Source organism: Rana temporaria, chromosome 1 (genome assembly GCF_905171775.1).
Source record: "Rana temporaria chromosome 1, aRanTem1.1, whole genome shotgun sequence".
Classification (NCBI taxonomy): Eukaryota; Metazoa; Chordata; class Amphibia; order Anura; family Ranidae; genus Rana; species Rana temporaria.
In genome coordinates this window covers 583,281,863-583,858,578 of record NC_053489.1, presented here as the reverse complement: position 1 = coordinate 583,858,578, position 576,716 = coordinate 583,281,863, and the positions used below count along the sequence as shown (strand labels likewise).

Genomic DNA, 576,716 nt, shown 5'->3' with positions numbered 1-576,716 from the left:
ATAAGAAATATCCACCGAACCTCTTGCTTACACAATATATTGAACTTATCTCCACCTCTCAGTGGTTTTACAATTTTTTCTAGCCCCTGAATAACTAAACTGGAGGTGTCCTTGTGATGGACCTCATTCCAATGCCGTGCCACGTTAGTCATATGATCCTTTTCAAATTCAATAAAGATGATCATATAGACGATCCTTAAGACGTCTTGTAGTTCTACCTACATACTGAACTGAACACAACCTGCATGTAATGGCATATCCAACGTAACGTGTGTTACAGTTGATAAAAGAATGCAGCTTGTGTGTCTTTTTCGTGGACATAGAGACAATGGTGTCCCCTCTTTGAATAAAGGGGCAATAAGCACAATTGTGGCCCCCACATTTAAAGGTGCCCTTGAAAGATAACCAATTGCCATTGGTGTCCTTACTTGAAAAGAAACTGGGTGACAAAAGTGCACCCAGAGATGGTGCTCTTCTAGACACAGTACGTATGCCTCTTTTGAGGATTTCAGCATAGATCATGAGATGGGATGAGAAGGTGTTTGGTGACAATGCGTTTTATTTTCTGAAATTCCTTGCTGTATGCAGTGGAAAAGGTGGTAACCTCATTATCCTCGTCTTTGTTTCTATGTTGTTTATTAGTATTGGCACCAAAACCCCATCTGCGTTTACTTTTATTTTTGTTATTGGATTTCTTCATCAAAAGCATATCACGAGAAGAACCCTCAGGCCCCATACACACCATAGAATCCATCCGCAGATAAATCCCAGCAAATGGGTTTCAGCGGATAGATCCTATGGTGTGTACACGCCAGCGGATCTTTATCCGTGGATAAATCTCCCCTGGGATGGATTTCCAGCAGATGAATATTTGCTGACATGCTCAACAAATCCATCTGCTGAAGTCCATCCCAACGGATGGATCCGCTGGTCTGTACAGACTCACCGAATCCATCCGTCCGAAGGGATCCCCCGCATGCGTCGCAATAATTCAACGCATGCGTGGAATTCCTTATATGACAGCGTCGCGCCCGTCGCCGCGTCATAATCGCGGCGATGGCGCGACACGTCATCGCCAGAGGATTTCGGCGCGGATTTCAATGCGATGGTGAGTACACTCCATCGCATTAAAATCTGCTGAAATCCTCGAGAGGATTTATCCGCGGAAACGGTCCGCTGGACCGTATCCGCGGATAAATCCTCCCGTGTGTATGGGGCCTTAGCTATGCATAAGCCTCTATCAATGACAGGTTTAGGGTAACCCCTCTCCTGAAATCTAATGGAGATGGCTGCTGCTTCTTGTGTGAAATCGGACTCCTTGCTGCACAGTCTTCTAAGTCTGAGAAACTGACCTGCTGGCATAAAAAAAAATTGCAATAAGCGTTTATTAATCGGTTTTCGCAAAAATAGGGAATAGTTTTATGGGATTTTTAGTAATATTTTACTAGTAATTGTGACGATCAGTGATTTTTATCGTGACTGCGACATTATGGCGGACACATCGGACACTTTTGACACTATTTTGGGACCATTTTAATTTTTCCAGCAAACAGTGCTATAAAAATGCACTGATTACTGTGAAAATGACCTGCTGGCAATGAAGGGGTTCACCTGTTGGGGGCGCTAAAGGGGTTAAGTGTTCCCTAATGTGTGTTTCTTACTGTAGGGGGGCATGGCTGGGCATGTGATGTCACTGATCGTCGTTCCCTATGACAGGGAACAGATGATCAGTGACAGGCTCACTAGGAAGCACGGGGAGAGGTTTGTTTACACTTACCTCTCCACGTTCTTCAGCTCTGTGACCTGATCACGGGACACCGGCGGCGATCCGGTCGCTGGGTCTCGCGGGCACGGTCACGGAAAACAGGACCGGGTCGCGAGAGCACCGCCGGCGGCGCATTCGCGACCGACGGCTGGGTTTCTTAAAGGGGGCATACCTGTACGTCCATATGCCCAGATGTGCAAGACAGCCAGGAACATACCAACATTTCTACTTTGGGTCTAGAGCAGCCAGGTGTCATGCAATATAGCCAGCAGCTAACTCTTCAACATTAATGTTTTGGAACTTTTATCTTTACTTTAGCTGCACCATTAGTCTTATTGGTGTGCATCATAGTTCATTTAGACTTTAGCAGCCAGAGACTTTTGAAATTGCGTGTTTGAAATTTACAAATTTCTAGTACCCCATGTACCCCCAATCCCCATTCAAGTTCTTCATTCCCAGAATAAACCCCAAAACCCCTTGACTGTTTCTTGAGCCAATTGGAGTGTGTGGGAAATTTCTTCTGGCTGTCTGTGGTTGCTGTGTGGGGGAAATAGGCTCCTTTGGGGGTAGAGCTAAACTAAGCTGTCCAGTAAAAGTGAGAGTGACAGTGACAGATGTACAAATGATAACAATGCCAGTGAGCAGTAAAATAAACAGTTTGAAAAATATAATTTAACTGCTTGCGCATGAGTAAGAAGTAACCATTGTAAGCACCTTTGAAAACCATTTATTATTTTCCTTCTACTTCACAATTATGTGCCACTTTATGTTGATTTATCACATAAAATCCCAATAAAATACATTTACATTTTTGGTTGTAACATGACAGAATGTGAGAAATTTCAAGTGGTATGAATACTTTTTCAAGGCAATGTATCTAGGGATAATACCAAATCTTAATTTCCTGTCAACTTTAATTTCTTTTCACTCAGAAATCTAGAAAACATGTTGACCCAGATTCTCGTAGATCTGCGTATCTTTGTGCAGGCGTAACGTATCCTATTTACGTTACGCCTCCGCAACTTAGATGGGCAAGTGCAGTATTCTCAAAGCACTTGCTCCATAAGTTGCGGCGGCGTAGCGTAAATAGGCCGGCGTAAGCCCGCCTAATTCAAATTTGGAAGATGTGGGCGCGTGTTATGTAAATGTTGTGTGACCCCACGTAAATGACGCTTTTTACGAACGGCACATGCGCCGTCCGTGGACATATCCCAGTGTGCATTGCTCCAAAGTACGCCGCAAGGACGTATTGGTTTTGACGTGAATGTAAATGACGTCCAGCCCCATTCACGGACGACTTACGCAAACGACGTAAAATTTTCAAAATTCGACGCAGGAACGACGTCCATACTTAACATTGGTACGCCGCATGTACGCCTCATATAGCAGGGGTAACTTTACGCCAGGAAAAGCCTAACGTAAACGGCGTATCTGTACTGCGTCGGCTGGGCGTACGTTCGTGAATTTGCGTATCTAGCTGATTTACATTTTTCTAGGCATAAATCAGTGTACACGCCCCTAGCGGCCAGCGTAAATATGCAGTTAAGATCCGACGGTGTAAGAGACTTACGCCGATCGAATCTAATACAAATCTATGTGTAACTGATTCTAGGAATCAGGCGCATAGATACGACCGCTCAGACTCAGAGATACGACGGCGTATCTGGAGATCCACCATCGTATCTCCTTTTAGAATCTGGGCCGTAATGTTTATTGGGTGTCGAAACCTTTGCATTAGACTTTCTATTATTTATATAGGTATACTGTATTTAGTTTACATTTCAAGGACTCCTAAGGTTTTAAATGTAAGTTCCCAAGAGGCTGTATAAAGATTCCTAGTACTGGTACTCTTATAAGGTGTATTTCATGAAATAAAAAAAAAACATGTAGACAACCAACTGGATTTATCTTGATATTATAAAGCACCATCTGTTTTACCGATGTTGTTTCCCATTCAGGTTTTATCTTATAATTACAAAAATACTGTCTGCTACCTGCAGGTATTAAAATGTTTCACCTTCCAGACTATGTGCCTGCTCTATACTCTACTTATCCTTTTGAAGTGCAAAGTGCACACAGGTGGTGCTAGCTGTTAGATCCTGAAATTGTGACTTTCCAATGTATTCTATTCCAGATAAACGTATTTAAAAATTCACCATACGAAAAACAGCTTTAAGTGCTATTACATGACTTCAAACAGTGAGATGAAGCTTTTCTTTTCAAATAAATGTTTAGAACTATTAAGTGCTCTATTGTGTGCAAAATGGAAAATACTTCTCTTTGTTTTGACTGCACTCATTAAATGTTACATTAAAAACAAATTTTAACCGAATATTAGAATATTAAATTATTATGATGCAGCATGAAACTTTTACATAAATATGCATGAGATGAAAACTGAGAACATTTAATAATTTGCATCATAGTATTTTCTTACGCTGAGGAGAGAGGTGACTCATACATCCATAAGTATTATTTTAAGACTTCTAAAGGTGGAATTAAGAAAATATTTTGGATGAACAAGATTATATGATCTTACAAAATACATACATGTAGACAACAGAATATGTTCCTGTACAATTTCAACTTTAAATTTTTAAATCACCAGTATGATGCATATTTTTCTTTGAAATTTGTTCACCTTATGATTTTCTGCTTCTTGCACCTGGAAGACCATACAACTAATGTAGTTTTTTACGGGGAAAAGACAGACAGGAAAACAGGGAATCCCGGCGGGAAAATAGAGAACCTGCTCTCTATTTTCCTGTCGGGATTCCCGGCAGTTTTTTTCCCGCCAGATTTACTAATACTTTCCTATGGGAAACACTGCGAGTCAGTGCCGATGGAGCATTTACACGGCCGGAGTTCCTGGCCAAAACTCTCATGGCAGTTTTCCTGCCGGGTTCTCGGCTTTCCCCTCGGTTTTCCCGGTGAACTTTTTACCGCTGGGAAAACCGAGCGTGTGTACAGGGCTTAATACTTGGGCACATTTTTGGATGGGCCAGGTATTATGATATAAAGTTTATTTGAGGAGGTTTAGCATATGACTGGTAGTATTTTAGAGGTTAAGGTTAGAACTCCTAATGGGTATTATAGATTAAAAGTAGATAACACATGAGGCTGATGCCCTGTACACATGATCGGTTCGTCTGATGAAAACGGACCGATGGACCGTTTTCATTGGACGAACCGATCGTGTGTATACCATCATCATTTTTTTCCCCATCAGTGAAAAAAAATAGAACATGTTTTAAATGTTTCTGATGGTTAAAAAAATGATAGAAAAAATAATCGTCTGTGGGGAAATCCATCGGTCAAAAATCCACGCATGCTCAGAATCAAGTCGACGTATGCTCGGAAGCATTGAACTTAATTTTTCTCAGCACGTCGTTGTGTTTTACGTCACCGCGTTGGACACGATCGGATTTTTAACCGATGGCGTGTAGGCAAGGCTGATGAAAGTCAGCTTCATCGGATATATGATGAAAAAATCCATCGGTCTGTTTTCATCAGACGAACGGATGGTGTGTACAGGGCATAAGTCTCTGATCGAAATGGGCTTTATCACGCTATTGGGCTTAGCTTGGATTGTAATCGGCTTTAGACATAAGTGAATTTTCACCTTATGGGGCTTCTTAAATTGCACCACAAGAACCAGATTTCCGTGTTACGCCTAATGCATGATTTTATTATGGCTCTGCCATGAATTTTTTTTTTTTTTTTTTTTTAACAACACAGTTAAATGAATTTTGCATATAATAAATTTGTATATGTACTTGTTATGTGACAAGTACAGTCATTTCTATTTTGTAGGATAAATGAAGAGCTGAACATCCTGTAAAATGTTATATTATTCAGTCCTAGCACACGTGCCTCCTTTTCCACAAATGCAAGCATGCCTCAGACATTCAGTGGTTCTAAGAATACATGAATGTCATTGTCTAGGCCATGGGTGCTCAACCTGTGGCTCTCCAGCTGTTGCAAAACTACAATTCCCATAATGCCTCAGCCTTTGGGAGACATGCTTGTACCTGTCAGCGGCTTGCAATGCCTCATGGGAATTGTAGTTCCGCAACAGCTGGAGAGCCACAGGTTGAGCACCCATGGTCTAGGCTATGTGCACCTAAACATATTACATCCACCCGAGAGATATTTTACTTATTTCTCTGTTTCAAAACCCTGTAAGACATCCAAGGCAATGCTTCCAGGCAATTTTTGAAAAATATGGCATAATGAGATATTAGTTGAATATTTTTTTCAGTTTTTTTCTTGTTACTTCAGGGCTTTTCAAAAGTACAATATCAGTGTGTGATATTCATCACTTCTCCTTCTCAGTATGCTTTTTTGAATATTTATTGTTTTAAAAAAACTTTGTCTATTAATAAAATGTATACTTTTTTAAATATTTGGCTTCACTTTATCTTGGTACCTTTAAAGTCCCACTGTTCTCTTAAAAAAAAAACAATCTGGGAATATTCACAGCACAACCCCCAACTGCAAGCAATAAACCGGTATCAGCAAGGTGACCGTGAAGCTAGCCTCCATTCTTTAACCCCCGGGTTGCTATACTGGATGTTTAAGCACATTAGATTGGTTTCTGGCACCCAGATAACTATAGATATCTATTTCTACAATTTACACTCCTTTTTATTCCATCAATTTTTCTCCTTTCTTCAATCATAGCCCTTTGTTTCTTTTTCCCTTCCTCTCCTATTTTTTTTCCCTTCCCTTTCTTGCTCCCCACTTTTCTTCTGACCTATTTTCTCCCTTCTTTCTTTCCCCCTTTCCCCCCTCTCCCCCTTCTTTCCTCTTTTCCTCCCCCCCCTTTCTTCCTCCCTCCCTCCCTTTTTCTTTTCTTTTCTTTTCCCTTTTTCCTCCCTTCATTCAATTCCCTTAGGTCTTTCATTATAATGGAATATCTGTTTACTGTGTCAAACCTTCAGACTTTTAGATTTGAGCACTTGTTAGTGTTCCCTGTGTCCGCCGTGGGGGGATTACCTTCGGGTGCCTCGCTGTGCTGCTATCTTCACCCACTGGGTTATTCGAGTAAGCAATGTGTGGTCCTAAAACAACCCCTAATTTATTTTTTACTTACCAACATATTTGCCTTCTTCTTCCTCATTTGTTGTTATATTGTAACTGTTACAGCTGATTGGATATAAGATTATTATTATCATGACTTGTTATCTTGTAGATAACACTAACTGACTCCTCCTGAGCATACAATATCCACCGTGAAACATGTCAAGATCTACCACTTTCGGCAATCCCCAGCACCTATTGGGGACTATCAACTAATAATGATGCATGGCTGTAACTATTGTTTTTAATGTTTGAGCTTGTATGCTTTTCCCTTTTTTAACCAAATGTGTCTACTAATAAAATGTAAATGTAACTATTGTCAAATCCTTGGGTGCCAAGATAGTCCATTTCTCTATTTTGGCCAGTGGCATTTTTTGGTGCAGCCCCAGGCTTCCCTTTCCATTGGATGTAGAAAAGACATTTGACAGGGTGCATTGGCAGTACCTAGCCATGACATTGCAAAAGTTTGGTTTTCAAGGCCACATTTGTTTCCCCCCAATCTCACATTACATACATGGCAGGATAAAGGCATATCTTATATTTCAGATCTGTACTCCAAAAACCCCCTTAGGTAATTTATGTCCCTGCAACAGTCCTTCTCCCTATCTTCTGAGGATTACTAGAAGTATATCCAAGTAACGTACTGTCTGATTCAAAACCCTCACCTTCACAAATACGTGCATATGATGGCATGGAAATACTCCTCATCAAATAAGGGCATAACACTATTTTATGTCTTGCTTGGAGACAAAACTTCCTTTAGAAAATTGTCAACCTTCCTAAAATGGGAAAAGGATATAGACCGCTCCTTCAGATATTCCCAGTGGATTTCAAAGCTTGTTTTTGGGAGACTTGCTCCTCTAACCTCTGGGAGCTTGTCCACAAAATCAATCTCAGGTGGTATAATACCCCTTCCGAGATTCACACGCTTAATTTAGCAGTGTCATCTTCTTGCTGGGGGAATTGTGGAGAACCGGGAAGTTTGTACCACATTTTGTGGCAATGTAACAAGGTATCCACTCTCTGGTCTGAAGTATTCCAACTTCTGTGAACATTTATAGCAAATTCTATTGATCCTTCCCTAGAACTTGCTCTACTAAGCATTAGTATTGAAAAAATCCCTCCCCATCTTTAATACATAACCATTCACATCCTATTAGCAATGAGGTTAGTTAGCTATTGTTCACCAGAAGAACTCCTGACCTTATCTCCAGAAATTAGTTGATCACCTTGGTGCATACCCATGGTTCATAAGAACGCATGTTCACTACATGTGAAGGTCATTTGTCTTCAGTAACCCAAAAATGGTTGCATTGCCTTGAGTGGTATGGAATGTGTTGACAGATTTAAAGATTTTCTTGAATGCTTACACTTTTAGGGTTCTGACATATGCTTCATTCTTACTGTCATGCTTTATGGTTATTCTCTTTCTTGACTTATGGATATTCTGTTTTATATCTACTCACAGCAGCCACATATTTGTGCCTTATCTAGGTGTACATACTGGATTTCAATAGAAATGTATTGAAACAAAAAATGTACTACTCTGCAAATGTCCATAGAATTTACTTTTGTTAATGATTAATACACATAGGGGGTCATTTACTAAATGCAAATCCACTTTTCACTACAAGTGAAAACTACAAGTGGAAAGTGCACTACAGTCGCTGTAGATCCGAGGGGGACATGCAAGGAAAAACAGCATTTTAGCTTGCACATGATTGGATGATAAAATCATCAGAGCTTCCCCTCATTTCAGATCTACCCCTCAGATTTACAGTGACTGCACTTCCAAGTGCACGTTCAGTGCAATTTCAAGTGCACTTTGCACTTGTAGTTTGCACTTGTAGTGCAAAGTGGATTTGCCTTTTGTAAATAACCCCTATAGACACACACACAAATGTAGTGTATCATTTGTAATTCTGTCCCTACAATTTGAACTCTAGTTCAGTAAGGGACATTCTGCAATAACTAAGCTTGTTTTTGGAAACAAATGGTTCCATCACTGATAGAACAAAGTGTGCTTATCATACTGATAATTATTTCAATTTTCAGTTATGGCAGTTACCTAGGAAACCACTAGTTTTGTTAAACTGTATTTTATGCAGTGCTGCAAATTTCTCTGAATGTGTCTCTATTTCATCATTTAATCTAACATTTTATGCAAAGTTTAATGAAAATTAATGTTGAGCCATATAATCTTACTGCCTCATATAAGTTTAAAATAGGTAACCATTCCCTTTGGATTTCTTTTTTTTTTTTAAGGGGGCACATTACTGTTAACCTACAATGTGCTAGGAATTTAGGGGACTGGGTGGGGATGTAATAGGTTACTACATATTCTTTATATATCCTTTTAAGAGTTAATCTAAATCAGGCAGCCATTTTTCAGAACCTGCTAAACAAAAACAAGTGTATAGGCAATTAAGTAACTGAAAGGAAGCGGTATGAAATGTAAATTTAAAGTTCTACCCCAAAACAGGGCTATAATAGAAAGAACCTTATTGGAAAGGTAAAAAAAAAGAGCAATATCTTTGCTGTTAGCCAAGGTTGCCTCTTTGTGCTAATCAAATGACTGGTGCTCATTAGGGAAAATTAGGGGGCTTACAATAGCGTACAAATTTAACCTTAAATTAAATATAGTAAAATAAGGTTTACTGAAGAGTTTTCATAAGAACTATCTCTGCCTGAAGCTACTCAACACAAACTTTATCAGGTCAAGATCAAGAACAATATCTTATTTGTTCTTCTATAAAGCAATCTACCGTTACACAATTAATGACATATCAGCCAGTACCAATAGAAGTGCATTCTGAGATTTGGGTGGACCAAAACCTACTTACCCTGAAAGGCACTGCAATGTTGAGAGACTAGAGCCTCTTACCCACATTTGCTCTGAAAAGAATATTGTGGTTTGTGGGGGGATGTATAAATAAATCTGGAAGCCTGCTTTATAAAAAGTACCCCTTATTACTTCTTTCTAAAATAATAAAATGTGAATAAACACAAAGACATCTTGATAAATCTTTTAATAGTCATACATAAATTACAATAAAAATGTAAATAATGATCCCTGATGGAAATTATCAATAATCACATCATCCAGCAATGTAAATTAATCAACAATCACAACACCCCACCTCCCAATGATGTTTTTCTGCAACACTCCTGTTGATACATTACAGATCCCTGACTGTCATTAAACAAAGTCCAGGATTCACAGGCAATGTCACTGAGCTAATTTGATCATTAACCAACAACTGTCATTTAGTAACAAGAGTGTGGCAGGGAAAAGTATCAGTGGGTCACATTGCAGTGCCTGGCTACCAATGCTCTTTTTTAACAATAGCTTGCCCAACAATAGCTTACCCTTGAAAAAGGACAGAATAAACTGACAAGATTCAACTCTCATAGAATTCAAAGGGATGTGGCAGTAAGTTTGAGGTCTGTGGACTTACCATTGGGTTGGGTGAAACTTGCTTGATCCAAACCCATCCAGGTTTGCTCATCCCTAAAAAAATAATGTTCTGCTTTTAACAAACATAATGGTTTAAAGGAATATCTTTCCCCTTTATATACATGTTTTCATAATACACATACAATTTATTCATTTGAAGTTTTTGTATCTAACCTCTACTGCTTTACAAGAGGTATGATTTTACATTAAAAAAAAAGCAGAAATGTTAATTGACGTTTCTATTGTTAGAGGACAGACTTGTTAGAAAGGACGTGAGTTTTATATACATACAGATAAAAATAAAACATGTAGAATGGGCTTAATCTTTTCATATGAGAGGATATTTAAAGATTAGTATAAAAAGAACATCTAGGGCCAGTGAAGATATTTAAAGCCCATCTCTGGGCATCATAATCCCTTCTTCCATCCTTTCCAACCACACACACTCTCAGGGCCACCATCAGGGGGGGGGACAGCCCATACACCTATGGGGGCCCTGGCAGAGCTGGAAGAAGGCAGGGGCGGGTGTAGGGGTGGGTGCAGGGGCGCTCTGTGGCTGCGCTGGCTTTCTGAATCCTTGCAAGTCGGCAGCTGCTAATGCTCTATGTCATTTAGATCACATCAGGCTCTTTGCTGCCACCATACTTCCTGCATGTGCACTCCTCGTGTGTGCTGCCTGTACTGTATTGTGGACTGTAATCATCACTCTGTGTCTCAGCGACATTAGGAAACAAGAACTGAGACTAGGAAGACCACCTTACATGTAAGGGCCATTGTACAAGTGAAGGGTGTGTGTGTGTACATATGGGGGGCTGAGTGCACACAGGTGTGGAGGCTGAGTGCATACAAGTGTTGGCGGGCTGAGTGCGTAAAGGTGTGAGGGGGGCTGAGTTCATACAGAGGTGAGGAGGGGCTAAGTGCATACAGGGGGGGGGGGATTAGTGCATACAGGTGTGAGGAGAGGGCTGATTGTGTACAGGTGTGGGGGGGCTGAGTGTGTACAGGTGTGGGAGGGATAAGTGCATCCAAGTGTAAGGGGCTGAGTGCGTACAGGGATGAAGAGGGGAATGAGTGCATACAGGTGTGAGGAGGGGCTGAGTGTGTACAGGTGTGAGGGGCGGCTAAGTGGGTACAGGGGTGGGCTTAGTGTGTACAGCTGTGAGGAGGGGGCTGAGTGCCTACAGGTGTGGGGGGCTGAGTGCGTACAGGTGTGGGGAGGAGCTGAGTGCACACAAGTGTGAGGGGGCTGAGTGTGTACAGGTGTGGGGGGGGTTGAGTGCATACAGGTGTGGGGTGGCTGAGTGCATACAGGTGTGAGGGGGCTGAGTCCGTACAGATGTGGAGGGGGCATACAGCTGCTGGATTGGGCTATCTTTGCTGATTTGGGCTGTCTCTTTGATGTTTTTTTATATTTGAGGTTTTTTTTTACTAGATCTGCTAGGGGAGGATAGATGGGGGGGGGGGGGGGCATTGAAAAGGTAGTGCAGTTAATGTTAATGTAGGGTCCACCTTGTCGTGGACTAAATAAAATTCCCTACTGTCAAATCTTTAAAGTACTGTACTGGTGACTTGGGATACACTTTTCATTTTCATATATTACATTGTAAGAATGGTAAAATTAAAGGACACTGCATCAGGAGAGAAAAAGCACATGTGAGGAGGTCTGCCCTGGGGCACATGTATCAATGATTTTTTATTTTTTTTTGTAAAAAAAACATAATTTTTAAATGAGCAGTGATTTACTGATGCTTAAAATGAGAGATAACAATACAAATATAAATAAATCCTTTAAATATAGTGCAAGGGGGGTCCCCCTAGTCTGCCTGTTAAGTGGCACATCTGTACTGTGTATAGAGCCTGCTGCAGCAAAGATTACATTTATAAAGCCCAACAAATTTAATTTTCCATTCAAGCTTTCTTTATTTTATAAACATCGCCTTGGGGAACCAGTCTGTATGATGAGGCCAAAATTTAGTACACTCGGAACAAGATTAGAGATTTTTTTGGATAAATTCTGGTGTCTCTTTCGCAGACTTTTGATAGAAGTAACAGGTGTGAAAAAATTGGGCTTTGGGTGACGGTGGTGCCTTCACACCATAACCCTATAAAGGTACTCTTGATGAAAGCAAGAGTTGGCCTTGCTATCAAATATTGCAATGATATGCAACTGTCAAACAGGTGTGGAAAATTGGTCTTTGGATGTCGGTGGTGCCTTCACACCGTAACCCTATAGAGGTGCAGAAATATTGGTCTTTTGGGTGTTAATTGTGCCCATGAAACCTTGCCATTTCTTCCAGATGAAATGAACACGTCACCCACAAGGGTATGCAGCCTAGACAGCCTTTTAGAGATTTGAGATCAGAAAGCATTTAATCAGCAACATTGGCATCAGGGGTTTGATAGCTGCTGCTAATCCAGGATGTATTAATTTTGATAAATCATCTTGCTATGATTTTTCTACAAGTTCTAAATATAGTCTGTGTATTTTTGTAGAAAAACTTTAGTAAAACCCTAAAAACACACCTATATTTTAGTGCATTTCAATGACTTATTTCATCACTACACCTGCTGCAGGTTTGGGGTATACTATCCTGCTGCCCACAGTGTAGTGCTTGGAGCTTGGGCGGACACTACTACTTGTAAGTGTTGTCACAAGGGGAACAGGGTTCTGCCTTTGCAGCTTTTGCACCATTGACTGCCTTTGCAGCTGTTGTCATTGGGTTACCCCTCCTAACCCTTGCAATTTGTCATTTACATATGCTGGACCCCTACACTTTGTATGTTGCTCACCCCTTTCACCTGAACTATGTATGTATTGTCCACTCCTGGTCCCTGCACTACACACTTCTGACACCTGCACTCTATGCACTGCTGACCCATGAAATATGTGCATTACCCACGAATGACCCCTTAATTCTGAACATTACCCACTCCTGACTCCTGAACTATGTACATTACACCCTCCTGACCCCTGCACTCTATACATTACATTCTCTTGACCCCTGGACTATGTAGGTTACCCATTTGTGACCTCTGCAGACTGTACAGTACATGACTGCTGTACTCTGTACATTATGCCTGACTACTAAACACTGTACATTACCCACTCCTGACCTCTTTATTCTGTATATTAAACACTTCTGACACCTGAACTATGTACGTTACCCACCCCTGACTCCTGCACATTGTACAGTACACACTCCTGAAACCTACACTGTGTACATTACATATACATTTTGTACACCTGATACCTGCACTTTTTATGTTATATACTTCAGACACCTGCATTCTGTACGTTCCGTACCTTTGACCCCTGGGCTCTGTACAAGTTTGAAACCCCTCCCACTGTGCAACTTTGTCACTCCCAATTTTCTCTGTGATGCACAGTGCATGCTGCTTCCTTCTTCTCCCCTGACTGCCTGCGGGATAGGAGGAGGGATGGTCGGGCTACTCCCCTGACCCTCTAAGGCGGGCGGGTGGGACCTGTTAGGTAGCTGCACAAGGCTCCAAGATTGCCTGTGTGAAGGTATTGGGCACTATAAATATAAAAAGGCATGTGACTTTAAATTAACTTTACTTGCTTTTTGCTGTACCTGAATAGTAGCATAGGAGAATAAATAAAATAAAATAAAATGAGACAGATACTAGGGGATTTTGATTATTCTTTTATCATTGATATCTATTTCCAATATCCATATATACTGTATATCTGTATATATACTGCTTGAAATTGTTTTATTTGCATTTAGTGAATAAAGCCCATATAACATGCAAAAAATATTCAAATGATTTACTTATCTAATTTTGTTAACAGTCACTTGATGTTAAATAAAAAGATTTTGCATATAACAGAAAATGTTGACATTTAATTAGCAAAACAAAAAAAACAAGCTACATAAAGACATAAACTAAAGACATCTGTGTGCAACAAAAGAAAAATGGAAGCTTTCCAATTTTTTTTCTCAAAAACTGCTGATGACGATACTTAAAACTGCAGCAATGCTTAAGTCCAGCCAAGACATTAAAGTAGATTAATAATGCCACATTTTCAAAACTGCTACTACACACGCTTAATATCCTCAGTAAGCCAAATTTACCTGCAGCGTGGCTATTTTGAGAATAAAGCTACTCTGTGCCAAAAGTGTTATTAACCACTGATAGTATAGCTGTCACAAACTCATGAAATTCAAACAAGGTAAAGGGCTACAAATCGCAAGAGAATAGAGAAAAGTATGGTAAACCAGTCTGTAAATATAAGTTGTATTTAAACAGACAATCTGGATAATGGTTTCCGCAGTTACATGGAAAATCTTCCTTCTTACTTAAAACCCCACTCTGGGATTGTTTTTACAGGGATTTTTCTTTCTATACAGTGCCTTAAAAAAGTATTCATATTTCCACATTTCGTCATTTTGCAACCAAAAACATTCAGTAAATTTATTTTGAAAAAAAGGGGTAAGGCCCCTTTCACATGTGCGGACCGTATGTCCGCATTTTCATCCATCCGTTTCGGATGAAAACGGGACATACATTGGTCCCTATGTGATTGCGGGTGTCAGAGGATAACCATCCGCTGACACCCGTAATCAACCGCCTCCGCAAAGCTCAGATTTTTTGGACGGAAGAAAATCCTATTTTTCTTCCGTCTGGCGGATCGGATCGGGTGAATACGGACATACGGTCCGTGTTCATCCGATCCCCCCATAGGGGAGAGCGGAGGAAAGACAGGGCGGTTTTTGGGAAAAAAAATACACTTTCATGAATAAAAAAAAAAAAAATGTTAGCCCAATTTTTGGGAATAATGATATTACACTGAGTAAAAAGATACCTAACTTGTCATGCTTTGAAATTGCGCACACTTGTGGAATGGCGACAAACTACGGTACTTAAAAGTCTTCATAGGCAATGTTTCCAAATTTTTAACAAGTTACCAGTTTAGAGATACAGAGGAGGTCTTATGCTAGAATTATTGCTCTTGCTCTAACGATCGCGGCCATACCTCACACATGTGGTTTGAACACAGTTTACATTTGCTGGCGCGACTTACATATGCGTTCACTTTTGCGTGCAAACACATTTTTTTTATTTGTTTTTACACTGTCTCTTTAAATGTTTTTTTCTGATAATTTTTATTGCTGTCACAGGGAATGTAAACATCCCTTGTGACAGTAATAGTCAGTGACAGCTCCTCTTTATGGAGGGATCTGGGGTCTATGATACCCCAAATCCCTCCTTTGCATTTAGAAGCATTCAAACATCCAAGTTTGGCAGTTTTGAAGGCTGTCGTTTTTTTTAATTGGTGCCTTTATGTCTTGACATTAGTTCCCTGTTACTAGATCCGAGACCCGATTGAAGCCAATTCTGGCTTCGTTCAGGTCTCCTACAAGCCGGTAGACATGCCAGCTGGTTGTTCGGACCTCCCAGTGGGACAGCATAGCAGGAGGGGGGATGTCCATTCATGCTCCTTGGGATAACAGCTGAATGACTGCTAGCCTCATCAGTTGTTATTCCAAGAAAGCCGACCGATTGCTCTAAAAAAACGGTACCAGGGTGATGCATGCAGCTGGACAACTTCTTCAATCTGAAGACACATATTTGCATACGGTCTGCGTGAAGGGGTTAAAATGATTTCATGCTGAGTCATGGGTTACTTTCAAAACCCATTAAATCCACCACTTATAAAGGATTCATAGCTCTCAGCAGAAGCCTGCTGTTCATCAAATATTTTGAAAAGAAGAAAGAAGAGTCTTGAATTCTCACATTTAGCATAGCGTGCATAATTGCTACACAACTTATTTTGTGATTTAAAGTGATACTAAAGGCTTTCATAAAAAAAAAAAAAAAAAAAAAATGTCATACTCACCAGCTCTGTGCAGCAGTTTTGCACAAAGCAGCTCGGATCCTCCTCTTCTTGGGCCCCTCTCCAATGCTCATGGACCCTCCCACCTGCTGAGTGCCCCCAGAGCAAGTAGCTTGCAATGGGGGCACCCAAACAGGCTCATTCCCAAGCCGCAGCTCTGTGTGTCCATTCACACTCGGCCTCCATCCCCTCTCTATCCTCATTGATTATCCTAATTGTCCCTTTCATGCTTACACCTATTTCTGACATTTGTTGCATACAAGTTAAAATCTGTATTTTGTGCTAGAAAATTACTTAGAACCCCCAAACATTTGTTTTATATATATATATATATATATATATATATATATATATATATATATATATATATATATATATATATATATATATATTAGCAGAAAAGCTAGAGAATAAAAGCTAGAGAATAATTGTTGCATTACTTTATGTCACACGATATTTGTGCAGTGGTCTTTCAAAATTTTTGGGGGAAAAAGACACTTTCATGAATTAAAAAAAAAAAAACAGTAAAGTTAGCCCAATTTTTTGTATAATGTGAAAGATGATAATGCACCACGTAAATAGATACCAAGCATGTCATGCTTTGAAATTGTGTACACTCGTAGAATGGCGACCATCTACGGTACCTAAAAATCTCCACAGGAGATGCTTTAAAAAAAATGAACGGTTACCAGGTTAGAGTTATAGAGGAGGTATAGTGCTAGAATTATTGCTCTCACTCTGACGATTGCGGCGATACCTCACATGTGTGATTTGAACACCATTTCCATTTTGCGTTTTCTTTCCTGCGCAAGCTCACGGGGACAGGGGCGCTTTAAAAATGTGGATCACTTTTATTGCTGTCACAAGGAATGTAAACATCCCTTGTGACAGTAATAGATGGTGACAGGTACTCTTTATAGAGGGATCGGGGGTCTTAAGGACCCCAAAACCCTCCTTTGCATTTCAAAGTATTCAGATCACCAAAAATGGCGATTCTGAATACTGTATTTTTTTTAAAACCGCCGCCATTGGCAGCCGAGTAAACTGGAAATGATGTCGTGACGTAGTTTTCTTGTTTTTCCGACTTCATGCCAGTCTGTCTCTAGCTGCCAGAAGTGGGGGTGGGGCCCTGCGTGCATCCACACTGGAGGGGTTCACGCTTTGCAGGGCATTGTCTTTTAGGGTGTCCCCCTGGTGTCACTGCACTCCATATTATGATCATTGCCAGGGCTGGGGATACTTCCCCGGTATTTGGATCTGCCCTGTGGGTGGTGCAGACTGTGGGTGGTGTCCCATATGCTGGAGTGACCTGCGTATTGGTGGTGACACTGTGTGGGGGCTGACCTGGAATGGCCCTGCATGCTCCTCCCCTCCCCTTTCGTCCACATCATGCCATGACATTATAAGCTGTAGCAGGATGGGAAGGGGTATTTAAGGACCCACATGGTGGTGGCCATTTGTGGAAGTCCAGGGAGCTTGACACCAGTAGTTGAGTGAGAACAGGTATGGAGCACTTCATCATCATCATCTGTTAACATGTGATGTAAATGTAATTAATGACAAGGGGGGGGTGTAATGGCGCTTGCACCAGGATCTAATTAAAACTAAATACCAATAACGATTTCCATAATGTGAATAAGTTGTCAGGAAAATGTGCTCCACTGGTTCCTGTGTAAAATGTGTTCCACTCTGAATAAAATCAAATACCCACCCAACATTAACTGGGTAATGTGGAGAGTAATACGAGTGGATAAATGATGATAAAAAAGACAAATGTGCCAGTGACCCGCACAATATTAATAGCGAGTGATCTGAAATCGTTCAGATAAAATTAACAAGCAGTAGCTATCTTCATAAACATATAACATATATAGTGCAAATATGCAAATGAGCTCAAACCAATCCAAAGTGCATAGTGCAATAAATGAATAATATCCATAAAAGTGAAACTGCATAAACAGAGACCTGATCCCAGCAATGGCACTCAAAAAGAACACAAGGAGGCTTCCATAGCGTAAGACCATTCACAATTTAATGAGTAAAAACAGTTAAAACACTTACAGACAGAGCTGTATAAACAGCGTGTAGTACGATCGGATCTCCGCTCTGCGGCCGCGAGCGAATGAATTCACCAACAATCCTCCTCTTCCTTGCGCGTATCGTAACGATAAATCATAGGATGATGTAAATGTAGCCACTTTATGAAGTTTGGGGCGTTTGCACCATTGACTTGGTGCTCTATGTGTTTTTATAGGTTGGGATGGCTCACATCCCTCTCTTTGTTAGAGGTGTTGGGTTGCCTTTCTCCATTCCTTCCATTTCAGCCATGTTCATCTATTGATGTGATAGGTTGTAGATCATTTACAGATCAGGTGGGTTTCTATTGTGCACAGTTAGGGCTCTTTCACAGGGGTGGACCGTATGTCCGCTTTTTCATCCATCCGTGTACGGGTGAAAAAGGGACATGCATTGATCCCTATGAGATTGCGGGTGTCGGTGGATGAACATCCGCGACACCCGATTCCATCCGTCTGCTGATCGGATTGGGTGAGCACGGACAGACGGTCCGTGTTCATCCGATTCCCCCCATAGGGGAGAGTGGACATCTGACAGGGCGGTCCCTGAACAGTGTGCTGGGACCACTCTGTCATCTGCCGCCTCAGCGGGGATCAGCGGAGAAATCCCCGCTGAGTAAGCAGAGGTTCACGGGGCGGATCATCACAGATCCGTCCCGTGTGAAAGAGGCCTTAGACTCTTTGTCTGGCTTTAATGACATCATTAGGCAAGGCAAGCGTGTTTATTAAAACTTACCAATCTTTATCCCTTTGTATTTGGCAGTTTTTTCTGCCCCATTTGGGATTTATCTGAATGTTTGGTGCCATCTAGTGTTTAATCAGGCTCCCTGCATCCTTTATACTGATGATATAGAAGTAAGTTGTTTTGACATGGAATAACATAGGGTTATATAATTTATAGTAAAGGTGATGAACCGATTGATTATAAATTGTTCTTATTAATCTCTAGGCTATATCTGTCTTGTATATTGATATATATATACATTGGGCTTTATCCCTCCCTGCGGAAGATCTGGCATTTTTTGGGTGGTTCAAACCTGTTACGTCTAGGCTTCTCTTGACCACCCGGACAGACTCCTATTTCTTGGCAATAACAGGATTTTAGTTTCTGTTGTTGAGGTATGACTCCATTTAGGGAACTCTTGCCAATGGATAAGATGCATTCATGTATTACATTTATTGTATACGCTATGTATAGTGTTGGTATTTTCTAAAAATAACATTACATTTATTAGTAGCTACAAAACCATGTTTGTCCCTGAGAAAGCCACATGGTGAAACATGTAGGATTAAGACGTGGGAACAACTATAGGAGCTACAATAACAGGTCTTGAATGACCATAAAGCTGTTCATGCATTGTATAATATTGTTTTTTGTACCTTGTAACTTTGTCAAATTGCGATTTTATTCATTTGGTATATCCTTGTACTAATTGCACCTATAAAGTCCCATCCCCGCTACTTTGTATTTTCTATTCTTCCATGAAGACAGCTTCTGGCCATACTTTTCTGGATGGTAGATGGGTATACCTGCGTCCCATCGGTTTCCACCAGTTCTGCGCTGATGATACTGCTGGACATATTTTCCAATGTCGAAGGGAAGTAAGCATGATGTGTCTTTCATCTGCTGCTTTAAGTTTCCTTGGCCGACCACTGCATCTACCTTGACCCGGGCACTGCTCACTTCTAGGACATGTAAACACACAAGACATTCTCCTGGCTTGCATTATGCCAGTAATATCCAGCACTGAGCTCCTACTTACTAACCTACTGTACTGAGACATGTTTCCCCCATGCTTTCTTGCCACCATGGACAACAAATGAAGGGTAATTCACTGTCTGACCCCAGTGTAGTGTGAGAGAGTTTGGTCTGTTGCAAATCTTTCTATCTATCTATCTATCTATCTATCTATCTATCTATCTATCTATCTACGGGATCTATTTTGAACAAGTTCCGGTACTGTAAAGAACTCAACCTGGCCATAGACAGTGTGAATTTTGACTGGCTCAGCAGGAATGGGCTGAGAATCAAACCATGTATGAGCAGGCTGAATTTACCCAAGTTGAATAATCTATCAACTTGGGTACCACCAGCCTGTCAGATTGTACATGTGATTATTGCTAGCGACTTTTGCAGCCAGCAGTGATCACACAAAAGAAGCCCGATAAGCTTGTTGTACAGAAGGTGATCGATGAATTGACTTAAGTACAACCATAGACAGATCAAAATTCAGCCAGTTCCTGCTGAACTTTAGTTTGACATGGAAAATTTCACAAAGATTCAGACTACATGCTGCCCAATGCTGCTCTTCCAGCACACATGAGCAAACATCTCCTCTCTGAATGTAAGACCCACATGTCCCCAATCAGTCCTCTCCCTTGATGAATGTTCTTATTTTTCAAGTGCCAATTTACTACTAAAACAGGTTCTCTCCCTGTCACTTATTACACTTTTCCAGTGATAGACAATGATTTTTCACACATTTTAACCAATTCAACTGTTTAAAGTGGTTGCAAAGATTAGGTTAAAAAAAAAAAAAATAACAATCATGTCATAATTTTCTCCTCTGTTTAGCACAAAGTTCCCCGATTCTCCTCTTCTGGGATCCCTCCACGGCGCTCCTGGCTCCTCCTTTTCTTGAGTGCCCCATCCGAGAAGCCCCCTCCTTTGTGGGCACCTGTGCGAGCGCGCACCCGTGTCTGTAGATATAGACAGCAGGACTGGGCTCCACCCCCTGGCACCCGCGTTATTGGATTTGAAAGACAGCAGCGGAAGCCAATTGCTGCGCAACTATCAATCTATCCAATCAAGAGCCAGGGACACCGGCCAGAGAGGGTGTACGTGTCTCCTGGAGTGGGAATGAATGGGCTCAGGTGAGAAAAACAGGGGAGCAGGGGGGCTGGTACACTACAATCGTTTTTTTGCCTCATTGCACAGAGTGCATTAAGGTGAAAAACAGCGAGGATTTACAACCCCTTTAATTGTTATGCCAGCTTCCTTACAGTATAATTACTATGACTTACACAGGCTTTTACAGTATGAAAATAATTTGCTGAATTTTGTTATAGCCTTTCAGCATATAATAAAAAACATTGGCTGTTTGTAACATCATCAGTAAGAAAGATTGTTTATGGTTCCATTGCACTTGCCTTATCAAAATGAATATTTTTTTTCATGTATTTGTAATGAAGCTACTATAACTAACTAGCAGTTGTTTTTATGTTTTGCAATATTGAATTAACCTACTGTAACTGTAAATAAAGGGGAACCTATTACTGTTGCATATGGAATGCAACATAAAGCAAAACGGTTCCATTCACAGGCACTGAACACAGCCTCTGTTAAAACAGTTATGCTGCATGCAAAGTAAAGCAAAGCCGTGAAAATGCGTTAGTACAGTAAAAGTACATTTTAATATAAGAAAAAATATTAAAATATGGAAACATTTGATTTTTTTTTCACAGCTTTAAAGCAGACTATTCTAAATGAAGAAACTATTAACTTTAGAATTGAAACGGAATGTTCTGTTAGCTTAGTGAATACGGTGAAACTTTGCTAAGTGAACAGTGTATATTCCCTTAGTAGTTATTGCTCTTTAGACTAAAGCCTAGTACACACGGGACGAATGTTGGGTGGCATCGGCCGTGTCAATAGAAACTGTCCGACATTCGGCCAATGTGTACTGAAGCAGATTCAATAGAAGCCAGGGCATGACTGAAAAAGGTCTGCCGATCTGCTCCCTATCAGCGCTCTCAGCCAATGGCAGAGTGTTCTGGTGGGGGACCAACCCCCCTTTCAAAACAAAATAGCACAGCAGGGGAGATCACTGTACCAATGGGTTGAACTAAAAAAAAAATAGTAGTGTGTACTAGGCTTAATGAGAGCTGATCCTTTCCTGCAGACTTCTCTCCTTACTAAAAATACAGAGGGCCAGATTCTCAAAAGAGTTACGCCTGTGTATCTACTGATACACCAGCGTAATTCGAAATTCCCGCCGGCATATCATTGTTTTGTATTCACAAAACAAGATACGCCGGAATTAGGCTAGGATCCGATTGGTGTAAGTCACTTACACCGTCGGATCCTAAATGCAATACAGCGCTGACCGCTAGGTGGCGTTTACGTTCAGGTCTCATTTGACTATGCAAATGAGCCTGATACGCCGATTCCCGAACGAATTTGCGTTGCGTACTCGTCGCATACGTCGTTTCCGTAAGTGTAAGGTTACCCCTGCTATATGAGGGGTAACCTTACGCCAGTCCGCCGTATGCCATGTTAAGTATGGCGTTGGGTCCGCGTCGGCTTTTTCCGTCGGTTACGTCGTTTTCCTAAGTCGTTCTTGAATACGACTTTTTGTCGTGAGCTGGAGCATGCGCACTGGGCTATTTTTCAGCCCGGCGCATGCGCAGTTCAATCGGCGCAGGGACGCGCTTAATTTGAATACTAGCCGCCCCCTTTGAATTACGCGGCCATACGCCGGGCCATTTACACTATGCCGCCGCAAATTACGGAGCAAGTGTTTGGGGAATACGGCACTTGCTCCTGTAAGTTGTGGCGGCGTAGTGTAAATAGCTTACGCGCCGCCGCCGCAGGATGTACGAGAATCTGGCCCAGAGTCAATACAAAAATGTGCAACAATGCAGTTGCACTTAGAGGTGATTGTAGGAGTCAACATCACCAGAAATGGACCAGATATGAACATTAGGGATGGCACCAGAACATGTGAACAGGCAGAAAATTTGTGCGAGCATGCAAACCCTATTAAAGTCTATGGGACATGAACATGAAAAATCTAAATTGCTAATATTAAAGGCTTATATGCAAGTTATTGCCATAAAAAAGTGTATGGGGACTCGGGTACTTCCAGGGGACATATATCAATGCAAAAAAAAGTCACAAGGAGGAGAGATTTTAAGAATGCTTAAAGTGAAACAATAAAAATGTAATGTTTCTTTAAATATCGTGCATGGGGGGTCCCCTTAGGCTGCCTGTAAAGTGGCACATGATGTGTTTTACAGTCCTGCAGCAAAATTTTATTTCTAATGGAAAACATGTCATTTAAACTTGCTTGCGACTGTAATGTAATGTCGGCTCCTGGTAATATAGATAAAAATCAAGGAACAATTTGGCGTGGGTTCCCCCCCTCAAGTCCATACCAGGCCCTTTGGGTCTGGTATTGATATTAAGGGGAACTCCACACTCCACACCCTATTACAGTATACTCATTGCTGTAACCTTCTACCTATTGGTATAGTTATCCCCCAGCGGCGGCGTGTGCATGTGTATGTGTATACACATGTATCACTGTTGCATCTAGTTAATTTTATGCATCCTTTTTACCTTTTTCACAACAAGGTACACACCTAAGACCTATTACATCAAATGTTCCTTTTATACAAACCGACCGGTAACGTTATTTCTCATTTTCATCTTTATATATATGTATGTATGTATATATATATATATATGTATATATATATATATATATATCTATCTATCTATATATCTATCTATATATATATGTATATATGTATATATATATATATATATATATATATATATATATATATATATATATATATATATATATATATTTGCGGCTCAGAGTGGGTTAATTGTATCCTCTATATAAATGTGATGTGACTGTTAGAGAATCAGCTGATGAAGAAGGCAATGCCTTGCCTTCGAAATGCGTTCTGACTGGCCAGACAGCGTATGGGCGGCTCCCCAGTTTGCAGCCATGGACCACTCCCACCCAGAGACACACAGCCGACGTTTTCATGAGGCTTATCGAGGCTCCAGCTTTGGCTAACTTGCGGCGCTCATGGATCCCTCAATAGATACTTTCTGGCGGCCCTCCTGTGCTCCTGTGACACTGCATGTGGAAGTTCCCACAAGTGCTCCAACATTTTTCACGCAAGTTTTCTATACTGAATAAATTCCTAAGCTGTTTAAAGGATTGGCTTGGAGCTTCTCTCTCCTTCTTTTCCATACCTGTGAAAGGGGCCAGCATGGAGTAATCTATCAGGAATTAATTTGCTGACTAAAGTTTCACTTCTGGAGGACAGTAAAGCCCTGCTTTTCTGCATGACAGAGAGGAAGTGAAGATGACAATGCAGCGGCAACAATAATTGCTGGGGTTGAACTTTCTACAAGTAGAATGGATTTATTCAGGAGGCATAGCTGTTCAAGACCTGCCAAATGAATACTCTTTTTTTTCCCAGTAGACCATTTATGCTCCAAGCTCCAGTTACTGTAGGATCCATATTGACACCACTATTCTGGAAGCAGTTCTCTAATAAAACACCATTTTGCTGCATACAGTATGCTTGCACAAACAGGGATTTTTAATTGTTTTAGCTGCACTTGCACCTTAAGACAATACATACTTGAATGGAATCCATTTGTATCTAAAGAATTACAGACCATAACCCTTACATAAGTCAGGGAACCTATATAAATCACATTGTGATTAACTTATTTTAATATCTGGTGTGTGATACAGTTTCACAATGCACCTGTGATCCAGCATCCACTGAGAGAAAAAATACAAGCAATTATTTAGCATTTTCTTTTTGAAAAATATTCAATGTATATAAAACTTCATAGTAGACATATATTTCATTGTGTGTGATCTGTGTTTTATAACCATTATGTATTTAACAATGTATTAAAATGCTTTCTTGGATATTTTTGAGTTTTTCTAGATTGTGTAGCAATAGCAATGCATTTTGCACATATTTGTATAGTGTAATAGTGTAAATAACCTGTAAAGCATAATTGCATTCATTCTGTGTTTAAAACACATAGCAATGATTTGTGTAAGTCAGCATGGAGCAGCGATCAATAAAGCTCATTATCTATTTGTCATGCGGTGTGCTTATAAGTTTTATACATGCCTATTTCATTGTTACGTCCTTACTTTTCAAACCACAAGAGGCCAAAAGGAATAATAGTAACACACTTTGAAATGTCTGCACATACATAGCCTCTTAAAAAGATTAAAAATAATTAACCAATGTTATAATTTCCAGATCTGAATGTGCTGCAATAATTCAAGATCCTTGGCCCTTTGCCAGCAACGGTGTTAAATAATGTTTTACTAGTTAAAAAAATGCAGCTATTTCATGTCTATAGTAAAAATCATGATGCTATGTTAAATGCAACTGGAGTCCCTAAATACAATAGATATTCCTTCCTTGCAACAGAAGTGGAGATTTCCTTAGCAAATCAGCCCAAAGGTATCTCTAACTAATTCCTCTCTAACTTATAAAATATTTCACTCAGACCAAACCTGGAAAAGCTCCACTTACCTTATGAGGGTTGAGATATATATATATACCGGTAATTTTTGGTGAAAAATTGGATCCAAAATGTACTCTGCAAACAAAGACCTACCATGTGAAAAAATTATGTAATAAATCATATAAGGAATTGTTAGGAGAAATGGAGAGAGCACAAGAGAGCAAGTTTGTGGCAAAATAGAAAGAGCAAAAAATGGCAGGACGGCACACCATTAGGACACCTTTATTGAAGTCAGGTCAAATCCAAACAGTCACAAACTATCACATCGATCCCACCATTGTCTTAATGGAGTGTGGCCGTCCAGCCATTTATTGGTCTTCCTATGCACTTGCAGAGCCTGTGCCTGTCTTATGCGAGCGGTGAGTTCTTATCTTTGTGGCAAAATGGGTCAGTTCAGACCGCTGGTCTCTTTTGCAAAACCATTCATGGTGCAGTCTAAAGATAAAATAACACCTTTCCAAAGCAGCTCATAAAGTGTGTTATGCCAAGACAGACAGCAAGCCAAGCCAGTTTATGAAGAAAAGGAATGACACTTTTCTAGAGGATCTTAAAAAGTTGGTCATGCAAAGACAGACCAACAAACTAGAACTGTAATGCCCAAAGAAAACTGTCTCCTTTTCAGTGGAGGTTGTGAAATGGGTCATATCAAGGTAGAAAAGTTTGGACTCCATGTGAGTTAAGACAAAGCAGCAAGCCAGAACTTCAGTGCACAAAAAAATATATCTTTCTACAGGGAATTCATAAAGTGGGCCATGGCAAAAACGTTGTAGCAAGTCCATTCTCCAAGGTATAAAGAAATAATTAACATTAGAGGCATGCATAATATCTGTGTAGCCTTTCAGTCAAATATTATATTGTAACATGAGAAGTGTAAAAATAAAGGTTATAAAATAGTAGAAGCTCCTCTAAGTGCAGTAGGATTGAAGGCTTTAATATACTCCAATATAGGGCTACTCACAATGTAACAGTAAAAACAAGCACATCATGATCCAGGACACCAGACTCGAGCAGGGCCACGGGAGCTGTTGGTGGTTTTACATAACTTGTTATAGATGTCCCAGGGTGGAGGCAGCACTAACAGCTCTTGTGGTCCTGCTCGAGTGTGGTGTCCTGGATCACAGCATCATGATGTGCTTGTTTTTACTGTTACATTGTGAGTAGCCCTAAATTGGGGAGTATTAAAGCATTCAGTCCTACTGCACTTAGAGGTGTTCCTCCTCTTTTGTTTCATCTCCCATGCACTTTTATAGTCTGCTACAGCTCTTGGAATAGCCTGCCCTAGTGACAGACTGGTTGGACTTTCTATGGACTCAAATTTTATGTAATTTATCATAATTGTCTTATGGTTGGTCAGGTACAGAGATTTAGCCTGTGTGCCTTTGTGCCTATGATCCTTTCCTTTATAAAAAATAAAGGTTATGTAGACAGGGGGGAACTAATGCGCACAACCAAACTAACCAAACTGACCATGGGCAAATATACTCAATTAAAATAAATAAAATGTGTGTAAAGCAGCAGCCACTACTAAAACGGTGCTCACGCACCCAAAGACATATGTAAGACAGGGGGTGTAATGGCGCTTGCTAATGGGAAGTTAATAATAAAGTGCAAAAGACAACGCACAGCAACGTATGAATACTAAACAATATTGTTCAATAATATAAACGTGTTCCACTCTTGAAGGCCCTTGATAACATCCACAACTGGGATGTAAAGGGTGGGAAAAGTGGGGATAATGGGTAAAATGAAAGCTACAATGAAATAATCATAATCATTGAACAGGTAGGTGTTAAATCCAATCCTAATAAATTCCAGTGCTGTCACCAAAACAAACAAAAATTGGTGAGAAAAGTGAATAGTGATGACCTAGAAATGGTCCAAATGATCCAAATGACACAAAATAAGACTCCTCTGTGTTAGGAAAAAATTGTGCACCAAAAAATTATGTGCAAGATGAGCGTAAATATATAAATAAATAAATATTCAAGCATTAATCAATAAATATAAAGAATATAAAAATAGTTCAACTTCCCATTAGCAAGCGCCATTACACCCCCTGTCTTACAAAAAATAAAGGTTGCCACTAATGTATGATCTCATTCATACCTTGTTTTTTAAAGTTTAATCCCCTAGTCAACACATCACATTTATAAAAAATTTCCCATCATGCACAATGGTTCCATTTCCTGTAAAAACAAAAGGAACTAAGTTAACAGAACAAACTGATTTGATCATGTTTCTCTCTTTTAATATTTGATCGATATGAGTTGTCAATGCATCCAACACCCCCCTCCATTTTAATAAAGGTACTACCCCTTCTTTAAAATACCCCTGAGGATTTTATTCAGCTAGCACATGGCTGTCAAGACTCTAAGAACCAACCTTTGTGCTTCTACCAGGATCCAATATTATAATGTATGTTGAAGTAAATGAAGTCTCTATTTAAACAGAAATAGGTTCATACAAATATCCACATATTTTCATAAATACAATTCAAATAGATCAAACTGACAAAAATCACAACTATCCTACAAGGGCAACAACTACCCAAAAATTGAATTTACTGCATTATTTCTGCAAATCCTTTGCTATTCTAAATATGTACAGTAGCTTATGTAGTACTACCATTTTTACTGAACCATATCTATCTTCTGGGCAACTATTCAGATATAGTAGACTGCATGTAAATCAGTATCACATAAAATAAATAAACCCACCATGTTCTTATCTGATTTTTTACACTTGTCATTAAAAATCAAATATATCATGGTTGAGCTCGGCCACAGTTCCTACAGGGAAAGGGACCGCATGCGTGTTTAGGTTTGGAATGAGAGAGAGTACTCATTCCTGTGATGCTGGGGGCAAGTGCTTGTTGTATGATGCATCCTAGCTTTTAGGCATAACCAGTTGCTTACTAGTGTTGAGCAGAATATGCCATATTCGATTTCGCGATATATCTCGAATATATATTCGAATATTCGAGATATATTCGCTAAATTCGAATATTCGTGATATTTTATCGAAATGAAATTATTGCGATTTTTCGCTATTGCGAATGCGAAAATAATTGCGATTTTTTGATAACTGCGGTAGGAGCACTCTGATTGGCTCAGAATATTCGTGATATTTTATCGAAATATCGCAACATGCGAATGCGATATTTATTGCGCAATTTCGAGAAATGCTGGAGGAGCGCTCTGATTGGCTCAGAATATTCGTGATATTTTATCGAAATATCGCAACATGCGAATGCGATATTTATTGCGCAATTTCGACAAATGCTGTAGGAGCACTCTGATTGGCTCAGAATATTCGTGATATTTTACAATACAAAATAATTGCGAATATTCGGCAAATGCGGAAGGAGCACTCTGATTGGCTCAGAATATTCTTGATATTTTACAATACAAAATAATTGCGAATATTCGGCAAATGCAGAAGGAGCACTCTGATTGGCTCAGAATATTCTTGATATTTTACAATACAAAATAATTGCGAATATTCGGCAAATGCAGAAGGAGCACTCTGATTGGCTCAGAATATTCTTGATATTTTACAATACAAAATAATTGCGAATATTCGGCAAATGCAGAAGGAGCACTCTGATTGGCTCAGAATATTCTTGATATTTTACAATAGAAAATAAAAAGTGTTTTGCATTGGTGGTGATTCTTTACTCTATCCATCTGTCACAGCCGTTTGTCAATCAAACACCTTAAAGATTGAACACGTTCATGCTGCATGCTTTGGACTTTTTTTCACTTCACATATCAAAGACATTTTTATGAAAGATTATTTTTCTATTATTGGGACTATATTTCTTTATATATTTGTTTCACTGTGTATTTCACAAGTTATTTGCGCTTGCTTATTTTATAATTTGCCCACATGTCTTGTCACTAGACATATTTTTTATTCTTGTAGAGCGACTCCATTTTCTGTCTTGTATTAATTTATGTTGTATAACATTTTTGAGTTGCTGCTGTATTCTCCCCTTTTTTAAGGTATGCGCAATTTTTTCCTTCTTACAAAAAATAATAATATCAAACATACAAATATTCATAACATACACATACACAAAGCCCCCCCCTTTTGCATCAGAGACAATCAGAGTTCTCCTACCACAGTTATCGAAAATTCGCAATTATTTTCGCATTCGCAATAGCGAAAAATCGCAATATTTTTTTTTTCAATTTGGCAACATAAAAGGATCGCCTCAGCTTAGCTACTCTGCCCAGGGTCTCTAATCATACCAGCAATGCTTTTAGACGTCGATAGGATGTGATCTGTTTTAAAAATCAAATTGAAAAAATGCGAATATTCGGAATTGCGAATATTCACCGCGAAATTCGAAATATAGCGCGATTTCTCGAATATGCTATATTCGAGCCGAATATTCGCAATGCGAATATTCGTGAGCAACACTATTGCTTACAATGGGAGTTTTCCAGCTAAGCTTTAGGGGTGTCACTCAAGGACCTCACTCATAGCTGCACCTGCAATTTTGCCTACTGGGGCCTCTTGATTTCATAGTCAGATTTAATTAGAAAAGATTAACCCAAAAATGGTAAACCTATTGATCTGTGAAAAACATGTTTTCCTGACCATCTAAAGCTGTTAGACAATATCCTGTGCACAGAGGGCCAGATTCATGTATATTTGCGGCGGCGTAACGTATAGCATTTACGTTACACCGCCGCAAGTTTTACGGGCAAGTGCATGATTCACAAAGCACTTGCCTATAAACTTGCGGCGGCGTAGCGTAAATCAGTCCGGCGCAAGCCCGCCTAATTCAAATGGGGCGTGTATCATTTAAATTAGGCGCGTTCCCGTGCCGAACGTACTGCGCATGCTCCGTTTTGAAATTTCCCGTCGTGCTTTGCGCGAAATGACATCGCACCGATGTAATTTTTTGAACGGCGACGTGCGTTACGTCCTTTCCTATTCCCGGACGACTTACGCAAAAAAAAATTTTTAATTCGACGCGGGAACAATGGCCATACTTTAACATGGCAAGTCTAAATATAAGCCATGAAATAGCAGCTGTAACTTTACGCCGGGAAAAGCCGACTAGCGACGACGTAAGAGAATGCGACGAACGCGCGTACCTTCGTGGATCGCCGTGGAAAACGACGCAAACTCCACCTAGCGGGTGCCGAAGTATTACACCTACGATCCGAAGGCGTACGAAGCCGTACGCCTGTCGGATCGAAGCCAAAAGCTGTCGTATCTTGGTTTGAGGATTCAAACTAAAGATACGACGTGGCAAATTTTAAAATACGCTGGAGTATCAGTAGATACTCCGGTGTATTTCTTCTGTGAATCTGGCCCAGAGATTCTAAATGGAAGTGACCTAATTAATTTTAATCAGATGGTGCACTTTTGTGCTCTGATGAGAAAAGTTGCAGCGTCTGATTATTAGTGAGTATCTCACCAAAAACATTTTTTTTTGTTGCAGAGGATGCTCAAAACCTGACTTATATATTAGTGCAGAGTTCTTCACATACAGTAAGCAGGACATAACATTTCTGGGTAAGTTCTGTATTGCCATGTTGCATTGAATTTTCGTTTTGCACATGATTGGGTATTTAAAATGAACATAGCTCTGATTTATTAAAGGAACACTAAAGGTTTGTTTTTTATTAGATCAATTGATTGCCAGGGTTGGACTGGCCATCGGGACTACCGGGAGTTTCCCGGTGGGCCGATGGCTCAGTGGGCCAGTTGTCACTCAGGGGCGTCGGGAGGGGATGGCTAGAGCCTCAATTGGGTCCCCAAAAAGCCTGGAGTCTCGCCCTGACTGTAAACATCCAGTGATTGGTGGGCAAGCGGGGGTGTGCGGCCACAGTGAGAGTGGAGCTGTCAAAACGAAGCACTGATGTCGGGGATGGGCGGGGCCAATATGCGGGGACACCCCCATCCCCGACATTATTGCTTAGATTTGACAGCTCCACTCTCACTGCAGCCGCAAGCCCCGATACCAATGTGCGGTGCGTCGGTGCCCCTTCGTCCAGTACATTTGCAAACACTGCCTGTATACACTCTGACAGTCAGAATGTATACAGGCAGTGTTTGCTATGTACTGGACGAAGGGGCACCGCACATTGGTATCGGGTCGTGCGGCTGCAGAATCTGACTGCTGGCTGGGGAGGAAGGTGGTGGCCGCACCCGCAGAGGCGTTGCTAGGGGGGTGCGGTCCGCACCCGGGTGACACCCCGACTATCCCGAGGGTGAGGAAAGCCCTGGTATTTTTTTATTTTTATAGCTGACCCCGGTCACCCCGCTGGAACAACACTTCCAGCGCCGCCCCTGGGGTGCCTGCTTCTCATTCTTCCTCCTCCTTACTGAGCCAGTGAGCCTGTCACATCTTACACTGCAAACACGAGGCGCGCGGCTGCATGCTGTAACGCTGTCCTCGTCTCCTCTCCAGACTCCCGGTCCTGGAGCAGGTATGAGTACATCACAGGCGGGAGGGAAATTAACTAGTGAAGTGTGACACTCAGCTTGCTTGTGAGGGGGTGAGGTGTGTGATAGGTGGGGGGGTTGCCATGGAACCTGTGCTGTGCTGGTCTGATAACGAAAGGAGGGGGGGTGCAAGGTGGTCTAGCTGTATATTATATAGCTGTGTCCAGTCGCCCCCCTCCTGCTGTATACCACCACAGCCTGCCCTGTGCCACCCCAGCCTGCAGTATACCACCCCAGCCTGCTGTATACCACCCCAGCCTTCCCTGTGCCACCCCAGCCTTCTGTATACCACCCCAGCCTGCTGTATACCACCCCAGCCTGCTGTATACCACCCCAGCCTGTCCTTTGCCACCCCAGCCTGCTGTATACCACCCCAGCCTGCTGTATACCACACCAGCCTGCTCTGTACCACCCCAGCCTGCTGTATACCACCCCAGCCTGCTGTATACCACTCCAGCCTGCCCTTTGCCACCCCAGCCTGCTGTATACCACCCCAGCCTGCTATATACCACCCCAGCCTGCTCTGTACCACCCTAGCCTGCTGTATACCACCCCAGCCTGCCCTGTGCCACCCCAGCCTGCTGTATACCACCCCAGCCTGCCCTGTGCCACCCCAGCCTGCTGTATACCACCCCAGTCTGCTGTATACCACCCCAGCCTGCCCTGTGCCACACCAGCCTGCTGTATACCACCCCAGCCTGCCCTGTGCCACCCCAGCCTGCTATATACCACTCCAGCCTGCTGTATATCACCCCAGCCTGCTGTATACCACCCCAGCCCGCCATATACCACTACAGCCTGCTGTATACCACCCCAGCCTGCACTGTGCCACCCCAGCCTGCTGTATACCACCCCAGCCTGCCGTATACCACCCCAGCCTGCTGTATATCACCCCAGCATGCCCTGTGCCACCCCATCATGCCCTGTGTCACCCCAGCCTGCCCTGTGTCACCCCAGCCTGCCCTGTGTCACCCCAGCCTGCCCTGTGCCACCCCATCTTGCCCCATGCCACCCAACCTGCCCTATGCCACCCTAACTTGCCCTGTACCACCCCAACCTGCCTTTTGCCACCCTTACTTGCCCTATGCCACCCAACCTGCCCTGTGCCACCCCAATCTGCCTTTTGCCATCCTTACTTGCCCTATGCCACCCCAACCTGCCCTGTGCCACCCCAACCTGCCCTATACCACCCATCCTGCCCTGTGTCACCCCAGCCTGCCATGTGCCACCCCATCTTGCCCAATGCCACCCCAACCAGTCCTATTCCACCCCAACCTGTCCTATACCACCCCAACCTGCCCTTTCCCAACCTGCCCCATACCACCTTAACCTGCCCCATACCACCCTAACCTGCCATATACCACCCCAACCTGCCACTTTACCACCCTAACCTGTCACTATACTGCCCTATACTATCATTTACAGGGGCTGGTTTGGGGTGCACCCCGTGACTGTGCGCTGCCTGCATGGTGCTGGGCAGCCTAGACGGGGGGGGGTGACACCATGTTTTACCGCACCAGGTGACACCAACCCTAGTGACCCCACTGCGCACCCGTTGCCACTACTGCAAGTGCACGGTTCCAGTGCAGGCTGCAGAGTATCGCTGCTGGAGGGGGTGCATGGTGGGTGGAGTGCATGTGCAGGGTGACAACAGTGAACCTGTTGAACATCCTGTCTGGGTGTCCTTCTCTCCTGTGTAACTCCCCCCCCCCCCCCACAGCCGCTTTCATCCATACAATAAGCAGACTGTCCGAGCAGAAGGCGGAGCTGTCCAACTTTTCAAGTTAAAAAGCTTGTGATTTGTTGCTAGGGGCAGTCCTAGCAACCAAATCGCCTGTCTGTTACATGGAAAGTTGAACAGCTCCCGCCTTCTGCTTGGACACGTCGCATCCTCTCCCTCTGTCTTCTCCCTGCTGTGTAAGGCCCCGTACACACGTCCGATAAACTCGACGAGAAAAACACATGTGTAAGAAGGGGGGGGGGGTCATTGTTTGTGTCTGTGATTTTTTTAATATGCAGCATGGTGGGGGGACGGGGGTAAATGCACTGCCACTGGTCATAGTAACTGATGTATTAGACCCCTTTCACACTGAGCCGCCCATAGTGTCGGCGGTAAAACGCCGCTATTTTTACCGACGACAATTGCGTATAGTTTACTGTGTTTGGGTGCGTGTTTGCAAAAATTAAGTGGGCCGGTCTGGATGAAGTCCAGGGCCAAATTTTTGTCCCAGTCCACCCCTGTTGATTGCTGTAAGCTAGAGCATTTAAATATCACTTACCTCGTTTTTCCTTTTGACCTCCAAAATACAGTAATCCAGGTTTGAAAATGCCATTTCCTGTCACTCCTCTTCTTGCTTTCCACCAGCATCTGAGCCGTTTTGCATGGTGGAAAGCAGAATGTGCTCACCCCCTCCCTATGACTACAGCCCTGCGTGTATATGCTCTCTTATCCCTCACAGGCATGGAGGCTAAGCCTAATGGGAACTGTAGTTCCCATTAGGCCGTGATGTAGCAAGAATGAATGCGCACCGCAAACCAGGAAGTCAGTGAGAATAATGATTCAGGAGTGACGGAGGTGAATAAAACAGCTCGATTTCAACAGGTATCAAACTAGTTATAATGCAAAACATTACTTTTTACTTTATCAGCTACTGTCAGACTTTAATTTAAGAGGAACATATTTTTGTCTTTACAACCCCTTTAAGCACAGACTCTTCATTTCTTTAACCTTTCTGGAGGTATGATTATGTCCGATTTTTGGGTCTCAAAGCGGTACATTGTTTTGCATGGAAATTTGGTGTTTTATATTGTTGGCCTGTAATTCTTAGGAATAACTTACTTAAATCTGCCCAAACAAGAGTCTAGTAGACATCCTGGGTATGATAAAATTTGAAACATGAAATCATAAATTATAATACAATAAATAACTAATTATAACAAATAATAATAAAATAATAATATAATAATAATTATAATAATAATAATAACATGTATTCAATAATGTAATCATATCAAAATCACTGAAATTTGCTGAAATTGTCTCTGTCATTACTTTCAGTGTTTGATGAAGAATTTCCCCATGAATCACTATCGCTCAATTCTGAAATTTGATTCTAATTTACTATTGCTGTTTTCTAGCTGGTCTAAAACCGCTTTTGACTTAAAGGGATGCTTTTTGGTTGTCATGGACATTCTCTAGTTTACAGGCAGAAAGAACAGTTTATAGAATATAAAACTGCATGCAGGGCACTGGACAATGCATTAGGGAAGAAAGGAATGTGAAATGATCTAATACAGGGAACGCAGCCCACGGACACAGCGGGATGTGACCGCTTTTGGTAATGAAAATTCACCCCTAGCCACAATCGGGATTACCACCAGGGAGGTTAACAAACAATGACCCACAAGCTCAATTTATTGCGATGAATAAGTTATTTTATCTCTGCTCCTTATATTTAATTTACAATTGTTTTCTTCTAAAAGTGTTTACTCATAAACATGATATGCCGCTTAGGTATGTTCTTGTTATTTTTCAAAATTGCTATTTAACGCCTAATTGTAAATTATCTGCAAAAATCAAATCAGCATGCCTTTAAATAGTAAGTGACGAGTTACCTATAGATGACAATTTTATTAGACCTTCCCCATCCCCAGTAGAAGTGTCCAATGTTCAGCAGTATGCTGAAGAGAAAGACTGCTGCATTCTTTGTGAGAGTTGCAGTCTCTCTATAGAGGCCGGTCATTCTGACTTCCGCCTCCCTCATCGGCACTGTACACACTTCCTGATAAATGCAATGCTGTAGATGTGACTCAATAAGGAGTATGGTAAATCACTGTAGAGAGACTGTTGCTTCCACACAAAGGGCAGTAATCATAGCATGCAGCTAAGCATAGGACTCTACAGCTGTGGCTGGTTGATATATACTAAAAATAAACATCTCTATTACACATCACTTACTATTACGAGGTGCTCTTATTTATTTCTATAGTTTAATAATAAACAAAAATTGGGCTTCAACTGTTGAAAGCCATATTTTTCTTAGATTATTTTATCTTACCAAGTGTGTTTCTTTAATCATCACGTCCAACAGCCCATTTCCTGCTTATCTCAGCATACACCTATAGAAATTCCCAGTTATTGCAAGCCTGAAGCTATTGTTAATTTAGGGAGTGAAACCCTGTACGATAGTCTTAGTGAATTGACTTTTACATTGATTTAATCATATGGCTGTAAAATAACACTGACAATGTTATATTAGCTCTGGTCATGATAAAACAAAGCAATTTGCAGAACAGGCTTAATAATGCATGTTACGTACCTTTGCGCATTGAGCCTTTAGCAATGTAAGCTATGGGAGATGTGGTATCAAGAAAATACAGTAAACAAGCTTTGGGAGTTAGAATTGATGTAAATCCTGACAAGTGCATAAATACTAGGGATGGTCCGAACGACTCCCTGTTCAGTTCACACCAGAACTTTCGAACATTGGGAAAGTTCTATGGGTCCCAAACGTGAAAAATCTGGGTAGTGCCCTGGGGGACATGTATCAATGAAAAAAACTTAGTAAAACATTTTTTTTTTAAATGAGCAGTGATTTATTAATGCTTAAAGTGAAAGTATACAAATTAAAAATTCCTTTCAAAATAGTTCCTGGGGGTTCCCCCTAGTCCACCTGTAAAGTTGCACACCTGCACTGTGTATATAACTGCTGCAGCAATAATTGCATTTATAAAGCCCAACAAATGTAATTGCAATATTTCTTTATTTTGTAAACAACGGCTTGGGGAGCCAGTCTGTATGTTGAGGCCACAATGTAGAGGCCACAATGTAGTGCACAGGGAACAAGATTAGAGATGTTTGGGATAAATTATGGTGTCTCTATTACAGACTTTGGATTTTTACTTCTGTAACGGGTGTAACGGGTGCGTAAAAATTGTTCTTTGCGTGTCAGTGGCGCCTTCACACCGTAACCCTATAGAGGTACTCTTGATGAAAGCAAGAATTGGCCTAGCTATCAAAAACTGTAACGATTTGCACCTGTCAAACAGGTGCAGAAAGATCGTTCCTTGGGTGTAGGTGGCGCCTTCACACCGTAACCCTATAGAGCTACTTTTGATGAAAGCAAGAATTGGCTTTGCTGTCAAAAATTGTAATGATATGCACCTGTCAAACTGTGTGGAAAAATTGGTCTTTGGGGATTGTTTGTGCCCATGAAACCTACACCAAAAACATTCTTCCAGTTGAAATCAACATCCACAACACTAGGCAGCCTAGAATTCCTGCAGAGATTCCACATCCCAAAAACACTTAATCTGCAACATCGGCATCAGGGACTTCATAGCTGCTGTAATCCAGGACTAATTTATTTTGATAAAAGTCAGACAGTCCACTGAGTCTGTGGACAGACACGTTCTACGACCAGTAACAAAACCTCCAGCAGCACTAAATGCCCCTTCGGAAAGCACTCTGGATGTAGGGCAGCCAAGCAGCTCAATAGCATACTGTAAAAGTTTTGGCCAGTGGTCTGTTCTCATGACCCAGTAGGACAGTGGATCATAGACTGGAAATCTCTCCATCGCTGTTTTTGCCCCAAGATAATTATCCACCATGTGATGCAGATGCTGACAATGGGATGTGGAAGCTGACAGCCCTAGGCAGCAAGGGCTAAACAAAAATTAGAAATGCATCACTTAGGCAGCCGCCTTCTCCATTGCTCCTCTCTTGAAGAACAGAAGCCTCAAAACAATGTTTTCCATGACACTGTAACCTACCAGAGTTGGGAAAAGCATTCAATAAACTTATCTTTAAGGTGTCCTCAAGAGACTTCTTCTGCACTCTCTGTGGAGACGGGATGGGTTCTGAGACGTTCCCCTTATAACGGTGGTCAAGGAGGGTTGCCTACTAATAGTGATTCTTCTCTTTTAAAGCACAAATTCTTGGGTCCTTTTGCAGGATTTGAAGCAGGAGGGAGCCCATGCACCACAAATTTGTGGAGGCATGAGAAGCAGATTTCTCGGGGTCACTGAAGATTAGAGCATCTGGAACCCAGACACATACTACTCCAAAGGGTTCTGTGGATGGAAAACCATCTCCTACTGTTTAATAGGGATGAGCCGAACACCCCCCCGTTCGGTTCGCACCAGAACCTTCGAACGGACCAAACATTCGCGCAAACATTTAGAACCCCATTGACGTCTATGGGACGCGAATGTTCGAATTCAAAAGTGCTAATTTTAAAGCCTAATATGCAAGTTATTGTTGTAAAACATTGTTGAGAACCCGGGTCTTGCCCCAGGGAACATGCATCAATGGAATTTTTTTTTTTTAAACGGTCGTTTTTTTCAGGAGCAGTGATTTTAATGATGCTTAAATGAAAAAAAAAAAAAAATGAAAAATTCCTTTAAATATTGTACCTGCTGGGTGTCTATAGTATGCCTGTGAAAACGTATTTGAGAACGCCGAGTCTTGCCCCAGGGAACATGTATCAATGTAAAAAATGTTTTAAAAACTGTTGTTTTTAAAACTTTTTTTCCATTGATGCATGTTCCCTCGGGCAAGACCCGGGTTTTCAAAGACGTTTTCACAGGCATACTATAGACACCCAATCATCAGCCAGCAATGCCGCAGTGAATTATGGTCTGTAAAACGTAACTCAAATTTGGGGCGAACTACCTGTTTTGTTCATATTTCAACGAACAATCGAACATACGATGTTCAAGTCGAACATGAGTTTGACTCGAATACGAAGCTCATCCCTACTGTTTAATGTATGTCTTCCTCTGCTTCAATGCCTCTGAAACTGCTAGAATGCTCTTCCTCTCTCTCCTCTTGTGTGTTCTGTGGCATAGGAACAATGGTGTCTGCATAAAGTGGGCCTTGAGAGAAAAGGAAGTCCTCCTCTTCCCCCCGCTGCTCTGCCTCGCGTGCCCTGTCCATAATGCCATGCAGAGTCTGCTCCAGCTGGAACACAACAGGGATTGTGTCACTGATGCATGCATTGTCACGGCTCACCATTCTTGTGGCCTCCTCAAATGGTCACACTACAGTGCTTGCATCCTTTATTAGCAGCCATTGGTATGGGGAAAAAAACAATGACAGGCCTGAGCCTGTCATTGTGCCATACTCACACAGGTACTCACCCTCTGCTGCATGTGCAGCTGCTGCAGCATTGCCACCAACATTCCTGGCTCTAGCTGGTGTGGCATGAACCACCTCTGGGCCTGTCCTTGGAGAGCTAAAAGACTCTCTGCTTCAGTGTGGTTTCTGTCCTCTAGACACACCAGCTGAAGCACTGCATGGCACCTTTTAGCCTGACTCATTGAATAGCCCTTTGAACGATTAGGGGTACTTGAGGTTCATAGGACAGTTCCACAGAGGAGGGCACGGAGGAGGAGGGGGTGGAGCTGACAAATCTGGCATCATCTCCAGCTGTATGGAGACGTGGGGGGCACAACAAGCTGCAGCACTGAGCCCTGTCCTACATCCTTCCGATTTGCAAGAAGAGTTACCCAGTGTGCTCTGAACAAAATATATCGTCCCTGCCCATGCTTGCTGGACCATGTGTCAGCAGTTACTTGGACTTTGCAGCTGACTGCCTTGCCCAACGATGCCACAACATTGCCTTTCACGTAATGGTAGAGAGATGGAATGGCCTCACGTGAAAAGAAATATCGACTGGGAACCTGCCATTGCAGTACAGCACATTCTGCAAATTGATGGAAGATGGCAGAATCCACCAGGTGGAAAGGCAGAAGTTGTCGAGCCAGCAGCTTTGGCAAGCTTGCATTTAGACACTGGGCATGTGGGTGGCAGGGACTGTATTTTTCTGCCTTCCCCGACCTCAGAGTCAGAACTAACATCTGAATAGAATAATGGCTGTGCATCGTCAAGGAGCAAGTTGCTGACACTGTTTGAATAACTCCACTGACTACACCATGCCTGATGCTGGGGCTATGGCAGGAATAGCTGTGGACAATGAGGCAGGTTTTGCCACTAGCTGCCAGGAAATACACACTAGTCTCTGTTTGGATGACAGAGGATGAGGAGGATGAGGAAGGTTTAATAAGTCAATCCACCACCTCCTCTGCACGCTGTGGCTGGATAGCACGGGCAACATCTCTAAACAAAGGAAATTATGCCCTGCCTGAGGACTGACCACGTCCACCTTTGCCTGTGGACACATATTCTGCTGCCCCCCTTACAGTGCCTTGGGAACATCTGCCTCTCCTTGCTGTCCTCCCAGACATGATGGGGGGAGTGGTGGGTGCTTATTAACAAAATGTAATAAAGATGTGTAAATGTGTACTTGGGTGCACTTTAAAGGGGAGTTCCACCCACAATTTCACTTTTTAAATATAAATACCCCTGTAATACACAAGCTTAATGTAGTCTAGTAAAGTTAGTCTGTAAACTAAGGTCCGTTTTGTTAGGTTGTTAGAGCATTTAGTTAGTTTACAATCTAGAAATAGACCGTGGCCATCTTACGTGTGGGCATCATGAAGCCAGACTGTATGACTTCCTGGATTTCAGCCTTGCAGATCTTGCACATGCTCATTGCTGCACAAGCGATGTAATAGGTTTCAGTCAGGTTTCCATAGCAACGGGAGTGTCAGAGGAAGTTGCCGCCCCTTCTCTATGCAAATAGGCTATTTACAAGGACTACTGGGATACATGATGCCTATCCCAGAAACCCTTGCGAATAGCCTTGTGACTTAATAGCCTAGGCTAATAACGAGGAGGAAGTAATGAAGGACTACAAAATAAAGGTATTTACAAGCAACAAAATAAATAAAAATTGTCCATTCTGAACACTATGAGATTAGGGCATGCAGCACAGACAAACATAAAAAAAATGGGTGGAACTCCACTTTAATCAATGGAAAGTGATGTTTGGTGCACTTTAATTTTGAGTATTCACGACACAGCCACACTCCAGCAGTAAGAACTAGCACAGAACTAAACAGCGTTAAACTTGCAGTAAAGCACAGAACTAAATGGCGTTAAACTAGCAGTAACGCAAATAACTATATGGCATTAAACTTTCAGTAACACAGTGAAATATATGGCATTAAACTTGCAGTAACACAATTAAATATACAGCGTAAATTTGCAGAAACGCACACAACTATATGGTGTTATACTTGTAGTAACACACGGAACTATTGCAGTTAAACTTGCAGTAATGCAATGAAATATATTGTGTTAAACTTGCAGTAATTCAATGAAATATATGGCATTAAACTTACAGTAACGCAATGAAATATGCAGCATTAAACTTGCAGTAATGCACAGGACAATATTGGGTTAAACTTGCAGTAACGCAATGAAATATATGGCATTAAACTTGCAGTAACACACAGAACTATATGGCTTTAAACTTGCAGTAACACACAGGAAAAAAAACTGTCACTGCACTCATGCTGACTGACTCACTGAACTATCCCTACATAGACACTAATGTAAAGATGAATGGTGGTCGCACTACACTCACAATCACTGAACTACCCCTGCATTAACACTAATGTAAAGATGAATGGTCACACTACACTTACAGTGAACTATCTAAACTGATTTTCTACTGACAATAGAATCAAAATAGCACACTATAGCACAATAACTGTCTAATAGCACTGAACAGAGCCCTTTTATATCTCTCTCCATGCTGCTATCACACTACAAATGGTCGCTCTAGAAAGTATACTTTTATAGTGTGTGGGGGGGGATTAGGAGCAATGAGCCATGATTGGATACAGTCATCATAACAGCGTCCAATCATGGCTCTGACAGTGCTCAGTGGCCCGATTGGGCAAAGCTTTCATTGCTTCAGCCAATCAGGGCTTTCAATGCACTGTGCGGCAGCACAGTGCATTATGGTTGTTTCGGCGGGCTGAATAAACGGTCAAATTACCTTTTAATTTAGTTATTCTGAGAACTTCTGAACAGCCAATGTTTGGCCCGAACTCTCACTCAGTCCTCATTTATATCCTTAAAAAAATAACAGTTGATCCTGGCAGAAATCTAGTGAGCTCATATTCCCTGTGCTCTCTTCCTGTGTGTGCCCCTGCCTAGTTTAGTCTGCAAAAAAATAATGATACCCCCCCCCCCCATGTTATAGAGATGAGGAGAGATGGAGGTATTTTCTAATCTCCTAGCGTCACCCTAGAACAGGAAGTAAGTTACTCACAAGATCATCAAGTAAAAATAAAGGAAAAAAAGCCTGAAAACAATGAATGCAGTAACCACATTTAAGAACTGGTGTGCTGCAGTATACAGTGCATCTGGAAAGTATTTACAGAGCTTCACTTTTTCAACATTGTGTTATGTTACAGCCTTAATCCAAAATGGATATATTATTTTCCTCAAAATTCTACAAACAATACCCAATACTAACAATGTTAAATTTGTTTGTTTGAAATCTTTGCAAATGTATTAAACAAAAAAAACACATGTACATAAGTATTCACAGCCTTTGCTCATTACTTTGTTGAAGCTTGGCACATCTATTTTTGGGCAGTTTCTCCCATTCTTCTTTGCAGAACCTCTCAAGCTCCATCGGTTGAATGGGGAGCATCGGTGTACAGCCATTTTTAGATCTCTCCAGAGATGTTCAATCAGGTTCAAGTCTGGGCTCTGGCTGGGCCACTCAAGAACATTCACAAAGTTGTCCCATAGCCACTCTTTTGTTATCTCGGCTGTGTGCTTAGGGTTGTTGTCCTGTTGAAAGGTGAACCTTTGTCCCAGTCTGAGCAGGTTTTCATGAAGAATGTCTCTGTACATTGCTGAATTTATCTTTCCCTCAATCCAGTTCATGCTGCTGAAAAACATCCCCATAGCATAATGCTGCGACCACCATGTTTCACTGTAGGGATGGTATTGGCCAGATGTTGAGCGGTGCCTGGTTTCCTCCAGACATGATGCTTGACAATTAGGCCAATCTTTGTTTCATCAAACCAGAGAATTTTGGTTTCAGGTGCCTTTCGTAAAATGCCTGGTGGGCTGTCATGCGCCTTTTACTGAGAAGTGGCTTTCGCATACTGGCCGGATTGGTGGCGTGCTGCAGAGATGGTTGTTCTTCTGGATGGTTTTCCTCTCTCCACAGAGAAACGCTGGAGCTCTGTCAGAGTGACCATTGGGTTCTTGGTCACCTCACCTGACTAAGGCCCTTCTCACCCGATTGCTCAGTTTGGCTGGGTGACCCACTCTAGGAAGAGTCCTGGTTGTTCCAAACTTCTTCCATTTACAGATGACAGAGGACACTGTGCATATTGGGACCTTCAATGCTGAAGAAAATTTTCTGTATCCTTCCCCAGATCCGTGCCTCAATACAATCCTGTCTTGGAGGTCTACAGACAATTCATTGGACTTCATGGCTTGATTTGTGCTTTGACATGCACTGCTAAGACCCCTTTCACACTGGGGTGCTTTTCCGGTGTTTTAGCACTAAAAATAGTTCCTGTAAAGTGCCTCTCAAGCCACCCCAGTGTGAAAGTTTGAGTGCTTTCACACTGTGTTGGTGTGCTTGCAGGACAGAAAAAAAGTCCTGCAAGCAGCATCTTTTGGGCAGTGAAGGAGCAGTGTATACACTGCTCCTCCACTGCCCCTGCCCATTGAAATTAATGCAAAGCGATTCGGCAGCGCCGCAAAACCGCCACTATTAACCCTTTCCTCGGGTGCTATCGGGGGTTAAAAGCACCCCACTAGTGGGCAAAATGCACCGCTATAACAGCGGTAGAGCGCAGATAAATCTATCAGTGCTTTACCGCTAACGGACCCGCCGCCCCAGTGTGAAAGGGGTCTTACTGTAAGACATTATATAGACAAGTGTGTGCCTTTTCAAATCATGTCCAATCAACTGAATTTACCACAGATAGACTCCAATCAAGTTGTCGAAACATCTCAAGGATGATCAGTGGAAACAGGATGCACCTCAGCTCAATTTTGAGTGTCATGGCAAAGGTAACGTGTGATATCTTAGTTTTTTATTTTTAATACATTTGCAAAGATTTCAAACAAACGTCTTTCATGTTGTCATTATGGGGTATTGTTTGTAGAATTTTGAGGAAAATAATGAATTTAATCCGTTTTAGAATACGTCTCTAACATAACAAAATGTGGAAAAAGTGAAGAGCTGTGAATACTTTCCGGATGCACTGTATTTACAGTATAACTAAAAGCAACATTATTTTTAGTTTATGATCAACTAGAGAGGGATTAGAACACCAGTTTGTATCACTGTCTGTACCCCTGTTGGGGAGATTCACCTTCTCTATTTGTTCTGTTTACCATTGTCCCCGAAAGTGAAAGTAAAAGACATTTTGGATTGTGATCCAAGCAGGAATAGAGAGGAAATATTCCAATAGGGTTACTAGTATCGGCAACCCTGGTGACAACACAGTGTTCCCTCACTTTAGAGGGATTTCCTCTCACTTCCTGTTGCAGCTATGGTACAGAAAGTTAAAAATGGGACACTGACAGGGGTTATAAAGCTCCCTTTACGCTATCCACAAAAAAAAAAGTTTTGTCTTTAATTCTACTTACATTTTTGTTCTTGGGTTAGATGCAGTTTTAGCCTTTTGCATGGACATTCACAGATCAAGGTATAGGAAACAACAGTGAAGTTCAGGGTGGCATTGGAACTCTTGAGTACAACTGAACTTTAATTTCAAAAGAACTTTACTTTGCTTTACTGAAGACACACTCAAACGTTTTTAATAAATTACAGTTAACTGAGGTCAGTGAATAATTCTGGTTTTGGTTGCTGTGGCTTGTTATATAGTCATGATAAATATGCCTAGGAACATTTTCCTGAATGTATTTAGATTTATTCTCATGCAAGGTGAGGATAGAGGCTAGGTATTCTTCACACAATTGATTCAATATTTTCAATCCTTTAAGCCTGTTTACAGTATATAAGGATTCATTCAATCTATCATCTGACTGACTCTTTTAGTTGTCAGTGGTTTCTAGTAATCATGCTGTTAGCATCCACATGGGCAGTTATTCAATATTCAGTCATCCATATTGTTTGCCTATTATACAGCAAGTCCCAGCAAGTCATAGAATAATAAGACCTGGTTTCCCATGGATTTATGTCATATGCATGATTAAATGTAAGTCCCATGATAAAATCACCCTGCAGTCATCCCATAACATCTGATCCTGAGTTGCAGGAAATATTTTACAATAAGTGTTTCAAAATGTGTAGCATAAACATTAATTGTCAGGTTTTATGATTTTTAAGCAGATAGAATTTGATCTGTATTGATAATTATATTAACATGCTTCTCCGAGCTTAATCATATTAGCATTTTTTAGATACAATGCGGTATATGAACCTGCTCACTTGAGGCTAAATTATTGAACAACAACAACAGAAAATATAAAATCTGTCAAATTGGTAATCTGATTTCACATTTCTACCATAATTATTTTTGGCATTTCATTTTAGGAATGCTATCATTAGCGCTACTGTGTGCTTCTTTCTGCTGCCAACCACCCACTCATAAACACAAAAGAAGAAAGAAAGAATTACATTTCTTCAAGTAAAATGGTTATGGGGTAATAATGAAAAGTAGACTCAAATATTTATACAATATGATTAAATCAATTTTTAGGAAAAACTTTTTGGGGTATATTGTACTCATAGATTATGCCAATACAGTAGATTTATTATTTAACTGACTTGTAACAAGATCAGTACCACGGACTTCACTCTGAGGTTCTAATCTGCATGCTTGTAACAGGTCAGAACTTCAGAATATACACGGGGCAGCGTATCTAAGATACGCTACGCCGCTGTAACGAATCCGCACCATAAGTTACGGCGGCGTAGTGTATCTATCGCGGCGTAAGGGCGCGGGATTCAAATGGATCTAATGGGGGCGTGTTTTATGTTAATACGTCGTGACCCGATGTAAACAACGTTTTTTTGGAACTGCGCATGCGCCGTCCCTGGGGGTATCCCAGTGCGCATGCTCGAAATTAAACCGGAACCAGCCAATGCTTACGACGGTGACGTCATTCTACGCAAATTCCTATTCGTGAACGACTTATGCAAACAACGTAAAAAAATTAAAAATTGTACGCGGGAAGGACGGCCATACTTAACATTGAGTACGCCTCATAATAGCAGCTTTAACTATACGCCGGAAAAAGCCGAACGAAAACGACGTAAAAAAAAGCGCCGGCCGGACGTAAGTTCATGGATCGCCGTAAATATCTAATTTGCATACTCGATGCGGATTTCGGCGGAAACGCCACCTAGCGGCCGCCAAAAAATTGCATCTAAGATCCAACGGCGTACTAAGACGTACGCCTGTCGGATCTAGCCGAGATGCCGTCGTATCATGTTTTGAGGATTCAAAACAATGATACGACGCAGGAATTTTGAAATTACGCCGGCGTATTTAATAGATACGCTGGCGTAATTTCTTTGTGGATCTGCCCCAGTGTCTCCAAGACCAACAGTGGATTTTGATTGGTTTTAGACTATTGGACATTGACTGAAGCTATCAGAGCAATGCAAGAGCTAGCAACCAGCTTTTTTAAAAGGACATCAGCAATATCATCTATCCTTTCTCTCAGCACAGATCTCCTTTGAGAGAATCTCAGATTTATGTTATGTTGCTGGAGGGGGGGAGTAGGCCCCACCCCCAAAAATGTGGTTATGTTTGTCTACCGGATAGAGCTGAACAGCAGAAGATCAAATTATTGGCAAATAAATAAAGACAGCAGACTTTTTCCAATCAGTAGGCTCTGGAGCTCCAACTGCTGGCTAGTCAAGGAAAGTATGAAGTATGCAAATTCAATATACAGGTCGTTCTAAAAAAAATTGCATATTGTGATAAAGTTCATTATTTTCTGTAATGTACTGATAAACATTAGACTTTCATATATTTTAGATTCATTACACACAACTGAAGTAGTTCAAGCCTTTTATTGTTTTAATATTGATGATTTTGGCATACAGCTCGTAAAAAACCCCAAATTCCTATCTAAAAAAATTAGCATATTTCATCCGACCAATAAAAGAAAAGTGTTTTTAATTAAAAAAAAAGTCAACCTTCAAATAATTATGTTCAGTTATGCACTCAATACTTGGTCGGGAATCCTTTTGCAGAAATGACTGCTTCAATGCGGCGTGGCATGGAGGCAATCAGCCTGTGGCACTGCTGAGGTGTTATGGAGGCCCAGGATGCTTCGGTAGCAGCCTTAAGCTCATCCAGAGTGTTGGGTCTTGCGTCTCTCAACTTTCTCTTCCCAATATCCCACAGATTCTCTATGGGGTTCAGGTCAGGAGAGTTGGCAGGCCAATTGAGCACAGTAATACCATGGTCAGTAAACCATTTACCAGTGGTTTTGGCACTGTGAGCAGGTGACAGGTCGTGCTGAAAAAAGATCTCCATTAAGCTTTTTAGCAGATGGAAGCATGAAGTACTCTAAAATCTCCTGATAGCTAGCTGCATTCACCCTGCCCTTGATAAAACACAGTGGACCAACACCAGCAGCTGACATGGCACCCCAGACCATCACTGACTGTGGGTACTTGACACTGGACTTCAGGCATTTTGGCATTTCCCTCTCCCCAGTCTTCCTCCAGACTCTGGCACCTTGATTACCGAATGACATGCAAAATTTGATTTCATCCGAAAAAGGTACTTTGGACCACTGAGCAACAGTCCAGTATTGCTTCTCTGTAGCCCAGGTCAGGCGCTTCTGCCGCTGTTTCTGGTTCAAAAGTGGCTTGACCTGGGGAATGCGGCACCTGTAGCCCATTTCCTGCACACGCTTGTACACGGTGGCTCTGGATGTTTCTATTCCAGACTCAGTTCACTGCTTTCGCAGGTCCCCCAAGGTCTGGAATCGGTCCTTCTCCACAATCTTCCTCAGGGTCCGGTCACCTCTTCTCGTTGTGCAGCGTTTTCTGCCACACTTTTTCCTTCCCACAGACTTCCCACTGAGGTGCCTTGATACAGCACTCTGGGAACAGCCTATTCGTTCAGAAATTTCTTTCTGTGTCTTACCCTCTTGCTTGAGGGTGTCAATGATGGCCTTCTGGACAGCAGTCAGGTCGGCAGTCTTACCCATGATTGCGGTTTGGAGTAATGAACCAGGCTGGGAGTTTTTAAAAGCCTCAGGAATCTTTTGCAGGTGTTTAGAGTTAATTAGTTGATTCAGATGATTAGGTTAAGAGCTCGTTTAGAGAACCTTTTCATGATATGCTAATTTTTTGAGATAGGAATTTTGGGTTTTCATGAGCTGTATGCCAAAATCATCAATATTAAAACAATAAAAGGCTTGAACTACTTCAGTTGTGTGTAATGAATCTAAAATATATAAGTCTAATGTTTATCAGTACATTACAGAAAATAATGAACTTTGGGCCAGATTCACATAGAACTGCGGCGGCGTAACGTATCGTAGATACGTTACACCGCCGCAAGTTTTCATAGCAAGTGCCTGATTCACAAAGCACTTGCGATGAAAACTACGCCGGCGGCCTCCGGCGCAAGGTGGGTCAATTCAAATGGGCGTGTGCCATTTAAATTAGGCGCGCTCCCGCACCGGACCTACTGCGCATGCTCCGTTTCCTAACTCCCGCCGTGCTTTGCGCGCCGTGACGGCATTTTTTTAAAACGGCGACGCGCGTAGCGTACTTCCGTATTCCCGGACGTGTTACGCAAACGACGTTAAATTTTTAATTTCGACGCGGGAACGACGGCCATACTTTAGATAGCAATACGATTGCTGACTAAAGTTAAGGCAGGTCAAATAACGACTAAAATTGCGACGGGAAACTTGACTACGGATGACGTAGCGAACGCGAAAATCCGTCGGGGATCCGCCGTAACTGCTAATTTGCATACCCGACGCTGGTTTACGACGCGAACTCCACTCAGCGACGGCCGCGGTATTGCATCCTAAGATCCGACAGTGTAAAACAATTACACCTGTCGGATCTTATGGATATCTATGCGTAACTGATTCTATGAATCAGTCGCATAGATAGAAACAGAGATACAACGGCGTATCAGGAGAAACGCCGTCGTATCTCTTTGGTGAATCTGACCCTTTATCACAATATGCTAATTTTTTGAGAATGACCTGTATTCCTATTTGCCTGAATAAAATAAATACATTATAGTATTCATATTATTTATTAATAAACATAATAATCTAATAAGGTATAGATTTAAATATATTTAGGAATAAGGAAAATTATACATTTCTTAAATTACAAGTGCCGTTAATGTTATTTTTAACATTTTTAATCTCTGGATCCCTCCCTGCATTTTAATTTTTCCTTTTCCCTGACGTTCCTAATTATGGTGTAAACTATTTAAAATATTTTATTTTTAAAATGTTTATGATAAAGAATGGTTTTCTACACGTTTGTGTGGTACGGTGCAGAGGTGACAGCAGCCTTTCATAAGTCTTGGAATGTCTTTATATTACTGTAATGGTACTGATAGAAACTGACAAACAGTTTTTTAGTTTGAATTTTGTTTAATATACAGTATAAGGACACTTCACATCAGTGGTGTTGCATTCATTAAGGGTGCATGGGTGCCATCCCCTCTCTCCAGCCACCCCCTCTGTGTATAATGGATACATTCATGCATTGCATAAATCTATCCATGGCCGCCACCACCCCCTATTCAGGTGTCTGGCCCCTTTTCCGATGCCGGGCGCCTGAATTCCAGCAGCGGGGGTGTATTTTTGAATCACCTGATTAGACCAATAGACTCTAATAGGCTTCAAAAAAGGTGAACTGTGTTTTTAGTCCACCCAGGTGTGTTAGAAAAATGAATGAATATTAACTTTCCTAACACTGAACCGCCGTCTGTTACCCATCACCTGATTGGCTGATAGGACAGGTACTACGATTGGATGCCAATCAGGAGGAGGGGAGGAGACACACAGAGGATACAGGAGCCGCTGTCTGACCCACTGCAAGGTCCCACCGCTTGCTGGCATCACCCGCATGCCTGACCGGCCACCGAGACAGGGTAAGTGCCAGGCAGCGAGTGGGCGGGGGCTGGGGTCACAGTGGCAACTTTTGATGGGCACAGTGTCACTATTTAAAGGGTAAAATTGGCAACATTTGATGGGGCACATTGGCACTATTTGATGGGCACAGTGGCAGCATTTGATGGGGCACAGTGGCAGCATTTGATGGGCACAGTGGCAGAATCATTTTTCAGGAACTGTGGCAGCATTTGATGGGGCACAGAGGCAGCATTTGATGGGCACAGTGGCAGCATCATTTGGCGGGAACTGTGGCAGCATTTGATGGGGCACATTGGAACTATTTGATGGGCCCAGTGGCAGCATTTGATGGGCACAGTGGCAGCATCATTTGGCTGGAACAGTGGCAGCATTTGATGGGGCACGGGGCACAGTCGCAGCGTTTAATGGCACATTGGCTGTGTCTGATGGCACAGTGACTGCATTTGATGGGCACAGTGGCTGCGTTTCATAGGCACAGTGGCTACGTTTGATGGGCACAGTGGCTGCGTTTGGAGGCACAGTGGCTGCGTTTGGAGGCACAGTGGCTGCGTTTTAAGAGGCACAGTGAGGCTGCAATTGATATTTTTTTTTAATAATTTTTCAGTTTGATTGCGCCCCCCCAAAAATGTTGAGCACCAGCCGCCACTGCTTCACATCATTAATATGTCAAAGCTGTATAGCACTGAAAGCATGTTTAAACGTAGAGTATAAACAATGATGTCAGACAAGGTCATATGGTGGATTGAAAATATCTACTTGGTGGGGAGAATTTTAACCACCTCACAGGAAATTACCAATGAAGCAAATTGTATAAAAACATTTTAGAACCAAAATTGTAAGTAAATGAAGTGACAATTTTACTTTCTTATGTGATATGTGATATGTGATATTTAAAATGTCCTGCTTTTTAGTACTAGAACTTTAATACCAAGGGTCTTAAAACAGAGTATAATAGCTACAGTATTATGAACCCAGTGATCATTTTTTGGCACATAACTTTATAAAAGAAAAACAGCAAATTTTATAATATTAAACAATCTTCATTTTGTAAAAAGGATTATTAGATAGAAGACTTGGTATACCTATATACAGCTCATAAGTCCAGTTTGTTGTGGTTACTTTTTGTGAGCCACGTATTCAAATGTAAATAACTTGTAGTAAGTTTGCCACCCTTCACAGACATGCAATAATATAATTATTCAAAGTAAAATCATTTAATTAGTTATTGTGGATCTATAAGCAAAGTTCCATGCTAATGATTAGACAGCTATGAGTAAATGAGGCCTCATGGGTAGATTAATGATAAAAAAGAATATGCCAATTAACACCATCAAAGAAAGATCAAAGTATATTAAATGCAAATCATATGCAAGCACCGTGATAGCTGTCAGCCTGGAATGACAAGAGAAACTGTAAGCTTCAAACAATCTAACACTGTGTGTAATTGGAAAAACCATAAGACCTTTAAAAGTGGCAAAACCTACAATAACTACATTCTAGTATGTTTGATGTTCAGTTAGTACCAGATGGGATATTATTAGTTAGAATTGCAGTTATCCTATATTAGGGATTCCATGAATTTGATGTCAGGGTAGATTTTTACTAAACAAAGCATGTCATTATGACTAGCCCAAATTTTGATTGAACTCGATTTGGGATTCAACCTGATTCTTGACACATCACTGAAAGTTTGGATTTGGAAGGGGGGATCTGTACTAGGAGAGTGGATGTGTTTTATGAAGGAGGGGGGTATATTTGTGCTAGTAGGGATGAATGAGTGATTTGTCTAGGAGGGGACATTTTGGGGTAGATGATTAGTGCTAGGAGAGGGGAATTTGCTAGAAGTAGTGATGGGGGGTTTGCACTAGAAGGGTGGAATTGTGTTAGTGGGGATCATGGGGGATTTGAGCTGGGAGTGGGGATTTATACTGGAAGAGGGGGACTTTTTGTTTGGGGAAAAATGTGGCTTGCAAAAGGAGATTATGCTTAGGGGGTAAGTGTGAAGGTTAGTGCTCAAAAATATTTTTTTTTTATGAGGGGGGATTTTTGCTGAAATATAATGCTCAAACATTTTTTAAGGGGGGGTCGTGCCATTTGGCACCTTCGTCCTGGGCACTAGCACTGGGTACATCCATCAAAGGATGATGAGAGACATATTGCTGTAGAATTATAATGTTTCTGCTATTACTCCTTACCACCATCATCATCCTCAGCAGTGGTATATGATTTTTTAGGCAGCTGTTCCTTTGCATACACATGACAACACAAATGTCATTGCTTCACTTGTTAAGCTTCTAAAAGTTAACATTTTCGGTATGCATCCCCTTCCATTTTTGCATATTTTTTTATAACCTAACCCTGACTTGTACTTCTCAACAACATTACTCGTTTGGAGAGTTCCTTGGTCTTCAAGGCAGTGTTTGGTTAGTGGTGTCTCTTTCTTCGGTGTTGCAGCCTCTGAGGCCTTTCAAAAAGGTGTGAATATGTGATGACAGATCATGTGACACTTAGATTGCACACAGGTGGACATCATTTCACTAATTATGTGACTTCTGAAGGTAATTGGTTATGCAGAGATTTTTATGGGCTTCATAACAACGGGGGGATACTTTTGCAAGGCACTGTATATTGGCATTTGAAAGCTAGAAGCACCAAAATAATCTTTAGCATCCAACCCTTCGGGCTGTCTTGGATGCCTGCATCTCCCTACTTGCTGATCCACGCCACCACCTGCCACTATGTCACTGGTGAGTACTTGAAGGCCAATGGGAGGAACCACAGCACATAGCAGGGAGACACAGACATCCAACACATCCTGAGTGTGTCTTCTGTTTTGTGTGATAGAGTTGCTTGAACTACCAGGGACTTTTAAAGTATGGAACTCACTTAGTAAGTGAAAAAAAAATGTTACAAAAAAAAACTAAAAGAACTCCAAAAGAGGTTTTACTGCTTTTTTACAGTCACACAACAGAAACATGGTATTTACATGGCCATAGTAAGTTTAAATGACCAACCTGCATTTACAATATAAACACATCCATGTTAATAAAAATTAAAAAAAGCAGACACTCCACTGTGCATTCTTCTCTTTTCATTTTGATGGAACTGGCAGTGATACTGATTCTGTTTTACCTTGTTTTTTCGAGGTCTTTTCTATTTCACATGGACACAGGGTTATGTTCTGCTTGATTAAGAAACAATTTATTTTGTTCACTCGTGTTATTTCTGTTGCCCCCTCTCTCTCTGACCTCCTGGAGTTGAAAATTGGTTCCTTCCATATGTCTTTCATAGTTGTGTGAACAATGCTTTGTGTTCCTGGCTTTAATTAACAAATCTCTGTCAGATGTAATTTTTGTCTGGTTTATTCTTATTAGCTCAAAGCTTAGAACGAACTTTGCATCTTCGGAACAACGTGGCATATTAAGGTTTATGCTTGAGGGACAGTTTTTTTTTTTTTTTAACTACATATTTAAATTACAAAATAAATACAGTTTAGTATCCAAAATATCCAGGGGTAAAAGAAAACCATTAATATATTAAACAAGAACATTACAGCAATGCTGACCTGACCTTCATCCCATGTTTTTAATGTTCTTTGACTCATATTTTTAATGTTCTTTGCAAAAAGTCAGGATTGCTGTCCATTTTGGGGCAATCAAAACCATTGACCATTGTAGGCCAAATGTGATGATTGCTAGCTTGCAACAAGTGAAGGCATTCAGTGAGCTATTCATATGTGGACTAGTATGCAGTATCGGATCTCCCTTGGAATATCAAGGAACTATGTAACTGTGACCCTAAGGCCGCGTACACACGATCGGTCAAAACCAATGGAAACGGACTGAAGGTCCTTTTTCATCGGTCCCATCGGTCAGTTAACCTTCGGTTAAAAAATGTAGAACTTGCTTTAAAATTTAACCGATGGACTGATAACTGATAGGTCAAAATCGATGGTTAGTATGCGAAAGCATCGGTTAAAAACCCGCACATGCTCAGAGTCAAGTCGACTCATGCTTGGAAGCATTAAACTTCGTTTTTTTCTGCACGTCGTTGTGTTTTACGTCACCGCGTTCTGACACGATCGGTTTTTTAACTGATGGTGTGTAGGCACATCAGACCATCAGTCAGCTTAATCGGTTAACCGATGACAATGGTCCTTCGGACCGTTCTCATCGGATGGACCGATCGTGTGTACGCGGCCTAAATGTAGCTGACTTTCTATTAGTAATATTAATTTCCATCAATTTCTTTTTAGAAATATGGCGACATTTAGATGCCCCTATCTTTATTGTATGTCTTCCAATTTTATGCAAATTTATACTAGCATAATTGTGGGTAATCTGTTACAAAAATACTATTGTTAATAATGTTACTATAATAACATCATTATTATTACTATTATAATTTAGACACACCTCTCTATGCGTGTGTGTTTTGGTGCTTATGGGGTGTGGAGTTGCCTGTTGGGGCGGCCTTCCTCGCGGGCCACCTAGAGTAGCATCAACTTTTCCATAGTCAATTAGCCTCCCTTCTTTATCCTTCTAAATGTTATTATATATTATTAATCTTTATGGTACTAGTTATCTACAGTACATATATATGTGCCTAATGGGTTAAACTATGACCAATGTGAGATAGCAACAGGACCTCACAGCAAGCAGCATTGTTATCGTATAGACAGAACAATTTGAATAGATGCTGCTGTTTTTTCTGCTTTTTTTCTGGTTTCTTCTGGTTTTTGTCCTGACCCCTGGTCTGGGCATGATTTGCTGGGAGTGTGCCGTGCGGAGTCTAGGGGCTACAGCGGTGATTGGTCCAGGTCTGCTCACAGGGCCGTGCCACCAATCCTATTCACTCTAAGCATCCTGTTAGGGTGGATGACGGTATTGCTGACACCGGGAGCGGGGGGAGGGAAGTTGTCCACCGCCGCTTCCAGGTCATCCACTAGGATGTTTACAATGCACCGCTGGGCCGGAAGTGACATCTGCCGACACCGGAAGTGGCTGGTGGAACTCATATCCTCTGCCACTTACGGATTCACGCCCGGCGTGCGTCCCACCAAGCGATGGGATGGCACTTCAGCGGTGTTAACATAGAAAAGAAAAGAAGATTCGGCAACTGTATACAGCAAGGGATCGCTAAGTTGGTAAAACCATTTTGTGTAGGCAATATGGCCCTTCAGTTTTAGAGTGCACATTGTTGGGGCAACAGTTCAATTAGATCATAAGCCCATGATTCAGTAAGGATAAAGGGGATTATCATGTGCACCTATGCAGTGAGGGGAAGTGGCCTGCGTGGGAGGTGAGGCATGTGACTACAGCCTTCATGTACACATACACACATAAATAGAGGGGACTGGAGAGAGGTCCGGATACTATTGCTATTGCTATTACTTTGACTCTGAGTAAGAGGGTTCACCCTCATAACGTGTAAGTCGCACTGAATGACGTTTGGACTCTCCGGCTGTCTGGTTCCAGTAGGAGGCCCTTTGGTGGCATCTATCCCTGCTGATGGAGTGTTGTTTACACTTGTATTTTAACTTGGTTTGTGAGTATTTATGATCTTTGTATTAATTTTAATTACATTTTGCCATTGGTGAATGCACTAGGTCAGTGCACCCTCTTTTCCCTTTTTTCTACTTTGTAGCTATTCGTCCTAGCCAGTAAACACAGCTCCCATGCTAAAGACAGAAAATGTACTCAATTTACATTTAAGTATATGTAAACCCAATCACCAAAATGTTAAATCTACGGCAGGCCATACACGGTTCAAATCTTAGTCAGTTCAGCAGGGACTGGCTGAGATTGGAACTGTGTATGGGCAGGCTGAATGTAGCAAATTGAGCAATTCAATCAATTTGGGTACAAGCAGCATGCTGGGGTTTACCTGCGATTATCGCTGGCAGCTGCTATAGCCGCTATCAATAATCACTGTTTTCTCCCGGCGGCAACAGCCATACAAATTACTTAACATCAAAAAATGATACTTTGTCCTGTATTATCTAAAATATGTAGTACTTTGGGGTGTGAAGGGGGTGCAACCAAGGGACGATGCTTGGAAGTCAGTAGGGTTCAGAATTAAGGAGTGACTTTACAGCAGAGAGTACCTGCACCATTTAAAAAAAAAGAAAAGAATAAAGCCCTCGGCGCAAGGGAGGAAAAAACATAAAAGTATTCGATGCCACTTGTCTGTGGCACACAGTGCTTTAGCAACTAAGGTATAACTAAAGGCAAAACGTTCTTTCTAGTTTTGAAAAGAGTGGTAAAATGATGAGAACCCCTGTCATGTTTTTTTGCTATCTGTTTCCCGGTTACAGAGTTTCACCCTCTCTATTTGTTACATCAACCCTAATGCCGCGTACACACCATCACTTTAAGTGATGAAAAAAAAACGATTAAAAATGACCGTGTGTGGGGAAAATGTCGTTTTATGTCTTCTGAAGAACGACAAAAAAAATTGAAGCATGCTTCAATTTTTTGTGTCGTTTTTCAAAACGTCGTTTTTTGTGTCGTTTAAAACAACGTTTTTAAACCCGTGCATGCTCAGAAGCAAGCTATGAAGCGAGCTTGAATGGAACAGAGTGCCGTCGTACGTGCTGAACGTAACCGCGCTTTGCTAGAGCATTTTTAAAAAACGATGGTGTGTAGGCAATGTCGTTTTTTAAAATGAAGTTTGAAAAACGTTGTTTTGTTTCACAATAAAAAACTTCGTTTTTTTTTCAGCACAAAAAACGACCGTGTGTACGCGGCATTATCGTAGAGAGTAAAAGGAAAATAAAATTATCAATTTTGGGTTGTTCTCGGAACAGGAAGAAAGGGGAAATATTCCAATAGTGTCATTACCAGTTTTAGTGACACTGGTGACAACTAGTGATACTCTACCTTTGGAAAAAAGAATAGCAAATAAAAAATATAGTATAATATAGCATATACCAGTGACCAAGAACTTGATTCTGAGCATGCGTGTGTTTTTCTCCGTTGGAGTTCCATACAGATAGATGGATAGAATTTTCGATTGAATGGGCCATACACACAGTCAGAATATCCGATGAAAAAATTCTGTCTAACTTTTTCCATTGGAAATTCCGATCGTGTGTACGAGGCATTAGGCAGTGAAATTGATCAAATCACCTGTGCAAAATAATGGAAAGCCTGAAAACATGACCTGTTGGGGAGCCTTGAGGACTGGAGTTGAGAAACACTGGCATATACAGTACAATTGCTACACAAGCAATACTGGCCCAGATTCAGGTAGCTTTGCCCATTTTTTACGGAGGCGCCGTGCACCGTTTTGCCGCTGCGCTATGCTTAATTCACAGAGCAGTAGCTCCGTAAATTGCGTGTGCGCTCCGGAAAACTGCCCGGCATAAGGGCGCATAATTTAAATGATCCCGTAGGGGGCATGGATCATTTAAATTAGGCGCGTTCCCGCGCCGAGCGTAGTTCGCATGCTCCGTCGGGAAACTTTCCCGACGTGCATTGCGGTAAATGACGTCGCAAGGACGTCATTTGCTTCAAAGTGACCGTGAATGGCGTCCAGCGCCATTCACGATTCACTTACGCAAACGACGTAATTTTTCAAAAACGCGATGCGGGAACGACGGGTATACGTAGCATTGGCTGCCCCTGCTAATAGCAGGGGCAGCCTTACGCAAAAACCGACATACGCAAACGACGTAAACTGCGTACCCAGGGCTCGCGTAGGGTTGTGAATCGGCGTTAGTATTCAATTTGCATACTATACGCTGACCACTATGGGAACGCCCCCTAGCGGCCATCGGAAGAATGCAGCCTACGATATGACTGGCATAAGAGCCTTATGCTAGTCATATCTTAGGCTGCAGTCGGCGTAACGAGGTTCCTGAATCAGGAGCATTCGAAACACCGGCGCAAGTAAGCAATTGCGCTGCGTAACTATGGTTACGCAGACGCAATTGCTTTTTGAATCTGGGCCAATGTTTTTAAAAATTACCCTTCAGTTTCAATGTGCCATGTTGTGATTTTCTGTAAAATAAAATGCAATATGGCCACCAATAAGAAACAATTGAAAGTGTTTTTACCCACTTTCATAGACCGTAGGAGATGACTAATCCCATTCCTACTTTCAAAGCAGATTGTAACTACTTATGTGTGTAAGACGTAATAAGGAGGGAGTTCCAGCATCATTGCCAGGAGCATTCCAGGACCACCAGGTTACAGACAAAAGTAAGTGAGCTGTACTGGTGGTGTGCAGCATGTCTGTGTGCAATCAAATGTGCTCAATGCAAATATACATGTTTGTGGCATGAGCCTTCAATGCATTAGTTGAATGAAAAGTAAAAAAAAATCTGACAAAAAAAAAAGGTGAACACCCTACTGTACACTCTCCCCACAACACCCTATACCCTTCTTGACCCTTGAGAGGTCAAGACCTGGAAATAAAACTAACCAGTTTCAGATGGTGCACATGAGAAACTTTTCTGTTCAATACAAGAAATAAAGCAAGACGTTTATGGCACCTGTGTAATTAGGGTCAATAAATCTTATTTTTAATAATGTTACTTTAACGCTGTTATCATTTTATTCGGTTAATATTTTTTGGAAGGTAGATAGTTTGGCTACTATAGGCAGCTGTTGGAATAAATGGTTGGAGCTTGCTTACCATGCATTAAAGTGGTAATCAATCAACAACTGCCAGAGACTTTAAAAGGCCAATATGTCACAACTGCTTTTGAGTGACAGTTATTCTTAATACATTTAGAGGGACAGGAGTGTGCAGCTCTGGGCTCTCTCCTATGTGAGATGACAATGCAGGTGCTTTTCAGCTTATGCAGTAACTGCCTAGAGCCAGGGCTGGACTGGGACAAAAATTTGGCCCTGGACTTCATCCAGACCGGCCCACTTTAATTCAAGAAAATGCTGCCCCCGCCCCCCGAAAAATCACGCCCATCTAAAGGCCCCTACATCCATTATTGTATATCATGAGAGGGTGAGAGAGAGGGGAATGAGAGAGAGAGGGAGGGTTGAGGGAAAGGGGGTGAGAGAGGGGGGTGAGTGTAAGAAAAAGAGAGTAAGTGTAAAAGAGAAGGGGTGAGTGTAGGACCCCTTTTTACACTGAGGCGTTTTTTAGGCACTTTTGGGCTAAAAATAGCGCCTGTAAAGCGACTGAAAAACGCTTCCGCTGCAGTCCCAGTGTGAAAGCCTGAGTGCTTGCACACTGGGGTGCTGCCAGGGCGTTAGAAAAAGTCCTCCAAGCAGCATCTCTGTTTTAAAAAACGGCCCACTGAGCCATCGGCCCACCGGGAAACTCCCTGTAGTCCCTATGGCCAGTCCATCCCTGCCTAGAGCTGTAACCTTGCACATTCCAAAACACCTTCTTTTTTTTTTATAACAGCCTCAGAGCAAGGGAGTATAGCAGACAGGACCAAATGTTGGCCACAAGCTTATTGAGCCAAGGTATTTGGCTGGTGATACAATTTTAACCCTTCTGCACCCATATTTTAGACAGGACTTTTAAGGACCCATTAATACCAGGTGTGTTGGGCTACGCTGGACTGCACCAATAACAAGCCAAACTCTGTTGTTTTCAATAGCCTTAGTTCACACCAACACATTGAACTGCTGTATGCTGAGTGAAAACACACACTATTAGCTGGATTCAGAGACAGTTACACCGGCGTATCAGTAGATACGCCGTCGTAACTCGGAATCTACGCCGTCGTAAATTTAAGCGTATTCTGGAAACCAGATACGCTTAAATTAGGCTAAGATACGAGCGGCGTAAGTCTCCTACGCCGTCGTATCTTAGGGTGCATATTTACGCTGGCCGCTAGGTGGCGCTTCTGTTGAGTTCAGAGTAGAATATGCAAATGTGCTAGATACGCTGATTCAGAAACGTACGTGCGCCCGGCGCATTTTTTTACATCGTTTACGTAAGGCTTTTTCCGGCGTAAAGTTAGTCGAACAAATAGCTGGCCTAGCCAATGTTCAGTATGGGCGTCGTTCCCGCGTCGGAATTTGAAAATTTTACGTCGTTTGCGTAAGTCGTCCGTGAATGGGGCTGGACATAATTTACGGCGGCGTAGCGTATATGTGATACGCTACGCTGGCTCACAGTTAAGCCAGTCTCTCTGAATGCAGCTATATGTCAACACACACTAAATGCAATGGATGTGGTGTGAATACAGCCTAAACGTTTTGGACAGCATGAAGAAGGCTCAGAGTTTAAGTGATACTAAAGTTTTGTCTTTTATTGTTTAGAAATAACAAACATGTTATACTTACCTGCTCTATGCAGTGGTTTGCACAGAGTAGCCAGTATCCTCCTATTCTCGAGTCCCTCGCTGACACTCCTGGCCCCTCCCTCCTGCTGAATGCCCCCACAGCAAGCAGATTGCTATAGGGACACCCGAACCAAGCCTCTGCGCTGTGTGTCGATTCACACACTGAGCCGTCCCCTCTCTCTCCTTGTTGGTTCACTGAGTTTGATTGACAGCAGTGGGAGCCTGCTGTGTGTCTCAGCCAACCAGGAGGGAAAGTCCTGGACAGCTGAGTCTCTCATGCAACATTGCTGAATCGAGATGAGGCTCAGGTAAGTATTAGAGGAGGGCTGCTGCACACAGAAGCTTTTTTTTTAATCTTAATGTACAGAATGAAATCTTCTGCCTTTAAAAACAACTTCAATTGCTGATGTCTACTTTTACTGATTTGTTAGTGTCTACAAGTTGGTTGTGGTTGAACTGGATTGACTTGTGTCTTTTTTCAACCTGACTAACTATGTAACCATGTAACAAGGACAGTAATTATACAAAATTAATATACAATATTAATTAACTGAAAAAAGGAAATGCAATAAAATGTAATTTGCCAGAAATGTTCTAACTGAACCTAAAGCAGTTCATCTCATCCCCACTTAGGAGGGGGACCAAAGCTGTCAACCTGGTTCAGTACTTGGTAGTAATCCTACCCTGTGGAAGGACAACAACAAATCATATAAGCCCATAGTTGGAATGCCATGTGGCTACTATGTTAATGAATTTCTCACATGCTGAGAGAGAAACCTCCTTGGAGAATAAGAAAAAGAGACAGCCTTGGTGTGCCGAAAATGTAGAGAGCATACCATTGGACACAGACTTCCTTGAATTGAGAGGCATAGGGAAAGAGACAGAGTGAGTGCTTTGGATTTCCTACTGCATGGAGAGAAAGTCTGTGTAGAAACTTTTAAGAGCTGTGCAGGGAAAATATTTTGTTCACCCAGTTCAGACGAAAAGGACAGAGATTATGTCCCTTAATGGGCCCTTATTGGTCACATGATTGTGCTGCAGGTTACACAAGAGATCTGATCTGCATTCTGCTTGAGAAGCAAAAAAGCACTTCCTTGTGCAGCTCTGCAACTTGATGAAATGGCACTAATGCATGGAGAGCAAAAACACCATCCAACTTGATCTGTAGTATTAAAGGCAAAGTAATTATAGAGTGCTTTATTAACCAGCTCACAGGTCTAAACAACACATACAGGCTTCAGAGTATATCATAACAGGAGCAGGAATGGAAACTAACTTGTCCAAAGCATATAAGTAACATGTATCAACTGTAAATAGTGACATCTACAGGCCACAGGAAGGAATAGCACACCACTTTCCCACCAATGGTAATCAAGCAGTGAATTTATGTCTGTTCAATAGTCTTGACTTAGTTATGGCAGTAGTATAGGATAGGGATACTATTGGTAATATAGAGATAACAAGGTAATATTGGTATATATACAGTGTGTGCGTGTTTTGTTTTGATTCTCATAAAACAATTTTGTTTTAACAATAGCTGCCAATGCCATAAAAGCCTACTAAATCTTTAAGAGCATTTTTCCCAGCATTGTATTCAATTAAAAAAGGAAAGCAGTCAGGAGGCATTTACTTCTTTTATACTAATGGCTTCATTAGCATGGCTCAAGTCAAATGAAAAATGCATAGTGGAGATGGAGTCTATTCCAGAGTGAATTCTTGCACACTGTGTAATTCTCTGTACAGAAGCAGAGAGGTTTGTTTTCATGGAAATATTCCTTTGAAAATTGACATATGAACAGATATGAGTAGATCCCATTTTTATCTTCTTCATTTTTTATTTGATTGCTATGTATGCTTATATATACACAAGTAGCAATCCCAGTACCATGCACTTGGTACGGTCATGGAACTCCAAGACTTACAGTATAGGGGGCAGATGAAAAGCTTGCATAAATTTGTAATCTGACTTTTTACATGCCATTGGTAAAATAATGTGACAATATCCTGATCCATAAAAACAAATATGGAATTACATAGTACATAGAATGTATACATAATAAGCCTACACATAGCTATTGTATACAACTATGTATTATAGGTGTAGAATGATATATAATTTTCTCAGGTGCAGTACAAATACTCTCACTGTTGATTTGCCTTCTCAGCTTCTTCCATTGCAGGAGGAATTTGCTATTGATTCTACTAATAATTACAAAACATGTTTTACATTTCAAGTGGCAAAAAAATTACTACTGAGATGTAAATATATTGTAGCGGATGGTTGCTACTAGTTACTATCATCCACCCATGTTCACCCTGCTGCCAGACCTCAATACATTACTTTCCAGTAGACAATGAACAGTAATTTCTACTGCCCTGAGTCCTTCATGAAGAATTTACACGGACTGTGCTGCTCCAGCTCCTGTTCCAGGACATCTTCTCCATGACCATGTAAGGAGAGGCTCCCTCCCAGCTCCCGAGCTCCTCCGCTGAGGCCTCCCCCACCCAGATGGGGATGGGCCTCATGCTGCAATCTAACACTCCATTTTTCACTTCACCCAGCCGACAGGTCCCCTCCAGTGGGCTGGACCTGAGTTTATTTAGGAGGCCTGCCCCCTGACAATTCCAGTTGGGGATTGGTCAGGACCCCTCACATTAGCTTCCTGTCGCTCCAATTCCCAGCCCTGACCCTCTTCCAAGACATTCTCCCTGGAAGCAGAGGAGGCACCCAAGAACTGAAGGACAGGTGGTCACACCCACGGCTACCACTCCCTGCCCCTCAGATCAAAACAAGCAGGCCTGGTATGCAGCATAGTCTAAACTTACCTGTCTGGCAGCTATCACCCAAAACTTTACCTCTAGCCAGTAGGCTTTGTGCTGCCCTAGGCCTCACTAAACACGTGCACCCCCTAATTTAAATATGACACACCCTTCCTGTCAAGGCCACACCCCTTTATGTAAGACCCGCCCTGAAATTTTCGAATGGGGGGCAATGGATTCCCTTAATTTTCATAGATTTCCTCTCACTTCCTGATTGGCTATGGGGCAGGAAGTGAAGGGAAATCTCTGCAATGGGACAGGGATGGTAAAAAATAAACTGACAGGGGCTATAACCCTCCCTTACGCTATCCAAAATGAAAAGGTTTGTGGTCCAGAATACATACATACCGGAAGCAGTGCGGCTGCTTTATGCGGGCGTTAGACTAATTTGCCTCTTAGCCCTCACCACCCTATTAGACTGGCACTACACTAACAGTGTAGCGCAAGCCGGCAGGGACTCTTTCCGTGCTGCCCCCCCTGCAAAGTGATGCTCTAGGCCTGGGCCTTGTTGGCCTTGTTGGCCTGGCCAGGATAGAGGGTGCTACATCATGATTTATTGTTTTCCCTGAATCCAGTTTGTGGCTTTATTTTGATTTTGTCAGCACCTTATGACAAATTGTATCAAATTGGTTTAGGGCCCTTTTTCACATTTTTTTTTGTTAAACTGATTTATTTATATTTGTTTTCACTATTTGTATATACTTTGTGTTTTACAAATAGCAATTTAATACAGAGTAAAGGGTTCCCAGAGCATTCTGAGTTATCTAAATAGGTGGCAGAGCAGTATTTGCCTACCCGGAGGTCTAAATCACCACCTACTGGTTAAAATTATGAATATAGAGCATTTACAGTATCTGAAAGAGAAGGAAAAACATCTCTACATTTTTTATTTCTGACCGTAAGAAATAAACAAAAGAAAATATGTACAAAACCGCTGTACATTTTAATTAAAATGTCCTTGACGACCTGCTGAATCCAAAGTATAAAACAATCCATTTGCAGTTCAATAGTACATGAAGTAGTGCTGTGATCTCAGTTATTATTTACTTTTAGTCATAGCAGGTAGAAATAATGAAATTGCTTCACTAGGTTAAAGAATAGAATGTAGCCAATTTGACAAAGCCAACTTGCTCTAAGAGCAAGAGCTTGCTAGTTTGCACTAAAAAGTTTTACATACAGTATGTTTCACATTCAGATGTTGAGTGAAGTCTGCCATTGTCTTTTATGCCCTTCTGTTCATCGTGGCTGTTTTGCATAAATAATATTTAGTCACCTTGTACTGATATGTAATGATGATGTTTCACCAATACCACCCATTTTTTTTAATACCTTCTTGCTGTATACATCTCTGCTTGGTTAGGTATATACATCTACATTTATGGTGCTGATGCTATTTTTGGTGCTCACGTGATTTTCAAAATGTGTTGGCATGCCCAGGGGCGTGGAAGGGGCATCAGGGTGGTCCAACCCCCCCCCCCCAGAGTGTCAGTCAATGTCCCAGCGCCAACTGTCTCCTCCACATTGCTGACACACCAGATCAAAATACATTTGTTCCCAGAATTAAGCAAGAAGTTCTGTACCTGGGAGGTCCGTATGATGTCAGGAGGGAGGAAGGCACTTATGAGCTTCAGCTACCCATTGGTTGAGAAGGCAGCATGGGGTGGTGCTGCTGCTTTGCTTCCTTAGCCAATGGGTACACAAAGTGCATTGTCCTTCCCTTCAAATTCATCACGTGGGCTTCCTGTCTTAGTAGGCGTGGGATGAAGCAGCTCCGATGCTGGGAGAAGCTTGAACAGAAGCTGCAGAGCTGCATTCAATGGGTGAAGGACCTGCAGTGTTTGGAGGTAAGAGATCTGCTACAGACTGCAATGTATTAAAAAATCGCTCTCCTCCTTCAATGAGCTCTCTCCGCTCTCATCAACTTCCTCTCCTTTCCAGTCACTCCGCCTTTGCTCATGATAAGAGACTTTCATTTTTTTCTGATTCATGGGTACCTTTTACCCCCAGCTTCACCGTGTAGTAACCCACTCTCACACCATCTTCTGTTCCTTTTTGCTCTCCACCTCACTTAAATCTGCACTGAACACATCCTGCAGCTTCCAGCCTCAGATCTGGGAATTCTTCCACACTAGGAATCCCCATGCTGACTGTCTAACTGACACTCTTGCCATTCAGGCTTATTTTATATGTCTTCCAACTGTTCTGCATCCTGGTACATTCTTTGCAGTCCTGTAAGATTACTTTATTTTTTTGTATTCAGCCAGTGTAGACAGTAGAGTGCTAGGGTGAGACACAGGCTGCAGTGTTTTCTATACTCTTACTCCTTTTGACAGGATTAGTACAAGTATAAAATGCAATACTGTCTGCTAGGTATGAGCCGAACACCCCCCTGTTTGGTTCGCACCAGAACTTCCGAACGGATCGACCGTTCTCGCGAACATTTAGAACCCCATTGACGTCTATGGGACTCGAACGTTCGAATTCAAAAGTGCTCATTTTAAAGCCTAATATGCAAGTTATTGTCGTAAAACATCTTTGAGAACCCAGGTCTTGCCCCAGGGAACATGTATCAATGGAAAAAAGTTTTAAAAACGGTTGTTTTTTCTGGAGCAGTGATTTTAATGATGCTTAAATTAAAAAAAGAAAAAATGAAAAATTCCTTTAAATATTGTACCTGATGGGTGTCTATAGTATGCCGGTGAAAACGTCTTTGAGAACCCGGGTCTTGCCCCAGGGAACATGTATCAATGGAAAAAAAGTTTTATAAGCGGTCGTTTTTTCTGGAGCAGTGATTTTAATGATGCTTAAATAATAAATAAAAAAATATGAAATATTCCTTTAAATATTGTACCTGCTGGGTGTCTATAGTATGCCTGTGAAGTGGCACGTGTTTAGAACTGTCCCTGCACAAAATGAGATTACTATAAGAAAAAAGTAATTTAAAACTGCTTGCGGCTTTAACGTAATGTGTGGTCCCTGCAATATGGATGAAAATCATTGAGAAAAATAGCACAGACAGTACACACACCACGTAGCTTTAGGTGCAAACTGCAGAGGACAAAGGCAGTACACACACTACGTAGCTTTAGGTGCAAACTGCAGAGGACACGGGCAGTACACGCCAAGTAGCTTTAGGTGCAAACTACAGAGGACAAAGGCAGTACACACACTACGTAGCTTTAGGTGCAAACTGCAGAGGACACGGGCAGTACACACCAAGTAGCTTTAGGTGCAAACTACAGAGGACAAAGGCTGTACACACACTACGTAGCTTTAGGTGCAAACTGCAGAGGACATGGGCAGTACACACCAAGTAGTTTTAGGTGCAAACTACAGAGGACACAGGCAGTACACACCACGTAGCTTTATGGTGCACACTGCAGAGGACACAGGCAATACACCACGTGAGAATACTGCAGCTAGCACAATCACCTGCCTGCCAGTAAATTAGGAAGAGCTGATCTAGCTAAACTATACAGAGTATAAATATATATACAACACCTGGGATGCATATATATCCTCTACACACTGTAACTTTAACTGACTAGCCTGCCTGCTCTATCTACCTACTAAAAATTACACTCTCTCTCTCTCTGTCTTCTCTCTTTTAACCACCGCAACACACTACACAAGGCTGACCTGCAGGTGGCCTTTTATAGTGTGGGGCGTGTACTAAACCCCCTGAGCCATAATTGGCCAAAGCCACCCTGGCTTTGGTCAATTATGGCTCTCCGTTTATTGCAAGCTGTGATTGGCCAAGCATGCGGGTCATAGTGCATGCTTGGCCAATCATCAGCCAGCAATGCACTGCGCAGTGAATTATGGGCTGTAAAACTCGAATTTGGCGCGAACGGCCCAAAACTTTCGTAATTCGACGAATGATTGAACATACGATGTTCGAGTCGAACATGAGTTCGACTCGAATACGAAGCTCATCCCTACTGTCTGCAGCCATGAATGATGCAGCCACAACACATGTGATCATCATTTTAATGCTAATGATCACATTGTACAGCCTGTGTCTTATAGTAATATATTTAGCCTGAACAGTATGATCATCAGTATGATAATGTTGATCACAGGTGCTGTGACTGTATCATTCATGGGTGCAGACAGTGTTTGCACTGTATACAATTACTCAGGGCTTTATTTAAACTGAAATGAGGCACTCTTGAAACCATGCACTCTACATGTAGCATGCCCTGAACCCTGCACTCTGTATGTTGCACCCTCTGAACCCTGCAACCAGTAGGTAGAGCACCTTTTAACCCTGCACTCTGTAGTGCACCTTTCAACACTGCACTCAATACGTAGCACACCTCTCAACCCTGCACTCAGAACATAGTGCACCTCTCAACCCTGCACTCAGTACATAGTGCACCTCTCAACCCTGCACTCTGTGCGTAGCATACTCTTCAACCCTGCACTCTGTACACAGCAGATACCTCAGCCCTGCATTCAGTACATAGTGCATCCCTCTCCCCTCAACTCTGTACTCTGTACACAGCACACCCCTCAGCCCTACATTCGGTACGTAGCGCACCCTTCAACCCTGCAATTTGTATGTAGTGCACGCTCTTCAACCCTGCACTCAGTACGTAGCGCACCCCGAAACCCTGCACTCTTTATATATCGCACCTCTCAACCCTGCACAACCCTGTACATAGTGTGCCTTTCAACCCTGCGCTATGTACATAGCATACCCCTCAACCCTACACTCGGTACACAGCACACTCCTAAACCCTGTAGTTTGTAAGCAGCACACTCCTCACCATTAAGCCCCTCCCACTGCTAAGAGTTTGGCCACATCCACAATCCCTCTGTCCTTCTTGTGTCCCTCATTCTGAAGTTCAAAAGTTGTTAGGTATGCCACTGTGCTATAGGGGCAGTGGTGCCTGTTCATCCACATCCATCCAGCCTACAGAATTGGCCATTGGAGGATAGACTGCTAACCCAGAGGTCCAAGTGGATGCCAGGTTTAGGAGGAAGACCCAGAGCATTGCTGGCTACCGCCCACTTGGTTAGAACAGAGCATGTGAGATTGATCACCATGAGGAGAACATCTGCAGTATTCATGTGCTGAGGTTTGTACATGTCTGCTAGTCTCTCACTTGTGCCACAGGTAAATAAAACATAATTTGGGGTACAAAGGCTGTGGCATGTGTTACTTTGTACATAGTGAGTAGAGTTAGAGTCAAGTTTTCAGTGCCTCCCACCCACAATTTGCCACAGCCTGACAGGTTCGCTCATTTTTGTCTTCTGGGTACCCAAAACCAAACTCCCCATCCCCAGGGAAAAAAATATCTATGGCCCTGGGCATGCCTCTGTCCCCAGGGAACACAGTGACATTGTGGAGGAGAAGGCACATGTAGGTGGACATGTAGGTGGACGTTGCATATTCCCGGCCAGTGGTGTCATCAAAAGCATACTGCTGGTAGCATAGCAGAGCATGTAAGAATCATTATGGGAACACATTATAGAGATCTTCTAGGGTGGTGGTCACAAGATACATCATCACTGACTAAAACACAGCAATAGAGGAGGAAAAGAAGCCACAGCATGTCTGTAGGTATGAACTATTTTCTATTTGAACATGGTACTCTTGCAAAGATTTGTCTGGAACAAACAGAATCTGGAGGAGAGTCTGTTGATTGCGCAAGTATTTGTGATGAATAGACCCCGTGTCTATAAGGGACGGACTAATATCCTGCGTTTTCTGACTGTGTAAGGCTGTTCCCAGTTGTCTTTTTTTATCAGTTTCTGTTCATGGTATTTCAATGTAATTAAAACATTTCCAATTTTGTTTCTTTTGTCTGTTACAGTATATTACAAAAGATGTATACAGGTGGAGTAGTGGGATAGCAGTTAAAATGCTTCCTAATGCCGCGTACACACGATCGGAAATTCCGACAAGAAAAGTTTGATGCAAGCTTTTGGCCGGAAATTCCGACTGCTTGTATCTGACTTTGACGATTGTTCTAAAGACCTTATGATGCTCTTGCAAAATGAGTATAAAGTACAACTTAACTCTTTGGAAACTGAAATTGATGCTCTATATTCCAGGCTATAACTATTGAAGCTACACAAGGAATATAACCCCCTTAAGATCAAACTTAGGGATCATCTCAAGGAATTCGGTAAAAATATCCTCATAAAGAAAAAAAAAAATACTGGAGGGATAAAAACGCCTTCACGGAAAATAGAGCTTATAAATGGCAACAGACTTCTAGTAAAAAAATCTTTACAAAGAAAAAGCCATTTAAGTTGGAAGATAAAAATGATTCTAACTCACTCGAATGCTTCCTCCTCAGCTTCCTCACATGTGGACCGACACCTAATGCCGCGTACACACCATCACTTTATGTGATGAAAGAAAACTTCGTTTTTAAAAACGTCACTTTAAATGACCGTGTGTGGGGGAAAAACGTTGTTTTATGTCTTCTGAAAAACGACCAAAAAAAATTGAAGCATGCTTCAATTTTATGTGTCGTTTTTCAAAACGTCGTTTTTTACTTCACAGAAATTGACCGTGTGTAGCAAAAAACGTAGTTTAAAACGACGTTTTTACACCCGCGCATGCCCAGAAGCTAGTTATGAAGCGAGCTTCAATGGAAAAACGTGGTGAATGTAACCTCGCTTTGCTAGAACATTGTGAGAAAAACGATGGTGTGTAGGCAACTTCGTCTTTGAAAATTGAAGTTTCAAAAACGTTGTTTTTTACTTCACAGAAAATGTCGTTTTTTTTAATCACATAAAGTGATGGTGTGTATGCGGCATTAGAAAGCAAAAGGGACGTTTCCCCAAGCAACAAAGCAACAAGCAACCAGTGGTGAAATCCATCAGATCAATAAAAAAATGACCACGGATATTCATCAACCACAGATGGGTCGGGGTGGTAAGATTGAAAACACACCTAAGGCACCAAAAAATAACATATACTCAAGTAAAGGTTTTGTTTCAGGCAAGATTACTAGCACTAAGATGTTTAAAGATTCAGGTGTCATCCCTAAAACTCAATTACAACTTGACGAATTTTTAGACAAACGAGGGCCGATACAAGTACTGTACAGACCCTTCTAAAAACACAGGAAACTGTTGTCCCAGGGATGGGGATAAATTGAACATCATCAATTTGTTCTCACATATTTTGACCTTAGAAGAGAGCCAGGTTTTATCTCTTGGACTCTCTTTTTGTCACAATAAAACTGTGGACAATTTTGAGGCTATCAAGGACATCCATCTTTTTGCTAGAAAACTTTTGTTTAAAAGCCTGTATGGTAAACAGACCAAGAAAGAAGATTCGGTATCCTTGGGGCTCTAAGCGGCTGACTTTAGAGCCCTACGCGACCTTAATCTCCTTTTACAGGAAAATGGTTCTTTTATGGACGTTTGGGAGGCTGACTTTGACAGTGAGGAGGATGAGGAGGAACAAAGACAAGATCTACCATCAAAAAAGACTTTTAAAAGTAAGTCTAACAAGTTTCCCCCTTTACAACAAAATCCGGCGTTGGCACTGTTTGTTAAACAGACAACTAAGGATATTCGAGCAATCAATAAGGATTTAAGTGTTAATAATTTTAACATTGGACAACAGACTGCTCTGAGATAATTAAAAGAGAATGATGATATCACCATAAAAGGATCTGATAAAGGCGGCAACATTGTCCTTATGGACAACTGTTTGTATGAATCCATGTGTCTTAAAATATTGAATAACCGCAAATGTTATCGTCCCATCCCGGCTTGTCTAGTGATAAGTTCAACCAGGAATTCTATGAACTGGTGGATAATGCCCATCGGACGGGTGCTATAGATATTGACTTGTCAAACTTTATATGCACCCGTTTCCCTTGCATCCCCACCATGTATGCTCTGCCCAAAGTTCACAAGGACCCTAAGAATCCCCCGGGGAGACCCATTATCTCTGGTAATGGGAGTATCTCCGAGGGGATTAGTCAGGTCATTGATGAACATCTTCGACCACACGTTCTTGAATTGACCTCCTACACTAGGGATACCATCCATCTGCTCCAGATTTTGGACAACTTGGAGATACCGGATTCGGCATTTTTGGTTATGATCAACGTCGAATCTTTATACAACAGCATTCCCCACGAACGTGGGATTGCCGTTATCTCTCGTGTTCTCAAACAGAAAGCTACCACAGAGTGGAAGTTAAATAATTTCATTCTGTGCATGCTTGAATTCATCCTGAGGCACAATGTCTTTCTTTTCAATGATTCCCACTACCTCCAGGTACAGGGAGTTGCTATGGGGACGTGCTGTGCACCCTCATACGCAAACCTGTACCTGGGGGAGTGGGAAAGGGCCTTTCTATCCAATGATGACCTTACGATCTATACACAGCACGTCGTGCTATGACAACGATACATAGACAACGTTCTACTGATATGGAATGGGCCAGAAGAAGTTTTGAAGGAATGTTTGAAGGTTATGAATAATAACAAATTCTATCTTTTTTTTACCATGTGCTACGATTATCACAAGATTAACTTCTTGGATATTTGTATCACGAAAGATGAATTCGGGAGAATCGGCTGTAGACTTTTTAGAAAAGAAACTGCGGGTAATACCATTCTTCATGCGGACAGTTTCCACCCAGAGCCCCTTAAAACATCTATTCCATATAGCCAATTTTTGTGTCTTAAACGCAATTGTAGTAACAACGAAGACTTTCAATTGGAAGCGGACAAACTAACCAGTAGACTTCTAATTAGAGGCTATACGAAATCTGCTTTAAGACAGGCGTTTAATAGAGTCAAAATACTCAACAGACATGATCTGATCTTCAAAAAAAAGGTCAGACAAAATGATGATTCTTTACGTATCATCTTACGGTTTTCCAATGAACATGACAAGATACGTAAGATCTTGTCAAAACATTGGGCTATTTTAACCAAAGAACCATCTTTGGATGGTTTAGTCACAAAACGTCCACAGGTTACGTATAGAAGGTCTCACTAGGCGAAATGTTAACCCAGAGTGAGTATAGAGGCAATAAGAGGAAGGATCCTTGTAAAGTCTGGGGCACCTATGCTTGTGGATCATGTTCCTTTTGCAAAGTGATAGGCCAAAGAACATCTTTTACCTTGCCCAATGGGGAATGCTTTCACTTAAAACATTTTGCAAATTGTAAGACACAGGGAGTCGTTTATTTGCTCCAATGTCAATGTGGGGCATTCTACATTGGGAAGACACGTCAAGAATTGGGGCAACGTGTTGGCAAACTTCTTGCTAGCATGAAGATATGCAACCTCTATCTACCTTTGGGCAGACATGTAGCGAAGTGCCATGGCTACAGAATGCCCCTGGTTAATTTTACAGTCTTGGACCGAGTGCACATCCCCAAACGGGGTGGTGACTGGAACAAAATCTTACTCCAACACGAGATGAGATGGATCAGACATCTTGATGCTACCAGCATCCCGGGTTTGAATGAGGCTAAAAGCTTCAGACCTTTTCTGGATGGCTTCAATTCGGGGAAGACAGACTGATTTGTCCGTCTTGTCCTTTATTGACTCCATCGATTTAAGGTCTCCCCTTTTTTTGCTGGTTTCCGCATTCTCTCTTTTCTCTTATTTACCCTCTTTTTCTTTGGTTGGGCTTACTTGTATGTGAGATGTATTGTAGGGAAATAAGATAGGGGGTTATTTATTGATTTATTTCTATATTTTGTATATGTTATTGTTTATTTATTTAATTGTAATGGATCATGTTTTGATCATTGGATGTGCATGCTTCTGTGTCTTACTCACTTGGAACCATGTCCTTTTCCCTTCCTTTTTACCCTTCTCTATGATCTCCCCTATGTCCTTGCATACCTGGCACCCAAGCTCTCCTTGGAATTCAGGGAGGGCTACCTTTGTTGTCATGGCCGACCGGTTGCTCCGGAGGGCTTTATGGCACCTTCTGCCAGGTAGGCGATCTGTCCTATTCAGGGTAGCATCATTTATTTATATATATATATATATATATATATATATATATATATATATATATATTCTTTCATTATTAATATTTTTTAATTCTGCTACCTTGCTTTGTAGTTGATAAGTCAGGCATCCAGAATTTGACCTAAAATTTATCTTGGTGCCAAATACATTGGGACCTAACAGCTACAAATTTCTTCCCCTATTTTTTATATTTTTTACATTGTCATCGCTTTAGAGTCTTTTGCAGGTTCAGGTTCTCGCCATCATTGTGCCTCCTTGTTTGCACAATGAAACAATCAATCATTTTTTTATGTATGTAGAAACCTGCAGTGTTTTTTGTTTATTTCTGGTTGTCTTTAATTAGACTCAAGCTCACTTCCGTTTTATTGTTTAGAATGTAGCGCCTTAGATGTGACCTCTTCCGGTCTATAGGTGATTGCTCAGAATGTGGAGCCTTAGATGTGTTCACTTCCGGTTTCCGGCCTGACATTTTCGCATCATTACGCCGATTTTCGCCGTGACACGGCCAGTTAATCTCAAAGCTTGCGGCTGTTACTAGTCCCCTTTAGTCACGGATGCACTTTTTCTTTCTTCTTTTTTGCATCCGGTAGATGGGTCTTATCATACAATGCGGGGCCCTTTTAGCCAATTAGCTGCTACCTGCTCGGCGATCCAAATCCGTCCCCTTGATGACGATTTGGCCCCGCCCACTTGTGCGTCATCGGAGGGTGGAATCTTGGGGGTATTTAGGACAACGCCGGGAAACCATGATTGCCATTCGCTCCGTGGACTTTGTAGCGGATGGATCTGTCCTAAGACCATCCAGCTATTTTTGCCTTTGCTGCCTGGGACTCCCTTTGGTCTTTACCCTTTTTGGGATACTGCTCAGTGGCACGGTAAGTCTCTCTCCACAGGGTTTTCCTTATTGTATACAGGTTCTTTTTATATGGGAGGTTTATTGGGCACAGTAACTTAGTTGTTTTCCTTTCCCTTCCATTTTAGGTCAATTTGCCCTTATTCCCCATTATTGCATTGTCTCTGTGGGGATTTCTTGGACATTATTTGTACCTCTTTTTGGTGGCAATCCTTTCTTGAATGAACTTTTGTTTATTCATTTTTTGGTTTCCTTTGCTGTGGACCTCCACTCTTTGTAGAGGGAGATCTTTGCGGGCTCTACTGGAGGGCAATGGTTCTTTCTGATGTTTTGATGACAGACTCATGTACATTTTTTTCTATTTATTTATAATTTTTTGTATCCAAATGGCATTTTTACAGAGGATTCTTATATGATTATCATCATTGTTAATTTTCTGTATCAAGTACATATATTATTTGGTTGTTTTTTCAATTGCAGAGATGCTGTCTTTTCCTGATGAAGACATTCAGTGTAACTCACAAGTCGAAACACGTTGAATCAGCTATCTGTACATACCCTTAAGCCTTCTTTTAGGTTCTTGAGGTCCATCTGTAAAACATCCTTTACTCTCTGTACACATGTCATCTTACTTATGTACCGTTTTTAATGCACCACTGTGTGGTATATGTTTCATGTGACTTGGATATACTTTTTGTAATTTTTTGTATATTAAATAATATTTTTTTAAATTTTTTAATTAATCGTTTCATTGCCCACAAAATCCCATTTCCAAGAGGTAATTTTCTTTCTTAAAACCGAAAAATTTTGTCCGATGGAGCGTACACACGGTCGGATTTTTTGGAAAACTTGCTAATTTTGAAGTTTGTTGACAAAAAGTCCGACCGCGTGTACAGGGCTTAAGAGAAAGTCTATCCTAAAATGGATTAGTTGAGTGTTGAAAATTAAACTAAAATACGAGATTACGAATGACCGTGCCGCGATGTATTTACCAAAGTACAAAATTACGAATCCATTAAATGAAAATTATTATCTAACAAAATTACAAATTTCGAATCAACGAAAATAAATTAGACAGAATTACGAATCGTTCAGTATGAACGAAAATCAAACTGTTACGGAAATACGAATGGGTCCGAATAGGAAAACTTGCATCTTACGAAATTACGAACGGGTCCGAATAGGAAAGCTTGCGTCTTACGAAATTAAGAATCTTTACGAATCTACGGAACGAGACGAAATGACACAAAAAAATAAATTTTTTGTTGTGCACATGTCTAATTGGGATCATTACAATCTAAATTCTTAGGTACGGTCGGTCCAAACCGATGAAAACGGCCTGAAGTCCAGTTTCATCAGTCCAAACCGACCGTGTGTACGGCCCATCGGTCTGTTGTCCTTCAGACAAAAATTAGAGAACTTGCTTTAAAATCGAACCGATGGACGGCTGACCATTGGTCAAAACCGATGGTTAGTACACAAAAGCATCGGTTCAAAACCCGTGCATGCTCAGAATCAAGTCGGCGCATGTTTGGAAGCATTGAACTTCGTTTTTTTCAGCACGTCGTGTGTTTTACGTCACCGCGTTCTGACTTCTGACCCGACCGTTTTTTGAACTGATGGTGTATACGCAACTTCAGACCATCGTTCTGCTTCAGCGGTGAACCGATAAAAATCGGATGGACCGGTCGGGGCCTGAGAGTTATTACATACTGATAAAATGTGAGCATTTTAGATATGAGAATCATAAAATACATTTAAGATATTATTGTATTTAACCACTTAAATGCCGTGCCATAGCCAAAAGATGGCAACTCTCTAGTTCTGGGTTGATGTCCATGGACATCCTCCCAGATCACTCTTCCTGCGCACCTCTTATGACGCACATCGGGCATGCTCTGGGACCGCTGTGTCCTTTGGACTCACTTGATCAACTGTGTCCAATCACAGCTGATCACATGTAAACAAACTTGCCAGTTATCAGCATTTCTTTTCCTCATGCGCTGTCATTGCATGAGGAAAGGAGGAAAGGTGCCCATTAGTACCGCTTATCAGTGCCCCTCAGTGCTTCCTATCAGTGCTCATTAGTGCTGTTTATCAGTGCCCAATAGTTCCCACCTTATCGGTGCAGCCTCCTCAGTGCCTCCTCATCAGTGGCCAACAATGTCGCTTCATTAGTGCCCATCAGTGCACCCTTATCAGTGCCACCTCATCAGTGCCCATAATTTCCACCTCATTAGTGCAGCCTCATCATTGCACATCAGTGCAGCCTCATCAGTGCCCATCAATGTAGCCTCACCAGTGCCCATCATTGCAGCCTTACTAGTGCCCATCAGTGCACCCTTATCAGTGCCAATTAGTGTAGCCTCATCAGTGCCTATCAGTGCAGCCGTATCAGTGCAGCCTTATTAGCATAATTCAGTGAAGAAGAAAAACGATTCTTAGTTCTATGACAGAAACAACCTTTTTTTTCAACATTTTCTGTCTTCTTCAATTTTTTTAGCAAAACAATAAAAAACCCATTGGTGATTAAATACCACCAAAAGAAAGCTCTATCTGTCCCCAAAAAAATATACACATTTCATATGTGTACATGTTTTGTATGACCGCACAATTGTCACTCAAAATGCGACAGCTCTTAAAGCTGAAAATTGGCTTGGGCAGGAAGGGGGTGAAAGTGCCCAGAATTAAAGTGCTTAAAGTGGTGGTAAACCTTAGTGTTTTTTCACCTTAATACATCCTATGCTTTGTTTTTGTTATTTTAATTTTTTTAAACTGAACCCATGCAACCACTTTAAATGGTTATTGTGGTTGATTAAAAAATAAAAGATATTTTTGTGAATTATCGAATAGTTTTGCACATAAATAATAATGTTGTGTTCAAATGCAGACTACTACACGCTAAAGATTTTAAAAAGCAAAGTTTCACAGAGCAATACAATTGTTTCTTCCATAAAAGACCTATAATTTACATGCAGTGAAAAAAAAAATGAACATTTTTTTTTTTTACATACTGCTGAAATTAGGTGTATAATTTACAACTACAGAACAGATATAATTTTTTTTAACAATTATTGCTTATAAATAAGTGATTCCAAGGTATCCATGAATTATATTGACTCATAATGTTGGTCTTTTACATAAAATAACATTTTAAAATTATTACACATCAAACAGCGTTTAATTACGGTAACATTTTAATAAAGCCAAACACTGAATTTGTGAGCACACAGAAATCACTGTGTGTTAAATATATAATCCTGTATGAAACCCCCAAAACTGAGGCTGTTTAATAACAATGGTCACAATTTGGGTAATTGAAGGTGGTGTGCTGGCTACCTGCAATTAGTTTTCTTTTTTTCAGGCTAAAAACATTCTAGAAAATACAGAAAATACCTTGGATCTTGTTAGAACAGTAGTATCTTTGTAATTTCCTGTGAGCAGAACAGATAAGAAAACAAACTTTTTCTGTAAACCCTAATTCCATTAGCATCTATATATTGAAGGTGAACAAAGGCATTTTGAAGTTCAACCTGGATTGCAATAATTGCTCCCTCTATAGATACAGTGAATGAGAACACTTACCCATTCAGGGACAGGAAGTATGTTATTCACAGAATTAGCAGGTGAAATTAAGAAGAAACAAATGCAGTCACCTCATCTAAAACTGTGAGATTGGCTTTAACGATGCATCAAATGATACATTTTTTTACAGTTATATTTTTTCTAGTTTTTATGTTAAGATTTTTATAATTAATACACATACACTTGTTGCATATGTCAACAAAAGCATATTTTATTTTTTTATTATAATTTTTTTTGTTAGCATGCAAGCATCTGTTATGTCTGTCTTACAAATGTCAAAAACAAAGAGATCCTCATTCTAATCAGATTAGAGGTTGCAAACATGATGCAGCCATATGGTTGTTACATTTATCTGTGTCTTCTTTAGTAAAAATACTGCACTCAAAAATGAAATAAACACATTTTAAAGAAGAAAAAAATACTCAACACAATTATCTGTACGGGTGAAAATTGTAATGTAATACTTTGTAGGAACATTTAATCTTCAAGTGAGCTGTGAGAAATATACTGTTTTATAAAAAAAATTGAGGAAAAATAACTAGCGCAAGCCAGTCAAGGTTCATCTTTCATCCTATGAGGAAATTATTAAAAGAAATGAAATTCCTTTTTATTGACTTTTACCCACTTTTGAGCCATTTTGTTCCTTTTTTTAATCAGTTCAAACAGTACATAAACCAAAATTGCTAGTTAATAAATGATTTATTATGTATGCTGTTAATATGGTATTAGGCAATCAGGGCTAAAATCTAGTAACTAAATCAATGCCACATTATGTCTACAGATATTGAATTTGTTTTACACATATATGTTGTCCTTTGCATGTAGTTACTCAGGCCTTCAGTTCTTTTAGGTTGAATATATTGTTTTATTATTATTATCAGTGTTTTCAGATAAAGAGCATAAAAAAAAATGTGGGTACAAAAAGAACAAATAGGGAGGGGGGACATAGTAACTGGTACATAATAAGAACTGGTAACAAAAAAGCCAAAGGCCCCACCTATATCAGACATAACAGTGACTCATATCCAAAAATATAAAGAACATAAGGGGGGAGGAGAAGAAAGCGAGAGCAGCAGAAAGGGAGGAAAACAAGCCTCCATAAGCATGTTATCCTTGATAATATCCACCCAAAGATTAAGGGGTAGTATCCGTGTTTCAGAATCTGGAAATAAGTTGACCAGCTGCAGAGAGAAAAAATATAAGGAAGCAAAATTTCTGTGACTTCACCCTAGGTGAAGGAACAAGTGATTCATCATAGATTCCATTATTTATTTAAAAAAAAACATTTTCATAGGGAGCAGACATGGTTGCATCCCCACCAAATGTGCAAGTAGATCCTCTTCTCTCTGTGACAGGGCCAACATACATCGGTCGAGATTGAGGATTTATGAGTGACCAAGAATGAGGAGTGTCAATCCTCCATCTCTAAATCCCTGGACTGCAATCTGGTGTTAGTGGGGAGCTAAGGGGGACATAATTTCGTTGTAAATGATGGACAGAGTATGGTGGGGTGTTTTCAGGAGAGAACAAAATCCTTCAAATGCTGTTAAAGGCATATGCGCCCTGCCCATCCCATGCAATGATTTACAATATTTGGTCAAGCTAATGGTCATCAACCAGTCTGGTGGCGTTCTATTACTAACAATCCAGCTTCTTAAAAGGTCTAATGAGGGGTGAATAAGTTAATGGTTGAGGGGTGAATAAAGTTACAGTTCTTGGGCCACGTGGACTGTTCATATGTGCAGAGCACTGAGGCCCCATTAATGTACAGCAGTGTCGAATTGTCAAATGAAGTTAAGGGGCTGGGTTCTGTAGACAGTAATGTTCTTGACGGCAGTACCAGACTGATAAGGCTGCAGTAGTCAGGGGGGAAAGCGATGGCAAGGAATGAAAGGTGTTGTCGTACCCCCATAATAGAGTTCACAAATCCACTGGGGACAGATCCTGTTCAACCATTGGGGAGTATTTAGGGAATGGGCGGGGGGAACCATTCTAGGAGTTGGGAGAATAGAGGTGCAACATGGTATATTTCAAAGTCTGGGAGGCCAGTGCCTCTGTCGAGTTTAGGGTTACACAGGAGTTTGTGTTTCAATCTAGGTAACACCGCTGCCACGCAAAAGGTATTGAATTTATTCATAAGGGAATCGGGGGGCTTCAGTAACCAAAACTGCAGTGTTTATACTCATGACCCATCACATGAAGCACCCTCATGGCTAACAGAGGACAGAATTAGAAATAGACTTGAAAAACTTAACATTAATAAGTCACCGGGACCAGATGGCTTGCCCCCGAGGGTCGTTAGGGAACTCAGTCAAGTAATTGCCAGACCATTGTTCAGAATTTTTACTGACAGTCTACTGAATGGAATGGTACCAGCTTATTGGAGAAAAGACAATGTAGTACCAATATTTAAAAAAGGTCCAAAAAACATCCCTGGGAATTACAGACCAGTTAGCCTAACATCAATAGTATGCAAGCTCTTGGATTCATGAAGAATCGTTCTTGCCAAACCAATCTATTAACCTTCTATGGGTGGGTGAGCTGCCATCCAGATAAAGGGAGGCCCGTAGACGTGGCGTATCTATATTTTGCAATAGCATTTGACACAGTTCCCCATAAACGTTTACTGTACAAAGCAAGGTCTATTGGCATGGACCATAGGATGAGTACATGGATTGAAAGCTGGCTACAAGGGCAAGTTCACAGGATAGTGATAAATGGGGAGTACTCAAAATGGTCAGGGGTGGAAAGTGGGGTCACCCCGGGTTCTCTCCTGGGATCAGTCCTATATAATGTGTTCATAAATGACCTGGAGGATGGGGTAAACAGTTCAATCTCTGTATTTGCGGATGATACTAAACTAAGCAGGGCAATAACTTCTCAGCAGGATGTGGAAAGCTTGCAAGTAGATATGAACAAATTGGGATGGGCAACTACATGGCAAATGAGGTTTAATGTGAAAAAATGTAAAATAATGCATTTGGGTGGAAAAAATATGAATGCAATCTACTCACTGGGGGCAAAACCTCTGGGGAATCAAGGATGGAAAATGACCTGGGGGTCCTAGTAGATGATAGGTTCAGCAATGCTGCTAACAAAACAAACAGAATATTGGCATGCATTAAAAAGGGGATTATTTCAAGAGATAAAGTGATAGTTCTCCCACTCTACAAGACTCTGGTCTGACCTCACCTGCAGTATGCTGTCCAGTTCTGGGCACCAGTCCTCAGGAAGAATGTACTGGTAATGGAGCTAGTACAGAGAACGGCAACAAAACTAATAAAAGGTCTGGAGGATATTAGTTATGAAGAAAGCTTACGAGCACTGAACTTATTCTCTCTGGAGAAGAGATGCTTGACAGGGGACCCCACAATAGACATAAAACATTTGCGGGGAAGGGAGTTTAATAAGAAACATGGCCACTCATTAAAATTAGAGGAAATGAGGTTTAGACTTAAAGGGATTGTAAAGGAAAACATTTTTTTTCATAATAAGCATCCTTTACCTGCAGACATTCCTCTTTTCACTTCCTCATTGTTCGTTTTTGCTCAGAAGTTGCTCTATTTCTTCTCTGTTCTGTTCACTTCCTGCCTGTCTGATTTTACTGACCACCATGAAGGGAGGCTTTACTGCGGTGGTCAGTAACGTGCTCACCCCCTCCTGGGAACTACATCTGTGTGGCAGGACGCTCTCTACGTGTTAGGCCCCGTACACACGACCGAACATGTCCACTGAAACTGGTCCGCTGACCAGTTTCAGCGGACATGTTCGGTCGTCTGTACATCCGACCGGACAATTTTCCGGCGGATCGGACAGGTTTCCAGCGGACAAATGTTTCTTAGCATGCTAAGAAACATGTCCGCTGGAAGCCTGTCCGTCGGACATGTTTGGTAGTCTGTACAGACTCACCGGACATGTCCGATCGGCCGAAAGCCCTCGCATGCGTCGAAGTGATTTGATGCATGCGTAGAAGCATTGAACTTCCAGGGCCACGCACGTCGCCGCGTCATCATCGTGGCGACGGCGCGGCCACGTCACTGCGTATTGTGTCCACGCGGATTTCTGTTTGAGGGTGTGTACAACCATCAGACAGAAATCTCAGAGCGGACATGTCGGACCGTTTTCAGCGGACAGTCCGTCCGTGTGTACGAGGCCTTAGAGACTTCAAGGAGGTGTGAATTACTGGGTGTGCTGCAATTCATACTGGGAAATGTAGTTCTTACATGAAGGAGCGATGCAAACCAGGAAGTGAATGAGAGAACAGAAACTAGAATGCCGGAGGTGATATAGATGAAGGAATTTTATAGGTATTTACTCATTTTTTAACAGAATCATTACACTATTCTGTCTACCTTGCAGACATTAATTTTAGGCAAAACATTTTTTTCCTTTACAACTCCTTTAAACTGCATAGAGGGTTATTTACTGTAATGCCGCGTACACACGATCGTTTTTCGGCATGACATTTTTTTTTTTAAATGTCATTTAAAATGATCGTGTGGTGGGCTTCACATCATTTTAAGGGTTCTGAAAAACGACAATTTTTTTTTTTTAATATGCTGCATTTTTTAACAACGTTTTTAAACAATGTCGTTTTTCGGGTTGTAAAAAATTATTGCGTGTGGGCTAAAACGACGTTAAAAACCCGCGCATGCTCAGAAGCAAGTTATGAGACGGGAGCGCTCGTTCTGGTAAAACTACCGTTCGTAATGAGTTAAGCACATTCATCACGCTGTAACAGACATAAAAGCGTGAATCGTCTTTTACTAACACAAAATCAGCTAAAGCAGCCCCAAGGATGGCGTCATCCGCATGGAACTTCCCCTTTATAGTGCCGTTGTACATGTTGTACGGCACCGCGCTTTGCTAGAGCATTTTTTTTAAATGATCGTGTGTGGGCAACGTCATTTTATGTCATTTTATTTATATGTAGTACCTTCCTACCCTTAAAACTATGTTAAAAATACAATTGGAATTTTTTTGAATTCAACACAATGAAAAAAAATATATATAATGTAATAAACATGAAAATTAAACTAAAATAGAATAAAAATGAAAATGAAAATAAAAATAAATATAAAAAAATCAACACAAACAAAATACAAATAAAAATAAACGTAAATAATAAATATTAAAATAAAAATGAAAATAAAAATAAAAATAAAAATACAATTAAAAATAAAATAAAAATGAAAAAAAAAATGTATCTAGAAAATCTAAATGTGAGTTTACCTGTTAGACAGATTTTTTTAGGTCCAATTCAATATTCAACCCCAATGGGTCGTTCTTAGAGGATGGATCTCAACTTTGTCAATACCACAGAATGTCAATCCACTCTGATTCCTTCCATGGGGGAGTCTAAAGTGGTTAGACAAACTGTGGTGCTTTCAACCCTTCCTAATCCTGTTCACATGTTCACGAAATCTGACTCCTAATTTTCTAGTAGTTCTGCCCGCATACTGTAACCCACATGGGCATGTTAAAAGGCAAGTGACATGTGTGGTCCCACAAGTGATGAACTTCCTAATTGTGGGACTCACCAGAAGTGTGAGAGGTGAAATGTGTGGTCTTCCTTGCCCTATGTCTGGAAGTTTTTACACATCACACACCTCCCACAACTATAGAAACCCACTTGGTCCAAGAACGTACAAACCTTCTTGGGTGGGTCTATAACATTGGGTGCTAATTTTTAAATGCAAAGTAGGGGGCTTGGTGTAAATAAACTGTGGTGTTGCAGGTAAAATGTTATTTAGATAAACATCTTTCAATTATAGAGGCTAATGTCTATGAATTACTCCACAGTACTTTTTGTTGTTAACCTCTTTCTTCTTAAACATGTCCTCTCTCCTAATTTCTCCAATTGCTAACTTTGTTTTTACTAGATCTTTGGAGTTGTAACCTTTTTTCTTGGAATCTATCTAGTAGAACAGGGGTCTCCAAACTTTCTAAATGGGGGGCCAGTTTACTGTCCCTCGGACTTTGGGGGGGGGGCCAGACTGTGCCCTTTTTGAGTAGAAAAGGTCCCAACGTCAGTGGGAATAAACAATGCGCCATCTTTGATGTCAGTGGGAAGAATTGTGCTCCATCATTGGTCCCATTGGGAGGAATTGTGCACCATCATTGGTGTCATTAGTAGAATATTGGCCTGTACATCATAATCCTTTTTCCTGGTGCAATTGTGTAAGGAATATGCAATCAGATGGTACTGATGCCATATTTTTATGGATAGTAAGTGTTAGTGCCACTGTCTTTATATGACTGAAAACTGCATGGCTGTTGCTGGAGCTTGGTGATCTCTGGATTGTACTTGGGGATCCAGGAGAAAGACACTCCAGGAAATTTAGGTTTCAAAGCAGACTTCATAGATGACTCCACAGCCATGGAGCAGAGTTCAGGGGTATGATTAGAAGAAGTATTTTATTTCTACTTTACAGATATATAAATGTGAAGCCTTTTCACTTATGTGACAAAGTCGCATTAAAGAGAATCAAAAAGGACCTAAAAGAAGAGCAGGAGAGATAGATTACCTGCAGTTCAGTTGTGATCTAAGAAGTCATGGGAATGCTATTGCTTATCCCTGGAAGACAAACAATATCAGACAATTGTAATGGATGTTTAAAGTGATACTAAAGGTTCAATTTTTTTTTTAAATAACAAACATGTCATACTTACCTCCACTGTGCAGTTAGGTTTGCACAGAGTGGCCCAAGCGCCGTTTTCTGGGATTCTTTTGGCAGCTCTCTTGGCTCCACCCGCAATAGCTAACCCCCACTTGGAAGCTCTTTCCCAAGGGGGATTACCTTGCAGGCACATTCCTGTGTCATACACTTGGTGTCGGCAGCAGCAGGACTCTTGAACACGGGGGATGCGCGTCCACGTGAGGACGTGATGACGCGATGCATTCACGGGCGGGGGAGCGAAGAGCGATGGGACCGCTAGGAGGAGGAGGGACGGACTGAGCCGGACGAGAGGGGGAGACAGCAACTTCCTTACGCCGCACATGCAGCCCATCGGCTCTCCACTGAACCACCGGACCCACTCGTTCCTTGTGACGCTAAGGGCTGCGGGCGGTGAAGTATCGTGCCGCGCCGCAGCACCGGTAAACAGATACAGGACGTTGGGTAAGTAGTGGGAGGACGGCACCTGTCGACTGCAACGGCTCCAGCCAACACAAGAGTGAGTATGCCGAGACAGCGTGTGTGCTGAGCCTGGATGGAAGGATATCATCTGCACCCCTCCTCTCAGCCGATCCAGACAGTGAGGTACATTCAATGCTAACAATTAAATTGTGAAGAAAAATTGGAATGTTTGAAAACAGCAATTTAATGCAGATCCATGGAGAGGAGAGAGGTATTCTTTGTTTTCTTTCCCCGAGAAATTAAATTAAGAGCTGCATTGCATGATATGATGTAGAACAATTTATCACAATTGAACACAAGAGAATAGAAGACCAATAAGGGAAGCTAACAGGAACCCCGAGATAACCAGCTGGGTATGCTAAGCGAAGTTACATAGAGAGGTGGATAAGAGATGTCACTATGAATAACTGATTGTTACAGCACTTTCTTATACTACTCGATTGGGGGGGACTATTAATTTTACATATGAACTTCCTAAAATAGGTAAAACTGGCATATACCTTCTATACCTTCTATACTCAAAATTTTACCTGCATGTTCTGCTTGAAGCCTGTACATTCGTATTCTCTAAATTATTTATTTATTTAACTTTGTTTCCTTGCACTTGATTGAGGGGAACTTATACGCCCCATATCTTTTGGGGAATTTTCAGGCACCTCTGGTGTGGGACCTTTATCTTTACTCCTTTTTTTTCTGGAATCTTCCAAATTCCCCGGACCTTAAACAGCAGGAAAAGGGAAAGATCTGGGGAGGTACCCTGCCCCCCTCTTTAACGCATTATAACCGAATGGTGAATAGGGGAACTCTGTCTACCCATATTCCCTGCATATACAAATACTATTTGTTGTAATTGATCAAGAGTGGATATATTGGTATATTGATAAGCATCGCTTAACTATCAGAACTGCTGAAATAATACTAGTAGGTTAAGAGCTAAAAAAAAAAGAAAAGGGGGTAGAGGGGGAGAAAATAAAATCAAAATAGCGAATTCCTACAAAGTAGACCTCTGGCACAATCCAGCATAGCACTCTATATCGGTCCCTCCCTTTATATGGGTTTTTGTATCAATTGGGGAATTAAGAGGTCAAGCTGGGGAAGAGAATAAGAAAGAAGGAGACTAATATGAGCAGAATGACGAGTAGATCAACAAAAGGGGGACCCCCAACTACTCCAAGCAACACAACAGCAACAAGCTCAATAAGGCCATTCGTAACTAGAGGGGAAAGTCCACGTGTCCCTGGAGCCCAGGGTGCAACAAAGCAACAACAAGTGAACAAAACAAAAAAAGTTGAAAATAAGAAACCCCAGAGTGATATGTCCAGAGAAACATCTATAGAACTAAGAGAGGAGGGGCCCACCGGAAGCGTATTAGAAAGCAGCAGGATGGATGAACGAAGCACGGACACTCAGGCCCCCTCAAAGGGAGAAATGGCGGAGATGCTGTTAAGATTGGAAAACGTGATAAAAAGTGAAATACAGAACTTAAGGATAGACTTCGGTCACATGCTCTCCAGAATAGAAACAGTTGAGGAACAAATAGAGAAACAAGAACAGGAATCAAATACACTAAAAGCCCAGATGGATCAGATTCAACTTCAACAGAGACATATTCTCTATAAATTGGAGGATCAGGAAAATAGAAGCCGGAGACAAAACTTAAGGATAAGGTCAATACCAGAGAAGAGGGGAGAGGACCTCAGGATAATAACACAGACGATATTTAATCCACTACTAGAAAGAACAATAGACAACCCAATTAGGATTGAAAGGGTACATCGGGTAGGAAATCCGAAAAGAGTGACTACCGAGCGAACAAGAGATGTCATAATAAGGTTCGGATTTTATGAAGACAAAGAAGCAATTTGGAAAAAGCTGAGGGGACAACCCCCGGTAGTGTTCGAAGGGACGGAGCTGCAGATATTCACCGACGTGGCCCCAGAAACCCTGGCAAGGAGATGGACATTAAAACCACTCTTAAAACAGATGACAGATCTGAAGATCAAGTATAATTGGGGTTTCCCTGCTTGCCTAATTGGAACAAAAGAGGGGAGATCGGCGACACTAAGATTCCCCGAAGATTTAAATGAATTCTGTAGGAAGTTGGATATTCAGGTCCCTGACCTGCCGGGCTGGGGGTAGGGGGGGAGGGGGAGATGGGAGGAGGAGGGGGGGAGAGTGGGAACTCCCCCCCCGTCCTCTGTTCCTCAGCTCCCCCTCTGGTAGTACCTTTTTCTCTTCTGGACTGCGGTAGAAGTTCCCAGTTATCCTTTTCCTGTTTTTTTTTTTCTCTTCTTGGTCTCCCCTCTGACTTCCGGCTTGGGACAGGTCCCTTCCTCCCCCCCCCTTCTGGGTGGAGAACCGGAGGGGGGGGGGTGGTCCCAGACCCCACCCGGAATGATCTGAACCATAACATGGAAGATGGTTCAAAGGTCTTCAATAGGCCAGATAGGGGGGGTAGGAGGGAGGAAGGAGGGAAGGGGGAGGGGATGGGAGGGAGGGAGGGAGGGTTGGGTAGGGTGGGAAGAGGGGATGGGAGGGAGGGGGAGGATTGGGTGGGTTGGAGGGAGGGGGGGAGGCATGGGAAGCAGGGAGGGAAGAAACCCTATCTCACCAAAACAATCAGAAGAGACAGTAACCCGAAGAAAGGTAAACAAAAATGCCAGTGATTAAATGTCTGTCTTATAATGTAAAAGGCCTTAACAGCCCAACTAAGAGACATAAGATATTAAAGGAGCTGAAAAGGTATAGGACAGACATTGCCTTCTTACAAGAAACCCATCTTACACTGGGGTCAAATACAAAGATATACTCCCCCGACTTTCCCAGATGGTACTATGGAGATACCATTTCCAAAAGAGCCAGAGGGATAGCAATCGGAATAGCGAAGGGAACTAGGTTCGTCCTAACGGATAGAATGACAGACCCGGAAGGGAGATTCCTCTTTTTAAGGGGAAATCTGGAGGAGGAGGAATACACCCTTGTAAATATATATGCCCCAAATACCTCTCCGATGAAATACCTGTTGGAAATACTAGGGAAATTAAAAGATTTTAGGAGGGGAAAGTTAATATTGGGAGGAGACTTAAATTTTTGTATGGACCCGAAAGTAGATAAGACTCACCAGACAACAGAAACCCAAGACAAACAACTAAGAAAGGTTAAGGAAAGTTTATATAGAAATCAATTAGTAGATACATGGAGGATCTTTAACCCAAGCCAACGAGATTACACGTTCTATTCCTCGGTCCACGGGAGCTACTCTCGGATTGACCACATACTGGTAGACCATAGAATACTGGAAATGGTGGTCGAGACAAGAATAGAAACCATGACGATCTCGGATCACGCCCCTATCAGCATATCCATAAAAATCTCAGGGAATCAAAAGCCCTATCAAAACTGGAGACTTAATGAGGAGCTAATAATCAAAGAAAAAAGTTCCCTGAGGGTTAAAAAAGAATTAGAAGAGTATTTTAAAACCAATGAGATAGAAGGAATTTCTAAAGCAACCCTATGGGATGCTCACAAGGCGGTGATAAGAGGGATCTTGATCTCTGAAGGAGCAAGGAGGAAGAAAGAGGAGAATAGTAAAAGGGAAAAACTAATAGAGGAGATCTTTAATCTTGAACAGAAACATAAGAAAATGGGAAAACAACGAAACCTATATCTAAACCTAGTAAATAAGCGAAATGACCTTAAAGAACTTTTAGATCAGGATATAAAAAGGGAATTTAACTTGATAGCAAGGGAAAGATACAGATGGGGGAATAAAACAAGCAAACATCTAGCTCGGATGGTACAAAAAAAGAAATCTAGGAATTATATAGATAAAATCAAAAACGAAAAAGGTGAGGTCTCACATACAACAAAAGATATTGCAGAAACATTCAGAGTATACTATGAAAAATTATACTCGGTAGAACAAAAGAACTGGCAAAAAGGGGAAAAAGAAAATAAGATTGCTACATTCTTAAAGGAAGCAGAAATAGCGAAAATTGGACAAATGGAGGCAGAAGAGATGGATAGGCCCATTACGGAAAATGAAATTAAACTAGCATTAACAAGTACAGAAGCCGGTAAAAGCCCGGGCCCTGACGGCTTCACTGTGATGTATTACAAAAAATACAAGGAGATTCTCCTCCCAAAACTATGCCAGTATTTTAATGGCCTTGGAAGAGAGTATAAATTAAGTAAAGAAGCATCAGAGGCAACCATTACGGTTATTCCAAAGGAAGGTAAAGACACGGGAAGCTGCTCAGGGTACAGGCCGATATCTCTTTTAAACACTGATATAAAACTGTACGCAAAGGTACTGGCCGGAAGAGTAAGACAGGAAATGACAAAATTGGTACACCCGGACCAAACGGGCTTTGTCCAAGGTAGAGAGGGTAGAGACAATGGAGTAAAAACACTCTTGATACTCCAGAGAATGAAGGCGGTAGGGTCCCCAGGTCTACTTCTGTCGATCGATGCAGAAAAAGCGTTCGACAGAGTAGACTGGGGATTTATGTTGCTTACCCTGAAGGACATGGGGTTCGGACAGAGAATGATAGATTGGATTGCAGCACTTTATGTGTCACCCACAGCCAAAATAAAGATAAACGGAAGTTTATCCCAAACTTTCTCAATGAAAAATGGTACAAGGCAGGGGTGTCCTCTGTCGCCGCTCCTGTTTGTGCTCTCATTAGAGCCTCTATTGGTCAGGATCCGGAACTGCCAAGAAATAAAAGGGGTTAAAATAGGAGAGGAGGAATACAAACTTTCTGCATTTGCAGACGACGTCCTGTTCTATTTAGATAAACCCAAAACATCAATACCAAACCTATTAAACCTATGCAGAGAGTACGGGGAAATTGCGAACTTCAAAATAAACCTCACCAAAACGGAGATTATGAGTATAAATATAAGTAAATGGGAAGAGCAACTCCTCAAAGTGAAGTACCATTTCGCCTGGGTCAAAGAACTTAAATACCTAGGGATACTCTTAGCAAATTCTACTAAAAAAATGTATAAAATAAACTTCATCCCCCTATTAAATGAAATCAAGACAGAAACAAAAAGAGTGGAAAATAGAGCAATATCATGGATAGGACGAATCAATTATTGCAAAATGGTTATTATACCTAAAATCATATATAAATTTCAGATGATTCCCATAGCCCTCCCGAGAACACTATTCTCAGTATTAAAAAAATTAATTATGAATTACATATGGAAAAATAAGAAACATAGGATATCACTCCAGACCCTAAAACAACCAAAAAAAAAGGGGGGTTTAGCGGTACCGGATGTTAAGGGATACTACGACGCGGTGGTTATAACAAGGGTGGTGGAGTGGGCCAGAGCCAATAAAGAAAAAAGGTGGGTAAGATTAGAAAATGAATTAGCACAGGTGAGGTTGGACAAGATAATTTGGAATCCTCCCCAATTTAGGACACTAGATAAAAACGCACATGAAATAACAAAAAATGCACTTAAAATATGGGACAAGGTGTATAAAAAAATTCAGAAGGAATATAATTCACCTTTTATAGCACTAAAAAATAATGATTATTTTGCACCAGGTAAAACACAAGTGGGGGGTAATTGGATTAAACAGGACACTGTACAACTAAGGGATATAACGAAGGACGGCCATATAATAACACTACAAGAGTTAAAATTTAAAAATAATTTAATGGAAATCAATGAATGGAGGTATCAGCAGCTTAAACATTTTGTTCAGGATCTCCCAGGACCACTGAGAACGGGAGACCAGTTAACAGACTTAGAAAAAATATGTTCCACGGAAAGATCTAAAGGAACTACCTCAAAGTTATACAGAATTCTATTGAAGATAGATGAGCAGAATATACCCCCATTCATTAGAAAATGGGAAAGGGAACTGGGAACACAGCGGGATAGGGGCACAATAGATAAAATGTTGGCTCTGACACACTCCTCAGCGGTAGATAGCCGTACTGCGGAGATGTGCTTTAAATGTATATCCGGATGGTACATGACCCCGGATAAGATAAAAAAGTATAATGAAGAACAGACAGGAGAGTGTTGGAGGGGATGTAAAACATCAGGAAATATGGCACATCTCTGGTGGGGATGCCCTAAGATCAAGAAGTATTGGGAACAAATTTTGACCTGTGTGGAAGAGATCACGGGGAAAAAGATAAAGATGGACCCATGGGTCATCCTATTCCATGGGGGGGAGGAAGGTATAAAGAGCTATAGGAAATCGCTTGTACCGCACCTACTCAACGCCGCTAAGAGACTTATACCAAGGAAGTGGCAAGAGGTGGAGTGCCCCTTAATCTGGGAATGGATAGATGCGGTTGAAGAAACATACAAAATGGAAGAACTAAAAGAGGTTATAGAAGGCAATAACATTTTACAAATCACGAAATGGAATAAATGGAGGACTTTTAAGAAATCGTGGAGTTACGCAGAAAAATTAAGGATAGATACTTAAAAGAGGCATTAGAAGAAAATTAGAAAGAACTAGAGATATAAGAGATTGTTTAAGGTGAGATAGGGGGGGATGGGGGGGAAGGATTGGGGGGGGGATAATTATAATCACAAATACTTTGCGCCTCTTAAGCACGAGGAATGATATTAAATAAATAACATATATATACTTATATTTAAAGGAAGGAAAAAAAAAAAAAAAAAAAAAAAAAGGGAGGAAAAAAGCAAACTTCCACACAAAAGAAGAGACACTTATGATGCAAAACCAATATAGAGATGCAATGGGCTGGTACGCAGAACATGAGCATATAATGCACACTATATGAGGTTGAGTCTGAAGTGGAAAAAGAAAAAGAAAAAAAAAAAAAAAAAAAAAAAAAAAAAATACACTTGGTGTCCATAGCCACTGAGTCGCCCGCGTCATTGGATTTGAGCCAATGGCTGCGCTGCTATCTATCTATCCAATGAAGAGCCAAGAAGCCCGGGCAAAGATCGAGCGCGTTCGCGATGCAGGACTTTCCAGGGCTCAGGTAAGTAAAACGGGGGGCTGGTAATCATCAGATGTTTTTTTCACCTTAATGCATAGGATGCTTTAAGGTGAAAAAACATGAACCTTTACAACAACTTTAAGGACAGTTGCAGGTTTCAGAGATTAGTCCCTGGAAATGTCCCTATTTTTCGGCACTGATAAACTTGATCATAAAATCCCTGATTTTTGATTTTTTCATTTAATTGCTAAAACATACTTACCGGTATATAATTCCATCCTTTAAATAAATAGTGTATTTAAATATTTACTATGTCACTAGAGTTTGACAATTTTATTTAGTATAATATAACAAGGACATAGTTTGAGTTATCTCCAATATCATACTATAGGAATGAGATGCTTTCTTTGACATAACACTGCCTGCAGAGGCCCGTGTTGGAAGACAAACACAGACAGCTTTCTCAGCTATCAGCCAATTTGAACTGGCAGAACTGTTGAGGATTCCAGTATAGATCTCAGGGGAAGCAAGAGCAAGAAAAAGGCTATACAATATTTAAAAACATTCCTGGTCTGCCTGGATATATTAAAGAAGCTAAGGTTAATAGTGCACTTGTCCTTTAAGGCATGTAACAGGGTGAGATGATGTTCCTAGGGGTCATGAATAAGGTTAGAGACCAATTCTTGGGATTGAACTATAAGAAAAAACAAAACACAAAATACATTACAAAATGAAAATATTTGAAATTAAACAGGTCAATTCTAGCTTCAGCTAAGATTTTGCTCACAAAGCTGTAAAATATGCTTAAGCAATATGCCAAGTAAACAAACAATATTCTATACAGCTGGGCTAGAAATGCTGATTGTATAGTAATCTCCAAAAAAAGAACCCGTGAGAGAAAGAGCTCCCCGCTCTGTGCTGACATAATATATTTATTAAAGAGTAACTCTATTTTGTTAAACTTGTTTTACTTTTATTTTAGATAATTATGGTTGGTTCAATATACATACAGTAGTTTGAAAATACTGCACTCATCTTCTTAAAGCGGTGGTTCACCCTTATTAACATGTTTTTAGCATAAAATGAGGCATAGTAGCGCGAGCTACAGTATGCCTGTCTTTATTTTTTTACCCCCCGTACTCACAGTGTAATCGTAGACACAAGATTCCGACTCCCCGCGGGGAATGGGCGTTCCTATGGAGAGGGAAGGTGATTCGCTCCCCGAAGACAGCCGGAACAGGTCTCGGCTCTTCACGGCGCTATACGGCGCCTGCGCACAGACTATGCGCAGGCGCCGTGAAGCGCCAAGTCCTATTTCGGGTATTTCCGGAGAAGCGTGACGTGCCAGAGCCGGCCGTCAATCATGCTGCCTCTCCATAGGAACGCCCATTCCCCGAGGGGGGTCGGAATTGTGTCTCTACGATTACACAGTGAGTACCGGACTAAAAAAATAAAGACAGGCATACTGTAGCTCGCGCTACTATGCCTCATGTTATGCTAGAAGAAAAAAAAAAAATGTTATTAATAGGGTGAACCCCCGCTTTAAATTCCTCAGGTTGTTTTCACATAATTGCAGACAATTGTCCTATAGTTGCTTATGCTGAAGGTGGAAAGGTTCTTCTCTTGCCTACTATACTGTGAGTTTAAAAACAGAGTGCACATTTAGTTTAGATTAGGAAAACATTTAAGATTCTTGTGCCTTTTACAAAATAAAACATAAACACACTTGGCCAGATCCACGAAGAGCGGCGCTTCTTTACGGCCAGCGTAGTGTATCTCAGATACACTACGCCGCCGTAACTTACAGCGTATTTCCCGTATTCTCAAAGAATTTGCGTTGTAAGTTACGGCGGCGTAGTGTAACTGTGTCGGCGTAAGGGCGCGCAATTCAAATGGATGAGATGGGGGCGTGTTTTATGGTAATACGTCTTGACCCGACGTAAATAAAAAAAATTCTGAACGGCGCATGCGTCGTCCGTGGGGGTATCCCAGTGCGCATGCTCGAAATTAACCCGCAACAAGCCAATGCTTACGATGTGAACATCATTCTACGCAAAGCCCTATTCGCGAACGACTTACGCAAACAAAGTAACATTTTCAAAATTTGACGCGGGAGCGACGTCCATACTTAACATAGGATACGCCTCATTCAAGCAGGGGGTAACTATACGCCGAAAAAAGCCTTACGGAAACGACGTAAAAAAATACGCCGACCGGACGTACGTTCGTGGATCGCCGTATCTAGCTAATTTGCATACTCAATGCGGAAATCGACAGAAACGCCACCTACCGGCCAGCGTAAATATGCACCTTAGATCCGATGGCGTACTAAGACGTACGCCAGTCAGATCTAGCCCAGCTTCAGGCGTATCTTGTTTTGTGGATACAAAACAAAGATACGCCGGAGCAAACTAGAGGTTACGCTGCGTATCAATAGATACGCCAGCGTAAACGCTTTGTGGATCTGGCCCAGTGTTCTCAGTTCCGCAGGTGTTAAAGGCATAAGGAGTTATGGTACTTGTGCTCCTAGTGCAGGTGCATGCTGTGATAATGCCATCAAGCTGCTCCACAGCTATACACTTGGGAAAGATGATGACTTGAATTCTGGTTTTGTCAGGGACGTACTGTTCGCTCCCCTCAGCACGCGCCTACGCGCATGCGCCAACTACGGACCTTGCACACAGCTATGCAGCCGTTGCGCGCTCCTTCGCGCACGCGCCAAAACGTACCTAACCAGCCGTCGCTCGTGCTTGCGCGCATGCGCACGCACTAGACGCATCTTTTGGCGCCCAGCAAGCCTATAAAAGACACTGTGGTGATGCTGCACCTCGCGGCTTGATCTGCATCTGTTCCCTGAGCTCCTGTTGCTGTTTGAAAGCATTCTGTTCCAAGTGTATGACCCGGCTCCCTGACTCTGCTTCCTGCTCCAATCCTGACTCCGGCTTGTTGACCTTGCTCTGTTCCCTGCTTGAATACCCGTTGCCAAGACCCGGCCTGGACTGACTACTCTTCTGCCTATTGCTTCTGCTATGACTCCAAGTGTATGACCCGGCCTGCCTGACTCCGCCCACCTGCACCTGCTGCGCTGCTAACCTGCATCCACGCCTCTGCTAACCTGCATCCACGCCTCTGCTAACCTGCATCCACGCCTCTGCTAACCTGCATCCTCGGCTCTGCTGACCTGCATCCACGCTCTGCTGACCTGCATCTACTAAGTCTGCAAACCTGCATCATCTGCTTCCTGTCTCTCGGTTCCCATCTCACCAGCAGCAACAACCAGAACAGGCACCTGTACCCCACCGCGCTCCTACCATCACTGTCCCCATTCCAGTGGTCTCCGAGCCGGGGTTGTACGGGAGGTCTCCCTCCACGCGTCAGGCTCACACCCAGGTACGTAACAGTATCAAGCCGCCATGTCGGAGCCTGACGGAGGGACCTCGCCTATGGACAGTGTCTTTCAACATCTCACAGCCCTCACTCAAGTTGTGAAATCCCTGCAGGATAGCAATGTCCGGATAGATAAAAAGACACAAACCCAGGCTACCTTTGCAGACTTATCTTCGGACCTCATTTGCTCTACTGGAACGATACCATTCCCTGAACCCAGGGTTCCTCTTCCCGAGAGGTTTTCTGGGAACCGAAGCGAATTCCGGGCGTTCCGCAACGCATGTGAACTATACTTTTCGCTGTTACCTCGGACTTTTTCCTCTGAAGTTACCAGAGTGGGCTTCGTTATCGCCCTGCTGCAGGGGGAGCCCCAGGCTTGGGCCCATCATCTACTTGAAGTCCGTCATGAGGTTCTTGACTCTCTGTCTTCCTTCCTCGATGCTATGGCCCGACTCTATGACGACCCTCAGCGAACTTCCACTGCTGAGGCTGCCCTCCACACGCTCCAGCAAGGTTCCCGAGCCGTTGAGGACTATGTAACTAACTTCAGATGCTGGAGCACAGATACCCAGTGGAATGAGGCAGCCCTGCGGCATCAATTCCGTCTTGGTCTCTCCGAGAGCTTGAAGGATGAACTAGCTCGGGTCGGTGTCCCTGATACCCTTGAGTCCTTAATTGCCTTGTCTATTCAGATAGACCGACGACTCCGGGAACGCAGAACCGAAAGAACCACTCAGCCACTTCGCCCAGCTTGGATGCTTCCCCGGACACCAGCTTCTGTATACCCTGCCCGTGTCAGTACAGTTCCTGGTAGATCCTCACCTTCTGTCACCACCAGGCCTGGGCAGCTTGGACTGATAAGACATTCTTTAACTGCCAGGGAACGACTTCGCCGGCAGCAGAATTTTCTGTGCATGTACTGCGGGAAGGCTGGCCACTATGTCTCCTCTTGCCCTGCCAAGCTGCGCAAGACCCTGGCTACCTCGTCTCCCAGTTTGTCACCTTCCTCTACCAAGGCCACTCACCTGGACTTACCTATTCTCCTTCAATTACCTGAAAGAACTATACCAGTTACTGCAATAATAGACTCAGGGGCATGTAGCTGTTTTATTGATCTGGACTTTGCAGCACAACAGCGCATCCCACTCCAACCCAAGACTCAGGGTCTTTCCATCTTCCTGGCAGATGGGTCTCGAATCAAGTCTGGAGAAGTAACCCAAGAAACCCCTTTTTTGCCTGTAGTCACCTCTACGAATCATAAGGAACTTTTACGTTTGGACGCTATAGCATCTCCTATGTTTCCAGTCATTTTGGGCCTACCTTGGCTCCAGGCACACAATCCACAGATCAACTGGGAAACCGGTAGGATTGAGTTTCAGTCTCTCTACTGCCAGCAACACTGCAGGCCCTCATGTCCTAGCACCTCTGGTCCCTTGTTATGCCTTGAATCAGACCCAGAGGTACGTGCTGCAGTACCCCAACAATACCACGAGTTCTTGGACGTTTTCAGCAAGAAAGGGGCTGAAGTCCTGCCGCCTCATCGTCATTACGATTGCCCAATCGAAGTTCTACCTGGTGCTGAGATTCCGTTTGGACGCATCTTCCCCTTGTCTGAGCGGGAATTAGAAGTTCTGAAAGAGTACGTCGACGAAAACTTAAAGAGGGGTTTCATCCGGCCTTCTACTTCCCCGGCAGGGGCAGGAATCTTTTTTGTAGAGAAAAAGGACCATTCTCTCCGGCCCTGTGTGGACTACAGAGAGCTGAACAAAGTCACGGTTAAGAACCGGTACCCCCTGCCCCTGGTTCCCGAACTCTTCCAAAGACTCAGGACCTCCTCTGTGTTCACCAAGCTAGACCTGCGAGGGGCATACAACCTGGTCCGCATCCGTGCCGGGGACGAGTGGAAGACTGCCTTTCGTACCAGGTTCGGCCATTACGAATATTTAGTAATGCCCTTTGGCCTATGTAATGCGCCTGCAACATTCCAACACCTAGTCAATGACATTTTTAGAGACTGTCTGGATATTTATGTAGTTGTCTATCTGGATGATATCTTGATTTTTTCTTCTTCTCTTGAGCAGCACCGAAGACACGTCAGGAATGTACTCTGTCGTCTCCGCCAACATGGACTTTATGCAAAACCAGAAAAATGTGAGTTCGAGCGACAGAGCATTCAGTTCCTCGGCCTAGTAATCTCAACAGAGGGGTTCAAGATGGACCCGCAGAAGGTCTCAGCCATTCTGGACTGGCCTGCACCTTCAGACAAGAAGGGGGTGCAGCGATTTGTTGGCTTTGCCAACTTCTATCGAAGATTCATTAAGGGATTCTCTGCCATTATTTTTCCGATTACACAGCTAACAAAGCAAAATGTCCGGTTCCGTTGGACCCCCGAGGCACAGGCCGCCTTCACAAACCTAAAAGAACTTTTTACATCCGCTCCTATCTTGAGTCACCCTGACCCGACTCTACCCTACTTACTCGAGGTAGATGCCTCAGAATCAGCGGTGGGTGCTGTCATCTCCCAACGCCAGGGTCTCAAGGACTTGATGCACCCAATAGCATTCTTCTCCCGTAAGCTCACCCCATCTGAGAAGAACTATGATGTGGGGGACCGGGAGCTCCTGGCCATTAAGTCTGCCCTGGAGGAGTGGAGGTACCTGTTGGAGGGTGCAGCGCACCCTATACTCATCTATACAGACCACAAAAACCTAGAGTACCTGAGAGCCGCCAAACGTCTGAGACCACGCCAGGCACGATGGGCATTATTTTTCTCTAGGTTTTCATTCCACATTACTTACCGGCCAGGCTCCAAAAACACCAAACCAGATGCCCTTTCCCGCATGTTTGATGACCCGAAAGAAGTGTCAGCTCCAGATACCATACTATCGGAAGGTAACTTCTTACTGTTGCAAACCAACCTGATGTCTAGCCTGAAACAAGCTTCTGTAGGTGTGCCTGAGCCCTCTGGAGTCTCTCTGCTACCCAAGGAGGGGTTACTGTGGAAGAATGACAAAATCTTTGTGCCGGAGGAAGTCCGAGCTACAGTGTTGAACCTGTGTCATGACCACCCCCTGGCAGGCCATTTTGGGTTGCATAAGACACTGGAACTAGTCCAACGCACATTTTGGTGGCCAGATCTGGAAAAAAATTGCAGGGAATATATCAGTTCTTGTGCTACCTGTACCCGTAGCAAGACCACCAGAGGCAAGGCCTGGGGTCTGCTCAGGCCTTTACCAATTCCTGACCGTCCTTGGAAAATGATCGCGATGGACTTCATAGTGGAACTTCCTCCGTCAGAGGGTTGCTCAGCCATTTTTGTAGTGGTTGACCGTCTATCCAAGATGGCTCATTTCATACCATTGAAAGGCACGCCCTCTGCCATGGAGACCGCCCAGGTCTTTATTAAAGAGATAGTAAGATTACATGGGGTCCCTGCAGACATTGTGTCAGATAGAGGGGTGCAGTTCACCTCTCGCTTCTGGAAGGCGTTATGCAAGGTTCTGAAAATTGAACTGTCCATGTCTTCGGCCTACCACCCCCAAACCAATGGGCAAACTGAGAGGACAAACCAAACCCTCGAGCAATATCTCCGATGCTTCACCTCCTTTGTCCAAGATGACTGGGTAGCATTACTACCTTTGGCAGAGTTTGCCTTTAATAATGCCAGCCATTCGGCCACAGGTCAGTCTCCGTTTTTTGCCAACTACGGGTTCCACCCGACCTTCCTACCTGATCTTGTCTCTGACTCAACAGTCCCGGCAGTCCAAGATACCGTTGATTTTCTTACCCGTAACAGCAAGATTCTGCAGGAAGCTTTGACCAAAGCACAAGCAGCCAGTAAAAGGATGTTCGATAGGAAAAGGAGAGGAGAACTGAGCCTTCAACAAGGCGATCAAGTTTGGTTATCCACCACCAACCTTAAGATGGCTTGCCCCGCAAGGAAACTGGCACCTAAATTTATCGGTCCTTTCCCAGTAAAACGGAAGCTAAACGAGGTCTCCTATGAACTTGCCTTACCTGAGTCAATGAAAATCCACCCGGTATTCCATGTGTCTTTACTAAAGCCTACTGTACCTGATCCTTTCCCTAACAGGGGGTCAGGACCACCTGAACCTGTAATCATTGACGGTGATCAGGAGTTCGAGGTGGAGGCTGTATTGGATTGCAGAAGAAGGAGGAACCAGCTTCAATTCCTGATCAAATGGAAGGGGTACGGTCTAGAGGAGAACTCTTGGGAACCCCAACAGAACATTCATGCCCAAGAACTAATTCAGGCCTTTTTTCGGACGCATCCCCAAAAAAGAGCTCTCTTGGGCACCCGGAGGTTGCCCTTAAGGGGGGGGCACTGTCAGGGACGTACTGTTCGCTCCCCTCGGCACGCGCCTACGCGCATGCGCCAACTACGGACCTTGCACACAGCTATGCAGCCGTTGCGCGCTCCTTCGCGCACGCGCCAAAACGTACCTAACCAGCCGTCGCATCTTTTGGCGCCCAGCAAGCCTATAAAAGACACTGTGGTGATGCTGCACCTCGCGGCTTGATCTGCATCTGTTCCCTGAGCTCCTGTTGCTGTTTGAAAGCATTCTGTTCCAAGTGTATGACCCGGCTCCCTGACTCTGCTTCCTGCTCCAATCCTGACTCCGGCTTGTTGACCTTGCTCTGTTCCCTGCTTGAATACCCGTTGCCAAGACCCGGCCTGGACTGACTACTCTTCTGCCTATTGCTTCTGCTATGACTCCAAGTGTATGACCCGGCCTGCCTGACTCCGCCCACCTGCACCTGCTGCGCTGCTAACCTGCATCCACGCCTCTGCTAACCTGCATCCACGCCTCTGCTAACCTGCATCCACGCCTCTGCTAACCTGCATCCTCGGCTCTGCTGACCTGCATCCACGCTCTGCTGACCTGCATCTACTAAGTCTGCAAACCTGCATCATCTGCTTCCTGTCTCTCGGTTCCCATCTCACCAGCAGCAACAACCAGAACAGGCACCTGTACCCCACCGCGCTCCTACCACCACTGTCCCCATTCCAGTGGTCTCCGAGCCGGGGTTGTACGGGAGGTCTCCCTCCACGCGTCAGGCTCACACCCAGGTACGTAACAGGTTTACTGCCCCACCACACTGGATCTTGTGTCTCTAGCTACAATCAGAGTTACATCATCCTCATTTAAGTGTCACATGTGTGTAACATGCGTTGCTTTAAAAAGCCCTTGAAACAGCCAAAGAAAAAAGCTTAAAATTGTAGTAAACAAATATTTATCTCTTATGCTCATCAGCTCCATCTAGTGGCCATAATGTGGCATTTTCCTGATTCATTCTTTTCCGTATGGATGAATGACATTCAACCTGGAGAAAAAAATAGCATAATAACATTTTTGCCCCCATTTGCAAAGAACTATAGTACATGCAGTTTCCCAGGGCAAATAGCTCTGAGAAAGAAAATGCACATCTGTATTTGGAGAGTAATCAATAAGTTATTTTAAGATCAGCATGGAGATTGATCTCTGCTGTATTAGGAGTGTTACACGCTACAGTGGCACAGATAATTTAGTCTAAATTGTTGGCAAGATGAATGTAGCATATTATCAGAAAATAAACTATAAATATTTACAATGCAGCGCTCAATCTTAAACAATTTACACATGTGTTACCTTATACATAATCATTCCCAATCAATATCCTATACATAATAATCAAACAGCAACAAGTGCCATCAAAAACAGCTTAAAAATAAACAAATATGTTAAAAAAAGTTGTAATAATCACCTTTCACGGTTTCTTTCTAAATGCAATGCCTTTCTCCAATATACAAGTTGTCAAACATGCAGAATTATTTTTTTTCATGCAACTACACCCTTAATGTGACTGCAATCTACTTCCACCCTTAGTTGGAAATCTGCTCACCTTAATGGATGGACCTTAGAAATAACATTATGATCAAACACGCTTTTCTTTGCCAACTGGACTGGGATCGCTCTCCACCTCCATATGAAATCTTCTTCTTGATCCTAAGTGTCAACTCAAAACAATATGAATAGGACCATAATGTACTCAATAGAATACATCATATCACAACACATAAAAAAACACATTCAAATAAGCACTTCAGCGTGCACTAGCTTGTTGGCACATAAACATTAGATTCCAAATGGTCTGTCTTAGGAGCTACTGTGATTTCATACTCCACCACTATGAACCCAGAATATCTAGTGTGATGACCTTACCAACAGCACTACCCAATATAATCAGAAAATATTATAGGAACATTTTAATTCATCAGTCTAAAAACTGTGCAAGGGGCTCACTTGAACTATCTAAAATGACAATGGTATAAAACGTAATCCTAAATTGACCCTTAAGTGTCTGCAGTAAAAAAATTCAGGGTCCTGTAGTGGCCATCACAATCTCCTGACCTCAAGGGCACTGGGCCACTTTGGGGAGAATACAAACATGTAGTTAATATTAGACAACCAAAGGATTTACAGGATCTAGAGGCTTTTTGCCAAGAAGAATAGGCAGCTTTACCATATTGTGAAATAAATTATCTAATTTACAACCATCACGTAAGGCTCCAAGCAGGGCTGTCTTAATGAGAGGGCACACCTGCGCACTGCCCGGGGGCCCCCTGCACTTTCCCCAAAGCAGCTGATCCTTGAGCCCACGCTGCCCTGAAATTGGGGGCCCCATGATGGGACTGAGAGTGATAGATACACAGGGGAGGCAGTCTGCCTCCTACCTACTTAATGTCTGTTTACCTGCACTGTCATCATTGTAGGGGGCCACAGAGCATTACTTTGCCCAAGGGCCCATGATGCTATTAAGATGGCCCTGGCTCCAAGCCATCACTAATGCTAAAGTGGTCAATACACATTGGCTTAGTTTATACATGCGGCAGCCCTTCTGAAAAGTGATCTGTGATAGATAGCATTTTACAGGCATTTGACAGGCAGCTGGAAGGTGATATATATCGCCTCCTCGAGCTTGTTTTAACCCTAAAAAGCCCGCACAACCTCATGGCAACTGTGAATTTGCAGCTCTGCACCATCACTTGAATGCTCTGGGGTGTGGGGTATAATTTTTGCTGCAGCAGGAAAACATATCATTGTGTCCATGGTATGTGTACAACCTTGTGCAGCTACCTTTGCAGCGTAAGGGGGGGGGGGCAGTAAAAAACACAGCTCATTTGCATATTTTTAATCCCCCCCCCCCCATTTTTATTTGTTTCCTTTATTACTATGGTTTGTTTAATGATTGTACTATCCTTTGATGAATACAATTTAAACTTACAATAACAATAAAAGAAATGTGTTTGGTCTGATCATTTGTGTTTTTTTATTTTACATGGTTCACATCTGACAAATTCTCCCGGGGTATAAAATTATAAGCACAACTTTACATGAAAAAAAAAAAAAATGGAATTAAACTGATAATTATCCTGATCCAGTTCTCCAGCTAGACAAAAGTTCACTTTTTTTATACTGCCTAAATATTATAAATACAAACAATTGCATAATGAAACTGTTGAGTTGACACTCGTCTACAAAATGTAAAATATACATGCTTATGCTTCTCACATATTTTTTACTTCTATATTTCTAATGTTCTCTGGGTTATTATAACCTAGTGTAGTTTAAAAAATAAATGTGTTAATTTTGCATTTGAAGCACAGACTTTGCACAGCCTTTCAAATCCCTTTTCTACCTTCTATGCTTTAGAAAAGCTGATTATTCAACATCTGTGATCCTCCATGCTTATAAAAAAACATTTCTGTTGTGTGGTTCTGGTCTTAAATAGATAGGTTACGGACTTTCATCCTGGGGTTGCTTTATCATGGTGTCACTTGCTTTGTTATGCTTCACATATGATAAATACATCAGTCCAATCTTCTTCAAGCTGCATAGGCAGATTTGTATATATACTGCATAAATGCTTTATAAAATGTATTTATGTGTGTGTGATCGGGTTACTGTGCAAAAGTTTTAGGCAGATGTGAAAAAATTGTGTAAATTATGAATTCTTTCAGAAACAGAAGTGTTAATAGTTTATTTTTATCAATTAACAAAATGGAAAGTAAATGAACAGAACAGAAATTAAAATCAAATCAATATTTGTTGTGACCACCCTTTTTTTTCAAAACAGCATCAACTCTTCTAGGTAAACTTGTACACAATTTTTGAAGGAACTTGACAGGTAGATTGTTCCAAACATCCTGGAGAACTAACCACAGATATTCTGTGGATGTAGGTGGCCTTAAATCCTTCTGTCTTTTCATGTAATCACAGACAGATGTTGTTGAGATATAGGAAATAAGAGGATCATGAATAACAATGATACTAATGTTTGACTTTCTATTAATGTGAAAATAACCTGTTAAAGTACATGGGTTATGAAGTGAATACTAGATATGTCAATGATGTGTGTATATAAAAAAGAGAATTATGAGGAAATGGGAATGGGGAAAGGGGAAGGCTGAAGGATTTTGGAGGTAGGGGAGGGATACTAATATAGAGATCAGAAGGTGAAGGGGAGGGGAAAGGAAGGAAGGGAGAGGAGTAAGGGAAGGGAAAGGAGAAAGGGGAGATCACAGGGTAAATAAGATTGGAAGGGTTTAAAGAGGAATTAAATATAGTGAGGAAGGGCAGCAGGAGCTTAGCCACTCTAGCCTTTGGAGGTTAATTCCCCCTATTTTCGGTAACTACGGGATAATTGAAGTCCCACGTAGAAGCCGTAACATAAAATTCGTACCTCATAAGACCCGTATAGGAGGAGTTTGTTGAGCTCTTTCCTTATTTTTATTTTTTATTCAATTATTTATTTTTCCTTTTTTTTTTTTTTTCTCTTTTTTTCGTTGTTGTTTGTTACCCCCCCCCCCTCTCAGCTGTCGGCCAATCCTGGTGCGTTAGATGGATACAATAAGGATCACCTCTCTAAATGTTAGAGGACTCAATATCCCAGAGAAGCGGAAAATATTATTAAACAAACTAAAATCTCTCAAAACGGATATAGGATTTATTCAGGAAACACACTTTAAAGAGGGGGTATCTACATATCTTCAAAACAGGAATTTTCCCAATGTATACCAGGCCTCTAACAAGGAAGCTAAAAGTAAAGGGGTGGCAATTCTAATAGCAAGTAGAATACCATGGTCCTTAACGGATAAATACGCAGATCCAGGAGGGAGATTCTTGTTTCTTAAAGGGAAAATAGGGGGCGAGAATGTAACATTAGCGACGATTTATGCACCGAATATACATCAAGATAGTTTCTTATCAAAGGTGATCACTAAACTGATGAACTTTAAAGAGGGTAAATTGATATGTGGTGGAGATTTGAATATAGCTTTGAACCCAAAGGAAGATACCTCAGTAGGGATGTCGTCAGTGTCAAATAAAATTAGGAAACAAATCATAAAAAAACTATTTGAATTTCAGTTAGTAGATGGATGGCGCATATTACATGCAGGAGAGAAAGACTATACATATTTTTCAAACCCACATCAAATATATTCAAGAATAGATTTATTTTTGATACCTCATCAGTGTCTACACTTAATAAAGGACATTTCAATTGGGAATATAACTTGGACAGATCACGCCCCAGTAACAATGGAAATAACTTGGGGAGAGGGAACTCAGACGTCAGAGCGGAGGTGGAAATTAAATGAGAGTTTACTACAGAATCCCGATATAATTGAAGACGTAAAAAAAGAAATAACGTGGTATTTCCAGACAAATGATAATGAAGAAAGTGATCCGGGAATAGTTTGGGAAGCCCATAAATCAGTGATTCGAGGGGTTTTAATTAAACATGGCTCCCGAGTTAAGAAAGCTAGAGAAAAACAAATAAAAGAACTATTAGAAAAGATACAGAGATTGGAGATACAACATAAAAAAAAAGACAGAAATGGGTATAGGAATTGAATTAACACATTTAAGAAGACAGGTAGCGGATCTCCTGAGATATAAGGCTGAAGCGGTTCTACAATATGCAGAGAAGATGACATATGATTCAGGTGACAAATGTGGGAAGTTACTAGCAAAAAAATTGAAAAAATTACAGTCACGGTCATATATCCCATTTATTAAAACCAAAGAAGATAAAAAATTCCACCTTTCAAAAGAAATAGCACAAGAATTTAGGAAATACTACGCCGCGTTATATAACCTTCAAGGGAAGGAGAACCCCTCTGGGGCTGTGGAGAAATATATATCCTCAGCAGGTCTGACTAGATTAACATCTCCAGAGCGAAGAGATTTGGGAAAACCAATTACTCTGGAGGAAGTGCAATCAATAATGAAAACAATAAAACAGGGTAAAGCTCCAGGCCCAGATGGGTTCACCATACAATATTATAAAAGCTTCAGTACACAATTAGGGACCTATATGACTAAATTGTTTAATACAGTAGGACAAATAAGAAGGTTACCCCCGGAGACGTTACTAGCACATATTACGATTATCCCAAAAGAAGGGAAGGATCCAGGGGCATGCACTAGTTATAGACCAATATCATTAATAAATGTAGACATTACAATTTTGACAAAGATTTTGGCATCACGTATTCAGCCCTATCTATCTAAACTGGTACATTTGGATCAGGTCGGGTTCATCCCAAATAGAGAAGCAAGGGATAGTACTATTAAAGTGTTAAACTTAATAAACCAAGTAAAAGAAAAGAAGATATCGAGTGTTTTCTTGAACTCAGATGCAGAGAAGGCATTCGATCGAGTGAATTGGGAGTTTATGTTGGGAACAGTAAAACAAATGGGATTAGGAGAGCGGATGGCTCAGTGGATAGCGGGGGTGTATGCGGGACCCAGAGCTTTGGTAAAAGTGAATGGGGTGTACTCTGAGCCTCTAGCAATTACAAATGGTACTAGGCAGGGCTGCCCCCTGTCGCCTTTATTATTTGCATTGACATTAGAACCATTATTAAACAAGATTCGACAGAACAGAGATATAGTGGGTATTCAAATGGGAGGGAGGGAATATAAAGTATCGGCTTACGCAGATGACATGCTCTTCTCCCTAACAAAACCACAGATATCCCTTCCAAATTTAATGAAAGAAGTAGAACTCTACGGGAGGATGTCAAACTTTAAAATAAATTATAATAAATCTGAAGCAATGGGGGTCGCTCTGCCAGGGTCGATTAAGAATGGTTTGGAATTTAGTTTTAAGTTTAAGTGGACGACGAGGGCATTGAATTATTTGGGCACTCAAATGCCACCAGATTTAAAGGATACTTTTGAACTAAATTTTAAGCCATTATTGGGTACAATCAGAACAATGTTAGATGGATGGAGTAGAGGGATGCACTCTTGGTTTGGGAGATCTAATATTTTGAAAATGAGTGTAGTGCCAAAGTTTTTATATCTTTTTCAAGCTCTTTTATATCTTTTTCAAGGCATTATTTACAAAATTTATATGGGGGAGTAAAAGGCCCAGGATTGGTAGGAAATTATTGATCCTACCCAAGAAGGTGGGAGGGATATCAGCACCGGATATGTTAAAGTACTATCACGCAGTCCAGTTGGGAAGGATAGCAGATTGGAGTAGACATGGGGATTATAAATTGTGGATCACTTTAGAGCAACAAATGTGCCCTGTACCGTTAGATAGGGCAATATGGTGCTATTCTGCGTTACCCCTTACAGTTAAAACCCACCCAACGATAGGACCAACTTTATGGACTGGAAATAAAATATGTCATAATCCGAATTTCTCAACTAATAATTCCCCCCTCTACCCAATAATAGGAAATCCAGAATTCCAGCCTGGTATGGAATCCCATATACTCAAGAAATTAAAAGAAAAGGGTAGATTTCAAGCCTCCCACTTTCTGGGTGAAAGGGGGTGGATGACAATAGGAGAAATAGCACAAAGGGGAGGGAGCGGCGAGATACCGATATGGCAAGCGCGACAGGTACGACACTTTCTGGAGACTCTGGATGGTGCAGAAAAGTATAAACGGGCACTCACAAAGTTTGAGGAGTACTGTGGAGGAAAGGAACCACTAGCCCATATGATCTCTAAAATGTATATATTATTGACTGCACCACCAGAAGACTTTAGAATGTCGAGCCTAGTAAAATGGGAGAGAGATTTAGGCCAAGTTTTTTCCCCAATACAAAGCCAAAATATTATAAATTTAGCATTAAACTCTTCAAGATGCACGAAAATACAAGAATTAAATTATAAAATATTAACAAGATGGTACTATACGCCAGCGCGTTTAAATACATTTTTTCCTGAAATGTCAGATAGATGTTGGAGAGGCTGTGGGGAGAAAGGGACAATGCTACATACATTTTGGGGATGTCCAATAATACAACAATTCTGGGAAACAGTACGGAGAATTACACAAGTATTTACGGAATATCATATTCCAGTTGACCCATCGTTTTTTCTACTACATCATGCTGAAATATATCCGGTGAGATATAAGGGATCAATGATGTGTCATTTGATAAATGCGGCGAAAAGCTGCATTGCAACAAAATGGAAAGACCCCGGGGCACCTCCAATATCTATGTGGCTGAAAAAAGTAAGGAAAATAGGGATAATGGAGAAACTCCTCCCAAAAACAATAGATAAGAAAGAGCAAATTAAAATGATATGGGCACCTTGGGAATTATTTTTACAGTCGGAGGAAGGTAAAAAGCTAATAGGAGAATAAGATAAAGGGTAGTAGATGGAAGAAAGAAGGAAAATAGGAGAGAGAACATTTTGCGCACGGATGGAGGACAGCGGAGGAGAGGAGGGGTGTATTGTATTGTCTTATTAAGAAATTTTTTTTTTTTTTTTTCTTCTCTCTTCTCCTAATTCTTCTCTCCGGCCTGAGGATAGACGGCTGGAGGAGGGGAATGGGGGAAGAAGGGGGTCTAGAGGTAGGGATAAGGGGGGAGGGAAAGGGGGGATAAAATGAGGAAGGAAGTGCTGCGGGAATAAGGAGGGAATTAGTACTTTAGATAAAGAATAAATGGATATTTAGTGGGAGATGGAATACTCGGGTAGTCCGAAAATTAGTTTAGAAGTAGAAAGTATTTGGTCTATCATAGAGGAATGGATTGAAACTAGTAGTGATACAGATATTATGAATAGTAAATAGAGTTGAAGAGAGAGAATAAATATAATTTCCATATATATGTTGAGGTATAGGATTATGCTTAGTCCTCTTCTTATGTTTCCTGTATCACTTTCTTGCTTTTTGTTTTCTTGGAAAAGAAACGAAATAAAAAAGGAAAATTTGAAAAAAAAAGAGATCAGGGCTCTGTGGGGTCAAAATCATCGCTTCCAGGGCGCCTTGTTCTTTTTTATACTGAAGATAGTTCTTATTGATATTGGCTGTATGTTTGGGGTCATTATCCTGCTGCAGAATACATTTGGGGCCAATCACACAACTCCCTGATGGTGTGCTATGATAGATAATTATCTGCCTGTAGACACCATTGATCCTGATCAAATCTTCAACTCCATTTGCAGAAATGCAGCCCAAATCTTTCAAGGAACCTCTATCATGCTTCATTGTTGCCTGTTAAAACTCATTATTTTACTGCTCTCTAGCCCTTAGGAGAACAAACTGCCTTCTGCTACAGCCAAATATTAAACATTTTGACTCATCAGCCCAGAGCACCTGCTGCCATTTTTCTGCACTCCCAGGGCCTGATCCACAAAAACCCGGCGTAACTTAATTTTTCCCGTTTAAGTTACACCGCCGCAAAATCTCTACCTAAGTGCCCGATCCACAAAGCACTTACCTAGAAATTTTGAGCGGTGTAACTTAAATCCGTCCGGCGCAAGGCGTTCCTAATCTAATGGGGCGAGTCCCATTTAAATTAGGCGCGCTCCCGCGCCGGACGTACTGCGCATGCTCCCAACGCGATTTTCCCGACGTGCTTTGCGCAAAGTTACGTTACGCCGAGTTTTGTGAATCGCGCCGGGTAAAAAAAGTTGCGTCGGGAAAAAAAAGAGATGCGGCGGGAAAAACTACACATTTAAAAAAAAATTGACAGCGTCGCGGGAAAGAAGGGTTTACTTTTACAAGGTGTACTAACTTTACACTTTGTAAAAGCAGCCCTAATTTTGCGACGGCAAACTAATACTTACGGAGAAAAAACGAAGCGTAAAAGCTTCGTGGATCTCCGTAAGTGCTAATTTGCATACCCGACGCTGGATTTCGACGAGAAATGCCCCCCAGCGGTGGCTGCGGTACTGCATCCTAAGATCCGACAGTGTAAGTCCCTTACACATGTCGGATCTTCTGCCTATCTATGAGAAACTGATTCTGTGGATCAGTTCCATAGATAGAAACAGGGATACGATGGCGTATCCCTTTTGGGGATCAGGCCCCCAGTTCCTATGTTTTTGTGCATAGTTGAGTCACTTAGCCTTGTTTTCAAGTCATTGGTATGGCTTTTTGGACACAATTCTTCCATGAAGACCACTTCTGAGCTGCCTTCTCCAGACAGTAGATGAGTGTATCTTGGTCCCACTGTTTTTTTCCAGTTCTGTGCTGATGGCACTGCTGGACATCTTCTGAGGTCTAAGAAAAGTAAGCATGGTATATAAATATATACAAAATATAAATAAAATAAAAATGTAATATATATATATATATATATATATATATATATATATATATATATAACACTGCACTTGAGTCTGGAGAAGATAATATATATATATATATATATATATATATATATATATATATATATATATATATATATATATAAATATATAAATATATATATATATATATATATATATATATATATATATATATATATATATATATATATATATATATATATATATATATATATATATATATATATAAAAACACTGCACTTGAGTCTGGAGAAGATATAAGCTGCTAGCACCAAAAATATGTGATACCAAATTCAAACCAAATATATGCAGCACTAAAAAAATGTAATAAATTAGCATATATTTATGTGAGTGTCTCAAAATACCCATAAATAACACACATGGAAACCAAAAATGTAAATCATAAAACAAATCAACAATGAGTGTCCATAATAAAGAATATAGAGTAGGAGGAGCTTCAACGTATCCCAGCTTGAAAAACGTCAAAAAAGTTCCATCTGTTGTGATAGTGAGTAAACGATAAAACACCCAATAAACCTGGCTCCACACAGTGCCAACACAGAGTCCTTACCAGATGGATTTGACCACTGTGCAACAGATGGTAAAACAACACTTAAGCCCCATACACACTATTCGATTTTCTGCCGATTTTTGTCTTCAGATTTATCAAAACCATGTAGATTATAATGACAGATTCCTCATATCCTCCCCCGGTGGTAATAGCCTCTTACCTTATAGATAGACCCCACTGGGTCTTATGGTGCAATGAATGATGATGGCCAGCCAGCAGTAGTTGCTCCTTCCTTCTCGGTGTGTTTTGGACAGGACACCACTGCAATACTGCCTCCAATCTCAGCACAGATTTCCTAGAAGGTGTATCTCCAGATCCTAGAATTTAAAAGCAAGAAAAAAGGATCTCCATAGTGTAGTAGATTAAAAGGCACAAAGGTCCATTTATTAAAATAAGTTACTGGCAATATGAAAGGCAAAAAATGCAAGGTAAAAACAGTGTAAAAAATACAGGGACTTCAGGTCACGGCCGTAAAAGGGTGTAGATCAGTGTCATGTCACATGTAGCCCACCCCCCCCCACAGTTAGAATCACTCCCTAGGACACACTTGACCCCTTCCTGCCCCCTACTGGTTAACCCTTTCACTGCCAGCGTCTTTTACACAGTAATCAGTGCATTTTTATAGCACTGATTGCTGTATAAATGACAGTGGTCCAAAAATAGCATCAAAAGTATACAATGTGTCCGCCATAATGTTGCAGTCGTGATAAAAATCGCTGATCTAATTACTAATAAAAACAATAAAAATGCCATAAAACTATCCCCTATTTTGTAGACGCTATAGCTTTCATGCAAACCAATCAATATACACTTATTGCAATTTTTTTTACCAAAAATATGTAGAAGAATATATATCGGCCTAAACTGAGAATTTTTTTATTTCTTTTTTATATCTTTTTTGGGGATATTTATTATAGCAAAAAGTAAAAAATATTGTTTTTTTTCAAAATTGTCGCCCTATTCTTGTTTGAAATGCAAAAAATAAAAATCGCAGAGGTGATCAAATACCACCAAAAGAAAGCTCTATTTATGGGAAAATAAGGACGTCAATTTTGTTTGGGGGCAACGTCACACGACCACGCAATTGTCAGTTAAAGCGATGCAGTGCCGAATCGCAAAAAATGGCCTGGTCATTGGGCAGCTAAATCCTCTGGGTGGAAAAATTCAGTTGAATTGAACAAAACTGATATTTTCCTTGTTGTGCCAAGTTCTCCTTTCCAGCTAAACAGACCTCTTTATTTGATCAAATCTATGATGGATTGTTTATACCTACATTAATGATACCCATAGCGGCTTTGTATGATTTCAGGCAATGTGTAGCTGTACATCTGTAGTAGGACTTTACAGCTCAAGTAAGGATTTTACACATAGTTTTATTACATCTTTAATGGTATACGCGATGGAGCAGTGCTAAATCATTATCACGACCAGAAATACCTTTTATGGCTTTAGAGCAGTATACTGCTCTTGGCAAGTGTAATGGTGATGTGGGAACAGGTCAAATTCAAATGACAAAAAATAGGTCCATGGTGTGTCATTCACTTTTTATTTCTTAATCACTTCATTTAGTTAGCAAGATATATTACAATGTTGTGTTTATGTACTTTATTGTTTGAAAACTGCATAGTATAAGATAAAATTGTCAAAAAAAACAGAAATGTAATGAAATTGAATGACCTTTATTCAAGCAAACTACCGGTAATTAAAACATTTCAAATGTACAGTATATGCTAAAGTTCCCATGCAACTACTAAAAGTGGTATGTTAAATGTGCTATTGTGCTATTATTATTGTGCTGTTAGACCAGATTATTCACTAGATGAATTCAATTTTTGATTTTAAGAACTTTTTTATTTCATTCATTACACAACAACTCCTGTGTTTGGCCAAAAATAAGCCCTGGTCTTATATTAATTTTGGCAACAAAAGACCCAGTAGGGCTTATTGTCGGGGTAGGTCTTAATTTATCCACTCTCTCCATGCATGTCAGGAATCCCCAGTTTGAACAAACTTAAAAATGCCCAAATAATTTATTTTACAATAGCACACAATACAGAATGTGTGTGCCCCTGCAATCCAACAGTGCTTAACACCTCAGCCTTCCTCCACCTCTCCCAGCCACCAGCGAGGGACCCTGGCAATGCTTGAAGCAGGGAAGAGGTGACACCAGCATGTGAGGAAAAAAAACCTGTAAACCTGTAAATACCTTGTGAAGACCGGAGTATCCATGCTGCATACCCCACACATGTTGATTGCAGAGGCTCTGCACCGTAGATTCAGTGACCCGCCGAAGCTCTGTGAAGGCAGGAGGACCAAGCTCCCTGCAGACAGGCAGGAGAAGAGACCGGAGCACCCATGCTGCATACCGCACACGTTGATTGCAGAGGCTCTGCACCGTACGGTACTTTTAGTGATCCGCCAAAGCTCTGTGAAGGGAGGGGGGGCCCAAGTTCCCACGCAGACAGGCGGGAGAAGAGGAGACCAGCGGGGAGATCAGCTGAGCGCTGCTCTGTATCAAAGGCACCTGACACCACTAGAGACACACAGCACACCGCCGTAACAGGATTATACCGCGTTTCCTCAAAAATCACACAATCACCTCAAACTAGGGCTTATTTTCGGGGTAGGGCTTATATTGCAGCCCTCCTGGAAAATAGCGCTAGGTCTTATTTTCGGGGTAGGTCTTATTTTCGGGGAAACACGATACTCAGTCATGCAACTCTGTACCCAAATATAACTTTTATCATTTTTTAAGACAGATTTCTTTTGATGGTATTTAACCACTTCAATACTTGGCACTTTTACCATCTTCCAGCCGAGGCCAATTTTCAGCTTTCATCACTGTCACACTTTAAATGACAATTGTGCGGTCATGCAACACAGTACCCATATTTATTTTTTATCATTACATTTTTCTCACACAAATAGAGCTTTCTTTTGAGGGTATTTAATTACCACTGAAAATTGTTAAATCCTTACAGTGGCGTAGCGTAGGTTGGCAGCACCCGGGTAACGCAAGTAATTTGCACCGCCTAACCGGTGGACTTTTAGCACTAACTGATTCTTTTCCACTAGAACAGTATTAAACCACTTACCTAAGCACATGTATTGTATATTAAGAAAATACTGATGCAATTCTACAATTTTATATGACGTCCACTCTGAGGGAGAGACAATTCCTGTCGACGTCATATTACTATGGATCGGTAGGGAACTGGTTAATGAGAGTAGTGCACATAGTACCTACCTACAATGTCAGCCCTGAGAGATGATGCCCCCCCCCAAGAGGTGCATGAAGATGGTGGCAGGAGAAGTGAGATCACCCCATCACCCCAAATCCTGCATCTTCCCACTTCAGATTACCACAAATCCTATACCTTCCCACCTTAGATCAGTCCAAACTGACCTCAGATTCCTGCACCTTCACATCTGAGATCAACCCCAACTCCTGTACCTTCACACCTTGGACCACCCTAATTCCCGCACCTTCACACCTCGTGCCACCTGGGGTCAGCAGGGCAGAGGGGGAGGGGATATCAACACGGCAGGGGGAGAGAATGTCAGCAGGACAGAGGGGGAATGTCAGCAGGACAGAGGGAGGCAATGTCAGCAGGGCAGGGGGGAAATGTCAGCAGGGCAGGGAGGGGGAACATCAGCAGGGCAGAGTGGGGGGGCATCAGCAGGGCAGCGTGGGGGGGCATCAGCAGAGCAGAGTGGGGGGCCATCAGCAGGGCACAGTGGGGGGGCATCAGAGTGCAGAGTGGGGGAACATCAGTAGGGCAAAGGGGGAGGTGTCAGCAGAGCAGAGGAGCTGCTCCTGCCAACACTGCAAACAGCAAAGATCTGATTCTTTTGCAGACACAACCTGGATTTGCACACCGTGCTGCTGGCTGTTGCAGGCTGAGGATTTCACAGAACTGCAACCACCACCCACACACTGTGGCGATGAAGGTTCTTTCTGGAAAGAAACAGATTAGCTGTGTCCAGGGGAAGAGTCGCTCAGCTGCATGCTGAGCATCAATCCGTGGCTCCTGTACAGGGATGTCCAAAGGCAGTGTTAAGATTGGATGGGGACACGGCTGTCAAGGCAACAGCCGTCAGAGCGGGCGGTTTAGTGTGACATTACTCACTGGCTTTGTGGTGGACCAGCATCACGGATTGGAGGAAATGGACAGAATGGGAAAATCACAGAGAGTGCCTATCGCTGAGTCAGGACAGCTAGGGAGTCTCAGGCAGCAGTGCTAGCATGGCTCATGAAGAGTGGTGGAGGCAGGATGCAGACAGTGGCACACTCGGGTGGCAGGGCAGCGGGAGGTGGGAAGGCAGGAGTCTGGACTTATGCACCCCTCTAGATATTGCACCCAGGGCCACCGCACACCACAGCCCCCCCCCCCCACCACGCTACGCTACTGAATCCTGATGTACTGACGGTCTATCTCATTTCTTAAGTCCTGAAAATGCCAGGACACAATAAATATCCTCCAGATGACCCCTCTTTGTAAATTAGCCAGTCCAAGGTATTTAGTAAGAGGCATGGTAAGTTTTTAAAGTTTAAATTTTTTGTCACTGAGGGCCAGATTCACGTAGACTAGCGGCGGCGTAACGTATCGTAGATACCTTACACCGCCGCAAGTTTTCATCACAAGTGCCTGATTCACAAAGCACTTGCGATGAAAACTACGCCGGCGGCGTAATTTAAATGGGTGCGTGCTATTTAAATTAGGCGCGCTCCCGCGCCGGACCTACTGCGCATGCTCCGTTTCGGAAATTCCCGCCGTGCTTTGCGCGCAGTGACGTAATTTTTTCGAACGGCGACGCGCGTAGCGTAATTCTGTATTCCAGGACGGCTTAGCAAACAACGTTAATTTTTAAATTTCGACGCGGGAACGACGGCCATACTTTATACAGCAATACGATTGCTGTGTAAAGTTAAGGCACCCAAAACGACGACTAACTTTGCGACGGGAAACTAGACTAGCGGCGACTGAAACGAACGCGAAAATCCATCGTGGATCGCCGTAACTCCTAATTTGCATACCCGACGCTGATTTACGACGCAAACTCCCCCCAGCGGGCGGCCGCGGTACTGCATCCTAAGATCCGACAGTGTAAAACAATTACACCTGTCGGATCTTAGGGATATCTATGCGTAACTGATTCTATGAATCAGTCGCATAGATACTCTGAGAGATACGACGGAGTATCTGAGATACTCCGTCGTATCTGAGATACTCCGTCGTATCTCCTTTGTGAATCTGGCCCTATGTTTTCTTTTCTACATACTGTCACCAGTGCAGTACTGCATTAGCATATAACTGGTGTGGTGGTGATCAGGGACATATTAAATTTTCATTATTTCATTTTGTTTCATTTTGTTTCACACTACATATACAGTATATATATATATATATATATATATATATATATATATATATATATATATATATATATATATATATATATATATATATATATATATATATATATATATATATAGAAAAAGATTGAATATTATGAAAAAATTACTTTTTTTTCTTGGTTTCTGTTATAAAATTTTGCAAATAAATAATATTTCTTCAGAAACGTAGGCCAACATTTTCTCTGCTTAATTTTTTTGGTGGAAAAAAAAAATTAGTGCAGTCAACAGCATCTGGTGAAAATTGTGTTTTTCCCATATCTTACATGTTCCTCTTATTAAAAACGCTTATAACCGAAAATGTGCATAAACTCAGGTTACAGCTTTTACACGAATTTACAAGCAGTTACAAGCATTTACAATTTAAAATAACAGGTAAACTACTGTCCTGAACGTGCAGCAGACGTTTTTAAAAAGTTCAATCGTTAAGGAGAGGTTTTAAAACGTCCAGTGTACATGAAGCCTTATCTGCTTTAAGAAAATGCCAGTAAACTCAACTGCCTCTAAACTCTTAGGCCGCGTACACACTATCAGTCCATCCGATGAGAGCGGTCCGAAGGACCCTTCTCATCGGTAAACTGATGAAGCTGACTGATGGTCTGATGTGCCTACACACCATGAGTTAAAAAAACGATTGTGTCCAACGCGGTTACGTAAAACACAACGACGTGCTGAGAAAAATTAAGTTCAATGCTTCCAAGCATGCGTCTACTTGATTCTGAGCATGCGCGGGTTTTTAACCGGTGCTTTTGCATACTAACTGTCGGTTTTGACCTATCAGTTAGGCGTCCATCGGTTCAATTTTAAAGCAAGTTCTAAAATTTTGGACCGAAGGATAACTGACCGATGGGGCCCACACACGATGGGTTTGGACCGATGAAATGGTCCTTCAGTCTGTTTCCATCGGTTTTGACCGACCGTGTGTACGCGGCCTTAAAGTTGTATATTTTCATTGACTCTTTAAAGTTCTTTTAATTTTCTGAATTACATATCAGAATTATCACAGGTTTATCATAGCAGTGTGTTTTTTTTTTTTTATACAGGCCTATTTGAATAATAAAAGCACCCTTTCAAATGAAAACATTATGCTGATGTACTTAGTATGCCTGCGGTATGAGGAATTATTACCAAAGTACCAGAATATATCATGGCAGATGTGTAGTGAAGCTGTACAGTCAGCAGTGACGGGTGCAGGTTGCTGAGTCTGTAGAATGACTGGAGGTACCACTGAAAAACACTTCAATAATTAAACATAGTCATCAGATAATGGGAGCTGGAGGGAGCTAAAATAATACAGAATAAAAAAAATAGGGGGAAATGAAAGCTGAGGGAAGAACAGAGGCACCACTGAGAAAAGAAAGGAGTGATGGATGACATAAGCACGGCATGCCATTATTTGTGGACATGTAATTAAATTATGTGCCTTGAAATTATGTTTTATATTTCTTTGAAAGAAAAAAATAGACTCATCCTGTATAAATACAGTACTTGTCTGTGTATGCTATATTGTATATATAACCTTTTGCACAAGGAAATGTTTTCCTCTGCACTAAAGATTATAAAACAGATTATTAATCTATTTAATTTTTAGATAAACATCAATTGCTCTTTAAAAAATATAATTCTTACATTTATAATTTTGGCTAAAAAACTATTTATTGTGGTTTAAAATCAATTATATGTCTCAATACTAATTTGGAAACAAGACCTAGTGCTCCTATGCACAGCATAACCCCTCGAGATTTTTGAGAACAGACCAGGTGAGTATTTAAAAAATTGTATTTATTGAAAAATACAGTAATCTTAGCAGTAGAAAATTAAAATAAATTTCAGTACAAAAATACAAGCATAACTGTAATTGCCCTCTAGACCAGTGTTCCCCAACCCCCGGGCTGCGGACCGGTACCGGTCCGTGGATCAAACGGTACCGGGCCGCCCGAGGAACTTTAAATAATTTCACTGTGGCGGCCCCGAGCAGAGCCCGCCCATTGTGTGACAATAGCGAATGAAAATGTGCTATTGTTACACTGATCCTCCTCCTGGCCAATCAGGGAGCGCATCCTCCCACTTCCTGATTGGCCGAAAGGCAAACCCCACGCCATTGGCCGAGGAGGAGGCGCCGCAGGACTGAAGAGAAGATGCCGTGAGGTAAGTGCACAGAGTGGGTGACAGTGCCAGGTTTTGCTCTCTGTATACACACCCTACCATTATTGATGGAGGTACCCTCACATAAGTAATCCATCAGGCTCCTAGTTTTGTTTCTTTTCCCTTTTTTTTTTTTTTTATAGTATTATTAATCAGTGTTCCACGGAAAAATTATCAAACGTTTACCGGTCCGCGGCGATAAAATGGTTGGGGAGCACTGCTCTAGACCACAAAACAATAAGACAAAACAATAAGTGGGCTATAAAATAAATGTTGTACCAGTAAATTAATGTCAACTACAAAGTGATTGAAGTAAAAAAAAAAAATTGATATTTGAGTAAAAAAATAAACTACACATCAGTTTGTGCAGCTCAGTCGTGGCTGGTGCTCAGATTTTTTTTTGGGGGGCGCAAAAAAACAATTGCAGCCTCACTGTGTCCATCAAACGCAGCTACTGTGCCCATCAATTGCCACCACTGTGCCCATCAATTGAAGCCACTGTGCCCATCAAATGCAGCTACTGTGCCCATCAATTGTCGCCACTGTGCCCATCAAACGCAGCCACTGTGCCCATCAATTGTCGCCATTGTGCCATCAAATGCAGCCACTGTGCCCATCAATTGTCGCCACTGTGCCCATCAATTGTTGCCACTATGCCATGCCATCAATTGTTGCCACTGTGCCATCAATTGTCGCCACTGTGCCATGCCATCAAACCGAGCCAGTGTGCCATGCCATCAAAGCAGTCACTGTGCCATCAATTGTCGCCACTGTGACCATCAATTGTCGCCACTGTGCCATCAATTGTCGCCACTGTGCCATGCCATCAAAACGTAGCCACTGTGCCATGCCATCAAACGCAGCCACTGTGCCATCAATTGTTGCCACTGTGCCATCAATTGTCACCACTGTGCCATCAATTGTCGCCACTGTGCCCATCAATTGTCACCACTGTGCCCATCAATTGTCACCACTGTGCCATCAACTGCCGCCAGTTTGCCCCCTCAAAATCCGCCAGTTTGCCCTGTAAAATTCCGCCAGATTGCCCCCCGCCCGAGATTTACCTTTCTCGGGTCAGCCATCCTCCCTCCACTGTCCCTCAATGTCTTCTCCCACCCTCAATGACACTTCAGCCAATCAGGTTACCGGTAACCAGACCCGGTGAACCTGATTGGCTGAGACGTGTGTCAGTGTTAACCAGGGAACGCACACCCCCTGCGTCCCCTGGTTAACTATTTAACTATCTGGCCCTGATAGACACTTCCAAAGCCAATCAACTGCTGCAATTCAGATGGCCGGCGCGCACCAGGGGGCCGGCCATCTGAATAGGGGGCAGCAGCGGCGACAATACATAGATTCATGCAATGCATGAATCTATGTTTTGTTTCAGTGGGGGGCGCTCCTGCCCCCACTATCAACGCACTGCCACTGGTGCTGCTGAGAAATTAGGTCACATGGTAGGATCTTGTGGTTTCTAGGCACTCAAAAGTGTTATGTTATCAATCAAACCTGTTCTCTTCAAACACTTGTCAAACATACTCATTCTAGCTAAAGCAATGATATACTGTGTTGTAAAGTACAGTATATCAATAGCTGAACCTTTTTAGATTTGGAAGAGTTTGAAACTTTTGACATTTTTTTTTATTATTGTTGCTCATTTTCCACTAAGAGTGCCATGTCCCACCCTTTTTGTATGCCCTGGTAACCACTGTTACAGTTGCCACTGGAACAGTAGTGAAAAGAACCTTTGTAGGTTGTGCACCTACTAGAGAGACTTTCGGAGATGGATGGATGGATGGCTGGATGAAAAGGCGGGCGGCGCCCTCTCTGGATGCCTGCATAAAACCCGGAGAAGGAGATGGATGGATGGCCCCCTCTATGGATATCGGCATGAGATCCGGAGAAGGAAATGGATGACCCCCTCCCCCTCAAATGATGCCTGGCATGAGCACCGGAAAAGGAACCGACATGAGACCCTGCGTCAACCCTGAAAGCGACCCCAACACTGGATTCGTCAGGGGAGGAGGATTATGTACCCTCACACCCCTCCCACAAACACAGGCTAGCCTCCGGCCAGCCTTACACCTATCTGAAAATCCACTCGTCTGTATGCAATTCCAACGTGCAAAAAAAATGCATGCTCAGAATCAAGCAGAAGAGCCAAACTGCCTAATGAACTTCATTGATCTCGGCTCGTCGTACGTGTTGTAAGTCACCTCGTTCTTGACGGTCGGAATTTCCGACAAGATTTGTGTGACCGTGTGCATGCAACAGAAGTTTGAGCCAACATTCCGTCTGAAAAAATCCACGGTTTTCTTGTCGGAATTTCCGATCATGTGTACGCATTAGGATAAATGTTGTATTTTTTAATACTCTTTACATTATGGTGTAGCATGTAGTCTTTCCTTTTTCTTTCTGTAATATTTTCCCATTGTTAGGTGGTTTTCTTACAGTATATCATAGGATGCTGTCCACTAATAATGTACTTTATAAATAATAGTTTATAATCTCACCTTTATTCTATAATATGTTTAGATTTATGATCTCCCTCTACACAGTAGGACATTAATACAGAGCCTTAAATAATAATATTTTTTTCTTCCCAGTTTTAAGGATTTATATCAGGAATAATAAAAAAAACTGTTGGGTCATCAGCAAAAGCTGAAAGCTTCCAAGGATGAAATGGATGCCATTATTCTTAAGTAGATTGTGCATAAAAAAATATGTGTAATGAATGGATTTGGCTACACTTGGCTAGAGTTAGTGATGGAGACTGCTTGATGACCAGCAGGCAGCGTCGTGTAGTAGACCTTATATATGAATTACATATGAAGTCCTGTCTAAAACTATGCATTTATAAGAGCTCATAAAATGAAAAGTCTCAGTTTTCCAGGCAGTAGCATATAATTGGCTGATCTACTGCAATTTCACACTTGTGCTATATTACTCATCCATCTCATCTGCAGTTTAGAAAATACAGCCTGTATATTTTCTTTAATAGAATTCTGCTAGGTATTTTCACTTGAAGAAATACAGGTAATCTCACACACTTATAGTAGCAACAGGAATGATTTCTCGATTTGAAATTACATCTACTACAAAGCATGCAGTTTTAAAATGACAGTTGCAATGACATTCACATATACATTAAAGATAATTTGCTTAGTATGATTCAAGAGCTGGAATTACAATTATTCCAGATTATATATGTAAACCATGCTTACGGTTTGTAACTGCATTGTTAAGACTACTGATAGTACCAAGATATGTGGTGGCATCTGTGTATCAGAACCGGATCAGACCTTTGTGGAGTCTACTTTATGCATCTGGGGTCCTAAAGGGGGAGTATGATTGCGCTATAAACAAAAATAGAGCGACAATTTTGAAAAAAAAAAGCAATATTTTTTACCTTTGCTATAATAAATATCCCCCAAAAATATATAAAAAAACATTTTTTTTCCTCAGTTTAGGCCGATACGTATTCTTCTACCTATTTTTGGTAAAAAAAATATCACAATAAGCGTTTATCGATGGTTTGCGCAAAATTTATATTGTTTACAAAATAGGGGATAGTTTTATGGCATTTTTATTAATAATTCTTTTTTTTACTACTAATGGCGGCGATCAGCGATTTTTTTCATGACTGCGACATTATGGCGGACACATCAGACAATTTTGACACATTTTTGGGATCATTGTCATTTTCACAGCAAAAAGTGCTATAAAAATGCAGATTTCTGTGAACATGTCAATTGCAGTTTATGAGTTAACCACTAGGGGGCACTGTAGGGGTTAAGTGTGACCTCATATGTGTTTCTAACTGTAGGGGGCGGGGCTGGACGTGTGATGTTAGTGATCATCTTTCCCTATATCAGGGAACAGACGATCACTGACACTGCCACAATGAAGAACGGGGAAGGTGTGTTTACACACACCTCTCCCTGTTCTTCAGCTCCGGTGACCAATCGCGGGACACCGGCGGCAATCGGGTCCGCGGGTCCCGCAGTCATGGAGCTTCGGACCGGGTCACAAGCGTGCCACCGGCGGTGCGCTCACGACCCCACGGCTGGGCACTTAAAGAGGACGTACTGGTACGTGTTTGTGCCCAGCCGTGCCATTCTGTCGACGCATATCGTCGGTAGGGGGTCCTTAAGTGGTTAAACTTGCACAGTTTAGGACATATTCTATGTGCATGCAGCTGGTGACGTGACCGGCGCGTGCACGCTTAAGGTCGGACATAGAATGCCGGACCTTCAGAGCCTGTGCTTCCGCCCAATCATGTAGGATGCAAACCTAGAAGGAAGACCAGGGGAAGATGTCAGCCCTCTCAGTGGTGACAGTGTGGCGCTGGAGGGCTTTGTTCTATCTAAGGTAAGTCTCTCATGCGATGCTGTCACAAACTACGGTGAACGAGAGTGAACCACAACTGTGGGTTAGGAAAGATTTCAATGCACTGTGATTAATCAGTAATGGGCCCAAGGCGTCGCTCCAATTAGAGAACAGGAGTTTGGGGGTTCACTACATCATCTCTATCACATATAAGAATGCGTTGAGCTACTAAGGAAGCTACTGAGCTACTTTTGCATACTGACCTATCGGTTAGGCGTCCATCGGTTCAATTTTAAAGCAAGTTCTAAAATTTTTGACCGAATGATAACTGACCGATGGGGCCCACACACGATCGGTTTGGACCGATGAAAAGGTCCTTCAGTCAGTTTTCATCAGTTTGGACCGACCGTGTGTACGTGGCCTTATAAGGCTAAGGGGCAGATCCACAGAGAGAGTACGCCGGCGTATCTACTGATACGCCGGCGTACTTTCAAATTTCCCGCGTCGTATCGTTGTTTTGAATCCTCAAAACAAGATACAACGGCATCTGGGTTAGATCCGACAGACGTACGTCTTCGTACGCCTTCGGATCTAAGATGCAATTCTTCGTCGTCCGCTGGATGGCGTTCCTGTCGTTTTCCGCGTAGAGTATGCAAATTAGCTATTTCCGACGATCCACGAACGTACGAGCGGCCGTCGCATTCTTTTACGTCGTCTCTAGTCGCCTTTTTCTGGCGTATAGTTAAAGCTGCTGTTTCGTGGCCTATAATTAGACCTGCTATGTTAAGTATGGCCGTCGTTCCCACGTTTAATTTGAATTATTTTTTTCGTTTACGTAAGTCGTCCGTGAATCGCGGGATGGAGGTAATTTACGTCCAAGTCAAAACAATGACGTCCTTGCGACGTCATTTTGCGCAATGCATGGCGGAAAATTTAGGGACGGTGCATTCGCAGTTCGTTCGGCGCGGGGACGCGCTTCATTTAAATGAAACACGCCCCCCTACTCGCCGATTTGAATTAGGCGCTGTTACGCCGCGAGAGATACACTACGCCGCCGTAACTTACGACGCAAATTCTTTGTGGATTCAAAGCTGCCAAAAGTAAGTTACAGCGGCGTAGCGTATCTCACATATGCTGCGCCCATCTAATTGTATGTGGATCTGCCCCTAAGTTGTCAACTTTTCATAATTTGCCTGTCAAATTTCCAAATGTTTAGTATATCCCTCTGAAATATTTGCCTTTTTGCCTTTTTGTGTGTTGCTTGTCATTCATTTGTGATCAGTTATTAATTTATCCTCATTTGTATATTAGACAAGAGGGGTTATTTACGAAAGGCAAATCCACTTTGCACTACAAGTGCAAACTACAGGACAGATTCTCGTACATTTGCGGCAGCACAACGTAACCCGTTACACTGCCGCAAGTTTTCAGTGTAAGTGCCTGATCCACAAAGCACTTACCTGAAAACTTGCGGCGGTGTATCGTAAACACGTCCGGCGCAAGCCCGCCCAATTCAAATGGGGCGTCTACCATTTAAATTAGGCCCACTCCCACGCCGGACGTACTGCGCATGCTCAGTTTAGAAATTCCCGCCGTGCTTTGCGCGATGTGACGTCATTTTTTAGAACAGCGACGTGCGTAGCGTCCATTCGTATTCCCGGACGTCTTACACCAAAACAAAAAAAAATTGAAATTGCGACCTGGGAACAGCGGCCATACTTTAACATGGCTTGACTAAAGTTAAGCCATGTTAAAGCAGGTGTAACTTTGCGACGGGAAAAAATTACTAGCGACGACGTAACAAACGCGAAAACCGTTGTGGATCGCCGTAAATGCTCATTAGCATACCCGACGCAGGAAAACGACGCAAACTCCACCCAGCGGCGGCCGAAGTATTGCATCCTATGATCCGACAGTGTAAGTCAATTACACCTGTCGGATCTGAGGCCTCGTACACACGACCGGATCTATCCGCTGGAATTGATCCGCGGATCAGTTCCAGCGGACAAATCCGGTCATCTGTACGGCCTAGCGGATATTTATCCGCGGAGATTCCTCGGGCCGGACCATTTCAAGCGGATAGAAATTTCTTAGCATGCTAAGAAATCTATCCGCTTGAATCGGGACCAGCGGATTGATCCGGTGGTCTGTACAGACTCACCGGATCAATCCGTCCGCTCTCCTCCCTCGCATGCGTCGTAATGATTCGACGCATGCGTGGAAGTACTAACCTTCCAGCGTCGCGCACGTCGCCGCGTCATCATCGCGGCGACGGCGCGGCACCGCGGATGAATTCCGCACGGATTTTGATCCGATGGTGAGTACAAGCCATCGGATCCAAATCCGGAGGAGGAATCTCCGCTGGAAACGGTCCGGCGGACCGTTTCCAGCGGAGATCCCCTCGTGTGTACGGGGCCTTAGGGCTATCTATGCGGAAACTGATTCTATGAATCAGCCGCATAGATAGGACAAGAGATACGACGGTGTATCAGGAGATACGCCGTTGTATCTGTTCTGTGAATCTGGCCCTACAAGTGGAAAGTGCACTTGAAATTGCACTTGGAAGTGCAGACGCTGTAAATCTGAGGGGTAGAACTGAAATGCGGGGAAGCTCTGCTGATTTTATCATTGAATCATGTGAAAGCTAAAATTGTGTTTTTTATTTTCCTTGCATGTCCCCCTCGGATCTACAGCGAATGCACTTCCAAGTACACTTTCATTGCATTTTCAAGTGCACTTTGCACCTGTAGTTTGCACTTGTAGTGCAAAGTGTATTTGCCTTTCGTAAATAACCCCCAATATTCTCTTAACAGCTTTGAAAATGTTTTAATTCATGTGTAGTCAAAGCCATTTTTTATTGTAAAAACTAGAGATGGCAGAGGTCAAACCCAAAACTTCTGAGAAAATATTTTGTCTCCTCGGCTGAGATTAATTGGCTCCGCAGGAAAGTGTCTCTGAAAAAATGATTGTAAGATGTTGGCAAGTAGGAGTCAAAGGGACATTTGTACTGTTTTAATTTTCAGAAAAATTCTATTTTGACTTTGATGTGAAAATGTGTTCCCTGAACTGTCAAAAAATACTTTGTTGATGTAGTTACACTGTGGTAAAGCTGTACTAATTCATGACCAGAGAGACTCCCAGACCACTAAGCATCAGGGCACCGTGTTAAGAAAGGATTTGTACTGGAGCGTTTATGATTGTAACGATCTCTTTTTCATTTTTCAGAACAGTTGCAGAACTCTTCTGTTATAATGGCCATTGCAGTAAAACCAACCTGTCAGATGGAAGAAGGATTATTTCCTATAGATAGTGGGAATCAATATAAAAAATGGTTAGAACAGGAGAGAAATATTTGCGTTATTCACAAAAATATTAATCTGAAAAAAAAGTGTGTTCTTTATATTCATTATAACATTGAACTGTAAGCAGCCTTTACAAATAAGTATTGTGTGCTTAAAATTTGATAGTTAGGATGCCCGTTTAGACTAGGGGAGTGTAAAGTATTAGGCTTGCAGGTGCTTACTCATCCAAGATCTGTTTCCCATATATACCATTTAGAAACCCCCTGGAGCTGCACCAAAGGGTAAAACCAACTTTATTGTTCAGCACATGCACAAACACTCCACCCAGGATCCTCCCTCTAACATGTTCAACTTCCTACTGGGGTCTAATCAGAGAAAAAAGACATGGGTTAGGGAAAGGTATACATACAGTACACTCAGTGCTGGGACAAGGTCACCAAGCACCTAGAGAAGCCAAACTGCTCCCCCCTTTCATTATGTGTAAACTTAGGGGATGTTACCCCCAGCAGTTATCTGCGTGTCAAAATGCCTTGCAGAATGATCTCACTGGCACCCCCATGTATACAGTAAACTGCTGTGCCCAGAGCAGCTTCCCCTCCTCCCCACTCCTTATCCCGGCCCTACATACACTCCCCACGTCAATTGAGTTTTCCTCCCCTTTTCCTCTTGCTCTATGATTAAAGTGGTTCCCCAGTCTGTAACAAAAAATGTATTCTTTTAATAATAGGACACTTGCCTGTCCATGGATCCAGCACCATCCTCACCCAGGCTAGTTTTTCACTAGTCAGCTGGTTCCTGGAGCCAGTATTTTAAGGGTGGATAGCTTGCGGCTTCACAGCTGGCAGCCCGCTGTGCAAGCCAAGCTGCAGTTTGTGAATGGTCCCACAGTCTTTTAGGACCTGTAATGTGTCCCAGAAGACAGCAGTGAGGGAGGGGCAGAGGAGAACTTTTGGGTACCTGTCAAAACTAGGCACACTCCCCGCAAAAATTACATACCAAGTTAGGTTAAGGAGGTGGGGAGGAGGACTTAAAGGGGTTGTAAAGGTAAAAGTTTTTTCACCTTAATGCATCTTATGCATTAAGGTGAAAAAACATCCGAAGTTCCCCCCCCCCGAACCCCCGTTTTACTTACCTCACCCCTCGAAAGTCCCGTGCACGTCCCCGTGATCCTCTTCGGTTCCCAGCCTGGCCGTTGATTCGCTAGGTTGGATGGATTGATAGCAGCACAGCCATTGGCTGGCACTTCTGTCAATCACAGCAGATGATGCGGCACTCCGGGGGGCGGGGCCGAGTGATAGAGTTGGCGGCTATGCCCGCCGCTGTATCACAGGAGTGCGCCCGCAAAAGCTTTGCACCATGCGAGCTCGCTCGCATGAAGGTGGAAAGCTATTGCAAAGAGGAGCCGAGACAGCCGCCGAGGGACCCCAAAAGACAGAGTTCGGGAACACTCTGTGCAAAACGAGCTGCACAGTGGAGGTAAGTATGGAATGTTTGTTATTTTACAATTTTTTTATTTAATTTTAATGTTCCTTTAAAGCACAACCATGATGTTTTTAAATTCTGACAGCAGGTGCCAGGAAAAGATCCCCCACCCGATTTCACAGAGAGGGGGGATGCGGGAGGAGAGGAGGCATGAGCTGGAAAATGGTACATGAAATATGTAACATGTTCCAAAGGTGAACATATTCTTTAACCACTTCAATACCCCCTTCTTGCCCATGCCAATTTTCAGCTTCAAGTGCTGTTGCAATTTGAATGACAATTGTGCGAACATGCAACAATGTACACACATGACATTTTTATAATTTTGTTGAGATAAATAGAGCTTGCTTTTGGTGGTCTTTAATCACCATTGGGTTTTTCATTTTTTGCTAAACAAACCGAAACCAAAACTTTTGAAGGGGAAAAAAAAAACTTTCTTTGTTTTGGTAAATAATTTTTGCAAATAAGTAATTTTTCTTCTTCACTGCGATGATGAGGCTGCATTAATGTGCACTGATGAGGCTGCACCGATGGCCACTGATAGACTGCATTGATGGCACTAACAAAGCTACATTGATGTGCACTGATGAGGCTGCACTGATGGGCACTGATGAGGCCGAACTGATGGGCAATGATGAGATTGCACTGATAAGCTGCACTGGTGGACATTGTTATGCTGCACTGATGGGGCTGCACTGATCATCAGTGCACTGTGTCACAAACTACGGTGAACGGGAGTGAACCACAACTGCGGTTAGCGAAAGATTTCAATGCACCTCTCTGTTATGTGAGATTTTAGTATTGGACCCCAGGTGTCACTCCAATCAGAGAAAGGGAGTTTGGGGGTTCTCTGCATCATTTCTATCACATATATGAATGCGTTGAGCTACTAAGGGTGGAGGTATTACAACATGCCTCCAACCCGTAGCATTGAAAGATTACGTAAACGTGAATGAGCACAACTGCATTAAAGATTCCAATGCACTTCTCTATGCAAGTGATTATCAGTACCGGACCCCAGTCATCACTCCAATCAGAGAAAAGGAGTTTGGGGGTTCTCTACATCATTTCTATCACATATAGGAATGCGTTGAGCTACTAAGGGTGGTGGTATTACAACATGCCTCCAACCCGTAGCATTGAAAGATTACGGTAAACGTGAATGAGCACAACTGCATTAAAGATTCCAATGCACTTCTCTATGCAAGTGATTATCAGTACCGGACCCCAGTCGTCACTCCAATCAGAGAAAAGGAGTTTGGGGGTTCTCTACATCATCTCTATCACATATATGAATGCGTTGAGCTACTAAGGGTGGTGGTATTACAACATGCCTCCAACCCGTAGCATTGAAAGATTACGGTAAACGTGAATGAGCACAACTTAATTGAAGATTCCAATGCACTTCTCTAAGCAAGTGATTATCAGTACCGGACCCCAGGCGTCACTCCAATCAGAGAACAGGAGTTTGGGAGATCTCTACATCATATCACTTTACATAAATGAATGCATTGGGCCACTAAGGGAGCAGGTATAAAAATACCTTCAACCCTTAGCATAAAAAAGTTAGAGCGAACATGTTCAATATTTTTGGGCGGAAGCCCGTATACATTTAACAACACATGTCAAGCACATAGCATTTGAAAATACTGTATGCAATTAGCATTGGCGTAAGAGAGGCAATTATAGCTCAGATGGTTTCAGAGTGTATGTCCCTTTAAGATATTGCAGAGCTGTCAGATGAAGGCCCACTAAGTAAACTCAAGCAGCAGGATACTATTAATTATACCAGTTCCAAATACAGCACTTTTTAAAGGGTATATAAGAAATTAGTAATTCTAGAGCTATGATAGTACTTATCCGTTTGCAGGCCTGAGTATTTCCAGTAAGCTAGTAGCAGCCTTGGGATTCTGTAGTGCAGGGTCTCCTGAAGGAAGATCTCTTAGGGTGTCCCAGCAATGGCAATCTGTAAGGCAGCATGGATCCAGCTAAGGCATTAGCTTGTCTGTGGTAGGGAAAAGGGAGGTTTGTGGTGGGCGATAATGGCATCATATGTGCAACTGATAAAGTCGATATTATAATTAAAAGGTTTTTATTACAAAAATAGATACATTCCATAACATTTACAATAAAATATCAGTTGTGACAACCATGAATCAACTTATGATTGGCACATATTACCAACGATATATACAAAGTACCAATAATTGTGCAGTGTATGTAAACTCTACAAGTCTCATGTTTCACGGTTACTTGATGTCCGCTTCCTCAGGAGTCATACATAGGCGCATCATTTGTTGAAAGGTATGTACAAGGAATATTTCACAAAACTAAAAATAAATAAATAAACATTAATATGTTTATATATACTGTACATCGTGGAAAATATATTGTTACAGTTCTACAGAAAAAAATGCAACCATCTGCCGGTATATAACCATCACTAAAAGAACATCTCACTGTGTCAGGTAAGTGGCCAAGAGCCCGAACCATAAATGGCAACCCACCCAGGAGGACACAGAAAGTCACAGGATGGCCCAAAACATAGGTATAACCTAGATAAAATATTTGAATTAGACATGTCAGTATATTCACATTCTCCTCAGGCCCATAAACGTGGCCAGGTGGCAAATTATAAGCATTATATATATATATATATATATATATATATATATATATACAACACATATACCTTCTATAAAGAGATATCTGTTCTATCCCAGTCAATGTCACTTGGTATATTATATATATAAGTAGCCCCTCTGGGTACAGGGAGGTCTGAAAAATGGTAATATGTGCCAACGATAAGTTGATTCATGGTTCTCACAACTGATATTTTATTGTAAATGTCATGGAATGTTTCTATTTTTGTAATAAAAACCTTTTAATTATAATATCGACTGTTTATCAGTTGCACATATGATGCCATTATAGTCCACCATAAGCCTCCTTTTTCTCTACAATAATTTAATGAGACGAAGGCATCACTTTATAATATTGATATACCTCAGCACGTTACTATATTTTGTCTGTGGTAGGGATCCAGCGTGGCCTTGTTTGCAGGTTAGGAATTGATGATACCAATAGTTTTGTAGCGTGGCCGACTACGGCTGACAATAATAGAACAGCGTGTGTATGACACGCTGTTCTGTTTATAGCTGAGAGGCATGTGTGCCATTATAGTCCACCACAAGCCTCCTTTTTCTCTACAATAATTTAATGAGACGAAGGCATCACTTTATAATATTGATATACCTCCGCACGTTACTATATTTTGTCTGTGGTAGGGATCCAGCGTGGCCTTGTTTGCAGGTTAGGAATTGATGATACCAATAGTTTTGTAGCGTGGCCGACTACGGCTGACAATAATAGAACAGCGTGTGTATGACACGCTGTTCTGTTTATAGCTGAGAGGCATGTGTGCCGAATTAGCGTTGGAAACGCTCGCCACTTCCGCATTCCAAGCTGAAACGCATGCGGCGCCGGGCGATGATGTCATCGCGCGGTCGCCGTATGCGCGTTGATTACGCTCGCCACTTTCGCATTCCAAGCTGAAACGCATGCGGCGCCGGGCGATGATGTCATCGCGCGGTCGCCGTATGTGATCCAGCGTGGAATGCAATACGGCGACAGGCGCTGATTACACACTGATTATCAATGTGAATGTCCCCTGTCACAAGAAAGCCGGAAAGGTGGATGGAGTAGCTTTGTATAGCATTCAGTGACTTTAGTGGATGTATTATTCTTGAAATTGGACTTTGATTTCAAGTATTATCATAAAAATGATACAAATGATACACAATTTAAAAATGCACAAATGCAAAATATAAAAAGTATTATACAAAACATAATATACTTCAAAAACATCCAGTCTATACCACATTGGTATCCCTTATTTATGGAAAAAGCAACATTTAGACATGAGCAATCATAACTTGTGAGCCTCCAAATAAAGGTATGTATTCTAGTTTGAGTATCCAAGAGAGTGCTTTTTGATGCGTTTTGTGATTAGTAACCCGCTTCCTCAGTAGGATGGGAGAGATAATTAATTCTTATACTGAAGTATATTTATATAGGTTCTCATTTTAATTAACTACTCCTGGCAATTACAATGCACTGCTAAAATTTCTCTGATTGTACTTAATTTTGCACCATGGTCATATTCCATTGCTTGGGTCTGTAGGGAGATCCAGATGTACACTAAAGTATCTTATGACTGATGTTTGATGTTTGTTATGGGAAATACATTTCCATCAAATGAAGCCTCTGAACTTAATGCATTTTGAAAAATGGTTTCTTTATTGAATCTACACAGCAGAAAAGTGGCAACAAATTACCTTTGAGATCATCCCAAAAGTACTCTCTATTGCATTTTACCTGTCTTTTAGCTTTCTTTGATTTAATAACTTTTTCTCATATTCCTGTTTGATTACCCTTAATTGAGAACTAATTCACAGCATCAGAACAGAAGGGGTTTGTAATGAAAAATTAAGATTTTGCCTTATTTAAATTCACTTTTTGAGGAATAAAAGGCGAGTACATTATAAACTAGCAAGCAAAATACTTAAGTTGATTATAGCTAAACTCCAAGATAACAGTTATATACACAGATGAAATGCATACAAGGGATCGGTTTTACCTGACTGTATACAACACAGCACTGTATGGCACGCCAGAAGACCTGATTTTTATTTATGTTTGCTTTAGTTAACACATACAGGTCTTGCCCCTTCCTCAGCTTTGTCTGGACAGTGGAAGGAGAAGCAGAAGACTGAGTTGCTTATAAATCTGTCATTCTTCTCTCCCCTCCTATCAGCAGGTCCGGTGTTAGCAAATGAGCATTGCAATACAAATTATTTTTCTGCTATAACCTCTCCTAATCAGAGCTCTGCTTCAGAGGCTGACTAAGGCAGAATGAGGCACTAAGCAAAGTAGTAGATTTGGCCTTGACATCCTTTTCATTGATATTGTTAAAGTGCCCCCCCCCCAAAAATAAAATAAAACAGATCCTGTTCCATTAAAGCATGTTGTACAGCACAACGCTTGTGCTGTGTCATTTGCCCCCCTGCATCACCTATGATACTTGTCAGATCCTACCTGGCTATGCCCTTCCCCTGTACGCTAACCACAAAATATCAGGGATGGTGAGCCCTGACACCGTTGTCAGCGCATGTGCCTCAGCAGCCCTGCTCTCTGTCTCCTGTGTCCTCTCCTCCATCATTTCCCCCTCCCCTCTCTGACTGTCTGCTCGTGTCAGTGCCCCCCCCCACTTCTGCTGCTCTCATACTTAACATTAAAACCTCCCATCCCCTTAATAGAACAATAAGTTCCCCAGTGTCTGTGTTATATCATAAATGTGCTTATCTGTACTGATAACACAGCGTCTTCCTGCGATCATGAGACTCCTCGGCTTTGTCTCTCCTCTTCTCCCCAGCTGATGTCATCGGCAGGGCTCAGCCCTGCCCACTGAAACTGTCAGAAGGTGCAGAGAAACCACCCTATTTGCATTGTCTGTACTAGCATGGCTTGCCCCATCAGACTTCAGTTCATCTTCCCCTGTCAAGTGACAGGCATTTGCACAGATTAAAAAAAAAGGTGATATTCAGATGATTTACTACAGCAGCATGACGGTTGTAAGACTAAAACAACAATTTCCTTTCTATTTTTTTTAAAAAAAAAAATTTTTTTAGGGTAAAATGGGTAAGTGAATACATGTTTTTACCTCCAGCCTCTCTATTGCAGAGGGGATGTCACAATTCTTCTGATCAGCTTCAAAGATCTCACAAGATGATGTTTAAGTACAGCACAGGAGTACAGCTACTTAGCCTTCCCCTGGATCTTGTTGGGAAGGATGACAATATCACCCTTGCTTAGGCACAAGTTTAGGGAGGGGGGGTGGTTGGAGTTAGGTAAGGGTATATACTGAAATAACTTTATACCCTACAAATTTGATTTTGTTTTCATTTATTGTATCTTTTTGGTGTGAGGGAAAGTAAAAAAGGAAAACTTGCATTTTTAGGTTTGCTTTCATTCCTGTTCCTATTCTTCCTATCCCACTTAAAATCAACCACACAACTTGTAGGGAAAGATCATTGTCCAAATTGGTAAATAAATACCCAGAATTTGTAGAGGACAATTCCAACAAGCATGAAATAAGTTTGCATAAATTGCATTTTGGGAAATCTGAAGAACTATGGTTTAAGTATGATTGCATGGAGATACATAGGAACTGGAACCCCTTGCAAAACAAAATGATTTGGGTATGGGTACTGTAGACATGCCAGGGAATTGAGTCATAATTCAGTGGGTTTACCTGAGAAGTCAGTAAGCCTGAACAATTAAAAGATAATGTACAAAAGCAAGGATACATTTCTATGAAAATAATTGGTATTCTTGCAATCCAGGTTAACATGAGCATATAGCTGTACGTCCACCCAACAATTGTGATATATGGTATGAAATGTGTAAAAACAAGGAAAAGCTCCTAAAGACCTATACACAATGCTGCCGAAGCAAATAGAGCAGCATATGTATGTGTGTTTATCATCTTGCAAGCAGCAGTATATGAGTTTTCTCTAGATTTTAATCCCAGTTTTGAAATTAATATGTGTGTAGGCCTCATAAAACCTTGAAAATGGTGAATTATGGGTATGGATTGCATTATATACATCTGTTAGGAGAGGAAATATTTCTGCTGATAGTAACTTGGAATATTCAGCAGAGAAGCCATCAGGTCTGTGTGCTTTATCGTTAGTCATGGTTTTAATTTCAGCTAAGACTTTTTATATGAGTGGATAATTAAAGGCTGTTTCTGTTGCTGTTAGCTTTGGAACATTTGCCTCTTCAATTACTGCCTCAGCAGAGCAAAATGAAAAGACTAAGTGGCTCAAGTCCTTTGGTAGTAACATGTTGGCCCTTAATTGTGTCTTGTGTGGATAGATAAGATAGTATACAGGTGACTCATCCAAATTTATTGTTAACAGGTGCATAAATCAAACACATAGCCATGCAACAACATTGACACTGGCATTTAAATTGGTTGTACTAACGAGTGCAGTGATTTTCAAGGAGGCACAGTTATAAGCTACCGCCACAATGAGTATGGTAAATGTCTGCTCATTTACAAAGTTGTAGACCACACAACCTCCCAGCCTTCAAGCACTGAAGAACATGACATGTAAAAAACACTTATTTGTGCATTACTCATAACATAGTTCCAAACTTCCTCTGAAACATGGGTTTCCATGGCCAAGCAGCTTCACATAAACCTAAGATCATTATGCAAAATACCAAGAAGTGACTGGAGTGGTGTAGACTAGAGCATACTCCCATTGAACTCAGAAGCAATGGAAATGTGTTCTCTGGAATGATAACTCACATTTCACTATTAGGCAGTATTATGGATGACTTTGGGCTAGGTGGATTCAAGAATAATGCTATCTTTTGGAGTGTTACCATAACATTTAGTGGAGGAGGGATAATGGACCCGGGCTGTTTTTTAGGATTTTGGCTTGGCTTCTTGATTCCTTTGCAGGGAACTATTATTACTACAGTCTACAAAGACATTGCAGACAATTGTGCACATCCAACTTTGTGGCAAAACAGTTTAGAAACACCCTTTTCTGTTTCACTATGTCTGTGCTTCTGTGCATAAAACCTGATTCATAAAGCCATGGATTGACAAAATTGGTATGAAGGAACTCAAGTGGCCGGCAAGAATCTGTGACCTAAACCCTATTTAAAACATTGGGGATGAATTGGAACACCACTAGAGGTCTAGGCATTCTCATCCAACATCCATACTTGATCTTACAGACTTTTGACTGAATGGAAACAAATTCTACCAATCATACTCCAATATACTTCAGAATCTTGTGAAAGGCCTTCCTAGACGAGCAGAGGATGTTATAACTGCAACAAGTATGTGTGCATGTGTGTGTTGCAGGAGAGGGGCACATCAATGTTATTGTCCAACAGGCTGATATAAGTGATGGTCAGGTGTCCACAATCTTTTGACTGTATATTGTAGCTGATAATATAATGCAGACTCTACACTTTCTCCAGTAGAACATTCTAGCATTGGATTTTACTGAAATAATTGTATGACATAAGTGGTAGAGCTTGCACAAAATGGTGTCAACATTCAGATGTGTTGGTGTAGCATGATGTCTAAATACAGCTCAGGTCATAGTTCTTCTCTTAGCTATGTGGAAGCTTTAGGTACATTCCCATTGGGGTTTGTTTCTACTATTTCTTCTGCATTTTCCCTAATATACAACAAATTTAAATTACATATACGGTAGTTACATAGTAGGTGAGGTTGAAAAAAGTCCAACATGTCCAACCTATGTGTGTAATTATATGTCAGTATTACATTGTATATGCCTGTATGTTGTGGTCGTTCAAGTGCTTATCTTTGAAACTATTGATGCTCCCCCTGCTCAAACCACCACCTGTGGAAGGGAATTCCACATCCTTGACACTCTTACAGTAAAGAACACTCTAGGCAGTTTAAGGTTAAACCTCTTTTCTTCTAATTTTAATGAGTGGCCACGCATCTTATTAATGTCTTATTAACCTTCCTTTCACAGAAAACGGTTATCTCTATTGTGGGCTCATCAGTATGGTATTTGTCAATTTAAATCATATCCACTCTCAAGCGTCTCTTCTCCAGAGAATACGTTTATTGCTTGTAACCTTTTATCATAACTAATGTCTTCCAGACCCTTTATTAGTTTTGTTGCCCTCCTCTGTACTCCATTTCCAGCACATCCTTCCTGAGGAATGATGCCCAGAACTGGACAGCAAACTCCAGATGCGGCCGGACCAGAGTCTTGTAGAGTGGGAGAATTGTCCTTTTATCTCTTAATCCCCTTTTTAATGCATACCAATATTCTGTTTGCTTTGTTTGTAGCAGCTTGGCATTGCTGAGCATATCATCTACATATCATCTACTAGGACCCCCAGGTCCTTTTCCATCCTTGATTTCACCCCTGACCATTCCGAGTACTCCCCACTTATCACTACTCTCTGAACTTGCCCTTGTAGCCAGTTTTCAAGCCATGCCAATGGACCTTACTTGGAACAGTAAACATTTATGGGGAGCTGTATCAAATGCTTTTGCAAAATCCAGATACACCTCATCTACGGGTCTCCCTTTATCTAGATGGCAGCTCTCCTCCTTAGAGAAGGTTAATCGATTGGTTTGGCAAGAACGATTCTTCACAAATCTATGCTGATTACTGCTAATGATACCGTTTTCATTACTAAAATCTTGTAGATAGTCCCTTATTATCCCCTCCAAGAGCTTGCATACTATATTGATGTTAGGATAACGGGTCTGTAATTTCCAGGGATGTATTTTGGCCATTTTCTAAATATTGGTGCTACATTGTCTTTTCTCCAATCAGCTGGTACCATTCCAGCCACTCAGTAAAAATTAGGAACAATGGTCTGGCAATTACTTGACTGAGTTCCCTAAGGACCCTTGGGTGCAAGCCATCTGGCCCCGTTGACTTATTAGGCCTCATGCACACTGGACATTAAAATAACATTATAAAAACGCCAATAGCTTTGCAGTTTTTCAACTTTTTTCAGCTTTTTTCTACTTTTTTCAATAGCGTTTTGAGCGTGTATTAGCGTTTTTTCCGCGTTAGCTTTTTTTGTCAATGGATCGAAAACTTTAAAAACTGCTGGTGAGTGATGTTTTTGAGCGTTTATCAGCGTTAGGGCATTTTTACAGCTGAAAAATGTCTTTTAGAACCCACTCTGCCCAAAACTGCTGATAACAGCCTATGTGTGCATGGACACATAGGATAACATGATGGAGAGTTTATTGACAGTAGAAAAAAACGTCTACTGCCAAAAACAGCTGCTGTAAAAACGTCCAAAAACGTCCAGTGTGCATGAGGCCTTAATGTTACGTTTTTCAAGCCTATTTCTAATTTTGTCCCCTGTTAGCCATGAGGGTTTTTCCCGTGACGTGTCATGAGGATAAACACTGCAGTTGTGGTTACTGAAGCCCCCCGGTTCCCTCGTGAAGACTGAGGAGAAGAATAAATTCAATACCTTTGCCATCTCACCATTCTTTGTAACCAGATTCCCTTCCTCATTCTTTTTGGGGCCAATATGGTCTGTCCTCCCTCTTACTGTTTATATACCTAAATAATTTCTTGGAATTATTTTTGCTCTCCTCCACTACTGTATGTGTCTTTTGTGTTCTTAGCAGCCCTAATTGCACCCTTACATTTCTTGTTGCATTTTTTGTAAAGTTTTAATCATGATGATCCCTCAGCATTGTATTTTTTGAAAGTCTTCTCCTTTCCTTTTATATGCATTTTTACATTGGTGTTAAACTACCCAGGACATTTATTTGCTCTTTTAAATGTATTTCCCAATGGGATGCACTGGCTAATGCTCTTATTTAATATGATCTTGAAGCAACCCCATCTCTCCTCCTTGTTCTTTGTTCCTTAGATTTTATCCCAATTAATATCTTTTAGCAAGGTTCGTAGTTTAGGCAAGTTGGCTCTTTTGAAATTAAGTGTCGTTGTATTATTTATAAACTTATAAACTTATGTTTCCTATTTGTGTGATTTATACTGAAGCTACTTGACCTGTTATTGCTGTTTCCTAAATTGTCCCATATTTCCACATCAGTGATCAGGTCTGTATTTTTGGTTATCAGTAGGTCTAGTAACGCTTTGTTTCTAGTTGGTGAGTCTACCATCTGACCCATGAAATTGTCCTGAAAGACATTTAGGAACAGTAAAAATCCTAACAGGGATAGTGGGATCTTCCTTAATAGCTGCTCAAGATATGACCTCTGGAATCTTTTAGAGATATAAGAAACTGTTAAAATGTATTCATGTAAACCTAAGAACAAAAAAAGTAAAATATTGCAGTTTACCAGTACTTAGATATGGTGGCTCCATGTCTTCTCTCCTCCCTAGCATAAACGAGTGAGGTGTGTGTAGTCCACAGATAAATGCTAACTGATAAAACAAATCAACACAGTTAGCACAGAAAGACCTCACCTAGTTTTCATGCAGGTTTAACAATTACTTTGAATTTATTGCATTTATCAAACAGATAACAAGTACATATCAACAGACCAAAAGAGAGAAAACAGTAGAAGTCCATTGTTAGGGTTTGTAAACATGTTTAATTTTTGGCCATCTACCAAACATCGATGTTTGGACCATTAATGCCAGATTTGACAATTTCTGAGAATTTCTATAATGCAACATAAAAGGTAAAATGAATGTGTAAATATGACATGGATTTGGGAAGTATAGACATTACTATAGAAAAGGCAATTTAAAAGTGGAGGAATCCATTAGGAGCGATCAGCTGCACATCAGACAAATATATTGCACGTGAAAGAGCATGAAGTGAATTGATGATGCTTTCATTAAAGTATAGATAAGACAAAACTGTTTTATTTTTTTCTGTAAATAACTTTTATGATTTGCACAAACAATAGAACTGATATAGACAATGCTAATTTGACCTTTTTTTTTTTGCCCACACTTACAACAATGCGACAGCTTCAAAATACTAAGTAATACATTTTTCATTACTTCTGGAACAATGCTTTCAATGACGATGTTTTGTGTAGCATACACAGTGTTCACAATGGAAAGCTTGGATCACATGGTTGCATTATGAGTAACAATCATAATGTCATTATTTGTGGGGGCAGTTACCTGAATGCATAGCTACTGCTTCTAATATCATAACAACTTATTAGCTACAAAGCAGGCATAAAGAAACAGCGTTCCCTATGATTTAATAGACGGAAAGAAGGCCACAGCTGTTGTCTCAAAATGAGATATCACCTCAGCTTTCCTGTGCATACCCCTCCAGGCTACATTTTAATCAGGGCTTGTTTAAATGGCATTATGCATTGATTATTTTCTATAGTTAAGCAATAGTAGACATTTAGATCTTGCCATGGCAGAACGAAGGTTATGTATCTGTCATGGACCTTGCTCACATCTTGTTCAGCTCAAAGGTTCAAGCATAGCCTATCTTATAATTCATCACCCCTATGTGGTTCACAAGACATGAATAACTAGGCAAAGCCAAAGAAGCTTGGAACCGTCCATAAATTTCCCTCTCTGCCCAACTGATTTCCTTCTCTTTTTGGTCAGTGATGCTATTACTCGGTGATGATTAACATAAAGAACAGAGATTATTAAAATTAAAGTGATGAGAAAGAGGCAATGGGTTTAAGCAGGACTGACTCCTATATATTTCTCGCCCTATAAGAACAATCTGGAACCTTTCCCTAAACTATCTAATGCAGAGTATCTCACAGGAACCTATGCAGTGCTGGTGTAATATGCAGAGTATCTCACAGGAACCTAGGCAGTGCTGGTGTAATATGCAGAGTATCTCACAGGAACCTAGGCAGTGCTGGTGTAATATGCAGAGTATCTCACAGGAACCTAGGCAGTGCTGGTGTAATATGCAGAGTATCTCACAGGAAAATATGCAATGCTGCTGCAATTTGATTTGTGAAGCAGGACTGACTCCTATATATTTCTCTCCCTATAAGAACAATCTGGAACCTTTCCCTAAACTATCTAATGCAGAGTATCTCACAGGAACATATGCAGTGCTGGTGCAATATGCAGAGTATCTCAAAGGAACATATGCAGTGCTGGTGTAATATGCAGAGTATCTCACAGGAACCTAGGCAGTGCTGGTGTAATATGCAGAGTATCTCACAGGAACCTATGCAGTGCTGGTGTAATATGCAGAGTATCTCACAGGAAAATATGCAATGCTGCTGCAATTTGATTTGTGAAGCAGGACTGACTCCTATATATTTCTCTCCCTATAAGAACAATCTGGAACCTTTCCCTAAACTATCTAATGCAGAGTATCTCACAGGAATCTATGCAGCGCTGGTGTAATTTGATTTCTGTAGCAGGACAGTTTGACTCCTATCTAAATCTCTCAGCAGCAGCAGCCTTTCCCTACCCTATCTAAAGCAGAGTGGCGAGCTGTGCTATGTCCCTCTAGCTTATATAGAGTCTGGGTCACATGCTGGGTCACATGCTGCACTGGCTAATCACAGCCATGCCATTAGTAGGCATGGCTGTGATGGCTTCTTAGTCACAGTAGCAAAACAAATGGTGATTGGCTGCCCTGCAGCCCGCCATTACATTGCCGAACACCGGACCCGAACCCGAAATTTCAGCAAATTCTTCGGGATTAGGTCCGGGTCCAAAAAAAAAAAAGTCCGTACCGAACCCGAACTTTACAGTTTGGGTTCGCTCAACCCTAGTCTCTAGGTCATAGTGTCTCATCTCAAATACACAGTTGTTTTTGTAAGTATTAAGCAGTGGGTTTCCTCAGCACATACAGAATTTCTTAGGACAAGTGTCAGACCTTATAGCAAGTTATTCATATCATTACAAATTTACCTCACGTGCCTGCTCCCGAAGAGTAAATTAATTCACTAAACATGTCAAGCTCCTCTACCTGCCATGTTTTCATTATATTATAAGTGTATCAGTATTATATGTCTATCTTTTTACCTTTATTACATGGTTCAAGATCGCATATCATATGTAATTGTACCCAGATATTATGTACATTGACCCTCAATGCCTCACAGAGAAGTTAGTGGGTTACCTACCCACTATTCCTTCTACTGTTATGTATCAATATGGTTTCACATGATTGTATATTCATTTACTGTTTTGGGACACTGAACATTATTATCATCATCAAAGTGTATTAATAATTACCTTTTTATAATATACTGCAATACAGCACATTTTGATTTACTTATTAACTACGTGATTCATTTAAAGTCCCACCCTCTCTGTCCTCTCCTCCAATTCGATAGGGATGGAAGCATATGACCTTACCAGGTCACCGCTTAATTTAAAGTCCCAAAACCCCCAACTATCTCTTCCTTAAACTATCACTGTACTAATGACACTGGCTGGGAAGGAGTTAACATCAGGGGTGATCAAAGGGTTAACTGTGTGCCAAGCCAGTGTTTCACTATACTGTGTGAGGTGCTTTTACTAGGGGAAAAGATATAATGTATTCCTTGCGGCTTCACAGCCCGGTTCCAACTGCACAGATACCTGGCAAAGCTAGGTGCCCGCTCCGCCCCCCCCCCCCCAAAAAAAATGCATGCCAAATGTGAGGAGAGGGAGGAGCACTTACAGTACTTAAAGTGTAACTTCCCCTTTTGGGTGAAGCTCCTCTTAAGGCTGCTCTGGCAAGCTAGATTTGAAAGCATACTGAAAGCAGGACTTTTTGGTCTCTAGCGGGGCGATTTTAACCCCAAAGAAGGGGTTTAAATCTTCGGAAGCGCAGCCCATTCATTCCAATGTGCAGGGCATTTTGGGAGTGCTAAATACAGCGTTCCAAAACCACCCTAAAGTTGCTGCTTACAGGACTATTCAAAACTTTCCACAAGCGCACTGCCTTTGTGTTAAAAGTCATGAATAGGGGGCGGTTTTCAGGCACTTAGCAGATGCTATTTCCAGCGCTAAAGCTAATGAAAACTGCCCCAGTGTGAAAGGGGTCTCAGTGAACTAAAAAATATAATCCAGATAACAGCCTGGCTTCAGCATGGCTTTAATTTTGCTGAGTCTCAGTTCTGCAATAAGCCTGCAGTTAATGGAAATCAAATAAAAGCCAATATTCCTTTCTCAGCTTGTCAGAACAGCATGCCATATTTTAGAGGACAGCAATGGCTCTCCTTCTAATCCTTAATGGCTAATGATGGCCAACTCATATTAGACAGGGGCATGGCTTAGCCCAGAAGTCAACCTCAAGTATGAGGGGAAACTAAATTAGAGGGGAGTGCTGTAGAGGGGAGTACTGTGGCAAATGTTCAACCTTTATTTGGACTTGAAAAACTTTTAAAGTATAAAATGGCTGGGAAAGTCACTTTATTTATCTTCTTTCATCCTTTCTCCAAAGTTCTTCTTCTATCTTTGTGAAAGGTGAAACTCCTGCGCTGTCTGTGAATACAAAGGGGGGAGGGGGGGGGGTCAGAGTGAAAGGGGCACTGCTGCAAAACCTAGGAAGGTCTACCTTGATAGACAAAGTGATAATGGAACAAGTGAAAGATGTCTGCGCTGTGAAAACGCACTATCAATAATATATTGCAAATGTGTGAAAGGGGAGGGGAAGGGGGAAAGGGGGGGAGGGACACAAGTGACAGTGAATACGTGGGTATGCCGTGGTAATAACTATAGATAGCAAAAAAATGGAACAATAACTCAGTAAATATAAAAGATACACATATGCAAAAAAAAAAAAAAAAAGTCCAAGAAACGAAAGAAACCCCAGGTCTCCAAAAGTCTGGTAAGTCTGATGGTTGAAAAATTAGGACAGGTATTCAACTAAGGGAGACCCCACAGCCAACTCTGGTGAAGAAAGGATAGACCGTCACCTTAAAAATCTCCACACACACCTCTGGTGGTCCCAGCAGCTCACCTTACATCAAGCAAAAAGAGCCTGGTAGGAAAACCCTTTGGTCTGGTCTTGATGGTATAGATTGCTCTCACATTCCAAGGCAGTACATGCAAATATAAGGAACATAGAACAGGATGGTGTAATATTGATAGAGCCGGGGGGGGGTCTTGCACATAACACACTCAGATGCACTCACATGGAATATAAAATATGAGGCTTATGTCCACGAGCAGCGAGCTCGTCAGTGTCCTGCTTCTCCTCTCTCGCCAGTTTCCATGCATGTCAGGCAGTTTCCATATATGTCAGGCTGGGATGTCAGGCTGGAAACACTATACAGCTCATGCAGCAGTGGAACAATCAAAGCAATAGTGAAGCAAAACACATCGCATAATCCAGTAAAAACGATCAAATTTAATTTAAAACAGCACATAAAACTCACATTTAAGTCGGTATTAATGGCATAAATCTACGAGTAGCGAACTCGTACTACGTCCGTCGGATGCTAGGGGTTGTCCAGCGCTATCTTTGTTGCTGTTGAAGGCTTTCCCTCACTTACGACTTCTAGTGAAACTGTCACTGGGACAGTAAGTGAGTAAAAACCTGACAGAGGTTCTCATCCAGGGGTGCCCAACCAGTGGCCCGGGGGCCACATGTGGCCGTGAAGCCCTCTGATGTGGCCCGCGACCTCCTGCTCTGGGGTGGCTGGTTTTCAAGCTCAGATCTCTGGTTTCTGACCCTGTATTCCAGAGCATCAGTCTTGTGAATGAAGCGGATGGTAGAGGAAGCAAGCGGCTGCAGAGCAGAGCCGCATAAGCCAATGCTTCCTGTATACTGTAGTGTCGGCTCCTATCACAGATGCACTCTACCTGGGACAGCAACAGCCAGCAATATCTGAATGGAAGACTGTTATTAAAGGTATGTTTATTACTAAAATCACAGTGTATATATTGGCATATTTGCTCTGCAGGGGTTACTGGGCTGCTTTCAAACTGATCTGCAGTCATAGACTTCTGTAATTACTTGCGGGTTTGGTTCGATTTCTGAAAGTTTATGGCAAAGTGCAGCTAACCCGCAGGAAAGCTGCAGGTACATTGCACTGTACCCGCAGTGTGGGTAAACCACAGCACATCAGTGTGAAAACAGCCTCAGGCCCATTTCACGCGATCAGTCCGAACCAATCGGACCCTCAATTCACCTCTATGGAGGAACAGATGTAAATGGACCTATGTTCATTTACACCTGCCTACCTCCAATACGAACCGCTAATAAAAATAGAAGGGAATCCATCCCCTTCTAGGGTAAAGTGGTCTGCAACCGTGTCCGGTCTGCAGTATGCAGAGTAGACACAGACCTGTCATCCGCCCGCTTCCCTCATTGTGTTCCGCGACCGGGTTTCCAAGTTGCTTAAATGGCCCTCGCTCTGCAAAAAGGTTGGGCACCCCTGTTCTAATCCTTTCCCACTTTATCCAATACTGACAACGTTTTTTCCTGGACACATAGTTTATACAACATGTACATCAAATTAACAGTCAAAGTAAATTTGTGGCCATACAACCTAAAGGCACTGGCTAACACTAATGGTCACTGACAGACTTTGACAGACTTAGCCTAAATACTACTGACAGATGAACCTAGGTGAAGTCTCATGTAAAATGCAGTGAAACAAGTCAGAAAATTAATAGTTGTCTGAGAACATGTTCATGTTACAATGATTTCGATTTGCTTTTTTTAAGCTGAACTCTGGGCAGATTTAAAAGACACACATTAAGGGGGAATTAAACTTCTAATTAAACGCTATATATATTTTTTAATATGGGCCCACCAGAGGTTTATGCCATGAAGTCCACATTGTGCACAGAATATTAGCACATCTTGGCCGGCTTACCTGTCAAATTAAGCCCTCCAGTGATGTACCGCCCAGTCACTTGAATGGATGGACCACGATGACATCACTAGACATGTGCAATTTTTTTTATTACCAATCGAAATTTAGACAGAATTTGCGTGATTCAGAGATTCATATGTATGCAAATCTCAAAAAAAAAAAAGTATCCAAATCTCCGAATTACAGTAGTAAAAAATGTCAACTAATCCAACATAAATTATACGAAAAGAACAAATTCATTTATATTAATTTGTTTAATTAAGATGACAGGAATGCGATAGTTTAGACCTTGTGTTAATGTTTGAGGCATCTGAAATAACGTAAAAACAACATAATGAATGATCTGAATATATTTTTAATTTAGTGAGCGTGCCATGAATATTATAATACAATTCTTTTTGTATTGGGGTCTAACTTGAGAGACCATTTGTATAATTTGTATGTGTGTGGCTCAACAAAAACAGTTGGGAATAAGGAAATTAAATTCAACTTAAAGCGTTTGTTACCCCAACACTTCATACTCCTATGTGCCTGCTGTACCATGTACTTGTATGAGAACGTCTCCTATTCTCTTTGAATTGTTTCCTTTGTGTGAAATCCCTGGTGTTCCTGCCAGTCCCTCTGCTTTCCTATGAAAAACTGACCACACTGACCAGGAGAGCACAGCATGGTCAGTTCTCTAGCTATGCTGGGAACTCAGTATGCTCTCCTCCAATGATCAGACTTGTCCTGACACACCCCCGCTGCACAGTCCTTCACTGGGAAGCTCAGAGTGCTGTTGCTTCTCCTCGCCCCGCTTGCCACCTGCCCACCGTCAAATAGCGGAGGGGCGGTGTGGCTCTCATTCTGGGTTGATGTCATATGCCTGCTCACCCGAACATCTGCTCCCGCACGCCCCCAGCAGTGATCAAATACCACCAAAAGAAATCTCTATTTGTGTGAAGAAATTGATACAAATTTTACATGGTTACAGTGTAGCATGACCGTGCAATTGTCATTCGAAGTTTGACAGCACTGAAAGCTGAAAATTGGCCTGGGCAAGAAGGGGGAGAAAGTGCCCAGTAAGCAAGTGGTTAATAACATAATGGATAAATACGTATTATTTGGATTCATAGGCCCAGATTCACATAGATGGGCGCAAAATTGTGCGGGCGTAACGTATCTCATTAACGTTACGCCGCCGCAAGTTTTTCAGGCAAGTGCTTTATTCACAAAGCACTTGTCTGTAAAGTTGCGGCGGCGTAGCGTAAATCACCCGGCGGAATTCAAATTTGGCTGGTAGGGGGCGTGTTTCATTTAAATGAAGCGCGTCCCCACGCCGAACGAACTGCGCATGCGCCGCCCCTAAAATATCCCAGTGTGCATTGCTCCAAATGACGTCGCAAGGACGTCATTGGTTTCGATGTGAACGTAAATAACGTCCAGCCCCATTCACGGACGACTTACGCAAACAACTTACATTTTTACATTTTCGACGCTGGAACAATGGCCATACTTAACATTGGCTGCGCCTCATAGACCCAGGGGCAACTTTACGCCGGGAAAAGCCTAACGTAAACATCGTAACTTTACTGTGTCGGCCGCGCGTACATTCAGGAATTCGCGTATCTAGCTAATTTGCATACTCAACGGGGAAATCGACGGAAGCGCCACCTAGCGGGCAAAAAAAAATTGCAGTTAAGATCCGACGGCGTAAGAGACTTACGCCTGTCGGATCTAATGGATATCTATTCGTAACTGATTCTAAGAATCAGTCGCATAGATACGACGACGCTACGCAAAGATACAACGGCGTATCTGGAGATGCGCCGTTGTATCTCTTTTGAGAATCTGGGCCATAGTCTTTGGTTCTTGGATAATCAGCTGATTCGTTTTTCATTATTGCACTATATATGAAATGGAACCATATTGCAATACATACAGTGGCCAGATATACAGAGCAGACCAGAAGTGACGTAAGAGGCATCCACAATGCCGTGTTTGCACTTTACTAGCTTTACAAGCTATTTTAAACAGTTTTTAATGTAAGGATCCATTTCTCTTTTGAATACATTTATATTGTTTATACGTTTTACACTATGGGAGCCTTTTCCTTTGTTCTCATTTAATAGCCGGAACCTCGAGATCATCATGTAATTGGGAGTCAGGAAGGTTGCCACCACCATATGGAGCTTTAAGCCTGGTCTAACACATCTTGATTCGGAACTTTCAACACGTCTGAAAATTGGAGACCTGGAGCCGTAAGCCTGTTCCAACTATAGGAGATCTAAGGCTGCTTATACTTCTTACTGAGGTAAGAGTCCTGTGAGAATTAAGCGATTGTGAAATCACAAAGATTTTGTTCAGAAGAATTTCTCTTATATATCTTCTAGAAGAATTGTTTCAACACATTTGGATATTGTGGACTTTGATCATTCATTGTTACACTTGTTTAGTTATGTTCAACATTAACTAATATTATTTAGTATTTAGAAAATTACGCTGATCACTTATTTACTCTTGTGCACTGTGTACACTTTAGGTCTAGCAGCATTTTTCAAATTTTTTTTTAATTTTCAATGTTTTATCAATTCACCTGGTAACGCAAGGGACTACACCTTTCACATCAATTTGGATTCACTGTCTTTGGCTCTTGGATAATCAGCCAATGAATTTTTTCATTAACCACTTGCTGACTGCCTCACGCACATTTACGTTGGCAGAATGGCACGGGCAGGCAAAGCAATGCAAACTCAACGTCTGCCGGTGTCCCGCGTTCGGGTCACAGAACGGCAGAACGGGGGATGCCTTTGTAAACAAGGCATCTCCCTGTTCTGCCTGGTGACACAGCACTGATCGTCTGCTCCCTCTCATCGGGAGCAGCGATCAGTGACATGTCACAGTAAGCCATGCCCACTAACAGTTAGAATCACTCCCTAGGACACACTTAACCCCTTCTGTGGTGGCAAAATAGGCCATACGCAGAGCACAGCGCCATTTTGCCCTGTGCTATAAAGCACAGCATCCAGTCTTAATGAAATAATCCATAATTAAACTAAATATATTCACTCACCATCATTCTCTACCATTCATACAAAGAGACACCATCACCAGCCTGTTCTCATATCATTCTGCCAGCATCACTGCCCAAAGGCTCAGCCAAGCACCTTTTATTTACCCAAAACAGGAAGTGCTCAATGCACCCATTAAACACCTCCCACATGGGAGTGGTTAACACAGGATCTTCCACTGACACAGCTAACACCATATAAGGACGTTCCTTCTAACAGGAAGTCCCATAGAATACATGAATAGAATAAAATACAATGGATACAATACAATGCATAGAAGTACATACAATGCTGCTAAAGTCTTATGGGCGTGTCCGGGCGGGGAGCGCATGTGCCCCTCCAGAAACGTCCATAAGCTCTTAATATTAATCGCCTGATAGAATCCTAATCTGCGCCATTCCATAGAATAATGCATATCCAGATTATACCCTTATTAAGGTGGAAAGGAAGCTATCTACAGGCGTACGCCACGAATCGCAAGCCCTGCTGATCAGACAAGACCCAGATAAGAGCGCACATCTGTCCATAACCACTAGTGTGCTCGCGGTGTGAGCGCATCCCCTCCTCAACGATCGTCGGTGCTAAATGCACAGAGGGCCCCTCGTTAGCGGACATACACCCACGCCGCAAACATCACACTCCAACCTCAAGACATTTTCTACTACCAGACGAGATTCAACCAGCCTCAGACTGCCCCAGTCAGTTCTATTTAGAGCGGGTTGTGACATTACTAAGACTGGGTGCCATTATGACAATACATATTAAATACATCTTCAAATTTCCACCACAGTCCTCCCTTTTTGTCATATTGCTCCCACTTGTCCTTCCAATCTTGATAGTCTTCTTACACCTAGAAACTAAATCAGTCTTTACAGTCCATAAAAAGGAAAACACGGCTTGACATGTAGACTCTGTTCTTCAGGAGACATGACTTATAAGGAGGGCACAACTTGGTGAGCTGTAGTAATCGCAGATCGGTCTGGGGTCCTCTGTGTCTTGTAAATGGGTCCGGCTTCGGGGCGTCTTCATCAAGGAAAATGTGGTCATCTGCTCCGGCTCTGGTCACGCGTCCAATCAGGCAACAGGAGCGCCTCATCACAACATAGAAAGAATAGAAATAAAAACCACATGAGTATATATATATTCCCATTTCCATCAACCACGATCCGCTGTAAAATAAAAATTAAATCCCCAAAGATTCCCAGACCCTTCAAAGAACTCCCAACCTTCACTTAGCTACAGCTCTGGCTCTGCCTTGCAGGGACCCAAACATTATCCATATGGGCCTGAACTCCAATTCCCAGTATCCCCGATCCAGGTATAACAATCTTTACTTGTAAATTCCCAGAAATCGCCCTTGGACCGCGAGAACTTCCTTGTAGCTTCAACAGTCACATGAAACATTCCATCCTCAATAGGTGTGAATTGTTCAATCGTATCATAAGCTCAAGCCCCCCACCTTGTACATGCAGGAAACCATGCCCAGACCTGGTCGGGGTTGGTGCCTTCTAGCCGCCCCTGCCATTCCTACTTTCTCTTGTGCCATCAGATCCTTGCGATCGGCCGCGATACAGGATGCTGGGACAGCTTCACCATCACGCATGAACCTCTTGAATTACCTTATAAGCTATAGATACCCAACCGACAAGAGGCAGAGCCATAAAAACAAATAAAAATTCTACCCTCTAAAGACATCTCATTAAATTCTATTGCCAAGTGTCTGCTCGGAGTCTTCACTAGTTTGTCAATAATCCTCATACCAATCATAACATCATAAATAGCATGTACCGCTGTCATCGCTGGGCTCGGTGGAGACTCAGAACAGACCCCGCAATCCGTCCCGTTCACTTTCTTAAATAGTCATAGAATAGACTTTAAATAATAACTTGGGATGTATTTCATCGTTACCTCTGCTAAAATTTACTAAACAAACAAATACAAAATAAACAAAGATACTACTCATTTCTTTGATGTAGTTGAGCCGCTTCTTGCAGTGGCTGGCGTGGTCTCATCCGTCAAGTTTCTTTACAAACGACCCAGTCACCTGGTTGGGAAAAAAATGAAAACCAATTACAGTGTCGGGGTCCAGGAGAGACTCCTGAACCCCTTTGAAGTTCATGTTACAGTGATCGCACTCACCCCATCACCTGAGAAAAGACGTGACAGCTGGTGAGGTGGGTACGACCCTGGTTTCGGTTGACCTCCAAACAAACCTTATGACAATAACCCCGACCTCGGGACTGTGTTCACTGCGCAATCTGTGCATGTCTCCCCGTCGCCTATAAATCGCTTACCATCTCCTGTAATACCTGGAACCATTGGCAGGTTCATCTAAAATGGGAACCTACTTCACCAGACTGCTGCTTGCCGATTCAAATTCCATCAAAGAAAGACAGTCTTGGCACAAACTTGATTTAGAATTAGTGTTATTAGTTCGAAAAACTGTCACTTTTACATTTATTTATCCCCCCCTTTTCTTCCTCATTACAGACTGGAGGAAGAAGAAACAATGAAATAGCCTATGATACTTTAACCTTCTTAGCCTCGTATTTATCCATGTGTACAGCTGTCTACATACACCTGCTCTCTATGTACAGAAACTTCCAGAAGCTTCTTGGACCTGAAAAATACTTAAACAGAAATCATTACTTCATCCCTCATATTTATCCTGCAGAGAATGGCAAACAAAAATGACATTCCTGTAAATTTTCAATGACATTCTTTCAAAACCGATTCAAACAAAACCCTCTATAACCCTTACTTTCCCCGTTTCTACAAAAATACTACAGCCGCGACGCATCGGAGGATCACCGCGGTAAATTCGTACATATTCACGTTACTACATACAAACATTCATATACAAATGTGGGGGAGATATTCATAGTATCCAAAACAAAAATGAAAAAAACAAAAACCAGCCGGAAATCTGCCTTCACTTTCAGCAATAGAAGAAAATACAATGGGAAAATATGAGAACAGCGTGAGCGCCTTGCATAGACCAGCTATACAACGTTCTCCTTTGAGGGTCACCAAAGCGTGTACCACGCCTCCATCCACACTCATCATTACAGATTTCTGAAACCGCAGCGAAACCACATCCACTCCAGAGGGATACCCAAATAGTATCCTTGGCAATCTTTTAAAGGGGTCTAAAGGCCTTTGCCCCCAAAACTAAGCTTTGTGCACCGTGTAACCGTCTGACTGTGGGAAGCCTTTCTTCCCACGCGATTCAAATCGACTTATCGTCTTACTTCCCGCGTCCGAGAGAAACCGTTGCACCCATTTCGGGGACCACCGCCCGGTGCCTTCTTCTACGGTGGATTGACGGACTACAACCACTATCTGGTCCAGTCCCTCAACTAGAAAACCCTAACCGAGGCATCATCTCTATGGCTTGTTGTCCCAACCCTCCTGGCACAGAACTACAGAGTAACTATGCCAAATGATTCGTCAACAACCACAGATCAACCCCCAAATTAGGCCTCTACCCCTCACAGTGTATGCATCCCATACACTGCGTCGCCAGACTAAACCACACGGAACACTTACGCCCAGTTACCACCTGCAGAATAATGTGGCTTCTGTCTGCATCTAGAGATTACAACAGTAATGGTGAAGCCCTCCTGTTTGCTCCAAAATACCCAAAACTGTATTTACAGTATAACACTTCACAAAAACGACTGAAATTACACTTTAAAACACTCTTTTAAACGCCAAAATATTTTCCGTTGTCCTTTCAGGACACAAGTCTCATTGTTAATCTTTCGGAAGACTTCAAAAACTCCTCCCACTGACTTCCTGCTTATATATAAATGCCGAAAAAGGACTTCCTGTTGTATGCTGGTTCAGGAAAGGTAAAACAATCTCCTCCCATCTGCAGAATAGGAGTTGATCTCCCCCCCTGACCCTACGATCTTCAAATACAAATGAATTGCCAAGGACCCCAAATATTCAATATTCAAACACCAACAAAATTCAGTGCATGCAAAGCAGTCTTTTCACCAAAAAACGAAATTCTTACACAAAAGCCTCCACTCTTATACTGCAAAGTCAGCCGGTAGGTTAGTCAGGTCTTTTATATAAATTAGCCCTAGCACGCAAGCACAATTCAAAAGATAGCGCTTAAACTGTATCTCAAAAATGGCCAGCAACAATGGCGCCATTTACGCTTGCAAAAAACACTGTCTACCAAAGGACAGACCGTACTACACAAAGGAAAACAAAAATGTTGTCCACCAGATCCCAACAGAAAATACTGCGCTACTCAATTCGCACTAAACATCAAAATCTGCCCCAAAGGCTGCAAAATTCCACTGCTCAGTCACATGGTATCACACCCAAAAGATGACCCACAGAGCAAACAGACTGCACCTCACAAAATGGCCGCCAAACAACCATCGCAGCAAACAAAATGGCTGCCAGATGCAGTTTTCAAAAACCTGCCTAGAATCTCTCCACAAAGACAACACATGGAACATCAAATATGAACATTAAAAACATTTTCTAAAAACAACCAACCGACAAGGCACACATTTTAGGCTCCTTCAAATCGGACCTTTTCATGGTGTGAACCCCTCATAATGAGCGCAGGGATGGTGGGAACCCCTCACACTGAGCCCAGGGATTCAACACTAGTCACCCCTCCCTCCCAGAGCCGCATTTGAGGCTGCTTCAAATCGGACCTTTTGCCAACACAGCACATTCAAAAAATATCAGATACATGCGCAACATTAAAACAAAAACACTTTTCTCAAAGTTCATGTACACACCATGGCATAACTTTTCATGCTTATGTAACAAGCCATTCAAAAAATATACTTAGGTCACATCATTTAAAATGCCTGCTATTGTTTACCAACTTTGACTCAGTGATGGGACAGCCATGCTGGTTGCCCATCTCCCCCCAAGCCTCATGGCACACCAAACAAATCACCCCTCCCCCACTAAAGCACATGTTTCCTTCATCAGCCAAACAATTCAATCACAGTTCAGCCACACTCACAGGGACATGTCTTTTGGTCCCATACAAAGGTAAAAATCACAATTTATTCATTTCTATTCCTCACATAGATCATGAACATATTACACATGACTTTTGCTCTAAAAATTGTACACTCAAGAAACACAGAGATCCAACACTGTCCGCCGCATGGTGGCCCAAACAAACTGCCCTTCCCCCGACCCTCATGGCCAGAGAAGCCATCTTTAAAAGCCATGCTGCTCAAACAAAGTCCCAGCCGCACACATGAGGACATTACATTCAAAAGATACAAAATGTCTCCCTGCACACATCGCAGGCTGAATAATGCCACCTCTATACTGACAAATCATCCACAATATATAGTTTCCATATGCATCATAAAAATGTTATATCTAACTTTCAGAAGTTTCAGAATCAGAACACTGTCCGCCCCTCCCCCAAGCCGCATGGTCCACCACATGGTCAGAGAAGCCATGCCTGGCTAAACAAACCGTACACAAAAGGTAATTTTTCCAAGCAGTTTTAATCTGGTCAAACAATCAATCAATTACTTACAAACTGTTCAATCATACAGCATTCAGGCATACACACATAATTCATACATACATACATGTACAATCAAATCCACTCGATTTCACAAACGCACGCAATCATACACATATCCAATCCTAAACACACACACACACATACAATCAGAAGCACACAATCGCACACACACGCGTACAATCGGACACACACATACAATCGATTTCACAATCGCACAAGCATTATTTCATTAAAACATCAAATTTATTCTTTCCAAAGCATGGTTTTCCAGATGCATCAGAAATGTACCCCAAATCCCCCCTCTGATGCCCAGGGAAAACCACGAATAGTCCGTCTGGCCCGCCATCTGTGGTGGCAAAATAGGCCATACGCAGAGCACAGCGCCATTTTGCCCTGTGCTATAAAGCACAGCATCCAGTCTTAATGAAATAATCCATAATTAAACTAAATATATTCACTCACCATCATTCTCTACCATTCATACAAAGAGACACCATCACCAGCCTGTTCTCATATCATTCTGCCAGCATCACTGCCCAAAGGCTCAGCCAAGCACCTTTTATTTACCCAAAACAGGAAGTGCTCAATGCACCCATTAAACACCTCCCACATGGGAGTGGTTAACACAGGATCTTCCACTGACACAGCTAACACCATATAAGGACGTTCCTTCTAACAGGAAGTCCCATAGAATACATGAATAGAATAAAATACAATGGATACAATACAATGCATAGAAGTACATACAATGCTGCTAAAGTCTTATGGGCGTGTCCGGGCGGGGAGCGCATGTGCCCCTCCAGAAACGTCCATAAGCTCTTAATATTAATCGCCTGATAGAATCCTAATCTGCGCCATTCCATAGAATAATGCATATCCAGATTATACCCTTATTAAGGTGGAAAGGAAGCTATCTACAGGCGTACGCCACGAATCGCAAGCCCTGCTGATCAGACAAGACCCAGATAAGAGCGCACATCTGTCCATAACCACTAGTGTGCTCGCGGTGTGAGCGCATCCCCTCCTCAACGATCGTCGGTGCTAAATGCACAGAGGGCCCCTCGTTAGCGGACATACACCCACGCCGCAAACATCACACTCCAACCTCAAGACATTTTCTACTACCAGACGAGATTCAACCAGCCTCAGACTGCCCCAGTCAGTTCTATTTAGAGCGGGTTGTGACATTACTAAGACTGGGTGCCATTATGACAATACATATTAAATACATCTTCAAATTTCCACCACACTTCCCCACCCCCTAGGGGTTAACCCCTTCACTGGCAGTCACATTTATACAGTAATCAGTGCATTTTTATAGCACTGATCGCTGTAAAAAATGTGAATGGTCCCAAAATAGTGTCAAACGTGTCCATTGTAATGTTGCAGTCAGGAAAAAAAATCGCAGATAGCCGCTAAAACAAGTAAAAAAAATATTTATAATTAAAATGCCATAAAGCTAACCCCTAATTTTTAGACGCTATAACTTTTGCGCAAACCAATCAATATACGCTTATTGCGATTTTTTGGACCAAAAATATGTATACGTATCGGATTAAACTGAGAAAAAAATTGCTTTTTTTTTTTTAAAAATGGGGATATTTATTATAGAAAAATGTCCAAAATATTGCTTTTTCTTCAAAATTTTCGCTCTATTTTTGTTTATAGCGCAAAAAATAAAAACCGCAGAGGTGATCAAATACCACCAAATAAAAGCTCTATTTGTAGGAAAAAAAAGGACGTCAATTTTGTTTGGGAGTCACGTCGCGCAATTGTCAGTTAAAGCGACGCAGTGCTGAATCGCAAAAAGTGGCACGGTCATTTTGCAGCCAAATGGTCCGGGGCTTAAGTGCTTAACATATTTCATTATTTTAAAAAAAAATGCACTATATATGAAATGGAACCATATTGCAATAAATACAGTGAGGTATAAGAGTAAAATAAAATTATTCCTACTTATTGTGTTTGGGTCGGATGGAGGTGGATCCATCAGAATCTCAGAATCATAACATAACAAATTAATCCAAAATTAATTCTGTTTCTTTTGTTACTTTCGGATGCACACAACAGTCGATATCGTCCAATCAGCTCATTCTGTTTCTCTTTGTGGGTTGGATTAGCAGGAATGACTCAGAGTGCATATAATGAATGAATTAATATGTTAAAACGAATATAGCCAATCATCTGAAATAACAAAAGAATAACAGAACTTGTGAAAATACGAATCAATTTGAAATAACAAGTATTTACTCCCCCAAAATTATGAAAATGTTTTAAAAATATAATCATTCTAGCAAACAATTATGACAAAATAATTTACTTAAAGTGGAGTTCCGCCGAAAAATAATAATTTAAAGTCAGCAGCTACAAATAGGAGATTGTCCGCATATAATGTTACTTTTTCTTCCACCGTCCCCTTCTAAATCCTCTTATCTCTAGGGAAGTCCTGAGGGCTATTGCCAGAGGTTTGATTTCGAGGGCGAAGAGGAGGGACACTCCTGCCTCGTCCCCCTCATAAATCGGAATTTATCAGAATATTTATTTATCTTTACTTTTGCCTCTGACATTTTATACAGCATTTTTACCCAGTCAATAAAAATTGGGCCAAATTAAAATCCTGCCAGAGCCCTCCACAGATATTGCCATTAAAGGCTATTGAAGGTCTTGGCGGCATTCCAAAAACAAAATGGCCCTTGTTGCCTCTTCATCCGTTGGAACCTGAAGATTCAAATATCGCCTTATAGTTGTACTAGTAGATCTTCCAGGTAAAAAATTCCAACTAGTCAGGATTTACAAGTTTCTGTATGATTTTGTTCAACCTAGCCGCCAAGATCTTCGCAAGAATTGTTATATCTGTACTCTGTAAAATATTAGGTCTATATGAGGATGTATTAAGTGGATCTTTACCTTCCTTATATATCACTATAAGACCCGCAACAGCTCTGGAAGCAGAACCTTCCCATAATGCCGGTATGTCTCGGCCGAGAGACCATTAGGTTCTGGGGATTTCTGACCCGCCATCTCCTGTGTGACCCCTGTAGTTCCTCCATTGTTCGGGGTAAATCCAATTCCTCCCTGTCTCAGAGAGAGAAGGGATCACCAATCCCCTGAAAAAAAAAACATAAATTTCTTCCCCCATTTCCTCCTGCCAGGAGCTATACAAGTCCTCATAATATTCTCTAAACTTGACCACTATTACCCCCCCCGAGGCAGTGCCTCTATTTATCACCCATCAGTTTCATCCAGAAAGGGCTTATTTTACACTCCCTGGGGCAGTTACTCTTCCCTAATTCTACTAACACTGTCACTGGAGAATGGTCTGAAAGACCTCCTGACATGTAGTTTACATTCTTTATTCCCTCATTCCCCAGAACCAAATTGATTCTAGAGAGTGTGAAGTGTATCCTGGAAAAGCATGTGTACCGCCGGACTTTTGGGTTCCATACTCTCCATATATCCTGAAATCCAGCCTCCCCCATAAATTGGGACAGATGGTCATACTACAGTACCCATTTGTGTCCCCGAGGGGGACCAATCAATTTTTCAGTCCGTGACCATATTAAAGTCCCCATAACTATTAATTTTCACAAGATCATAGTGTTAAAAGGAGGAGGAACATACACATTAGCCAGCACATAAGTTCTATTCTCTATCTTACAAAATAAAAAATATATACTGCCCCAGTTCATCAGTCTTAATCTGCATGCAGGTAAACATCACCCCATATCTAATCAAAATGCTCATTCCCCTAGAATAGGTGGTGTAAACAGAGTGATACTGTGTTTGAAAATCTCCCCAACCCTATTGGGGTATGGATATATTAGTGAGGTGTGTCTCCTGCAGGCAGAGCAGCCCTACCCTGTACATTTTTGCCATTGAGAGAACTGCAGCTTTTTTCCTGGGTCTCCCAGACTCCAGACATTCCAGGAACATATAATTAATTATTTTATCTGTGCACCGTTAACCATTAATATTCTGATACTCCAGTGAATATATGTTATTCAATCTCCCCAAAAGAATTGTACAGTTCCTTTAAACATTGTACAATCTTTCTTTAATGACCAATACCTATTCTTCTTAGTGTGCTTTTTCTGTGATGTTTTTGTGACCAAATAATACCTATAAAAAATGTGTTTGTTCTTCATACACCCCTTCAAAAACCTTTCATACCAATCATACCATATAATACTCTCTCGTGCCTCACTCACCTCCTTTCTAGGTTTGTATTGGGGCTTTCTAATGTGACCTTCCCATGTGTTCACAGTGTTAAATATTATTGTCTTCATATTTAAACTCCCCCCCCCTTCTCCCCAACAACCCCCCCCTCCCCCCCCCTCAAAAAAAATGAAAAAAATCCTATACCCCTTTGTGAAAGAGAACAATATACACAATGTTCCCTCTATCCAAAACTAGCACCAATAACCCCCCCCCCCCCTCCATATTCAAAATTAGTGATGTACTGTGTCCTGAAATCAACTATGCTGCCGGTTGTACTCACAATTTCTATCTTCAGAATAAAAAACTTTCCAGTTCTTCTAAAGTCTCCCCTTATGGGTTGCCATCCACCCCAACAATCCCTTGGGAGTATCAAACAACAAAGTTTCTTCTATGGAAGTTACCCACAATCTTGCTGGATATAGTAATGCATAAGTTACTTTAAGATGTTGTAGTTTGCGTTTAATCTCCCCAAACTTAGCCCTCCGTTTTGTAGGTTAGGTGAGAAATCTGGGTGTATAGATACCCTGATACCGTTATAGAGACTATTACCCATTTCTCTGGCCTTATGTAGTATATTCACTCTGGGCCTAATCCTCAAAAGAGATACTCCGGCGTAAGCCGTCGTATCTCTGGTTCTAACTTTGGAACTGATCCTCAGAAGCAGTTTTCCTAAGTTAGGCAGAAGATCCGACATCTGTAAGGGACTTACACTGCCGGATCTTAGGATGCAGTACCGCATCCGCCACTGGGGGCATTTCGAGTCGAAATGCCGCTTCTGGTATGCAAATTAGCACTTAGGGCGATCCACAAAGCTTTTCAGCTTCGTTTTTTCGCCGTAAGTTTTAGTTTGCCAAGTGTAAAATTAGGGCTGCTTTTACATGGTCTAAAGTTAGTAACACCATGTAAAAGCACATTCAAGCGACGGCATTTGGTATGCATTCCCGAGGGAGAACTCCACGGCAATTTGTAAAATCAAAACCGGCATGGGTTCCCCCCCAGGAGCATACCAGGCCCTTAGGTCTGGTATGGGTTGTAAGGAGACCCCCCTCCGCCGAAAAATCGACGTAGGGGGTCCCCCTACAATCCATACCAGACCCGTATCCAAAGCACGCTACCCGGCCGGCAAGGAATGGGAGTAGGGACGAGCTTGCGCCCCCCCCCTCCTGAGCCGTGCCAGGCCGCATGCCCTCAACATGGGGGGGTTGGGTGCTCTGGGGCAGGGGGGCGCACTGCGGGCCCCCCCACCCCAGAGCACCCTGTCCCCATGTTGATGAGGACAGGACCTCTTCCCGACAACCCTTGCCGTTGGTTGTCGGGGTAGGCACCCACCACGTGGGTACCTACCGGAGCATGATGGGACGGTGATGCCTATATAAATGGGATGCAAGGCGCGCTTCCATCATTGCAGTGAGAAGAGGCGACGTGTCAACATCGGAAGAAGGGAAGAGAAGAACCTGACGTCACAGAAGACCGCGATGGCTGCCTGCTAGTAATTGAGCTAACACACGAAGATAGCAGGCAGCCAGCGCTGAAGAAGAAGGCACCGGACAGCTGCAGAAGAACCGGGGTGCGCCGAGTCAACAGCGGAGAGCGGCGAAGATAGAAGAAGACCCCCGGAGAGCGGAGAAGACCCCCCCCTGGAGAGCGGAAGAAGAAACCCCCCCCGGAGAGCGGAGAAGACCCCCGGAGAGTGGAAGAAGAAGCCCCCCCTGGTATTAGAGCTAATAAAGAAGACAGGGGGGGCCTCCGGAGCAGACTAATAAATTATTTTAAAAACCCTTGTGTTGTGTGTTTAATAACTTTAACTTTTTGCCTCCAGGTGAATGGATAGGGGTACGATGTACCCCATATCCATTCACTTAGGGTGGGGGGCCGGTATCTGGGGGCCCCCTTATTTGAGGGGACTCCCAGATTCCGATAAGCCCCCGCCCGCAGACCCCGACAACCAACGGCAAGGGTTGTCGGGAAGAGGTCCTGTCCTCATCAACATGGGGACAGGGTGCTCTGGGGTGGGGGGGCCCGCAGTGCGCCCCCCTGCCCCAGAGCACCCACCCCCCCATGTTGAGGGCATGCGGCCTGGCACGGCTCAGGAGGGGGGGGGGGGCGCTCGCTCGTCCCCACTCCCATTCCTGGCCGGCCGGGTAGCGTGCTTTGGATACGGGTCTGGTATGGATTGTAGGGGGACCCCCTACGTCGATTTTTTGGCGGAGGGGGGTCTCCTTACAACCCATACCAGACCTAAGGGCCTGGTATGCTCCTGGGGGGGGAACCCATGCCGGTTTTTTCTTTGAAAATTGGCATGGAGTTCTCCCTCTCAGGAATGCATGCCGAGCGACGCTGACAATTTTTCTTTTTTGTTTGTTTTCCCGGCGCTTTTTTTTTTTTTTCATCCGTCGCAACTTTAGTGTCCCGTCGCAATCCACAAAGCCCGGCGTGAATTACGTTCGTGCACTGCACGTCGGGAAAATTACGTCACACGCATGCGCAGTACGGCCAGCGCGGGAGCGCGCCTCATTTAAATTTTAAACGCCCCCCGGAGAGGATGACTGCCTTGCGACGGAGGTACTTAAGTTACACGGCCTGAAATTTCTAGGTAAGTGCTTTGTGGATCAGGCACTTAGGTAGAAATTTAAAGTCAGTGTAACTTAACTGCTGAAAGTTAAGTTACGCCGCCTGGCTGAGGATTAGGCCCTCTGTCCCTATAATAGAGCATTTTTACCAGGAGGGATCTTAGGGGGCCTCCTGGTGGAAGAGGTCTAAAGGCCAACTGATGAGTGCTCTCCATTGCAAAAAAAGGTTAAAAAGTGCCCTCTCCAAATAGATCTCTAAACAACTTCTCCAGAAATGTGACAGGGTCCGAACCCTCACTTCGTTCAGGCAGATCCACAATCCTAACATTTTTTCTTTGCATCTGATTTTCCATGTCATCCATTTTTATCTCATAATTTATCATTTGTTCTCTTACAGTTCTTATGTCCCGCTTGAGGGGATTCAGGTCATCCTCCACTAGGCTAACTCTCCCATCCAGGGCAGTGGTCTGTTTGCAAACCTTTTGCAAGTCATGCCTAACAAAAGGCAACTCCTCCCTAATGGATTTAAGCTGGTTAGATAATTAATTTAAAGAAATCTTACAGGAATGAATTGCTTGCAAGACCTCCTTTAGTGATGGTTCTGCTTCTACTAGGGCACCAGTCCCAGATGTTGATTTTAAGGTATCCTGGGCTTTCTCTCCTACAGATTTCCCTTCTGCATTATTCACCTCCATTACTGCTACTACTTGTCCATGTCCTTGGCTTTTTATCACAGTTGGAGACCCAAACTGTGACTTAGATTGAGCTTGGAGGTTCTGTTGTCCTCCTTTTGGAGGAGTCTGGCCCAGGGTATGCACAAACCTCTCCAGCTTGGCTGCTGCCTGGCTCCCCTTTGCCACTTGTTGAAAAAAAATAAGGCAAGAAAAACAACCAAGGAGAAAAAAAAGACTGGCACCCGGAGATATGCCTGTCCTTACCCACTGATATTAGCTGAGTATCCACTAGATGTCGCTACAGGGCACACTAAGTCTCCTCTGAAGTTTTTTCTTTTTTTCTTTCCTTTTCCTCTCTTGAATTACAATACACATGGTCCACTTCACATTTAAGTATTATAAATGTAATCCTTCCTCAGCCTCCAGGTCCAGACTCCTAACCTCCAGTTCTAGGAAGTCTAGGCTAGTTCCAGTTCAGGGAAGTCTCCACTTATCACACAATGCTCCAGGAGGGATACGTTTCCGGGTCTCAGCACAATGTTCTGGGGCTGTTCCTCCGCCAAGTGAGCACGATGGAAGCCTCTCACACCACTGTCACATGCTTAATGCTTGGTTCTTTGCCAGGGCTGTTCCTTTGCCCGGTGAGCATGACAGGAGCCTCTTATACCGCTGCCATGCACTTAGTGCTTGGCTCTTTGCCCACCCACACAGCCCCCGGAGATGTTCCTCAGTCTAATGAGCATGGTGGGAGCCTCTCACACCGCCGCCATGCCTCTCAGCATTCCCTCACATCCTTTTCCGGTCACGCCCCCCAGTTGCTCATTTATAAGATATTTTTTAACACATAGCATGTACATAGCAAAAATTACAGCCCAAAATACATTCTGCTACTCCTCCTAAATATATCGATACCACATGTGTGAGATTTTTACATAGCCTGGTCACATACAGAGGCCCAACATTCAGTGGCACCGTCTAGGTGCTCTAGGGACATAAAATTACAAATCAAATTTCCCGACTACCTATTACACTTTTGTGAGGCACTGTAGGGCACTGATAAGCACTGTAGTGGCACTGATGTGGCATAAATGAGCACTGATGTGGCTCGGATGAGCACTGATGTGGCATGGATGAACACCGGTGAGGCACGGATGTGGCATGAATGACGATGGATGAGGCATGGATGTGGCAAGGATGAGGCATTGATGAGCACTGATGTGGCACGGATGAGGCATTTATGTGGCAAAGATGAGGCAGGAATGTGGCATGGATAAGGCACAGATGAGCACTGATGTGGCATGGATGTGTATGGATGAGGCATGGATGAGCTACAGATGGGCTTGAATGAGGCATGGATGAGGCATCGGTATGGCACAGATGGGCATACTTATGGCACAGATGGGCATAATTGAGGCACATATGGGCCTGAATGACTGAATGAATGACTTGTATAGCGCAACGCACGCAAACTGAATCGCCTCTGGGCGCTTTTTCCAGCCAGTATCTGCTTGGCTGGTGCGGTAATTTTTACCCCGTATATATATATACTGGGGCAATTTGGACGAGATCCAATTTACCTACCAGCATGTCTTTGGAGTGTGGGAGGAAACCGGAGTACCCGGAGGAAACCCACGCAGACACAGGGAGAACATGCAAACTCCAGGCAGATGGTGTCATGGTTGGGATTCGAACCAGCGAATCTTTTGCTGCTAGACGAAAGTGCTACTCACTGCACCACTGTGCTGCCCCAATGAGGCACAGATGGGCATGAATGAGGCACAGATAGGCAGGAATGAGGTCCATGGGGGCAAGAATAAGGCACATATAGGCATGAATGAGGCACAAATGGGCTAGAATGTGGCACAGATGAGGCATGAATGAGACACATATGGACACTAATGAGGCACATATGGGCATGCATGAGGCATAAATGAGGCACATATGAGCATGAATGAGGCACACATGAGGCACGAATGAAGCACATATGGGCATGAATGAAGTATAAATGAAGCACATATGGGCATGAATGAGGCACAGATGGGCTAGAATAAGGCATGGGTGAGGCAGGGGTGAGTGCTGATGCAGTCTCTTTCCTCTCCTTGCATGCTGTACTGATCAGTATGTACAGCGTGAGAGGAGAGGACTGAACCGGACATGTGCACAGGGCCAATCAGCAGTGTCCAGACAGAGGGTCAGGGATATGACAGCCTTTTAGAACAATTAGGAGAGAATGAAAACTCCTCCTACAAGTTTTAACCAGACACTGATAAAAGTTACAAGACCGCTATATACTGCTGATGGGAAAAGGTATATAGCAGTTTAAATCTGCTGAAACAATTGCATTCCCATATCCTGGGTACTGTGGGAGACCAGATTTAGTGTATGCAGGATCCTGGGTTTAGTAACACTTTAAAAACCAAAGTTTAATTATGCTTTCATGCAAATTGATATTTGAGAAATGTGCAGAAAATACTGCGCTAACCAATTACCAAAACAAAACAAGAAAAAAGCACCCCAGCAGCGGCTCTGTTTATGTGATAGACATAAATAAATAATTAAAGAAACAGTGAAGAGCTGCGCTATACCGTGAAGGACCAATATTGGAATCAGTCCATCATATATACAGTGCATACAGACCATAACAGATCATATATCATAATGTATCTGCTAAAATCAAATGTAACACACTTAAGGAGACTAAAAATATAAATGTTGAAAAAAAGTCACAGACAAGGATGTAGTCTCATCTAAAATGAAAATATAAATATATAGTCCCAATTCCTCAAGTGCAAAGAGGATCCGTGACAGAAAATAGGTGTTGATGAAAACAATGAAGGGATATAACTCCAGAATATTCGTGCAAACACCCGTGCTCCACCACCAGCCAAAATCACTTCTTACCAGAGGCAAGAGGACAACAAGCCTGTATTAGAGCCTTGATTCCTCCAGTGGGTATGCAGAGACTGCTTCAGTGAAAGTCGATGTACAAAGCCAATCAAAAAATAAAGAGTGTATTACCGTAAAAAATGTTTTATTTAAAAGGTAGTAGCACTTGCAAGAAAAACTACATTTGTTTCGATAACAAATTTGGCCGGCCTGCCTGCAAATGAGGTGGCTATGCCTCATATTCTGTATAGCATGACGATCCGCCTCTAGAGGTCTAACAGCGGCCTGCGTTGTTTATGAGTCGCTGCCATTTTGTTGTAACCGCGGCTCACACCAGTAACAGTAAAAGCACACAGCGGCCCCAGAGAGACATAAAAACATCCGCACACACCGGAGCGGCCCTGAGCACACCCACACACACCGAAGCGGCCTCGGAACAGTAAGTGGGGACACTGACTCGAGTATAAGTCGAGGGGGCATTTTCAGTAAAAAAAAGGGCTGAAAAACTCGGCTTATACTCGAGTATATACGGTATTTTGTTTGGTGCTTTGCTACAAATTGTCCCTGGGAGAGCAATGTCTTTAGACACTACTGTACTGCTATATAAATGTGCCCCTTTTGAAGCCATAGTACAGGCCATAATACTTTTTGAAGGATTATACGGAGTGAGAAAATAACATTTGCAGTTCTAGTAGACCTCATAGAAATGAATGTGCATAAAGCAGCTAAATTGTGAAATTTATTATTATTTGAAAGCACATTAAATCACGTCTTTATTCTTTAGCTCAGAAAACCATGAACATTATGCTGATGAGATCAGATCCACAGCTGGCAAATGACAGGAACAAACGCAAAGTATACTTGACAGATGGTATTGCTTTTCAAGAGGAATATTTCTAAAGGCTCAACAAACACTATAATATGAATATTTTGAGAACTAAAAGAATAATAATAATAATATCCAGTCGAAAATGAACTGCAGTGCTGTTTGTGCTCCCTTTTTATGGAGCATGTCCTAGCACTTTATTTCGCATGTGGCACAAAAAGAAATCACATAAGCTCCAGCCTGAGGCAAACAGTCAGCTTCATTTCCCTCAGCAGTTGGACACTGCCAAAACCCAATATTAATCACTTGAAAAGAATTACTTTTCAAATGTTCAAAGCAAAGACACAGTGATTACATTTGTATGTCAGTGATTTGACAAGCAATGCTGAGTACAGATGTACTGCAGTGAACGTGACCAGGACATTACCAGGAAAGTCAGATGAGCTTCGCACTCCTGCTCCCTTATTCATGTTGTAAACAGTTTTTGTAGCCGCAGCTGTTACATTCAGTTCGGTACATTTGATGTGCAAGCGTTGATTCATTGGGGTGGTAGTATTTGTTTATGACACTGCTAGTTGTAAAGGGTGTCTTTTTTATATATATTTTCCTAAAACAAGCTCTAGAAAATTTGCAAAATTAATTAATTATCTGATAATGGTATTTAAACACTGGTATTATGCTCTGAAAGTTTACTAAGTCCTATTGAGTGTTAAATATCACAGCCACACTGGGGCAGCTCAGTGGCCAAGTGGTTAGCACCTCTGTCGAGCACAGGGGTGCCCAACCTTTTTAGGAGAGAGGGCCATTAAACAACTTGGAAACCCGGCCACAAAAAGCGAATAACAGGTCTGTGTCTACTCTGCATACTGCAGAGCGGGCACAGTTGCAGACCACTTTACCCTATGGGCCTTCCAATCCGATCCACCCAGATGGAAGGTGATGGATTTCCTTCTATTTTTTTAGCGGGTCGAATTGGAGGTAGGCAGGTGTAAACACAGGTCTATTTACATCTGTTCCACCAAAGAGGTGAATTGAGGGTCCGATTAGGTCGGACTGACGTGTGAAATGGGCCTGAGGCTGTTTTCACGTACATTTCTGAATCGGCGTAAATACCTCATTAGCATATTCCTTGCGTAACTATACGGACGCGCCACCTAGCGGCCAGCGTAAATATGCAGCCTAAGATACTACGGTGTAAGACACTTACGCCAGTCGGATCTTAGGGAAATCTATGCATAACTTATTCTCTGAATCAGGCGCATAGATACGACGGCCCGCACTCAGAGATATGACGGCGTATCAGGAGATACGCCGTTGTATCTTGTATCTGAATCCGGCCCCGTGATTTTAGTAAAAAACGTACCTTTAATAACAGACTTCCATTCAGATATTGCTGGCTGTTGCTGTCCCAGGCAGAGTGCATCTGGTATCACTCCACCTGTGACAGGAGCTGACACTACAGTAAACAGGAAGCATTGGCTTATGCGGCTCTGCTCTGCAGCCGCTTGCTTCCTCTACCACCCGCTTCATTCACAAGACTGATTCTCTGGAATACAGGGTCAGAAACCAGAGATCTGGGCTTGCCAACCAGCCACCCCAGAGCAGGAGGTCATGGGCCACATCAGAGGGCTTCACGGGCCACATGTGGCCCCTGGGCCACTGGTTGGGCACCCCTGGTCTAGCAGCACTAGGGTCATTGGGTCAAATCTCAACCACAGCACTACTTGCACAGAGTCTGCCTGTTCCCCCTGTGCTTTTGTGGGTTTCATTCCAGTTTCGTCCTACACTCCAAAGACATGCTGGTGTTTTAATTGGCCCTAGTATGTGTATGTATGAATGTGAGTTAGGGACCTTAGACTGTAAGCTCCTTGAGGGCAGGAGCTGATGTGAATGTACAGTATATATGTAAAATTCTGCATAAATTGACATTGCTATATACATACCTGCAATAAATAAATAAATAATACCGCGCTAGATTTTCTCCATTCATCTGCCTATTGTCATGTGATCCTATGCTAGTCAACCTTCACTTCCAAGAACCTTTAGGGTGACCACACGTCACGGGCCCCGGGGATATGGCCTACCAGGCCGGGGCGCACGTGCCACGCGGTGTTCTTGGTTTCGGGACCATGTTGGCCTGGGGCAACTGAAGTTATGGCGGGGCCCCAGTGATTGACTGGGTCCCCAAGTTCTGAGGAAAGATCCCAAGTGAGATATCTGTTCGTTGAGGAGTCAGCCTGAGGAGAGCCAAGAGAGGCAGGCAATCCAACAGGGCCTCGACAATTCATCGGGGATCAGGGTGACCGGACACTGAGAGGTTGGATGTCAGCAACCTTTAAGTCGGTGACCCAAAACAAGAAAACTACCTGAGGGGGATTCAGGCATAAATAACACTAAGCAAGATTTACTTCACTATCTACATTCTAGAGAAGGGCCTGTGGCAGAGGTTCCACTCTGATTTTCATTTCTACCAAGTCTGTGGCAGAGACTTGTTTCTCCTCAAGGTTCCGAGTGATACCCTGGCTGCCAGGTCGGTGTGAGAGGCCTGTCCAGGTACACTATACCCACTCCGCCTGGAGTGGCGACGAAAGTAAAGTATCGTTGGAAGCAGTATTGTTTCCGTTGCTGTTAGGCCTGAATCTGCAATTCTCCTCCTCACCCATCTTTTATCTATCTATCTCAAGTTTACTGTTTGCCGTGTTGGACAAGAATAAAAGCACAAGAAAGACACCTGCTGTTTGGACATTCCATCATTGCTGCTCTCATCTATCTACCCCTGGACTCTCATAGAGGTAACATGCCATCCCAATCTATAACCAGCGGCTCCTGCGGGGGTAGCGCTACACCTATAAATGTCAGTACCCAGTTATATTTAAGAAATAAGCCAGACCTTTTTTAAAGCAATCCACTGAGCTGGCCAGAACCACCCCTGGAGGGAGTCTATTTTTAAAATCTTCACAGCTCTTGCTGTGAAAAAAACCTTTCCGTATTTGGAGATGAAATCTTTTTTCCTATTGATGTAAAGAGTGAACCCTTGTCTTCTGTGACGACCCTTATATATTTGTACATGTCATATCATATCCCCCCTTAATCTCCTCTTCTCAAGAGAGAATAAATTCAGTTCCTCTAATCTTTCCTCATAGCTGAGCTCCTCTATGTCTCTTATTAGTTTGGTTGCCCTTCTCTGCACTTTCTCCAGTTCCCCGATATCCTTTTTGAGAACTGGTGCCCAAAACTGAACTGCATATTCCAGATGAGGTCTTACTAATGATTTGTACAGGGGAAACATGGTATCTCGCTCTCTGGAGTCCATACCTCTCTTAATACAAGAAAGGACTTTGCTCACTTTGGAAACCACAGCTTGGCATTGCAAGTTATTATTGAGCTTATGAACTACCAGAACCCCCAGATCCTTCTCCACTATGTATTCCCCCAGTTGTACTCCCCTAGCATGTATGATACATGCATATTCTTAGCCCCCAAGTGCATAAGTTTACATTTATCAACATTAGACTTCATTTACCACTTAGTTGCCAAATTCGACAGTGCATTGACCAGACTATATATCATTTATAAAGATATTAAAAAGTTAGGGTCCCAGCACTGAACCTTGGGTACACCATTGATAACCTTAGACCATTCAGAGTAGGAATTATTAACCACTACTCTCTGAATTCTGCTTTTTATTCAGTTTTCTATCCATTTATAAACCGATATTTCCAAGCCTGTAGACTTTACCTTGCACATGAGCTGTGTGTGGGAACTGCATTGAACGCTTTTTCAAAATCCAAGTATAGCACTTCCACAGCCACCCCTCTGTCTAAGGTTTTAGTTACCTCTTCATAAAAAGAAATCAGATTTGTCTGACAACTTCCATGCTGTCTGTTGCTTAAAATATTTTTTCCAGCAAGAACTTGTCTTTGTGGTCTTTTATTAAACGCTCCAGTATATTCCCCACTATAGAAGTTAAACTAACAGGCCATTCGTTACTTGGTAAAGACTTTGATACCTTTTTAAATATGGGCACCACATTGGCCCTGCGCCAATCCAATGGTACCATTCCAGTCATTAACGAGTCCCTAAAAATTGGAAATAATGGCTTTGAAATGACATAGCTCAATTATTTTAGGATATGTGGGTGGATGCCATCTGGTCCATGTCCTTTATCCACTTTTATTCTGTCTAAATATTTCTGGATCATATCCTTTTAAACCATTGTGGATCATTTGGGGCTGTGTCAATACTATCCCCATTATGGACATGAGATCCCACATGCTCCCTTGTATGCATAGAGGTGAAGAAAGTATTTAATACATTTGCCTTCTCTTTGTCCCCAGTCACTCACTCTAGATTATTTTGTAAAGGACCTACATGCTCGGGTCTGACCTTTTTACTATTAATATATTTGAAGATTTTTTGGGGGTTTATACTACTATCTTTCTGCATCCTTGATTTCCTTTTTACATATTCTGTTATATTCTTTGTAGCATTTAAATGATGATAGTGTTCCTTCATTTATATTCCTTTTTATTTTTTAAAAGATATTTAACCACTTGCCGCCCGCCAATGACAGATTGACGGCGGCAAAGTGGTTGTAGAATCCTCACTGGACGTCATATGACGTCCTCAGGATTCTGAGCCGCTGCGCGCCCCCGGGGGCGCGCATCGCGGCGATCGTTGTTGCAGGGTGTCAGTCTGACACCCCGCAACACCGATCTCGGTAAAGAGTCTCTCACGGAGACTCTTTACCACGTGATCAGCCGTGTCCAATCACGGCTGATCACGATGTAAACAGGAAGAGCCGTCTTCCTCACTCGCGTCTGACAGACGCGAGTAGAGGAGAGCCGATCGGCGGCTCTCCTGACAGGGGGGGTTCGCGCTGATTGTTTATCAGCGCAGCCCCCCCCCCTCGGATCGCCACACTGGACCACCAGGGAAGCCCACCCTGGACCAGGGAAGGGCAAAAAAAATTAAAAATAAAGGGGCAAAGAAAAAAAAATCTGGGCAAAAAAAAAAGCATAAAAAAAAAAGATGCCAATCAGTGCCCACAAATGGGCACTGATTGGCACAAATGGATAAATCAGTGCCGCCACACAGTGTCCATCAGTGCCACCCCACAGTGTCCATAAGTGCCACCCCACAGTGTCCATCAGTGCCACCCCACAGTGCCCATCCATGCCCAGTGCCCACCTATCAGTGCCCACATGTGCCACCCATAAGTATCCATCAGTGCTGCCCATGAGTGCCCATCTGTGCTGCCTATGAGTGCCCATCAGTGCCGCCTATGTGTGCCCATCAGTGCCACATACCAGCGCCGCCAATCAGTGCCACCTCATCTGTGCCCGTCAATGCCATCTCATTGGTGCCCATCAGTGCCGCCATATCAGTGCCCGTAATTTAAAGAGAAAACTTACTTATTTACAAAAAAAATTACAGAAAAAAATAAAAACTTATTTTTTTTTCAAAATTTTCAGTCTTTTTTTAGTTGTTGCGCAAAAAAAAAATCGCAGAGGTGATCAAATACCACCAAAAGAAAGCTCTATTTGTGGGGAAAAAAGGACGCCAATTTTGTTTGGGTACAGTGTAGCATGACCGCGCAATTGCCATTCAAAGTGCGACAGTGCTGAAAGCTGAAAATTGGCTTGGGCGGGAAGGTGCGTAAGTGCCCTGTATGGAAGTGGTTAAAAGATATTTCTTATTATTTATAGCCATTTTGACTTTGGCCATGGGCCACATAGGTTTTATTTTTAGCCTTTTAAACGTAGTGGCCATGGGAATATACTTTGCAGTGAGTATGCATATAGTATTGTTATTATACCTGTGGGAGAGCAGCATATTTCCAACTACCAAACCACCATCTGAAGCGTCATTTCTTTTGAAAATAGGACATTGATTTGCTCACTCCTTTTTTTCATTGGGACTTTTCATTATCTAATTCAAATAGGGTCACCTATTTGTCTTTGTGATTCCAACACATCCACAGTACTAGTTTTGCAACATATGTAGTCGCTGGTTTTTGGTTGAATTATCTTATTAGTTGCCCAGCTTGTTTGTTCCACAATTGGACAATAAAATTGTCTTTTAACCACTTCCATACCGGGCCTATTTTGGCACTTCTCTCCTACATGCAAAAATCATATTGTTTTTGCTAGAAAATTACTCAGAACCCCAAAACACTGTATCTTTTTTAGCAGACACACTGGGGAATAAAATGGCAGTCATTGCAACTTTTTACCTCGCACGGTATTTGCGCAATAATTTTTCAAACGCCTTTTTTTGGGGGAAAAAACGGGTTCATGAATTAAAAAATAACACAACAGGAAAGTTAGCCCAATTTCTTTGCATAATGTGAAAAATTAAGTTACGCAGAGTAAATAGATACCTAACATGTCACGCTTTTAAATTGCGCACATTTATGGAATGGCACCAAACTTCAGTACTTAAAAATATTCATAGGCGTCGCTTTTTTTTTTTTTTACAGGTTACCAGTTTAAAGTTACAAAGGAAGTCTAGTGCTAGAATTGTTGCCGGCACTCTAATGCACACGGCGATACCTCACATGCGTGGTTTAAATGGTGTTTACATATGTGGGCGGGACTTACGTGTGTGTGTTCGCTTCTGAGCGCGAGCTACCAGGGATTTTTTTTATTATTATTATTTTATTTTCTATTTTATTTAATTTATTTAATTTTTACACTTTTTTTTCTTTGATCACTTTTATTCCTATTAGAAGGAATCCCTTCAATAGGAATGGTTCGTGACAGGTACTCATTATGGAGAGATGCGGGGTCAATAAGACCCCACATCTCTCCTCCAGGCTGTAAAGCATGAGATTGTGCAAAAAAAATCACGGATCTCATGCTTTTTAGCTGCGATTGCGGCTTTGTTTACATTCCGGTACCCGGGCATGAAATCATAACATCGCACCCGGGCTTCTGGCGATCATAGATCTGGTCACCAGTCATCTCTATGCCTTCCATCCGGTGCCGGGAGATCGTTTCTCCGGATCTCCGATGGCACGGGAGAGCCCAGAGAAGTACCGGATGGCGGCGGGAGGGGGGGGACGTCCCCTATAAGAATGATCAAGCGGTGGAACTGCCGCTATGATCATTCTTATTGTGCATGGGATCGCCGGCTGAAGAGATGGATATCTGAATGATGCCTGTAGCTGCAGGCATCTTTCAGATATCCCCACTGAAAGTCCAGGACGTCATATGACTTCCAGCGGTATGGAAGTGGTTAATAGGTTTATAAATGTTTGCTCTTTAACTGTCACAGCAGTTCCATTACTCCAGTCAATTTCCAGGGTGATTAAAATCCCCCATTATTATCACTGTCAAAGCCTTGCAGCCCTTTTCATCTGTGCAAGGACCTGAGTCTCCACCTCCTCATTAACACTGGGAGGTCTATAACAAACTCCAATGATAACCTTTGTAGCACGTATATCCATGTACAGTTCCACCCATAATGCTTCAGACTCATCACACTCTCCATAAACGAGGTCCTCTTTGACACTGACTTTGAGATCACTTATCACATAGAGACAGACACCACCCCTCCGTTTTACCCTGTCATTCCGAAAGAGAGCATAGCCAGGAATATTAATAGCCCAGGCATGAGAAGAATGAAGCCAAGATTCAGCAATACCAATTAGATCATAATTCTCCTCATGCATCAGAGCTTCCAACTCACGTATTTTGCTTGGCAGACTTCTGGCATTGGTGAACAAACACTTTAATTCATTGTCACATTTTGAAAACGTATGTTGCATATTTAAAATTTTACGACAAAAAGTACCATTTCCAATGGTTGTTTGTTACATAGGAACCTTCATATCATCTGCCATAGCCCTTCCCCATCTTTCCCAATTCCACCCAACAATAGGGGCTGACCCCTGACTGACCCATTATAATCTAATTCACCCTCCACCACAATCCTAGTTTAAATACTCCTCCAGCCTTCCCATAAACCTCCCCCAGCACAATAGACCCCCATCTTTAGCATATAAGTTGCACCCCAAAAAAAAATCCCTCCTTTTTACACAGGTCTTTAGCCATGCATTCAGCTCTCTAATCTCCCCCTGTCTTTCCTGTGTTGCGCATGGGACAGGTAATATTTCAGAGAATATCCCATTGGAAGTCCTTTCCTTCAACTTGCAGCCTTGTTCTTTAAATTGGTTCTTAAGAAGCCTCCACCTTTCAAATATTCTGTTATTGGTTCAAATGTGGACCAAGACAGCAGGGTCATGCCCAGCTCCTCCCAGTAATTTATCAACCCGGTCCACCACATGTCAAACCCTGGCACCAAGGAGACAGTAAACCAATCTATTGTGGCAATCCTGGAAACAAATAATTCTGCCAGTTCTTCTGATTATAGAATCCCCTATTACCACCAACTGTCTAGGCATACCTGCACTCCCCTTATCACCCCTACTAGATGGGCTGCTTTCCTGGCTGTTAGGGGGAGCAGTGACATATTGGGCTGTCACCTCTGAGCTTGATACCCCCACATCTTCACCCAACTCGGCGATACTGTTATGGTGCTCAAACCCAGGGCTTGCCTTTCTTTCTCTCTGAGCCCCAGACACTCCCTCTAACAGTATTAACCCATCTTTCTATCTGATAATTCTGACTTACCTCTCCACCCTCCCCATTAACCCCACTTGCCACTTGCTCAGTGAGCAGTAGACACCTTTCTAGGTTGTCAGTTCTGCCCAGTGTTGCAATTTGCTCCTCCAAATCTCTAATGCGAGCTTCCAGAAGGGCAACCTGCTCACATCTGTTGCAGCAGTATCTATACTGGAGCTATTGCTCCATTGTATATATGTGGCTCATTGTGCATTGCACAAAACCTCCAATCTTGCTAGCACACATTTTCCCAGTGCTGGAAAATCTCTAAGCCACACTCCACAGCAATGTGCAAATAAATTCAAAAAGTGCAGAAGTATGCAAAATACATACACTAGAAAAAAAAAGTTTTATACAGTTTTTTTTCTAGTGTATGCATTTTGCATATACGGATTTTATATATATATTTTTTTACACAGGTCATTTGCACTCTTTAATTAATTTTTAACAGTGTTATTCTATTATTTTCACTTTTGTGAAGAGTCATTTATGGATATTTATGTTGTGCAATTATCACTCTTGAATTATTTGGTGTTTTATGCACGCTATTTCATATAGTTTAAAATATTTTTTATAGTAAGTGCCCCCTCACCCCCCTTTTTATTGTTATACCTTTCAGTGTGTGAACACATTTTAGGTGGCTGCTACTTTTTTAGTTTTTAGTATATTTTATCCCTTGTTGGTTTGCGCATTAGTTCCCCCATTTTCACAGTGGTTAAAGTGTATCAAAACCCAAAAAACAAAAGAGTAATATATTGCAGCTTACAGTCCTTAGATGTGATGGGAAACTTAGGGCCAGATCCACAAAAGGGATACGACGGCGTATCTACTGATACGCCGTCGTATCCCTGTTTCTATCTTTGGAACTGATCCACAGAATAAGTTTCCAAAAGATAGGGAGAAGATCCGACATGTGTAAGGGACTTACACTGTCGGATCTTAGGATGCAGTACCTCGGCCGCCGCTGGGGGCATTTCTCGTCGAAATGCCGCTTCGGGTATGCAAATTAGCACTTACGGAGATCCACAAAGCTTTTACGCTTCGTTTTTTCTCCGTAAGTATTAGTTTGCAAACGCAAAATTAGGGCTGCTTTTACAAGGCCTAAACTATTTAGGCCTTGTAAAAGTAGACCCTTCTATCCCGCGTCGCCGTCTTTTTTTTTCAATTTTTTTTTTCCGCCGCAACTCGTATTTTTTTTTTTACGCCCGTCGCGATTCTCAAAACCCGGCGCAACGTAAAACCGCGCAAAGCACGTCGGGAAAATGACGTCGTGAGCATGCGCAGTATGTCCGGTGCGGGAGCGCGCCTAATTTAAATGGGACTCACCCCATTTGAATAGGAATGCCTTGCGCCGGCCGGATTTAAGTTACACAGCTGAAAATTTCTAGGTAAGTGCTTTGTGGATTGGGCACTTAGGTAGAAATTTTGCGGCAGTGTAACTTAAATGGGAATATTTAAGTTACGGCGGCTGGCTGTGGATCTGGCCCTTAGTTCTCTTTTATCAGCATGTTTTTAAATTTGTATATGGTTATCTTGTCAGTCCTATACAAAAACATGATAGAACTATAGAACTCCAATGCAATAGGATACACACACCTATGCTGGTGATTCACCAGTACTTAGATGGCAGCAATCTTATTTACACCCGGTTCACACTGATGCGAGTTCATAACAAATGTGATGCGTAAAAAACATTCTAAATTCCCATGTCATCCATAAAGTCATTGTTTTCAATGACGGTCGTTCACATACATGCGTTGCCAATCCTCTACGAATGCGATGCGATAAAAAAAGGTATTGTACTAGTTTACAGCGTTGCGAATTTAGTCTCCATAGACATCAATGTAAATCGTTCTGGAATCGCAATGATAATTCACATATGTGCGAATTCCACCACACTACTCTCCACAAAAATCAAGAAGTACATAGGAAGTTAACACATTTAAATTTTTACATTATAATTCCATTGGCTAGAACATCAATCGCAGCTATGTCCAACTCCTGAAATTCATGGTAAAATCGCAGTAAAATCATGGTAAATTCGCTGTAAATTCAGCACCTCACAAAGGACAAAAAACTGAACAAATTCACAGCGTAGCAGTGTAAACCGAGCCTTAATCCCTCAATCTTCCATTAAAATCTTTGGCACTGGTTTTTCTTGTTGTTTGTCCAAGTGTCCGTTTTTATCGGGTCTATTCACTAATAAGTGAAGAGAGGTTGAATTGTCAGAAAAATCTAAGCTAAAGTGGCTGAAGTAGAAAAAAAAAGCTCTTATTGAAATATTTTAATTTCAGCCTTTCTGGCCTATATTTTTATAATTTCCCTAAAAAATATAACTCACTTCACTGAATAGTGCATTAAGACAAAACTGATCTTTATAACAACATTTATTAAAATATTTGAATAAAATCAATACATAACACTGAATTACATCTTAGTTCTTTTTTTTATTAGGGTAAACATTTAACAAAACATAAAAAATAACATTTATAATATGAAAAAGAACAATCACAAAAACAATAAAAATTATAGAATAAAAAAAACCCCACACAAAACAAAAATTGCAGTAATATGCAAAACTATGTAAAACAGTGATGAAGTGTACTAACTGAAGAAACGAAGTAGCAACAATAGACACATATGCATAAATGACCATCCCTAATAATAATAATAAAAAAAAAAGCACAAAACGAAAATTGCAGTAATATGTGATACTATGTGAAACAGTGATAAAGCTCACTAATTCAAGAAGCTAAACAGCAAAAAGACAAATATGCATAAATGACTATCCCTAATTTAAAAAAAAACAAACAAAAAAAACCAACAGTATGCGATAATATGTGATAAAAGTGCTTCAATCAAAAGCAGGTATTCATCTGGTTTTACATAAAAAAACTATAAAACCCATCAATATCCCTACCCACCTTAATGGAAGAATTTGAGAGATATGGGCGATTGTCAAATTTAAAAATAAACTTCACAAAATCGGAAGCGATGGGGGTGGGAGTGACCGAGGCACAACTGGCGAGTCTCCGTAGCAGCTTCCCCCTGAAGTGGACGAATACGGCCCTGACCTACTTGGGCACACGAATTCCACCAAAGATCTCCCAAGTATATAAACTAAACTTCCCGCCCCTACTTAGATCGGTCCAGACGCTGCTGACACAGTGGACCTCGGGATTCCACTCCTGGTTTGGTAGGAGCAACATCCTCAAGATGACCATACTGCCAAAATTCCTATATCTCTTGCAGGCTCTCCCTATCCATATACCAGCCGAATTCTTCAAGCGAACCCAAACCGCGTTCACGACGTTTCTGTGGGCCGGGAAACGCCCTAGAATTCATAAGAAGATCCTTTCCCTCCCTAAGCTTTATGGTGGCATGGCCATGCCAAATATCAGGACCTACTACCACGCAGCGCATCTGAACCGCCTTGTAGACTGGTGCAGACACAAGACCACTAAATTGTGGCCGACACTGGAACAATTACAGTGTGAGACCCCTCTGGACCGAGCGCCGTGGTGCCAAGCGGCAATACGGAAACCATCTAAAAACCACCCGTTGATAGGGACCACCATTAAAGTCTGCGCTAGACTTCTGACACAATCGCGCCTCTCGTCGGGGATTTCACCGTTACGGCCAATACTAGGGAACCCCTCTTTTGAACCGGGCATGAGGGATGCAAAATTCTCCGCCTTAAGAGATGCTGGCCTATTCCAGGCCTCTCACTTCAGTGTGGCGGGCCGGTGGAGAACACCGACAGAACTCACGGACCCAACGGGTCAATTTCAGCTGGACTTCCTGCGCGCGCAACAACTTAGCCATTTTCTGAATACAATGACCCCCCCCACCCGACCTGACCACCCTCTCTCAACTTTTGAAGAGATATGTTCGGAATCGGGCACGCTACCGCATGCCCTGTCCCTTATCCACACAATATTGGTCACACCGGCGGAGGACTACAGAATTCCAAGTCTGGCTAAGTGGGAGCGAGATATGCAGTGTACATTTTCGTCGGGGCAGGCACAACACATCCTTACGTTTACACATAGGTCGTCAATCTGCACCAAAGTGCAAGAAACCAATTATAAGATCATGACAAGGTGGTACAAGACCCCGGCCCTTCTGAGTAAGATTTTCCCGACAACGTCGGACCGTTGTTGGCGATGCCAGACAGACAGAGGCACATTGCTGCATGTCTTTTGGACATGCCCGACCCTACGACCATACTGGGAAGCAGTACGAACAATCTCGCAAAAATTTACTGACCGGGTGATACCCGACGAACCGGCATACTTCCTGCTGCACGCAAACAACGTACCTATGCGTGTATATAAGAAATCAGTTATCCGCCATCTTCTTGACGCAGCAAAGGCGTGCATTCCACTGTGCTGGAAGTCTCCCCACCCCCCGACGGTCGCCATGTGGCTGCGGAGAGTGGATGACATTAGCAGACTGGAAGACCTGATCCTTACGAGCCAAAACAGAAGCGAAACATATTCTAAGACGTGGCAACTCTGGAATATGTTTAAGTACTCAGATGAGGGACAAGCACTTAGAGGAGCGCACTAGAAATCTCAGAAGAGTCTTGTAAGCTCGAATACGCATTTCTAGCTAGACGGCCCTCGGTACTAATAAAACACTACGGGCGAAATGTGAGTTCATGTCTGCGGATCCCTCCCCCCCCCCATGTACCCCCCCCCCCCATATCTGCTATTCTCTCTCTGCCCCCTTTTCAACCGGGCTTTACCCGGCAACTCTCTAGCCTTCCCTTAGGCTACCTTCTCTAACCTCTTTTTTCCCTCTCTGGACCCCATTCCTTTAAAAAAAGTGACGGGTGGCGGTCCCGTAGGACCATGGCAAACAGACTGCGAGATGAGTGGGCTGGGCGGCTGAGTACTGGATGGGAACAAATGGGTAAAATACGTATGATGTCAACTGCATTGTAATACTTGGGATGTATGCCCACCCCTACCTGTACTGTATTTCTTTGTACTCTACCTAGCCCATACAATTATGGTTGTAATGTATATGTTGCCGCTGTGGGTCCGGCGGGCCTGTTTCCTGTTCTTAATAAATAAACAATTTTGAAAAAAAAAAAAACTATAAAACAAGTCCCAAATAATAAAGTGCATGTGCATCAAAAAGTGTGAAGATCACATGCTCAAAAAACTGTTCTTGAAAGTTGTGAACACAATTGTTCCCACCATTCAGGCATCCACCAGGAGTGTACCCTAGCAGCTCACCTTAAACAAAGACCACAACAGGTCTAGTGGCGCTTTGGTATACAAATCCTTAACCGGTTAACGCCCGCCCACTGTATATATACGTCCTGTTTTTAAAGATGGATATCTCGGTAACGGCAGCAGCTGCTGCCACAACCGAGATATCCATCTCTTCAGTGGGCGGTCCTGTAAACGATAACGGCGGTCTCCACGGAAGGTTCGCCACAAGATTGCCGTTATCGGTGGCGGGAGAGGGGCCCCCTCCCGCCGCTCTCCCGCGCCCTCTGCCTCTTACCGGAGCCGTTGGTAGCGGCGGAGGCGATCGGGTGCTGCTGCCTGTTGTGTGAGGATGCGAGTGAGGGCAAGATGGCCCCCACCCGTTCTCATAGCATTGCTGGGCGGAAGTGACGTCAAAACGTCAGTCCCACCCAGCGTCTTAACCACTTACCCCCCGGACCATATTGCTGCCCAAAGACCAGAGTACTTTTTGCGATTCGGGACTGCGTCGCTTTAACAGACAATTGCGCGGTTCGTGCGACGTGGCTCCCAAACAAAATTGGCGTCCTTTTTTTCCCACAAATAGAGCTTTCTTTTGGTGGTATTTGATTACCTCTGCGTTTTTTATTTTTTGCGCTATAAACAAAAATAGAATAGAATAGAATTGAAAAAAATGAATATTTTTTTACTTTTTGCTGTAATAAATATCCCCCAAAAATATATAAAAAAACATTTTTTTTCCTCAGTTTAGGCCGATACGTATTCTTCTACATATTTTTCGTAAAAAAAAATCGCAATAAGCGTTTATTGATTGGTTTGCGCAAAAGCTATAGCGTTTACAAAATAGGGGGTATTTTTATGGCATTTTTATTAATATTTTTTTTTACTAGTAATTTTTTTTTCGGTATTGCGACATTATGGCGGACACTTCGGACATTTTTGACCCATTTTTGGGACCATTGGCATTTTTATAGCGATCAGTGCTATAAAAATGCATTAGATTACTATAAAAATGCCACTGGCAGTGAAGGGGTTAACACTAGGGGGCGGGGAAGGGGTTAAGTATGCCTGGGTGTGTTCTTACTGTGGGGGGGGGGGGGTGGCCTCACTAGGGGAAACACTGATCTTCTGTTCATACATTGTATGAACAGAAAATCAGCATTTCCCCTGCTGACAGGAACGAGAGCTGTGTGTTTACACACACAGCTCCCGTTCCCCGCTCTGTACCGAGCGATCGCGTGTGCCCGGCGGCGATCGCGCCCACCGGGCACACGCACGGGAGTCGGCTAATAGGCAGGACGTCATATTACGTGCTCTCGCCTAGGAGAGCCACCTTGTGGACGTATTTCGACGGTGCGGCGACGGCAAGAGGTTAAAGAGAATTTTTTTTGTTGTCATTTTTTTAAATTACAAAATTTTCATTTTTTTTTGCATTTAAGTCTAAATATGAGATCTGAGGTCTTTTTGACCCCAGATCTCATATTTAAGAGGACTTGTCATGCTTTTTTCTATTACAAGGCATGTTTACATTCCTTGTAATAGGAATAAAAGTGATAAATGTTTTATTTATTTTTTATTTCAGTGTAAAAAATTATAAAATCAATAAAAATAAATAAGAAAACCAAAAAAAAATTGTTTTAAAGCGCCCCGTCCCAACGAGCTTGCGCGCAGAAGCGAACACATATGCGAGTAGCGCCCGCATATTAAAAACGGTGTTCAAACCACACAAGTGAGGTGTCGCCGCAATCGTTAGAGCGAGAGCAATAATTCTAGCCCTAGACCTACTCTGTACCCCAAAAAATGCAACCTATAGAATTTTTTAAACGTCGCCTATCGAGATTTTTAAGGGTAAAAGTTTGACGCCATGCCACGAGTGGGCGCAATTTTCAAGCGTGACATGTTGGGTATAATTTTACTCGGCGTAACATTATCTTTCACAATATATAAAAAAATTGGGACAAATTTATTGTTGTCTTATTTTTTAATTCAAAAAAGTGAATTTTTTCCAAAAAAAGTGCGCTTGTAAGACTGCTGCACAAATACAGTGTGACAAAAAGTATTGCAACGACCGTCATTTTATTATCTAGGGTGTTAGAAAAAAAATGTATATAATGTTTGGGGGTTTTAAGTAATTTTCTAGCAAAAAAACTGTTTTAGTCTTGTAAACGCCAAATCTGAAAAACAGGCTTAAAGGGGTTGTAAAGGTAAAAAAAAAAATCCCTAAATAGCTTCCTTTACCTTAGTGCAGTTCTCTTTCACTTACCTCATCCTTCCATTTTGCTTTTAAATGTCCTTATTTCTTCTGAGAAATCCTCACTTCCTGTTCTTCCATCTGTAACTACACACCGTAATGCAAAGGCTTTTTCCCAGGTGTGGAGAAAGCCTCTTGAGGGGGGAGGGGGCAAGCAGGAGTGTCAGGACGCCCACTAACACACAGCTCCTTTCTCTATCTGCAAAGTAGAGAGAGTCCTGACACTCCTGCTTGCCCCCCCCCCCCTCAAGAGGCTTTCTTCACACCAGGGAGAAAGCCTTGCATTACTGTGTGGAGTTACAGACAGAAGAAGAGGAAGTGAGCATTTCTCAGAAGAAATAAGGACATTTAAAAGCAAAATGGAAGGATGAAGTAATGAAGGAGGACTGCACTAAGGGAAATTAAGCTATTTAGGGATTTTTTTTCCTTTACAACCCCTTTAAGGTGAGCTGCTAGCATATAATCAAGGAAAAATTCCAAATTGTGCTCCACCAATGGGATATTAGGGTTAGTCACTCCAAAGATCAAACACACATGTGTGTGTGTATATGTGTGTGTGTGATATATATAATACATATACACACACACTCTTATGGAAGAGCCAGTACAGTGAAAAGAGAAGTACGGTAGCACGTCATGAATGGCAGAACTGGTCAGAGGGAGATATTTCTCATTTCCCTGCCTGCACACAGTGCGATAATGCTGATGCACTTGGGGTAATTAGGGTGTGCCCAGACACACCTGGAACACCCCCTGTGCATGCCTATGATCAACAATTAATTGGCAAGAAAAAAGAAGCAAGCCGTGCAAATCTATAATCCCACAATCTGGTGATATTGAACCCACTGCTAATAACCTAGGGCCAGATCCTCAAAAGAGATACGCAGGCGGATCTGCTGTTCTGCCTGCGTATCCCTGTTTCTATCTTTGGAACTGATCCACAGAATCAGTTTCCAATAGATAGGCAGAAGATCCGACATGTGTAAGGGACTTACACTGCCGGATCTTAGGATGCAGTACCGCATCCGCCTCGGGTATGCAAATTAGCACTTACGGAGATCCACGAAGCTTTTCAGCTTCGTTTTTACTCCATAAGTTTTAAGTTGCATGTGTAAAATTAGGGCTGATTTTACAAAGTGTAAACTGTTTACACCTTGTAAAAGTAGACCCTTCTTTCTCGTGACGCTGTTTTTTTTTTTTTTATTATTTTTTTTTGCCCACCGTAACTTTTTCTTTCCCGACGCAACTTTTTTTACCCGGCGCGATTCACAAAACTCGGCGTAACGTAAAACCGCGCAAAGCACGTCGGGAAAATGACGTCGGGAGCATGCGCAGTACGTCCGGCGCGGGAGCGCGCCTAATTTAAATGGGACTCGCCCCATTCGATTGGGCCCGCCTTGCGCCGGACGGATTTAAGTTACACCGCTGCAAATTTCCAGGTAAGTGCTTTGTGGATCGGGCACTAACTTGGAAAAATTGCGGCAGTGTAACTTAAATCGGGAAAGTTAAGTTGCGCCCGGGCTACGTGGATCTGGCCCTGTGTGCTGACACAGTGAACAAAAAGTGCTTAGTGCAAGAAAATATTATTCATTAGTAAAGCGCATGCATCAAAAATGTATGTGTTCAAAATATTTGAAGTCCATTTTGCAATCCCAGGAAAGATCCAAGAAAGTTATAATAATAATCTTGGATTTTTCCTGGGATTGCAAAATGGACTGCAAATATTTTAAACACATATGAATTTTTGATGCATGCACTTTACTAATGAATAATATTTTCTTGTACTAAGCACTTTTTGTTCACTGTGTCAGCACACCATTTTTTCTTTTGCACTTTTTGAAAACAGCATTTGCACTTTAACTATTTTCATAGAAACAAATAATTTTTGTATGATAGATGAATAATTTTTACAATGGATTGAATGTATTTCACATTTGTACAGTAAGGCCTCGTACACACCACCGGATCTATCCGCTGAGATTGATCCGCAGATCATTTCCAGCGAAAAAATCCGGTCGTCTGTACGGCCTAGCGGATATTTATCCGCGGAGATTTCTCAGCCGGATCGATTTCAATCGGATATAAATTTCTTAGCATGCTAAGAAATGTATCCGCTTGAATCGGGTCCAGCGGATTGATCCGGTGGTCTGTACAGACTCACCGGAACAATCCGTCCGCTCCCCTCCCTCGCATGCGTCGTAATGATTCGACGCATGCGTGGAAGTACTTACATTCCAGCGTCGCGCACGTCGCCGCGTCATCATCGCGGCGACGGCGCGACACGTCACCACGGATGAATTCCGCGCGGATTTTGATCCGATGGTGAGTACAAGCCATCGGATCCAAATCCGGAGGAGGAATCTCCACTGGAAACGGTCCGGCGGACCGTTTCCAGCGGAGATCCCCTCGTGTGTACGGGGCCTAAGGGATTAGGTTAATAACAGTGGGTTCACTATCCCGAGATTGTGGGATTATAGATTTGCGCTGCTTTCTTCTTTTTTCTTGCCAAAAATCAAGACTTGCATAACTCTGGATATAGACTTGCAGGGCTTGTGCTGTAGATTTGAAGGGCTCATGCTATAGACTTGCAGGGCTCGTGCTGTAGATTTGAAGGGCTCGTGCTGAGACTTGCAGGACTCTAAAGCCCCATACACACTATCAGTTTTCCTGCTGGTTTTCTCTTCAGGTTTACCAAAACCATGTAGTACAAGGACCTGCCTGATTGCATTCAAATTGAAACGCTTAAGGTTTGACCTCATATTAGATGGTTTTGGTAAACCTGAAGAGAAAACCATCAGGAAAACTGATAGTGTGTATGGGGCTTTACTGCAGACTCACCACTGCAAATTTGCTCTTGCTAGAAAATTGCACAGAAAATTTGCTACAAATTGGAAAAGTGTCAACTAGAACTTGTGCTTCAAGTGCTTTGCAAGTGTACAACTTGCCAGGGAAGATGCACAGCAAGTTCACAAGACTTAAAATTCAATATTGCCACAAATGTGTGGCAAGTTATGCTTGCTATCTAGGAATGTGTCTCTCGTCGTCTTTTTTTTGCCGCCCTGATTGCGTTCTTACACTTCTTATTGCATTCCTAGTGCTGGAATGCTAACAATGGCCCATACAATTCGAGATTTTCCTAGCTTGTGACGGAAAATATTGATTATATGAAGACAGGAGGCGAGTATCTTATGCATTATCTTTCTTTAATAATGCCCATAGCAGAAATACAGTAAACATTTATTGTAACTTAAAAGAAAAAATTCAAAGAACTACCCTTCCCAGCAGTCCCTGGGCCAGCGTAGCCCCTCCCAGACCGTAATCTATATAAGGGACTGTCTGAGGTAACCTATTCCTCTTTCTTCATGCGAATTAGTGTAAACAGGAACCGAAAGTCCAATTAGACATCTCCGCGGCTGCCGGGAACCTTCCGACCGGAACACAACATCTGAATCTGGAGGAAAACGAAAGGACAAGGCCAACACGGACCAACTTCATCCGGACCAACTTCATCCCAACGGGGACTATAGGAAAACCAAAACCATTCGGAGCCGACCGGTCAGTCGTCTTCAGGAACATGGACCAACGGATTCAGTCAACGGCATCCCGACTCCGGATCTGGAACGTAGTAGGAGCCTCCATCTGTGGTGAAACTAAACCCATGGATCGAAACGGAACAGCAATCCCGACGGGGTTAGTGAAAACGAACTCCCGGGGCGTACCAGCCTCCGACTTGCAGGGTGTGTGGTTCAACAGTCTAGAACGAGAGAGAGACAACCTCGTGACAGGGTTGGGTCGGGAGGGAAGATACTCGCCTCCTGTCTTCATATAATCAATATTTTCCGTCACAAGCTAGGAAAATCTCGAATTATACCTCAGACAGGAGGCTCATATCTTATGCAAGTTCAAAGCTATAACAATGCATATATAGATGATAACAAATGAAACAACTACAAAATTGATATAGATATGTGTTCCTCCGATCCAAGCAGAATTGGCGGAAAGCAATCGTGGTTACCAGTCCGCCGCTAGCCGTAAATCCTATAGGGAGCCGCCCGGGGTGATGACCTAGGAGCCACCGCTCCACTGGAGGGGTGGGCGCCCACAGGGTTACGTAAGACCCTGCCATTTCCATGATTGATCGTACCCCTCTGGCTAGCGTAGCTGAGGAAACCGGAAACGGAGGTTTAGCGTAGGAATGAGGAGTAGGAAGAGATGCGAAGATCGCAGTGGGACCGTGAAGGACTAAGAAATCCGTAGATAACGGAGTACGATGTGCGGGGAAGAACGGGTAGAAAAAAACGATGAAGTCCCGCCGCTGTCCTACGCACGACGGAAAAACCCCGACTCTCCGAGGCGGGATCCGACGCCTGGAATGGCCAACGTTGTGACACCCGATATGTGTCTGACGGAATCAGACACGAGGGGGCAGAAGCTCAAACGACAATAACCTCCGACAGAGTGAGATTGTCCCCCCAGTCCTGGCGCGTGGTCAGGACCACTGATCGCCTCCCAAGAGCGTTGATACCCTGGGTGTGATGGGCGTTGAAACTTAACGCTTACTAAGTCGGTACACCATGGGTGTTATCCCACAGGTAGTAAGTCTACAAGGGAGCGGTAGTCCGAGTTCACAGCGCGGAAGGCGCAGGGGAGCTATAGGACCTCCCGGACTCAAACGAGTCCACCAGGTAGTTGGTCATCTCAGACGAACGCCTTCATGAGGTTAACTTGTCGTTGATCACCAACTAACCCAGAGTCCTCCGGATGATCGATATGTATATCTAGTCCCAAGGCCTAGATCAAGGCAAGTGGAACCCCCGTTATAAAAGAAAAGGTCGCTGTCCGTGACCGACACCCCGAAAACCCAACCATGCGAAGAGAAGTAGGACGTGCGTCGTGAATAGAGGGTGCAGATCCCCGTACAGACTGGGGAGAGAAAGGATCCCATAAGGGAGCAAGGGCCAGGAACACTGACCGGTGCAGTCGTCAGTCGATGGAATTGGGCGGGTAACGAGAATTCCAATCTACCACCATAGCGGAAGTGCCTGGGGTACATTTCGCAGCTGGAACGATGTCGCGTTCCAGGCAGAAATGTCAGAGATCTTGCTAGATCCGTTAGGATTTTGGGTCAAGCACCCCCCAAGCGAAGGTCGTACTGGACCGCGGATACGGTGTCCATACACAAGAACACACCGTAGGTGGACGTGTGTGGCATTAGAGTCCTGATGGCAAGACGGTCGTCAGGATTTCCACGTGTGAACGTGCAGCAGAGACTCCGCTGTGGGCCACGCCCCTCCTGTGGATGAGGGACCGCATCGAGTACCCCAACCGAGGTGGTTGGCAACCTATTCCAAGATGAATCCGTCGTGGAGTTGCAGGTGGACCTGCCGTGCCGTCTGTCGACCTGACGTAGCCACCACCGTAGTTCAATTATGGCTTCCGTGTCCAGAGTGACGACGTCTGCACAGTGAAGCCCCTGGCAAAGACGTAGGGACTGAGACTCTGAAGGTCTCGATAGTGAAAAGAAGCTGGACAAATGGCCTGGATTAACGCCGGAAACAGGCCGACCAGGCGAGCCAGTCTGCGTAAGGATACCCGTCGTTAGCCCAGCACGATACTGACCTCGTGCAGATGGCGGCCAAGTGGTCATGGGTAGCCGAAGGATCACTAGGTTGGTGTCCACCAAGAACCCTAAAACTCTACCTCCTGAGATGGGGAGAGGATAGATTCCCCGTAATCTATGGGGAACTGTCCCGGAGGCGTGTTCGTTCGCCAGGCGAGGGGTACGAGCCATTAAGAGTAGGTCGTCCAAGTAGATAATCAACCTCACCCTTTGTGTCGCAGAATGTCGTCACTGTATACAGTAATTACGAGAGATTTCTAAAGTTACTACCGGGCGATAACCGCCCTCCTTTCCTGACCAGGAAGACGTTGTTGGGGAAACCCGGGGAGAGCGGGTCCGTCTCCACTATCGTTTGGGTGAACCAGAGGCCCTGCAATTCGTTGATAAAAGAAATAACAAAAAAGAAGCAGGCGCCACTAGGTGAACTGTACAGCTTTTACTCAGTGTTTGAAATAAAAGTACTCACATTAAATTAAGGAATTCAGGCATGTAGTTGTTGGCATAAGATCTCTTATAGTATTAATTCCTCTATATAGAGGACATTATACTATTTGGCCACAAGATGGCAATCTAGGAGAGGCATATAAAAACGTGCTGTAGTGACCCCTACAGCCAGCTTGACAAAGGTGCGCGCTGTGTGTACGTCTTCCCATCGAACCACAGCACATGCACGGAAACGCGTCGCACATTGCTGTCCCCAGGCGTTGACGTCATCTTTCTCCCCGCAACCATAGCATCCACAAGCGTGCGCTCCGGCGTCTCCATCGGCACATCTGTGCACCTACTACCACTACAATCAAGTGTATGGACCCAGCAAGGTTACACCTACAAACACAGCCCAACACCAGCGCTGTGATAGAGACCCCAGGATACTCACCTCTATCGGTTGGACCCGGACGAATCGCAGGACAACAACTACATGCCTGAATTCCTTAATTTAATGTGAGTACTTTTATTTCAAACACTGAGTAAAAGCTGTACAGTTCACCTAGTGGCGCCTGCTTCTTTTTTGTTATTTATTTTATCATATGTACTTGGAGTGTTGCTTCAGCTCCCCCTGCATGGCTGCCCAGTAATACAAACTGTCACTCATGGTACAAGCTCATCTAGCTTACAGGACTTATTGCTCAGAAGGCTCTCTTTTTCCTTTACAGGATTTACCACATGCGCTTTTTGTATATAATTGCCTGCAATTCGTTGTCTATTAGGGCGGTGTTCAGGTCTGAAGACCGAGGAAAGAGGGACTAGGTCCATCTCCGGTAATCCTGATAGACCGGCACTGTACCGTGTTAGACTTTGATGACGTTTGGGCTCATCCGGGATGGAATAGAGCCCTGCCGTCTTGGAATATCGTAATCAGCGTGATCCCGACTAGCCTGCCCTCGGTGGTCGGACCGGGGTCTGATTCGGCTAGGTGAGACAGCTGGGGAACAAGCCACATTAAGATTCGAGCGGCGGTGTCCAGTCGGACCCGTAGTGTCCACGCATCCCAGGAGGCGACCGCCCGTTGGGCCCAGCCCCGATTTGGGACAGGTCAGTCGGCTGTTCAGTGGCGTGGCCTGCTCACTAAGGTGTGGGATGATGGTGATAGGTCCCAAAGATCCAAGGCCCTGGTCTGTATGATCCGAAGGACCTCTCTATTCCCAGCTTGGGGAATTTCCCGTGTATGGTGGGATACCCCCAGGGTATGGGGTTCACCTCGGGAGTGTGCACAGCCATAAATGGTAAAGGAAGGGGGTTACGCCCTGAAAATGATTCGGTGAGTTTTTCGACCGATCTCCGGGTCCATTATGTGATATATTGGATCACCTCGGGCGGAGGTGCCCAGTCATCGGAGTGTGGATGGCATATCGCCCCCGGATCTATAATGGCTCTCTACGAGAATCCATAGAGTGTCACCCTGGGAACAGGGTTGGCGTCGTCATAGAGCGCCATGTGCCCACTGCCCTAACACTCATCATCATTCTCATCATCTACAACCTCAGACTCAAGGTGTTAGCCGCCTCAGACTCCGCGGACAACTCTGGAAGAGTCCACGAATGGGTCTGGCTTAGTCCGTCTAACGGATCGCTGCCTCTGCATGTGCATCTCCCCGAGGCTCGGGGGTCGGTCGGAGTCTGGGAGGGCAGTGGGTCGGCAGTCCGGGTAGGGTACTGCCTGGGACATATTATTTACTTCCCCTGTCGGGGAGTCAAGGGCCACAGAAACGTGGCAGCGTTTTGGAACGCCCAGCCCTTCTCAGGGGCGGTAGACCGTTGCCGGATGGTCCGGGCATATGGTGTGCAGGCGGGGGTAACCGACGCCATGGTCGTAAAGATTGGTCTACCGATCAGTTTTGGCAACTGTGTAACACTGTTGAGATTTGGCCTCCTAGGACTGTGTCCACCCTATCCGGGGTACCGGCATGAACAATGCCATGATAGTCATTAAATTGTAGAATCTTTGTACAATTCAATACAATTTTTTATACATATTTGTATAATTTATTTATATAATGAATATATAATTTGTATAATCCATCTATAATTTATTATTTGTAAAATTGAATAATGGATTTAGTTATATATTATAAGTAATAATATATATTAATAATAATATCATTAATAATAAATGTATTTATTCATTCAATCCTTAGATAGTTATTTAATACATTATTTATTAGGAGTATGTTGTAGGGAATAAATTCCCCGGAGATAAACATGCTATAATTTCTTTATTTAATTTATTGATTTATTGATCTATCTACATATTGATTATTTATTTATTAGGATAAATAAGGTATATGTTCTAGGGAATAAATTCCCCAGAAATATAATTTGAGTATATATAAATTATTTAATTTAATTTATTTATTTATTTATTAGATATTGATTCATTGGAATGAAATATATATATTTATATATATATATCTGAAAAGATGTACTTCCATCTAGTGGTTGAAAGCATGGTGAAACAGCAGCAGGTTCCTGGCTACGACACCGCTGGGAAGGACATCCTGCGGTGTGAGGGGAGCCTGACGAGATTCTAACTCCAGAGGCGAAGTCTCGCGAGACTACGGCCTCTGGAGTTCTTATTGGCCCGAGGTTGTGAGGGACGGAACGGTCGATGAGAACCGTTCTCCCCCGTCTCGCTCTCGATACCGAGAGAGGTACCGAAAGAGAGGAGAGGAGCGGCCGCGGCGGAGACCCCGCCCCCCACATGAGCGCGCGAAGGGGAGCGTGGGGAGGGGGGGGCAGTTGCCCAGGCATGGCGCCCGCCGAGGGAGCGAATGAAAAACAGCGCGGATCCCGCACGGACGCCGCAGTGCTCCGGCGTCAAAGAAAGGGAAAAAACCCGAGCAAAGAATCAAAGAATTGGAAACAAACAAACGTGGCCTCTCAAACATATTTGCCTGACACCGCTCCAGTGTCAGGCAGACAGAAATAAAGCGCAGAAACGGGGGATAACAGGGAGAACCCCCAGTATTCCACATCTTCCAAAACTACAGAACAATCAATTCCGACAAAATCACCTGACACCGGGGCACTCGGTATCAGAGACCATATATACAATCAAACAATAAAGGTACATGAAACACCTATCTTGTAAATAATAAAGATACAAGAAGTACCTATCCTGTAAATAATAAAGGTACATGAAATACCTATCTTGTAAATAATAAAGGTACATGAAATACTTATCTTGTGTGCTCTGCCATGAGCAGAAAGAAAGAGGAATAGGTTACCTCAGACAGTCCCTTATATAGATTACGGTCTGGGAGGGGCTACGCTGGCCCAGGGACTGCTGGGAAGGGTAGTTCTTTGAATTTTTTCTTTTAAGTTACAATAAATGTTTACTGTATTTCTGCTATGGGCATTATTAAAGAAAGATAATGCATAAGATATGAGCCTCCTGTCTGAGGTATAATTTATATTTTTCAAAGGACATTTTTTTCTTTTTAATATTACTTTTTTACATTATGGTTTAGCCACCCAGGTTTAAATTCTGCTCTTTTATATGTATTGCCCATTGGAATGCACTGGGTGATACCTTTGTTTAACATGTTTCTGAAGCACTCTGATATTTTCTCTGTAGTCATACTCAGTCTGATTCCAGTTTTCAAAGTACAGCTACACTGAATTGGTCATCTCTACTGCTGGAAACCTGCATTGGGTATCCCTTAGGTAGGCCATACATTATTCAATTTTGCAAGTATGTACACAGTCAGGGTTGATGGGGCATATCCATCCCATATCGCTATTGCGTTCTGCTAGCGGGGAGCTCAGGGGCCTTTCCCATCTGCAGAATACAATGAACTCGATGGATTAACCTCAGTACAACCACCCTGCCCAAAGATGGATCAAAATTCCTCAGATTCAGGAGAAATCTGAGGAATTTTGATCCATTTATGGTCAGCTTGACTGTTTTCTTTCTCAATCTCAGTACTGTCACAATAGGTATCTTACAACTAAAACTTAATCTGGCAAACAAATTTATTAAGCAATATAGAATAGTGCATTTGTAGCTCCCCTACTGAATAGTTTTTTTCCATTTTTAATTGGAAGGATGTGATTGGTGTAGGCATATAAACTTTTCAACATCAAGCTGAAAAGAATTAAGAAGAAGTCTTAGATCACTGTGTTCAGAAATTTAAAACATGATGATTTCCCATGGTATCAGTTGGCCGCTCTGGCTGGGGTGTTTGGTGTGTCCTGTTCAAATGATGTCACCAAAATACAACCAAATGTCTAGAATTTAACTTCAGATCACAGAATACAATTAAACCATGTTTTTATGTATAAATCTATTTAATTATATTCTTTGTATAACATACCTGCTACTTAAAGTTTAATTTACATTGTCCCTTCTATTTCTGTATATGAATGATGGCACTGTAATTATTTTAGCCACTTGCCTACTGGGCGCTTTAATCCCCTTCCTGAATCTCCTCAATGTGGACAGACAGCAATACAAATTGATAGAGGGTTTAATTTGGCCCCATGCAATCTGTGACAGAAAACAGTAAATAGCAAAATGCAAAAGCTTCTTCTATTGGTAATTGCCATTCCTGCTTTAGGCCCCTTTCACATTGAGGAGTTTTTCAGGCGGTAAAGCGCTAAAAATAGCGCTGCTATCCCGCCTGAAAAACTCCTGCACTGCAGACTCAATGTGAAAGCCCGAGGGCTTTCACACTGAGGCGATGCGCTGGCGGGAGACAAAAAAATCTCCTGTCAGCAGCATCTTTGGAGCGGTGAGAGGAGCGGCATGTATACCGCTCCTTCACCGCTCCTTCCCATTGAAAACAATGGGAACCGCGGCAATACCGCCCACAATGCGCCTCTATAGAGGCGCATTGCGGGCGATATTAACTCTTTATCGGCCGCTAGCGGGGGTTAATACCGCACCGCTAGCGGCTGATACCCGCGGCAATTCCGGCGGTATAGCGCCGCTATTTTTAGCGGCGTTATACCGCCACTGCAGCTCCCGCCCCAGTCTGAAAGGGGCCTTAGGGCTGCTGAGATATTCTTAATGTTGACCTACACAGGAAGTTTTAAACTTTTACTCCTAAAGAGACATTGCCACTTTTCCAGTGTCTCTGGAAAGTTCACCTCAACCAGTACAAACCTTTTAACTGACGTGGTTCCCAAATGACATTTTTTTCCACAAATAGAGCTTTCTTTTCGTGGTATTTGATCACCTCTGCGGTTTTTATTTTTTGCGCTATAAACAAAAATAGAGCGCCAATTTTGAAAAAATGCAATATTTTTTACTTTTTGCTATAATAAATATCCCCAGAAAACCTATAAAAAAACATTTTTTTTTCCTCAGTTTAGGTCGATATGTATTCTTCTACATATTTTTGGTAAAAAAAAACGCAATAAGCGTTTATTGATTGGTTTGCGCAAAAGTTATAGCGTCTATAAAATAGGGGATAGTTTTATGGCATTTTTATTTTTTAAATAGTAATGGTGGTGATCAGCGATTTTTTATCATGACTGCGGCATTATGGTGGACACATCGGTCTTTTCTGACACCATTTTGGGACCATTGTCATTTTTACAGTAATCAGTGCTATAAAAATGCACTGATCACTGTAAAAATGACACTGGCAGTGAAGGGGTTTACCTGTAAGGGACTCTGATGGGGTTAAGTGTGACCTAGGGAGTGCTTCTAACTGTTAGGGGGGCGTCGCTTGCTGCGACACATAACTGATCGCTGTTGCCGATGACAGGGAATGCGATCAGTGACAGTTTCACTAGGCAGAACGGGGAGATGTTGCGTTTACACTAACATTTCCCTGTTCTTCAGCTCCATGACATGATCGCGGGACACCGGTTGACATTGAGTCCACGGTCTCGCGGGCACAGTCACAGAGCTCGTGGCAGGATCGCGAGCGACCACGCGGCGGCAATTTAAAGGGGACATATATTTGTGCGGTGGTCGGCAAGCGGTTAAGCTGTAAAAAAAAATACATGTGACCTCATAAAGAGATAACAAAGAATGCTATCCTTTAATATTTCAAATTATAACTTAGTTAACCATTTTCTATGATAAAATACAGGAAAAGGTGCAGAATTCATTGTAGTTAAATTAATTTTTATTAAGAAATACAAAAAGATAATATTAAGCAATTAATTTGAAGTAGCAAGCAAAGGTGATACATTAAAACAGTTTTCACTTGTGTTAACATTTTTTCTTTAAACAAGGTCACAAATTACAGAATATTTCCATCTCTTCTTTTGTCATAATTACAAATGTAAAAATAAAGCAAATCTGATCAGTAACTTTGTAAATGTAAGTTTTAATTATACATTTGAATCTCTGATTAAAAAAAGGAACTTTGAAGACACATTTAGAATGAACAACTGTTGTATACACTTGCTTGTTTCTCTCAAATAGCTTCCTCATTTTGGCATCTCTGCTCTATTTTTTCTAGTTAATAATACAGGAAAAAAAACATGCATATTGCACAAGAACAAAATAAAGAGATACAAGCTTTCGTGACCATGGGCAGTAGTTAGTGTTTTTTTTTAACATTCTTTACATTAATATTTTAAAATTTACATATACAGGTATAGGAAAGGTATAAAAGGAAAGCACAAAAAAAATTATCCCCATGAAGTCTTTATTAAAGTGACTAGTGAAGAGAGGTACAATAAATTCTAAAATATAATCCAAAGCTACATAATGGCATCTTGAAGAGCAATTAAAGTACCACAATTCTCAAATTTTCTTCCATACTTCGATGCATAAAATTATACTTAAATACTTTTATGTTTTTATGTTATACTGTAACTCTCTATTTAAAAGTTTACAGGCAGAATTAAAACATTTACAACCGTTGATAAATGTAACCCTATAACACTTCTAAAGGCATGGACATTTATCATTTAGATTATACATTCTTCATATTCTTTTTTCACACATGTACCTTACATGGCACAAACTAGTATTGTATCATTCATATAAGGATTAATTAACTAAGTATTTCCTTCACCAACATTTCAGACTGTTTAACAGGTCAAAGTAAAATATATGAAATTACATTTTACCTTTTAAAGAATTGCCAGTTACACTTCCCACTTGCTTCTGGCATCCTATGCAGTAACAAGAAATGGTTTCCCCCTCCAAATTTACCTCTTGTTTGGAAGTTGTATTTAAAGTTCATTAGAGATATGTTCTCCCCATTCATGCCCCGTGGTCTGCTAGGGCTATTGTTATACCCCTTTAACAACAGGCAGGGAAGTAAAATAAATCTAAAATCAAAACATTCTGGTCCTGATAGATCCAGATAGCTTCAGTAAAGGGAATGGAGGGGGGCATGTACATGTTAGGGCACAGAGTTGCCAGAATGAAATGGGGGGGGGGGTGATAATGTACATCCTTACCCCTAAATATTTGTTATAGTAAACAGAAGTTTCTGGTCTAACAATACCAGGGGATCACACCCTTTATTAGGTAGTGCAAAGCAGAAAAAACAATATAGCTTGTAGGTTGGGCAGTGACTTTTTTTATGGTTAATCAATAAATTAATACCACACAAATTTAGATAGCAAAAACATAAATATTATCAAAGTAAAGCAAATCCAAAACCTTTGCAATAAAAATATAGTGCAGAACCGTGATAAAAAAATGTTTTGCCTATGTTTGTGACCATTTGGCATTATATATATATACATATACAAATATATATATATATATATATATATATAACTGAACAATGTGATAGCAAGCTATATGCCCTGGCCATTCAGTCTAATCCTAGAAATATGCAATGAGCTAGAGGAAACTCAACATATTGTTTAAAATAATGTTACAGATAAGCTTCAATATTTTTTAAAATAAAAGTCATTACTTTTTATTAAGATTTTTACCACTGCCTACCTATCTATGCATCTATCTGTCTATATCTATATTATGTAAATAGGTAGACAGGCACAACAAACATAAATATGGGATTTAGAAGATATAAGTAGGTGAAATGCACAATTTAAGAGATGAGTGTTAGTTTTACGCCACCAAAATATTTTTTGGGCTATTGAACCCTTCCACAACAGTATATAAGTGTACTTATTTGTTACAAAGCAAAATGCCTATCACAGATATCTCTGATGGAAGCTGCAATTCTCTGACCCTCAGGCCCCATACACACCATAGAATCTATCCGCAGATAAATCCCATCAAATGGGTTTCTGCGGATAGATCCTATGGTGTGTACACTCCGTCGGATATCTATCCGCAGATAAATCTCCCCTGGAATGGATTTCCAGCAGATAAATATTTGTCGACATGCACAGAATATCTATCTGCTGGAATCCATTCCAACGGATGGATCCGCTCGTCTGTACAGACTTACCGGATCCATCCGTCCAAAGGGATTCCCCGCACGCGCCGTAATGAATAGACGCATGCGTGGAATTCCTTATATGACAGCGTCGCGCCCGTCGCCGCGTCATAATAGCGGCGACGGCGCGACACGTCATCGGCAGAGGATTTCAGCGCGGATTTCAATGCGATGGTGTGTACACGCCATCGCATTGAAATCCTCTGAAATCTTAGAGAGGATTTATCCGCGGATACGGTCCGCTGAACCGTATCTGCGGATAAATTCTATCGTGTGTATGGGGCCTCAGGATGCATTCTATTTCCAGAACAATGGTGTCACATGCAGAGAAGCTGATTTAAATTGAGCTTTACTGAACAGATCTTATAGGTGCCTGTGAAACAGAGGATAGTTATTTCCATCAGAGGCCTGTAAGAAGCATGCTTTGCGACAGGTTCCCTTACTGTGCAATCAAGTTATATTCATAGCATGCTTACATTGTTTCCAGATGTATATGTTATTTAGATTTATATGTTATTATCTGGAAAATACTATTATAATTGTTTTGTTTTGGTCTTTTCTTATTAACATTTTTTAAACTTTCCATGCAATAATTTGGCTCAGCTATTATGCTTTGCTTACCTTTTAACTGAACCCTTTCAATCAACTTTCAGTGAAGAGTATTACTTTTGGACAACTTTTCTTCTAAAGCGATTTTCTAATAGAAATTGTTCAGGAATGATATTTACTGCACAACCTGATATACACATATGCAGTTGATGGGACAACTACAAATGAGTAAATGCTAGAAAATCAAAGCAATGTTTTGTGGAAAACATTATGTAAAAACAACTCCTAGGTAAACTTCATAAAGGAAACTAAAATGAATACCAACTAGAAAAAATTTAGGCCCAGATTCTGAAAGGGCTTACGACGGCGCAACGCAATGTACGCCGTCGTATCTATGCGACTGATTCTTAGAATCAGTTACGCATAGATATCCATTAGATCCGACAGGCGTAAGGCTCTTACGCTGTCGGATCTTAAATGCAATTTTTTTTCCGCCGCTAGGTGTGGCCTCCGTAGTTTTCCCCGTTGAGTATGGAAATTACCAAAATACGCGAATTCCCGAACGTACGCGTGGTCGACGCAGTGAAGTTACGATGTTTACGTTAGATTTGCGATGCGTTAAGTTGCCCCTGCTATATGAGGGGCAACCAATGTTAAGTATGGCCGTCGTTCCCGCGTCAAAATTTAAAAATTCACGTTGTTTGCGTAAGTCGTCCGTGAATGGGGTTGGACGCCATTTACATTCACGTCAAAACCAATGACGTCCTTGCGACGTCATTTAGCGCAATGCACGTCTGGAAATTTTAGGGACAGCGCATGCGCAGTACGTTCGGCGCGGGAACGCGCCTAATTTAAATGCTCTACGCCCCCTACCCGGCTCATTTGAATTAGGCGGGCTTGCGCCGGGGGATTTACGCTACGCCGCCGCAACTTTACAGGCAAGTTCTTTGTGAATAAAGCACTTGCCTGTAAAACTTGCTGCGGCGTAACGTAAATGACATACGTTACGCCGCCACAGTTTTACGCCCATCTACGAGAATCTGGGCCATAGTTTCTATTTATTTTTCTCCAACAGTACAATATTTTTTCTTTTTTAAGCTGTATGTTTTTTCCATAATGAATACTATGGCCTGCACATGGATGACAACCACAGAAACAATGCAACAATGTGGGATTTAGGATGGGACTTGTATGCAGATGTGCACACAGGCATATAAATATCATTTGAATGACCATGTCTTTACACAAAAAAACATTTTCCCTGAGCATATCATAACCTTGCTTTCATATATTCACTTGCATGTGGGAAAAAAAAAAAATATATATATATATATATATATATATATATATATATATATATATATATATATTTTTTTTTTTGTGCATTCCACTGGGAAAAAATATAAAAAGTGGAATAGTGGGTACAGGTGGTTTTGGTAACTATAAATGTGTATTAGTTGGGGAATTTTAATGTACTGTTGATAAAATGATGTCATTAAAAGAGAGAAGGTTTCTTTGACTCCATTTCATTTATGAATAGTGCCGTGTAATAACTACAGGTCAAGTCTCCTACCATAAAAGTGTAAAATGTAAAAAGAAGAAAGGAGAAAAATAGAAGAAATACAAACATAAAAGTAATTGACAACTAAGAAATTTTGAATATATCTGTGATAATACAAAAATTGTCATGAGGTCAAAATCAGTTGCAAAAAGCCAGCACAGTATGATGTTTTTCTATCATCCTAAAGAGTTTTTTTTTTCCAAAATGGCCACTGCATGCATGTGCCACCTCCAGGTAAACAAAGCAGCACTTATAATAATAGGGTAGACAATGCTTAAACTGGACCATAAATTCTCATTAAAAAATACAGGTAAGTAGACAGAAGGGATGGACATATGAATCCATTCCCTCTATGCTTCTTTTTTTTTTTTTTTTTGTATATTTATCCAAGAGAGCATTTTCTTAACATTTGCCTATTGGAACTATGTATTCTAATAAGGTAAAAAAATGGTCTTTGAAAGAGATCTTATTCAATGCAGGTTATTTTACAATATCGTTTATATAAAATGTGGAGTTTATAAAATGTGGATTTTTACTGATTCCTTATGAACTCTTCATTTTATAATTAGTACAATTTTCGTAATTTTATATAGATATTGACTAGCAAAGAAATTGTTAACTCCCGGTACCCAATAACCTGGTAATCTGGAATTTTTTCAGTCTTTATTTCTTCTTTCCAACCACAGGTAAGCAAAGGATGACAATTGTGATTTATTGGAGCCCATCTGATATGCACTGTCCAGTGAATGTTGGGTAAACCTGGGATCCTCTGAGGGTTTGACTTTTTTTTTTGTATGGATTTCTTACTACGTATGTACAAGTAAATATGAGTCACATACCGTTTTAGTTTTATTAGCAATATTATAAAAAAAATGTAAGCAAAGTTAGATTATCCTCAATGACTTCTGTCTGCACCTGCATATGAATCTATTTTTGCATATGCAAGTGCCTAAACAGTAAATATACTGTTGTAAACTACATAACCCTACAATCATATTTTTAATAACATACATTTTTATGACTTTTCTCTAAACATACTGCCTTAGTTAAAGTGGAATTTCTCCTTCACCTAACTAGCCTTAAAACTGTCCCTTCCCTTCTCCTAACATCTATGCTAACTTCTTGCAGCAGCTGCTGCAGTGGAGAGGAGAGAGCGCTCTGACAATGACTAATAAAACCTGGGGAAGTGCCGTATGGTTGGACCATCGATTATCAGTGCTCCCTCCTCTCCCCCGAAGCTATGCTGGCTGACACAGAGGAGCCAGATGACATGACCAGATTGGAGCGGCCTTAAAATAGGTACATATATACATCGTTCCTACGTTGTGCACAGGTCAGTTAGTATAGGTGCCAGAAGGTTGGAGGGGAAACGTTAGGCTAGTTAGGTGTAAACAGAAACTGTACTCTTAACTTTAGTTAATTTTTTATTTTTTTAGGTAATTTATGCAAAAAGCTTAACATATACATACATATATGGTATCTGCTAAAAGATGTGTAATTTTGTCATCCAGTCTGACGAATGACACAAATGTCCTTCAAAGCAATTGGTGATCTTACTATACTTCAGTTTGGCAATACAAGTTGGCCACCTCTTCAATCCCAGCCTGTGATTAAACAGGGAGGTGAAAGCAGCAGACCAATAAGGTGATCACTCTTTTTTCTTCTAATGCCACCATGTTCTTGTCAGCACACATGCATGTGCTATTTGACAAATCTTTGGGTTCTAATGCTGCCTCTACCTCTCTAGTCGATACTGAGTCAAATGTAGTTATTTGCACTACCTGCATTTAATATATATGTATTGTTTCTTTTAATGAATACTTAAATGCAATGTGCAGTTTTTATATATGCCTGGAGTTAACTTTGTAAAAAGATATCAGCACTAACTCACTAACCTACTGCGCCCTATAGGTGGCTAACACAAGATAAGATCGTTGGACCATAACAGCATTCAGGTTTCAAAGATTTTCCTAAAGTCTATGTGAGTACTTCAATAACTGTTACATGCATTTTTTAGATAGTATGTTAGAAGCTCATAATTAAAATCACACTGTGTATCAGCAACCTTGAGAGTTAAGCTTCACAATAAATCCAGCTAACTGGAAAACTAATTTCAATTGTTATGCCTCTTTACTGATAAAGCAGAAATGGCAATAAATTACCCTTTTTCATGCTTACACTTAAAATGCACAATTTTAACCAATACCATACATCCTAATGCTAGCATTGGACTATTTATTGCAAATTAAATGTTCTGGGTGGAAGTCCTATATTCATTTTTGAGATAGCAAAAGCTATTATACACATTGTTTAAAAAAGGATGTTAGTAGGGGATTATCTTTCTTCTACATAATCTGGGAATATTTTATGAATGTAGAGCTCTGCCTACAGTTTCATTCCAGTTCTAAGAAATAAAACCTATTGGACAGTGTCGACTAATTTTGTTTAGAGATTTACTCTATTTTCTTGAATGTAGCTTTATGCATGAGATGGCATGGATATCAACTAAGATACACAATACATGTAGAGAAACACAAATCATAATTTATAATCTCTACCTAGTGCTTCAAATTATCCTTTTATGTGGCCAGTATTCAATGTACACTGTTGCAGAGCCTGATTATATGAGTGTTTGGCTTTTATTGATTTTGTATATATCTGCAAGCTGCAGATTAATAATAAGGTTGCCTCACTGACTACAGCCCCACAATCAATATCCTGGGCTTATTCTCAAGCTTTTATGCATTAAACGGAGACTGCTTATCTCCAATGGGACTGTGTTATGTACAATATACAAAGGCAATATCTATACAACAAGGGCAAACAATTCATAAATGTATAGTTATTAATCACACTTGAACTATCAATCATGAACTGCCATGCCTAGCAGGTTTGACCTGTTTCTTTTAAAAATCTTAGTTTATATTACCCATCTATGTATGTACATATGTATATATCAGTTAGCAGCAGTTACTTGTACCAGATATTCTGCTTTTAAGAAAATTAGTTGCAATAATGTTTAGAATGATCATAAGATCCCCTTAAATACTGAATGTAAAGAATATACACTATTGTTGCTTTGTTGGAAACTGAGGACACACACTACCAGGGCAGTATAATATATATATATACAGTACAGACCAAAAGTTTGGACACACCTTCTCATTCAAAGAGTTTTCTTTATTTTCATGACTATGAAAATTGTAGATTCACACTGAAGGCATCAAAACTATGAATTAACACATGTGGAATTATACATAACAAAAAAGTGTGAAACAACTGAAAATATATTTCATATTCTAGGTTCTTCAAAGTAGCCACCTTTTGCAGCAGACACATCTTTAGAACTGTTAAGAGGAGACTGTGTGAATCAGGTCTTCATGGTAGAATATCTGCTAGGAAACCACTGCTAAAGAAAGGCAACAAGCAGAAGAGACTTGTTTGGGCTAAAGAACACAATGAATGGACATTAGACCAGTGGAAATCTGTGCTTTGGTCTGATGAGTCCAAACTTGAGATCTTTGGTTCCAACCCCTGTGTCCTTGTGCAATGCAGAAAAGGTGAACGGATGGACTCTACATGCCTGGTTCCCACCGTGAAGCATGGAGGAGGAGGTGTGATGGTGTGGGGGTGCTTTGCTGGTGACACTGTTGGGGATTTAATCAAAATTGAAGGCATACTGAACCAGCATGGCTACCACAGCATCTTGCAGCGGCATGCTATTCCATCCAGTTTGCGTTTAGTTGGGCCATCATTTATTTTTCAACAGGACAATGACCCCAAACACACCTCCAGGCTGTGTAAGGGCTATTTGACCAAGAAGGAGAGTGATGGGGTGCTGCGCCAGGTGACTACCTCTTGAAGCTCATCAAGAGAATGCCAAGAGTGTGCCAAGCAGTAATCAAGGCAAAAGGTGGCTACTTTGAAGAACCTAGAATATGAAATATATTTTCAGTTGTTTCACACTTTTTTGTTATGTATAATTCCACATCTGTTAATTCATAGTTTTGATGCATTCAGTGTGAATCTACAATTTTCATAGTCATTAAAATAAAGAAAACTCCTTGAATGAGAAGGTGTGTCCAAACCCCTTGTGCTTCTGGGCCCCATTAATGGCCTGTTGTGTTTTGGTTATGCCCTTGCACTGCACATGAGCTAATAAATGTTTAGCTTTTTGAAAGAATCAAATATTACTGAGCTTGGGTAAATATATTATTATTTAAACTGCGCTGGCCTTAATTACGAAAGACTTAAATGTGCCACCTTGTTTAACATTTTTTTTTTTACTTCTGACAAAGGATTAGAGGTCATCTGAAGCCTAACATTTGCTGTCTCTGTCAAATGCTCTAGATTATAGACTGCCCACTTTGAGGCAAGGACATGTGTGTAAGTCCAGGCATTTGACCAGCAGTGACTTTACAATGTCAGATGACCTCTGACTCTTAATTCAAGCTCTCAAAATTGTATTTAAAAAAGTAAAAAATGGGGCACATGCAAATATTTCATAATTAAGGCTTCACTATTATGATAATTTAAAGGACCCTCTACATACCTAAATACTTAAAGACCCATTCAAGAGGTCTTCACTGGCCACATTTTGTCCTGACCACTTCTATCTCCTGCTGTGCATCCTCATGATTCAACCTATTCATTTCTGTGACTGGATGACTGAAGCTTTGATGAGTACAAATAGCATGTATGAGTTGTGCAAGGACAGCAGGAGCTAAATGTGGGCAGGACTTATTTTGTGCACAGTGAAGATTTCAGGATTTGGCTGAAGGTATGTATTTAGGCACATAGCAGGATGGAAAATTTAAAGGGCACTTTACTAAAAGTGAAGTTGTCCTTTAAGACTGGATATTCATATTATTGTACCAGCATGGTCCAGTCTATACTATTTTACAAACACAAGAACAGGGCACACTGGCTCAGGTTTGGTCGCACTGCACAAGACATGGACCACCCTCAGGAAAAAAGGAAAGTACTCAAAGTTGAGACTCCACACACATGAAATCCAATGAGAGTGGCAGACAAACATCCAAGAGTCTAGCAAAGCCTTTGCTGCATTCACTAACACTGGCATAACCTGCTCTCCTGAAACTTTACAAGCAGTAAATGATAGTTTATTTGACATCTGCTCAGCTGATTCCTTGCAAGCATGGTCAAAATTCTTAAGCCCCGTTAAAGAAGAATATGTTTGGCCCCCAAAACGCATTGGCACTATTCTGCTATGAATCAATTGTATCATTCTTGGACTGTTGGATGCTTGTTTGATTCACTTATGTTCATCTCCATTTAATACCTATATTTTAGTCCTGTCACCAGCTGGCATCTTAATATTCTACTGGTTATAATACTGAGCGTTCCCAATTCATTCTGGATGTCTGCTCCTCTTCTAGACCCTCTTAATGGAATCTTTCATTATTTAATAATACTGCATGATGTTGAATTCATTGGAAGAGTGTAATGTCATAAGTTATCTTTAAAATAGCCATGACAATTGGCTAGAAATTGGAATCCTGATATGAATTTCCAAAACTGCAGTCCCTAAAATTTATAATAACTCTATAAAAGTAGTGATGATCTCTGTTCCATTCATGTGTAGCATGTGTGTATAGGGAGAGTCAACAGAAAAACTATGGAGGGTCATAGCAGTGTGTGGCTCCAGCAAGGATTGGAACTCTCTTGTTTCTTAGTGAGAGATCTTTCCAGTACAGCTAGTCTTAGAATCGTTATGGGGGTAGGGTGTACGTATATTGATTCAGATGAAGGAGAGCTGCTGTATATTGATTTTGAGTTTCACTTTACCTGAAAGACATTTGATGTAGTAGTTACAAAGGCAGGACTTCTCTTAAAACCTTAACCTATAAGTGTCTTCATATAATCAAGAGAAGCAGAGAATGCATTAATTGACAATTATTCTACCAAAAAACTGCAAGTAAAGTTTTATTTTTAAATTGGTCAGGAACATATGTAATAGGGAGTCATAACAATGAATGTAGCTTACCCATAAAACAAATACCAATCAGGACCACTTTAAAATACATATATGTACAATTATATTTACTGAAGAAATTGTAAGACACTTGTCTTTTGTCAGGAAAAAGAAAATTAGCTGTTTTGCTCAGCATTTTCTTCAGTAAATGTAATTCACAAGCTATTGTCCCTTCCCCCTCTGCAAAATGGGGGCAAAAAAACAAAACAAAACATTAATACAGCACATATATCCTTATTTTCACAGATTACCATAAACTGCACACCTATACTGTAAACAGAATGTACTTAAGTTACATTATGCTTTGATTTATCAGGTCAAATTGGGAAAAACTTTTACTGTACCTTAGAACCTTGTACTAACTCTCAGGCCTCGTACACACATATTTTTTTGCCGAGGAAACCGGTCGTGTGTACATTTTCGTCGAGGAAACTGTCGAGAACCTCGACGAGCCAAAAAGAGAGCAAGTTCTCTATTTCCTCGACGGGAGTCTGATTTGGCTCGTCGAGTTTCTGGTCGGGCTGGTTTTCGACGAGAAACTCGAATGTCTGTATGCTAAGAAACCAGCGCTTGCTCAGATTAAAGTATGAGACGGAAGTAAAAGTAGCATTTGTAATGGAGATAACACATTTTTAAAGCTGTAACAGACTGAAAAGTGCAAATAGTCTCTTACCAAACTTGTATTTAACACGCAAACACATGAAGTTAGTAAAAGCAGCCCCAAGAGTTTAGCCAGTGGAATCGAACTTCCCCTGCCATGGTATGTGTTGTATGTCACCACGTTTGAGAACGAGGAGATTTTGTCTTGACTGTGTGTATGCAAAGCAAGCTTGTCGAGTTCCTCGACAAGCCTAACAAGGAACTCGACGAGGAAAACGATGTGTTTCGCCCATCGAGTTTCTCGGTCGTGTGTACGAGGCCTCATGGAAGTGTCAGCAGTTTTTTTTTACACAGGAGAATTACTGACTCTCATGCACACTAGCAAAAGTTTTTTTGACATAGGCAGACATCCCAATGTTCAGAATTTTTCCCCAAGATATGTAAACTATAGCTGCATTTTTTCAGAAAAAAACTGACCTGTTGTAATATTTTAATTTTAAGGATTGATGATACATCTGTTTTTTTTTTTTTAGAAAACCCTTTAAATATAACATAATAAATATATATTGAAGCTAAAAGCACAGGGGAAACTAATTTGAATAACTGTACTGATTAGAAAATAAAATTCAAGGTCTCCAACTTACATAAAAAAATGTTGGGCTACTAATACTGGCATTGCAAACAGCAACTTATACCAGGTCAATTCAGATAAACATTTGATTTCATATTTACAGACAGTGTTTTTTATATACAGGTACATTTTTACATATATTTATATTAGTATTTAGGATGCTACAGTATAGCTTATATGTTTTAAATGTTGAGTTTAGATTCTGCAAACACTGTTATTTTAATCATAAGTGTGAGAGAGGCTGATACTAAACATTAACAATCATTTAGTAAACCCACACTTGTCCAACCAAAAATGTAATATAGTTTACTCCCTTTACAGTAGTTAGCTAATGCAATGTGATGTATATGACTTCATCTTTATTATTGCTCGCCAGTATAGGCAATGTCAGACAGGCACTTTCTGCACAGCTCTTGACAATTACAGCACAGCACTGATGAACATTTAACGTAAGCTCCATGGTTATGAAGGATCCAATAAATGCATGCTTTTACATTCTTTATGAAAGGGCTTATTGTAAAAATGAGTTAGAAAAGCCCTGCTAAACGATGTATGTTGTTTTTTTTTTTTTTAGCTGGTATCTGCCAATATACCTTTTTCACAGTGAGGAGGGTGATTACAAGATAACAAATGCAATTACCCTTGTTACAATGTAACCGCTGTGTTATAAATTAGGTCACAGGCCATGCTGAAAGTGCTCATCTAATATTGCCCAGTATGTGTATATTATATTGCACACACCTCAATGGAAGATCCAGATTCAACAAAGGTGTTCTTTTTTCATTTAAGCATATGAAAATATATATTTATTTCTTTAATATGGATAAAGTGCTCAACTTCACCACATTTCCCTTTTTTGCCTAAACACATGATTAATAATAATAACAATAATAATATAAAACAAACATGTGATGAAATATTCGTTTTCTATGGTATGCAGCATGTCTTTGAAAGAAACCAGTGTTCAGAGGTGGATTTGTGGAAACAATACATAGCCTGAGACTGAAGCCCCATACACACTCAGTTTTCTTGCAGGTTTTTCTCTTCGGGTTTACCAAAACCATGTAGTGCAAGGGCCTGCCTGATTGCATACGAATTGAAACTCTTAAGGTCTGACCTCATATTAGATGGTTTTGGTAAACCTGAAGAGAAAAACCTGCAAGAAAACTGATAGTGTGTTTGGGGCTTTACAGTAACAAGAAAAACCTGGGTGCAAGGTATGCCATCATTTTTAGTAACAGACATAGTACAGCTAAGCCATACTTGTCCTCAAATTTTATATGCGGAAAAAAAATGTCTCTTACACATGCAGTTACCAATCTTTCTGATTCCAACTGTCAAAATGTTTAAAAACCTATTGGCAGCACATAAAGATGTCAAACATGGTAACAGTTGAAAGTGGACAGCTGGTATTGCATGCTGCGGAAAAGTACAACATAACAATTTTAGGATGTGGCATGTTCCTCTATGTCTGCTATGGACATGTACAGACAGTACCAAGAGGTAAGACCAGTTCCAAACTTCTAAAATATGGATGCTGGTTGTAACAATGGCTCTTGGGATATATTCATTCTTGGTAAACAGTTATATGTTGGCATTTAAGGCCAGTAAATTGCATTAGTTAAACTTTCCTGCCACAGGCTTCACAGAGTATGTAAACAGCTTAATGAATTTTTAGTTCAGCATAGAAGATAATATGAAGAGTGGTGAAAATCAAGACACTCTACAAGATATGAACTCATAAATAAAAGCTTTTAAAGTGGCTAGAAAGAAAGAAGAGTGTAGGTTTTTGTAATGCACAATACAACAATGTTACCTATAGGTACTTATTTGAAAACTGATTTGTACATTTATATTACATGGATATTTCTTCTGTAATATGAACTGGGATTATGTTCATCCACTTTAACACCCATCCAGTGGTCCTTGAGTGATGTATTCTTTTCTTTCTGCCATTACTAACACTTCAGCAATAAAACGAATTTGTGACCTTGGCAATTATGTTGTCATGCAATAAGCATTTTGAAGAAGATTAAAGCAAGGAAAATTAACAGCAACTAAAAGCATATGAGCAATATCATATGTTTTCATTTTATAATTGGATTTCTTTTTTACAACTGTATACAACCTTCCCAGTCTAAAATACAGTAAAAACTTATGTAAAGTACAGTGGTACTTTCATTCACAATGATTTTACTTAAAATTAAAAAGTAATAAAAGATCAAGTGCAATAATATGCTACCCAATGTGGCATTTTCATAATTACATTTGTAGGGCATATATTCCCTGTAAACTCTGTCATACCAGTAAACAGTAGCAACTCTATATTGATAATAAAAACAGTGTTGAGGATGAGAACATGAGTTGGAAGCTACAGAATCTGTGACTTTGAGGAACATGCTGTTTAACTACTGGAAATCCTTCTGTACTAATACTAGACACATGTAAACATGAAATTCAAAATAATGAAAACATAATAATTTTAAATAAATAAAATCTCTCAGTTCACTAGTGCATCACCAACTTATGAGTAAATAAAAAATGAAGCGCAGACTCATACAAAGCTTGATGACTTTTTGTCAGTCTCAACATGCACCTGGGCTGCATGAGTAAGGCTGCATGCACACCTTGGCGTACCTAATCGCGGCGTTTTGTCCCGCGGATTGCGGCAACAAATCGCCGCAATTGTGAATGCAGCCTTACCCCCAGGTCCACATCTCCTATGCCGAATGCCGAAGCCGCCTGAAAAAAAGGGTCCAGGACTTGTTTTGAGCTTCAGGCATACAGCGTTTCGGCGTTCGGCGTGGAGATGTTAACCATCTCCATAGAGGGCAATGTAAAATCACCCCTCCAGCGTATTAGGGGCTGCTGCGGCGTCGCGCTTCAGGCGTATATACGCCTAGGTGTGAATGGAGCCTTAGGGTAGGTGTCAAGGGGCTAGTGTTCATGTCAAAACTACTCCTCTTCCTATACAAGTCAATGTGAAAGCAAATGCGACTTTAAGCAAATTGATGCAGCGTAGGGGGTCAAATGCAGGTCAAAAGGTGGTTAACTGCAAGTCAAATGTACCTGTCAATGAACTCTGAATGATCTCAGAAGTGTCTCAAACTGATTTCAAATGCAAACAGAATGCATCTGAATGCAAGCTGCATTTGCCCGTTGACACAGGCCCTTACAGAATGCAACAAGCACAAGGAATATTCAGCCCTATGATAATAACCACGACCCTACACTCTGATATTTTCAGTAGAGTACCTACCCCATCAGTTATAACTATGACTGTCAAACTGTGATCTATCAGCTCACAAAGACAACATGCATGTTCAGGGCAAGCCTACAATTTTTTTTTAACTCTGGGCAACTCTTTCAGCTCACTAAAAACATTATACACATTGCAATGCTGTGATATAATGACCACATACATTAACACTGTTGTAAAATACTGTCTATTAATATTTGTTTCAAATATCTGGGGAAAAAAACAATTGGGCTACAAAACGTCAGAGAATTATTTCACGTTATATTGAAAGAAACTTTAGTGCAGTTCTGCAGAAAAAAAATAATTGAAATGTAAATATACTTCACATATAAACTTCCCTGATCATTTTCATATACTTTCACCATTCAGTGTTTAAAAAATAAAGCTGGTTGTACTAGAATCACTGAACAAAACAAAGATTAAACTTCTATAGTTCTCTAATTGAAACAGAATCCACTGAATTTATTTTTGGGTCTGCATGATGTTAATAGTATACATACGAAATTAGAAAGAATTTGTAGTACACAAGCATGTTGCAATATCATATAAAAGAGTAACGTTTCAATTAACAAAATAGGGTCCCTCCTCCCACAAAATAAAAATAAAAACATAAAGTAGGAAATGTGTTCTCTGGTAACAGGTAGCCATTTTTCATCAGCTGCTGTCGTACCTTAATACAAAGTGTAAATACTTTGTGGTCAAGAAGAAACTTGTAAAAGCCATGACTGCTACAGTGTCTATTCAAAAGCTCATTCTATTTAACAGAGTCCCCTCTCCTTAGACAAGAGGTGATTACTGTACATGTCAATTCACAAGTTATTAGTCATACATACTAGAACAATCTGAGTCTGCAAATGCCAGAACATCATTTGGAATATAAAGCATCTAGTCTATTTCGATAGGACAAGCCCTTCAATAGCAAGTTCCCTGTTTAGATAGGTAGCCCAGTATACCAAGTTAAATGTACCAAATAAAAGTGGAAAGACTATTCTAGACATTCTGTCAATTTTACTAACACTGTTGAATGTTTTCTTTGCCTCTTGAGGTTTTGCCTTGGTGGCATCTGCTGTTGCACTTTTTGATATTGTTGGGAGAGCGGAATCTTTAGTGATGTTTGGAGCGTAGTTTGCTACAGCAACTGCATATGCATTGTTTTTCTTAATGACAGATGCTTTCTCTTTTTTCTGAAAAAAAAAAAGATGAAAATGTATTTTTTTTAAAAACTGTGTTTTTTGGCAATATTCAAAATAGGTATATGTTTTGCTACTATACAAAACAGTGTATTTAATTTCTATAGAGTTGACTGAATGTTAAGCACATACTTAATACAGTCATTGACCATTGCAACATGCAAATAAAGCTATAGGGCAAGGAAAAAAATGAAATAATGTGTTTGGGGGTTTAACAAGCCCTTGTTCGCTCTGTTCCACTCTCCCGACACTCCTCTGCTGCTATTTGATCAGATTGCAGATCACAACGCCTGATATTTTGGTCGTCCGATGCTCCGGGATTTGAACTACAGCTATGTGCCATTCGAATCCAATTGTGATAGCTCAGAACAAACACCAGACAGGCTGTATGTAAGTTCAAACAGGAATTTCACCTTTATTGGATGCACACAACACACTGTTATACACAGCAGTTTGAACACCCCACCCAAACAACCACTTTCCTATTGGTCAATTGTAAATTACACTCTAGTCCTCACTTACGTCCTCTTGGCCATGCAAATGAGGACTTGAAAAAGGGTCAACAGGGATTGGTCCGATAGCTTGAATGGGAGGGCTGATCTGTGTATTGACACAGAGAAGTCCCAGGAGATAATTAAAGTACATAAATAAACAGTCAAACACAGAACAATGCCTTCCTTCCAGACCACAGAGCCGTCTGGAGGGGGTTATCCTTAAGACAAACGGTGAACAATTAAAGAAACACAGGGTTATTCAAACATAAGAAAGGGCGCAGGACCCACCACTGTGTAATAGAATCAAGGAAAATACATCAGTATTCCAAGGACCATCACAGCAGTTAACCTACATTTCTTACTATTCTTAAAACAACTCTGTCACCAACCCGAAACTTAAAATAAGGTTCCTTGTAAAAAAATTATGTAAATTATTACCTCTCCTGCTGCCTGCATTGCAGCACTCATTGGTTCCTCCTGCAGACCTTCATGCCACTACAGGACCCAGAAAGTGATGTGGAGGCCTGTGGAAGGAGCCAATGATTGCTGTTGGGAACATTCCCGGAAGTGTTAAGCCCCATACACACTATCAGTTTTCCTGCAGGTTTTTCTCTTCAGGTTTACCAAAACCATGTAGTGCAAGGGCCTGCCTGATTGCATACAAATTGAAACTCTTAAGTTTTGACCTCATATTAGATGGTTTTGGTAAACCTGAAGAGAAAAACCTGCAGGAAAACTGATAGTGTGTATGGGGCTTAAGACAAATTGTAGGAGAGGATTCTTCGTCAACAGAGCAGCGCTGTGGTTCAGGCCATAGGAGAGGTTAGTATTTTCATTCTTTATTTTAAAAGGGGTTGCTTTATTTTAATTTTCAATTTGGAGATAAGGTAACTTTAGGCACAGTTTCATAGTAACTGAACAACCTTAATTATTTAAAAACTTTAAAGTAAATATTATAAAATAAAACTTACCTTATGATGTAATTCAGGACAAACAAGAACAAGCATCTGCTACTGATATTGTACTTGACTAACTTGTTAAATAAAAAGGGAATTTTACCACATTGCCCGCATAGTAGCAGATTAAATCTTAAAGGCCTAACGGTCTCTTCAAGATAAGTGTGATGAAATATGAGCTGTAGGATGAATGAATGTGACCACTCTGCACCACTGATGCACTAAGGGATTCTAACATAATATAGGTTGAAATTCCTGCTCTATAATGATACTGTTTAATAGTTATGCACTAAGCTAAACAGGGAACGGTTTGCATTTGTACATGATAAATAATACCTGAACAAAAAACAAAAACGTACACATACAGTTTGGAAATACAAACTAAGCACTGCACAAAAGCTGCCTTCAGCCTGTCACATTTCCTAGAGTTCATAATGTTGCCATGCTAAGGTTGTCAGTGGCAGGACAGCCTTTTACAAATTGTGGGGCCCCTTACACAGCTTTAGGCAGGGTCCCCCTGGAGCAGAGAACTGGGGGGCCCTCCTTTCTCCTGCTGTGAGATGATAATCGGGGGGGGGAGGGTTGTGGTAACAAAAGTGTCATCAATTCTTTTCTCTCTTCTGCCGCGAGATGATAAGCGGGATGGGGGGGTTGGTGCTGACGAACAAAACAAAGTCAAGTCAAGTCTTCTCTTCTCTCTCCTGCCTAGCCCTGCCACAAGTTTCTAAAGGTGGGGGGTCAAATGAAAAAAAAAATTGCCGGGCCCCTGGGGACCATCGGGCCCCTTACAGGTGTAATGCCTGTACCCCCCTGATTGCGGCCCTGATCAGTGGTCCCAGCTATCAGTTGGAAATGTCCAAAAGCACAGCTAAATCACATAAAGACTCCTGTTCTAAGTGAGAGTGGCACCTTCATGTGAACATTTCTGCATCATAGTTGGGTGTAAGATTTTAACAATTAGGCCTTGTTAATTTTTAGGTATAATAAGATTAAAGCATTGCTGCTCAACAGGTGGCCAGGGTGCCACATGTGACCCGTAAAGCCCTCTAATGTGGCTCGCAACCTCCTGCTCTGGGATGACGGCTTGGCAAGCCCAGGTTGCAGATTGCTAGCTCCTGTCCCAGGCGAAGGGCATTTGGTATCACTCTGTTTAATAAACATTACGGTTTAGCAATGGGCATACAGTATTATGTAGTAAACATATTTTTTAATGGGCATATACTGCATAAACATTTAAAAAAAGGGCTATTGGGCTGCTTTCACACTGATCCACAGGTGAAGCGCAGTACATCTGTGGCTTTCCTGAGGGTTTGCTGCACTGAGGCATAGACTTCTATCTTATCTTGTGGGTTTGGTGTACTTTCTAAAAAAAGGGCCTCAAAACTCCTGAATGCAGGAGCTTTGGTGCGCTTTTAGAAATTGCCATACACCTGCAAGATATAATAGAAGTCAATAGCTCAGTGAAGCTAACCCACAGGAAAGCTGCAGGTGCACTGTGATGCACCCATGGTGCGAGTAAACAGCAGTGCATCAGTGTGAAAGCAGCCTTGGGCCCCTTTCACACGATCAGTCTGATGGGGTCCATCTGTCCATTTTCTTTCTTTTTGTGACTATGATTAAAAAGTGATTAAACATCCAACGGGGATTGGTACCACGGAAAATGGTGATTCTGATTGTTGTATAAAATCTTCATTATGTTGTTAAAAAACAAACAAAACTAAAATGCTGAACCATTTTATTTCACTATGGCCTGCGACTGATTACCAAATTACTTAGGTGGCCCTCACTCTTCAAAAGGTTGTAGCGCATCTACAGTGAAAACTTATTTTTAGCAGTTTTCTTTTTTTTTTTTCGTTTTACTGTCTGCTGTCTCTTGTAAATATTTCCTTTTACTTCCAGTCCTGGGGACACAAAAGCAAGGAGTGAGTAGAAACTTTCCAAAGTGAAAGGAAATCCACTCTTATGCCGCGTACACAGGATCGTTTTTCGGCATGAAAAAAAAACAAAATTTTTCCAACTTCATCATAAAAAACGATGTTGCCCACACACCATAATTTTTTAACAATGATGAACAAAGCGCGGTGACGTACAACACGTACGATGGCACTCTAAAGGGGAAGTTATATTCGCCTTTGGGCTGCTTTTAGCTGATTCCTTGTTAGTAAAAGACGATTTGCGCTTTTTTGTCTGTTACAGCGTGATGAATGTGCTTACTCATTATGAATGGTAGTTTTACCTCAACGAGCGCTCCCGTCTCATAACTTGCTTCTGGGCATGCGCGGGTTTAAAACTTTGTTTTTGCCCACACGCGATCATTTTTTAACACGAAAAACGACATTTTAAAAAACGAAGTGAAAAAATGCAGCATGTTCAAATTTTTTTTGGTCATTTTTCAGAAGCCAAAAAACGATGTGAAGCCCACACACAATCATTTTAAATGACGTTTTTAAAAACTTCGTTATTTTTCATGCCGAAAAATGATCGTGTGTACGCGGCATTACACAGTTGTCAATGTAACGGGTATCCCCACTAGGACATGTGTAAAACAATCTAGAAGGGTGGTATGCTTTATGAGCAACATCATATTTTACATTCACATTTTAGCAGGATGATCTGCCATTTTATATAGTACCACTGATAGGTACAGTATTTACATTTTTACATTTCTGTACTGGAATTATAAGCTACAGTTCTTACCTTGTCGTTAACCACACTTTTTCCATCCCACGCCCATCCTCTTTTAGTGAAATAGTTAACAGTGGCAAACTCTATCAAAGCGGAAAAGACAAATGCATAGCAGACAGCAATGAACCAATCCATAGCTGTAGCATAAGCAACTTTTGGCAGGGAGTTTCTTGCACTGATGCTAAGAGTTGTCATAGTAAGTACAGTGGTAACACCTAGGTAAAATAAACAAATACAATGTCAGGGTAATTGTGTTTTTTAAACATGTATAACATCAAAATTTAATGGTTATCCATAACAGGAAAAATTATATTTAGAACACCTACATAAAAAAAAGGGAAGCGACCACTTACATTGGTTCTTATATCTTGAGGGACAAAGTGAAACTTCACTGTCCTAAAACTAGTATGTGTTTAATTTTAGTATGTGAATCAATCGCAGAGGAAGACTGCTACAACAGGAGGCCTCCCAATCAGGCAGGTATAAAGATAACAGGATAAAACTAAATCATATACATGTTTCTCTTCTATACAGTAACCTTAACTTCTGTGCTCAACAAAAGATCTAGAAACACTAACATTCTGAAATGTAAAACCTTACTAGATTATAATTCAATATGTGAGAATAATGGCAAATTCCTCCAAAGAATATTTAACCTTTCCCTTTGGCTAAAAGGATGGTTCAAGAGTAAGGCCTCGTACACACGACCGAGGAACTCATCGGAAAAGACACATCGTTTTCCTCGACGAGTTCCTTGTTAGGCTTGTCGAGAAACTCGACAAGCTTTCTTTGCGTACTCACAGTCAAGACCAAATCTCCTCGTTCTCAAACATGGTGAGGTACAACACATACGACGGCAAGGGAAGTTCGATTCCACTGGCACAACCTATGGGGCTGCTTTTGCTAATCTCACATTACTGCGTGTTAAGTAAAAGTTTGCTAGGAGACAATTTGCACTTTTCAGACTGTTACAGCGTGACAAATGTGCTATCTCCATTACAAACGCTACTTTTACCGAAGGTGCGCTCCCATCTCATACTTTATTCTGGGCATGCGTGGGTTTTTAAGCATACACACAAACGTGTTTCTCGTTGAAAACCAGCCCGACGAGGAAATTGAGACTCCCGTCGAGGAAAAAGAGAACTCTATTTTCCTCGTCGAGTTCCTTGGCAGTTTTCTCGATGAAAAGCATACACACGACCGTTTTCCTCAGCAAAAAAGCTCTGCCACCAAGTTTCTTGATGGATTCTGTCGAGGAAAACGGTCGTGTGTACGAGGCCTCAATGGGATCCCTCTCTGGCCATTCCTGCACAATGCTCCCTTTGGCTTTAAGTCATACAGAAGTTGAACCTGTATTTATTTATTCATACTACTCCTATGGAAAAACAGAAAGTGTGATACTGTAGTTTCCCCTACAGTCAGGCTGTAACTTCTGTAGGTGGCTTGTTGGAGAGACTGTCTCCCTACTGAGATGTCCGCAAGATAAAATAATGCACATAATGCAGAACAGGCTAATGATTCTCTGTGGAATGTGGAGAATGTCATAATAGAGCTTTACCTGCCATCATTTTCTAAAAAAAATGAAAATAGGAATATGAAGATTCCTCATTGAGCTGATTATCCCAGAATGATCTCAGCATCAAAGTTAAGGAGGAGGGTAATGCAGCATTTTTGTATGATCTTTCTGTCTGTCAGTATTGTAGGCTCTTCTGTGACCCTACACAAAGGGAGAAGCAAATGGAAGGGCTTGATAAATACCTGTTTCAGAGACTGAACTATGTATGCAGCAGTGTATCAGGGCCCTTCCAGCAGAATTAGAAAAAAATATAATTTGATTTGTAGACTGGTGTGTATATAAATAACAGCACAAAAGGTATTGGTAAATTGATTTTGCAATAAGGTAAATGACCTGTTGCAACTAGACATAAGGACTTTTGAAATATGTGACATCAAATCTGACCAGATGCAAATTACATTTACATTGTTACTGAGTTTTTACTGTTTTTTTTTTTAATCACAACCACAAACCATCTACACCGATCTTTGCTCATTTAACTTGCAAACTATTTGTCTATTTGAATTTACTATACACACAAGAAAAAGAAACAATTTTCAATATAGCGATATTCAACATCACGTTCAAGTAAAATGGTCTGACCTTTTATGTACGCTAAAAAAAAGCAGCACCTGAAACGTATTGGTATGTTATGGCAAAATTATTTGTTTAAAAAGAAAAAAAAACTGAAGCAATAAGAAAGGTAAATAAATAGACTTTCACATATTGTACTTCTTTTTATTCTGACAAGCAACTGTCAAAACAAATTCCCTCTGCAGCAGAACCAAATTTGACCCAAAGGTTAATCGTAACTTAATAAGAGTCTCTGCACTGAAATGATAACTCTTCAAACATACCAACAGATCTGCTGTAAAGAGTTCTTCCATCTTGCAGCTCTAGCAAGGTTTTTTTTTCCCCATTTCAGGATTTGTATCTTCCAGTGTGGCAAGGCTTAGTAAATGTTGTAATGTACATTTTTAAGAAACCATATTTTTTAGCACATCTTAAGCCCTGTACACACGATAGGTTTGTCTGATGAAAACGGACCGATGGACCATTTCATCGGACAAACCGATCGTGTATGGTTTGTTTTCCATTGGTGAAAAAAAATAGAACATGTTTTAAAATGTTCCTATGGATAAAAAAACGATCGAAAAAAAACGATCATCTGTGTGGAAGTCCATCGGTCAAAAATCCACGCATGCTCAGAATCAAGTCGACGCATGCTCAGAAGCATTGAACTTCATTTTTCTCAGCACGTCGTAGTGTTTTACGTCACCGTGTTTGGACACGGTCGGATTTTTGACCGATGGTTTGTAGGCAAGACTGATGAAAGTCAGCTTCATTGGATATCCGACGAAAAAATCGGATTAGATTCCATCAGATATCCGATCGTGTGTACAGGGCTTTAGTGATGTTTATACATTACATAAATACTGCATTTATGTTTTGTTTTTTGTTTTGTTTTTTAGACCTTATGGAGTTCATTTAACCACTTAAGACCCGGACCTTTATGCAGGTAAAGGACCTGGCCAGTTTTTGCGATTCGGCACTGCATCGCTTTAACTGACAATTGCGCGGTCGTGCAATGTGGCTCCCAAACAAAATTGGTGTCCTTTTTTTCCTACAAATAGAGCTTTCTTTTGGTGGTATTTGATCACCTCTGCGGTTTTAATTTTTTGCGCTATAAACAAAAATAGAGTGACAATTTTGAAAAAAATCAATATTTTGCTTTAATAAATACCCCCAAAAAAGATATAAAAAAAACATTTTTTTTCTCAGTTTAGGACGATACGTATTCTTCTACATATTTTTGGTAAAAAAAAATCACAATAAGCGTTTAACGATTGGTTTGCGCAAAATGTATAGTGTTTACAAAATAGGGGATAGTTTTATGGCATTTTTATTAATATTTTTTTTTTTTTACTACTAATGGTGGCGATCAGCGATTTTTTTCGTGACTGCGACATTATGGCGGACACATCGGACAATTTTGACACATTTTTGGGACCATTGTAATTTTCACAGCAAAAAATGCTATAAAAATGCATTGTTTACTGTGAAAATGACAATTGCAGTTTAGGAGTTAACCACTAGGGGGCACTGTAGGGGTTATGTGTGACCTCATATGTGTTTCTAACTGTAGGGGGGCGGGGCTGGACGTGTGACGTCATTAATCATGTTTCCCTATATCAAGCAACACACGATCAATGAAGCTGCCACTGTGAAGAATGGGGAAGGTGTGTTTACACACACCTCTCCCCGTTCTTTAGCTCCTGTGACCGATCGCGGGACACCGGGCGCAATCGGGTCCCGCGGTCACAGTCACAGAGCTTCGGACCGGGTAGCGGGCGCGTGACCTACGGCTGGGCACTTAAAGAGGATGTACAGGTACGTGCTTGTGCCCAGCCGTGCCATTCTGCCGACGTATATGTGCAGGAGGCGGTCCTTAAGTGGTTAATAAAAGAGTAAAAACAATTCACCTAAAGTGAAGGCAATTTTTTCAAAATAATAACCAGGTTTATTATACTTGCCTGCTGTGTGCAATGGAATTGCACACAGCAGCCCCAAACCTCCTCTTCTCATGTCCCCAGCCGGGTCTGCTACCTCCTCCTCTACTCAATGGACCATCACAGGATACCATCTGCTATGGGTACACCTGCAGGCTCGATCACAAGCCATTCTTCTTTTGTCCATAGACAAAGACAGAGCCCTCCCTTCACTCTTTAGTCACAACATTGGACTGACAGCAGCAGTAGCCAATGGCTCCACTGCCTCAGCAAATCCTGTGAGACCAGAAAGTGGAAAGAGAGAGCCGCTGTAGATGTGCACAGCAGTGGATTATACTTTTACCTAAAAAAATAAATTACTTTAATGCAAGGAATGCAGTAAGGTAAACACAAATTTGGACTTTGGAACCACTTTAACTAAGTGAATGCTTACCTAGTCCAGCATTAAGATGAAGCTGAATACCCAATCAAGTATTTTTTCTTGCCCATAATTGAATGAATGAAGCAAACACAGATTTGCCCTATTTACAAAGCAAAGTGAACATCCTCTATTCTTTTAGTAAATCAACCTCAATGTAGCACCCTACAACCACCAAACAGGATGAACAAAACATCACAATACAAACAAGCCACCTGGAAGTTACGCAACAAGGTTACATTATGGCATAGCAGCACTGCAGTTGGAAAGTGAGGGAGACTTATGCCGCGTACAGACGGTCGTTTTTTGCGATGAAAAAAAACGACGTTTTGAAAAACGTCATTTCAAATGACCGTGTGTGGGGAAAACGTCGATTTATGTCTTGAGAAAAACGACCAAAAAAAAATTCGAACATGCTCGAATTTTTTGTGTCGTTTTTCAAAACGTCGTTTTCTGTGTCAATTAAAATGATAGTGTGTGGGCAAAACGACGTTGAAAACGACGTTTTAAACCCGCGCCTGCTCAGAAGCAATTTCTGAGACGGGAGCGCTTGTTGTGGTAAATCTACTGTCCAGAATGGCTTCAGCACATTCGTTCGTTTTAATAGTAATGAAGAAAAGACTGCGCAGCATTTGACACAATGCATTTAAATGCTACACTAAAACCCTAGTTTGTTGTGGCTCATCTTGTTACATAGTTCTGACAACCTTTTTTGTTTTTGAATTATTTTTGTTAATTTTTTTTTTTTTGGTTTATGCACATCTCCATGTCCCTTTTTTATTTTGGGTTGTTTAATGTATTTGAGCAAATGAATACCATGTTTAATGTTTGTTATTTTGGAGTGTGTGAAGTCACCACAACAACATAATATCTTATTATGCAAATTACCCACAAGGAGGTTGTTGTCCCTTGTTAATTTTTTTTTTTTTTTTTTTTTGGTGAAATGTGTTTGCCTCCTCACTAATGATCTCTATATATGTTTCAAAAAAACACATGTGAACTTTTTTCAGAAACAAACAAATACATTTATTCATGTATAAAATAAATAAAATAAACTTAAACACATCTGTCAAACCAAAACATATAAACAAAAAAAAAAAAAAGCCCGGAATAAAGTAAAGGAGACCCTGCTTGGATTTTGCAAGGCAAGGGTCCAGCAAGCAAATAATCCAGGCTGGCAATGCCAATGTTTTGGGATTAGGGGCACCATCTCCTCACTTCTTCCTCTTTGGTTGAGGCTTCCCTGCAGGCTTCCCTGCAGGCTTCCCTGCAGCCTTCCCTGCAGCCTTCCCTGCAGCCTTCCCTGCAGCCTTCCCTGCAGCCTTCCCTGCAGTCTGCCTCCTCGGGGGCTGGGTTTCATGAGCCAAGTTTGTGGCAGGAACCAGAGCAGGCTCAGGAAGAGGAGGAGAAGGATCAGGAGCAGGAGAAGGAGCAGGAGTAGGAGAAGGAGCAGGAGTAGGAGAAGGAGCAGGAGAAGGATCAGGAGCAGGAGAATGAGCAGGAAGAGCAGAAAGCACAGGAGTGGGAATCAGCCCAAGATCTATATTCTCATGTAGGTTGCCCAGTGAGGCCATGCTTATGGCCTTGAATATGATATATTCGCAGCGCACACGCTGGGCCCGCTCTAGATTTTGTAGCTTGGCTGCGATGAGCGCTGCGAATCCCTCTTCCTCAGATGGTTGTTCTCTGATGGCCGCAGCTGCTTGACGGAGAATGGCCTGGGTCTCCTCCTCCATTTGCATCAGTCTCCTTGTTCTTTTTCCTGGAGCGCGAAAAGGAGGGATCTGGGAGATGCAATCCCGCCTGCGTGACTCCTGTATCCCACTGGGGCCTGCCACCTCCTGGCTCCGAGTGGCCTCTGCCTCACCCTGTCTCCTTGTTGGGCCTGCCACCTCCTGGCTCCGAGTGGCCTCTGCCTCACCCTGGCTCCCTGTGGGGCCTGCCTCCTCCTGGCTTTGCTCTGTGTGTGTCTACAAAAAAAAGGATATTATTTAATTTTTTGGCTTCATTAATCACACACATTTTACAAATCATGACATATGCGAAGTGAATGCGGAAATAGATTTAAATGAGGCCCGCCATCCCTAATTATGTTGCCCCTTACCCAGCTTCAGATATTTGCCCCCTGGAGTTGTGTGGGGGGGGGGGGTTGATGCTGACTGAACCTGCTAAGTAGGGTGCGTTTCTCAAAGCTAGGAATGTCTGTTTAGTTAAAAAAAAGTAGAAAAAATGTTAATGAACACAAAGTTTGTTAGATATCTGTGACCCCTTCCAGGTGTCTAGCGTTTACCCCCCTAATGGCGTAACATAAAATTACCCACAATCATTATGACCTCTGCATTTATGTATCTTGTCCCCATTCTGTTTTGGCCGTATTGGCTATTGCTATTTTACCAATGTTTTGACAACTCAGCTAAATTTTACACCACTTCTAACCTACATTTCTAATCATTATTATACTTTGCATTTCATTAATTAGTATTAAAATGCAATACCTGGCTCGATGGGTCACAATCTGTGTCCTCCATGAAGTCTAGATCTTCATCAGATGTAGCCTGCTCTTGGCTGCCGGGAAGACTGGACTGATTCCTTGGGGGAAGGGTAGACACGGATGCCCGTGTTTCGAGCTGGTCATCAATGAACTGCATCTGACCATAGTACCACAGGTTGGGTTTGTAGATGCTGTCAGCTGCAGCTCCAGATCTCATAGAGGCCAGGACTTGTGACCGTTGGGTCCTGTAGGTGCCCCTAATCGAATTAATTTTGTTTTTGACCGTGTCAGTAGTTGCGTGTGGGAGCCTTGGGCTAACAAATGCAAGCAGGGTCTCCAGTGCTTGCTTCCTGGCATCTTTGTTTTTGTTGATTTTGCTTTTTGTTTGCCAGAGCACAGGAAGTTCTTTCCAGCGTTGTATAAACTCCGTGAAAAATTCTGGCTCCTTGAAGGGGTCCATAATTTCTGTATGTAAAAATTAAATAAAAAACAAAGTGTCAGTAAAGCCACTACTACTACAACAAGCTTTTACCCCAGGGATCTGCAATTAGTGGACCTACAGCTGTTGCAAAACTACAAGTCCCATCATGCCTCTGTCTCTGGGTGTCATGCTTGTGGCTGTCAGAGTTTCACTATGCATCATGGGACTTGTAGTTCCGCACCAGCTGGAGGTCCGAGAATTGCATTTCCCTGTTTTACACCATATCATCTAGCCCACAAACTGATCCACTCTTCAGTAATAGAAATGTCAAAAATAGAGTTACGTACCGTCGTATTTCACGATCGTTTACTTCCGCCTTTTTCTTCAGACTGTATACGTCGCTTTCAATGACGTCGGATCCCTTTAAACACTGCGCACGTGTGACGCAACGCACGATACCCCGCCCCTGACGTTCCGTCTCGTCCTTTACACGCCCCTTTCTCGTTCTTTTTTTGTGGGTGTGATTTATGGTGTTGGAAGACAAGCAGCAAAAAATGTCAGGCTCAAGACATGAGGTAGGCCAGGCCCAGGCAACAGGAAGATCCAGGCGGAGGTACAAGGCCAAAAACATGGCATTCCAGGAGATGGTAGAGATGGTCACCATCTTCACTAATGAAGATTATGATGGGAAGCACGGGCCTTACCTGCACCCCAATAAGGTTAAGGCGGACATTACTGATAAAGTAATCAGAAGGCTCCGGCTGAAATTTGGTGAACGCAGGTCAAGAGAACAAATAAGAAAGAGGTGGTCAGACCTGAAAAAAAGAGAGCCAGAGCAACTTCGGGCAATAAAAAGATTGATTCGAGCAAAAAGTAAGTGAATTTTATGTTCCCTAATTTTAGGTGTTTGTTCTTTGTGCCATGTGCTTTTCCATTCAGGTTGAAATGTATTTGTGTGGGCACTAAAAATTGTCGTATGTGTTGTCGTTCATTCGTTAATTTAACTAATATAAAACGACGAGATTCCCGATAATTTGCAACATGCCTATTTCACATGGACAAATTGTAGTGCAATCACTGTATCAGCCACAAATAAAAACGTATTTGTCTGATTTATGTTATAACGAACGACGACTCATACGACCATTTCCTGTGTTCCCAAATATTCCAGTTACAATAAATTTATTGGGTTTAATGTGACATCAATTTGTAAACATTTATGTACATGTTTACCTAATTAGATCTTAATAATTTCGATATAAAATATGCACAAAAAGGACAGTGTACTCAGCAGAGGATTTATACACATAGGGATTTATTTGTTTGAAAATTGTGAGCTAAAGTTTCATCTAAAATTTTTCCATTGTGTTTTCCCTTTCTTCAATCTCGTAGGGCGAAAGGAAGCATCAAGGCAGGACGCAAGTTCACAAGCCACACCCCCGAGGGATCTTGATGAATGTGAACCTGCCACCACATCTGGTAAAGTATCATATTCAAAAGATACCCAGGTAATGTAGATGTAGGAGAAACATATTTGTAATACATGGTTTGCTTGCACATTTCAGGAGCAACTCGTGCTGGCTCCTCAATTGACAGGGACACTGCCCAGCTCCTCATTGCCGAAATTTGGTCCTGCCGGGAAAAAAATGAAGAACTACAGATAGCAGCCCGGAAAATAATCAAAAATGCTAAAAGTGTTGAGGTCCAGTTGAAAAATTTACTGGATGTTTTGGGTAGGGTGTGAAAAAAACCAAAAAAAATAAAAAAAAATTATTTCATCTCATTCTTGAATTACAAAAAAATACAAAAAAATAAAAAAAAAAGATTTTATATATGTTGATTGATCAAAAAAATACAAAAAAATGAAAAAAAAGATTTTATATATGTTGATTGATCAAAAAAATACAAAAAAATGAAAAAAAAGATTTTATATATGTTGATTGATCAAAAAAATACAAAAAAATGAAAAAAAAGATTTTATATATGTTGATTGATCAAAAAAATACAAAAAAATGAAAAAAAAGATTTTATATATGTTGATTGATCAAAAAAATACAAAAAAATGAAAAAAAAGATTTTATATATGTTGATTGATCAAAAAAAAAAAAAAAAATGAAAAAAAAGATTTTATATATGTTGATTGATCAAAAAAATACAAAAAAATGAAAAAAAAGATTTTATATATGTTGATTGATCAAAAAAATACAAAAAAATGAAAAAAAAGATTTTCTATGTTTACTGATCAAAAAAATAAAAAAAAAAAAAAAGAAATAATATGTGATTTTACTTGTTCGACCAACCAAAAAACACATGTGAGACTGAAAATTTGGTTTCACAAAATATGTAAAATAAAAATTATGCAGATCAATATATTTGTGGCTTGTTATTTTAGATCAATGATGACATTAAACCTAAAAAAAAGTGAAATTTAGGCTGGGAACATAGAACGAGGAAGGATATTTAGTCCATCCAAAACACATGCAACTATGATAACCTAGGAGACAAAGAAAATACACAAACATTCAAAACAATAAGAACAAAAAATACAATGTTTCTTGCATAAAATATTTATTATGTTCATTCACCAAAGATCAGGCATTGGAATGGCCCCCCTACCCATAAAATAGTCAACATATGCCTGGCGCACTGCACGTGCGTTTCGGGGGGCCAAGCCTGGATGGCCTGCCTCATGGGCCGCCTCTGGGACATCAACTCCCTCATCAGGCAATAATGTCAAATAATTTGAAGAATGTCTTCGTAGAAAGTTATGTAATATACAACAACATAAAATAATATTGTTCCACTTATATTCTGCCATGTTTATGGCGGTTAAAAACAAGCGAAATCGACTGACCATAATGCCAAACGCATTTTCCACCACTCTTCGGGCTCTGGCCAGCCTATAATTAAAGACCCTCCTCTCATGGGTGAGGGCACGTTGGGGAAATGGCCTCATGAGGTGGGGACCCAAGGCAAATGCCTCATCACCAATAAAAACAAAGGGCAGCCCCTCTTCATTATCCTCCGCACGTGGCAATGCAAGGTCCTCCGCCTGAAGCCGTTGGGCAAACTCGGTCTCGGCAAAGACCCCGCCGTCTGACATCCGCCCATTTTTCCCCACATCAACATAGAGAAAGTCATAATTGGCAGACACCACCGCCATCAGTACGACACTGTGGAACCCTTTGTAGTTGAAATAATGGGATCCAGAATGGGGTGGTGGCACGATGCGGACGTGCTTGCCATCAATAGCTCCTCCACAGTTTGGAAAATTCCATCGCTGAGAGAAGTCCGCTGCCACAGTCTGCCATTCCTGTGGTGTTGTGGGGAACTGTAAATAAAGCAGAATTTTTTTTTTAAGATAGTACATTACTAACAGAATATCAGCAAAGATTATTGGATCCTAAAAATAAAAAATATTAGTTCAGGTATTATTGTAAAAACAACAATATTAAGGGATCACTAAGCAGATTAATCACACCCTCTCATGGTAAGAAAAATTAACATAAAAGTGTGATGGGGGCCCCCCCCCCAAGATCAGTTTGTGACCTCCAAAAAATGATGGTTTAACATCAAATTAATACAAATAGACAGTTACAAAAATAACATTGGGGGGGGGGGGGGGGGTTGGTCGTGCACTACAATGGAGAAAAAAAATCAAGGGGGATATAGGGACTAAGCTAGGTGGGTTTGCCACTAACAAAATAACCCAAAATGGACATGTGGGCTAGATAAAAAATGCATGTAGGACCCAAAAAAAAAAAAAATATACATGCATGGAGACAAAGGTAACATTACCAGCATATTATTAAAAAAAGGTTAATTAGGGACTGTTTAAAAAACAAAAGAAGAAACATAGTCTATGCATTTAAAGGACAGAACTTACCTTAATATAGTCCTCCTGCAAAACCTGGATTATGGCAGAACACGTCTCCGGGATTATGACGCCCAGAGACTGGGGGGAGATGCCCGTCGAGAACTTCAAGTCCTGCAGACTTCTCCCTGTTGCAAGGTATCGCAACGTAGCAACTAGCCGCTGCTCAGCAGTTATGGCTTCCCGCATATTGGTGTCCTGCCTGGTGATATATGGCGACACCGAAGCCAAAAGCTGCTGGAATACGGGGTCAGACATCCGAAGAAAATTCCTGAAATCATCAGGGTTATTTTCTTGGATCTCCCGCAGCAGAGGCATATGAGAGAACTGGTCCCTGCAAAGAAACCAGTTCTTGGCCCACAAAGTCCTTCTCCTCCTCCTCAAGGACCGGAGCCGGGATGCAGCACACATCATAACAACATGCACAGCACGATCTCGGCGACGAGAACGTACCCGCAACATGGCTAGAAAACGGTCGTCAAATCAGATCGGACTAAAAATTCTGCCCTGAAGTACAGAAAGGCCTCTGAAGAACGACCTGCAAAACAGCAACGTGCACACAAGAACGCACTTGCAAAACAAATACGTCCTAAATACAAGCACTGTATCACAGATCCGACTACAAATACACAAACTGTACGACAGAAAACGAAATTTTAAGCACAACCACTGAAAAGCACGAATCGTCTCTCACCAAACTTTTACTAACACGCAGCAACACGATATCAGCAAAAGAGGGCGTCTTCCGCATGCAAATTACCCTTTATAGTCCCGTCGTACGTGATGGACGTCAGCGCGCATTGCTAGAGATTTTGCAAAAAACGATGGTCTGTATGCTACATCGTTTTTGAAAATGAAGTTTCAAAAACGTCGTTTTTTTCATCACATCAAACGTCGTTTTTTTTTCATCGCAAAAAACGACCGTCTGTACGCGACATAACATTGCTTGTATAACAGTTTATGTATCATTTTAAAAATAAAGATGAAATAACCAATACAACAAATAAGATGGTTCCTCAGCTTTCACCACTTTATTATAACTGTCAAAAGGAATCAAACTCTTCACAAATACTTTTTCATATTAAAAGTGTGTGAAATTATTTTTCATGATCAAGTGAGTCTGAAAATAGTACAGGGGAGTGGGAGGACAGCAAGCTGCAGGCTTTTTATTCTCTACAGAGACTTAACAATGACAAATCTAGGGATACAAAGCAATAAAATCCTTTTTTTACTGACTCAATTGTTATAAACAACATAAAAATAAAAGATGAGGGTATATGGTAATAACAATAACTGTTATCATAGCCTGTTGGTGGAGTTTTTCAGTTTCTTGGCAACAACTTTCTTGTATTGGGCAATTATGTTAATATTCCTATTATTTCTTATCTGGGGAAAGTTAAAAATATTCTTCAAAACTGTAAAAAGTTGGCTGGAAGCACACAAGAAGAATTAAAAATAACTTGAAGTTTGTTTTTAGACCTCTCCTTATCTTCATCAAGAAGAAACTTATTACAGCTTATTTAATTTCAATAAACGTATATGTGAGTGTAGATGTATACATACATATATATATATATATCAGTGGTTCTCAACCTTACTGGTGCCGTGACCCCTTGATAAAATTTCCCAAGTTGTGGGGACCCTAACAGTAAAGTTTTTGTAGCGTGGGTTGCCAGCACCCAAGGCAAGACAAGTAATTTGCACCCCTGACCTACGGACATTTAGCGTTCCCCGAGTCCCTTCCACTCGTATAGTATTGAAACCCCTTATGGTACATTTTAGGATGTACCAGTCTCTCATTGTTCTCCTTTCTTTCCCTTTTAGCTCCCTATCCTAGTCCCCCCATCCCTCTCTCTAGCCATCTTTCTTGTTCTCTTATTCTTTATCTGCCATTTTGCCATTTTCTTTGTTCCTCCCCCTTCCATGTATTCTCTATTTTTATTCATTCTTACTCCTTGGTGAGGGGGGTGGAGGGAATGGGATGAGTGGCAGTGCTGGCGGGGAGTTGGGATGAGTGGCAGTGCTGGGGGAGGTTCTGATCAGCCAGCTTAGGTGCTCTTGATCAAGGTCATCTACTGATCTGAGAACTGTAGTGGGGACTCTAATCACAGGTAGTGTTACTCACTGTGTCTCTGGCTTTGTGGTGTTTTGCAGCAGTGACACCTAAGCCAAAATCAGCAGATAGGGTCTCCTCCAGCCCCTCCCCCTTCACATTCCTCACCAGTCAGCTGACCTCTAGTCTCTGCCCCCCCAAGCCATGCCGTGAGCTGGCAGCTGGGAAGAGGCTGAGTGGGCGGCCACAGGCTCCAGAGACCGGCTGTAAAAAGGCTGGGAGATCGGTGCAGGCTTCAGGAATAGCCAAGGATTCGGTGACCCCTGACAAATCCTCTTTCGACCCCCAAGGGGGTCCCGACCCCCAGGTTGAGAGCCACTGATATATCTATCTATCTATCTATCTATCTATCTATCTATCTATCTATCTATGTATATATATATATATATATATATATATATATATATATATATATATACTGTATATATATATATATATATATATATATATAAAAAATATAATATAATAGATACAAAGAGTAACAGCCAAACGCAATAGATAAATGTGAAATACAATAATAGCAACACAAGTTGGATAAGAGAAGAGCCAAATAAGACAATAATACAGTCAATCGGCAGTCCAGTCTGTCCAGGGTTTCCACATATTGTCAAAAGTCTAGTTATGGTGAGCCTTGCCACCAATAAGAAACAATTGTAGCAGTGTAGAAATTAACCAGAAAAAGTGTCACTCTCTAGACTTTGGATATACCCTGAAATATTTTCCACCTCATAAACTATATTACTTTTATACAGTACTGTAATCTGTAAGATTACAGTATACTGTATGTGTATTAAGTGGAGGAGGACACAGCTCGCTCACTCATCGGGGAGACATTGCAGGATCCAGGGGACAAGGTAAGTAACCATGCCTGGATACTGCGATGCGATTCCGAGTCAGGCTCGGGGATACCGCTAATGGTACTGGAATTCCACCCCAAGCCAGACTCGGGATTTCCGCCAGGGAGGTTGACCCCTTCTTTGGGGTTTAAAGCACCCTGCTAGCGAACAATAATCGTCTCTTAAACAGCAGTAAAGCGCCGATAAAACGAGAAGCGTTTTACTGTGAATGCAGACACGGCCCCAGGGTGAAAGGTGTCTAATGACTGTCTAGCCTAATGCATCTTGGCCTTGGGTATTTTTTTCCTATTGAAATTACATTACATTCACTCATATATTAATCTAAACATTAAGAACTGAAAAGTGTTTGAGCTTTCTAAACTGTAATTTAAATGCACGACCTTGCACTTCCAATGCACTGCTCATCAAAGTATATTAATGGCCTAATAATATTTGTTTTGTCAGTATTTTAGACAGAATACATGGTTTGTACTGATTGCAATCAGCCGAATACTGCTCTCAGTGTAAATTCTACAAGACAGGAGGTTATATTTTCAGCCAATCAAGACTGCTCAGCAAAACCTAATTGCTGCATCAGTAGACATGTCGCTATGTGACAGATAGATATTATATTATTAAGGCTGTGTCCTTATTTAATGCATTATTCAGTGATTAGAATGAAACCAATGCAGTGTTGTGTCAAAAATAATTCCTTCTACTTGAGTTAAATAGGCTAAAGACTCTATTTTATAAATATACACATTGAAACACTATTATGAGAAAAACAGGTTAGGATTGTGTCAGGGAAATGGCCGTGGAAGTACTGGCAATCTTGACAGTAGAAGAAATGGCCGCCAGAGGCACATTATGTGACGGGTGGATCCCCCTGCTGGCCTATAAAAGGCTGCCACTTTCTGACCCAAATTGCTGGATTGTCATCATCTTCCTGTGTTCCTGTGTCTGTTTACCTTGTAACTCCTGGTTTGACCTCTGCTTTTGGCTTGACCTGTGATCCCGATTATCTCCTCGCTCTGACCTTGGCTTGGCTGACTATTCTTTTCGATCCACTGCCCACTGTTTATGACCCGGCTTGCTCCTGTTTGCTCTTGGACTGTCTCCTGGTATATGACCGCTGGCCTGGCTGTGAACCCTGCTCCTGGTTTATCCTGCAAACGCCTACTCAGGACTTCTTCTTGCACGGCTACTGACATCGCTACCCAGCGCACCCCAGCCACATTCTACTTACCAGCCTGTTGCAGCACTACTGGCAACCCATGCACCTTTGGGCATCGTATCCCCTGTATCACTCCCAGGGGAGCGCTGCACTCAGCCGCAAGGGGCACCCTCTCTGCCACTCGGCTTCACATCAGAGACTTGACAGTACAATCCAGCCATGTCTGAGGCCGGCAGAGGTGCGTCCCCGTTAGAGGCATTGTGATAACAGGCCACTACTCTGACCCAAGCAATCCAGACACTACAAGTAGGATACCTCCAGCTGGAGGATAGGCTGCAACACCTGTCAGAATCATCAGCTTCTGCGGACTTGGTTCCAGCTTCTACCAGCTCCACCCATGCACGTTCCTCTGTGGCTCCTACGATGGTGTTCCCTCCTCCAGAACCCCGAGTTCCCATCCCTGAACGATTTTCCAGGGATCTGAAAAAGTTTAGATACTTCAAGAATGCCTGCCTATTGTACATAGCCTTGCAGCCCCAGACTTTTGCTTTAGAAACTGTTATGGTCGGGTTCCTCATCTCCCTGCTGTCCGATGAACCCCAGACCTGGGCCCACAGTTTATGGGAGCAAAGGAGTCAGGTCATTAACACAGTGGACACATTCCTGGCAGCTATGGCACAACCCTATGAGGACCCCCAGCGTACAGCCACCGCCGAAGCCACTCTGCATTCATTACAGCAGGGTAGTCGACCAGTGGAGGACTATACCGTCAACTTCCATCGGTGGTCTGCAGACACAGGCTGGAATGAGGCAGCCCTCAAACACCAGTTTTGGTTAGGACTTCATGAGTCTCTCAAAGATGAGCTGGCCGGGATTGGGGTGCCCACTACACTTGAGGATCTTATCCAGTTATCCATCCAGCTGGACCGACGTCTACAGGAGAGACAGTCTGAACAAACTCAGTTCTCCAGGCCTGCCATGATGCCGCCTAAGGTTTCCCCTTCACCAGTGCCTGTGCCCACCAGTACATCTACCCCAGTTCCTAGACAAGTCGGCCTGCTAAGTTCCGCATTAACCACGGATGAAAGGCGTCATCGTATGCAATCTAGGCTCTGCCTCTACTGTGGAGGAAGCAGACATTTCTTGTGTAATTGCCCCAGAAGGCCCAAGAAGCCACCTTCCTACCCTCCAGTGTATTTCCAGGTCTCCGGAGCTTCTCCTGCATCACGCTGCAGTTTGGAAAAGAGGAGATCCGACTGCAGGCCATAATAGATTCTGGAGCATGCAGCTGCTTTGTGGACTTGAACCTGGCAAGAAACCTTAAGTTCCCCCTTCTCCACAAGAAAGAGGGCTGGAAGTTTGCTGGCAGATGGCACATTGCCTAGTTCTGGCCCTGTTACCCAAGAGACTATCCCTCTCCTTATCACCACTCCTGATGGCCATCAGGAATTCATACGTTTTGACGCTCTGAGCTCGCCTATGTCCCCAGTTATCTTTGGAATTCCGTGGCTTCAAGCCCACAACCCTCAGATCAATTGGATCAAGAAGGAAGTCCTGTTCACCTCTCCCTAATGCCAGCAGCATTGCCTCATTCCTGAACCCAGAGACACTACCAGTTGCTTGACAGTCCACCCTGTATCTACCACTAACCAGAATGTACCCCAGGCATACCAAGAATTCCTGGATGTCTTTGATAAAAGAAAAGTCAATGTCCTACCACCACATCGGCCATATGACTGTTCGATAAAATTACTTCCAGGGGCCGAGATTCCATTTGGACAAATATTTCCTCTCTCTGAAATGGAATTAGGAACTCTGCGACAATACAATGATGAAAACTTGACTAAAGGCTTCATCCGAGCCTCCTCCTCTCCTGCCGGTGCCGGAATTTTCTTTGTCGAAAAGAAAGACAAGACCCTAAGACCATGTGTGGACAGCAGGGAGCTAAATAAAATCACCATAAAAAAACACTACCCACTGCCACTAGTTCCTGAACTTTTCCAGAGAGTCCGTGCGGCCCAAGTATTTACCAAACTCGACCTCCGGGGTGCCTATAACCTTGTTCGTATCCGTGAGGGCGATGAATGGAAGACAGCATTCAGAGCGAGATTTGGACACTTCGAGTATCTTGTGATGCCCTTTGGGCTCTGTAACGTTCCGGCAACGTTTCAGCACTTTGTAAATTATATTTTCCAGGAATATCTTGACTACTTCGTCATCATCTATCTGGATGACATCCTCATATTTTTGGATACTCTGGAGCTTCACCGGACACATGTAAAAACAGTGCTGCTCACACTAAGAAAACACAGACTTTACGTGAAAGCGGAAATAAAGGGTCCAACGTCAAGTCTTGGGGTCTGTTACGCTCACTGCCAGTGCCAGAACAACCATGGAGAAATATATCTATGGACTTTATAGTAGAGCTGCCCCCATCCGAAGGATTTACAACAATCCTGGAAGTTGTGGACCGCCTATCCAAAATGGCGCACTTCTTGCCCATGGCAGGAACTCCTTCTGCTGCAGAGACGGCCAAAATTTTCATAAGGGAGATAGTCAGACTTCATGGCCTTCCTGACAACATTGTGTCTGATAGAGGGGTACAATTCACCTCCCGATTCTAGAGAGAGCTCTGCAAAGCATTATCAATTGAAGTTTGCCCGTCATCAGCCTATCATCCCCAAAGCAACGGTCAAACTGAAAGGACTAACCAGACCTTAGAACAATACTTGCGTTGCTTCTGCTCCTTCTCCCAGGATGACTGGATCTCTCTACTCCCTTGTGCAGAGTTCGCTTTAAACAATTCAGTACACTCAACCACCAATCAATCTCCGTTTTGGGCCAACAATGGTTTCCATCCTTCATTTCTACCTAACATCATTCCGGAGGCCTCAGTCCCATCAGTTCAAAACAGGATAAGTTCCATTCAGGCCAATTATCAAACCCTCCGGCTAACCATGCAGAAAGCGCAAGAGGACTACAAGAAACAATATGACAAGAAGAGGGGAGAGAGTCCTAGTTTTGACGTTGGAGATAAGGTCTGGCTCTCTTCAGCAAATCTCAGGCTCCCTTGTCCCTCCCAGAAATTGGGTCCAAGATTTATCGGTCTATTTGAAATTAAATGAAAAATCAACCCAGTAGCGTTTGAACTGTTACTATCAAGTTTGTATAAAGTGCATCCTGTGTTTCACGTATCTCTTCTTAAATCTGTTGTCTCTAGTCATTTTCCAGGAAGAGAAGAAGACCCTCCGCCTCCAGTCTCAGTGGGAGATGAAACCAAATTCGAGGTAGAATTAATCCCAGACTGTCACAAGAGAGGTAGGACTATTCAATTTCTTATTAAATGGAAGTGTTACTCAGCAGAAGAGAATTATTGGGAACCTGCAGGCAATATACATGCTCCTAGACTTCTCCAGAGATTTTGTGCCCGGTACCCTGAAAGATGGGCCCGGTTGGGCACCCGGAGGCTGCCCCTTGGGGGACACGGTCAGGAAAATGGCTGTGGAAGTTCTGGCAATCTTGCCAGTAGAAGAAATGGCCACCAGAGGCACATCATGTGACAGGTGGATCCCCCTGCTGGCCTATAAAGGGCTGCCACTGTCTGACCCAAATTGATGGATTGTCGTCAGATTCCTGTGTTCCTGTGTCTGTTTACCTTGTAACTCCTGGCTTGACCTCTGCTTTTGGCTTGACCTGTGATGCCGATTATCTCCTCGCTCTGACCTTGGCTTGGCTGTCTATTCTTCGATCCACTGCCCACTGTTTATGACCCGGCTTGCTCCTGTTTGGACTGTCTCCTGGTATATGACCTCTGGTCTGGCTGCGAACCCTGCTCCTGGTTTATCCTGCAAACGCCTACCCAGGACTTCTTCTTGCACGGCTACTGACATCGGTACCCAGCGCACCCCAGCCACATTCTACTTTACCAGCCTGTTGCAGCACTACTGGCAACCTGTGCACCTTTGGGCACCGTATTCCCTGTATCACTCCCAGGGCAGCGCTGCACTCCGCCGCAAGGGGCGCCCTCTCTGCCACTCGGCCTCACATCAGGGTCTTGACAAGAGTGGCAATAATCCTAAATTTATGGACTGAACCAATGTCATATACAGTCCTGGATTTGAACATTTTTAAAAAGCTTTGAATGGAGATCTAACTGAGCATAGGAATGGAATCATTAATCACTACGGTAAATTAAGCTCCAGTATCTGGTACGTAGGCAGTTTTAGAAGATAAATGTAGAATTATGAGCACAGTGAGGGCAGTGTATGAAACCTGTATGACAAATGTGTGATGCTTTCTACAACAACCAATGCTTCTAAACTTCTCTAGTAACAATTAAAAAGAATAGATGTGGTAAGATTCTTTACATTCCTCTGCTCTAGGCATGTATAATATATGCAGGTTTTATTATTACAATTATAGATCATCTCATGGACACTGGGAAACCTCTGCAGCAATCTTTCAGAAATTTGTAAGATACTTCAGCAAACATATGTCAGCAGGGAACATAAAGAGGAAGAGAAAGCATTCTACACAGTGTAAATCAGTAAGGTAGTAATAGGCGTGTGCACAGAGTGTGCCAGATGTGCCCAGACACACCCTAATCACCCCATTGTCGCCAGTGTGCCAGCAGGGAGATGGGAAAGATCTCTCTTACCAGCTCTGCCATAAGAGAAGTGTTTACGCACTTCTTTTTCACTGGTTTTTGTTTACTTATGAGGTTGCTGGCACCATATGCAGATCAAAGCCCATTCTTTTGATCTGCAGATAAATAAAAACCGAGTACATGCAAAATTAACAATGGTACTTTGTATCTCTCTATCTCACCTCTCAATACTACAGTGTTTTTAAACACTATCAGATTGTTCATTGTTTGACAGTAACTGTTATAACAGCTGCTTTATTTACACAGCAAGTAAAAGGGGGGGGGGGGGGAGAGGTAGTGGAGCAGAAGGACAGATTAAACTACACATACTCTGTGTGTGTCAAAAACTTTTTTTTTTGGTGTGGGTGTGTAAAAAATGTGTTAAAATTGTCAGATATAGCACTCTTGCTCAATGTAAACGGGAAAAACAGTAGTGTGTGAAAAGAGACAATTACTAACACAACAAATCACAGTGGATCTGACCTAGAACAGTTCAATTCTAACTAGAATGAAATAGTAACTACTTTCAATAAAAATGCCAACATTTACAACCGATGTGTCCATCAATACCATGAAGGACACAGGGTTCTAATGAGCTATTTGTCATGTCTGCAAGCAAACATCTGCAGATCTTAGCCAAAGTGCTCATTTATCAGCACTGTACAGTTTACAAACAATAAGGAGCTTTATTGTGGCACAAATAGAAGAGGATGATACTGGTTCCTCAAGACTGTGCCACTATGAATCTAAATGCAGTGGAGCTCTTAATATGTAGTACAGAAAAAAAAAGTCAGCAAAGGTTTTTATATATAAATGAAGATAACATAATTCATAGTCTGGGAGAACAAGAGGTAATACTTGGCTCAGATTCTGAAAAGAATTGTGATCACCAATTCACTAAAGGAATGAATAATAGACAGTTAATTCTTTACAGAGCAGAAATAGGGAATTAAAACAGTGAGCCAAAAGATACTGGGAGCTTTGGAATGAAGGATTTGTGAGCGTGACTAATCATCCTTGGTCCCATTCAGCTGCTGACCAGGTGATTCTCTTGCCAATAGCCAAAAATTAACATATGGGTGGGGATGCTAGCTAGCATTAATGTCTAAATATGGCCATTGTAATGCTTTAGTAAAGACATTATTCAGCATTCCCAATCCTTTTTTTTTTTACTTTCAGCTATTAGCTAGGGAATCTCACAGTCGGCAGCTGAATGGGGCCAAGTATGAGTCATTGCTTGCTAGAACACCGATGGATGCCTTGCTTTATAGCAACCAAGAAGACCTGTGCGTAAAATGACCCACTCTGTGCACTTGTGTCTCTCTGTATGCCAACTCAGAGTTGGTCTTAATTATCGCCATATGTGCACACTAGCAGTAATTATTTTAGAATTTGTCACAGCCATAGCAACATAGCAAAGTTTTATGATACTGTTGCAAGACTTTGCTAAATTAGACATTTTAAAGGGGCCATACTGCCAAAATTGTTCTAACTCATTTTCTTGAATTCCCCCCACTGTTTCTTTAACCAGACAAAATGGAAGGGGCTAGAGGTCACAAGCCTCGAGACTTTAAAGGTGTCGTGTGTGAAAAAAATGTAGTCACTAATATAAAAGTAGAAATACTTTATTACAAAAATAGTTAAAAAACATTAGAGACAAGTTTATATTCAAATCATACATATTGCTCCCTTTATGACATATTGAACAGAAAATACCACTTTCTCAACATGTTTTGCTCAGCAGAGCTTCTTCAGGAGATTTGGTTGTTGCATCTGTTATACTATGGATAGCAAGAGTGCCAGTGCGCACGTGCCAAAAGGCCACCTTTTGCCTGATGCCTCTGACTGATGTGCGTGACTTGTTTCTTGCATATTCCGCCCAATTCATCTTTGGCTATGTCCCACCTTTTAAGTCCTACTGTGGGCATTAGACTTTTTAATATTGCTGCCTTGGATGACACGTCTTTTTCATCATCCATGCGCCACGGGGTTCCCTTTTGGCACCTGCGCACTGGCACTCCTCTTTCACGTCCGTGGCGAGGCAGTGACGTCAGACGCTGCCACGTCGGTTCAGGACTTAAACGGCGATGATCGCCACTACTCTCTGTCAGAAACATGGAGGAGAGGGAGAGGGAGAGAGACCACATCCTCCCTGATCATCCTCAAACCCTATGCTGCCTACTTTTTGGTAAGGACAAGTCTTCCCTGTGCACGCTTTCTTTGCGGGTGTCAGCAACTTTGCTAATTATTTTGACTGGAACTGTGTTCCCCATACCCATTGATTTTTGTTCCTTACCCCTTTTCTATTCAGGGCTCTTCAGACCAACTGTGCTTACCAATTCCCTCAGAACGAACACTGTTTCACCTTACTAAGAGGGACTGCCATATATACAATTGATTCTATATCTTTGATCAATTGAAGGTAAACTTTTGTTTCCTCTTCATATTTAGTGTTTGGTTTAATTTTTCCCCATTAATTTCATTTTTCTTAACGTTTCTTAACGTTTCTTAAACTTTGGCTGTTGTTGCTTTTCTGTTTAACAGGCAACCAACACCTACATTTAAAAAATGTTATTTTTTTGTCTTGTTCTGCAAGCCTTGAGAGGATCCGCATTAGGAAGGTGGGATATCTCTGTGTACATACAAAATATGCATATATCCTTTATTCTAATCCTCAGCGACATGCTATATATTGAGTAGCATTGGTAAGGTTCACCGCATATTGTACCCATACACCTTGATAACTAGGGGCCAGATCCACAAAAGGGATACGCAGGCGTATCTACTGATACGCCGTCGTATCCCTGTTTCTATCTATGCGACTGATTCACAGAATCAGCTACGCATAGATATTCCTAAGATCCGGCAGGTGTAATAGTTTTACACTGTCGGATCTTAGGATGCAGTACCTCGGCCGCCGCTGGGGGCATTTCTCGTCGAAATTCCGCGTCGGGTATGCAAATTAGCACTTACGGAGATCCACGAAGCAGTTTCCCTTTGTGAAGTCTCCGTAAGTTGTTAGTTTGCAAACGCAAAATTAGGGCTGCTTTTACAAAGTGTAAAGTTAGTACACCATGTAAAAGCAGACCCTTCTTTCCCGCGACGCTGTCAAATTCTTTTTAAAAAAAAAAAATTTCCACCGCATCTCTTTTTTTTCCCGATGCAACTTTTTTTACCCGGCGCGATTCACAAAACTCGGCGCAACGTAACGTCGCGCAAAGCACATTGGGAGCATGCGCAGTACGTCCGGCGTGGGAGCGCGCCAAATTTAAATGGGACTCGCCCCATTAGATTGGGCACGCCTTGCGCCGGACGGATTTAAGTTACACCGCTGAAAATTTCTAGGTAAGCGCTTTGTGGATCGGGCACTTAGGTAGAAATTTTGCGGCGGTGTAACTTAAATCCCAAAAATTAAGTTGCGCCCGCTGTACGTGGATCTGGCCCTAGGTTCTATATTTGATATTTCTATATTCCTTCATACATTTGCATAATTCTTGCCAATTTGCAACATTTATATTTCTAAATGTCAACATGAGTATTTATTTAATTTTCTTCGTATCCATAGTATAACAGATGCAACAACCAAATCTCCTGAAGAAGCTCTGCTGAGCGAAACATGTTGAGAAGGTGGTATTTTCTGTTCAATATGTCATAAATCATATATATGTATGATTTGAATATAAAGTTGTCTCATGTTTTTTAACTATTTTTGTAATAAAGTATTTCTATTTTTATATTAGTGTATTAGTGACTACATTGTTTCACACACGACACCTTTAAAGTCCCGAGGGTTGTGACCTCTAGCCCCTTCCATTTTGTCTTCAATTTTGGGATGTGGTGTTCGATTTTTGATTCCTCATTCTTATTCTGTTCTGTTTCTTTAACCACTTCCCACCCAATGTACATACTGTACTGTATATACACCATATTACCAAAGTATTGGGAAACCTGCCTTTACATGCACAAGACCTTTAATGTCATCCCAGTTTTAGTCCAGTTTTAACAGCTTCAACTCTTCTGGGAAGGCTGTCTACAGGGTTTAGAAGTGTGTCTATTGGAATGTTTGACCATTCTTCCAGAAGTGCATTTGTTATTCCAGGCACTTATGTTGGACGAGAAGGCCTGGCTTACAGACTCTGATCTAATTCATTTCAAAGGTGTTCTATTGGCTTGAGATCAGGACTCAGGCCAGTCAAGTTCCTCCACCTCAAACTCACTCATCCTTGTCTTTATGGATTGTGCACTGGTCCACATCACCACCATTGTATGCTCTAGATAAACGTGTCCTGGGGCAAAGAACATGGAAGAATTGTAGAGGATCGAACAATATTCTGCCTCAAAGTTAGATTGATTATCCATCTGAGAATATACAGTAGTTGGCTTGGATGAGTCAGCTAGCTGCTTCTTTGCTTTGTGAAGTATGGAATCTACAGAACTTTTTTGATACTGTGCCAACATCTTACTGCTGGTGATGGCATTTTTGTTAACAACCTCCAAATAGCAAGATTTGGGGGCACTGGAATGAAATGTCTTATTAAGTGATAATGCCATTTTTATATTTTTCGGCTGCTCTCAAAACCAACATATATTCAGGTGAAATTATGTAATGGAGTTGGGTCAATTTTTCTTCCAATTATTAATACATTTTTTACACCCAAACTTTTCAACTTTTCATATCATTAAAAAATGATTTCAGCTAAATATTTTTGATTGCAACATGTAAAAATATAAATCGAGAAAAACAGTGCTCACATTATGTTTATCTACAGTTTATATTGCTCAATGCATTTACAAAAAATATATATGTATACACTGTATGTGATAACAGTATATTGTATATCTGTTCTTAGACCTTATTATTATTCCACAATATGCCCTCCAGTATATAAAAGTTTTACCAGTATGAGATGTGTGATGCAATAATCTAGTACTAAACATGCTTTGCTAAAAAAAAAACAAAAAAAAAAAACAAATCTAATAGACAGAACCCACAAATTTGATTTTTTTTTCTTGTCATTTGGGCCTAAACCTAAATAGAAGTTTTAACTTTTTGTAGAAAGAACACAGGCAGTACTTATGATCTGAGAATATAAGTATAGTATTTTTTTCTTTCTTAATTATTTGCCATTAAGTTTGTTTTGGAAACTGTCTGGTTATCGGACTATAAAAGGACATTTCACGATTATTTTGTCATTATAGGCTTGCCCAATTGTTATAAAATGCTTTTATTGGTATTGTTCAATGTGCTGCCCGACATACAGAAATTGGAAGAATATACAGATCAGTTCATTTTTTTTTAAATATGACACAGTAAACAAGTAACATGTAAAACTGTGTCATAAAATACCTTTTGGTGAAGTTCAAAAATATTGCAAAATGTGTCTCACTAACATGTTTGTGTGTTTGAAAAGCATAGCCACTTACATAAAAGATAAAAACTGTATTTGACAATAGTTTTAGAACATTGCCATTTTTTCCAGTTTTTATTGAAATTTAAACAGCTCAAGTCCAGTGAATAACCTGAAATTGTACAAAGGTTTTTCAGGAACAAAATAATGGGTTATTCTGCAGCAATATAAGAAATTTAAAGTCGGCCATTCATGGGTTGATCTCTGAACAAATGTTCTTTTGAAAATCACAAATAATAATTTTAGTTTGAATTTCATACTATTAGTGGGCCGCAGCAACAGCCAATCTTTGTGCTACCATCGAATTTGAGTGCTGTTGCAATTTTTTTTTTTAAATGAACGAATTTGTAATCAACGATGGGAGAATCATGCGAGAAAAATAATCGAAAATGAAATGCGCATGAGCTGTGATCTGGAAAGAAAAGAAAATTCCTGGCCACGGAAATTCTTTTTTGTAGCAACATGAGGTGAAATTGTAGGCTTGGCTGGCCAAATTCTGAAATCAATGGTGGCACCATCAGATCAGAAAATTAGTTCAGACTTTCGCCCCATGTATGGCTTGCATTAAGCAATATTTGGACAGTAATATACCGCAGGAAGTAATATATTGCTCTCAAAATGGCGAGAAACAGATAATTAACAAAGGAAGACAGACAGACCATTACAACTCTTAAAAGTGTAGGTCTTTTCTTTAGGTGTCTGTAAATACAGTTTCCTACACCATCAAAAGGCACTTGGAAGCTGGGGGAAACTCTGAGGCCTCGTACACACGACCGAGTTTCTCTGCAAAAACTAGCAAGAACCTTGCTGGGAGATATTTTTTTGCTGAGGAAACCGGTCGTGTGTACATTTTCGTCAAGGAAACTGTTGAGAACCTCGACGAGCCAAAAAGAGAGCAAGTTCTCCATTTTCTCGACGGGAGTCTGATTTGGCTCGTCGAGTTTCTGGTCGGGCTGGTTTTCAACGAGAAACTCGGACGTCTGTATGCTAAGAAACCTGCGCTTGCTCAGATTAAAGTATGAGACGGGAGTAAAAGTAGCATTTGTAATGGAGATAACACATTTGCAAAGCTGTAACAGACTGAAAAGTGCAAATGTCTCTTACCAAACTTTTATTTAACACACAAACACATGAAATTAGCAAAAGCAGCCCCAAGAGTTTACCCAGTGGAATCGAACTTCCCCTGCCATTGTATGTGTTGTATGTCACCGCGTTTGAGAACGAGGAGATTTTGGCTTGACTGTGTGTACGCAAAGCAAGCTTGTCGAGTTCCTCGACAAGCCTAACAAGGAACTCGTCGAGAAACTCGATGTGTTTTGCCCGTCGAGTTTCTCGGTCGTGTGTACGAGGCCTCACATGAGGAGGTCTGGCAGACCCAAAGCCACAACAGAATCAGAAGACAAGTTTCTGAGAGTCAACAGATTGCATGACAGGTGGCTCACATGACAACTTCAAGCACAGCTCAACACTATTCAACATAAGCAAGTCTCGGTTTCAACTGTGAGGTGAAGACTTTGAGCTGCAGGTTTGACAGGTTGAGTGGCTGTAAGAAAGCCATTGCTAAGATAGCAAAACAAGAAAAAGAGGCTTGCTTGGCCAACCAAAACTACTACCACAGCATTTTACAGCACCACACAATACCCTCTAGAATACACCTTGTTGGTTAGCAAGATAATGACCCAAAACATACAGTACCTCCAGGCTTTGTCAGAGCTACCTTAGAAGAAAAAAGTCCGTAGGCTTCAAATCATGGAATTGCCAGAAAAATCTCAAGACTTAAACCCCATCAAGCTGATCAGGGGGACTGGACAGAAGGGTGAAAGCAAAGCAACCTACAAGTGCAACACATTTGTAGAAACTTCTACAACAGTGTTGGGAAGAACCTTCCAAACAATATTTTAATTCTGCGGTAGAAAGAATGCCACAGGTGTGTTCAACTATCACATCTGCAAAAGGTGGCTACTTTTGATGAGTCAAAAAATGTAGACTACATTTTGATAAAGAAACAAATTCCATGTTTTCTTTTTTTATGTCCAATTGCTTATTTGTTCTATGCTATATTTTCAGAGTACACTGAGACATTAAACTGCATACATTTTAATAAAAACTGAAAAAAACAGGTTCTAGCACATTTGACCAGTAGTGTATATATAAGTATTCATCTGATCATGTCATATAGATATTTAAATAACATAAAAAATACATAAAGTGTGGGGAAAAAAACAATAAAACTATAGCTGGGAGACAAATGGCATTTTAATATGAATATGAATTTCAGTGTCTAATAAATACATTTAATCAATGCATTACCATTAATTCATAATTTATTATATGTATAAAACACCTGTCACAAATGCATTTATATTTATGATGGTTTTCTACTTTGTGGTAAAAACATTGGATAGTAAAGCAGTTCATTTCTTTAGGGCTTTTTTTAACAAAAAATAAAATAAAATATGTATATATACAAGAATTCTGACCTAGTGCTTTAATTATGCTATTTAACTTCTGGCAATGTGGAAAAAATACATAAACATATATATATATAAATATATAATATTCATGCATTATTCTGAATTCTAGGAAAAAAACTAGCAGTATACATATCAGTATATAAAATAATCCTTAAACCGTGTCAGTTCCATATCTATCTATACAGGGAGAAAGATTCATGCACAGTATTCACTAATCTACACTCAAATAATAATTATATTTGTGTTCTTGGGTTTAGATACTCTGGGTATAACTTCCTAGTACCCATAAATGGTTGCATATGGTCAGAAATTATTATTAGTGACATTTAAACATTAAAAATATTTCCCACACAATGGCACCTCAATTATGACCAGCCTTAGCCACTAAAAGAAGAGAGGCTGGGTCAATTCTGACCCTACTGTTTGATTACCAAATGCCAACAATACCAAACCATAACAAGTACACCACAGTTGTATAGGGTGATTGTTTGAGTAGTTGTGAATGTCCTATTATTATGAACAAGTCTGACCATTCCTCTACAACTACTCTCATTACCAAGGTGGTTTCTTCCATGAAATTCTATTTACTAGGTGCTTTCTGTACTCTGTATGCTGGCCTATGAGCAACTAAGACTTGACTACATCTGAATTCTTTATACATTTTCTGTGTGACTATTACCATAACTCAGCAGATGGAAAAGTGGTAGTAAACTTTTAATTAAAATAATAAAAATATTAAACAATGTGCTTACCTGCTTTGTACATGGTATTGCACAGAGCAGCTTGGAACCTCCTCTGGGGTCCCTGGCTGGCACTCTTAGCTTCTCCTATTTTCTATGTGCCACCATAGGAAGAGGCTTGCTTAGGTGGCACACCAGCAGGCTCACTCCTGAGCCGGGCTGTGTGTGCCCCCCTATTCCCTCCTCAGAAGAATTGATTAATTGCAGCAACAGCCAATGGCTCCCGCTGCTGTCCCTAAACCTGTGATGAGAAGAGAGAGAGACTATCGCTGCTGCAGGTGGGTACATCTCTAGATCGATCCAGGAATATAAAAAGAGGTGAGTGGGCGATAGAACTATTGGAATTTTTTTACCCAAATGCAGGGAATGTACTAAGGTAAAAAAATATATAACAATTAGTACCACTTTAATAAATAAGCCAGGGAGAGAATATATTCAGATATAGCAGGAATGAAAAGGTAGCCATAACTTGAGGTTGATCTATTTTAAATACTGTGGAAAGTAGGTTGATAATTGTCACTTATCTAGGATTAACCTAATTTTATCACACTTACGGTGGAGAGTGTTGTTTAATAGTGATGAGATTATCTGCTGTGCTAAAGGCACATTCTATCAGAACATGTGCAGCTGGCCAAAGGAGCCCCTGAATTGACTTTTAAGCCAGCTGAGACCACTGGTTTACATTGATCACCCAGTACAGCATGTGTAGCACCCTCTACCTTAGGTATTTTTTTTTTGTTATAGCCAGTTCAGGTAAATTTATGCAAGCCTAGCTAAAAGCTAGGCCTGTTTGCTTTTGATCTGGGGGCTGGGAGTGGTTCGAGAGTAGCAGTAGGTGGCTTCATCTCTATGGCGCCTCCCTCTGGCTTCTGGAAGGTTCTGGAAATTAGGTGGGGAGAGGGGATTGGCATGGCATGGGGTATATCTGGGAGCCCTGACCAATATCCAACTAGGATTGGCAGGGGGCAGGCCTCCTATATATATACCCAGGGTCAGCCTGAATGCTGGGCTGGACAGGGTGACAGGTGGAACTACTACACTCCACTACACATGCTTTTTTTGGTTAAATATTTCTGGGTCCAGAGGGAGGGTCCAGAAGGGGGGAGAAATGCATTCTGGACATCTTCTTGGGAACATTCCTATAATTATTGTTCAGCAATTGCGCTTCGCCCTTACTTAGAAAATGGAAAAATACATCAGGTCCAGTAAATTCAAGTGGGCACTGTTACTGCTGTTGGTACTTTTGATGATGCTGCCAGTGGAGTGATAGTGTCAGAGGTAGTAAATTATCAGTTAATTTGGGAGCAGAGATGGGGTGCTTCCCCAGCATCAGAACACAGTTATCTACTAACCTGTTTAAAGTTGTTTGCAGAGAAGACCTGAAACATTCCGAACTCCAAATATGTGACTGAACAGAAGTCATCTTCTAATTTCATACTGGCATAGACTTACTTCCAGCAGCAAGATACTGACCCAGAGATAAACAGTCATGTAAGGGCTATTTCACACATTGAAAAATGCAGGTCACCACTAGGATACACAGAATACAGTTGTTTTTTCTGTGTCCTATTCACACTAAAACGCAGCCAGGAGCTTTCGTGATCTGCAATAACATTCACACTGAATCGCAGTCAGGCGCTGCAGTGATCTGCAAAAAAATTCACACTGAATCGCAGCCAGGCGCTGCAGTGATTGTCAAAAAATGCAGACATTCTGCATTTTAGCGCACCACACTGGACAGGATCACATGTCACTGTACAGCAACATAGCACACCATGCTGCTGTACTGTACGGCAACATGAATGAAGTGTCACTTTTGTGCACTTTGAATAACTTTGAAACAAAAGAAAGTTGCCACAATGTAAACCACTGCAATTTACGGTGCTGTCTGCTTATGTGTGAACGGACACTGGATCTCAATGACTTTTGAGTTCTTTGCTGTGTTACCTACTTCTGCCTTTCAGTCTATGACCAGCCAGTGTAAAAATCCACCTTAGTGCCACCCAAATTTGTTTCCTGCTGCTTCTTAAAGGAAAAGTTCACCATTTGTAACATGTTACATATTACACCTATTTTCAGGTTGTGACAGATGCGCTGATTCCCAGTTGTGTCATCCATTCACTGTGTTCTGAGAATGGGAAACCTACAAGGTCCTACAGCATTTGCAGCTGTGGTTTGTAGTTCTTAATGAACTACCATGAGGCCTCGTACACACGACAGAGTTTCTCGGCAAAAACCAGCAAGAAACTTGCTGGTATTTTTTTTTGCCGAGGAAACCGATCGCGTGTACATTTTTCGACGAAGAAACTGTCGAGGATCCCATCGAGCCAAAAAAAGAGCATGTCTTCTTTTTCCTCTACGGGAATGGAGAAATTTGCCTTGTCGAGTTCCTCGACAGCCTAACAAGGAACTCGACGAGGAAAACGATGTGTTTCGCCCGTCGAGTTCCTCGGCCGTGTGTACGAGGCTTGACAGTGTTCATATTAGTTCATTCATGCTTCCGGTCACAGTGTAACTGCCTGACCGTGTCAGAGTTACAACCAAACAGATATACAGACAGTCTGCAGAGACCTGGTATTACACCCACGATCTGATGGTTGTAGGTTCAATGCTTTACAGGTCTATTACAAAAAACAATAAATGCATATTTTTTTTAAATGCAAACAAATATGCATTTATTATTGTTTTTTGTAAAGGTGAATATATCCTTTAATTTGTAACCTGAATACTGTACTGCACAGAGCAATGACTGAGTGAATGTTTTATATTGTCTGCAGAAGACTAGTTATATAATTCACCCCGTGCATTATAGCTGAACTTAGATATCAAAGGTACACAAAATGCAGTCCTGTACTGTAATTATTATTACATTGGTAAATATAATTTTACAGTGAAGAAATATGAGTGACTCAGTCTGATTAGCCTTTGTATAACAGAGCTCAGACAGGGGGTGAGAGAAGGAGCACGAGCAACCAATCAGATGTGCTGAAATACAAGGAGCATTATCATAGTTGGAGAAAGAAGATTGATGGAGAAATTAGCTTATTAAGCCTCGTACACACGACCGAGGAACTCGACGGGCGAAACACATCGTTTTCCTCGTCGAGTTCCTTGTTAGGCTGTCGAGGAACTCGACAAGCCAATTTTCTCCATTCCCGTCGAGGAAAAAGAAGACATGCTCTCTTTTTGGCTCGACGAGATCCTCAACAGTTTCCTTGTCGAAAAATGTACACACGACCGGTTTCCTCGGCAAAAAAAAAATCCCAGCAAGTTTCTTGCTGTTTTTTGCCGAGAAACTCGGTCGTGTGTACGAGGCTTAAGTCTATTCGCTTCTCTATTCATTGTCTAGGGAATGAGATGAAGCTTTGCAGGCTTCTATCATCCAATGTGAGAGCAAAAATTCTGTTTTGTTTGTTATTTTCTTTGAACATGATTGGGTATTCTTTGCAAAGTGAATTTTTACTACATTCCTTAAACTAAACTAAAGTGAACTTGCATTTAATAAAGCAACCCCTATGTTTGTATTTGGCCTGCCTAAAATTCAATTTTAAGAGCTTGTGACAAAAAGTTATTAACTACTTACCCCCCGGACCATATTGCTGGTCAAAGACCAGAGCACTTTTTGCGATTCGGGACTGCGACGCTTTAACTGACAATTGCGCGGTCGTGCGACGTGGCTCCCAAACAAAATTGGCGTCCTTTTTTTCCCCACAAATAGAGCTTTCTTTTGGTGGTATTTGATCACCTCTGCGGTTTTTATTTTTTGCGCCATAAACAAAAATAGAGCAACAATTTTGAAAAAAAAAAATATTTTTTACATTTTGCTGTAATAAATATCCCCCAAAAATATATAAAAAAAAAGTTTTTTTCCTTAGTTTAGGCCGATACGTATTCTTCTACATATTTTTCGTAAAAAAAATCGCAATAAGCGTTTATTGATTGGTTTGCGCAAAAGTTATAGCGTTTACAAAATAGGGGGTATTTTTATGGCATTTTTATTAATATATTTTTTTTACTAGTAATGGCGGCGATCAGCGATTTTTTTTCGTTACTGCGACATTATGGCGGACACTTCGGACACTTTTGAAAAATTTTTGGGACCATTGGCATTTTTATAGCGATCAGTGCTATAAAAATGCATTAGATTACTATAAAAATGCCACTGGCAGTGAAGGGGTTAACACTAGGGGGCGGGGAAGGGGTTAAGTATGCCTGGGTGTGTTCTTACTGTGGGGGGGGGGTGGCCTCACTAGGGGAAACACTGATCTTCTGTTCATACATTGTATGAACAGAAAATCAGCATTTCCCCCGCTGACAGGACCGAGAGCTGTGTGTTTACACACACAGCTCCCGGTCCCCGCTCTGTAACGAGCGATCGCGTGTGCCCGGCGGCGATCGCGCCCGCCGGGCACACGCACGGGAGTCGGGGGCGAGCGGGGGGCGCGCCCGCGCGCCTCCGGCGGCGCGCACGCGCCCCCTAGTGGCGGCTATACGATAGGACGTATAGCTACGGGCTTTCGCCCAGGAGAGCCGACCTGCCGCCGTAGTTTTTACTTTGTAAGGGGAAGGGAATTTTCCCTAAGCTTAGTAAATGTGGTGAACATTTACTTAGCTAAGAATACCCAATCATGAAAAAAAAATATATATATATTTTTGCTTGCACATGATTGGATGATAGAAGTCAGTAGACCATCGCCTCATTCACTAATGGAAAATGACTAGCAACGTGAACAACCTATTAGCTGTCAATAAATTAACCCCTTTGCCAAGGCAAAAATCACTTGATTTGAACTTGAAGTGATGAAGAGTAGTTTTTATTATGATTGGTATTATAATTATTGTTGAGTGTTAGGAATTTATACATGCAAACAGAAAGTTCCCAATAGATCACAATAAAAGACTACAAAAATTGTCAGTTACCAAGCTAATATTATGCAATTTAGCACGATCTCCCTGAAATCATGTTCACAAAAATCGGTTATTCACAGAACACATAGAAGAGGTCTGTGCGTTCAATAAAGTTACAGCTTCATCTTTCAACTTTATATATAAATCAAATCCATTAACATGCCTATGTATAGATGTCAGGACAAATCTGCTCAATGCATTTTTTTGGGGGGGAGGGGGGGCGAAGAGGTGGCATTTAAGCAAAGCATTTGATTATGAAATGTGTTTCTTATTTAAACAATGCTTTAGGCTGCTTTTAAATATGTAAAGTGTCTGTTATTTTTTCTTAACATGATCTGTGCAGTACATGTGATATGAAATAAACTGTGTGGATATTATTATTTATCCTGACACATTTCCCTGAGGGACAGCACTGGGACATCATTCTCTACAGCTTTTCAAGAATACATTTCAATAAGTGAAACAAACACTTTTTTGCTTTTTCACTGCCTGGACAACATCTCCAATAACATTCAAAACATGGGAGGAATCTTAATGTGGGGTGAGAGATTTCATTGTCAACTTGAAGGCAACCTCTGGGACTTCCTATCAGTGCAAACAATCAGCAGTAATATATAGCAATGTTGCATGCTTTAACAAGAGGAAAAAAAAAACACCAGGGGGCAGATCCAGAGAGAGAGTACGCCGGCGTATCTACTGATACGCCGGCGTACTTTCAAATTACCCGCGTCATATCTTTAGTTTGAATCCTCAAACCAAGATACGACGGCATTTGGGTTCGATCCGACAGGCATACGGCTTCGTACGCCTTTGGATCGTAGATGCAATACTTCGGCGTCCGCTGGGTGGAGTTCGCGTCTTTTTCCGCGTTGGGTATGCAAATGAGCTTTTTCCGACGATTCACAAACGTACGCACGGCCGTCGCATTCTCTTACGTCGTCTCTAGTCGGCTTTTTCCGGCGTATAGTTAAAGCTGCTATTTGGCGGCGTTTAGATAGACTTGCCATGTTAAGTATGGCCGTCGTTCCCGCATCGAAATTTGATTTTTTTTTTTTGCGTAAGTCATCCGTGAATAGGGATGGACGTAAGTCACGTCTAAGTTCAAAAAATGACGTCGTTGCGACGTCATTTCATGCAAAGCACGGCGGGAAATTTCGAAACGGAGCATGCGCAGTTCAATTGGCGCAGGGACGCGCTTCATTTAAATGAATCACGCCCCCTACCCGCCGATTTGAATTACGCACCAAGAGATACACTACGCCGCCGTAACTTACGGCCCAAAATCTTCCTGGATTCGACTTAAAGCCAGGTAACATACGGCGGCGTAGCGTATCTCTGATACGCTACGCCGTTCTAAATGTATGTGAATCTGCCCCATATGTGTATTGTACACATCTGGGGCCAGATTCTTGTAGGAGCGTGTAACTTTGTGCGGGCGTAACGTATCTGATTTACGTTACGCCTCCGCAACTTAGACGGGCAAGTGCAGTATTCTCAAAGCACTTGCTCCCTAAGTTGCGGCGGCGTAGCGTAAATCGGCCGGCGTAAGCCCGCCTAATTAAAATTGTGAAGAGGTGGGTGTGTGTTATGTAAATTATCCATGACCCGACGTGATTGACGTTTTCCACTTACGGCGCATGCGCCGTCCGTGGAATATCCCAGTGTGCTTTGCGTCAAAGTATGCTACAAGGACGTATTGGTTTCGACGTGTACGTAAATGACGTCCAGCCCCAATTACGGACGACTTACGCAAACGACGTAAAAATTTCAAATTTCGTCGCGGGAACGACGGCCATACTTAACATTGGTACGCCGCACTTACGCCACCATATAGCTGGGGTAACTTTACGCCGGGAAAAGCCTAACGTAAACGGCATATCTGTACTGCGTCGGCCGGGCGTACGTTCGTGAATTTGCATATCTAGCTGATTTACATATTTCGACGTGTAAATCAGCGTACACGCCCCTAGCGACCAGCGTAAATATGCAGTTACGATCCGACGGCGTAAGAGACTTACGCCGATCGGATCTAATATAAATCTATGCGTAACTGATTCTCTGAATCAGGCGCATATATACGACAGGCCGGACTCAGAGATACGACGGCGTATCTGGAGATACGCCGTCGTATCTCCTCTGAGAATCTGGCCCCTGGTGTTTTTGGTGATGCAAACTTAGGTTGCGCCTGAAAAATTTTATTTTCCCAAGCACCAAACGTGAGGATTTTTTTTACAATGACCTTAATTTATAATGAAACAAGAAAAATTATTTTGACATATTTTTTACCCATAACACCCATAATGGATTTGAACTTGTTTTAATAATAGCAGCTTGGAGTAAAATGTAACTATTATTACTATATATGATTAGTGATATATACCACTTGCATCCAGCACATGGTACACTTAATGCCACGTTTCAGCATTTCTGTACAGTAATACATTGTGAAAAAACTGAATCACTTATGTTGTGAATAGACTTGAGGGGCAAGATATCAACTTACACATGCAAAGCTCAATAAGTAAAATGAAGAACATGCCTCTGATAAAAGAAGGCAGTCACAAAGAACATTTATCTATAAAACATAAAATATGGAGGCTGCCTTCCTGACTTCTCAATCTGTAAATACTTGCTGACCACTGGCTGAACACAAACATTCAGTTGGTTTTGAAGCTTGCTGAGCCTGTAAAGCTGGACACAGATGAGTAGAATTAAAAAAAAAGAAATTTGGGGGAAAAAAAGGTTTTAAGAAAGTTTGTTCTTTTTTCTAATCATTACTTTTTTTCCTCTTTTATAGGTTGAACTCGATGGACTCGTGTCTTTTTTTTTTTAACCTAACTATGTAACTATTACTTGTTCAAATCAACGCTCACTTCCTAACACATTGATGAGATGATTCAAAGAAGGATGGAAATATTTTCTCTAACAAATTAATTTCTAATAGGGAATGTGATTTTCTTTCAGCAAAGTCCATTCATTCCTAAATCAAATGTTAAAAGCAAAACAAATTTTAAATCTTTTGAGTGACAAAAGAATATTCTGAGAATGTCCTGAGAATTTTCTTAAATTTTTCCTAAGATTTTTCCGAATAATTTGTATTTGAAATTCTATCTATTTAGGGCCAGATTAACTCCTACAGTTAGACACCACGGGGCAGATCCTCAAAGAAATTACGCCGGCGTATCACTTGATACGCCGCGTAATTTCAAATTTTGCGTGTCGTATCTTTGTTTTGGTATCCACCAAACAAGATACGACGGCATCTGTGTTAGATCCGACAGGCGTACGCCTTAGTACACCGTCGGATCTTAGATGCAATTTTCCGGCGGCCACTAGGTGGCGTTTCCATTGTATTCCGCGTCGAGTATGCAAATTAGCTATTTCCGACGATCCACGAACGTACGAGCGGCCGTCGCATTTTTTTACGTCGTTTCCGTTCGGCTTTTTCCGGCGTATAGTTAAAGCTGCTATATGGTGGCGTACTCAATGTTAAGTATGGCCGTCGTTCCCGCGTCTAATGTTGAAAATTTTACGTCGTTTGCATAAGTCGTCCATGAATGGGGCTGGACGCCATTTACGTTCACGTCAAAACCAATGACGTCCTTGCGACGTCATTTAGCGCAATGCACGGCGGGAAATTTTAGGGACGGCGCATGCGCAGTTCGTTCGGCGCGGGGACGCGCTTCATTTAAATGAAACACGCCCCCTACCCGCCGCATTTGAATTCCGCGCCCTTACGCCGCGAGAGATACACTACGCCGCCGTAACTTACGACGCAAATTCATTGAGGATTCAAACTAAGCCAAAGTAAGTTACAGCGGCGTAGCGTATCTGACATATGCGCCGGGCGCAGCGTATGTACGTGGATCTACCCCCACCTCTCTAGGTGAGTAACTTGACCTTAAGTGATACTCTAGGCCCCAGATCTCACTCTTTCTCTATACCTCTATCTTTTATCTATTCTCTACTTTCAATACTTTACTTTTGGCAAACTTTTTTTTTTTTTGTTTCTCAAATTGGTAAACTTAATCTTAACTTAATCTTAAGTGTTTACATTGAGCACTTATTTCCTCACAGAAAACAATTTCATATTTCATATCATCTACTTTATACATGTATATACATAAGTGCTACCAAAAAATGCTACATGTACCTGGTATGTTGTGGTGCATTAGGCAACCCATTAAAGTGTTTGTTACCCCAGCATTTCATATTCCTGACATGTGCCTGCTGTACCATGTACTTGTATGTAAAAGTTTTCTGTTCTATTTATATTGCTTCCTTTGTGTGAAATGTGTTCCTGCTAGTCCCTCTGTTTTCCTATTAGAAACTGACCACACTAAGCAGGAGAGCACACCACAGTTAGTTCTCTAGCCTGCTCTCCTCCAATGATGAGACTTGTCCTGACACACCTCCCCTGCACAGCCATTCACTGAAGAGCTCAGTGTTCTGTTGTTTCTCCTCCTCCAGCTCTTATGCAGCTGAGAACAGAGGTTATGTATCACTTATAAAAAAAGGAAAATAAAAAGTATTTATAATTTGTTTTATATATCTATACACAAATGTTTTGCCTTTCATTTCTATTTTAAACTGAATGGATTATTTTACAAGGGGATTGTTTAAAATCACTTAAATGTGTGTCATAATGTGCATTAATGCGTCTAGGCTAAAATACCATAATAGTGTAGGAAAGGGGTTGCCAAAATTGTAATGCCATTTTGTACTTACCTTAGGGCTAATTCCCACAATGAACAGCTTCTGGAGAGGTAAACCACAGCAGCCTGTGTTGCAATAATAATAGGGAACATAGAAAGGGCTGTGATTGACCCTGTCTGTAACATGTGATCACTGTGACCAATCACACCTAAAAACACAAGTGTAACAATGAGCCCAGGTTCACACTGGGTACGATTTCAAATGCGATTTCACATGTGAAATCGCATCTCAAATCGGCGGCATTTGCCGCCAATTGTCGGCAATGACACTGTCCTAATCGGTGCGACGCCGCATCTGCGGCACTGCAACGATTTCAAAAAGTAGTTCCTGTACTACTTTTTGCGATTTCGGTCCGCGATTTTCATAGACATCTGTGCAGAAACCTGCACAGATGTCTCTTAAATCGCGGCCGAAATCGGGACTGCCGGCAGGAGTGAAATCGTGCGAGTTCAGCTGAACTTGCACGGCTTCACTCCCGCAGCCCAGTGTGAACCAGGGCTCAATGGCATGAAAGGAAGCCATTAATTGTTTACAATTGTCATGTGATCTTCTGTGATTTGTTGCAGCCATCACATGGTACCTTCAGCGGGCAGGTACACTGATCAGTCATTGGCTGTGTCCAGTGGAAACAGCTGGTGACCAATCGTGCCCACATGGCTACATGCAAGGCTTATTTCAGAAGGAAATCATATGATGTCCAACGATGAAAGTGGGAAAAAAAGCCCAGAAAACACCCTTCTTGTGACAATGATTGGAAACACATTACAGTTCTGTAGTTCCACTATGTTCCTATACAGATTAGAGTCAACATTCAGCGTTTACTACCAGCTAGCTTTCACCCCTGTAAAATGTATCTATCACATGTTAACTTAAAGTCTTGTACACACGATCGGATTTTCCTACAACAAATGTGTGATGGCAGGATTTTGTCGGATAATCCAACCGTTTGTACGCTACATCGGACAATCGTTGTCAGAATTTTCCACAACAAATGTTTTTATTGCATCATTTAAGAAAAATTCCGACAACAGTGTCTTGTCGGATTATCCGATCGTGTGTACACAAGTCCGTCGAAAAAAAATTCCAAAGTACAAACACGCATTCTATGAACCAATGCGTACCATAGCACAACATTAGCAGAATGTGCCCAAAGGGTGGTGCTAAAGAGCTGAAAAACACATAGTTTTGTGTATGTTGGCTGAAAAAGTTCCGCCATCTGTATGCATTCCAAGTTCATGCCCTTCGCACAAAGTTCCACAGATTTGTCTGATGGAAATCCGATCGTGTGTATGAGGCTTTAGATATCATAGGTTATGCATTTCTCTTTACCCTTGTATATTTTTGCAAATATGTATTAGTATTTCTGTATATGTAACACAAATGATTAATAATAATAATCATAATTAAAAAAAAAATATATATATATATATATATATATATATATATATATATATATATATATATATATATATATATATACACACACACACACTGATAAAAATGTATAACTTATAGACATCTTGATGGAAAATGTGTATCATGCCCATAAAGTAAAGCATGGATTTTTATGCAAATATAATATTTGAGTAGTGACTGCATCCCTATAAAGTATTCTTTCAAACACAAATGATGTCAATACCTAATCTGAAGCACAGTTATTAAAGAATGCCAATGACAGAAGTAACATGTTTTCACAGGATTAATTTTGATGGATCCAAATGAATAAACACATAAGGCCCCATGCACACGAGACGTTGGTAAACGCGAGTTCAGAGGCATTTGGACAGCTTTTTTAACTGCCCCTGAACACATTCAATGTTATCCTATGTGTCCATGCACACAGTCACTTTTTTTTGCGTTTTTCGGCAGTTGTGTTTATGCTCCTTTTTTCAGAAGCAAACAAATGGCTTCAGACGCAAACGTTTTCGCGTTTCAGACGCAAAACGCGGCAAAACGCAGCTAAACACGGCAAAACGCCAGTACAGCGTTTTTCTGCGTTTGATTTAGTTTATAGGCGTTTTTAAAGGTGACCTATTTTTTTACATTAGAAATCTCAAAAATGATGGCAAATGATGAAAAACCATTAAAAAAATATTGCTTGCATTGCATTGTGGACAATCCATAACTTGTGGCAGGTGGCGTGGCAAGTGGACAATCCACAACTTGTGGTAGGTGACGTGGCCAGGTGATGTGGCAGGTGATGTGGCCAGGTCACGTGGCCAGTGGACAATCCACAACTTGTGGCAGGTGACATGGCCAGGTCATGTGGCAAGTAGACAATCCACAACTTGTGGCAGGTGATGTGGCAAGGTGACGTGGCCAGGTGACATGGCCTGGTGATGTGGCAAGTGGACAATCCACAACTTGTGGCAGGTGACGTGGCAAGTAACGTGGCCAGGTGATGTGGCAAGTGAACAATCCACAACTTGTGGCAGGTGACGTGGCCAGGTGATGTGAACAGGTGATGTGGCAGGTGACATGGCCAGGTGACATGGCAAGTGGACAATCTGTAACTTGTGGCAGGTGACGTGGCAAGTGGACAATCCACAACTTGTGGCAGGTGACATGGCCAGGTGACATAGCAGGTGACGTGGCCAGGTGATGTGGCAAGTGGACAATCCACAACTTGTGGCAGGTGACATGGCAGGTGATGTGGCCAGGTGACATGGCCTGCTGACGTGGCAAGTGGACAATCCACAACTTGTGGTAGGTGACGTGGCAAGTGATGTGCCAGGTGATGTGGCAAGTGAACAATCCACAACTTGTGGCAGGTGACGTGCCAGGTGATGTGAACAGGTGATGTGGCAGGCGACACGGCCAGGTGACATGGCCAGGTGACGTGGTAAGTGGACAATCTGCAACTTGTGGCAGGTGACGTGGCCAGGTGATTTGGCAAGTGGATAATCCACAACTTGAGGCAGGTGACGTGGCCAGGTGACATGGCAAGTGGACAATCCACAACTTGTGACAGGTGACGTGGCCAGTTGACATGGCTGGTGACGTGGACAATCCACAACTTGTGGCAGGTGACATGGCCAGGTGACATGGCAGGTGACGTGGCCAGGTGATGTGGCAAGTGGATAATCCACAACTTGTGGCAGGTGACGTGGCCAGGTGACATGGCAGGTGACATGGCCAGTGGACAATCCACAACTTGTGGCAGGTGACGTGGCCAGGTGATTTGGCAAGTGGATAATCCATGTGTGGCAGGTGACGTGGCAAGTGGACAATCCACAACTTGTGGCAGGTGTCGTGGTCAGGTGACGTGGCAAGTGGACAATCCACAACTTGTGGCAAGTGATGTGGCCAGTTGACGTGGTAGGTGATGTGGCCAGTGGACAATCCCCAACTTGTGGCAGGTGACGTGGCCAGGTGACGTGGCAAGTGGACAATCCACAACTTGTGGCAGGTGACGTGGCCAGGTGACATGGCAGGTGACGTGGCCAGGTGACGTGGCCAGTGGACAATCCACAACTTGTGGCAGGTGGCGTGGCCAGGTGACGTGGCAGATGATGTGGCAAGTGGACAATTCACAACTTGTGGCAGGTGACGTGGCAAGTGGACAATCCGCAGCTTGTGGCAGGTGACGTGGCAAGTGACACGCTAAATACAAGTTCACTGCTGCTCTCTCAGCTGCTACTCACTCTGGTCTCACAAAATGGCTGAAATGGTTAAATAATACTGTTTTTGAGCTTAGGGAGGGTCTTATGATGTTTCTTAACTAAACGCTTATAAACGCAAACACGGTAAAATGCCGCGAAATTTGCGGAAAAACGGGCGTTTTTAAACGTCGTTTTTTGCGGTTGAAAACGCGTTTAGATGAGTTTGCATCTGCGTCTCATGTGCATGGGGCCTAAATGCCAATGACTTAAAAAGACCTTAGGATATAAAGTTCCTTTAAAGCAGAGGTCCGGCGGTAAAAATAAAAATAAAAATTAAAAGTCAGCAGCTACAAACACTGTAGCTGTTGACTTTTAATAAGCACACTTACCTGTCCAGGTTGCCCACGATGTCGGATGCCCGAGGCCGATCTGTCCCTTGGACCAGGTCCCGGTGCCACCATCCTCACTAACAGAAACAGGCAGGGAAGCCTTGCGGCTTCCCTGCCCGTTTCCTACTACGTATGCGTTAGTCGCTCTGCACTTTGTGAATGGACACACACAAGGTCCCAGAAGACACCGCTCCCCATTTCCCAGGAGGCAGTGCGAGGAGGAGAATAGAGAAGACCACAGCGGAAGAGGAAGTGGCAGATTAGGACAATCTGCCTAGCAACAGTCATTTCTGGTAAGTATAAAATGATCATATTTTTTTCTCATTTTTTTGTAGCCTTTTTTGCTATTTTTTTTTTTTTTTTAGGCTGGTCCTCCTTTTTAAATACCTTACTGTATATGTCAATCTTTTAGCATATTTAATAAACCTTACTACAATGCAAAGCCATCAGTCATGTGCTTTTTACGCCCATAGAACTAAAGCTTTGATTTCCTCATAATCTTTATATTTTACGGGAAGCTTTAATCGATCTGTTCCTCACAAAAAGAAGAGAAATACAGTTTTGTAATTTAACATTACATGTCTCCAACATCTTAAAACAATTTGTAACTCACTATCATTATATCTATTTATCAGTTTTCAGATATGGCAAGTCACTTTCTGCTGCTGCAAAGCTCCAATAAGCCTGGCAGCTGGTGGTCACAGATTGTTCCAGTGGACCTCTCTAGGTCAGGTAGAGACAGGCACATATTTTACATTAATTCACATGGTGGATGCTCCTCAATAAGAAAGCACTGATTTGAGTAATTGTTTAATTCTGAACAATAGTATGTTTGCCAACTCTGAAGGCAAATCTATTCACACAATATTGAATGCATCCTATCTGGATACACTTTAGACCTATCCAAGGGCCATTGTCAATGGAAATGTAATCATAAAGACAACACGTAACCAAAGACAGCACTAGTAAATTTGCCACAAGAGAATTAAAAAAACATTCTAAAGCAGCAAATACACAGACAGATAAGGCTGCCCAGGCCAAAGTGCTTAACAGATCAGTCTTCCATTAATGTGACCTTTCATAGGCAATTCTAAAAGACATGAGAAGTCTAGGATGGGGCCAAGTCTATGCCTATACCTTATAGAGACATCTCATCTTTCTAACGGCATCTTCCATAGCCCAGTACTAGCTCATAAATGCATGGCCATTGTCAGGTTCTTTCTGCAAATAATTTGTACACTCACAAACACCATGATGTGGCTTCTCAACTTTTTTTTTTAGGGGTGGCATCCTTTAACCACTTCCTTACTGGGCACTTAAACCCCCTTCCTGCCCAGAGGACTTTTTGCGATTCGGCACTGCGTCACTTTAACTGACAATTGCGTGGTCGTGCGACATGGCTCCCAAACAAAATTGACGTCCTTTTTTTCCCACAAATAGAGCTTTCTTTTGGTGGTATTTGATCACCTCTGCGGTTTTTATTTTTTGCGCTATAAAAAAAATAGAGCGACAATTTTGAAAAAATAAATACATTTTTTTACTTGTTGCTATAATAAATAGCGCAATTTTTTTTTTATCCTCAGTCTAGGCCAATACGTATTCTACATATTTTTAGTAAAAAAAAAAAATCGCACTAAGCGACTGGTTTGCGCAAAAGTTATAGCGCCTACAAAATAAGGGACAGAATTAGTAATGGCGGCGATCTGCGATTTTTATTGCGAAAATTAGAGGTGAAAATTAGAGGTGAAGTATTCTTACAAATACTGTACACCTTTGCACACTGGTAGTGAATAACATTCCAGTGTTTCTCTTCTCTCTCACTCAGCTAACGTGACCCCAGGGCTGACCGAGTGGGGGCAATATATGAGCATCAGACATGCTCTTCATCAGCTGGTGATATCAGTGGTTGTTAGGACACCTGCAGCTGGTTTAAATGTTGCACAAAAAACTGTGGCTTTGTGTAAAAAAAAAGTAGGCTTGACCCACTTGTTGGATTGTGGAAAATGTTTGGACAATTTGGGGCAATTTTTAGGCATTTTGCCAAGGCCAGGAAGCTGGAAAACATTGGAAACATTTTTCCATCCTCTCATTGTGTATGTCTTGTGTAATTAATAGATTAAACGTACATGCACATTTCATAGTTTAGTATACATTTCTGTAAATGCGTAACATGGCACTTTAAATTCAATTGTTTATAACAGCTGACTTAGGCAACAGAAAATGTATGTAAAAACTTCCTTTTCATCTCCAGAGCATTTGCTCATTACAAGTCAACACAGTTTCAGCACCTGGCTTTGGAGCAGAGATATTTACCGTGGTCACATCTTCTGCAGCCTATGGAAGGAAACTCTGTGGCGGTCTTCCAGAAAGGCAGTTGAGGCGTGTGTGATGGTGGCAGGGGAACAAAATCCTATCACTGCTGTGGTGGGCCAATGTTTGGGGGGAGCAGAGGCAGAGTGAAGTAAGGTGATTTCCCACTGTCAACATGACAGCTGTAATTTCTAGAGTGATTGTAACCACTGCGTAGATGCAAATATGAAGTAACAATATTGTTTAGTATTTGCTCTGTTTATTAATATTAAGATCAAAGGAGTTACTTTTGATCTGCATATGATGTCCGTTAGAGCAACCTTACACAGGGGCGTACCTAGCGCATTTGGCACCCGGGGGGAAACCTACATCTGGCATCCCCCCCCCCCCCACAACTTTTAACTGGAAAAACACCCACAATTTTTTTCATGTTTTCAAGAACATTTATTGCACGAATTTGTAAACTTTATATCAACTTAAAAAAAACATTGGAAAATAAGTTATTAATTTACTTAAACCTATTTCAATTTTTTATAACATTTACTGAATCAGACCCCCCCCCCCCCCGCTCACCACTGTTGTCCAGCCTCAGGCTCTTAGACTCAGGCTCTCAGACTCAGCCTCTGCTAAGGAGTAACTTGGGAGGTCCAGATGGATTCGATTCCTGATCCTGCCTCACTGCCTGTGTCTGTATGTGAAAGCAGCAGCTGAGCCGCCCAGAGGAGAGAGATGACAGACACAGGCTGAGGCTGCAGTGGTGGGTGGAGGCGGAGCTAGCAGGAGGGAATTCAGTCAATAAAACGAGTGGACTATCTGGACTAGTCCATTGCGGCCGTGGCAATGGGGGTGTTCTAAAAAACACCTAAAGGGAAATAGAACAGCTAGACCCAGCAGGGATGTCTTGGGATGATTGGACAGTATCACCCGACTTGGGCATGGAGTGCACCCCACAAAGCGAAGTCACTCGGCTACTGACACCCCCCAATGTGTGGTATCTGGGGCGGACCGCCCCCCGCCACCCTATTGGTACGCCCCTGACCTTACATACTAAAAAGTTACTTATTTTTAAACCGTAGTTAACCCTAATCAGCGCTAATTCCCTCTCTTAACCTCCAGGCCCCATTTACCATTGAGCTAAAATCCTTTGGGTATTTTTTCTTGCTTTTGTGTGTGTATCAGACTCATGTACATTTTTGAGCAGTGAGCTTGAAGCTTCAAGTGACATTAAGCTCAGATTCATCCTTGAAACAGAGCATAGGGGTGCACCGGAACCCCTGCTGTGAGCCTGTTGAAGGCATGTAACCTGGTATGCTTCAGGAGAGGGGGGGGCACTGTTTGCTGGCAGTCAGGAAATAAGACCTGGTTTAGATTTTGGGAGGGATCCCACAATGTTAATTTAAATTGTTTGTATTGGGTTTCACTTCAATCCATAACAGTTCCCTTTTAGGGCTGTACTACAGCAAAAGGGACATTTTAGGGGGAAAAAAATGCTTGTTATTTACATGTCCCTAACAGCCTCTTAAAAGAAAAAAAAGAGCATGGGGACCCTTAGTCCCTTTTCACACCAGCGAACTGATCAGGTATGCCTATCCGTCTTTCAGGGGGACCTGATCAGACCACCCATTGTTCTCTATGGAGCGGAAGTTGTCAGTGGACATCCGATCCAATCCGGTCCACTAAAAACAGACAGATGGGGATACGTTTGCCATCGTTCCGACGGATCTGATGACAGTCCATTTCCATCCGACCACCCCATAGAGAACAGCGAGTTGTGTCCATGTCCACTCTTCATAGTGGAGTGGACATGGACCTGTCATCCACCTGCTCAGTGGGGATCAGCGGATATATCCCCCGTTGAGCAGGTGGATCCGCTTGATGTATTCTGCTCCATCTGAACGGGGCCTTTATTTATTAGGGTTTGGTATGTATTTTGGTGGGGGGGGGCATTTATTTATGTAGACTTGGTGGGGGGGGGGGGCATGGCGTTATTTACATTTAAAAAAGCTGGCCAGTAAATGTAATTTGCCAGCAATTTAAATTATATTTTTTTCTTTGTAAATGTCACTTTTGTTGTAGTACATTGCATACATTTTACAGGATTAGGACATCCTCCAAACAAGTTATTTTATTGCGTATTCTTAATATTTCTCTTCAGGCATTATCAAACAGCTGTTCCCCAATTTGTATTTTCTACATTTTTATTGCATTGGTATATGTCCCCCATAGTGGTGTCTAGCTCCCCATATCCTTTTTTGACAATTCTATGTCTATTAGCCTTGAAAATGGCCAGAGACTGATTTTACTGATTGGGTGTCTATTGACCTCAAATGTGTTCAGATTAACATTTAGAACTTCAGCTTGGTTCATTGAATCTCTGGGAACTCAGGAGCATTCGGATCATCCTTACTGCTCACTGATAGATTGGGAGATTAGGTGAAGAAGCAAAGCATACATGTCATGGAGTGGGGAAAATAAAGCAATGACAACTACTAAATAAGCTAATGCTATTATGATGGCTATCAATATAGGACAATGACATAATTTTTAAGAAATAAAGAAAAGATAAATAAAATGTAATAGGAGTATGCAATTACTGAAACTAAAAATATTTAAGCATGTATCGATCAATTAGTGTTATCTGGTTTTCTTATTCATTAAAACATTCCAGCAGCACTTTAGACTGCTAACCCAAATACATCATTCTTCTGTATGTCCTAATTTCGTCCAGTTTCAAAAAATGTTTACAGATTGTACTCACCAAAGACTGTCCTTGCAGGCACAGATTCCCTATTCAACCAGAATGACACCTGAGACAAGATGACGGTCATGATGCAAGGGAGATAGGTCTGAATCACAAAATAACCAATTTTTCGCTTCAAGTGAAAATGTGTTGTCATAACTGTGTATTCTCCTGCCAGACAGAAACATTCCAAATCAGAATTCATTTCACACTGTCCACAGTATATAGCATTGATTACTAAATAAAAAAGGCATACAAAAGAGTACAGGATGCACCATTATTGAGTGTATGCTCTCTCTGATGTAATACAAATCATTTGGTAATGAAAATTAATATGAGATAGTGAACCATTATTAGAATTAAGCATATTTAACCACTTCAATGCTGGACACTTCAAAGCCCCTTCCTGCCCAGGAAAAAATGTTCAGCTTTCAGCATTGTTACGCTTTGAATGACAATTACTCAGTTATGCAACAACGTACCCAAATTAATGTTTATCATTTTGTTTTAGACTGACATTTATTGTGGTGGTATTTAATCATCATTGGGTGTTCTATTTTTTTGCTATATCGGCAAATAAATACTCTTTCTTCATAAATTTAGAACAAAATTTATTCTGCTACGTATCTTTGGTAAAAAATAACCCAAATCAGTGTATATTATTTAGTCTGTGAAAGTTCTAGAGTCTACAAACTATGGTATATATATATATATATATATATATATATATATATATATATATATATATATATACACACTGTTAGGTAGATTCAGTAAGAGTTAGGCCGGCTTATCAGTAGATAAGCCGACCTAACTCAGAATCTATGCCGACTTATGTTTAAGCGTATGCTCAAACAGAGATACGCTTAAACATATCTAAGATACGACGGCTTGCGCCGTCCTATCTTAGATTGCAATATTTTGGATGGCCGCTAGGTGGCGCTTCCATTGCGGTCGGCGTAGAATATGTAAATGAGGAGATACACCGATTCACGAACGTACGCCCGGCCGATGCAGTACTTGTATGCCGTTTACGTAAGAGATAGGCCACGTAAAGTTAGAGCTAGGCCCTATTGGAATAGTAATGTCAAGTATGGCCGCCCTTCCCGCGCCAAAATTCGAATTTTTTTACGTCGTTTGCGTAAGTCGTCCGTGAATCGGGATTTACGTAGTTTACGTCCACATCAAAATCAATAGGCCCGTGCGGCGTACTTAGCCGCAATGCACACTGGGAAATGTAGGCGCCCGGCGCATGCGCAGTTAAAAGAAAACATGAAAAACGTAAGGTCAAGCACAATTAGCATACAACACGCCCCCCTAACACACATTTGAATTAGGCGCCCTTAGCAGGTAAGTACATTATGAATCATGTACTTGCCTAGCTAACTTACGGCGGCGTAAGCTACGCCGCCGCAAAGTTAGGCATAGGTACTTGAATCTACCTAAGAAAATTGATCAGTTCTGATATACCGATCTCATTTCTACAAATCTGCATAAGAAAATTGATCAGTTATGATATACCGATCTCATTTCTCGAGGCCCTAAAATGCCAGGAGAGTAAAAAAACAAAAACACATGACCCCTTTTTAGAAAGTAGACTGGGGTATTTAGTAAGAGGCATAGTGAGTTTTTTATTTATTTTTTTGCCAAATATGTGCAGGGGAGGAGAAGCTCTCCCAGGACTCTCATTGGCTCATTGGCTGAGACACAACAGCAAAAGTAATTGGCTCCCACTGCTGTCAATCACAGCCAGTGAAGACGGAGAAGAGGGCTGATGCTTTGCTGAAAACTCCAAACCTCCAAAATCTCCAACCACGCCTCTTCAAGTGACTCCCCAGCAGTAGTAATTGGCGACTGACGAATTGGCTGCCTTCACAGAACACAAGCAGCGTATATACTATGGTACCGATGCCGTTAAGGCTTTTGGGTTTCGTAGTTTTCCCATTTACAGAACACTGAATAAGTGACACGGTGAGGGAGCCCCGCACAGGCTTTTTTTTTTTTTTTTTGTGACAGCTAGCAGGAGGAGAAGACCCCCCCATACTGGTCAAAGTGGGGGAGCTGTCCCATCACAACATGTTACATCCATATTCAAGGTGTAACATGTTGTGAAAGGGGACCCTCTCCTTTAACTAGCCTACTCTAACATTTGAAGGTTGCCTGACTTGTGCTAGCAGGCTCCTGGCTATATGCTGGGAGTAATCTGAAAAATTATACAGGCAGACAGGTCCACATGCTTTGGACATACTACAGAGTAGTTATACAATTAGAGACTTAGTGGGCCAGATCCACACTTTCAAATTTCCAGCGTCGTATCTTTAGTTTGAATCCTCAAACCACGATACGACGGCATCTGGGTTTGATCCGACAGGCATACGGCTTCGTACGCCTTCGGAACGTAGATGCAATACTTCGGCGTCCGCTGGGTGGAGTTCACATCGTTTTCCATGTCGGGTATGCTCCCAGTTGATGGTGGCTTCACATGTGGACTCTCTGATCAGAAGTGCATTCTTTGATCAAAAGTGCGAGTTAAAAACCAGGAGTTTGAAACAGGAGGTAAGACCGGAGTCTTCATTATTTTTTTCAATCACTGATCCAGAACAAGCTTGCAGCTAATAAAGTTGGAACTCTTGCTATATAGATTCAGCGGTGCAGCAGACGCTCTCATCTTAGTCTGCTCACCCCAGGGATAGTGAGAGCAGGACGCTCTCAAACGAGTCGGCTCTCCCCAGGGATAGTGCAGCCAGGCAGGGTCCACCACACCCCCCTAGCCAATTGATCCAGGGTTGCACCGATCGCCGTTAAGGGGTCAGGAAGGAATTTTTTCCCCCGATCGCTGCAGATTGGCACAGCACGCCTGGGGTTTTTCGCCTTCCTCTGGACCAATCGGGGAGTGAAGACTCAACGAGTGACGGCTCACTTGGACAGTCTTCCACCCATCACGTCCGGCGCCTCGCGGCTCTTCCCGCATCCGCGCCAGACCAGGCCTCATTCGCGGCCGCCGCAATTAGGAAAGACTGACGACAATGTGACTGGCGACAATGGCTAATCTGCGATACTCTGCGGACTCTATTCGGGGTCTGAGACAATTCGCAACAGCATTACCAGCCGTCACCAAAAAGGCCTTAAAAATAGAGCAACTTTTGAGATTCGATCGACGATCGACCATCAAAAATTTTAACTATTTAACCCAGCTCGAGCACATATCGAGTGCTTTGATCAACACAAGATCGGCAGTAAAACACCGATTAGAAATCCACGATTTCTTACTACAAAACGATCTAGACTGCCTCTTTATTACAGAAAGCTGTCTCTCAGACGACTGCAACACCATTCTCGGAGAATTGGTGCCAGAAAACTATCGCATTATAACGGAAAACAGAATAGGGCAAAGAGGAGGAGGCCTGGCGGTGATCCACAAGAATCGCATTACAATCACTAAGCCAGCCCTTCAAAATCCTCTTCCATTCATGGAAACCCTTACTCTTCAACTTCAAACTTCCCCCCAGGAGACTGTTCACATTCTCCTCTGCTATAGGCCACCTGGGCCAAAATCGCAGTTTTTGCCATCATTAACGGAGTTTATATCCACTTATACCCTTAACAGCAAACACCTTTTGCTGCTCGGGGACTTTAATCTGTGGGCCAACTCCGCACAGGATCCCATTGCGGACGCCTGCATTGATCACCTGGAGGGATTAGGGCTACAGCAACTTATAGGCGGGCCAACACATGCTTCAGGTCACACACTCGACCTAATTTTCAGACAAAATCTGAAAATAAGCATTTTAGAAAATGAACCATTGCCATGGACAGACCACCATGCAATTAATTTCATAATCTCCAAAATTCCCCCAGTGATAAAAGCACCCAAGCCGGTGACAATACACTGGGCTAGATCTCAGAAGAAGCTCCATTCGGAACTCTTCAAATCTACCTTGGGAAACAGAATCAAAACAATCCATCCACATCAAACAGCCGCAGATACACTGGATGCCATAAACGCAGCCCTGCTACAGTCAGCCGATTTAGTAGCACCGAAACGCAAAGCCTGCATCCGAAAAAGAAAGTCCGGCTGGTTCAACAACCAGCTGTCGCTTCTGAAGCAAGAGCGCAGAAGGGCGGAAGCCGCCTGGAAAAGAAGTCCTGCAGAGGATAACCTCATCATCTACAAGGCAATAACAACACGATATCATAAAGAAATCTTCAAAGCCAAGAAACATCATTTTTCTATGGCGATTAACAGCGCCCTAAACCGCCCCCGCGAACTCTTCAAGATGGTCACCCAGACCATGAATCCAGGATGTCTTGAAGTCCCCAACTCAGACACCCAAGAGTTCTGCAATGAACTATCGGATTTCTTCATCAACAAAATTGAAAGAATCCGGGAAAGCATCATGCAAAACAATACCCCCCTCAACCCCACCGTCAATCAACCACAAAACACCCACAGAAACGCTCTACAATCAACAAAGTTCACTCTGGAACCGATCTCCATCGATACCACAAAAAATATCATTGGTGCTTTGCGGAACAGCACATCGCCCAATGATATCATCCCCACCAAACTGCTGAAGGAATGTGCCGACATCCTGGCACCACCCATCACACAGCTTATAAACCAGTCATTTAAGGAAGGCACAGTGCCATCCCTGTTGAAAGAGGGCACAATCCAGCCCATCTTGAAAAAACCTAACCTGGATCCCAAGGACCCAACTCACCGCCGTCCCATAACAGGCCTAAATGTTCTCTCCAAGATAATGGAGAAAGTAGTGGTACAACAGCTGCAACAGCATCTAGATACCCACAATCTACTGGATCCATTACAATCAGGCTTCCGTCCCGGACACGGGACAGAAACGGCCTTACTCAAAATATGGGACGATGCCCTCGAGGCCGCAGACGAAGGAGAATCTTGTCTCCTGGTTCTGCTGGACCTAAGCGCAGCCTTTGACACGGTAGACCACAAACTGTTACTGATGCGACTAGCCAAGATAGCAGAAGTCGCAGAAGGTGATTTACCATGGTTTTCTTCCTTTCTTGAAAACCGATCACAAACAGTTAAATTGGGTTCTTTCACGTCGGAAAAGCGCACGGTGTCATGTGGAGTCCCCCAAGGATCCCCCCTGTCACCGGTGCTTTTCAACATCTATCTTCGCCCTCTCTTTGATATTATCAGTAGCCAAGAACTACTCTATCACTCTTATGCAGACGATTCGCATCTGCAACAAAAAGGATCATCATCTCAGTTTAGAGAAATGTCTCTCTTTGATAGAAAACTGGATGACTAAGAGTTATCTTAAACTCAACAGTTCAAAAACAGAACTCCTTATGTTTCACGCCAGCCGAAAGAGTCAACTGGCAACAACCTGGACACCCCCGCCCATTCTGGGCCAAATCATCACCCCTAGCTCCAAAGTCAAAAGTCTCGGGGTCATCTTCGACACCTTCATGACAATGGACGCACAAATAGGGTCAGTAGTCAGCGGAGCGCACCATCTGTTGCGCCTACTACGCAGACTTATTCCATTTATCCCCAAAGAAGACGTAGCAGTCGTGGTGGGAACAATCGTGAATTCCAGACTGGACTATGCTAACGCCCTGTACCTCGGACTCCCAAAGTACCAAATCTCCCGTCTGCAAGTCGTTCAGAATACGCCCGCCAGACTGGTGACTGGGAAAAAAAAATGGGAATCAATCTCACCTTCGTTGAGAACCCTTCACTGGCTGCCAGTAAAAGACAGAATTGCATTTAAAGCACTCTGCCTGACACATAAGTGCATCCATGGGAAGGCTCCGCAATATCTTTGCGACAAGATAGAACCTCACAATTCGAATCGCGTTCTGCGATCCACCGACCAAAATCTGGTCAGGGTACCAAAAACCAAATACAAGTCCAAAGGAGAAAGAAGGTTTGCTTTTCAGGGTCCTAGACTATGGAACGCTTTACCAACCAGCATTCGGTTGGAGGAAAACCACCTGACTTTCAGAAGACGGATCAAAACTCTGCTCTTTTGATGTCATGAGACACGAACAACTAGCGCCCAGAAGCGATTCAGTTCGCATGCGCCGCGCTTTATACGTTTTTCATTCATTCATTCAAATTAGCTTTTTCCGACGATCCACGAACGTACGCGCGGCCGTCGCATTCTCTTACGTCGTCTCTAGTCGGCTTTTTCCGGCGTATAGTTAAAGCTGGTATTTTGCGGCGTATAGATAGACTTGCCATGTTAGGTATGGCCGTCGTTCCCGCGTCGAATTTTTTTTTTTTTTTGCGTAAGTCGTCCGTGAATCTCTGATACGCTGCGCCTATCCATTTCTATGTGGAAATGGCCCAGTGAGTTTTTTGAGGTTGTAATTTTTTTGTCACAATTGTTTGAAAAATAAATAAATAATAATAATAATGATAATAATAATAAAAAAAAAATTGTTTCACTTTTGTTTACATACTGTTACCAGAACAGTACAGAGTCATCATATGACTGGCGTAGTGGTGATCACGGATACTGCCTGGTGACAGTATGTAAAAAATATATATATATATATCTATCTATATAGATATCTATATATCTATCTATCTATCTATCTATCTATCTATCTATCTATCTATCTATCTATCTATATATATATATCTATATAGATATATATATATATATAGATAGATAGATAGATAGATAGATAGATAGATAGATAGATAGATATATAGATAGATAGATAGATATATACCGTGTACAATTTTTTCTTACTATATATATATATATATATATATATATATATATATATATATATATATATATATCTATATATATATAGATAGATAGATAGATAGATAGATAGATAGATAGATAGATAGATAGATACCGTGTGTGTATATATATATATATATATATATATATATATATATATATATATATATATATATATATATATATATATATATCATTTTTTTGTTAATTTTTGTTAATTTGTTTATACATTTTTTTCTCCTTTTTTTTTCAAACCATTTTTTCTTACTATGATCAGAGCAGTGAGGGTTTCCATAGTGACACTATAGTACTCTGGGGAAATGATCAGGGTTTTTTTCTTTAAAGCTATTATTGCTTATAACAGTAATGATGTTATAAGCAAACATTTTTGGCATCAATTCATAGTCATTATATACTGTTATATACTGTTGGAATAGCTGTGATTGGCCACAGCGTACATTGCACTGTTATTGCCCCTTTCTGTACCATGCAATCACTATGACTAATCACTGAGATCACAATACTACACGATTAATAGCTTTGAATGGAAGCCATGCGTTGTGTACAATTTTTTTTGTGATTGCTGTGATTGGTCACAGTGATCACATGATACTGAGGCTGGCCTGGTAAACCGATCTGTCACCCACTGTGTCCCGTATACAGATTGATCCACAAAGGCGCATCATATGACATCCTCCTGGAACCGGGGGGCTCCCACCCAGCCACCATATTACAACAGGCTGGGTAACCAAATATATTACACACAACAAACAATTATGCATTCACTTTCACAAGTAAAAACTGCTCACATAATAAGGAAAGATTATTTTTCTTAAAATTAAAAAAAAAAAAATATATAGTGGTGTGTATTACCTTGCACCAGAAAAAACACTATATAATAAAATTTACAGTGCTGCTTTTAATTGTGGTACAAATAAAATGATAGGATTAATGAGTCTAAAGTTTTCTTTTTTTTAATTCTTGATTCAGTCAGCTGTTCATGAAAGTGGACCTAACATCAGATATATAATTTTGTGCAGGTCCACTTCAGGCTGAGGACCGAGAGCTGAGTGATCAGCAGTGTTTGGTCGCTCAGTTCTCGGTCTTAGAGGCGGTGGGCGACAGATGCAGCTGGGATTGGTGCTGCAGCTGTCCAGGTGAGTATGCTTGTTTGTTTTTTGTTTTTGAAGAAAAGAGAACCTCCCTCGGTTGTGACTTTTTGGGAAACAACCACACATGGATAAGCAAAAATATTTATTGTTGGTGCATAAAATCGTTCGATCATTTAAGCATGAAATGATCATTAAAAAGACAGACAAGTACAAAAAGCAAAAATAAGGAAAAACAAAGACAAAAAAGCATGACAGATTACATAGTTAGCATGGCGTATTAAAAAATACTCTCCGGTATTAAACTAATATCTGGGTACCGGAGATATTACTTTAATACTGGAGAGTATTTTTTTAATACATCATGCTAACTATGTAATCTGTCATGTTTTTTTGTCTTTTTTTTCATACAGTAGGTGAACTTGATTTTGTGTCAATCTCGCTCTTTCTCAGCGAGATTGAGCACCTACGAGCCCCATCGCGGGAGCCAGCGCCGAGCTGGCTTGCCGCGATGGATACAGAGCCGTCATAGAAGCGACGGGAGATCCGACTTGGATTCCCGCCAATTCTACACGTGTGCGGCGTTTGTTATGAATCCTGAAGGGGAAGTCCCCGCCGGATTTTAAATAAAAATCCGGCATGGGTCCCCCCCTCAGGAGCATACCGGGCCCTTAGGTCTGTTATGGGTTGTAAGGAGAGCCCCCCTACGCCGAAAAAAACGGCGTAGGGGGTCCCCCTACAATCCATACCAGACCCGTATCCAAAGCACGCTACCCGGCCAGCCAGGAAGGGAGTGGGGACGAGCGAGCGCCCCCCCCCTCCTGAGCCGTACCAGGCTGCATGCCCTCAACATGGGGGGGTTGGGTGCTCTGGGGCAGGGGGGCGCACTGCGGCCCCCCCACCTCAGAGCACCCTGACCCCATGTTGATGAGGACAGGGCCCCTTCCCGACAACCCTGGCCGTTGGTTGTCGGGGTATGCGGGCGGGAGGCTTATCGGAATCTGGGAGCCCCCTTTAATAAGGGGGCCCCCAGATACCGGCCCCCCACCCTAAGTGAATGAGTATGGGGTACATCGTACCCCTACCCATTCACCTGCAAGAAAAGTGGTAAAAACACAAATAAACCACACAGTGTATTAAAATATTTTATTTTTCTGCTCCGGAGGCCGCCCCCTGTCTTCTTTATTAGCTCTTTTACCAGGGGGGGCTTCTTCTTTGACGTCTTCGGGTGGGTGGGGGCCGCCGTCTGGTTCTCTTCCACCGCCGGGGGGGGTGGCTTTTAAAAAAGCCCCCACCCCCCCGGCGGGTTTCCTCCGGCGTCTTCGGCGGGGCTCTTCTTCTTCCGCTATCCCGACGGGTCTTCTCAACTCTCCGGGGTTCTCCTTCTGTCTTCGCCGCTCTCCGTTGTTGACTCGGCGCACCCCGGTTCTTCGTCTCGCTGTCCGGTGTCTTCTTCCGTGATGTACGTCTTCTCCTTCCGTGCTGTGATGAGTTCTTCTTCCGTGCTTTGACGTCATGTTCTTCACTTCTCTCCTTCTCCCGATGTTGCCACGCCGGTCCTCCTCGCTGAAATGACGGATGCGCGCCTTGCATCGGACCTATATAGGCCTCACAGTCCCATCATGCTCTGTACCTACCCATGTGATACCTACCCACGTAGCCACCCCCCCCCCCGGCGGTGGAAGAGAACCAGACGGCGGCCCCCACCCACCCGAAGACGTCAAAGAAGAAGCCCCCCTGGTAAAAGAGCTAATAAAGAAGACAGGGGGCGGCCTCCGGAGCAGAAAAATAAAATATTTTAATACACTGTGTGGTTTATTTGTGTTTTTACCACTTTTCTTGCAGGTGAATGGGTAGGGGTACGATGTACCCCATACTCATTCACTTAGGGTGGGGGGCCGGTATCTGGGGGCCCCCTTATTAAAGGGGGCTCCCAGATTCCGATAAGCCTCCCGCCCGCATACCCCGACAACCAACGGCCAGGGTTGTCGGGAAGGGGCCCTGTCCTCATCAACATGGGGACAGGGTGCTCTGAGGTGGGGGGGGCCGCAGTGCGCCCCCCTGCCCCAGAGCACCCAACCCCCCCATGTTGAGGGCATGCAGCCTGGTACGGCTCAGGAGGGGGGGGGGCGCTCGCTCGTCCCCACTCCCTTCCTGGCTGGCCGGGTAGCGTGCTTTGGATACGGGTCTGGTATGGATTGTAGGGGGACCCCCTACGCCGTTTTTTTCGGCGTAGGGGGGCTCTCCTTACAACCCATAACAGACCTAAGGGCCCGGTATGCTCCTGAGGGGGGGACCCATGCCGGATTTTTATTTAAAATCCGGCGGGGACTTCCCCCTCAGGATTCATAACAAACGCCGCACACGTGTAGAATTGGCGGGAATCCAAGTCGGATCTCCCGTCGCTTCTATGACGCGCTTGCTGGGATGTGCTGTCACTATTCCAGTGAGTGTGAGATGTCGGCGAGATCTCGGCACCCTGTCGCCGAGTATCAGCGCGACGCTGTCGTGCTAAAAGCACAATATCACAAACACCTACTGTATGTTTGCTTTTTGTACTTGCTTGTGATATGTCGTTTTAATGAACATTTCATGCTTAAATGATTAAATGATTTTATGTACCAACAATAAATATTTTTGCTTATCCATGTGTGGTTGTTTCCCATAAAGTCCCAACCGAGGGGGCTTTTCTTTTCTTCTATATACATAGGGATGTGGTGACAACACACTGTATTGACATGGTGAAATCCTTCTTTTTTTTTCATTTTGAATGGCAAAATAGCAAGGGATGGCTATAACCCATGCCAAAAAAGTTTTTGCCATCTGTGTCCCATAGCAGAGAATTTCCTTCACTTCCTATCCCACAGCCAAACAGGAAGTAAGAGGAAACCCCTGCAAATTAAGGGACCCCCAAGTCACCAGAACTAGTGTCCCCATTTTAAGATTTCTGCTCTATTACTTTTTTGGGGACAACCCAAAATTTGGGACTTTCTTTTACTTTCACTTTCAATGATAAACAGAACATATAGAGAGGGTGAATCTCTTTAACGGGCGGCACAGACAGTAAAAAGGAGGGACAAGCTTTTAAATCCCTTTGCACTCAATCCAAAACTAAACAAAAAAGTTTTGCCTTTAGTTGTACTTAGAGAACATACTAATGTTAAAACCCACTGACAACACCAAGGAAGTCCAGCACTCCTATACTAGCAAAGCTCTACCTTTATATCAATAAGCTCGCCATTTTTTGCATGATTGCTCTTCACCTTAAACTGAAATCTGTAAGTTTATTCTAACCAAAAATACTCTTTGGCCCAGATTCACGTAGAAGTGCGGCGGCGTAACGTATCGTAGATACGTTACACCGCCGCAAGTTTTCATTGCAAGTGCCTGATTCACAAAGCACTTACGAGAAAACTTCCGCCGGCGGCCTCCAGCGTAAGCCCGCGTAATTCAAAGGGGCGTGTGCCATTTAAATTAGGCGCGCTCCGCGCCAGACCTACTGCGCATGCTCCCTTTTGAATTTCCCGCCGTGCATTGCGCGAAGTGACGTCATTTTTTCGAACGGCGACGTGCGTAGCGTACTTCCGTATTCCTGGACGTCTTACGCAAGAAGGAAACATTTTCAAATTTCGACGCGGGAACGACGGACATACTTTATACAGCACATACGTGTGCTGTGTAAAGTTAGGGCACCAAAAACGACGACTAACTTTGCGACGGGAAACTAGACTAGCAGCGACGTAGCGAACGCGAAAAACCGTCGTGGATCGCCGTAACTACTAATTTGCATACCCGACGCTGGTTTACGACGCAAACTCCCCCCAGCGGCGGCCACAGTATTGCATCCTAAGATCCGACAGTGTAAAACAATTACACCTGTCGGATCTAGGGGCTATCTATGCGTAACTGATTCTATGAATCAGTCGCATAGATACTCTGAGAGATACGACGGAGTATCTGAGATACTCCGTCGTATCTCGGCTGTGAATCTGGGCCTTCGTATTTAGACATGTCAATAAAAGGTCTCGTGATAATGATGTTTTAGCAAGAGATTTCAAATAATTTCAAACAACCTGTGTAAGCATGTATTATATGCTTCAGCATTTACACTTACTATTTTCCATTTTTTTTTTCACATATTAACACCAAAATGGATAGGCAGTTGCTAGGACTGCTGAGTGCCCGAGCTAAAGCAGTTGTCAGTTGTACACTAGTATAATTCACACTCACACTGTATTCATAATTCACACTGTGCACTGACTGGATCACTTTGGTTGCTGTGTTCAGAATTAAAATGTAAATCCATGAAGCGGATGACAAGCTGCGAAAGTCATTTCTACCATTTCCATTACAGAGAAGCTACATCTGCTCTAGACCTGTTTGATTTGATTATTTATAATTAATATATTTCATAGAACACAAATACAATTAAATTACTATGATTAAAGCAATTTAACTAACCTGTGCTTGACTTAATGGTTTCTTTGCCAACTAAATGTCCTAAGAGGACATACTGATTTAATCTTGAGCCATCTGGTGCTACCACAACTGACTCTGTGGCATTGCGTGTCCATACATACGTCACCTCTGCGGTTGTGTAGGCATCTGTAAAGAAAATACATATATATATATTTAGTATTGTCAGTCTGGCTGTAGGCCCCACTAAAAAAAAATCCTCCTAGAAAATGAACAGCAATACCTATTATTTTGGTATGTTTTGTTCCAAAGCATAAATATACTAATTTAAATACTAATTACTATATATCAAGACATTGTCAGACAATCCATTTTTGTTCCATATCAGAAGGAATGTATTTACTATTTTCACATAGTTGAGAAATTTGTCATGGACTGGATCAAAATTTGGGAGAACACAACAAAACAAGAAGTTTAGAGCCGGTTCAAACTACCGTGACCTGGGGGGCGACTTGTGTGGCCCCAAGTTGCGCGACATCACAAATTAAATGGAAGTGAATGAGAGCTGTCTTAATGTACACTACTGAAGTCGCTCCATCTTTAGAAAAGGTTATTGTACTACTTCAAGGTGACTTCTAGGCAACTTATACCCATTGATTTCAATGGAAGTCGCCTCCAAGTCGGATCCCCTGTCTTAACTGAAGCAACTTTACAGGAAGAGAAACTATTTTTCTCAGGCAAACCCCTCCCTCCCACAGAGCTGATTACTGTTTGATTGGCCACTGGCAAAGTCACCTGTCCTGGAAGCGACTTGAAGTCGCCTTGTAAGTCGCCCCAAGTCACGCTGAAGTCGTGCTGAAGTTGCACTAAATTTGAGCTGAAGTCGCCTCGCAAAGTCGCGCCCAGAGTCGTATTGCCCCTGTGTGAACCGGCTCTAAAGAAGAAGTTTTGGGTGTGTAAAAAAACAAACATCTCTACATCTCTGCTGATCAGTTCAGTTCTGTCAGCCACTGCTCTGCACTCTACTCTACTCCTGCAGTGCTCCCTGGAGAGCCAAATTGGGGTGAGGATGGGCACAGCTGGCTTCGGCTCTCAGCCATGCGCTGAGAGATGGAGTCAGCTGTCAATCAAGCAGTTAGGAGAATCCTGACAAAATGGTGAGGAGCCTGTAGCGGCTCTGTGACATCAGCTGACAGTCGGCAATAGTGTGCTATTTGCCCGACTCTGGGTAGCAGGAAAGCAAAAGTAAGTGCACTCCTGTCACCCAGAAGAGGAGTGTGGCAAGAAAAAGCTTTGGCCATCCTTCTCTTTTAACTGTGACTCACACATACAGCTCTGTCTGGTTATGTTGATGAATAAGACTAAGGGGCTTGTCCTAATTTCTTTAAAGTGTATGTCACAGCAATACCCAAAATCCTCCTCTCTCCCTCTAGAGCATGCCCCATTACTTTTTTTCTTCATTTACCTTGTTCCTGTAGTAAGTAAGAGCTTTTATTTTTCCTGTGACATTATAATAAGACTTGTAAAATTCTTTCAGGGGCAGCTGTTGGGACATTGGTTTCTATTGATCTAGGCATACCCCCAGAACAACATCTCCCAACAGCCCTTTCGCTACATACAATGTGTTGAGAAGCTCTCGAAAGTCAAGGCAGCAACATTGTTTTGCTGGAAAATAAATCAACCTATGCATGTGAAAAGGGACAGTGAAGAGTGTAGGATAGGAAAAGCTCTATATTCCAGCAGGTGTGGCTGGCAACACTGGTTGGGACTTGCACAAACATCACCCTGTTGTTAGCCAAAACAGTAAGTTGGTAGCTTACTGGATTTTTGTCAGAAAGTTTTCTTGCTGTACTTCCAGCAGTTAAAGGAGAAATATTTGGGGAAATGTGCATATTCTAGAGAAATGTACTGAATAATTTTGTTTCCCTAACATAAACTTTAAGACAAATCCTATTTTAATTACATTAGCCCCTTTACTTTCCTACAAAAACTGCAATTAACATGTCCATTTACATAAAGAGGACAGAATAACTTAAAGAGGCTCTGTTGCTTTGTCCTGTGACCCCTGACAAAAACAACCCCCACCCACTCTGTGGACATATGTGGGCTAAGATGCCACTAAGGGGGTATGGCCAGAGCAGTGCTGGCTAAGGCCATGCACAGCCATATTCACATCTGAAGCACTGGATCAGTTTTGAGTGGAATCCGAATGGTCCGAATGGAACTTTCCCTTTATAGTGTCGTCGTATGTGTTGTACGTCACTGCGCTTTGCTCGAGCATTTTTTTCACAATCGTGTGTATGCAAGGCAGGCTTGACAAGTATCACGTCGAGAAAAACATTGTTTTTTCAATTACATTAAAAACGATCGTGTGTATGCGGCATCAGAGTTTCAATTTGTATGCAATTCGGCAGGCCCTTGCACTACATGGTTATGGTAAATCTGAAAACCTAAAAGTGTGTATGAGGCCTTAGACTGAATTGATGTGTTAGTGGTATGGAGGAGCTCTGGAATGTGATCTAATTGTAAAGAATGTTATATTGATTGTCTTTATGTAGCTCTATCCCTGAAGGGGCCGCAGTATGTTCTTTCCCAAATAGTGCAAAGGCAGCCAGGCACACAGCTACAGTCCGTTCACTCATAAATCAGTCTAGGGGATGTCATTTTGTAATTTATTGTTAAAAAAACATGCACAAATAGGCAGACTGGAACAGTTCAAACATTCACAGCTGGAAGCCATGGATAAACTGCAGCACAGGATTTAGGTTCTGTTCACAGATTATGGGGGTTAGAGAACAAGTCAATGGGATCTGTCCATGGGAGATTAGTCCAGTAGCCAGTCAAGAGATGCAGCCTCCAACATGGTAGTTCAGTCTCCAACCCAAATGGGTGGGCGAGAGGGCAGGGGAATCAGGGATAAGCAGTCCCCTATTTCTCTCAGCCTGAAGATCCATCACCACATGGAGAAAAAAGACAATCTCCTCAAGGCTCTAGATTATTTAACAGTAACCTGGCTTCTCCTGAGCCCACCTTCAGAATAAAAATTTGAATCCTCCCACTCTAAGTTCTAAAAAGCAGCTTCTCTCATAGAAGCAGGGAGATGTAGCCAAACTCTCAGCCTGTGAATTTCTGAGCAGACCAAACCAAACATTCACTGCTCCTGTGATAACAGCAGAAGCCAACAACTAAGTTTGCCTAGCAGCCCAACAACTATATATCCATATTGATGTTTTATTGGCATTGACTCCTATATACTCTCAGTTCTAAAAGTTCTTGAGTGAGACCTAGAGAAGCTTCCCATTTAGGCATATATTTATGTTTTGGAATGGAGTCGGTGAGAAATGTGTTCAAATGTCTATAGGTGTCTGATATCAGGTGTTTGCGTGTAGGGCATTCCAAGTAAAGTCCTTCAAATGAAGTTAACTTAGCAAACCCTAGCAAATGAAAAAAAAAGGGTTGTTTAGCCATATATGAGCAATGTGGTGGTCAAGAATAGCAGGTAGTGTTAGGGAATAAAGGAATGAAGTCATTAGGGTTGATTTACTAAGACAAACAGGTAGTAATTGTCGCTCTGAATTTAGTGATGCCCAATTAAGCCAATTAGTACTTCAACTAGGCAAACATGCAAATGAAAAAAGCGTGCTAATACTGGCAAACATGCCTTTGTAAAATATCAAATCGGCATATCCGAAAATTTGCAAGTGCCAATTGCTACCGAGTTTGTTAATTTTGTTTTTTATGAAAATATAAAGCAGTAATAATTTATGTTCATTCTTTAAATAATACTACCCTATTATCCCAGATCCTGTCCCCCCCCCCCTATGAGAATAGGTATCGGGTACATAGTACCCTTACCCATTCGCCAAAATAGTGTCAAAATGTAAAAACCATAAGAGACAGTTTTTGACAATTATTTTATTAAAAAAGGAAAAAAAGTGCCGCCCGATGGACCTGAAAAATTTAAAAAAACAAGCAAAGTTCTGCATCTATGGGATGCCTCCTGCAGACTGCTGTCTCTTCGCTTTGACAGCTGTTATAAAGGCAAGGGTGGGGCCACCTGGTGAGGCAACTGGATGACCTGCCCCCCTTCTGATGTCACTTGATGGCACATGACGTCAGAAGGGGGATGGGTCACCCATTACGACACTTGGTGGCCTCTCTCTTGCCAATATAACAGCTGCCAAAGCAAAGAGACAGCAGTCGTGGGAGGCCTCACATTGAGGTGGAACTTTGTTTTTTCTATTTTTCAGGTCCGTCGGGTGACGTGGTGGACAGTGGATGTATATTGCCTTCTTCTTTTTTAATAAAAGAGTTGTCAAAAACTGTCTCTTGTGGTTTCTACATTTTGACACTCTTTTGGCAAACAAATAACAAATGTCTAAGGCTCTGGCCATGATTAGTGATTTCAAAGATCTAAAAAAATTATTTGTACGTTGTTGGGCATGTGGAGGGTATAAAACAGGAAATTACAACTTTGTGAGGGTTGCTTCACACAAATTGTTGACAAAGAGCATTCGTCATTCATCATCAGCATACAACATTAAAATATGTGTGCAGGCTCACAAAAAACATATACATCCATATCTCCCCCAAAACACACAGTTATAGATGTGGTGCAAACCCCCACTCACTTGATTTATAATGTAATTTCTTGGGTTTCCATTATGTGAACCCCATCAAAAATGAAATCACTGATGGAAAAAAAACCCTTTAAAACCACATAGGAAACCTCTAGCCAGGTAGCAGCATATTTGGGATCCGAACCATCGACCACAGTGCTGCTAAGCAGAAGTCACTGTGCTGCCACACGGATGGAGGCTGCATCTATGTGGTGTCAAACAGTCCTAAGTCCCAGGGGTGCAATAAGTTAATCAATGCACATGTACTGTGGAAGGCCGGAGAACCATTGAACAACCTGTTTCTGGCATATGCCATCTGTTTTGAAAACTGGGTATGGCTGATTACTGTCAGAATGCTGAACCATCTCTAATTTGGGGGCGTTTTGCTTGTTAAAAGGCTGCAATTTGTGCTGGTGGGGAATTCTTAAAACTGATTAATGTCTTTGCCTATTGAAAACATATGGCACGATTTGCAATGGAGGTGGAAACCTCCTACACATATATACTCAAATACTGCATTTCTTTGGACATATACTTATAGGTTGTGAAATGACATCAGTCAGGAGTTATGTTTCTTGATTTATACTGTAATATTTGGTGGTTCTTGGTGTGTGAGTATAGAATAGTGATGTTACCCTCTGAGTTTTGGGAATGACATTTTGATTTCTGCTGTTGGTACACATATCACATTTTTGGGGGTCAAATTATGATCATTTGGAAGTACTAAACAACACACAAAATTGTGACTCATTTAAAATTAGCATCAGCAATGGTATTGTGTGTGGTTTGTGAAGACACCTATGAGAGTTTCAGATTTGATTTTTGTGAGATGGAGAGCAACAAGTGAGAGAGACAGAGAAAATATATTTAACCAAAACATTACACATTACTAGCATTCTTATTTTTTTTTTAAACATATGAAGAAGAAGAAGAAGAAGAAGAAGCAACATAAAAACCTAGCAAGGCCAATTTATTTTTGAGAAATAAACAGTTCATCTCAAAATTAAAATGCATTTTTTTGTGCGAAGTAACAATTGTACAATTATAAGCAATGGTTAAAAAACTGCATTTGGTTATATAACACACATTTTCATGTTCGCAGCCGCGTTTTAGCCACACGCGAATTTGAGAATTTACTATAGCACCCAGAAATAAATGGGGGTAAATGGTGACTATTTTGCATGTCTGAGCATGCACACTTGTGCTGGTACATAGTTGTAGAAAGAGGGGGAATTTATCCCTTCTCACACTGTCAATCATATTTCAGTTTATATATACATTTTTTCAGCATAACATTTAGGCTATCATATCATGCTCTAAACATTATTTCCATGTGAAATTCATGTGTTTCGATCATGACTACTGATTTAGATGGTCTCTGTTGTCTGTGACCTATAGTGAATTTGATTTTGTGACTATTTCTTCCTGAGCACTATAGTGAATGAATTTTCACATTAATTTGGCCATTTTGCGACCATTGATTTTTGCGCTATAGCAAATAAACCCCATTGAGGATGTTGTGTCAGTGATGACAAAAGACATTTCGTATTGCAGTATGGTCATATTTTTCTAGTGTGAATCATAGGATAGATAATCTAGAGTTTCTCTATCTCTGACCACCTATTGAAAAGGTAAAGGGAGTAGATAAGCTGACAAGTAGTATTTATTTTAAAATTACAATAATATTTAAAATAATTAATAATTAACCCTGATCTCCTTGTGATTTTGATGACAGGAGGATCTGTCTCACTGGCTCCCTTTATATCTTCCTTCCTTCCCTCTGTTCTCCAACCACTTTGTTCACCTGTGACAGTGCTGAGTTTTTTTTATAAGCTCCTTGGTCCGTGATGAAGTGTACACAAGGTTAATGACCCTCTCCCTTCCATCATGTGACAGGCTTAACAAATTGCCACTCAGGCAATGTGTGATAGGCTCAGGCACTGCATCCTGGAAATAAATGAAAAGGTCACTTGCTTTCCTATACCCAGAAACGCTGAGTATTTCCTAGCACTTCTGCAGATGAAAGGAGATGTGGGGGAGTGCAGTGACAGTGAGGTGGGGCTGACCATTACATGCTGAATGAGTGAAGTAGAATTCCCCTTACATTTATTATTTACAAACACCTAGCATAAGAATCTAAATCTGTCTTTATATTAGCGTAGTGCAATTCCCTGTACAGCAGCTAAGTCTGGGAGAGAACAAAGCAGTGTTCTGAGACAATCAGGACCCTATTATTTTGCATAGTTCTGCTGCCTCTTTATTGCTCAGTCACAGATTAAAATAAGTCCTTGACAGGCTGTAACGCTTCATGTACACATAGCCTATTCTGACCACTGGCCAGTCAGGAGAGGGAAGTGGAACCTCCCCTAACCGCAGCAGCTTCTAAATGATCTTAAAAACTATGGGGGTGATTTACTAAAGGGAAATTGCACTTGGAAATGCAGTCACTGTAGATCCGAGCGGGGCATGCAAGAAAAAAAAAAAACAGCATTTTAGCTTGCACATGTAATACAAAGTGGATTTGCCTTTTGTAAATAACCCCCATGTGTATATGGACACATAGGCTTTTATGGAGTTGAGTAGGTATTTATGGAGTTGAGTTTAAGAGCTTTGCCAAAAAAAAGTCTAAAAGCTCCTAAACGCAAGTTTAGGATTGGTAGTGTACAGACTACGTTGACCGCTGGCCGTGGTAAAACACAAAACGTGGCAAAATCACACAATGATTTTAACGTGATTTTTCCGCGTTTTGCAACCGGTGGTCAAAGCTTTTTTATCTTGAACGTGATTCTTCCGTGTTCAGGAGAGGGAGGTTGAACCTCTTGTAAAAGCCTATGTGTACATGGACACATAGGCTTTTATTTTATAGAGTTGAGTTTAGGATCTTTGGCAAAAACACTTACGTTTAGAAGCTTTTGTGTACATGAGCCCTAAGGCTCTATGCACACTGGGATTTAAAAAAAAAAAACAGTTCCCTTGGCAGAAATAAATGCTCATATAGAGCTTTTTTGTACAGAGTTTAGGCGAGTTTAGCATTTTTTTCTTGGAGAAAGCTCTAACCAAAAACTCAAACCAGGAGGTTTTTTTTTCCTGCCCGTAAATGCTGATCTCAAAATATGCCTGTGTGTTTCCTAATGTGCATGGACACATAGGATAACATGGAGCTGCTTCTACAGGCAGAACACAAAACTCCTGTAGAAGCAGCCATTTTTAAGCCAGTGTGCATGGATCCTCAATCTGCAATCCTTTGAAAGATAGAACAGTTCACATATACAATGTATGCACTTCAGCTATGTATTTAGCTGTTTCTTGAGTTCAGTTTTTTGAATGTCTCAGGCCTCTTACACACGACCGAGTTTCTCGGCAAAAACCAGCAAGAAACTTGCTGGGAGATATTTTTTTGCAGAGGAAACCGGTCGTGTGTACATTTTCGTCGAGGAAACTGTCGAGAAACTCGACGAGCTAAAAAGAGAGCAAGTTCTCTATTTCCTCGATGGGAGTCTCAAATTGGCTAGTCGAGTTCTTGGTCGGACTGGTTTCCGACGAGAAACTCGAGCGTCTGTATGCTAAGAAACCCGCGCTTGCTCAGAATAAAGTATGAGATGGGAGTAAAAGTAGCATTTGTAATCGAGAAAAACACATTTTTCAAGCTGTAACAGACTGAAAAGTGCAAATCGTCTCTTAACAAACTTTTACTTAACACGCAAACACATGAGATTAGCAAAAGCAGCCCCAAGAGTTTAGCCAGTGGAATCGAATTTCCCCTGCCGTTGTATGTGTTGTATGTCACCGCGTTTGAGAACGAGGAGATTTTGTCTTGACAGTGTGTACGCAAAGCAAGCTTGTCGAGTTCCTCGACAAGCCTAACAAGGAACTCGACGAGGAAAACGATGTGTCTCGTCCGTCGAGTTCCTTGGTCGTGTGTACGAGGCTTCATTCTACAGTCTGTGTTTGGTAGGCGGAATGCTAAAATCCGTAGTCAGTGGCATTTATATTATCTCCAATTTTTTCAGTCACAAGAGCTGTACAGGTCACAGGGAGTTCACCTGAAAAGCCAATGTCTGCAGGAAAATCCACACCAAAAAGAAAAATAATGTTAGAGATGTATATATGTTCCTTTTGACCAACTGCCCAATTAATCTACACAGATTAGTATATACTTCATGCAGCTTTATTTTTTACATATGTATAAATCACAAACAGTATACTTTAAATGAACAAAATAATTATTATTTTTCTTTACAAGCTAGTACATTTCTATGTGCCTTTATCCATAAGCAATGGAACTTCCTGTACATATACTGATATACTGTGCATCAATTTTTTTAATCTCATTTTAATTTTTTTCCCTTTAATAATATGTTGTCACAACACAGGGTATTCGGCAGACTGAAGCTTGATGTGTTACGCACAAAGAATCTGCTTCTTCAGCCTATGTGCAATCGCAGACACCGCATGTGATTCGCACAAGCACCGCAGGTGCCGATCACAGGCGATGTCTGTGCAGTGCAAGTTCAGTCATACAGCTGTAATCGCGCTGGTTCCTGCATCGCACATATGTGAGCCTAGTCTCAAGCAGGAATGGAAATATACATCATGGCTCTTTTGACTCTCTGTTAAAGCGGGAGTTCACCCAAATTTTTTTTTTAACATTAGATCGATGCTCATTTTGTCAAGGGGAATCGGGTTGTTTTTTTAAAATCGAAGCAGTACTTACCGTTTTAGAGAGCGATCTTCTCCGCCGCTTCCGGGTATGGTCTTCGGGACTGGGCGTTCCTATTTGATTGACAGGCTTCCGACAGGCTTCCGACGGTCGCATACATCGCGTCACGAGTGCCCGAAAGAAGCCGAACATCGGTGCGGCTCTATACGGCGCCTGCGCATCGACGTTCAAAAGAGAGAAACAAACAGAACAGGCACCACTTAGTAAAACTGCAGACTTTTTATAAAAAGATTCTCATTAAGCACTAACATGTCAATATGGAAGTTCAGGCATATGGATGTGGTCCTGTGATCAGTCAAAGCCATCCACGACTGTTAGTGTCCCCTGTCTTCTTACACTGTGCTGGGACACGTGAGCTCCAACGTTTCCTGGTTCAGGTACATGGTGCTCAAAGAGAGGGCTGGAACGCACTCTGGAACGCTGTGTTGTGGTGGGGAATGATGACGTCACTACGGAGGCCCAGACAGCAACGCGTTTCTGTGCTAAAGCCGTGGCTTGATGGAAAAGAATCACACGGCACGCACCTTTTTCAAGCCGCCGTGTGATTCTTTTCCATCAAGCCACGGCTTTAGCACGGAAACGCGTTGCTGTCTGGGCCTCCGTAGTGACGTCATCGTTCCCCACCACAACACAGCGTTCCAGAGTGCGTTCCAGCCCTCTCTTTGAGCACCGTGTACCTGAACCAGGAAACGTTGGAGCTCACGTGTAGCTGTTTCCTTCCACACTATCCCAGCACAGTGTAAGAAGACAGGGGACACTAACCGTCGTGGATGGCTTTGACCGATCACAGGCCTGAAATTCCATATTGACATGTGAGTGCTTAATGTGAATCTTTTCATTAAAAGTCTGCAGTTTTACTAAGTGGCGCCTGTTCTGTTTGTTTCTCTCTTTTTCATGTTTTTGGAGCATTGCTTCAGCTCCCAACGCAAGGCTGCCTGGTATTATAGACTGCTTCTCACACTAAAGCTTGTATAGCTTATAGGACTTACACTCTGGACTATTTATATATTTGTCTCCTGTATGCGCCATCATTGTTATTTTTATTGTCTGCACCGACGTTCGGCTACTTTCTGAAAATCGTAATGCGATGTATGCGACCGTCGGAAGCCTGTCAATCAAATAGGAATGCCCAGTCCCGCAGCCCATACCCGGAAGCGGTGGAGAAGATCGCTCTCTAAAACGGTAAGTACTGCTTAGATTTAAAAAAAACTACCTGATTCCCCTTGACAAAATGAGCATCAATCTAATGTTAAAAATTAAGTTTTCGGGTGAACCTCCACTTTAAGGCATAAAACATGCCGACATGAGACTGCAGGGCACACATTAGAACCTGAGATATTGATCCATTGGAAGCCTCAATACAGGGTTTTATTAATTCCTATGTCTGGAGCCCCATTTCAATTTGGCCAGGAATCTATTCAGTCCCTTATATTTGCCCACAGGTATGGTGCACCCGCTTCTATCCCAAGTTAAATCAGAGAGAATTTAGACTATACTTAATATAACTTCTGTATGTTTTTAGTCATTTCAAAAGCTAAAAACTATTGGTCGATCCTGTACTTTTTCACAGGTCCAGGCCAGTGTAAACATTGCATTGTTTAAATGTAGCTTGTTTGCAGTCTGCATTCTCTACACAGCTCAACCAATAAAGAGTCTGCGTTCTCCCAGAAGTTTGTGATCTGTTTCTTGGGTGATTACAAAAAGACAATGCACCACAGAAATCATAGATTCTGGCTTATTGAATAAAATAAGAATGCGGTGAAGCTCCCTTGCTTACTCTTCACATTCCTGGTGTGCAGTTACAGTGTACTCTGCAGGCAGGCTGATGTAAATAGTGCAATATTTTTACCATCCTGATCCTGGGGAGGAGGTTTTCATGGCACACACAAAAAATACATGTTTGCTGGTCCACAGTTAAGGTGCAGATTTCATAAATGTGTGCATTATTGGTAGAGTCTTACTTGCCTAAAAATGAACCCCCATCCTGGCACATTAACCACTTAAGCCCGGGACCATTTTGTTGCTAAAGGACCTGGCCCCTTTTTGCGATTCGGCACTGCGTCGCTTTAACTGACAATTGTGCGGTCGTGCGACGTGGCTCCCAAACAAAATTGACATCCTTTTTTTCCCACAAATAGAGCTTTCTTTTGGTGGTTTTTATTTTTTGCGTTATAAACAAAAATAGAGCGACAATTTTGAAAACAATTCTATATTTTTTACTTTTTGCAATAATAAATATCCCCGAAAAATATATAACAAAACATATTTTTGGTAAAGAAATTCACAAAAAACTTTTATTGATCGGTTTGCGCAAAATTTATAGCGTCTACAAAATAGGGGATAGTTTATGGCATTTTTATTAATATTTTTTTTTTACTAGTAATGGCGGCGATCAGCGGTTTTTATCATGACTGCGACATTATGGCGGACACATCGTACACATTTTGGGACCATTGTCATTTTTACAGCGATCAGTGCTATTAAAAGGCACAGATTACTGTGAAAATGACACTGGCGCTGAAGGGGTTAAGTGTGCCCTAGTGAGTGATTCTTACTGAGTGGGGGCGTAGCTTGGCATGTGACATTACTGATCGTCATTCCCTATGACAGGGAATATACGATCAGTGACACTCTCACTAGGAAGAACGGGGAAAGGTTTGTTTACACTTACCTCTCTCGTTCTTCAGCTCTGTAACACTCCGCAGTTCTCTGGGGAGTAGCCTCTTATTTACTGCATATTACCACTTCCATGTTTTTCTAATAATTGGTGTGACTTAAGCAATTATTTTGTGACAATTTGGGGCACAGTCTTGGTATTAGATCTTTGTCTTGCCATCCTGTTCCTGGTTTGATTCACCATCAGACTGGTTCGGGGCAATTTAGGACTGAATGCACAAGTCTGCCCCAATGCAAACTACCATTGCGGGGGCACACTTGGTATTCCTAACCATCTTTCGTGTATCTCATCAACCCCATATGGACGCCGTGATTTCCCACAGACTATTGTTGACTATTGTTGTCTTACCACGCCATTATAGGTCTATGTCTTCTCCCCTTAGCCCTAACATCCACAAGTATTGTTCCAGTTCACCTTGGTGTTTATTTCTATTAGACATCCGTATTTTATGTGTATTGACTATGTATATTGTTTGATTTCTTTGTAATCCATCCTCAACCATTTATTTGTATTTAACACGCCACTTATGTATTTTGATCAGGCTCAGCCGCTTACCATCCCCTGCCAGCTGTGAGCTAGGTTGGTGAATCCAGACACTCCCCCAGCGATGACGAGTGCCTGTTCGGTAAGGCTCACAGCTCCATCCCATTGAGCTTTACCTCACCGGCATGTGTCCCAGTGCGGGCTTCCGCCCTCACTTCCAGGACACTGGAGCATGGCGCACAAGCGAATCCCGCGCTGACGTCATGCTTTTGGCTTAACCCGGCGACGCTGTGCCAGTTTCCATTCACGTGTGCCAGCAGCGCCGGGTGAAGGACATACAAATAGGACCGCCGTGCTTCCAGTGTAACCAACGCTGGATCCCGGAATTGCTGTGGCTCTATCCAGTCCTCAGTAAGCCTCCTCTAGCCTTTCTACTACACTTTCAACCTGCCTTGTTCTCTGCCTATTTTGTTATTAACACTACCATTAAACCCCCTCCCCCCACCCCTTATCTAATTATTTTTTTTAACTTAATCTCTTTACTAGGCGCCACTTGTCAGCATCACTACCCTGATGTTCCAGTTGGGCTCCTGCTCCCAGGACCCCTGTATGTATCACTCACTCCCTTGTTATCAAGGTACACTTTCCTTCATTATTCCCACACTTTTCCACCCCCGCCCCCCCTCCCATTTCCCACCACTCACTCCTCCCTCCCTCCCCCTCATTCCTATTCCTCCCCCTCTTCCTCAACCCTCCCCCCTTCCACTTCTACCCTTCCTTCCCTTCCCCCCTTACTCCCCCCTTCCTCTTCTTTTCCCTTCCCCCTCCCTCCCTTTTTTCTTCCCTTTTCCCTCTCCCTTATTCACATTTTTACACCAACCACTTTACTTTTTCCATCACAATTCAGTGAATCACGCATGTTGCACAAAACCCCCCACCCCTTGCCTAAGGCTCGGTTCGGTTCTGGACATTAATTATCTTTCTTTACTTTTCATATACCCGTTAAGTAGGTCCTTTTACATATATGTCCTCCTATGTCCACCGCGCGGGACCTTTATCCGGTTACCTTTTGCTGCTCTCGCTTGGCAGGATCTTTTTTTAGGTAAGAGACTGAGCCCTGTGTTCCCCCAATCCATCTATATATACCTTTGTTTCTTTCTGAATCTGATTGTTTGTTCAATTATTATTTCTAGATATGCTCCTGATGAAGCGGCATATGCCGCGAAACTAGTCGAGATTGTTGTGACATTCAACCCACTGTGTCATCCCCCCATTGGGGATTTTATACTGGTGTTGTGTATGGTTATCACCATTTTAATTTTGTATTTTTATTGCTATTGTATTCAATAAACTTCATTTTGTTTTAATTTAAGTATTTTGATGTTGTTATCCCTGTACCAGTACCGCAATTGTCCTATTGGCCCTTTCTTCCCCTGTTGGCTCTTCGGTTCAGGGACCTTTTTATTTCTATAAAAATTTTCAGGATGATGGTACTTCTCACTCTAATGCTCATGCATTTTACTCCAGAGCTTCTCATTTACAGCTCTGTGACCCGATCGCGGGACACCGGCGGCGATCGGGTCCGCGGGTGTAATCACAGAGCTCATGATTGGGTCGCGAGCGCGCTTCCGACATATATCGTCGTTAGGCAGTCCTTAAGCGGTTAATTATATATTGCATTCCATATGCCAAAATGTTGCCCTTTTTTATAGTGTCAATCATAGTATCTTTAACCACTTAAGACCCGGACCATTATGCAGGTTAAGGACCTTGCCCCTTTTTGCGATTTGGTACTGCGTCGCTTTAACTGACAATTGTGCGGTCGTGCGACGCGGCTCCCAAACAAAATTGGCGCCTTTTTTTTTCCACAAATAGAGCTTACTTTTGGTGGTATTTGATACTTTTTGCTATAATAAATATCCCCTAAAAATATATAAAAAATATATTTTTTCCCTCAGTTTAGGCCGATACGTATTTTTCTACATATTTTTGGTAAATCGCAATAAGCGTTTATCGATTGGTTTGGGGATAGTTTTATTGCATTTTTATTAATAAACTTTTTTTTTACAACTAATGGTGGCGATCAGTGATTTTTTTCGTGACTGCGACATTATGGCGGACACATCGGACAATTTTGACACATTTTTGGGACCAAAACGTACTATAAAAATGCACTGTTTACTGTGAAAATGACAATTGCAGTTTAGGAGTTAACCACTAGGGGGCACTGTAGGAGTTAAGTGTGACCTCATATGTGTTTCTAACTGTAGGGGGGCGGGGCTGGACATGTGACTTCATTGATCGTATTTCCCTATATCAGAGAACAGACGATCAATGACACTGCCACAGTGAAGAACAGGGAAGGTGTGTTTACACACACCTCTCCCCGTTCTTCAGTTCCGGTGACCGATCGCGGGACACCGGCGGCGATCGGGTCCCACGGGCGCGGTCACGGAGCTTAGGACCGGCGGCGCGCTCGCGACCCCACGGCTGGGCTTAAAGAGACACGTACAGGTACGTGATTGTGCCCAGCCGTGCCATTCTGCTGACGTATATCGGCGTGAAGGGATCCTTAAGTGGTTTTGCTCAGAGTAGCTCCGATCCTCGTCTTCTGGGGTCCCTCGGTGGCTGTCTCGGATCCTCCCCGCAAGAGCTAACCCCCTTCTGGGAAGCGCTCTCCCAAGGGGGTTAGCCCCGGTGTGATACAGTGGCGGCCATAGCCACCAAGTGTATAACTCAGCCCCGCCCCGGCATGCTGCATCATTTATAGGAGCCAATGGCTGCGCTGCTATCATCTCCAATGAAGAGCCGCCTCAAGCTGGGGGAAACCATCGCGGGATCACGCCCAGGAGTTTGCAGCCCATCGCTCCCCAGAGTTTTATAGCCCAGGTAAGTAAAACGGGGGGGCTGGGGGGCCCGAGAGTGCAAGGTGTTTTGTCCAATTAAAGACATGTAGATTTGGGGGCACGCGCAAGAAAGAAGGAGTGCAGAGCACAGATGGACGACCCCAGAAGAGGAAGTAAGGATCTGTTCTGTGCAAAACGACTGCATAGAGCAGGTAAGTAAAATATGTTTATGAGTTAAATTAAAAATGTTTTGCTTTTACAACCACACATCTTTTGATCACAAAGACTAAATTGATGAAGGGTAATTAAAAAATATTTATGTTTTTTTTTTGTTTTTTTACTAGAAACTAGCTGGTAATTTGCCTTGACCTGTTCCTTTCATTTTTGTAAATTGAACGTTGTTTGAAACTTCCTAAAATGATTGTGCGTATGGCCAGTATAAAAGGTTAATAAACCCTAAACAGATAATAAAAAACAAGATTATAGTCAAAATATAGCAATTTTTATATAAAATAGATTTGAAAATATCTACCTCTTTATGCAAATGTAAGGACTTTCCTAAAGGATTTATTTGCATAATGCTCACTCTAGGAGGATCTGAAACCATTTTCCCCCAAAGGATTTGGAAACCAAAGGAGTTGTGAGCACTGTTTGGGTTGTAGAGGCAAAGGAGGGATCATAATTCGACTAATGCACAGGGGAATCCACTAACCACCAATTTTCTGCATTAGTTTCAGTTCAGTATGTAGTCCGTGTACAGTGATGGCCATCATCCTGCTTGTAGAACCTGCAGTCATGAAATGTTTCTTGAAAAAAATAACTTCTACACAATGAACACATTCAGGACATCTCAGTAACAGAATTAGAATGGAAAATAAAACTATTGTACAACCAGCACCCAGCGCTGCATGATTTTGATGTCTTTTATGTGTGCAATGTTCTTTTCCTCTGCATAAACTTGTATGTAGGTAAATCTAAACAGTGAATACATGTTTGAATATGCAATGTTCACATATGTTGTATTCATACTACTCTTAATGCTTCTGTGTAATTTATAATCATATATGTTTTAATAACATTTACTCATAGGTTCTGTAACTTATAGTGGGAATAGTTGGCCCAATTAAACTATTTACTACACTAACTGTACTTGTTGGGTGCACTGTATTAACTATAGGTACCTTGGCTACATAAAGTATACAGTCCTATGTTCTGGCAGGGGGGTGGGAACTTCCTGTCCCACAGCCAAAACTAAATAGAGTCAGGCTGTGCAGCACTCAGCCATTCACGGAAACCTCTATATTCTATGAATCAATACCAAATTTCCTCTGAGGCTGTGATCGTGACATCATCTGCCCACTTCTCCACCTCAGCCAAGAGAAGAATTCTCTTGGCTGGGGTGGAGAAGTGGGCAAATGATGTCATGATCTCAGCCTCAGAGGGAATTTTGTGTTCATTCATAGAATACAAATTTTCCCGTGAATAGCTAAGCGCCGCTCATCCCAACTAGATTTTCTATGGGAAATTAGACTGGAAGTTCCCACTCCACTGTGTACTGTGTGCTTCTTTCTACTTTATGTAGCTGAGGGTTCAAACTGTTCATATAGTGCACCCAGCACCCACGTTAGTGCAGTATTAGTTCATTTGGGCCAGCTTGGCCCAAACAAACTATTTAAAGGGACATTAAATGTGGAGATCAGCTTTAAAGTCTTTAGCTTTGGATAGAGTGGGAAGGAGTTAGAACCCAATCATGATTTTAGTGCTGGCTGTGAACCTGCTGGGCAGATTCACCCTCTTTATTTGTCCTGCTGAACCATTGTGTCTGGTCGAGAAAATTATGAGAACTCTTTCAATGTGCTGCTCTGGTAAAAACTCAGGCCTCGTACACACAACCGAGTTTCTCGGCAAAAACCAGCAAGAAACTTGCTGTTTTTTTTTTTTTTGCCGAGGAAACCGGTCGTGTGTACACTTTTCGACGAGGAAACTGTCGAGGACCTTGTCGAGCCAAAAAGAGAGCATGTCTTCTTTTTCCTCGACGGGAATGGGGAAATTTGGCTCGCCGAGATCCTCGACAGCCTAACAAGGAACTCGACGGGCAAAACGATGTGTTTCGCCTGTCGAGTTTCTCGGCCGTGTGTAGGAGGCTTCAGAGTACATTTCCCTCTGTTTTAGAGAGATCTCCTAATACTTGCTCTTGCATCTTTGGGGCAGGGAGTAAAAGAAAATCTCTCTGATGGCAAAAAAAAACCTGACAGGGATTCTATTCCCAGGCTATTTCCTGTTTTATCCAAAACTCAAAAAACAAAACAAAAAAAAACTTTTTACTGTATATATTTTAAAACACTGGCTACTCCGCAATACTCCACAAATGCTAAAACAATTACTACAGGGTCTTACCTGCTTCTTCTATTGGATCAATTAAAATTGTCCAAAATTGATGTAAAATTAGTCTTGTGTTCTGTACAGGAGTGAGGCCTTGGCATGGAACACATGGAAAGCCCTTACAGGAATTGTAATGAAGAGGCAGAGAGAAAAAAGCACAGCTGCAGAGGCCATTTAGAAAGTAGTGCATTGAGAGAAAGCTCAGGGGACAGTACAGCTGATCTTCTGCGTTACGAGCAGAAAGATAGGTGTTATATGCATGAATGCTGAGGCACTCAGAAAGTTTTTGGCATTAGTTCATATAGTTCCATAAAGAATACATGATATTTTGAACTTCAGGCTAATCAAATATTGTCTAAATATAATAGATATGTGTATTCTTACCTAAATCTATTTGCACTGAGTTCAGATTCAAACTCTAAAGTCATGTACACATGATTGGATTTCTGATGAAATCAAATTCAATGGATTTTTTCGTCGGATATCCGATGAAGCTGACTTTCATCAGTCTTGCATACACACTATCAGACTAAATTCTGACCGTGCCAAAACGCTATGACGAGCCAAAAAAAATAAAGTCCAATGCTTCCGAGCATGCGTTGACTTGATTCTGAGCATGTGTGGATTTTTCTCCGATGGAGTTCCACACAGACAATCAGATTTTTCTATCGTTTTTTTATCCATAGGAAAAATTTAAAACATGTTCTATTTTTTAACACCGATGGAAAAAATTGAACAAACTGATTGTGTGTACTAGGCTTAACTCCCGACACAACTTTTATTTATTTTTTAACACAATGGAGAAAGAAAAAAAATCTCTGTCAGAATTTTATTTGCAGTGCCCCTGTTGAAATGATTACCCAAAAATTCTCTGAGGGACAGGAAGTTGTGGGATACCAGTGCAGTGATATTGACAGAATTGTTTACTTTTCCCAAATCAGCGCCGTGACCCGAGACAGATAAGTGTCAGGTGAAGGGGCACACTGACAGCATTTGATGGGGCACAGTAGCGGCAATTGATGGAGCACAAAAGCGGCAATTGATGGGGCACAGTAGCGGCAATTGATGGGCACACTGGTAGCATTTGATGAGGCACAGTGGAAGCAATTGATGGGGCACAGTAGTGCCAATTTATGGGTACAGTGGCAGCAATTGATAGGCACACTGGAAGCAATTGATGGGTACAGTAGCTGCGTTCTTATGTCACAGTGGTGGAAATTTATGGGTACAGTGGCTGCGTTTCATGGCACAGTGGCTGCGTTTAATGGGCACAGTGGCTGCGCTTGATGAGCACAGTGGCTGCGCTTGATGGGCACAGTAGCTGCGTTTGATGGGCACAGTGGCTGCATTGTTTTTTTTTTTGTGTGTTTGAATATTACATTTAGCCCCCAACAGAATAAAAAAAATGTTTGTGGGTCTGTTTAGGTATTTTTGGGACTGAGAAGTTGAGGTGGGCTATGAGGGAGATCTAGGTACAGGATATCCTGTGACCTTACGGATTATGGAGAAGATTTTCAGAAACTTTTAATTTTCCGCCATTCCCACCAGGTGTGCAGCATAGAGCCTGTCACCACCATGGAAGCATAGGGAGGAGGAGGATGGGAACAACTTAGCAAGTCTTGTGGGGGTTAGCAGAGGTACTTTTAATTTACTAAGCTTCCCTTTAGTAAATCAACCCCTGTGGGGTTACAGACTGTGGCAGAATATTACATTGAATCAAAAGGGGGGCGGCAAACAAACACCCCCCTGGTCTGGACTCACCCCTCCACGGTCCCCCCACACTGACTTCTCCACAGCAGCACGGAATGGTCCCCCTGCAATCATTCCCTCCGCGGCTTCCTTGGCTTCTCCTCTCAGTCAACCCGATCAGCCTCCTGTCCTGCCTGTCCTGATTGCCCAGGAGGAGAAGTCAGAAGACAATAGTGAATATTGATTCACTAGTGTCAAAAGTGGATGGGTTCGGGGTGCAGTGCTCTGCACCCTGAGCCCAACCTTTTTCAAGCCAAATAGAGCCTCAGGCTCTAATCATGTGACTTTGGGGGAAAAAAACTCATACAAGAGTCCGGCGCCCTGCATGCATCTCCGTATGAACCCCTGCACCTCTAATGGACCAGCAGTCCCTGCTGTAGATATTAATTTTGGATTGTTTTCCCTTTTTTTGGATTTTTTTCCCTTTAGTAAATCAACCCCTGTGGGTTGCAGACTGTGACAGAATATTAAATTCAATTAAAAGCTCAACAAAAGGTTACCAAATTGCCACCTGTTTGACCAGCATTAAGCAGGATGTTTAGCTTTAAAACTGACATGAAGCTGACACACTGTCTTTAAGCCAAGTTGATTTTAGGCTGTAAATCAGTGGCGGCTGGTGCTAAACTTTTAGGGGGGTAGCAAACAAACACCATTCCCAGGTCTGGACTCACCTCTCCACAGTCCCCCCACACTGTCTCCTCCAAGGCAGCATGGTCCCCCTGCAATCATTCCCTCCGCGGCTTCCTCTGCCCTTCACGGAATGGTCCCCCTGCACTCATTCCCTCCGCAGGTTCCTCGGCTTCTCCTCTCGATCAACCCGATCTGCCTCTTGTCCTGCTTGTCCTGATTGGCCAGGAGGAGAAGCCAGAAGACAATAGTGAATATTGATTCACTAGTGTCAAAAGTCGATGGGTTCGGGGTGCAGTGCTCTGCTCCTTTTTCAAGCCAAATAGAGCCTCAGGTTCTAATCATGTGGCATGGAAAAAAAAAACTCATACAAACATCTGAGTCTGGCACCCCGCATGCATCTCCCCATGCAAACTGGGGGTGGCACCCCTGCACCTCTAATGGACCAGCTGTAAATATGAATTTGGGATTTGAAACCATTATAAAAATTTGCCCACGGTAAGATATGTTAGCTACTAGGGCTGCAACCAACGATTATTTTCATAACCGATTAGTTGGCCGATTATTGATTTGTTTAATCGATTAATCGGATAATAGCCTTAAAAAAAATAGCATTTTAAAAAAAAATTGGGACAATTTGTTGTTGGGCAGATTACAAAACACAAATTGCCGCAAAAACACATTCCATGCTTTTCTGCAGCTTCTCCATTAAAGTATTTTGAACCAAAAAAAAAAAAAATAGCACAGTTTTGCGTTAAAAAGTCCTTGCCCTTTCCAAATACGCAGCAGCTGAAAAAAAATCATGGATGTGAACATGTAAATGGACTGTAATGTGTTTCTGCAAAAAACACCAAAAAACAGAGGCGTGAACCCAGGCCTGAGATGTTTAGTAACATAATGGGGATAAAAAAAAAAAAAAAAAGTATAAAAAGAGCAAATAATCGCTACTGTAAGGGGTTCATTTTTTTACTGTGGGACAGTGAAAGTAATATTTACACTAGCGATTTGCTTTTTTGTACTATAAAGGGCTAATTTTAGTTTTTTTTTAATCCCATTATGTTACTGGCCGATTAATCGATTATGAAAATTGTAATCGATTAATTTCATAATCGATTAGTTGTCGATTAATCGATTAGTTGTTTCGGCCCTATTAGCTACTTTAAAAAACTACCACGCAAGTCTGGCATAGCAGGAAGTAATCACAGTCTATGCATGTCTCAAAATACTGATCGATTGATCTCTATTAGGAATAAAGACAGAGGGAGAGAAAGACTGCACAGCTTAAAGATGTTGTTTGCAAAAAAAAACTCTTCACAGTGATCAATATCTCACTTTTCTTAGCAACTCCCAAAATCCATTTACATTCTAGTGAAAGCAGGACAAGAAAATAAACAAGACATTTACCAAAGACATTTTAAGAAATGTGATTATATAAAGTATATATAAATCCCAAACTTTTTAATTTTGGATAGAGTAAGAAACAGTTAAAATTTGTCAGATTGGTATTTTTGTCACCTGTGTCCTGTCTTACTTTTTTTCCAGTGAGAGTATTCACTATGACAGAGAGAGTAAATATCTCCACTGGGAACAAAGACGGTAATAAAAACCTGACAGGAGCTCTAAAGCCCTGTACACACGATCGGTTTGTCCGATGAAAACAGACCGATGGACTGTTTTCATCGTTCAAACCGATCGTGTGTGGGCCCCATCGGTTTTCCATTGGTTAAAAAAATAGAACATGTTTTAAATTTTTCCTATGGATAAAAAAACAATAGAAAAAAACGATCGTCTGTGTGGAAGTCCATCGTTCAAAATTCCACGCATGCTCAGAATCAAGTCGACGCGTGCTCGGAAGCATTGAACTTCATTTTTCTCAGCACGTCGTAGTGTTTTACGTCACCGCGTTTGGACACAATGGTGTGTAGGCAAGACTGATGAAAGTCAGCTTCATTGGATAGCTGACGAAAATATCCATCTGATTAGATTACATCAGATATTCCTATCGTGTATACAGGGCTTAACTCTTCCAAGCCTGAAAAACATTTATGATTAATCCTTTACTACAATACAATAAGGATTTCAAGTTTAGCCTCTAAGAAAACATGTGTTTAATTAATAGTACCATCATCCAGATATTTGAGTTGAATAGAAATTGGACTTTTGGTCCCCAAACCGAAAAACCAAAAGAAGAGACACAGGGCAGTTAGACATTTGCGGTACAGGTAAGTAGATCAAGTCAAATGTAGGAGTACATATATAGAAAGAATATACGTGTTTATTAATACAAAATCAATAAAACACAAACAAAAATGTACAATTTAAAAGCATAATGACACATATCACCAAAATAATGATCCCTATAGGGGGAAGATCACAATGGGATTGTGGGTCATAGGGAGCATCTCAACTAGTTTTGCGGCCAGTTGCCACTTCATCAGGAGAATATCTGCAATTAATTGACAGTCAATCAATAACTGAACAGTTTTACAGGCATAAAAATACAATCAAACCTAGTAGAGGATAGAAGGGTGTGGTGAAAAGGTTTTCACCACACCCTTCTATCCTCACAGTGATTACGGTTTCCATGCACTTCTCACCCTTTGAACCACATTGGCTTATTTATTACACATGATCATTTTATATACCTAGATAGTAGGTCCATTCACATACACATCCCCCTTGGTCGCCGCGGGAGACCTTTACTGGTGGCCCTTGGTCTTCTGGACTGACGGGGTTTTAGGTAATTAGCTCAGCCCTTGTCCCCCATTGTATATATTATTACTCTGCTAGGTTTGATTGTATCTTTATGCCTGTCAAACTGTTCAGTTATTGATTGATGGTCAATTAATTGCAGATATTCTCCTGACGAAACGGCAACTGGCAGCAAAACTAGTTGAGATGCTCCCTGTGACCCCCAATCCCATTGTGAACTTCCCCCTATGGGGACCATTATTTTGGTGATATGTATGGTCTGTCACTATGCTTTTAAATTGTACATTTTTGTTTGCGTTTTATTGATTTCGTATTAATAAAAAGGTATATTATTTCTATATATGTATTCCTACATTTGACTTTATCTACTTAAGCAGGCCATACACAGTCAAATTTTGAACAAATTTTATTTTCAAAATCAGAAAGTTCGTTTTTTTGTGATCCGATGATGCCACCATTGATTTTCGAAATTCGGCCGACAAAATATTCATGTTGCCGGGAATGTTCGTTTCTCTCCGGGAATATTTGTTTATCTCCGGGAATATTCTTTTCTTGCATTTTTCTATTATATTTCTCGCACGATTCTCCCATCATTGATCAGAAAATCGTTCGTTTTTCAAAAAATTTCCAACATGTCGGATTTCTCAAATTTGCTTGCCGCACACAAATCGGCTGTTGCTGCAGCCCACTAACGGTGCGAAATGAAATCAAACTGCCCTGTGTCTCTCCTTTTGGTTTTTCGGTTTGGGGACCAAAAGTCCAATTTCTATTCAACAATACAATAAGGCTTCTAGTAGCCACTTCATATTATGAAAGTTGCACCTGAGCTTTAGTAGCTGTAAAAACACTTATATAGCAAAGATATTTCTACAAAAAAATTAGTTTCACTGTCTGATTCACAGAAGTATAGTTTAATATATGCACGATGACTCAATCTCTATCTGTAGAGAAAGACAGAAATAGCAAGATTTGTGGTGCATGACATGCTGAGAGTTACATAAAGCCTAAGTATGCTGAGAGAGAATATATCCCCTGACAGTAGCACTAGATTACACCATGGTAGTCTAATGCAGAGATGGACAAAATTATACTTAATTATAGGTAATAATTTAAATGACCCTTTAATGCCAGGGTGCTTTGTCTGCAGTCTCTGCAGCTAAATTATTTATCCCCTTTGTGTTGTCCACATGTGTGCTTATGGTTATTTTCCTGTGCTGTCAAAATCTGACTGCATATTTCCTGTGCAAAAATAATAGTATATTCACCTTACCAAAACAGCATCTGCCTACCATAAATATTTACATATTTCCAGAAGCAGCCTGGCTTTGGACTGTGTGGAATGCACCTCTAGGACATAGTATGTGTATTTTTGTTAGCATTGATAGGGGAATTCCTCATGAAGAGCTATTGTAGTTTGCCGGTGGGGATCTTTCCAGGATGGCAGAATAAATTGATTACTGCTACCAGCTATAGCCACTGGTTGTAATTGCATGTAGAATTACCCAACAGGCTGGTTGTACCCAAGTCGATCCAATCAGCCTGCGCATACCTGGATCGAAATTTGGTCAGTTTCTGCTGAACCGGATGGATTTCATGTATGGCTGGCTTAAAGTGGTTTTAAAGGCTGAAAGTATTTTTTACCCTCATGCATTCTATGCATGAAGGTAAAAAACCTTCTGTGTGCTGCTTCCCCCCATCCAGCGATGTGTGCTGGAGCCACAGCTGACTCCCTCTCCTCATTGGCTGTCACTCACAATCAGTGAGTCAATGAGGAGAGAGTGGGGGACAGGGCTGAGCTGTGTCTTATAGGCGCATAGAGAAAGGCTTTGGGAGTGAGTATGCACCAGTGCTCCCAGAGCAAGCGGCTTGCTATTGGGGGCATTGGTCATGAAGGAGGAGCCAGGAGCACCGGCAGGGGAAAAGAGAAGAAGAGGATCAGGGCTGCTCTATGCAAAACCAATAATTTGCCATTGATAGCTACAAAATGCTATTACTTTTGTTTTTCATGTGTTTAGCGATTATTTTGCTGATGCTACTTAACCACTTAAGGACAGAAGGTGTTTTTCAGATTCGGCGTTTACAAGACTAAAACAGTTTTTTTTTTGCTAGAAAATTACTTAAAACCCCCAAACATTATATATATTTTTTTCTAACACCCTAGAGAATAAAATGGCGGTCATTGCAACACTTTTTGTCACACTGTATTTGCGCAGCGGTCTTACAAGCGCACTTTTTTTGGAAAAAAAACACTTTTTTGAATAAAAAAATAAGACAACAATAAATTTGGCCCAATTTTTTTATATATTGTGAAAGATAATGTTACGCCGAGTAAAATGATACCCAACATGTCATGCTTAAAAATTGCGCCCGCTCGTGGCATGGCGTCAAACTTTTACCCTTAAAAATCTCGATAGGCAATGTTTAAAAAATTCTATACGTTGCATTTTTTGAGCTACAGAGTAGGTCTAGGGTTAGAATTATTGCTCTCGCTCTAATGATCGCGGCAATACCTCAATTGTGTGGTTTGAACACCGTTTTCATATGCGGGCGCTACTCGCGTATGCGTTCGCTTCTGCGTGCGAGCTCGTCGGGACGGGGCGCTTTAAAAATTAATTTTTTTGTTTTCTTATTTATTTTTATTGATTTTATAATTTTTTACACTGAAATAAAAAAAAATGTATCACTTTTATTCCTATTACAAAGAATTTAAACATCCCTTGTAATAGAAAAAAGCATGACAGGTCCTCTTAAATATGAGATCTGGGGTCAAAAAGACCTCAGATCTCATATTTAGACTAAAATGCAAAAAAAAAATGGAAATTTTGTAATTTAAAAAAATGACAACAAAAAAATTGTCTCTTTAAGACGCTGAGCGGGACTGACGTATTGACGTCACTTCCGCCCAGCAAAGCTATGAGGACGGGTGGGGGCCATCTTTCCCTCACTCGAGTCCTCACTGATCAGGCAGCAGCACCCGATCGCCTCCGCCGCTACCGACGGCTCCGGTAAGCGGCGGAGGGCGCGGGAGAGCGGCGGGCCCTCTCCCGCCACCGATAACGGCGACCTCACAGCGAATCCGCCGTTATCGTTTACACACTGAAGAGATGGATATCTTGGTTGTGGCAGCAGCTGCTGCCGTTACCGAGATATTCATCTTTAAAAACAGGACGTATATATATACAGTGGGCGGGCGTTAACCGGTTAAAGTGGAACTTCAGTAATTTTTTCATCTTTCCCTCTTTTAAATCTTCTGCTCTTATTGTTTTAACTTTGGATAGAAAAACATGTTTTATTACAAATGATGTGAGCAGACTGCAGTTCCTCTTTAACTGCTTGACGACAGCGCCATGTACATTTACGTCGGCAAAGTAAAGTAACGTTTATTTACTTTGAATTTTGCGCTCCGTGACCGTGCCCGCCGGTGTCCCATGATCGTGTCAAGGAGCGGCAGAATGAGGAGAGGCGAGTGTAAACAAGGCATCTCCCTGTTCTACCTAGTGACAGGACACTAATCGTCTGCTCCCTCTCATCGTAAGCAGTGATCAGTGTCATGTCACAGTAAGTCCCACCCCCACACAAACTAATCAATAGACGCTTATTGCGATTTTTTTTTACTAAAAATATGTAGAAGAATACGTATTGGCCTAAACTGAGAACATGTTTATTTTTAAAAAAAAATGGGGATATTTATTTTAGCAAAAAGTACAAAATATTGCTTTTTTTTCAAAATTGTCGCTCTATTTTTGTTTATAGGGCAAAAAACCATAACCGCAGAGGTGATCAAATACCACCAAAAGAAAACTCTATTTGTGGGAAAAAAAGGATTTCAATTTTGTTTGGGAGCCACGTCCCACGACCGCGCAATTGTCAGTTAAAATGACGCAGTGCCGAACCGCAAAAAGTGGCCTGGTCATGTGGCAGCCAAATCCTCTGGAGCTGAAGTGGTTAAGTTCTGCTGAGCAGCTTCAGCTAAGAAGTGATTACATCTCTGTAGCCCCTGTAGCTCAAGCCTAAAGATCATAATCTTGAACATTAAACCATCAATAAACAATAGGAAAACACATGAATTTCCTTTGGGATTAATAAAGTATTATCAAAAAGCAACTTGTTATCTAATAACATGCTTTTCCTAGGTTTTTTGCCTTCTTCTGGAGCAACTGTGGGTATAGGATTGTGTATATGGGATTGTATATTCTTTTTTTTCCCCTTGGTTGAACTAGATGGACTTGTGTCCTTTTTCAATCTGACTAACTATGTAACTATGCAGTAAGAATTGTCATAGTATTTTTACCGGAGAAAGTCACTGGCATAGTTAAAATCAATATAATCCGCATAACAATAAGCAAGGTTACGATCAAAGGTGCTACATCTCAAAGTGAGTTAATAAAAAAACACATGCAACTTTGTGGCATTTTTAAATTGACATTATATAAGTGTGTAATGGTTTTAAAACTCAGACAACCAAGAGTATGCAAAAGCTATATCACAATAAACAAAATAAAGAAACTAAAATAAACTGATCCAAATCCATTTTAGCTATTTTAACACGCTGCAAAAAATAAATAGTAATTGTAAAAATAGTAATAGTAAATCACATACAACACAGTTGACGTTCTATTTATGTCAAAGTGGTAAACTATGATTTTCTAAAAGGAAATGTAAAGATGTTCATTGAAAGACTATAGGAATGCTTACTAATGTTGTGGGGTCATGAGCCTGTGGATGTTCATGCATTTAACAAATGCGTTTCCTAACTGATCTGCTAATTGATCCCTTAACTGATTTGCTAATTGATCCCTTAAAGTGTAAACTTTACATAGATGTGTGTGTTGCAGTCCTTAATTTGCAGTGTGCAGTGAACATCCAAGTAAGATAATTGTCATGGTTCATGTGAAGATATGCCACATTAGGAAATGCGTGTTACTATATTGTGGAGTGAATTGTTTTTTCATCAGTAAATTGTTAAAATAAAAATAAAAAACTATAATTAGCCCTGGTTCACACTGGTACTGCAGATCAGTATGATTTGCACTGCCAATTTAATTGTGGTAAGCAAATTCATTTAATAGGAGTCTATGCAATTTGAAATGAAATCAGAAAAAAGTGGTGCAGGAACCTTTTTCATAATCGCTAAAACAGCGATATGAATGGTTACTTAGTCATGCACCCATTTTAAAACAGAATCCCCAGGTAAAAAAGGGTTATATCACCATTCTCTCTCTCTCTTTTTTTTACCAAATATTCATTGTTTTTTTCAAAGGCCTTTTTTGTTTTATTATTCAATTTGTGAATTCTCCTTTACCCTTCCATTTGATTCCAGCTGTTCTCTAGTTTGAAAAGAAGATTAGTTACATAGGAAAGGGGGAGAATTGCATTTTCACCTGGGATTTGCAGAAAGCCTTTGCAGGATATCGTTAATGCTTAGTTAGTTAGGCATATTTATGAAAATACTGAAAAAATGTTCTCTACTTTGCCCATAGTGACCAATTAGGTTATTTTTTTGTGTTGTACATAACTACAGGTGATACTTGAAAAATTTGAATATCACGCAAAAGTTCATTTATTTCACTAACTTAAAAGGTGAAACTAATATATGAGATAGACTCCATGCAGATTACATGCAAAGCAAGATAGTTCAAGCCGTGATTTGTCATAATTATGATGATTATGGCTTACAGCTCATGAAAACCCCAAATCCACAATCTCAGAAAATTAGAATATTGTGAAAAGGTGCAATATTCTAGGCTCAAAGTGTCCCACTCTAATCAGCTAATTAAGCCATAACACCTGCAAAGGGTTCCTGACCCTTTAAATGGTATCTCGGTCTGGTTTAGTAGGAATCACAATCAAGGGAAAAACTGCTGACCTGACAGTTGTGCAGAAAACCATCATTGACACCCTCCATAGGAGGAAAAGGCTCAAAAGGCAATTGCAAAAGAAGTTGGATGTTCTCAAAGTGCTGTATCAAAGCACATTAATAGAAAGTTATGTAGAAGGGAAAAGTGTGGAAGAAAAAGGTGCACAAGCAGCAGGGATGATGGCAGCCTGGAGAGGATTGTCAGGAAAAGGCCATTCAAAAGTGTTGGGGACTTTCACAAGGAGTGGACTGAGGCTGGAGTCAGTGCATCAAGAGCAACCACACACAGACGGATCCTGGAAATCCTCTTGTCAAGCCACTCCTGAACAGCAAACAACATCAGAATTGTCTTACCTGTGCTAAAGAAAAACAGACCTGGTCTGTTGCTCAGTGGTCCAAAGACCTCTTTTCTGATTAGAGCAAATTTTGCATCTCATTTGGAAACCAAGGAGCCAGAGTATGGAGGAAGAATGGAGAGGCACACACTGCAAGAAGCTTGAAGTCCAGTGTGAAGTTTCCACAGTCTGGTGTTGGTCCACTGTGCTTCTTTAAGTCCAGGGTCAATGCAGCCATCTACCAGGGGATTTTGGAGCACTTCATGCTTTCTTCCACAGACGTGCTCTATATAGGGATGCTGACATCATTTTCCAGCAGGACTTGGCACCTGCCCACACTGCCAAAAGCACCAAAACCTGGTTCAATAACCGTGGGATTACTGTGCTTGATTGCCCAGCAAATTCGCCTGACCTGAACCCCATAGAGAATCTATGGGGCATTGCCAAGAGAAAGATGAGAGACATGAGACCGAACAATGCTGCAAAAGGGCCCAAACCAAGTACTGAGTACATATGCATGCTTCTACTTTTCAGGGGTCCGATATTGTTCTATGTACAATCCTTGTTTTATTGATTGCATGTAATATTCAAATTTTCTGAGATTGTGGATTTGGGGTTTTCATGAGCTGTAAGCCATAATCATCACAATTATGACAAATTATGGCTTAAACATGGAATTGGGTATCTTAACAGGCCAAATAAAGCCTATATAAAAATTCCTCCAGATGATGATAACCAAAAGGAGCCCAACCATATTTCACAAATTCAGGAGGATCTGTATGATCAAGCCCATATTGGATGAACAATTAGAGAGGGGTGATCCCAGACAGGACTCTAGTGTGCTTTGCCCACCTATATAAAAGATCGTTTCAATCTGACATCCTTGGTGGGCTCCCTCCTAATTCCCTGCTAAGGTTTAGCCCTCAGTTGTGTCTAGGGTTCTGCACCAGACCTGGTATAGCTATAACATGGGGATCCCTGCAGCCTGCTTATAGCTATGCAAACCCAACATCACAACCTATACAGTAGGAAGAGATTAGCATACAATATATAATATATATATATATATATATATATATATATATATATATATATATATATATATATATATATATATATATATATATATATAGCCTCCATGTTGGTTTTGTGCAGCTATAAGCAAGTACAGTGCAACTTGAAATCTTTCACTTATTTGAAATGTGTGTATCTAAGCTCAAACACTTTCACCCTTAACATTATCTCAGGCCCTCTTATAACCCCTCAACAGTTTAAACAGAAGTGTGTTATTGGCAGGATTACCAGGTACAAAGAGAAAAATTGACCCCAGAAAGGGGAATAACATGAACAAAATAAGAGAAAACTGTGTTAAAAACTTCCAGAGCTCTACAAAACTAAGAATTTGTTAGTTTAGTTCTATTTTAATGAAAATGCTGCTAGCAAGAGCACTCATATGATACAGCCCACATGATCACATTAAACCCGTGTCCCTGTAGACACTTGTGCAGGGTTAATTTACAAATGTAAACTACACTTTAGCACCACTCAGAACATGAACAGTGATATCTGCATGTACAAGCAGTCCCGGGGTTACAAACAAAATGGGGTCTGTAGGTTTGTTCTCAAGTTGAAATTGTATGTAAGTTGGAACAGGTACATTTTTTAACTGTAACTCCATTTTTTTGTTATCGCAAAGGGAAGGGTTAACACCCCTGTAACATTTGTTTTGCTGTCTATGCCCCTGTTCAGAAAATTTCACCCCACTTTCTGTCCCAATGACACTCACATTTAAAAATTAATGGGGTTCTTGTGGAAACAAGGATCGGTGATAAAGTTTCAGTGTATACACCTTTTTCCCATGATAACTCTTACATGAGTGAACTTGCCTTCCTAGGGAAAGATTTCCTCTCACGTCCTGTTGTCTCCCTCCGTTTGCATGCATGAGTCGTATGTAAGTTGGATGTTTGTAACTTGGGGACTGCCTGTACAGGGTATGGCGCTGATTGAGGGAAGAAGGAAGGTTGGAATTTCCAGAGACAATGGGGGTTATTTACTAAAGGCAACTCCACTTTGCAATTCAAGTGAAAACTACAAGTGCAAAGTGCACTTGAAAGTGCACTGAAAGTGCACTTGGAATTGCAGGGGGACATGCAAGGAAAAAAAAAAAACAGCTTCCCCTCATTTCAGATCTACCCTTCAGATTTGCAACGACTGCACTTCTAGGTGCACTTTCAATGCAATTTCAAGTGCACTTTGCAAAGTGGATTTGCCTTTAGTAAATAATCCCCAATGTGATGCTCAAGTAGAGTTTGAGGCACAATTGTATTAGCAGGGGTTGACATCAGGTTAGTCAACACAAAGTTGAAATAACAGTTCCAACACAGTCTATGCACTGTGCCCTTTTTATTCAGGTATGGGGACATAATGAAATTTATAGGGACATTGAGGTCCTGAACAGTACAACGTAAAAGAGAAAAAAGGTGTGTACATTTTTTTGGGCATATACGTGCATTTATTTTTAACATACACATCCATTTTTTTTTATTTTTTTTTTCAGTTTTACTTTTACAGAACATTGAGCAGTCACACATTTGATAGTTTCCCTTTGAAGCAGAATAAACAATTATTTTAGAAAGGCTGTGTAAGAGATAATATAAAAAAAATATATATATTTATTAATGTTGTATGGGTACTTTCTACAAAATCACATGCAATTATTGATTAATTGACAGACGCAGGTTGGACTTGCTGTTAGAGAGGCTGGAGAGGCAGTTTTCTCATTCACCATTGTCTACTCAGCTGGTCTTATTTAGCGCTGACATATTCACTATCTGCTTTTTCACAGATTCATGAATAGCTATACAAATGGCTAATAAAACCGGGCTAATCAGATTTGTCTTGATTCCCTTTATGAATATGCCCCAGAGAGGAAATGTCAGGTGATTCCCACATCACAGCCGACACCCAATCGCAGATACGCAGGTCCACCTCTGAGGCATTTTTAGCATTGCGGTGAAGGCACTTTGTCAGAAAGTACCTAAAATGCAGCTAATGTGCTTTGTCAGGGAATAAGTACAGTACAGCTAATGTGCTTTGTCAGGAAATTCCTACAGCACAGCAAGTGTGCTTCTTAAAGCGGGGGTTCACCCTTAGAGGGCACTTTTCCCCCTTCGCTTCCTGCTCGTTTTTACTAGGGGAATCGGCAATTTATTTAAAAATATGTGCAGTACTTACCCGTTTACGAGACGCATCCTCTCCGTCGCTTCCGGGTATGGGCTTCGGGAATGGGCGGTCCTTCTTGATTGACAGGTTTCCGAGAGGCTTCCGACGGTCGCATCCATCGCGTCACGATTTTCCGAAAGAAGCCGAACGTCGGTGCGCAGGCGCAGTATAGAGCCGCACCGACGTTCGGCTTCTTTCGGCTACGAGTGACGCGATGGATGCGACCGTCGGAAGCCTCTCGGAAGGCTGTCACTCAAGAAGGAACGCCGGCTCCCGAAGACCCATACCCGGAAGCGACGGAAGAAGATGCAGCTCGAAAACGGGTAAGTACTGCACCTATTTTAATATAAATAGCCGATTCCCCTAGACCGAACGAGCAGGAAGCTAAGGGGAGATTTTTTTTTTTTTTTAAATGGGTGAACTCCCGCTTTAAGGAACTCCCATAACACTGCAATGTTCTTCTTTATAAAGAGCTTGAAGCAAACTAAAGCGTGCTTTATCAGGGAATTCCCACAATAAACCAAATGCACTTTGTCATGGAACACCCATGTTGCAAACACTGTATGGTTCGCAAGATAATTTCACAGCAAAGTATGCTTAGTCAGCAGGGCCAGACCAGGATTTAAAAATAGGCATTCATTGCTTTGAAGAGTATAGATAACACATGTAATCTGAATAAATAACCATGAAAGTGAACATTCTGTAATATTTTTCATAAACTTGATCACAGCATGTGTAGCTATAAAGCTGCAAAAAGGCAGAACCAATGAATTAAAATGATTTAAGAGTACTAATGTGACACTTATGCCCCATACACACAATCGGAATTTCCGATGACCTAAAATCCGATGGAATTTTTTGTCGGAATTCCATTCAAGCTGTCTTGCATACACACTGTCAGACCAAATTTCGACTGCCCAAAACGCGGTGACGTAAAACACTACGATGAGTCGGGAATAATGAAGTTAAATGCTTCCGAGCATGCATGTTTTTTTCTCCGTCGGAGTTCCACACAGACGATCAAAATTTCCGATAGGATTTTTTTCCTTTGGAAAAAAATAAAACATATTTCTAAACACAGACAGGAAAAAGTCAGATGGGGCCCACACACGATCGGAATTTCCGATGAAAAAAGTCCATCTGACTTTTTTCATCGGGAATTCTGATCGTGTGTACGCGGCATAACTGTACCTCCCATGGTTAAAGTTTGGTCTACAGGCCAATATTTAAGTTGAGTGCAATTAAGGTTTCCTTTCCTATGCTGAGAATGGACTGAGAGGTTTTGGCATGACCAGATTAACACCTTCCCCCCAGACTACACACACACAAACACACAGTTTATCCCAATGAAATGGCAAGCGTTTCGGAAGGGGTCAGCTTGGACCTTTCTGCAGGATTACAAGCCAGCGCTATCTAGTAATTGTATATGACATTTTTGTTTTCATATATTTAGGTTTCTTTTAGTCTTCTAACTGAAAAGAATGCACACTATGTGTGGCTGATATCTTACTTTAACAAATTATAAGCAGGATATCCATTGCAGGGTAAAATGCAATGCTCCCTCTAATGGTTAGTCTATATATTGCCATATGGAATTGAAAAATATAAATGGAAGGGCAATAATGTATTTTTTAAACCTTAGGTGCACTGCAACTTTACTAATTGAAAATACAGTATGTGCTCACTAAAGGAAAACTATACTTTCCCATATGCTTTTCCCCTTCAGTGCATTATGGATGCACCCTGTCCTAAATTCCTACAAAAAAATAGAAGGACGCATGTGACTGTGTTTTGGCACATATATTCTGTAGTCTAAAAGATGTATAACTTATAGGAAAACTGTGCTGTTCCAAGCACCGATGCACGACCTCCCAGAGACTCCAGCCACTGAAGGTGCAGGTGTTCTAAGGGCTCGTCCGGCCGATGCTAAACACTTGCAGTAAAAGAACATAAGGCAACACACCATGAATCAGCTTGATACTGAATAGTACTAGACTGGCTTCAGCTGGTCTTCTCCAATGCCAAGCCCAATTGGAGGATATCATCTGAAGCTGGTCTAGGACATTTCATATCAGGCTGATTCGTAATGTGTGGCCCCACATTCTTTTACTGATAATAGCTGCATAGTGTGATATTAAGGCCAGGCCCGGACTGGGACAAAAAATAGGCCTGGGTATTTTGGATTGAGCAGCCCGTGACATATGAACCGGCCCTTTCCCTACTCTACACCCTGACGGAACCCAGCAGAGGTGTGTGAGGGGGGGAGGCGAGGGCGGACCAGGGGGGACCAGGAAAGAGCATGGGGGGGGGTGGAGAGCACAGGAAAGAACCTTGAGAACATGGGGTGGGGCGAGAGAACATGTGAGGCAGAGAACACAGGGAGGAAGAGGAGATCACTGGGGGAGGTGGAGAGCACAGAGGGATGTGGAGAGCACAGGGGGGTGGCGGAGAGCATGGGGGGATGTGGAGAGCACAGGGGGTGGCGGAGAGCATAGGGGATGTGGAGAGCACAGGGGGGATGAGGCGAGCACAGGGGGATGTGGAGAGCGTAGGGGGGATGTGGAGAGCACAGGGGGGATGTGGAGAGCACAGGGGGGATGTGGAGAGCATGGGGGGTGGCAAAGAGCACACCCCTGGCACCCTTACCTATACGGGCGGCCGTAGGGGTATCATCTAGCTTTAGCCTCACATCCTTCCCCTTCATGTTTCCATCCTCCTGGCGCCGTTGGCTGAGCTTAGCTGACAGCCGTGCGGCCTCGGAGAGGCTAGCTGAGCGGCGTGGGCTCAAAGAGTAGCTTAGCTGCTTTGGGCCCCTCGAGGAATTACGGCCTGGCGGCCCTAACGGCCCAGCCCACCGGGCAAGTGCCCGGTTTGCCCTATGGCCAATCCGGGCCTGTCTAAGGCTCTGCTGCCTCCGACCACTAGGATCAAAAGATCAAAAGATTTGTAGTGAGATTTGGTGTGCTGTTTGCTGGTCTCCTTGCTAGAAGGAAAGCTATACTAGAGGACCTGCAGTGCAAAGATTACCTTGCTTCTGATACCTTTCACTCTGTCAATCTGTGGTTCTTCCACCCCTTATGCTGCTTCCTGATCATCAGATCACCAGTCACAATGAAGACAGCTCTAACATGAGGAAGCAAAGCTTCTACCAAGTCCTTTACACCAGGGGTGTCCAACCTGCAGGCCCTGACACTATGAATGTGGTTCAACATAAGATCATAAACTGATTTAACATTTTTTTATTTATTTTTTTGGAATTAAAAAAAAAATGCATTTACAATTAGCGAACAAATGCGGCTCAAGACAAATTTAACAGTGCCTCTTGACTTAAGTTTTATCTTCCCCCAAAAAAAAAAAAATATATATATATGCCACTCTTCACAATCATGCCTTATTCATGTCAGCAGTTTTCTACCTTGAGAATTCATTGAGAATTGCTATTACAGCCATCAAACCAAATATTGATGTAATGATTTATCTGCTCATCATCTATCCTAAAGCCAGGTACACACTATGGGCTAGATTCACATACCTTTAGGCGGGCGTAGAGTATCTCCTATACGCTACGCCGCCGTAACTTTGAGAGGCGAGTATGGTATTCACAAAGATTTTGCGCCCGAAGCCCGCCTAATTCAAATGTTGAAGCTGTGGGCGTGTTTTATGTAAATTAAGTGTGACCCCATGTAAATGACGTTTCTAACGAATGGCACATGCTCCGTCCGTGAACGTATCGCAGTGCGCAAGCTCCAAATCAAGTCGCAAATAGTCAATGCTTTCGACGTGAACATAACCTACGCCCAGCCCCATTCACGGACGACTTACGCAAACAACGTAAAACGTGAAAAATTCGACGAGGTTCCGACGTCCATATTTAACATTGGCTGCGCCACGTTTTTGGCGCCTTACGTAAACGGCGTATCTTTACTGCGACGGGCAAGCGTACGTTCGTGAATAGGCGTATCTTGCTGATTTACATATTCTAGGCGTAAATCAGCATACACGCCCCTAGCAGCCAGCGTAAATAGGCAGTTAAGATATGATGGCGTAGGAGACTTACGCCGGCCGTATCTTAGCAACATTTAAGCGTATCTCAGTTTGAGCATACGCCTAAAGTTGCGACGGCGCAGATTCGGACTTACGATGGCGTATCTACTGATACGCCTGTCGTAAGTCTTTCTGAATCTGCCCCTATTTGTTTTTGGTTTTTTTCAACCCCATGATTTTTAAGGGAGAAAAAACTGTCAGCTCCGGTCGGAGCTGCTGTACTAACCATTAAACGTGTGCAATTTGTTTCGGTTCGAATACACATTCGGACACATTTTTGGCTATATGGATATTTAGATGTATCCAAATCTCTGAATGAAATAGTAACTAATAGTAACCAATTTTGTTGAAATTCGTTAAAATGTGTTTTGTTTATTCGTTTTCTAATGAATTCCAACTTTTCAGAATGATTAGAATTCGGATCGGTCAAAAAACATTTGACTGATTCGAATTCTGTGTGAAGAAATAGCTGGTTGTTAAGCAGCTGGCCGGTAAGCCAGCCAGCTACGCCATTAACAACCATGAGTCATCATCAGTCAGCGGACATTCCTACTGAGAGATGAATGTAAAGATATAGGGCTGGATTCAGATACAATGGTGTATCTATCCGCCCGGCGTAACGTATCTCAGATACGTTACGCCGCTGTAACTGCTGTAACTTTGGGCGCAAGTTCTGTATTCAGAAAGAACTTGCGCCCTTAGTTACGGTGGCGTAACGTATGTGTGGCGGCGTAAGCCGTCCATAAAATATCCCAGTGTGCATTGCGCCAAATTACGTCGCAAGGACGTATTGGATTCGACGTGAACGTAAATGACGTACAGCCGTATTCGCGAATAACTTACGCAAACGACGTAAAAATTTCAAAACTCGGCACGGAAACAACGGCCATACTTAACATTAGCTACGCCTCATATAGCAGGGGTAACTATACCCTGAAAAAAGCCGAACGTAAACAACGTAAAAAAAATGCGCCAACGGGACGTACGTTTCTGAATCGCCGTATCTACCTAATTAGCATATTCCTTGCATAAACATACGGAAGCGCCACCTAAAGGCCAGCCTGAAAATGCAGCCTAAGATACAACGGTGTAAGACACTTACACCTGTCGGATCTTAGGGAAATCTATGCCTAACTGATTCTCTGAATCAGGCGCATAGATACGACCTCCCGCACTCAGAGATACGACGGCGTATCAGGAGATACGCCGTCGTATATTGTCTGTGAATCTGGCCCATAGAATGTAATTGCCCATCAATTAAAAAAAAAATAGCATGGGGTCCCCAACCAGTCCATACCGGGTCTGGTATGGACTTTAAAGGGAACCTCATGGCAAAAGAAAGTTTAAACAATGGGGTGTGGTCCCCCCAATACCATACCAGGCTACAAGGGTTCCTTTTAAAATCCATACCAAACCCGAAGAGCCTGGTATGGGATGAGGGGCTCAATGCCATGTTTTTTTTTTAACATGTTCCTATTGATGGGCAATTGCCGGCATTCATCTTTACGTTCATCTTTACATTCATCTGTCAGTGGATAAGCCTGCTGACAGATGAAGACTCATGGTTGTTAAAGACGTGGGTGGCCGGCTTCCCGGCCTGCTACTTAACAACCAGCTATTTCTTCACAAATAATTCTAATGGTTTTGAAAAGTTGGAACTCATTAGAAAATGTATAAATGAAACAAATTGAAATTAAAGGGTGCAAAATTTTAGGAAATTGAAACAAACTAAACTAATTCTGAAAACAAACTAAACCAACTCCATAGCAAAATGAAATTAGTAACATAACAAATCTATCTGAATTTTTTTTTTCTGTTATACACATGTTTACTAACCATGCCAGGTTAGTTCAGCGATCTTCTCGCTGACCAGAGGACGCCCCCCTGTCAGAACACTCTGATCAGCAATCTCTGCCATTGGCTAAGAGCGCTGACCGGGAGTCAATTGGATGCTGGTTTTCCTGATGACGCGTTTAACACAAAATGCATAGAGGCAATGTGTCCGCTCTGACGTCATATCTGGTCTTTCCATTTTCCAACCCCCTGGGCTGTGGAACACACACCGTGGCTACTAGGAGGGCGTGCAGATTTACTTTGTGCTGTACATGTTGGTGCTAGCATATAGCACATTTAAATGTATGTAGGCATTGCTACATTTACCTGCCTTTACCTATCTTGAAGAGCTTGTTGCGCTATGATCTCCTATATGTTTTTTCTGAGTCATATTGCCTAAATACTGCTAAAGAAAAAAAAGAAAGGGGATCATCTCTACTCATGTTGTTGGTTAGAAGAAATCCATCATAGCTCCAAAGCTTTTACTTTTTTTAGCTCTAGTGAGTTTGAATTTCTCACGCACGTGTGTGGCGGAGCATCACTTGGAGGACATTACATATATATATATATTTTATTTTTTTTTATTGCGGTGATTGGACTTCTTTTCTTTTTGTGAAAATGTATTAGGAATTGATCCTACATATTTCGCTGGCACTTTTTTTATATTTTAGATGTTATTTGTCATCCATTTATGTAATTGATTGTTGAAGGTTTATACAAAGTGATCACCAACATTTATTATTTTTGAGTTAGCGCCACACTTTTCTTCATAAACTATTAAACATGTGATGTGTTTTCCATATTCTATTGTGAGATTTGCCAATCATTGCATTCTGTTTTTATGTAAACTTTACACATTGTCAAAACTTTTTTGGAATTGGGGTTGTAAAATAAAAATAAATTCAGCAGTTTTTGGTTATATTATATAATTAAACTGAGGATTTTATGTTTGTGCAAAGCGCTATTCCCCTTCATGCAGTAGCGAGCCATAATTGTGTCTGCAACAATAAATGTAATAATGACACAAAACAAGTCAGTACATTCTAATTAACAAATGACCTTCAAACAAAGACAGGCAAATACTTACAGCTGCCAAATTTTAATGGACAGGCATGAGCATCCATAGGAAAATCTTCCAGATGCATAGGGCATTCAGCTTGGACGGTCAGCCTAAGCAGAAGAAAAAAAAAACAATATGTTTTTTTCTTGCTGAAAATTAATACAAAAGGAAAATCTATCCCACAACGCAGCAGAAGAACCCAGAATAACTGAGATAAACTTGTTCTATTCTAATAACATCATTAACATTTAAATCTGCTCATTTTATTTCCTTTTTATGTAGTCCTTCAGCCGATATTCAGAACATGAAAACATTTCAAATAAACACAGCATTAACATAACTTGCATTTTTTTTACAACTTCACCAAACTTTTAGTGATTTCCAATGAATGTAGTTAGCTGATAGTGGTCAAATTAAAGTGGAGGTTCACCTAAAAATAAACTTTTAACATTGCATTTATGAGATTAATTACAATTAGAATCGGCTGTTTTTTTTAAAAAAAATACGTCCGTACATACCGTTTCCTATATGTGTTCTCACCGCCGCTTCCGGGTATGATGGTCGGGGCTGGGCGTTCCTAATTGATTGACAGGCATCCGACCAATGCATACAGCGCGTCACGAGATGCCGAAAGAAGCCGAACATCGGTGCGGCTCTATACGGCGCCTGCGCACCGACGTTCGGCTTCTTTCGGCATCTTGTGACGCGATGTATGCATCGGTCGGATGCCTGTCAATCAATTAGGAACGCCCAGCCCCGACCATCATACCCGGAAGCGGCAGTGAGAACACATATAGGAAACGGTATGTACGGACTTATTTTTTTAAAAAAAAACAGCCGATTCTAATTGTCATTAATCTCATAAATGCAATGTTAAAAGTTTATTTTTAGGTGAACCTCCACTTTAAGCAGAATGCTTCTTTGTTTTAGTTCAGAAGAAAATAATGTTTAGCTAGTATTTTCCTGTATGAAACTGCCCTGCAAAATAATTGTACTGTGATCGAAATGCACATTGATTTCCACAATATGCTGTGCAGATTTTCAAAACACACCATGGATGCATTAAAGTGAAAAAACACAAACCTTTACAACCCCTTTAAGCATTATTAAAATCACTGCTCCTGAAAAAATGGCCATTAAAAAAAAAATGCATTGATACATGTCCCCTGGTGCAGGACTCGGTCCCCATAGACTTTTTTGTCAATAACTTGCATATTAGCCTTTAGCCTTGGTTTTTCATGTTAGCGTCCCATAGACTTTAACGGTGTCCTGCGGCTTTCTAATTTGCCGTGAACACCGCACAATGTTTGCTGTTCAGCGAACAGGCGAACTTACGTTTGACTCGAACATCGGGCTCATCCCTAATCCTGGTTATAGTTTAACTTTCTGACCAATACAAAAGCTGTAGGATTGGCCATTGTGTAAGACCCTCAATTTGACATACCGTAGTTTACGTTTTGCACATTCCTCCTAATACAGAAAATGCCTTTCCCTTTTTGGGACTGAGCTAGTGTCAGTCCTTCCCATCACACTCTATATGCAAACCTTCCTATTCCGCACGCCTTTGTTACATAAAGTTTATAATACACACCCTTGATGTATTTTAGTGACATTTAGATTATTCATGTCCATTGTTTGTATAAGCATTCTTTGCTGTGTCATCAGCCAATTGATACTAGAGGTTACAATCATATGACACACAATTGATGGTTATGAAGCAGACCAAAGATTGTCACTGTATTTGCATAATTTGATTACTTACACCTTTTTCTATTTTTGCGCTTCTGTAAGCCTGTATTATTTCCAATAGTTTGACACAAGAAAAAAATAAAAGGTTCCCCAAGTTATATTTTTGCTCCAGGCGAAATGTTGTACCTACCTCCAAGAATAGCTGACAGATTTTATAGCTATCCTTGTCAAATCTTCATAAAATAGCAAGAAATAAAAAAAGGCTCATCAGCTTTTATTCAACCAACGAGTGGAAAGTATTTTAGCTCCCTTCTAGATTACTAATGCCAATTGTGCTTTTTGTGGATAGCAGGACCTGCTATGCAACTTCAAGTCACCTCTGCAGTAAATAACATATTTATCTTTATATTAGTATTTAGAAAACTCTGTTTAAGCTTGTTATGTGTAAATTTATGATCCAATAATGAATAACGAGGGAAATAATTTGTTAATCTCAAAACAAATTTTAAATCATCAGTATCCTAAATCATCCTTGACCTCTAACCTATATATAAATACTCTTGATTCTTAATCTGACCTTAAAATGTAATTATAACCTATAAACACAATCAATTCTAAGCTCGACACCATCACGCTTAGAAACACACATGCATTTTCCTTAAAGTACATAATGCAATTTTGCATTTTTTTTTAAGGAGCTGTGCTAAAATTAAATGCAAACCCACTACTACCTTCCCAACATAACCTTTTTTGCAGCAGCCATAGGAGAAGCAAAGGGGCACAGGTGTCAAACACAAGGCCCAAGGGCCAAATCCGGCCCTCCGGGCCATTTCATGTGGCCCTCGCACCTCTCCTGCAGCTGTAGGAGAGCTCCAGCCCTCATCTGGTCCTTCTCCACACCCTATGCTTTCTGCTTTCAAGCAATGCATCCAGCTACTTCCCAGCAGCAGCATAAGGTAAGGGGGGTGCACTTTAATGTAGGTGAGGGTGGGGGACTCAACTTCTGATGGTGGGGTGGCTCTTGACACCTAATGTAAAGGGGAAGGGATGTGCTGGACATCTAATCTTGCAGATACAACTGGCCCTTTTGAGTGCAATCATAATGCTGATGCGGCCCACGATGAAATTGAGTTGGACACCCCTGCTATAGGGTGTCACCTGAGTCTGTTGACATCACATCAATGATGGTGGCGCAGGGCAGTTACCTCAGTGTAAAATAGACAATATATATAGCAAACCTAATACTAAAAAGTTATCAAATAAAAGTGAACTGTTGTTCAAAGTGATAAAACAGCGCTATAAACAGATATACTCTGTTCAGATGGATATCCTGAATAGGTGATGGTGAGAGAGGTGATCGATCAATGGTATATAAGCACTTAATACCAAACAAAAAATTAATTTGTGAATGCACCTAAATGTGGATAAGTCGCCCAAAAAAGGAGGAAATAGGCTTACCACTGCAAATCTATGTGTGATTTGCTTACAAACCATCAGTACATCCAGGTACTGTACGGGTTAAACCAACTCAGGCGGGGGTACATAGGAGGCAAAAAAACACAAAGATCATAGTGTAATGTGACTAAACATTGACCCCTGCTAAGTATGGAAAAGACCCTTTGGTTAATGCCCGTACAATATTGTGAAAAAGGTATGCATATAATGAAATGGTTTCACCAATCAGCTTCTGTCCCCAGGAGCCGCGCGAGTACTGCAGATCAGCTGGTCTCGTTCTCCTGCTGTGGTGGACAAAAGATGGAGCGCGGTGGAACGCACTTTCGACTTCCGTGTAGCGTCTGACTGTAGCCACGCCCTGACGCGTTTCGTCACTTCCGACTTCAACTGAGGGCGTGGCTACGTGACGGCTTCACTATCTCTTTATACCACAGCATCCAGCGGCTATTGGTTGTGTCCTTACCGCCCACCGGATTTGATTGGTGCTAATAGATCCGGACATAGAGATGGACATCAGCCGGGATGTTTAATGGGTTTACAAGAGGAATAATGTGGGAAATCTAAACTGCATTTTAATATGGCCAAAAAAGCCTAAAAAGGGGTGAAATCACGTCTTCCTCGTTTTATATTGGGATATGTGCCATTGGTAAATGGCACATGCGGGGAGACGTGTGTTCTCACGAATGATTACTGTCATTAAAAGATCATTTGTTTAAATGAGCGTTATGTGCATTAATGAAAGATAATATATAATTTAATGAGTTAATACATATGTCAAAGAGGAAAAAAGAGGTTATTCATCGTTTTACTTTTTGGTGACAGACTTCTAAAGCTACAATGGGTCATAGCCAATCGCATTTAAGGTGGGAGTGTCTAGTTCGTTCATCACCGCTCCGTGTATGGGTGGACAAGCAAACAGTGATGTGGATCCAAGAATCCCCATAGATTGCGGAGTAGCAATTTAAATGTAGTAACTTGTTACAGTGGCATACAAACATTCGATATAGCTACTGATAGAAAGATTATTGGTATATTTGTTTTATATACACAGTGACTGAAATACAGTGGTCACTTATAAGGTGCGTTGTTCCGCCTCACAAATGCACACTTGATGTGCATTCTATATTATAACTACAGCGCCATTTGTTTAAGGCAAGTTATATATTTTTTGCGAGCTACGTATAAATTGTAGATGATTAGTGTATTCAACACGGTTATTGGTCCGCCCGATACTGTGAGGAGTGATATCTCCACAGTAGAATAGGTTGTTAATGTGTATAAAGACACATAAGGACATAAAGTATATATCTACATGTAAAAAACGCATGTGGTTAAAAATGTTTAAAAATATCTTAAAAGGTATGGTATACCAAAGACATTAAAAACAAACACAGTGTATAATATACAGTGAAGTGCACCCGAGAATCACTGTTAATGACATTGTTGAAGGATAATTAAAGGATAATTAAAAGGAGATCTATAAATAGTGTATAAGAATATATATATAAAAATAATGATACATATAAAAAATATATAAAAATATATAAAAAAAATATATAAAAATATAAAAATATATATAAAAAATATATAAATACATAGAGAGAGATATTCCGTAAAAAGGGGATGATCTAAAAAATCATCATTATCATAGAACAGATATACAACGATGTGAATGAGCAAAAAGACCAATATGCCGAGATCATAGTGCTAAGGTCAAGGGATAGAAAACGTGTGTGTGTCTATTCATGGTTTATGTATATGATCATGAACACAGGCATACACTGGAGGACATGGATCTGTTAACTGGTAATATATATGATCTTTATGTGGTCATTTATATACGGGGACAGGTCCTATTTGGGCTTGTTAGTAAGTGATCGCCATAGCTTAGAACACAACTGGGGTCTGTGTTCACGTGGTACGTAAATTCGTACATCAAAGGTCACTAATGAAATAATTTATGTCCAAGTCAATGTTCAGTCCCTTCGGTGCCAGCGTGCCTGCCAAATAGATCCATTCCGTTTCACGCTGTGAAAGTACCCTCACATGGTTGCACCCTCTCCAGGCAGGTTCAACATGGTCTATGGCCCAGAATTTTAGACCAGCAGGGTTGCGGTTATGATGTAACAGAAAGTGGAGGGACACATTATGGTCCTTATATCCCAATTTAATGTTTGCAACATGTTCCGCTATCCTAATTCTGAGTTTTCTCTTAGTTCTGCCTATGTACATTAGATGGCAAGGGCACTCAAGCATGTAGACGACATGGGTAGTGTTGCATGTTATAAATGATTTTACTTGGAACTGAATATTGTTAGAGGTGGAAGTAAAGGTGTCGATACATTTTTTTGGTCTATTAGCTTCCTTACATGGCAAACATTTTTTGCAGGCAAAGAAACCATTTTTATCCCATATTGATGGGGGTTTCTTAGGAGGGTCTAGGATCTTTTTCACCACTTTATCCCCAAAACTTACTGCCTTCCTGTATATGAAACTGGGTTTGATCGGAAGGACTGTATTTAAAATCTTGTCAAGGAATAAAATGTGCCAGTGATTTTTAAAAATTAATTCAACTTCTTTATATTGGCTATGGAACCCCGAGATAAAGCTCCATTCATGAATGTTTTTTCTTATCTGGGGTTGTGAAGCAATCAGGCAACTGGAGCGGGGAAGTTGTCCGAGGTCTTCTATGATCCTATCCAAGTGATTGTTTTTATATCCTTTTTCCAAAAATTTCTCCTTAAGAAGGAGGGACTGTGATTTGAAGTCCATGTCATTGCTGCAATTACGTTTGACACGCATCAGCTGACCTTTTGGAATGTTTTTTAGCCACATCGGGTGGTGTCCACTTTGGGTAGGCAGAAAACTATTTGCGTCAGTTGGCTTGAAGTAAACCTTAGTCCCCAGTTTGTTGTTATCTCTAAAAATGTTTAGGTCCAAAAAAGGAATACTGTCCTGATTATATTCACTAGTCAAGTGAATATTGTGTCTGTTTGAATTAAGATCCTTTAAAAATGACTCCAATGTTAAAAGTGAACCAGCCCAAATAAAAAATAAATCATCAATGTAGCGTTTATAAAATAATAACTCCTTCTGTTGTGTTTTAAAAATCGTTTTATCCTCCCATTCGGCCATGAAGAGGTTGGCAATGCTCGGGGCAAATTTAGCCCCCATAGCAACTCCATTATTTTGTGTATAAAAACAATTGTTATACCAGAAGTAGTTATGTCCCAAACAGAAATCTAGACAGTTGCGGAGAAATGTTTTAAGGTTATGTGAGAGGTCTTCTCTCCTAGATAGGGCCCAATTCAGTGATAAAAGTGCGTCATCATGCTGAATAATGGTGTATAGAGATGAGACGTCAGCCGTCACTAAAAACACATTATCGAGGCCAGTAAAATCTATCTCTTGTAGTAGGATGAGTAACTCTTTTGTATCCTTTAAGTACGCTTTAGTGGCCGTAACACTTTTCTGCAGATAATGGTCCAGGAACTGGCCTAGTCTAGCTGTCACAGATCCAATTCCATTACCGATAGGTCTTGCTGGTGGACGAAGTAAGTCCTTATGGATCTTCGGTAATGTGTAGATTGTTGGAATGCGACAACTACTTGGGACCAGGTATTTTCTCTCCTTATTGGATATAGCATTTGAACGATACCCCATTTGTACCAGTTTCTGCAAATTAATCTCATATTGGGGTGTTGGATCCTTCTTCAATTTCGCGTAGGTGTTAGTATCTGAAAGCATATCTGACAATTGTGTGTGGTAAAATTCCTTACTCAGAATCACTATTCCTCCACCTTTGTCTGCCGGTCTGATTACTATCTCTTTTCTCTTTTCCAATAGCTCAATACCATCCCTTATGTGTCTTGGATTTACGTCTTTTTTTGGGGTTATTAATTCTAAATCCCGTAGAAGAAGGCCTTTAAAGACATCCAAGGGCTGGTTTGCAGCCACAAGGGGGTTAAAGAGTGATTTGTTCCTCAGTCCGCTATCAGTGGCTGGTATAGGGACTCTGTTTACACTGTTTGGGTACTTGTTTAAAAAATATTTTTTCATGCTTAGTCTCCTGGTATATTTATGTATATCGATAAACACGTTGAATTTATTGATTGGGCGATTGAGGCCACATTTTAATCCCAAGTTTAAAATATTGGTTTCCTTATTTGTTAAAATTGTATCTGTTAAGTTAAAAATACCTCCTAATCGTAGTCTCTTACTCTTCTTTTTTTGTTGTTCCTTTGTGCGTCTTCCTGACCTGCATCCTCTGGATCTCTTCTCCATGGGTCTGGGTGAGGTCCTCTCTCTCGATCTAAGTAAGGTTGATCTCTCCACTGTGGGTCCACATAGGATGATGTTTGATTGCTCTCCCTGTGTTGTGTATAATATTGAGGTAGCGTCGTAGGTCTCCCCCTGTGGGTTGATGCTCCCCTGCCCCTTTTCTGCCATCCCCGGCCTCTCCCTAAAAAAGGACGGGGTGATTGATAATGTTCTTCACGTAATGGTTCATATCTATTGTATACAGGTACCTGGTGATATGTATCTGTAGGTGGTGGTCTCTGATTGTGGTTACCGGGAGCGGTGTTCCGACCCCTACCCCTTGATTGGTTAGGGTTGCCCCTTGTAGGGGTTGAGCGGATGTACGGTTCCTGGGTCAGACTTTGGACCCTGTTGTTGGTAGGTTGTAGTACTGTGCTGGTGGACGGTTGAGGTCCTTCAGTACTTTGTTGTTGTGTTTCCATAATGTCATTTTCTGCTATATCTGCAGTATTATTTTGCTGCCAAAGATATATATTTTTGGTTCTGAAGTCCCCAAGGTCACGGTGGAACTTCTTTATTTTTGTCTTCTGGGTGTCTTTATCGACTTTTTCCAGTCGTTTCTTTATTCTGTTATTAAAATCTATAATTTGTTGGGAGTCCTTAATAGGATCTAGTAGCAAATTTAATTCATTTATTTTTGCCTCTAATTTAATCATTTTCCTCTTTTTCCTTTTTAAGATAAGTTCTTGTAATTTGTGACCAACTCCATTGAAAAAATCAAGCCATTCCTGCATGGAGTCCCTATCATCAAGTCCATCTTGTGGAGTCACTTCCCATCTGAGGCTCCTTATAATTATCTTTTCTTTCAGATATTGTTCAAGTGTACATATGTCCCACCATGTTCTCACCTGTTTCTCCAGTGTGTTTCCCAAGGTGGTTAATGTAGTGTTATAGTTTGTCTGTGCAGTTGTTTGTGCATCCATAGTAAAAATAGTGTTGATGTCCAAGTTTCTATCACTGAGGAAGCTCAGTACATCCATGGCAGCCACGGAAAAAAAAGATATAAATATAAATATAAATATTTATAAGAAATATATAAAAGAAGGTGCAGTAAAACAAGGCCTACTGCTGCACTTCCGGCGCCAGGAAGCAAATTGATCCTTCAACCAAAGTGATAGTGAGGTGCTATTTAAAATAAATGGTGACCCATCTATAAAGTGAATACTAAAAAGTTATCAAATAAAAGTGAACTGTTGTTCAAAGTGATAAAACAGCGCTATAAACAGATATACTCTGTTCAGATGGATATCCTGAATAGGTGATGGTGAGAGAGGTGATCGATCAATGGTATATAAGCACCTAATACCAAACAAAAAATTAATTTGTGAATGCACCTAAATGTGGATAAGTCGCCCAAAAAAGGAGGAAATAGGCTTACCACTGCAAATCTATGTGTGATTTGCTTACAAACCATCAGTACATCCAGGTACTGTACGGGTTAAACCAACTCAGGCGGGGGTACATAGGAGGCAAAAAAACACAAAGATCATAGTGTAATGTGACTAAACATTGACCCCTGCTAAGTATGGAAAAGACCCTTTGGTTAATGCCCGTACAATATTGTGAAAAAGGTATGCATATAATGAAATGGTTTCACCAATCAGCTTCTGTCCCCAGGAGCCGCGCGAGTACTGCAGATCAGCTGGTCTCGTTCTCCTGCTGTGGTGGACAAAAGATGGAGCGCGGTGGAACGCACTTTCGACTTCCGTGTAGCGTCTGACTGTAGCCACGCCCTGACGCGTTTCGTCACTTCCGACTTCAACTGAGGGCGTGGCTACGTGACGGCTTCACTATCTCTTTATACCACAGCATCCAGCGGCTATTGGTTGTGTCCTTACCGCCCACCGGATTTGATTGGTGCTCCCCGCATGTGCCATTTACCAATGGCACATATCCCAATATAAAACGAGGAAGACGTGATTTCACCCCTTTTTAGGCTTTTTTGGCCATATTAAAATGCAGTTCAGATTTCCCACATTATTCCTCTTGTAAACCCATTAAACATCCCGGCTGATGTCCATCTCTATGACCGGATCTATTAGCACCAATCAAATCCGGTGGGCGGTAAGGACACAACCAATAGCCACTGGATGCTGTGGTATAAAGAGATAGTGAAGCCGTCACGTAGCCACGCCCTCAGTTGACCATAAATGATATACGTGAACACAATAAGTGAATAAAGAATGAACAATTCAAAATATCGGACCCATCCAATTGGTCAATGGGTGTGATAAAACATAGTCCATAAATAACAGTGAATTGAGTCCAATTTAAGTGACCAACACTATCTGCATGTGAAAAGATCCTCCACCGAAGATGAGATAAAAGGACACCCAATGTGTGGGAAATGAAATCTCCTTACCAGAGAAAAAGACCGGACTTTCAACGGTCTCATAGGGTATAAGGATGTTTAAAGTCTTCCTTGAAAAGACTATTCCAGACACTGCTACTAACACCAGCATAAGAGCTCCAGGGGACAAAATCCTGATCAGATCCAAACGGAAGGTCGAGGAAACGCCATCCTCTCCACGCTATATCCCACATGCGAATTTACCAAGTCTTTGCTGTAAGTGCACACTTGTTTTTATTAAAACTCAATCTTTATACAGTAACGCAAAACCTTTGGTTTTGACTGTAGTGCTAGAGTAATATTGAGTCACCTGCCATGGAAGGGATATAGGATCAATCAGATGGGAACGTAGGAAATGTTTGATTGTAAGTAGGTGTAAATGTCCTGGGGGGGCTGATCAAACTTAAGTTGGAGGGAGCGAAATGTTTTTAAGGCTGGACCCACCTTCAAGTCTACAATATCCTTACACCCCTTGGCCACCCAACCACTAACATTTAGGTTTGGGATTGCGTTAACTAAACACTGAATTGGTATAGGTAAAGTAGAGTGGGTTATATGGCTGAAAGTTGAGGAAGTGAGCAGATCCCAGGCCCGCAGGGAAGCTAAGATAGTTGGGGAGAGTACTATACGCTGTACAGTGGTAAAGCGAGACATCAGAAGAAAATGGTACAGATTGTGCCCAGGGATCTGGGATCTTTCCAATTCCGTCCATCTAACCGTTTGGATGTTGGGAACCAGGCCTTAATTTGGGCCAACAGAGTTGCCATATAATAATCCTTCAAAACAACTAGACCCACCCCACCCATATGTCTGGTCTTAATCAATCTCAGTGTTTTTGTATGTCTACATAATTTGAATCATTCACAGAATACAAGGAGATCTGTGAATGAAAAGAGAAAGAGGGGGGCGGATAAAGAATACTATACCTTCCACATATGAGGGACTCAGCTCTCATAACTGCAGCTTGCTGAAAGCTATACTTTCTGGCATGAATGAAAGTATGATTTTTATACTACAGAGCACAAACATCACTAACTTTTTACACACAAGCTACAAAAACACCTCTGCCTGGTGTTCCACTTTAACCTCTTAGGTTAGTAGTTTTAAAGCCCCCACTGGTTATATTTAAAGCAGAACTCCAGCCGAAAATAACAAGAAAAAAATAAATCACACATTACAAAAAAAAAAACGGCCTTTGGTGCATAAATCGCCTCCAATCCAGAGATTGACCTCTGTGCTATTTTCTGCCACTCAACTTTCTTAATCTGATTGCCAGTGTTAACCACTAGAGGGCCTCGCTATAGACGAAAGACGTCCACAGCGGCTCTCAAGTGCCGGGTGGACGTCCCTGGACGTCCTGCTATTTACATTCCACGCGCGCGCCGCTGGGGGCACGCAGTGGGGAAACACTGTGCCTGGCGCATCGCTGAGATGCCGATGCGCGTGCCTGGCGGCCGCGATGTCCACCAGGTACCCGCGATTGGTGGTGACAGCAGGGACGTGGAGCTCTGTGTGTAAACACAGAGCTCCACGTCCTGTCAGGGAGAGAGGAGACCGATGCTGTGTCCCTTGTACATAGGGACACAGATCGGTCACCTCCCCCAGTCAGTCCCCCTCCACACACAGTTAGAACACACCCAGGGAATACATTAACCCCTTCCTCACCCCCTAGTGTTAACCCCTTCCCTGCCAGTCACATTTATACAGTAATTAGTGCATTTTTATAGCACTAATTGCTGTATAAATGTAAATGGTCCCAAAATTGTGTCAAAAGTGTCCGATACGTCCGCCGCAAAATAGCGCAGGACTGACAAAAAAAAATTGCCGCCATTACTAGTAAAATAATAAATAAATAAAGCTATCCCCTATTTTGTAGGCGCTATAACTTTTGCGCAAACCAATCAATATACGCTTATTGCGTATCGGCCTAAACCGAGGAAAATAAATAAAATTGGGATATTATAACAAAAAGTAAAAAATATTGGGGCAGATCCACAAAGAAGTTACGCTGGCGTATCTATTGATACGCTGCGTAACTTCTAGTTTGCTCCGGCGTATCTTTGTTTTGTATCCACAAAACAAGATATGCCTGAAGCTGTGCTAGATCCGACTGGCGTACGTCTTAGTACGTCGTCGGATCTAAGGTGCATATTTACGCTGGGCGCTAGGTGGCGTTTCCATCGATTTCCGCGTCGAGTATGCAAATTAGCCAGATACGGCGATCCACAAACGTACGTCCGGCTGTCGCATTTTTTTACGTTGTTTCCGTAAGGCTTTTTTCGGCGTATAGTTACCCCTGCTATATGAGGCGTATCCTATGTTAAGTATGGCCGTCGTTCCCGCGTTGAATTTAGAATTTTTTACGTCGGTTGCGTAAGTCATTCGCGAATAGGGCTTTGCGTAGAATGACGTTCACGTCGTAAGCATTGGCTTGTCGCGGGTTAATTTCGAGCGCACTGGGATACCCCCACGGACGGCGCATGCGCCGTTCAGAAAAAACGTGATTTACGTCAGGTCAAGTCAAATTAACATAAAACACGCCCACATCTTTAACATTTGAATTCCGCGCCCTTACGCCGGCAGAATTACGCTACGCCGCCGTAACTTTAGAGGCAAGTGCTTTGTGAATACAGCACTTGCCTCTCAAAGTTGCGGGGGCATAGCGTTATTACGATACGCTACGCCGGAATAAAAATATGATCCGCTATGTGGATCTGCCCCATTGTGTTTTTTTTTCAAACATTTTTTTTTTGTTTATAGCGCAAAAAATAAAAATCGCTGATCAAATACCACCAAAAGAAAGCTCTATTTGTGGGAAAAAAATTATAAAAATATAATTTGGGTACAGTGTTGTATGACCGCACAATTGTCATTCAAAATGCGTCAGCGCGGAAAGCTGAAAATTGGTCTGGGCACGAAGGGGGTTTAAGTGCCCAGTAATGAAGTGGTTAATCAACCTAGACCTGCATGCCAGAGGCTGAAAATCAGGTACATACTCTTCTTGCATGTAAAAAATTAATTTAATGATGTATGAATGATTTTAGAGCAGAGCTGCCTTAAAGTGGAACTTTAATCACAAAATTAACCAGTTCCAGACCGCCAATGTCGTTTTACGTCGGTAATTTGAAGAGGAATACCGTTGTTATGGCAGCAGCTAGCTGCCATCACACTGGCATCCTCTTATTTAGCAGACGGTCCACTTTCCGATAAAAGTGGTCATTGTAGCGGATTCACCGCAAGATCCCTTTTATCGGTGGCAGGAGAGGGCCCCCCTCCCCACAGCACTCCGGTGCCATCCGCCGCTTACCAGAGCCGTCGGTAGCAGCGGAGAGCTATCGCGTCCTCTTGCTGGCTTGGTATGGAGACAAGTGAGGGGAAGATGGCCAGCACCCATCTCCATATCACTGCAGGGCAGAAGCGACGTCAAAACGTCACTTTCCCCCAATGCTCTTAACTGCTTCAGCCCCGGAAGATTTGAACCCCTTCCTGACCAGAGCACTTTTTACAATTTGGCACTGCGTCACTTTAACTGAAAGTTAATGCGAAGCTGTACCCAAACTAAATTTGGGTCCCTTTTCCCCCACAAATAGAGCTTTCTTTTAGTGCTTTTTTGATCGCCTCTGAGGTTTTTATTTTTTGCGCTATAACCAAAAAAAGAAACATTTTGAAATAAAAAATATTTTACTTTTTGCTATAATAAATATCCCAGAAGTTTTTTTTTAAAAATAACTTTTTCCTCAGTTTAGGCCAATATATATTATTCTACATATTTTTGGTAAGACAATAAATCACAATGAGCATAGATTGATTGTTTTGCGCAAAAGTTATAACGTCTGCAAACTATGGGAAAGATTTTTAGCATTTAATTTTTTTTATTAGTAATGGTGGTAATCTGCGATTTTTAGCAGTACTGCGACAATGCGACGGACAGATGGGAGACTTATGACACTTTTTTGGGACCATTGGCATTTATACAGCGATCATCGCTATAAAAATGCACTGATTACTGTGTAAATGTCACTGGCAGGGATGTGTGTTCCCTCAACATGTTCTAAAGCCTCGTGCAGACAATCAGATTTTCCGACGGTGTGTTGTGTGTTGGCAGAAAATCCGACCATTTGTATGTTCCATCAGACAATTGTTTTTGGATTTTCCACGGACAAATGTTGAATGGCAGCTGAAAAACCACGTAGTGTGTCGTCACTACGTTCGTGTTTGTTTGCCAAAAATTATTTGCTGTTTGTATGCAATACAAATTCCTGGCCAACACCCATGGGACAAAAGTCCGAAGCTTTGTGTGTGGAAAATCCGATTGTGTGAACGAGGCTTTACAGTGCGGGGATGTGAGTGACTAGGAGAGAAGCCATATCGTTTTTCCTACCTGTAGGAAGAAACAATATGACTCCTCTCCTTTGACAGCACAGGGATTTGTGTGTTTACACACACATATCCACGTGCTGGTGCTCATGCACGCGATCACGTGTGGCCGGCGGCGATCAGGTCCCCCGCCGTGCAGCAGGTGCGTGCGTGTCCTCTGGTGGCTAAAAACGGGTAGGCTGTACCCGTACTGGATTTTGCCCAGGAGAGCAATTGTGGCACAGTATATCTGCGTGACACAGTCGTAAACTGGTTAAAGAGACATTTTTGTTTTCATTTGCTTTTCAAATAACATTTTATTTATTTTTTATTTTGTATTGCATTTGTGTAGTATAGTGTAGTGTAAATATGAGATCTGAGGTATTTTTGACCCCAGATCTCATATTTAAGAGGTCCTGTCATGCTTTTTTTTCTATTACAAGGGATGTTTACATTCCTTGTAATAAGAATACAAGTGACATGTTTTTTTAAAAGAACATTGTAAAAAAAAAAAAAAAAGTGAAATAAATTATAAAAAAAAGAAAAATGTAAACCCCATCCTGCCGAGCTCGCGTGCAGAAGTGATTGTATACGTGAGCAGTGCTTATGAAAACGGTGTTCAAACCACACATGTGAGGTATCACCACGATCATTAGAGTGAGAGCAATAATTCTACTCCTAGACCTACTCTGTAACTCAAAACATGCAACCTGTAGACATTTTTAAAATTCGCCCAAGGAGATTTTTATGGGTAAGTTTGTCACCATTCCACGAGCGGGCACAATTTTGAAGTGTGACATGTTGTGTATCAATTTACTTGGGGTAACATTATCTTTCACAATATAAAAAAAATTGGGATAACTTTACTGTTGTCTTATTTTTAATTAAAAATCGCCATTTTATTCTCAAGGGTGTTAGAAAAAAATATATAATGTTTGGGGGTTCTAAGTAATTTTCTAACAAAACAAAACTGCTTTTAACTTGTAACCACCAAATCTCAGAAAGAAGCTTGGTTCTTAAAGTGGTTGTAAACCCACTTTAAAAAAATAAATAAAAATAACACCTGCAAGGCATAATGAGCTAGTATGCATAGCATACTAGCTCATTATATAATACTCACCTGGGATCAAAGCCCCCACTGTGGTGCCTGACACAGCACCAGCCGGTGACATGTTGTCCCGGAGTTACTTCCAGGTATTACGGCTCCGGGGCTGTGATTGGCGGGAGCCGTGATGACGTCAGTCCCGTGAATGCATGTGGGACCCACCGGGAAGGGCACAATCACTGAAAGCAACGACACGTTTGTGCCATTGCTTAAGTGCGCATGTGCCGATTACATCGACACATGCAAGATACAGGGGACATCTTCTAAACTGTTCAGGTTTATGAGATATCCAGGGTAGCTAAAGGTACAGTAAGCCTTATTATAGGCTTACCTGTAGCAGCAAAACGTGTGTTGCAAGGGTTTAAAACCACTTTCGGTGGTTAAGTTCTGATAGATCACTTCATGCTGGCCGCATTTGCAGGTACAGCTATGTAAAACTTTAAAAAATAAGTGCCTATATGGTTTAAAATCCCATAATGCATGTTTCACTCTACTTTGCACATGCTCAGTGTAAATTAATAAATAAAGTAAAAAATTATATATTAAAATGTATTAAAAAAGCAAACATTTAAATGTAACACCTCCTGCCCTGCACACACCGGAATGCAGACACGAGCGCATGGTGCACACATGTATGTAAACTAGAATCGCACCACACATGTGGGGTATCACAGCAAACATTGGAGCAAGAGCAATAATTCTTGCACAGTTACAGTACCTCTAAACTGATGCATTGTAAAGGTTTTTAAAGCCTCGCCTATGGAGATTCACTGTATCAAGGGGGAATGCAATTTTAAGACTTGGCATGTTTGGTATCTATTGACTCAAGGGAACCCCAACTATTTTATTGGGTATTATAGTGTGTGTGTGTGTTTGTGCAAAAAAATCTGAAAATGTGTGTTGAATAAACTTATTTTACAATTCCTCTGCTTTCAGCAAATATATAATGTTCTGGGGGGATTTAAGTAATTTTATAGCAAAAATTGCAGATTTTTACATGTGTGCAAAAAAAAAAAAATAATAATAATAAATGTTTTAGTGCTGAAGTACTCAGTGTTGTTAAATACCTGTACACATGCATGAATTATTATTTGTATCCTTCCTTGAGCTTACCTTTAATAAAAAAAAAGAATATATACTGTTTATGTACTGTACATATCAGGTCCTTGTTTGCTCCTATGGTCTGTTGAGTTTAAGATGTGGAATCAAGCTGATAATACATCCTGTGCAACTGAGTGCATTGCTACACTGCAGAAAGACCTTAAATATTTGAGAAGAGATGATCTGTTGAAGTTGCAATGTCAATATTCTGAGATTTGCAGTAAAAAAGCATGAAGCTATATAGAGAGCTCAAGTGGAAAACAGAAAATCTGCTTTACACACCATGACACAGTGTTCCTTTCTACAACTTATCCTTCAAAGCTTCTTTAAACCATCACATCCATATCTTTCATGTGATGCTATTCCAAGCAAAGCATTTTGGGGGCAACAGTTATTGTAATTTAAATGACAGAATCCTACAAAGTGTCTCCTCACTCGAGAGTGAACTCAGCTATATAAGCTTCCACTTTGAAAATGCATTTTTTGATCTTTACAGTCTTAGGTGTAACATATAAACGCACTTGCTTATCAGATACTTCAAAGGACTTTTCTATCTATATGGACATTTTTTAAAAAAAAAACTTGTATTGAGAAATATGTTGCACAAATGTCTTTTTGACATGAGATGAAATAAGCTTTTGAACATTTGCAAAATAGATTTTAAGATAAAATTCTACACGTTGTGCAGGTGCATCTCATAAGAGTAGAATATCATCAAAAAGTTAATTTATTTCAGTAATTCAATTCAAAAAGCAAAACTCATATTATTTCATACAGATGCGTTACACACAGAGTGATAGATTTTAAGCATTTCTTTCTTTAAACGTTGATGATTATGGCTTATAGCTGGTGAAAACCCAATATTCTGTATCTCATAAAACTAGAATACTACTTAAGACCAATAAAAAAAAAAAAAAAAGAATTTTTAATACATAAAAGTTGACTTACTGAAAGGTATCTCAGAAAAGTGGGTACACCCCTCACATTTTTATTATACCTTTTCATGTGACAACACTGAAGAAATTACACTTTTCTACAATGTAATGTAGTGAGTGTACAGCTTGTATAACAGTGTAAATGTGCTGCCCCCTCAAAATTACTCAACACGCAGCCATTGATGTCTAAACCGCTGGCAACATAAGTGAGTACACCCCTACGTGAAAATGTCCAAATTGGGCCCAACTAGCTTTTTCCCTCATGTCATGTGACTCATTAGTGTTACTAGGTCTCAGGTGTGAATGGGGAGCGGGTGTGTTAAATGTGGTGTTATCGCTCTCACTCTATCATACTGGTCACTGGAAGCTCAACATGGCACCTCATACCTCATTGCTCCACACAAAGATGGCCTAGGCTATAAGAAGATTACCAAGACCCTGAAACTGAGATGCAGCATGGTAGCTAAGACCATACAGCGGTTTAACAGGTTCCACTCAGAACAAGCCTCATCATGGTTGACCAAAGAAGTTGAGTGCACATGCTCAGCGTAATATCCAGAGGTAGTCTTTGGGAAATAGAGTGCTGCCAGCATTGCTTCAGAGGTTGAAGGGAAGGGGGCAACCTGTCAGTGCTCAGACATTACACCGCACACTGCATTAAATTGGTCTGCATGGTTGTCATCCCAGAAGTAAGCCTCTTCTAAAGATGAGGCACAAGAAAGCAAGCAAACAGTATGCTAAAGACAAGCAGACTAAGGACATGGATTACTGGAACCATGTTCTGTGGTATGATGAGACCATGATAAACTTATTTGGTTCAGATGGTGTCAAGCGTGTGTGGTGGCAACCAGGTGAGGAGTACAAAGACAAGTGTGTCTTGCCTACAATCAAGCATGGTGGTGGGAGAGTCATGGTCTGGGGCTGCATGAGTGCTGTCGGCACTGGGGAGGTACAGTTCATTGAGGGAACCAAGAATGCCAACGTGTATTGTGACATACTGAAGCAGAGCATGATCCCTCCCTTCAGAGACTGGGCCACAGGGCAGTATTCCAACATAATAAAGACAAGACAAGACAAGACATAAGACCCCCAAACACACCTCCAAGACAACCACTGCTTTGCTAAAGAAGCTGAGGGTAAATGTGATGGACTGGCCAAGCATGTCTCCAGACTTAAACCCTATTGAGCATCTGTGGGGCATCCTCAAACAGAAGGTGGAGGAGAAAAAGGTCTCTAAAATCCACCAGCTTTGTGATGTCGTCATGGAGGAATGGAAGAGGACTCCAGTGGCAACCTGGAAAACTGGTGAACTCCATGAACAAGAGGGTTAAGGCAGTTCTGAAAATAATGGTGGCCACACACAATATTGACACTTTGAGCCCAATTTGGACATTTTCACATAGGGGTGTACTCACTTTTGTTGTCAGCAGTTTAGACATAATGGCTGTGTGTTAAGTAATCGTTAGGGGACAGCAAATGTACACTGTTATACAAGCTGTACACTCACTACTTTACATTGCAGCAAAGTGTTGTCACATGAAAAGATATAACAAAATCTTTACAAAGATGTGAGGGTTCTACCCACTTTGTGAGATAATGTATGTCCATGTGCAGTATAGAATGCACTAAATACTTGATCAGGGATCCTTTTGCATGAATTACTACATCAATGTGGCGTGGCATGGAGGTGATCAGCCTGTGGTAATGCTGAGGTGTTATAGAAGTCCATGTTTCTTTGATAGTGGCTTTCAGCTTATCTGCATTGTTGGGTCTGGTGTCTCTCATCTTCCTCTTGACAATACCCCACAGATTCTCAATGGGGTTTAGGTCAGATGAATTCGCTGGCAAATCAAGCATAGTGATACCATGATCATTAAATCAGGTATTGGTAATTTTGGCAGTGTGGGCAGGTGCCAAGTCCTTCTGGAAAATTAAATCAGCACCTCCATAAAGCTGGTCAGCAGAGGGAATTATGAAGTGCTCTAGAATTTCCTGGTAGAGGGCTGTGCTGACTTTGGACTTGGCAAACCACAGTGGACCAACACCAGAAGATGACATGGCTCCCCAAATCATCACTGTAAACTTCACACTGGACCTCATGCAACTTGGATTCAGTGCCTCTCCACTCTTCCTCCAGACTCTGGGACCTTGATTTCCAAAGGAAATGCAACATTTTCCACAGTCTGTGATAAATTGGGGAGCCATGCCATCTGCTGGTGTTGATTCACTGTGTTTTTATCAAGTTCAAAGTCAGCGCAGCCCTCTATCAAGAAATTCTAGAGCACTTCATGCTCCCTCTGCTGTCCAGCTTTATGGAGATGCTGATTTCATTTTACAGCAGTACTTGGCACTTGCCCACACTGCCAAAAGTACCAATACCTGGTTTACTGATCATGACATCACTGTGCTTGATTGGCCAGCAAACTCTTCTGACCTAAACCCCATAGAGAATCTGTGGGGTATTGTCAAGAGGAAGATGAGAGACACCAGACTCAACAATGCAGATGAACTGAAAGCAGCATGGGCTTCCATAACACCTCAGCAGTGCCACAGACTGATCGCCTCCATGCCACGCCACATTGATGCAGTAATTAAGTGCACACTATGCTGTACATGGACATACTTTTCAGTAAGCCAACATTTCTGTATTAAAAATCAATTTTTTATTGGTTTTATGCAATATTCTAATATTCTGAGATACTGAATTTGGGGTTTTCACTAGCTGTAAGCCATAATCATCAACATTAAAATAAATACAGTAAATGATTGAAACATATCACTCTGTGTGTAATGCATCTACAGTGTATACAGTAAAATATAGGAGTTTCACTTTCTGAATTGAATTACTGAATTACTGAAATAAACTTTTTGATGATATTCAATTTTTTTTTAGATGCACCTGTATATTTAAAAAACATCTGTAAGAATATAATACACACTATTTTATATATAAAAAAACAAACAAATAATAACATAATTTTAAAGCACCTACTCCTACAGTATCTGAGATTTTGATATTTGATTTAATTTAGGGAACACTGTTTAATTTCTTTAGTCTTTTGATTCATAGGAGGAGGCTTAACAGTTTTCTTATATGTTATTTAATACTTTTTTAAACTAAGATTTAGCAAAAACTTATTGAATTTATCACATAGTCATGCCATACAAAGAAAAAAAGCGGTTTGAACACAACTCAAGAGTGGATCAAAGTTTATAGAGTACTTTGCGCAGCATTTCTATTCACTGAGGTCTGAAAGGGTTACAAGAAGGGGAAAAAGCACGTAAATTTACACAAAGATTTTTAGAAATCTATAAAGCCTTTCAACATTCTCAATGTTATTTTATAACTGTAAGAGAATGTAGAGGACCTACTACCCACTGTTTCAAGCCAGAAAGACCAGGTCTGTTCAAATTTGCATGAGCAAATATGAGTTAGTATGTATGTTTTCGAAGTGATATACACCTATAAAGTTCACATACCCATTGCTCAATTGGAGGGAGGGCATGATAAATTCTACAAGCAAATTTTTATATTAACCCCCTCTGCCTGGCCTATTTTAAAATGGCAACCGGACAGTAGCCCTGTTATTTTGGGAGGATGCTCCAGCATGATCTGTCACTCACTGTGTCTACTGGTACCATGTGATAACTGTGGCTAATCACAGCAGATTACATGACAATTGTACACAGTAAAAGGCTTTGATTCATGCCTTTCATTATTTACTATTGTGATGATCTCTATGATTGGTCACAGTGATCACATGGTACAGACAGGACCAATCACAACCCATCTGTACCATGGGATTAGCTGTGGTCACAATAGTAAAGACCGAATTAATAGTTTTCATTCTGAAAAATTATTGTTTGTAAAAAAATTCTGATCACTTTCCCACACTAGTACAGTGTTACCATGGTAACACTGTATTGCTTTGGCCACCGTATGTACAAAAAAAAAAATTATAAAAAATGTAAAGGAAAAAAATATATATTTTTTTTAAAGTGATTTTTTTTTAAATTTTAGTTTTTACATACTGTCACCAGTCAGCGTCCCTGATCACTGCCACACCTGTTATATGATGACACTGTATTGCACTGCTGACAGTATGTAAAACATGTAAAAAAAAAATGAGAAATAAAATGCAATTTCTTAATTTTCAAAAAAATTGTGATAACAAGTTACTAGTTCAAAAAACTTGCCTATTATTAAATACCTTAGACTGTGTAGTTTCCAAAAGGGGCCATTTGGGTGATATTTGTATTGTCCTGGCATTTTTGGGCTTCAGTACATCAGGATTGATCAATTTTCAGATATACTGTATATACCATAGTTTGACTCTATAATATTCCTTCAGACTTTACCAAGGAAATGTAGCAGTATACCTATTGACATCCTACCTTGACATTCCCATTGGAGCTAAAACTTTCCGAGATTTGGACAGGAGCTGTTTTGTCACAATGTACAACAGAAAATTGCATCTTTGTGTGTCTTTTCTCGCTAATTCTCTTCTACCTATCACCCCCAATCTAACAGGTAAATTGTGCACTTATCTGTCATAAATGGCTTCCTACACTGTTTCTTCTCTGACTGAAACACTGAATGGTATGAAAGTATTTTTAACATGAGAGTATTGGACAGTACAGCAACTCAATAGGCAAAGCTGCGCAGGACGGAACACTTTCAGCAAACCTGGCAAGAAAAAGCAGATGCCAGACAGCATCAGACAAAGGAGGCAGTTGGAAGGGAGACTGGCAATGGGGCCTCTATAGAGGAAGACTACTGAAGCAGGATAGAAGCCTAGGATCCGACCCTACTCTGTTCCTCCCCAACTGGAACCTGTCCCTAGGCTAAGCAATCTGTCCCTAACCAGTGGGGCTCCGTCCCTGGCTTACCCACTATGCAAAATGCATGCCATCCCAAGGAAAGGACGGTGCTATATATCAGCACTGCCCATATCAAAGTCAGTCAGGACCACTGCTCTCTTGATGGCACCTACAGAGGGCTTGAAGGGAACTAAGCTCTCTGTGACCTCTGCCTTCCCTGAGACACCAGACCCAACAATGCAGATAAGCTGAAAGCCACTATCAAAGAAACATGGACTTCTATAACACCTCAGCATTACCCCTGCTGTACACTGCCACCCATGTAGGAAGGCCAAACTATATCTACCAATGCTTGGATGTACTCATGCTCTGGGTTTTCAACCTTCTTCTGTGTTTATGGCCTCCACCCCAGGTTCTGGTTCTTTTCTGCTTGCATCTACAATTTTCAAGAGTTAAACAAGCCCCTAAACTTTTTCTGACATTTGGAATCAGTGCATAACAACTTTGAGCATCCCTCTGCTTCTCAAAAAGCCTCTGCAGATAACCAATATTTGACCACACCCACCTTCAAAGGTGGTGATCTGTTGGATCTATCCACCCACAATATTTTCCTCAAAGTCCATTCTCAGAAACTAGCACCAAGCTTGGACCTTTCAGATCCATCAAACAAATCAAACCTTTTTGATTCCATCTTTGCTTCCTCCCTCTATGAAGATACCCAGCTCCTTTTACATTTTCTTGCTGAAACCAGTCAACCTGGAAAACCATTGACTCCTCTACATCTTCATTTGTAGTTAGGGGAGTTCAATGATTCCAAGAATATTAGAGATTACTACAATACCTCATTCACTTGGGTGCTGGCATCCTGTGATCATGCTGATTTTCTGGTAAAAAAGTTCCATTGCCTACATCATGATCAGCCTGTTCCTTTGGGCCTGGAGGCTCCTTTTTAGAGATTGGTAATGTTATGGGGGTGCCAGACATGCTGAATCCGCTGCTTCTTCTTTCATCTCTCTGAGTGCAGCTCCTTTGCTTCCTGTAGTTGCTGTTCAGTCACTCTCCACTCCTGGCTGGAGTATCACTGCACTGCTGGTAATGCTGCCTAACCCAATGGCTGATGGAGGCATTTGCATTGGGTCATGTCCTCATTGTTGGCAGTGCTGTAGCCCTTTATATAAATGTCACTGGGGGTTACCTTCTAGCTCCTATCTTATGTTCAGTCTTGCCTTGTCTCTGGATTGCCTTAGGTACCAATTCTTGTCTGAATAACGGATATTCTATTGACTTCAACCTGCCCTGATACTTTGCCTGGATAACAGATTACATTACTGATTGCTGCCCGCCCAGACCCTTGCCTGAATAAAAGTTTACAATGCTGCTAGCCCCATGCCCTGAACCTCTTTTGAATATGGAGCAATTTAACAGAACCTCTACAACACTGAAAAGGTCTATTTTTCTAGTTTAAACTGTGCTAGTTTTAAAATAACAAGTTTTACTGTAAATAAATAGTACACCTTTTGTTCTATAATTTGTCCTGTTTATATTAATGTCAAAATTGTGTTTCTATTACATGGTGAAGATATTTAAAAGGGCCCTTTTCTTTTGAAATATGTGCATTTAAAAAAGTCACTAAAAACATTAACCACTGAAAATAATAGCTAAGACGAGAAGCAGAAGAATGAGATAATTAAGGCTGATTAGGGTTAGCTAAGGTTAAAAACAATTTTTTTTCTCCCTGAAGTGTTGTTTAATGGACATAATGTGCAGCTCAACCCCTCCTTTTGATCTTTTACGAATGAAACAACGTAATTACAATGTAACAAAATAACATTGCTACATAATAAGTGAGAGCCAGGGCTCGGTCCAAACCTTTCAGTGCCAGACAATCAGCTAGGGCTGGGGCATTCGCTGCCCTGTAGCTGTACATACAGAAAGGGGTGAAAATGCTCCTGGCATCATTGACCTAACATGACCACATGTATTAGGCCAATATCAATGATGTCTCAAGCATCAGTACCCGTTGCACAGGGAGCTACAAGTTGAGGAACGCCCTGACCCCAGCTGATTGGGCTGGTACTGACAGCTTCCTTCCAGGTTCTGCTGAACATGGGTTTAGAACATACACAAACTCATCCCTATACATCAGAATTCCTATTGAAACTGTTGTGATAATGTTAATTTACACAGGCTGTTTTCTTTGTATGCCATCTGTGACCCATTGAGGAGATTTACTTTTATCTCCTGTCCTGTAGCCAAAACAAGTGAGAAGAAATCCCTCCAAATTAAGGGAATCCCTTGCCCCCCAACCCCCCTTCATTCCCAAGTCACCAGAACTAGGGTGCCTATTGGAAGATTTCCCCTATATTACTTTCCTGGGAACAACCCAAATTTGGGATTTTTTTTTTTTACTTTCACTTGCAATTATAATGGTAAACAGGGCAAAAAGAAAGAATGAATGTCCCTAATGGGGGCACAGACAGCAATAAAAGCCTGTCTGGGGTTCTAATCCCTCTTCACTCTGTCCAAAACCCTTAGCTACACTTTAAGTCACTCAAAAGCAAAACATATTAAAAATGCACACTACCAGTGAACACCCAGGACTTTAGAGAACAAAAAAATGCAATACCTCATTGTATAAAGCAGCGTTCCATCATCTTGAATTCTTAAAAGCTTATTAGGCATCGTCATATTGTGGGCTATAGATTTCTTCCCATTATGAAAGAAAGTGTCTGGAGTCCAAATTTTATTAGCCATCAGATTGTTTAATCGAAGAATGCGCATTGGACCCGTGAACCTCAATCTCTCATCTTCCCAGTTTTGCCGAAAGAACACATCTATTGTGTACTCCTAAAATGAAAAGCAAACATTGAAAGCATTTAAAGCTAGCCACTCTTAACTGCCTTCCCGTGATTTTCTGCACATTGTGATGAATATAGAATAAATACAAATAATATAAGGGTTTACAGTATCTTGCTGTGCCTTTCATTATCAAGAAATTAAAAGATAAATCCATTTTAGGGCTCCATGCACACTAGCATTTTCTTTTAAGCTAATAAAAATGCTGGGAAAAAACGCTGGATACAAAACAATGTTAATAGTTTTTTGTAGTAACGTTTTAGTAGCATTCTAGGAGCATTTAGGAGCAATAGTGTTTTATAAACGTTTTTGCAATTCTTTAAAAAAAAAAGGAAAAAAAGCTCAATAAACGCTGTAAGTAGCGATTAGCAGCGTTTAGGAACATTTAGCAGCATTTAGGAAATTTCTGCTGGGAAAATGTTCCAAGAAACTCTACAAAAAACATTTTGCTTTCTGCTTCTAGGCACTGAAGCTCAAAAAACACTAACAGCCTAAAGAAGTGTGCATGGACACATAGGATAACACCAATTAGTTTCTAGGAGCTTAAAAAAAATAAAAAAAATAAACGCTAGTGTGCATGGAGCCTAAACCTATCCACAAGTAAAATAACAGTTTTGAGCTAAAGCAGAAATTCTACAATTAAAGTAAATCGGTCTCAAACTTGGTCAAATCAAATTAAGCATATGTTGAAAATATGCATTTGCAGGCATTTGGTGTAAACCTGCACCAGGCTATGGACATTTAATTATTATCATACATTAACAAGCATCAACTGGTATTTAAAATAAGGCCGCCCCTTACTGACCTCTGTAGCTGCAGGCACCGTGAATCACTATCCTCAAATTTTCCACTAGAGGAACTAAAGCTGGATTCAGTTTCTCAGCAGCTTTAGAAGTGTCTTGATAGAACTCCAGCGCTCTAATATAGACACAAGACAGGTGCACTGTGCTTACATTAAAAGGCTGGAAGGTTGCTAAGTTTACTACTGGGAACAAGAGTAGGATGAGAAAAAGCTGTTGAGAAATCAACTTCAGTGCTTCTGACATTAAAGTAGAACAAAAGGCACATTTTTTTATTTTTATTTTGGATAGAGCAAGGGAGGGTAGTAACCTCTGTCAGATTTATGTTCACCATCTGCATCCCATTGTGAAGATTACCCTTCACTTCATGTCCCATAGCCAAACAGGAAGTGGCTGGAAATCCCTACAAATTAAGGGAATTCCTTGGGTACTTCCAGGTCCCTTTTGGAACATTTCCCCTCTATTACTATTGTGGGGACAACCCGATTTTTTTTTTTTTTTTTTTTTACTTTCACTTTCAATGATAATGGTAAACAGGTCAAATAGAGAGGGTGAATCTCCCAAACGGGTACACAGATAGCAATGCAAACTGACAGGGGTGCTAATCCCTCTCAACATACAAAACAAAACAAAAAAGTTTTGCCTTTAGTTATACTTTAACTTTAAGGATGAATTGCTTCACATTGCGTGCAGCTGCAGATGTCATTGAGGACTTGTTTTCACTGCTTATTTAGAATATATAAATATTTGAAGTCTATAGTCTGATCAGTTCACTTTAAATACACTTTTCCTATAATGTACTGTCATGGTTACGCTTGGCCTGCATCTCACCTTCTAAGTCTCCATAGCTGACAGTATAGTTGCCCATTACTATGGTAACCAATAGCAGGCTTAAAAGCAAAAAGATACACGGGCCAAGCTTGACCTCTACAGGAAAAAAGCAGATTTCTATGTCTTTGAATCTGCAGTAACATTTGCTGTTTTATTAAAGTTAACTTATGCTTTTGCATTTTGTGTACCTGTGAACTATACAGGTTTATGCCACGTTTACTTTAATATTTATTTTTAGCAAATTGACACCAATACAAGAGCAGTATCTGCACAAGCATTAAAGCCCATGATACAAAGTTAGAAAATAGATGGTGTATATGTTATTCAACAGAGACCAGTGATTCATAAAATCATGTTTATGGGGATTGTTTAAAGCTTAGTAGTGGCATATAAAAAGTGTGGTAACACTGAATTTACATATAACATTTCCAAATGAAGAAAAACAGAAAGAAATGTCAAATGCAGATTACGTTGCAATAGTGGAAATATAAACGTCCACAATAATCTCTTCCTATCAAGATTTTTGTCAATACATGACTGAAAAAGCATATATAGGTGGACTTTGTCCCCAATTACAAAGCCCAAAATAACACCATTAAAACCCTATGACTCTATATAATGCTTCCAGTCATTACCTCCACGTAATGATTGCTATCTATTGACACTGAGAAACAGGGCTTTTTTTCAGGGGGAACTTGGGGGAACTCGGTTCCACCACCTCTGGCTCAGACCCTTTGGTGCCTGCTCACCACAATCACTTGTAAACACAGAAGTCTGGTTTCTGTGTTTACAAGTGACAGCTCTGCACTCTGTGTGTAACCCCCCTGAACTCTGCACTCTGTATGGAATGCAATCCTGGTATTTAATGCCCCTTTAAGACCCTTCTACTGTTTGTGATATCTGAATGGGGTCGTGGTTGAGTTCCTGCACCTATTTTATGAGAAAAAAAGCTCTGCTGAGAAAGCATTTGATTGCTTAGATTAAGGATTTTTTTACAGGTCACACTTCAGCAACTTGGTATCCCTGACCACCTTCTAGACATTATGGCCCTTTATAACTTTTCCACAGCCCAGATTTGCATGAATGGCCATTTCTCAGATCCTATCTAAATCCTAAATGGGACATGCCAAGGGTGTTTCCTCTCATCCCGGTTATATTCTGACCATAGTGTTTCCAATGGTATTACTTCCCAAACTAAACAATGACACTCGTGCAATATATACTGTATATATGAACCAGTACAGCAGCCTGACTGCCTTACAATATTTTTTACAAATTCAGACGAGTATAAAACAAAGTGAAAGAGAGAACTTGTATGTGTTTTAGGGTAAACTAGCATTGTTTTCATAGTTGGTAAAAAGGCTTTGCACTCAAACAAAATGATTATTTGTCGGATCAGTGAGTGGAACGTAAATCATGATAATATACTGAAATTCTGCTGTTACTGAAATCTTATTACTGAAAACATAAAAATTCAAATACTGCTTCTGTTCATTTCAAACCTCTTAAGATGTCCTGCTCTAGTAAAAATGATAATAGAGATGGGTATAGGAGATAAAAGACTGAATAATGTGAGTCTCATAAAGATAGACATCACAGCACTGCAAAGATTAATTGCAAATCTCTAATTCAGTAATAAGTGTGGGTCACTAATGTGAAAAACTATTAGTCTAAAAAGGAAAATGCATTTAGCTGACAGTCAATACTTGGCCAACTAAAGTAGATCTATTCAAAATAGAGGGTAGAGGGTCAATAAATGACTGGTTCTTCAAAGCAAATGATAAGCTGATTGAAACAGGCCTATGGCACAAATACTTCTCATTTAAATGCACTCAATGTAAAAGAAACTTCCTTTACAAAAAATATTAAAACATTTTTACATTTCAACATTATTAGCACAAGTTGTGAATATGCTCCTATTTTATGGTTAGGTGTGAACTTTTCCCACACTATATTGTTTGTAGCATTTATGGTACATTCATGCAATTATCTTAAGGCTAAAATAGCTTAAGCCAATATTTTCTAAATACAAGAGCTATGTGTATTCTCACACAAATCCTGGTCTCCCTTCCAGGATCACACTGTTCTTTTAGGCACAGAGTAATATGATTGTGGAGGGGCAGACAAACCATTATGTTTTATGGAGAGAAAGGGAGCCGGTCATAGTTGTAAGCCTGCCAAAGCCACTGGAAATTACTAGACATGTGCACACTGAAATATTTTGTTTCAGAATTTTTCGAAAATACATTTATTTAGTTACTCACAAAATTCATTTTTATTTATTTTGTTTCGTTAAAAAATGCATTTGTCCGAAAAACCAAATTAATTAAGGTCGAATCTGTCATTGAAGGTTTATGCTGTCTGTCGAATGTTCTAAGAAGATTAGACGGAGCAGCTAAACTGTACGACGCCGTAATCGTACATTTCCGGACGAATGTTCAGCCTACAAGCGATAGAAGAATTCCAACACTGTATGACACTAGTAATAATTATATTTATAAATTATTATTACTAGTCAACAAACATTCAAAGTCTTCTATAGCCTATGGGCTGAGCATTTGACCGGAAATGTACGATTGCGGCGCTGTACAGTTTAGCTGCTTGTTGAATCTTCTTAGAACTTTCGACAGACACCATAAGCCTTTAATGACAGATTCAACGTTTGTATGTTTTTTGCTGTCATCACTACTTTACAAGGTAACAAGATATTGGGTCTGGGATCAAAAGCAACATTTCTGTCTTTGCAGATGACACCAAGCTATGCAGTGAAACAACATCCTTACAGGATGTCTCCAATTTACAAGCCGACCTCAATGCTCTGTCTAATTGGGCAACTATGTGGCAGATGAGGTTTAATGTTGATAAATGTAAAGTTATGCACTTGGGGGCTAAGAATATGCATGCATAATACATACTAGGGGGAGTACAACTACAGGGATCCATAGTGGAGAAGGATCTGGGTGTTTTGGTAGATCATAAGCTCAAAAATGGCATGCAATGCCAAGCTGTGGTTTCAAAAGCGAGCAAAGTCCTTTCTTGTATTAAGAGAGGTATGGACTCCAGAGGGAGATATATTTTTGCCCCTGTACAAATCATCAGTAAGACCTCAGCTGGAATAGGCAGTTATCAGTTTTGGGCACCAGTTCTCAAAAAGGATATTGGGGAACTAGAGAAAGTGCAGAGAAGTGCAACCAAACTGATAAGAGGCATGGAGGAGCTCAGCTATGAGGAAAGGTTAGAGGAACTGAATTTATTCACTCTTGAGAAGAGGAGAATACAAGGGCATATGATCAACATGTACAAATATATAAGGGGTCCATATAGTGGACTTGATGTTGAGTTATTCACTTTACGGTCAACACAAAAGACAAGGGGGCACTCTTTACGCCTAGAGGAAAAAAGATTTCATCTCCAAATACGGAAATGTTTCTTCACAGTAAGAGCAGTGAAAATGTGGAATAGACCTCCTGGCAGAGGTGGTTCTGGCCAGCTCAATAGATTTTTTTAAGAAAGACCTGGATACTTTCCTAAATGTACATAATATAACTGAGTACTAACATTTATAGGTAAAGTTGATCCAGGGTAAATCCGATTGCCTCTTGGGGGATCAGGAAGGAATTTTTTCCCCTGCTGTAGCAAATTGGATCATGCTCTGCTGGGGCTTTTTGCCTGTCTCTGGCTCAACTGCGGGTATAGAATTGGGTATATGGGATTGTACGATATTTTTTTTTTTTTTATGGTTGAACTGGATGGACTTGTGTATTTTTTCAGCCTGACTAACTATGTACCTATGTAATGTCTGAGTTTGCAAGGTAGTTTGGTGCATATTTTGGTTATATCCTGTGATTATTGATATATATATATATACACTGTATATGTGACATACTCAACTGGGACATCGGCTTTGGAGGGGACTAGAGGCAAGCCTCCTACCCACTGATTATGGCCCATGGAGGAGACCAGGGATTTTAGCTGCTTCTTCCTGGCCAGAGCATGGTAGAGAGTTCAGTTCAGTCTGATCCCAAGGAGAGAGCAGATCATTCTCCAATGAAGGACAACAATGTGAGGAACGCTCAGAGTGAGGCTTGGATTGATTCTCTGAATAAAGACAATAAAGTTTCCTCTCTGGAGTGGATGGAAAGGTGTAATATTAATGTTGTACAGGTTAATGATCAGAGGAAGTATGATGGCCCTCTTGCAGACTGGGTTGGAGAAGCCCCTCCACTTGGGATAGAAATATTTATCAACAATCTCCCTCAAGGAATTTATGAAGATACATGTATTCAACTTTTTCAGACTGCTGGAAAATTGTATGAGTTTTGTCTTAAGATGACTTTTCTTTTTTTTTTAAATCAGAAAAGTGTTTATTTATTTTTTTCTTTTGAAAAAGGAATACAGTAGCAGTACAGAATAGTACAGCATTAATTGGCGGCAAAAAGGAAACAAGGCCATTCAGGGTACAGAATTAGTAAAACATAAAACCAAGAAACAGTACATATTCTCAGTGACAGTACTAAAGCAATTCCTCCAAACCCCTGGCACACTGCTTTTAAGCACATTGAGCACAAAAGAAGTATAAGGCGATAAATGATAATAAAAATAAAAAAAAATTAAAAAAACAAGGAAAAAAGAAAAAACAAAAACAAAAACAATAAGGGGTGGGGAAACCACCCCAGCCTGTTGCCAAAGGTATCACATGTGTTAGACCATACATCCCATGAACTCCTCAACCATTAGTATAGAGAGATGATCCCATCCCTCCATTGCGCACAACCCGGTCCTCAACCAAGTAATAATCTGTCAAGTACCAGTTGTGGAGGGGCCACTTCCGGGGAACTCAGCCACCCCTGCCATATGTTGTCAAATTTTTGTGGTGCCTTTCTGTGCAAGTACGTGTTCTTCTCCCTTATAAGGATCCTATTGACCTCCTGTATCCACTGTCGGCTCGACGGAACCCGGGCAGACAACCAATATCTCGCTATAAGCTTCCGTGCCAAATACAGTAGTCTAAGCAAGGCAGTGTACACAGGAGGCAGGAACAGGTCCTCATCCACACCTCCCAGCAAGCACATCAGTGGGCCTACCAGCAGCTGGACCTGATAGACAGAATTAATGATCTTAACCACAGCGTTCCAGTATCTCACCAACTTGGGGCACCTCCACAGCATGTGGATGAGGTCTCCCGGGTGAGCCTGGCATTTGGGACATATGGGTGTATCACGCCTACCCCATCGGTGCAATTGTACTGGAGTCCGATATACCCTGTGAAGAATAAATAAATGCGACAGTCTTTGGGCCGCCGAGACTGAAACCAAGGGCCCTGTACTCAGTATTTGCTCCCATTGCTCCCCATCTATCGGACCTATATCACTCTCCCATTTCCCTCTGCAGGGAAGAACATCAGGGGCTTGTAAGGGTGCTAGTAGTTGTAGGTACGTCCTGGAAATAAACCCCTTTTTCTCAGTTTCCTCAAAGACTGAGCCTAAGAAGCGAGATTCCTCCTGTCGCAATGTGGAACAATGACCCTGGGATCTAATCGCGTGAGCTAGCCTAAGATATTGATATTGTGACCCGACCAATAAAGGGAATTCCTCCTTCAGCCTTTCAAACGATTTCAGGGCCGCCCCATCGAAAATTTGACTTAAGAATTGAATGCCCGCTGCCTCCCACCTGGAGCAATCCTGAATTTTAACTAACTCGGTATAAAATCTATTCCGCCAAATGGGCGTACTAGGCAGGAAACCCATGATCCCCATCCTCCTCCTAACCGCATTCCACAGTTTTTTTAGAGGCAAATCGTAGGGCTATTGTCCGGAACCCCAGGGAAACCCATCTCCATATGAGACATTGCAGAGTACGAGGTGGTGGGGTCAATGAGCAGGGCCCTAGAAGGGTCCGTCACTGTTGGCTGGTCCCAACCTGCAAAGTGCTGTAATTGGGCTGCGTAGAAATACGTCTGAGCATGGGGAACAGCCATTCCCCCCTGATCCTTAGGGTATTGTAAAGTGGAGAGTAAGATGACTTTTCTAGTGGAAAGATTACACAAGTTAAAGTTGGGTAATGAGACTTGGATATCCCTGGGTCTTCTTTCTGGGGAACTGGTGCCAAACTGTCTGGGTGGGCACTGACCTGAGTCACCTAGGCCTGTCTAGATGACTAATTGTTAATTAGCTTACTGTTTAACTAAGATCACTGTTAGCTGTTAATTGGATTGCTGTTTGAAGTTTGCATTGTCATGCTAATATTTCCAAGAGGGGAATGTCCTCCTGGGGAGTATACAGTATGTGTCTAAGTTTTAATAAAGAGTAATTTTGTTTGTTTTATTATCTCAACATCTTATCTGAGTACGATACTTGAGGTAAAGGGCTGGTATTAGCTCTCGGCCTGCTGGAAAGGTTTGGAGGGCAAGAGGCACTGCTGGCGGAAGCACCCAGGCGGGTGCTAGGTGGTTTGTCACAATATATATATATATATATATGTGATAGACCAACACTAAGTGGCACAAAATTGTGAAGTGGAAGGAAAACGATAAATGGTTTTCACTTTTTTATTACAAAAAAATATGTGAAAAGTGTGGCATGCATTTTTATTCAGTCCCCTTTACTCTGATACCCCTAAATAAAGTGTAGTGGAACCAATTGCCTTCAGAAGTCACCTAATTAGTAAATAGAGTTCATCTGTGTGTAATTTAATCTCAGTGTATATACAGCTGTTCTGTGAAGCCCTCAGGGGTTTGTTAGAGAACCTTAGTGAACAAACAGCATAACGAAGGTCAAGGAACACACCAGACAGGTCAGGGATAAAGTTGTATAAAGCAGGATTAGTTTATAAAAGCTCTGAATGCATCATCCGAAAACAACTGCAAACCTTTCAAAGCATGGACGCCTAAACTAACAGGCCAGGCAAAGAGAACATAATCAGAGAAGCAGCCAAGAGGCCCATGGTAACTCTGGAGGAGCTGCCAAGATCCCCAGCTCAGGTGGGAGAATCTGTGTACAGGACAACTATTAGTTGTGCACTTCACAAATCTGGCCTTTATACAAGTGTGTCAAGAAAAAAGCCATTGTTGAAAAAAAGCCATAAGAAGTCCTGTTTGCAGTTTGTGATAAGCCATGTGGGGGACACAGCAAACATGTGGAAGAAGGTGTTCTGGTCAGATGAGACCAAAATTTTACTTTTTGGCATAAAAAATACTATGTGTGGTGGAAACTAACACTGTACACCACTGCATACAGCAGTTTACGGCTCTTTGACCATCATTAGAGCAGTGTATGAAAACCATAGCTTCTTTGCAGTAGGGTGTGGGTCCAACAGGACAATACAACTATGTAAGTGTTACCCGTAAGTTATATTTTTCAGATTTAATATCTCTCAGATATGATTTGGGTAATGAGAGTTCTTTGACCATGAGTGAAAGCTTTAACACAATAAAAAAAGTGTATTGGTATATACTAAGTAGGCCTAGGCTAATACACAGCAATCTATCTAATTGTACAGGAAAAGGGTAAAAATCATGGATTACATGAAGGAATACATAGTATATTTCTTAAAACATTAATCCACAAACAATAGGACAGAAAAGACAAAGACAAACATACTTAATTACAATAGTTTCCACTCTACCAGAGAGTGTGTGCTTCCCTCCCACCTAGTCTGTATATATCATTACAGGCTGATGCCTCATTGGTTGCCATGGCATGGCTCTGATTGGTGGGCCTCCCTATTAAGGATTGGCTAAATCTCCAATCCCTAGAGTTAGCATAGCTCAGCCCTGTTTAATGCAAGTCGTTGGCCCAGACTTTTGAACGTGAGATTTAACCTTGTAAGTAGACATTTTCAGGGAAATTAGGTATTCATGATGGGCTGACCACACTCATTGCATATCTCAACAAGGGATCCTTTGAAGTGAATATGCACAACAAAGATGTATGGTTCCTATTGCTTAGATACACAAGCCTAGGCACTGACTCGTCTGTATAACAGGGCCTTCTGGGAAGCCCCTACATAGATACAAGTCTAAATGAAATATATTCATAATTGCATTCCTTTTCGTCCGAATGCATTTTCGTCCGAATTTTGGGTATTTTCGTTATCGTTTTAACAAATGAAAACGAACGCACAGAATCTCAAATATACAACATAAAAATATTTTCGTTGCTACAACAGTTCAATATAGATAGGAGAATCGACATGACGCTGACAATAGCAATCTGTGTCTATCGAACCTGTGGTCGAATGTGCCTAACCTTAACTCTATTAGTCCAAGATTATTCTACATAGAGAGGAAAGATTCAACAGAGAGAAAAGATTCAACATTATAGAGACAGTGTTGGGGTAGACCATTCGACATGAACGACGAAGATTCGACAAAGCAGCGAAAAACATACAAACATCAAATCTGTCATTGAAGGCTTATGGTGTCTGTCGAAAGTTCTAAGAAGATTTGACAAGCAGCTAAACTGTACGACGCTGCAATCGTACATTTCCGGTCAAATTCTCGGGCCATAGGCTATAGAAGAATTTGAATATTGGTTGACTAGTAATAATAATTTATAAATATAATTATTACTAGTGTCATACAACATTAGAATTCTTCTATAGCTTGTAGGATTGCAGCATCGTACAGTTTAGCTGCTCCGTCGAATCTTCTTAGAACATTCGACAGACACCATGAGCGTTCAATGACAGATTCCACCTTAATTAATTAATATTTTCGGATGAATGCATTTTTTAACGAAACAAAATAAATAACAACGAATTTCGGGAGTAACTAAATAAATGTATTTTCGAAAAATTCTGAAACAAAACAAAATATTTCAGTGTGCACATGTCTATTCATAATTACAATTATTTGACAACTATTAATGGAGATTTTATGTAAACTCATAAGGCAACAGCAGGTTATGGTGAGGGTACTTTAAATAAAAAAGCCTTCATTCTAAACAGTTCTTAGTACAGTAAATTCTTCTTAAAACAGAGGGTATTCACATGTCTCATTCCATCAATCCACTATACACCAATGGTTCTGAATGTGTATCTGTCCACTGGTGCAAAAAGCATAGATTCATATGGCTCTGCCTACTGTTCTGATATTAGGAAAAATTCTCAAATTTTGGGGATATGTAATGGGATGATAAATATAAATACCTTCTGTTTTAAGAAGGCTTTACCAAATAATAAATCCAAAATAAATATTGAATATATCGGTACTTTGCTTCTTGTTTTTGTCAATATTCTAATTGTGCAAAAGCTGCTTGAGGTATACTACGTATGCTTGGTTTCAACAGTCAGAGTACAACGGCGCAGTACAACAGATAATTAAAAAGCTAGCAATATAAGAAAAGAACTAGGTAGATAACAGCATGGCAGCTGCAACAAAGGTGCATAGACAGTGAAATCAAAAGCATGTGGGTCACAAGAGACAAGCAGGCAACACAACATGTATACAAAGTGAGTAAGAGAAACCAAAAGGGTATATTGACTCAGAACTGAAATTTTCTTTTGGGTGCATACTGTGGGTTCTATCACACCTGCTGGCTAGTAGTGAGATATACTCAACCCTGCCTCTGCTCTTTTCCCTAAGACTTTATGAGTGTGGTATATTTTTACTGTTCAACATTAAAAGGATAGTTCACCTTTACTGTACTTTACTATAGTTCACCTATGCAGGTAAGAGATGTTTGTAGATTAAAACAAACTGTGCAGCTTTAACTAAAGACGAATAATACCCTTGCTATAGGTGTTTACATACATTTACATACCTTATGAAGCCTGAATGGAATACTCCTAGGATGTATAGTCATCACTGCGCACCTCCGCCATCACAGAAGTGAGCTTTTTCTCTGATTTAAACCCACTCAGATACACTTTCTCTCCCTTGATGTAGTAGCTCTGAGGTCAGCATTTGAGAGCTCACTCCTGCGATGATGGAGGATGACTTGTCCTCACTTATCCTGGGAGTACTTAGCAATGTCCTGGGAGTATTCCAGTCAGGTTACATAAGGTATGTGAATATGAAAAAGTGTAGCGCTTATTTTTGTGAAAAACTCAGTTAACAACACATATCAAATGTTGCAAACATACATATAGATGACATCTTAATTTCAGTGACACCAAGTGACTGAGTGTGATCCGTGAAAAAAAATATAAATCAGAACAAAGCAGTACTCTATTGTGACCACACACAAATAACAGTCCAAAAGTGTAGAAACTGCAAGGTTGAAATGAAGAGTCCCACATGGATGTGACTGATTCAAGTAAACACCAGGAAGTGTAAAGGTGTCCCTTGGAATTTGCGGTGCCGACTCATATGTGGATTCAGGACCAGCTGGATACATCTTGCTGACTGATTATATAAGCCTGTTTTGACTTGGGTGGTATAAACCTCACCAAGTCAACACCATCTGGTAAGCATCCCCCTTACATTGGGGGTGTCTCTATCCTTTCACAGAGAGGGTCACATCCATGTGGGACTCTTCATTTCAACCTTGCAGTTTCTACACTTTTGGACTGTTATTTGTGTGCGGTCACAATAGAGGACTGCTTCGTTCTGATTTATATATATTTTTTCACGGATCACACTCACTTGGTGTCACTGAAATTAAGATTTCATATACATGTATGTTTGCAACATTTGATATGTGTTGTTAACTTACTTTTTCACAAAAATAAGCGCTACACTTTTTCATATTCACCAGTTTTTGCTTTGTCTCAGCTGTGTTGGCATCTAATTTTTGTGTTCACTTATTGCACAGCGCAGTATATCCCATAAGGTATGTAAATGACCTACACCTATAACAAAGCAAATCGTTTACAACTGAGCCTTAATCTCCATTCCCAATATACACACACATATATAGGATCTTTGAATATTTTATTCCCTATTTTATATTTTTAAACACATTTAATTTATTTTTACAACACATAATTAAACTAAATTTCCTAATTTACACTAAAATAAGTACAATATATCTGTTCACCACTAGGGGCACTACACCGGAATATCCAGAGACCAATATTCTAATTCGACTTTATTTTAATTAATTTATAATATTATAAATATTTCATCACTGCCCCCATTTAGTGTGCAATCAGCACCCTAATGTACCTCCTTTGTTTTAGCATTTAATTACTGCCCCCATCTAATGTGCTATCAGCACCCTAATGTACCTCCTTTGTTTTAGCTCTAATAGTTCCTCACAGCAAGATGTCATTCCAACACATAGGGCCTAATCCTCAAAAGAGATACGACGGAGTAACTGCTGTTACTCCGTCGTATCCCTGGTCCTAATTATGGAACTGATCCACAGAATCAGTTTTCCATAGTTAGGACGAAGATCCGACATGTGTAATTGAATTACACTGTCGGATCTTAGGATGCAGTACCGCATCCGCCGCTGGGGGCATTTCGCGTCGAAATGCCGCCTCGGGTATGCAAATTAGGACTTACGGAGATCCACAAAGCTTTTCAGCTTCGTTTTTTCTCCGTAAGTGTTATTTTGCAAACGCAAAATTAGGGCTGCTTTTACAAGGTGTAAACTGTTTACACTTTGTAAAAACAGACCTTTCTTGCTAGCGACGCAATTTTTTTTTAATTTAAAAAAATATTTTGGGCGCCGTATCTTTTTTTTTACCCGACGCAACTTTATTGTCCCGTCGCAATCCACAAAGCCCGACGTAACGTAATTTCGCGCTATGCACGTCGGGAAAATGACATCACGAGCATTCGCAGTACGGCCGGCGCGGGAGCGCGCCTCATTTAAATGGGAATCGCCCCCTGGAGAAGAGGAACGCCTTGCGCCGGCCGGATTTAAGTTACACCGCTCAAAATTTCTAGGTAAGTGCTTTGTGGATCGGGCACTTAGGTAGAAATTTTGCGGCGGTGTAACTTAAATAGGAAAAATTACGTTACGCCCGCTGGCTGAGGATTTGGCCCATAGTTCCCATTTTAAAGCATAGTTTTAAAAAACATTTTAACAACACACATTTTTATTCATATGCTAAATTTGTCCTTTCATTTAGTGTATTATAATTTTTAATAGCAGTATCTGTAACCACAAACACACTGCGTCCTTCGGGATAAAATAGCACAGGAATAAGGGGATTTATACCACAGTCTTTTTAGACTAAGGCAAAATGGCAATGGTGACTATATCACCGTATGTCTACATTCATTACAATACTTGGACTTCAGTCCCCAATATCCAACCAAATATGGCCGCCGTATGTATCCACTAGGGGTATGGTCTTCTGTCCCCAGATCACACCAAACATGGCCGCCGTAACACAGGTTACATTTACTATAGCACATGGGCTTCTGTCCCTAGAACTTACCAAACATCCAAACATGGCCGCCGTAATACAGGACGCAGTGTTTGTGATAAAAGAGGAAGTGGCTGTGGCGTTCAGGACGCTCCAGATGACGTCAGGTCGATGAAACCGGTCGAGCGATCCGATAGAACGCCACAACACTTTAGTTTTTCTGCATGTAAAGATATGCTCTGTTGATACAACCAAAGTGTGAGTACCCATTTGTTTTACCAATTAAACACTATTTTGGGACCCCTTTCTTTCTCCTTCATATGGGATAACTGAGAGCACCACCAGGATCACAGTAGAATGTGCCATAGCCAGAGTGCTGCACAGTGGCATACACTGTGAATGTTGTAAACCCCAATAGGGGGTGAAAATCCAGTGAGTGTGGTCCACATAGGAGCACAGTTTGAGTGGATCACTGTGTGAAGTATAGAACTAGACGTTCACAACAGCACAAAGCACTTTTCCATCATATTTTTATTTTATTTTAATTATTTATTTTCACTTATTAACCCCCCTGGCGGTATTCCCGAGTCTGACTCGGGGTTAGATTTTTGTGCTAGGATCGGTAACCCCGAGTCAGACTCTGGCTCGCCTCGCTGGATCCACAGACAGTGTTTACTTACCTTGTCCCTGGATCCAGCGATGCCACGCCTTGTGTGAGCGAGCGGGACCTCGCTTAATTCACACAGCGTCCTCCTGTGCCGCCGATCTACGCTCCCTGTGACGCTACGACGCACGGGAGCGGAGAACGGCGGCAAATTCAAAAAACGTAAACAAACACATTACATACAGTATACTGTAATCTTATAGATTACAGTACTGTATGTAAACAATACACACCACCCTTGTCCCTAGTGGTCTGCCCTGTGTCCTACATGTACTTTTATATAATAAAAACTGTTCTTTCTGCCTGCAAACTGTATATTGTCCATAGCAACCAAAAGTGTCTTTTTATGTCAAAAATGGTTTTAGAGCAGCTAGAAAACAGCGATAATAAATTATAATCACTTGCAGAATTGTGCGATAGCGATTTGTGGGGAAATTTGTCATAAAAAAATAAAAGTAATGACAGCGACAATTCTGCAACTGAGCACATTTCAGTGGTTTTGAGTTGATTACATTATTGAATAATTTTTATTATAATTAGATTATTATTTGTTATAATTATTTATAATTATTTATTATATTATAATTTATAATTTTGTTTTTAAAAAAATGTCATACCCGGGATGCCTACAAGACTCTTGTTTGGTCAGATTTAAGTGAGTTATTCCTAAGAATTACAGGCCTACAGTACAAATCACCAAATTTCCTTGCAAATAATAGTACCGCTTTCAGCATCTTTTTTCTGAAAGAATCATACCGCCAGGGAGGTTAATCTTTCTCTTTTTATTTTATGCACACTTTTTGGAGTAGATATCACCAGTAACTTATTTGTAGCACAAGGATTCTATCAATGTGCACCATTTTATCGGGATCATTTGTTACTGTGTTTCAAATCGCAGTTGCTCATTTAATTTAAATTACTTACTTTCACCTATTAATATAATTATTTTTGTCATTTTATGCACATGTTTAGGATTGAACACCACTAGTATTTTATTTGTAGCACAAGGATTTTATTAATTTGCACCACTTTACCTGGATTTGATTATCTGTCACTGTGTTTTTCACATATTAAGCATAGGTGCTTTTCATATTACCCACAACATCAGCACTGCACTTTAATAAAGCTAGCGCCATTCCTACTTCCATCTTCTCCCTAGTTGCCTTTAAAGTCCCGCCTGCCAATAGGGTTTTTGCTCTCTAATCACCTGGGATGTCGGCAACAGACACCTGGTTTTTGAACGATGGAGATACTGTAACAAAAAAAGGGGGCTAAATAGACAAACCCAAAAAAAAGGTTAGTTAACAAGTCAGTTTTGGTTTACCACACCACTGACCAACCCAATTAAAAATGTCATGAAACCCCCTAAACCTTCAGACCTCACTCATAACCCTGCATCGTGTAATATTGGAAGTAGTCTACGCAATTCTTTACAATAATGGGCGAGTCTATAACAATTGTTGTAGATATTATGCAATTAATCTAAATGAAAGGATTAATGTATTGTTGTTACAACATAATAGAGCCACTGGGCACTAGAAAAATGCTGCATGTTATCTAGTAATACAGGTGAAGATTAATTGAATTACAACTATAACTTATTTGTAGTTACTACTTCATTCCATGACCACAGGTGAACCCACAGCAATTGTATTATCAATAGCTGACTGATAATGCTGCTGATGGTACCCTGACAACTCTCTAAAATACATAATTAAATAAATAATAATGTAGTAAACCCAATGTATATCACACTGTTCATTCTAACTTGATTCATCTTCACAAATGTGTGCTTTAGCAAAAAAATAAATAAAGTATAAATGTGAACGCCATCAGGAAAAAATTGCTCAAGCCCTTTGAAAGGCTGTAATGGGAATGTCCATTGGCATGTTTTTGAGATTTTATTCATCACTTTTTTTATTTCATTTATGTCAAATATTTTACCGAACAAAGATATCAACACGAAATGTAGATATACACTTTAGTCTTTATAGGAGATGTGTAAATATCTGTAACATGGACCGAGGCAGAACTTACTGAATAATAAACTAAAATCTGACATTCTGCTAAGAAATATATGATCGAATTTGGCAGCCAACACTGCTCAGAAATTGCTGACTCTGACCCGCAGAGTGGAGTATTTTTCAGAATTATGTTTTAATAATACATGCTTAGATTTAGGGCTTGAGTAAAAGAGATTAAATGAAAAAGTGAAGTACTTGCTCAAAGTATTTCTGGTTTTCACACACAAGGTAATATTTGAAAAGCTAAACACAACATATTTTCAGCAAGAAATAATATAAACAAGTATAGTTACCATATGCTATTGATGCTACAATTAATCATAATTTAAAGAGGAAGTAAAGCCTCCTGAAAAAAATAAACCCTGCAAGACAAAGGCATAATGAGCTAATATGCATAGCATACTAGCTCATTATGAGGTACTTATCTGAGATCGAAGCCCCCACAGCGGCTCTCGTTCGCCTCCTCCATGGCCGCCATGACTCCCGGAGTGACTTCCGGGGTATCGTGGCTCCGGCGCTGTGATTGGCTGGAGCCGCGATGACGTCACTAACGGCACGCTCAGTGCGCCTGCGCCGTTGCCGTAGACATGGGTGCAGTCTTTTCTGCAAATATCTCCTAAACCGTGTAGGTTTAGGAGATATTTCTTGCACCTACAGGTAAGCCTAATACCCTGTACACACAATGGGAATTTCCGATGGGATAAAATTTGATGGAATTTTCCGTCGGAATTCTGTTAAAGCTGTCTTGCATTCACGCATACACATTGTCAGACCAAATTCCGACCGTCCAAAACGCGGTGATGTAAAACACTACGACGAGCCGAGAAAAATTAAGTTCAATGCTTCCGAGCATGCGTTGACTTGATTCTGAGCATGCATGTTTTTTTCTCCATCGGAGTTCCACACAGACGATCGGAGTTTCCGATAGGATTTTTCCAACTACGACGGAAAAAAGTCAGATGGGGCCTACACACGGTCGGAATATCCGATGAAAAAATTCCATTTGACTTTTTTAATCGGAAATTTCGATCGTGTATACAAGGCATTAATATAGGCTTACCTGTAGGTAAAAATGGCTTGTAAGGGTTTACAACCACTTTAAATAAAATAATAATTATCCTAATCACCTACAATAGGTGTGCAAGTGAAGGACAGCAGGATCTTTCAAGGACCTTAAATCATTCTTAAAGGTAACTCTTTCACTGCCAGGTGCGTACACCATACGGATCTACAGCACTGCTTGCAGCTGGCACGGACCTCATTTCTCCCATAAGCTCATGGTCACTTTAATGACCATAAACTTATAGAAGAATTGTTCAGCAGACTCTGCTAAACAATTCTATAACTCTGATCAGCGGATTACAACCCCAAATTACAGCAGATTACAAACCTCAATGTGACCCCCCCCATGCCTCTCTACCTCTGGCTGCTCTTTCATCTAGAACTGCTCCCCCCACTCTCCTTTCCTGTCACCTTCATAACCCTTCTTCCCCCCCAGCACAGATTTCCTCCCCCCACACCTGATTGCTCCCCACCACAAACCCGATCCCCTGCAGCTACTCTCAGAAGCTGGCATCCCTCCTCTGCCACTTCCGCCAGCTTCAGGTATTGCAGGGCTTAGAGGGGATCCAGCTGTGTCCCCCCCATCACTTTGTCAACCCCCCCTGTACTGGCACCTCTGATCTATGTCTGCTTTGGCGGCATCCCTCCTTACCCTCCCACCACCTGCAGCTGATGGCTGCACTAAACTCCGGTGAGCTGACAGGCTGGAGAGTGTGGGAGAGGGGGGAGCGGTGTGGGTGCGGGTCAAGCTTGGGCTTGGGGGGCTTGTTAAAGGTGTGTTTCCCCCCACTTCTCGTGTGTGTATGTACAAAGGGATTAAACTGCACTCTAGTCAGGTTAAACAATGTTAGAACTCACAGTACATTTCTAGTAGCAAATCAGGGCCCCTGGAGGTGCTCACAGGGTTGGAGACGTTCTGGGAACCCATGGGTACATGGCGAAAGTGATGTCAGCTTGGGGGCGGACCGCCTCTACATCTCCTCCGGTGACCCTGATTTTATACCAGATATGAACTGTGCATGCTAACATTATTTATCCTGACTAGATGGTGATTTAATCTCTTTGCATACACACACACAAACACAGGAGCGGTGGGCGAAAACGCATGCGATTCAGATAGGAATCACACTGCATTCCTGTTAAAATCATACTGTAGTGCAATTTGCAAAGTATCAGTTTCGGTCATGGGAGCATTTGAGCGAGTATTGCTATTTGCTCAAATGCCTGCTATCAGCACCGATACCAGTATCGTTATCGGTGCATCCCTAGAAATTACTAATAATCTGCCACAACTACCTCCAAACAAATAGAATCAGAGTTAGTTAACCTAAGAGTTTTAGGACTCCCCTTTATAAAGCGAAACACCATCTATTGAGAAATAGGCATTCTTTATTAAGTATGGGAATAAATGTAGCCAATCAATACTAAATCAACAACCAGAAGTTACTTTACCACTCTTATGCAGATGACACACAACTATACTTTCGCATCTGCAACAAAAGGGATCATTATCTCGGACTAGAGAAATGCCTTTCTTTGATAGAAAAGTGGATGACAAAGAGTTACCTTAAACTCAATGGCTCAAAAACAGAACTTCTCCTGTTTCAGGCCAATCAGAAGATTCATCCCGCAACAACATGGACGCCCCCGCCCATTCTGGGTCAATCCATCACCCCCAGCACCAAAGTCAAAAGTCTCCGAGTCATCTTCGACACCTACATGACAATGGATGCACAAATAGGGTCAGTAGTCAGCGGATCGCACCATCTGATGCGCCTTCTACGCAGACTCACTCCCTTTATCCCCAAAAAAAACATAGCAGTCATGGTGGGGACACTTATCAACTCCAGACTTGACTATGCAAATGCCCTCTATCTTGGACTCCCAAAATACCAAATCACTCGTCTGCAAGTCGTTCAAAATACGGCCGCTCGACTTGTGACTGGGAAAAAAACATGGGAATCAATCTCACCTTCATTGGTTGCCTGCAAAAGACAGAATCACTTTTAAAGCACTCTGTCTAACGCATAAGTGTATTCTGGGAAATGCCTCCCAATATCTATGCGAGAAACTAAAAGCTCAACACCAATCGCATTCTGCGATCCACCAACCAAAATCTACTCCAGATACCCAAAGCCGGATACAAGTCCAAAGGAGAACGAAGATTTGCGGTCCAAGGACCCAGACTATGGAACGCTCTACCAACCACCATCCGATTGGAGGTAAACCACCTGGCCTTAAGGAGAAAGATCAAGACCCATCTCTTCTGAGGGCCCAGGGAATGGATACCAAGCGCCCAGAGGCGATTCAGTTCGCATGTGTTGCGCTATATACGTTTCTCACTCACTCACTAAATGTATTTAGATCTCAAAGAGTTTAGACCTAAATCCCTAGTATTTCCTCACTAATTGGTAGTAAACTTTATACAACCTCTGACATAGCGGACACTTTTTGCTAGACTCTATAGTCTGAGTCCTCCCTTATATGAAGAACATTGCTAGGACAAACATGCTGTTAGGGCCAGTGTCCTACACTGTACTCCTAGAACTGAACTCATTAATCAAAAATTCTATATTCTTGGGCTTACAGTACAATACACTTGATGTTTCGTTTCAAAGCCAATCAAACAAATGCCAAAAGGTCCATGTAACAAAATAGATCAACAAAAACTGAACAGACTCAAAAAAAAAAAAACTTGTATGCACCAAACTGCCATTAGAGGAGACCTGTACATTCACCAGGCAAAACTAATGTAATATGTGAACTGAAGATCGTGTGGCAGCCTCGCAAATATGTGAAACCGATGCCTAATGCTGAAAAGCCCATGAAGCATTAATGGATCTAGTATCTAGTATAGTGCACTTTAACAGGGAAGACCATAGGCTTGAATGATGACGAGAGAGAAGAATGATAGAGAGAGAAGAAGAGAGTCCCCTGCAGGAAGCACAAAGAAGAAAGCTGTTTGCCTAAAAGAGGCTGTAGCTGAGAGGTTGACTCTCACAGTGTGTACCATGTCAAGGAAATGGAGCAAAATTTTCTACATCTAAGAATTCAAGAAAGTAGAAGTTACCTAATCTAATAGGATTCTATCCCCTTGGACCTGGGCTAAGTCAGAAACTGAGAAGCAGGAGAGAGGACAGAAGGTCCGGGTGATCTGGAATGGCCCATTCAAAGTCTACAAGAAGTCTAATGCCGCATACAGACGGTCATTTTTTGTGATGAAAAAAAAATGACGTTTTTGAAAATGTCATTTAAAATGAGTGTGTGGGGAAAACGTTGTTTTATGTCAACAGAAAAACGACAAAAAAAAAATTCGAACATGCTCAAATTTTTTGTGTCATTTTTCAAAATGTCAAAATGTCGTTTTTTGTGTCAATTAAAACAACGTTTTTAAACCCGCACATGCTCAGAAGCAAGTTATGAAGCGAGCTTCAATGAGTGCCGTCATACGTGCTGAACGTAACATCGCTTTGCTAGAGCATTTTGAAAAACGATGGTGTGTATGCTGCATCGTTTTTGAAAATTAAGTTTAAAAAATGTCGTTTTTTTTCATCACTTAAAACTTCATTTTTTTTCATCACAAAAAATGACCGTCTGTACGCGGCATAAGTATGTTGGAATACTGCATACTCCTTGGCCTGTTCATTGCAATGAGAATCGCCAGAATGCCCTCCAAATTGATCCTGTGGAGCAAATGAGGGAGAAGCTGCAGAGATGGAGGAGCATAGATCAGGTGGAACTGCTTCAACAGACTCACCAGGGCATCTACTGCAGAGGGCCAAGGATCCCTGGACCTTGTCACAATCCTGTCAAGTTGTTGTTGAATCTGGTCACCGCGCTTAGTGTCCCCCACCTGCAGCAAAAGGCTTGAAACATCACTGGAAAGAAAGCCCATTCCCCATAATCCAGATTCTGACAACTCACCCTCCCCTTGTGACGTCATCGACTGGTGCATGCTGGGTTGATGGCGTCACAGGGAGCAGGGTCATCCAGTGACATTGCTGGGTTAGTTATTTTAGACCTGGAAGATGGGGTGCGCACAGATGGCAGGAGCCATCAGCACGAGCAGAGCTATTCTTTTTTTTTTAGGACGCCGTTGGCAGTGGGTATCGTGACAATGGATTTACACTGGGGTTTTTGTTTTTTAAATAAAGAAATTGTTAAAAACAGTTTGTGTTTTTATTTATTTTTGCCACTTTTTGGGTGAATGAGTAGGGGTACAATGTACTATTAAATTTAGCAAATATTGTAGGGACTAGGTACCATCTGTTGATTTATAGGTTGCTTCTATTAAGCTTGTATTAACTGAGACTTTTAAAGCCATCCCCATGTTGTGCCACTTAGAAAGTTCAAAAACCTTGTTCAAATCTGTTTCCCAAGGAGAAATTCATAGCAATGTCTGGGTTTTCTCATGTAATAGTATAGATTGTAGAAATGTGGCCTTTCGCTGTGGATACATTTTTACACAGCTTTTAAAAAAAGTCCTCTTGACTGCTGTGTCACCTACAATTTGTCCCTGCCTGAAGTGAAACTCCTCCGTCTTAGGAAGTTGGTGTTTGGTTAAAAAAGTACAAACTAACTTGTACTCTATTGTTAATAAAAAAAAGTCTCCAATTCTTAAGAGTCTTTATTGATCCACCATTGAAATGATCAGCAATGTATAGCAATTTCTGGGTTTTCTCATGTAATAGTATAGATTGTAGAAATGTGGCCTTTCACTGTGGATACATTTTTAAACACCTTTATAAAAATGTCCACTTGACTGCTGTGTCACCTACAATTTGTCTCTGCCTGAAGTGAAACTCCTCCGTCTTGGGAAGTTAATGTTTGGTTATAAAGTACAAACTAACTTGTACTCTATTGTTAATAAAACAAGTCTCCAATTCCTAAGAGTGTTTATTTATCCACCATTGAAATGATCAGCAACACTTTCCTAGGCTAAATCCATGGTTCCATAAAATTGGTGTCAATTGGAGAGTTTGATAATCTTTATGTCTGTCCAACAATGGGAATAGCAGGGAGTGGTGATGATGCATTTTTCAATCTTCTAATTACTGAAAAGATCTTTGCCTCAGAACAGTCGGAATCCATAAATTTAGCATGTTATGAATTTATATGCAGATGATTCAGGGATTGAAAGAACTTTGCATATTCCCTAGCATCCACTCCAGGCAATTTTGGCATATCTTTGAGTAGTATTGATAAAATTCCTGAAGGACCAATTTAGGATTTTGTAAAACAACACCTGTTGACAATCACATTTTTGAAAGGGATGCCTTCAGTGTGCCAGGCTTATCATAGTCTTGGGTAAAATAGCGGTGCTTATATACCTTTAAAGGTATATAATTTTAATTTTTCCACTTTCTAAAATAAAATCATTATACATTTCTGGTCAATTGCACTCTTACCTTTGCCTATGCCACAGACCAATTTACTGAAGTGGAGTTCACAGTACTAGTGAGGTTGTGTAAATTGTGTTTATATTCCCTCAATTAGGTATCTCTATGCACACAAATGCACCATGCAGGACCTCCGAATACGGTAGCCTTGGTCACTGGAGAATCCCAGAAATGTAGCTTACTGTCAGTAATTAAATAATTACAAGACTAGTTTCTTCTAAAAAAATTCATATTTTTTTAAAATAAATAATTTAAAAAGAATGATGATGATGATTTTAATACTATATAAAAAAGGGTTTTGTGAATATATTAATATTCAGTTTACTATACAGTCTGATCCCTACCCCATCATCATGTCCCTTGTTAGCACATGAGCAGACTGACTGTGTCTCACTGTGCTACTTCTCCCTCCTCTGCACTCTGCTGTACAGGGGCGTGATACCAAATTAAATTCAGGTACTCGGTTTGTGTTTTTATATCTTCCTTATAATCTTAGTATAGTTTGTAGTGAAACAATGACAAATAAAATATTTTTAAAATCATTTATTTTACCTATTTTATAGTTTTTTGGGGGGATTTCAGATTGAAAGCTGAACTCTGGGCAGAAAAAAACTTTAATTTAAATATATTCCTCAATAGCCAGAAAGGACAGAAATCAACTTTGTCTGCCTCAAATACCTTTACAAATCATAATATTACATTGTAAAAGTAGCATTGACATCATCACTGTGCTGTACATAGCCTGCGCAGAGAGCTGTGGGAGGGGCTCAGCAGGCTCCACCCATGACAGGCTGCCTGCGGAAACTTTAGGAGGGGCAACAACACCAGTCACCTTGCACTAGAAGAGAGAGAGAGGCAGTGACTGGTCATTATTACAGGAAGCATCTGCACAGAGGCAGTTTCATACTAAATTGCTGTACAGATCTGGATGAAACACACAAAGCACACCTAGATTCAAGGAAAAATGAACACGACTCTTGTATTTAGACAATATTTGTTTAGTACGGAGTTCACCTTTAAGCTGTCTGAACTTTCTCAAAGTATATAGTCATGTTTGTAGCACCCCCCTGACCCCCGGCATCAGGGAGGACTAACATTCCACCTCACCCTCATCGTGGGTGTGGACATTTGCAGAAAAGATGGGTGCCAGTTAATTTAAATTTAAAGCTGAACTATGGGCAGAAAAAAAGTTGGAGAGAGGGTTAGGGCACAGGACCAGGGCTGTGGAGTCGGTAGATAAATGTTCCGACTCCGACTCCTCAGTTTTATGTACTTCCGACTTCGACTCCGACTCCTCTGTATTAATATGGAAATGTATTTTATACAGTCCTTGAGGGAAAGAAACGCAACCTACCACAGGACTACTGGCTGGGAAGCCAACAGTCTACTTTATTGCACAGTTTAAGCAAAAGACAAACACAATGAAAACAACGTTTTATTATTATTTTTTTTATTAAAGCGGGGGTTCACCCGTACATAACACTTTTTACCCTTAGATGGATGCTCGTTTTGTCTAGGGGAATCGGCTAGTTGTTTTAAAATATGAGCTGTACTTACCGTTTACGAGATGCATCTTCTCCGCCGCTTCCGAGAGGCTTCCGACGGTCGCATCCATCGCGTCACGATTTTCCGAAAGAAGCCGAACGTCGGTGCGCAGGCGCAGTATAGAGCCGCACCGACGTTCGGCTTCTTTCGGCTACTAGTGACGCGATGGATGCGACCGTCGGAAGCCTCTCGGAAGACTGTCAATCAAGAAGGAACGCCCGCTCCCGAAGACCCATACCCGGAAGCGACGGAGAAGATGCATCTCGAAAACGGTAAGTACGGCTCATATTTTAAAACAACTAGCCGATTCCCCTAGACAAAACGAGCATCCATCTAAGGGGAAAAATTGTTTTATGGGTGAACTCCCGCTTTAATCAATCAAGTGGCTGGATAGTAGCAGCAGGCATAAACATCAGGAACAGGATATTTACCAGTTCAAAAATTCAAACCACATTATTTGGTTGTTTTAGAACAAAAACAAAACATAGGGCAGTGGGAGGATCCAGGAAGGGGCATTTATTCTAAAACATGATTTTCCTAGGAGAATCCCATAGTCATGTTTAAAGTTTAAGCTAACAATCGGAGTTTACAAGTTTTTATAGCCTTAGCTAAATGACAGCAGTTTTTCCAATGGTTTACAGCTTCAGTCTTGAACTATTGGCCCTCCATTCCCTTCACTTATACAAGTGTCTCACTCTCTAGTCCTGCAAAAAAACATATTTATTTAATCCCTTATCAGTGAGAGGCTAGGTTACACATGGACGCTGCGTTCCCTGTAAAAGCAGGACACAACACTATGGAAAGTATAAGTATTGCAGCTCCTAATTGTGCGTTGCGTGCCATATAGTGAAGCACATGAAAAGCATGCTTCTTCACGGTCACTTAACGTGTTCGTTTTGCGGTTACGTGAGGCACTGCATGCATTGGTCTTTATTCTTACAGTAGAGAAGTCATTAATTATAACTTTTTGTGAATTGGGACATTTAAACTTGCTTTTTTTTTTTATTCCAATCTAAATTTAGTAGGAGTCGGAGTCGGAGTCGGTGCATTGTTTTCCGACTCCGACTCCAGGTACCCAAAATTTCCCCCGACTCCGACTCCTCGACTCCGACTCCACAGCCCTGCACAGGACACCCTAGAACAATACGCAGACAGATCAGCAGACTCCAAAAACAAAACAGCAAGGAAGAAAGCAATACAGAACAAGGGCCTTAGGCCTGCACACAATGTTATGCACCTACATAGCAACAGCGAGATAAAGATAAAAGGTCACCTACATAGCAACAGCTGTCTACTATAGCAACAAACATTCACAAAACGTTTCTTTGGATAAGTTCCCCTTGACACTGTCCGAGCCTCTTCACAGCCCCCGGCTCATGAAGAGTAACCCCTTGTACTTCATCTCAGAACTCTATCCTTCTCCGCATTCCCCCAGGCAAAAAAAAGGCTTTTCACTCTGGTAGATCATCTCCCATGCCCACAAGCAGCAAACAGGCTGACAGAGCTCCCGAGCACATAGCCAGGCCTCAGACTCCAGGCCCCACCCAACGCAGCTGTTCCTTACTCATGCACACAAGACCAAGGTCTGTGTGGGAGGGCCTCGAGCGCCTGACTTCCTCCAAATATATACTCTCTCCCAGCATGCTCAGCTGCCATAAAGCTCCTACTGATTGGCTGAAATAAATACCCATATTCATAATTCAGTCTCACTGCAGCTTGTCATCCTAATGCCAAAGGCAACAGTGCCACCTGTTGACAAAAGGAAGTAACCACATTTAAACCAGCTCAGGAAAAAAAAACAAAAAATTATCATAAATACAATAAATCAGTAAGGTTAATTACTACCTAGCACAGCTAAATTTACTGGTAGACCCTGTAAGCGACGTCCTCGTCGCCGATTGCGTTCCACGCTGGAACGCATTCGGCGGCCGCGCACTGACGTCATTGCCCGGCGCCGTATGCGTTCCACACTGGAACGCGGAAGTGCCCAGTGCAATTAGCGCTTCCTGATACACATATCTTGCTGCTATAAATTGATTGCACTGCCAGTATACAGCGTTCCTTTATTGTCGGCCATAGCCTGCTGATCCCCGGTCCACACTACCATCAAACTACAGGTTACTACTATCCCCTAAGAATTAAGCACTCCCAAACCGGATCCACGCTACCATCAATATTCTACTTGCTGTGGGGACACTCAAAGATATTTATCTGCAGGAGACTCTCACTACCTGAATCCATTGAAGACAAACAAAACTCTTCTATTACTGCGAAACGTCATCCTCTGCAAACGGATAAGTACCCTTGCCATACTACTTTCAGTGCTTGTGAAATATTCCTTACTCATAGTACATATATCATCTGACTATTCTGAACCCTGCTCTGTTTAAGGCTCCATTCACTATTGCAGCCTGCAATACGCTGGAGGGGTGATTTTACATTGTCGGCTATGGAGATGGTTCACATCTCCACGCCGAACGCCGAAACGCCTGAAGCTCAAAACAAGTCCCGGACCCTTTTTTTTGGGCGACTTCTGCGTTCGGGCATAGCCGACAGTGTAAAATCACCCCTCCAGCAAAAAAAAAAAGGCTGAAAAACGGCGCGTTTTGTCGCCGCAAATCGCGGGACAAAACGCCTATTTAATGTCGCCGCAATACGCCGCATATCGCCGACGCAAAGGTGTGAATGCAGCCTAAATTACCACCTTGCTTGGAATTAGCTACTGTGGATTCATGCTACGATTGTGGGACTACTCATACTAAATGTTCCTTGAGTACTTATGAAGATAACAGCTTAATTATACGTCTGAGGCCGCGTACACACGGTCGATCCATCCGATGAGAATGGTCCGACGGACCCTTTTCATCAGTTCACCGCTGAAGCAGACTGATGGTCTGATGTGCGTACACACCATCGTTCCAAAAACCGATCGGGTCAGAATGCGGTGACGTAAAACACACGATGTGCTGAAAAAAACGAAGTTCAATGCTTCCAAGCATGTGTCAACTTGATTCTGAGCATGCGCGGGTTTTGAACCGATGCTTTTGTGTACTAACCATCGTTTTGGACCTATTGGTCAGCGGTCCATCGGTTCGTTTTTAAAGCAAGTTCTCTAATTTTTGGCCTGAAGGACAAAAGACCGATGGGGCATACACACGGACGTTTTGGACCGATGAAACTGAACTTCAGTCCGTTTTCATCGGTTTGGTCCGATGGTGTGTATGCGGCCTGAGTCTATATCTTAAAGGGACATACATTCCTAAGCCATTCATATAATCACCAGCTGCCTCTCTCCAAAATATATTATCCTAATACAGTATCTTCTTATGATACGTGCATGACATTTGTTAACTGTAGAAAACGTGCTTCTGGCCTGTATATGAAACATGTTTGCATATACCTTTTAAACTAGGGCTTGCAGCTATGCTATAATACCTCCTAGCCTAATTCCTCAACGCATTCCCCTCTGTGTGACAGATGATGTAATGAACCCCCAAACTCTTTGCCTAAGATTAAGAGTGATGCCTGGGGTCCAATACTGAATGTCATATCACATTGAGAAATGCATTGTTCCCTTTAAAATAATCTAACCACAGTTGTGGTTCACTCTCGTTCACCATAGTTTGTGACAGCCCCTGTTTAAGACAGGGGTGCTACATGTGCATGCATAAAGGCAACGTGTGGCGTCATCTTTCTTTTTCAATATTTTTTTATTGAAAATAAGTTTTCGACAGACAATAAGGTTCTTAACTACTTGCAGACCACCGCACAAACATTTACGTCAGCAGAATGGCACAGACAGGCAAATGGGCATACAGGTACGTCCCTTTAAATTTGCCGCCGTGTGGGCGCGCACGCGCCCCTACCGTGAGCTCCGTGACCGCGGGACCCGCGGACTCAATGTCCGCCGGTGTCCCGCGATCGTGTCATGGAGCTGCAAAACGGGGGGATGCCTGTGTAAACAAGGCATCTCCCTGTTCTGCCTAGTGACAGAACACTGATCGTCTGCTCCCTCTCATCGGGAGCAGTGATCAGTGTCGTGTCACAGTAAGCCCAGCCCCCACACAGTTAGAATCACTCCCTAGGACACACTTAACACCTTCCTCGCCCCCTAGTGGTTAACCATTTCCCGACAGTGTCATTTACACAGTAATCAGTGCATTTTTATAGCACTGATCGCTGTATAAATGACAATGGTCCCAAAATAGCGTCAAAAGTGTCTGATGTGTCCGCCATATTATTGCAGTCACGATAAAAATCACAGATCGCTAGCCATTACTAGTAAAAAAAATATATATTAAAAAACATGCCATAAAACTATCCCCTATTTTGTAGACGCTACAAATTTTCCGCAAACCAATCAATAAATGCTTTTTGCGATTTTTTTTTACCAAAAATATGTAGAAGAATATGTATCGGCCTAAACTGAGGAATTATTTTTTTTTCTATATTTTTTGGGGATATTTAGTATAGCAAAAAGTAAAGTTATTGCTTTTTTTTTTTCAAAATTGTCACTCTATTTTTGTTTATAGCGCAAAAAATAAAAACTGCAGAGGTGATCAAATACCAACAAAAGAAAGCTCTATTTGTGTGAAAAAGGACGTCAATATTTTTTGGGAGCCATGTCGCACGACGGCGCAATTGTCAGTTAAAGCGACGCAGCACCAAATCGCAAAACGTGCCCCTGTCATTGGGCAGCCAAATCCTCCGGGGCTGAAATGGTTAATAACACAGGTACCAGTTCAACAACAGTGTTGTAATAGTGGGTGTCAGATCAGTACATTTTGCCATACCATATGAAAGTTATTATCCATGACTATTTCTGTCCTGAGAATAAGATGAAGATTTGTGAGATGCCTAGAACTCCCTGATCTACAAAGACTATTGTGTGCATACCAATCTTACTATTAACACTTCTAGCAATTCAAAGCTATTATGCTTATATGATTCCAAAAAGCATTGTAGAGGAGAAGGAAGAGAGAAATAATTCCAAAGAGGCGCTCTTGTTTGATGAGACCAGATTTTCCAACAAAAAGCCATAATAAAAAACACATTACCCAGTATAATCTAGGCTTAGGTTAACCTTAACGCCCACTATCAAACTTATATATATATATTTTTTTACCCCCTCTATGCTATAATTTAGTTAAAGAAAAAAAGAATGTTTTGTCTAAGATATGTGGCTGCTGTGTTCTGCTGCCATGTGGAGCAAAAACATGCACCTTTTTGGGAGAACATATGCTGCACTACAACAGTATCTAATTTCCCCCTGATAATAATGAGCCAATCATACCTGAATTATGTTCTAGCAGGGTTCTGTGAACATGACTAAAGTTCAGGTGTCAGATCTTAAGCCCACAATCAACAATCAACAAGAGCTAAATGTTGAAAAAACATTAGGCTGATGCAATGCATTGTGAAACAAATGTCATGGGGAATGGGCACTGCCATAGGGAACATGTACCAAAGCAAAATACATTTTTTTTGTAATTTTAATTTGGCTGGGAGTAGTGATTTTAATAATGCTTAAAGTGAAACATTAAAAAAGCAAACCTCTATTAGATAACATGCCTGGGGGATGTCCAGACCCTGCCGGTGAAGTGGCACATCTGTGTAATGTATACAACCTACTACAGCATCACTGACATTTACAAAGAAAAAAAGTGTGTTCAAATTGCCCAAAAAAAATTCAGCTCCCAGGAGCTCTGTTCTGTTTGTAAACAAAGCAGCTGGGGGTCCCATTTATCTCTACCAAACACTTAATTAAGATGTGGGGACCCACACACAAAAAAATTAGATGGGGTGTTCCCACCAAAATTCGATACCAGATCCTTTAGATCCCCATGACATAGTTGATCATATATGATCATGTTCATATATATGGTCAATGACATCACCCAGAAGCCCCCGCCCCTGTGTATAGCTGTCATCCGCCAGACCAGTGATTCGGTAGGAGTGAAGTGACAGGAACAGACGTAATGTTGGGTGCTGTTTTTTTTTTTTTTTTTCACTGTGCAGCAGGCATTTAAAATGCCTCTTTCTTTCCCCTCCCCTTTCAAGCATGCTTGACCAGGGGTCTGGTGTGGTTTCCCTTAAAATCCTTACTAGTATTAGGGTCTGGTATAGAATTTATGTGAGTGACCTCACATTTTTTTTTTTTGCATAGGGTCACCCTTAAAATGTATACCAGACCTGAAGGCCCTGGTATGAATTATGGCTCCTTTGCTTACATGGCTGGGGATTATCCGCTGTGTAAGTGAATGGAGCCAGTCACATTACTGGTTGTTAGGTACTCGGTGGCACCTGCACCTCTAGTGTGCTTCACAACCATTGACAGTGGGAAGTTGTCATGTATATAATAGCAGTAGCAGTATGCAATTAAACATTAGGGGTTGTAAAGGTAAAAAATGTTTCCCTAAATAGCTTCCTTTCCCTTAGTGCAGTCCTCCTTCACTTACCTCATCATTCAATTTTGCTTTTAAATGTCCTTATTTCTTCTGAGAAATCCTCACTTCCTGTTCTTCTGTCTGTAACTACACACAGTAATGCGACACTTTCTCCCTGGTGTGAAGAAAGCCTCTTGAGGGGGGAGGGGGCGAGCAGGAGTGTCAGGACGCCCTCTAACACACAGCTTCTTTCTCTATCTGCAAAGTAGATAGCGTCCTGACCCTCCTGCTCGCCCCCTCAATAGGATTTCTCCACACCAGGGAGAAAGCCTTGCATTACTGTGTGGAGTTACAGACAGAAGAACAGGAAGTGAGGATTTCTCAGAAGAAATAAGGACATTTAAAAGCAAAATCGAAGGATGAGGTAAGTGAAGGAGGACTGCACTAAGGTAAAGGAAGCTATTTAGGGAAAACATTTTTTACCTTTACAACCCCTTTAAGTTTGGCTCCTACTGATCAGGGAAATGATTGGTCATTCATTAATCTAGGATAAATAGTTAATTAGGTTAACAAGTACATTTCCATTAAAGTAATTTTTCCCATTAAGTTCAGGAAAATCCTTTTTTCTGGATGCCTTCTTTAAAAGAATGGTCTGCATCATTTTTTGGTAGTATAACGTGTATCTAGTGAAGAGAGTAAAAATCCATAACCAAGACATCTTGGCATTAAAAACTGACATTTTATTTATTCCATCATACCATAAAAAGAAACCTTAGGCATAGGCCTTAGGCATAACAACATGACTAAGGCCTATGTAGGAGGCTGAAACACGTACATTTTTAGGCACTAGTTCCTTTTTATGGTTTGATGGACTAACTAAAGATATACATTTTTAATGCCAGGACGTCCTGGTGCTGGATTTTTACTCTATTGGATTTGGACGTTCAGTAATATGTGAGTCTGGGCACAGATGTCTTGATCTCATTCTGTCTATCCTTATGGGATCTTGGGGTTTTATTTTATTGCTCTAAAGTGTATCTAGTGTATGGTCCCTGCTGTGGTTGCTGAGCTAGCATGGTCAGCGGCATGCCCCCTACTCCTGCCCCCACTGTTTGACCACACTGCTCAAAATCAGACACATTTTCTATGTGATAGCAAGGAGAGAAGACCGCAATACTGACAGAGGGCAGTGACAGCTCAGCTCTGGCAGCAGACATAAGCTGAAAAGGAGCCCCATCATTGGAAAAATGTAAGCAGCCAGTTAATACTATGTCCTCCAGTGTACAAGGAAATAATGCACAAGGCTGGAAAATGGCAGAACTGCAGATGTTGTTAGAGGAGGAGATACTGGATGGCAAGTGTTTGACATGTTAGAGAAAACATTAGATTAAAAATGAACAGATATTGCATGAAAGAAGTAAGAAGAAATTAAATTTACTGTTTAGCAGAGAGGTAAGTGATGATTAGTGTTGAGCAGAATACGCCATATTCGATTTCGCGATATATCACGAATATATAGCCGAATATTCGAGAAATATTCGCTAAATTCGAATATTCGTGATATTTTATCGAAATTTCGCAAAATGCGAATGCGATATTTATTGCGGAATTTTGACAACTGTGGTAGGAGAACTCTGATTGGCTCTGATGCAAAAGAAGGGCGGAGAAAATAATCGCGCAATATTCCTATTGCCGAATATTCGCATTGCGAATATTCGGCAATATAAAATGATCGCTTCAGCTACTCGGCCGGGTCGGCCCAAGGTCTCTAATCATACCAGCAATGCTTTTAGACGTCGATGGAGATCACTAGGATGTGATCTGTCCTAAAAATAAAATTGAAAAAATCCGAATATTCGGAATAGCGAATATTGACCGCGAAATTCGAGATATTCGCGAATACTCGAATATGCCATATTCGAGCCGAATATTCGCAATACGAATATTCGTGAGCAACACTAGTGATGATAAGCTGGATCAGAGCAGCGGACTAGGAAGTGCGGAATCAGCAGCCTCCACCTACTTCCTTCCCTACAGTGATCCTGTAGTGAACACACTTTACGAACCAAAGACCTCAGTTACACAATTACTATCAAACATCAAAGACTCTAACCAACTTATTTCCACTTTCCCCAGATGTTTGATCCATCTATACCTATTTTTTTTATAGATTCATACTTACCTAGGTGGATGCAGCATCAGACCGATGCTGCATCTATCCCCCGCCGCCTCTTCAATGAGAACTGAGCCGCAGAACATTGGTTCTCTCAACTCCCTGAGTGGAGAGCTGGTGCATGTCAATCAACAGCTCTCCTGCTCTGCTTCTCCATGCTCACTGAGAGGCTGAGACTGCCATCAGTCGAGGCAGCTGGCAGGTCCAGACTTCCTAAGTTGGGGGTTGACACGGTGCCTGGACTGATTCCAATGACGCCAGCGGAGAGCGGACTTCAGAACTTCAGAACTCTCTTAGCTGTAAATGGGTCACAGGAGTGCAAAACAAATTGCACTCCTGTGACCCTTAGGCCCCATACTCACGACCAAACATGTTTTCTGAAACTGGCCCGCGGACCAGTTTCAGCATACATGTTTGGTCGTGTGTAGTTACGAGCGTACAGAATTTCACCGTACATTTGCCCGCCGGGCCGTTTTTCAGCAGACATTTATTTCCAAACTTGTTTTAAAACCGTCCGCTCAAATCCTGTCCGAACGTACATGTTTGGTGGTGAGTACACAAAACCAACGTACAAAAACCCAGCGCATGCTCAGACTAAATGAGGCCACGGGAGCGCTCGTTCAGGTAAAACTCACGTTTGTTTGGGATATGGCACATTCGTCAATAGAAAGATTAATTCTAGCAATAGAACACTGAAGCAAAACACACAATAACCAACGCTTGATGCCGTCGTTTTATTCATTCTTCTCTTGCTATAACTAATCAGTTATTTAGCTCATGTTATTTCAACTGAGTTGTTCCATACTGAAAAGTGACATTTGTTAGCTGTGATGTAGTAAGATTTTTGCAAACTTTTATTGGCCCGACGTATCATATTTTTAGTGGTCCTCCACATTTCAAATTTTTTGCTTTTAATGTTTAATGGTTATCTTTCCCACTTTCTTTAGGTGTTTATAGTTATGTCACCATTTAGAATATTTTAATAGGAAATAGTTTTGATTTAGCTTTTGTTTGTATATTTAACAGGATTTTTTTGAAGGTTGTTTAAATTGTCTACCATGTTGGCACACAAAATGACCCCCCCCCCCCCACATGAGTTAGTGAATATTTTAGATTAAACATTTTATTTGTTTGTAATGTTTGATGCCTAAAATAATACCCACAGTATTACAAACAATAGGCACGTTTTTCAAATCAACAAAAAGGCTTTTATTTTAGCAAATGATAAAAAGGAACAAAAACAGAATGGCAGCACTTGAACAGCTAGCAACATACATGCAAACTTGCATTTGAAACATGGTGAAGGATAAACTAGCCAACCTCAGGAAGCACACAAAATAAAATCTGAAGCAGCAGCACATAACCAAAGGAACCCAAGCTGTGGTAGTCCAAACAAGATGCCATTTGTGGGGGATCAAATGGAAGGCAGGGCATCAACGTCTCCTCTTCCTTGCAACCTTCCTTCCAGGCTGCCTTCCAGCGGGTCTTCCCTGGGCCCTTGCAGGTGGGGATGATGTGGCAGCAGGAGAATGGTGTTCAGCAAGCCGGGCCGGGTCACATAGCCCAGTGTCTGGGGTCAGCAGCTCCCTCTGCATCCACCAAAGGGCCTGGTTGATCACGCCCTTTGCCAGTTGCCTCTGCTCCTCCGTGCCTTGATTCAGGTCATGTGCCACGGAGGCACTGTAGGCCTCAGTGGGGTTGAGGGGGGCCCTCATGATGGCACTCGCCTCCTGAATCATTTTCAGGCTGGCTTCCTCCACTGCCCCCAATTTCTTCTTACGGCCTGGTGGCCTAATATAAAGGGGAGGAGCCTGGCTGGTGGTGCTTGTCCTGGGGAGCTGCTGAACGCCACTGGGCCCGGCCTCCTCCTGGCTGCCACTGACCCCTTCGTCCTGGCTGACAGTGAGGAGAGGATCTGCCACCTCCTGGCTGGTCTCTTCTTCCTGTGTAAAAAAAAGGGACATGTTGTAATATATTTAGGAATATACTCACTCACATTTTCATGCTTGAATCTTATTTTTTGCCTTGAATTTAAACTTGAAAACAGACTCACCCTCTGACCCCTGCAGTTGTCATCCCTGACACCTATTTGTTTGCCCACGATTTTAGATTTTTACTTCCCAGCTTGTATTTTATTAACCAATATCAAGTCAAGAATCAAACAATAATTAAGATTATTACATAAATAGTTATGAAACTACTATACCTCATCATCGTAGAGGCGCAGATCTGCCTCTCTGTCAGCCAGGCCCTCTTCATCCGACTCTGCAGGGCTGTGGTGATCTGGGGAAGTCCCGCTGGGAGGTAGCGTGGAGGGAAGGTTGGGATTCAGACTTGACATTGATGGCCTGCCTTCCAGTTGATCCCGCAAAAATGACATCTGGTTGTAATACCACAGCTTGGGTTCCTTTGGTGGTCTTGCTGCTGCTCCAGATCTTAGCTGCTTTTGGTGAGCTTTGTACGCTCTCCTATATGTGCCCCTGAGGTTGGCAAGTTTATCCTTCACCATGTTGGCACTGCATTCTGGCACCCATGTTCTCATGTATGCTGCTAGCTGTTCAAGTGCTGCCGCTCGTACGTCCTTATTGTGGTAATGGTCCTGCTTTGAATCCCACAGGATGGGCATTTCCCTAAATTTATCCAGCAAATGCTGGATAATGTCTTGGCTCTGCAGGAGATCCATTGTGAAGTTATGATTTACTTTTTTTTATTCTAGATTGAAAAAATGAAAAGAAACCAAAAACACAATTAAAAAAAGCCTCAGCATTTACATTGATAGAATATGTTGTTTAAAAAGTAGTACCTATATAGAAATACAAACACAGTGTCTCTTGTTTAGAAAATGCTGGCCAGCTCTGCCCCATTGGTTGGTTTTAGCTAACATTTTTTTTATACATGCCGCCCCTTTGGTTACATTGCAGGAAATAATATAAATCTACAACCATACACAATTATTACAAATGACAGCATTCATCAAGGCACTATTGCATGTGTAGATATCCTGCCCCTCAGCATTGATTACATGAAAGAAACTTCCTAATGACCTCTGTCCAACCAACACAGAACAATACTTGGCCTGATCTGAATACACCCTACATAATTGATAATGAGTCACAGCATTTTTGACCTCTCTATTTTGTGATGTCTACAAAAGCATTTGGGTACGAAAATCACATTCTGGTATCCAAGAGACATAATAGCTTAATAAAACTGTGCAACCAACAGACCAAACCCCCATCCCATTGCTCTACATTTTAGAGCCCGCTGCTGATCCCATGTTTAAATTTCTTACCTGCCTCTCTCACAATCCTCGTTTCTTCCGCTCGCTGAATTAACACGTAACCTACGTAATCACGTCAAGCGCCTTTTATCCACTCCGCGTATGTATGAAACGCCGCCCTCGTCACCTTTGCCATGCCCCTAATCAATAGAAAAAGTAAATATGGCGTTAACTGTGTAGGTTCTGGAATCGCGCGAATATTCTCCGCGTAACCTACGTCAATACGTTGTTGGCATTCGCGACACTCCGCATATGCAATAATCCCCGCCCTCATCTCCGCCCCTGACGGGACATTTCCTCGTTTCCACGCCCCTAATCTCTGTGGGAAGGAAAGATGGCGATGTCACACGAGCGGGCACGGAGCTCTCATGGCGCAAGTGAAGGGACAGAGGCAGGACCGTCCCGATCCAGGCCTAAAAGATATAAAGCCACTAATATGGCGTTCGAAGAAATGGTGGAGTTGGTTTACATCATGAGGAGGAAGGATTATGATGGTGAATGTGGGCCCTACAAAACACCGAACCGTAGGAAGTCACACATAATGGACAAGGTGGCAAGGAGAATGAGGAGAATGTTTGGTGTCACCAGGTCAAAGGAGCAACTACGGAAGCGTTGGTCCGATTTAAAATTGAGGGAGCCACATCACATGAAGAAGATCCTCAAAATTCTGCGTAAAAGTAAGTCCATATTATTTAAGGGGGGGGGGAATGTCTGCAATAATGTGTTGACATGTATTTTTTCACATCTGCCTCCTTGGCCTGCTTGTACTTTTGAACACGTGTAGATACTGTATTGTGTTTATGTCAAATAACAACCTTAAACAAATTTTGAGAAATAGTAAACACGCGTAATATGACATTGTTTAGCAAAAATGTGACGTTACTCCAGGAACAACACACCTGGACATGGCTGACTGGCCCCAAACTTGGTTTTCCAACATTGTTGAATAGCAAAATCACAGAAATTAAATTGAGTGAATGTGACAGGCAAACAAGATTCATTCTCCAAAATGCAAATAAAGCTGATGTTTTAACATCTGGAAATGCAAAGCACCTGTGTCTCAATAATCAAAGTATATTTATTTGGAGGGTCGACGAGAATTAATGTTTTGGGGGGACATCCATTTGTGTCACTTCTTTGTAAAAAAGGGGCAGGATCAGAGCTTGGCCTAGAACTACGCCAAAAATGGAGGATTTCTGAAAGAATAAACAACCAAAAATCATCATAAATGTATCGTCTATGCAATGTGTGCGATTTATGATATACAATATCTGTGTGCTGATGAGTATACCTTTTGTTTTTTATTATTTCTTATAGGGGAAAGAAGACGCCAGCAATTGGAGGAGGCAGAGAGGGCCAGACACCCGGAAAATCAAACACCTCCACATGTTGAGCAGGAGGAGGCTGGGGAAGGAAGAGAGGAGGCTGGGGAAGGAAGAGAGGAGGATGTGGAAGGAGAAGAGGATGTGGAAGGAGAAGAGGATGTGGAAGGAGAAGAGGATGTGGAAGGAGAAGAGGATGTGGAAGGAGAAGAGGATGTGGAAGGAGAAGAGGATGTGGAAGGAGAAGAGGATGTGGAAGGAGAAGAGGAAGGAAGAAAGGAGGAAGGAAGAGAGGAGGAAGAAGTTATTTTGGACTTAGAATTTATATCAGATGAAGGGCAAGTGGCGGAAGAACAATTTGGCAAATTGCAAGAAGGTGGATTGATGGATGAAGGAGGAGTCGAAGATGATGGGGAGGTGGTGGAAGAAGGAGGAGTGATAGAAGATGATGGGGAGGTGGTGGAAGAAGGAGGAGTGATAGAAGATGAAGAAATTGGGGATGTGGAAATTATCAGGCCATCAGGTCAGTGTCACCCCTATATTAATAGGGCCAAACATATGCAGATAGGCTGGAAATTATTTACATATTTTGAATGCCAATTTGTTTATTTTTAGGGGATGAAGATGGAGTAGCACATTTTTCACGTGCAAGTGCTTCTATAATTGTACAGCAACTAATGGAGTGCAGCACGGAAATGGACATTATGCGGGAAAGGATGCTAGTCATGGAGCAGAATGTGCGAAATGTCATTTCAGAGTGTAGCACGGAAATGGAGAACATGCGACAAAGGATGCTAGTCATCGAACAAAATTACAAAAATATCATTGACATGATGGGCCGTGTCAAAGACTGAACCACAGAAGCCCATCCCCCGCCCATCCCCCGCCCACAAAACCCTTTTTAATTTTTGTACTTTATAATACGCCAAAATTTCTAAATGCACACACAGTGTGCCAATATGTGCTATCTGCCATCACAGACTATCTATTGTCTGTGCTTTGTGGGTACAAACCCCTCCTCGATCCTCAAGTAGTTGAGAGGAAGGGTTTGCTCCCACAAAACACAGACATTGATCACCCATGATGTCAGATAGCACATGTGGCCATTTGTCTGTTTAACCAATGACATTTGGCGAGTTTTCACTGAATGTGTGCATTTAGAAATTTTGGCGTGTTCCAGTGTGAAAGCACACCATCCATGACTGACTGCTGTTCTTTTTTTTAATTTTTGTTTGGTGTTGATCTTTTTTGGTTTGTAAATGTTTCCAGTTTCAGATCACAAAACGAACAAGAAATCTCACCTAAAGAAAGAAGTTAACTAATTTTAGTAAAAAAACTAAAAATTTTTGTGTTGTGTTAAAATCTTGTTGAAAAAATTAGACACAAACAAATACAAAGCCAAAAAATTTTTGCGTATAGTTTCAGTGAAATTATTCTTACATTGTGTTTCGATCATTATTATTGCTAATCACTGTCAATAAAGACAAAAAAATAAATAATTAAAAGCCAATATTTTGTCTCAAGAATTTGCAGGAAATGTTTTCTGCCTAAAAATAAACATTTCTTGTTAAAAAATGACTAAAATAAAAAAAAAATAATGAGACATCAAAAGCAGAAAAATGAGTGGCTTCTTATTTCTAGACTGAATACCCAGTTAGTAGATGAGTGAATAATGTGCAAATGTGGTTAGTTAATACATCTGAGTAAGTAAATTTGGCACTAGAAGTGCACTATTTTTGGAGATAACCTGGAAGACAGAAAAATAGAGAAAAAGCAGTAATGACAAACAACTGTATAAAGTCCAATGGTCTAATTATTTATTAGTTGTGAGAATATTCCTTTCTTTGGGGGCCGAATTAGAAAGAAATATGATCTGGCATAGCAATGGCCCCCCGACCCATGAAGTACTCAACATATTTGTCGCGTACCTCACGAGCAGATTGGGGGGCCAAGCCAGCGCGACCAGTGTCCAGGCCAGGAATGTTCTCTGAGGGTAGTCCTGCCTCAGAGCCCATGGAGGCTAGGTACGTCTGGGAGTGCCTGCGTAGAAAATTGTGCAAAATGCAGCAGGCAAATATAACGGTGTTCAATTTATATTCCGCCAAATGTATCGATGTCAGGAACAGGCGGAACCGGTTGCTGAGGATCCCAAAGGCATTCTCGACTACCCTCCGAGCCCTGGACAACCGAAAATTGAACACACTCCTCTCTGAGGTGAGGGTCCTCTGGGGAAAAGGCCGCATTAGGTGAGGTCCAAGGCCGAAAGCCTCGTCCGCTAGGAACACAAACGGAAGTCCTTCCACATTATCTTCATCTGGTGGCAATGCCAGACCACCAGTTTGGAGACGATCATAGAAATCAGTCCGTGCGAACACTCCCCCATCTGACATCCGGCCGTTCTTCCCCACGTCCACATATAGAAACTCATACTGTGCCGACACCACCGCCATCAACACGATACTATGATAACCCTTGTAATTATAATAGTAGGACCCCGAGTGGGGTGGGGGCACAATGCGGACGTGTTTCCCATCTATTGCTCCACCGCAGTTAGGAAAATCCCACCGCTCGGCAAATTGGGAAGCCACAGACTGCCATTCCTGTGGTGTGGAGGGTAGCTGTGGGGACAAACAAAAAAAGAGATTTAGTACTTTGGCACATAAACATTGCAAACATAATCATACAAGCATCCTTGTGCAACTTTACATTTTTTAAATAGCATTTGCAAATTATGAAGGGAGAATTTCGGGGCACAAATATATAGGCCCACTTAATTAATAAGAGACTCCACAGCCCTCTGATGGGGACAAAAACACTTTGAAGGGGGGGTGGGGGGTGTTTAAACTGTTTTTAGAAAAAAAAAAAAAAAAAAAAAAGTGGCATGGTGGGGGTTGGCCCGAAGATAGCATGCTGGACAGGTTAATATTGGGTAAGATCAAAATATGCAGGTAGGCCAAAATAAAAATAACATGTAAAAGCTGATATCAACATGCATAGTGAGAAAAGGGAACGTTAGTTAAACACACAGCATATCTGGGAAATAAAATAAAAAGTTAGTTTGCCACATTATTAAAGACACATTGTGAGGTTAAAATGAGGAAACTTACCTTCATATACTCCTCGTGCATAACTTTAATGATGGCAGCACACGTGTCCGGTATGATGACCCCAAGCGCCTGCGGAGAGATGCCTGTTGAGAACTTGAGGTCCTGCAGGCTCCTCCCAGTCGCCAGGTACCGCAACGTGGCAATAAGCCTCTGCTCGGCCGTGATGGCTTGGCGCATCACAGTGTCCTGCCTCGTGATATAGGGGGACAGAAGTTCCAGCAGACTGTTGAATACGGGGTCCGTCATGCGGAGAAAATTCCTATAGTCATTAGGATTATTCTCCTGGAGTTCCCTAAGCAGAGGCATATGTGAGAACTGGTCACGCTGGCGCAACCAATTCTTGGTCCAGAAACGCCTCCGCCCCCTGTTTCTGGCCAAAGTACTGGAATAATGAACATATCCAGCAGCCATCCCATAAACAGCACCAACTCGCGAAAATTGACGCTGCTGCTCCATCATGGCTTCAAACCGGCCGGCTGGTCAGTCAAGAACACACTCCAACAGAAAGCACAATCAAATCCAGCGGTACCTGCAAAGAACGCACGACACACAGATACGAACGCACAGTACGAATCTGCTAAGCAGAACGAACTGCACGCCTGTACCCGAATGCCAACTACGTACCCACAAGCACACGCACTGAACGAGAAAATACTACCTGCTAAAGCCTGGAGACCGAGAAGCGCGAATCAGCTCTAACCAAACCTTCACTAACACGAGCAAAGCCGTAACTAGCAAAAGCGGAACAGAGGGCGTCGCCATTGACTTTGGCCTTTCCCTTTATAGTGACGTCAAACGTGGATTACGTGCACGCGTTCAGGTCCGCAGGGAAATATCGTCCGCTGGTGTGTACAAGCCAGCGGGCCAAATGAAAAAACAGCCTTGTACGCCGGAAACAGCCCGTCGGACATTTCGAACGGACATGTTTGCTCGTGAGTACTCGGCCTTAGGTGAAGCCCAGCTAAACAAGCTCAGGCTGCACTTCTCCTTTAAGGTTGCTGGATCAGGCAATCAGTTTAGTTATCTGATATGAAATGTAGAACACTAGCTTGATATTAAAAAAAGGATTTTAAATAACTTTAAAAGGTTTTATTTTCTAGTGGTACATGACTGCAAGAAGTCCAGTGAGCCTGCCCAGTGTCCTGATGTTTTCATTAGAGAGATAATTCAGTGACTGTGTCCTCATGTCCCATGCCACCAAGACATTCAATGAAACTGGGTAAAAGGTACTATCTCAAAGAAGGCAACCATCTTCCCCAGAACCCTCATGCAAAGGCAAATCAAGAATTATTAGCATCTTGAGCAAATCCACCTGAATCTTCAGAGCAAGACATTTCCCCCGTATCACAGTATCAAGGGTCAGGCCCAGATTTTCTGGACTGGGATCAAGACAGGCTTTCTAAATCTAGAAACCATCCAAACATTTCCATAGTTTCCACTGTGTGGGACATTTTCCAAAAGCGAAGTGGATTATGCCCTCAGAAGTAAATCGTCCAGGTACCCTATAATAGGGATACGCTGGGTATGTAAGAGCCCCAGAACCAGAGCCAGGACCTTGGTGAATACTCTAGGAGCCATTGACAGGCCAAACAACATGGCCACAAACTGGAAGTAGTGGCCCTCCACTGTAAACAGCAGAAACCTTTGGTGAGGTGGAAAGATCGTAATGTGTCGGTAGACATATTTGATATGCACTGATGCCAGGAAATCTTCTTGTTGGAGAGAGGACATCACTGACTGAACCAAATCCATCTCGAACTTCTGCACCCGTAGAAACATATTCAGTCTCTTGAGGTTAAAGATTTGATGAACATCGTTGTTAAGTTTTTGAACCGAGAAGAGGTTTGCATAGAAACCGCAAAACCCTCTGGAACTGAAATAATCACTCCATGAGATAAAAGAGCTCAAGTCTTTCTGTGAATTAAAAGAAGCAATTGAAAGCATCAAGTATGGAGGGGTAAAATTTCAGCTTTTAGCTTGAGCCACTATGCTGAGGACCCACTTATCTGCAATCTCCCCACCAAACCTCTGCAGAGGCTTGCAAACATCCCCCCACCCAAGTGAATAGAGGTGAACCTTCATTGTAAAGAGGCCTTTTAACCCTGCTTATAGAACTATGGAGTGCGTGGTTTCTTGCAGAACTGGGACTTTACTGAGGGCAGATCATGTCAGACCAATCTAAAATATGTGTGTACTATATTACCAATGTTTTGGACCTGGGTGGACATAGGAAATCTTAATTTCAGCAAGGCATTGTATACAGTTTCACATAATGATCTAATATAAAAATTGTACAAGCTAGGACATTTCCCGTGGGTGGTTCAGTGGATATGCAGTTGGCTAAATGATAGATACCAGAGTGTGGTTGTAAATGGGGTCCAGAGACCAGTCACTAGTGGTGTACCACAAGGTTCTGTAGTAGGTTATGTTCTATCTAATCTATATGTAAGTGATATAACTAAAGGTTTGTTGGACAAGGTATGCCTTTTTTCAGATGAAACAAAGGTGTGTAATAGGGTCCCTGGAGGTTTCTGGAACATGATTTGGCATTGCTGGAAGATTGGTCAAACTAGTGCAAACTGCAGGTCAATGCACCATGGGAAAAATAATCTCTTAAGAGAGTACAACATTGGGGGTACAGGGTTAGCCAGCACTACATAAGAAAAAGATTTGGGGGTACTTATTTCAGATGATTGCAAAATGAGCAAACAGTGTCACCAGGCAGTGAGGAAAGCCAATAGAATTCAAGGATGCATCACTAGATGGATCACCAGCAGTAGGACAGAGGTTCATATGCCCCCCATATAGATTTTTAGTGAGACCTTATTTATAATACTCCAGTTAATAATAATTCAGTTCTGGAGACCTCATTTACACAAAGATATTGAATGATAAGATAGAAGAGTCCAGAATCGAGTAACAAAAATGGTGAAATTCAAATGGGGCGTGTACCATTTAAATTAGGCGCGCTCCCGCGCCGGACGTACTGCGCATGCTCAGTTTGGAAATTCCTGCCGTGCTTTGCGCAATGTGACGTCATTTTTAGAATGGCGACGTGCGTATCGTCCATTCGTATTCCCGGACGTCTTACGCCAAAACAAAAAAAAAATTGAAAGTCGACCCGGGAACGACGGCCATACTTTAACATGGCTCGACTAAAGTTAAGCCATGTTAAAGCAGGTGTAAATTTGCAACGGGAAAAAATTACTAGCGATGACGTAACGAACGCGAAAACTGTCGTGGATCGCCGTAAATGCTCATTAGCATACCCGACGCAGGAAAATAACGCAAACTCCACCCAGCGGCGGCAGAGGTACTGCATCCTAAGATCCGACGGTGTAAGTCAATTTCACCTGTCGGATCTTAGGGCTATCTATGCGGAACTGATTCTATGAATCAGTCGCATAGATACTCTGAGAGATACGACGGCGAATCTGGAAGTGGCTGAACGTGACCAGGAATGCCTCGACGTACGTTTCATCTATTGATGTCGTCAGGAAGATCTTGTAAGATCATATGTTGTACTGTAACACACATTGTTTATGGTACCTCTTTAGAGACTTGTCAGGAGGGGTGCATCTAGAGATGTCAATTATGGCTATTTAAGAAATAAATAGAACATTGATGCAAGTAATGCCTTTATCAAAGACTTTACAGAAGAACTCAGATTAAACTGCTGACATATGAACACGAGATGGAGAACAACCTAGTAGCTACAGCAATTTAAAACCACAAAGCAACCTGAAAATAAGGGACTGCTAAATATAACACAATAGTGTGCGTACATTCCCTGACATTTATATTGTATGTCGGGAAGGGAAGGATAGAATGGTTATAGTTTATAGACCACAGAAAAGGGCTATTGACGGGAAATCGTTTTATGGTTTTATCGTGTCTGAAAAAGAAAATGTTTACCAGACCAAAAAGGAAGACATAGGAAAATATATCTAAATTATAAGAAAGGCCACAGAGAAGGAACACAGATACAATGATGAGTGTGAGTGAAGTGCATGAATTCAAATGCCCACGCACATTACAGTCTGGTCCCCTGAGACACCAAATTGCTCCATATTGTAACCAAATCTAAGAACAGTTTAAGCAGAATTTTACCGATAACAACGTGATAAAAAATAAAATTATTTAGCAAGGAACATGCATTCCACATTATTAATTATGAATGCCAGGATTGCTAACTGTCACATTTGCTTGCATCCACAACCAAACTGTCAAATCAACAAATGGCTGGTGTCATAACTGATCACATGTCCAGCACCATGGCAGTTGCAGATAAAACAGAAGCAGTTTCCTTAGCTACAATGGATAGGAGGGTCTAATTCCTCTTTAAGGCTTTCAGCAGATCAGCCTCTACAAACTCGGCCATGCCTAAAAATGACGAGCAACTGAGCATGTGCAGAGCAGAGTGAGACTCCTGCACATTTACGTCGGCAGAATGGCACGGCTGGGCACAAGCACGTACAGGTACGTTCTCTTTAAGTGCCCAGCCGCGGGTCGCGGGCGCGCGCCCGCGTCCCGAAGCTCCGTGACCGCGGGACCCGCGGACCCGATCGCCGCTGGAGTCCCTCGATTGGTCCCCGGAGATGAAGAACGGGGAGAGCTGTATGTAAACACAGCTTCCCCGTTCTTCACTGTGGCGCCGTGATCGATCGTGTGTTCCTTTTTATAGGGAAACACAATCGATGACGTCACACCTACAGCCAAACACCCCTACAGTTAGAAACAGACATGAGGTCACACATAACCCCTTCAGCGCCCCCTTGTGGTTAACTCCCAAACTGCAATTGTCATTTTCACAGTAAACAATGCATTTTAAATGCATTTTTTGCTGTGAAAATGACAATGGTCCCAAAAATGTGTCAAAATTGTCCGAAGTGTCTGCCATAATGTCACAGTCATGAAAAAAAATCGCTGATCGCCGCCATTAGTAGTAAAAAAAAAAAATAATAATAAAAATGCAATAAAACTATCTCATATTTTGTAAATGCTATAAATTTTGTGCAAACCAATCGATAAACGCTTATTGCGATTTGTTTTACCAAAAATAGGTAGAAGAATACGTATTGGCCTAAACTGAGGACATTTATATATATATATATATATATATATATATATATATATATATATATATATATATATATATATATATATATTTGGGGGATATTTATTATAGCAAAAAGTAAAAAATATTGCATTTTTTTCAAAATTGTCGCTATTTTTGTTTATAGCGCAAAAAATAAAAACCGCAGAGGTGATCAAATACCACCAAAAGAAAGTTCTATTTGTGGGGAAAAAAGGATTTTGTTTGGGAGCCATGTCGCACGCCCGCGCAATTGTCAGTTAAAGCGACGCAGTGCCGAATCGCAAAAACTTTCCGGGTCCAGTCATCTAGCGGAACTTTTTTTTTTTTTTCATTTTTGTATAAAACATTATAAATACCCTTTTTCCCTTTTTTATAATTGATCACATTCCCTCTGTTCTCAGCTGCATAAGAGCTGAGGGGAGGAGAAGCAACAGTACAAGTAGCTTCTCGGTGAATAGCTGTGCAGTGGGGGCGTGTCAGGACAAGTCTGATCATTGATCTGATAATTGGAGTTCCCAGCACAGCAAGAAAACTGACTACATTGTGCTCTCCTGCTTAGTGTGGTCAGTTTTTAGGAAGGCAAGGGGACTAGCAGGAACACCAGGGATTTCACATAAAGGAAGCAATACAAAGAGAACAGGGTACTTTCTCATACAAGTGCAGCAGATATATAACAAACTCTTTAACTGAGTTCTTTTCTTTTTAGCTTGAATTAAAAAAAAAATTAGACAAGGCAGAGATTTTCTTGTTGTTTTCAGAGGGGTTTAGAACATTTATCGACCTATCAAAAGCATGCCTGTTTCAGAACAGGAAAGGTTGGGGAAATAATACACAATGCTACTGCTTATCTACTGCTTGTCAATTAGTATTGGCAGGACAGGAGTATGGAAGGTATGCAAGCGGGTAGTATGTGTAGAAGAAGAGTGAAGGTGGTATGACCGAGGGTAGTATGTGCAGAAGAGGAGTGTGGAGGGTATGATAAGGGGCAGCATGTAAGGGGGGGGATGCAGAAGGTATGGCAGCAGACAGCATGCACAGAAGAGAAGTACAACAGCTTGCAGTATGTATAAAAGAGCATTTCTAAATGCATGATGGGAGTGGGGTATCAAATATGTTCAGAGGAATGGACACTGTTGCCTATATGCTTCGGACAAGTTAGTGAGAGGGTAAAGCGGACCTTCAGTATCAGTATATCTATTCAATCTTCTGCCCTTGTTGTTTTATCTTTGGAAAGTTAAACATTTTTCTCTGCCGGTAAATACCTTATACATCACACTTCCTGTTTCTTGTCTGGTCATTAGCCTAGGCTTATGACATCATGTACTTCTCTCTCTCTCTCACTCTCCTGAGAGTTTGACAGGAAGGGAGGGGGGGGTGAGTCATAAGAGGGCCAATGAAAGCTGCAGGGCTGCAAAGCTGGAGGTGTGCCTATGTGTGTCTGTGCAAATCCAGGAAGTCAACAGGCAGCAGCTTCAGCTGCCCACAGTTAAAATGGATGCAGCCAGACTCAGTGGAGGGAGATTTCTGCAGCATATTTGGCAAGTATAGATTCACAGTACAAATAAAATAATATGCAAAGTAGTTGGAGGGAAGCTTCAGAATGCCAAAGATATTTTTATTACAAATTATGTGAACGACTGCAGTTCCTCTTTAAGGTACACACCCTGAATATTCATCACCAAGCAGATGCTGCTAATGCTCCTAAAGCAAATCACATAAGACAAGTCACTGAGGAGTTAACACTTATAAGCTGGGAGACTGTGGGGTTCATGATTCTTCAGCGAGGGGGGAGCTTCACCCCCCCTGTTTTTGTAGAACGAGGAATCTGTTTTGTTTTTTTCGTTCAGCCAGTTGGCTGAAAGAAAAAGAGAATGAGCCATGTAGCCAGATTTACTATTGGTATGAATACTAAGAAGTAATAGGTGTGTGCTGAGGGTAGGATATAGAGGAAAGACCAATGTGTAACCATAACACACATATGCACACACAATCCTGGACCAATCCTGGACCATGCACTTGGAAGTAATGATAAACTTTACTTCTGCAGAGAGGAGGGGGAGCATTAACATAGTAAAGCATAGTTATTAAACTGAGATTAACGTTGAGTGTTGAACCTCCAGACTGTCTCTGGAATGAGAGTGCAATGACTATGGATAGGACATGGAGAGCATTCAATTTACAGTTTCTATGGTGGGAAAGTGTGACTGCAGCCTGGGATACAGGGGGAAGACCAAAATGTGTGTGCTGGAGGAGGGATACAGGGCAAAGACCAATGTGTGTGTGCTTGAGGAGGGATACAGGGGAAAGACCAATGTGTGTGTGCTGGAGGGGGGATACAGGGGAAAGACCAATATGTGTGTGCTGGAGGAGGGATACAGGGCAAAGACCAATGTGTGTGTGCTTGAGGAGGGATACAGGGGAAAGACCAATATGTGTGTGCTGGAGGAGGGATACAGGGCAAAGACCAATGTGTGTGTGCTTGAGGAGGGATACAGGGGAAAGACCAATGTCTGTGTGCTGGAGGAGGGATACAAGGGAAAGACTAATGTGTGTGTGCTGGAGGAGGGATGCAGGGGAAAGACCAATATGTGTGTGCTGGAGGAGGGATACAGGGGAAAGACCAATGTCTGTGTGCTGGAGGAGGGATACAGGGGAAAGACTAATGTGTGTGCTGGAGGAGGAATACAGGGGAAAGACCAATATGTGTGTGCTGGAGGAGGGATACAGGGCAAAGACCAATGTGTGTGTGCTGGAGGAGGGATACAGGGGAAAGGCCAATGTGTGTGTGCTGGAGGGGGGATACAGGGGAAAGACCAATGTGTGTGTGCTGGAGGAGGGATACAGGGGAAAGACCAATGTGTGTGTGCTGGAGGGGGGATACAGGGGAAAGACCAATGTGTGTGTGCTGGAGGGGGGATACAGGGGAAAGACCAATGTGTGTGTGCTGGAGGGGGGATACAGGGGAAAGACCAATATGTGTGTGCTGGAGGAGGGATGCAGGGGAAAGACCAATGTGTGTGTGCTTGAGGAGGGATACAGGGGAAAGACCAATGTGTGTGTGCTGGAGGGGGGATACAGGGGAAAGACCAATGTGTGTGTGCTGGAGGGGGGATACAGGGGAAAGACCAATATGTGTGTGCTGGAGGAGGGATGCAGGGGAAAGACCAATGTCTGTGTGCTGGAGGAGGGATACAGGGGAAAGACCAATGTGTGTGTGCTGGAGGAGGGATACAGGGGAAAGACTAATATGTGTGCTAGAGGAGGGATACAGGGGAAAGACCAATCTGTGTGTGCTGGAGGGGGGATACAGGGGAAAGACCAATGTGTGTGTGCTGGAGGAGGGATACAGGGGAAAGACTAATATGTGTGCTGGAAGAGGGATACAGGGGAAAGACCAATGTGTGTGTGCTGGAGGAGGGATACAGGGGAAAGACCAATATCTGTGTGCTGGAGGAGGGATACAGGGGAAAGACCAATGTGTGTGTGCTGGAGGAGGGATACAGGGGAAAGACCAATGTATGTGTGCTGGAGGAGGGATACAGGGGAAAGACCAATGTGTGTGTGCTAGAGGAGGGATGCAGGGGGAAGACCAATGTGTGTGTGCTGGAGGAGGGATGCAGGGGAAAGACCAATGTCTGTGTGCTGGAGGAGGGATACAGGGGAAAGACTAATGTGTGTGCTGGAGAAGGGATACGGGGGAAAAACTAATATATGTGTGCTGGAGGAAAGATACAGGGAAAAGACTAATATATGTGTGCTTGAGGAGGGATACAGGGGTGAGACCAATATGTGTGTGCTGGAGAAGGGATGAAGATGAAATAACAATATGTGTGCTTGAGGAGGATCACGGGGAAAGACCAATGTATGTGTGTGGAGGAAGGATACAGTGGAAAGACCAGTGTGTGTGTGTTCTGGAGAAAGACAGGGGAAAGACCAAGATGTTGTTGGAATTATTTTTTTTACATTTTCTTTCCAACTAAATCTACTTAACTGAATAATCATATAAAAAAATGCAACAACACTAATCAATATCTTCCCTCAATTTACTATTTGAAAATGTAATCCAGTTACAAAAACACAGAAGCAAGCTGGCTGATTGGGAAAGGAATCACAGATCCAAATCATACATCAGAAGCAGATAATACAGATACACCAAAGTGTACTGTAGCAATAAACCTTGGCCGATGGTGAATGACCCCTATTTATCTTGCGCTCTGGTTTTACAGGAGTCAAGCTGTGCAATCTTTAAGCTAGTCTGTCGGAGAAAAAGATCATTTTTCACTGAAAATCCATAAAGCTTTATATAAACACCAGCATTTCTGCAAATACCTAATTTTTTTAATATGTTTCTTGCCTTTATTTCTTGAAATACCCAATCAGGCTCAAGGGAATTAAAAAATTGTAAACATAAAAGCAACACCAAACTTATATAGCCTAATGCCATGTGTTCTGCTACTAATATTTATACCAAGTGATTTGTTTCTAAAATGTACAGTACATATAGCAAAAAAAAATTTTTTATATTTGCTGTTAGGTGTTAATTTCTATTTGTGTCCCCGCTGGACAGATTAACCCTCTCTATTTGTCTTGGAGACCATTGCCACTGAGAAAGAAAGTGACAGCAAATGCAAACATTTTGAGTTGTCACCAGACGAGGAAGAGGGGACATTTCCTAATCAGGACACGTCCCATAGTAAACTGTCTAAAAGAGGAATTCCCTTAAATTTGCAAAGATTTTTTCTCACATCCAGTTGCGTCCCTAGGACAGGAATTAAAAGTAAACCCCTTCAATACCACACTAAGAGCAAAAAAATTAACTGATGGGTTTTCACACTATACCTACTCTAGCCAAAAGCTAAACAAGGTAAAAACAAAGTCCTATAGCAGTTAGGAAACTTGCCTGTCACAGGGCCCACCCAAATTTCGCATGTCTAAACCATTTTGTCTAGCAGGGGCTCTGCTGCATCCCTGTTCACTGAATCAGGTGTTAATCAAGTTAAAATTTTTGCCTGAATTCGCACCTGAATCGGAACCAAAGACGCACAGGACCCTTTCCAAATCGGGACCGCAGCCTCCCTGGAGCTGTGTGAACGGACTCCATTAAGAGTCAGGCACACTCTCCTGTCATGTGAATTGGATGCAGGGAAACCTACATCCAATTTGCATATGAGTGAACCCAGCCACAAAGTGGTGTTTCTATAAAAGATATTAGAATCTCAGTCTAGTCCTGACTGAATGACAGAGCAGTTTTGAGCTTTCTCATCTTATTACCAGAGGCATTACATCACCAGAGGTTATAGAACTAAAGAAGCCAATTTAATGTAGGCTCTACATTAGTAGGGATTGAGTTTACAACAGGATTAATGCCACGTTACTAGGAGCATCTGCTTTGAAGAGGGTCATATTATCAGAAGTATTACTGGACTGACGTGGCACCAAGTGTTACCAATGAGGTTACAGAATTATGATGCCAGAAAGTCTATAATCCCAGACTTATCGCATTAATAAATGTGTTACTGGAGGGTCAACATTATCACATGGGATGGGGGTACCAGAGCCCATGTTACTAGACAAGTCACACATGTAGCCACATTGCCCTAAGCAAAAAATGTCTACGTTTACAATTGCTGGGCTGTAGCCAGCCTAAAAAATGACTGATAATTGAGCTTTCATTGGTCTCCCAAGCTCTGGTTATAGTTTTCTCCGGCTTGTTTCTGGGGAGCGGGGTTGTCAACTCTCAGTAAATTTACAAACCGTTTGTAAAATTCATAATCATTGCATCTGTCCATGAATGTCAGTTACGGACATGTAGCCTACATGTTCGCAATGGACATTCAAGGACAGATGCAAAAACTACGGATTTTACAAACTGTTCACAAATTTACTTAAAGTTGGCAACCCTGCTGGGGAGTGTTCCTGGCAATAATGTGTGAGGCTACCACTAATCAGAAAAATGTGAAATAGTGCGCATACTAAATGTAAATAAAAAGGGAGCAGCAAACTCAAAAATATTATACAACATAAATATCATAGGCCAAGAAGTGGAGTTGCGCTAAACAAAGGTGAATATGCCTTATTGAAAGATCATGTGTAAAAAAATGTGAAATAGTTCGCAATCATTAAACGTGAAGAAAAATAGTCCAAATGACAATTATTGCAAAGAAAATGCAAAAAAGAAAGTCCAATGACGTATTCAATCTGTATATTGTTAAATGCTGCTGCGATAGGTAAAAATCAAGAACCACCACCCAATAATAATGCTGACCCTTACCAGAGTCTGAGATCCTGACGGATCAGATAATGCAGAGAATAGCCAAATCCAATGGATGCAACGTAGCCTGCCTCTTGACAAGGTCTTCAAAAAGTCACCGATCAACCGACGGAGCATCCAGAGAAAAAAATAATACTAGCATAGTGTAAATCTGTATACAGTAATCAACACACATAGGACATCCCCCAGTGAGTGATTAACAGGCAGTGTGAGATAGAAAAGGGTAACCACCACCGATAAACACACTGACCCTTACCAGAGCCTATGATCCCAAGGGATCAGATAAAGCAGAAAGGATGTGATCCAGCATGGAAACCAGAGCATCCTAATGGTATTGTCCTCAGGGTCACCAATGAAGTAGCAGAGTATCCATATAAAAGAAAGACTCACATAGTGTGATACCGCAATGGAATTTAATAAAAAGGTAAGCAAATACACTCACAGTTATGAAGTTTAAAAACAGCATGTAAAGGAAGAAGCCGGCCGGCATAACAGAACGAGGATTCGTCCTCAGCGTGCGGTGACGTCAGCACGTCGCCTCCCAAGGGAGGCGACGTGCTGACTCGGAAAGGATTCAAATATTTAGAAGTGACTTTGGAAATTCGGTCTTCCTCTGGGCCTCTATGTTAAAGCATTATTTGGTTATTGTACATATATTTAAAGCAAGTATAACTGTACAGGAAACTTACCATATCTGTATCAGAAACTGGTCCAAAGCTGGTCACATAGATATCTGTGTGTACTTCTGTTACTCGGTCTAGGATAAAAATTGTTACAAAAAAAAACATTTAATCTTTTGAAAGTCAAAATTCTAAGTTAGAATTTCAAGTCAGTACACAAGACACAGAATGTTCAATTCATTTAGTAAAATCAGATAGCAGTTTATTCTAAAGATTTAGTTATAATACTTGTCCTCACTATTATAGTACATGTAATTGTAGTTCTTACAGCCACACAAATGACAGCTTACAAAAGATTTATAAAAAGAGGATGGAAAGTAATGTATTATTTTTGTTTTTAAAGTGAACCTCAAAAAGGGAAGATTTCCTATCTTATATGCTACATCAAGAGATGTTAACTACAGTATGTCCAAGTAGTACCCTGAAAATGTTATGCCGAGTACACACGGTCGGAATTTCCGACAACAAATGTTTGATTTGAGCTTGTTGTCGGAAAATCCGACCGTGTGTAGGCTCCATCGGACATTTGCTGTCGGAATTTCCAACAACAAATGTTTGAGAGCTGGTTCTCAATTTTTCCAACAACAAGTAAGTATAAGTTCTTGTCGGAAATTCCGATCGTCTGTAGCCAATTTCAGGTGCACAAAAATCCTACGCATGCTCGGAATCAATTTGACGCATGCTCAGAATCATTGAACTTAATTTTTCTTGGCTCATCATAGTGTTGTATGTGACTGCGTTCTTGGCGTTCGGAATTTCCGACAACATTTGTGTGACAGTGTGTATGCAAGACAAGTTTGCGCGAACAATCCGTCTGAAAAAAATCCACGGTTTTAATGTCGGAATGTCCGATTGTGTGTACCCGGCATTACTTTTGTCTTGGATTCCTCTAAAAAAAAAACATCAGTGCACTTTCTGATATAGGAGTGTGTCTTGGAACTTCTGTGCCTACAGCCTCATAACTGTACGTGTGCACTGTGCAGTGTCTGACTGATATTCTCCCCAGATTTGGAGTGAGACTTGATGATGTCACTACTGGGCTGCTTGCAAAAGCAGAATCTGAACCTGAGTATCTGTGATGTATGCATTTTTCTACTTTTAGTTCCTTCATTCTATAAATCTAAGCTTATCAAATGAAAAACATATGCATGACCCATTTGTAACTATGCAAAATGCACGATATGTGTGTTGTGGTGTGCTGTTATACGTTGCACATTGGGCTCTACTGTACAATAATTTAAAAAAAAAACATATATTGTAAAGGCAAAATACAATTTCTCAATCAGGGCAGCTGTTCTTCAAAACATAAAATGTGAAGAAATATGTTTGACAAAAAAAGCACGGAACATTACAGGTTGTGTTTCAAACTGACTTTATGTAAACATTACAAAATGCATTCACAAGTCCAATAAGTTTAAAATAATAAAAACAGAACCCATGTGGCTTACTGATAAAAGTGCAAAAAAAACTGGTAAAAAAACATAATAAAGAAAAGGGAAATTAAACATTTAGAAGCAAAGAAAAGCTTTCATCCTTTGAGAGAAGAAAGAATACAACAAAATGGAAATCTGATGAAAATTCAGAATGAGTGACAGGTTTCTAAAGGCATTCTAAAGGGTAACTCCACTTTCGTGGGGAAAAAATATGACAAATAAAAAAATGAATAATATAGCATATACAATTGCGACACAAGCATTATTGTAATTTTTTGTTATAACAAAAATCCTTTCCTTTTCAATCGGCAGCATTGCAACTTTCTGTAAATTTCATTACAGTATGGCAACCTAGAGGTGTTCTGTACACGGTTTGTGTATGGAAGGCCCCCAAAGATGTCATTTCCTCCTTGTGTGATTTTCTCACTGATTTTCTGTCTGCACATTGAGGTTGATTTACTAAAGGCAATTATACTGTGCACTGCAAGTGCAATTGCACTAGATATGAAATGAGGGGAAGCTCTGCTGATTTATATCATCCAATCATGTGCAAGCAAAAATGCAATTTATGTATTTTCCTTGCAAATTCCCCTCAGATCTAGAGCAACTACACTTGCAGTGCACATACTGTTTGCCTTTAGTAAATCAACCCCTAAGATACAAGTCAGATTTTCATTTTTGGTGACATTCTCCAAAAGTGTTAATCACTTCTAAAGGAATGCAGACCCTGCAACTCTCCTCATTAGAACCCTGGAAGCATATAAACTGATCCAAAATGAAAAAGTTACTCCCATTCAGAATCAGTCATGCAAAAGACATGATGTAAAAATAGCCATTCCTTTAGAGCACAAACAAGTAAGATGATGCAACAATGTTTGTTAACCCCTTGCTGACCGCCCTATACCAGTTTTACTGCTACAGGGCAGCAGCTCTGCGCAGGATCATGTACAGTGAAACCTTGGATTACGACCATAATTCATTCCAGAAACATGCTTGTAATCCAAAGCACTTGTATAACAAAGTGAGTTTCCCCATAAGAAATAATGCAAATTTAGATGATTTGTTCCACAACTATTTATTCATAGGTCCTTCAGTTTATAGTCCATATAAAAAGATTATCGCAATGTGATAGGTTGTGTAACCATAAAATGTCCATCCACAAATGGAAGCCTCCACAAGGGGATTAGAAGCAAAATCCAGCAGGAGCTACAGAGTATTAAAGAGAAGAGAGGCGCCTCTAAGTGTAGCAATATGGGCCAGATTCACGTAGCCCGGGCGCAGCGTAACGTAACTGATTTAGGTTACACCGCCGCAAATTTTCTGGCTAAGTGCCTGATCCACAAAGCACTTACCTGGAAATTTGCGGCGTTGTATCCTAAATCCGTCTGGCGCAAGGCGGGCCAATTCAAATGGGGCGGGTACCATTTAAATTAGACGCGCTCCCGCGCCGGACGTACTGCGCATGCTCCCGATGCAAATTTCCCGACGTGCTTTGCGCGAAATTACGACGCGCCGACGTTTTGTGAATCGCAACGTGAAAAAAAGACTTGCGCCGGGAATTTTTTTTTTTTTTAATTCAAAAGCGACGCGGGAAAGACGGGTATACTTTTACATGGTGTACTAATTTTACACTTTGTAAAAGGTGCCCTATCTTTGCGACGGCAAACTAACACTTGCGGCGACGTAACGACGGGAAAAAGTTTCGTGGATCGCCGTAACTGCTAATTTGCATACCCAACGCTGGTTTACGACGCAAACTCCCCCCAGCGGCGGCCGCGGTACTGCATCCTAAGATCCGACAGTGTACAACTATTACACCTGTCGGATCTTAGGGATATCTATGCGTAACTAATTCTATGAATCAGTCGCATAGATAGAAACAGGGATACGACGGCGTGTCAGCAGATACGCCGTCGTATCCCTTTTGTGAATCTGGCCCTTTGTTTCTAAATGTTGTACCTTCATTAAATGTAACCATATTGCTACACTTAGAGGCGCCTCTCTTCTCTTTTATACTCAGTTGTGACATGACGCTACTTGTATATCAAGACATCGCTTGTATATCAAGTCAAAATGTATTAAAACATTTAGCTTGTTAAACCTTTTAAACCAAGTTACTCTCAAACCAAGGTTTTACTGTATGTATTACAGTCAAATTAAATCATGATATTGTATTACAATGAGGAGTGGTTGAAACTACTTATTACGGCTAATTAACACTTGTATCTGCCTTTCTTGTAGTGCAAAACACTCTCAAACCAAGTTACTCTCAAACCAGAGTTTTACTGTATATATACAGGATTCTACACTTCCGCCTGAAGGGGGCGTGTGCGCCACTGGTGGGCAGCTTCTGCTGTGACTTCAGAGCAGAAGCCGATCTGGGGGTGCCAGACACTCAATGTCCTCAGCACTCGCCGATCGTCGGTAAACAACACAGAGCAGGGATCTGCCTATGTAAACAAGTTACATGTTCTATGAATTTGGTAACACTTGTTAGATGAATCGTGGAAATGCTGGATTAAGATCGTGTGGGGGGTTGAACCGAGATTGCAATATTTTAACATTTAACCATGTAGTTCTAATGTGAGGCCATGAGTGTTGGATAGAAGTCTATCATTAGATCAAGTTTTGCCAAACAGGGCTTGCTGGAACTTTTTTGTCAAGCAGCTGGCTGCAGCTGCTGATCAGTGATTCTGACAGTGGAGAGTCTTGCTGTCAGAATACAATGTCTCAGCAAGAACATTTTTATCATTCACCTTTCTTGTGTGGAAGTAGAAAATCATTTTTTTTTTTCCAGCTTGCAAGCTGAACCAAAAAATGAATCATCTATAATGTCATTGGTTAATAAGGAGCACATTGGTTGCCTACACAGCATCATTATTTGCCCCTCCATATAAGAACTGTGGTCTAATTAGCTGCATTGGAGAGAGGAACTGATGGAGAAGAAAAACTCTGAAATACTGGTCAGTATCAATGTTTAAAGATATATTTTCTTTGTAAAAATAAATCATCTTTTTAACGTTCTATGTTCAGAGCCACCGATAAGGGGGTAGAACCAGTTCCCATGTATGGCACCTGGGCCCCATCAGTTGAACAAGGGGGCAGCTGACAAGCAAAAGGAAGGGAAACCTGGGCTTGTGGGGCAACATTAGCTCGAAGCGATCCCCTGTAGTTTCCACTGCAGCAGCTGAAAGCAGGCCTATCCTCCTTTCTCTCTCGCTACTTTCAGGTACTGCTGAGGGGGACTATAGAGGATCGGTACTAGTCAATGCAGCCCCTGACACCCCTTCTGTCTAGGTTGCCCTTCCTGCTGCTGCCCAGGCCCATCTGTGTGCTCCCCATGTCCCCCCCCCCCCTCCTCTTCTGCAGCATTGCTATGTTCCTCTTCTTTCCATTCCTCTAACTACTACAGGGAATCGTTTCAGGATGGAGAGCTGGGAAAGGGGCCAGTAAAAGTAATTTACTTGCCCCTTCCTTCGCTGAATGAACACAACATGTATTGATCACTTATTGTGTTAATTCACAACTGAAGCATAGTAAACTAACTTTACTATGTTCCAAATTGTGCATGAACAGGGAGACTGTGCAGAGCTATTCCTGTTCATTTATTTTGTGTAGCTGAGGCTACAGAGATAGAGATTGAGGATTGTCCTTATTCACCTTCTCTGTCTCAAAAGTGAGAAAACAGGGGTCTGTTTAGGCCTGATATTTTATCAAAGAACCCAACAGCTCTGTACAGGAAACAACACCCATGTGAATGAGCCCTGAGCGTTTATTCACACACAGAGCTTTATTTATTAATTAAATACATTATTTTAGATTTAGCAGGAATTTTTAGGTTATGCTGTGTTTATGTCCATTAACCACTTCCGGACCGCCGCATGTACATTTACGTCGGCAGAATGGCACGGACAGGCACATCAACGTACCTGTACGTGCCTGCCTAGACGTGGGTCGGGGGTCCGATCGCTCCCAGGAGCTGAGGAACGGGGAGAGCCGTATGTAAACACGGCTTCCCCCGTGCTTCACTGTGGCGGCTGCATCGATCGAGTGATCCCTGTTATAGAGAGACTCGATTGATGATGTCAGTCCTACAGCCACACCCCCCTACAGTTGTAAACACATACTAGGTGAACACTAACTCCTACAGCGCCCCCTGTGGTTAACTCCCAAACTGCAACTGTCATTTTCACAATAAACAATGCAATTTAAATTTTTTCTGTGAAAATAACAATGGTCCCAAAAATGTGTCAAAATTGTCCGAAGTGTCCGCCATAATGTCGCAGTCACGAAAAAAATCGCTGATCGCCGCCATAAGTAGTAAAAATTTTTTTTTTTATAAAAATGCAATAAAACTATCCCCTATTTTGTAAACGCTATAAATTTTGCGCAAACCAATCGATAAACGCTTATTGCGATTTTTTTTACCAAAAATAGGTAGAAGAATACGTATCGGCCTAAACTGAGGAAATTTTTTTTTATATATGTTTTTGGGGGATATTTATTATAGCAAAAAGTAAAAAATATTGCATTTTTTTCAAAATTGTCGCTCTATTTTTGTTTATAGCGCAAAAAATAAAAACCGCAGAGGTGATCAAATACCACCAAAAGAAAGCTCTATTTGTGGGGAAAAAAGGACGGCAATTTTGTTTGGGAGCCACGTCGCACGTCCGCGCAATTGTCTGTTAAATCGACGCAGTGCCGAATTGTAAAAACCCCTTGGGTCATTTAGCAGCATATTGGTCCGGTCCATAAGTGGTTAATAATGATTTTGGTAAGTTTTTAACAACATTTTTTTTTTAGCTTTTTTGGGGAGAAAGGGGTCCTGTGAGGTAGGCTGTATGGGGCAAGTTTAGTTTTTACATTTTAAAATGAGATGCCTTGAGTTAATGCATAATTTTAAAGGGTGCCTTGACTGAAAAAGAAAGGTTGATAAACTACTGGATCGAATACAAAGTCTCTCCTGAATACAAACTCCATCCACCTACCACCACACCTTCATCACAAAAAAGTTCCTCCATATGAATTTTGGTGGATGACTGGCTACCCTGGCCTTACCCACCTCCCCAACTGGACTCACCCCCCCCCCCCAGATCATGGATTTCCTCTCTCCTTCTCTCAACAAACCTTCCACTCTCTCCACCTTCCTTTTGAACCTCCAGCCCTGTTTCTCCCTTTCTCTTTAATCATCCATTTGATTCTGCCATTTGGATCTTCTTCCCCCTCCACCCTTCCCCCCACTGTTCTTCATATGGAAAACATAAAACCATGGGTTTGGCTACATATATTGGTATCACTTTAAATTTCTTAATCAGTTGAATCAGTTGTAAATCTCTACATTTATCTGCAATTTACCCAGCAACAAAGTTTAACTCGATCCACAAACCCTTTCACGGCCCTGGCTACTTTTTTATGACATTCTGATTTCACTGTACCACCATTTTTTATTTATTTTTGCACTTTAAATTCTTTTTTTATTCATTCATGAGAAGGAAAAAAAATAACAAATACAGCACATCACAATAAGGATCAACAACAATCATAAAACAAGCAAGAATAAAACCTAATGAATCTCATACAATACATTCATACTATTACAAACATATAACAAACATATCCTACAGTATGACCTTCTCGTGTCGTCCCAACATATCATGTTTATTCCCTGATGAGGAGGAAAGAGGCGCCCATCATTATAAGTGAATTTTGTAAATAAAATAATAAAAAAAAATGGTATTGGATTTCTGAATGCACAAAATATCAAAGGCTATTAATGTAAATTAGGAATACAGTGGTGGAAAGTTGATCCAGAGAATTATCTGATTGCCTTCAGGAATCAGTAAATATTTTTCTTCCTTTGTAGCAAATGGAACCATAAGAGTTTTTTCAATACTTTTCACTAGGATCAAAAGCTCAAAAGCTGCTTTCACACTGGGGCAGGTGGCCGTGCGTTGACAATAAAATGCTGCTAGTTTTAGTGGTGCTTTACCATCATTTTAGCGGCACTATTTGGCCGCTAGCGGGGTGCTTTTAACCACCGCCAGCGGGCGAAAAAAGGAATAAAAGCGCCAGTGTAGTGCCGCTGCCGAAGCACTTTGCAGGCGCTTCGGCAGTGACACCCAATCATTTCAATGGGCAGGAGCAATGTATATACCGCTCCTTCACCACCCCAAAGATGCTGCTTGCAGGACTTTATTTAACATCCTGCCAGCCCAGTGCTCCAGTGTGAAAGCACTCAGGCTTTCACACTGGGACTGCAGAGGGGCATTTTTCAGGCTTTTTACAGACGCTATTTTTTAGCCCAAAAGCACCTCAAAAACACCTCAGTGTGAAAGGGGTCTAATGCCGCGTATACACAATCGAAAATTCCGACAAGAAAAGCCCAATGTGAGCTTTTGTTTGGAAATTCCGACCGTGTGTGTATGCTCCATCAGACTTTTCTGTTGGAATTTCCGCCAACAAAAGATTGAGAGCAGGTTCTCTATTTTTCCAACCGCAAAAGTTCCTAACGCAAAATCCGCTTGCCTGTATGCAATTTTGATGTGCAAAAAAACATGCATGCTCAGAATAAAGCAGAAGAGCCAAACTGCCTATTGAACTATATTGATCTCGGCTCGTCGTACGTGTTGTACAGTGGGTGACTGCGATATTGTGTCAATCTCGCTCCCTTTCTCAGCGAGATTGACCACCTACGAGCCCCATCGCGGGAGCCAGCTCCGAGCTGGCTTGCCGCGATGGAGACAAAGCCGTCATAGAAGCGACGGGATCCGACTTGGATTCCCGCCAATTCTACATGTGTGCGGCGTTTGTTATGAATCCTGAGGAGGAACTCCCCGCCGGGTTTTAAATAAAAATCCGGCATGGGTTCCCCCCTCAGGAGCATACCAGGCCCTTAGGTCTGGTATGGGTTGTAAGGAGACCCCCCTACGCCGAAAAAACGGCGTAGGGGTCCCCCTACAATCCATACCAGACCCGTGTCCAAAGCACGCTACCCGGCCGGCCAGGAAAGGAGTGGGGACGAGCGAGCACCCCCCCCTCTCCTGAGCCGTACCAGGCTGCATGCCCTCAACATGGGGGGGTTGGGTGCTCTGGGGCAGGGGGGCGCACTGCGGCCCCCCCCACCCCAGAGCATCCTGTCCCCATGTTGATGAGGACAGGGCCCCTTCCCGACAACCCTGGCCGTTGGTTGTCGGGGTATGCGGGCGGGAGGCTTATCGGAATCTGGGAGCCCCTTTTAATAAGGGGGCCCCCAGATACCGGCCCCCCACACTAAGTGAATGGATATGGGGTACATCGTACCCCTACCCATTCACCTGGAGGAAAAATGTTGAAAGTTAATAAACACGACAAAAGGGTTTTTAAAATAATTTATTTGTCTGCTCCGGAGGCACCCCCTGTCTTCTTTAGCTCTTTTTACCAGGGGGGGCTTCTTCTTTGACGTCTTCGGGTGGGGGCCGCTCTTCTTCGCCGCCGTCTGGTTCTCTTCCACCGCCGGGGGGGGGGTCGCTTTTATAAAAGCGCCCACCCCCCGGCGGGTTTCCTCCGACGTCTTCGGCGGGGGGCGGTGTGCTTCTCAGGGGGGATTCTTCTTCCGCTATCCGGGGGGGTCTTCTCCGCTATCCGGGGGGTCTTCTTCTATGTTCGCCGCTCTCCGCTGTTGACTCGGCGCACCCCGGTTCTTCCTCCCGCTGTCCGGTGCCTTCTCCTTCAGGGCTGAACGTCTTCTTCTTCTTCTGTGCTGTGACGTCTTCTTCTTCTTCTGTGCTGTGACGTCTTCTTCTTCTTCTTCTGTGCTGTGACGTCATCTTCTTCTCTTCTCTTCTTCTGCCTTCTCCCGATGTTGACACGTCGCCTCTTCTCGCTGCAATGACAGGTGCGCGGTTTGCATCTGACTTATATAGGCCTCACAGTCCCATCATGCTCTGGTACCTACCCATGTGATACCTACCCATGTGGGTAGGTACCGGAGCATGATGGGACTGTGAGGCCTATATAAGTCAGATGCAAACCGCGCACCCGTCATTGCAGTGAGAGGAGGCGACGTGTCAACATCGGGAGAAGGCAGAAGAAGAGAAGTGAAGAAGATGACGTCACAGAAGAGCGGACTGGCCGCCACTAGTATAGCGGCGGCCAGCCCTGAAGGAGAAGAAACAGCGGAGAGCGGCGAACATAGAAGAAGACCCCCGGAAAGCGGAGAAGACCTGGAGAGTGGAGAAGCCCCACGGATAGCGGAGAAGACCCCGGGATAGCGAAATAAGAAGCCCCCCCCCCCGGATAGCGGAGAAGACTCCCGGATAGCGGAGAAGACCCCGGGATAGCGGAAGAAGAAGCCCCCCCCTGGTAAAAAGAGCTAAAGAAGACAGGGGGTGCCTCTGGAGCAGACAAATAAATTATTTTAAAAACCCTTTTGTCGTGTTTATTAACTTTTAACATTTTTCCTCCAGGTGAATGGGTAGGGGTACGATGTACCCCATATCCATTCACTTAGGGTGGGGGGCCGGTATCTAGGGGCCCCCTTATTAAAGGGGGCTCCCAGATTCCGATAAGCCTCCCGCCCGCATACCCCGACAACCAACGGCCAGGGTTGTCGGGAAGGGGCCCTGTCCTCATCAACATGGGGACAGGGTGCTCTGGGGTGGGGGGGGCCGCAGTGCGCCCCCCTGCCACAGAGCACCCAACCCCCCCATGTTGAGGGCATGCAGCCTGGTACGGCTCAGGAGGGGGGGGGGGGCGCTCGCTCGTCCCCACTCCTTTCCTGGCCGGCCGGGTAGCGTGCTTTGGATACGGGTCTGGTATGGATTGTAGGGGGACCCCTACGCCGTTTTTTCAGCGTAGGGGGTCTCCTTACAACCCATACCAGACCTAAGGGCCTGGTATGCTCCTGAGGAGGGAACCCATGCCAGATTTTTATTTAAAACCCGGCGGGGAGTTCCTCCTCAGGATTCATAACAAACGCCGCACACGTGTAGAATTGGCGGGAATCCAAGTCGGATCCCCGTCGCTTCTATGACGCGCTCGCTGGAATGTGCTTTTACTATTTCAGTGAGTGCGAGATGTCGGCACCCTGTCGCCGAGAATCAGCGCGATGCTGTCGTGCTAAAAACACATTCTCGGCGGCAGGCACTGTACCTCACTACGTTCTTGACGTTCGTAATTTCTGACAAGATTTGTGTGACCGTGTGTATGCAAGACAAATTTCAGCCGTTTTCCTGCTGAAAAAAAACACGGTTTTCCTGTCGGAAAAACTGATCGTGTGTACAGGGCATAAGCCTTTTTCTGACATGTGTTGCTTACAAGTAAAAATCAGTATTTCCTGCTAGAAAATAACTTAGGACCCACAAAAATGTTTATATATATATATATATATATATATATATATATATATACATATACACACACATACATACAGGTGATACATGAAAAATTTGAATATCGTGGAAAAGTTCATTTATTTCACTAATGCAACTTAAAAGGTGAAACTAATATATGAGAGACTCATTACATGGAAAGCAAGATAGTTCAGGCCGTGATTTGTCATAATTGAGATGATTATGGCTTACAGCTCATGAAAACCCCAAAACAACAATCTCAGAAAATTTGAATATCGTGAAAAGTTGCAATATTCTAGGCTCAAAGTGTCCCACTCTAATCAGCTAATTAAGCCATAACACCTGCAAATCATAGGAAAGACTGCTGACCTGACAGCTGTGCAGAAAACCATCATTGACACCCTCCATAAGGAGGGCAAGCCTCAAAAGGTAATTGCAAAAGAGGTTGAAAAAAGTGCTGTATCAAACCACATTAACCACTTAAGCCCCGGACCTTTAGGCAGCTAAATGCCCAGGCCAGGTTTTGCGATTCGGCACTGCGTCGATTTAACAGACAATTGCACGGTCGTGCGACGTGGCTCCCAAACAAAATTGACGTCCTTTTTTTCCCACAAATAGAGCTTTCTTTTGGTGGTATTTGATCACCTTTGCGTTTTTATTTTTTGCGCTATAAACAAAAATAGAGCGACAATTTTGAAAAAAATTCAATATTTTTTACTTTTTGCTATAATAAATATCCCCCAAAAACATATATTTTTTTCCCCTCAGTTTAGGCCAATACGTATTCTTCTACCTATTTTTGGTAAAAAAAAACACAATAATCGTTTATCGATTGGTTTGCGCAAAATTTATAGCGTTTACAAAATAGGGGATAGTTTTATTGCACTTTTTTTTTTTACTACTAATGGCGGCGATCAGCGATTTTTTTCGTGACTGCGACATTATGGCGGACACTTCAGACAATTTTGAAACATTTCTGGGACCATTGTCATTTTCACAGCAAAAAATGCATTTATATTGCATTGTTTATTGTGAAAATTACAGTTGCAGTTTGGGAGTTAACCACAGGGGGCACTAAAGGAGTTATGTTTCACCTAGTGTGTGTTTACAACTGTAGGGGGGTGTGGCTGTAGGTCTGACGTCATCGATTGTGTCTCCCTATAAAAGGGATCACACGATCGATGCAGCCGCCACAGTGAAGCACGGGGAAGCCGTGTTTACATACGGCTCTCCTCGTTCTTCAGCTCCGGAGAGCGATCGCGAGGGGGTGGCTAGAAACGAATAGCCGCGCCCTCATCCCGGATCGCTCCCACGGAAGAACCGACCGCCGCATGTACCGGGGGGGGTCCCGATCGGACCCCCGACCCGCGGAAAGGCAGGGACGTACATGTATGCCCATCTGCCTGTACGTGCCATTCTGTGGACGTATATGTACATGGGGCGGTCGGTAAGCGGTTAATAGAAAGTCATGTGGAAGGGAAAAGTGTGGAAGAAAAAGGTGCACAAGCAGCAGGGATGACCACAGCCTGGAGAGGACTGTCAGGAAAAGGGCATTCAAAAGTGTTGGGGACTTTCACAAGGAGTGGACTGAGGCTGGAGTCAGTGCATCAAGAGCCACCACACACAGACGGATCCTGGACATGGGCTTCAAATGTCGTATTCCTCCTGTCAAGCCACTCCTGAACACTCCTGGGCTAAAGAAAAACACACTTGGTCTGTGGCTCAGTGGTCTAAAGTCCTCTTTTCTCATGAGAGAAAATGTTGCATCTCATTTGGAAACCAAGGACCCAGAGTATGGAGGAAGAATGGAGAGGCACACACTGCAAGAAGCTTGAAGTCCAGTGTGAAGTTTCCACAGTCTGTGTTGATTTGGGGAGCCAATGTCATCTGCTGGTGTTGTTCCACCGTGCTTCATCAAGTCCGGGGTCAACGCAGCCACCTACCAGGAGATTTTGGAGCACTTCATGCTTCCTTCCGCAGACAGGCTCTATGCGGATGCTGACTTCATTTTCCAGCAGGACTTGGCACCTGCCCACACTGCCATAAGCACCAAAACCTGGTTCAATGACCGTGGGATTGGCCAACAAACTCACCTGACCTGAACCCCATAGAGAATTTGTGGGGCATTGCCAAGAGAAAGATGAGAGACATGAGACCGAACAATGCAGAAGAGCTGAAGGCAGCTATTGAAGCATCCTGGTCTTCCATAACACCTCAGCAGTGCCACAGGCTGATAGCTTCCATGCCACGCCGCATTGAGGCAGGAATTGCTGCAAAAGGGGCCCAAACTAAGTACTGAGTACAGATGCATGCTTCTACTTTTCAGAGGTCCGATATTGTTCTATGTACAATCCTTGTTTTATCGATTGCATGTAATATTCTAATTATTCTAAAGATTGTGGATTTGGGGTTTTCATGAGCTGTAAGCCGTAATCATCACAATTATGACAAATCACGGCTTGAACTATCTTGCTTTGCATGTAATGAGTGTATCTCATATATAAGTTTCACCTTTTAAGTTGCATTAGTCAAATAAATGAACTTTTGCTCGATATTCAAATTTTTCGAGTATCACCTGTATATATATTTTAGCAGAGACCCTAGAATAAAATGGCGGTTGTTGCAATGTTTTATATCACACTGTATTAGAGCAGCAGTCTTTCAAACCAAATTTTTTGGGGGAAAAAAATCTAAACAGTAAAGTTAGCCCAATTTTTTTGTATAATGTGAAAGATAATGTTATGTCGCAAGAAACATCAGAGAATCGTGAACTTTATTTGAAGAAAAAAAAATGTGATTCTCATTTTAGCCAGAATCGTGCAGATCTAAATGACCCATATTTTTTTTTTTTTCGCCCTAACAGTGTAACAAGTTGAATGGTGTTTATATGGTTTCCCATCTACAGTATATGTGGGTTCTGGTCCTATAGTGCATATGTATAAGTGTGGTAGGACATTACATTGTCAGTTACTTCTTGTTTAATATTCTCTGGAAAGTACTGTAGATAAACTGTCAGCTCTATATTATTTATTTATTACAATTAAGGAAAAAAATTATTGAAATAAATAATATATAAGCATATGTTGGATCATAACCTGTACATCACTTGGTTTTTAAAAAAAACACCCAAGACTTGGCTTTGTGAGTTGAGAGTATGCAGGCCTCAGGCTGATATAATTTCAAATGAATGTTATGTAAATTTAAAGGGATTTGGAGAAATTAATTATTTGCATGACTTCACACTGTGCCCGTAATCAGCCTGCTGTATATATAACCCATGCAGCGACTTGTACAACGAGAAACTAATCAATCGGGATATATGCATATAAAGTATATTTAAGTAATTTTCAGTAGCTGCAAGCACCATCACTGAAACTGTTTGATGTTAGCCTGAAAAATAGACATCTGTACTATATATATATTTACCAATAGCTGTCATTTCACTAATATTGCTAAAAGGCGACAATTTTTTTAAAAATTAATCGGAAACCATGGAAAAATACGAAGTCTTATGCCGCGTACACACGGCCGTTTTTCTTTTCCTCAAATTTTTTTTTTTTTCTCAACGTGATTCTTGTCAAGCCTGCCTTGCCTACACACGATTGTGAAAAAAAAAATGCTGGAACAAAGCGTGGTGACGTACAACACATACAACGGCACTGTAAAGGGGAAGTTCCATTCAGATGGCGCCACCCTTTGGGCTGCTTTTTGCTGATTTCGTGTTAGTAAAAGTTTGGTGAGAGACGATTCGCGCTTTTCAGTCTTCGTGTTTTTCAGTCTGTTACAGCGTGACGAATGTGCTATGTCCATTACAAACGCTAGTTTTACCAGAACGAGTACTCCCGTCTCATAACTTGCTTCTGAGCCTACACACGATCATTTTTCAGGACGTGAAAAACGACAACGTGAAAAACTATGCGAGCATGTTCTAAATTTTTTATGGCAATATTTCACGTCAAGAAAAATGCTCTGGAGCCCACACGATCATTTTTAAAGGCATTTTTCACATCATGAAAAATGGTCGTGTGTACGCGGCATTACATTTGTTATATTTTAGTAAATAAAATGAAAGAACACTGTTGAAAAGTGATGTACTTTATGTCAGCTTTTCTGCATTTTGTTGGCCCTCAATCTAGCATGATTCCAATTCACTGTATAGTAGACTTAACCAATAATCCTATTACTACATTTTTCTCTGTGAGAAGCTGTCTTCACGAGTCAGAAAAATAAGCCCTCCTGGGGAATTATGTGACCGATCACACAGGAAAGCAATACCTCCAGGTCTGTATTGTCATTTAGCTTATTTCAGCATCAGACCAGCACATGCACACGCTGACACACTTAAGAGGAAACAGTTGTCTAGAGATTTTTTTTTAATATGTTTAGCTAAAAGCAGGCCTTTATGTTAACATCAAGATAAAGTCAGGTTGTTATGAAAGATAAAGAGTAATGAAAAGGGCTTAAATAGTGTTCTGGAAAAAGCAAGCAGTTCCACATTCTCTTTAGTGAAACGCGACAGGGGGAAACACGCCGTGTACCGGCATTGTAAAGCAACACATTTTATTAAAATTGCAGTTTGGAACACTTTATGCCCCTGGTGCACAACCTGCAATCTAAGGGCCACATGCGGCCTGTTGGTATATGATGTGCAGCCCTGATACCTTAACCTCTTCCATACAGGGCTTTTATACACACCTCCATACCGGGCCTATTCTGGCACTTCTCTCTTACATGTACAAATCATCATTTTTTTGCTAGAAAATTACGCAGAACCCCCAAACATTATATATGTTTTTTTAGCAGACACCCTAGGGAATAAAACGTCGGTCATTGAAACCTTTTATTCTGCACGGTATTTGCGCAATAATTTTTCAAATGCCTTTTTTTTGGAAAAAAATTGTTTCATGAATTAAAAAAATAACAAAACAGTAAAGTTAGCCCAATTTTTTTGTAAAATATGAAAGATTATGTTACACCGAGTAAATAGATACCTAACATGTCACGCTTTAAAATTGCGCACACTCATGGAATGGCGCCAAACTTCGGTACTTAAAAATCTCCATAGGCAACGCTTTGAAAATTTTTACAGGTTACCAGTTTGGATTTACAGAGGAGATCTAGTGCTAGAATTGTTGCTGGCACTCTAGCGCACGCGGCGATACCTCACATATGTGGTTTAAACTGTGTTTACATATGTCGGCGGGACTTGCGTGTGCGCTCGCTTCTGCGCGCAAGCTACTGGGGACAGGGGCGTTAAAAAAAAAATGTATTTTTTTTTTTTTTTTTTACATATTTATTTCTTTTTTTACACTTTTTTATTTTATTTTATTTTTTTTATTATCACTTTTATTCCTATTACAAGGAATGTAAACATCCCTTGTAATAGGAATGTGTGTGACAGGTACTCTTTATGGAGAGATGCAGGGTCAATAAGACCCCACATCTCTCCTCCAGGCTGGAAACCATGAGATCGGTGAAAAAAAATTCACAGATCTCATGTTTACCGTTGCTTAGCAGCCGCAATCGCGGCTTTGTTTACTTACGGGGACCCAGGCGTGACGTCATCACATCGCGCCCGGGTCCTCCGACGGTCATAGAGATGACTGGTGACCATCTGGTCACCAGTCATCTCTATGCTTCCTGCGAGCGCCGGACGATTCGTTCTCCGGGCCCCCGATGGCACGGGAGAGCCCGGAGAAGCACCGGATGGCGGCGGGAGGGGGGGATGTCCCCTCCCGCCGCCTGTAAGAACGATCTAGCGGCGGAACCGCCGCTATGATCATTCTTACGTTGTGCAGAATCGCCGGAACAAGAGAAGGATATCTGAATGATGCCTCTAGCTGCAGGCATCATTCAGATATCCCCCCCACAAAGCCCAGGACGTCATATGACGTCCACTCTGAACGGCAGAGGTTCTTTGTGGACGTCATTTTACTATGGGCCGGTAGGGAAGTGGTTAAATCGGAGTTCCACCCAGTTCTTCAACTTCCTTGAAACACAAAGTCCACTTGTAGGATATATATATGTATATATATATATATATATATATATGTATATATATATATATATATGTATATATATATATATATATATATATATATATATATATATATATATATTTTTTTTTTTTTTCTAAATACCTTGTTTTTCTTTATATGTCTGCACTTCCAGGCCTGGCTGTCTAGGCGATGCCATCATTAGGCATTTGCTAGGAATCCTGGGATGTCATCTATCCCAGGAGTCTTTGAACCGCACTTTAATTCCGTCTTGATTGACAGGTTGCCACAGCAATGGAGTGGATACTTCTGCCGCGGCCGCCATTGTTATAGCAACCTGTAAACAACAGTGCGCCGCGCTGCTTCCTTAATGCACAGGCTCAAGATCGGGACGTGCATGCTGGGTAACCAGCCACACAGAGTCCCGGAAGCAAGTAGGAGCGGGCTTCAGATGCCTACAATTATAATGACCGCTGCCTGTCTGCCGTTATCCTGTGATAAATATCATAATTGTAAATAAGAAGAAGGAATACACCTTTACCAGTATCCTATTTGTATTGTGCAAAAAAAAGAGAATAATGGGGGTTCATTTTGGAGAAAACGGACAAGGAGACTGGCGCTCCGCTTTAACCTCCCTGGCGGTATGATTATGCCAGGTTTTTGATGCTGAAAGCGGTACAACTATTTTGCATGGAAATTTGGCGTTTTTTTTTATAGGCCTGTAATTCTTAGAAATAACTCACTTAAATCTGTCCAAACCAGAGTCTAGTAGACATCCCGGGTATGATAAAGTTTGAAACACAAAATCATTAATTATAATATAATAAATAACTATAAATATTTATAACAAATAAAAAAAATAATAATAATAATTCAATAATGTAATCAAACTCAAAAACACAGAAATTTGCTCAGTTGCAGAATTGTTGCTGTCATTTCAGTGTTTGATGACGAATTTTCCCACAAATCGCTATCGCTTAATTCTGCAAGTGATTCTAATTTATTATCGCTGTTTTCTAGCTGGTCTAAAACCACTTTTGACATAAAGGGACACTTTTTGGTTGCTATGGACAATCTCCAGTTTCCAGGCAGAAAAAAATGTTTTTATAATATAAAAGTGCATGCAGGTCACTGGACAGGCCACTAGGAACAAAGGGGGTGAGTAATTATTTTATACAGTACTGTAATCTGTAAGATTACAGTATACTGTATGTGTACTGTGTTTTAATTTTTTTGAATTTGGCGGCGATATCCATTCCCGTGCGTCGTAACGTCACTGTGTGAATCGAGCGAGGAGGACACAGCTCACTCACACAGCGGGGAGACATCGCAGGATCCAGGGGACAAGGTAAGTAAACTCTGCCTGGATCCTGCGATGCGATCCCGAGTCTGGATTACCACCAGGGAGGTTAACAGCCTGTAGTGGGAACATTTGTTAAAGTGATTGTAAAGTAAATTTTTTTTTCAATATAAATAACAAACATGTTATACTTACCTGCCCTCTGTAGTTGGCTTTGCACAGAGCAGCCCAGATCCTCCTCTTCTCGGGCCCCTCTTCGGCTCTCCTGGCCCCTCCATTTTAGTGCCCCTACAGCAAGCAACTTGCTATGGGGCACCCAAGCCGAGTCATAGGCTCTTTACCTAGATCGGAGATGCGGTGTATCAGACTGACATAACACACCACCGATCGCTGCGCTGCATGCCCCCTCGGGTGCACGCTAGCAGCATATCTTGCTGGACGTCATATGATGCCCAGTCAGGATAATGAAACCACTTTCTGGACATCATTTTGCTATATAGCAGGAAGGAAGTGGTTAAGGTAATAGCATTGATCTCTACTAGCCTCATGTAACATGTTCCCAGATTGTCTTCTGCAGCGTATCCCCAGACAAAACATACATTGTCCACACTCTCTGACCTTCATTTTTTCCATTGGGTCTGCAGTTTCTGACAATCCTCTCAAGCATTGAACATTATGTACAGCCCTTTGGTAAAGCCAGAGGTTGCATTTGAGGCCTCCTGTAGATCATAAGTTGTCAACCACTGTTTTATGTGCTTATCTGAAATGCAGCTGAGATTATTATTTTTTCATATTATTATTACATTTTTTTATATTATTACATTTTTTTATATATTATTTTATACAGGATTTATATAGTGCCAACAGTTTACACAGAACTTTACAATATGTTCAAAATTGACCTGTAGTTGATCTCATTCGAACGTACATTTGACCCCCTTAAAGCAGGTTTTGCATAACCCTAGCCTTAAAGGGTAACTCCACTTTCACCGGGCAAAAAAAAAACAAATAAAAAAATAAAATAATATAGCATTTACAATTGCAACACTAGTCATATTCTAATTCAATGCTATTAAAAATTGCATTTCCTTTTCAATCTGCAACTGCTTTAATTCTCTATAAAATGCAATGCAATATGGCTACCTGGAGGTGTTCTGTACACAGAAACATAATTTCCTGCTTGTGTGATTGGCTTGCAGATTTTCCCAGAGGTCTACACTAAGATAAAAGTCAGATTTTTGGCATCCCCTGAAACAAAAATGGTTTGGTAAGATACTCCCAATAGGAAATCACATCTAAAGGGATGCAGACCCAGCAGTTTTGCTCATTGGAGCCCTGCAGGTGCAGCAACTGGTTGATAATTATGAAACCACTCCCATTGGGCTTACTCTACACAGGGTCACAGAGGAACAAAAAGGTAAAAGTAAGTAAGAATCTGCTACAAAATTTGTTAAAATCCTTGTGACATACATAGATCACCCAGAGGGGAATGTTTTTTTATCAACAAACATGGAGTTTGGCTTTAATGCAAATGCCTATTGACATAGGCCCTTATATTTATTTAGGTGTTTGCCTTGAGTTCAGCTTACATATTAGCAAACAAGTTGTTATTCGGTTAGCAGCTATGTCATCTAGTGTAGGAATGGTTTAAAATACAGATTTTTATTCCCTGCTAGACTCTTTCTGTTGTAATTAATCCCTGGTAGAGCTTATGTGTGGAATATAGGCATGTCGAGTGAACTGGTGACATAATGATTTAGCTCTGCTTTTAATGGATTACAGTATAAAAGAGAACCCGGATAAGATCATTATCTCACTTGTGACTTGAATCGCTAGTGGACAGCTTCATGCCTTTTATGTCTCCCTTCCAAACCGAAAGTACCAGAAAAGAGTCTCATTTTATTAACACACATCAACAGTAAATTCAACGTGACAGTTGCAGAGTTAATTGTGATGCAAGGTGTCAGCATAATCAGTCATCAATTAACAGCACCAGCAAAATCTGATTTATTTCTAGGGATAAACAAAAACAGCAATGTGATTCTTGGTAAAGGATAGGCCAGTTTGAAGCTAATGAGTGACTGCAGGCGGTTCAGATGGTAAAGCTGTAACGAGGCACAACAGGTAGCCTAAGCACAACTGCTACTTTGTTTATTTACAGACGGTATACTTGTGTGACATGCTGTATAATTATTCGGTTGTTTGCTATTTGTACCTTATCAAAAGTTAGATAGTTAGCATTTAAAGTGCAGTTTTGACTAAAGTTGGATAAAGTTCTTACTATAGGTCTAGGCGAGGGGTCTCAAACTCAAATTACCTGAGGGCCAAAAGACAAGTTTCCATATCCCATGGGTACAGGGCACATCACAGCACAGCACATAGGGGTACAGCACAACAGGCCACATCAGGGTGCACGGCACATCAGGGCAGGGCATATCAGGACAGGGCACATGGCACAGTCGATAGAGTTTTGATGGATTTACCGTAATTTGAACACTATTAAAGAACTATGCTGATCATAATACACAATATTTAAAGTGTAACTATGGGAAAAACCTAAGGTTAAATAACCTATGGGGCCTACACACATACATACATACATACATACATACATACATACATAGTTAGTCAGGTTGAAAAAAGACACAAGTCCATCCAGTTCAACCACAAAAAAAATAAAAATAAACAAACAAAATAAAAAACACAATGCAATCCCATACACCCAACTCCATACCCACAGTTGATCCAGAGGAAGGCAAAAAACCCCAGCAGAGCATGATCCAATTTGCTACAGCAGGGGAAAAAATTCCTTCCTGATCCCCCGAGAGGCAATCGGATTTACCCTGGATCATCTATACCTATAAATGTTAGTACTTAGTTATATTCTGTACATTTAGGAAAGAATCCAGGCCTTTCTTAAAGCAATCTACTGAGCTGGCCAGAACCACGTCTGGAGGGAGTCTGTTCCACATTTTCACAGCTCTTACTGTGAAGAAACCTCGGTTTGGACCGATGAAAACAGTCCATCAGACCGTTGTCCTCTGGTTAACCTATCGTGTGTATGAGGCCTAAGAGGCCTGGTGTGCTATGGTGTTGGTGGAGGAGTATTGTTTCACCTAGTATTTCTTTATGCACCTTGGGTGTCCCCTAGGACTTATGGACTTTTACATTTAGAAACGTTTATTTCCTGTTATAGACTCTGGGAATTCCTAGTGATTGTAGACTGTTTCATGACTGAACTTTTTAAGCACTGCATTTCTTTCCTATATTTCTGCCAATTGTTACCAGTAAATTATGCTAGCTGCTTTATATAACCTAAGCGCAGGAAAAATGTTCTTCTTTTAACAGCTGAATCATTAAAAGGGTAATATTTGTTTCATTTTGTTCCATTTGTTCCATTATTTAACCTATTCAGTACTTTTAACCTTTGACTATATACTCTATCCAAAAATAAATCAGCTGTGTTAACATTGATAGAATGCATTAATTAGTACAAATGTTTTATTTTTCTCATAGTCTAATTCTATTTAATTAAAACACAGGTTAAACTCAATTTTAATCAATTAAAAAAAGTACTTGTATATGAAAAAATACCTCTTCCCGGACCAGTTTTACTGCGTCAGGTTGGCTCCCCTGGGCAAAACCATGTTACCTTACGTCGATTCGCCCTTTGGCCACTAGGGGGCACGCACGCCCACAGCTCGCCGCCAGAGCCGATGCGAGTGCACGGCGGGCGCAATGACCAGCAGGCACCCGCGATCACTCGTGACAGATCCTGGTTCTCTCAGGGGAGAGGAGACTGATCGTGTGTTCATACAAAGTATGAACACCAATCTCTCATCTCTCTTAGTCAGTCCCATCCTCCCTACAGTTAGAACACACACTAGGGAACACAGTTAACCCCTTGATCGCCCCTAATGTTAACCCCTTCCCTGCCAGTGACATTTATACAGTTATCAGTGCATTTTTATAGCACTGATCGCTGTATAATTGCCACTGGTCCCAAAAATGTGTCAAAAGTGTCCGATCTGTCTGCCGCAATATCGCAGTGCCGATAAAAATCGCTGATCACCGCCATTATAAAAATAAATAATAAAAATGCCATAACTCTATGCCATATTTTGTAGACACTATTAGGTAGATTCAGGTAGAGAAGCCTATAGTTACGGCGGCGTAGCTTAGCGTGTTTAGGCTACGCCGCCGTAAGTTAGCTAGGCAAGTACATGATTCTCAATGTACTTGCCTGCTTATATACGGTGAGCGTAAGGGCGCCGAATTCAAATGTCTTGAAAGGGGGGCGTGGTTAATGGTAATGAGGCTTGACCTCACGTTTTTACTTTAATGCGCATGCGCCGGGCGCCTACATTTCCCAGGGTGCATCGCGGCTAAGTACGCCGCATGGGCCTATTGATTTCGACGTGGACGTAAACTACGTAAATCCCGATTCGCGGACAACTTACGCAAACGACGTAAAAAATTTGAATCTCGCGGCGGGCACGGCGGCCATACTTTAACATTGTTATTCCACCTAATAGATGGAATAACTTTAGGCCTGCTAATGCCTTACGGAAACGGCGTAAAACTACTGCGGCGGCCGGGCGTACGTTCGTGAATCGGCGTATTAACTCATTTACATATTCTACACCGACCGCAATGGAAGCGCCACCTAGCGGCCATCCGAAATATTGCAATCTAAGATAGGACGGCGCAATCGGTCGTATCTTAGATATGTTTAAGCGTATCTCTGTTTGAGCATACGCTTAAACATAGGTCGGCGTAGATTCTGAGTTAGGTCGGCTTATCTACTGATAAGCCGGCCTAACTCTTTCTGAATCTACCTATATAGCTTTTGTGCAAACCAATCAATATATGCTTATTGTGATTTTTTTTTTTTTTACCAAAAACACGTAGAAGAATATATATCGGCCTAAGATGATGAAAAAAAAAATTTGAGGATATTTATTATAGCAAAAAGTTAACGATATTGTCGCTCTTCTTTTGTTTATAGAGCAAAAAATAAAAAACACAGAGGTGATCAATTACCACCAAAAGAAAGCTATTTGTGGGGAAAGAAGGATGTCAATTTTGTTTGGGTACAGCGTTGTGCAACCACGCAATTGTCAGTTAAAGCGACACAGTGCCAAATTGAAAAAAATGGCCTGGTCATTGCGCAGCCAAATCTTCCGGGGCTGAAGTGGTTAAAATCATCCCTAATGGATGCACGCTAGACCGGATGGCTTAATGTAATGTCTATATTATAAGAACTTCCTACTTATCCTGCCTGTGCTAAATTATTAAACACTATTCAAGTTTAAGCTGACTTTTAGACTACAACTTAAATTGCAATGTTGATACTGCTGAAAAGAAAAGCACAGCACTTTACAGCAGAAGCACAACTTGAATCCAAGATAACCTAAAGGTTTATTGGCATAAGAGGAGCTTCAATATCTTATGTTCGCAAAGACAATTTATTATTTAAAACGGTTTTCACGACACCCCCTACAAGGAAAGGACAGTTAAAAGCTAAAAAGGTGACAGGATGTGTTAGCGAGGACACAATCCTAAAAGCTACCCTGTGATGGATACTGGTATGTGTCACCATGTGTGGTAGGTTTGTTTTTCATAGTCTATTCAAGAAGACAAAAACAAATCTTTTGGGCTTAGATACTCTTATCCAAGCAGTGTATCAAGATAATTACCTGTTTCTCCTTTAGAATAAATGGGACTCAAGTCTAATTCTACTTTTCAATTTAAATAGGCAAAAAAAAAAGAAAGAAGAGAATGTGCACCTGAGGAGATATAAAAGGGAATTAAACTGTACAACTTTTGCACAGAAGTATCAATATTGTTATTCTTGTATGGAAAAAAAAGTACAGTAAAACCTTGGATTGCGAGCATAATTTGTTACGGAAACATGCTTGTAAAAGCACTTGTATATCTAAGCAATTTTCCCAGTAAGAAATAATGGAAACTAAGATGATTTGTTCCACAACCATTTATGGGTTTTTCAGTTTATAGTCCATATAAAAAGAGTATAGCAATTTGATAAAATGTCCATCCACAAATGGCAGCCTCCATATAGGGGATTAGAAGCAAAATCCAGAAGGAGCTACAGCAGGGGTGCCCAACCTTTTGAAGAGCGAGGGTCACTTAAGTGACTTGGTAACCAGTTGCAGGCCACAATGAGCAGAGCGGGTGGATGGCATGTCTGTGTCTGCTCTGCATATGTAGAGCGGACACTGACACAGCCCACTATACTTTTTAGTGGATCGTATTGGAGGTAGGACACAAGTCGGTTTATGTCTGCCACTACTTACAGGTGAATAGAGGGTCCAATTGGTCAGACTGACCGTGTGAAAGGGGCCCAAGGCTGCTTTCACACTGATGCGCTGCGGTTTACCCACACTGCGGGTGCAACGCAGTGTACCTTTGGCTTCCCTACACTTTGCAATAGACTTCTATTATATTCTGCAGGTTTGGTGCACTTTCAGAAAGCTCATCAAACTCGCAGGTAATAATAGAAGTCTATGGCTAAGTGCAGGTAACCCGCAGGTAAACTGCTCTGCACCTGAGAATCAGTTTTTAAGCAGCACAGTATGACATTGCCTATATATACACTGATTTTAGTAATAAACATACCTTTAATAACAGTATTTTATTCTATTCCATCCCAGAGCAGGAGGTCGCGGGCCACATCAGAGGGCTCCACAGGCCACATGTGGCCCCCGGGCCACTGGTTGGGCACCCCTGAGCTACAGAGTATAAAGAGAAGAGATTGCCTTTAAGTGTAACAATATGGTTACATTTAATGAAGGTTTAGCAACATTAAGCAACTCACATGGTTGGTGAACAAAAAGAGGCACATCTAAGTATGCAGGCATCCAGGGTAAAGCTGTCCACATAGACCATCCTCCACACCGCCAGCTCTCGCCGCTGTCAGTCTGCAATCGTGACCGGGAAGACTACCCTGCAATAGAGCAATCTGAAAGCGAGGCATTGAAGTGCTCATGGAGCACAGCGTGGAAGTGATGATGTTGATGGCGGTACAGAGGATGGTCTATGTGGACAGCTTTACCCCGGGTGCCTGCATACTTAGATGTGCTTGTTTTAACCTCCCTGGCGGTATGATTATGTCTGGAATTTTCTACCAAAAGCGGTACAATTTTTTGCATGGAAATTTGGTGATATGTATTGTAGGCCTGCAATTCTTAGGAATAACTCACTTAAAGGGTCACTAAAGGATTTTTTTTTTTTTTTAGCTAAATAGCTTCCTTTACCTTACTGCAGTCCTGGTTATATGTCCTCATTGTTCGTTTTTGCTCTGATGTTGCTGTAATTGTTCTCTGTTCTGAACACTTCCTGGTTGTCTGTTTCCTGAGGATCACAGTACTGGGAGATTCTAGTTTCATTTTCCAAACCATCACTGCTCTATGGCTCTGTACATGCACACAGGCAGGATAACATGCAAAAACTAAACTAAATGCAAAAACGAAAGTAGATGCAAAAACGAAACTACAGGTACATTATATGATTGATTTGTATCTATTTTTAATCAATTTTAAAAGGAATCAGTTAACTATTATGTCTCTATACCCTGTAAACAGTCATTTCAGCAACTTTACAACTCCTTTAAATCTGTCCAAACAAGAGTCTAGTAGACATCCCGGGTATGATAAAGTTTGAAACACAAAATCATAAATTATAATATAATAAATAACTATAAATAATTATAACAAATAATAATGTAATTATAATAAAAATTATTCAATAATGTAATTAAATCAAAAACACTGAAATTTGCTCAGTTGCAGAATTGTCGCTGTCGTTACTCTCAAACCAAGGTTTTACTGTATGCATTACAGTCTAATTAAATCATGATACTGTATTACAATGAGGAGTTGCTGAAACTACCTAATGCAGCTAATTAACACTTGTATCTGCCTTCCTTGTAGTGCAGAAGCAGTTATTTTGAATGAGCTTGCCAAAAGCTAAGAACTAACGGTTTACAGTGCAGCATGGGAAATAAACTTTAACCTAGTTCAGACTTTCTGATAAAAAAAAAAATGCCACCCAAACATAAAAGTTTAACCACTTCAGCTCTGGAAGGTTTACAACCTTTCCTGACCAGGCAATTTTTTGCGATATGGTACTGTGATACTTTAACTGACAATTGCGTGGTCGTGCGACACTGTACCCAAATAATATATTTTTTCCTCACAAATAGAGCTTTCTTTTGGTGGTATCTGATCACATCTGTGTTTTTTTTTTGTGCCCACCCCTCATGTTGAGGGCATGCAGCCTGGTACAGTTCGGGGGGGGGGGGGGGGCGCTCGCTCGTCCCCACCTCCTTTCCTGACCGGCTGGGCTGCATGCTTGAATAAGGGCCTGGTATGCTCTTGGAGGGGGAACCCATGCCATTTTTTTTTATTTGGCGTGGAGTTCCCCCTCAAGATTCATACCAGACACAGTGCCTGGTACTGTCAGGGATCAGATTCGGATCCCTGTTTATTGAAGTCGAACGCATGTCGGACTTAAAGTCGGATCCAAAGTAGTACCACTGTCGTGTCGTACCAGTGTGAACCCAGCCTAAGGCCAGTTTCACACTTGTGCGATGCGGGAACCCTGCAAATTTACTGTGGATTCCAGCATTGCACCCGACTCGCACAACTGCTGGGGAGTGTCAATACATTGTTAATGACACCCCCATTTCAGCTCGCATATCACACTGCGAACTGTCAGTTCAGACATGAATCAGATTGCATAGGTTGTCTGATTTACGTATTGTCAGTACACAAGTCCGTCACACAAAAGTCGAAAGTACAAACACGCACGCTCAGAATCAATGCTCACCAAACACAAAATTAGCAGAAGGGGCCCAAAGGGTGGTGCTCGAAAGCGGAAATTCCTCGTAGTATGTCACGACTATTGTGTACCGTTAGTATGCAAGCCAAGATCCAGGCACATGCCCTTTGGACAAAAATCAGACGCTCGGTTGGCCAACAATCGGATCATGTGTACGAGGCTTTAGGGTGGCTCCTTGATCTTTGGAGGAGATTGAAGACACCCTTGGACAGCAGGATTGTTTTGGAGAGGATAGTATTAGATGGATTAGTAGTATGTAAGGCCTTTATGTAAGGGACTAACAAATTAAAGTCCAACTCCACTAACTAATTTTAAACATTTACTGCAGCATTTTTTTTTATCTGGATAACGGTCTCACATAAATGAAAAAAAGCTGACCATTGTTAAATGGTTTGTCTCAACCTTCTAACTGCCACATTTGCTGGACAGCTTGGTCTGCTAAATTAAGTTTAAAAATGACAGCAAGATTAACTAAGTAAAGAAAAACTAGGTTACAGATGCAGAAAACAAAGATTTGTAATGTTAGTGACAGACAGCATCATTACAGTATGTCAGCGTTGATTTTTTTATAAACTTTGTTCTCCACAACTATTCAAGTTTTTAAATAAAATCCACATATAACTCAGCAAGAAAATATTGTTAAGTAAAATCACATCTTTTATTATAACCATGGTTACTATTGAAAAAAGTATGGAATTAATGACAAGATAAGGGCCCAGATTCAAGAAGCACTTGCGCCCGCGCAACCATAGGTTGCGCGGCGCAAGGGCTTACTTGCTCCGGTGTAACAAGTGCTCCTGATTCAGGAACCTCGTTACACCGACTGCAGCCTGGGATGTGACAGACATAAGCCTCCTTATGCCTTCACATCCCAGGCTGCATTCTTGCGTTGGCCGCTAGGGGGCGCGGCCATTGTGATCGGCGTATAGTATGCAAATTGCATACTACCACCGATTCACAAAAGTTGCGCGGGCCCTGCGCACGCAAGGTACGGAGTTTCCGTACGGCCACTTTAGCATAAGGCTGCTCCTGCTAATAGCAGGCGCAACCAATGCTAAAGTATAGCTGCGATTCCCGCTCGCGACGTTCAAATTTTATGTCGTTTACGTAAGTGAACCGTGAATGGCGCTGGACGCCATTCACGTTCACTTAGAAGCAAATGACGTCCTTGCGACGTCATTTGCCGCAATGCACGTCGGGAAAGTTTCCCGACGGAGCATGCGCTGTTCGCTCGGCGTGGGAGTGCGCCTAATTTAAATGATTCCCGCCCCCGGCGGGATCATTTACATTAGGCGCCCTTACGCAGGGCTATTTAGCATATCGCCCGCGCAATTTACGGAGCAACTGCTCCGTGAATCGCGGGCAAAGCGCAATATTTGCGTGGCCGCAGAGAAAAATTTTTGCTCTTTGCCCACGCAAATATTGCGCGATTCTACCTGAATCTGGGCCAATGTCTTTTAAATTAGCTGTTTAGAAATAGTTGATTAAAATAAACGTGGATATGCATTAACATAGTTTCCTGGCTCTTTTAATAATTCACATGCAGGTATTTCCAACTTAGGGAATAATTTATGATAGAGAAGGTAGTAAGAATTACACTGCGTGCTGTAAAAATGAAGGAGCTGCATTAGAGTGCGATGATTCTGCAGGATAATTACTGTACTAGGCTACAACAACGCTGGCTTCTCAGCTAAATTTCAACATGCAATAGTAAGAGGAAGCAAGTACAGGTATGGGAACCACATCATCACTAGACATGTGCAATTCGTTTAGTTACGAATTCATTTTTCATCAAAATTCGCCATATTTATTAATTCGTAAATATTTTAATTAACCTCCCTGGCGGTATGATTAATTCAGATTTTAGGTGCTGAAAGTGGTACCATTATTTTGCATGGAAATTTGGCGTTTTATATTGTAGGCCTGTAATTCTTAGAAATAACTCACTTAAATCTGTCCAAACAAGAGTCTAGTAGACATCCCGGGTATGATAAAGTTTGAAACACCAAATCATACATTATAATACAATAAATAAATATAAATAATTATAACAAATAATATAATAATAATAAAAATTATTACTTTTCATTTTTTGATGACGAATTTCCCCACAAATCACTATCGCTCAATTCTGCAAGTGATTATAATTTATTATCGCTGTTTTCTAGTTGGTCTAAAACCACTTTTGACATAAAGGGACACTTTTTGGTTGCTATGGACAATCTCCAGTTTCCAGGCAGAAAGAACAGTTTTAATTTTATACAAGTACATGTAGGACACTGGGCAGACCACTAGGGACAAGGGGGGTGTGTATTTTTTACATACAGTACTGTAATCTATAAGATTAAAGTATACTGTATCTATTGTGTTTATTTACTTTTTTAAATTTGTCGCCGATCTCCGCCCCGTGCGTCATAACGTCGCAGGGAACGGAGTTCGGCGGCACTCGGCACTGTGAATCGAGCAAGGAGGACACTGCTCGATCACACAGCGCGGCGGCATCGCAGGATCCAGGGACAAGGTAAGTAACTTGTGCCTGTGGACTCTGCGAGGCGATCCTGAGTCTGGCACGGGGTTACCGCTTTTGGTCCTGAAATTCCACCCCGAGCCAGACTCGGGAATACCGCCAGGGGGGTTAATGAAAACCAGTTTAACACATTTTTCCAAAAAAACACATTTTAAAAAAAGAACGAAAATTTGAAAGAATGAAAATTCAAAATGTAATAATCTGAAAAAAAGATTGAAAATCCAAAAATAAGACGAAAGTCTGAAAATTTGAAAGAATGAAAATGTGAAAATAGAATGAAAATCCGAAAATAAAACAAAAATCCGTAAATTTGAAAGAACGAAAATCTGAAAAAAGGAATTGGAATTTCCTTTCAAATTTAGCTGTTAGTGAACGTAACAAATTATTAACCATCCCTTTTTAAAGTTTTGTTTTATTATTATTTATTAATAATAAATAATAATTATTAAAACTATAATAATAGTTATAAACTATTTTCAAAATAACGAATACCGTACCTATAGGAATGGAACGTACTGGATCAGAATTGTTCCAAATTACCGAAATAACGAAAACCGCATTTATGCAAATGGAACATACCTAATTCAAATTTTTCCTAACTTCCCAAAATAATGAATACCGCAGCTATATGAATGGATGGAACGAACCGAATAAAAAAAAAATTATTTTACAAATTCATTCAAAATAACCAGGTTCAATCATAACGAATGATCAGTTAAAACGAAAAAAGAAACCTCCAAATAAACCAAAATGAAAAAAATAATTAATTTTTCGGCCCTGCACATGTCTAATCGTCACCACATCCTCTAAAAACTTGTGGATACACAAATAAAGTTTATTAAATAACTGATGCAGTTCATTTAGTAAATATCACAATTAGCCTTTAAAAAATGACAACTCTTAAGCCATAAATAGGTAATTTGCATAAAATAAAATACGGATGATATTAAATAGCTGACTTTAATTTTTTCTGCTAACTTAATTTATGATTGCTTTATGGTCCTTAAAATGTAATGATAAAGGCATATATACAATGCACACATTGTTGCAGCTCTCATTAATACATCATTAAAAAAAAAAATGCAAAACAGCGTAAGTAACAATTTGGCTTGGTATCAGCCTCTTGTAGTTCACCATACAGTAGAGCTGGGAGAATGGTACTAATTAGGTCTGTTGAAGTACAAGGAGCATGCTAATAGGAGGGGAGAGCAGAGAACTAGAAAGATAAAATCATAAGTGTGCTGATTCACTTTTTACTTAAGGACCGCACCAATATGCTGCTAAATGAGCCAAGGGGTTTTTACAATTCGGCACTGCGTTGCTTTAACAGACAATTGCGCGGTCGTGCAACGTGGCTCCCAAACAAAATTGGCGTCCTTTTTTTCCCAGAAATATAGCTTTCTTTTGGTGGTATTTGATCACCTCTGCGGTTTTTATTTTTTGCGCTATAAACAAAAATAGAGCGACAATTTTGAAAAAAATGCAATATTTTTTACTTTTTGCTATAATAAATATCCCCCAAAAACATATATAAAAAAAAAAATTTCCTCAGTTTAGGCCGATACGTATTCTTCTACCTATTTTTGGTAAAAAAAATCGCAATAAGCGTTTATCGATTGGTTTGCGCAAAATTTATAGCGTTTACAAAATAGGGGATAGTTTTATTGCATTTTTATAAAAAAATATTTTTTTACTACTTATGGCGGCGATCAGCGATTTTTTTCGTGACTGCGACATTATGGCGGACACTTCGGACAATTTTGACACATTTTTGGGACCATTGTCATTTTCACAGCAAAAAATGCATTTAAATTGCATTGTTTATTGTGAAAATGACAGTTGCAGTTTGGGAGTTAACCACAGGGGGCGCTGTAGGAGTTAGTGTTCACCTAGTATGTGTTTACAACTGTAGGGGGGTGTGGCTGTAGGACTAACATCATCAATCGAGTCTCTCTATAACAGGGATCACTCGATCGATGCAGCCGCCACAGTGAAGCACGGGGGAAGCCGTGTTTACATACAGCTCTCCCCGTTCTTCAGCTCCAGGGAGCGATCGCGACGGGGCGGCTATAAACGAATAGCCACGCCGTCGTCCCGGATCGCTCCTGAAGCCACGGGGACCGCCGCATGTACCGGGGGGGTCCCGATCGGCCCCCCCGACCCACGTAAAGCAGAGCACGTACAGGTACGTACATGTGCCTGACCGTGCCATTCTGCCGACGTATATGTACATGCGGCGGTTCCGGAAGTGGTTAACAGGGTCCGAAGTCCTGTATATGAAATAGAAACTGTAGCAAAGACAAATCAGGTTCACAGACCTGCCAGTCAGGATTGTGCTGTGTGACAGAGCTGTGAAATCTCAGGACTTAATGGATAGAAATATTTATATGTAAAGTATTTAATCTGTGAACCCAACAGAAGGCTGCCACTGGTGGCCTTTTTGTGACTCACTTTTATATCCAACATCATGTTGTAAATGTGGGTCAGAAAAGGATTTATAATCTTTAAAAGTGTTCTGGGTCAGATACTCACACAGCCAGAAACGAGAATTTTAAAAAGGGGAGCCTACATTGTTATGCTATAAAATATCCCCTTTAAGGATTTGGAAAACCATAGGGAGCAAATAAAGTGGACGCATATATAGGGGAGATGGAAGCTGACTGACCTTCAACAACCAAGCAATTCAGACACTGTAATTTAGAGATGAGCCGAACACCACCTCTTCAGTTTGCACCAGGACTTCTGAACAGAGAAAAAGTTCTGACCCAAACTAGGAACCCTATTAAAATCTATGGGACCCAAACTTGAATAATCAAAAGCCCCCATTTTAAAGGCTTATATGCAAGTTACTGGCTATCCCAGGGTATGGGGGTCTGGGACCTGCCCTGGGGGACATGTAGCAATGCAAAAACTTTTTTTTTTTTAAAGATTGTTTTTTCTGGAGCAGAGATACAAAAAAAATCCTTTAAATATAGTGCCTAGGGGGGCCTTTTAGTATGCCTGTTAAGTGCCAGCAATACAATACTGTTGCACTTCGGGTCTCGTATGGATTTTAAGGGGAACCCCATGCCAAAATGTAAACAAATTGCCATGCCCTCCCTAAAATCCATACCAGACCCTTATCCAAACATACAGCCTGGCAGGGGTGACGAGTTAGCCAACCCTTCTCTTCTGAACCATACCAGACCACATGCCCTCAAAATGCACCCCCCAGCCCCAAAGCACCTTGTCCCCATGTGGGGACAAGGACCTCGTCCCCGACAACCCTTGGCAGTGGTTGTGGGGGTTTGCGGGACAAAGACTTATCGGAATCTGGAAACCCCCTCGGTTGCTATGGACAATCTCCAGTTTTCAGGCAGAAAGAACAATATTTATAATATAATGCTGGATGCAGGGCACTGGACAAACCACTAGGGACAAAGGGGATGTGAAACTATTTGATACAGTAATGTAATCTGTAAAGCCCCGTACACACGACCAGTTTCCTCGGCAGAATTCAGCTTCCGACCGAGTTTCTGGCTGAATTCTGCCGAGAAACCTGGCCGTGTGTACAATTTCGCCGATGGAGCAGACGAGGAGCTCGACGAGGAAATAGAGAACATGTTCCCTATTTCCTCGTTGTTCTATGGGAGCTCTCGGCCCGCCGAGCTCCTCGGCGGCTTCAGGACTGAACTGGCCGAGGAACTCGATGTGTTTGGCACGTCGAGTTCCTCGGCCGTGTGTACGGGCCCTAAGATTACAGTGTACTGGATGTATACTGTGTTTTTCACTTTTTGAATTTGGCGCCGAGCTCCGTCCCTGTGCGTCGCAACGCTCACAGGGAATGGAGCTCAGCACTGTGAATCAAGTGGAGAACCGGCTCGCAGACACAGCGGGGAGACATCGCAGGATACAGGGGACAAGGTAAGTAAGAGCTGTACATGGATCCTGTGATGCGATCCTGAGTGTGGCTCGGGGTTACTTTACCGCTTTTGGTACTGAAAATTCACCCCGAGCCACACTCGGGATTACCGCTAAGGAGGTTAAGCTTTGACCAAAAAAAACTGGAAGCGGATTGGTTTCTGGGCAGAGCTGTGCCAGATTTTACACTCTCCAGTTTTAGTAAAACAACCCCATTGCATTGGTTTACAGTTTCTATTAATTTATTAAATTGACCCCACTGTCTCTGGAATCTGTATAAACTGAGCCCATATCATCCTATACTGTGAGGATTTTTAGCTCTAACAAACACGTCACAGCTCTCATAAGAGGTAAGGTTTGTATAGAATAGGGGCAGCCATCATGAGATGCCTTCAACAGAGGGGGAGCGGTGTTCCCAACCAGCTCCACACAAGTGCAAATGTGGATGTTCAATGACCCATTGCAACCAATCAATATTCACTCTAAATTCAGACCAGTGGTCCAAAAAGATGGATAACGATTGATTGCTACAGCTTACTGTAGTTCAGAATAAGAAAAATACTTTTATTGAATAAAGCCACAAGCACCTATTGCTGATATAATGGGGCACAATGAGACAAAGTAGTATAACTGTAAAATATGAAACGTTACCCTGGACAAAAAAACATACTTGTAAACATAATTTCCAAAGATTCTTTCCAACCCCATTTACAAAACAGTATGTAGTGCTTATTTTAAAACACCAAAATAATATGAAAAGATGGTAAGAACTTGCTGTTTTAAATAGCTAAGAATTGTATTGTTAAGTTGTTTAGTTTATATAATCATGAATCATTTTATGGATAACAAGGAACCTTAAAAATCTAAAAGTATCCATTAGTTGGAACCTATGTAAGAGGGAACACAGCTCACCAATCCAAGGATTTGTCCTTAGCCATGCATAGAGTAGGCTACCCCACTAATCCTTCATACTCTGTAATCTTGGGAACACCAAATGCTGAACCTGCAATTCTATGGGAGATGCCATATTTAACCATATGCATCTTGCTTACAGCGTGTAACTGAGTGCAGAAAACTGGAAAATCCACCACAAGCACAGGGAGAATACGTTTATGCAGATGCTGACCTTGCTGGAAAATGAACAATTGACTCAAGAGCTGCAAGACAGGGGTTAAACTCTATGCTTAGGTATTTAAACCAGCACAAGGCACAGTACTTACATTTAATGGGATGTGTCATTTTTGTTGGTGCCGGCTGCCCCAGTTGAAATACATATTCCTTTGCCCCCTTCCCCCATACCCCCTCAGCTGTAAACTTATGTTGCTGCGTGGGTTATTATGAGTTCTTGACCTGTTCCAGGCACTCATCAAGAGTGTCTACTATATCCATTCTTTCCTCCCTACTCCTCCATCGATAAAAGCTGTGCTATAGCTTCCATTAATGAAAATGAAAGACGGGCAGATTACTTAAAGTTCTGCTTGCTCTATTCCTAAAGTGCTTTTAATTCATGGACACTATAGTACAGATTCAGTGAATGGAGATGGGGGGGGGGGGGGGGGCAAAGGGACAGCAAAAGGGACACTTAAAGGAGAAGTACAGCCAAAGCTTGTTTGGCTATACGTGGATCACAGGAGTGCAGTTTGTTTTGCACTCCTGAGTCTCGTTTGCAGCAGACAGCGGGCTGAACCCAGCTGTCGGCAAATTTCACAAAGCCGGGACAGGCTCAGGAAGGATTGCGGCCATATGGTTATGCCCACATGCATTGACATACATGGTCAGGCATCCGGCTCAGCCTCTCAGCAAGCCGCTGAGAGCCTGAACTGGCCACTCCACTGCTCAGTGCTCCAGTAAATGTGTGGGGGTGGGTGGGGGGGGCAGAGAGTCACCAGATCTCTTCACACAGATCTGTGAGAACCAAACGATCAGTGGTGTTTGAGCACTCAGTTCTCAGTGTTACAGTTGGCATGGGACCAATGCTGCATCCAGCTAGTTAAGTGTGATAAAAAAAAACTTATTTTTTAATGTAAGTGCTCAATGTAAGTACAGTACTGTGCTTATTTAAAAAAAAAAGCTTAAGCTTTAACTAATTATCATGTTCTTTTCACTTACAGTACAAAAAGTTCCTTTTCCAGAACTAGCATAACTACTGACTGAGTACAATACTGGGAATTGACTACAGAGTATTCATATCATGGATTTTCAATTTGTCACTAATGTAAGGCTAAATAAATCTAAACTGCCCACAGGAGCTCATACCAGCCCTTTAGATTTACCAGTTCTCCGCCACCGATTATGTAACATTATTAGCAGCCTCATTCCAAAATACAGTATGCTCACTTTGAAATGTATGTATTAAAGTCTTTGTTACCCTAAAAAAAAAAAAGGATCCTGTTCTTTTAAAGCATTTTTTACACAGTGCTTGTGCTGTGTAATTTGGCCCTTTCTATCACCTGAAATACCTGGTTGATCCTGCCTGGTTCTGCCCCCCCTGTAAACTGACCACCATTTATCATGGCTGCTTAGCCCTGACACAGTGGTCAGTTTAAATGCCTCCATCATCTGCAGCTATCCTCTTTGCTCTCATGTGTCCTCCTCCTCCCTCTCCTCCTTGCCTGTCAGTTCTGTATGTGTGTCTGATCTGCCCGCCGCTATTAGTAGGCATTTAAACGTAAAGAAAAGTAATGCCAGTTCCTCTCTTGTATCAAGGTATACAGGTAGTGTATGTTGAAAACGAAGTGTCTAAATACGTTTTACACCGAATCTCTTCAGGCTGGTCACGTGACATCAGCAGGAGACCTTGGCTCCTCCTGCTGTAGCCCTGGATCAGAGTAGAAGAGCAGCCGGGAATCACGTGACCGGCCTGAAGATATCTGCAAAACAGGTATACATATACTTTGTTTTTCTCATACACTTACACTGCATGATGTAGGTGGACACAAGAGAGGGTCTGGCAAAGTAATACAATTTAAGGTTACAAACACTTTAAAGTTTCTGGGGTTGTGTTCACACCTTTGCATTTTTTAGTGCGTTTTCAGTTTTGCAAAAACACAATACAGTCCATTTAACATGGTTTCCTATGGGTCACGTTCACAACTGTGCATTTTATGGAAAGGGCCAGGGACCAGCAGGTTGTGTTTTTGGTTCTGAATACTTAAATGGATCAAAAACGTGTATTGAAAAATGCAAAATGCACCTGAATTATGCATCAACTTTAACCTGCATTTGTGTGAACCAGGCCTAAAAGAAGAATTGCCTATACTGGCTCATTGAAATCAGAAGAACAGTGGCTTAGTGATTAGCACTTTTGCTTTGCAGCACTAGGGTCTTGGGGTTTGGATTCCAAACAGGATGCTACTTGTTTGGCATTTGTACGAGGGTTTTATCCCATGCATCAAAGATACGCTGGTTGTTTATTGTCTAAAAATTGGCCCTTGTATGCATATGAAGTAGGGACCTTAGTTTGTAAGTTCCCTGACGGCAGGGACTGATGTGAATCTTCCACGTGTAAAGTGCTGCATAAATTGTCAGCTCTATTTAAACACCTGAAATAAATAATAATCTGCATCAAATCCAGGCACTGATTGGAAACTCCTTTATACTTTCATTTGAATCGCAAACGGTTAAACAGAAAAAAAGTATGTTTTAATCTGCCTACATCACCAACATAGGCCATGGGCCAGATCCACGTAGATAGGCGTATGTTTAAATGGGCGTAGCATATTGTAGTAACGCTACACCGCCGCAACTTTGAGAGGCAAGTGTTGTATTCACAAAGCACTTGCCTCTAAAGTTACGGCGGCGTAGCGTAAATCTGCCGGCGTAAGCGCGCCTAAATCAAATGAGGAACAGGGGGGCGTGTTTTATGTAAAATAAGCATGACCCCACGTAAATGACGCTTTTTTCGTATGGCACATGCTCAGTATCACGTTGAATTTTCAAATTAAATTACGCCCGCTCAATGCCTAGACGACGTGAACGTAATTTACACAAAGCCCTATTCGCAAACGTTTTACGCAAACAACATAAACGACGAAAAATTTGACGCTGGGCCGACGTCCATACTTAACATTGCGTACGCCTCATAGAGCAGGGGTAACTATACGGCGGAAAAAGCCTTACGCAAACAACGTAAAAAAATGCACCGGGCGGACGTACTTTCTAAGAATCTGCGTATCTAGCTCATTTGCATATTATACGCGGAAATCAACGGAAGCGCCACCTAGCGGCCAGCGTAAATATACACCTAAGATCCAACAGCATACTAAGACGTACGTCAGTCGGATCTAGCCCCCATTCTGGCGTATCTTGTTTTGTGGATACAAAACAAAGATACGCCGGAGCATCCTAGAAGTTACGCGGCGTATCAATAGATACGCCGACGTAACTTCTTTGTGGATCTGGCCCCATATCTATGTTTGTATAAGCTGCTAGCGTAAAGTAAGTAAAATCATTCTATTTTTATGAATTTCTCATTAAAATACCTGCAGATCTTACAATTATGATTTACCAAGCACATTAATACAGAGTGGAATAATTGTCGCTACACAAGCAAAAGGCAGAACGTGCGATCTGTTCTCCTACACAGGGGCACATCTGGTCGTATAATTGACATGCTCTGATAAGAGCCATGACCCCAATTTAACTATTGGAACATCACCTAATGAGAAAGAAAAGCTCCTGGCCAAGAAAGCTTTAAATAACATCTTATGTGATGTTAAATTGTTAATTGCCTATGTATCTTCAGTTCATATCTAAAAATGGATGTAGAAGAAACAAGCAAATTAAGCTCTTTATTAGAATGTTACCATCTGTGATTGCAATAAATTTTGTTTCCATGGCAACCACTGACAACATCTAACCTCATGTTTATTTCTACAAATACCACTTGCATGTTTGATACAGTAATTGTGCTGCACCAAGGCTGCAAACATTGACGCATTGTGGTCAGAGCAGGATTAAGACTAAACTGGGCCCTAGACAGGTTACCAGCATTGGGCATTCCCAAATGGACACTTCTCCAAGTGCAGCCTGTTCACATATTTCAGTGATATTAAAGTAGAGAATTGTATTAATTAAGACACTTTCTTCTTTTATATCACTACTTTTTTCCTAATGGACTGTTAGCTATGCCACCTTCCATGTCACCATAAATTTGTCAAAGCTATTTCACCTTCTGTGTTACACTTTTAAACCCTACAACATTAATAGCAGTAACACCATGTATAACGTTTTTATCATTCCCTTGCATTTTAATAAATTGTAAGTACTACCGCTTTTTTTGTGTCAGTCCTATCCATCTATAAAGTGAACGTTTCCTTCCTAAACTCTAAATGCCTTGGTGCATGGTGCCTTCCAATGCTACTTACTGCTATGGCCAGCTATAGATGGGGGTGGTGGACACGTTTATGCTTCACCTGTGGTGTTTATATTGGTCCAGCAGTGCACCAACACCTTTGCAGCCATTGTGCTACATGCTGGGTGTTTGGTGTGCTCCTGTACCTTTAAGGAGGGGTGGCTCCCCTTCAGTTCACCTGCCCCTATCTATCCATTAGAATGCATGTGCCTCCACTGTGGGGACACTGCGATGCATACTAGCTCTTTTTTCTAGGTTTACAACCTCTTTAAGTTATTGTTTATACATTAGTGCAAACAAAAAGTTCAGTGCTACTACCCATTTAATCCACCATCAACAGGGCTAACTTTGTGCCTGATCCACAGTCGCCCATCTGAAAGTAATGATCCATGAAGATGATCCGGAAACCACAGTGTACAATACACAGGTACAGTCAGTTGACATGTTTTAAAGGAGTTGTAAAGGAAAACGTTTTTTCACCTTCTATGCATTAAGGTGAAAAAACGTCAGAGTATACCACCCCCCCCGGCCTATCATTATACTTACCTGACCCCTCAAAAGTCCCGCGCTCGGTCCTGAGATCCTCTTCGCCACTCAGCCTGGCCGCTGATTGGCTAGAGCGGATGGATTGAGAGCAGCCCAGTCATTGGCTGGCGCTGCTGCCAATCACATCCAGTGATGCGGCGCGCCGAGGGGGCGGGGCCGAGTGATACAGTGAGCGGCTACGGGAGCGCGCCCGCACGGACTACACACAATGCGAGCTCTCTCGCATGAACGTGTGTAGATCGTGCGGGGAGGACCAGAGACAGCCGCCGAGGGACCCCAGAAGACGTGGATCGGGGCCACTCTGTGCAAAACGAACTGCACAGTGGAGGTAAGTATAACTTGTTTGTTATTTTAAACAAAACATTTTTTTTCCTTTAGTGACCCTTTAAGCTTATATGGCGTTAGTGTTACTAAAATCTTTTTTTTTTTTTAAATAACAAACATGTTATACTTACCTGCTCTAAGCAGTGGATTTGCACAGAGCAGCCCTGATCCTCCTCTTATCAGGTCCCTCTTTGGTGCTCCTGGCCCCGCCCTCCTGTTGAGTGCCCCCACAGCAAGCAGCTTGCAATGGGGGCACCCGTGCTGAGCTGCAGCTTCCTGTGTCTATTCAGACACAGAGCAGCGGCAAGGCCCCATCCCATCACTCTTTTTATTAGATCACCGACATTGATTGACAGCAGGGGGAGCCAATGGCGCCACGCTGCCATCTCAGCCAATGAGGAGGGAGAGTCCCGGACAGCCAAGACACTCCTGCAACATTGCTGGATTGAGATGTGCTCAGGTAAGTATTAGGGGGGCTGCTGCACACAGAAGGCTTTTTATCTTAATGCATAGAACTTTACAACCACTTTAATCATAACTACAATAAAACATGAAGCTTTGAAATATATAGTGGCTAAAATGACAAAGGCTCCAGCTACTAATGAAATAAATTGATGGGAATGATTGCAAAAATCAAACAAAACAGCTGATACAATTGCAAAGGAGCTGACGTATAAGCTACTATGCTTTACACACAGACATCATAGAAAACAATATACAAAAAACATGTAAATAAAAAGCACAAATGAAAAAAAAATAACAGTATGAGTAAATTATTATTATTATTATACAGGATTTATATAGCGCCAACAGTTTACGCAGCGCTTTACAACATCAGGGAAGACATTATAGTTACAGTACAATTTAATACAGGAATGATCAGAGGGCAGTAAATGGATGTATATTGAAAGGAGAGGTGAAGAGATAATAGGCAAAAACATAATTGCACACCACAGAAAGGAGGAATCCAGGAAGATAGGCAACCTATTGTACATGCAAATCCAGATTTCATCTCAAGTATAACCCCTGGGGAGATCTGGTCTTTAATCTAAAAAATCCACCAAGCCTTTCTTCCCAAAAGCCTCTGCTCTCTTTCTCCTCCTCTCAGCAAGTAAAAAAAGCAGATTCCCCTAAATCGAAATTAATTGAGATCACCTTAATGACACCCCCTAAAATGGCATGTCACATTAGAAATGTGCTTGACATTTAGATTATTTGAGTTAATATAGTGTTCTTCTATTCGGGTCCTTAGAGAGCGTGTGGTACAACCCACATATTGCAGGCTGCACATAGTGCAAGTCCTCGGGTAGAGTGCATAACTAGTGCCACAATTCATATATTGCTTCATGAAAAATTATTTCCCTGTAACCATAGAGAAGAAAGTCTTACCTGACATATTAACGCGGCAGTATCTGCCAGTCTTTGTATTACATAGATGACTCCCCGGACATGACAACCAGGTGGGTTGGCATTTCTTACAGTAGATGAGGCAAAAAGACTAGGTGATAGGGTTAAACATGAGATGGGATCTGGATTTGCCTCTCTTCCCAGATTCCTCCTCACTGTGTGCAATTATGTTTTTGCCCATTTCCTCTTCACCTCTCTTTTCAATATACAGCCATCTAATCTTACTGATATTTTTTTATATATATATATATATATATATATAAAAATATCATATATATATATATATATATATATATATATGATTTCTGTTTGTGAAGCATAGTTGCTTATACGTTGGCTCATTTGCAATTGTATCAGCTGTTTTATTTTTTTGCAATCATTCTCATCAATTGGTTTAATTAGTGCGTGGAGCCTTTGTCATTTGTAGCCACTATATATTTCAAAGTTTCATTTTCTTTTGTAGTTATGATTAAAGCCGTGTAGGCTGAAATGTGTCAAATGACTGTACCTGCATATAGTACACTGTGGTTTCCTGATTAAAAGCAAGATTTTAGAGCAATATCGGTTGTGTGGATCATCTTCATGGATCATTGTTTATGCATTGGGGGTTATTTACGAAAGGCAAATCCACGTTGCACTACAAGTGCAAACTACAAGTGCAAAGTGGACTAGAAATTGCACTGAAAGTGCACTTGAAAGTGCAGTCGCTGTAAATCTGAGGGGAAGATCTGAAATTAGGGGAAGCTCTGCTGATTTTATTATCTAATCATGTGCAAGCTAAAATGTTGTTTTTTTTCCCCTTGCATGCCCCTCTCGGATCTACAGTGATTACACTTCCAAGTGCACGTTTAGTGCAATTTCAAGTGCACTTTGAACTTGTAGTTTGCACTTGTAGTGCAAAGTGGATTTGCCTTTAGTAAATAACCCCCAATGTCTGGATTTAGAAAAGTAAGTTTTTACTGGCGTTATGATTTTTGCTAAACCTATGCCAACATGTAGACAATAACAAACCATGCCAGATCTTGTACAGCATATGCATTGGTTCTGGTGCAGAGGTCTTCCATGGGCCATCGAAGGGAACAAAGAACAAGAAGCTGACAACCAATGACTTTCTTTGAAAAATGGGGGGGGGGGCACAAATTGCACGAGGAGGGGCTAGACAGAGCAATGTGCTATAATAAAATAAAGAAAGAAAAGAGCGTTGCTACAAGTACCGGTAAGTAAAATTGTTTGCCTTGTGCTTTTATTAAAGTAGGCTTAAATCCAGGAAAACCATATATGGATTTGTTTCACCTACCAAGGGATTGGAATTTTCTCAGATTTTTTTCTTTCCATGGATTTATCCAGTCCTTGGAGTAAAACAACCGATCTACACAGCACAATGAAGTGATAACCTGTCTTTTCTCTACTGCAATTAAAAATACAGATTGGTTGCCTCTCTGCCCCCAGCCTGTGACAGGACGGTGAAGGAGCAAAAAACACACTGGTAAGCACATAATTCGCTGACTCAGCTTTATCCTTCATCAGCATGTTCCTTATCAGCATATGTAGCAGAGACTGTCTCTCCCTCTTCCAGGCTGCTATATAGGGAAATACAATATTTGGATACCAAATTAGATTCAGGTACAATACTTGTGCCAGAAAATATTTTTTTTAAATAGGATACATAATTGCATTAATTGGTTTGTATTTCTTTCCTGGAGTTTAGCTTTAATAGATTGCAGGTCTGTAAATGCGTAATATCACTGATATAGAAAAATATATGTACCCATGCTAGCAGGACTATCACTCTTAGATAACGATGCACCGCAAACAGTCCAACAGCAAAGTATAACTGTAGGTATCTGAATGGGCTATGGGCATTTTAATTGCATAGCCAACCCATATAATGCCTGATACCAGCAGGCATCTCATAACAATACTATCCTATCACATATATTGTGTAGACTTAATGTAAGAAAGGTTGGATTTCTAATATTTCGGCTGTTTGGGATGTTAAAAGTGCAAAGAGCAGTAATGATATGCAAAACACAAAGTAAAGGGACACTTTTTGGTTGCTATGGACAATCTCAAGTTTCCAGGCGGAAAGAACAGTATATATATATAATATAAAACTGCATGCAGGGCATTGGACAAAGAACTAGGGACAAAAGGGAGGTGAAATGATTTCATACAGTAATGTAATCTGTATCCTGGAGTTTAGCTTTAATAGATTGCAGGTCTGTAAATGCGTAATATCACTGATATAGAAAAATATATGTACCCATGCTAGCAGGACTATCACTCTTAGATAACGATGCACCGCAAACAGTCCAACAGCAAAGTATAACTGTAGGTATCTGAATGGGCTATGGGCATTTTAATTGCATAGCCAACCCATATAATGCCTGATACCAGCAGGCATCTCATACCAATACTATCCTATCACATATATTGTGTAGACTTAATGTAAGAAAGGTTGGATTTCTAATATTTCGGCTGTTTGGGATGTTAAAAGTGCAAAGAGCAGTAATGATATGCAAAACACAAAGTAAAGGGACACTTTTTGGTTGCTATGGACAATCTCAAGTTTCCAGGCGGAAAGAACAGTATATATATATAATATAAAACTGCATGCAGGGCATTGGACAAAGAACTAGGGACAAAAGGGAGGTGAAATGATTTCATACAGTAATGTAATCTGTAAGATTACAGTGTACTGTATGTGTTATGTCTTGTGTACTTTTTGAATTTGCCACCAGGCTCCGCCCCATGCGTTGCGACGCTCGCAGGGAACGGAGCCTGGCACACAAAGGCATCAGGCGGAGGACACAGCCCGCGGACACAGCGGGGGGACATCGCAGGATCTTGGGGACAAGGTAAGTACACTGCACCAGGATCCTGCAATGCAATCCTGAGTGTGGCTCGGGGTTACCGCTAATGGTACTGAAATTTAACCCCGAGCCACACTCGGGAATACCGCCAGGAAGGTTAAAATGTACTAAGAGAATTCTGAAGGTTACCATTGATTACCTCCATCTCACGTTCAGAAGGATGTTAGATAGGATAGCCTACATAATTCTCTCAGTTCAGACTTCTTTCAACCACTTTATGAGTACAAAATATTTTATTTATTAAGTGCGATCTTAAGGAAAGGAAAAGCAACTAACAGCATACATAATTTCTAACAACACATGAAACAAACTGAGGCCTCGTACACACGACGAGTTTCTCTGCAAAAACCAGCAAGAAACTTGCTGGGATTTTTTTTTTTGCCGAGGAAACCGGTCGTGTGTACATTTTTCGACAAGGAAACTGTCGAGGATCCCGTCAAGCCAAAAAGAGAGCATGTCTTCTTTTTCCCCGACGGTAATGGAGAAACTTGCCTTGTCGAGTTCCTCGACAGCCTAACAAGGAACTCGACGAGGAAAACAATGTGTTTCGCCCGTCGAGTTCCTCGGTCGTGTGTACGAGGCTTTATTGTGTTGTTAGATGGGCCATTTTGTGCTGACAGACCGCTGGTAAAAATGTGCAAGAAGCCCCTAAATATTTACAATAAGCTTTCATAAGACAATAGGGTTGATTTACTAAGGGAAAAAAGAGTACCAAATCACATGCAAGGAAAAGCAGCATTTTTCCTTGCACATGATTGGATGATGGAAGTCAGCAGAGTTTCTGCTCATTTACTAAGCTCTGGAGCAACCACTCTTGCAGAGAGCAACTGCACTTTGCAACAAGCACTGTCTTTCTCCCTTTAGTAAATCAACCCCAATGAATCCCACATGAATCCCACATTATGCAACAAGGTGTCTCTGCAACACATTCCGTATTGTCCCCATTGTGACATTTGATGGAGGTGTTTCTATTCTTGGCATTCTGAAAAATCAGAACTTGCATATGGCAGATTGGGAACCAATGGGCTGTAGTACATGCACTTAAAACTTGTAACTACGTGGTCTGCGGCAAAAGTTATTTCTAATGATCAATAAGGGTAGTTTCATATGAGAATACAAAGCACTGCACCACTTACATTATGGTAGATAGACTATATGTACTTCATTGTATATTATGTTTATAACAACAAAAATCTTTGTCATTTCAGATAATCATAATAAATGTAACATCCTGTGATCAAATGCCGTATGTAGCCTTAATTAACATGTTTTTTTTTTTATAGACAGTACATTCCCGGATGGCTGGTAATCTCGCTGTGAGTTTTGTTCTGTTTAATATGATGACAGGGCACAGAATTAGTTTTTCCTTTGCCACCCTGATCCTTCATCAAGCTGAGTACTATTATGGATTATGCATTTTCCTCCCATTCGTAAGAATCTCCCGTGTGCTCAAAGCACATAACAATAATCATTAGGTTCCGCTTTTGCTATTTACCTTTTTATCATTGTGAGTGATGGACCTGCACTCATGTTCAAATAATAATCTTGTGGATGTAGAAAAGATTGTTCAACCTCAGCAAATAAAAAAGCTTCTTTTTTATAAGAAGACAGAGCATATGGAGCATAATATTAATTGCGGTTTTGTTAAGAGATATAGTTACCTCAAAAACTGCTTAGATCTGGTATCTAAGAAAAAAGCAAACACAGAAGAACTGCTCTCTCTAGACTCAATTTAGCGCACGCAAGATAAGCCCCAGTAACTCATTACCTCCTGAGTATCTAAGTACAGTTCTTCTTTTTGCACTTGACTTTTGGAGCATGCCATTGTGTTGGTGTAATTTACTAGTAGTAGCAACATTTCTAATGTCAGAGCTAGAAAGTAAAGTCTTTAGTACCTAATGACATGCTCCACAAAGCAGCTGAAATCACAGAAAGTGATTTTGCAAAACTAGAAGGAAAGTCGAGGTTAAATGGAGAATTAAAAGGGGCGGTGGCAGAATCAATACACAATTTTATCTTACCATGGGAGAAAAGCCTAGTTTTAACTATTCTTAATAAATGTACCCTCTCCTTCCTCCTACCTATCCTGCCTAAACTGCATTAAAAAAGGTGTATGTACAACGTTCTTAACAATTTTTTATCTGTTACAGTGTGATCGTATGACCCTGCAACTCCAGCTCCCCTGTATCAATGAGCAGCTGCTGCAGAGGAGAGGAGGAAGAGCCAACAACGGCTGGGTAATTGGACCTTATGGTGGGCTATGTCACAGCTCCAGTTGTTGCTAAGCACTCCCTGACCGGAGCTGCGGGATTATGTGACCAGACTGGAGCAGATTAAAAATTGGTAAGTACACACATCTTTATACAGGTTAGGTAGGAAGGGGGGGGGGGGGCATTTTTCAGAAGAGTTAAACCTAGGCTTTTCTTGCACTTTACAGAATGCATCTATCAACATCAGTATAATGTCAAAAGTGCATAGTGAGTATACAATTGCACTGAAAGAAACACAAATCTTTCCTAACTTGGTGTTCTCTATTGACTGTAAGGAATATTCCTGAAATAAAATGGTGAATGCTAAAGAACAAAATAAAAAATAAAAAAAAAAGTGTGAACCTATACAAAAATAAAAATACTGTATATACTGACCTCCCTGCAGCAGCATCGGTTTGCAGCTGTCCCCCACCGACTCTAACACCGAGAACTGAGCGATTAACATGACTTGTGATCGCTCAGTTCACTCTGAGCAGAGAGCAGGGACTGTCAGTCACTGTTCTCTGCTCTGCCCCTCTAGTGCTCACTGGAGCCCATCAGGTATCTAGTGGGTGGTAAACAAACTCTTGCGCCAGACATTTGAATAACTAATATTGTGAAGTTGCAGTGGCTGTTTCAAATCTAGTGATTAGCATTTGATAGTGATTCACAAAAACCTTGTTCCCATGAACAAACAGCGCTTGCTAATATTGTGCAGCAAACTCCTTAAATAAGTACTGTGAAACCACAAAAAAAAAAACATGTAAAATAGTGATCATAAATCCTATAACAATAAATATGAAGACAAAAATGATTTTCCAGAGTAGGCTCCCGCTGTGTAAATCCCACAGTGAGTGACTTGTTGTTCAATATGCTCCCAAACTAACACCTCGTGGAGGTTAAGTGAAGGTTCCCACTCACCAAATGTAGTTGACCCTCAGTGTCATATAACAAGAGGTGTCAAATAGGCTTAAGCAGTCTCCATGAATGGGAAATCCACCGACCGGCTCCAATGATCCCTCCTTACTGCATTCCGTAACTCCAAAGCTGAATATCATAGCAATCAGAACAAACAAAGAACGGTTTCCACATAGCGTAAAAACATCTTGGTTCTTTATTAAAAAATTTCAGGCAGGTTCAGCATACAGAAATAAACTTTACAAAACCCCTCCTGTGCAGGCACCGCACCAGCACCTAAAACTTATAAAACCAGTCAGGTGTATTGGCGTGCATTCCACCTAGAGCTCTGCATAGTGCACTGTACTTCCTAGCTTGACGTGTTTCATCATCAGATATGGCGTCATCAGAAGCCGCTTCTGATGACATCATATCTGATGATGAAACGCGTCCTGACAGGACGCACAGTGCAGTATGCAGAGCTGTAGGTGGAACGCACGCCAATACATGTTTATATGCTTTATGTGCTGGTGCGGTGCCTGCACAGGAGGGGTTCTGTAAAGTTTATTTCTCTATGCTGAACCTGCTTGAAAGTTTTTAATAAAGAACCAAGACGTTTTTACTCTATGTGGAGCCCAATTTCATTTTTTTGTGATTGCCAAGAGATTCAGCTTTGGAGTTACGGAATGCGGTAAGGAGGGATCGTTTGGAGCCTGTTACTGGATTTCCCGGTCACAGAGACTGCCTAAGCCTATTGGCTCCTCTTGTTATATGAGGGTCAACTACATTTGGTGAGTGGGGCCCTTCACTTCCCTTCCACAAGGTGTTTGTTTGGGATCACATTGAACAACAAGTCACTCACTGTGGGATTTACACGGCGGGAGCCTACACCGGAGAATAAAAAAAAATGTCTTCATAGTTATTGTTATAGGACTTATGAACACTATTTTACATATTTTTGTGTTTTTTGTGGTTTCACAATACTTATTTAAGGATTTCTTGCTGGTGGATGGATCCCAACATTATTGTTGGGATTCTTCCAGAGTCTGGAGTGGCTCTATGTCAGCTGACAGCCTGAGAAGTATGACCAAACAAGTGTTGACCATACTTTTATTTTAAAGTCCAGCTCCAACCATAACAGATGTATTTTAGTTCTGGATAGACTTGGGAAGAGTAAATCATTCTAAAATAATATGTTTTATAGCTGCCTTTGACCCCCCACAGGGAAGCTTTCACCTCACCTCCCAAATAAGGGGAGAGATAGTTACTGGGACAAGAAGAAACTGGCAGCAATAACCTTAATATAAAAAATCCACACTGCACTTTCTCTTCTAACACCTTTGATGTTATTTCGGGTGCTAGGCTCACAGTGACGAGGTCAAAATCCAATGTAGTGAAAAAAAAAAAGTGTTTTGTTACAGTCTTTAGCATAGAGGAAACATGTCGCCAGCAGACCATGGATTTTTGTTATAAAGCTCACATTTTTATGAATGAAATCACATAACAGTGCAATGTTTCAGGGGGCACACAAGACCCCTTCGTCAGACATGTAATACATTTTTTTATTACAAAAATGGTCATGCACAGTGGTAACTGCACTGTGATCTCTTTCACAAAATTTGGACTTTATTAACAAAGATCTATATTGTGCTGGTGACACATTTCTTCTCTGCTTTACACTAGTTAACCAGCTGCCACTTACTATAGTACAGCACTCTTCAATGTCAGGCCCTTTCCTGCAGGTATGGGAATGTAGGAATGATTGTGTCTCTACTGAAGAGGATTCCCTTCTCTTTCTGTGACAGCAGGACAAGAAATAAGGGGCTATTAGGACAGTCACTGGGACAGGAAAAAAACAGATGGTAATAATACCCTGACAGCGATTGTGATTCTTCTGCATATAATAGAAAATAATGTATTGTTAGAGTCTGTGTTCCTAGAGATTTTCCCTCACTTTATCTCCCTAGTTCTTCACCACTACAGCTACAGTGGTAAGTAAGGGCTACACCGGTCATTGAGAGCTTGTGTTAAAACTGCCTTACTGCTTCTTAAATCGGAGCTCCAGGCTTCTTCAGAAAAGAATATAAGTCAGCAGCTACAAACACTGCTGATTTTTAATATTAGGACACTTACCTGTCCAGGGATCCAGCGCTGTCTTCACCCGAGCCGACATTTCAATTGGCTCTCGGGTGCTGCCGTGCAATCTCGGGTAAGGGAAACTGGCAGTGAAGCTGGTTCCCTATGAGCATGCACGAAGCACGCTGTGCTGTGTGAATGGCTTGGCGGTGGGGGAAGGAGAAAAGGGGCCAAACTTCTGGATGAGTTTGCCAGAAGTGGGAATGGGTACCTGTCAAAACCAGGTACCCGCTCCCCCCCCAAAAGGTAACAAATGTGGCGGCGGAGGGGGAGGAGGCAAATAAGCGGAACTTCCCCTTTTTGGTGGAGCTCCGCTTTTATAATATTCCTGGTCACAGGTTCACTTTAAATTAGAACTCCAAGGAACCACATTTAAAAAATATTCATTTGCTGCTGAATGATTTGCCATTCATGTGATTCATGGGTATGCACTGTGGCAGTGGGTACCATAAACGGCTTGCCAGGACTGCAATGCATATTGCAGGTAAATGTTAGTATATACGTATTTCAAATATGTATTTAGCTGACTTACCGTAGCTTCGCTAAATATTAAATATTTCATCACCTTCATTGACCTGGATGCTCTTGTCCTCTCTGTAGATAAGCCTCTTAAGCCCTGTTCTTTAACACTGGAATGACCTACTGTACAATTCTAGCCATGACATTTACTGCCACACGCTCACCAAATATGACCTTTAGTTTTCAGAGTGCAAAGAATAAAAAATTGTAATGAATTTGCAGTGAAATGGTGTTCATACTTATTGATTCTGCCAGGGAAATGCTGACAAACAAGCAGAGGATCATTCTTCAATTATCATTCCACAGAACACAGTAATAAAGTTCTGCCATGGTTAGAGATTCAATACACTCTAGAAACTGAGCTGTGATCAAATACATTGGCTCGTTACTATAGATTTTTATCTGTCGTGTGACAAAGTTCTACGAGTTGACACACAGAGACACTACATTTCAAGATTAATGCAAGGATAATGTCATGGCCAACGTTTTCTTTTGTCACCTTTTTTTCTGTAATTTTCATGTATTGATAAAAGTGCTAAAACTGGCCCTCCCCTAATAACACTGCTCAGCGCTTAGGAAATCATGATCAAGGTCTAAAATTAATAAGGTAAGAATGTCTATAGATAATTGTGATAAATAGTTAACCTCCCTGGCGGTATGTTTGTTTCACATTTTAGGTGCTGAAAACGGTACCATTATTTTGCATGGAAATTTGGCGTTTTATATTGTAGGCCTGTAATTCTTAGAAATAACTCACTTAAATCTGTCCAAACAAGAGTCTAGTAGACATCCCGGGTATAATAAAATTTGAAACACAAAATCATAAATTATAATACAATAAATAAATATAAATAATTATAACAAATAATATAATAATAATAAAAATTATTACTTTTAATTTATTGATGACAAATTTCCCCACAAATCACTATCGCTCAATTCTGCAAGTGATTCTAATTTATTATCGCTGTTTTCTAGCTGGTCTAAAACCACTTTTGACATAAAGGGACACTTTTTGATTGCTATGGACAATCTCCAGTTTCCAGGCAGAAAGAACAGTTCTTATTTTATAAAAAAGTGCATGTATGACACTGGGCAGACCACTAGGGACAAGAGGGTGTGTATTTTTTACATACAGTACTGTAATCTATAAGATTACAGTATACTGCATGTATTGTGTTTATTTACTTTTTTAAATTTGGCGCCGATCTCCACCCCCTTGTGTCGTAACGTCGCAGGGAATGGAGCTTGGCGGCACTCGGCACTGTGAATCGAGCGAGGAGGACACCACTCGATCACAGAGACAAGGTAAGTAACTTGTGCCTGTGGACTCTGCGAGGCGGTCCCGAGTCTGGCTCGGGGTTACCACTTTTGGTCCAGAAATTCCACCCCGAGCCAGACTCGGGAATACCACCAGGGGGGTTAAATCACACATATATAGCAGCCACTTAAAAAAAATAATATGTAAAAGACAATATTAAAAACAGCAAATGTCTGTATAAGATATTGTAGCAGCGCTCTTGTTTAAATGAAGTGAAATAAACAAGCTTCTTTATGTGAAGGAGTTCATAAATGCAAACAAAAAGAGGTGCAAAAAAGTGCAGTTCATAGTATGTGCAATCGAGGAAAAAGCTTCAGAATCCACTGTTACCCTATGTAGCACCAAGTGATCACAGGGAGCCCCTCTTGGGGATGCACTTACCACAGGGATAAGCGTATTGTGCCTTTAATCCAAAACAGATCTTCCTCCTCTTTCAAAACCACCTTTCACCACCATGCAGGGCACGCATAGTCAAAATCCAATGGGTTAATGCAAATGAGATTAAATGATCCACATAGTGTGATATTGTTTCAATATCTTTAACCCCCTTGGCGGTGTTCCCAAGTATGACTCGGGGTGAGATTTTTGGGCTACGATCGGTAACCCCGAGTCAGACTCGGGCTCCCCTCGCTGAATCCACAGGCTTGGTTTACTTACCTTGTCCCTGGATCCAGCGATGCCACCGCGCTGTGTGAGCGAGCGGGACCTCGCTCGATTCACACAGTGCCTCTGTGTGCCGTCGATCTCCGTTCCCTGTGACGTTACGACGCACGGGAGCAGAGAACGGCGCCAAATTCAAAAAGGTAAACAAACACAATACATACAGTATACTGTAATCTTATAGATTACAGTACTGTATGTAAAAAATACACACCCCCCTTGTCCCTAGTGGTCTGCCCAGTGCCCTACATGTACTTTTATATAATAAAAACTGTTCTTTCTGCCTGCAAACTGTAGATTGTCCATAGCAACCAAAAGTGTCCCTTTATGTCAAAAATGGTTTTAGAGCAGCTAGAAAACAGTGATAATAAATTATAATCACTTGCAGAATTGTGCGATAGCGATTTGTGGGGAAATCCGTCATAAAAAAATAAAAGTAATGACAGCGACAATTCTGCAACTGAGCAAATTTCAGTGATTTTGAGTTGATTACATTATTGAATAATTTTTATTATAATTATATTAATATTTGTTATAATTATTTAAATTTATTTATTATATTATAATTTATAATTTTGTTTTTTAAAAAAAAATCATACCCGGGATGCCTACTAGACTCTTGTTTGGTCAGATTTAAGTGAGTTATTTCTAAGAATTACAGGCCTACAGTATAAAACGACAAATTTCCATGACCATGACCCTGACGCGTTTCGTCACTTCCGGACTTCGTCTGAGGGTGTTAGGCAACACTCTCCTCTCAGGTGCACTGTGCAGGGCTTAGTCAGATGGCTCCAGCTGGGTGGCTCTGGTTTTACTCTATAGTCTTCTCCACAGTCCACACACATCTGACTTCTCCCGTAATCCACATCCTCGCTCTTGATTCCTCTCCAGACTCCCCCTCAGAGACTTTGTGCATCATCGCAGTCAGCGATTAGCCAGCTAGAGGAGGCGCACGATTCGCCGGTTCTCTGTCACGCCCACCTGGATGTCTTCTGAAGCAACGCCTTTGGCCGGTAAGAGGGTGGAGATTGTAACTAGGGGATTTAGAGAGATAGGGGGTGGCCATTTACTGAAGTCAAGCTCGGAGCTTGATAACAAGTAATTGCTGAGAGTACAGTGCACAGCCAGATCTAACATTAATGAAGTAGTTAAAACTTGGCTCCTATATGATTGGGTAAAACACACTGCACAATTCAACTACCCCATTGAATTACAGACATATCAAAGTTATGTGGTTCTAAAGCCTAGTTTTTCAGCTCTCTCCACTCTCACAGACATTGCTGAGGCAGCGGAAGCTATTGGCTTCCACTGCTGTCAGTCAAATCCTGTGAGGAGGGATCAGGGGGGCGGGGGCAAGCCGCATTGTCTGTGTCTATGGACACAGGCAGCGAGGCTCGGGATGGAGACCACAGGTGTGCCATGAAAGGAAGCAACTTCCTATGGTGGCGGACTGAGAAGAATAAGAGTCGGTGGGAGACCTGCAAAGAGGAGGATTAGAGATGCTCTGTGCAGTTCCATTACACAGAACAGGTAAGTATAACCTGTTTGTTAGTTATAAAAATGACTTTACAATCACTTTAACTATAGTATTGTATTTTAAACCCCCTCTAAAAGCTGACCTTCGGGTTAAGAGCTAAATATCCACATATGGCATTTCTATTTGCTACCAAAATATTTGTATTTCTGTTGAGCCAATTCTGATGATGTGATCTTTCTGCTCCCTTTGGTCTTGCCTCCTGGCAGCATGTTCATTATCACTTCATGTACATGTGGCACACTTCTTTGCCCCCTTTACCTATCCCACTGTTAGTTTTGCTGTACAAGGGATTTTAAGAGGCTGATACTAGAGCTGCATGATTTTGGTTAAAAGAAGAATCACTATTTTTTTTTCTTAGAATAAAGATCACGATTCTCATGGTGTAACATCATCTTTCACATTATACAAAAAAAATGTTTTTTATTGAAGTGTATTTTTTCCCCAAAAATTGAAAAAAAAAGTAGAAGACCACTGCGCAAATACAATGTGACATAAAATATTGCAACAATCACCATTTTATTCCCTAGGGGCTTTGCTATATATATATATATATATATATATATATATATATATATATATATATATATATATATATATATATATATATATATATAAATATATATAAAAAAATATATATATATATATATATATATATATATATATATATATATATATATATAAATATATATATATATATATATATATATATATATATATATATATATATATATATATATATATATATATATATATATATATATAATGTTTGGGGGTTCCAAGTAATTTCCTACCAAAAAATACTGATTTTAACTTTGTAAGAAAAAAGTGTCAGAAAAAGGTTTCATCTTTAAGTGGTCAAACTTCCCTCATTTACAAATCGAAGTTCGTTCCTTTGATCTAAGAACTACAAGTTACAATGTTTATAGTTCTCTACTAGCACAGACAATGGTGTAAACAAATTGGCTACTGCCCGTTTTTTTTTTGTTTTTTTTTTTACAGCTGAGTGAGTAGAGAATCCTCTACACTTATTACATGAATGAATCTGGAAATGCTGCATAGCAATAGTGAGGGGGTTGAATCGAGATCACAATTTTTTAACGATTAATCATGCAGCTCTAGCTGATACCAAAACTGATTCAGGTACTGAAGCTGCATTCAAAATACACCTACATTGTTTTTTAATAAATACATGACTGCATGCACCTCTGTTTTTATGTCTAACTGTTTGTTCACCTTTAAAATACCACAAAGGAAGCTTCTCTGCTAAAATACAACATTTAGTTCTCTTGACAGAGATCATTCAATAAATCCAATTATTGGCAATTCAATTCCTCTGTTAAAGCATGCCTGCATTCAACAAATGTGAATCTCAACAGTCAAGGCAAAAGAAAATACCTAGAAAAGCAGCAAGACTTTTGTTAACGGTAACAATGAAGGTGAAAAAAAAAACCTACTGCAATGCAGTAAAACTTTCACTGTTGTTTCTGCTCTTACAAATACATTTCTGAAAAGACTGATAAAGGGAGTTTAATTTAATTACTGAGAAACAAATAGAGATGTGTAAAGAGTGCCTGTCACCTTCACACAATGAAAGCCACCATTTTCTGAGCTGCCCAGTAACTAGGCAATCGATTCACTAGCATCTAAATCACTGCTATAAGTATGATGTGGCAGTTTAAAGGCTCAGTTAACCCATTACTGTACTCAGTGGAATGGTGATCATTTTTTTTGGTCAGGTTTCCCTGAGCTTAGTTGTTGGATTTTCCTGCCTGCCGCTGGAAGAAGCTTCCAGAGAATAGAGTAGGAGGGTCAGCTACTGAAGTTATGAATATTTATCTGCTTTTAGCCTAATTGGGCCTGGGGAACCCATAAGATGAGTGTGGGAGAAGGTAAATGTTTTGAGGCTTGTTCAGAGTGTTCTTTTACTGGGATGCAGGTTCTGTACTGGTGTTGTTGATTGGGCCCCAGATTGTGCTTGGCTAAGGGCCTGAAGGAGATCTGATGGAGAAACATTTGCTGTAAGATATCAGCTGCAGAGAACAATCTGGAGAGGGACCCTATCTTCCTCCTGGAGAGTGTCGCATGGAGGCTGGATTGCAGACAGTTGTAGTTGGACTTTGTAAATAAAATTTTGTTCACGGATCCCAAATGTGTACTCGTCTGGGGATATAAGTGCCAGAGGACTGGGATTGGGACTGTAAGGACTGGGACTGCTGGCACAGAGTTCCAGATTAGCTGGCCATTCTCTTCTAGCCCCAACAAATGCTGCTATAAGAGAATTTTGCCTAAAGTCTGTCCTCCTGCTAATTTCTCCTGATGTTTTGGAGAATCCTGTACCCACATCTTTCTTCTGTTAAAGTTTTCTGCATTAAATCCATAAAATTGCAATAAATAACATTTCTTGAGTTTAGATAAACCTGTGCCCATCATTGCCGCCTCACCGTGCCCATCAATCATTGCCACCTCACCATCATTGCAGCCTTACCGTGCCCTCATTGCAGCCTCACCATCACTGTTGCCTTACTGTGCCCTCATTGCAGCCTCCCTCAGCATCATTGCTGCCTTACTGTGCCCTCATTGCAGCCCTCCTCACCATCATTACAGCCCCCCTCACCATCATTGCAGCCTTACTGTGCCAAACAACGTAGCCTCACCAGTCAGTATGTGCATTACATACATTAGGCATCTCCTGCTAGACAGAACACTGCCTCTATCACACAAGCTGGTCTAGGAGGAGGGCGTGACTTTTATCACAACGCACCAAAACTTTTCACAGTGAGCACAGCAGTCTCCCGCTGTGTGTTTCAACCGGCGCCGCCCTTGCACCCACTGCCACCCCAAGGCCTGGCCTTGGTGGCCTTGTTGGGAATCCTTCCCTGGTTTTATTGCTACCCAGGGCTGTGTTTGATTTACCCTCTCTTCCTGTCCTGCTGATAATGTTTTACCAGAAGAAAAGAAGTAAGGGGAACTCTCCAACATCAACACAGACACAAATTAAAATACTTTTCTTTAGTAAAGTAGTGGAAAGCTAGATTCCATCTCAGATTTTTATTTCAGACTATGTCCCTGTTGCAAATGTTCCCCCTTCCTGTGAACCATTCTCAATAGGAGAAAAAGTGATTGAACATTTCCCTAACCAAGCACTAAATAGCAGTAAAAACCCAACAGGAATCTTAAACGTTCCACATTCTAAACAAAGTTAGAAAAAAAATTTTGGATTGACTTATACTTTAGAAGTCTATAACCTGGAGCAATATGCCTCCAAAATCTATTAACTAAGGTAAAGCTCAACTGAAACCTGATACTCTTTAATTAGTAAGTGTTGCAGCAAAGGTTAAAATACTGTGTGCTAGCAATCTGGAGATCGAATTAGAACTCCCACACAAAGCAACAGGCCACCTTTCCCACGTTCCGACATTCCATATGAACATTGCACCAATCAACAGCATTCTCACCACCTGGTCATTCTTGTTCTCTCTTGCCACCGCATATTCTGGGTTGACTGAAAAGCAATGTGGAAAGCAGAACAACCCCAACTATCTCAGTGTGTTGACCCTCCTGTGTTGTGGATTGGCGGATTATTTTATACTTACTTTGAGTTCAGCTTTAATTTATAACATATTATAAGCCAATAGCAAATGATCAAAACTGATGTAGCACTGCTTTCAAAAACTACAAGCGGGCAGACTCTTCATTGCAGAAGAGACACGCAATGTTCCTTCTGCAATAAAAGAAACCTACCTGCCTGCTTGCAGTCATCTTTGGAATGTACACTTTTGTGCTTGGATGACTTCACTCCTGCCTCACCCAATGAAAATGGTACTCAGAAGATGCCGGCCCCGGCAAGGGACATCAGACTGATAAAGGATAGGTAACTATCGCCACAATAAGCCGATCAAAACAACAGGAACAGGGGAACAGCCGACGTTTCGCACAAAATCAGTCCTTATTCATGGCATTTAGCCATGAATAAGCACTGATTCTGTGCGAAACGTCGGCTGTCCCCCTGTTCCTGTTGTTTTGATCTAGTGATGTATCTGCTGTTCATTTAATAAAAGACAACCTGTACGGTTTTTGGAGTGCGGCCATCCATCCTTCATCTATCTTTTATGCTTGCCTAGTGCACCGCCAGCACCCTTGGAATTCTGTAAAAAGTGTGTGACCGTATAGTAGACCCACCTGGAGCGGTAAAGACAGAATACCACAGCTGGTCACCGATTCGTTGTTTTCTATTTTTTTGTTTTTTCATTCAGTCAGTGCGCTAAAAAAAAAACAGATTCATCCAACTACGCAAACAAGGTGAATGAGGGAATCCTCCCCATTGAGACATTGTTTTCTGACAGCGGGACTCTCCCCTATCAGAATACACAAACATTTTACAACATTCCAGTTTGACAAAAGTCAGTCAAACAATCAACTACAATCGAGCAGGGATGCCCAAACATGGATCGAAATGTGATCAGTTGCTGACAAATTTTATTCTATCTACGGCTGCTTAAGGGTGCATTCACACCACGATTTTGTCATCCGTTTTTTACTCACGATTTTAGCTTTAAAATCGTACAAATCTGTATGGCAAAACGGATCCATTCACTGCCATTCATTAATTTAGGTCCCCAAGTGCATCCGATTTGATCCGCATACGATTTAAAATCGTATCAAAAAACGTGTCTGCCCACGATTTTTGGTCCTGATTTGAAATCGTATTACAATCGTGTCCGTTTTTTTTTTATATTGTGGTCAATGTAAATCGTACTAAATCGGATGACTGTGCGATAAATGTACCCGATTTTTTATTACTAGGGTTGAGGGAACCCGAACGGAGGTCCCCGCAAATTCAATAACCAGACCCTTTAGGTCTGGTATGGATATTCAGGGGAACCCCGCCGTCAATTTAAAACAAAAATGACGTGCGGTTCCCGGTAAATATCCATAACCAGACCCTTCAGGTCTGGTATGGATATTCAGGGGAACCCCGCCGTCAATTTAAAACAAAAATGACGTGCGGTTCCCCCTAAATATCCATAACCAGACCCATTATCCGAGCACGTTGACCTGGCCGGCCGCAGAAAAGAGGGGGGGACAGAGTGCGGCCACCCCTCTCTCCTGAACCGCACCAGGCCACATGCCCTCAACATGGGGAGGATGTCCCCATGTTGATGGGGACAAGGGTCTCATCCCCACAACCCTTGCCCGGTGGTTGTGGGGGTATGCGGGCGGGAGGTTTATCAGAATCTGGAAGACCCCTTTAACAAAGGGGACCCCCAGATCCTGACCCCCCCCCTGTGTGAAATGGTAATGGGGTACACTGTACCTCTACCATTTCACGAAGGAAGTAAAAAGTATTGTAAAAAAACACACTGACACAAAAGAATAAAGTCCTTTATTAAAAAAAAAAAAAAAAAAAATCCAGCGCTGAAAAATCCACTCGTTCCCGGCTTCCAGCGTTGTCCTGATCCTGCGACGGGTGCGGGTGATCTCCCGCGATGAGAAGATCCAGCGTCGGGTGATCTCCGCTCCGGCGATGTGAAGATCCATCCATCCGGCGCAGCAGCATCCCGGACCTCCTCTCACCGCTGGGCACAGCCCAGCGAATGAGCGGCTGAAGCGGTGACATTTCTTATATAGAGGAGGCAGAGCCACCCGTCACGTGACCCTGCCCCCTCTGACGTACCTCTGCTATTTCACTGGGGAAGACCAAGCAGAGGAAAGGTCTTTCCTCTTCATGGTCTTCCCCAGTGACGTAGCAGAGGTACGTCAGAGGGGGCAGGGTCACGTGACGGGTGGCTCTGCCTCCTCTATATAAGAAATGTCACAGCTTCAGCCGCTCATTCGCTGGGCTGTGCCCAGCGGTGAGAGGAGGTCCGGGATGCTGCTGCGCCGGATGGATGGATCTTCACATCGCCGGAGCGGAGATCACCCGACGCTGGATCTTCTCATCGCGGGAGATCACCCGCACCCGTCGCAGGATCAGGACAACGCTGGAAGCCGGGAACGAGTGGATTTTTCAGCGCTGGATTTTTTTTTTTTTTTTTTTTTTTAATAAAGGACTTTATTCTTTTGTGTCAGTGTGTTTTTTTACAATACTTTTTACTTCCTTCGTGAAATGGTAGAGGTACAGTGTACCCCATTACCATTTCACACAGGGGGGGGGTCAGGATCTGGGGGTCCCCTTTGTTAAAGGGGTCTTCCAGATTCTGATAAACCTCCCGCCCGCATACCCCCACAACCACCGGGCAAGGGTTGTGGGGATGAGACCCTTGTCCCCATCAACATGGGGACATCCTCCCCATGTTGAGGGCATGTGGCCTGGTGCGGTTCAGGAGAGAGGGGGGGCCGCACTCTGTCCCCCCCTCTTTTCTGCGGCCGGCCAGGTCAACGTGCTCGGATAATGGGTCTGGTTATGGATATTTAGGGGGAACCGCACGTCATTTTTGTTTTAAATTGACGGCGGGGTTCCCCTGAATATCCATACCAGACCTGAAGGGTCTGGTTATGGATATTTACCGGGAACCGCACGTCATTTTTGTTTTAAATTGCCGGCGGGGTTCCCCTGAATATCCATAACTTCAAAAATCTTCTTTTTCCCAGACATTATTTAAAATCAGGATCCGATTTTTTAGTGAAAATTTTGACATACGATTACATACGATTTTGTCACATACGATTCCATCCGATTTAACGGTCCGTTTATCGGATGGTAAAATCGTGGTGTGAACCTAGCCTAACACTTCTGATCCCTGCAATTTTGATTAGAGGGTTGAGGTATGCAAAGTTTTTCACTGCATACAGAGACCTCTGCTGGAAGAACAACAGGGTAGAGCGATCTCTATCTACCTTTCTTCTGGATCTTATAGAGATCATATAGGTTGTTATTCCAGCTCTTTAATCCAATCACCAAGAGAGCAGACTGCACAAATGGATCTAACTGCCTACTAGAAATACATTTTGGAACAGATTACAATTTCTTGTTATATACTATTTTAAATGAACACATTACTATATTACACAATTAAGCAATCTGTTGGTTTGGAGTGTGTAATCTGAATATGGGTGACACATTTAATTTGATAGATTGTTTTAATTAGTTGAATTCATGTTCTTAACAGATGTACACTGAATTTATGCATTAGCAATGTGATTAGCCATATGATTAACACAGAAAAATACTCTTTAGAGATTTGTGGAAGATGGTTATGGGGTTTCATTTGCAGAACTCTGGCACATGGAGGAAAGAATACCATTTTTACTGCAATATGGCTATGCCCGGAGAATGAACATGGAATATCCTACCAAATATTACATAAAATAATAAAGTCCAGTAAGAAAGTAATATAGGCCCGGATTCAGATACAATAGCGTAACTATATGTGGGCCTAGCATATCTCATATACGCTACGCCGCCGTAACTTTGAGAGGCAAGTCCTGTATTCAGAAAGAACTTGCGCCTAAATATCCCAGTGCGCATGCTCCAAATTACGCCGCAAATAGTCAATGCTTTAGACGTGAACGTAACTTACGCACAGCCCTATTCGCGTACGACTTACGCAAACAACGCAAAATTCAACGCTGGCCGGACGTCCATACTTAACATTGGCTACGCCTCATAGAGCAGGGGTAAAAGCCTTACGTAAACAACGTAAAAAAATGCGCCTTTGGTACACACAGCATGGCATTATACAGTATTCTTTGTGGCCACTAAGAAAAATATTAAAATAAAAGTTTTTGTGCCCATAGTTCAGCTCTAAATAAATAAATTAAATAACAGTACATGTTCGTTAGAGATTATCACACACTTTAAAATCAGCTCTAAATGCTATTCCCCTAATTTGCCCCTGAAATCCTGTTTAGGCATTGAAAATCTGCTGAAATGTATATGTTTTCTCACTACAAGTTTGATAGGGTTAATTTTTGTTTTAATACTGGCAAAGTAGATAACATACTCCCTACTGAGTTCCCACACATCTCACCCCTGTTTGATATACACATCTATTCAGATATACATATTATAGGGGAGAAGTGTATTGCTGGGGAAAATTGAAGGTAATTGACTTTATTGTTTTGTCAATTAGCCGGATTTGCACCATCAGCACCTTGAACGTGGAGGTTTCTGCTGATGATGGCGATACTTAAGGTAAAGAAAGAGATTTCATTTTTTGTAAGTTGCTTCTTCTGGGATGCAGCAGCCCCACAGCACAACATCAACAGCACTATCAGCATCTTGGGCCAGGCAAAGAGAACAATAGTGAAATAGTATAATACAAAAACTGTTTTTTCCCCTGGTATACAGAAACTCTACAGCAAAGGGCAAAGATAAAAATAGAAGATTTTTTTGATACAGTGTTTTTCATGTATAGTGTAGGTGGTCACTGCTCGCAGTAAAGGCACTATAGTGTTTAAGGACCTTTTACCCTGAAAATGTATCCTGTTCCCTTAACCACTTCAGCCCGGACCATTTTGCTGGTCAATGACCGGGCCACTTTTTGTGATTCGGCACTGCGTCGCTTTAACTGACAATTGTGCGGTCAGACACTTCAGACACTTTTGACAAATTTTTGGGGCCATTGGCATTTTTATAGCGATCAGTGCTATAAAAATGCATTGATTACTTTAAAAATGACACTGGCAGCGAAGGGGTTAATAACACTAAGGGGTGAGGAATGGGTTAAGTATGTTCCCTAGGTGTGTTCTAACTGAAGGGGCGGTGGGACTGACTGGGGGAAATGACAGATCGCTGTTCATACATTGTATGAACAGACGAACAGTCATTTCTCCCCCTAAGAGGACCGGGAGCTGTGTAACGAGCAATCGCGGGTGCCTGGCGGTGATCGCGCCCGCCGGGCACGTGCATCGGCACCATGGGCCCCTAATGGATGGAATGCGAAATAACGTATAGCTACATGATTTCTCGCAACCGAGGCGACCTGCCGCCGTATAACTGCGGCGGTTGGTCGGCTAGTGGTTAAAGCGTGTTACGCAGCACAGTGCTTGTGCTGTGTAATTTGGCCCTCTGTATCACCTAAAAAAAATAGTTTAACCTGCCTGGTTCTGCCATCCCCACCTGTAAACTGACTACGGTTTATCATGGCTGCTGAGCCCTGACACCATGGTCAGTTTACGTGCCTCCGTCATCCACAGCCCCTGTACTGTCCTTCTCTGTCCTCCTCTCCCCCCTCCCTCACTGCCTGTCTGCTCGTGACAGTGCCTGGCCTTTCCCCTCCTGATGCTTTAAAAACTATTATATATTCATGGCATCCCCTCTGTTATATAACAATATGTGTCCAAGTGTCTGATCTAAATAAAAAAAAAATGCAGATTATACCTTATATCAGACCGTCTCCCAGCGCTCACGTAACTCCTCGGCTCTCTCTCTCTGAAGAGTCACGTGAGCGCCGGGAGACACTCTGATATAAGGTAAAATCTGCCTTTTTTTATATGGATCAGACACTGGCATATTGTTATATAACAGAGGGAATGGCATGAATAGATTATAGTGGCTTAACACCCACTTTAATATAATTTGAGAATGTGAAGCAGATAATACAGTTGTGGCCACAAGTAAAAAATGTTTTCCTTAATGCATTTCCTGCATTAAGGTAAAAAAAAAAGTCCCCCTACCCTCTACCTAAACACTTACCTGAATCCTCTACTAATCTAGCGCTGTCCTGCTTGCAGCCACCATCACTCTGTCTGCCCTGTCTTACATTAGACATTGAGAGCAGTAGGAGTCATAGGCAAATACTGTGAGGAGGGAGTGGGGGGCATGGCCATGCCACAATGTGTGCATGTATGGAAACACATGGTCCAGGTCAAGAGTGCACATGCCCTGATGCCCCCATAGCACACAACTTGCTGAGAGGGCATCCACAAGAAGGAGTAGCCACCAAGAGCAGTGCTACCAGTCCATCACAGCAACTACCATAGAGGATGACAGTGGGAAAAATAACAACCCATAAATGAACAAGTGAGTCTCACCAAAACTTAAATAGTTTTGTTACATTCCCCAGGGGACCCAATACACATACCGTAGAAAAATTGTTAAAAATCTGTTAAAAATTGTGCTGTGGTTGCTGAACAGAATGGTTGTATAGCTTGCCCTCTACTCCCTCCACCACTATCCAACCACGATGGTGCAAGGAAATTAAAATGTATAGTAGTTAGTTCCAAACAACTGCTTGCTGTGCAGCCCTGTAACTCCTCTGTTCCCTTCCTACTGATCAAAGACTGAGCCCAAAACCTCCCAGCTAGTTCAAAAGAGAATGCTACAGTAGTAGATTTTGGCTTGTGTTGTGAATGACAACAACTGAAGAGGAACACAGTCGTTCACAAAACTACAAGTGTACAACACAAGCCAGCAGCTACATTTGTCCAAGAGAGACTAGTGTAGTAGCTTTCCTCTCCTCTCCAGCACAAAAACACAAGCCAACAACAACACAAGTTGACAACTCTCTCCTGTTAGCATGTTCTCTGTCAACACATGTACATGCAAAAATACCTACTGCCATCTCTCTTTCTTTCATAGATCGACCTGGGTACAATCAGCTTGTCCACAGATGGATCAAATCTTGTCTGGTCCCTGCAGAACCAGCTGAATTTCGATCCATGTATGGCTGGTGTAGGAGTTGATTTACTAAAGGCAATAGAGTGTGCACTTTGTGAGTGCAGCTGAACTAATTTTGCCCTGAGCATAGTGAATGTGGCGAAGCTTCACTTTGTAAACAATAAAAAATCAGGTGCAAGGAAAATGTAAAAAAATAATAATTTTTGCTTGCAGAGGATTGGATGATTGGAATTAGCAGAGCTTCTCCACCTTCACTAAGCTCTTTAAAAAATGAGTACAACAGCAACAACAACAACCCCAGTTCTGCATCAAGGAAAGGTGATGGTTTCTGTGGCAAGGTTGCAATTATTCGCCATGAGCTAGTCCACCACAAACTCCATCTCCTTGCAGCAGATAGAAGCCTCTAGTCGGGAGCGGACGACTGAGCAAGTAAACACTAACACATAAAAAGGTAGGGAGCATTAGTTATTTTTATTGCAAATCGCAGAACTAATTAAAAATATTTTTTGGGTTAAAAGTGCACCCAGTCCAGAGTGAGGAAGTAAGTAGGAAAGTAATAATGCAAAAGACCCACCTTTTACATCTATAGTTACAGCTAAATGAACACAATGCAACATAAAAAAAAAATCAGGTGAAATCGCTTTCCTTTCCAAGCAAAGAAAATAAGCTGTCTACACAATAGAAAGCAAGACCTGTGCCGCAGGCTCCACAACTGAGAAATAATGATACCCTCAGTGTACAGGATATTTAATGATCTCATGTGTCTGATTTGCCCTTGTCATAATAAAAGTGCAGCAGAGCAAACATAACCAATTGATGAAGGGATTATTCAGAGATGCAGCAAATATAAAATAAATATAAAAAAAAAAAGGCAGATTACCAATTTAAAGATCGAATATACAATAAAAAGGTAATTTTATAGTAATAAGACATACCGTTAATGCATTCGGTATTTATTAAATATATATATATATATATATATATATATATATATATATATATATTATATATATTATAATTAGAGTCATTTGTCACAGGACCAGATTTACTAACATGAAATTTACATAACGCCAGCATGGCTTGGCAGTGTTCAATAACTCTTGCTGCAAAATGACGACACGTGTATTCTTTGGTATGCTGCTTATTATCATTGATCGATTAGCAAATAAAACAATATATTATAATACTTTCCAGTACAAGAATGAAAAAAAAAAAAGTTACAATAGGAATATGTTGAAAGCCTTCAAAGTATAATAAATGCAAAGCGCAGTAGGACCTTCTGAAAACAAAAGTTATCTACATTTCTCGCTTCCATCACAAATCCCAGAGCTTGGGAAGCGATGAGAAAGCATAACCTGCCCAGTTATTCTCTAGATCAGCCTTTCCCAACTTTTCATTTTATTTTCAGGTCTCAAGGAACTCTGCTTAACAATTCATAGGAGGTCAAATGAAAAAAAAATGCACCTTACAATAGCGGGCACTGAGCAGAATGCCCATCTTACAGTGGTGGCTAGAATGCCACCCATACAGACAGCTAAAATTATCATTGGTATCATGCTGCTGGCTCTGCCAAGTGGTGTTGGCCCTTTAACTATGGAGTCAGAATCAAATGGGAGGTAAATCGGTCACAGCTTAGGGTACAATTTAAAAAATGTAAGCATGTACATTTAGCCATAATAAATCATCTGATGAACAAAAAAATTTTTAATTAAATAATCATATCAGGTAAAATAATAATATAAAGGAATCTGTACACCTAAAAATAAAATACTCTACACTTGATTTGAAGATCAATGAACCTTTCCATTGTTTTCAAAGTGTGCAGATTCTACATTCTTAAATAACTCTAGGCAGAAATATAAAATACTTAAATGAATGCAACCCTGCACTCTTTAATACACTATTAAATGTATTTTAATGGAAGCAGAGTGAGTACCTGAATGTGACTTAGTATCAGCATTGTACAGTATGTGCAATAACGTTCAGAGAAGGGGAGAAGAAGAAGCAGCACAACAAGCCAGCCAAGTGTGCTGAATTGCAAGGAGCACCTACATTTCAGTTAGTGTTGGTCTCTTGCAGTGTACTTTACATCTGTTCTCAGACTGGGAGAGGGAAGAAGCATCACAATCAGTTGAGCTTCAGTGTTCATGAGTTAACAGCTGAACTGGAGGAGACAACAGAGAGACAGGCTTATCAGTATGTGTTGGAATATAGAATTGTATTTTGCGCTACTTTAGTAGTTAGTAGAGATATATTCTTCAACCAGTAGATGACAGTGTTTATATGTTTGTAGCTGCATCTATGGCATGTTCTACGTCTTTTCCCTGAATAAAGTGCTGTTTCCTGTCTGCAGTTAAGCAGCAAAGTCCAGGTGTATTGTGCACTGTCTATTAAATAGGGCTATATACAGAATATCTAATATGCAGTTTTTATTGTCCAATCGCAGTCCAGAGGAGCGTCAAGGCTTGTAAGTGTTAAAGTGGATGTAAACCCTTACATATACCCAGGGCTTTTTTCTCAAACAATAGGTTCTGTAACTCAACCAAGACCCCCTAAAAACCCCTCCACCCACACACACCCTCCAAATCACATCAAATAGTGGATGTGGTCAGTACAATTTCACAAACATTAGTAGGGTCTTAAAGGGGCAATAAATACCAGGATTGCATTAAATACAGAGTGCAGAGTTCAGGGGGGGTTACACACAGAGTGCAGAGATGTCACTTGTAAATACTGCAGATATATGTGCCCAGCTCAAATTTCATGAATCAGGTTTACATCCACTTTAAGCCGGGTATACAGGTACAGTTTTTTTTTTCTTTTTCGTTCAACCAGCAGGTAAAGCTGATCTTGGAGTTCCTTAACCACTAATGAAAAGGGGGAGTTAACCACTAATGAAAATGGGGAATTCTTTTTACAACTGTCCATCATTGTGAGAGCCCTTGTCCCACTCACTATAGATGTAAAGGTCCCTTCTCTGCTGCGTAGATGTAAAGTTTCCTTCTCTGCTGACCATCAGTGTAACGAAGGCCCTTCTTCACTGACCATTGAAGTTGGGGACAATTTTCTACTGGGCACCAATGTAAAAGCAGCCTTCTCCGTTGGCTACCAATGCAAAGGGCAATCTTCCCCCAACTGCCTGTGTAAGGTGTCCCTTATTCAATTGACCATAGATGTAAGAAACCCTTCTCTTCTCATCATCAATGTAAAGGGGTCCATCTACGTAGATCATTAAGTTAAAGAAGTCCTTCTCCACTCACCCCCAGTGTAAGGGGTCCCTTCTCACCTGGTCACAAATGTCACAGGCCATTTCTTCTCTGATCAACACTGTAAGGGGGATTTCTCTTCTAACCACCCATTAGAAGGAGATACTACACTTTTCACAGACTGCTTTTCTCTGGTCCCTATTATTTGTTTATTTTTATGTAGCACCCTGTACATAGGTAGGTGCTAGAATGGGATTTTTTTTGTATAGGTAAGGTAAATTTAGGCAGGCCTGTCTGGCAGCACGGTCTGTTTGCTTTGGTTTGTGTGGGCTGGGAGTGGATTAGATTAGCAGCTGGTGACTCACAGACAGCGTCACTGAGACCTCCCTCTTTCTTGTAGAGGAGTCTATAAGGTGAGGAGGAGAGGCAGAGCTGCCTGGGGTGTTCTAAGGAGCTCTGACCAACCCCCAACCTGGATTAGCAGGGGGCAGTCCTCCTTAAATACCCAGGGTCAGCCCAGCTGGGGGGAGTCGTTGGAGTTGTTCAGAGCTTGAAGATGGAGTGCTAGGCTGTCGGGGCCCTTGAGGGAGCTCCCCAGTCTGGGGGGTGACCTCGAGCCTGGGCTCAGGTGAAGGACAGCGTGAAGGTTCTGGACAGGAGGAGCAGAGAGGACAGCAGGAGCTAGCATTGACGGGCAAATATTCAGGGAGAGGAACAACTGGTCGCAGCCAGGAGGGCTGGTGAGTGACATGCATAGTCTGGGGAAGCACACCTGATTGGATTGGGAGCATGCAGTCTGAAATGTGTGCAGAGTCAGTGGAGTGGACTGTGGTGTCATGGGCAGTGGAGTCGGGCAGCTGCAGCCAGTTGGGCTGGCAGGGCCTGAAGAGGACTGACTGGGAGCAGTAATCCATCTGTAGGACAGCTAGCACTGGAGACTTTCTATTTCTATCGGGCATCCCATATTTTCCTTACCCCATCCAAGTTAAAGTCCCTTAATAGAACAATTAGAAACAAGCGCATGGATTGTTCATTGTCTTAAAATGACTGAGAATGGAATGCCGGGCTGAGCAGGGTGACAGGTGGGCCACAACACTCAGCAGCCCCTACGGGGGTACCTCTACATTTAATTTAATGATATAAAGCATTTTTTTTATGATTACATTAGCTGAATACCCGGCGTTGCCCGGTCTTCCTATCTTAACCTTTTGGGGAGGAAAATCATAGTAATATAAATATACCCATCTTTTATATAAGGGTGTAGGTAAGGGTTAATTTAACAGTCATATATTTTTATTTGGCATATAAGTAATATGTGTACCAGGTATTATTGAAATATCTCCAGGCGTACAGAAGTTATGTGGGAACATACATTTCCCATTGATTTGCATGGGACTTTAAACAAAAACCCCGACCCTCACAAATGGGGGTAGTTAAGGGATAAATTAACTATCCTATAGTTTAAGTGGACATATAAGTAACATGTGACCAAGTGTTATCGAAATATGTACAGCCGTTTTGAAGTTATGAAGTAACGTGTATTTCCCATAGAGTTGAATGGGACTTTAAAGAAAAACCCCGACCATGGCAAATGGGGGTGGGTAAGGGTTAAACCACCTATCCTATGTTTGTTGCTGACATATAAGTAACATGTGTGCCAAGTTTCATGTTAATATATTTAGCCGTTTGGACGTGATGCTGGAACATACATACATACATACATACATACATACACACACACACGTTGAGTTTTATATATATATAGATTTACAAGTTATTTGTCGCACTAATGTTTCATAAGGTTCAGATATTTAACAGGGGTTCCCTGAGACCTGAAAATTATTTTAAGGGTTCCTTCATAGTAAAATAAAGTTGGTAAGACTGTACTAGAGAATGAACACAGAATGTGTAAAACCACATGCAACATATTAGAAAAAACTGACCCGAAACCACGGGTAAACTAAGACAAAAAGCCACTAAGCTCAATGGTGTTTCTTTAGTGAATAATGCTTATGTATGTTTTGTTTAATTACCCCCCCCCCCTCCTTTACTTGTGATTATTTCAATTACACAATAACAGTAAAACCTTGGATTGCAAGCATAATTCATTCCAGAAACATGCATGTAATCCAAAGCACTTGTATATCAAAGCAAATTTCCCCATAAAAAATAATGTAAACAGAAATGATTCGTTCCACAACCATTTATTCAGAAGTCCTTCAGTTTATAGTCCATATAAAAAGATTATAGCAATGTGATTGTGTAACCATAAAATGTCCATCCACAAATGGAAGCCTCCACAAGGGGATTAGAAGCAAAATTCAGCAGGAGCTACAGAGTACAAAAGAGAAGAGAGGCACCTCTAAGTGTAGCAATATGTTGCAAAATGTTGTACCTTCTTTAAATGTAACCATATTGCTACACTTGGAGGCATCTCTCTTCTTTTTTATACTTAGTTGTGACATGACGCTACTCTTATATCAAGACATCGCTTGTATATCAAGTCAAAATGTATTTAAAAATGTTGCTTGTCTTGCAAAACGCTCTCAAACCAAGTTACTCTCAAACCAAGGTTTTACTTTATAAGAAATGTGGGGGGAACAGGATTTTCTATTAGTAACTGCAATAATCATGAGTGACAGGGGCCTACCTCCTAATTCATGTGGTAGCCCATTTATAACTATATACCAACAAGCACAATAATCCTTTTTCGCTTACTGGCCAGAGGCCAGACAATAGACAGAAGGAGGTTATAGCACTTTGGGATTACAATTCTGAAACACAGCAAATTAAACCCGAGCCCAGCAGCAATATATAACTTGACTGTTTTTTTGTTTTAGATAACCCACAACTATAGGGAGCCCTGGGGCCTATGGCTTTGCCACAATTAACTAGCAAAGCATTCGAAAGGTATAAGGTCGTGATGCTCACAACACATTAAAAAAATGCTGTGATGGATCAAATTTATTAAATGAACAAAACATAAATCCTGTGGCTTTTAGCAGCATAAGGTGAAGGTGCCCATGGGGCTTTTCTTACAATGCATTAAAGTCTATATAAACCATAACAATTTGTTATCTTTTGGACTTTAAAATATACCATTGAAAGTGTTTTGTACATCTGTTTAGTAAGTGCAAGCAAAAAAAAAAACCATTGATCCTGCAATAAAACCAGTGAGCTTGCAAGTTTTTCATCTCAAGCAATAAGATATACGTTCTATGAAATACACCTTGGATTGTGAGCATAATTCGTTCCAGAAACATGCTTGTAATCCAAAGCACTTGTATATCAAATCAAATTTCCCCATAGGAAATAATGGAAACTCAAATGATTTGTTCCACAATCATGTATTCATAGGCCCTTCAGTTTATAGTCCATATAAAAAGATTATAGCAATGTGATTGGTTGTATAACCATAAAATGTCCATCCATCCATCCACAAATGGAAACTTCCATAAGGGGATTAGAAGCAAAATCCAGCAGGAGCTACAGAGTATAAAAGAGAAGAGAGGAGCCTCTAAGGCCTCGTACACACGACCGAGTGTGTCTCGGCAAAAACCAGCAAGAAACTTGCTGTTTTTTTTTTTTTTCCCGAGGAAACCGGTCGTGTGTACACTTTTCGACGAGGAAACTGTCGAGGATCCCATCGAGCCAAAAAGAGAGCATGTCTTCTTTTTCCTCGACGGGAATGGAGAAATTTGGCTCGCCGAGATCCTCGACAGCCTAACAAGGAACTCGACGAGGAAAACGATGTGTTTCGCCCGTCAAGTTTCTCGGTCGTGTGTACGAGGCTTCAGTGTAGCAATAAGTTGCTAAATGTTGTACCTTCATTGAATGTAACCATATTGCTACACTTAAGCCTCATACACACGATCGGACTTCAAACAAACTTTTCTGTGGATTTTTGTCCGACGGGAGTTGGCTGGGCACACCCATAGAATACACACGGCAGGACTTTTCTGCAAACTTTCCCAAAACTTTCCCAACATCACATGGTTTTTCTGCTCTTTTCTGCTTTTTACCGCCACCCTTTGGTCAACTTCTGCTATTGTTGGTTGATTTTAACATTGGTTCTGGGCATGTGTGTTTGTATTTTGGACAAAAGTCCGATTTATTTCTGTACACCGAAAAGTTTGTACGTTTGCGGAGCGAACTTTTGTCCGATGAAAACCCGAAAAAGTTTGCCCGGAGCGTACACACGGTCGGGTTTTTTGGAAAACCTGCTCATTTTGAAGTTTGTTGGCAAAAAGTCAGACCGTGTGTATGGGGCTTAAGAGGCGCCTCTCTTCTTTTTTATACTCAGTTATGACATGACACTGCTCTCATATCAAGACATCGCTTGTATATCAAGTAAAAATGTATTAAAAAATGTAGCTTGTCTTGCAAAACGCTCTCAAACCAAGGTTTTACTGTACAGGACACCCTGTATGACTTGGAGATGAAGACAGGGGTAGGTGTTCCATAGTACGTACACACCTCCTGTTCTTGGGTGACAACACTGCTCCTCCAAAGATGCTGTACAATGAGTGAGCGTTGTCACCTTAGGACAGAAAATGTATTAAAGTGGTATCAAACCCAAAACCAAAAATGTAGTATATTGCAGCTTACCAAATTATTACATGCGGGGGCTGCATTTGTTTGCTTTTTTAGGCATTTTTTTCTTCTGTTTTCACCTGATGATCTGACCAATAACACGCCTCCTGTATTAGAGTGCCATCAATCTGGATGATGAAACAAAAGGGCACCTTTGGACAGCAGCATTGTCAGTCTGGGGGGAGGCAAGTGAAAGATGCACTAGCATATTTAAATACACTAACAAATTGAAGCCAATCCCCAGCTAACGCTGTCCACGCAGTTACAGCAAACTGTTGTTGTTTTCCTTTTGGGAAAAGGATTTACATAAGTAAATAAAAACTGTTTATCGTAAGCATCCCTGTCAGTGATAAATGGTTTCTTGCATCCCCTTAAAAAGGAACTGCAGTCTCCTCACATAATTTGTAATAAAAACATCTTTGCCATTCTGAAGCTTCCTTCCAACCACTTTGCATATTATTTTATATATACTGTGGTTCTGTACTTGCCAAATATACTGCGGAAATCTCCCTCCACTGAGTCTGGCTGCAGCCATTTTAACTGTGGGCAGCTGAAGCTGCTGCCTGTTCACTTCCTGGATTTATTCCAGCTCTGCAGCCCTGCAGCCCTCATTGACCCTCTCATGACTCATCCCCCCTTCCTTTCTGGCAAACTCTCACGAGAGTGAGAGAGAGAGAGAGCTGTGCATGATGTCATAAGCCCAGGCTAATGACCAGACAAGAAACAGGAAGTGGGCTGTATAAGGTATCTACTTGCAGAAAAAAAATGTTTTACTATCCAAAGTTAAAACAACAAGGGCAGAAGATTTAATAGATGGAAAGATTAAAAAACGACTGAAGGTCTGCTTTAACTGCTACATCTACAGAAGAGCTTGTTCTTTTGAAAAACAATAGACTTACTGGCTGGATCATCATGCGAAAATAAAGGAAGGAAGGCCTAGAAAAGAAGCGCATGCTGCCGTCACATCTATGAATAGGTAAGCTGCAATATAATAAATGTTTGTCTTTTGTTTTAACATTGCTTTAACAGCAGGATCACCATGTGAAAATAAAAAGTCTGATAAAAACAAATGCAGCCCCCTCAACTAAGGACTGGCATGCTCCAACACATAACATTTTTGTTCTTGGGTTTAAAAATATTTAAACATAGGCAGTGTTGTACTGATTTGGTAAGGGGTTCAAAGGAGCATACCACATTCTTTTTTAATTTGCAGAAGTGAAAATCAGAAACAGATAATCCAATCTAAATTCTTGGGTTTAACATTAAAGGTTACTGTACATTAAAAATCATATTAAAGCAAGCTAAATTGCATCATAGTGCAAAAAAAAAAAAAAGCCATAAATGTGTGTGTATAGGTGTGAAATTGCTATAAAATCAGGTTTAACCTTACAGTACCTATAGATTTACTGAACTTTTATATAATTAAGATAAGTGTAGTTTTAGCTACAAACCCTATGCCAGGGTTTGACAAATTTGCTTGGAATCTAGGAGCCAGCTAAAAAAGTTAGGAGCCAGAAAACGCACCCCATCCCGACGAGCTTGCGCGCAGAAGCGAACACATACGTGAGCAGCGCCCGCATATGTAAACGGTGTTCAAACCACACATGTGAGGTATCGCCGCGATTGGTAGAGCGAGAGCAATAATTCTAGTCTTAGTCCTCCTGTAACTCAAAACATGCAACCTGTAGATTTTTTTTTAAACGTCGCCTATGAAGATTTTAAAGGGTAAAAGTTTTTCGGCATTCGCCGAGTAAATTCATACCCAACATGTCACGCTTCAAAATTGCATCCGCTACGCAATTTTGAAGCGTGACATGTTGGGTATGAATTTACTCGGCGTAACATTATCTTTCATAATATAAAAAAAAATGGGGATAACTTTACTGTTGTCTTATTTTTTAATTAAAAAAGTGTAATTTTTTCCCAAAAAAGTGCGCTTGTAGGACCGCTGCGCGAATACGGCGTGACAGAAAGTATTGCAACGATCGCCATTTTATTCTCTAGGGTGTTAGGATAAAAATGTATATAATGTTTGGGGGTTCTAATTAGAGGGAAGAAGATGGCAGTGAAAAATAGTGAAAAATTACATTAGAATTGCTGTTTAACTTGTAATGCTTAACTTGTAATACCAACGGCCACCACCAGATGGTGCCAGCTCACACATCTGGTGGTAATAACTTGTAATACCAACGGCTCACCACCAGATGGCGCCAGCTCAAAAAAAAAAAACTGGTGCCCAGGATTTGTCGAGCACTGCCCTATGCACATACTAAGCAGTATAAAGTATAAAGCTGTTCCCTTTCTTAAAGTAAAGTAGATATTCGTATGAACATTCGTATGAAAATTATTTGTACATTCGATGACTGAACAAATGTCATTCGAAAGTACAAAAGTAACATTCGATTTTGAAATGAATGTAATTTCCCAAAGATTTTCCTTCCTGCTTCTTCTAATTTTCTTGTTACTGTGATCAAAAACAAAGATTGATTTGACCCCACTAGCAATTAGAAAATCAGAGAGGTTCTTAATGTGGTTGTAAACCCACTTTTCCATAAAAAAAAAAAAAAAACACCACCTGCAAGACATTATGAAATACTCACCTCAGATCGAAGCCCCTGCAGCCGTCCTCGTACACCAGCTCGGGCAGCCGGCATCTCTCCTGGGGGTTTACGGCTCCGGCGCTGTGATTGGCCGGAGCCGCGATGATGTCACTCCCACACATGCACGCGGGAGCCGCCAGTCACGGCACGGCCTCCTTTAGAAACGGCACAATCAACGTTGCTAAAGTGCACCTGTGCCGTTGTCTAGACATCGGCGCCCATCATTATTGTAAATATCTCCTAAACCGTGGAGGTTTAGGATATATTTCAAGCACCTACAGGTAAGCCTTAATCTAGGCTTACCTGTAGGTAAAAGTGGTTGTAAATCTTTACACACCACTTTTAACCTGAAGTAAGGCCCCCGTACACACGACCGAGGAACTCGACGTGCCAAACACATCGAGTTCCTCGTCGAGTTCAGTGTGGAAGCCGCTGAGGAACTCGACGGGCCGACTTTTGCCATTGAACAACGAGGAAATAGAGAACATGTTCTCTATTTCCTCGCCGAGGTCCTCGTCGGCTTCCTCGGCCGAAAGTGTACACACGGCCGGGTTTCTCGGCAGAATTCAGCTCTGAACCGAGTTTCTGGCTGAATTCTGCCGAGAAACTCGGTCGTGTGTACGGGGCCTCAGCCTATAATAAGGCTTACCTGTAGGTACCATGAATAACTCCTAAACTTGCACCGTCTAGAAGATACAGTATTTCACCGAGGTCATTGGCACATGCGCACTGAAGAAACGGCTTACTTGTGTCGTTTCTACAGCTGCTGTGCCGAGACCGGTGGCTCCTGCACGCAGTGACGTCATCGCGGCTCTGGCCAATCACAGTACCGGAGCCCGCAAACTCAGGAAATAACTCTGGGAGACATGTTGCCGGTCACAGCGGTGTGCCGGGACCCCTGCGGGGGCTTGGATCTGAGGTAAGTATTTCATAATGAGTTAGAATGCTATGCATACTAGCTCATTATGCCTTTGTCTTGCAGATTTTTTGTTTTTTACAACCACTTTAAAACAAAAAAATAAATAAACAAAATTCTTCTAGTGTAAAGCCAGGTTTAGACACCTTAAAACAGGGGTCCTCAAACTTTTTAAACAGGGTGCCGGTACACTGTCCCTCAGACCGTTAGAGGGCCGGACTATAAAAAAAACTATGAACAAATTCCTATACTCACGATCATTGCAACCCCCCCCCCCCCCCTTCACCATTATTGTAAGCCCCTCATTGCAAGCCCCCCTCACAATCATTTAATTGCAAACCGATCATGACCATTGCAAGTCCCCCCCACGTCACCATCGCAAGCCCCTCATTGCAAGCCCCCCCTCATCATCATCAGCCCCTCATTGCAACCCCCCTCACCAACGCAAGACCCTCATTGCAAGCCCCCCCCCCCACCATCATCATTACATCTTTATCAGCCCCTCATTGCAACCCCCCTCACCATCGCAAGCCCCCTTTACCTTACCATCGTAAGCCCTTCAAAGCCTTACTGTGCCAAACTGCCATTGTGTCACGGTCCAGCTGTGTCACGAATCTCACAGTGTTAACAGTTCGGGCGCGCTGTGATAAAAGTCCCGCCCTCCTCCTCCTAGACCTATCACAGCGTGCCTGAACAGCGTGCCCGAACTGTGAGCTCTGTGACACAGCGGGACCGCTGTGTTACAACCTGCCGTGCATGTCAGGGTGGGGTGGGCCAGTTAAATATCCTCCGCGGGCCGCATTTGGCCCGCGGGCCGTAGTTTGAGGACCCCTGCCTTAAAAGCTTAGATGAAGGTGTCTATTCTGAGATAAAGTACAGGGAGGAAGATCTGTGTAGGATTTTGTGTGTTGTGTGTAAGTTGTGGGTCAACCTACTACTGACATTGCTTCCTCCTCCTTCCTCTCTGTGTTGGACACCTTCCCCCCAAGTGACAGTATATATTGGGGGTGATTAGCTACATGCACGTTCACTTGGAAAAGTGAATGTCTACTGAAAATAGTAAATAAGGCAATGTTCACTTTAATCATTCAGTCATATGCTAGCAAAAATTCTGCCCTTGAAGGTCCCTTGCACATGATTTGCATTCAAAAGAGAATACAGTGTACCCTATATAATTCTATTTCCAAAGGGAACATCCACTTTCATAAAGAAAATCCACTTTGCCAAGTCAACGGCTTCTATTCCTTTAGTAAATCAACCCTACAGAGTCAAAAGATACCAGCACTTAGCTAGACCTATGTAAGCCAAGTAGTTAGAAAACAACAGCATTATGCTTACTGTTTGCCAAGACATCATCTACATAATACATGCTTTCAAAATGTGGTTAAAACTACATTACCCTTTTAAAGATATGATGTGCCAATCGGTGCATAATTAAAGCTTATCAATTCTTAGGCCTCACACGACCGAGTTTCTCGGCAAAAACCAGCAAGAAACTTGCTGGGAGATATTTTTTTGCCGAAGAAACCGGTCGCGTGTACATTTTCGTCGAAGAAACTGTCGAGAAACTCGACGAGCCAAAAAGAGAGTAAGTTCTCTATTTTTTCCTCGACAGGAATGGAGAAACTTGCATTGTTGAGTTCCTCGACAGCCTAACAAGGAACTCGACAAGGAAAACGATGTGTTTCGCCCGTCGAGTTCCTCGGTCGTGTGTACGAGGCTTTAGATGTGATGGCTGCATTGTTTTTCTTTTTTAGGCTTTCCTTCCTCTATTTTCACTTGGTGATCTGGCCAATACGTCTGTTGTTCTTCAACAAAACAAGCTCTCCTGCAGATTTATCAGTAACAGGGCTGAGACAAAACATGTAATACAGGCAGGATTGCTTACAATCAGGCCCGGATTTCCCACAAGGCCACTGAGGCCAGGCCTTGGGGCGGCAGGGCTCCAAGGGGCGGCAGTGGCATGGAGTCCCCCGATGCCCGGAACAAACAGTTAAGGGCGGTAAGTTATGGGGGAATCCCGTCCGTCCTCCCCCCACCCCACATACCTCTCTCTGCTAGCTCTGTCTTCGGGACTCCGTCCTCCCCCCAGCCACCAAGTCTGTCTCCTGTCCCTGCTGCTGATGTACACAGTGAGAGGGGGGTGAGCTGTGCTCTTCCCATCTCAGCTGTGACAGAAGTTCTAGCACAGTGCTAGGACTCCTGTTTTGGAGGTGACAGGGTCAATAAAGAGAACATGTCACCTCCAATTACTATCACACAGGAAATTGTTTTCTCCTGTGTGAAAGCAAAAAAGTTAAGTGAATTTTTTTTATAACAAATAAATAAATAATAAGAAATAATAATTGAATTAATAAAATAAAAAAGTAAAGAATAAGAAAAATAATAAAAAAAGATACAAAAATGTAAAAAAGTAAGCGACAAGCTACAAATAAATAAAAATAAAAAAAGTGATAAAAAAGTAAAAAAACAAACAAAACATATTTGAACTAACCGTGCCGCACATTCTCCATTGATTTGGGGGGGGGGGGGGGTTGGTTGGGGGGGGTGCATTGTGGAACCTGACCTTAGGGCGGCAGGGAGAGCAAATCCGGCCCTGCTTACAATGATCCGTTTTTATTTATTCATGAAGACTCTTTATTCCAAAAGGAAAACAAATGAACTACTGTAACTGCTTATAAAGTGTGGGATGGAATTTGGCTTCAATTTGTTAGTGCATTTAAATAAGCTAGTACATATAAGACTCCCCTCAGATTTCCAAAGCTGCTGCCAAAATGTGCCCCCTGTGCCGTTCATCCAGTGTGGGGGCACTCTGATACAGGAGGTGTGTTACTGGCCAGATCTGGCCTGAAAACAGAGGGGAGATAAGGCATAAAACAATAAGGAAATGAATGTGGCCACCACATCTAATGATTGGTAAGCTGCAATACATTAGATTTTTTGGTTTTGGGTTTCATACTTCTTTAAGAATCCAATGATTACACTCATCACTCACAGGGCTCTCTTATTATTGTGTGTGCTTCTCTATAGAAGAAAGTAGGTGGTTTGAAACAGACATGTCATGTCTGTTTCCATAGTGTCAATGCACCATATTTAATTAACCCACACTGCTAATCATTTATTACCTAGGACAGCCTTTGTCAACCCCCTGAGATTGCCAAGGATTCTTTGAGCAAATAAGCAGTGGTTGACTGACTTCTCATCAGACAGTGACTCTATAGTTACAGGCCCAACGTAATGAGTAGAGCCAGTGGTCTAAGATTAATGGATCCCCTGCCCTTTTCAGCTAACAGCTGAAACATTTGATCATTTGGGCTGTCCCTGAGGGTGGCATTTTTCCAAAAGACCACTAATGTGAGGGGGTATTCTTCCTCCTATTGGCTACCGATGGAAGGGGGCCCAAAAAAATGATCCACCAGGGGTGTCAAAAACTGTATAAATGATTTATACATGAATTATTATTTAATGAATTATATCTACAGCATCTAAAACCCCTTTCACACTGAGGAGTTTTTCAGGCGGTACAGCGCTAAAAATAGCGCTGCTATACCGCCTGAAAAACTCCTTCACTGCCTACTCAATGTGAAAGCCTGATGCGCTGGCGGGAGAGAAAAAAATCTCCTGTCAGTGGCATCTTTGGAGCGGTGAGAGGTGCGGCATGTATACCGCTCCTTCCCATTGAAAACAATGGGAAACTGCGGCAATACCGCTCGCAATGCGACTCTATAGAGGTATTAACCCTTTATCGGCCGCTAACAGGGGTTAATACCGCACCGCTAGCAGACGAATCCCGCGGCAAACCCGGCGGTATAGTGCCGCTATTTTTAGCGCCGATATGCCACCACTACGGCTCCCGCCCCAGTCTGAAAGGGGCCTAACTGATGATGCAAATGTGCTGTGAGCTGAAGATGTATTCACATTTAGCAGTGGTTCCCTGGGGTGTGAACATTTTAACAAGGGTTCCTCAGGGGTTAAAAGGTTGAAGGGGTTGTGAAGGTTTGTTTTTTATTTTCTAAATAGGTACCTTTAAAGGAGTTGTAAAGGAAAATATTTTTTCACCCTAATGCAATCTATGAATTAAGGTGAAAAAACATCTGCTGCTGCCGCCCCCCCCTGCCCTGAGCCCCCGTTATATTTACCTGCCCCTTCGAAAGTCCCGCGCGGTCCCGATATCCTCTTCGCCGCTCAGCCTGGCCGCTGATTGGCTAGAGCAGATGGATTGAGAGCAGCGCAGCCATTGGCTGGCGCTGCAGTCAATCACATCCAGTGACGCGGCGCGCCGAGGGTCGGGGCCGAGTGATACAGTGAGCGGCCATGGCCGCTCGCTGTATCACGGGAGCGTGCCCGAAATTAGTGACCACCATGCGAGCTCTCGCATGACTGTGGTTACTAATTGCGGGGAGGACCAGAGACAGCCACCGAGGGACCCCAGAAGACATGGATCGGGGGCACTCTGTGCAAAACGAACTGCACAGTGGAGGTAAGTATAACATGTTTGTTATTTAAAAAAAAAAAAATTCCTTTAGTGACCCTTTAAGCTAGTGCATTGTTGGTTCACTTACCTTTTCCTTTGATTTCCCTTCTAAGGGCCAGATTCAGGTACATTTGCGTATCTTTGCCCTGGCGTAACGTATCCGATTTACGTTACGCCTCCACAACTTAGACGGGCAAGTGCTGTATTCTCAAAGCACTTGCTCCGTAAGTTGCGGCGGCGTAGCGTAAATTGGCCGGCGTAAGCCCGCCTAATTCAAATTTGGATCAGGGGGGCCGTGTTTTATGTAAATCTACTGTAACCCGACGTGATTGACGTTTTTCCCGAACGGCGCATGCGCCGTCCGTGGAATTTCCCAGTGTGCATTGCTCCAAAGTACGCCGCAAGGACGTCATTGGTTTCGACGTGAACGTAAATGACGCCCAGCCCCATTCACGGACGACTTACGCAGACGACGTAACTTTTTAAAATTTCGATACGGGGACGACGGCCATACTTAACATTGTTGCGCCGGACTTATGCCACCATATAGCAGGGGTAACATTACGCCGGGAAAAGCCTAACGTAAACGGCGTAAATTTACTGCGTCGGCCGCGCGTACATTCGGGAATTCGCGTATCTAGCTAATTTACATATTTTGACGAGTAAATCAGCTTACACGCCCCTAGCGGCCAGCGGAAAATTGCAGTTACGATCCGACGGCGTAAGAGACTTATGCCTGTCGGATCTAATGGATATCTATGCATAACTGATTCCAAGAATCAGGCGCATAGATACGACGGCTCGGATTAGGACTTACGACGGCGTACATGGCGCTGCGCCATCGTAAGTCCTCTGAGAATCCGGGCCTAAATGTTTTTTTCTTTGTCTGAATTTCTCACTTTCTGTTTCTCCTCAGTAAGCTTGCCTCCATCGTCCATGGGGGTTAGTCAGCCAGAGCAGCTTACTGAGGAGGAACAGGAAGTGGGAAATTCAGACAAAGAAAACAAGGAAAAAAAAAATTTAGAAGGGAAATTGAAGGAAAAGTTAAGTGAACCAACAATGCACTAGCTTAAAGAAACCTCTCTCTGTCTGTGTGTGAGCCGCCCCTCCCCCCTCATGCTGCTCTCATAACGCTAACCTGTATATACCATCAGCACTGCCTCTTATTGCAGTGTCCCCCTCTGTGAATGATTTATAAACATAAATGCTGTAAATACCTCTAAGAGCCGATATTGCGATCACATGACCAACCAGCTCTCTCCTCCACCCCCCTCCTCCCCTCCAAACTAACATCAGCAGAGGAATCTCAGCCCCGCCCACTGCAACTCTCAGAGAAGGAAAGAAGAAAGCTGGCCAGTCATGTGATTGCAATCTCAGCAGTGAAATTAGGTATTTGCAGCATTTATTTGTATAAATCACACACAGAGGGGGTATCATGTACCAGGTGTGACCAGACTGTGTGGACTGCAAAGAGAGAACCAAAATGCATGTAAAGTGAATATAAATGTTTATTAATATTAGTGATATTTAAGTACACAAACACCTCCAATACCAAACAGTGACAATAAACCCAACAGTGACATACAAAAAACAAATAACTATATATAGTAGCTGGGGAATATCGTAATCAAGAACGGAAGCCAGGCCAGGGTCATACACAGAGTATCAGCAGATAAACAAAGGGCAGTTCCAGAATCACAAACGTAAGCCAGGCCAGGGTCATACACAGGGAACCAGCAGAAGGTGAATGGGATCAGGGTACAGGGCAAGGATGAAAAGGAACAGGAACACAGGAGGGATAGGATCAGTACAGGCTCGGGATCAGTTATAGGTACAGGTTCAGGTTACAGGCTAGCAGGTCAGGGCACAAGGACGATACCAAGGCAAACATGTGAGTGCTTGCTGGATATTTATATGAATGCCTGTAATTAGCCTCAAGTGACACCTGAACACAGGAGGTGCTGTCTGCTCCACAATGCCAGGAGACACCCGCTGGTGGACACCGGTAATACAGCCATAAGGATCTAACAGTGTCACCAGCAGGTGAATCCCTCCATTACAGATCTTGTGTGTTGGAAGACACCCGCTGGTGGACATTGCTACTGCGATCCAAGAGACTGACAGTGCCACCAACGGGTTAACCCTTTCCTGACAGGGGGATACTACAATAGGAGGCAGTGCTGATCAGGGCCGATCCTAGGCAGGGTGCACAGGGTGCATTGCACCCAGGCGCCTGCAGAGGTGGGGGCGCCAAACATCTAACAGACTCTCTAACAGAAGCCCTCTCTGTGTCCATCACAGAGGCCCCCCTCCAGGTCCAAATAAAGTACTCTGCTGAAAAGAATTTTCCCAAATGGGGTTATTGCGCAGCTCAAAAGGAAAGAAGTAATACCATGTAATAAAAAAGTTGTGTTTATTCACATGTTAAAAAGTGGACAAAAATTGGGTAGCATAAATGGATGGAGCATGAGTTGTATCAAGTACACAAACAGCGTTTACATAAATGTATAACAAGCAGTACACAAACAATGTTTATACAGTCAAAAATGTGCATTGTAGTAAAAACAATCTAACGAACGTTTCGACCTTTGAAGGTCTTCTTCAGAGAGTTTGTGTGGCTGGAAAGGAACATATAGTGGTTAGACACACAAACTCTCTGAAGAAGACCTTCAAAGGTCGAAACGTTCGTTAGATTGTTTTTACTACAATGCACATTTTTGACTGTATAAAAATTGTTTGTGTACTGCTTGTTATACATTTATGTAAACGCTGTTTGTGTACTTGATACAACTCATGCTCCATCCATTTATGCTACCCAATTTTTGTCCACTTTTTAACATGTGAATAAACACAACTTTTTATTACATGGTATTACTTCTTTCCTTTTGAGCTGCGCAATAACCCCATTTGGGAAAATTCTTTTCATCATTTTTATCGGGGTGAGCAGCCACATTCTCTCCACTATAGTGTCCTGTCCCTTTTCTATAAAGTACTCTGCTTCTCTTCCTGTATTTTGTTTATTGTTAAGAGATCATGTAAGGATCCCAGGTTAATGAAGACTTCATGGGGGAGCATCTCTGTGGTTAAGTCATTGCCATAGCAACATTTGTAAAGGGGAGGAGTTAGTAAAATGACGACGCCCATGTGGGGGCGCCAAAAATATTTCTGCACCCAGGCGCATGTGACCCTAGGATCGGCCCTGGTGCTGATGGTGTTTACAGATTAGAGTGGCTCTAACTTTTTTTAACAACAAGGTTGGTCTTTATTAAGGCAAAAGCGGTACAGTATAAGGTACATTAGTCAACAATACATAGCAGCATCATAGGCCGACATGAGATACAGGAATCACAAGATGAAGATTCCCTAAGTCCAATCACAACAAGAGAACAGCTAAACAAGCCAATTATGAGAATTACCAAGCATAGTAGGCCGGGATCAGGGAAAGGGGGGGGGAGGGAAGGGGGGGGGAGAAGGGCGGGAGGGGGGGGAAGGGGGGGAGAGGAGGGGGGGGGGGAGACAACCATCAGAGGGCAGCAATGCAATATTCAGGCTTGATCAGAGAGGATTTATCCACGGCCCCAACGGGCAGCCGGGCAGCCCCTGTTCATGTAGGTCATTTTATATAGTGGGAGAACTGCATTGACCGCATCCATCCACCCACCCACCGTAGGGGGGGCCCTAGAGGTCCATTTCAGTAGGATCGCCTTCTTTGCATAAAAGAATAGTAATGACATCAACAGCTTAACGTATCGAGGCCTCTGCTCATCATCCTGCACCCCCAGGAGCGCCAGCTCCGGGGAGATCGGAAGACTCAGGTGGAGGCGAACATTGACAGTTTCAAAGACAGCGGACCAAAAGTCCAACAGTCTAGGACATGTCCAGAACATATGCATATATGTTCCCTCCGAGGTGCGGCATCTCGGGCAGTTAGGGGAACGCTGCGGATATATCCCATGCAGTCTCTGAGGGGTGAAGTACACCCTGTGCAGGAACTTAGCCTGAATCAGTTTATCTCTAGAGGAGATCACCAGCTTATACCCGTTGTCAAAGCACTCCTCCCACACCCCTCTGTCCAGGGACGGGACATCCACCACCCACTTGCTCCACAGGGCATCTATCTTAGGGGAGTCCTTGCTGAGGATCGTCAGGTACAGAGTGGAGAATGCTTTCTTAAGAGAGCTCTGAGCCAGCAAGTCCTCAACCGGGTCAGCCTGAAGGTCAGGAGGGGCAGGGAACTGGGCCCTGAAAGCATGCCGCAGCTGATGATAGCGGAACAGCATCCAGGGCGCCAGACCAAATCGACTGGATAGGGTCGAGAAGGGAAGCAGGGATCCCCCACTGACAACATCTCGCAGGACCTTGATACCCGAGCGCGCCCACACTTGCGGGTCCGGTATGGTACGGAAGTGTTTGAGGTTGGGGTTACCCCACAACGGGGTATAGGGGGACCATCTGCCAGGGGACTGAAAGTGACGTCTAGCCACTCCCCACACCCGCAACGTAGTCCTGGACGGACACGGCAACAAGGGGTACTCAGTTGGACCCCGGTAAACCAGGTTACTGAGTTCGGTAAGGGACCCCACAATAGCTGCCTCCAAACAGACCGCTGCATTGGCCCTGGACTGCTCAAACCACCACCGCACTGTAACTAGTACAGCAGCCCAATAATACACTAGCAGGTTGGGCAGCGCCAACCCCCCGAAACCAACAGGCAACTGAAGGGTGGCCCTGGCCAACCGAGGGGTCGAACCCCGCCACAGAAAAGAGCCAATACAGCTATCTAAGTCCCGAAAAAACGAATTAGTAGAGTGGCTCTAACTTTAAGAGAAAATACGAGAATATATTTTTTTAAGCAAAGTTTAGCATAATTTTAACTTCAAAAAGGTACCTTCTATTGCTCCCAGCTTCCTTCAAATCTCTATATTCCTATTTTTGGTGCTGTGATCCGGTGGCTACATTCCGTTTTTCTGTATGTAGGAAAATAGCCACGCTCACTTGCTCATTCCCAAGATGGACTATGGGATTCAGAAGAAGTTATTACTATAGTTTGGGTAAGTAGTAAGCATATGTCATTTGTGGCACTACCACAGGACAGGGGTCTAATAAGTATCTACAACACATATATGGTATGAATTTCAATGCTGTTTTTTTCTGTGGCACTGTTGGTTATAACGCAGGGGTTGACAAATTTGCTTGGAATCTAGGAGCCAGCTAAAAAAGTTAGGAGCCAGAATGCGCGCCCTGTCCCGACGAGCTCACGAGCGGAAGCGAACACATAAGTGAGCAGCGCCCGCATATGTAAACGGTGTTTAAACCACACATGTGAGGTATCACCACGATTGGTAGAGTGAGAGCAATAATTCTAGCCCTAGTCCCCCTCTGTAACTCAAAACATGCAACCTGTAGATTTTTTTAAACGTTGCCTATGAAGATTTTAAAGGGTAAAAGTTTGTCGGCATTCCACGAGCGGATGCAATTTTAAAGTGTGACATGTTGGGTATGAATTTACTCGGCGTAACATTATCTTTCATAATATAAAAAAAAAAATGGGGATAACTTTACTGTGGTCTTATTTTTTAATTACAAAAAAAGTGTAATTTTTTCCCAAAAAAGTGCGCTTGTAAGACCGCTGCGCAAATACGGCGTGACAGAAAGTATTGCAACGATTGCCATTTTATTCTCTAGGGTGTTAGGATAAAAAATATATACCGTGTTTCCCCGAAAATAAGCCCGGGTCTTATATTAATTATGCCAACAAAAGACACAGTAGGGCTTATTTTCGGGGTAGGTCTTACCATGTAATGTGCTGTCTTCTCTCCCCCTCTCCCTCCCTGCCTGTCAGGAATCCCCAGTGTGAACTGAGTTAAAATGCTTGTAAAATCCTATAATCCACTCTATTACAGTATTATATAATGTACAATGTGTGCGTTTCTGTAATATAATTGTGCCAAATACTTTTGTTATAGCGCCGCTCTGCACTTCTGTTACCCACGGGAGCTCTCTTCCCTGCATTTATGTTACAGAAACACACACATTGTACATTATAAACTACTGTAATAGAGTGGATTATAGGATTTTACAAGCATTTTAACTAGGGCTTATTTTCAGGGTAGGGCTTATATTGCAGCCCTCCTGGAAAATAACGCTAGGTCTTATTTTCAGGGTAGGTCTTATTTTTGGGGAAACAGGGTATAATGTTTGGGGGTTCTAATTAGAGGGAAGAAGATGGCAGTGAAAATAGTGAAAAACAACATTAGAATTGCTGTTTAACTTGTAATGCTTAACTTGTAATACCAACGGCCACCACCAGATGGCGCCAGCTTACACATCTGGTGGTAATAACTTGTAATACCAACGGCTGACCACCAGATGGCGCCAGTTCACAAGCCAAGTCGACCAGGACCCTATTTCTAGTCGCCATGGCGACCTGGCACCCGGGATTTGTCAAGCCCTGTTATAACGGTAAAGCGTTTTATGTCATTTTTATATTTGTTGGTCATATCTTCATTGTTTTATATGTATATTTGATGTTTTAGTGCTATATCTCTATAATATTTTTAAGTTTCTAATAATATTAAAAAGTATTTTGCTATAAAAAATATGTGTGAAAAAAATATGGAACACTTTATAAAGACGATCAATGTCTGGTTAAAACTGAGCATGTGCAGCTTGCCCCCACCAAGGCTCTGTTCTATCAGGAGATGGTTTGGGGACTGTTGAAGGGGAGGATCAGAGAAGACAGGATCAAAAAGCCTTTTTACACAATGCAGAGGATCAACCCATTAGGTTCCACAGTGAGTATAGCAAGCATGCTTTACTGCATATACAGACCGATTTTACTGTTGTGGGTTTAGTAACACTGTAACCGCTTGCGACCAGCCGTTGTAGTTATACTGGCATGAAATGCTGTAGATGTACGTCAGGCTTGTACACAGCGTTCTGTGGGCGTGCCCATTGGGCCCCAGAAGACTCGATGTCTGACGGCCACCCGCGATCATTCCCAGCAGAGACAGAAAGGAGATCTGCGATAGTAAACAAGGCAGATCTCCATTCTGACAGGGGATCACACAGAGATCCTGTCTTTCTGCTATGCAGGAAGAAGGATCTGTGTGTTGCTCCAAGCAGCCCATCTCCTATACAGTTAGTAAAAATACTGAGGAAACACAGTTAACCCCTTGATAGCTCCTGATGTTAACCCCTTCCCTGCCAGTGTCATTAGTACAATGTCAGTGCATATTTTTAGCACTGGTCACTGTAATGTCACTGGTTCCCAAATAATTATAAAAAATGTCAGTTAGGTGTCCGATCTGTCTGCCACAATGTCGCAGTCCCAATAAAAATCGCTGATCACCGCTCTTACTAGTAAAAAAATAACAATAATAATAAAAATGCCCAAAATCTATCCCCTATTTTGTAGACGCTATAACTTTTGCACAAACCAATCAATATAGGTTTATTTTTTTTTTTTTTTTGCCAAAAATATGTAGAAGAATACATATTGACCTAAATAGCAAAAAAATAAGAACCGCAGAGGCGATGAAATACCACCAAAAGAAAGCTCTATTTGTGGGAAATAAAGGACATCAATTTTATTTTGGTACAGCGCGGCACAACCGCGCAATTGTCAGTTACGCAGTGCCTTATCGCAAAACAAATGGCCTGGTCAGGAATAGGGTGACCACGTGTCCCGGATTGCCTGGGACAGTCCTGCATTTTGCAGGTCTGTCCCGGGCACCTTCATTTCAGGACAATACAGTGTCCCAGAATGAAACTGACACAGCCACCCCCCAAGCCAAACTAATGCCCTCAAAAAAAGGCTGCCCCATCACCGCTTTACTCACTGACAATACTTGTCATGGCCAGCAATGCTTGGAGGAGCACAGTCCCCACCCCCTGCTTGTGATTGGAGAAATCATAAATCCCACCTCTTGTGCCTAGTCACTGTGCTGTGATTCGTTACAGCACAAGCTGATTTTTGGGAAGGGGGGTGTCCCTGAATGGTAGTTTGGAAATGTGGTCACCCTAGTCAGGAAGGGGGTAAATTCTTCCTGGGTAGAAGTGCTTTGACAAAAAACCTGGAAGCTGATTGGTTGCAGAGCTGCACCAGATTTTGCACACTCCAGTTTTAGTAAATCGACCTCAATGCATCAGCGGTGATGACCAAAAAAAAACAAAGAAATTAGAAATATATATTTTCAAAGAAACATTGCAAAAGAGCCATCACTACTAAGGAACTGCAATTCTCAGAAATCCCTGACATACAGAAGCATAAACGGAACATTAACTTTCCCCGAGTGTTAGCCAACCATGTACAATTACTGCTGCAACAACAATTTAAATTGTACTCCTTCATTTTCACATCAGTTCCATGATTTCATAAGTAACTCTATTATAGACACATTACCTCCTAATCCCGGCCTGAGACGATTATCATACCCATCCAGAAGTCTGTCTAGAATTCTTGTGAAGATGGTTATGTTATTTTTTGCATCATCATCCATGTTTTCTGCAAGGACTTGCCTAGGCAGAGATAATTTCATAGTTAAGCATTACTAATATACTTAAAACTTGTGTATAGATAGATAACAAGAATAGCACACAATGTAACTAATCACAACAAAGAGTATGAATTTGCTGCCAGTTGATCATTTTGGTAAGTTACTAAGGCTTAGGGGCTGACTTACTAAGAAGTCATTTTTTTTTCACTTAGCTGTAGCGATGAAGCTGTAGGCACTTCAAACCCCCAATTATGTGCAGAGGAGGATACTATTTATTTAATGCCCCCGCACATGACTGGGTGTTTGACGTGAACGCAGCTCCACTGGGCTAAGTGAAAAATGTTTCTAATTTTGTAAATGACCCCCTTGATGTGTAAGGAAAGGCTTGTACATATGGCTGCCATAATAACACAAAATCTTCTTCAGTAAATGGCTCCCCAGCGGTACCTGGACCCAACGCAGTAGGCTAATGGATACATCAAACGAGAGTGTTGCAGCTCTTGATGTCCACTAAAAGTGCAACTTTAAACTATACCAGGATAGGAAAGGATAGCAAAAAAAAAAAGAAAAAACGCAGCCAACGGCCATTTCACACAAACTGGACATGCTTCGTCAATGCGGTGGTATGTATTTATCCTGCCTTTCCCTGTCTTGTTTTTATTCTGACAGCTACAGAACAGAGCAATATTAGTGGAAGTCAAGCACTGGATCGCACTTTGTTGGTTTATTCACTATAACTTATAATGCAACAGATTATATATATATATATATATATATATATATATATATATATATATATATTATATATATTTATTTATTTATTTTTTAATAGGGATTACTATGAAAAGGCTGTCATAATATTATTATTTTTATCATTATTTTTATAACAATATTATACTATTATGCAAAGGGTACCATAATATTATTATTTTGTATAACAATATTATACTATTATGCAAAGGGTACCATAATATTATTATTTTGTATAACAATATTATACTATTATGCAAAGGGTGCCATAATATTATTATTTTTTATAACAATAGTATACTATTATGCAAAGGGTGCCATAATATTATTATTTGTATAACAATATTATACTATTATGCAAAGGGTACCATAATAGGATTTTTTGTACTCACCGTAAAATCCTTTTCTCTGACGTCCATGGACGGACACAGCTCCTTAAATCTTGACAAGTGGGTTATGTTCCTGTTCACAGGAGAGGACTAGTCCTCTCCTGTGAACAGGAACATAACCCACTTGTCAAGATTTAAGGAGCTGTGTCTGTCCATGGACGATAAGAGAAATTATTATTTTAACAACAATATTATACTATTATGCAAAGGCTACCATAATATTATTATGTTTATAACAATATTGTAATATTATGCAAAGGGTACCTTAATAATATTACGTTTCTAAGGCATATATATTTGGAAAATACATTTTATAAACTTGTATTAAAACTAGACACAGTTTATTAATAAACACAACATCACAATTTAGTTAGCAAACAAATTATATATTATATATAATTTACGGTATATTTTTTAGGATAGTACTGTATTAATAAAAGCCCTATACCAGCAATTAAGTCAAACAGCCAACCAGACCAAGTAGATCTTTTTTTCAGGTCCTTATACTCTAATTCAGGGTTTTTCAACTCCAGTCCTCAAGGCGCCCCAACAGGTCATGTTTTCAGGCTTTCCATTATTTTGCACAGGTATTTGATCAGTTTTACTGCCTTGCAATTGCCCCAGCTGTTTCATCTGAGAGAAATCCTGAAAACATGACCTGTTGGGGCGCCTTGAGGACTGGAGTTGAGAAACACTGCTCTAATTGGCTGCCTAAATTAAAACTAGTTTTTCACAAGGTGCAAGACTTGCCCTCTCTATATTATCCCCTATTTGAAAACATATACCAATTACATATTTATACATGTTATATCATGGAACAGTATACAATCTAAATTTACACATAACTATATTTAATTATACTTCCTACAAATAATGCAATAAAATTATTTGTATCTTAAAAATGTTTTGCATAGAAGTTATTCACGAACATGTGTTGGAAATGTATGTTGTCTTTTGATTATTATAGTATTCAAAAATAGTTTTTAGTAGTTTCTGTACTTTGAGCTAAAACAAAATAAGTATTAGAAATGTATTTATTACCCAAATACGTATCCCTCTAAAGCCACATTGTCCTCCTTTAGCTCAAAGTACAAAAACTATTAAGAACAATTTTTGCATACTAAATATTCAAAGGAAATCATAAATGTCCAACAAATATTCATTCTGAGTTCCAGAGTTTTGTTGCTAAAAGTCAGAATTTTTATAAGAAAACAAGGAGACTTGGAATCTCCTGAAATGACATAACTCTAATAAAAATGACAATACATCGACGATATTCATTATAGCAATACAGTGATTAAGAATGTGTGAATATTTCCTAAGCCACCAATGTCTAGAACTTACATTAATTAACACTTTGCCTATGTTTTTTAAATGATGTTCTTAAACATTTATAATTTAATACTATCAATTTATTTTCATACACATAGAGGTATATAAACCTGTATACCGATAGTTATACAAATAATGCATTAAAGAAAATCCGCATATCACATAGTTCCTTTAAGGATATCTAAAAGCAAATATTTGCATGCTGCACAAAGGAACTGATGATAACCTATATAAAAATATCAAATTGCATTTTATGCCTTCATCCTTGAGGACAGCTCTGTCATATTAGGAGCTGCACAATACTTTATGTCTGCAAAGCAGCAGTATGATTACCCCTTTTGCTGAGCAGACAAATGGAACAACATCAGGATAAATATAAGTTGTAGAGAACACTCGCTATGTATTTATGTTGCTATTATGAAACAAGAAAACAATCAGACACAAACTTGACTAATAAAGCTCCCAGTGTTTTATTGAGAAAGAGCTTGGCATTGTATACTAGCTCCATCTAGAGGATACAAGAAGCCACATGACTACTTTTCAAGGGACAAGACAATGTCCAACAAATAGGAATGCATCAACATGTCAGCAGCAACTCCTCACCATACCAGTAGTTTTGTCTTTTGCCATGCACTTTCTTTTAATGCCTTCAATATTAACATTACAGGGTTAAATATAATATTGTCATTGGCTTCATCAACTCTCCCTGTACTTTTTAAACATCACCTGCCACTGGTGCTTATGTCAGATAAAGTGATTTGATTTGTGAGCATAATTAACCCATGGCTGCCTCCTACAGATAAGAGCTTAGGTGCCATCAGCAGCTCCCATGATTTAAACTAATGTGACTTTAAAATGTATTTTGCTCCAATTAGCTCTTGGTTTCTATGGATCAGTGTCAAGGCTTTCATTAAAATACCAAAAAAATGCCCAGTGCTGAAATAAACGCAATGTAGAAAGTCCATGCATGATATAAGGTGTAGAAGACAAGGAGCTCACCTTGATGACAGCCACATGAACAGGGTGAGGAGCATGCCTAGGTTCCTCTTATGGAAGGGTAGCCTGCTTTCCATAGTGTCTCCAGTGGGGTCTTTATATAAAAACCTGAGGAAGAGAACAAAATCGGATTATTGGGATGCACCTGGAAGAGACAAGATCATCAAGCAACAGCAGAGCCATGAACTTCCAGGTGACCATGCATGGTCCAGGAGGACTGGTGGAAAGTCCATAAAGAGCTTCTTCTACCTTCTCTGCCACAATGCCATGTGCTGGAGTGACTACCCCACTTGTCAACACTCTACACATGGACTCTCCACCATCACCAGGGACCACAGGGACCGCATACATAGCTGAGGATGGAAAGATCGCAGGGCTCAATAGGAGAGCCAAGCCAGGCTGGAGCACAAGTTGTCCCAGGCATGAGCAGAGCCACCATTGGGGGTCCCCGGTAATTGGAGTGTACCTGCTTGGGGATGCGGGGAAGGTGCCGGCACGGAGGATGCTGGAGGTGCAGAGCGGCTGCGGTACACAGAGGCTCGCTGAGAACAGATCCTGCCTGCTCTGAATGGAGGAGGGTCTCTCTCTCTCTATCTCTCAGTCGGGGGCGAGCTGATGTTTGCTTGGTGCCCGCGCTGGAGTGGTAGCGGGGGCGCGCCTGGCTCTGGGAGTTCCCTCTCCGTATACAGGGGAGAGAGGAGGAATTGGCCGCGGAGCGCTCCCGATGCTAGGATGCCGGGGACAGCTCGTCCGGGGATGCGTGTGATTGTGACATGAGCCAGCCTGGCCGGGAGCTCTCCGTCCTCCTTACACCTCTAACATCTGCAGCGCTAAGGAGCGGGGGGCGCCTGCGCCGTCATCCAGACATGCAGCACCATCCCATACATATACATCCATCCTATACATATTCCTATATACATCCCATACATATCCCAATATACATCCCATACATATCCCAATATACATCCCACACATATTCCTATATACATCCCATACATATCCCAATATACATCCCATACATATCCCTATATACATCCCATACATATCCCTATATACATCCCACACATATCCCTATATACATCCCACACATATCCCTATATACATCCCACACATATCCCTATATACATCCCATACATATTCCTATATACATCCCATACATATCCCAATATACATCCCATACATATCCCTATATACATCCCATACATATCCCAATATACATCCCATACATATCCCTATATACATCCCATACATATCCCAATATACATCCCATACATACCATCCATCCTATATATATATATTCCTATATACATCTTATACATATCCCTATATACATCCCATACATATTCCTATATACATCCCACACATATTCCTATATACATCCCACACATATCCCTATATACATCCATGCATATCCCTATATACATCCCACACATATCCCTATATACATCTCATACATATCCCTATATACATCCCATACATATACATCCATCATATACATATTCCTATATACATCCCTATACACATCGCTATATACATTCCATACATATACATCCATCCTATGCATATTCCTATATACATCTCATACATATTCCTATATACATCCCATACATATCCCAATATACATCCCATACATATCCCTATATACATCCCACACATATCCCTATATACATCCCACACATATCCCTATATACATCCCATACATATTCCTATATACATCCCATACATGTTCATATATACATCCCATACATATACATCCATCCTATACATATTCCAATATACATCCCATACATATCCCAATATACATCCCATACATATACCTATATACATCCCACACATATCCCTATATACATCCCACACATATCCCTATATACATCCTATACATATTCCTATATATATCTCATACATATCCCTATATACATCCCATACATATACATCCATCCTATACATATCCCTATATACATCCCATACATATACATCAATCCTATACATATTCCTATATACATATCATACATATCCCTATATACATCCCATACATATACATATTCCTATATACATCCCATACATATACATCCATCCTATACATATCCCTATATACATCCCATACATATACATCCATCCTATACATATTCCTATATACATATCCCTATATACATCCCATACATATACATATTCCTATATACACCCCATACATATCCCTATATACATCCCATACATATCCCTATATTCATCTCATACATATCCCTATACACATCCTATACATATACATCCATCCTTTACATATTCCTATATACATCTCATACATATCCCTATATACATCCCATACATATACATCCATCCTATACATATTCCTATATACATCTCATACATATCCCTATATACATCCCATACATATCCCTATATACATCCCACACATATCCCTATATACATCCCATACATATACATCCATTCTATACATATTCCTATATACATCTCATACATATCCCTGATCCCATACATACATATCCCTATATACATCCATCCTATACATATTCCTATATACATCTCATACATATTCCTATATACATCCCATACATATCCCTATACACATCGCTATATACATCCCATACATATCCCTATATACATCCCACACATATCCCTATATACATCCTACACATATCCCTATATACATTCCACACATATCCCTATATACATCCCATACATATCCCTATATACATCCCACACATATCCCTATATACATTACATACATATTCCTACATACATCCCATACATATCCCTATATACATTCCACACATATCCCAATATACATCCCATACATATCCCTATATACATCCCACACATATCCCTATATACATCGCATACATATCCCTATATACATCCCACACATATCCCTATATACATCCCACACATATCCCTATATACATCCCACACATACCCCTATATACATTCCACACATATCCCTATATACATCCCATACATATCCCTATATACATTCCACACATATCCCTATATACATCCCATACATATTCCTATATACATCCCAAACATATTCCTATATACATCCTACACATATCCCTATATACATCCCACACATATCCCTATATACATCCCACACATATCCCTATATACATCCCACACATACCCCTATATACATTCCACACATATCCCTATATACATCCCATACATATCCCTATATACATTCCACACATATCCCTATATACATCCCATACATATTCCTATATACATCCCATACATATTCCTATATACATCCTACACATATCCCTATATACATCCCACACATATCCCTATATACACCCCATACATATCCCTATACATATCCCTATATACATCGCTATATACATCCCATACAAATTCCTATATACATCCCATACATATCCCTATATACATCCCATACATATCCCTATATACATCCCATTCATACATATCCCTACATACATCCCATACATATCCCTATATACATCCCATACATATCCCTATAAACATCCCTATATACATCCCATACATATCCCTATATACATCACATACATATTCATATATACATCCCATACATATTCCTATATACATCCTATACATATTCCTATATACATTCCATACATATCCCTATATTCATCCCATACATATCCCTATATACACCCCATACATATCCCTATATACATCCCATACATATCCCTACATACATATACCTATATACATCCCATACACACATATACCTATATACATCCCATACATATCCCTATATACATCCCATACATACATATCCTTATATACATCCCATACATATCCCTATATACATCCCATACATATCCCTACATACATCCCATACATATCCCTATATACATCCCTATATATCCCATACATATCCCTATATAAATCCCATACATATCCTTATATACATCCCTACAATACTTCCCATACATATCCTTATATACATCTCTACATATCCCAATATACATCCCATATGTATACATAGTTACATAGTTAGTCAGGTTGAAAAAAGACACAAGTCCATCCAGTTCAACCACAAAAAACAAAAAATAAAAAAACACAGTAAAATCCTATACACCCAACTCCATACCCACAGTTGATCCAGAGGAAGGCAAAAAACCCCAGCGGAGCATGATCCAATTTGCTACAGCAGGGGAAAAAATTCCTTCCTGATCCCCCGAGAGGCAATCGGATTTACCCTGGATCAACTATACCTACAAATCTTAGTACTCAGTTATATTCTGTACATTTAGGAAAGAATCCAGACCTTTCTTAAAGCAATCTACTGAGCTGGCCAGAACCACCTCTGGAGGGAGTCTGTTCCACATTTTCACAGCTCTTACTGTGAAAAAACCTTTCCGTATTTGGAGGTGAAATCTCTTTTCCTCTAGACGTAAAGAGTGCCCCCTTGTCCTCAGTGATGACCGTAAAGTGAATAACTCAACACCAAGTACACTGTATGGACCTCTTATATATTTGTACATGTTGATCATATCCCCCCTTATTCTCCTCTTCTCAAGAGTGAATAAATTTAGTTCCTCTAATCTTTCCTCATAGCTGAGCTCCTCCATGCCTCTTATCAGTTTGGTTGCTCTTCTCTGCACTTTCTCCAATTCTCCTATATCCTTTTTGAGAACTGGTGCCCAAAACTGAACTGCATATTCCAGATGAGGTCTTACTAATGATTTGTACAGGGGCAAAATTATATCTCTGTCTCTGGAGTCCATACCTCTCTTAATACAAGAAAGGACTTTGCTCGCTTTGGAAACCGCAGCTTGGCATTGCATGCCATTATTGAGCTTATGATCAACTAAAACCCCCAGATCCTTCTCCACTACAGACCCCCCCAGTTGTACTCCCCCTAGTATGTATGATGCATGCATATTCTTAGCCCCCAAGTGCATAACTTTACATTTATCTACATTAAACCTCATCTGCCACTTAGTCGCCCAATCAGACAGAGCATTGAGGTCGGCTTGTAAATTGGAGACATCTTGTAAGGACGTTATTCCACTGCATAGCTTGGTGTCATCTGCAAAGACAGAAATGTTACTTTTGATCTCAAACCCAATATCATTTATAAATATATTGAAAAGTAAGGGTCCCAGCACTGAACCTTGGGGTACACCACTGATAACATTGGACCATTCAGAGTAAGAATCATTAACCACAACTCTCTGAATTCTGGCTTAGAGTATACCTATATACATTTTATATACATCCCACACATATCCCTATATACATCTTTATATACATCCCACACATATCCCTATATACATCCCATACATATCCCTATTTACATCCATACATATCCCTACATACGTCCCATACATATCCCTATATACATCCCATACATATCCCTATATACATCCCATACATATCCCTATATACATCCCATACATATCCCTATATACATCCCATACATATCCATATATACATCCAATACATATTCCTATATACATTCCATACATATCCCTATATACATTGCATACATATCCCTACATACATCCCATACATACACATCCCTATATACATCCCATACATATCCCTATATACATCCCATACATATTCCTATATACATCCCATACATATCCCTATATACACCCCATACATATCCCTATATACATCCCTATATACATACCATACACATCCCTATATACATCCTGTACACATACCTACACACATCCCGACACACACTCTTCACATATCCCTGCATACATCCCTACACATACCTACACACATCCCTACACATACCTACACACATCCCTTCACATACCTACACACATCCCTTCACATACCTACACACATCCATGCACACATCCCTACACATATGCCATACACATCCCTGCACCCTGCACACATCCCTACACATACACCCCTGGACATATCATATACACATCCCTACACATATTCCATGAACATCCCTGTACACATACCTACACACATCCCGACACACACTCTTCACATATCCATGCATACATCCCTACACATACCTACACACATCCCTACACATACCTACACACATCCCTTCACATACCTACACACATCCATGCACACATCCCTACACATATCCCTACATACATCCCTAAAACACATCCCTACACACATCCCTAAAACACATCCCTACACACATCCCTAAAACACATCCCTACACACATCCCTAAAACACATCCCTACACACATCCCTAAAACACATCCCTACACACATCCCTACACACATCCCTACACATATCCCTACACATATCCCTACATACATCCCTAAAACACATCCCTACACACATCCCTAAAACACATCCCTACACACATCCCTACGCACATCCCTGCGCACATCCCTACACACATCCCTACACACATCCATGCACACATCCCTACACATATCCCTACATACATCCCTAAAACACATCCCTACACACATCCCTAAAACACATCCCTACACACATCCCTACACACATCCCTGCGCACATCCCTACACACATCCCTGCGCACATCCCTGCGCACATTCCTACACACATCCCTGCACACATTCCTACACATACCTACACACATCCCTGCACACTTCCCTACACATACCTACACACATCCCTCCACAGATCCCTACACACATCCTTGCACACATCCCTGCACACACCACTGCACACATCCCTACACACATCTGTCACTGCTCCAGACACTGCCATCAGCATCTCATCCTGCATCCTCTATGCATTCCTTCCATACATTGCCATCATGCAGATCCTGACTCCTCTATGCATTTTTTACAGACATTGCCATCATCCGCTGCTCCTGCCTCCTTCATGCATTCATTACAGATACTGCCTTGACGTTGATGCAGATCACTTGCTTCTGCATCCTCCATGCACCGATTACAGACATTGTCATGATGCTGATGCTGGACCCCTGCTCTGGAATCCTCCACTTGTTCCACTTATTGCAATTCTGCTGCTGCTGAACCCCATCACCCAACTCTTCTCTGCATAGGCATGATGCTGATAAACCCCTGCACTTGCTTCCTCCATGCATTGACTCATCCATATAGCATGCTGCTAATGAACCCCTGTACCTATCTCTTCCATGCATAGATTCCTCCATACATTGCCATGCTGCTGATGAACCCCTGCACTCTTTCTCCTCCATGCATTGACTCCTCCATAGACTATGGTGTGGATAAACCCCTGCACCTGTCTCCTCCATGCATTGACTCCTCCATAAACCATGCTGCTGATGAACCCTTTTCACCTATCTCCTCCATGCATTGACTCCACCATAGATTGCCATGCTGCTTCTGAACCCTGCCTCCTCCTTGCATTGACTCGTCCATATACCATGGTTCTGATGATAACTTCCATCTGTCTCCTCCATGCATTGACTCCTCCATGCATTGTCCTGCTGCTGCTGAACCCCTGTACCTGTCTTCTCCAACATTGACACCTCCATATATACTATAATGCTGTGGAACCTCTGCACCTGTCTCCGCTATGCACTGACACCTCCATAGACCATAATGCTGATAAACCCCTGCATGTGTCTCCTCCTTGCATTGACTCCTCCATATACCATGGTTCTGACAATAACTTCCATCTGTCTCCTCCATGCATTGACTCCTCCATACATTGTCCTGCTGCTGCTGAGTGCTGAACCCCTTGTACCTGTCTCCAACATTGACACCTCCATATATACTATAATGCTAATGAACCACTTTACCTGTCTTCTCCATGCATTGACTCCTCCATATACCTTCCACCTGTCTCCTCCATGCATTGACTTCTCTGCACATTGCTATGCTGCTATACCCCTGCACCTGCACCACATGATGCTGCTGCTGAACCCTTGAACCTGCCTCCTCCCTGCTTAGACTTCATATACCATTGTGCTGCTGAACCTCTACACCTGTCCTCCATGCAGTGCCATGAGGCTGCTGCTGAACCCCTACACCTGTCTCTTCCATGCAGTGCCATGAGGCTGCTGCTGAACCCCTATACCTGTCTCCTCCATGCAGTGCCATAAGGCTGCTACTGAACCCCTAAACCTGTCTCCTCCATGCAGTGCCATAAGGCTGCTGCTGAACCCCTACACCCTCCTCCTCTATGCAGTGCCATGAAGCTGCTGCTGAACCCCTACACCTGTCTCCTCCATGCAGTGCCATGTAGTTTATGCTGAACCCCTACACCTGTCTCCTCCATGCAGTGCCATGAAGTTGATGCTGAACCCCTGCACAAGTTTCCCTCATGCAGTTGCTCTTCCACACATTTCCATGCTGCTGCTGTTGCTGAACCCCTACACCTGTCTCCATACTACTACACTACTTTCATCCTACTTTGCTCTGCTACATTGGTCCTACATTTATCCTACATTGGTCCTACATCCATCCTACTTTCATGAACAGGATACTACTTTGGTCCGACTTCAATGATATTCAATGGGCCTGAAGTAGGATCAATGTAGGACCAAATGTAGTACAGGGAGCATTTTCAAAGTCGGACCGACTTGTGTATGACGCTACAAGACGCTCTCATAGGGAAACATTGAACATAGAGCAAAGTAGGATGAAAGTAGTGTAGTAGTGTGAACCCAGCCTAAATCATGAAGTTGCTGAACTCCTGCACCTGTCTCCTCTATGCACTGACTTCTCTATATATAACATGATGTTGGTGCTTAACCCCTGCACATGTCTCCTCTATGCACTGAATTCTGGATATATACCACAATGCTGGTGCTTAACCGCTGCACCTGTCTCCTCCATGCATTCCCAGACAAGCAGATCCCTTCTTCAGCAGGTGTACCCTGTTTCATATTTTACCTAGCTGTATTGCATTTCCTCACATTCCTGTATAATGGCAAGTGCAATTTATGCAGCATAACCTTTTTTGTTTACATACGTTGCATTGGCAAGTAATTGGAAACTATTAATAGTACAGCTTAGAGTTTTGCAATTCCACCTTGCTAGTATGAGACTTATGGCAATGTGCACACAATTGGCTTATGCTGCATAAAGTGGAGCAATTAAGGACAATGAAATAAAGATTGCAGACTCCGAATGATATGTAGATAAATTAGAGTATATTTCCAATAACATGAAAATAGTGGGAGGATGCGGTACCCAGCCCCATGCCCTATGGTGGGGGAAACACACTTTTTTTTTTTTTTTACGATTTGGAGTTTTGCATATTGATTATTTGTTGTTGTTGTTGTTATTATTATTTTTTCTACATTATTATTATTATTATTATTATTATTATTATTTTACATTGTTGTTATTATTATAACTACCCATTAGTAAGTGATTATTAGTTGATGATCACTTGAGCTTAGGGCCAGATCCACAAACAGCGGGCGCAACGTAACTTTTCCGATTTAAGTTACACCGCCGCAAATTGCCCAAGTTAGTGCCCGATCCACAAAGCACTTACCTGGAAATTTGCGGCGGTGTATCCTAAATCAGTCCGGCGCAAGGCGGGCCAATTCAAATGGGGTGAGTCCCATTTAAATTAGGCGCGCTCCCGCGCCGGACGTACTGCGCATGCTCCCGACGCTATTTTCCCGACGTGCTTTGCGCGAAGTTACGTTGCGCCGAGGTTTTGTGAATCGCGACGGGTAAAAAAGAGTTGCGGCGGGAAAAATATTTTTTTTTTAAAAAATTTGACAGCGACGCGGGAAAGACGGGTATACTTTTACATGGTGTACTAACTTTACACTTTGTAAAAAGTACCCTATCTTTGCGACGGCAAACTAACACTTACGGCGACTTCACAAAGGGAAAAACCTTTGTGGATCTCCGTAAGTGCTAATTTGCATACCCGACGCTGGTTTACGACGAGAAATGCCCCCAGCGGCGGCCGCGGTACTGCATCCTAAGATCCGACAGTGTAAAACTATTACACCTGCCGGATCTTAGGGATATCTATGCGTAACTGATTCTATGAATCAGCCGCATAGATAGAAACAGGGATACGACGACGTATCAGCAGATACGCCGTCGTAACCCTTTTGTGGATCTGGCCCTTAGTATTTTACCTATTCTCCATAGTAAAGTATTACACATTTCTGACCACATAGTGATATATAATTATATTTTGTTATGCCCAACACCTTTTATATCTTAATAATATTCAATTCATATAACCTTAACCTGCATTTGAACCTTGCTTATGCAGTGATTCTATACTACTAAAATATTCTTAATCTCCCTCTCTAGAGCACCATAACACACAGCCTATTTGTGAATTGCACTCACCTCTTCCACCTCTCCTCTGGAGTCTCACATTCACTGTATCATCAACATGCAGTCAGTACCTGCGTCTAGGATTCATTCTGATTGACTCCCTACAGACACTCTGCGGATGTAAAATATTAGCAAGATAAAGGTTAGCTGAGAAATATCAGTCTTATGACAGAACAGGGTTCACAATCACTGCAATACAGCACTAGATTTTATGCCTGTCATATGAAAACAGTGGTAATAATTTTAGAAAATTGTCATTATACTAAATGATTATATAACTAAAGAATTATTGTGTATGTGTTTACACAGACAGTCAAACAATGGGGAGAAAATAGTATGTGGTTACCATTGCAATGTAGAGATAGCGCTTTATACAATGTACGACAGTAAAGACCTCATGCTGAATTAGAGCCAGATGAGGGTGGTTTGACATACATGTGAGCTGCTGAATCGGACAGTCACTTTGAATTCTGGTTGTGTGTCCAGATATACTTTAAGATTCTACTTGGCACCGTGTCCAACATTTTCAGACATAGAGCTGTATTCATACATGTGCACCACTAGGCATGTCTTCTAGGGCCAACACTCAGGGCCATCTTTAATATTGATTGGACCCTGGGCAAACATTTTCTTGGGCCCTCCCAAATCGACTTATCAACTATTTGTTGGTAGTGCCGGCTCAAGGGGCAGCTACTTTGGGACCCACAGCAATGACTGGGCCAGAGGTAGCTGCCCCTTTTGCCCTGTGATAATGACAGCCCTGCCAACACTGGAAACCAATCAGGTTTTGCTGCATCCAAATGTACTGAAACTAAACATGTTGGCAGGAGTAGAAAGCAGAGGAATGGCATCATCATTGGACTGCTTTTGCTAGTGTTGTCCAATCAGCATGCACAGGATTTGTTTTGACCAGTGTTCTAGACCAGTGGTCCCCAACCTTTTTGGCACCGGGGACCGGCATTGTGGATGAAAATTGTGCCAGGTCCTGATGATGCGGGCCGGCGATGCGGTTTTTCGCGGCCAATATGACAGGAAATGGCTGGTGTTAGCACTTCAATCATCACAACACCATGGTTAATCAGGATGATTGAAGCACATTATTTTTATTAATATATTGTAATATCAAATTAAATAGTTAAACTCACCATAATGCAGAATCTGCCACCAGATGCAGATTGCCAGTCACATGCCACCAGATGCAGATTGCCAGCCACATGCCACCAGATGCAGATTGCCAGCCACATGCCACCAGATGCAGATTGCCCGCCACATGCCACCAGATGCAGATTGCCAGCCACATGCCACCAGATGCAGATTGCCAGCCACATGCCACCAGATGCAGATTGCCCGCCACATGCCACCAGATGCAGATTGCCCGCCACATGCCACCAGATGCAGATTGCCAGCCACATGCCACCAGATGCAGATTGCCAGCCACATGCCACCAGATTCAGATTGCCAGTCACATGCCACCAGATGCAGATTGCCAGCCACATGCCACCAGATGCAGATTTCCCCCCCCCCCCAGCTCACCTCTTGCTCTCCCTGCCCTGGATGTCACAGCTGAGCGCTGCCGCTGTTGTCCGAGTGCTGCCGCTGCTGCCTGGCTTCACTCGCGGAGGGGGCGGGCAGTGGGCACCCCTAACTGTGTGAGCGGAAGTGCGGCTGGGCTGTGTGGGCGGAAGTGCGGTGATGGCGGCGATCTCTCTGCTCGCCTGCCACCGCCGCACCTCAGCGCAGGCTTCGTGGCCCACCAGCAAACAGGCTGCGGCCCAGTAGTGGGCCGCGGACCGGGGGTTGGAGACCCCTGTTCTAGACTAGTGGTTCTTAACCACTGTCTTCTCGGGCCTCTCTGTCTTCCAGCCAGCTGCAGATCCCCTAACTCTGTTCCCATAGTGCCTCCAATGTCCCATAATTGCCCACAGAGCCCTCAGCCCCCAAACCTCCCACAGTACCAACCAGCCTCCTACAGTGCCCTCCAGCCTGCTGCAGTACCATCCAGCCTCCTTATAATATATACCCACCCAGTGTCCTACAGTGCTGCCCAACCTCCAACAGTGCCCTCCTGTCTCCTACAGTGCCTTGTAAAGCCTTTAGTCTCCTGGAAAAACCCCAGATCCCTCCAGAAACTCATCCCAGAAAGGGCTACTAAAGAGTCCCCTAACACCCTCCAGAACCACCATCCCCACACAGTGACACCCAGCCCTATCCAGAGCCCTCATGCATTTCCTTACATATTTTACATTCCCATACTTTAGTTGTGTGAGCAAATCTTTTTTTTTTAACTGCTGGGGCATGGACGGTTTTGAAAGAACTTACCTGACCCTAGACTCAATATGGTTGAGAACCACTGTTCTAGACCACACTTGACTGCTGCAGCAATGAGGGTTGAAAAGCTGGCTGTGGTGTCTGGCAGGAATAATCAAATCCCAAGACTAGGTGAACAGAACAAAGCTTTTGCCATGCAACACAGTTCTTTTGTATTAACCTATAACATTTAAACTCTGTATTTAACTGTGGAACACAATTTGCATATTCATTCTTACCCTATTAAAGTTTAATTTCACCCACAGCTGTTCTTTCAGTTATCTGTGCAGTCTACCTGACTGAGTCTCCTGCTGGTATTTTACTATTTATCTCAGTGGTTGTCAACTTTCAAGGTGTAGGGGCCTCAAAAGTAGCCCCTGATGTTTACAAAGGTTCACATTTAATATGTGAATGCGACAAAAGACTGTCACAGACTGAAAACTTATTAGAAGAAATGGTCAGAGACTGTACTACAGGAATGATTGGAGACCAAAGTCATGCTGTAGGAGACAGTCAAAAAACTGGGAATATGTTACATGGGGCTGTTGGTAATTAAAGCTTCCTTAAAAATGCTCTCATTAATGACATATGAGGCCTTTGGGCCACACTTCACAGACCCAAGAGTAGAGATGAGCCAAACACCCCCTGGTTTGGTTCGCAGCAGAACATGCGAACAGGCAAAAAAATTGTGGGAACACACGAACAGCGTTAAAGTCTGAGACATGAACATTCCCCCCAGTCCATTACCAGGCCCTTCAAAATGTAAAAAAAAAATGATGTGGGGGTCCCCCCCAAAATCCATGCCAGGTCCTTCAGGTCTGGAATGGATATTAAGGGGAACCCTGTGCCAAAATGTAAAAAATGGCGTGGGGCTCCCCCTCTAAATCTTTACCAGACCCTTATTCAAGAATGCAACCTGGCAGGTCGCAGGAAAAGGGGGACAAGAGAGCACCCTCCTCCTGAACTGTAACAGGTCACATGCTCTCAACATTGGGAGGGTGCTTTAGTGTCCCCCCACAACACCTTGTCCCCATGTTGATGGGGACAAGGGCCTCTTCCCCACAACCCTTGCCCAGTGGTTGTGGGGGTTTGCGGGTGGAGGGACTTATCGAAATCTGGAAGCCCACTTTAACAAGGGGACCCCAGATCCCGCCCCCCCATGTGAATGGGTATCGGGTAAATCAGCCCTCAAAAATTCCACTCGCCTGCTGGCATTTGGCAAGTGGATATTTAGGTAGGGCGAGCATGCAGAAGCAGCAAGGAGGCTGCTGAGGGAGGAGAAGAGGCACCCAGTGAATACTGAGGGGATTACCCCCAACCGTGCTGGCTTGCTGGCAATCATTGCTCTCCCCCTCCTCAATGAAGACACTGATCGCACAATTTTCATGCCAGCTCCGCCCTCTGCTCCTGCTCCCGCTTTTTGCCTTGGTCTCAGCGACTCCACTGGTAAGGAATCCTGCAGCCCCTGCATCATGTTAGTTTAGTTTAGAGAGACCGCTTTTTTGTGCCCTAAGAACTGTGCTGAAGAAATAAAGAATACCAAAGAGCATGGTGCTGGCTGCATTCTATATTTCCAAGAGGTGACAGAGCTGCTGAGGGGGCTGGGTGTTTATTTGTGAGAGAGCTGGGAGGTGTTAGTGAGAGAGCTGGGGGGATTAGTGAGAGAGCTGGGGGGGGTATTAGTGAGAGATTGAGGGTTAGTGAGAGAGCTGGGGGGATTAGTGAGAGAGCTGGGGAAATAGTGAGAGAGCTGGGGGGATTAGTGAGAGAGTAGGGGAATATGTGAAAGAGCTGGGGGGATTCATGAGATAGCTGGGGGTTAGTGAGAGAGCTGGGGATATGTAAGAGAGCGGGGGTATTAGTGAGAGAGCTGGGGGGCAGCATTAGTGAGAGAGCTGGGGGCAGCATTGGTGAGAGAGCTGGGGGTATTAGTGAGAGAGCTGGGGGGATTAGTGAGAGAGCTAGGGGGAATTTGTGAGAGTGCTGGGGGAGATTAGTGACAGCTGGGGGGTTAGTGAGTGAGCTGGGGGTATTAGTGAGAGAGCTGGGGGGCATTAGTGAGAGAGCTGGGGGAGATTAGTGAGAGCTGGGGGGTTAGTGAGAGAGCTGGGGGTAGCATTAGTGAGAGCTGGGGGTATTAATAAGAGAGCTGGGGGTATTAATAGGAGAGCTGGAGGGTAGAATTAGTGAGAGAGCTGGGGGTAGCATTAATGAGAGAGCTGGGGGGCATTAGTGAGAGAGCTGGGGGATAGCATTCAGGGTAGCATTGATGAGAGAGCTGGGAGGCATTATTGAGAGAGTTGCGAGGGTGGCATTGGGGAGAGAACTGGGGGAGACATTGGTGAGAGAGCTGGGGGGCATTTGTGAGAGGTAAGAGACCTGGGGGGCATTTGTGAAAGATAAGAGACATGAGGGGCATTTGCAGTCATGGCATACCCATGTATGATCTGGATAAAATATGATAATTTACCAGGGCGTTTAGGGGCAGGACAACTGGTGGGGAATAATGCTTAAGGCCTGGCGTGGAATTTTGAGCCCTACTCATTCACCAAAAAAAGTGTCAAAAAACATTTTGAGGGCATGTGGCCTGGTACAGTTCAGGAAGGGGGTGCTCTCTTGCCCCCCCCCCCCCCCACTTTTCCTGCGGCCTGCCAGGTTGCATGCTCAGGTAAGGGTCTGGTATGGCTTTTGCAATTTAAAAAAAAATTGGAGCGGGGTATGGATTTTGGGGGGGACTCCCACGCCTTTTTTTTTTTTTTGTGTGGGGTTCCCCTTACTATCCACACTAGACCAAAGTACCAAATCACGCGCCTGCAGGTCGTTCAGAACACGGCCGCGTGTCTGGTGACTGGAAAAAAAACATGGGAATCAATCTCCCCATTACTGAGAAGCCTTCACTGGCTACCAGTGAAAGACAGAATCACTTTCAAAGCACTCTGTCTAATGCATAAATGTATTTGGGGAAATGCCCCCCGATACCTATGCGACAAAATAAAAGCCTACAACCCCAATCGCGCCCTGCGATCCTCCAACCAAAATTTACTCCAAATCCCCAAAACCAGATACAAGTCCAAAGGAGAAAGAAGATTTGCTATCCAAGGCCCTCGACTTTGGAACACTTTGCAAACCTCCATTCGGTTGGAGGAGAACCACTTGGCCTTTAGGAGAAGATCAAAACCCACCTTTTCTGAGCTGAAGGGAGAAGTGGTCAAACAAGCGCCCAGAGGCGATTCAGTTCGCATGTGTAGCGCTATATACATTTTTCACTCACTTGCTCACCTGAAGGGCCTGGTAATGGACTGGGGGGGGGGACTTTTTTTTCTTTAGAAATTAAATTTTGATGCTCTCATTCATTACACTATTTATGACCGCTATGTAAGCAGCCTTACATAGTGTGGGGCTTGGACTTAGCCACTTGAGCCATGATTGGCCAAGGATATCAGGGACAAGATTGTAGACCTACACAAGGCTGGAATGGGCTACAGGACCATTGCCAAGCAGTTTGGTGAGAGGGTGACAACAGTTGGTGCGATTATTCGCAAATGAAAGAAACACAAAATAACTGTCAATCTCCCTCGGCCTGGGGCTCCATGCAAGATCTCACCTCGTGGAGTTTTAATGATCATGAGACCGGTGAGGAATCAGCTCAGAACTACACTGGAGAATCGTTGTCAATGATCTCAAGGCAGCTGGAACCAAAGTCATCAAGAAAACAATTGGTAACACACTACATCGTGAAGGACTGAAATCCAGTATGAAGATTTCTAATGAACATCTAAATGGTTCAGAGGAGAACTGGGTGAAAGTGTTGTGGTCAGATGAGACCAAAATCAAGCTCTTTGGCATCAACTCAACTTGCCGTGTTTGGAGGAGGAGGAATGCTGCCTATGACCCCAAGAACACCATCCCCACCGTCAAACATGGAGGTGGGGCCATGCAACACCAATTTTGGGGTGAAAACCTCCTTCCCTCAGCCAGGGCATTGCAAATGGGTCGTAGATGGGTATTCCAGCATGACAATGACCCAAAACACACGGCCAAGGCAACAAAGGAGTGGCTCAAGAAGAAGCACATTAAGGTCCTGGAGTGGCTTAGCCAGTTTTAAGACCTTAATTCCATAAAAAATATGTGTTCCTTTGGACCATGCCTGATATCCAGTACAACTTAGCCACACATTTTTCTCACATGTATTTTCCATGTGAGAGTGCTGGGCCCTGCCACTGTGTAAAAAGAAATCAATGGCATGCATGACTCTTAACCACTTTAAACCTGCACGCCGTCATATGACGTCCAAAAAGGGAATCTGTTATCCCGGGAGGACGTCATATGACGTCCTGTATATTTGTGCGGGGATATCTGAATGATGCCTGCACCTAGAGGCATCATTCAGATATAATTTTCTTCCGGCGGTGATCCTGCACACCGTAAGAACGATCATAGCGGGGGTTCCGCCGCTTAATCGTTCTTATAGGCGGCGGGAGGGGACATCCCTCCGCCATCCGGTGCTTCTCCGGGCTCTCCCGTCCTGGAGAGATGATCGCCGTCCGCCGGATGTGCAGCATAGAGATGACTGGTGACCAGATGTTCACCAGTTATCTCTATGACCATCGGAGGCCCTGGCGCGATGTGATGACATCACGCCCGGGTACCCGTAAGTAAACAAACCGCAATTGCGGCTAATAAGAATGAGATCTGTGAATTTATTTTCACGATCTCATTCTTTCCAGCCTGGAGTGTAAAAGATTAATAAATAAGTAAAATAAAAAATAAATTAAAAAAATTAAAACGCCCCTGTCCCCGGTAGCTCGCACTCAGAAGCGAACGCACGCGTAAGTCCCGCCCACGTATGTAAACGTCATTCAAACCACACATTTGAGGTGTCGCCAGGTAAATTAGAGCGCGTGCAACAATTCTAGCACTAGACCTCTTCTGTAACTCTCAACTGGTAACCTGTAAAAATTTTAAAGCGTTGCCTATGGAGATTTTTAAGTAACGAAGTTTGGCGCCATTCCATGAGTGTGTGCAATTTTAAAGTATGACATGTTAGGTATCTATTTACTCAGGATAACATCATCTTTCATATTTTACAAAAAAATTGGGCTAACTTTACTGTTTTGTTATTTTTTAATTCAATTTTACAAAAAAAAGGCGTTTGAAAAATCATTGCGCAAATACCGTGCAAGATAAAAAGTTGCAATGACCGCCATTTTATTCCCTAGGGTGTCTGCTAAAAAAAACATATATAATGTTTGGAGGTTCTGAGTAATTATCGAGCAAAAGAATGATGACTTGTACATGTAGGAGAGAAGTGCCAGAATAGGCCCGGTATGGAGGTGGGTTTTAGGTGGTTAAGGATGCAGCTTGCGGGGGCTCCAGAATGGCAATTTTCAGTGGATAAAATGTTTTTTTTTTTACTTTTTATCTGGGATTGTTTATTTCCAGATAGGGTTCTAGAGTTCAGAGACTTCAAAGACTATTGGGAGGGACAAAGCCTCTAACCCAGTGTTCGGGTCTTACTGGAGACCAGCAGATTGAGTGTGCAGGTGCACACAGCCTTTATAATTAATAGCATAGCAGTGATACAGGGCTCCACCCGGGAGATAGGAGGTCCCCTGGCCAGAGGCCAGGGAGTGAGACAGACCAGCAGGGAACTGCTAAAGTGAGAGTGAGAGAAAGAGAGGTACAGAGTTTTGTACATGAGCACAGCCATGCAGTACAACGGTCTGAAGGACCAGCCAAATGGTCTAAGCAGGAGGCTTAACCTCATTTTACTTTGGTGTGAAGCTATGGTGGAAACCCCTGGAGGTTAACTTTTTGTTACATTGGAACTTTTATATATTTTTTTGAATAAAATTGGGCCAAAAAGCCCTAAAACAGTATTTCCTGGCTGGAACAAAGATAAGTTGATTTTTTTAAAATTCATATGTTATTCTGGATTTATGTCATACCTTTGCATTCTGCAAGGTCATTGATGAAGCAGCCTTTCTAACTATAAAATCATCTTCTCTCTTTACTACTGTTGCTCGGTTGCTCTGGTGTAACGTCATTCTAATTGCAATTAGCTCTACAGAGATGCACTGTAATTTACCATAACTGTGAGAAATATGTATGTTGCATAACCTACTTAACTTGTTGAAGACAATATGCTTTTCTGGGTCAAGCTGTTTTTCTGACCCATAATGCATACAGAAGTGGTAGAATTAACTATTAATTTGACAATCCTATTTTTCTTCAAAAAGCATAACTCTTCCTCAATAGAAAACGATGAAATAACTGTTTTATCGGGTAGCTGAAACTATAAGTACAAGATTAATGGCTTTTTCCTACCATAAAATCATTTATTTTCTTTGGGTTGAATAAAAAAATAGACATCCATTTATCATTATATTTGGTCTTGGCTATGTAAGCACAACTATGTTTTCAAGCAAACCGATGGGGGTAAAATAATTACCAACACTCTAATTTCTTCCCTGGGTGAAGGCAGAATGTTATCAATGAGCATAGGCTTGCTAGTGGAACTTGAGAGAGAGCAGACAAGGGCAACTAAACTGAAAAAGACATGGATGACCTCAGGTATGTATAAAGGATAACTGAACTTCTTGAAAAAGAGGTGTATACTGTAAAGAGTAAGTTCAATGTTTCACAAAAATATAAAATAGTGAACTATTATCAACTTTTACCAGTTCCTGCTGCACCTAGCTACTATATGCCCATGCCAGCTTCTGTAACAGTCTGTACACTGTACAATTGAAAGCTGCACTACACATCCCCAGAGTCTGCTAGCATCATAATACTCACAGTCAGGGCTTTTTTTCAGGGGGAACTTGGGGGAACTCAGTTCCACCACCTCTGGCCCAGACCCTTTGGTGCCTGCTCACCACAATCACTTGTAAACACAGAAGTCTGGTTTCTGTGTTTACATGTGACAGCTTTGTAACCCCCTGAACTCTGCACTCTGTATGTAATGCAATTCTGGTATTTAATGCCCCTTTAAGACCCTTCTACTGTTTGTGAAATCTGAACGGGTCGTGGTTGAGTTCCTGCACCTATTTTCTGAGAAAAAAAGCTCTGCTCACAGTGACCAATGGCCATTAGTCAGCATGGCCATATGATTGGTCTGTCCAATGAGAATGTTTACTTACTGGCAGGACATGATCCCTGAAGAAGTAGGCTCAGAAGAGATTTTTCATGGAGCCAGCTGCAAGAATCTGGAAGAGATTGCTGGCACCCAGTCATGTCAGAGAAGAACATGGAAGTGCAATGAGAGGTATGCATCAGAGAAGTGGTTGATCCCTACAGGACACTGCTGGATTGTATGTATTTTTAGAGGAGGGGAAAATGAACGACAGGATCTCCCCTGCCTATTCACAGAACACATTGCATTATGGGAGAAAAATACTAGGAATTTTGTAAATGACTAAGGGGGCATTAAGGGGAGGGCAAGTGGTGCAGGTTTTTTGGAGTCACAGACACTGCTGTTAACCAACTGGAAGTTTACAACAGTGGAGGGTCTCTGGCATCACTGAATCATATTACAGTTACCACAAAGCAGCAGAATGTGTGATACAAATTGCTACAGATACAATACACTGGTGTTATATGAATCAAAAACCTAACCATCAGCTTTAGAGCCGGTTCACACAGGGGAGACTCGTCAGGCGACTCAGCCGACTGACAAGTCACACTCCGCTCTGTTCAATGGAACCATTCTAATAGGAGCAACTCAAGTCGCTCCGATTTAGAAAAAGGTTCTTGTACGACTTTGGGGGCGATTTGCATTGACTTCAATACAGAATTAATTTTGCAAGTCGCCTTTAAAGTCGTCTTGAGATCACCTTGCCAAGTCGCCCCCAAAGTCATGCCGCCCCTGTGTGAACCGGTCTTAACCACTTAACAACCAGGCCAATTCTGACACTTCTTTCCTACATGTAAAAATCATAATTATTTTGCTAGAAAATTACATAGAACCCCCAAACATTATATATGTTTTTTTTTAGCAGAGACACTACAGAAGACAATGGCGGTCATTACAACTTTTTATCTCACACGGTATTTGCGCAGCAATTTTTCAAACATGTTTTTTTGGGGAAAAAAATGTTTCATGCTTTAAAAAAAAAAAAAAACAGTAAAGTTAGCCCATTTTCTTTTGCATAATGTGAAAGATGAAGTTACGCAGAGTAAATAGATACCTAACATGTCATGCTTCAAAATTGCACATGCTTGTGGAATGGTGCCAAGCGTCGGTACTTAAAAATCCTAATTTTTAACTGGTTACATGTTTTAAGTTACAGAGGAGGTCTAGGGCTAGAATTATTGCTATTGCTCTAACGTTTGCGACAAAACACCTCACGTGTGTGATTTGAACACTGTTTTCATATGTGGGTGGGACTTACGTATGCGTTCGCTTCTGCGTGCAAGCACACGGGGACAGGGGGACTTTAAAAAAAATATATTGTTAATTTTACTTTAAAAAAATGTATTTTGACACTTTAAGTAAAATAAAAATTTGATCACTTTTATTCCTATTACAAGGAATGTAAACATCCCTTTTAATAGAATTATGGCATGACAGGACCTCTTTACAGTGAGATATGGGGTCAATAAGACCCCACATCTCACCTCTAGGCTGGGAAGCCTAAAAAAGAAAAAAAGATCACTGCTTCACAGCTGAAGCAGCGCCGTTTTTTTTTTAATGCAGAGGCCAGGCGTGACATCATAACATCACACCCGGCCTCCGACGATCATAGAGACTTCTGCGACCATCTGGTTCACCAGAAATCTCTATGACCAACATCTGGGGCCGGCAGATCCTGTCACCGACTCACCGATCGCACAGGTGAGTCGGTAGAAGCACCGGAGGGCGGCGGGAGGGGGAAGTCCCCTTTCGACGCCCGTAAGAACGATCAATCGGCGGAACAGCCGCTACGATCATTCTTATGGTGTAGGGAATCGCCGGCTGAAAATGATGATATCTGAATGATGCCTGTAGCTGCATCCATCATTCAGATATATCACCACAAAGCCAAGGACGTCATATGACAGCCAGGGGTTAGATAAAGCATTAGGGTGCACGATGGAAAGGATTTCCAGGTATGGATTTTTTGTACTGTATATATGCGACTATGTGTCAAAAAAAGGGTTGAGCGGGGTGGGACTTTATATGTGCCTCAGAGGAGTAAATATAATAATACCACAGATACAAATATAAACAACTTTTATTTTCCTATCATATGGCAGTAATATCAAAAAGATTCAAAATATGAAATAAAATCAAGTTACAGTTTTGAGAATTTGAAGTTCAGGTTGTGTGATTCCCAAGCATCTAAGAAAAATAAGGCCTACGCGTTTCGCAGATTTCCGCTTTGTCAGGGCCTTTGGAAGTAGCACATTGAAATATTGTATATACTCTAGAAACAGAGAATGTGTTGATAGAGAAATATAAATGCCATATTTAGTTCATTCAATAAATAAAGAAAGAAAGAAAAAAGAGAAAAAGAAGAACAACAAAGAGAGAGGGAGGGGAACAGGCATATATAAAGATACATATATATATATATACAGTACTTGTAACAGTGTTTCTAATTCATTAGATACATATTTAAAGTCATAAATGAAATCATTACAGACTACATATTACATTGCATTAAACGAACACTTCAAACTATGTATATAATTGCATATATGAACAACAGTGTCCTATGTGTCACTCGTACTGTATATAGTTACAAGTCAAGCTTGGACCACTGTAATTATGTATATACCATACCTGGCCTTTGCCCCTGGAAGCTTGACATCACAGCAATAGACATCACTACTCCAGTGATCTCCATTAGCTTCTGTGTCGCACACTGGCTGACTGGTCATCTGCATTCTGAACACAGAGATAGGCCATTTAAAGAATGTTTTGCATTTTCTGAATGAATGCAAAGCGTTCTCGAATTGGACAAGATGGGGAGGCAGGTCGGTGATGTCATGCTTTCCTCTTTGTCCTATCATAGAATGATTTGCATTCATTCAGAAATTTCTAAGTAATCTTTGAATTGAGCCCATGCTTGATGCTCAACACAACCCGGAAGTTATTGAAGATCATTGGAGCAGTAGTGTCTTTCAGTGATTTCCAGCTTCCAAGGGCATCAGCCAGGTATGTTTTTTTTGTATCTGCATGTTTAATCCAGTATATATCAGTGCATTACTGTACGTTTTACACAGTACATATCAGTGCATTACTGCACTTTTTCTAAGGTTTTTGCATTACTGCACATTTAATGCAGTAAATATCAGTGTATTACTGCATCTTTAATGCAGTAAATATTAGTATGTTACTGAACGTTTAATGCAGTATAAATCAGTGCATTACTGTACATTTAACACAGTATATATTGGTGCGTTACTGCATGATTAATGCAGTATATTTCAGTGCGTTACTGCACGTTTAACACAGTGAAGTGGACTGCATTTTTGCACGTTTAACACAGTATATATCAGTGCATTACTGCACATTTACTGCAGTATATATCAGTGTATTACTCCACATTAAACGCAGTATATATCAGTACATTACTGCACGTTTAACACAGTGTATATTAGTGCATTACTGTACATTTAACGCAGTATATTTCAGTGGGTTACTTACTGCACATTTAAGGCAGTATATATCAGTGTGTTACTGAACATTTAAGGCAGTATATTTGAGTGTGTTACTGCACATTTAACACAGTATATTTCAGTGGCTTACTGCACATTTAATGCCGTATAAGTCAGTGCGTTACTGCACATTTAATGCAGTATGTATCAGTGCGTTAATGTATGTTTAATGCAGTATATATCAGTGTGTTACTACACAATTAATGCAGTATATTTGAGTGTGTTCCTGCACATTTAACCCAGTATATACCAGTGTGTTACTGCACGTTTAACACAGTATACATCAGTGCGTTACTGCACATTCAGCGTAGTATATATCGGTGCGTTACTGCACGTTTAATGCAGTATATTTAAGTGCATTACTGCACATTTAACACAGTATATTTCAGTGCATTAGAGCAGTTTTACTACAGTATATTGGGGTGTGTCAGTGGAGTGTGTCTGTGTAGTGAGTACTCAAGTTAAAGTGCACCAAACACCACTTTCCATTTATTAAATTGCATCCACATACACACAATTTCCACATCTTTATTACATTTTGTTAATATGGGCCCCTCGTCATGTCTGGGAGGCGAACATAGAGAGGCAGACATTCCCATGGCACTGTGAGGAGGCCAGCAGCATATGTGTCCACAGTCAAAAGTGGTTAGTACTCGAATAGCATCAGCTATCAAGCCCCTGATGCCGATGCCACTGATTAAGTGCTTTCTGGATCTCGAATCTCTGAAAGACTATCTAGGCTGCCTAGTTTTCAGGGTGTTGATTTTATCTGGAAGAAATTTTTTGGTGGAGGTTTGATGGGTACAATTAACGCCCAAGGACCAATTTTTCCACACCTGTTTGACAGGTGCATATCATTGCAATTTTTGACAGCAAGGCCAATTTTTGCTTTCATCAAGAGTACCTCTATAGGGTTATGGTGTGAAGGCACCACTGACACCCAAAGCCCAATTTTTCCACACCTGTAACTTCTATCCAAAGTCTGCGAAAGAGACACCAGAATTTATACAAAAAATCTCTAATCAGATGTGGCCTGTTCATACAGACTGGTTCTGCAAGCCGTTGTTTATAAAATAAAGAAAGCTTGAATAGAAAATGCAATTTTTTTGGCTTTATAAATGTCATTATTGCTGCAGCAGGCTCTATACCTGGTATAGATATGCCACATTACAGGCAGACTAAGGGGACGCCCCAAGGCACAATATTTAAGGTCATTTTTTTATTAATATTTCTCTGGCTTTGTTACCACTGGCAACAAAAGTTAGTACACCCTTAAATGAAAATATCCAAATTTGGCCCAATTAGCCATTTTCCCTCCCGGTGTCATGTGACTCATTAGTGTTACAAGGTCTCAGGTGTAAATGTGGAGCAGATGTGTTAAATTTGGTGTCATCTCTCTCACTCTCTCATACCGGTTACTGGAAGTTCAACAGGGCAGCTCATGGCAAAGAACTCTCTGAGGATCTGAAAAAAACAATTGTTGCTCTACATGATGATGGCCTAGGCTATAAGAAGATTGCCAAGACTCTGAAACTGAGCTGCAGCACAGTGGTCAAGACATGGTTGACCAAAGATGTTGAGTGCACGTGCTTAGCGTCATATCCAGAGGCTGTCTTTGAGAAATAGATGTATGAGTGTTGCCAGCATTGCTGCAGAGGTTCAAGGTGTGGAGGGACAGCCTGTCAGTGCTCAGACCATACGCCACACACTGCATCAAATTGGTCTGCATGGCTGTCTCCCCACAAGGAAGCCTCTTCTAAAGATCATGCACAAGAAAGCCTGCAAACAGTTTGCTGAAGACAAGCAGACAGGGCCGGCGCTATCACTAGGCGGATTAGGCAGCTGCCTAGGGCGCACTGCCTCCTAGGGCGCAACTGTGGCTGCTGTGTATACACAGCTCTCTGGTGTTGAGATGACACAGCCGTGTGTGTGTAGACCCAGATGTCAGCATAACGGGACAGACAAGCGCGAGGAGGAGGGGAGGAGTGCGGAGACGGCGCGGCTCAGTCACTGGGCAAAGCAGATTTTTGGTGGAGCCGCTCTGCAGTATGGGAGCGATCTGCGCTTCTCTCCTACCTAGGAACAATACACAGAGCAGCCTGGAAGTGTATTTTTCCTAATTCACGACACTCATCCTGGGCACTGACACACACATAAAGTCCCAGCTGGGGTGAGCCGCAGATCCCGTGTATAGGGAGACCCCAGTGGAGGAAAATACAGAGACTTGCTTGTAAATGCCGCCCTAATACACAGCCTTTACATTGCAGCACATCCACCCCACTGACTGCTCTACAGACTGCGCTCTGTACACACTCAGCCCGCCCATTACATGGCACAGTAAACAGTTCCTTCGGCTTTCTGCAACTTTCAGGACAGGATTATATGATACCAGCCTTCAGTTCAGCTCTTCCTCCTGATAACCCAGAGCTCCTTGGAATGTTCCACCCCCTCCCCCGGTCATGTTGCACAGGTCACAGCATGGCAGGTTGGAAGCAGAGGATAATGTGGGTGAGTGAGCAGTGTCAAGCTACTCAATACTGATATCAGTGCTGTGCAGGGTGGTCAGTGTGTTGTTGGCTCTCTTTCTGTACACCCACTGTGCCCATTATGAGGGGCTCCCCCATCCCTGTGCTGAGTTCCTGGGTCTGTACACCCGCTGTGTCCATTATGAGGGGTTCCCACCATCCTTATGCTGAGTTCCGGTGTCTGTACACCTGCTGTGCCCATTATGAGGAGTTCTCACCATCTCTGTGCTGAGTTCCTGGGTCTGTACACCAGATGTGCCCATTATGAAGGGTTCCCACTATCCCTGTGCTTAGTTCCCGGGTCTGTATACCCGCTGTGCCCATTATGAGGAGTTCTCACCATCCCTATGCTGAGTTCCAGGTTCTGAACAACCGCTGTGCCCATTATGAGGGGTTCCTACCATCCCTATGCTGAGTTCCAGGGTCTGTACACCTGCTGTGCCCATTATGAGTGGTTCTCACCATCCTTGTGATGAGTTACGGGGTCTGTACAACTGATGTGCCCATTATGAGGGGTTCCCACTATCCCTGTGCTTAATTCCGGGGTCTGTATACCCGCTGTGCCCATTATGAGGAGTTCTCACCATCCGTATGCTGAGTTCCAGGTTCTGTACACCCGCTGTGCACATTATGAGGGGCTCCCCCATCCCTGTGCTGAGTTCTTGGGTCTGTACACCCACTATGCACATTATGAAGGGTTCCCACCATCCCTATGCTGATTTCCGGGGTCTGTACACCTGCTGGGCCCATTATGAGGGGTTCTCACCATCCCTGTGCTGAGTTCCCGGGTCTGTACACCTGATGTGCCCATTATGAAGCGTTCCCATTATCCCTGTGCTTAGTTCCGGGGTCTGTACGCCCACTGTGCACAATATGAGGGGTTCCCACCACCCCTGTGCTGAGTTCCCAAGTCCGTACACCTGCTGTGCCCACTGATAAGCTGCACTAATAGAGGTGGCACTCCATATAGGTGGAACTCAGTGCCCATGGGCACTGATAGACAGCACTGATGGGCCTGCACTGATCATCAGTGCCTTGATTATCTGTGTACATATCCCCTGTACAGAGCCGGCTCTACCTATAGACAAGGTAGGCCTAGAACACACATCAGTCAGGGGCGCCGTACCGATGCCCCCCACCACCTCCAGGCTCAGTGACTGACTCCACCCCCCAAAATGGTAGTAATCTATAAAAAGGTGGGGTATACATGGGCAGGACAGAGGGGGTGGAGTCAGGGGTGGAGCCAAAGGGGGCGGCAAAATTAGGTTTTGCCTAGGGCGCCAGAAATCCTTGCACCGGCCCTGCAAGCAGAATAAGAACATGGATTACTGAAACCATGTCCTGTGGTCTGATGAGACCAAGATAAACTTATTTGATTCAGATGGTGTCAAGCATGTGTGGCGGCAAACAGGTGAGGAGTACAAAGACAAGTATGTCTTCCCTACAAGCATGGTGGTGGGAGTGTCATGGTCTGGGGCTGCATGAGTGCTGCCAGCACTGGGGAGCTACAGTTCATTGAGGAAACCATCTACTGTGACATACTGAAGCAGAGCATGATCCCCTCCCTTCAGAGACTGGGCTGCAGGGAAAGTTTTCCAACATGATAACGACCCCAAACACACCTCCAAGATGACCACTGCCTTGCTAAAGAAGCTGAGGGTAAAGGTGATGGACCGGCCAAGCATGTCTTCAGACCTAGACCCTATTGAGCATCTGCGGGGCATCCTCAAATGGAAGGCGGAGGAGCGCAAGGTCTCTAACATCCACCAGCTCTGTGATGTCGTCATGGAGGAGTGGAAGGGGACTCCAGTGGCCAAGAGGGTTAAGGCAGTGCTGGAAAAAAATGGTGGCCACACAAAATATTGTCACATTGGGCCCAATTTGAACATTTGGACTTAGGGGTGTACTCACTTTTGTTGGCAGCGGTTTAAACATTAATGGCTGTAGCAAAGTATAATTTCTTCAGTGTTGTCACATGAAAAGATATAATAAAATATTTACAAAAATGGGAGGGGTGTACTCACTTTTGTGAGATACTGTATATGTATGAATGCAATGTCATGAAAGTCTTGGCCTTTATAACTTGCAATACAAAGCTTATGAACACTTATATAACTATTTAAGTTAGTGCAATAGCGATAACCAGTTAAATTATGTGTTAGGGGTTTCATCCTGTGTTTGTCTTTCTTATAGCAGAGACAATGGTTGGTCACTGAATAACTAGGCTTGTTAATCTGTTGTGTCCATAAGTCTACCTGAACACGCAAACGAGGTGTCTTCACATTCCACATATATGGGACCTGGAGATCCTTGTAAATATTGGTCAGTTTGTCTTGGGTCCCAGGCAGTGGCGTATCTAAGGTATGACAGCCATGGCAAGTGCCATGGGGGGGGGGGGGGGGGGGGCGGCTAAAAAAACACCCTAATATAGCCACCGGTGCAGCGACCAGCCTGCTGGATCGCGGCACCGGTGTTCTATCAGATAGCCGTCTGTTGGGCTCGGCTTAGGCTAAGGGAGGCCCTGTCAGCAGGGAGGGGCGGGGCAGGGAGCTCCACTGACGCTCTGACCCTGCCCTGCCCCGCCCCATGTACTCTATATGTGCTCGGAGTGCTGGGATCACCTCTCCTGGACTTCTGAGAGCTCTGCCCTGGACCACGAATATTCCCGCCCTTACCACCGTAAGCCTCGCCCACACAACAAAAAGCTTCACCTTTGAACCTCTGAGAGCAGGAGGTGAGCCCGGCTGGCCATGTAGGTTTTTCTGCCTATAAACTCACTGTTACGCTAAACCCTCCCTGATAATGTTGTTTACACCCCTGTATATAGCTGTGCATTGCTGAAAGTTTATATTTTAAAACTGGCTACTTGATCATCTTCTGTAGTATGTCGCATTTGCAGTCTCTGGTCATCTCCTTTAGTATGTTGCATTCGCAGTCTGGTCATATCCTGTAGTCGCATTCGCAGTCTCTGGTTATTTCCTGTAGTCGCATCTACAGTCTACTTAAAAGTAGTACTTGCTGTTGCACAAATCACTTTATTACACTTTTATTTCTAGTATATGTCTGTCTATGCATATTTACTGTATTTAAAGCGGTGGTTCACCCACAATAACAACATTATAGCATTAAATTAAGCATAGTAGCGCGAGCTACAGTATGCCTTTATTTATTTTTTTGCCCCGTACTCACTGTGTAATCCTATAGTGAAGATTCAGACTCCCAGCGGGGAATGGGCGTTCCTATCCAGAGGGAAGATGATTGACGGCCGGCTATGGCACGTCACGCTCCCCGAAGATAGCCGGAGTAGGTCTCGGCTCTTCACGGCGCTATACGGCTATTTCCAGGGAAGCGTGACGCGCCAGAGCCGGCCGTCAATCATCTTCCCTCTGGATAGGAACGCCCATTCCCCCGCGGGGAGTCAGAATTTTCACTATAGGATTACACAGTGAGTACGGGGCAAAAAAAATAAATAAAGGCATACTGTAGCTCGCGCTACTATGCTTAATTTAATGCTAGAAAAAAAAAATTTCATAGGGTGAACCCCCTCTTTAATCCATACTGAGTACTATATTTGATTGCTTCTGCTTGGCACACATGCACAAATAGTGCTCAATATGGATTAAATAAATAGATATCATAACGTGTAATAAAGTGATTTATGCAATAAGCTCATTAAACAGTCCACATTCAGTGAAAGTTCATGTAGTGCAAAGTTTGAACTACATGAACTTTCACTGAATGTAGACTGTTTAATGAGCTGGGGCGAACTGACCCATCAGCCATTTTATGTAGTGCCAAACCATAATTTGTTAAATGAAAGATTAAAAGCGGTTCTCCACCCTAAAGTGGAGTCCCGCTGATCGGAACCCTCCCCCCCCTCCGGTGTCACATTTGACACCTTTCAGGGGGGAGGGGGGTGCAGATACCTGTCTAAAGATAGGTATCTGCACCCACTTCCGGCCCGGCATTCTCGGGCAAAAGACGGGCATTCCGTCACATCCCGTCGCCCCCCGTTGTGTGCTGGGAACACTCGGCTCCCAGCACACAGCGGGAGCCAATCGGCGGGCGCGGCGCGACTTGCGCATGCGCCGTAGGGAACCGGGCAGTGAAGCCGCAGCGCTTCACTTCCTGGTTCCCTCAGCGTGGATGGCGGGGGGAGCAGCAGAGAGACGAGCGATCACTCGTCCTCTGCTGCGATCGGCGCTGGACTCCAGGACAGGTAAGTGTCCTAATATTAAAAGTCAGCAGCTGCAGTATTTGTAGCTGCTGGCTTTTAATATTATTTTCCCATGGCACATCCGCTTTAAAGTGCTTGACTTTTGTTAGCTGTTTTTTTTTGTTTTGACAGGGGCACAGTTTCAGTGCTTGCCATAGGTGCCATTTTCACTAGATACGCCTCTGGTCCCAGGTGTTGTGAGTATATCAGAAACCCATTGTCGCACAAGCAGTGTAATAGGTTTCAGATCACACAGAGACTAGAGACTGCTCAGTCAGTCAGCCGCTAGGTGGAGTAGGACGCTTCCGACGAGTCTGCTCCACTCAGGGACAAGCTAGACAGGCAGTCAGTCTGCAGACAGGTGCACTCCTCCCAGCCCCCAGAGGCAAAGTACACACCACCGCTTCCAGGACCCACCCTTGCCTCTTTTCCTTGGCCTCCAGTAGTCCATCTCCTACCCCCCTCACAGGCTTCTTCCTCAAAGGTAAGCCCTGGTGTTTTACCACTTTACCACTGGTTTTCCTGCTATCTGTCCGGGGGTAGATTGCGGCCGTCCTTTTAAGGATAAAGCCGCAACTTTCCGCCCGGATAGACTCCGCATCCTGTACCCCCACACTGCCACCCCTACTCAGGGCACCCCTCCGCCATCTTTCCGCTTCAATTTCCGCCTATCGGGCGGTTTTTCGATACATCTGCGCCGGCCTGGAAAGAATCGCGGCAGCCGCGATCTAGGAAAGGCCGCGGCTTCATCCCCCCCCAGCAACCATCACCAAACTGCCCAAACGGCCCAATAAAGCCCCCCCCTATCCCTGAAGAGCACCTTCACCCCCAAGCTATCGGTCAAATCCTCCCCAGCAGCACGGATCCTCTAAAACTGACAGCCCCTAGCTGGATCCTGCTGACTGATCGGCGGCCATCTTGCTACACCCAACTCCACTCTCTCCTTTCTCAATACTATTGAACTTGATCCAGGGTTCGCCCAATCGCCTCACAAAGGGGTCAGGAAGGAATTTTTTTCCCTGTCGTAGCAGATTGGTGTAGCACGGCCAGGGTTTTTTTGCCTTCCTCTGGACCAATGCCAGGATCGAGGATTAGCTAATCCTCCCCTCCCCCCCCCTGGTGTTATACGACCATGGCTAATCTGCAATATTCTGCAGAAACCATTGGGGATCTGAGGCGATTTGCCGCAATACTACCAGCCATCACCAAAAAAGCCCTTAGAACAGAGCGACTTTTGAGAATCGATCGACTAGCAAAAATCTCAGCCGTTTACACCAGCTCAAGCACACTTTATGTGCTCTGATCAACACAAGATCGGCAGTAAAACACCGACTTGAAATCCATGATTTCATTCTACAACACGATTTAGACTGCCTCTTTATTACAGAGAGCTGGCTCACAGCCGACTGTAACACCATTCTAAGATAATTGGTGCCAGAAAACTATCGTATTATAACGGAAAACAGAACAGGGCAAAGAGGAGGAGGACTGGCGGTGATCCATAAGACCCATCTTGCAATCACCAAACCAGCCCTTAAAAACCCTCTTCCATTCATGGAAACCCTCACTCTACAACTGCAAACAAACTCCCAGAAGACCGTCCGGATTTTACTCTGCTATAGGCCACCTGGCCCAAAATCGCAGCTTTTACTATCATTGACGGACTTTATCTCCACTTACACCCTTAACGGCAAACATCTTTTGCTGCTCGGGGACTTTAATCTCTGGGCCAACTCCCCACAAGACCCCGTTGCCGACGCCTGTATTGACCACTTGGAAGGATTAGGGCTACAACAACTAGTGATGGGGGCCCACACATGCTTCAGGTCACACACTCGATCTTATTTTCAGACAAGATCTGGAAATAAAAATCTTGGAAAATGAACCATTGCCATGGACAGATCACCATGCAATAAAATTCTTTATTTCCGAATTCCCCCCCTTTACTAAAACATCAAATCTAGTGACAACACACTGGACTAGATGTCAGAAGAAGCTCCACTCGGAACTCTTCAAAACCACGTTAAGGAAAAAAATAAAAACAATCCAGCCGCATCAAACGGCTGAAGAAACACTGGATGCCATAAACACAGCCCTATTACAGTCAGCCGACTTAATAGCGCCGAAACGTAAAACCTGCATCCGGAAAAATACCTCCAGCTGGTTCAACAACCAACTGGCGTTACTGAAGCAAGAGCGCAGAAGGGCGGAAGCTGCTTGGAAAAGAAGCACTTCTGATGAGAACCTCATCATCTACAAAGCAACAACACGAAAATACCACAAAGAAATTTTCAAAGCCAAGAAAAACTATTTTTCTGAGGCTATCAACAGCGCCCTTAATCGCCCACGCGAACTCTTCAAATTGGTCACTCAGACCATGAATCCAGGATCTCTTGAAGCCCCCAATTCGGATACCCAAGAATTTTGCAATGAATTATCAGATTACTTCATTAATAAAATCGAGGGAATCCGGGAAAGCATTCAGCAAAACAACACCCCCCCAACCCCCCCCCATAATTGTCCATACAACACCTGCAGTAATTCACCACAATTAGGTAAGTTTACGCTGGAACCCATCTCTATCCATGCCACAAAGGATATCATTGGTACTTTGCGTAACGGCACAGCGCCAAATGATATCATCCCCACTAAACTGCTGAAGGAATGCGCTGACATCTTGGCACCTCCTATCACGCAGCTTATCAACCAATCATTCAAGGAAGGCATAGTGCCCTCCCAGTTGAAAGAGGGCATAATCTGACCTATCTTAAAGAAACCCACCCTAGACCCCAAGGACCCAATTCACCACCGTCCCATAACAGGCCTAAACGTTCTCTTAAAGGTAATGGAAAAAGTAGTGGTACAACAGCTGCAACAGCATCTAGATACCCACAACCTACTTGATCCATTTCAATCGGGCTTCCGTCCTGGACACGGGACGGAAACAGCATTGCTCAAAATATGGGACGACGCTCTCGAGGCAGCAGACGAAGGAGAATCTTGTCTTCTGGTTCTGTTGGACCTAAGTGCAGCCTTCGACACCGTAGACCACAAGCTGCTTTTGACTCGGCTAGCTGAAGTAGCCAGAGTCGCAGAAGGCGATTTATCTTGGTTCTCCTCTTTTTTGGACAACCGATCGCAAACAGTGAAGTTAGGACCTTTCACCTCTGAGAAACGCACATTATCGTGCGGAGTCCCTCAAGGATCGCCTCTGTCGCCGGTGCTATTCAACATCTATCTTCGTCCGCTTTTTGAAATCATCAGCAGCCAAAAACTGCTTTATCATTCATTTGCAGACGACACGCAACTATATTTCCGCATTTGCAATAAAAAGGATCACCACCTCAATCTAGAGACATGCCTCTCTTTGATAGAGAACTGGATGACAAAGAGTTATCTTAAACTCAACGGAGCGAAAACAGAACTTCTCCTGTTTCACGCCAAACGTATGAAACAACCTGCAACAACTTGGACCCCCCCGCCCATTCTGGGCAAAATCATCACCCCTAGCGCCAAAGTCAAAAGTCTCAGGGTCATATTCGACTCCTACATGACAATGGACGCACAAATAGGGTCAGTAGTCAGCGGATCTCACCATCTGCTTCGCCTACTACGCAGACTTACTCCTTTCATTCCCAAAGAAGACATAGCAGTCGTGGTGGGAGCAATTGTAAACTCCAGACTGGACTATGCAAATGCCCTTTACCTCGGACTCCCAAAGTACCAAATCGCTTGTCTGCAAGTCGTTCAAAATACGGCCGCCAGACTCGTGACTGGGAAAAAACCCTGGGAATCAATCTCACCTTCACTGAGAACCCTTCATTGGTTGCCAGTAAAAGACAGAATTGCTTTTAAAGCACTCTGTCTAACGCATAGATGTATCCATGGGAATGCTCCCCATTATCTATGCGAAAAAATAAAAGCTCATAATCCCAATCGCGTTTTGCGATCCACCAATCAAAATCTTCTTCAGATACCGAAAGCCAACTACAAATCCAAAGGAGAAAGGAGATTCGCGGTCCAAGGGCCTAGACTATGGAACGCTTTACCAACCAGCATTCGGTTGAAGGAGAATCACTTAGCATTCAGGAGAAAGATCAAAACGCATCTCTTTTGATACCAAAGGAGTCAGGAACAACAAGCGCCCAGAGGCCATTAAGTTCGCATTTGCCACGCTATATAAGTTTTCATTCATTCATTCATTGTTCCTATCATGAGTTCCAAAAGAAAGCTTGTTTACAGGCCCCCAGCAGTTCCAGAAAACAGATTGTCTTATGGTGGGAATCTGTCTGATATCCAAAACTGAGATGATAAAATATACCTATTCTGACACATTTCACCCTTGGAGTGGGTCTGTGTCTGCAAGGGTTAATTGCTTGTTTGGACAAGCGGAACAAAAAACAAAAAGATCTACCCACCCGAATCTCTGCTCCTCTCCACAGCTAGACCGGTCCCTGCAGCTTCTTCTCCTCCACTCTCCAGCAATCTAGGGTCCTGATGTCTTTAAGACCAAAGTAGGGTCCATAGCCCTGCAGTGGACATGATGACACTGAGGGAAAGTCCACCTCCAGAGTGTGGGGGGAGCTTAATTTACCGTATCAGGTGATTAAAACTGTTTTAGGGCTCTTTCACACGGGCGGCCCTTTCAGGTCTGCCTGCCAGGTTTTTTGGCGGACCTGAACGGCCGCTCCGTGCTCCTCTATGGAGCCGCGGATGTCAGCGGTGTTATGCCCGCTGACATCCGACCCGCTCCGATCCGCCCCGTGTGAAAGGGGCCTTACTCTCCCCTAGATACAATGAGCTATTAACAGTGCAGCCCCACTGCAAGGGGTCATTTTACATTTTACCAGAGTTGGGCTTTAAAAGTAATAAACAGCTGAAAGCTTTACACTTATGCATTACCTAGCATGTATGCAATTAACATTAATTAACACTAATTTAATCATTCCTCCCCATTATTCTGTGATTATGGCTGCCAAATTAGGAAATGTTTAAGCATGAATGGTGACACAGAGTAGCTTTATGTAAACTCTTTACAATTGGTATGTTTTTCGCTAGATCACTAAAAGCAATATTAAATGTATTTTAAGCCTTGTAATGATGTGTTTTAATGTAAGAGTTTAATGGAGTGAAAATGTGCTAGATTTTTCTCTTATTTTTGGTAATTGGGTACTACATGTATTACACCAACACCAGCCTCGTGTAACTTCATTATTATTCAGTCTGATCTTTACCTATTGGCACAGAGTAATTGCAAACCAGAGATAACAACTCCAATTTTCTATAGTTGCCGTTTTCTTAGTCCTGATGGCTTGTTTATAATCCTGCATCTTCTGTTCTTTGCCTTGTACTGGGCGGATATTGAACATTACATAGTGTGCAAGGGAATCACAAAATCATCAGTACAGGCAACATTTCAAACCAAAACAGCATACTTTATAACACACTGCTGATAGTCTGACCTATTTAACCACTTCAATACTAGCCACTTTTGCACTTTGAGTGACAATTGCACGGTCATGCAACACTGTGCCCATAAGACATTTTTATCATTGTTTTTAAAAACAGATTGAGCTTTCTTTTGGTGGTATCTGTTCACCACAGTTTTTTTTTTTATTTCTCGCTAAACAAATACAAAATTGACCAAAATTAAAAAAAAAAAGGATTTTCTTAGTTATTAATATATACAAAAATGTTGCAAATTAGTATTTTTTTTTCTTCACTGATATGTGCTGATGAGGCTGCACTGATAGGTTGCAAAGATTGGCACTGATAAGTTGCACTCATGTGCACTGATGAGGCTGCACTGATGGACACTGATGAGGCGGCACTGATGGGCACTGATGAGGCGGCACTGATGGACACTGGTAAGCTGCACTGATGGACACTGATGAGGCTGAACTGACAGATATCGCTTTATTTTGGTGGTATTTCATCACTGCTGTTTTTTTTTTATTTGTTGCTAAACAAATAAAAAAAAATACCGAAAATTTGGGAATTTTTTTTTCTTAGTTTCTGTTATAACATTTTGCAAATAAGTAATTGTTCTGCTTTACTGATGGGCACTGATAGGCTTCACTGGTGGACATTGATAGGCTGCACTGGTGGGCATTGATGAGGCTGCACTCATGTGCACTGATGAGGATACACTGATGGGCACTCATGAGGCTGCACTGATGGGCTGCACTAATGGGCACTGATGAGTACTGATAGGCGGCACTGATGGGCACCGATAAGCTGCATTAATGGACACTGTTAAGCTGCATTGATCTTCACTGATAGGCACTGATTGGCACTAATGGGGCTGCACTGATAATCAGGCACCGATGATTAAAGCCCTAATTATCAGTGTAAACAATGTGCTGACATCCTTGCCAGTTATCAGCTCTACTGATGGGCACTGATGAGGCGGCACTGATGGACACTGGTAAGCTGCACTGATGGACACTGATGAGGCTGAACTGACAGATATCGCTTTATTTTGGTGGTATTTCATCACTGCTGTTTTTTTTTTATTTGTTGCTAAACAAATAAAAAAAAATACCGAAAATTTGGGAATTTTTTTTTCTTAGTTTCTGTTATAACATTTTGCAAATAAGTAATTGTTCTGCTTTACTGATGGGCACTGATAGGCTTCACTGGTGGACATTGATAGGCTGCACTGGTGGGCATTGATGAGGCTGCACTCATGTGCACTGATGAGGATACACTGATGGGCACTCATGAGGCTGCACTGATGGGCTGCACTAATGGGCACTGATGAGTACTGATAGGCGGCACTGATGGGCACCGATAAGCTGCATTAATGGACACTGTTAAGCTGCATTGATCTTCACTGATAGGCACTGATTGGCACTAATGGGGCTGCACTGATAATCAGGCACCGATGATTAAAGCCCTAATTATCAGTGTAAACAATGTGCTGACATCCTTGCCAGTTATCAGCTCTACTTTCTTCACACAGACACAGCCCGTGAGGAAAGGACTGCCAATAACTGGCAAGTCTGTTTAAATGTGATTAGCTGAGATTGGACACATGGTAAAGGGCCGCTGTGATTGGCCTTTTACCCCAATCTGTAACCAGCTTTGTCCAAAAGACACAGCAGTCACACAGCACACCTGATGCACACCCCAGGGGGTGCACAAGGGCGAGGTTTAAGGGGGACAACCATAAACGCCCTCCCAGAATTAGACGATTGCACTGTAGCCACTGTAGCTATAGCACAGTATTAAAGTGGTTAAAAAAAGCTACTTACTATAAATGTATTGTTTCCTTTTGCTACAAAAGCTGTTTGCACAATGCAATATCAGCTGCTCAAAAATGTTACAAAAATTTCAAATATCTCAGTTCTTGTTGCACAGTTAAATTTGCATACACAGGTGTAATAGACATTAGCAAAAACAAACATTAACCACCTAACGTCCACAGGCCAAATATATTTACAACCTGAATTTCAAATGGTTAAAACAAGCTCACAATATGGTATCTTTTTTTTTCCGGATCCTGGCTATTTCAGTTCTAAAGGTCAACGCTAAAACTGATGAGCTGTAAAGTCCTTTAAAATGTTGCCTATGGACAATTTTGGTTACTGTAGTTAATCACCGTTTCACAGGCGCTTGACATGTTTGGTATCTACTTGATGCAATACCATATTTTATACTATTTAATTTTATTATTATTATTTTAGATTATTTATGCATCATAAAAAAAATGCAACTGCAACAATTTTACGGTTAAACTGGAGTCAAAATTTGTAAACATATCCTCTTAATAAAGTATCTCTTTATTAGAGTGGTGCTGATAAAACCTAGGATTGGTCACCAAAAAGAAAAGGGTAAAAAAAAAAAAATTGAACTACAGTGAAACCTTGATTTAAAAGTAACTTGGTTTGAGAGCGTTTTGATTTGCGAGCAACTTTTATTTTAAATGCTGACTCGGTTTGTGAGTGTTGACTCGCAAGACGAGCAGAATTCAAGCTAAATAGGCCCGCAGTACCTCATTTGGCCTGAGGTATGGGGGCGCAGGAGCTGAGAAAAGCCGAAAATTGGCCTGCAGTACCTCATTTGGCCTGAGGTACAGGAAATGAGCTGAAGTGGCCTCGGGCCTTTTGGGACGTTTTCGGTGCGGTCTGGCGCCCCCCACCTCTGGCCGCATTCGGTATTGCATCCCATTGAAGTCAATACAGAACAAATTATTTTCGTTTCCATTGACTCCAATGGGAAAACTCGCTTTGATATGCGAGTACTTTAGATTACCAGCATACTCCTGGAATGGATTATGCTCATAATCCGAGGTTCAACTGTATCTGTAATGCTTCTTTTTCTTGATGAAGGTCGGTGTTCTGGAGTTTTTTTGATGTTGTAAGGAATCCTAATCTTTAAATGTTGACAACATATTTTTGCTGCAAAATTCGTTTTTGACAGCAAACTAGTAAATGACTTGTTGCATGTTATGGATACTATGTAAAGTGTTTGTTTTTCTTTTTTTACTTACAAGTACAAATATTACAAAAATAATTCGAGATTTTCCTAGCTTGTGACGGAAAATATTAATTATATGAAGACAGGAGGCGAGTATCTTATGCATTATCTTTCTTTAATAATGCCCATAGCAGAAATACAACTTTTTCAGTGATTTCAAATAGAAAAACGTTTTAACTGAAAGAAAAGAAAAAACTACAATACCCAGCAGCCCTCAGGCTGGGACTGCCAATCATGAGGCAGGACAGCCGGCATATAAGGGGCTGCCTCCTTAGAACTTTCCTCTTTCTTGAGGCGAATCGGCAGGTAGCCCGGAACAGCAAACAGTTCGAAAAACACCGGGACCCTGGTAAACTGGACCTTCGATACCGAATTCGGTCAACGGCATCCCGACTCCGGATCTGGAACGCAGTAGGAACCTCCATTTTTGGTCTGCGATGAACTAAAACCCATGGATCGAAACGGAACAGCCATCTCAACTTCCGGGGCGTATCAGCCTCCGACTTGCAGGATGCGTGGTTCAACAGCCTAGAATGAGAGAGAGACAACACCGTGATAGGGTTGGGTCGGGAGGGAAGATACTCGCCTCCTGTCTTCATATAATTAATATTTTCCGTCACAAGCTAGGAAAATCTCGAATTATATATCAGACAGGAGGCTCATATCTTATGCAAGTTCAAAGCTATAACGATGTATATATAAATGATAACAATCGGAACAACTACAAACTGATACAGATATGTGTTCCTCCGGTCTGAAACAGAATTGGCGGAAGGTGATCGGGACGACCAGTCCACCGCTAGCCGTAAGTCCTAGAGGGAGTCGTTCGAGGTGACGACCTTAGTGATGGGCACCTAATGGGGTTATGTCAAACCTTATCCTTTCCATGACCGACCGTGCCCCTCTGGTTAGCGTAGCCGCGAAATCCAGAAATTGAGGTTTAACGTAGGAAATAAGGGATTGGCAGAATTGCGAAGATCGCAGCGGGACCGTCAAGGTCGCTTAAGCCTGTATAGTGCGGAGCACGCATAGTTGTGGATGCGCGGGGAAGAACGGGTAGAAAGCCGATGGAAGACCCGTCGCTGGCCTACACATGATGGAAAAAAAACCTGACTCACTGAGATGAGACCCGACGCCTGGCTATGTCCAACGTCGTGAAGCCTGACACACGTATGACGGAGTCAGACACGAGAGGGCAGTAAGCTGGAAGGACAATAACCTCAGGACAGAGTGAGATTGTCCCCCCCAGTCCGAGCGCATGGTCAGGACCTAGGTCACATCCCAAGAGTGCTGATACTTTGGGCGTGGAGTGCGTTGAAACTTAACGCCTGTCAAAGTCAGTACACCCATGGATGTTCACCCACCGGTAGTAAGACTACAAGGCAGTGGTAGGCTAGAGTCGCAGAGAGCTAGACGTTAAGGGAGCCATAGGAGAACCTGTCCTTGATCACACCAACTAGAGTCCCCAGTTAGATCGAGATGTCGATCTAGCCTCGGGGATCAGGCCCAAGCAAGGAGACCCCAGCTGAACTTTTAAAGACCGCTGTCCGCGACCGGCACCCCGAAGCTACTCAAGCGGGGCGAGGTAGGATGAGCGCCGTGAGTAGAGGGTGCAGATCCCCGTTCGGACTGGCAAGGAGATGAGGGGGGTGAGTAAACAACCCGGGGAGATCCACCGGCATCCCCAGAAGGAGGGGAAGCCTTGGTTACATCGGCCACCGCAGAGTGAACCGCACGACTGATGTTCTCATGTCTGTAATGTGAAGGAGGACCCTGAGGGTCAGACGAATGGGTCCATAGTTTTTAGCAAGGATCCCCTAGGTGAGCGAGGGCCAGGAGCATTGACCGGCGAAGCCGCCAATCGCCGGAATCGGTTGGGTAACGAGAATTCCAATCCGCCATCCTATTGGAAGTGCCTGGGGCATATTCCGCAACCGGAACGAAGTTGCGTTCCAGGTATAAGTGCCAGAAGTCTTTGGAAGATCCGCTAGGATTCTGGATCTGGGACCCCCCAAGCGATTGACGTACTGGACCGCGGTTAGGTTGTCCATGCGCAAGAACACACAGTAGTTGAACGTGTGTGGTAGCAGAGTCCTGACGGCAAGAAGGTCGCCAGGAGTTCTACGTGTTGACATGCAGCAGAGACTCCGCTGCGGACCAAGTCCCTCTTGCGGACGAGGGACCGCACCGAGCACCCCAGCCGAGGCGGATGGCATCCGACTCTATGACGAAGTCCGTCGTGGAATTAAAGATGGTCTTGCCGTCCGATCGCCGTGCTGACGCAACCACCACCGTAGGTCCAGCATGGCTTCTGTGTCCAAAGCGACTTCGTCTGCACAGTGAAGCCCCTAGCGAAGACGCAGGGCCCTGAGTCTCTGGAGGGCTCGATAATAAAGGGGGGGCCGGAAAAACGGTCTGGATTAATGCCGATAACAGGCCGACTAGGCGAGCCAATCCGCGTAAGGAGACCCGTAGTTTGTCCAGTAAGATATTGATCTCTTGCAGATGGCGGTCAATTGGTCATGGGTAGCCGAAGGACCGCTCGGCTGGTGTCCACCAAGAACCCGAAAAACTCTATCCCCTGCGATGGGGAGAGGATAGATCCCCGTGATCTATGGGGAGTTGTCCGGGAGGCGTGTTCGCTCGCCAGGCGAGGAGGACGAGCCGTTAAGAGTAGGTCGTCCAAGTAGATGACCAACCTCACCCCTCTGAACCGCAGAGGCGAGATTTTACCGCAGGGCGATAACCGCCACCCTTACCTGGCCAGGAAGATGGTACTGAGGAAGCCCGGAGCCCTACCGACTTGTAATATCTTTATCCGCGTGATCCCGAGTAGCATGCCCTCGGTGGTATGGCCGGGGTCTGATTCGGCTAGGTGAAACCGCTGGGGATCAAGTCTCATTGAGATTGAGCGGCGGTGTCCTGTCGGACACGTAGTGTTCGTGCATCCCAGGAGGCAACTGCCCGTTGGGCCCAGCCCCTGAGTTGGGCTCGGTCGAACGGTAGTTCAGCGGTAGTAGTCTGTTCGCTAAGGCGTAGGCTGTGGTGATAGGACCAAAAGGTCTAAGACCCTGGCCTGAATGGTCCGAAAGGACCTCTCTATTCCCTTCTTGGGATAGTTCCCGTGTTTGGTGAGATACCTCCAGAGTATGGGGCCCACCCCGGGAGTATGCACAATCTTATTTGGCAATGGAAGGGGGTAGAACGCCCTCAATTTGTTTCGGTGGGGTTTACCGACCGATGTCTGGGTCCAGTATTGATATATTGGGCCACCTCGGGTAGAGGTGCCCAGTCACCGGAGTGAGGATGGCAATCGCCCCCGGATCGACAATGGCTCTCCATGAGAGTCCAATAATGTTCCACCCTGGTACACAGGGTTGGCGTCGTCATGAAGCGCCATGTGCCCACTGCTCAAATAATCATCATCATCCTCATCATCTTCATCCTCAGACTCAAAGGTGTTAGCCGCCTCGGACGACTCTGGAAGAGTCCACGAATGGGTCTGGCTTAGTCCGTCTAGCGGATCGCTGCCTCTGCCTGTGCATCTCCCCGAGGCTCGGGGGTCGATCGGAGTCTGGGAGAGCAGTGGGTCGGCAGTCCTGGTGGGGTACTGCCTGGGGCATGTTATTTACTTCCCCTGCCGGGGAGTCGGGGGCCACAGAAATGTGGCGGTGTTTTGGAGACACCTAGTCCCTCTTAGGGGCGGTAAACCGTTGCCGGATGGTCCGGACATAGGGGGTGCAGGCGGGTTGGGATAACCTACGCCAGGGCGGCCCAGACGGATCTACCGATCAGATTTTTAGAAACCTGTGATAAAATTATTTATTGGTATAATTTATTTATTTATTTGTATAATTTATACATTTCTTTGTATATTAAAATATTTATTTATTTATTTATTTGTTCAGTAGAGTACATGCCAGGGAAATAAATTCCCCAGAGACATAAACCGATGATTAGTATAATATTTATTTAATAATATATTCATTTATTAATATAATATGATCTATATTTATAAAATATACATCATATATTTTGTCATATCAAATTAATCATATAATATTATATATAATATATAACCATAAAATACTTATTCACCAATATATGTATTATTATTTATTTATTAAATGTATTCATTTGTTTGTGACAGTACAGTGAGGGGAGTGATTCCCCACAACAATGGAGCCAAGCATGAGGACCCGCGTCCTGTGCCTTGTATCGCACGCCGCACACTGGCGTAGCGATGCAGGGGAAGCGAGGTCCTGGCTCGTTTAAATTATGTAATTTATTTATTTATTATATACATTTATTTTATTTAATTATTTATTTAGATTTGAATATTTAAATTATTTAATTTATTTATTTAAATTTTGATTATTTAGGATATTTCATTCAATTATTGGAAACCTGAAGGAAAAGAAATATATATATTTATTTATATATTTTGATCTCGACTTGGAATGATGTACTGCCATCTAGTGGTCGAAATGAGATCTCTCATCCTCCTGTGAGGTTACACTGCCATCTACTGGCTGCAAATATGAAGGAACAGCAGCAGGTTCCTGACGAGATTTCAGCTCCAGAGGCGAAGTCTCGCGAGACTACGGCCTCTGGAGTCCCTATTGGTCCGAGGGGTGAGAGACGAAGCGGTCGATGAGAATCGCTCTTTCCCGTCCCGCTCGGAGACTGGGGGGGGGGGGGGCGCCTCCCGGTACCGAGAGAGGCACCGTTGTGACGGCGAGGAGCGGCCGCTGCGGAAACTCCGCCCCCCGACCTAAACTGTATGCATTGAAATGGATTGTAGGAGTAAGGCAAGGTTCGTTCCCTCACTCATACAAGATTAGCACTGTGAGGGGAGAACACTCCTCACTACAAGACTAGACATGCGGACCCGCATTCCAAGCCCTGCCCCGCACGCCGCACACTGTCGGAGTGATGCAGGGGGGGAGAAGAAGGGAGGTAGGAAAAAAAAGCGCCAATGTGTTTAAATGGCGCCGTCCTACCTCCAGGTCAGAAACTGTGCCGAGTGTGCTAGAGCGCACCGGGAAGGGATGTGCATCGGCCGCAGCCCAACCGGGAGGCCGGGAATGGAGTACAAAGCAAGGGGACAAACAAAGAAAAACGAGCAACGTTTTTTCAGAGAATAACCATTAAAAAGCGCAATAATGAGCTCAATAATTGTACAAAAATGTACACAGTAGCGGAGAGCTGCGTCGCCTACAAAAGGATGTTACATACCAAACAACATCCATAAAATTACATTTAAAATTAACATTAAATTAAAATGAAATTAAAATTACATTAAAATAAAATTAAAATACAATAAATAAAGGCGCACCGTAGATAGTAAAAAAAAAAAAAAAAAACTATCCACAATGCCACAGATGTCTATATTATACATCAGATATTAAAGAACAAACATATAACACATAGGAATACTTATCTCTGCCATGAGCAGAAAGAAAGAGGAAAGTTCTAAGGAGGCAGCCCCTTATATGCTGGCTGTCCTGCCTCATGATTGGCAGTCCCAGCCTGAGGGCTGCTGGGTATTGTAGTTTTTTCTTTTCTTTCAGTTAAAACGTTTTTCTATTTGAAATCACTGAAAAAGTTGTATTTCTGCTATGGGCATTATTAAAGAAAGATAATGCATAAGATATGAGCCTCCTGTCTGATATATAATTGGGTTTAAAAAAAAAAACGAATACACTATACCAGGAGCTGAAGCAACATGTAGGGGTTATTTTCTTTAAAATATAGGACCTGAGCAGTTCAACTTTTCTTACATTTTAAGTATTTTCATGTTGTCGTGAGAATCTTCTTTGTCTGTTGCTGAGAAAGCAAATATCTGGAGGAGAATTAGCATTCAAGCCTTTGATTCCTGTGCTTAATAGAGCTCTACTTCCAATCTCTGGCATGCCTGTAATTTAAGCCTTCAGAAAAGCTCTGTGAATCACTACATTTAGGTGTCTTGTTAAATAGAAGAACAGTTTTTTTTTTCTGCTTTTGAAATAGATTGAAAAAATGTATACACAAAATGGAACTGTGTTTCTAACGAGTGCTCTATGACAGTGTTTCTCAACTCCAGTCCTCAAGGCGCCCCAACAGGTCATGTTTTCGGGCTTGCCATTATTTTGCACAGGTGATTTGATCAGTTTCACTGCCTTAGTAATTACCATAGACGTTTTATCTGAGGGAAATCCTGAAAACATGACCTGTTGGGGGGCCTTGAGGACTGGAGTTGAGAAACGCTGCTCTATGACCATGTAGGACCTGAGGGCCAGATCCTAAAAAGAGATACGACGGAGTAACTGCTGTTACGCTGTCGTATCCCTGTGTCTAACTATGGAACTGATCCACAGAATCAGTTTTCCATAGTTAGGCAGAAGATCCGACATGTGTAAGGGACTTACACTGCCGGATCTTAGGATGCAGTACCGCATTCGCCGCTGGGGGCATTTCGTGTCGAAATGCCGCCTCGGGTATGCAAATTAGCACTTACGGAGATCCACGAAGCTTTTACGCTTCGTTTTTTCTCCGTAAGTTTTAGTTTGCAAACGCAAAATTAGGGCTGCTTTTACAAAGTGTAAACTGTTTACACCATGTAAAAGCAGACCCTTCTGTCCAGCGACGCAATTTTTTTTTGTTTTGAATTTTTTTTTTTTCGCCGTATCTTTTTTTTTTCCCGACGCAACTTTATTGACCCGTCGCAATCCACAAAGCTCGGCGTAACGTAATTTCGCGCTATGCACGTCGGGAAAATGAAGTCACGAGCATGCGCAGTACGGCCGGCGCGGGAGCGCGCCTAGTTTAAATGGGAATCGCCCCCATGAAAAGAGGAACGCCTTGCGCCGGTGGAATTTAAGTTACACAGCCAAAAATTTCTAGGTAAGTGCTTTGTTGATCGGGCACTTAGGTAGAAATTTTAAGGCAGTGTAACTTAAATGGTAAAATTTACGTTACGCCGGATCTTTGTGGATTACCCCCTGAGAAACTAGAGCTTTCATGCAATGTGTTTCATTTACTAAAGGCAAATAGGCTGTTCACTTTCACATCGAATTTCCTTTAGCTTAGTAAATGGGGTGAAGCTCTGGTCTGCCATCATCAACTTATGTACAAGCAAAAATACATTTTTTTTTATTTTCCTTGTATATAATCCAGCATTCTTTGCAAAGTGAATTTCCCCTACATTTACCCAAAATACACATAAACATCAAGTAGTAAAAGTATCAATAAAAACCCTTTTCAATATGATTTTCAGGCATGGCATATTTTTACATAGTTACATGTAACTATGTATATAGCATACCTGGCCGATCCCCCTGGAAGCTGGAAATCACTGAAGTAGACACTGTGGGGTTGATTTACTAAAGGAAAATCCACTTTGTACTACAAGTGCACTGCAAGTATTCTTGGAAGTGCAGTCGCTGTAGATCTGAGGGGAAGATCTGAAATGAGGGGAAGCTCTACTGATTTTATCATCCAATCATATACAACAAAGATGTTGTTTTTTATTTTCCTTGCATGTCCCCCTCAGATCTACAGCGACAGCACTTCCAAGTGCACTTGCAGTGCACTTGTAGTGCAAAGTGGATTTACCTTTAGTAAATAAATCCCTATTACTCCAGTGATCTCCACCAGAATTTAGGTCCTGTGCTGAGTGATTGGCCTAAAACATTCTGAATACAGGTGGTCTGCTGCTTGGCACAGGTGTCCTTCAAGGAATGCTTTGCATTTTCTGAATGGATGCAAACCATTCTCTGATTGGATGAGGTGGAGAGACATGATAATAATATCATGCGCTCCACCTTGTCTAATCAGATAATGCTTTGCAGTCATTCAGAAAATGCAAAGCATTCTCTTAATGGCATCCGTGCTGAGTGGATGACCTGTGTTCAGAATGCATCAGCACGGGAGAAGTGGAGCAAATGAAGATCAACTGTAGCTTTGACTACTTTAGTGATTTCCAGTTTCCAAGGGTATCCGCCAGGTATATTGGGCCAGATCCTCAAAAGGGATACGCCGGCGTAACTGCTGTTACGCCGTCGTATCCCTGTTTCTAACTATGGAACTGATCCACAGAATCAGTTTCCCATAGTTAGGCAGAAGATCCGACATGTGTAAGGGACTTACACTGCCGGATCTTAGGATGCAGTAACGCATCCGCCGCTGGGGGCATTACGTGTCGAAATGCCGCCTCGGGTATGCAAATTAGCACTTACGGAGATCCACAAAGCTTTTACGCTTCGTTTTTTCTCCGTAAGTTTTAGTTTGCAAATACAAAATTAGGGCTGCTTTTACAAAGTGTAAACTGTTTACACCATGTAAAAACAGACCCTTCTGTCCAGCGACGCGATTTTTTTTGTGTTAAGATTTTTTTTTTTCGCCGTATCTTTTTTTTTCCCGACGCAACTTTATTGACCCGACGCGATCCACAAAGCTTGGCGTAACGTAATTTCGCGCTATGCACGTCGGGAAAATGACGTCACGAGCATGCGCAGTACGGCCGGCGCGGGAGCGCGCCTAATTTAAATGGGAATCGCCCCCATTTGAAGAGGAACGCCTTGCGCCGGCGGAATTTAAGTTACACAGCCGAAAATTTCTAGGCAAGTGCTTTGTTGATCGGGCACTTAGGTAGAAATTTTAAGGCAGTGTAACTTAAATGGAAAAATTTACGTTACGCCGGCTCTTTGTGGATTTGGCCCATTATATACAAAGTTACAAGACTAGAATCAACCAGGTATTTACTAACTATGCCAAAAATACTTTTAACCACTTGATGACTGGCGATGTCCCGATACATCGCTGAACTTCAAGTGGTTATATGATATTGTTTTTTTAAAGCTGACAGTCGTCTCTCTTGTAAAGCAATCCTAGCGGCTAACTAGTCACTGGATTGCTTTTACAAGTAGCGGGAGGGGATGTCCTTCCTTCCCACCAGCTTCTATGTTTTTTTCAGGCTTTCCTGTCCCACCCTGAGGACAGGCAATTTTACACATCTAAATATCACAATATAATTATTTATATTTAAGTTTACCTAAGGAATTGTCGTTGTTTGGTACATATTTGCATTTGCACTTTATGATAAAGAGTTTGCACACATATGAAGGTTCATGCACTGAAGCACATATCAGGTTTTTGATTTGACTGCACTTGGTCACTACAATTGGGAGCTTCTTTGGCAGCGCCATCTCACCCCTCTTCATGCATACATCATATTAATACTTCTCTAGTGGAGTTCCTAGGGGAGGCAGCAGCAACTTTCATACCTAAGCACGGAATTATACTTATTTTATAAATATGCGAAAAGTGTGGCATGTATTTGTATTCAGCCCCCCTGAGTCAATACTTTGTAGAACCACCGTTTGCTGCAATTACAGCTGCAAGTCTTTTTGGGGATGTCTCTAACAGCTTTGCACATCTAGAGAGATACATTTTTGCCCATTCTTCTTTGCAAAATAGTTCAAGCTCTGTCAGATTGAATGGAGAGTGTATGTGAACAGTAATTTTCAAGTCTTGCCACAGATTCTCAATTGGATTCAAAGGGGTTGTAAACCCTCGTATTTTTTCACCCTAATGCATCCTATGAGATATTTTTTTTTATAACCTAATCCTGCTTTAAACATCTCCACAACTTTACTGGTGTGGTGTGTTCATTGGCCTTCATGATGCTGTTTGTTCACTATGGTTCTCTAACAAACCACTGAGGGCTTCACAGAACAGCACAGTATTTATACTGAGATTAAATTACACACAGGTGGACTCTATTTACTAATTAAGTGACTTCCGAAGGGAAATTGGTACCACTAGATTTTGCTTAGGGATATTAGAGTAAAGGGGGCTGAATACAAATGCACCCCACACTTTTCACATATTTATTTGTAAAAAAATTGGAAAACCATTTATCATTTTACTTTCACTTCACAATTGTGTGCCACTTTGTGTTCTATCACATAAAATCCCAATACAATGCATTTACGTTTTTAGTTGTAACATGGCAAAGTGTGGAAAAATTTAAGGGGTATGAATACTTTTTCAAGGCACTGTAAGTAGCTTGCAATGCCTGAGCCTCCTCTCTTTTGCATGCACCCTCCTCCTTGGTGACCCTTTTGTCTCTCTAGAGCTGCAGGCCGCTTGGTATTAGTCCATACAGCTGTCATTCTCACTGGGGCTTGACTTCATTCGTTTCGTCTCCCCTGTGCTTCTCTCTCTCTGGCTCCCCCAGCAACAGCTCTCTCTTGCCCAGCCTGCTTTATTTTCTCTCTGGGCTCTTCTTCCTCTACTGGGTCTAGTGGGCAGGGCTAAAGTTCCATCTGGCCAATCACATTCCAGCTTCCTCCTGGCCTGTCAATCAAATAATAAGGATGCGAATGCTCAAGCTGTGGTATGGAGCTGTGTGACTTGCACCGCTGTCTGGGCTACAGATACATTTTGGTTTTTGCAATTATGTTTTGGACCATGTTAAAGAATATTCCAGTTCCTATTAAGAATACTGTAGATCTTCTTGTCTTCCACATTGAATTGCACGATAAATGGTGTGTTACTGTCTTTCTCCCTTTATGAGTGATCTCACATTTCCTTTGTTTTGATTAATGTTGTGTTCCACTTTACCCTTCAATTTTTCTTTGGATGGTTTTATATGTGGTAGTTCATACCCTTTTTGGAAAACTTGGCTATCAGGATGTTCCCCAGGGTCATATAGGCATTCGTATTAGAGCAATTTATTGCCAATGAACACAATTGGCTGAAGGGTACATTTATCTTTTAGGCAGGATGGTGGCAGCTTTGAAAATGTAATTAAGAATTTCCTGAGGAGGGCCTGACGTGTTCTAGATTGAATTCTACCTTATGAGTTATGGAAAAGCTCCAAATCCCAAATTATTATTTTTTGACCTGGAGCTATTCAACAACTCTAAAATGGGGCAATGACCATAGTGTTCCTAGACACTTCTCTCTTAAACACAATGAAAGGTTTGAAGAAAATGAGCAATCCCACTGTCCTTAAGCCCTGGTTCACACTGATGCTACTTTGAAATCGTGCTACTTTACTTGAAGTAGCGCGATTTCAAAGTAGCAAGGTCAGCGCGATTTCAGGTGCTACTTAACCACTTACCCCCCGGACCATATTGCTGCCCAAAGACCAGAGTACTTTTTGCGATTCGGGACTGCGTCGCTTTAACAGACAATTGCGCGGTCGTGCGACGTGGCTCCCAAACAAAATTGGCGTCCTTTTTTTCCCACAAATAGAGCTTTCTTTTGGTGGTATTTGATCACCTCTGCGTTTTTTTTTTTTTTTGCGCTATAAACAAAAATAGAACGACAATTTTGAAAAAAATGAATATTTTTTACTTTTTGCTGTAATAAATATCCCCCAAAAATATATAAAAAAACATTTTTTTTCCTCAGTTTAGGCCGATACGTATTCTTCTACATATTTTTCGTAAAAAAAATCGCAATAAGCGTTTATTGATTGGTTTGCGCAAAAGTTATAGCGTTTACAAAATAGGGGGTATTTTTATGGCATTTTTATTAATATTTTTTTTACTAGTAATGGCGGCGATCGGCGATTTTTTTTTTCGGTATTGCGACATTATGGCGGACACTTCGGACATTTTTGACACATTTTTGGGACCATTGGCATTTTTATAGCGATCAGTGCTATAAAAATGCATTAGATTACTATAAAAATGCCACTGGCAGTGAAGGGGTTAACACTAGGGGGCGGGGAAGGGGTTAAGTATGCCTGGGTGTGTTCTTACTGTGGGGGGGGGGGTGGCCTCACTTGGGGAAACACTGATTTTCTGTTCATACATTGTATGAACAGAAAATCAGCATTTCCCCTGCTGACAGGAACGAGAGCTGTGTGTTTACACACACAGCTCCCGTTCCCCGCTCTGTACCGAGCGATCGCGTGTGCCCGGCGGCGATCGCGCCCGCCGGGCACACGCACGGGAGTCGGGGGCGAGCGGGGGGCGCGCGCGCGCGCCTCCGGCGGCGCGCGTGCGCCCCTAGTGGCGGCTAAAGGGTAGGACGTCCATTTACGTGGTCTCGTCTAGGAGAGCCACCTTGTGGACGTAAAATGACGGTGCGGCGACGGCAAGTAGCTAATAGACATTTGTGTGGCATCATACACAGATGTCTATAGAAATCGCACCTGAAATCGGCAAAAGTAGTGCAGGAACTACTTTTGAAAATCGGTATGGCGCCGGAAAATCGGTGTCGCACCGATTGGAACAATGCCATTGCCGCCAATAGGCTGCGACTTGTCATGCGATTTGATCTCTCAAATCGCATGACAAATCGCTCCAATGTGAACCTAGGCTAAAGCATATCTAAACCCAAAAGAAACCATTTATTATATTGCAGTTTACCAATCCTAAAAGTCTAACTCAAGGTTAATTTTTACCTTAAATAGTTTGCTTGGGCCAAGCTGGCCAAAACAAATTATATACAAGTAGTTCCCTTTTTTTATTTTATTTTCACCACCATGTTGATGCTGTAAACTCTCCCACTGGACATTGTATTCTGACAGGGGGACTCCCTTCACCAGAATACACTGATTAGTGATCGCAATCATTGGCTGCAAGTGCCGATAATATGCTGATTTTCTAGCATGACAATTCGACAGAAGTCAGTCGTTATGTAAACAGGGGCTAAAATTGTCTGGTTCCTGCTGAACCAGTAAATGTTCAGCTTGTGTATACCAGGCTTAACAGTCCAAGCTGCCCAGAAAAATTGGCAGTTAGAAGGCTGAGACAAACATTTAACACTGAGGCCCCGTACACACGACCGAGGAACTCGACGTGCCAAACACATCGAGTTCCTCGGCGAGTTCAGTGTGGAAGCCGCCGAGGAGCTCGGCGGGCCGACTTTCCTCATTGAACAACGAGGAAATAGAGAACATGTTCTCTTTTCGGCCCGACGAGTTCCTCGACGGGTTCCTCGCTGAAAAGTGTACACACGACCGAGTTTCTCGGCAGAATCCAGCTCCGACCGAGTTTCTGGCTGAATTCTGCTGAGAAACTCGGTCGTGTGTACGGGGCCTGACAGGGAAGCTTACAATGATTGCCTTTTATTAATTTATGTAAAACCTTAAAAAAAACTGTTGCTGTAACTGCCTAAAACTATTAGTTGGAATTCACCTTTAATTTGTTATTCAAGCCCATATAAATGTGCTGGTGTATCTAACCCTACCCACTCCTCAGACTGACCATGCTGCTTTCCAACTGCGTTTTTGTTGCTCCTCCATAGTCAATTGTGTTACTGGCCAGATCACCAGGTGAGAATAAAGGAAATAAAGCCTAAAAAAATTAAAGCTAATACAGCCACCACATTTAAGCATTGGTAAGCTACAGCATTACATTTTTTGTTTTTGGGTTTAGATATGATTTAGGAGAAAATGATGGGTTCAAAAACAATTGTTTCCAAGAGACTTACTGGACCTGAAATATTGATACACTGTCAGCAAGGGGGTCCTTAACGAAGAACTAGACATAAGCATTATTATGAAATGCTTTAAGTACTATGTAATGAGACCCTTGCTTGCTCGGTTCCACTCTCTCGACACTCCTCTGCTACTATTGGATCAGATTGCAGATCGCAACGTCTGATGGTTCGGCCATCCGATGCTCTGGGATTCGAACTAAAGCTATGTGCCGTTCGAATCCATTTGTGATAGCTCAGAACAAACACCAGGCAGGCTGTATGTAAGTTCAAACAGGAATCTCTTTTATTGGATGCACACACCACAGTTTTATACATAGAAGTTTGAACACCCTGCCCCCAACAACCACTTTCCTATTGGTCAATTGTAAAGTACATTGCAGTTCTCAATTAGGTCCTCTTGGCCATGCAAATGAGGACTTGAAACAGGGTCAGCAGGGATTGGTCCGATAGTTTGAATAGGAGGACTGATATGTGTAATGACACAGAAGCCCCAGGGGGTAATTAAAGTACATAAACAGCCAAACACAGAACAATGCTTTTCTTCCAGCAGACCATGAAGCCGTCTGGAGGGGGGGGGGGGGGGGGGTTTGCGGTCGGCCTTAAGACAGGGCAGAAGACCCCCACTGTGTAACTAATTCAAAGGAGAAATACTTCAGAATTCCAAGGTTCATGACATACTATATAATGAAATTACAAAAAAAGCTATAAGGAATAAAAAATACTTTTTTATATGCAATAAAACATTTCACCATCATTTACTAATATTTTTACTTTACTTATAGTCTAATTTGGCATACCAGTCCTAGGCTAATTTAAATGTATTTCCACTTTTGCAGTTAAATTAAAAAAAAAAACACACTATGGGGCTAATTTGTGCAAAATCTGGTGCAGCTCTGCACAAAAACCTCAACTTCAACTTCAATTGTTTTTCCGTCAAAGCTAAATTGAACAAGCGGAAGTTAGAAGCTGAATGGCTACAGTGCATAGCTACACCAGATTTTTTTTGTTATGTTACCATTCACATAGCATGCCTAAATAATTATGTGGCACCCTGAAGTTTAGGCAGGGATGCTCCTCACAAATTTACTTCCCAGGGGTAGTTACCCTACATGATTGTTAGAGATCTATTGATTACTCCCTAAGTTTGGCCTGGTTGCACTTGTCTCTATTACCACTAGGTGGCCGGGTACTTGGTGATGCTACATATGAGACATGCAACGAAAGGTCAAGTTATGGGTATGTGGGTATCTCATCAATGGGCAAGGGTTTCTTTGAATTCCATGGCCTGCTGGGAGTGACTATATATTTGGGTGGAGTCAGGTGATCTTTGTTCTGTGCCACCTGGATGGCTGTATGGGTGGATGTGTGTCGTGTTGCCCCGGGCTGCTAGACCAGAGATTGGGCCTATCCCAGGGGCATCTGGCTGCTAGGCTGCCTGAAGGCCTATCCAGAAGTAAGAGAGCAGCGCAGAGTGAAGTGAAGTGAAAATTCTGCCGGACGGATAATCTGTCATTGGTCAGAGGTAGAGGGGAAGCTTTCGCCATTAAGGGACCAATCACCTTATTACTAGGGACCACAGTGAGTAACTGACGCAAGTACTGGAGCAGTATTCTTGCTGAACAGGCATGGTGGATAATCTGGAAACTTCAGGCGGTGATCAAGTCAGGGACCCAGTCAGCAGCGGTGATGCTTGCAGAGCAGCCTTGTGTGCCAAGCCAGGGACCCAAGCAGGTTAGTGGGTGAAGCTTGAGAAGTATCTGTGAGTGCCAAACAAGGGATCCAACAGAAAAGCATGGGTGATGCTTTAGGAAGATACCACCGTGAAGATTGAAGGAGTTCAATGGATTTAATGACAGTGAATCAGTGGGTCTAGTGAGAGACCGAATGCTCAGTGTACTGAAGAACTACAAGGAGAAGTTGTAGTGAAGGTGAAGAAACTGTTACGCTTTGTGTTAGGAACTGTTAAAGACTGCTGCCATAGGAGACAGCATTCCTGCCCGTGCAAACATGGTGTCTTGCAGGATGCCTTTCCCTGCATGGCTGTCCTCCTATTGAAGTCTCGGAGTCTGCCAATTGAAATTGCAACTACCTAAGGGTGTCCTGGCCCTAACCCTCTTTCCCCACACAAAAGTTTGTAAGAGAAATAAACATCTCTTTTGCATTTAAGAAGTGTCTGGCGCCCAATAACTTTATGCAACTTGCACCCACTATGCCTCACAACCCACCATATACTGAAGGATGTCAGCTATCTCTGGCCCTGGAGGTACTCATTAGACTGAAGGAGGCCAGGGACCTTGCTATATTTGGCACCCAATGTGGGGCAAAGGCGTTATTCTTGCAGCAGTCGCCCATAGCAACCGGCCTCAGCTTCATCAGGATTTCGTCTGGCTCCGTGGGAAGGTGGCAAGTAACCTTTACACTTCTAATGGACTGTGTTGTCATGTATATTATCAATGTGGGGAAGAACCATTGAGTCCTACTTATCAGGGGAGAGGATCAGGCTGGTATTTTGACACATCCCACCAGCGCTGTGAGGGTTAATACAGACTCCAAAATGGACTCCAGTACAGTTTTGACGCGCCACAGCATGAAGAAGGTGGTTGCTACGGTTGTCAGAGAACATTTGCACCAAATCCGTTGGCAGGGGGAGCAGTTCTCGCTCTGCAGAGGAGGATGCATTATTGTTCGGGTCGCCATCTTGGGTCCTCATGCTTAGGCCTCGTGGTCTGAAAGGAAACATGGAGCACCTGGGAGCTCCAGGATTTGAAGCCCCTCAACCCATGTCGGCTGAATATGACCCACGAGAAATGGCTAATTTCTTCGCCTCTGGAACCATGATTACTGATACAGGTGTTCGGATGGCACCGAAGGGTGAAATTGCCCTGTACATTTCTCACAGCTCTGCGGCCATTGGAGATCATCTGCCGGTTTTCCCTGTTTATGCGTCCTTGGAGCTGGTGCTGTCAATGCAGAGAACTGCTGCTGCTGATAACTGCTAGGCCACCACTATCTTTGCGGGTGATGAGGGCGGATTGGGCTCGTGGGTATGCCTCAGTGGAGAAACCCATATCCAGTACTGAAGCCGCTGATTCAGGCAGTCCTACTTTGGCCCAGACTGACTCTTCCTCCAAGGAACCAGATGTGTCTGGTGAGCTTGCAGACACCGCAGTGGAAGTGTTAGTTCCCACTGCCATTATTCCTTCCGAGACACCCCCAGTGACCGATAGTCCGGAGCAGGTGGTGCCAGTAACCTCTCTCCGTGCTATGGAGACTCAAGCACCTACCTCGGCTTCTAATTTGCTCGTATCTAATCCTGGTAACAAATTTTGCGATTTATGCACTTAAACAACAATGAACTCTGTCGTCCTTAGGGGTGACCCTGGATACATATGCTGGATCCTTTTTGAGCACAGAGGAGTGGATTAATTTTGAGCACTTAACATGAAGCACTTAATTACATTGTGGGGACTTTATGGACTAATTTCTTCTATATTCAATTTTTTATTATATGTTTTATTGAACTCTGTTTTTTATTGTTTCACCAAGTTAAGTGTTGATGCACTGCATAATTAGTATTTTTTTCACATATAAAGTGATATTTGTGGTATCATCAAAATATTTATATATTTTCACCATATATGCACTTTAGTGTGTTTCATTTAATTGCTGCACAGCTGATTGTTTAAGGGCTGATTTACACTTGCTTCAAAAGATGGCTTTGGACACGCTTTGTTAAAGCTCTCTGAACGCCAATCATAGCTCCTTTCACTAAATAAAATGGTTAGCTTACAGTCTTGTTTACACCTGCTTTTGCTTGGTGCTTCAATCAGGCTTCGATAGGGCTTCAGTGGGGCTTTTTGGGGATTCGATGAGGCTTCGGTGGAGCTTTGGTAGGGCTTCGGTTAGGCTTTGTGGGGCTTCGATGAGGCTTCGGTGGGGCTTCAAGCGAACTTTGCCATAGACTTCTATGGAGGCTTTGAAGACACTTTGAAGCACCACTGGAGCTACATGGGGTATAATTTTTGAAGCAAAGCCAAAGCAAAACAAAGAAAAAGCAGGTGTAAACAGGACTGTAAGCTAACCATTTTATTCAGAGAGCCTTCTTGAAAAGCCAAAGCAAGTGTAAATGGGCCCTAATTGTATTGATACACATGTATCATTGTGATTAGTGTCAGCAGCTTTTTAGGCTTTTCATTATCACGTTATAGGAGTGGCACGCAGGTTTCTTTTTGATTTTTTTACATTCTTTGAGGATGTTATTCCATCACATAGCTTGATGTTATCTGCAAACATCAAAATGGTACTTTTAATCCCAAATTCTATTTTATTTATAAATATATTTAAAAGTAAGGGTCTCAACACTGAACCTTGGGGTACTCCACAAATAAACTTAGACCATTCAGAGTATGAATCATTAATTACTACTACCTGAATATGGTCTTTTAGCCAGTTTGCTATCTATTTACAAACTGTATTTTTAATCCTGTAGACTTGTGTGTGGAACTGTGTCACTTTTGCAAATCCAAGTATACTATATCGACAGCCACTTCCTGTTTGTGCTTACTTTAAAATAATATTTTCTAGCAAAAACTGTTCTATGTGGTATTTTATTAACTCTGAAGTGTCGTCTCTACTATAGAAGTTAAACTAACCAGTCTATAGTTACTTGGTGAAGACTTTATCCCTTTTTAAATATAGGCCCTACATTGGTCTTGCGACAATCCATAACAAATTATAAACAATGGCTTTGACATAGCTCAACTCTTTGAGGACATGTGAGTGTAAGACATCTGTTCTAGGTCCGCCTAACGCCGATATACGTCGGCAGAATGGCATGGCTGGGCACAATCACGTACATGTACGTGATTGTTAAATGCCCAGCCATGTGTCACGGGCGCGCGCCCGCGGCGCACGCCCGCAACCCGGTCCTAAGCTCCGTGACTGCGGCCGTGGGACTCGCAGACCCGATCGCCGCTGGAGTCCCGCGATCGGTCCCCGTAGCTGAAGAACGGGGAGAGCTGTGTGTAAACATAGCTTCCCCGTTCTTCACTGTGGCGTCGTCATCGATCGTGTGTTTCCTAATATAGGGACACAGAATCAATGACTTCAGACCTACAGCCACACCCCCCTGCAGTTAGAAACACAGATGAGGTCACACTTAACCCCGTCAGCGCCCCCTTGTGGTTAACTCCCAAACTGCAATTGTCATTTTCACAGTCAACAATGCATTTTTAATGCATTTTTTGCTGTGAAAATGACAATTGTTCCAAAAATGTGTCAAAATTGTCCGAAGTGTCCGCCATAATGTCGCAGTCACAAAAAAAATTGTTGATCGGCGCCATTAGTAGTAAAAAAAAAAAATTAATAAAAATGCAATAAAACTATCCCCTATTTTGTAAACGCTATACATTTTGCACAATCCAATCGATAAACTCTTATTGCGATTTTTTTTTACCAAAAATAGGTAGAAGAATATGTATCGGCCTAAACTGAGGAAAAAATCGTTTGTTATATATTTTTGGGGGATATTATAGCAACAAGTAAAAAATATTGAATTTTTTTCAAAATTGTCGCTCTATTTTGGTTTATAGCGCAAAAAATAAAAACCGCAGAGGTGATCAAATACCACCAAAAGAAAGCTCTATTTAGGGGGAAAAAAGGACAATTGTCAGTTAAAGCGACGCAGTGCCGAATTGCAAAAAGGGGCCTGGTCCTTTACCTGCATTTTGGTCCGGGTCTTAAGTGGTTAATCACCTTTATTTTTTCTATGGCTAGGTTCACACTAATGTAATGTGATTTTGATCCGATTTTCAGTGTGACTTTCAAGTACAGTTACTGATGCAATTTTGATGTGATTTGGATAAAGCTGCGATTTCTTTACTGGGGAAGAAAACCTGCTGGAATTGTATGATAATAGGACAGATAGACAATGTAAAATAGTTTTTATTGAAGTCTATAGACCATAGAATAACACTGCATCAAAAAAACGCAAGGCCCTTTCCCAAAGTCAGTTGTGCTTCATTGAAGTGGACAGGCTCCATAGGAACCAATATTATTTCCCTTTTTATCAGTGTGAACCATGGCAATGTTTTTAGACCATAACAATTTTGAGATATTGTGGTTCTTTTGGGGCTATGTTAATACTGTTCCCATTATGGACATAAGCTCTGCCCTTTTCCTTTGTATACACAGAGCTGAAGAAGGTATTTCATGAAATAGCTTTTTCTTTGTAACACTTTTGTGTCACATCCCATGCCCTGGACTTGCATGGTTACTGATAAAGTACATGTATACATATAGGTTCTAACTGATCAAGTGTCTTCTGGGGAGTGAAGATACATTTCCATTCTATTGTTGACCCTCCTAATCAGGGCCGGCCCTACCATGGGACCCGATGGTACCATTGTACCAGGCAGCACTTTCAGGGGGGAAGCAAATTTCCTGCCCGCACGCCATCCCATTCCGCCAGCTCCACTATAAACTCCACTGTGGGGCTAATTGCCGCCCGACCGCTCCTCCCGTTCCGCTCTCCGCTCCACTGTGGGGTTAATTGCATGAATAGAGCCATAACAGGTCCTTTTTATACTCCTATATACATGTATAGAGCCATGATAGGTCCACTTTAGTTATCATGATATAAAATAATGGATGTGGGGGCATTTTAGTGGGCATAATTTTTTTTTGGGGGGGCAGCATTTCATTCTTGGTACCAGGCAGCACAATGTCTTGGGCCGGCACTGCTCCTAATCCAGTGGCCAGCTGATACATGACATAAGTTGCTAGCTAGAGACCAAGTGCCTCAATATACAATATATACAGAACACAGCTACTACAACAGGATCCTATCCTGGACTAGTCTAGCCATGCCTTTTATTGTGGTTTGATTGTAGGAGGAAACTTGTGCAGCCAACAGAAACCCACACATACATGGAGAGTGTGGTTCTTTCTTTAATGAGAGAGTGATGGAAATGAAGGTGAACACATCTGGCTTCTTTAAAGGGTCACTGAAGGAATTTTTTTTTTTAGCTAAATAGCTTCCTTTACCTTACTGCAGTACTGGTTTCATGTCCTCATTGTTCGTTTTTGCTTTGAAGTAGCTGTAATTCTGCTGTGATCTCCACACTTCCTGGTTGCCTGTTTCCTTATAACCATGGTACTGGGAGATTTTCACTGTGGTCTAAGCTGTCATTACTGTGTGTCTAAAACTCCTCAGAACCAATCAGATTAATTTTAAAAACAAAACACTGCCCTGGATTTGTTTGTTTTTGTTCTGTGAGTCTTCCCGACTCACCTCTCACCCGGAACTTCATGTATGTACCTTTAAAAGCGAAAGTGAAACTAGAGGCACATTATATGATAGATTAAATTCAATTTTTAATCATTTTTAAAAGGAATCAGTTAACTTTTATGTCTCTATACCCAATAAACAGTCATTTCAGCAAAAAAAATGTTTTCCTTTAGTGACCCTTTAACACTGGGCTGTGAATGCAACAAAAGGAAAACCTGGCCCAGTGTACTTTGGGTATGAGTTGCTGGGAATTGCATATGGAAAATGTGGGAAGATTTTGGCTGCAATAAAACCATGGAACCAATTCTACCACTATAGGGTTTTCCTGCTAATGATGTTACAGCCCAATCTGACACCCAGCATATTGAGAGTTGGTTGGATGATCAGACACACCACAGCAAATCAGTGGACCACCACCATGATCACCAAAACCTACACCAAAATTGACCAGGCTGTGGTCACTGCACAACACACAGTGTAACCTCAAGCCTACCACAGCCGAGGTTGAGACCTGCGACTAGAGCTTATGATAACAGAGGAGAACCTAAACTACTGCCTTGCATCTAGGAGGATTCCTGCTATGGAGACCAGTGAGAATCCTGAAGTTAGTACCTAGTGCTTTAGACCCTGTCTTTACTCAGCTTATCCGAGAACCTAGGGGACTCAGAGTATGAGCTACCTAGAGAATCAGAAGAGGAAGGTAGACTCAACAATATGTCCTTACAGGGAACATGGGGAGATAGGGAAGAAGGAGACGATTGGAGGGATGAGGATGCACCTACCATTACTGCCATGACACCTACCCCTGAACTCTCAGAGACATTGGGCCAGATTCACATAGGTTAGCGGATCTTTAGATCCACGTAACCTATGTGATTTAAGATCCGCCGCCGCAAACTTGCGGTGGCGTATCGTAAATCCCCCGGCGGAATTCAAATTCCGCGGCTAGGGGGAGTGTACTATTCAAATCAGGCGCGTTCCCGCGCCGATCGAATAGCGCATGCGATGTCCGCAAATTTACCCAGCGTGCATTGCGCTAAATGACGTTGCAAGAAAGTCATTGGTTTCACGTGAACGTAAATGGCGTCCTGCCACATTCACGGATGAGTTACGCAAACAACGTAACATTTTTAAATCGCGACGCGGGAACGACGGCCATACTTAACCTTGGCTGCGCCTCATAGACCCAGGGGTAACTATCCGCCGGAAAAAGCCGAACGCAAACGACATAAAAAAAAAGCGCCAGGCGGTCGTTCATTTCTGAATCGGCGTATCTCCTCATTTGCATATTCGTCGCGTAAATAAACCAAAACGCCACCTAGCTGGCTGGCCTGGAATTGCATCCTAAGATCCGACGGTGTAACACAGTTACACCTGTCGGATCTTAGGGAGATCTATGCGTAAATGATTCTATGAATCAGTCGCATAGATACGACCGACGAAACTCAGGCCCGGTACACACGAGCAAACATGTACGATGAAACCGGTCCGTCGGACCGTTTTCACCGTACATGCCTGCCAGAGGGCTTCTGTACGATGGTTGTACAAACCATCGTACAGAAGTCCGCGCGTAAACAATACGTGGGGCGTGTCCGCGTCGTCGCCGCGACGATGACGCGGCGATGACGCGGCGACGTGGGCGGGCCTGCCATTTAAAGGCTTCCACGCATGCGTCGAAGTCATTCGACGCATGCGAGGGACGGCGGGCGCTCGGACATGTACGGTAGGTCTGTACTGACGACCGTACATGTCCGAGCGGGCAGGATTTCAGCGGACGGTTCAGGAGATACACCGTCGTATCTCTATGTGAATCTGGCCCATTGTCTGTGCCATTTACTTCTCCCTTGGCAGTCACTGACCCAGTGCTTTAACCCATGTTTTTTTAATGGTCCTTATTCAGCTTTAATTATTGTGACTGAGTAAGGAAGTGTACGTGATAGGACTGTATTTCTACTGATGATGCTAAAAAAATATGTGGTTCATTATTTTGCCTGTCACTCATAGGTGCAAATATATTGAGCTTAATGGTAAATACATGCTTCCTTAAAAGAGGCAACTAAAAGAAGGATTTTAAGGTCTTCATTTTTTTTTTTTATCCAAATCCATGGCACATCTTAGGCCGGGTACTCACGACCAAACATGTATGGTGAAAGCGGTCCGTCGGACCGTTTTCACCATACATGTCTGCCAGAGGGCTTCTGTACGATGGTTGTACACACCATCGTACAGAAGTCCGCGCGTAAACAATACGCGGGGCGTGTCCGCGGTGTCGCCGCGTCGATGACGCGGTGTCGCCGCGACAATGACGCGGCGACGTGGGCGGCCCGCCTTTAAAATGCTTCCACGCATGCGTCGAAGTCATTCGACGCATGCGAGGGACGGCGGGCGCCTGGACATGTACGGTAGGTCTGTACTGACGACCGTACATGTCCGAGCGGGCAGAATTCCAGCGGACTGTTTTAAAACAAGTCCAGGAATATTTGTCTGCTGGGAAAAGGCCCGGCGGGCAAATGTTTGCTGGAATTCGGCCCGCTCGCGCCCACACACGACCAAACATGTCTGCTGAAACTGGCCTGCGGGCCAGTTTCAGCAGACATGTTTGGTCGTGAGTATGGGGCCTAACTGTGTGCGTTATAAAAAAGAATACATGACCGAATCTTTAAATGGAGAGGTTTTGAAAGCCTGTCTGAGCATCACAGCGAGCATATCCATATGGAATGCTTTGCTCATCCAATATTTAATATTGGATGTCTTTGTCTCTGCTCTGCATTAGTTGAAACTTAGGCTGTAAGGAAATAAATAAGCGTGGGCAGGGTATGGAGATGGCTGATGGTACAAACTGTTACTGTAAGCAATGTATACATTGCAGATGAATAATTATTAATATTCCTAACATTTATTTGCTTTCTAACTTGTAATCAGATATAAATGAATATTGTTTTATATTTACCAATTACCACTCACATGAATGCAATAAATAAAGGACTTAGAAACTTGATTTCCAAGTCCAAATAGTTCCAGAAGAAATAGTGAATGAAACGTCAATCTTCCCAAGCAAAAACTGTGGGGCAGATCCACAAAGAAATTACGCCGGTGTATCTATTGATACGCCGGCGTAATTTCAAAATTCCCGCGTCGTATCTTTGTTTTGAATCCTCAAAACAAGATACGACGGCATCTCGGCTAGATCCGACAGGCGTACGCCTTCGTACGCCGTCGGATCTAAGATGCAATTTTTCGGCGGCCGCTAGGTGGCGCTCCCGTCGTAATCTGCGTTGAGTATGCAAACAAGCTATTTACGGCGATCCACGAACGTACGTCGGCCCGTCGCTTTTTTTTTCGTCGTTTGCGTTCGGCTTTTTCCAGCGTATAGTTAAAGCTGCTATACTGAGGCGTACTCAATGTATGGCTGTCCTTCCCGCATACAATTTTGAATTTTTTACGTTGTTTGCGTAAGTCGTTCGCGAATAGGAATTTGCGCAGAATGACGTCACCGTCATAAGCATTGGCGGTTTTGGTTTAATTTTCGAGCATGCGCACTGGGATACCCCCAGGGACGGCGCATGCGCAGTTCCAAAAAAACGTTGATTACGTCGGGTCACGACGTATTAACATAAAACACGCCCCCATTAGATCCATTTGAATTCCGCGCCCTTACGCCGCGAGAGATACACTACGCCGCCGTAACTTACGGCGCAAATTCGTTGAGGATTCAAACCAAAGCAAAGTAAGTTAGCAGCTCTGACTAAAGATGAATAATACCCTTGTTATAGGTGTAGATCATTTACATACCTTATGAAGCCCGACTGGAATACTCCCAAGATGTTGCTAAGTACACCCAGGCTGAATAATCACATGACAAGAAAAAAAAAACCTAGAGCAATCTCTCTTGCAGATTGGACAGTTTATTTGCTTTTAGTAAATCAATCCTATTGACTCTTTAATTTTAACAGAGAAAGGGGTCAATTCACTTAAGGTAACGCATGCCATATGAAGGTCATGTGAGTAATTTTGGGGACATTTTTCATCAGATAATAAAAGAGTAAATTCATCAAAGCAAAATATCAAATGTGAGGAAAATACTGCACATGTTTTAAAATAGTGAGGTAAATACCGCAAAAAAACATGTGATACATCATTAAAGCCCATTCACTAAAAAACGCACACATTTGTTATTTATCACCTGGTGTTTGTCGGCGATATTTTTGAAAAGTACAAAAAAAACATTAAGCCCCGTACACACGATCCGAAAATCGTACAAAAAATGCCGCTTTCGAAACGATCGGACGATAATCGGATCGTTAGTACAGAGCTTCCGAGAGCCGATCAGGACAGTTCATCCGATTTTATTCTATCGGACATGCACGGAAATTTTTTTCGTACGATGCCAGATCGTACGATTTTCGTTTAATCAGTACAGCTGTCGTTAGAAAATGCAATGCAAATGCATTACAACACATGACATCACTTACGATTTTTTATTCTGCCGTACGAGAATTTTTGTGACTTTAGTAAACTCATCAGATTCGACGCGAGATTAGCATAAAAAAAAACGGACGATCATTCGTCCGATAATCGGATCGTGTGTACCGGGCATTAGAGGGACTCTGCACTGGCCAGGAAATTAAAAGTATACAATGTATCAATATTAAAATGTTCTCCTCTGAGCTCAGGAATGAAACATCTCATCAGAGGGAGACCATTTTGTAAATGAAAGCACACTAGAATATTTTTATAGTTTCACAACATTGCTGTGTGCCAACTGGTGCAATGTTAGCTTGCAAAAAACAAAAAAGTAAAAAAAAAAATAAAAAAACGCCAAACTTGAAGTGCTAAAGAACGCAAAACATAAACATGCATCACATTCTTTAAATACTTCAATAACAGGCACTTACCCCCCTTCCTGCCCATGCCAATTTTCAGCTTTCAGCATTGTTGCTGTTTAAATGACAATTGCACGGTCATGCTACACTGTACCCAAACAGAACTTGTATAATTTTGTTCCCACAAATAGAGCTTTCGTTTGGCGGTATTTGATTACCTCTGCGGTTTTTATTTTTTGCTAAACAATAATAACACTGATAAGGCAGCACTGATGGGCATTGATAAGGTGGCACCGATGAGGTGCCACTGATAATGGGCACTGATAGGCAACACTAATGGGCACTGGTAGGTGGCACTGATGGGTGGTACGGATATGCAGCACTGATGGGCATTGATAGGCGGCACTGATGGGCAGCACTGGTGGGCACTGATAGACGACACTAATGGGCACTAAAAGGCTGCACTGATGGGTACTTATGAGTGGCATTGATAGGCGGCACTGATGGGCACTAATGGGCATGATAGGTGGCACTGCTGGGCACTAATAGGCACTGATATGCATCACTGATAGATGGCACTGATAGGCATCCCTTATGGCACTGGCACTGGCAGACATTGTGGATGGGCACTGATTGGCAGCTGCCTGGGCATTGATTGGCAGATGCCTGGGCACAGATTGGCATTTCCCTGGTGGTCTAGGTGGCATACCTGGTGGTCCAGTGGGGTGGCCATCCCTGATGGTCCATTCCGGCATTCTGGTGGTCCTGGGTGGGCATCTGAGGCGGGGCTGTGCTGATAAACAATCAGCACAGACCCCCCCCCTGTCAGGAGAGCAGCCAATCAGCTCTCCTCTACTCGCGTCTGTCAGACGCAAGTGAGGAAAAGCCAATCAACGGCTCTTTCAGTTTACATAGTGATCAGCCATGATTGGACATGGCTGATCACGCGGTAAAGAGACTCCGTCGGAGGCTGTTTACCGAGATCGGTTTAGCAGTGTGTTTGACTGACACACCACACCACCGATTGGCGTGATGCGCGCCCCCACGGGTGCACGGCGGGTGTTATCCAGTGGGAAGTGGTTAAATAATGCATTTTTTTTGTGAATTGACTACTTATCTCTTAGTGAATTGACCCCAAAGTGATATCACTTTCCTGGCTCTGTTGTCTGACATATGTAAAAAGCCATAAACGTGGCTGAGAAGAATCACAAATTGAATCCCATACACGATAGTAGTCCATGTGTGACACATCAGGGTTCATCAAAGTGTTCCATTGACCAACGATTGGCGAAACGCCCCATTCACCTTTTTTCCCCCTCCTCTTTTTAAACACAGTTTTTGTCATTGTTCACTAGCTATGAGTAAGCATCACATGATGGGAAACATGTCAGCCACCTTTTTCCTGTTCACTTCATTTTGACTGTATCGCTTTAGTTGTTTTTTGGATTTTATTTGTACAATAAAGACATCGTTTTAAGGAGTGTGGCAGTCCAGGATCTTCTTCTATCCAATGCACCTGTGCATAGACAGCACCCTTTTGGTTTAGTGGGACGAAAGCAAAGCCAAGGGATCAGCAGTTTTTAGAGCGATATCGTCTCTCACTTCTCAAATTTTTAGATAAGAAAAGTTCTTGTCGGAAATTCCGATCGTCTGTATGCAATTCCGACGGAGAAAAAAATCTACGCATGCTCGGAATCAAGTCGATGCATGCTCGGAAGCATTGAACCTCATTTTTCTCGGCTCGTCATAGTGTTGTATGTCACCGCGTTCTTGACGGTCGGAATTTGCTGTGGCCGTACAGTAGGTGTTTGTGATATTGTGTTTTTAGCACGACAGCATCGCGCTGATTCTCGGCGACGTGGTGCCGAGATCTCGCCGACATCTCGCACTCACTGGAATAGTGACAGCACATCCCAGCAAGCGCGTCATAGAAGCGACGGGAGATCCGACTTGGATTCCCGCCAATTCTACACGTGTACGGCGTTTGTTATGAATCCTGAGGGGGAAGTCCCCGCTGGATTTTAAATAAAAATCCGGCATTGGTTCCGCCACGTGGTAGGTATCACATGGGTAGGTACAGAGCATGATGGGACTGTGAGGCCTATATAGGTCCGATGCAAGGCGCGCATCCGTCATTTCAGTGAGAAGAGCCGGCGTGTCAACATCTGGAGAAGTGAAGAAGATGACGTCACAGCCCGGAAGAAGAAGAATACTTCACAGCACGGAAGAAGAAGATAGACGTTCAGCGCTGAAGGAGAAGGCCCTCATTGAGTCCAATTCTACTGTACATTATAGACTTGGGTATGTGCAAGTTCCAAAGACCATTGTTGTGCTTGGGATCTTAGCTGTGGAAAGTTTTTTTCCTGAAACTTCCCTCTTAAAGTTAGGGTGCGTGTTATACGCCTCTGCGTGTTATACACCGATAAATACGGTAACTACTTATTTACCTTTAAAATCGAATATAATGCTGTTTTTATTATTTTATCACAATATTTTATATCATTTTACCTCCAATAGGTCTAGATCTAAATCACATGCTTCTTTCACTTAAGATGTTAAGTTACGTATTTATTTTTTATATTTGCAGGAATTGACTGTTCACATAGAAACATGATTGCTAAAGTGCCTTTTAAACAGAAAGCAAGTTCTCTAAATATCTGAAAGTGCCTATTATATGCAACTTCAACAATAAAAGGTGTTCCTGCAATGAAGTATTCAACAGGTTCCTAACAGCATGAAAGACACAGGAACTTGTAAAATCTATTATGGAATTTTTGGGGTCATGTCTAGTGCAGCTCAAATGCTTACATTATTTCCTACAGCATGCATAATTTGTTTTATGGAAATTGCCAGCCCATAAATAAAAGGCTGAGCATGTTTAATAGTGTCTAGAATTTTTTCCCCCCTCTCATTACCATTTTAAATGAATCATTTAATCAATGCATTTACTTTTTATTATATTGATAGCAGACGCAAACAGAGCTCCCATCTGCCCCTCATTTGGAATGACTCTTTACTCTGTACCTGTCTCTCTTTTTTTTGGTCAGATGTAAATAGACCTATAAAAAAAAATTATATATTACATATTAAACTTCTGAAAATGGGATACTACACTAAACCTGCCATTCAGCCTTTAAATATCTGTGTTTTTAACCACTTAAGGACCGGACCAATATGCTGCTACATGACCCAAGGGGTTTTTACAATTCGGCACTGTGTCGCTTTAACAGACAATTGCGCGGTCGTGCGACGTGGCTCCCAAACAAAATTGGCGTCCTTTTTTCCCCACAAATAGAGCTTTCTTTTGGTGGTATTTGATCACCTTTGTGGTTTTTATTTTTTGCGCTATAAACAAAAATAGAGCGACAATTTTGAAAAAATGCAATATTTTTAACTTTTTGCTATAATAAATATCCCCCAAAAACATATATATAAAAAAAAAAATTTCCTCAGTTTAGGCCGATACATATTCTTCTACCTATTTTTGGTAAAAAAAAAATCGCAATAAGCATTTATCGGTTGGTTTGCGCAAAATTTATAGCGTTTACAAAATAGGGGATAGTTTTATTGCATTTTTATAAAAAAAAATTTTTTTTACTACTAATGGCGGCGATCAGCGATTTTTTTCGTGACTGCGACATTGTGGCGGACACTTCGGACAATTTTGACACATTTTTGGGATCATTGTCATTTTCACAGCAAAAAATGCATTTAAATTGCATTCTTTATTGTGAAAATGACAGTTGCAGTTTGGGAGTTAACCACAGGGGGCGCTGTAGGTTTTAGTGTTCACTTAGTGTGTGTTTACAACTGTAGGGGGGTGTGGCTGTAGGAATGACGTCATCGATCAAGTCTCCGTATATAAGTGATCACTCGATCGATGCAGCGCCATAGTGAAGCACGGGGAAGCCGTGTTTACATATGGCTCTCCCCGTTCTTCAGCTCCGGGGAGCGATTGCGACGGAGCGGCTATAAACAAATAGCCGCGCCGTCGTCCTGGATCGCTCCCCGAGGGAACCCGACCGCCGCATGTAGCGGGGGGGGGGGGTCCCGATCGGACCCCCGACCCACGTCTAGGCAGGGACGTACCAATGTGCCTGTACGTGCCATTCTGCCGACGTATATGTACATGCGGCGGTCGGGAATTGGTTAAATTGAAAAACCAGCATTAGCCCCGGAAGAATTTACCCCCTTCCTGACCAGAGCACTTTTTGCAATTCGGCACTGCGTGATGGTTAAAGCGCAGTCGCGCAATGTGTCACCCAAACAAAATTGATGTCTTTTTTCCCCCCCACAAATAGAGCTTTCTTTTGGTGGTATTTGATCACCTCTGTGATTCAATTTTTTTTTTTAAATTATAAACAAAAGAAGAGCGACAATTTAAAAAAAAAAAATGTTTTTTTTTTTTTACTTTTTGCTATAATAAATATCCCCAATAAAAAATAAAAAAACTATTTTTTTCCTCAGTTTAGGCCGATATGTATTCTACATATTTTTGGTAAAAAAATTGCAATAAGTGTATATTGATTGGTTTGTGCAAAAGTTATAGCGTCTACAAAATAGGGGATAGTTTTATGGCATTTTTATTATTGTTATTTTTTTACTAGTAATGGCGGCGATATGCAATTTTTATTGTGACTGCGACACTGGTATGGACGCTGGTCTGCGATCTGGTCGTCCTCCAGCCACACTGCTGGTGCACAGTGCTTCGGGATAGCTGAGACAGAGATCGACAGTGCACTCTATCAGCGTCACTTCCGGGTCGGGTCAGCCCTGTGCACCGTCGATCTCTGTCTCAGCTATCCGGAAGCACTGTGCACCAGCAGTGTGGCTGGAGGACGACCAGATCGCGGACCAACTTCCATACCAGTGATGCCGGTCTTCCCCCTCACCCGGAAGTCTAAGCAGATGAATTGTAACCCATATCACAATGCCTGAAACCACTACACCTTTGTGAGTGTATCTATAATTTTTATTTTCTATTAACCACTTAAGGACCGCCTCCTGCACATATACATCGGCAGAATGGCAGGGCTGGGCACAAGCACCTACCTGTACATCCTCTTTAAGTGCCCAGCCATGGGTCGCGGGCGCACGCCCGTGGCGCGCTTGCGCCCGTGACCCGGTCCGAAGCTCGCCGCCGGAGTCCCGCGATCGGTCCCCGGAGCTGAAGAACGGGGAGAGCTGTGTGTAAACACAGCTTCCCCGTTCTTCACTGTGGCGCTGTCATTGATCGTCTGTTTCCTGATATAGGGAAAGGCGATCAATGACGTCACACGTCCAGCCCCACCCCCCTACAGTTAGAAACACATATGAGGTCACACTTAACCCCTTCAGCGCCCCCTAGTGGTTAACTCCCAAACTGCAATTGTCATTTTCACAGTAAACAATGCATTTTTATAGCATTTTTTGCTGTGAAAATGACAATGGTTCCAAAAATGTGTCAAAATTGCCTGATGTGTCCGCCATAATGTCGCAGTCATGAAAAAAATCGCTGATCGCTGCCATTAGTAAAAAAAAAAAATTATAAAAATGCAATAAAACTATCCCCTATTTTGTAAACGCTATAAATTTTGCGCAAACCAATCGATAAACGCTTATTGCAATTATTTTTACCAAAAATAGGTAGAAGAATACAAATCAGTTGCAGGACCGCGCAATTGTCAGTTAAAGAGACGCAGTGTAGAATTGCAAAAAGGGGCCTGGTCCTTTACCTGCATTTTGGTCCGGGTCTTAAGTGGTTAAAAAATGTTACATACTGCACTTAGAGGGCGCAGTTCTTTGTTCCTTTCTTTGACCCAGATGAGCCTACATGCTTATATCCTTACTGCAGTCACACAGGTGCACACATACACACAGGGCCGGTACAAGGGGTGGGCGGGAGGAACGGCTGCCCTGGGCACCTGTAGCATAGGAGGTAGAGGGGGCCCTGCAAGGAGAGTTTGTGCGACTATTAGCTGACAGAAGTAGTGACAGCGGCATCACTACTTCAGTCAGCGCTTAGTGTTGCATGATAAGTGCCAAATCTGGAGAGCAGGATAGAGCGTCACTTTCCTATCACGGTAGTGCTCTTCCATTGGGACTTTACAGTTGGTTTACCCGCCCCCATCTCCTCTCAGCAAACAATGTGCAAACAAACTCTATATAGTCCGGAAGTGACATCCACAGTCCACTGGCATCCCTGAGCTGCGATCCCGTCCCCTTCAGCAGCGGGTGGCATCTCTCCCGCCAGCTGCCTGTGCAAAGGCTTAGAGATCGGCTGCTCCTCAGCTCTGACATGTCAACATGAGGAGGAGCCTCGGAAGAAGGACATCACGGAGCGATGTGCCGCGCTGTATCTGAGGTCTAGGTGTATGGGGAAAGCTGCATCCCAGGCGAGGTAAAGGAGAAATGCACTCACTGAGGACACAAGGGGGGATCAGAGCATTTGTACTTGACGGCATACTGAGACAATGATTACTTCTATGTGGGATCGATGTTGAGGGGGGGGGGTATATTTGTGCTAGGAAGGGAAATCATCTGGAGGGGGTTGTGCTGGGATGGGGAATTTGAGGGGTGACAGAAATTTCCTTTTTCTGGTAGGGATATTTGGGGGGGCTAGACGGGATGATTTGTGCTAAGGGATGTCAGGAAGAGGATTTGGGTTCGGATAGGAAATCCTGAAGCTGTTAGAGGGGCGGGGGGATGGGGATTTGTGTTTGTAGGGATGATGGGGTGTATGTGTGCTAGGGAAGATTTTTTGGGGGGGATTTTTGGTAGGAGGGCGGAATTTGGGGGGTTTATTATAGGGGGGTTGTGCTGGGAGGATGAGGATTTGTGCCAGGAAGGGGGGGGTTGTGCCACAGGGATGGGGGCAAAGGGGATGGGGGGGAAAGGTTTATGCTGGGGCAATGAGCAGAAGAGGATTTGTGCTAAAAGGGGAATTTTTGTTTAGGGGGGCAGGAATTTGAGGGAGAGGATTTGTGCTACTAGGGATAAATGATGGGTATTTGTGTTTGAGGGGTGAGGATATGTGCTAACAGGGTGCTTTTTTGGGGAGGAATATTTATGCTAGCAGGGAACATTCGGGAAGGATTTAGGCTTAGCGAGAGGATTGGGGGGTGGGGGAGATGTGTGCTGGGAGAGGGGATTTCTGCAGGAAGAAGAGGGGGGTTTTTGTTTGTCAAGGCTTGCAAGGGGAATTTATGCTTGAGGCTAAGCGTGCTGATTAGTGCTCAATTTTTTGTATTTTTTTTGGGGGGGGGGGATTTTTGCTAACACATGATGCTCAAACATCTTGGGGGGGGGCGCAGTTTGGCATCTTCGCCCTGGGCGCTAGATGACCTTGTCCCGGCACTGCATACACACCATGGAAGAGCACAGAATTTAGTCAAACTTGATTTCACAATGAAATACCAAGAAACAAAACTAAAATAAGTAAATATTTATCAATAAACCCATACAGTATATTGCATTCAGTGTGACATGACTACAGACTTACTTACCATATTCATGTTATACCTTCTCAGATGATAACTATGGGGAAATCCATTTATACATTTCTTAAATTACTGTAGTTGTACACCCTGTACAACCACTTTTTGAGGCTTACCTGTAGGTGCTGGAAATATCTCCTAAACCTCCACGGTTTAAGAGATATTTACAATAGAGGCGAGCGGTGATGTCTACGGCGCATGCACCATAGAACGTGGCGTTTCTAAAGGAGGGCGTGATGTCACTCCCGCCAGTCACAGAGCTGAAGTTCGCGGCCCAGGAAGGAAGAGGGGAGAAGATGGACGCTCGCTGCTAGTGGAGACAGCAGTAACATCGCAGCCTTTGGTTTCAGGTAAGTGACACATAATGGGCTACTATGCAATGCATAGTAGCCCATTAGGCTTTACCTTTGCAGGGAATTAAATAGGAAGTAAAACCCATTAGGGTTTACTTCCTTTTTAAAGTCTTAAAAATGCCTAAGAACCACGTTACATTACCCTAATTACACAGAATGTTTGCCACTATATTCTTTTTTTTTTTTTTTGTAACAGCCTTAATAAAAATACAGTATAAAGTATTGCCATTATTTTATGATCACCTACTGGGTCTAAATAATTTCTTCCCACAATCTAACCAAACTCCCCATAAATGCACTTTTGCTCTTATGTTATAATTCCATAAAATACCTATATAGTTCTTAGAATACTTTGACCCTTATTAAGGATATTATAGTTGTTTCCATCCACCAAATATTTTTTGCAAACAATAGGTTTGTGGCATAACTAAAATATAATCACAGGACATTCAGACAGATAACATTACCCCTGTTGGCTTCCTTATGAGTAATGAGCACTTTAGGGAACATCAGTATCTAAGGTAAAAGAGAAAAGTGACAAAACACATTCTGACATAAAAGTCAGAGCCAAAAGCTTTCAGATCTAAAACAAAAGTTTCAGGCGACAATGTATCTCAAATATTTCATCTGGGGAGTTCACTGTTCTGTTAAGCAGAAAAATACTTTGCTACTTCCTTTTATATTACAGTAAAACCTTGGATTGAGAGTAACTTGGTTTGAGAGCGTTTTGCAAGACAAGCAAAATGTTTTAATAAATTTTGCCTTAATATACAAACGATGTCTTGATATAAGAGTAGCGTCATGTCACAACTGAGTATAAAAAAGAAGAGAGGAGCCTCTAAGTCTAGCAACATGGTTACATTTAATGAAGGTACAACATTTAACAACTTATTGCTACACTTAGAGGTGCCTCTCTTCTCTTTTATACCCTGTAAATAAAATGCTTTGATATACAAGTGCTTTGGATTACAAGCATGTACTTATATAAAATACTGTATACAGATAAATTAACCTTATATACTAAACGTGTTTACAAAAATATCCATTATTAGCTGTGACAATCAGTTTGCATAAAAATCTGTGCATTTTTGTAAAATTACAAAACATCTTAAATTTCAGCTAGACGAGGATTAGCCACTGTCATTAAGCCCTGGTTCACAGGGCTTAAAGGATCACTAAAGGAATTTTTTTTTTTGCTGAAATGACTGTTTACAGGGTATAGAGACATAATAGTTAACGGATTCCTTTTAAAAACGATTAAAAATAGATAAAAATCAATCATATAATGTGCCTCTGAGGCCTTGTACTCACGACCGGATCTGTGCGCTGGAAACTGTCTGCCCGACAGTTTCCGGCGTACAAGGCTGATTTGTGTTTTGTTCCGCTGGCGTGTACACACCAGCGGACCAAATTCCCGTCGTACCGGAACGCGTGCACGTAAACTACGTACGACGTCACTATAAAGGGGAAGACCAAAGTTAATGGCGCCGCCCTCTGTTCCTCTTTTGCTAGTTACGGGTTTGCTCGTGTTAGTGAAGGTTTGGTTAGAGCTGATTCGCGCTTCTCGGTCTCCAGGCTTTGACAGCGTGTATTCACGGGTTCAGTGCGTGTGCTTGCGGTAACGTAGTTGTCATTCGGCTATAGGCAAGCAGGTTGTTTCTGCTTTAGCAGTTGCATCCTGTGCGCTCGTATCTGTTTGTCACGCGTTTGTCGCAGGTAGTGCTGGATTTGCGAGTGCTTTCTGTTTCAGTGTGTTCTTGACTGACCAGCCGGCCGGTTTGAAGCCATGATGGAGCAGCAGCGTCAATTTTCGCGAGTTGGTGCTGTTTATGGGATGGCTGCTGGATATGTTCATTTGTCCAGTACTTTGGCCAGAAACAGGGGGCGGAGGCGTTTCTGGACCAAGAATTGGTTGCGCCAGCGTGACCAGTTCTCACATATGCCTCTGCTTAGGGAACTCCAGGAGAATAATCCTAATGACTTTAGGAATTTTCTCCGCATGACGGACCCCGTATTCAACAGTCTGCTGGAACTTCTGTCCCCCTATATCACGAGGCAGGACACTGTGATGCGCCAAGCCATCACGGCCGAGCAGAGGCTTATTGCCACGTTGCGGTACCTGGCGACTGGGAGGAGCCTGCAGGACCTCAAGTTCTCGACAGGCATCTCTCCGCAGGCGCTTGGGGTCATCATACCGGACACGTGTGCTGCCATCATCAAAGTTATGCATGAGGAGTATATTAAGGTAAGTTTCCTGGCTGTAATAATGTTGCTAACTATTTAAAATGGGAAGGGTAGTGCTGCGCTAATCAGTGGTGAATGGATAAGTGAATAAACAGGTGGGGGAGGGGAATGAAAGTAGGTGTAATTGAAATGAGGAGCAATATAGCCCAAATGGCATCAGCATAAAAATAAATATAAATGATCAGTGAACAATAACAGTAATGGTGCAAATCATATAACTACACAGGTTCCTCTTAATGTGATGAAATACACTATAAGTAATGGTGCAAAAAAATCCCAGGTAACTGTGCTAAGTGACACTCCTATATTGGTGATAAACAGTCCATCAACAGAGTTTGAAAAATATTAGCAAAAAGTATAAGTAAGATTTCAAAAGTCCAAGAAAGCAAAAGTGCAAGTGTAGGTCCGCAATATGGAGTGAGAGGAAAATGGGTATCCAGTGATCCTTTTAGGGTAAGTAAGGATGTCCCCTTACCTTACTGCTGTAAGGTAACAGCATATAGATCCAACCACATTAGATGGTTCACTCGATGGGCTCTGATCCAACAACGGCAGGTCCTCCTTGGAGTTCTCGTCCCAGATTGGTCAGTTTCTCGCCCCAAAGAAATAAAGCATCGATGGTGTGATACCGTTTTAAAAATTTTAATTCTCAAAGAAAATAGACAGGGGTACTCACATAATCCAAAATACAATTGAGCATGTAAAAAAGAGGGGCAATCTGTCGCCAACGTCACCTCCGATACCTCTCAGTGGACTCATGCGCATTCGTCACTATCATGTGACTTCCTCAGGAGTAGTGAGAGGCATAAATGGGATCCTTTTTATAAGGTGACTTGTTTAGTAGGCTGTGAGTAAACTCAGCTGTTTGCCATGTAAATAATGCAGCTGCAGCCATTTTCCCGTAGTCTGCTAGGCATTTAATAGTAAAATCAAAAAATTTCGCCCAGCATATAAAATATTTAAATTAGTAGCATTCAAATGGTGGGTGACAGATATGACATCTCATTTATATGGTTAACAATGGAAAAAATTGAAAAAACTTAAAAGCTTCAGCCAGGGGACGGAGACCATGGGGGGGGCAAACACAGAAGTCCCATTGTACCATCATAACATTCTGTGTTGACAGTACACAGCGTTCTACAGGAAGTCTGGCAGCCGCCATTTTGTTGTAGCTCAAAAAACTTAAAAGCTTCAGCCAGGGGACGGAGACCATGGGGGGGGGCAAACACAGAAGTCCCATTGTACCATCATAACATTCTGTGTTGACAGTACACAGCGTTCTACAGGAAGTCTGGCAGCCGCCATTTTGTTGTAGCTCAAAAGACGTCCCCAGCATCTCACAGAGCGCTGGGGATATGTCTTACAAAAGTGAGCCATTCTGTCTGATGTCTGGTCGGGGGCCTGCATGGGGCCCCCCGACCTCGGCCGGCATCCCAAATAGGCTTCCATCACGTATCGGCGGCGTCTATCAAAACGAGCGCCGCCAGAAGTGGAGCTGCAGCCACCTTGCAGCCACCGGAAGTGGAGCCGCGGCCATTTTTTTTTTTTTTTTTTTTTTTTTTTTTTTTGAAGCCAATGCTTGTTAAATGGTGACACACGGCGTCCTCACAAGGGAGCACTCGAGGGAAACAATTAAAAACACAGGGGAGCAGGAATTTATGTGTATATACACACTCATAATGCACCGAGAAGATTGAGGCTCAATTGGTATATTAAAAAATATTGAGAGCCAGAATAATTTGTTAAAAAATATATATATGTTAAAAAGTATAAAAAATTTAAATGAATGTATGTCGACATATTTAATTTCATTGAATGGATATGCCACATAAGGTTAAAAGACGTAGATGACGTGTGCGAACAGATCCACATATACAGATTAAAAACAATCTACGTCATCAATATTAGATAGCGAAAAGGAGAGAACAGAGAGGGTAAGTGAAGCAAGAAATAAATCAAAAAATAAAGTCTTATCGGTCACTTAAAAAACAATTAAGATCAAAATCTATGTTAAGACCTCGGGGAGCAAAAGTATCCAGAGTAAATATCCAGCGAGATTCTAACTGGCTCAATGTTCTAACTTTATGCCCGCCTCGCCAGTGTCTCACATAGGGCTCTATGCCCCAAAATTTAAGATGTGTCGGATCTTTATTGTGGTGGGTAAGGAAGTGTCTTGATACACTATGTTTATCGAAACCTTTAAGGATGTTTTGGACATGTTCTTTTATACGTACTCGTAATGCTCTTTTTGTCCGGCCTATGTATTGTAGACCACAACTGCATTCGAGTGCGTATACAACTCCCTCTGTGTTACAGCAGATAAATTCTTTTATTTCGTATACATCTCCTGTACTAGTTGCAGTAAAATCTTTCCTCTTCTGGTTCGGTTTGTGAGTTCTCAAACATGCGTAGCATCTTTTGCATGGAAAAAAACCTTTACCAGTGAAAAAAGAGAGGAAGTTGTTTTTATTTTTAGGCGGATCAGGCACATTTTTAACAATTTTGTCCCTAATAGTAGGTGCCCTTTTATATACGAACTTTGGAATCGGTGGAAGGACACTCCCCAGTTCTTTGTCAGCCAGTAGTATATTCCAATGGCGTCTAATGACTTTTTCAATGCATTTATGTTGTATACTGTAATCGAAGATGATAGGCATCAAGTCTTTATGCATTTTTTGTTTAGGCTTATCACTCATAAGAGTCTGTCTATCCATTGTTGCCACTTCTGCAATCTTCTGGTTAATAAAGGAATTGTCGTATCCTTTTTGTTTAAACCTTTCTCCCATGTCTTTTGCTTGGGTGAGAAAAGTATCTTTGTCTGTACAATTTCGTCTTAGGCGCATTAATTGCCCTTTTGGAATGTTAAAAAGCCAGTTTCTGTGATGACAACTTTCAAGCGGCAAGTAGCTATTACGATCCACATTTTTAAAATGAGTTTTAGACCGGAGTTCGTTATTTTCTTGTTCCACCTCTAGGTCTAGGAATGTGATCTTTTTGTTGCTGATTTCCCAAGAAAGTTCAATGTTTCTGTCATTGGTATTTAAATCTTGTAGAAAATCTGCTAGCGTTTCTTTCTCGCCCCTCCACAGTATGAAGATATCATCAATATATCTTTTATATATGTACAGATCATCAGGAGGTTCAGAGAAGATTTTCCCTTCTTCCCATTGGGCCATAAAAAGCCCAGCTACACTAGGGGCAAATTTTGCCCCCATGGCTACGCCGGTTTTCTGGAAAAAGTAATTGCCGCCATACCAGAAGTAGCTATTTTTAAGACAAAAGTCCAAACTTTTTACCAGATATTTTCGTTGGATGCAGGGCAACTGGGAATATTTCCTGAGGCCCCATTTGACTGCTTCGCATGCTTGATGATGTAGTATGATCGTGTATAACGACGATACGTCTGCTGTTGCTAGCCAAAAGGGTCCATCATCTCTTGGTATATCATCCAGGCATTGTAACATCTGTTTTGTGTCTCTAAGATACGCTCTTGTACTCTGAACTACTGGCTGTAAATAGAAGTCAATGTATTGCCCCATTCTTGCAGTTAAGGAATCAATTCCATTTACTATAGGTCTGGGCGGTGGATTCGTGCTGTTCTTATGTATTTTGGGGAGTGAGTATACAATAGGTGTGCGACATGATGTAGGGATCAGATATTGTGCTTCTTTCTTATCCAGGATTCCTCTTTTTAGTCCTAAATGTACAATCTGTTCCAAGGCTTTTCTGCATTTAAACATGGGATTACTCAGAAGGCGGTTGTAGGTGTTGGTATCTCCTAGCATTTGTTCCATGCTCATTTTATACTGTTCCTTGGAAAGTACCACAATGCCACCACCTTTATCGGCTGGTCGAACTACTAGATCCTTTCTTTTCATCAATTTGCGTATTCCACTCCTAATATGTTTCGGTTCTTCTTGTTTTTTCACTTTCAGGTCCATTAGTTCTCCTGTGACCAATCTTTTAAAGACTTCCACACATTTATTATCTTTCACAGGCGGATTAAAAATAGATTTATTCTTCAGATTACTATGTCTAATTTCTTCATCTGGATTGGCAGTCCTAGTTTTGTAAGGGTTACTGATCATATACTTTTGAATATTTAATTTCCTTACATACTTTTGAATTCCTATATATGTCTGGAATTTATCCAGATTTTTCGCTGGTGCGTATTTGAGGCCTTTATCTAGGACGCCAATCTCTTCATGTGTAAGTGGGAGTCCACTTAAGTTGAAGATTCCCTCTCCCTTTCTGTCCTTTTTCTTTTGTGTTCTCTTTCCTCCTCGCTTTCCCCGTTTCTTTCTGGGGTTCTTCTGTAGGTTCTTATTTCCTCTGTATGTCGAGGCGGATGGTATTCTTGACCCCTCTCTAAAAAAGAGGAGGTATTGGGATTTTGATGTCTTTCCACTCTATCATCCACTGTTCGCTGTTCTAGGGGTGCATAATAATTCCGTGTAGGGATTGGACTCCTATCCTGTGGGTGATGAGTGTAATAACCTCGATCTCCCTCTCTTCGATCATTTGAACGAACAGGGCTTCTTCTTCTCTGTTCATGTGTATATCCTCTGTTCTCATGGTATTCATTTGGACGTCCCTGATAATAGTTGGTTTCCTGTGGCCGACCTCTATTCTCATAGCCTCCACCTCTATTATCTCGTTGGTTTTGGGGCTGGGGTCTATTATCCCTCTGGTCTTGTTGTGGTCTTTGTCCATAGTTATGGCCATTGTTATTATTTCTGCGTTTTTTCCAGAAGGGTTTCTTCCAACCATTCTGTGGTGTCCGCTCATTTTGGGGTGGTCTTCTCTCATTTTGGTAGGGAGTGTGTTGATTATAGTTGCCCTGTCTCTCTTCATTTCTGTACTGCCGGGGCGATTCGTGCCTATTCCTATCATGCGTTTCTTGGGTGGGCCCTATATAGTTGATCACTCTTGGGGGTGAATAGACCCTCACATTTCTCTCTGGTGTGGAATAGGTTGAGATGGGATCTGGTCGGCCCGATTGGCTCTGCCATTTAAACGTATGATCCGTTTTAAAATCATTCATATCGCGACTGTATTTTTTTTTTTTTTTTTTACTTTTCCTGTGTTGTACTTCCTTGTCTTTCTTTGTTAAATCATTATTCAGTTGTGTTGTGTATCTTACGAGATCTCCTGAATCTTTATATGCTTCTAGTTCTTCCTTGACCTCTAGGATGATCTGTTCGATCAGTTTCAGCTTTCTCTTTTTCCTGTCTAGTAGGAACATCAAAAGTTCTGACCCCTTGATGTTAAAAAATTTAAACCATTCGTCTATTGAGGCCTGATCTAATAGGCCATCATTAGGGGTTATATCCCATCGTAGACGCCGTGGGACAATGTTATCCTTAATATAGCGTTCAAAGGTGACTATGTCCCACCATAGGCTGATCTTTTTTTCCATATTATGCCCTAGCTTCCTCATGAGGCTCTCTAGGTCACTGTTTTTCTTAACAGGTGCAGAAGCATTAAAAACATCTTCAAGATTAACCTGCCTCTTATCAAGAAATGAGAAGACATCCATGATAGCTGCGGTAATGAGTGCGAGACAGTGATAAATAGTGGAAAAATGGATATTACCGCGCTTATCAAAGGAGGGGAAACAGAGAGGGGAAGAAAGGGGGAGGGGAAATGAAAGTGATGAGAAGTGGAGGTACAGCTGCGGCACTGGAAGGTGTATCAAACCATAAGCAATTGAAAATGGGGAGGGTAGTGATGCGCTAATCAGTGGTGAATGGATAAGTGAATAAACAGGTGGGGGAGGGGAATGAAAGTAGGTGTAATTGAAATGAGGAGCAATATAGCCCAAATGGCATCAGCATAAAAATAAATATAAATGATCAGTGAACAATAACAGTAATGGTGCAAATCATATAACTACACAGGTTCCTCTTAATGTGATGAAATACACTATAAGTAATGGTGCAAAAAAATCCCAGGTAACTGTGCTAAGTGACACTCCTATATTGGTGATAAACAGTCCATCAACAGAGTTTGAAAAATATTAGCAAAAAGTATAAGTAAGATTTCAAAAGTCCAAGAAAGCAAAAGTGCAAGTGTAGGTCCGCAATATGGAGTGAGAGGAAAATGGGTATCCAGTGATCCTTTTAGGGTAAGTAAGGATGTCCCCTTACCTTACTGCTGTAAGGTAACAGCATATAGATCCAACCACATTAGATGGTTCACTCGATGGGCTCTGATCCAACAACGGCAGGTCCTCCTTGGAGTTCTCGTCCCAGATTGGTCAGTTTCTCGCCCCAAAGAAATAAAGCATCGATGGTGTGATACCGTTTTAAAAATTTTAATTCTCAAAGAAAATAGACAGGGGTACTCACATAATCCAAAATACAATTGAGCATGTAAAAAAGAGGGGCAATCTGTCGCCAACGTCACCTCCGATACCTCTCAGTGGACTCATGCGCATTCGTCACTATCATGTGACTTCCTCAGGAGTAGTGAGAGGCATAAATGGGATCCTTTTTATAAGGTGACTTGTTTAGTAGGCTGTGAGTAAACTTTATTTTTTGATTTATTTCTTGCTTCACTTACCCTCTCTGTTCTCTCCTTTTCGCTATCTAATATTGATGACGTAGATTGTTTTTAATCTGTATATGTGGATCTGTTCGCACACGTCATCTACGTCTTTTAACCTTATGTGGCATATCCATTCAATGAAATTAAATATGTCGACATACATTCATTTAAATTTTTTATACTTTTTAACATATATATATTTTTTAACAAATTATTCTGGCTCTCAATATTTTTTAATATACCAATTGAGCCTCAATCTTCTCGGTGCATTATGAGTGTGTATATACACATAAATTCCTGCTCCCCTGTGTTTTTAATTGTTTCCCTCGAGTGCTCCCTTGTGAGGACGCCGTGTGTCACCATTTAACAAGCATTGGCTTCAAAAAAAAAAAAAAAAAAAAAAAAAATGGCCGCGGCTCCACTTCCGGTGGCTGCAAGGTGGCTGCAGCTCCACTTCTGGCGGCGCTCGTTTTGATAGACGCCGCCGATACGTGATGGAAGCCTATTTGGGATGCCGGCCGAGGTCGGGGGGCCCCATGCAGGCCCCCGACCAGACATCAGACAGAATGGCTCACTTTTGTAAGACGTATCCCCAGCGCTCTGTGAGATGCTGGGGACGTCTTTTGAGCTACAACAAAATGGCGGCTGCCAGACTTCCTGTAGAACGCTGTGTACTGTCAACACAGAATGTTATGATGGTACAATGGGACTTCTGTGTTTGCCCCCCCCATGGTCTCCGTCCCCTGGCTGAAGCTTTTAAGTTTTTTGAGCTACAACAAAATGGCGGCTGCCAGACTTCCTGTAGAACGCTGTGTACTGTCAACACAGAATGTTATGATGGTACAATGGGACTTCTGTGTTTGCCCCCCCCATGGTCTCCGTCCCCTGGCTGAAGCTTTTAAGTTTTTTCAATTTTTTCCATTGTTAACCATATAAATGAGATGTCATATCTGTCACCCACCATTTGAATGCTACTAATTTAAATATTTTATATGCTGGGCGAAATTTTTTGATTTTACTATTAAATGCCTAGCAGACTACGGGAAAATGGCTGCAGCTGCATTATTTACATGGCAAACAGCTGAGTTTACTCACAGCCTACTAAACAAGTCACCTTATAAAAAGGATCCCATTTATGCCTCTCACTACTCCTGAGGAAGTCACATGATAGTGACGAATGCGCATGAGTCCACTGAGAGGTATCGGAGGTGACGTTGGCGACAGATTGCCCCTCTTTTTTACATGCTCAATTGTATTTTGGATTATGTGAGTACCCCTGTCTATTTTCTTTGAGAATTAAAATTTTTAAAACGGTATCACACCATCGATGCTTTATTTCTTTGGGGCGAGAAACTGACCAATCTGGGACGAGAACTCCAAGGAGGACCTGCCGTTGTTGGATCAGAGCCCATCGAGTGAACCATCTAATGTGGTTGGATCTATATGCTGTTACCTTACAGCAGTAAGGTAAGGGGACATCCTTACTTACCCTAAAAGGATCACTGGATACCCATTTTCCTCTCACTCCATATTGCGGACCTACACTTGCACTTTTGCTTTCTTGGACTTTTGAAATCTTACTTATACTTTTTGCTAATATTTTTCAAACTCTGTTGATGGACTGTTTATCACCAATATAGGAGTGTCACTTAGCACAGTTACCTGGGATTTTTTTGCACCATTACTTATAGTGTATTTCATCACATTAAGAGGAACCTGTGTAGTTATATGATTTGCACCATTACTGTTATTGTTCACTGATCATTTATATTTATTTTTATGCTGATGCCATTTGGGCTATATTGCTCCTCATTTCAATTACACCTACTTTCATTCCCCTCCCCCACCTGTTTATTCACTTATCCATTCACCACTGATTAGCGCAGCACTACCCTCCCCATTTTCAATTGCTTATGGTTTGATACACCTTCCAGTGCCGCAGCTGTACCTCCACTTCTCATCACTTTCATTTCCCCTCCCCCTTTCTTCCCCTCTCTGTTTCCCCTCCTTTGATAAGCGCGGTAATATCCATTTTTCCACTATTTATCACTGTCTCGCACTCATTACCGCAGCTATCATGGATGTCTTCTCATTTCTTGATAAGAGGCAGGTTAATCTTGAAGATGTTTTTAATGCTTCTGCACCTGTTAAGAAAAACAGTGACCTAGAGAGCCTCATGAGGAAGCTAGGGCATAATATGGAAAAAAAGATCAGCCTATGGTGGGACATAGTCACCTTTGAACGCTATATTAAGGATAACATTGTCCCACGGCGTCTACGATGGGATATAACCCCTAATGATGGCCTATTAGATCAGGCCTCAATAGACGAATGGTTTAAATTTTTTAACATCAAGGGGTCAGAACTTTTGATGTTCCTACTAGACAGGAAAAAGAGAAAGCTGAAACTGATCGAACAGATCATCCTAGAGGTCAAGGAAGAACTAGAAGCATATAAAGATTCAGGAGATCTCGTAAGATACACAACACAACTGAATAATGATTTAACAAAGAAAGACAAGGAAGTACAACACAGGAAAAGTAAAAAATACAGTCGCGATATGAATGATTTTAAAACGGATCATACGTTTAAATGGCAGAGCCAATCGGGCCGACCAGATCCCATCTCAACCTATTCCACACCAGAGAGAAATGTGAGGGTCTATTCACCCCCAAGAGTGATCAACTATATAGGGCCCACCCAAGAAACGCATGATAGGAATAGGCACGAATCGCCCCGGCAGTACAGAAATGAAGAGAGACAGGGCAACTATAATCAACACACTCCCTACCAAAATGAGAGAAGACCACCCCAAAATGAGCGGACACCACAGAATGGTTGGAAGAAACCCTTCTGGAAAAAACGCAGAAATAATAACAATGGCCATAACTATGGACAAAGACCACAACAAGACCAGAGGGATAATAGACCCCAGCCCCAAAACCAACGAGATAATAGAGGTGGAGGCTATGAGAATAGAGGTCGGCCACAGGAAACCAACTATTATCAGGGACGTCCAAATGAATACCATGAGAACAGAGGATATACACATGAACAGAGAAGAAGAAGCCCTGTTCGTTCAAATGATCGAAGAGAGGGAGATCGAGGTTATTACACTCATCACCCACAGGATAGGAGTCCAATCCCTACACGGAATTATTATGCACCCCTAGAACAGCGAACAGTGGATGATAGAGTGGAAAGACATCAAAATCCCAATACCTCCTCTTTTTTAGAGAGGGGTCAAGAATACCATCCGCCTCGACATACAGAGGAAATAAGAACCTACAGAAGAACCCCAGAAAGAAACGGGGAAAGCGAGGAGGAAAGAGAACACAAAAGAAAAAGAACAGAAAGGGAGAGGGAATCTTCAACTTAAGTGGACTCCCACTTACACATGAAGAGATTGGCGTCCTAGATAAAGGCCTCAAATACGCACCAGCGAAAAATCTGGATAAATTCCAGACATATATAGGAATTCAAAAGTATGTAAGGAAATTAAATATTCAAAAGTATATGATCAGTAACCCTTACAAAACTAGGACTGCCAATCCAGATGAAGAAATTAGACATAGTAATCTGAAGAATAAATCTATTTTTAATCCGCCTGTGAAAGATAATAAATGTGTGGAAGTCTTTAAAAGATTGGTCACAGGAGAACTAATGGACCTGAAAGTGAAAAAACAAGAAGAACCGAAACATATTAGGAGTGGAATACGCAAATTGATGAAAAGAAAGGATCTAGTAGTTCGACCAGCCGATAAAGGTGGTGGCATTGTGGTACTTTCCAAGGAACAGTATAAAATGAGCATGGAACAAATGCTAGGAGATACCAACACCTACAACCGCCTTCTGAGTAATCCCATGTTTAAATGCAGAAAAGCCTTGGAACAGATTGTACATTTAGGACTAAAAAGAGGAATCCTGGATAAGAAAGAAGCACAATATCTGATCCCTACATCATGTCGCACACCTATTGTATACTCACTCCCCAAAATACATAAGAACAGCACGAATCCACCGCCCAGACCTATAGTAAATGGAATTGATTCCTTAACTGCAAGAATGGGGCAATACATTGACTTCTATTTACAGCCAGTAGTTCAGAGTACAAGAGCGTATCTTAGAGACACAAAACAGATGTTACAATGCCTGGATGATATACCAAGAGATGATGGACCCTTTTGGCTAGCAACAGCAGACGTATCGTCGTTATACACGATCATACTACATCATCAAGCATGCGAAGCAGTCAAATGGGGCCTCAGGAAATATTCCCAGTTGCCCTGCATCCAACGAAAATATCTGGTAAAAAGTTTGGACTTTTGTCTTAAAAATAGCTACTTCTGGTATGGCGGCAATTACTTTTTCCAGAAAACCGGCATAGCCATGGGGGCAAAATTTGCCCCTAGTGTAGCTGGGCTTTTTATGGCCCAATGGGAAGAAGGGAAAATCTTCTCTGAACCTCCTGATGATCTGTACATATATAAAAGATATATTGATGATATCTTCATACTGTGGAGGGGCGAGAAAGAAACGCTAGCAGATTTTCTACAAGATTTAAATACCAATGACAGAAACATTGAACTTTCTTGGGAAATCAGCAACAAAAAGATCACATTCCTAGACCTAGAGGTGGAACAAGAAAATAACGAACTCCGGTCTAAAACTCATTTTAAAAATGTGGATCGTAATAGCTACTTGCCGCTTGAAAGTTGTCATCACAGAAACTGGCTTTTTAACATTCCAAAAGGGCAATTAATGCGCCTAAGACGAAATTGTACAGACAAAGATACTTTTCTCACCCAAGCAAAAGACATGGGAGAAAGGTTTAAACAAAAAGGATACGACAATTCCTTTATTAACCAGAAGATTGCAGAAGTGGCAACAATGGATAGACAGACTCTTATGAGTGATAAGCCTAAACAAAAAATGCATAAAGACTTGATGCCTATCATCTTCGATTACAGTATACAACATAAATGCATTGAAAAAGTCATTAGACGCCATTGGAATATACTACTGGCTGACAAAGAACTGGGGAGTGTCCTTCCACCGATTCCAAAGTTCGTATATAAAAGGGCACCTACTATTAGGGACAAAATTGTTAAAAATGTGCCTGATCCGCCTAAAAATAAAAACAACTTCCTCTCTTTTTTCACTGGTAAAGGTTTTTTTCCATGCAAAAGATGCTACGCATGTTTGAGAACTCACAAACCGAACCAGAAGAGGAAAGATTTTACTGCAACTAGTACAGGAGATGTATACGAAATAAAAGAATTTATCTGCTGTAACACAGAGGGAGTTGTATACGCACTCGAATGCAGTTGTGGTCTACAATACATAGGCCGGACAAAAAGAGCATTACGAGTACGTATAAAAGAACATGTCCAAAACATCCTTAAAGGTTTCGATAAACATAGTGTATCAAGACACTTCCTTACCCACCACAATAAAGATCCGACACATCTTAAATTTTGGGGCATAGAGCCCTATGTGAGACACTGGCGAGGCGGGCATAAAGTTAGAACATTGAGCCAGTTAGAATCTCGCTGGATATTTACTCTGGATACTTTTGCTCCCCGAGGTCTTAACATAGATTTTGATCTTAATTGTTTTTTAAGTGACCGATAAGACTTTATTTTTTGATTTATTTCTTGCTTCACTTACCCTCTCTGTTCTCTCCTTTTCGCTATCTAATATTGATGACGTAGATTGTTTTTAATCTGTATATGTGGATCTGTTCGCACACGTCATCTACGTCTTTTAACCTTATGTGGCATATCCATTCAATGAAATTAAATATGTCGACATACATTCATTTAAATTTTTTATACTTTTTAACATATATATATTTTTTAACAAATTATTCTGGCTCTCAATATTTTTTAATATACCAATTGAGCCTCAATCTTCTCGGTGCATTATGAGTGTGTATATACACATAAATTCCTGCTCCCCTGTGTTTTTAATTGTTTCCCTCGAGTGCTCCCTTGTGAGGACGCCGTGTGTCACCATTTAACAAGCATTGGCTTCAAAAAAAAAAAAAAAAAAAAAAAAATGGCCGCGGCTCCACTTCCGGTGGCTGCAAGGTGGCTGCAGCTCCACTTCTGGCGGCGCTCGTTTTGATAGACGCCGCCGATACGTGATGGAAGCCTATTTGGGATGCCGGCCGAGGTCGGGGGGCCCCATGCAGGCCCCCGACCAGACATCAGACAGAATGGCTCACTTTTGTAAGACGTATCCCCAGCGCTCTGTGAGATGCTGGGGACGTCTTTTGAGCTACAACAAAATGGCGGCTGCCAGACTTCCTGTAGAACGCTGTGTACTGTCAACACAGAATGTTATGATGGTACAATGGGACTTCTGTGTTTGCCCCCCCCATGGTCTCCGTCCCCTGGCTGAAGCTTTTAAGTTTTTTGAGCTACAACAAAATGGCGGCTGCCAGACTTCCTGTAGAACGCTGTGTACTGTCAACACAGAATGTTATGATGGTACAATGGGACTTCTGTGTTTGCCCCCCCCATGGTCTCCGTCCCCTGGCTGAAGCTTTTAAGTTTTTTCAATTTTTTCCATTGTTAACCATATAAATGAGATGTCATATCTGTCACCCACCATTTGAATGCTACTAATTTAAATATTTTATATGCTGGGCGAAATTTTTTGATTTTACTATTAAATGCCTAGCAGACTACGGGAAAATGGCTGCAGCTGCATTATTTACATGGCAAACAGCTGAGTTTACTCACAGCCTACTAAACAAGTCACCTTATAAAAAGGATCCCATTTATGCCTCTCACTACTCCTGAGGAAGTCACATGATAGTGACGAATGCGCATGAGTCCACTGAGAGGTATCGGAGGTGACGTTGGCGACAGATTGCCCCTCTTTTTTACATGCTCAATTGTATTTTGGATTATGTGAGTACCCCTGTCTATTTTCTTTGAGAATTAAAATTTTTAAAACGGTATCACACCATCGATGCTTTATTTCTTTGGGGCGAGAAACTGACCAATCTGGGACGAGAACTCCAAGGAGGACCTGCCGTTGTTGGATCAGAGCCCATCGAGTGAACCATCTAATGTGGTTGGATCTATATGCTGTTACCTTACAGCAGTAAGGTAAGGGGACATCCTTACTTACCCTAAAAGGATCACTGGATACCCATTTTCCTCTCACTCCATATTGCGGACCTACACTTGCACTTTTGCTTTCTTGGACTTTTGAAATCTTACTTATACTTTTTGCTAATATTTTTCAAACTCTGTTGATGGACTGTTTATCACCAATATAGGAGTGTCACTTAGCACAGTTACCTGGGATTTTTTTGCACCATTACTTATAGTGTATTTCATCACATTAAGAGGAACCTGTGTAGTTATATGATTTGCACCATTACTGTTATTGTTCACTGATCATTTATATTTATTTTTATGCTGATGCCATTTGGGCTATATTGCTCCTCATTTCAATTACACCTACTTTCATTCCCCTCCCCCACCTGTTTATTCACTTATCCATTCACCACTGATTAGCGCAGCACTACCCTCCCCATTTTCAATTGCTTATGGTTTGATACACCTTCCAGTGCCGCAGCTGTACCTCCACTTCTCATCACTTTCATTTCCCCTCCCCCTTTCTTCCCCTCTCTGTTTCCCCTCCTTTGATAAGCGCGGTAATATCCATTTTTCCAATGTTGCTAACTAACTTTATTTTTAATTTCCCAGATATGCTGTGTGTTTAACTAACGTTACCTTTTCTCCCTATGCATGTTGATATAAGCTTTACATGTTTTATTCTTGGCCTACCTGCATATTTGTCCCTTACCCAATATTAACCTGTCCAGCATGCTATCCTAGGGACAAACCCACCTTGCCATTTTTTCAAACAGGACTTTTTGTTTTTTGTGTCCCCCCCCCCCCCTTCAAACTTTTATTGTCCCCATCAGAGGGCTGTGGAGTCTCTTAATGAAGTGGCCCTATATATTTCATTTCCCAAATTCTCCATGCACATTTTTCTAATGCAATTTTAATACTGTGAACTGTCACAAGGATGCTTGTAGGATGTTTTTGTTACAAAGTACTAAATCTCTATTTTTGTTTGTCCCCACAGCTACCCTCCACACCACAGGAATGGCAGTCTGTGGCTTCCCAATTTGCCCAGCGGTGGGATTTTCCAAACTGCGGTGGAGCAATAGATGGGAAACACGTCCGCATTGTGCCCCCACCCCGCTCGGGGTCCTACTATTATAATTACAAGGGTTATCATAGTATTGTGTTGATGGCGGTGGTATCGGCACAGTATGAGTTTCTATATGTGGACGTGGGGAAGAACGGCCGGATGTCTGATGGGGGAGTGTTCGCACGGACTGATTTCTATGATCGTCTCCAAGCTGGTGGTCTGGCATTGCCACCAGATGAAGATAATGTGGAAGGACTTCCGTTTGTGTTCCTAGCGGACGAGGCTTTCGGGCTTGGTCCTCACCTCATGCGGCCTTTTCCCCAGAGGACCCTCACCTCAGAGAGGAGTGTGTTTAATTTTCGGTTGGGCAGGGCTCGGAGGGTAGTCGAGAATGCCTTTGGGATACTCACCAACCGGTTCCGCCTGTTCAGGACATCGATACATCTGGCGGAATATAAATTGGACACCGTTGTATTTGCCTGCTGCATTTTGCACAACTTTTTACGCAGGCACTCCCAGACGTACCTACCCGACATCGGTTCTGAGGCAAGACTACCCTCAGATCCCCTTCCCGGGCTGGACACTGGTCGCGCTGGCTTGGCCCCCCAATCAGCTCGTGAGGTACGCGACAAATATGTTGAGTACTTCATGGGTCGGGGGGCCATTGCTATGCCAGATCATATTTCTTTCTAATTCGGCCCCCAAAGAAAGGAATATTCTAAAAAATAATAAATAATTAGACCATTGGACTTTATACAGTTGTTTGTCATTAATGCTTTTTCTCTTTTTCTGTCTTCCTGGTTCTCTAACTAACTTCTTCAATTGTAATGCATAATTGATTTCTCCACTTTTAGTAACTAACCACATTTTGCACAGTATTCACTCATCTACAAACAGGGTATTGAGTCTAGAAATAAGAAGCAACTCCATTTGTAAATTTTGAGGTCAAGTATTTTAATTTTTGCTTGTTCATGACCCCAAAAATTATTTTATAGTTTTTTCATTACTCCCTGCTTTTGTACTTAGGAGTCTACAAAATTTTTTTAGAATTTTTTTTTTTTTCAGGTAATTCAACCAAAAATATTATGCAGATTATACATTTATTAACAAGTTCACTTTTTTTTTTAGCAAATATAGTTAGATTTATTGTTTACATATATATATATATATATATATAGATTATTTTTGGTGGGGTGTTTACCGCCTTAATTTTTTTTTTTGGGCATATTTTTTATGCACAAAAAACAATAATTTTTTGACCATTTTTTTTGTTTTTGGTGTGTTTTTCTAAAAGTAAATTTTTAGGTGAGATTTTGGAGTCAAATCTCTACTTCACTAAATTCAGTGATTAGAGAGATTTATAATTCTATATATATATATTTAAAATTTTTTGGCGTTGTTTATTCTTTATGGTCAAAACTTTATAGTATCCCAAAATGTTCAACATGGTCAAAAAGTAGTCAGTCATGGTGTGCTTTCACACTGGAACACGCCAAAATTGGAAGATACACACATTCAGTGCAAACTCTCCAAATGTCATTGGTTCAACAGACAAATGGCCACATGTGCTATCTGACATCATGGGTGATCAATGTCTGTGTTCTGTGGGAGCAAACCCTTCCTCTCAACTACTTGAGGATGGAGGAGGGGGTTGGACCCACAAAGCACAGACATTAGATATTCTGTGATGGCAGATAGCACATGTTGGCACACTGTGTGTGTATCTTCAAATTTTGGCGTATTCATTATTCAAACTGTAAAAATGTTTGTGGGGGCGGGGGATGGGCGGGGGGTGTTTCAGTCTTTGACACGGCCCATCATGTCAATAATGTTTTTAAAATTAGATTCGATCACCATCATTCTTTGCCGCATATTGTCCATTTCCGTGCTGCATTCCAAAAGGACATTTGTTACATTCTGTTCCATGAGAAACATCCTTTCACGCATATTGTGCATTTCAGTGCTGCACTCCATTACCTGCTGAATAATTATAGCAGCACTTGCACGTGAAAATATTGGCACACCATCCTCCTCCCCTAAAAAAAAATAAAAAAATGGCATTTACAACATTATTTTTCGATGAGGCCTATCTACATATGTTTTTTGGAAGCAAGCTAGGGTGACACTGACCTGATGGGCTTCTCCTTTCCACCTCTTCGACATCTTCTATCACTCCTCCTTCTTCCACCACCTCCCCATCATCTTCTATCACTCCTCCTTCTTCCACCACTTCCCCATCATCTTGGACTCCTCCTTCATCCATCAATCCACCTTCTTTCAATTCGCCAAATTGTTCTTCCGCCACTTGCCCTTCATCTGCTATAACTTCTAAGTCCAAAATTACTTCTTCCTCCTCTCTTCCTTCCTCCTTTCTTCCTTCCTCCTCTCCTTCCACATCCTCCTCTCCTTCCACATCCTCTTCTCTTTCCACATCCTCTTCTCCTTCCACATCCTCTTCTCCTTCCACATCCTCTTCTCCTTCCACATCCTCCTCCTCCTCCACATGTTGAGATGGCAGATTTTGGCCTTGTCTGGCCCTCTCTGCCTCCTCCAAATGCTGGCGACTTCTTTCCCCTGAAATAAACCAAAAAAAATGTAGACTCATCTGCACACAGATATTGGAGAGCATAAATCGCACACATTGCTTAGAAGATGCTTTCATTTAGTTACTTTTATCTTTCACCAAACCTACATTTTGCAATTACTTCTATATGGCAAGCTCTGATCCTGCCCCTTTTTAGCAAAGTGACACACATGGATGTCCCCCCTAAACTGTATTTCTGGGAGACCCTACCAAAACCCATTTTTGATTTGGGGAGACACAGGTGCTCTGCATTGCAGATGTGAAAACATCTGCTTTATTACCACTGTTTTTAGAATGAATCCTGTTTGCCTTTCCCATTCTCATACTTTTTTTTTCTAGAACTAGCTTTTACACAATGTTTACAAACAAAGTTTTTGGCCAGTGAGCCATGTCCAGGTGTGTTGTTCCTGGAATAACCGAGCCTTTCTGAGAAACTATGTGATGTTACGTTGTTTACTAAGAACACTATTTGTAAATATGTAGTTATTTATGTCCTAAAAAATAAATGACAACATGTCTTTAAAATTACAAGCAGGCCAAGGAGGCAGATGGTGAAATATACATGGCAACACATTATTGCAGACAATCACCCCCCCCCCCAACCCCAATATATATTTACTTACTTTTACGCAGAATTTTAAGTATTTTCTTCATCTTATGTGGCTCCCTCAATTTTAAGTCTGACCATCGTTTCCTCAGCTGTTCCTTGGACCTGGTGATCCCAAACATCCTCTGCATTCTCCTCGCCACCTTGTCCATAATATGTGCCTTTCGGCGGTTAGGGGTCTTGTATGGCCCTAATTCACCATCATAGTCCTTCTTTCGCATGATGTAAACTAACTCCACCATTTCCTGGAACCGCATATTAGTGGCTTTATATCTTCTTTGCCTTGATCGGGACGTCCCTGCCTCTGTCCCTTCACTTGTGGCATGAGAGCATCGTGCCCGCTCGTGTGACATCGCCATCTTTCCTTTCCCACAGAGATTATGGGCGTGGAAAAGATGAATTCTTACGCCATGGGCGGAGAAGAGGGCGGCGTTTAATACATACGCGGAGTGTAGAGAATGCAAACAACGTGTTTACGTCGGTTACGCGGAGAATCTTCGAGCGCATCCAGAACATACACAGTTAACGCCATATTTCCTAAACTCATTGATTAGGGGCCTCGCAAAGGTGACGAGGGCGGGGTTTAATAAATACGCGGAGTGTTTAAAAGGTTTACGCCGTGATTACGCATCTTACGCGGTAATTAGGCGAGCGTGAGAAACGAGGAGCGAGAGACAGGAAGGTAAGGAAATTAAAAATGTGATCAGCAGAGGCCTTGAAAATGTAGACACATGGGATGGGGGTTTGGGCTGTTGGTTGCACCCTTTTTAAGCTATTCTGTCTATGGGGTACCACAATGTTATTTTGGTTTCCAAATGCTTTTGGACACCTCACAAAATAGAGATGTGAACAATGCTGTACCTCATTGACAAGTTTTTGAATGGTGTATTCAGATCAGGCAAAGTATTGTTCAAGTGTTGGTTGTACAGAGGTCATTAGGAAGTGTCTTTTATGTCATCCATTGTCAGGGGCAGGAGATCTACACATGAAAGAGTGCCTAGATGAAAACTGTCATTTGTAAGCATTGTTTATTTTTCTATATTTAAAATATTTACTGCAATGTGAACAATGGCTCTGCATCTAGCAAATCAATGTTTGGTACAAGCAATGCGGCCGAGCTGCCAATCATTGTTTAAACAAGAGAGACTGTGTTTGTAATTAGATATAGGTAATAAATTTGAAGACACATATTAGATCAAGGTCAACGCTGATCCTTTGGAATATTTATTTTTCTGTGGTTTATGTTTTTGTAATCTAGACTCAAAAAGAAATATAATTTTTGAAAAATTACAATGGACCTCCTACAAAGCAAGGAATCTATAGAGGCCTTACTCCAAAAATATCAGGAGACGCCCATCCTGTGGAATTCCAAGCACTCTTTATATTGCAATAAAGAGGTACGAGCGGCAGCACTAGAAGAGCTAGCAAATGATATGCAAACTTGGGTGCCAGGATGCACTGCCAACATGGTGAAGGATAAACTTGCCAACCTCAGAAGCACATACAGGAGAGCATACAAAGCTAATAAAAGCAAAAAATCGGGAGCAGCAGCAAGACAAGCAAAGGAACCCAAACTGTGGTATTATAAACAGATGGCTTTTTTGCGGGACGAAATGGAAGGCAGGAAAACGATGTCCAGTCTTTCTTCCAACCTTTCCTCCATGCTACCTTCCAGCGGACCTTCCCCAGATGACCACAGCCCTGCAGAGTCGGAGGAAGAGGGCCTGGCTGACAGAGATGCAGATCTGCCACCCTTCGATGAGGAGGTATAGTAGTTTCCTCTATATTTCTGGCGTAAATAATTCTTGGTGGATTAATGATTAGATATTGTAAAAAAAAACAAGCTGGGAAAAAGCAAAAAAAAAGGTGTTCAGACAAATAGGTGTCAGAGATGACAACTGCAGGGGTCAGAAGTAGAGTGTATTCAAGTAATAATGAACAGAAAATACAAAACGAAAAACATGAAAATGAGTGTGGTTTTATTAAGCGAAATTGTAAAAAATGTCCTTTTTTTTCCACACAGGAAGAAGAGATCAGCCAGGAGGTGGCAGATCCTCAGGTGTCTGTCAGCCAGGAGGAGGCCGGGGTCAGTGGCAGCCAGGAGGAGGCCGGGGTCAGTGGCAGCCAGGAGGAGGCCGGGGTCAGTGGCAGCCAGGAGGAGGCCGGGGTCAGTGGCAGCCAGGAGGAGGCTGGGCCCAGTGGCCTGCAGCAGGTCCACCCGGCCAGGAGAACCACCACCAGCCAGTCTTCTCCCCCCCAGGTGAGGCCATCAGGCCGAAGGAGGCAGTTGAGGCCTGTGGAGGAGGCAAGCCTCCGCATGATCCAGGAGGCAAGCGCCATCATGAGGGCCCCCCTCAACCCCACAGAGGCCTTCAGTGCCTCATTGGCCCATGATTTAAATGAAGGGGAGGAGGACCAGAGAAGACTGGCAAAGGCCCTGATGAACCAGGTCCTTTGGTGGATGCAGAGGGGCCTGCTGACCCCAGACACTGGGCTATGTGACCCGGCCCGGCTTGCGGAACACCATCCTCCTGCTGCCACATCAACCCCACCTGCAAGACCCCGTGTTCGATCCGCTGGAAGGCTGCCTGGAGGGAAGGCTGGAAAGAGGAGGAAACGTTGATTTTCTGCCTTCCATTTCCTTCCACATAAAGGACATCTTGTTTGTACTACCACAGTTTGGGTTCCTTTGTTTGTGTGCTGCTGCTTCATATTTTTGTGTTTGGCTCCTGAGGCTTGGAAGTTTATCCTTCACCATGTTGGAAATGCAAGTTTGCATATAGTTTGCTATCTATTCTAGTGCTGCCGTTCTTTTTATTTTTGGTGATGACATTTGCCTGAATAAAAGGCTTTTTGCTTTCATTTGAAAACATGTCTATTGTTTGTTATACTGTGGGGATTATTAGGCAGCAAACCTTTAATAAATATACAATGGGTAATTTACAAAGGACACACTCCTTGGGGGGGGGGGACATTTGGTGTGCCAACATGGTTAAATATTCTCTAATGAAACACCAAAAAAAAAAAAAAAAAAAAAAAAAAAAAAACATGTAAAAAAAAAATATTTTAAATGGTGACATAACTAGAAACAACAAAAAAAAAAAAATATATGCACATTCCTTTACAAAAATGACTACTATAAATTATGGAGGACCACCAACCAAAACACACGTCTGGCATAGAAAACATTATTAAAGGATTACATCACAAGCAAGAAATGTGACATTTCAGTATGGGACAACTCTATTGAAATTGCATCAGCAAGAGAACGGGGTTATTCTAGCAAGAGAAGAATTAATAAAACGAGGCTTGAAAATGTGGTTTAGTGCGCCTTTTTAAGACATTGTTCTCTTGCTAGAATAAAAGGTTTCTAATGACGAATGTGCCATATCCCAAACAAACGCGAGTTTTACCTGAACGAGCGCTCCCGTCTCCTCATTTGGACTGAGCATGCGCGGGGTTTTTGTACGCTGCTTTTGTGTACAGACGACCGAACATGTCTGACGGACACGATTCCAGCAGACTGTTTTAAAGCAAGACCAGGAAACAGTTGTTCGTTGGAAAACGGTCTGGCCGACGATTGTTTGCTGGAATTCTGTACGTTACTGCCTACACACGAACGAACATGTCCGCTGAAACTGGTCCGCGGACCAGTTTCAGCAGACATGTTTGGTCGTGAGTACGGGGCCTTAGATGCAAAAACGAAACTGAAAGTAGTTTAGTCTTTGCATGTTATTTTATGCCTCTGTGCTGGACAGTGCCATAGAGAGTCATGGCTAGGAAAACGAAACTAAACTCTCCCATGACCTTTTTCATACGGAGCCAGACAACCAGGAAGTGTCCAGAACAGAGCAGTTTTACAGCAACATCAGAGCAAAAACAAGCAATGAGGACATGAAACCAGGACTGCAGTAAGGTAAAGGAAGCTATTTAGCTAAAAAAAAAAATTCCTTTAGTGACCCTTTAATGACAGTGAACTAGCTCAGATCAAGATTGGAATGATACTTTACTGCTGCCGTATTCCAGATATATATATATATATATATATATATATATATATATATATATTTTTTTTTATTGTTTGTTTTGAGACACTCTTTCCAGTCCAAACTGTTGTAGTTGCCAAAACCCTAAAGAAAGTGCTAAAAAAACTTCTGTTTTACTGTTAGAAACCGTGAGCTCCAATAAGCCTCGTACACACGACCAGTTTTCCCATTGGGAAAACTGCCATGACAGGT

At 42.0% G+C, this 576,716-nt stretch overlaps 1 protein-coding gene across 1 annotated transcript; it reads right to left on the bottom strand.

Moving 5' to 3' along the window:
* Positions 1-207,505: 207,505 nt before the first annotated feature.
* On the bottom strand, positions 207,506-481,331 carry GABRA2 (gamma-aminobutyric acid type A receptor subunit alpha2). Its single transcript, XM_040334997.1, has 10 exons — positions 481,003-481,331; positions 480,540-480,644; positions 476,976-477,091; positions 389,062-389,129; positions 335,920-336,140; positions 311,189-311,271; positions 272,041-272,184; positions 259,743-259,895; positions 212,413-212,615; positions 207,506-208,259 (listed from the first exon to the last, which is right to left on the bottom strand). Exons 2-10 carry the CDS (start codon positions 480,611-480,613, stop codon positions 207,966-207,968), a joined length of 1,356 nt encoding a protein of 451 aa, XP_040190931.1. The 5' UTR covers positions 480,614-480,644; positions 481,003-481,331; the 3' UTR covers positions 207,506-207,965.
* Between the last annotated feature and the right edge of the window lie 95,385 nt (positions 481,332-576,716).

Bases quoted from the DNA above. Each gene is read 5' to 3' on its own strand.
- GABRA2 (XM_040334997.1), bottom strand. From the start codon at position 480,613: ATGGAAAGCAGGCTACCCTTCCATAAGAGGAACCTAGGCATGCTCCTC. The intron at 389,130-476,975 runs GTAATGTGTCTA...TTTTTATCCTAG, and splicing joins TCTCAGGCCGGGATTAGGAG to ACCGAGTAACAGAAGTACAC. The intron at 212,616-259,742 runs GTGAGTACAATC...TATTTTACCTAG, and splicing joins GCCTGCAAGGACAGTCTTTG to GTGTTACCACTGTACTTACT.